Below are 568921 nucleotides of genomic sequence, written 5' to 3'. Positions count from 1 at the left end.
GAGTCAAAGTTTGCCACAGTGTCTGTTTTGTCATCATTATAGCATCTCCTCGACTTGCTCTGGACTGTCAGTCTGACTCTGTCGTGGTGGAAACCTGTTCAGTTGAAGCCAAAAGTTTTACAGGACTTGCAAAATGTGTATTTTATAATATGCATTTCACTGTAAAAAGCCTGTAAAACTGTGACTAAGCCAGCCTATCAGTCAGTGGACGTGAACTTTCATTTTTTAGAATAAGATGAAACTTAGTAAAAAATAAGAAATTCGAGTTGCCTCGTTTAGGCAAGATGGTTTGAGTTTAAAAGTTTAATGCATCCTGTGACTGTGTGTGTGTGTGTGTGTGAAGATGGGACTCGATGGACAGATGGTGCTTTGTGACTCCTGACACCTGCCAGCTGCTCCTCCTCACCTCTTTTTCTTCCCCTTTCTCCTCTCACCTCACCTCTCTGCTTTTCTTTCACTGTTCTTTCACTGTCGCCACTATTCACTGCAAAAGCATTCAAAAGACAATACAACACAATTGCAGTATGAGAAAGGAGGTGTGCTGTATTGATAGGTAAAAACTGATCATTGACTCTCTTTCTTTTCACTCTTTTCGAGCATCACAAATAAGGAGCTGGAACGCATTCAGGACATCTGGAGGTCTGTTAGGGTTGGCTGAATTCAAGTGTTATAAGACAAATCTTAGATAATAATTAGAATTTCCTGGATTAGTCTATTGTAACCCGAAAGTTCCTCTAAAGCTCTCTCTTAACCTCCACCATAAAGGTACCAGTATTATTTAACTGAGGACGGATGTGACTGAAAGGATAGCTGTTGATTTGTATTGCACTGTATGAAACCCACTTTTAGGCAGGTTGTAAAAAGCACTTCCCACCATCCTGTGGCACATTTGAAACTTTTTTTATAAAACAGATGCGTATTACTCATCAAACTCATCAGCCTAACTGTGACTTCAAGCACATATTCAATGGAAGATAACGGGTTTGAGTCAAGAAGGGTATTACATAGCCATACTTTTAAAAAAGAGAGAAAAAGGAAGAATAATCATTCTGAAGGCACATAGACAACATTTTGAGTTGATTACCAAGAGTGACAAATTTAAGAGTGCACACACAAGGTATTCAGGCCCTCAAAATAACTTTGGTAGAGATGAAATCTATAAGTCTTCATGTGATAATCCAGCAAGCTCGGCGCACCTTTCTCCAGGAGGTTTTTCCCATTCTTCCCAATTTTCCTGAATCCTGAGCACTCTAGAAGAGGCTTTCACTAAGGGTTGCTCTATAAAAAACTTTAAATCCCTGCTCTAGCAACCATTTCCATGTAGACAACATGCCGGACCAAGGACCACCGTAAATTCATTCCCACCCTGTGACTTTGAGGTACGATTTCAAATAAGACCTTCAAATAATAACCTTCAAATAAGGTTGGTGTTCACAGACTGGTGGTTATTTCTAACCTGCCAATCACACAAGTTCAGTCATATAAGCACCCTGGTGTTCACATGGACAGTATTCTAACTGGGATCATCCATGTTGATTGGGTGTTTCTTTTTTTTAAACTCCTCCATCTTTATGCACAATTTAGGTTTATATGTAGTTAAACAGAAACTGACTGTTTTGTTCTATCAGACTGTTTTTGCATATAATATCAGATTTTAGACAAATACATGGTTTGGAAGCCTTTCTTTGTCTTCAAGATCAAAGATACTGTGCCTTGTTTGAGTAGCAAGGAAACCTGAACATCAGAATGATTTGAATAGTGTGTACTTGCACAAAAAGAATCATACATTATCGTCAGACAGGTGACTAATGGGCGACACAGTCATAAATAATATAATAAACTTTACTTATTTGCCACCTTTTAAAAACAGAGTTTACAAAGTGCTTCACAGACCAAAAGAGAATCCAAACAAGTTCAAGAGGGAATAAAAGTACCGCATTAATGAAATAAAGATTCAATATGATAATAGCAATTAGAATAAATAAGTTAATACATTACGAATTATAAAAAATAAATTGATAGATGAATAATGGATAAATAAAGTAAATAAAAAGACAAGGAAAGTCACTTGATTGCATATCTATAAAAAATATGTTTTAAGAAGTGATTTAAAAGAAGTTGCTGAATCTGCACTCTTTATTTCCTCAGGCAGGTTGTTCCAAAGTCGAGGCAAAAGAATGATCTCCACTGGATTTGAGCCTCAACTTCAGAACTGCCAGGAAAGCCCCACCTGAGGATCTCAGGCTGGACCCATACGAGCTTTAAAGTGATCAGCCAAATCTTGAAATCCCTTCTAAAGTGTGCAGGGAGCCAGTGCAAGGCAGCGAGGACCGAGGTGACGTGATTACGTCTGTTTAAACAAGTGAGAAGCCTAGCTGCTGCATTCTGGACCAGTTGGAAACATGACCATGACTTTTGACTGATACCAGTGAGGAAAGAGTTACAGTAATCTAACCGTGAAAATATAAATGCATGGATAACTATCTGAAAATCTGAGGTTTTATTTTGGACACTGTACTTAACTTTTATGTGCAGGTGGAAGGTGAAGTTTGGGGTGTTTAAAACGAATATCTCAGATTTGACAGAAGGCATATCTGTGTGAAGCAGTGAAATTAGACATTGTGACACATAATTATTCTGCCTAGGGGAAGCATATAAATGGAGAATTAAATCAGACCTAAATTAGAACCTTGCGGTACACGACAGGTAATAGGAGTTGTAGAGGATGGACAGTTACCAATGGTGACCACATTGGTTCTGTCTAAAAGGTAGGAATAATACCTAGAAATAAAGTGCAGTGTCCCTAATACCAGCACAGGATTTAAGACGTTCAATTAAAAGGGTATGGTCTGCTGTGTCAAAGGCCGCACTTAGGTCTGAAAGAATTAAAATTGCACTCTGACCCGTGTCGGCAGCCAAAAGGAGGTCATTGGTAACCTTGAGCAGGGCAGTTTCAGTGCCGAGCAAAGCTCTAAAGCCTGACTGAAATTTCACAAAGATTTCATTTTCACACATAAAAGCTAAAAGTTGGGTTAACAAAAAAACTTTTTCAAAATTTTATCATAAAAACGGAAGTTTAGAAATCGGTCTAAAATTGATAAAAAACCAAAGGGGGCGAGAGGTGGTTTCTTTAACAGTGGTTGGACAACAGCTTGTTTCAAAGAAGATGCCATTTTCTAAAGAGCACACAAAAGCATCATGGAGACCCATTTCGAATTTTCGTGAATGGAAATATAAATCTTTTGGTGCCTGTTATTTTTTCTGCTGTGTTGTGTGTTGGTTTCCCTGCTGGGTGACACGTGGGTTTGGAAAAGTCAGAGTGGATTCCAGAGTCGCTCTCTCACAGCCTGAGAAAACAATCCCGTCTGCCCGCCTGACTGTCACTCTCACCTCTTCTCTGTCTCAGTGTGGGACGCTCAGTCCATGAGGACAGCTGGCGGGCTGAGAGTGGACATGTATACGAGTACGTGTGTGTAGGTATCTGGGTTTGTGCGTGTCTGTGTGCCGCTCTCTTTGTGTGATCCTAAGAGGTCAGAGGTCAGGCTGTGGTTCACAGAGAGCCACGCTGTTCCCCTCCCAACAGGAAGGAGGGCACTGTCCATATGCTGTCTTCACTCACACACAAACACAGATTCACACGCTCACACACCACACACACACACACAGACCCGGTACAATCACACATTCCAACAGGTACATACATGATCTCACATAGGTACGCTACAGATACACACATGCAAACACACACACTCCCAGAGAAACATTGATTTGACAAAAATCCACAACAGTTATACCATTTTTGAGTGTCATGTCATCAAGATACACAGTGCGTTTGCATTAAATCTTCAATCCGAACTTCAGAGGAAGCGTTTGTCCGTATGAGCCCCAGGCTATGATCAGAAGCTGGGTACCGGTGCTCTTCTTTTTCCAGCGCCAGCCCACATTCTCAGTGGCTGAAACAGAAGGGGTGAAAGTACGTACTTTAGTCCCGAGTTGGGAAACTCAACAGCGCTGGTCAAAACATTTCAGACGCACTTTATTTTGAGTGTGTTGTGAAATGCTGCGCCTTCTGGAATATTTCTTCATGAGATTCTGCTTCAATTGAGTCTGTTTAAGCGTCATATTTCGACACTTTCACTTTCAATAACATTCACTGACACTTGTTTGGTTCTTACGCTTGCATAATAAATGCTTCTTTTCTCTTTGTACCACTTTATTTTCTTCTCTCTGGCAGCTGGCTTCAGACATAAACTCAGTGCATGCAGACAGCTGCAAACAGCTGTCTCCACTGTGTTTGACAACATCTTTTACAGGCTTTAGAAGATATTACACACACACACACAAACACACACATTGATGCAGGCTTTCAAAAGCAACTTATGACTGACTTTCATTATATGACACAGCAGTCAATCCCTATAAAGCACTATTCAACTGATACCTTCTTGAGTCCTTCTATAGTCCAGACCAGCAGTATATAGACAGCTTTAAATTTACAACCGTGTGGGAAGAAACTATGTGGGACTTGCGCCCCTTTAAAAACGTGTATAGATCACTAAAGTTCAAAAGCAACTGTAAAACATTTAGTTGCAAAGTGTTTCCATACACCCGTGTCCATCATTGTTGGGGCTCGCGTGTGCGCTTGTGATGTTGTAGAAATGGAGTTGTCTGTTTATATGAGGAGTAAATGCGTGAACATGCAACAGAAGAGAGACTAATTTCCCTTAGAAAAAAAAAAAAAGACGAGGATCAATCAGAAAAGTCAGGAAGTGGGTCAGCGAGATTAAAGTTTGAAGAAAGCAAAGAGAAAGGACAACTGAAAGAAATGGCAAATGAGCCATCCGATTGAGAAGACTTGAGGATGTTTTATAGGTCAAGAAAACCCTCTTTGTGACTCGGCATCAAGTCAAAGATTTTCTCTGGGATGTGGGCAAATACAGAAGGTTTCCTTGTGACCATAAATCAGAGGATTCACCACAAGGTGCAAAGCCCCAATAATCCTCAAAATCAGGAATTTCAACATGCAAAAAGAAGTCAGTAGAGTGTGGAACAAATCTCTGTGGGACGATAATACAAAAGTCTGCCTCCAATAAATGATGGAAGGAAAAAGGAGCGCGTGACCCATAGCATCCTACCGGTACCTTTAGTCCGTTTCTTTGGCATGACCGTAACCGTTTCACTTGCAATTTTGGAGGATTCCACAGCTGTTGGAAGAAATAAGACCGACACAGAAGTATACAGGAGCATTCTGAGTGCTCATATTCAGCCAAATGCATCAAAACTCACTGGTCATACAGCAAAAACAACCAAACTGGATGAGTCAATCATCTGAACGAAGACTACTGGAGGCCAGACGAAAGGCAAAGAGACTCTAAACAAGCAAGAACTGAACAGGTACTGAAAGAATCTGCAGTGAAAGCCTGATGGAGCATCACAGGTGAAGATGCAAAGCATCTAGTCGTGTTAGCCAAAGATTTCAGACGCTCGTTGCATGCAAAAGAATTTCCACAAAATATTAAAGGTGCTGGTTTTGTAAGGCTTCTTGCTTGCCTGTCTAGTTTTGAACCTCTAAACTTTCGTCATGGAGCATTATGATAAAACAGCTCCACCACACAAACTTCTTCTAATATCAGCAAAACCATCTCCAACTGTATGTCTGTGCAGCTGTGTATGCTAAGGACTGTATGTAACAGTGAATCAGCCACAGAACCCTCAGACCAATGCTTCTGGATTGGACCTTTGAACAATAACGCCTAGAAATAAGCTAAACAATTCTCTAAACTTTCAGTAATTTTTTCTTTTTGGCACATTTCAAACAGAAAATCTAGCTCCTGTTTGGCTACCCACCGATTGTACAACTTTAAGCGATAGTTTCTGTTTTGATGTCCGGTTTCCTGCACCAACGCGTTTTAATCCCGTTTACTTACAACCTGTTGCGAGCAAAACACAGTTGCAGCCTGTAAGATCATTAGGAAAGGAGGTCTCACACCTCTCCATTTGGACTGATCAACAGGGACACACACACACATTCAAAGAATGTTCAAACAAATGTTGGCTGTTTATTCTCAGCCTGTAGTCGTTGATGCACTTTTACTCAGTTTTTTTCCACTGTTGTTGTTGGGATTGTAAAGCTGACATGAGAAACCCTCATCACAGCTTCTGTCAACAGCAACACTTCAAATTAATTTCGGTTTTCCCACAAAAAAAATCATTCTTTGAGCACCGTGCTGCTCGCTTACAGAAACAATTAAAAAAAAAAAAACACGCATTCCTTCACCTGACGCAGAAGCGGTTAATAACAGCACAAAAGAGCAATTTCGGTTTAAAAAGGGATAAAGTTTCCCACGAGTTTGGAGATGGTGTTACACAACTGCATCGATTAAATTCAGTTTTATTTATCTTGCTCATAGTCCCAACATTAGTCATCCTGGGGGTTCTTCACATGGAGTACATTAAGACTTGCACAACGATTATGATATGCAGATGCTGCCCCCTACTGAGTACAAAACACAAAAGGTCAGTTAGTACGTGGGACATTTAATGCACAACACTCATGAAAGTAATTACACAAACATTACAACATCAATTACAAAGTTGTTGTGTGATATTCTAAGACATATCAAAGCTTCGACTATAACCTCGGCAACAAAGAAAAGAAAAATAACAACTTTTGAGAACTTGACATTCAGTACTTTTAGTCTGGAGACTTTGGTGATGGCAAAAACATCATGGGAAAAAAAATGTGAACTCTGGCAGAAAAGCACAAAAAGCAGAGGATCGGCAAAACACAATGATAGAATGAAACATCCGTTTAAATTGGGAAATAATAATTATCAAAAATGTTGCGAGGGCCAAACTATTAAACGCTGAAACCCAACAACTTTCCAAATACGTGCTTAATAAGAATCCTGAGCGATGGTTATCTTTATCACTGATTAATACAAAATGTTAGTGAACAGCACTACAATGTCAAAGATAAAGATAACTAGTCTGGAAACAGAAGCTGGAACCAGAGGAAGCTCATCAATTTGGATGCTTTTTAACACCAGACTCACTGCCGTTGTAAACAGATCAGGTGGGATAACATTTGTTCACATGCAGAGTGCGCCCTCTGTTGGGGATTTTAATTCTCACACAGAAGCCCTCAACAGAAATCATTTAATGATGTTCAGTTAGAATAGAATAAAAATGCCACCACCTACAAAATATAGATCAGTTACTGAAACTCCACTCGCTTTGTTGAAGGCAAATAATTGTCCGTAAAGAGGACGTATCCACGTGGTGTAGCGTGACACAGCAGAACGAAGTAACTTCCTGAAGACAGATTAGCTAAACTGACTCAGAAACGCATCAGTCTTTATTTTCGACCTCACACATCAGTTCAGTTCAGTTGGGGCTTTTGCTGCAGACCAGCACCTCCCTGACGGCCTCCTGCAGTTTCTTCACAGATTCCATCACCAGTCGGAAACTTTCCTGGAAGTTGCCGTTACCCTCCTTTACCCAGGCTTCCTGAAGCTCTCTGACCCATGCCAGGATGCCGTCCAGCTGCTGCTGCACCTCCCTCTGCTCCTCCAGCTCAGCTTGCAGGGCCTGTCTGGCACAAATCTCTGCTTCATAGGCTCTGTGGAGCTCTGCCATGGACGACTCAAGCCTCAGCACCTCCTGAATGGAGCAGAACCAAAAGATGGATACATCAGTTCTGAGAGAAAGGCATCACAGGCGCTCTCAAAGGCAGCTGAGGAAAATCCATTCATTGCTGAAGACAGAAATCCCCCTGAAAAATAGTAGCAAACTTTGGATTACAGAATATGTTTTAATGTATATATATTTGGATCTTCTAGTTAATACATACACTGGTACTGAATTGCCGGCCTAAATCAGTGCTAAACCAGGCTACCCAGTGTAGTAATGGTCGTTATTGACGCAGCTATTTGAGACCAGAATTTTCTGCCCAGGATTTTTTACCAATGAAAAATGAGCCGTCATATCTGTGAAGATCTAATCAGGAAGAAAATCGTCCAGACAGTTTATCAGTTGGTTCATAACGGAGGTTTGCTGCTTAATTTTTGTTTTAATATCTATATATGTGAATTATATATTGCCGTGTTAAAGCAAGATATACATATCTATTATCACTGAAATATGAGGGATCATGACATCACCAAGATTAAGCTTTAACAGGGTGCAGGCCTGGGGATGCAAAGAATCCAGGAACCCTGTCTTATCCAAAAATGGTTTAAAAGGATATCACAAAATATGAGGCAACCGAAACTAAACTGCAACGGTGATGTAAAACAACCAAACTGCCATCAATACATACATCAGCAGTTGGTCATTACTGTGTATCACCCGGTGTAATGAAGAGTCTCCCCCCACCTGTACGTCTTGGGGGTAGTTCTTGTGTGACTGGTCCTCGGGCAGCAGGACGTTTGGTGGCACGGTAAAGCAGCGGTTCACCAGCAGCGCTTCCATCCGCTCCGACAGTTGCTTGAAGCGCTCCTCGAGGAACTGCTGCAACTTCCGGCTGCACTCTCTGGCTCGAGTCCGGAGCAGCTCCTCGGCTCCGCCCGACTCAGCTTTACTCAACTGCCGGACACACACCTCCTCCACCACGGGTAAAATGTCGTACAGGCAGTCCTGGAAGGCGCTGCAGATCCGTAGCATACAAGTTTGTGGGGTGAAGCCGAAAAATTGAGTTTCGTATAATTTTAAAGACGACGGTGAGAAACGGTCAGTTTCCTCGCCCACTACTCCGCGAGCTTCCATCTCCGTTTCTTCCCGGGTTTCCCGCGCCTTGTTGGATAAATTACGTCACGTCTTTTTCTTCTTCTTGGGACGTATCGGACGTAAAACAAAAATACGAGGCACTGGGGTACTGCCACCAACTGGTAGTGAATGTCAGCCTCTTCAAAGCTTTGTCACATTGGTCAAAATAAGACATACCAAAATAAGTAAAGCACAAATCAGTTGTTTTAACAGCCCTCTCATTGTGTTGTCTCAAGTGAAGGATAATGAAGTCTTATTATTCATATTCATAGTTTTATTTCTGAGATTATTCTGAAGACAAAGTTAATTTGAAATCTTCATAACTGGTTAATCTCTGTTCAGTAATTTCAAAAAAGCTTTACAAATTGCTAAAAGGTAGGAGGTACTTCCGGTTGCACTTTTCTCTATGGTTGGGTTTGGAATTTTTTTCTTCTTGCTGATACAGTACCGGTAGATGTTTTACACGCATACAATTTGGAATTAGTCAGTGTTTCCCAAACTTTTGACCGGGTATGTCGGTTTTAATACGATTATGGCTTTGGAAAAGGGCTCATCTTCACAGAGCACTATGCTGCCAGTAATGTCCTACAACAGGGCCTCTGCAGCTTTCAGCATACAAGCAAAAGGGATTCAAGAGACAGAAGCACTTCCAGCTCTCTTTGCTGTGATGGCGGTTGGCTTTCCTCCTGAATAGGCTTCCCTCTTTTATTGTTTTACTTTTAATCTTTCAGTGACTACTGCAACACTGGTGTCGATGTTCTTGAGAGATCGTCTGGTGGAACAAGATCAAGATAGGATACAATATTTAGACACCTATATTTGTAGATTTATTGCAACCCAGATTAATAACCCAATGTCCAGATTTCTAGCAAATGTCAAGCATTATTGGAGCTGAATGAATAAAAAGTGAAAGGTTTAAAGCTGTACAACATGCTTTGACTGATCATCAATTTAGATAATCCGAGCTTGTGCAGCTGGCTATTTTTATTCATGAGGTAAGGTGATTATGTAATAAATTTAAACTGAATCCATGTTGTCAACATAAGAGAAAGAAAATGATGAAAATCGAATGACGAAAATTATGTTTTGTTGTGTGAACACTTAGAAAAGCCATTCGGTGTGGAATTTTAGACCATTTGCCAGAATGTTTTAATAAAATGGGTATGAGTAAATCTAGTCTCCACCACAGATTTTCCCATACTATACTTTTGCACATCGACCATAAGTTTTGCTTTTCTTTCTGAGTGTTAGAGGGTAAAGGGGGAATTTCTTTTAACAATACTCGGTTTCAAGTCTTAGTTGCTTGAGTTGCTGAGGAGGAGTTGTTTGAGTGCCAGTCCAGTGGGTGGCGACAACTGTCCTCTAAAGTAGTTCAGCCAACTATCAACGGGCACTAAAGAAGAAGAACTAAAAGTAGCAGCAGAAGAAGACGAATTAAAAGAAGAAGGAGAGGGAGGAGAAGATAGCGGCTTTTGCGTCTACACGTGCAATCATTCCTATGTGAATCTCTCTTCAGGACCTTTTATAAGCTAATCCTGCTCTGCCACAAAAGGTAAGTACAACATCGACGTTGAGGGTTTGGTCTTTGTACAAATGCGCAGTTTCGTGTGTGGCGGGGCCAGAGGTTACTGCTGGAAGTTTAGCCGGGTTCGCCCCTGTTAGCACGGTGATGTTAGCTAGCTGATGCGTCTACTTTTTTTGTTGTGGTGTTGCTAACGTTAGCTAGCTAGCGATATAACGAGCGAAGCTGGTATAGCAGCTGAAATGTGACAAATACATTTAGTGTTACATCTGCGTCGTTACTTGAAGCTGAAATGTGTTTTGTGTACTCTCCAGGTGTAAAGCCATAGGAACCGACAACCATGGGGGCATATCTGTCGCAGCCTAACACGACGAAGACCTCTTCCGATGGCGGCAACAGCAACATGAGCTACGGGTTCTCTGCCATGCAAGGCTGGCGGGTGTCCATGGAGGTGAGGCGGAAAATTAGTGCCTGGACAACCGTGTTACAAGTCTATTTACTGAATGTGAATAAGCGACATGTTTTTATAGAGTAGTTAATGGCGGAGTTGGGAGACGAGAGGCTTTTCCCTTCGCGCTTGTCTACGCGCCTCTTTACAATGAGTTACTCCAAAAGTAGTTTTTATTGCAATGATGGGTGAAACCGCTGATCTGTGTGCTTGGCTCCACCCACATCGCCAAGACCATGCAGTTAATGTCTGCTTCTGATGGACGGTTCTTATATCTGGTATTGACCTGCAGTTTGGTCGATCTACACATGCGGGGACGACTCTTGAGTGTGCCACTTCACACCTTGTTATATACTGTCATGAGTGATTACTTGTGATTGAATCGTTCACTGTATTGATATTTGAATAGATTTCATGCCCATTTGCCAACACCAAATGCTTTGTTTTTATCAGAGGAGAGGCAGCATTGCTCATCTGGTGCTCCTTCTGAAATCAGGAGAGGGAATGTAAATGACACAAACTGGATATTGATTTATGTGCTCCAAACAAACCAGAGATGTTTGGGGTAGTGTAATAAACTGATTATTTTTGGGCTTTGAGAAATACAGAAGTCATTAACAATGATGCCTCCAGGGGTGATTTTTAGAGCTGATGAAGCATACAGAGAACATTGGTTGTATAAACAGTCCTTAATTGTGGCCCTTGATACACTTTTGTAAACACTATGCATGGCTGATGCTGGAATTCTGGGTATAATAAACTTTTGGGGAGGAAAGTGTGTGCATTCATGCTTGGTCAAAGCTGTCCTCTTGCAATCAGATCATTGAAGACACATGTTAATACCAGATGTCAACAAGTTTGTCTGCTTTCGTAAAGTTTCTTCCCCTAAGAACATCTGGCACATCTCATTATCTTGGCAGCCCACCTAGTATAATACACCATTTCTACATGATGATGAATAACATTTTTATTCAATGTTTATGTCAATGATAGTCAAATTGTACATTTGCTTCTAAAACGTGGCAGTAAGTGAATATGATGTGCAGATGTCACCTTTTTTTTGTCTCCTAAACACACTGGTTACTTTTTATTACTAAGGGAGAGATTTTAATTGCTTTCATTTCTGTGTCACAGGATGCTCACAACTGTATCCCAGAGTTTGATGTGGACACCGCAATGTTCTCAGTGTATGATGGACATGGAGGTAAAGCACAGCTACAGTAGTTTATGGCATGCTGCATGTTGTAATGGAGCACTGTGCAGCTTTACAACTGAAGTGTGTTCCAGAGAAACTCTTCACTTTGAATTTGGGATCACAACACAACCATTATCTCTATCTCTACTCTGTCACCTCTGACAGAGTCGGACTAGTGGATTCCTTCTATGTAGTTTATTGTTAGCTTTTCATATAGCTTGTTATATCTTCATTTGTAAGTCGCTTTGGATAAAAGCATCTGCTAAATACATAAACCTTATGTTTCCATGGTGTTCTCCATTTTGTTTGCATTACACGCCGCTCTGAGAATTATGTATACACAAACCTATCTTGTGAATTTATGATGTGTAATTCCCATTTAGGTGAGGAGGTTGCTCTGTACTGTTCAAAGTACCTTCCTGACATCATCAAAGAGCAAAAGGCGTACAAAGATGGTAAACTGCAAAAGGTGAGAAGCTATGGAAGCCACACTGTTACACTTTCATATTGAAGGAGTTGGACTGTGTAGAGATCGTGGAAATAAGTTAGACGTATTATAATAATAGCAATAATAGCAACAACCCCTGCTCAGAGTGCCACCATACTGACATGTTAACATGTTGTTTCCAGGCTCTGGAGGATGCCTTCTTGGCCATCGACAGCAGATTGACTACAGAGGAGGTCATCAAGGAGCTGGTTCAGATTGCTGGACGACCCATTGAGGAACCACCTGCCGAAAAGGTGGCAGAGGAGGACGACTGTGAGTGCACTCCAGACAGTAACATTTGTAGAGTAATGTCTAGTATGGATACAGATTGTTGAAGCAGGTAGATGATGGCATCTTTAACCCAAAGCCCATGACAAGAACTAAACTGTAGTGTGTCCTGAAAGATTTTCTCTTGCTTGCTTATGAGAGCCAATAACAGTTTCTCCAGGACTTTCATGTTGTGGAATGTTACAGCAGCTGGTCTGTAAGTTACTGAGGACAGATGGATAAGATTTTTCTTTAGGTACAAGGCAGAATGTCTTCCACAGCACTGGAGCTTTCTCGCTTGACTCAGGCTAAAGGTTGAAGAGGTGCTGTAGAATCCCACGTAGCTGTTATTGCAGTCATAATGGGGAAAAACTCATTTCCAAAACTGTGAAAATACATCGTAGATGAGCTGAAGTAAGAATGAGTGTGCGTACACTGTTAGTGAATTGAAATGAATCCAGGATACTTTTGTCCTCTCAGTGGACACAGAGGAGGCAGCTCTGCTCCACGAGGAGGCCACCATGACCATAGAGGAGCTGCTGGTACGCTACGGCCAGAACCGCAATGCTGTTAAACACGCAGCAGCCATCAGGTACTCAAACGAAGATTTACTGTCTCTTTGCTTTACAAGGAGTAACAAAGGTGTGGCAGCGACGTTATCTGATCTTCTAGATCCAGCAACGCTATATTTTTCTTTACCTTTTTTCCAGCGCCGCGGCAAAGAAGGCATCCAGCCCTAACGCAGAGACTTCGGGAGACAAAGGAGAAAGTGGCAAGGGACCGAACAAAGGGGGGGTAAATGGAGAGGTTGAGGAGGAGGAGGAGAGCAACGGGAAGGTGAAGGAGGGCGAAGGAGCGTTGTGTGGGTCTAAGCTGCGAGCCTGTCGGAGAACAGCAGGAGGTGAAAGGAGTGGTGCAGGTATGTATTAGAGATTAAAATACTTCCAAACTGATCTCTACATTTTACTGTGTGGTATTAAATAAGCAGTTTCTTTGTCTAAGCCATGTGGCAGCGAATAGCCTAACGCCTAAAACCCTTCGTTTGTTCTAGCTGACTGTGGAGATTTGGGAAGTTCCAATGGAGAGGAAAAAGCTGGTAAAGCAGAAGGAGATGCAGGACCTTCCTGCTCCTCTGCTTCTTCAAAGGCTGCAGGAGATTCCAAGTCCAGGTTTTTTGATGACAGTGAAGAGTCTGAGGAGGGTGAGGAAGAGGAGGAGGGCAGTGAGGAAGAGGTGAGAACAGGAGCCTAGAATAAACCCTGGTGCCGGGCTGTGAAAGTTCACACTGAATGGCTTTGTGAAGCATTCTTTAAACTTTTCTCTTCTCTTCACAGGGTGGCAGTGAAGAGGAAGAGGGTGACAGCAGTGAGCTGGAAGAAGAGGACACAGAGGAGGGAGAGGAGGACTCTGAGGATGAAGATGAGGAGGAAATGTGTCTACCTGGAATGGACGGCAAAGAAGAGGTTTGTACAAAGTGGGTGTCTGAAATGACCTTTACGGCTGCTATAAATTTTAGGGCAAAATACAGCTGTTGTGGCTGATTTCAGGGATTAATTTTAAGATGGGAGCTGAACACCATTGTCTTGTGCCTTGAAGGTGAAGTTCATGCAAAAATATATAGAAACATAGTCTTTAGTCTTTGCTTTGACAAGTGGAGCTTGACAGTCTTTTAAGTTCTATAGATGTTTTTGTGGTGAATGTCTGTGAATATGAACCCTCATTTCAGTCACTAATTTCAACCTGCTCTGTGTAATAACAGAAACGTGAGCATTAAGTCATCGTAAACCATCGGTTTTAACTGTGTAGCATCTGCCGTGTTTGTGTGCTCGCAGCCTGGTTCGGACAGCGGCACCACAGCTGTCGTGGGCCTGATCCGAGGAAAGCAGCTGATCGTGGCCAATGCTGGAGACTCTCGCTGCGTGGTCTCTGAACGTGGTAAGTTGTGCAAATTGTTTGTTTTTGGTGCTACTTCTGTAAAATATTTGTTACAAATCTGAAATGTACGTACCTTTTTTCGGAAGGCCTTATCTTGATTAGTGTCACTTTTGCCAATGTAAAGGTTTGTTTTTTGGGGGGGGGGGTTTGTTTGTTTTTCCTTTAATGGGATGGCTGAAACGGACATAAGACATCAGATGTCCTCAGTGCAACAGGTGAGGTTGTGTAGTTTTAGCATCTCTTTAGTGGGCAGCGCGGTAACACCTACAACAGCGGAAAGACGGAGGTTGTTGTTCTTTTATGGTACCCCTTGTTGTCTTCACAACAGTCAGTCTAAGACGCTTTGTTCAGTGCTGTTTTGGAGCCAAACCTCAAACCAGGTCTTTTTTTCTTTTCTTTTCTTTTTTTGACACTGGTTCCAGGCCCCAAAAAACTGCTTGGCCAGAGCAAAGAACAGTTTATGTCGGAGCCTGGGGAAGGTGTTCTGGAGAGCTAGCAGACCAAACAGCATGTTGTGACATCCATGTTTAAAATGACAAAGGCAACGTGACCTCTTGTCCATCTAAATAAAGAGAGCACGATTTTAAAAAGTAAAAGGAAAACCTGGGTTTTGACATGGTTACAGAAGCTCAGTGTTTCCCTCATTTTCCTGCTGTTTGATGTTTTAATATTGCCCAAAGTGCTGCATAGAACTGCCTTCCAAAATGCCATTTTAAACTCAAGTTATAGATGGGGTTTGCAACTTTTTTAAAAATTTATATTGTTTGGTGTTTTGACATCAAACATCTGGCATTTATAGTCCCTGCTAGAAATGGCATGTATAAATCTCATTTGCATGTCCTGTCTTCCATTTCCTGAATACCAGCCAGCTTTTTTTAAACCCAGCTTTGTGTCTGCAAAAGGCGTTTATAAACTAGACTGGTGATATGAAGACAGATGGGACCTGTGTAGATAACCAGTCTGCCTGCACTTTGGTCCTTTACAGGAATTCAGAATACACTAGAAGGAGGTGCAAACAAATATTAGAAGAGGCATTTGTAAAGGGGTAGTGACAGGACTCTGTAGTGGCTCCATAGCTGGAGAATCAAACCAGTTCTTCTGCGGTTCTTTATAGAACCGACTTAGAATTGGCCGTAGCAGAAGCCCTGTCCGAGGACACTGTGTGTCAGAGAAAGGGTTTCGGGGCTCTGAAATGTGCACATGCAAAACTTGAAGGATTGATTTGAAATGTAAGATCGTTGTCCCTGTGCTGCTGTAGGCAAAGCTGTCGACATGTCTTATGACCACAAGCCAGAGGACGAGCTGGAGCTGGCTCGCATCAAAAATGCTGGAGGGAAAGTGACCATGGATGGACGAGTCAATGGTGGACTGAACCTCTCCAGGGCCATCGGTTGGTGACTTTAAGAGTGATTCTTAGACTTTAAAATTTTTTTTTTTATTGTCTTAAGAATTTGAAGCTCTGCATTAAAGTTGAATACAGCAATTGTTTCTAAAAGATAGATTTCCACATTTGTCGCTGAGCATTTAAAGTGAACTCCTGCTCTTAGGCGACCACTTCTATAAGAGGAACAAAGCCCTGCCACCAGAGGAGCAGATGATTTCTGCCATGCCCGATGTCAAAGTTCTGACTCTGAACGAGGATCACGATTTCATGGTCATTGCCTGCGATGGCATCTGGTGAGTTCATCCCAGGAAGTTTCATGGTTTAGTTTTCACAGTAGTTTAGACCTGAGAAACCACACTTTATCGTCTATAAATAAGATCTAAACCTATCAACTCCTAATTGTTTCTATACGTGTTTACAGGAACGTGTTAAGCAGTCAGGAGGTGGTGGACTTCATCAGTGAGAGGATCAAACCAGACCAGAATGGCAAAGCCAGACCCCTGTCATCTATTGTGGAAGAGGTAAGTGCCGTTTTAACCCACTCAGTCTGCCTTGGAGCCATAATTTGACAGCGTTTGTGGTTTCCATCTTTTCCTTCAAACGCTGTGTGTCCTCCAAACAGCTGTTGGACCACTGTTTGGCCCCCGACACGTCTGGAGACGGCACAGGATGTGATAACATGACCTGCATCATCGTTACCCTCCGGCCACACCCCTCTCAGTCAGACGATAAAAAGAAGAGGAAGCTTCAGGAGGAGGCAGAAGGGACTGAGCCAGAGGAGAACGGAAACGACAGCAAAAAGGCAAAAAGTGACTAAAAGAGGAGAGAAACGATCACAGAGGGAGCAGCTGGTCCCACGAAACCCCAGATACACCAGAGACACATTCTGTTCAAAATAAGTTATTACCTCGCAAACAACATTTCACCCTGACGCAGACACCACAAAGACTTTATGTATGCTCAAAGGTCAGCTGAACTAGGATCATCTGTATAGTTTTTGTGCTCTGTTGTCGGTGGATTTTCACAGTAACATGCCCCACAGATGTTTCTTTTGATTGGTCCGGTTGGAAAGAATCTGGACACACTTTTCGTTCTTACATTCAGAAAGAGGCAGACTCGCTGCTATGCTAAGAACTGCAGTTTTCATTAATTTGTCACCAGAAGGCTGCAGAAGGAAACCACTCCACACACACATTGTTTATTCTAGAGACTCCTCATCATACCTGCAGTCCCATACTGCACCCTGCTATTGCGTCACTTTCCATTTGGCAGCTTCGGTTTTGTTGTGAGAAAAGCTTGAAGATGGTTCACGGAGTCATCTGCGTCTGACTGAAGTTCAGTTTTAGTGAGAGGTGCCCTGCCCGAGGGGCTTTGCCGTATAAATCGTACATGTTACTATAATGCTCCCTAAGTGTTACTCCAACATTAGCATTGTGTAAATGTAACTGTAGGTGAACTAAATGAGCGGACATTATGGTACTGTGTAAAGCTAGCTGAAGCTTCACGATGATGTGAGAACGGGTCATCTAGTGTTGCTCCAAGTCTGTTGGTGCTGTGTTTCAGGATCCTCTCCGATGCCGATATATACGAACCCTAGTTTGTTCAGGAGCAGTTTGCGTGAGTCTTTTTGACTACATCCATCATCAGGAGAGTAACTGATGGATTTGGGGGAACGTTCCAGTTGCTCTCACCGTTTCTACGTATATTTTTCCATCTAAGAAAAAAAAAAAAGCCCCCTTCATGTGAGGACATTCTTTGTTTTTTTGTTTCAGTCTTGCTTTTCACATAAAAATTGAACACCATTATTTGGCCTATTTTCTTTTCTGGTTGGTCTTTTCTTGATCAGTATCTGTAAATTTCCATATGAGGGGAAAACGCCAGGGCCTGTGGAGTTGATACACTTTCCATTTGTAAGAAACGGAGGCGAGTCTTCTGCGTCCACCCAGAGAGAAGCTAGTCTCCAGGACCTTCCTACAGCTGTCGCAGTCCTCGTTTTTTCCCACTGTAATACCTTTCTTTTTTCTTTCTTTTTTTTTTTTAAGATGATCTTTAGGACGTGTTTTAAGTATTTCTACTCGACTGTTTAATTTTCCCCTTTCTGCTTAATCACTCATCTGTTTTTTTTTTATTTTTAAGGGATACCTTTTTTTTTTTGTGAGCACATTCTAAAACCGCCTTGACGCTGAGCTGTGGAGAAGTTGCACACGGTTATTTTTCTGAGTGGGAAAGCAAGTTGAAGTTGAGCGCACCGAGACAGTGTAACTGTTTAGATTGTTTTTCTTTTATTTGCAGATGCCTCATTTAAATCATTGTGACTGTAAGTTTCTAGTGTACTTTCTTGTCAACATGCCCTTTTTCTGTACATAGTTTTTCTTTTTGTTTGTTTTCCAATACTTGTAACTAAAGAAAAAGAAAAAAACCTTTTTCTTTGTAATTGTGAATCGATGTGACATTTGGGTGAAGACTCTTTTGACACCAGTATGTAAGTACATACAAATACATTTTTTTAAATAATCAGATTTCGTGCTCCTGTGTCTGTTTATTTTCCATTTTGGCAAATCGCTATTTCAGTATGAGATTTCATACAAATCCTGGCAAAAAGAATAATGAAATCGCCACTCTTGGAGGATGATATGACACAAGACTACTTCATATAAAGGCTTTTTTTTTCTTTTTAAAGAGCAGTATTTCAGATTGGAGATTCATCACTGAATATCACTTTCATCTAGTCACCCACAGTCCATGACTGCCACTCTTTAGCCCTGATTTGTCTTGTATGTGTAAATCCCATTTCCTTCAGATGATTTCTTACAACTGGGTCAGAAACAGCGACACCCCTGTCTGCTAAGTTTCTATTATTTAAGGTATATGGTTTACCTGTAGGCTCCCCTTTTACAGCCCTCCCATTTTGTTTGGCCTTGCTCTAAAAAACATATTTTTCCAATCAACAATTATCTGCCGGAGGGAGTTTTACTATAATTTCCATTCTCTCCGTGTTTCCTGTTAATCAGGCTGGTGCTACAGTTAAGCTCTGTGAACACTTTTAACTCCACACCCTTTTACATATCTATACTTGTGCAGTTATTTGTTTTAAGCATTCTATGAAAAGCCAAAAGTCGCAGCATTTTTATTTGGTTGTGTTCATGGAGCTCACAGAAAATGATTATGATTTTAAATCAAATTTTTGTTGGTTACAAAGACCTCACCACTTTGCATTGTGTTGCCTGCTTTCCTGAGACTGTCCCCCAGATGGCGGCAAGCACAATCAGTTACTCTGGTGTGGAACACCAGATTATACTCGCATGAAGGGTGAAAAGTCAGAGTTTCATCAGATTGTGTCTTCTTTGAATGAACTGAAACCTTCACATTGTTTCTCTTCTATAGCACACAATCACAGGCTTTCGATGGAAGGCATAAAGTGTTTACCAGCCTGTTATTGTCTATGGTGGATGGTGAGAGATGACTTTAGTTCTCTGCAGCCTCAGGGCGTCTCTGTCCTGTCCTCCCATTGGCTGCTTCTCAGCTGCGCTGGTGGTTTTGCTGCCTCCTGAGGGTCACTGCAGGAACAATAGAAAGCAAGGCAGGAAACATGCACTGTCCTTGGAATCTAAAAATGTCTCCCAGTACTTACACGCACACACCAGAAGACACTTATTATCTCGCAGTCTTTAACGGGCAGGATGTTTTTTTATTTTTTTATTTTATGGCGCAGATTAGCAGCTTCTGCAGCGTTTGTGTGGATCCAGGGATTGCGTGCAATGTCGAATGTTTATACTTATGCTCAAGAGACAAGAATATAGGCCAAAATACACACTAGTTTGTATTACTGTGAATGTGACGGTTTTGTCCTTGGGTGTGTAATGAATATGTTATCTACTCTGCTCTATTGTCGCTGCTATTACTGTGGATTCCACAACAAAGTAACTATGTGAAATCACAGCTGTAGGGCCTGAATGAGAGTTTCAGTACCAAGGATTTCCTGCTCATGATTTTATGTTTCTCAAACAATGTTATTATTGTCCAAAGCTTTTGCAAGCTGATTTTTCGAAGCAGGAACTCTAAAAAAAAAAAAAAAAAAAAAAGGTTAAAGGTTACAATTCTGGAGCTGAGCGGAGGCCTCGTCTAGCTGTGTGTGTTAGACTGTGTTATGGGGGTTGTTTCTGCCTCTAGTCTCTTAAACCTGACTGATGGCTGCTGAGGGAGAACCACAGGAGTCCAACTAGCCTTACTGTTGGTCATGTAACTGAGTGTGTGTATGTTCTGGTATGTCGTCCACAGGTCCCATATAGAAAGCTAGACCACAATAGCAGGTTGTAGTTTAGACACTGAAGGCATTCATCAAGACTTGCTGTCTTTTTTCGGTTTCCTGCTCTCGCTCCTAAAACTGCATCGGCCCCATTGACCTCACGTTGCCCAGAAGAAGGCAGAAGAACACAAAGACACACATTCCAGTGGTCACAGTTGTACAGTCAAAATATGGGCTTTGACCAGAAATAAGTTATCATAAAGTCTTTTTCAGAAACACCCTCAATCTGCCTCCCTGTGACTGGTATACTCTGGAGTAGTCGCACATGTTCTAACTTATACATGTCAGACAGTTTTCAAAGAATGCTAAGAAGCTGGGAAAGTGCATGAAGGGAGCACAAGAGGTGTTCCTGTTCACTTTTCCTAAGCGGAATTACACATTTTGATTTGTGTGGAAAGTTCTGCAGTTCAGATGGATGCAGAGATGGCGTGTGTCCATGACAGTGGATTTCAGAGGCGTTAATGAGCCCCGTCCAGTGATTTTTCACTACAAATTCATGAATAAAGGACCCTAACCCATTCCCACTGCTGTCCACATGACACTTTCCATCTTTGAAGAAAGAAATCTTCTCTATTTCTATTTCCAAGTTTTCAAGTTGTCCCTATTGTATAAAACTCTGAGGCAAATGGGTTACATGTGAATGTTGGACTTGCATTCATGAGCAGCACACACAATCTATTCAAATGTAATGATGTCGTGTAAACTGACATGTAGCAAACAGGTTGATATCATGAGGTTTTGATATGTCAGTGTTGTGTTCGCAAGATTGTTCAGCTGCCTCCAAGTGGCTCAGAGACCGCTAATTCAAGTGAAACCTTTGCGACTTCATTATTCAAACAGTCTTCACTCAGATTCATTCTTCAACCTGAAATAACTTAGTCCCATAAACGGTCCCACACTGAGGACTTTTACAGATGTTTAAGACCTAAGATAAATACAAAAAATAAACATTTATCTACAACCTAAGACCACCCTATTATCAGCATGAGCCCTTTTGCTGACACACACACACACACACACACTTGCACCGAGGAAATGGGGAGATGTCACAGTCAGCTGTTCTGCTGCTGACAGGATGCATCAGCATGTCAGCGCCAGATACATCCTGTGTGTATGTGTGTGTATTGTCAGGCTAAGCATGCTGGATAAACTGATAGCTGCAGAAAAACTCCCAGAATGCCTTTCTCTCTTCCTCTTGGCCTTTTCAACTTTCTTGCACCCTCTTTTTTATGTTTCTCCACCTACTGCCAGTTCCTCCCTTCTTCCTTCCTCTCTGTCCTCTGATCTCTCCTTTATTCTTCCTTTTCTGATAACTTTGTCTGGTCTCATTCATTCTCTTCCTGTGCACATGTTCAACCACTCTCTCCAAACTTGTACAATGTGCCTCCAAACCATCCTAAGATAATAGATGTTATTAACACACGTGTTTCTGACAGAAATGGACGCCAAGCATAAAAACAATTCACACCATGGCCAACATTTTTGGTCATTTTTGGTACGAGAGGTGGCAGTAACACAGCTTAAAAAGCTTAAACAGGTTCCACTTTTATCACTGTATAACATCATCTCTTCTTCTAACAACAGACTGTTAACATCGGAGAACTGAGAAGACCAGTTGCTAGACCTTTTTTAGAGAAATAATGTCCCATTTTTGTCTGATATAAGATTCTATATCCTTAGCAGTCCCGGGTCATCTTTGTTGTATTTTGTGTTTCATGATGTTCCAGATGTTTTCAGTTGGTGAAAGTTCTGGACTGCAGGCAGGCGAATTCAGCGCTACTATGAAGCCATGCTGTTGTAATAGATGTAAAATGCAGTTCAGCATTGTTTTGTTGAAATAATTACGGTCTTCCCTGAAAAAGACATTGTGTGGATGGGAACACATTACTCTAAAACTTGGATGTATCTTTCAACATTGATTATGCCTTCCCAGATGTTCAAGCCATATTATAGCTGCTGCTGAAACTGAAACAACTGGTATATGAACTTTTTTTTTTTTTGGATAAAATTTTCACATATATTAAGAATATAAAAAAAAAAACAATTTAGGTATAAAAGTGGTCATCTGAATGTGGAAGAAATAATAGGATCTTCTGTGTCACTGTGGCAACATCTCTGGGATATGGTCTCACTCGTCTTTTCTCCTGTCTCTCCTTCTCCCTCGCGTTGTCCTGACAGTTCATCCAGCTCTCTGCTCCACCTCTTCCTCCTCTCATTTTATGCGCCTCTTTCTGACAACACACAAATGAACACATAATCTAATCAATTATGGCCATTGATTTTCATTATGTGCAATATTATTTTCATACTCGGGTAATGTCACAGCTCATCAATACTGGGGCGTGTTCCCCTGTATTCGCCTGTATTTGGAGAAATAAAGGGCATATGAAGCCAGTGATAGGAGACACATTATTACACTGAAGAAAGTTGAGAAAACAATTCCAAAACTCAGCTAAAATGGCCAAAATTTGGAAACTACACAGTTCAAGAAAATATACAGTATTCGTGTAGTTGATTTTATGTGACTTTAATGTCACATATTCTACCTTTAAATCAGCTGAGTATCTGAGTTCATAGGGGCAGCACATTCCAAAACCTGAAACACAAACATAGATGACCATTGGTAAACACATCTCTACACACATTTGCACACTTGAGCTGATACGCCCACTGTATCAGGACATCCACATGTGCAGCGAACAAACACACATATACACGTAGGTAAGAGATAAGAGAGACTGGGAATCAAGCAGCTGTTTGACCAGCAGACATAGTGCTGCTCTTGCGTCATCCTACATTTCTGCACTATCTCGATCTTTTATGCTTTCTCCTCTTCATTTTCACCTTTCACTTTCCCTCTCTAACATAATTCTTCTGTTCATATTTCCTCTTTTTTTTGCCTACATGTTTGCTTTTTAACTAACAAATTCTCATTTTGTATCTATTTTCATAGTCAAGTACTTTATTCTCGAAAAAGAAAAGCAGAAAACACTATTATTCTCCCTGATTTTTGCTATGCCTCACCTTTATTATTGTAATGTTTGAAGAGCGTCTTTACTTTATCATCATAGTTTATTCTATTTGTCTTTTAAGCACAGATGAGGTGAACGATGTGTTGATGGGGTGCTGCCCTACGTTTTAAAGTTGTGCCTTCAATGTGTTTATAAGCCTACAGCTTGTATGTATTGATGAAGCTTTTGGAATATTAGTAATAACTTAACAAAAGATGAAAACTTTAGCAATAGTATCAACGACCTAATGAATGCATTTTTCTATGACCCAAGCGAGGGATGTAAACAAAAATGGGAGTTCTTTAAGCACAAAACAAGATACATTGCCACCAAAAGATGTAAAAATGATCAAAACCACTAAAAATCAGTTAGCGACAAAGTTACTGAAAGCACTAAATGAGCTGTCTGTTGTATTTGGATATTGCTAAAAGCGCTTTTATAAGTTCAAGGGCCAAATGGCAAGAAGATGACAAGAAGAACTTTTTTTGGTTTGCTTCAGAGAAGAGAAATGGCCGAAGAAAAGCCTGATTTATCTTAAAATAAATGGTACCAAATCTTGTAGCTTTTTTTAAATAAAGATCTGCACTCTTTAAAGTTTGATCCCAGTAGTTGCAATACGTTCATGGAAAAAGGAAGAAAATATATCTCAAATTAGTTTGTGATTTTAATACAACAGTTGCTGAAATAAAGAAAGCCCTCCACTCTCTTAAAAAAGGAAAGGCTTTCGGTATTGACGGGCTTTCAGTCGGGCTTTTGGGAATATATTGAGGGTCCTCTGCTTTGTCTGTATAATGAATGTGTGAAGCAAAAGGAAATGATTTGTACTATGAAACAAGGAATCATTTCACTTATCTCAAAACTGAGTAAAGCTGCACCGTGTATTGACAAGTCAAATCTCATTATTAATGATTGACTATAAAATATTGGCCTTAGTTCATGCAAATAGACTCAAAACTGGTCTTGGTGATATCATATCAGAAACACAATCTGTTTTTTTTTTTATGAACAAACAATGTAAGGCTGGTGCTTGATCTGCTAGACTCTGCTGATACAGTCACATGCTGTTTGCCTTTTTCTAGACTTCCGTAAGGGCTTTGACACTATTGAACAGTGTTATATGGTTTGTAATAATCAACCAAAATACAACTAAGAGATTTGAGATAAAACATGGAATTAGGCAGGGATGCTCAGTTTCTCCCTTTCCGATTTCACCATTTTGTTTGTCAAAGACAAAGAGCAACTGTCTCGTGCTTTAACTCGGGTTGAGCAATTTTCCAGAACGTTTCAAAGTGAGATAATTAACCTTACATAAGTGTGATGACAGTATTATAAGTTATATTCCCGTAAAACATATTGTTAAGTACTTAGGAATTCACATAGCCAAGAATTTAACAGACAGACAGCAGTTAAATTATTCATTTAGAGTCAGCTGGATTAGGAGATATCTTATACAGTCCAAGTCCTGATGGTCTTTTATTCCCAATTATATATCTAAATCAAATTGATGGTCTTTATTTTATTCTAAAAAGTCATTTTATTCTATGTATCATGTTGTCTAAATTTCACCAACAGTGTCCTCCTGGAAACCGTTTGCTCTCCATGTATGCACATACATATTAACTTTGAAATTTAGACAACCAATGAATGCCACCTTTCGTGTGGGAGATCTGGGTTCAAATCCCCTGCATGAAAGATACTGTCTCCAGTAGGGGTCCTTAGGAGAGACCTCCTTACCCTATCTGTAAGTCGCTTTGGATAAAAGCGTCTGCTAAATGCATAAACAACAAGATATCATTGTACATGATGGTATATATAAGACATATTGTATTTTATATATATTCATATTGTATTTACCCTAAAGCCTAACATGACCTAATCTAGAGATTTTTCCAGAATCGAGATGTTGATGAGCATCCACACAAAGGACTGTAAGTGGGATTTCTGAGAGTAATTTTCACCTGGGAAGTTTCCCCATAGTGTGAGCATGTCTATAGTCTGTCAGTGAAAGACATGTTTAAAGACATTATTTATCTGTCACATGCACAGCAGGGAAAGGGAGAAATCTAAACAAATTCTTCTTTCTGCTACAAACATGTGTTCCGTGTCCAAAGTAAAATACTCTTGAAACTGGTACACTAAAACTGGAACAACTCTCAACATTCACTTGGGGTTGAATAAAACTTTTCGTACTTAGCGACAGAAATGACTGCTGGAGGATCTTGTGATTGGAGAGATTTTGATTCTGCCTTCAGCTGTTTCATCTTGTGACTTGATCAGAAAGCATCTGAGAACTGCAGCAGCCACTCCGTAGTCTATATGTGGTGCAGTTTGATCATATGAACTGTTGTCTCATGACTCCTGCACTGATAGCACTGGTCTTAATTACTCAGCCAAGAAAACACATGCTGTCTTTTCAGTTTATTTTATCTTATCTCTTCTGTGCCTGACTATTAATGAAAGAACAAAGCAAAGAGAGGGGATGTGATGATGAGAATGATCTTCTAGGCTTAAAAACATGCCATCGCCAACGCTGAACTTTTCAACCCGAGGAGCTTTAGAAAAGCTGGTTGTAAAGCTAATTTTCCTTTCCTTCCAACACTGTCTCATAACAGAATGTGTCATAGCTACACTAGCATAGCGGTTTCACAATTTTTTTTTATCAAAGTACTCCACTTTCTGGGCCCCATTCCACTCATTTCAGTCTATCCCGTAATTTTCTATACCTGCTTTATCCAGTTAAGGATGAGCCATACATGCTCACACTCACTCCTACGGTCATATTAAAAAAAAAAAAATTAACCAAACATGCATTTTGAATTGAAACATTTGATCTGTGGAAGGATGCAGAGAGAACCCACTCACACGTGGGGAAACATGCAAACTCCCCACAGAAAGGCCCAGCTGAGGTCCTAACCAGGAAACTTCTTGTATTAAAAACAAAAATAAATAATGTGGCTGAAATATTGATAAAAAAACGTGTTTGGAGCAAGCTATAAGAACAAAAGATTTGAGTCAACTGTAAAAATTCCAATATTCCAACACCTACTGATCCCCTGAAATATAATCTCTATTTTTTGATATTGTCATTTCTTCTTGTAACTTCTACAACCCTACACAACTCAGTCTGTGTCCGCAACAGCAATAGAATAATGATAAAAAAAACCTGCTAACTCTTGCTAACGAGACTCATGGTACTTGTGGGCTTTTCCCTTAAAAAGGGTTTGGCCTCATTTCATATTCAGCCAGAGGCCAGCAGAGTCTCTGTAGACCCTTTTCACGAGCCACTTTTTACATATCGGTTGCACAAAAAACAATGTCCTTGTTACACTGATGCACCCTTGTTGTGCACCACCATGTCTCTGCATAAACACAAAACCCCTTCTTTTGTAGTTTAACATCTTTGGATAAGACATGAAAGCTTACTAAATCTGATTTTGCACTACACAGAACATGTCGCATCTGCTATCTTCACTAGAGCAAAAAACATTTCAGTTAGGTATCTTCTTCATCTAGTTTATGGGTTCTTATGGGTTGACGTCTCCTTTAGTTTTGCATCACATCATCTTAACACTGCCTTTACTATAAAACAATGTCCTATGTTACCATGTCACATTATCTGCTCCTTCACTGTTACTCTACTATGTTCTGGACGAATGGAAAACCATGTATTTACTCATTTATGAGGGAGACTGTTTGGCTGTTTTTTTTCCTTATTTTAATGACGAGCTTTAAACTGAGCTTTCTACAGATATTTGAGACGATAACCAGACACCGTCCAATTAATCCAAGAGTGCATATGCAGAAACAGAATGTTGGGAAATCAATCCGTTCAGACACAAGCACAAATAGCACAGCCTCACAGTGCCTCTGAATTTAAAGGACTGGTAAATTATTATATCATTCAAAATATAACACAAAGTCCAGCATAGACCTCTGGATCTGGTTCTGATCGTATTTCTTAACTTAAAGTTTGTACAAAACAAAATTTTGAATTGATTCAACACAGCTTGTTGTATTTTTGAAGTGATCAAAGTAGGTATGTAGGTAAATATTCATGACTCAGCACATTCTCCAGAAACATAGATACTCCCTCAGCTTTCAGGATCAGTCTTCCATAACTTATAGTCTGGTGGATGAACTCAGCTCCCCTTCAACATCACACACCCTTTCTCACCCCCACTGTGTGATCTGGGTCAAACAAACAGACATGCACGTCCTGCCACAAGCACAAAATACATGTTTATGAGCAAAGTTAACTTGCCTGATGTGAGGATTAGGATGGAAATGTTTAATCAAAACTAGCAGCCCTGAAAAGTTATAAAAGTCCAACTGTTACAGATCAAGGAATTGTTGCCATCTACCACAAAGATGCATTTAAGCAGCGTCTCCGGACTCTGCAAAGTTGAAACTGGGCCTCTCTCTTGCTCCATTATGTGTCAACTTACACAGCTGAGAAAAGGACAAAAGTTTTGGCCACAAGCCTGGTGGACATTGCGTGTGTGTGTGTGTGTGTGTTTGTGTGAGTGCGTATGTGTGTGCCAGCTGGTTACATCTGGTTTAAGAGGCCACAGAGGGAGGCTGCTTTCTCCCAGCGTTCAAGATCAGTTACTAATCCCTGTTTCCCAGAAGTCTGACTTGTCAGTGTTTTCGTGTTAAAAGAGACTCTTTTTCTTAAGTGTTATACATTTTAAAAGTCCAATATGATGAAACTCTCTATAATCCTGACACTAAATTAAATTGCATAAATGTTGACATCTGCTTCATCCTCCCTTCATCCCACATACTATAACATTATTCAGTTAGTCTTTCTTGCAATCTGATCTTAGTCGTCATCGTGTGGGCGTTTCACATGGCAATCGACAACTACTTTGCTCAATGAAGTCCTTCAAAACGGACCAGTCGGTACACCTTTTTCACTGTAGACATTTTGCAACGTCTGAAAAGTAAGGATGTAATTAATGACTTTCATGATGGCTACATTTCATGTAGGTGATCCAGTTTCAGGTTTCAGCCCGTACAGACTCTTATGGCTCAATGGAACTCTTAACTGACTGACGCAGTCGTAAATGTTACAAGTAACACCTGTGTTTTTCCTCCCATGCCCGCAGTGATAAAGGTCTGAAAACTAACCTGGGGTTTTTATATGCACAATCCCAACCTACAAGTTAGACAGAAGGTAGTATCACTGACTGTCACTGTGAAAAACACAGCAGGTGTCGCTAGTTGTTTCTGTGGTTGTTGCCATATAAACAATTTGTTCTTGATTAGTGCTGAGGTGTACTGGTGATGGACAAGAAGCTGAGTACAACGAACTGATCAACCACATTGTGGCATAGTGTGGAAACAATCAACTGATCTCGAATGTAAAGAAGACAGCGGAGATATTTTGGATTTTAGGAAGATCAGGAACAAGACAAACAATATTTCCATCCTGGGAGAAGAGGTAGAGGGGGTTCAGGACAGCACACACATGTGTATTCACCTGGACAGCTGACCTGATTGGAAATGCAACACAGATGCTGTCCACAAGAAGGGACAGAGCATATTATTTCTTGCAGAAGCTATTGTCCTTCAGTGACTGCAGCAGGATGCTCCATACCTTCTGTATGTCTGTGGCTGAGAGCGGAATCTGCTTTGCAGCTATCTGCTGGGGCAGCAGCATCAGAACCAATGACTCAAAGAAGCTGATTAACTTTAAAGAAGGCTGGTCTCTGAGCAACAAACATGATGGGCAACACTGCACATCCTCTACACAACGCAGTGATGGAACAAACAATGGTGTGTTAAGTCAGAGGCTGCTTCATCTCCGCTGCAACACATAACGGTTCAGGAGATAACATCTACCACTTTTTGTTGTTGTTATTAAACAGTGAATAACGATAAATAACTCATTGCTGTTTTGACTCTTGTGATGATGAATAACTTCTCATTTTGGGATTAATGAAGTAGTATTAAATCAAATTTTCAAAGCATTATTGAAGTACTGGAGCACTTGGTCAGCAGTTCTTGCTGCTATAGAACCAAAGGCCCGTTTTATGCTGGTGAACGATTTATGCTGTTCACATCTTTCAATTAAAAAAATTGAGGAATGAAGTGAAACATGAAAAAATGTCAGTCCTGTCTGGTTATAAGGAATCTGTAAATGGACTTAATGTCCATACAGATAGACAGAAAGTGTGCAAATCAAACTTAGAACTGAGTGTTAAGCTGTCGGTTCAAAGAGGTGTGGGGGAAATAGCTTTGTCTGGTCTTTCTTACTGAGAAAATAAATCTTATTGTTTCACTTTTTTTTTTTACAATAAACTGACATTTGAAAGCCCTGCACCTCAGTAGCATAGCTACACATGTGTTTTCACTTATTTTTGTTCAATTACACCTCCTCCCTGTGGACTGGGTGTCTATGTGTAGACTGCGTTTGATTGATATCTTTGCATTTCTCTTAGCTCAGTTTCACTGATGTGGCAGAACAAATTACCACCTTATCACTCTTATTGGTACATGAAGTCCAGCCTCTTCTAAACCTTTCATAGTTTGGCCCAGCTGCACCCTGAGCACAGGATTAATCAGCCAGGAGAAGTGAAAACCCCTGTGCAGATTTGCAGGTATACTAAACCAGGCAAACTCAATGTACTGCATACGGTTACACAGTAATACATCAAAAGATACTTATAACTAAAACATTGTGCACTGTAACATTGTAAAATTGGACAGGTTTGGAAAGTTCTCATACTTATTGATGTTGTAACATTGTTATTTGACATAGCTTTCTGTGAGGTGCTATTTCCCCAAGAGAGAGACTCACTGTGCCAGTGTCTGGAATCAAATATATTTGATATTTGAATATTTCTTCTGAAACCACTTTGGTGACCGCTGCTTTTATATATTACAGTAAATGCACTTGCACGGTGACTAATATGATGAGATGGGGTTATTACCCAAGGAATTGTGTCCTCACTGAACTTACTCTTGTCATTAAAACCACATCAAACTATATATTCTTTGCACGAAGGAACTCTAATGTAGAAAGGGAGCATTTATTCATTCTACATGGATGTGATCAACATGTGCTGCGTCTTGACCCCGACCATCATGTACGCGGTGTCATCTACTGTAATGTAAACAGCCTTAACAGTGCGCCGTAGGGGGAGGAGAAGAATGATGGGAGGGAGCTGCGGGGGAGTAATCTACATGTGTCATTCTGTTTTTCAACTGTGCAAAAGGCACACAACTAAATCTATTAACTCTGAATGCAAAAACACACATGCGACTACAAACGCACTCACACACTTAGGCTACAGGTTGTGACATAAACAACCCGTATGAACAAAGGAGAGGAGAGAGTATGTTTGGTGGGAAAACACAGAAAGAGAATCGAGTTGAGTGAACTGAGCCAAAGCACATTCAGCCAGTAGTTTGACTTGTTCAGTAGAGAGATAAGAGTTAGGGTTACAGGAGTCAGGCCGAGACCAGTGTAGATTTTAGGTGGCACAAGAAGCGTATGTGATACGCACAATATGTCACCACAGGGTGATAATTTGCCTCCTTAAATACCGGAATTTCAACTAAAATAGATGAAATCTATGAAAATCTGACTTTAATGCACGAAAGATGCACAAAAGGACAACTTTGAACCCTCGGATAGGTATTGTTGCAGTTACAGGCCAGCTGTGTGGTTCGTGTGCAGGGCTAAACGTAGATCTATGTGTGCTCTCACTTGGTACCTCACAAACCACTTGTGCTCATTGATATTTGGAACAATCTGAACTGTGTGCTGCTCTTAGTTGTGTTCGCGGTGTTGTGGTTCCTCAAGATTTGCTCTGTTGTGGAAAAGACTAAGAAGAAGTCAACATGGGATAAAGAACGGCTTTCCGATGGAGTGAAAATACGTTAAAGCTATTAGTGATTGTCCAGTGCAGCTGTTGCCATTGTTTTTCACCATCGCCTCTGTGCTATTCATTGTTTTTGGTGCTTCGTCCTCTTGGTTGTGAAATCGATTGTCGTGACTTCTTTAAACTAGCTCAAACTAACTAAAGATAACTAAAGCTATAACAGCTTTTTGGAGTTCTGCACATCTGTCTGTCTGCATTAAAAAAATGGCCATCTGTGGAGGCTGAGAGTGATGCAGATGGATACCTCTGCGAGGGTATAAAATGTCTTTCACTGTGGTGGGGTATGGTTTTTGTTCAGCTGTAGGCTGGCTTAGGGAACAGTGCCATGAGAAACAAATTAACACAGCTGTGGTAAATTTGTAATTAGTCTCTCCCTGTTTATATGCAGAAAGTAGCCAAGTTCCAATGTACAATTGGCCAGACATTTTGGACTCGTGTGTTTCCTTTAAAGGAAAGTAAAATCGATTTAAGTGTTGATTTTGTGTCTGTGTGAGTCCAGGAAATAGAAAACTGTTGGCTGCTGCACTTAATAACTAATCCATGTGTCCCTTATTGTGAAGCGTTTCTTTGGATCTCTGTCACTTTGTATGAGACTGCACGGTGGTGTAGTGTGGTGTTTAGCCCTGTCGCCTCACAAACACGAAGATCCAGGGCGTACCCTGCCTCTCCTCAAATGGCTGTCTGGATAGGCTCCAGGCCCCCCTGCGACCCTGAATGGGATGAGGCGGGTATGGAAAATGAATGAGCAAATGTTTTTCCCTTTCTCTTCCTTCCCATCTGCTGCTGCCTATGTCTTCCTTTCCTTCAGTTTCTCCCAACTCTGCTTTGAAAACACACAAGCCACTCACAGCAGCTGCCTACACACACATAGATCGGATTTATAGCTTGTTAGGAAAGTGGAGATTGTATTTCAGCGTTGCTCATTAAGAGGCAGCACTGATGTCATTGTGGCTCCTCTTTATATTATGTAACACAGAGACACACACACAGAGAGGCTATAAAATTAAAAAATGGGCTGGAACCGACCCTCAAAGAAGTGCTTTGAATACTAGCAGCTTTCCTTTAGTCTGTATGAGTGCACATCTAACAATACATTTTTGCATATTAATTCAGAGACTTGTGCTCAACAGTAAAACAGTAAAAGTAGTAACATACATACAGCTGCTAGGTTACTGGATGATGGTGCATTTTGAATATCATTTGATTATTTTATCACAATGTAGCATTTTTTTCATGATTGTAGATCTGAACCCACAAGCTGTGGTCTACATGTCAAAACAAGCTAATGTAAAATCGAGGAATGAAATACAACAGCATGGTGAATTAGAAAAAAACAACAAAAAAAACAACTGGGGTGAGCTTTGGCATCGTAAAGACTTTTTAACCTCATTTGATGTAATTATGTGGGGAGCAGCTTTAGAAAACTGCAGCGTCATTGTGCTGCTGTGGTTGAAACTGTTTACAATCAGAGGTGAATTTCACTGTGTCAGTGTCTTCAGTTTGTGAGATCATTTCTCATTATTTAGCCCTAAAACTCTATTCTTAGGGGCCAATTTTGTGAGATTTTGATGCTGTGATAATACATGGTAATGTTTTACAGGTCTCAGAAGTTTGGATTGCAAATAAAAAGCATTGGAAACAAAACTGAAACAGCCAACAGTCTTTCTGGCATTACTTTCCCCCATTATCTTTCAATTCACGACGAGTTACATTTGGGAAAACAGGCTGTAAATTCTATCAGGAGCTGAATCACATCATCCAACAGGAGCTGGCAGCGCTTCACTCAGAGCACCGCAGATATAACAAGAACACTGTCAGCCATTATTCACATTATTCACCACCTGTGTTGTCAGGTGGAGCAGTTTGCTTCCAGGTCACACACAGACCTACATACACACATTGCCTCGAAGAGCAAAGACAGGCCACAGACCAAAAGACACATGACAGCCTTCAAAATAAAGCTCTTGCATAACCATGAGAGGCTGGAAGCGGATAGTCTGTTTACAATGATCCAGGCTGAAGTTGGATGCCTTTCTGTGGGCGTTCTGCGCAGGTGTGTGTGTTTGCGTGTGTTTTTTTTTTTTTTTTACCTCCAGCATTGCTCACATCTCAACCCTTCTCTCCTGATCTTCATCAGCTGAGCGTAGAATAGTTGCTGCACTTTGCAGAGCAAGTGGTGCGTTTCCAAAACACGACTTCAGCCATAACATCATGACAAAACATGTTCAGTGTTCTTAAAAAAATTACAGGAGTCCGGGTTTTGCTTATTTCAGATCTCTTTCCCAGACAAAATTCCCCTGTCTCTCATGGCATGGTGGTGGTACGAGGATAAACGTGTCCAGGACATACTGCCTGGTTAAAGGCACACACACACACACACACTTCCAGTTGCACCAACAGACAAAATCAACATAGCACGGCTTATGTCAAATAATCTTTATTTCTCAGGGTACAATAAGTCTGTACAAACACATCCTCCTTTGATTGACCTCCTCGGTTTAACAGAGAATTACATGTGAGCAGGTTTGCAGCAGCATATCAGCTGTTATGTGTTTACATGCAGAGACAATGAAAACACAGGGATGTTTCAAGCAGGCCAGGTGGGTTGGTTTCTTGAGAGAAGCTCTCAGCTGGTGTCTCATGTGTGTGAGCTCAGGTGTGCATGATGGGGTATCAACTTTAGTAAAAACAAGTAAATCTTTGTTTTTGTTGAAACTCTTTGGGGGTTTCCTGGAGTCAAGAATCACGGACTTTCATTTCGTAGCCTGACTCACGCTCATCTGAATGGATTTTGTATATCTTGACAATCTATCCAGTAACACTAAACACCAGCTCTCATCTGAGTCACGTATCTCGGAGCACCATCGCATCGCTCGAAGCCGGTTCCAACATCAAATAAAAGCAACGTCAGTCATGACAGCATGAAATCTCATAGTTCGTCGCATTATTACACATCGACACATAACAGGTATCTTTTACTTTCAACAAAACATCCACACAACTTTCATCACAACTGTGTCTTCTCTGACTGTCTTTAAATACAGCTGTTCACTTTCAGACACCCATCAGTTCTACATTACAGAGCCATACATCCGTCATACAGGTTCAACGCTGCTGTGGATCAACCGTCTCAGAGTTAAAGTGACCTTTGATAACAAAGTCTTAAAAGTTGCGTTCAGGGGCAATAACACTGTGTTTCAACATATAATATCCCTTCAAACACCACTTGAACATCACTTGAGAACAAGCGGCTCAGCGGCTGCTGAGCTGAGTAAGTCACACAGACATCAGGGGATAACAGCACACAAAATACATCTGTTATTACAGGCTAGATCAAAAGAGGAGAGCCAAATCATAAGTGATTCATCCAGAAACCTCGTGTGAAACATGTAAGATGTTGTGTCTTTCGTTTGATGCGCTGAGTGGAAACAGACCGAGGTATCATTTACGTCACCATTCACACATTAAGGTATTTAAACACAAGTGAGTCACAGATAACGGAATAAAAACTGCTGCAATAAGTAACTTACAGCTCCCCATACATTTTGCCTGTACTGTAAGCAGATAAAACCAGTCACAGGAAATGCCAACTATCATAAGAGTGTGTGACCTTTAGCCTACTTAACTCCACAATGGGCCAAAACTACACACAAACAACAAGACAAGTAACCTATTATGCCTTTCCGCCTGCAAGACACAATGCATTTGCTATCAAGGGTGAAACGTCGACACAGCGAACCCATTCAGTCCGAGCTGTAACATCTTCTGCAGAAAAACTACCAAAAACTGCTCCTGTGAGCTGCAGTCTTCAGACCAGGAGTCAGAAGAAGCTTTAAGTCTGAGGTTAGCACATTTTAGACAAGGCGTCAAGTTTATTTAGAATAAAAAAAATTAAAAAAATACAATATATCCACACCAACTGAGGATTATTATAAAATCTTATTGGTGAAACTATTGAGAAAATTTATTTGCATTAAGAGGCAAATAAAATTTAGTTTAATGACACAGAGACCCTGAACTCAGAGCTTTTTTTTTTACATTTTAACATTAGTTTATAAACAGATTAGTAAGTCAGGTGAAAACTGAACGTGGCCCTGGGCTAAACCCCCCCCCCACACACATTTTCCTTTTCTGCTTATGTCTCAACAGTAACAAGAACGATGCTGTGCATGCACTTAATAATGCCAGATTCAGTTAAAGTCCATGGCAGACTGTAACCTCACTGCATCCTTTTCCTTTCTGTTTCACTGCCTCGGACACAAAAAAGCCATTCAGACGTGGGCACTGAAGAAAAATAAAGCATCAGATATGAGTGGGTCGTGTTCTTGGCTTTAGTGACTACAATGCACAAAGGATGGTGTGGCAGGCGCACATTTTGTGTTCCATTTGGCTGTTTTTCTGCTTTACAATATAAAGATGAATGTATTAGAGCGACGACGGGTATTAAGAAAAGAATTGACAGAAAAAGACTCAATTCAAAGGTCACAGTTTTGAATAGAGAAAAGAAAAGATACAATCTCAATCTCTTGTTTGTTTAAATCATTTTCTTAACCTACACGTGGAGATATTTGAATTCCTCTTGTCATTTTAAACAGAATGAGATCAATCTTGGTTGATCTCATTCTGTTAAGTGCTCATACTCGAAGCTGTTTAAGTGCCTGGAAATATAAATCAAACTCACATCAAGCTGTACAAATATCTGAAACCGATAAAACTCTTTGTTTTCGCCTGCCTTGCAACTCGTGTCTGCAGACGTGAAGTACTGATTTCCGGGTTTCAAATTCAAATGCCTGCATTCCCACTTTTTTCGACCGATTTCTTCCATTTTCACACGAAAAGAGGCCCCCACTTGCTACTTTACTGGGCACAGTTTTGGCTCGTGGAACAATGGGATCATGAATTGCAAAAAGCTCTCCATCCCGATTAAGGTCAAGTGCGAAATAGACAACAATCTACCACCACAGCAAGGAGATTTATAATTAACCGACCCACACTGGCACCACTCCATTCCCACTGACTGTTCAATTAGTCCTTCAATGTGGAATAGATGAGGATGATAAATCAGCAACTTTGTTTGTGAATAAACACACAACTTGCTGTTTTTATGTTTTCATGACAAGGATATGCAGACGGTGTGGTCAGACTACCGGTTGTTTGGAAATCTCTGATTTGATTTGATAGCAAAAATTACTTTTTTTTACCCTCCTGGGGTATATATGCATGTATTAGTGTTCAAATTGTTCGGATCAGGACTAAAATAAAAGATGAAACATTATCCAAGTTATACACGAACTTATATGCGCCACAAGTGTGCATGTAGCCAAGACAAAATTAGTTAGTAGTTTGTAAGTTCTCTCAGTAGAATAACAAAGGGCCCGGTTATAAAGAGTAGCTCTAAAATTAACTATACTCTGGACTTTAATTATGTCTGGTGATCATTTCTGGGTCAGAAAACCCTAAATAACAAAGTTTGAGAAACCAGCGTAAAGTTAAAACACAATTTAGAGGAATAAATGACTGGATGTAATTGCATTTAGGTCACCAATAATAACAAGTATATTCTGCTTCAAGGCCACGTAACAAGGCCACATAAATCCATAATAGGTTGGGAGGCATTTTACCCTAAGTGCCGAGTAAAAACAGTTCCAAGCTCCTCTTGAAATCTGGACCAGTCAAATCCCGAGTAACGCCGCATCTTCTGCTGGCTCCAGGAGACGACTGGCTAATACCAGTTTGATTCAAGGAGACAGAGGAGCACCCAGCAAAGGGCTCATACCAAAGGCTCAGTAGTAAATCTCATCCATAATATGAACAAACACAATTTACATTTGTGACGGTCTCCCTTCCACAGTCCAGGAAAAGTCATGTATCAGGCTCCTTTGGAGAGAAAACCAAACGTTTGTGCCAACAGAACCCGGATCCAGCTGCAACCAGACCAAAATGAAGCCATCAGAGGATCGGAGGCTTAGACCCACACCGACAGCAGGGACCATCCAATCACAGATCTGCCCCTAAGCCACGCAGCAGTACCTTTTCCACCATGACTTTGAAATGCTCTTCATCTTGTCTGGTGTCTGCCTTTGCTTTTTTCGACGTTTTTGTTTCCCTCTCGGCTGCTTGCGGGAGCCGCAGTTCTGCAGGCTAGCCAGTATGGCTGTGTCAAACACTTCCTTGAGATTTTTTTGGGTCAGAGAGGAGCACTCCATGTAGGCCACGGCTCCAACCTCCATCGCACAGTCCCGGGCGTCCCCCGGGTCCACAGGACGCTCTCTGTATTTAGCCAGATCGATGAGGACCTAAAGAGAGTCAGTGTCAATCATTACAGATGTAATGAGAACTACCAAAAATATACATAAAGCAAGAAGATAGGAAAGATAGACTTGTGGCTTCTTTAAATATATAGTTTTTGGGGATTTGCTAAGCAGATAAGCATTGATTCAGTACAGTTCTGTACTGTTCTCCGTCAAATACAATAAAACATAGTGAAAGATCATAAAACTGTCCTTCAGATATTATTTCTGAGCTGAAATAAAACATCTTGGATCCAGGGAAAAAAAAGCACAGTTATAGTGACAGTAAAAGGTTGATAGTTGATAGAATAGCTGATGCTGAACATTCAAACTGCTGACAACTAATTGTAGTTTCCACATAATTCAACACAATCAGGTCTCTGATGATGGCGGGAAGCACAGATGTGATACGACTGTAACGTTACATTTTCAGTGGACATTTTTGAGGGCTGCTGTGTGTGGTGCCGTTGAACAACACTGCGTACGCAGAAAGAAGCTTTTCACATTTAACGGTAAGCACCTGCAGAGCTCGAGATGTTCTCAGATCGGTCCAAATCAAATGAGTCAAAGAAGTAGAGTGACATCTAAGTCATTTTAGGAAATATTTAAGAAATAAGTTTTTGGGGGTTTAATCGACAGTAGATAAAATGGTCAGATATAACATTAGTTATTTATCATTAGTTACATTTATTTGCAACCATGGCAACTGATTTTCAGCCATAAAATGATAATTCAGATTCTTCCGACTCTAGTGAGGCTTCCAACTCCATTTTCCATCATCTCCTTTGTTAACATGATGATGACCGTTGATCAGAATCAGGAAAAGAGCGAGACCTGCCGCTCTCAGTGTATTGGTTAAAACTCCGCACCTTGACATCCTCTCGGAGGTCACACTGCGTCCCCACAAGGACAAGCGGAGCAAAGGGGGCGTGTTTCCGGATCTCCGGCACCCATTTTTCGGGAACGTTCTGGAAGGAGGCAGGACTGACGACACTGAAGCACAGCAGGAACACATCTGCACTGGTGTAACACAGAGGACGCAGCTTGTCAAACTCATCCTGGAAGAGATGGAGAGGGACCACTGTGAGTTTAAAAGTCAGAGAGATAAAAACCCAAAACCAGCTCAAGAATGCTTTAAAGGCCAATCAGAGTCGCCAGTGTGGCGAAGTTTTGAGCTCTATATGTCTCAGCAACATTGTACAGGAAAAGAGGGAAAGATACGGTGATGAATATTTTAAGAAGAGGAAGCAATTGAACAAAGACCGTTTTAGTCCGTCTCTTTGAGAACAAAAGAAAACTAGGACCACACTTCCTCTTTTTCTGTGCACGTTTAATCAAGAGCTTCTTCACTGATCAGTTTATTCATAGCTGGTTAACTATACATTTTTCTCTGGTTTAACCTCAACTGTTCTCCTTCCTTTCCTGAGATTCCCCCAGTCAACATATCTCGGGACTGACACTATTTCTGCGGAAAATTTTGATTTATTTTTTTGTTTCTGTCAGTGACGTCTTATATTGTTGTGAACACCCTCAAGCTTTTGGTCCACAAGCTGAAACCATGACCAATCTATGAATTTCATTCACAGTTTAACAGCTTTACCCAGAGTTTTTGTATTATGAAAGAGGGCTATCTCTTTTTCCGCCGTTTGTGGATACAGCTGCGGTTCCCGCACACAATACTGTACGTGCATGCAAGCGCCCATATGAGTTCAGTTGGTGTCAGAAATGTGACACAGGACATACCTTACAGGCTTATCTTGCCAAAAAGTGTGGGCACAATTTGTCAGTATTTGTTATTATTTGATTTACTTTTTTCAGCAGACGGCCGTAGTTTCATCAAGTCTAACCGGTTGTAGCTCATTCTCAGCGATACGAATCTTTTACTATCTTTTTAAGACAAACATTTGCTGCATCTAGACATAATTACATCACTTCCTGTGTACCAAGGAATTTTTTCCAAGGAAAGCCGTATCAGACAGCTTGGGCATAAAATCTATTTTTGGTCAGAGTTTATAAACTCTATGTTGGTCAAACCCAGAGCAACTAGTATCAACGCTGTGAGCAGCAAACAAATGCGGATAGAGCGGGGAATCTTTTATCCTCTGTCGTATTCACATAAATTTATATAAAATTCATTTAATTTTGTTTTCATTCTTTTATTGACAAGATGTTCTGGACGCTGAAAGAGTCTTTACAGTGAACCAAAAACAGTCTTTTTCAGTGACTTTCAGGGGGCATCCCAGAATACTCGTGGCCAGGGGGGAAAGCCACGAGATTATACAACCACAGTGTCTCAGTTTGATTCCAACCAGGGAAATTGCATGTCCTACATCACTTGTTGTGTCCCCTCATATCCTGTCTGACTTAAAGAAAGAATGATTTCCCCAGCAGAGACATATTGTTGTCCAATATGAATAAAACAACAACAGGAAATGCTGTTGCTGCCATTGGTTGGTGTGTGTGTGTGTGTGTGTGTGTGTGTGTGTGTGTGTGTGTGTGTGTGTGTGTGTGTGCAATGAGATCACTAACCTGCCCAGCTGTGTCACAGAGTTGTAGTTTGACTGGCTGCCCATCGACCGACACCTTTGCTGCGTACACATACACACAAATACAAGCACACACCATTGTAATGTGAGTAACACTGGTGAGGGTTTAGGTAGCGAATCAGCTGACAAAGATTTAGAAATAAAGAGTAAACTTTGGTCAAAATATCTCCCATAACAGAAATCACACATTCACACACACACACAGGACAAAAAAAATGATCATTTTAAAGTTGTATCAATTAATCAGCTAGTTGGGAGACAGTACCTCACTTAGATATATATATCTGATATCTGTCAAATATTGTAAAGAGTAAGCTTTAGATTAGATTAGATCAGATTGACATCAGGTTTAATAGAAACGCTGATAAATTATACAGATTCAGTGGCGGTGTTTCATCCATGTCTCACCTGAGAAGTTGTCAAATGCAGTCGGGACGTACTCGGTGGGATACCCGTTGGTGGTGTAGCTGACCACCAGGCTGGTTTTCCCCACAGCTCCGTCCCCCACCAGTACACACTTTACCCGTCTCTCCGCGGCGGCTGCTCCCACTGACCCTAATCCGGACCGCCGCGTCCTCCCTCCGGAGCCTCCTTCTCGACTCCTGACCCTCCTCGGCGGGACGGGTGGAGCAGGGGACACCGGCGCCGGCTTGTAGCTCCCATCGCTCCGCGAAGGCACCTGGCACGGAGAGGAGGGTGACATAGAGGTGGAGGAGGGGAGCCAGCCGGGAGGATCAGTCCTGGTGAGTTTGGCCAGTTTTCACACCGTCCATTCCTCCGTTGGAGCGGTTTGTCTACTGATTGTTGTTGCTGCTGCCCGCTTCCTTTCAATTCCCATGGTTAAATGGCAAAAAGTTTAACTTCTTCGTACGCCACAGAGCCCTGAAGTGACACTGGGTCCATTTCAGCTACATGGTTTATTCAGTTGTGAATGATAAAGTCCAGTTTAAGGAGCAGAGATTTAATTGGCGTTGACCATTTGTTAGAGTGTGAGTCAGTCCGGACGTCCAACGGACAGAGCCGTGCAAAACTCCCCTTCCGTGACATCACTGTGCGCGCGCGTGTGTGTGCGCCTTTGTTTACCGTGGTTGTGAGGACATCAGATCCACAGCAAAGCTGCGGTGAACTGCTGAACTTTTGGGGACAAAAAGCAAGTTTTCCTATGGTAAATAACTAATGTCTTAAGACGAGGACTTGGTTTAAGGTTAGGAGAAAGATTGGGTTTGGGTTGATGTTGAGTTAGCTATGGATTGTCTTAAAATAAAGCATGGACTTAATGGGGTTTTAGCAGAATTAGTATAAATATTTTCTGTTCTTTTTTCAAAATCCTCTCTTCTTCTGTGAAATTCTTTTTATGCTTTTGTTTGGATGAAGCTCTCCCCTTGTTTTATTTTACCAAAGATTACTTAGCATTCATGTTCCATGCTGTATGTTATTTTCACCTCATTTGTCTCGTCTCACTCGCAGTCTGCTGTTGTTAATTAAATCACATACCAAACCTTATCGCACCACAGCTGAGGAAGAGTGGCTCTCTGGTATTGGTGCTGGAGTTCGACACACCCATAACTTTGCATGACACAAATTTTACTTTTTAGTATCTTAAAAAAAAATCGAACATTTGTGCCTTTCAAGGGAGGCTACACTGGGACATTTCATATTAGATAATATCTATTCTTTCTATATGATAAACTTGTCGAATATTTTAATACCTTAATTTACAGAGTCAAGATGGTATATCTGTCAGATGAATTAGATGCTACAGGAAACACAATAATTTTAGTGTCATGAAAATATGTAATTACAGCTTGGTATGGGTACAACGCACCATCGTAAAAGTACAGCATCTGAGTAAACATGTTGAATCTCAGTTTCCTGGCTGGTACATGAGGCAACCACCAGATTTCGTTTTAAAACTCGTTTATAAACTTTTTACATACTACAGAATAGATGTTTGCGCCATCTAGTGGACTTGGTTAAATACAGACATGGCGTTAACAACTAACCCTCTCAGGCTTTTAAAAATGTGTCCATAAGTTTGGGACAAGTTAGTGGATATTAGGATTTTACACAAATCAAATAGATTAATGTGATTTTTTTTTTTTGCATTTGTTTGTTTTTTCGCGGAACTACACACCGGTTGGTGTTTCCACACGGACAGTTTTCGCAGCTGTATCAGCATGTGTTGTGGATAAAACAAGCAAAGAACACGCTTTGCTTTTTTGTGGTTAGTCAGTTGGACAGTCTTTGTCATTCAGGTTCGGTAGACAGACCAACATGTCCTCGGCAGAGGTAGTTCTGGGTTTTCTGGAGGAGGCGGAACCGTGGCGGCTTCGTGCCCCACAGTTCCCCAGCAAAGTCGGAGGGAGGCCGGCGTGGCTCAGCCAGACAGGTCTGCCCTCCCTGTCCGCGCTGGAATGTGAGATATGTCGGCTGCCCATGGTCCTCCTGCTGCAGGTTGGTGTCTGAAGGAGGGAAGGAGACAGCGGGTTTGCCTGTCTTGCAGAGCCACTTAACTCATTCTCCACCATAGATTAGAATTCACTCTTAACTTAGGGACGCAAAAAGACAGAAGAAACTGAAGAAAAAAGCAGTCTCTAAGAGAAAAACCCAGGGGATTCTTAATTGAACGGTATACATTGATCAGTGGGATAATTGACCGGACAGCAGCTTTGTTGTTGTTGAAATGTGAATTATTTTTTTGTTTCAAGTTGTAAATACTAATTCGGAGCTTTTTTAGCAGCAGAAACAAACAGAAAATCTCACTGTCACACAAAAAGAGTTTTAAAATGGTACAGGAATGCAGGATTTTTACTGACATTTATTACAGCCCTAACTCCTTTATGTAACAATAGAGTTGTTCCTATAATACAAGGTGTTTTGACCCCAAAATGCCAATTTTACTAATTTTGTGCTACATAAGATACTCTATTATTTAACTGTTAGTATCCCAGCTGAGCCTCATTTGTTACATAACAACATGCTCTCTGGTGTGGAGTTTTGTCCCAATTTTGAGTACTTTATTGGTAACAAAGTCTGGCTTCAGATATGACCAAGCTCAGCCACCTATTCATCTAAAGCTTTCCAACTTTTCCACTTGAACTTTCCTGTGTTTTATTATCCTCTTCTTGTCTGCTGCAGGTGTATGCTCCCATATCTGGTCAGGACAGAAGCTTTCACAGAACGCTCTTCCTGTTCTGCTGCAAAACCCCTGAATGCTACTCGCGTAACGACAGCCGCTGCATGAAAGGTACAGGCAGCAATCATTGCTGCTTTAAATGTTTGTCATTGTTGTAGGATATGGGCATAGTTGTAGCTACAGTTCTTTCTGTGTCACTTTTGATTTACACTCTAGCGTCACAATATTAAGAATATTTATTGTTAGTTTTCTGACTGACAGTTTTCTCCTTCGTGCCAGTTTTCAGAAGTCAACTGCCCAGGAGGAATGACTTCTACCCCTACGAGCCTCCCCCAGGTTTGTGCCTGTGCCATTGCACAGTTTCTCATCAAATGATGAAGGTGTCTCCATTACTGGGTAAAACAGAACATCAGCTGCACACCAGATAGATAGATAGATAGATGGACGGACGGATGGATAACTGTCCCACCACAATGGATTTTTCACCATTCGCTGATAGAGAGCGGCTCATCGTGCAGCATTAAAACTTTCCCTCCTTTTTTCTGATTTCCCTCAGAGGATGAACCACCCAGCGATCCAGAGGACCACAGCATGTTGCCCACTTCTGGAGTTAAACTGTGTTGGGTGTGTGGTTGCCCTGGAAACAAAGCCTGCTCCCGTTGTCACACCGTAACCTACTGCGGGAAACAACACCAGACGCTCCACTGGAAACACTCGCACAAACGGGAATGTTGCAGCCCAGGTACAGCTGTGCCCTTTTTAGTGATTCAAAATAAACTTTAAGGAGTCCAACACTGGTTGATGCTTGAGTTGAAAGTCTGTCTGCCGCCATCTGTCTCTGTTTATAGCAGCTTCTGTCACTGCAACATCTCCCCTCCTCTTTCCTGAGTCTGAGCTCGTCACTGAGCCTGAGGAGGAGGATGAGGAGGGACGTCAAGAAAAAGATGACGAGGGAGAAGGAGAAGAAGAAGACGGCATTCAGAAAAGTGTTGATTTCCCCTCTTTGGCAGACAGTAAGTTTGGTTACAATATGAACAGCTTAAATGTTCCATTTTAGTACCAGTACAGATCAGATCCTTTTTCCATTGAATTTCTTTAGTCAGCAGTAATTGTGAATTTGTTGTGCATTAGAGGCAGAGGCAGATCTGGCAGGTCTGGCAGAGGCAGACCTGGATGAGATGGCGATGCACGAGACTGAAGACAACAAAGCGTTCCAGCGGTTTAAAAAGAAGATCGCACGAGAGCCACATCAGGTACAGAAACCGATGGCACACCAAAAAATGTAGAGCCAGGCAGAGGTACACAGATGTTTTCCTCCGTGTCCATCTGACGGTGTTTTTTCATACCCAGGTGATACGTTACAGTCGGGGAGGCTCTCCCTTGTGGGTCTCTGCTCAGCACATCCCTTCAGATGAAAATATCCCACCATGCACCTGCGGCGCCAAGAGGACATTTGAGTTTCAGGTGGCAATTCCTGTTAGATACAGAATTTTCTGATTTCTTAAAGACATTCTGAGATTTCAGTACTCCCCCCCCCCCCCCCTCCTCTCTCGTTACCTTTGCTTTCTCTGCTTTGCTTTGACCATCTCACTTAATTCGGCTTTAAATTCCATCTTTCTGTTGTGATTTGCATGTTGGCGACAGGAACACGTGTTACGAACAAAACCGTTTGAGAGACAAACCTAGTGATGAAAAGTCTGAATTTTAGCAACAATCAGAGCTCAGTACGACATGCTGTGTTCAGGGCCAACATGTGACACGGGTCGTGCTGAGGTTTTGTATGTGGAGTTAACATGTTCTGGGCTGCATGTGTGTCTGCTGGAGCACAAAACATGTTATAATCATCTGTGTGTCTGTGTGTAGGTGATGCCCCAGCTGTTGAACAATCTGTGTGTGGACTCAACTGGAGCCAGTATTGACTGGGGGACTTTGGTGGTCTACACATGCTCTGCTAGCTGTAACCATGACAACCAGTACAGGCAGGAATTCATCTGGAAGCAGGACTTCAGCTCAGATCAACACACACAGCTGATAGATACATAACAGACCTTTATGGTTTGTTAGAGTAGGAACTGGACCGGGATATTGCCAACCAAAGCTGTTTGATAAATGTTTCACAGCAGGAAACTTAACTGTTGTTGCAGGTTACCACTGACTTTTTTCTTTTTTCCACTGTGAACGGAGTACTCACATAACAGTTAGGTCACATTTAAGTGACTCGACACGTGCCGTTAATCCTTTACGTAACTGGCTGCACACACACCAAATGTATGAGAGATCGCTCCTTCCCATGAGGCCGCCCAGATGAATAAAAAAAAAAGTTCACATGATGGTTTTTAGCAGATTTTGTTGTCAGGCAGTCATGAATTTATTGCTCTGGATACTGCCAAGATTTTATCTGAGTTAATTAAAAGTTCAGATATTCACACAGGTATTCTGACTCTGGCTTTTTATTTGAAGCAACTTATCAGAAAATAGAAAATCACACGACCTTGCGTCTGATCACATAACAAAGCCGAACGTTTGATTGTTCTAGTTTTTAACTAGTAACTTCCAACGGATATATCACCAGACCACCTTAAGAGCATAAATCTGGTGGTTTACATTTTTAAAAAGCCACTTTAACCCTCATCAGTCTCACAATAAGTTAAGTTAAACCAAAAGTGCAAATGAGTGACATTTACATGGTAATAAAATCCCAAGACTCCCTAAAAAACATAATTTTCAACCAAACTTTCTTCCGTCTTCAAGCATCCGCAGCTACAAGCCACTGGTCACACAACACCAGCATGGGCAGAAAAACCAATGCCTTTGTGTATTGGACCAGTCAGTCGCACTTTATACTCAGAGAATTCAGCCTTACTTTTTGACTTAAGGCTAAAAATGGTTGAAATAACTTGGACTATATTTTAAACAGATGTTGGTTTAAATTTGTCTAACTAGCAAAAAAAAAAAAAAAGACAGCTTCAACGAGTCAATATGTACATATTTATTAATGCACAGTGCAGCACATCAATCATTAAAAAAAAAAAAAAAGGCTTTTTGATTTCGTCTGCCACCATCAGTACAGACAGCGGAAGAGAGACAGTCTGTAAAACTGAACATCGTTAACCAAATGCACTGTGAATCACAAGATTTGACCGCTAAACGTTTAAATGGTCGACAAGGATGTGACCATTTAATAGAGTGTGTAACGCACATGTACATCGAGAAGTGTCCTCAGTTCAAAGCCACTAAAATGGCATTTTAGGGAAAGTGTGCCTGAGCAAAAAGCAAAGACCACTTGGATAATCAAAGGGAACTTTTAAATAGACAAAAAAATATACTTTTTAAAACAAGACACTTTCTGCCATAATATTGTAATTTAGTGCCGATTTGGTCTAAAATTCCAGACTCAAGAGTCTTAACAAGTTGCAGCGCAGCTTTGTCTTCAAGGCTGGAATCATTAACAATTGGAATGAAAAAAAAAAGTGTGAATACAGTCAAATTTAACCATTTCTAACATTGGAACATGTGTTCTGTCACAACAGTAAGTTTGTGTTCAGCTTCGTTTCAGTTTGGCTCCAACCAGCCATAGATTAAAGTATGAATGTATAAAGGACCTGAACCAAGTGCGACAAAAATGAGACTAACCAACGATTTGTGGACAACTTTGGATTCGTTTCAAATTCAAGAGCATCCACCCTCCACAACTGTTCAACATATTGGGCTTAAAATGAACTGGAAATCCACTTTAGCGTTATTTAATCAGGGAAGAAATTAATCTAGATCTCCATATCGAGGGTGAGAAGATGAAACTACATAAAGCAGGAGTCTCGTGTTGGGCTGACGGATCTGAACATGTGTTAATGAAAAAAAAAAAAAATATTTTTAAAAACGAGCGAACAATTATTTAAAATGCGAAGTACAAAACTATTTAAAACTGCTTCAAATAAAACCAACAACAGTCCCAGTCAGACTGCTTATCTTCTGAACAATTTTTACATTTTCTTACAGTTTTATATACAATTGGGGTTGCCGTGAGGATAACTAAATGCTGAAAATGCAGAAACTAAAAAAAAAACAAACGCAGAGGCTCCAGTTTCCACCGTGTGTTCAGAGTACAGGACGATGATCTTTAAAATCCTGTTTTTTTCCCCCAAAAAACATCTGAAGCACAGAGGGAGACGAAAGTAGAAACTGATGATGCCTAATCCTTGTAGAAGTCCTTACAGCAGCCCCCTTTTGAAAGTTAACATGAAAATAGCACACTGATGGGACTTTGAAGAGAAGTAGAAAAAAAAAAAAAAAAAAGATACAGGATTGGTAAGATGATAAACGCAGCAGCAGGTTCTACGTTGTCTTCCGGAAGCCTTTAAGGATGGGGTATATGTTTTCAAATGCTTCGTAGATCTCTGCTCTCACCTTAGCACCTTAAAAACAAACATATTAGAAAGAACACAAAGTTACTCTGTTGCAGCTCATTAACCCTAACGTTTCTAATCTAATTTTTATTGATGAAATCAAATTAACAAACAAAGGTGCAAGGGTTTAAGAATTGCTTGTCCACATTAAAAAATACTTTTTACCAAAAGCCTAACATAGAGGCATCAGTTAAGATCCTCAGTCAGCCCGATTCAATGAAAACATCAACTTCTGACAAATAATAAGAGACCCTACCTGTGAGTACTACTTTCCCAGAAACAAAGATTAGCAGGACAATTCGGGGTTTGATCATCCTGTAAATCAGCCCTGGAAACAGCTCCGGCTCATAGCTACGAAAACACAAGTGATTTTATTTTAGCAAACCAAAAGGAAAAACTTTGCAACTTCTTTGTAAATGGTTCGCTCTCCACAAGCTTTGCGACAGAAAAACAGAAATTACCTGCTAAACTGCTGATGTGTGAGGACTAATCCCTCCAGTCGAATGGGGAACTTCACGTCACAACTTCCCACCATGTTCTGAATCTTGAAGTCCAAGAATTTGGCAGGAAAACCGAGCTTCTGCACTACACGTGCATATTTTCTAGCCGCTAACCTCGACTGCTCCTCACTACAGAGAGTCAATCAATAAAAGCCCAAAAAAGGATAAATGAAAGACAGCTACAGAAGGAGACTAAAGCTAATAAGGAAAAAAGGAAGAGAACATTTTTCATAAAAAGAAAACTGAGTCCAAGAGGATGCTATTTGTGTTGAAAACAACACCGACTCCATGCTAAATGTTACGTGTAAGAAACATTCTGACCTCTTGGCTCCTGTGCAGACCATCTTCCCAGAGCTGAAGATGAGAGCGGTGGTCCTGGGCTCTCGTATTCTCATGATAACGGCAGCAAAACGCTAGGAAATGACACGTGTAATGACCATTAGTACATAGATTATAGAAAGAAAACAGTGCCTCCACATCTAGTTAGAGGGCCATTTATTTATCTTAAGCCCATCTGGTGCAATTTCTTCATGGGTAAAAGTGAATGTTTTTGGATTGATGATGGTAAAAGGGGGGGGGTTTGGATTAAAAGCTGCACACAGAAAGGTTTAAACTTGAGCGAATAGAAAAGTCAGATTGTTGAGCATCATGGAAGTCTCACCTTTGGGTTGTATTCTGCGTTCCTGGCTCTCAGAGCAATGGTCTTCAGGTCCAGTTTACAGCCCAGATTTACAGTAGATACTATGTTTCTGGTTGCAAAGAGAGGAAGAGAAGCAGAGATAAAATAACTAAAGATAAAAAAACTCCAGAGAGACTTATATTAATCTGGGTGGAAAATAAGTGTAAAAAATACAATCACAAAAATGCAAGCTCAAACTAAATTTGGTGTGCAAATAAATTAAAATCTACCATGAGTGGGTTTAACTATGTTAAACTAGGTTAACTGTTATCTTTGACAGAGGCTGAGCATTAAAAATGGAGAAGGGGTATTCATTTAACAAGTACGTAATGGAACCAGCTGGCATTAACTAGTAGTCTGGTAATTCCATCGACTGAACATGAAACGTACTGCAGTTGTGGTACAATGCCAGAGCTCTCTGGTGTAGACGGTGTGGTGGGGGTCATGGGGGTCATGGGCGTGCTGTACAGCGGGGTGTTCCCAGGCAGCGCTGTGGTAGTCGAGCCTGCTCCCGTTTGGGAATGAAACAGTTGAGGAGTCTGGCCCGTCGTCCCTGGAAGAACTGCGGGACAAAAAGACTAAAGTTTTCTCCCCCCTCTATAATATAAACAGCAGATAAACCTAACTTGTATTTTAATAACACTATTAATAATAATGTGCATTGTACCCGTGTTGGCTTGCTGCGCTTGCTGCGCCTGCTGCGCCTGCTGTTGTTGCCTCTGTTGTTCCTCGAGTATAGACAAACTGTTAGTGTTCTGCACTGGCTGGGGTGTCAGGCCCGAGCCGTATGGCATCATGGGACTGAAGATCGGAATGCCTGGGGTCATGGCACCCTGCACAAAGAGATGTCCAAAGAAAAAGATAAAAACATGGCACGTGGCATGTGTGAATGCAAATGTCCCCAACATGCACCCCAGATTTCTTGTGGAGCTTTCAACCCAGTTGCCTAAAATAAAAATCACTGGAAGAGCAGTAGGTGAAGCAATGTATAGAAGTCACAGCAAATCATCCAGAGCATTCACTGCCTCTGTGTGTGTGCGATTAAGTGTGTCTGTGTGTGTGTGCTGGTGAAAGCTGCTACTTCAGTCTCTTTTCTGTGGATCTATAAGCAGCTTTCAACTCACTCGACTATTGTGGATAGACAACACAGATACACGCAATACTGACACACACAGGAAGCCACATCTGCTTTTCCTTAACATGTTATAATGAAAATGCAGCAACCTCCATAATGTAATTTCAGCTTCACATGCTGCCTCCTGTGCACACTAAGCAGAGGTTCCCCTGCAAGCCCTCCCTCATATTTCCAGCCACAAGACCACTCTTCCAGCACAAATGTGCAGCGCATTTAAAATTTTCTAGGTTCTGCAAAGTGCTTTACATTAGTTTCTCATTCATCTAGTTACACAGACAAATCAAAAGCAGGCATTTAAACAATAATGCACTTAATATGGAAAACATTGAAGCGCATTTAAGTTTACTTGACTACATAGTTGTCTCGCCACCAATGAAGAGCACACATGCCGTCATGCTGTGTCTTCTCTGTGCATTAAATTCACTTCAACTCTTTTTCTTTTCAGGGACGCCACGACTAAAAACTTTCCTCGGTCGATCAGCAGCCACAATTTAAGGCACACGGTCAACTTTTTTAGCACTTTTATCATAGATATTTTTCAGGTTTTCCACACAAACGTCAGCTGTGTGCAGCGCTTCGATTCTCCTCCTAATCCACACAAACACATCAGCCTCTCCTCTTGCACATTGAATCAATACTTTATATGCACAGAGGAACGCTCGTGAGATCGCACCGTCGCCAACTAGACCGACGCTTTCTTCAGACCCTTTAACACTGATTTTTGTATTGAAAAAAAGTAACTATTGCCCTATTGAAAATATATCACACAATAGAATGATATATGATATATGGTGTGCTGAATGCCAGTTTATGTACCTATTCCATGCCAGAGCTACATGTGGAAAACATTAGTCTGGAGCCCTGAACACATACCCATATGGGAGCAAAGAGGAATCTTGCCATGACAAGAGCTGCCATTCATATAAAAAATATGAAAATGTAAATAACTTCATTACCTGGGGGGAAGCCAGCCCTTGAAAGGCTGGTATGCTGTTGTTCTGGTCCATCTCTGGAGCTCCTCACGATTTAACACTGCCACTGAAGAGCAGGTAGTGATGCAGGTTATGTAAACTACCCACAGCAGATGCCTTGAGGCAGTACTTCCAGGGTCTCTGTGCAGAAATTAAAAAAAAAAAAAAAGACCACCACAGGGAACCGAATTCTGCAGAAACACCTCCTTATGCTTCCTTATTTTTTTGTGGTAGCTATGTCTCACCTGCAAATATGAGCAGAAACACGATTTATGAGCAGAACTGTTTACTCGGAAAAACTGTTCATGAATCGCAACCGATAGTCATCCTGTATTATTAAAATTAAACGCAAATGCCAATAAACAAGAAGTCATTCCGGCAGTGGCGCGAACTAACAAACTCCCTGCAAGTCACATTTAAGGAGCTCCCACGTTTCAAAACATTGATTTCAATAGTTGATTCACTTTGACGCCGTGCAATATTTATACTCTTTAACAGTTTATTATACTAACTGTGATTGATTAAGTTATGTATACTCAATTAACTTTACAGTGGGGCGTCTTGACAGCCTTCAAAATTAAACATGTAACTGGTTAGCTGAGGCTAGCCGAAAAGCTAATGTTAGCTAATCTGGAACCGTAGGTAAAACGTTTTGTAGCAGCGTGAAAAACTGCGACTTTCAATGCTAAGGAATTGCCAATGTCTTAAAAAATGTTTGGCGCAAAGCAGTTCACGTCTAGTAAACTTACATTCACACAGTCGCAGTTCAGCGCCTCACACAAACTAAATGAATTCAGCTTCAGCTCCGTGACATCTTCTGCTCTTCGGCGCTCATGAACGTCTTGGGCTACTTCCGGAAGAGGACGCTTTATGTTCCGCCGGGTCACAGTTCAGCCCAGACACAGCAAAGATGGCGTCGCTGAGTGACAAATCAGTTTGGGACGAAGTGGAGGATGGCATCGGTGAAGAAGTGTTAAAAATGTCCACAGAGGAGATAGTTCAGCGAACTCGTCTCCTCGACAGTGAGATAAAGATTATGAAGAGCGAGGTGCTGCGGGTGACTCATGAATTACAGGCTATGAAAGATAAAATCAAGGAAAACACGGAGAAGATAAAGGTGAACAAAACGCTCCCGTACTTGGTTTCCAATGTGATCGAACTGTTGGATGTGGACCCCAACGACCAAGAGGAGGACGGGGCTAATGTGGATCTGGACTCCCAGAGAAAAGGAAAGTGCGCCGTCATTAAAACCTCCACTCGACAGACCTACTTCCTGCCGGTGATCGGGCTGGTGGATGCCGAAAAGCTGAAGCCCGGAGACCTGGTCGGAGTCAACAAAGACTCCTACCTGATCCTGGAGACCCTGCCGACTGAGTACGACTCCAGAGTCAAGGCCATGGAGGTGGATGAGCGCCCCACAGAGCAATACAGCGACATTGGGGGGCTCGATAAGCAGATTCAGGAGCTGGTGGAGGCCATAGTCCTGCCTATGAACCACAAGGAGAAGTTTGAGAACCTGGGGATCCAGCCACCCAAAGGTGTTCTGATGTATGGGCCACCCGGCACAGGAAAGACCCTCTTGGCCAGGGCCTGTGCTGCTCAGACCAAGGCCACGTTCCTGAAGCTGGCGGGTCCACAGCTGGTCCAGATGTTCATCGGAGATGGAGCCAAGCTGGTGAGAGACGCCTTCGCCCTGGCCAAAGAGAAAGCCCCATCCATCATCTTCATTGATGAGCTTGATGCCATTGGAACTAAGAGGTTTGACAGTGAAAAGGCCGGAGACAGAGAGGTGCAGAGGACCATGCTGGAGCTGCTCAACCAGCTGGATGGATTTCAGCCCAACATGCAGGTCAAGGTAAAGATGCCGCCACATACAAACCTGTGTGTTCATGTAGAGTATGTTTAATGTGCACATCTTGTGGTGGACTAATCCTGCTTTAATGTAATGTAAAGTAATCTACAGTACGATGGCCCCAGATTTGACCACAGTAACTGTATTCATTTTTTCTAGGTGATTGCTGCCACCAACAGAGTGGACATCTTGGACCCTGCACTTCTTCGTTCAGGCCGTCTGGACAGGAAGATCGAGTTCCCCATGCCCAACGAAGAGGCCAGAGCTCGCATCATGCAGATTCACTCCCGCAAGATGAACGTCAGTCAGGACGTCAACTACGAGGAGCTGGCCCGCTGCACCGACGACTTCAACGGAGCTCAGTGCAAAGCTGTGTGCGTGGAGGCCGGAATGATCGCGCTGCGCCGCGGGGCCACGGAGCTCAACCATGAGGATTACATGGAGGGAATCCTGGAGGTCCAAGCCAAGAAGAAAGCTAACCTTCAGTATTATGCCTAAGGACACTGATTGTGTCTGTGCGTCTTGTGTCTTTATTAAAACAATGGTTGGTTAAACACTTGTTACCAATGCTGATTATCTTGGGTTAATAAAAAGAAATAAATTTTAAGTGGCATTTCTTTTCTTTTTTTCCAACTAAGTACAGAAACTGGGTTTAAATTATTTTGGTTGACCTATATAAAGATAGATTAAAAACACTGAGTCAAAAAACAGCCATCCACACTCACAAATTAGAATCAGCAAATAACCTAACGTGCATGTTTTTGGGCAGTGGGTGGAAGCCAGAGTGAACCCATGTATACACGGGGAGATCTCTGCACAGAAAGGCCCCGGTCGGGATTCCAATCAGGAAGCTTCTTGCAGTGAGGTGTAGGTGCTAACCACCACACCATCGTGTAGCCCACAAGGGATCAAATAAAGATAAACGTGACTGAAAATTAGAAAATAACTTCTATCCTTAAGACCCTGAAATGGACAAAGCCGGTATGGAATCTGTAAGTTCGTCAGCAGACATCCTTTAAGTGAAACTGGCATTAAGGGGACACAAAATTGTGATACAAAGAAAGACACTCGCATGTTAGCTATGGGGCAGACCTTGTGAGTGTGGTGCCTGTGAGAGAGTAAATGCAGTGTTTGGATGAGGAGTGGGCTCTGATGTCATCAGATCTGGAAACATGCCTGTGACACTGGAGGCATGCACCTCAACCCCTGATTTTAGATATCAGAAATTAACAGTAGGCTTTGATTTTGATCATTTTTAAAGAGCTTTTTGTGGGCAGTAGTGGCTGAGTGAGGCTTAAGCCAGGTGTCAAACCCAGGCAAGCTGCATCAAGAAGCATTAGCCTGTGGACATGGAGCACCCATTCAACCAGTGGAGCTAACTGGCATTCCTGGTCAATTACAGCAAAGCAGATACATGAACTACTGACAGAGATGGAAATTAATCATTCATTCTTCTGTTTGGCTGCCATCATACTGGTGAAACCCAGTTTGTGTGTCTGGATAACATTTTTATGGTGATGTTACTCCATGGCTCCTGGTTTCTTTTCTTTCCTCTTTGTGCAGGTAGTTGACCTTCTGTCTCACAGGTCTTGTATTCCAGGCCCAAGTCAGAGGAGAAGCAGAAAGAAAAAATACATGGAGAGAAAAAACACTTAACAGTCCAGAGACGACATTTTGGAGTAAAGGATGACTTGCATTTTAAATCAGAGTCTAACGCAACACTCCCCGGGGTAGCATATATGTATGAACATGAACTAATCACAAACCAAGGTTACATAAGTTAAACTATATTCACGACTTGAATTACTCTCTGAAATATTGTTTATCCTTTCTCTAACCGTATATCAATCATGCTGTACAAGATTCCAGATTCCCTTTTGTCACTGCATAAAATACACAATGAGATTCATGTGCACTGCCGATACGGAGTGCAGCGTATTTACAGTATCCGGTGGTTACTTTATATATATATATATATATATATATATATACATACCCACTCAACACGTGCAGCTTCACACATGCTGGCAAATACCAGCATATGCAACACATCCACAAAAATAACACCAGAAATCTTAAAAACACTGTGGTGATAAAGTTAAATTAACAGAAAAATACTGTTGAATATGTAATTATAGTTGCACAATGTTATCTAAAAGGGTGTGTGTGTGTGTGTGTAAGCAAAGAACATGGGCAGACTTCTCGAATTCTTAACGTTTATTAAGAATGTAAAAAGAATAGCAGAGCACGTATTCCTCCAAAACATAATGAAAAATCCTAACAGAGGCAGAGTCTAAGTGGGGGCCTGTAAAGAACTGGCTGTTTAGACCAGGAGTGTTGATCTAGGATTGAGGTTGTTGGACCGTAAAACAACACAAGGATGTGGTGACAGCAGAAATAAGAATGGATTAAATGGAAAAAAATCCTATTCCCTGTTAATGCCCAACTTAAGAGGCAACTTAAACTAACCTCTGGATCAACACTCCTGATGTAAAGGGATCAAATCAGCAGTGAATGTGGAACAGACAGAGCAAAGAGGAAACCAGTGGCAGAAAAAAATCATCTTTACTCCTCAGTCTTTCCTCAGCGGTATAGTCTGCTCTTTAACGCCCTCCTTTGTGATGACGCAGATCCGAAGGGCATCTCCCGTGTAGACGTCTCTCTCTGCGGCCGAGATGAAGACATCTTTGACCAGTTGGACTGCCTTTTCTTGAGTCAGAGGAGTGTGCTGCACACCCTCCATGTTCTTGAAACCAATCTGTGAAATAAAACATGTTGGAAAGAGTCAGACTGTGTCCCTTGCGTGGAAGAAATGGCACGTATGCATGTGTTTTATCCACCTGGTTGTCCAGCAACGGCTGCAGCATGGCACTGGCTGATCCTCCAGCCTTGTAGGTGTCTCTCTGGTAGGATCCCACTGGGTCAAAGCTGTACACTGCCCCCTTGCCTGCATTGCAAATATTCAATATTTCATATAAAGACAATTATAAAAAAAAAAAAACATTGGAACATTTTTATGGTTTAAAACGATAATACATCCTTACAGCATATTGAACCACAGCATAAAAGAAGGCTGCATCAGGCAATCAGAAATAAACTAAGAGTCAAAAATGTGACACCACTTGTACTATTGAACTGAAGACTAGAGGCAATTAAAATCAATGGAACTATTGTGAAAGTAGAAAGAGTGCAGAGGTAATGGTCGGAAATCCAGTAGGAGCAGGACTAAGACAAAAAAAATCTTTCGAACACAGGTAACAACCAAAGCAAAATTCCCTATTCTTGCAACATGTTTCCACAGCAGACATTTTATCATGTCAGAGCAGGAAAGGCACTTGACTATATATTGATTTTTTCAAACTACAGAAAAAACAAAAAAGGTTAGTTTGTACAGATGTCTATTTCTAAACTGAATCAATCCTGTGCAGATGTGAAAGTGGTTCACTGTAGAGTCAATGATTGGTTTGTCCCCTCTTTACTTAAAATCCTCCTTCAGATGTAAATCAAATATTCTAATTAGAAGTAATTCGAAGTATTATTTCCATACGATTAAACAGAGATGAAAAGATAGTTATCAATGTTGGACGTTTTTTCATCCAAAGACCACACTATATGTTACATACTGGAACTTAATATCAGTACCCACCCTCCTCATCAAGTCCCCCAATGATGTTGTAGACGTAGTATGGGAAGAACCTCCTGCCGTACAGGATGGTGGACAGCATGGCTGCGATGGCTCCGCTGGTCATCGTCTTGTTGTTTGAGTGCTTGTACATCTGTGAGAGGAGAGGGAACATTACTTCAGATGTTCTTTCGCAGCAAATGCTCTGAAAAACAAGCTGTAATTCGTGTATTTGCTACAGTTGACATCCATTTTAAGACATGCAAGATCATCCAAGACAAACTAAAATGGCTTATGATTCCACATCTTCTCTGCAGTAAAATCAAAACTCAAACGGTTCTCACATTTCAGGTAAAACACTATTTACTTCAACTTAAAGGTTAAAGACATACAGGAGAACGTGTCGCAGACTTCAACCAACTGACAGCTGTCAGCCTCACCATTAACAAAAGGCCCTCCCTAAAAGTGTTTGTCCCTTCTGGTTACTGTAGAAATATGGTGGCACAATATAGCAGAGCGCAAGGAGGAAGAAAAACATTTAGTCTTTAAATGAATATGTAAAGGTAATATAAACACTCATTCTAATTACACAGTAATGAAACTGCAGCCCTTGTAATTCTATTCATTTTCTGCCTAAATTGTTGCACACTGCAATATTCAGGCTCTTGGATAAACTAGGTTTTTTCAAGTGAGTTTCACGCATGCTTTGTGGTCGCACAGCAAAATGAGTGAAGAGCAGGGAAATTTCTTTCGTATAAGATTAATATCCTATCCTGCTGCCCTCACCTTAAGACAAAAACAGGAAAAAAAATCTCAATCATTCCTGAGAAAGTAACTCACTCCTGCCAGGTCTGTCCAATGCATCCCTGTATTTTCCTACACGGCTCATTTTTCCTGAGGCTTGCAATTTATCATACAGAAAGCTACAAAGTCAGTTTTTACAAAACTCCCAATTGTGCAGCCAAAGTATGTTTTTTCTTTAATGAAAAGTAGAGTATGGTGATACGAGATACTACAAGAGGTCGCTGTGCAACGAGGACATGACAGAACACATATCCATAATCCAATGATGAACTGCTGTGTCATATTGCTGTTTTAGCTCACCTTTAGTCTGGCATCAATGATTTTTGTCAGAGTCAGGCAGTCGCCATGGAAACCACTGCAGCCAATGACAGTAGTGTCTGTGCTGTAATGTAAGTGAGAAAAACAAAGATCAGGGCAAAACTTTAGTTAGTCCCCAGATCTTTTAATCCCAAATTCCGACTGCTTTGCTGGAGTTCAGTGAATCTATTGCTGAACACTTAGCAGGAGCTAAATGTCTCCATCCTTCACTTGTATCAGAGCAATGCAACAGAGGTTAAACGTTAACAGGTTTTACACAGTTCTAGGATAGCAGCATGTACGGAGACCTGTTAAACACAGAGGGGTATGCGGTGCCATCACCGCTAGCCTACAGCCTCCCATCACTCTCACAGACAAATGACAGCGCACTCACAGCTTGTAGCACTTCGGTGAATCCCGGCTATGGATTGAGTAGCCCTCGCTCAGCCTGGTGTCTGAGGCTACGATAGCAAAATCTTCACCGGCAACAGCTAGTACAGTTCTGGGGGAAAAAAATGAAAACACAAGCTACTTTATTCATCTCAGCAACTGCAAACGGAAGCCAAGGAAACGATTCGAAACTGAAACTGTTGTTTAACATTCACTCTCAAACGAATTATTTGGTCAAATATAATCAACGGCAGACTAAGAGAAAGTGTATATAGGTTCTGTCTTCCAAAGAACGTAAAATACCAAACATACCACTACTTTCATTGACTTAAGATTTGTTTTGTTAGCAATACGCCAGCTAAGAGCGTTAGCTAGTAGCACAATCCAACGAAATAGAGCGTTAACGTTAGCAAGCTACCAAGCTAACTGTTAAGCGGCTGAAAATTCCCACTGACCCTCCATTGAAAGCGTATGGCGAAAACTGGTGCTGTACTGGTCCAGTGTAATGGTAATCTTTCATCTTCCCGGGATCTCCAAAACTCTGAGATGAAAGCATATTTGAAAAGTAAAGCTGACTGAACTGAAGCTTCTCTGAGATAAACTCGCTGTATCACTGCAATATGGCAGCCTCTTCTTCTAGTCATGACATGCGCATGTCCAGAGGGTCTCAGTGTGACAGCGCCACCAGAGGCCGGAGTTTAACGCGTTACATTTTCCCCCTCTAATTTTACTGTTTACAACATATTGAAAATTACCACATACTTTATGTTCTGCATTACTTAAAAAGAAGAATATGAGCCATAGCAGATACATAAACTGTCGATAATTGACGAGATTTGCAGGTAGTAACATTTTTACAAATGTTATCTGCATAACTGCTTGAATACAAATTCAATAAAAGTAAAAGCATGGCAAAATAATGTGAAATGCAGATTTTTATTAATGTTTAGCATCTACCTTTTAGATAAAATAAAGATATCAATGCCCTTTTGTATCAAAATTGTTTAAGTGTTTCCTTTGAGTTGCCATCTCTTCAAGCAACATTGATCTAATTCTCATATTGTAGGTATTAGTCATTTTTACACAAATTAAAACTATGTGGTTAGTGGGCAGAGCACACAGTGACAAAGCACTTTATAGAATCGCTAATCAATTGGAATGAAAAGGTATCCAAATTATATTACTAAGTTTTAATTTATCATGATACACCAGAGAAAACAGAAAAAAACAGCCTTTTAAAGTGGCTTTTATTGTAAAAACACTTAATAATTCAGTGACCTTGACATTAGTAGGAAAAAACATTCCCTCAACAATTCAATTATTGTAGGACAATACAAAACAAATTATTCTTTAAACAAAGTATAAAACAAAATAACAAGTAAAAAACAAACAAAAAACCCAAGCAGGCTGCAAAAGTCATCACAATGATGGATGATACTTTTTGTGTAATTACATCTTAGTGTAATTACCAGTGGTTATATTTTTGTACAACAAGAACCGTGATGGGCCGACACACAAAATCTCAAAACCCTGGCAGCCATGAAGTCCAGCAAACAGTTGAGTGAAGTCAGGCCATTACACAGGAAGGTAGCACCATTTGTTTTAAAGAACAGGTTGCCTTTTACTGGTCTGCCTCGTTAAATAAGACTTTATCCCATCAAAAAATGTAAGTATAGAAAATAGAGATACAAAAAAGCTAAGATGCAATATAAAAAACAAACAAACTGCGAGCTCTCGTCAGACGTGATTGTTTCAGCAGTACAGGATCAGGATCAAAAGCACCATTTGTTCATCTCAAACAAATACCCAAACGCACAGTTTATCACTGCAGGAACAATGAGATCGATGGGTTTACAGAAACAAGAGTGTTGATTCCGCTGTTTAGTCAGTCAGTCGCAATCTAACAAAGTTCTTCCAGTTAAAAGTTAATGCCCAGCGTAGATGCAAGTCTGATATTTAATCACAAATATATGGTAAATGTTTGGCAGACAGTTGTTTGGAGTTAACAAAGCATTAATCAGTGTGGCATCGATCAATGAGTAACAGCAGCTAAAGAGCTTGTGTTTAGTCTTTTTTATTGACTTTTTCTAAAAATATTTGTTTGTTTCTTTGGATCAAAGATTATTGTTCTTACATTTTTGGGTGAATTAATGGCAGCACATTTGAAAACACATTGGACACGGTCTAGTTTTGGTTAATCGTGGTGATCATTTCTGTGCCGACTTGGACTTCTTGGTGGTTTTGACCCCTCCTTTCTTCTTGGGTGTGGTGAAGTCTTTGTCGCAGACCTCACAAACCCAAAGACCTGGGAAGGGAGACTTCATTAGTAATCGCAAATAGCAAAAAAAAAAATAGACAAACTAAGGGGATGGGTGTAATAGAAATTGTGTTTATAAGTGGATGCACCAGCCGTGTTTCCTGTATCCACTCACCTGTAGGTATGGAGTCCATGCCGACGCAGAACGTGTGGTATCCTCTGTCACACATGTCACAGAACATCATCTCGTCCTCGTGATGGGGCTGCTGGCACACAGTGCAGGTTTTACACTCCATGCACTGCCAGCGGTATGTCTGGATCACAGACACCAGCTCCTCGCTCATGTCCAAGCAGGACGGGTGGCCTGACGTTTACGGACATGGAAACACGTGCGTGGAGCAAAAGAGCCGGACACACACACACAGCCAAATAAATACACAAAACATGTACATACACATGCAGGCAAGCACACGGCAAGACACAAAAACAGACTTTATGTGACAGGCCTGTGAACATACATGTGCTGAATTTTTTTTTAGACATATTCTATTTTCTAACTATTGTCTATTAAAACAATAAGCAGCATTCATTCCAGTCTTTAAGTTTTTGCAGGTTTACCTCTAAAAAAAAAAACACCAAAAAATGTGAAAAAGCCAGCGGATAAGTAACTTTGCCGACATCTGTCAAACCAAGATGATTCTAATCATACAATCAGAGTCAAACGAATTGCAAAAAAAAAAAAAGAAAGAAAGAAAATCACACAAGCTTTACTGTTTTTATGTAGAAAGTTGCTTAAATGCAACATCACTATTGCAACTTTAAAATGATCTTAGCACACAGTGACATTTACTTCAATGGCACAAATCATCATCTTCATTGTCTCAATTGTGCTGATGTACAACAAGTACTGAAGAAAACAGCAGGAAATGCTCCTGTAGGATGTAGCATGCAAACTTACCGCTGTTTTCACATTGGGAGCAGTGAATGAGAGCCTCTGGTTTGCCTTTCTTGTTGGCCTCTTTACCCTTCTGGCAAATGCCACATATAGCATTGGGAATGACCTTAGGCTGCAAGGGCAGAATAATGCTATAAAAACCAATCACACATGTGTATCCTGTAGTCATGGAAATACAGCAGAATACAGTAACACCAGGGTGAACACCAGGTAAAAAACCCTGCCTTGACTAACTTTCTTGTCTTTCTTTAACTTTGAGGGGTACAGCGCATGAAACACATTACTGGATATTACAATTAAAACACAAATTTCATCACCTGCTGTCAAAGCTGCTTTTAAAACTGGAGTTTGACAGTTTGTGGTGACAGAAAAGTGAGGATGTTATTTTAATTTCGCAACAACGTGCAAAGTACCAAGAGGTTAAAACATAACTCAGGGTCCACAACAAAGACGTGTTGTTGACTTGAGAGCACAGAAAGACAACAGCATCCGTTTTCCACGCGTCTTAAATGGTGGCCTGAGCAAATGGAAAATCAGGGATCTTCAAGGATGCTTTGTAGCAAAATAAATAATTTACTTAAAGCACGAGAACGATCGAAATCTACTTAGCAAATAAAACAAGAAATGTCAGAGGAATAATGACACAATCGAAGCTTACATATCATTCTGTGAGCTTATAAACTCTCACCCCTCTTTTACTTCTAAATGTTGAAATCTGAAGTTTTATTGAAACGTGCAGGTTTCATCTGACTTGTTGAGTTTCAAAGATGTCAGAGAAGAAACAGAAAGAGCAGAAAGATAAGGAGGTGAAGGGACATTTTAATCTGGACATCACACGTGCAAACCGGAGACTTGCTGCTGCACAAAAAGACACAATTCAGTTAAAATACAGCATATACCAATAAGCCTCGACATGAAAACCTTTAACACGTACGGTGAGCAACACACCTAGTCTCCTTTCAGGCCCTGACTGGTCTGAGATGTTTTTGGTGCGGAGGGGAGGACCGATTTATCATTAAGTGGGTGGTTATAATGTTATGGCTGATCAACGTATGTGTATGCGCATTAGTTACAGCTTTAAGCAGGAAATCAAGAGACTCACTCAACTAAAATCAGCTATGTGACACTTTTATGGGGTTTTTTTTTCTATAGAAGATGATTAAATTACTCAAAGCGGCATCCCATAAACAAAATGAGTTTCATGTAACAAGCTGACCTTTTGTCCCGTTACTCTCGGGGCAAAGCGTGTTTTATTCTCTTCTATTCTGGTATGGCTTCAAAACGCAACAAGATGTGGTGTGACATCCTTCAATAAAATGTCCCTTCACAGGAGACAGGAAGATCAGACTAAATAGACAAAGGCCACCAAGACTACGGTTTGATAAAGATGAGAAGACATTACTAGAGAACAAATCTAAGAGCACGACAGCAGCAGGAGGAGGAGGAGGAAAGATGAAAGAACTGAACCATCCCCTGCGTTGCTTGTGAACATTTTCCTGATAAATCTCCAACAATTACCAGCTGAAATATAGTTTTTATTTTTATTTTTTTAACCAGCTGTGCTCAGCCTAGGGGCTGATGAGCCCAGTAGGTGTGGACGGTGCGTGAAGTTTAAACACAGTTTAAACATCTCTTCAGGAGAAACATTCTCAGGGTGAAAGTGAAAATGGGCAATTCATGAGACTGAATCCACCTAGTTTTGATAAGATTTATTCTAAATAATTTGGACAAGAAATAATTAATTTCATGCACATATAAGAAACAGCCGTAGCTTTCTCAACAAAAAAAAAAACACTCACTTTCAGCCACGTCTGCTTTTACATGAACTGATCACTTGGGAATGGCGTCATATTCCTCTAGTATGTGGGTCCAGAAGCAAACACAGTGGGAGTAAAGTGGGAACTTTACGCTGGCTGACTATAGACACTCATCCTCTGCTGGATGAAAACATTTAGCTTTAAAATGTAATAGATCTGACAACAAAACTTTCAGCCAGCTGCAGTTGATCAACACAATGACATCAGCTTTCATATAATTTAGTTTCTACAGTCATACGGTCATCATGTTTATGGTGCAAGTTCGATGCTTTTAACTTGTAAGACATATCCCATCTGAGCTGTAGAGCCAGATATCCATCAATCAAATCAATTATTGGGTAGATTAACTTCTTTTCGAGGGTGGTCTGTGACATCCCGCACTACAATAAACTTTGGAGACAAAACACAAGGTGACAGTTTTCACTGCATCACCTGTAAATGGTAGTTTTAATGGTAGTTAGACTAGAACAAAACAACATTTTCTCGGCTTAAAGCCGAACACATGCCTTTCGAGTCGGGACCGATGCGCCTCTGTAGTGTCAAAGTAAAGATGCTGGGTCAGGGGCCCAAAGCTGACACGCCTCTGAGCCGGCAAGGAAGGTAGCACCGAAGGCTAAACAGGGTATGTGTGTGAGGGACGCATACGTCAAAGCAAGGCTGCGCTTCCCCTGTGTGACAAGCCTCAACCAATATGCAAAAAGGGGCTACTGACGGATTATTCTACAGTCACACGTGGTGTTGTTTGAGAAAACACCGGAATAAATACAAATCAATCATTCTTTCATCTGCTGGGGAAAGAAAAAGTAACTCTCTACCACTAAACTGAACACTGGCACATCTTAACACTGTCACAGACAGTTTGCTTTGGCAAATTTACCAGATTTACAAAGTAACACATTATACTTTTATAGATTTCCATGCACTATTTCTGTCAAAGATGGAAATGTCAGAACGTTATTGCGTTAACATCCCTTTGTATGCATCACAAATCGGGACAGTTATTGTAGGGATGTTACTGTAGTGAGTTCCGGCTGCCGACACCATATTGAGGCCTGAAAAGCACATAGAAAATGATCTGCTGAAAATGTTCAACTCTGAGTTGAGTGAAATTAAGCTTTAACACACGGAAACTCCTGACAGGCGACCAGACACTATGAAAAAGGACCGTGACCACACTACAAAGCTGAGCTGAACTCAACGGGACATATTCACGTCCATTACACTCTCTTAAATGCTACTGCCATCCACTTTGTTGTTGTCAAGTAAACAAAAAGTGGCCTATGGGGAGCAGATTTCAGGGGTTCGGCGCCTAAACCATTTCGATGAGGTTGAAAACCTTCACTGTGAGTACCAAAGACAGTCCGTGCCTGGGTGTGAGTGAAAGGTAAGCTGATGTGTGGCTCAGACAGTCAACACACAGACTACTTGTAGCTCAGCTCAGCGACAGTGTGAACAAGGTCAGCATATCCTTGTCTCTCCAGGAGGACACATTGGGACAAGTAATGCCCATGCCAAACAGCTGTCTGATACTCATTAACATATCAACAGTACAACACATGGTTCATAAAGACAGCATGTTATTTTACCAATGCACACTTAAAATATTACGATTAAGTGCCCTTTACACTTCAGATATAAATGTTAAAATTCTTTTAACATCAACGACTTTTTGTTAATAGCAACCACAAAGTGTACGTGGTTCATGTTATCTATATCAGAATAACAAAAAAAAAAAGAGCTTGCTTTTCAAGACTGAAAAGGGAAAACTAGCAGCCAAAACATCCACTTACTTGTCTTGGAAATATCTTTTTTGACAAGCGAGGACAGACGAGAGGTACATCAAAGACAATTAAAAGGAAAAACTTTCAAAGTTCAAACTTGTCTTTGCTGAAAAACCCAAAAAATCGAAAGTGCAGAGAAAAAGAAACACGTGAACTGTTCCTTTAAATGTTCTTATTGCTCACAGTCTTGTACAAAGAGGGTGGGGGGGGGAGAAGGGGGAGCCACGTGCCAATCGTGAAACCAAAAAACTGAAGACAGGACCCCCAGTGTGTGTCTGTGTCTGTGTGTCTGTGTGAACCAGGATGTCCCAGCTTGAAAAAGCTGACCAACTGCGGAAGCCGGAGAACAAAGTGAAGAGAGCTAGGGAGGGGTGGCGGGATGGATGGGGTAAGGGAGTGGTAGTAGTAAAAAGAGGAGGAGGGGGTAGAAAAGTGCTGCTGCTGTTGTTGGAGAAGAGTTCAGGTGGTTTTGTCTTCTACCTTGTACCCTGGGGTTGCTTTGTGGGAGGCAGAATGGCGCTGGTCTTTGCCCGAAGTTGATGTCCTGTCTTTGGCTTTGGACTTGTGGCTCTGTGCACCTCCACCCTCCTGGCTCTCCACGTCTGATGTGTTGCCTGATGAGCTGTCCTGTGGAGTAAAAGAGACAGACGGAAAATTGACAAACTGTAAAACAGAGGAGTACGAGAACATCTCCCCATGACATAACAGCCAAATTTAGTGAAAGTTAGCAATTTTGGCATGTTGGGAGCTTTGATTTATCACACTGTTACTAACTTAACCGCATTGTAGACTTGCATCAAAAACAAGTATTGCTTATTTCGGATGAATGTGTGATCAGGCACAGATCATGGATTTCAGTGCGACTGTGTACTGACTGCTGTCTTACAGATGAGTTCTTGTTTTTCCTGTCATCTTTGCCATCCTCTGCATCATCTGAGTCGGGCTCCGAGTCCAGAGCAGGGAGCTCTGGATCCAGCGGAGGCTCAAACAGAGCAGTGTTCAACGGCAAATAGCGCAGTTCATTGGGAGAGTACCTGTTATAAACAGAACAATGATGTTCTAGGGCAAATCCCTGCACAAGGACAGGTAACGCAAGCAGCTCGGAGAATCATTTCTATTAAAGAAAAGCTGAGCAGTGTTGAATTAATCATTCTAAAAAACACAAAACAAAGCAAACTCTAAAGCAAAGCCATTTCTTTTAGTATAAAATGTACCTTTTGTAGTAATCCTGGAACTGTCCTGGTATGAGGGCCACAGGGTAGGGCCCTGTCCTGGTTAAGTCTGGAGCCAGCACCTTGAACCGGCCTTGGGGCACTTGGATAATCTGGGGCAATGAATGAAACATCAAAACTCAGCTTAACAAACATAGCCAGCGGTGTACTGATGTCCCACTACAGAACTTTGTATTTTCAGGTCAGCTTTACATGTGTCTGAAGGTCAAAATAAGCTCTCCTCTCTTCCATGCGCTCCCTGTTGAAGTTACTGTTGAACTCTGCGGCTTTTTTTGCCGCCTTCTTTATGTACTCGGGAACCTTGCTGGCCTCCACCTTCTGAGGGTTCTGTTGCTGCATTTGCTATGAAAAGATCAAAAATGAAAATAAGAAGATATCCGTCTCCGCGGAAGCTTTTCGTGATATGCTCAACTAGGGTAATATTTGTTGTCTGTGTACTCACAGAGTACTCCTTTGCTATTCTCTGCCGCTCCCTTTCTTGCAGTATGACTGAATACTCTGAGTGCTTGGTGGGATACTCCTTTATCATCAGATCGATCACCTCATCGCTCCGCAGAGCTGTCAGACCTGGAGGTAAACCGAAGACGTGTTAAAAGTGTGGGAATTTTAAACGAGGCAACCGTACATGCTAAATGGGTGAGTTTGGGGGTTTGTTTGTACCGAGAGTGCACTGTGTCTCAGTGATGACATTCTGCTCACGGAGGTAGAGCTTTTCTTTGTGGGACAAGTCTCTTCTTTCCATGTCTACACATGGAAAAAAATTCAATCTAAATCGGCACCAATACACATCTCACAGTAATCATCCAGAGCAGAACATGAGACATACAAAGATGGAAATTAGAGGCAAAGGCAAGACGATAGTAATCTACAATATTTCCACAACAGTAAATTCCCAAACATTCAGCATTATCTAGAACACTTTACTTAATTTCTTACCAGGATACTTCCTCTTGAATGATGTAACTCCCAGATACTCGCTAACCTGCTCCTGCAACATGTAATACTCCCCTGTGTCATCAGGAGGCCACTTGTACTCTGTCAGGTTTTCTGCAGGAAAATATGTCGGCCTGGATTGGGAACGATGATGAAGAAGCAAAATAAGAACAGTTTGGGGCTACAACAAAAGGAAATCCAAAGCATATGATAACAGTAAGAACAGCGTATCCTGAAGTTGGCTTTAAACAGTTTGGTCGTGGCAATTTATGCCAAGTATCTGGCCAACCTACCCCAGTTCTTGACTGAAGGTGTCACAACTTCGAGAGCTGTCCCCTGAACCCATTCTCCTTCTCTTGGGAGGTTGGCTTCCATCATTGGACACCTCATCTATTACGTCCTCCTGCAGACAAAAAGAACATAAACAACTTTCTTTTTCTTTTACAGCGATCCAATTTGTGCTCAACATGAAAAGTTCAAAGGGTATTCACAACACATGTATGCTGCTGTCCCACGTTATGATTATGGTTGACAGATGGAAGAATTTAACCACTAAAGACAGAGTATTCCTTATATCGGTTAAACCTCAGTTGAAGGAACCTCAGGAGGAAAGAGATTATGTGGCAGTGTAGCAAAGGACACAAAATCTCAGCAGCCATGTGTAGAAGGGCTGACTTCAGCATCACTTCTCAAACTTAATAAAAATCACACGCTGTTTGGATTAATGACAGAAATGTAATAATTCAGACTGAACAGTTTTACTGATAAGGCAGACGACTTCACATTACCAGGCATTTATTCTACATAAGTCACTTTTAAGCTTTATACGTATCCTTTTCTAATATTGCATCACTATGTAACTTGCAAAAGGCTTCTTGGACATCATGTTAAATCATCATAATGATCTGTACACAACTTACAAATATGAAATGCGTTTGTTTTCAACAAAAAGGTGTGGTTTTTAGTAATGTTGGGACCGAGAAGAGAGAAATAAGCAAATAACCCCTCACTTATTTCACCATTTAACTTCTGTTTCTTATTTAGTCATTTCAAACTGCACGCAGTTAACAGGGGAAAGCAAGACGAACGAGCTCACTAAGCCTTCATCGTAGATTTGATAACAAAGAGGTGATGCTCGTGTGGCCAACAGCTGACATTCATGGAAGGAGGCGACCGTTGGCTCGTCAGCTAACTGTTAGCGTAGCCGTAAGGCACCGAGAATTTCGGCCAGATAAATATTGACGACTTTAAGGGAATGATGATGTCACCTTTATGGATTGTGCTCCAGGAGTGGCGGGGTTGCTATCGCAGGTCGGTCTAACGGGAAGCACAGCAGCCATAGTTCGATTAATAATATTGTCAGCTAGGCTACTTCACTAGCCTTGTGTAGGTTTCTTCTTCTCTGGAAATGTTTTCTGGCACTTGGTAAACGATTTTGGGACATGACTGACTCCTTCTGGCCTGGAGCGGTGAATATGAACGTGAGTGTATCCTAATACATACGGAGTGTCTGGGATAGTCAGATATACAAAATAATCAATAGTTCTCGTGGTGGTAATATTATTTTAAAATAATGTATAAGACAAACACTCGAAGAATGAGAGTAACACTCGAGTCATAAATAATTAAACAGCACCACCATGTGGCAGTTAAAAAAATGACACCAATCGGGTCATGGATTGGATCTCAGATGACTTTTACTTTGAAACGAACCACGTACGGGAAGTCGAAAGGAAAATCAGCTGCAATCCTCGGAAATCATCAACAGGACTATTTTCTCCTTTACTTAGCTAGCTAGATATCTGTCAACGGCTTTTTCTGCCTCACTTTGTTTTGTTGTCGAACCGCCACCCTGGCGATGTCGGAGTCATACGGTAAGCGGGCTGTCTTGCCGAGTTGCCACCATTAACGTCTCCCTTAGGCCACAGAGAAGGGATGAGGCAGGTGTGCCGAGAGGGCTTTTTCTCATCGTAAACAGATAGCCGACGGGCTAACCGCGCCACTGACGAAGGCTTTTGGCCTTAAAAGTGACATGTCAGCGTAAAAAAAAATAAAAAGGTCCAACAGCTGAGTTTACTGTACCCCTGCAGAGGAAATATACCGAGTTTACAGGGTTTTGAAGTAACGTAGATATTCCAGTGTTAGGCTCACACTTTGGTCCATGGTACGGGATGATGGAGCTGGTATTAATGTAACTTAGCCGTGACAGTACACACTTAAATCAGGTTTTTGCGACATTGTGGTCCTTACTGCTCCATGCCACTATGGATAATCCTGAGTATTATCCATGTTCCAGACGTATCACAATAATCAAACTTGTAGTTAAAAAGTATGACCAAGATGTGATAAGCTGGTTTAGCAGTGTTAACAGATCTTCCTACATTTGTTTATTACATACACATATCAGCTGGTGCAGGCATCATTAACTGCAGTAAACTAGTATGTTTCAGGTAGGAGTAGCTCAGCTGATGCAGGCGTATGACACCCATAAAAAGAACATATCGGTAGATCATCCTTGTGTTATCTGTTGGCGCTGTAAATTTTTTTGTTTTCCCTTTGCAGATTTCCTGTTTAAATTCCTGGTGATTGGGAACGCTGGAACCGGCAAATCCTGTTTGCTGCACCAGTTCATAGAGAAGAGATGTGAGTCGTGGAGATGAAGCATGCTGCTCTTTTTTGGTGTCCACATACCGTGTCTCTGACTAATATTTACTGATGAACAGACATTAGAAATATTTGCCTGTTTGATTGTATTCACTTGAGCTACTGGTTACTTTGTGCAGCTTCTCTAGTATGTGCATGTAATAAACAAATATGGGAAGATCCTGTTCTTTATTAGGTTACCTGTGTGTCTTTAGTCCACACAGGTAAGTGCAGACAGAGGGCGCAGTAGACCTACTCAACCAAACAGAGAACTATGACGTGATGGTGTTTCTGTGTCTTGTTGTTGCCTATTAAATTGCTGCATTTTATCAGATGCAAAAAATGACCTAAAAACCAACATTGTATCATCATAATATATTGGCCTCCACACTAAACTTATTCATTATTCATCATTAACGTTATTCTGTTAAAAGAAGTGTGAAACAAGAATTCAGCTCATATTAACAGGGGAAAACTGGATTTTATTTTAGTGTTGTATGTGTTAATATGTCTGAAGCCTTTGATAAAGAAAATACCTGATTTAGTGGGGTTTTTTTTCCCAGTTAAGGATGAATCCAACCACACGATCGGAGTGGAGTTCGGCTCGAAGATCATCAGTGTGGTCAACAAAACGGTCAAACTGCAGATCTGGGACACCGCGGGACAGGAGCGGTTCAGGTAGGATCTCAACAGATGTTTTCCCGACAATTCATGCAGCGAATTTCACAGATATTTGCTTCATGAATTCGCAGTAATAGAAGCATTTAATGCATTTTTTTTCTATTCACTCTGAAATTCAAAATGTGTGTGTTTCAGGTCTGTGACCAGGAGTTACTACAGAGGAGCAGCAGGAGCCCTGCTGGTTTACGATATCACCAGGTACCCCAAAATGTTTTATTTTCACTTCATTTAGATTTTCTAGCCACTCTCCCCTTCACGACTGTAAACTGTCTCCACCTCCACAGTCGAGAAACGTACAACGCTTTGACCACATGGTTGAGTGATGCCAGAATGCTGGCCAGTCAAAACATTGTCATCATCCTCTGTGGGAACAAGAAAGACCTGGATGCTGACAGAGAGGTCACGTTCCTGGAGGCGTCCCGCTTCGCTCAGGAAAACGGTGAGATCAAAAGTTCACGATCGTGCCGGATTCTTGAAGAGAAACTCCTAACTGTTGGTTACCCATCAAGTGTTTTGGCTACCAGAGGCTGAATTACTCTAATCTGTCTGTAGCTGACCCGATTAACGGATTGACGGTATAGAAAATGGATGGATGTCTGTAGCTGCTGCTCTAACTTGAGTGTGTGTTTGTGTGTCAGAGCTGATGTTCCTGGAGACCAGCGCTCTAACAGGGGAGAATGTCGAAGAGGCCTTTGTCCAGTGCGCTCGGAAAATCCTGAACAAGATAGAGTCAGGTAGGAGTATGAATTTTCACCCGTGACTGTAAAATTCCCACTTAACCGAACGGGATCAATGCACAGGCACCTCTGCCCTCAGTGGGCTGGCCTGAAACATCGTTGCAGGTGGTGACATGCTAAGTAACCACACACCCTTCGTTAAAAGGCAGAGAACCTCGGTGCCTCGTGTCAAATCAGACAACCGTGACACCAGGTTTTTATGACTTATACGAGGAGAGTGTGTGTGCGCTCTTTGCCGTCTTACTTCTCTGTCTCCTCGCCGATCTAATCGCTCTTTTCTTTCATTTTCAGGAGAGCTGGATCCGGAGAGGATGGGCTCAGGCATCCAGTACGGTGACGCTGCGTTGCGGCAGCTTCGTTCTCCTCGCCGTGCTCAGCCGCAGGGCACCCAGGAGTGCGGCTGCTAGTGGACGTGCTGTGACATACACATTCAATGTAAATAGACCAGAACACAAGTCTTTTTCTGCAGACTTTAAACCGCTGTTTTGTTATCATGTTTTTGTTTGACGCACAAGAATAAGACTTTGACATTGGCTTTGCAGTTTCCTTTTTAAGAGAGTTTGTGCATGTGAGCCGGATGGAGCACCTTAAAAGTCTACTTGTGGCTCTCAGTAGTAGGATTCAGACACTCTTTGCTCAGGTTGTGGAGCTGTAGACTAATCGCTGGGTTTTCAGTTCGATTGATGGAGCCCAATGACACAGAGGGAGGATGCCTCATCTGACTTTTTAGATGACATGATTTTGGTGTTTCCAGCCTATTGCCTACAAACAGGAAATGTGTCATACCTCTGCGATTGTTTTTGTGCAGCAATGAAAATGATCCCCCCCCCCCCTCTGCCATGCTGTTTATGTGTGTGTGTTTGTGTGAACATTGGAGACAGGTTTGTGAAGACCAGAAGAAGAACAGCCATGGAGGACTTAATGGTGTTGGGTTCGGGTTGCTATGCTGGTGACCCCTCCCTGACCTTTGCACGGACCCTTCAGAGCCTTTGTTGTCATTTCTGCATGTGCAGAGAGTTGAGAAGACCTCCCGGCCCCGCCCTCTCCTCAGAAGTCAGAGATCTCCAAGGTAACCACAGACCGCCCACCCTGCCAACAGTCTGCTTCTCTTTAGGACCAAACTTTCCCCGACCCTTCAAACAGGATTGTTTAACTATGTTTGTTTGCTACTTTTTGCGTTAAATTTGCCCACATAATCACCCCCCCCCCCCTTACTCTTTTAGTCCACCTTCCAGCGAAGCAGCGTACAGGAATATTCTTTATTTGCTCTCTTACTTCTTGTCTTCGACTTAAACGACACCTAACGGATTCATTATTGTGGTTAAATTGGTGGATTTCTTTTAGAATTTTGCTGAAACTACTTGCTCCAGCTCGATAGCGAGTAAAGAGACTGAATCTTTGATCCGCCTCTCGGCAAGAAAACAAACCTGAAAATTGTTTAACTCTTCCTTTAACTGTGTATCCCTCTCTGATAGAGTACCTCTACTTCACCCTCGATCTGCCCAGATTACCTTTTAATGTCATTCTTACCTGTTTTAAAGACTCCACTAACAGCCCACAGACTGTGCCTACTCCACTCCCCACATTTAGTTTCCAAATAAACAACCAAATGACACCTCATCAGCCATCCTGCACTCTCCCCTCCATCCCTATATAAAGTTTAACCCTCCCCCCACTGCATCTTATACACTGTACAGTGTTTCTGTATATACAGAGTGACGCATGTTTTCTGAAGCAGAGTATCAGAGGGTTTCATTATGAAGAGATACTACGTGTATATTATAATAAATATCATATCAGTTTCATGCTCCACTGAATACTTGTGATGTTATCCAGCGCACTGGCAGCCCGCGTAGACGGGCAGGACTGTTTGCAGAACTCATGGATGTTTGTAAATGGGACAAGTCAGTGTGGATTTTGCGAAACTGGCAGAGGGAGATATTGTGAGCAGACGGCGGGTTTTCTGCCGATCGCGTGGCACGCTCGGCTGACTCCAATGTTGGCGTCACGCCCGACTTCATCTGAAGGATTAATTTACCAACAAATGATTCTCACTTGTAATTGTTGCCTGTTTACATGAGTGTCTGCCAGCTGCGGGGTGATACTAACCGACCACACGCCAGGTTTCGCCGTTGGCATGAAGCTTTATTTATTTTCAGCTCCCATTTTAAGACATCGCTGAAGACTCTTGTTGAAAGAAAAAAAAAAAAAAAAAAGTTCAGACTGGGAGTCTTTGCTGAGTTCGAGTCACTATGTTTTTAACTTGATTTCTTTTTTTAAAGAGCGTTTCCTCGTTTGAACACTACCTTTGAATAATGCACACTTTTAAGGAAAAACAAGAAATATTTCACATAGAGAAGAAAAATCAAGCGTTTGACAGCAACTTAAGCTGTTCACGTCATGCCGCTGTCTTGTGTTCGTGTCATCAGGGCTTTACTTTATATTTATGTGTGTCACTTTTTTTTCTTGTCATCATGAATATCATCGATTTTTAAGTTATCGTGTTTGATGAAAGCTGTATGTTTTTGAAATAAAAACAATTACAAAGCTAGCTTCTTTACAGTTCTTTGTTTTGTTTTTATCGCTTTGACCAAAAAAAAAAGCAGCTTTTTGAAGCTCAGATGAGCAAAATAAACAAAGCAGATGGATTTACAGTCTGCTGACAAACTGGACCGTACCACAGCAAGAATTAGGGTGTGTCTCGTGTGTGTCACAAAGCCACCCGTTATGGATGATTATTGATGAAAAAGTTTATTAAACTTTGCATCACACCATTAAAGTCCAACTGTTTAAGTCATTTAAATATCTACACACAGTCTATTAAAAACACCATTATTACACAGAAATGAACATGATTACCAAGTTTTACACCGTTTTAGTTGGTGCATCCTTTGTTATGTTGGAACCTTAAGAAAGTCATTGAGTCATCAGTCAAAAATCAGTTTGTTTTCTTTCTCTGAAACCATTGTGAAACCTTTTCTCCGTCACAATCCATGACAATCCATCACATGGAGGTGGAAGATCACCTAGATGACACCATCTTGACCTGAGCGCATACTGAAAGACTCTTGGAGAAACTAGAAAAACACATCACTTGTGATGAATTTAAATAGAACAAAAATAATCAAATTGTCTTTACAGTACAGACTGGAGCTTGATAACAAAGCTTGGTATTTGTTACCTACTTCAGAATCAGTTATCCTGTGTCGCTCCTGTGTTGTGAGACTGGCAAAGTTCACCCATCTTTAACCCTAAATGGCTCAAATGCAGTTTTCTGTAAGTATTGCACAAAACGTGAGATGTTGTGACTAAAAACCACTGAAGAATAATTACAAAATGCAAGTAACACAGAGTGCTAATATTAATACTTAATGTTGCAAAGACTTTTAATGGCTGAGTTTAGAGCTCAGGCCTCCAACTCTCTCAGCTGCTTTCTCTGCAAAATATTCAAAACCAGAATATAAAAAAGAAATGAGAAACGGAAATAATAAATAGATCCTTTTCAAGGTGTTTATGGCACAAAACTGATCACATTCATCTTCATTATTAGGATCTTGTTTTTTTTTTTTTAAATAAAAAAAATTCTTCCTGATGTGATGTGAGAAAGGTTAAGGTTTGGTTTAACACCCCCCCACCCCAACCCAAAATACATAACTACGGTACATCAACACACAACAGGTTCAAAAGATGACAACGTCAACATGAATTCCTGACGTCTCGATACAAGTCTTTTAGAAAGGCGTCAAATTAACAAAGCGCTTCTGAATTTGGGTCATAACTAAACCAGAAATGATCAATATGTTCCTCAGCAGAGCTTATTAAAGCGTCTTCTTTATGTACATTCTTCCTCTTTTTGGCTCCAAAGTGTATCCAGTAACTGGAATACTGAAGAAGATGTTTGGACTTCTTATTCAAACCCTGCAATGCTTTGGAGAAGAAAAAAAACAATATCTTCACGTCATTTTCCATATTTGCTTTCATTTGTGGTGACAAAAGGCCCCATAACCATCAAGATGTGAATGAAAGAAAGAAGCCACACAGTCCACAGTCATCCTGTGACTCTAAGAGAACATGTTAGCATCCAGTTGATTTAGTATAAAACCAGTAACGTGTCAAAATGTTCGCGTGCTCTTGAAAAAATACATACCACCAGTGATACCAAGTGTACAAAGTGATTATTTAACGATGTAAACCAAGTTAATCTATCAAGTCTTACATAATATTCAGTTCATTGCAGCTGAATGATCTAAAAAGTGAAAAACTGTGAAACGTTTCAGTTATTACTTCAGGCTTTATACTCACTATAGCACATAATAACTTGCGTTTGTAACAGACCATTTTGCCCGCACTACACACTTTTGTGAATGTATTAAAGTAAGTGTTGTACAGGTTATTGTTCACCTGGCTTTAGAAGTGTGTTAAAGAACAAGGCTTGATCAGTTCAGAAGTGCTGCCATGGGTCTCCTTAAAAATATGGACACATCCTGAATGAGATGTGTTTAAAGGGACTGCATCAAAGCATGACTGCAAGATTCAGTTTTCAACTATTCACTCCCATCTAAATGTCTGTAAATGACAGAATTTGCCTTAATTAAACTACACATTTACTACAAAGTCTCTTTCAAGAGTGTCTTTTACTTTTAAAAAGTCTCTTACTGCACTTTATGAATTGAAAAGAGACTGATTTAAAAACGCCACAGTACAGATCTGAGTTGCTAAGCCGCACAGTGAATTTCGGTGTTAAAGGTTTTATGTGTGTCTGCGTCCGTAATGTGCGAGTGATATACGTTCAGGAGACCCCCCCCCCTTGCTCTCCTCTGCATGTTTTGGTGGTTAAACTTCAGATGTGAGCGGCAGCGATGGCTTGAATCCTGTATTTCCTGATGTAGCTGTCCTATCGGGAGCGAGCAGAGAAGCAGCGCATGTACTCTGTGAGCCAGGGGTTGAACTCGGGTTGGACCAGCTTCCTGGCCTTGTCCAGGTCAGCAGACTTGGCTCTCCGTCGCTCGGATCGCTGTGTGTGGATCTGACGCTCCACTTCCCGCCTGGTCTTAGCACGCAGAGCTGATTCATGGATCTGCCAGTAAAACAGTGTTAATACAGGTGTCACAGTGATGCTCCTGCATCTACTAATTAGCACAGCCCCAAACGGAACAATTACCCCAGTGGTCGAAGTTGCAGGGCCAACATTGTATGTCTTCCTGTCTGCAATGTTTGCATCCTTTTCCCCCGAGCCATACAGAACAAAAGGGTGTCTGCTCTCCTTACTGTCCTCTCTGGGCTGCCGTAATAGCGCAGGCCTCACCCGCTGGGAGCGCCAAGTTTGTTTGGTGGATTTGGAGGGTTTCCTCTGCTGTGGGCGGGGTCCTCCTGTGCCTTTCTCTGAAACCGGAGAAGACGAACAGATCACGGCATCGCCAACCAACCAGAACGGTGTGAAAGACGGAGGTCAAAGGTCAAAACGACAACAGGAGCAAAAGGTAGAAGTAACCCGGCTTGGTAATGCTGTCATATCTGAATGTGCAAACTCTTGCTACTTGTTAAAGTTAAATGTTCATTTTAAATTTGATGCTAGCAACAGTTTTTTTAAAAGTTGGGATGGGAGCATGTTCACATGTGTGATCTGTAAGTGTTACAGAACTGAAGACACTGACCACTCTTAGAGAAACGTCTCTTTCTTTTTTTTCAAACAGTCTTGATGTAAGATATGTAGAGGATTTACAGTCCTGTGAGTTATCCGTTTCATATGCACTCAAGATGAAAACCCCAAATTCTGTCATTTTATTTTCAGAAACATGATCTATTACCTTTTTTACCTCTTTTATATATATATATATATATATATATATATATGCATGTACCATTTACATTTTACAGTGTCTCAACACTTTTTGAAACAGTATTTTGTGCTCAATGGAAGAAAGAGCATATAGAATCGAAACCAACCCACACACAGGATTCCAGTTACAGCACTGATACTTATTTGGTATACTTCTACAACAAACTACCTCGATCTTTGTGAGGAACTGTTATCTGTTTACTGCCTCTGGAGCTGACTCTCTCCTGCTCCTCTTCCTCCCCCTGCGGCGCTCTTCTCTCCCTGGTACCACCAGGCTGCAGGCCTGAAGAGTGAATAACATTAAGTGTTGCAAGAGAGCAGCGTGCGTCGCACTGTGTTGTATGGGCCTCTTTTTCTTTATAGTTACCCTGGACTGCAGACTGTGAAGCGGACTCGTTCTCGTCCTCCTTGTCTTGAATAGGAAGCCTGGGTACAGGCGCTGCAGTCTTGGCTTGCTGGTCCTTCTCCTGCTGCCTGTCCATCCTCGCCCCCTCACACTCCTCCAGCTCAGCCTCTGCCCTGTCTCTGCTGGCCTCAGCTCCTACCTGGTTCTTACCGGGAGGAGGGGGGCTTCTTCCTCCTGAGTCAGAGTCACTGTCAGAAGAACCATGCCAGAACCATGGGTTGTGTGTCTGCTCCAGCAGCCTGCGGGTCAGCCGGTACTTCAACATCTCCTCATAACATTTGGTATAAGTCTCCCATTTGGGGTCTTTGAATCTCTTCATGTACTCCGAGCGGATCCTCTTGGTCACCATCCTGTCGCTCTTTTTGACTGAAATCGAGCAACAGACCACAACGCTTAAAAACTCTACCGAAACCGGTTGTTACATACGCATAACTGCCCAGGACGCGACGAAAACAGTGTCATTAAGCCTCAACAATGTCTCAATAACAGCATGTAGGTTCATACGTAGGCTGTTGGGCGTCACCGCCAGACATTTAAACCATAATGTGGAAGCAGTGTAAACCAATGGCAGAGCAGCGGGAGGGGGCCCTCAGCCCAGCTACTTCCTACCGGAGATTAGCTCGCTCGTCAGACCAGGAAAAATGTATAAAGGTAACAAATCACAGGGGAAATTTCAAAAGACGGCATTTTCTCTTTAAACTCCGTAAATGTTTTTCGCCTAAAAACCGTCCGGAGCTAAAAAAAATAAACAGCTCGATTACAGTGGAAATGTCTTGAATTGGATGACGTAACTGACGTTACCCGTTCTGATTGGCTCAGAAGCCCTAAACGGTTGTTGAATACTCCAAACGCTATCGCTTGATAACGCTGCAAGCTCTCTTGCACTTAAAATCACAAGTTATTGCACGATTTCATGCTGTCGAAATATAGTGTTTCTCCATTAAAACGAACATTAAAAAAATGCACGCGACATACGAGCCATTACGCTGTACATCATGTTGGACATTTCAAATAAATTGCCCGTTGTTGTACGTAACCTACTCATAAATGTCCCCGTATAATCATGTTAATATGGGGCACAGTTAATCGCCTGTCAGCGTTCGTATGCACAGCTCGGTGAATATCAAATCCCCCTGACAGTTCCTCGACTCTTGTCAACAACAGCTCACGGCTTGACAAATTCATGCCTGTACCGACCTATTTTTGTGTACTGTAAATATACTTACACAGGGCTCAGGTTTCACGGAAGCCACGGGGAACAGATGGCGCTCACGAAAGCGCTGCCGTAATCACAAGGCTGCGTCTCCGAGCTTAGCTCCACCCGTCTGAGGACGTTTTTAAAAAGCCAAGCACACCCGCAACAGGTGGCCCGACTCGGGATGTGAGAAATGCTGCGAAAATAGGCTGGTAATGATTTCTAATAAAGAGTAAAAGATGAAAAATAGAATATTTGATGGTTTGTAAATAGGAACTATGCGCGGATTTAAAAGCATGGAATACGTTCATTGAGAAGATTATGTTGCTTGTTAAATTAGAGTAGGTTGTTGATGCTTTAGTTGGCACCAGATGGCACAATGCTACTGTACAGAAAATGCCAAAGAGGCGTTCTGATACAGTCATCAGTCAGCGATGGTTATAAATGACCAGACGCCCCCGGTGCACTCCTTTTGTTGTTTTAGCCTAGACCTAAACCCACACCGAGATAACATGGTGAGCTCATACGCATATAAGGCAGCGCTGCGGAGATGCCTTCTTGCATACGAGTTACGGTTTTGGCTAAAGATGGTCTGGAGGCCGGGGAGGCGCATGTGGTTAAGCAGGGCAGGCAGCTCAACAGGATTGAGGGCCGGGTGTCAGGTGTCCAACGCCACTGATCCGGACAGTCTAAAAAGGCGGAGCTGTTGCTGCTGCTTCCATTGCGCATTCCTGGCGAGTCATAGCCCAACTGTCGGGGCTTAAAAAGGCGTCGCCTTTCAGTACTTCTCACCTAGCAGCCTCCACCCACCAGAGCTGATGGGACAGAGCCCTCCACCATCCTCCCCTCTCACCCATCAAACCTGTCATCATTACATCCATCTGTACATTCGACTCTATGAACCCACACCCCCTGTGATCATGTGGGGTAAAGTGACCGCTCATTTGCTCCTGTTTGAGTCTGTTTGTCGGCTTTTTTAATGGTATTTCTCCCTATTCTCGTTGGAAATCTTAAATATTGTTGCTTTTTTAAGACAACATTTTATTTGTATGGCCACGATGTTACATTTATTATTGAATGATGTGTTTTCCACAGAAATCTTTCACCAAAGCTTTGGTTTTGCACACCTTCCCTCTTATAGAAAAAAAAGGCCAGGGCAAAAATACCAAATAATGGACTTTAATAAATTATCAATATGTATATACACTTACATTCACATGTGTTGGGCAACATGTTGTTCTTATTTTTTTATTAAAGTTTTTTGGTGGATGCATGGTTCAGTGGTTGTTTTCACAGCCTTTCTCCGTGCAACACAGACAACAGACAGCTATGAAATATGCAGAATTTATAAGAATACAAATTGCATATAAATGTCAACAGCGCAGACGGATAGTCTATTGATAGCAGGGTGTTGCTGTGCCGCAGAGGTTGTTTCTCCTCGCTTGATCTCCAGATAGCTGGTGGTGAAATTGATAGAGTATCTGGTGAAGAAGGTGGAGGATTTAGAAGCACTTCCTGTGGACAATGCTGGGGCCTGCCTCGTCGTACTCCTGCTTGGAGATCCACATCTGCTGGAAGGTGGACAGGGAAGCCAGGATAGAGCCACCGATCCAGACGGAGTATTTCCTCTCGGGAGGAGCAATGATCTGAATAATGATGAGGGAGGAGGAGGAGATGGTGGATTAGTATTCTGTCATTGTTTCATGTGCGTAATTGTCCAGTTATGCGTAAAATTCTGGATTGAGGAGTGTGTTGATAATTGTAAAGTGTCGATAATTAATTCAGGTTTCAAGTACCTTGATCTTCATGGTGCTGGGGGCCAGAGCAGTGATCTCCTTCTGCATACGGTCGGCAATACCAGGGTACATGGTGGTACCGCCGGAGAGCACATTGTTGGCGTACAGATCCTTACGGATGTCAATGTCGCACTTCATGATGCTGTTGTAGGCAGTCTCATGAATACCAGCAGACTCCATACCTAGTCAGAAGTGAGCACAAGTGTTAGAGGAGGTGTACTCAGGTATGACACTAGGTGTCGCGAGTATACATGCTTGTAATGATGAGTGAAATTATGATGATCTGAAGTACCGATGAAGGAAGGCTGGAAGAGGGTCTCAGGGCAACGGAACCTCTCGTTACCAATGGTGATGACCTGACCGTCGGGAAGCTCGTAGCTCTTCTCCAGGGAGGAGGAGGAGGCAGCGGTGGCCATCTCGTTCTCGAAGTCCAGAGCCACATAGCACAACTTCTCCTTGATGTCACGCACGATCTCACGCTCAGCTGTATGGGACAAATTGTTGCGTTATTATTCAGAGTGCAAAGATGCGGAGACCACAGATAGAGTCGGCGCAGGGACAAATATATATATACCAGTACGTATAAACCACATACGATACTCAAATGTTACAAAAAATAACTATCCGATTTTCGTTGAGATATTTTGCCGTTGACAATGGTCCAGGACAACGCATAAACGGGAACGTATGACCTCTTATCAACTGGCCTCTTAAACAGGTTGCTACCAAAAATGTTTCGAAACAGTTTACATGGGAAAACTAAAGTTTTTTAGAATTATATACTAATTTATATGATGTTTCTTCATATAATATCTAAATCATGGATGGTCCACTGGAGTAGGCCGAGTTTCTCACCGGTGGTCACGAAGGAGTAACCACGCTCAGTCAGGATCTTCATCAGGTAGTCGGTCAGATCGCGACCAGCCAGGTCCAGACGCATGATGGCGTGGGGCAGGGCGTAACCCTCATAGACTGGGACGTTGTGGGTCACACCATCACCAGCATCCAGCACAATACCTGAGAAGAGGCAAAGAGGGTGTTTAGTAAAGTGTGAGTGACACAGTCTTACACATTTACAGTGTGGTGCGTCAAAATGTGGCCAAAGTAAGTGTTTGATAGAGAATTTGGAAATACAGGGGCCATAAACTTGCACAATGGCCGGGTGACTGTGCGTGAAAGTTGTGCGTAAAATAACTCAAATTGGGAAATATAAGCTCTGCTTACAATATATGTTGCGATTATTATGCTTTTTTGTTGTTGTTCAGGTGTATTCTACAGTTCTGAACAATTAGGAAGCTACATCTGTGTCAGGAGTGGCTGCTGGTTGTTGTCAGTCTTACCGGTGGTACGACCGGAAGCGTACAGGGACAGCACAGCCTGGATGGCCACATACATGGCGGGGACGTTGAAGGTCTCAAACATGATCTGGGTCATCTTCTCCCTGTTGGCCTTGGGGTTCAAGGGGGCCTCAGTGAGCAGGGTTGGGTGCTCCTCAGGGGCCACTCTCAGCTCATTGTAGAAGGTGTGATGCCAGATCTTCTCCATGTCGTCCCAGTTGGTGATGATGCCGTGCTCAATGGGGTACTTCAGAGTCAGGATACCTCTCTTGCTCTGAGCCTCGTCGCCGACGTAGGAGTCCTTCTGACCCATACCGACCATGACACCCTGAAGGGGGGAGAGAGGGGAAGGTAAATGTCAGTCGTGGACGTGCATACAGAGGAGTGGCCTTTTTTCCGGCCAGATTAAAGCCTCTGGACATACATAGTGACCATAGTGTAAATGTGCCAAATAACAGCGTGGGTCACAGAGGCGGACAGAGCGCAACTGCCAGACTGTCAATTCACCTGTGACAAATTTAGTCTCTAAGATGCTGGGGCCACATTGCTCGAGTATTACGGAACTATGATTACATGCCTGAACATTTAGAAGCTATTCTGCGCTGGAAAAAAAAACGAATTCTCACATTAACTTAAAAAAGTTGTTTTGATGATCCAGCAGGATATGTTTGTCAAAAGTAATGTATTTCTCAAGCCTATAATAGTGTGTCTGAGATGTGATAAGTACACCTGTTATGAAATTGTCACTTTTGCAAATTATCCTTATGTGAACTCCTAATTGAGCTCAATCGATCTGAGAGCCTTTTCTCTGCTGTTTACCTGGTGACGAGGGCGGCCGACGATGGAGGGGAACACGGCCCTGGGGGCGTCGTCTCCGGCGAAGCCAGCCTTCACCAGGCCGGAGCCGTTGTCGCACACAAGGGCGGTAGTCTCTTCGTCGTCACACATGTTGGCTTCTGTAAGAGAGGCGGCAAGGAAAAAGGGTTTGAGATCTCAACATCAAATCAAAATGCCATCACATACTTTATGTGGCAGAAATGACTTAATTTATTAAAAACTGGTTCGGCTTTTAGTTTCCTGTAACTCACACAAGGCGTTCTAATTTAAGCCTAAAAAACCTAGTTATAACGTTTACAGAATGTGATCCGGCCTATGGCTTGCGGCAAAAAATGTGTCCCTGACACATTGACGCCACGCTATTACGCGTTTTATACGTCGGTCCTCACATAAGAAAATCAACTTGAAAGTGCTAAACATGTAGTAAATCTGTAGCTTTCTATTGCAACTTGGTGACACTTGATTGAGATCTGGTCCTCTAATTACCAGAGTGTAAAACTATGCAAATTAAAGCAAAAATATGGAACTAAGATGCTGCTAAAATGTTACGAAACTTACAAGTTTTCTGTGATTTTTAATTTATCTGTTAACGTTTTACAAATATTTCAAATTATGCTGCAAGAAGCAATTTAAGTCAGGTTGCATATTTCAGCATAATTTGTAAGGTATCTTGGGTACTTCTGAAGATGAGGCATTGGATTAGTCTGCCAGCAAATCTACCTTTTATGCTGTATCTATTGATCAGTTTATCAATTCGTCTTTTATCATTCAGACCTGACTGTTTGGGTTTTTTCCTGTCAAGTTGACTACTGTCAGCCAACTGACCTCAAGTATTTACAGTAAACAAAAATTATGTGTCCTCGGGTCACCAACAGTCTGGTCTATCCATCAGTAGTTGACTAAGTTGCCTTGGGCAGTATCTCGTTTTAGTCCTACGGTCCCTGGGCTGTTTCTCCAATTGATGCTCCAGTTGTTCTCTGACCTAGGCCTACCCAGTGAGTGGCTTCGGAAGAGGCAGGTCCTTGTTGGGTCTTACCTTAGATGTTTTTCTGCGGATCGGAGAGAAGGACCCAACCAGTGCTGCTGCTGAACCAGCTACAGTCTTTACTGCTGCCTGTCCACCTTATATACTCAACCTCCACCATTCACAAACCTCAGCTCAGGCACCCATCCCGGCCCTCTGCCATATTAGGATGCTGCCAGGCCGAGGCAGCAGGCGCGGATGGGTGGGGTGTGGGGTGCAGTGAGGAGGCGCGCCTCACGGTGACAAGAAGGTAGCTCCATCCATGAAGTTCCAGGGAGAGGATCAGGAGTGACGCTGCGCGCCCCCATCGAGGAGAGAGCGCGCGCCATATATGGAACTGTCGCTTTGACCTCCCATCGAGCCTCACGGTCCCACCTAGACGGCCGTATAAGGAGCGCGCGGACCACTGGGGGGATTCTAGGGGAGACGCCAGTTGCTGCCAAGCAGGGTTATAGATTTGCTGCTAGTAGGCCTCATCCAGCCTTAAAATGGGAAAATGCTTTCCTCATCTGAACAGATTTAGGCTATGGAGCCAGGACAAAAAAAAAAAAAAAAAACAGTGACTAACAGGTGAAGCAGGGAAGTCCTGCCTACTCCCAATTAAAAGTTCAGTTCTCAGGATGATGTGGAATGGGTCACTTAAAATCAGCTGATAAAACCTGAGAATGGACTTTCTGTATTTTCAGTTATATTTGACGGGTTATGTGCTGCATTATGCTATTCATGACATTTCAGATTGAACATTTTAGGGAGGATTACCTCTAACTGATTGATTCAAGTGTTTACATAAGGCAAAGCTCAGTATGCAGATCACTGTAACACATCCTCAGCCTTTTCTAAATTACACTAAACATCACAGAAGACTCCTTTAATCTGCATTACAGCGCTCCAAAATGAAATTATATCTTCTCAATACTGCCAAGTTGGCATAACCAGCAGCATTGACATGCATGTCAGCAGTAAATTAAATCCAAAACGTGCAATCTGCAGAGCCCATGATAGGATATTCTCACAGATCAGTCCGAGTTTGAACAGCCAGCAGCTGAAACCTTATCTGCAAGGACTACTCTGCTCTGTCACTGGAGCAGTAGGATTAATTATAACTCTATTGGAGGAGGGGAGCTGGTGCATGTGTGTGTGTGTGAGAAAGAGACAAATGGGGAGAGGAACTGAGGGGTGTAGAGGAGAAGGCAGAGATATGTATGATTTGGTAAATCAAACAATCAAACCAAGACAGGAAGGACACAAGTCGTTATCGTGTGGCAACTCTTAGCTCACCTGGAGACAATTTGAGGTTGTTTTTTTTCCAAAGCAACACGTGTTTTTAAGGACATAAAGTAGAAAACAAGACAAAATGATCAATCGTGAACCACGCCATTCAGAGCTGAGAGTAGGCTTTTCTCAGTAGATGCTGACTGTGTGTGTTGGCACATTGTTCACATAGTTTCACAATATATCTGAAATATAATTGATCAACTGAAAAAAATGTTATAGGTTACCTTCAGGTAAAACCACTGGTTGTATCATAGTCAATTTCTATTTCATGACCTAAAGATGGATAGAGGAGGGAGCAGAAAAATGATCAGTTTTTTGATGACCCGGACTCTCATACAGCAGCAAAAGATGATTCAGACTGGATAAGACACAACCTGTGTTGAATTTTCTGTAAGATAGAATCCCCTTGCACATTCTTTAGTCAGGTTGTGTTTAATTGCATTAACTGAACTTGCAATTAACCTCCTGAATTTACAGTGAAATCCAACCAAACCCTCTTATAAAACTGGGGAAAAAAAGGGGGAGATCATACATCTCCATTCTTGGTGAATGAGTGCTAAAAAGGGAGGGCCTCCTTGGGAGCAATGCGTGGATTAGGGAATGTGCGTTTGTATGTGAGTGGGTTGGGGGGGGGGGGTGGTGGTGGTGGTGGAGGGGAGGGGAGGGGGTGCTGCAGAGCAAGAGCAAGGTTGAGCTACTTTTATGCACTTGTTGTGAACCATTTTGGATCGTAGAGCCTGCGAAACGCCTAAAATGTAAATAGGCTGGCAGTTGTTGTGGAAGGAGGGAGGTGAGAGGGGCTGAGCTAGTGGGGGGAGTGGGGACCGGTGAAGGGGGAGGAGACAGGGAGACGGAAGGGTGTGTGCGGCAGGTGGCAGAGAACATGAGTTCATTTAGTCAGAAGTAGATGTAGTGAGGATAACAGCAGGACGTGACTGGGATCACTGGTGTGAGGTGATCACTTTAGCCGGTGCCTTTTCAAAGTGGAAAGATAGGGACATTTTTGTTCGTTATGTAAGTGCATCAGTCACTACGGCTGCTCGATTTAACTCAGCTAACAGTTTCAGGAGGGACTCCCACGAGAGCGTGAGGGCTGAGCTTGTCAGAGAAAGTGTAAGAATAGTACAAGCTCTGGCATTCAAAAGCTAGAACCGGTGCTCTTTCTGTACATTAGTGTCCTACTTTTTAAAGTGTGGAAGCACATGTACAGTAGGTTTGTTTTATTTCTAAACAAAAAGCATATTGTTTGAGACTTTAACTGGTTTGCGGTCTATGTTGTTGCAGTGAAGAATGACTGAGGATACTGTGGATATTAGAAATGCAAAGGTAAATCCCAGCACGCTTAGCAGAATTAATTAGATGTCAGCTGTTTAATCAATCCCTTTTCTCTCATTTTGCTTTTAATATGATGGAAAATGGCAGATTTTCAGTGCTGCTCTTTTAAAGCTTTGAATGAGGATGAAGCTTTTGTGAAATTTCATGTCACAGTGTTTGTGACAAATGACTGGCAGGTAGACAGAGTTGACATACCACGAAATAGGCAGCGCTGGATACACTTTGCCCCAGATGTTGGACTTTATTCAAGTGAAAAGATTCCTCAACACTGTTTCCAACAATGCTGGTTTGGCACAGTAAAGAAGCACCAAAGTTCTGTATGAATTTATTTCATCCATTTTTAGCCAGGCTGCATATTTCATTTGCTATGTTCTCATTGTTTAAGACCGTATGAAATATTTCCAGGTGCTAGATAAAGGCTTAGAGTGCTGTTGTGTAAGGTAGGAAAGGGGCAGAGCTTCATTCCCTGTAGTTCCTCAAATAGCCCAGAGTGGCTGCAGAGAGGTGAGGGGATCTGCAGCACATGGCGGAGGAATGTGCGCAGAGCTGAGCTGTACCTGGCCTACAGCAAGAGCACAACTCTGCTGGATGGAAATTTGCGGTCTGTTTTTTGGTAGAATGCCATTTGATTGAAGAATTAAGAGTGATTTGTTGGTCATCACTGTCAAACATCAAACCATCTAAAGAAAATGGAGAAAATTATGAAAGATTAAGTGCCTCAATTTAGTTCGTCTTCGCCGTTGTCTGTTAAAATAGGTGAAGAACATCCACAAACACATATCCTGCGAGAGTCTAGTACGAGGATAAATCCAGTGCTGCTTTTCCAGGTATCTGTGCATGTGCAGATGAGTCCACAGGCAGTCTATTTGCAGAGAAGCTCACAGCTCTGTCAACACAACCCACAAGTGGCTGAGTGTACATTACTCACAGCATTACCAAGAAGTTTTATTTTGGTATGACACAGCCTGCAGTATGCAGAGAACATGTCAGAGGAGGAATGTAAGTCACTGTGTGAAGCAGCACTGCCACCTTGTGAGGGCCGGGGACACAACACAGGAGCACAAAAAGGCATGTGAGAGACATTTTGTTAGGAAAAAAAACAAATGAGGAAAATGTGATTATTTTGAGAGTCAAGGACAGGGCTGACACTGAGGAGTGATAGTAAAAACAGACATAAAAGACTTCCCACAAATATCAATATGTCACTTTATTCATGTTTGCTTTCAAGTATGACCATTTAGAAAGTATCGACAATAGAGTTAAGGTCTTATATTTATTATTATATTCTGTCATGTTAGAGATGAAAAAAAATCAAATCAAAAAAAGCGCAAAACTCTCATGTTTAGCTTGTGTTAGCATGTGGATCCATTATAAACTGACAAACCGAACAGCTTCAACCTTTACTTTAACCAGGAGTGAGACAAGCTGAAGTCCTATCTATCTACTCATCATGGACATGGTTTGACAATGTGACACAAAACAAAACAGAAGTTCAGAGACGATGCTTAAAACATATGAAGTGATATTAGGCTGAAAAATGTGGACTAAGATGCCGCAATGACATGAAAAATCTACTGTGATCAAAGTCAAAATAGCCTGCTTTTGAGCCGAAACACAGAAAAAAAACAAAAAAAAAAACAAGAAATAAACCATCATGTGATGAAAATATTGATTAAAAGCCATAAATGATCTGAGCCCAGCTTGCGCTTGCTTACAGTCTTTCACACCTGTTAAAATAAATAAAATGAGCCTAAAACCATACGGACAATATTGTGAGTTGATTTAGTGGTTGATCAACATATGATTCATTCCACAATAGTGTCCATATCAGCCACTCTTATGACGCATATGAGCCTTATGAGTCCCCTGCACCACCACCTCCTTCTTGGCATTTCAGTCCAGTGGAACCAAACAAAAATGGTCCCTAACTCCTACAAACTACAAATCTGGGAATGATAACAAGGATGCCTGCTATTTAGTAGACACTACCGTGTCACCATGCATGCCGTTTTAGAGCTGTTTACAAAGATTTCAAGGTTCTCAAGTGGACATCCTGTACACACCGATAAGTGCTGAGGGGATAAAAGACGCAATCACGTCACAGGACGAGATATACAGCTGTAAACAGTGCCTAACGAGCACTGCTGCAAGTTGTAATGTCGGTTTCTGATTTCCCACAATGTGCCAAGGAGGTTCAGTAACATTAGTCTGATTTGTAGCGACTTGTAAAGGGGACTGTGGCTTCAGATAGCTGCTGAGAGAAGGCTGGTCACGCTGCCCAGACCACCTCTGACTGTACCGACATAAGAGGCTGCTCAGTAGACCTCAATCGGTGTCCATAAAGACGGCCAAGTTTTAGTAGCTTCAATGCTGTCAGTTAAACCTCGAGAAAAAAAAGAAAAAAACAACAACTAAAGAGTGATGTAATGCTAAAAACGACTAGTAGACAAAACATGTGGCACCTCAGCTTTGATTCTCAATAGTCTTTCATGATAAATGTGCAAGCATTTATCAAAATATGTTAGAATGGCGTTCAGTCCTGCTTCACAACACAGGGTTCACACCATGTGTAGCTGCTTTCATTTGTTTCGGCTGTACAAAGCTCTGCAAGTAAGCTTCAACTTTAAAAATATCTACTGTACAGATCCAAATACATAAATATACATACAGAAGTGCCCTGTAATTCATAATGGATGCTTTTTGGTTTTGTTACGATCGTGACGTGACAATAGAGAGCGTTCCACAGTGGCAAATGAAAGAGGATGTCATACTGACACATTTCCTATCGGCACACTCCTCTTGTCTGCCTGAATGGAATTTTGGCTTTATCCAACAGCAGCAGTGAAACTGATTTAAATCATCAGAGCGCCTGTCTTCATGTGTCTCTTTCAGGCTCTCGTCCCGGCTTTCTTTATCTGTTTAGAAATTGTCTGAACAGTTTGTCAGAACAACTGACCCCCCCTTTCAGCTGTTGAGTCTTCATGTGACGCTACATACTGTCCTGTAGTCTTTTCAGCAGTGAGACAGAAAGGCAACTCTCAGCAAATGATTTTTAAGTTTAGCTTTCCTTCAACTTTTATTCGAGTGCGTTTGTGTGCTTGCGTGCATTTGTACGTGTGTGTGTGTGTGTGTGTGTGTGTGCGGAGGGGTTCAAGTCTTTCTGGACCAAAGCCAGTAATTCCCTCTCCTTCCTCTTCCACTTTTGTGTGCTCCTCATGCTCTCAGTGAAGAGCTTGCTGCTGTTCTTCTTGTAGAAAGGCCTGTTTTTCCATCAGCTTCCTGAACAGTCCTTGCCTGTTTCCCAGCAGCTCCATGGGGTGGCCACACTCTGCTATACAGCTCTGGTCCAGAACGGCTACAGTGTCTGCATTCTTTATGGTGGACAGACGGTGAGCGATGATCACGACCGTCCTCCCTGTTGATTTGAGTGAGAAGGACAGGTCATGACAAGAGAAGGAGTGTTGAATGGTGGCTGGTTACACTTGTGTCAATCAGCTTGAAAGGGGCGTAAAAACTAGAAGAAAAAAAAAAAGGCGAGATTTACCCTCCATCAGACGCTCCAACGCCTCCTGGACAAGGGACTCATTTTCAGTATCTAGTGCACTAAATGCAGAAGGAGACATGCTTTTAAATCAACAAGTGTGTGCTCCTGTTCATGTCAGAAACTACTACAAAAAAAGGGCCAACACAGTCAAAGTAGTGTCGTTTTTTTATGCAACTCAATGTCGTGTCCCAGACTCTCACCTGGTGGCCTCATCTAAAAGCAGGATCTTTGGGTTCTGGGGACAGAAAATATAAACCACGTTCAGTTATTCAGGTTTGCTAGAAAGAGAAAAGATGCAGCTGAAGCTGTAAGTTTAAAGCCCCACTTTGGGACTGAGAACAGTAGTTTGTTCATAAATATATTTCTTGGGATTCGAGTGGATTTTATTCATAAGAACAGTGATTAAAAAAAAAAAAAGGATGGTGACTACATATTGTAAAAGCTTCTGATCGACACTTGAACCTGTAATAAGGACTTTCAGCCTCCCTCAACAAGTTGAGCCACCCGTAAACTCCATTCTAAAGTTACTTTTGTGCATCGAATGATTAGATCCAAAACATGACAGTCAGAGCAATGACAGTGCGACCACGTTGCTACATTTAACAATTTACCTTGAGCAGAGCTCTGGCAATGGCTATCCTCTGCTTCTGACCACCTGAGAAACAGACACAGGGCTTAATTACATACATACACATTCAAGTCTGGGATCATTTCTATTATTCTACGAGAAAAGCATCCCCAAAATTCAGTCAGTAATACCTCCATGGATTTTAGGGCAGAATATACAACCCTGGCCTCATGGATAAGGGACACTTAGAAAGAGTTTGAAATACAAGTTCCCATCAGCACAGTAATTAAAACTGTAACTGAGCCTATGTTAACCTCATAACAATGACTCGGTGGCACTGATAAAGTTGATCCTGTTCTAAAAACTTTCAACTGCAGCTCAAATTTGATTAAACTTTATTACAAGAAATTCATTTCTGCTCATTTCCGTAGCACTGATAAATATTTACAGCCGTAGAGCCTTCAGTCTGCAGCTAAAGGAAGGCTGACAGCAGTGAAGTGAAGCAGGCGTGTTGCCATCGTTCTGCGATGTCCTCACCTGACAGCAGCACTCCTTTCTCCCCCACCACAGTGTCAAAGCCCTTAGGAAAGGCCTGGATGAAATCATAAGCGTTAGCCACTCTGGCTGCCCTGTGGATGTCCTCCGCGGTCACAGCACTGGGCTCCACAGCACCATACGCTATATTATCTCTGATAGAGCAGGAAAACAGCACTGGCTCCTGGAAGAAAGAAGGAACAGAAACGGAAACAATCCTTACTCAGAGCCTCGATACTTTTAGGCTGTGTGTTGCAAATAAAAATGCAAACCAGAGCGTTAAACATGAATTAAACACCTGGCTGACGGTTCCAATGTGACTCCTGAGCCAGTAAGGGTTTAGATCCCTAATGTCATGACCATCGATAGTGATGAGGCCTGGAGAAGAGAGGTGCAAAAACTACAATTTAACAATCTTGTGCTCTTTAGTTTGTCACCGTCTGAGTTTTTACTGCCAGTCTGTAATAACTTCTCAGCAGCAGAAGGATCTCGCTCTCACCGGCATCAGGGTCGTAAAGCCTCAGCAGCAGTGAGACCAGGGAGGACTTCCCGGACCCACTGGGTCCCACCACAGCCATGATGGTACCAGCTGGGACCAGGAGATTGAGGTTCTGGAAAATAGAAGCTTCCTTACGAGTGGGGTAGGCAAAAGAGACATCGCGGAACTCTAGTTGGCCTTTCAGCTGGTCCGCAGGGAGGATTTGGCCCTCTGTGCATGCACACACAAACAGAAAGTCAGGAGGAGGATTTAGTTCAACACACTTTAATGATTGCATGTTGTAATGAAATAAATAAAAGTAAAAAGGGGAAAATTTTTTTTAAAAACCGTGCATTCTAAAATGTATGTTTGTCATTTGAGTAGCTATAAACAAGAGTAAATTAAAGATACTGAAGATTTACTGTATTTATCAACAACTAAAACTGTCAACAACTAATAATTATAAATTCATCTTGTGAAACTTTCAGCTAAATCATTCATTCATCTAGTGAGGTGACACACCTGCAGTTCTGTGTCCATGTGTGTGTGTGTGTGTGTACTGACCATTTAGAGGAAGCTCTGGCTTTCTGTCCAGCAGCTCCCAGAGTCTGGCTCCTGCTCCAAAACCCCTCATCAGCTCAGAGTAGAACGAACTCAGGCCTACAACCAAAGAGAAGCCCAACAAGCTGTTAGCGATCTAAAACACGGCGTGTATGACAGAAGACAGAAGAGCTCCGAGGCCTGTGCTTGTTACCTGCGATGCTGATGCCCACCCAGAACGTGTACATGAGGAACGATGAGAGCTCTCCCACAGTCATGTGCTGATTGGCCATCAGAAGGCCTCCTTTGTAGAGCACTGACAGGATCATGAGGTTACCGCTGAGACCGGTCTAGGACACAAACAATCCATTTTATTTAATTACTACATCATCTGGTGTAACTGCCACTTCCCAGTACAAATCATGCTAATTACGGCCTCACTGTGAACCTGCTGGATGAGCCCCCCGGTGAGTTTTATCGCCAGAATCTCTCTCTTGATACCATCTACTAACGTCAGCGCACTGACCATCAACACAGACCGACCTGTTACCTGACAGTTTGACATGTCTGATGAGTTGTGGTTAAAACAAACGGTGTATGACAGGAGATGCAGAGAGGAGCAAGAATTAAAAGACGGGTTTTTCATCCACATTTTGCGATCATGCTGCACGTTTATGAGTAACGTAAAGCAGTAACGTAACTGCTTTGAAGCCTTAAAACACAGGCGGGTCACTGCGATCTCTCTGTCCTTACACAGATAATTGTTTTTTTTAAATAGTAAAACCTTTTCCTTCGGCTGATTTGGTGTTGTGACAAGCCAGGAAGCAGAAGCGTATGTGCAATACCTCATTGGCTAACAGCTATTTACAACACTTTGAGTCAGATACACTTACCACTCCAAAGAAACCAGCAAGCATCGCGGCCTCCTTTTTGGCCAGGCTGAGAACATAGTCTGTCTTCTGTGTGTACATGGCGGCCTCTGACAGCTCTTTACCAAAAGCCCTGACCGTCCGCATGTTGCTGATTCGCTCCTCTGCCAGCTGCACACACAATTTTATCAGAGCTTGATTGGAAATGAAAACATCAAAGCAAATTGACTCTATCTGCAGATTTAAGTAAGTTTCCATAGGCAATGTGGCTTTGAGATCGTGATGTACACAACACGAAGGTTAGACAAACAGTACGGCTTCACAAACCAGTAACACGAAAAAAAACACCAAGTATTCAACAGTTCAAACCATTTACACAACTCCTAAGCAGCTTTTTCAGCCTGTATGTGTACCTGTGTGGCTTGTGCTAGTGCGTCCTGCGTCCGTTTGGAGATGGAACGAATGTATCTGCCATAGATGATGGCGAGTATCGTCATCGGAGGGACGATCAGCAACACAAAGCTGGCTAGACTGGGAGAGACGTAGAACTACAAGAGAAGAGAGAGGAGAAAAATGCGGACAATCGAGGTAAAAATGAAGAAAAACAAATTCGGCAACAGCGGTGTATACGTCAAAAATCAGAGTCAGACAGCTCATATGAAACTGGATCAAAAAGGAATGACACCACCGCTTTGCTCCCAGAGATTTCACTTGAGAAACTGCGTATAAATCTGGGTGCAGAGGCTGTTTGCTGTACTTGGAGGCATTTAGTTGAATTAAAAGCGCAGTGATATCAGAAAGACTTCTGAATAATGAAGTTACTGCTGCGGTGCCACCTGTCAGCATGCCTTACAATCCATAAGATGAATGATCGACTCAGCTTGATACCTGATTACAGTAATGAAGTTCCCTGGATGACCATAATCCCAGAAAATCATTTTACTTCCTTTTAAGGAAAGCAAACTGTTCTGAATATGCCCTGAATTTCATGATTTGCTATATATTACTATTTAACAATGATCAAAGTTTAATAAAGTCAGAAATAGCATCAGTCAACAGACCTGTTGATCAACATCTCTCCTTGAGGAAACTTAAGATAAAAGGCAGGAAGATCAGGGAGATGATGCATTCAGGAGAGCAAGATCAGTGTGGATGAATGACTTAGCAAAGAACAAACTCTCGGTCAAATACACACACTTGAATTTATGTGTATTTGACCAAGACTTTGTTTTATAACTCCAGTACAACAGTCCAACAACAGTGTGGTGGATCTTTTGCCTGAATCTAACCATTTCCTTGAACTGATAAACAATAACCTAGAAAACCTGTTTTACAACTCAACTCAGCTCACACATCCAGGAAATGCACGACAGAGAGATTCACATGAAAGGTGTTACGAAAAATCACATCTACTTCCTCATAGTTAAGAACATAAAAAGAAGCACGCCTTCACTTTTCTCTGATGCGTGCTGACTCAGGGACTAAAGCATCACGACCTTTTCCAAAAGCGCGTGAGACGTTTATGGAAAGCAGAGGACATTTTGTATTTAAGATAACATTTCCCACAAATCCCAGCTTCTAAGCGTCAGACTGGCTTTGGCAGTGGCGTTCCTTACTGATAACGGCATTAAAAATATTATCCCATTTTAAACCAGGTCTGCTGATCCCTTATCCCGTCCCTCCTTGAGCGACCGCGTGTCAGGAGCCCACACTCACCATCATACTGACACCAGCAGCTGCCTGGGCGACAGCTCTTAGCCCGTCTGAGATGTTGTCTGTAATTGAACGCCCCACCACGGCCGTGTCCGCCGAGAGCCGGTTGATGAGTTCGCCGGTCCTGTTCTTGTCAAAAAATGCCACTTCCTGTCTGAGGATGGAGGCAAAGAGAGACGCACGGAGGTTTCGGACAATCTGTTGGCCTGCGGAGAAAAGAGAGGAGACATTAGTGAGGAAGAATGAGAACAACCGGAAAGTTTATGATCATAAAATCAATCTGTTCAGAATTTACTTAATGTGTGATAGTTCTTTATTTAAAGAATTAAATAAAAGTTGCATATCTTTTTCGAACTCTCAGCTACAGCATGTCAGATATTGTGCAATTTTAAGTTAATAAAGTTAAAAAAAAAAAAGAAAAAAAGAAGCAAACCTCTGAAACTTGCTAGGAAAACACATAATTTCCACTTGGTTTAATATGTACACAAACCATTCGTTTCCCAGGCAACCACCACAGGCAACAGGAAGCCCCGGCGCCTGAATGATGGCTGGCAAAAACTACTACAGAATATAACTTTTCACAGCTGCTCAGCTTCTAGTTAAATCAGCCTCACCTATGAGTGGATAAACCTATGAATGGAGAAAAGGTTACCGTTTAACTCAGCTTTGCGAACCACCTTGTAACGCAATCTTTAAACTTAACAAACAGGTGTTAGAATGCAGATGTCCTCTAATCTAACTGCAAATGAATACTTCTTAAAATAGAAAAACTGATCATTTTACTTTCATTCCCTGAGCAAGTTGCACAGAGATATGAGCAGATTGCTCATTCTGCTCACTGATACACACCTCAGTAGTTCATGTTTACCATTTCATAGCAAACTGGAATGAATCTGTGTCTTTGCCTGTTTCCTTCATCTCACCTGAGGCCTGGATGAGGTAGAGTCTGGCTGCATTGGCTGCTCCGCCACATAGAAACACCCCCGTTAGCATGACACACAGGGATGTTAGAGAGGCCGTCATTGTCTCTGTGTCTGATCCAGCGGTGTAAATGGTGTCTATAACTTTTCCCAGGAAAAAAGGAGCCGACATGGTTACTGCACTGGAGACCGTCAGGAAGCCAATGGCAGCTGGGATGGATGAAAATAAAAACAGAGAAATAGTAGAATCGAAGAAAAGATCTTCACAAATTGAAGCCCTGAATTTTTCCCTCCCTCATTCAACGACTGAAAGTCTTATCTATAGATTTACAGCAGCATACGGCAGGGTTATTTTTCAGACCTGCAAACAACTTTATTGGAGCTTTGCAGGAACAGTGTAAAGCTCCAATAAAGTTGGTTAATATTTACCAAACAATGAACACAATTTGTGCTTTTTTTTTCCAAATTTTAGTCTCCAAAAGGGTTGCAAGATATTAAAGACACGAAAGAGAAAGAAAAAACTAAAAAGCTTTGCTGATGCTAACCCAAAGAACAACAGAAAAAAATGTATTACTGTTATTAAAAATAATACTTACAGATAATTATTCTTCATACTATGTTCTAATACATACTGTAAGTTTGTAATACCGTTTTAACTGGTTATAAAGCTGCAGTTTACCTGCCAGACTCCATCTCTCCGGATGAGCAAGTTTCAAAATCTTCTTAGCATCCTCCAGGGGGACCGTGGTGGGCGACTGGGTCTTCACTGGTTCGGCTGGTGCAGGTGTGGAGGTCGCCGAGGAGCTAGCAAACGCAACAGGTATGTGTAGGACTGTCCGCGGTCGTCCTGCACTCGTGTGTGAGAAGAGCACAGACAGACCAGTCAGCGAACTGTGGGGCAGGACCGACTCCACGGGCCTGGCCGAGCTGGACTTCGTCCCGGTCCACGGTCGCTTCCGGCGGTGGGCAGCCGAGACTGTCGGCCGGTGCTCCAGCCATAACAACCTGGGCTGAATCAGCTTAAGCTTCAACACGTGCATCCTGTGCGTGCACTTTGACATACGAATCAAAAGCCGCATCGTCCGAATGGTATGTTAAGCGATATGTAATAAACTTGATTTAAAAAAAAGTAGTAGAAATATCAGCGCTTTCCAACGCGGGGACCCAGACTCAGTGACTGGCAGAGCCGCTGTGTTTCTCGTTGAGTAAGTCCTCTAGAAGAAGCATTTTGGTGCCCTAGCCGGTAGGTCAACACGCAGTTTCCTCTGACGCTCAGCTGTGAAGCCTGTAGTCGCTACATAGTTGATTTTTAGACCGTTATTGTTCATTTTATCAGCACCTGACAGTCGCCTTTTGGCCAGTTTATCTCTTATCACTGAACAGCCCCCAACACCCTGCCTGTCACTGTCATCTGCCGCTCAGCGGTGGTTTGGCAGACACCTTAAGCGCAAACACCAGCTGCCGAAGACTATCTCACTCAAAATCCGCCCTAAAAATTAAACCTACGTGTAAAGGTGAGGAGCTAAAGGCACAAAAACAGGAGAGGTGACCCCCGGTTTGACTCGCATATAAAGTACAGGCGATTCCTCCTTCTCGACGGGAATTCAATGGCTGATGACATAAGGAAACTTTTCTAGACGGAACCAAACGAACCCAGATGGATAAAAGGCTGCCAGAAATATTTCATGAACGATTAAAGAGCTTCGAAACCAAAACAGTTAACGTGTTAATAACGATGAGGAAGTTCACGTGTTTATTTAGTCCTTTGAAAGTAATTTTGTCTGACAATGGGGAAGATTAAGCCTCAGACTGGGCTGAGAGGACAGATTAGGATAGATATTCTGTGATGATATTTGTCTTTAACTCGTAAATTTACTCAGATACAGTAACCAAACGATAGAATCCTGCTTTCAATGTAAGGGTCGATGTTAATTTAAGTGGAAATTTATTGAAGTCCAATAAAGAACAAGTGATTAGGATCTTTGTGATTCTATCAGAAAAAAAATCATTAAAGAAACATTAAATCTCGTTAGAATTATTAGAAAAGTAACAGAAGTATTTATATTTATACAGAATGAAAAATTGCAAGAATATCTTTATCATTTAAGTTTAAAAAGCTTTCTTTCTTTTCTATCATACACAATTTCAGCACATTAACCCCAATCTAATTGAGGGGAAAAAACAAACGACACGAGATAAATATTCATGTAAGTAGGATTGATTCAAGGCAGATATGATCAGCAATGTTTTATTTTTGTGGCTGAGGAGTCGGGTGTATAAACATTATAAAGAGACATTCTTTATAGGTCTATGGGGAGGTGGTCGAGAGAGCGCATCGATTATCGATTGCTTCAGCCTGGCTCGCAGGGTGAAAGTTGAAAGTGCGTCCAAATCTGAAAACAGGAGACACGTGTGGGTTCAAAAGTTGTAAGTCTTTTAAATGGCGTTTATAAAAGAAAATCTAGTGAACACCAAACCCGTTATGTTCAAGCTCAGTGGCGATTTGTTTGTAGACAAACAGAAGCTCAGGTATTAGCCTGGCTTGACATTAGCAAGAATAGCTAGTTGTTAGCTTGAGAGCATGTCGATCTGTAGGGACTGATCAGACTGCAACAGATGTGAAGATTTTCATCACTTTCACCATGTTTGCTAAATCTGAACGAATGGCTTGTGAAGCAAACTGTCTACAGTGATATTTATCTGTCCCTTCGGGATTTGCGTTGCTTACTTTCCATAAGTTTTCTCATCTCTCCGAGACAGTTAGTCAGAGTAAAGTGTGATTGATAACTCGTTTTCCTCTTTCATCTCACCCATTCTCCTTCTGGCTCCTCTCCTTCCTCAGGTCTGTCCGACCTGACCTGTCCATCAGCAGCTGCAGCGATGGCTGCCATATACTCAGGTATCCATCTGAAACTGAAGAGTCCACAGACTCCGTGGGAGGACAAGCTGAAACTGGCACGTTTCGCCTGGATCTCCTCTCAGTGCCTGCTGCCCAACAAAGAACAAGTAACAAATGAATCATGATCACAGGTGTTTAGCCATTTTTAGTCACTGTTTAGTCATGCCACCCTGGACCCTCTGTCTGTTTAGGTGTTGTTGGACTGGTGCACCCATGCCCTCTCAGGGTGGCACAATAAAAAGGTGGCGTTCTCTCAGGACATTTTGGAAGGCTTGTGGTGCTACCTTGATGATGTGCTTCACACCCGGAAGCTTTGCTCTCTCCTTAAGCAGGGCAAGACCGTCACTCTGAGGCTCAATATGGCACAGGTATGCCGAATTTTGGTTTAAAAACACCACAGGACTAGATAGAAATGCATATTTTAATGTTGCAGTGCTCATTAGTTTCTCCTCTTCTCTTCAGTGATTTGTATATTGAGTTGCCATATGTTGGATTTATACTATATATTATAGAGTTTACATTCATCAGTGCACATCATCCCAAAGAACTCTCAGAATAAGTGTCAGTTAATGCTGAGTTGTGAAGGTTTTATTAACAGCTTTTTCTCTCTTCTGCCTCCAGCTGCTGCTTGACCGCCTGCAGGAATGTGCACACGGTCAGTCGCAGGTGTGCATGTCCACCTTACTGAGTGTGTTTAGGAGCGTCTTCTCTTCTCCTGCACTGTCGTCTGTTTTTACCACAAAGTATGAACTTATGGTCAATCTGCTGGCTAAGTTCTGCGTGTTGGCCTGCTCTGAGATACAGAAGCCTTTGCTCACAGAGCGCCAAGTTAACGCGTCCGTCATGAGTCGAGATGCGCTTCACGGCAGTCCACCAGATCATCCAGAGTTGGATGGTAACAAATCTTCTTCCAAGCCAAAGAAAATCTCCCCCTCTGCTAGTTTATTTGAGGTGTTCCTTCAGGTGCTGTCTTGTTATTTGACAGTGCAGCGACAACAAGCCAACCCCAACAGAGTTTTCACTGTGGTCACCAACCAGCTGATCCAACCGCTGGTGCTGCTCAGATACCTGCTGACCTCTCAGGAACTCGCACCCTCTCACCCACGTTCGCATCTCCGTCAGCAGCTGCGCAGAGACATCCGCGTCAAGATAGACTCCATCCTTCAGTTAGCTCTCTTCTCCTCTGAGCACCTGACTTCATACAAGGCGGAGCTTTTTCCAGCAAAAGAGGATTCTGGGAAATGTGGTTCTGGAGGGACAAAGGGGCCTTTGAAGCCAGTCAGCGCCATACTTTGCAAACTGAGCGCTCAGGGCTTCTGTGAGCCGACTCTGCACTACTCTGTGAAGTCTGATGCATTGTCTCTGTTTTTTAAGTTTTTCTTGGAAAGTTGCAGGAAAGGAGAAGGTAAAGAGGAGCAGAGGATGCTGTGTTTCTATTATCTCGTCAGATTGCTCCCCGCTCTAGATCTTCATCCTGATGGAAGCGCGGCTGTGCCTGCGAAAGTAGTGCAGCAGGGCACCGTTTCGCCTGGGGAGAAGTCGCCTCCAGACTCCACACGTGCACCAGAGAGCTGGAGCCTGGCTCTGCAGGCTGTGGAGTCTCTGCTGAGCCAGGCTCTATCAGCAGATATATATAATGTTGCTGCAGACAGGATACGACACCGAGAGGTCCAGCTCAACTTTTACAGAACCTTGGCCCAAATATTCTTCAACGAAGCCCAGCCAAGGTAGCAAACAACTCTTTTTTTAATGTAGTTTTGTCATTAAGTATAATTTTCTCTAACATTGCTGTTGACAAATCATTGAAGAACGTGACCCTCTTGAATTTCAGCATTCCGTCATGGTACCACTGCTTGAAGGTGATTTTGAATCTCAATCATCTGATTCTCGAACCAGACTTGGACCAACTATTATCCTCAGCATGGGTAAATGCTGAAGACATGGAAGCGCAAGTGCTGCAGGCCAGACAGGTCTGGATTTAATTAATTAATTAATTATTTTTTGTATCTCACAAATTAAATGCAGTTCAAAATAAACTATGAATTATATTTCTCAGTGAAATACTTGAATAATCAGAGGAACGTGTGTGTGTGTGTTCCCAACAGCTCATGGTATGCAGCCTCCTCCAGATCTACACCAAGCTCCGTCAGCTGCCTCGTCTCTTCTCTCAGCTCCTGTCTGTGATCTGTCAGCCAGCTCTGGATGACTGCCGGCCTCCTCTGCTGTCTGAGGGGATTTCCAAGTCCCTCAAGACTTCTCTCCTGGAAACACCACCCTCTCAGGTCCTAGAGATCTGCTCATCAGTGTTGAAGAGCATAAAGATGTATATACTACCTGACCTGGTGAAAGAGGAAAGCGAGGCAGAGAAGATGGAGACTGATGGAGGACAGGGGAATCAAAAGAGAGAAGATGCATCTCTAAAACTAGCCTCTCTCTGTCAGCTGCTTCATGTTGTTTTGTTTAATCTGAAGACTCTAGATAATGCCTCTCCCGTTCCCTTAGTCAGGCAAAGCAAAGGACTGATGGAGGAGATGCAGCAGACGGTCGAGGAGCTGCTACATCTGTTGCAAGCAGCGAGAAAACCTTTAAATCTGAGTTCAGTTCAAAGGATCGGAAAGAAATTCAAAAAGAATCTGGACCCCAAAGAGTCACAAAACGTTTCAGAGTTAGAAATAGAAACCCTCTGGGAACACAGGACCCAGGAGGCCACTCTGCTGCTCAGATACACCTGGGTGGAAGTGGACACACTCTTCCACATGTACTGCAGCAAATACCCGTCTTTTGATTGGTCCCTGACGGCAGCTGTGGCAGAAACTCAAACGCCTTCCAGTCCTCCGCTCACAGACCACATGGAGAGTCTCATATCAGGCGCACTCTTACCTGCACGCCTCCATCCCTCGCCCTCCCGCAGCCCCATGAGCTGCTTGCTGCTCAAACTCCTCACTTTACAGCAGATGAAAAAGGTTTTGTTGGACAACCCTTTACTCTGCGAGTCCAGCACTGCAGCACTGCTGAGGAGTGCAGCCCAGTTCATCGTAGCCAAGTCAGAGCTTGAGGCGAGATCAGACGGAGAGCAGCAGGCGTGGGATAGAGAGATAGGCAGTGTGAATGCCAGGACCTACCGCGTGGCACACTGGTATCTCCTCACAACCAATTTGCCCTTGATTCTTCCACACCTGAGTGGAGAAGACATCAGCCACATAGCACAAGTCCTTGTCAGTTCATTGCTTCACAAACAGGCAGAAGCATCCAAAGATCTGCCACCTGGCTGTCTGACTTTCTTCCTCATATCTTCACAGCTTATTCTGAGCCCGTTTCTCGCTGAGATGCCTTCTCTGTTCTCTGCCACAGTTGGCCTCCTCACACAAAGGATTGTCACTGTCCTCAGGACGGGACATAAACCCAAGGTTTGTCCTACATTTTTGACGTTTTATGAGGGAGAAACTGGAGCCATTCCTTCAGAGAGAGATGCAGTTCAGCCTCTGACCACACTGATACAGAAAGAGGCCGTGATTGAGGATATTTTGGCATCTTCTAAAACTGGAGATGTGCAGGTGCTGTTGACAGACGCACAAGTTAAGGAGCTGGTAAACCTGCTCCAGGTCCTAACAAACCTCAACCCAGATGGGATGAACTCTGAAGATCTCTCCTCCGTGTTCCTCGTCCTCCTCTTCATGTTTACCTCCACCTCCAGGCAGCCGGACCAGATGATCACAGACGCTCCTGAATATGGAGGCGATGCTCTCTTCCAGGGGAAGCTGCTCAGGGTTCTGGATTATCTAATGGAAGGTAGAAGCTTCCAAAGTGTTTTAAAGCTCATCCACGGTGGTACACTGCTACAGACTGCTGTGTCGGGTCTCCTCTGGCACAGCAACACTGCAAGACTCGGAGCCACATGCGGCGCTGATTGGCTGGATTTGGTCAAAGCAGCACAGGTGTTCATAAGCTCTTTGGTCCAGTTGATCATTGTCAGAAACAGCAGTGTTAGACTCAACCTGGATCAGTTTGCCTCCTATCTTACCAGCAAGGAAATAGTACTATCCAGTTCTGGAGAATCTATGATGTCTGTTCACCTTCTGCTGGCGTCTCTGACGTCGTTCTCTCAGGCAGTGACCTCTAACTTGGGAAGAAGCAAGCAAATGGATCAAACTTTAACCCAAATGCTCGCAAGAACGACCGCTTCGCTGGGACCTGCTGTCGAGTTGGTGCTAAAGCCCCAGACTGCCATCCAGCCAACGAGCGTCCTCGGTCAAGCTTTTGTTGTGGAAGTTGTTACGGTCATGCTGCACGGGGAGCTGGCCTCGCTGTCGGTGGAGGATGAGAGCAAGCAGAGTGGCACCAAGCTCACCCTGACGCATATGACCCTTTACCGTGGCTTCTGCCAACAGATCCTCAGAGAAATGAGCTCCGCCTCCAGGCCCATGAACTTTTTGGTTTCCTCGCTCCGTTTTCTGTCTGTTTTTTACACGGCGCTGGAGAAGAGGGAGCAAGGAGAGGCCAAGGAGGAAGGGCAGGAGTTGGAGGAGCTGTACATTCAGATACTGCAGAATGTCCACAGACTGCTGGCAGGTATATGGGCCAATATTAAAAAGAAAAATAACATTTGCTCACACAAACGGTTCTTCGATTAATAACATTTACATGTTATACATATTGACACTATATATATACACCATATTGACACGTTATACTATTGACTCCCTCAGTTTCCACCTGAGGGAGCATTTAACACCAAGAAAATTAGCTTTTCGATTGAAGTAGCCTCAATGATGGGTAAATCAGTGAAGCTTTAGGTTAAAGTTTGAGAATTCTTTTAGGGAACATTTGATGAAAAAAGACAAAATCAAGCAAGTGTCAGGGCACGTCCCTAATTCTTAGGATCCTATCTTTATGAATTAGCATCAGATTGTATGAACACATGTTAAAAACAAAACCTTACAGGTGGAATTTTATTTGGTTTGTGTCCACACTGTAACCTAAAAAACTGAATTATGGACTTATATTTGACTGGTGGATGGAGCTGGATTTTGTAATCTCACTCCAAATATTGTCCACTTTCCCTTTTGCTTTCAGCTCCTTGGCTGTCACATACTGATGTTGGTGAGCTGGAGCCAGCAGTGCAGGAGCTGTTGCGCCACCTGGTGGAGAAAAGTACAACAAGTCAGTTCAACCTGCTTCTGTTGATGGTCAGAGAAGGACTGGATATTAGCAAGCTGAGGGCAGGAAAGCGCAAGGTGAGGCTAAGATCAAGTCTGACAATGTCTACGCCGGAATAGTCTCATATTTTAACCTGACAGAGTCTAGAGATTTTATCCCCGTCGTTTATTCAGGATTTTAAGTGTACCGTAAATTCCGGACTACAGAGCGCACCTAAATATAAGCTGCACCCTCTAATTTTAAAAATAAAATCCATTTTGTACTTGTATAGGCTGCACCGGATGATAAACCACGGGTGTCCACTTTGTAATATGAGATATTTACACAGAAAGATGTTACACGTGAGGATTTTAAACTTATAATTAAATGCATATGGTAGCATAAACAAATACATACTGCAAATGCATTTTTTCCCAAACAGTGCCTTTAACAAAGATGGTTTTAACTTCGATACGTATCGGTAACACATAAATACGTGGCCGATGACCGATTTACAATAATTTAGCAACGTAAGTGTGTTTGACTTATCGTACAACTTCATTGGACCGCTGTGAACTATACGTTAATTTTATTGGTCTAATGTTACGAGGCAAAATGTTTTTGGCTACATAAAAAAAAAAAAAAAAAAGATATATAAGCCGCACCATATTATAAGCCGCGGTACTCAAAGCCTGGGAATAAAGTAAAAGTTTATAGTCCGGAATTTACGGTATTTTGTAAAATGATAATCTCTGGTACTTGATGGGAGGGAGAGTCGTCTCTTTCCAAGTGAATGATGTTTAGTGTGAGATTAGATACCAACAGTAGAAAGAAACTATGGGGTATTATTCAGCTGCTGTACTTGGGTACAGTTTATGTGAGCTTCAAGTTTCTGTTTTTATAAACTTTCACTTCACTACAGTTCAAAGAGAAGATATCACACCTCTTACTTTGCTACATTTATCAGATAACTTAACAAACTAGTCACTTTGCAGGTTGAGGTGATCTTACAAAATTTGATTAAAGAGTGGATTCCATAGTGGTGTTTTTAGATTGAGAGAACTCCTTATGAATCCCTGTGGGGGGGAAACTAGCTCCCCAGCTGATATGCAGTCAATAATTTCCTTAGAAATCCCAAACATTTTGAGGATGATTGAAATTGATTGATGAATATAATGTGTGCTATATTCCACCTCACTTACTCGTGTGCATATGAGTACTTTTTAAATTTTGATTTCAAAGTCTGTTTTAACACAAACGCTTTTGTGCTTTGGTAGAAATCTTAACGCATGAGACAACTTTTATTAATTAGAGTATTTTAACCCTGTTGTATTTGTGCTTTTACTTGACTTCTTTCAAATACATGGAACTAAAATGTTTCCTAATTTCAGCCTCTTCTTACCGTACTCCAGGAGGTGCTATCGGCTGTAATCATCGTTAAGCTGCTGTCCTGTTGTTCGCTACCTGAAACCTGCTCTAAGGCTCTGTGGCTCATTGCTCCACAGATCATCTCGGCGATGGTGGTGAGAAAACCCACACACACACTCATAAACATGCAGTCTGTGCGGCCTCGTAAAGAGCACGCTTCACTGAAGATGCACACAAACATCTGGTTTTCTTGGACACAAATGTGCACATGAATGCAGGTTTGTGAGTCAGAGTAGTTTGACTCGGTTGGGAAAGTAATTATGTCGGACAACCAAAGATTTACACATTAGGGGAAGGGGTAGTCTTGGTAGTTTTTAAAAAAAAAAAGAAGAAAAAAAAGAGTTTTCTGAATGCAGTCGCCTGCCTCGCTGTCAGCAGAAGCTGCCTCTAACTTAAAGGAATAATAAACTTAGAGGATTACATTGTGTTTTTAGGTCATTGATAACTTTAGTTTCTGTGTTCTGCGGGTTCCCGTCACAACGTTTTTATAGGACACGGAAGCCACATGACAGGATCGTATTCAATGACCTTTTCACTTTCTTTCACCCACACTCTGTAACCCATGCTCAGAATGTCCACATGTTGTTTCTGTATTTCTTTGGCTCTCCTCTTTCTACCGTGAATGGCCAGTTTAAATGTCTGTTACATTTAACTGAAATGGGAGGAAAAAATGTTCATGCTTTGAAAGCAGAAGAATATCTGAAGAAGTCTTTAAGCACATATTCTATGAGCAGCATGTTGCGATTAAATTGGTGAAATTGGGCCATATTGGGAAAAAATATTCTAAATAAAATCAAATTATATCTAAATGATATGCCCTTTTTGCAGGGGATAGTTTGTGTCATGGTAGGAAGACACAAATGCAGTTGATTAAATCAGTGACGGCTGACGTAAACTTCCTTTAGCTGCTTCTGCTCCAGGGTCCTGGTGTCTTTGTCATGTGAACACGTCAGAGCCACTGCTGTCGTAAGACCTGTGCTCCTCCTGTGGTTCCAAGTCAAAGATCGTTGACAGTGATTTAACTGACAGTTGAAATGCTTCCACAGATGTTTAAAAAGTTCACAAATGAAAAAATTCTGCACACTGCTTGCTCTCGTCGCTGTGTCTGGATGCGTTTCTCTGATGTTAAGTGTGTTGTCTTTGTGTGTTGCAGCCCTTCATAAGATCATCCAGTCAGGATGTCTCCCTGACCCTTCCCTTTACTGTTCCCATGGTGATATCAATGACATCACTGCTGCGCCAGGGGGAGGGGCTCATCACCAACCCTCATCATGTCATTTTAGTATTTGGAGTGCTCCACTCGCTTCCCCTCGACCGCCTGACTCCATCCGTTTACCACGCTGTGTTCCTGGCTGTTCATGAGATGCTGTTTGCCGTCATCCAGTGTCATCCTCAGGTACCAAGAGAATAATCGATGGAGTTGAGGAGTGAAAGGATGTGGAAGCAAAGTCATAGAGCCATGATGATATGAATGGAAGGGAAAAAAGGAGTAGTTATTATTAATTAAGCCCTTAAAAACTATATCAATATGTCTAGAGCTGGACTGCTATAATGGTTGATTTTTATATGAGAGGCAAGAAATAATGTTTGAATGGCGTCACAAACTGAAACAGGGAAAACGACTTTTCTCCAAACGCACATCGGGCGTTTCGCACATCCTCACTAATGCAGTGTGCAGCTTCTCATTCCTTGATCGGCCATGTTGGGAGACGCATCGCAGAAGAGTCGAATTATTAGTCTGCATCAAGCAAACAAAACGACAAAGAAGATGGCTGAAACTTTTGAAATGTGGTTAAGAGCTGTTCAGTTGTTAGGCACAGTGTTGAACCATCAGAGAGCAGAGACCACTTAAATGTTTAGCTTGGAGCACATCGCAGTGGTTAATCGTGAAAGAAGAGAATTTCCACAAGCACATTGCAAAGGGAATTCACGGTATTGGGACTGAGAAACTGTAGCCTGATGAAAACCACTTTTCATTAAGACCTATCAAAAGAGAATGGAAGAGCGATGGAAAACGGTCATGTGGTCTGATGAGTCCAGATTGGCCCTGTTGTCAGATTAAAAAAAATCCCAAAGTGCTTCACAATCAATACAGTAAGAGAAGTTTAAAAAGAGCAAACCATAAAAGACAGGAAATGACATTAAAAACCTCTCCAAAAACTAAAAGCCTGCCTTAAAAACAAAGTTTCCATCTACTTTTTAAAGGAGCCGAAACAATCTGGGTTAGAAGAGAGGCGAGTGAAGTGCTGCAGCCACCAGGCCTGGTGACTACAGTACAAGGCTATGATGTGCCGTTGCTTCGGTTTGTCAGGTCTAGACGTTACGTGTCCAAGATCTTATGTCACCTGAAGGGGCTGAATGATGAGGTTTTTCCTTAGATGGTTTTCTTTCCCTGCCGTGATAGGACATGAATATTTCAAGAAGATGGGAGTCATCTGGCTCAGATTATGCGTGTTTTGGTTCAGGGAGTATTAGATATCATTTTCACGCATGGATTGGTCACCAGAGAGTCAAAACTCTAACCCCAGTAAGAATATTTGGGATGTGCCGGAGAAGACTTAACGCTGAAGTCAGACTCTCCCATCATCAGTACCAGATATCTGTGGAAAAAGTAAGGAATGCTGTGACATTGGACAAGCTTACAGTGACGGGCCATGGAGAAAGTGTTCTGTAATCAAAGCTATAGGTAGTGTATTAGTGTATGTGTTTTACTTGCTGGTCATTCTTCTACAGAAAACTTTAGATATGATCATCAAAACGAGTCAATTATAGGACTGTGCTCCAGTAAAGAAAGAAGAAAACTTTGTATATTCAGTTGAATTAGTTGAATATGTTTATCAAAGAGGAAGATTCTTCGAAATGAAATGACAGTCCACCTTTTTATAATTTCTCTTTTTATTTTATATCATCACACAAAGTTTTTAAAAAAGTTAGATCCTCTTTTCTTTTTGTAGATTATATGAATTCAGACACGTAAGATTTAAAATAGCTGCGACGTGTCCCTTCCCCCACTTGAGAAAGCAGACGCTCACGTTCCTTTAATGGAAGCTATCGGTCAAGGCTGCTGGTTTGAATCCATGATGTGAAGAACGTGCGGTACGCCGTGCTGCTGAGCCTTCAGGATATTTCACAGAGGAATGTCGCTTTCAACCAAAGGATATTGCAGCTCACCAGAGTCGTGCTGAAGCTGCATGAAAACCTCATAACTCATATTTTAACCTTTTTACCGGCAATGTTTGTGTTAACACCCAAAAGCTCGAATAGGATCGCCGTAGTTTCTCCATTTAGACACAAAGAAGTTTTAAAAGTTCTAAAAATATTTCTACTTCAGTATATCCAAGCCCTCTTGTGATCATGTCAATGAGTCTATTTTTTAAAAATTTTTCCCAAATTTTTTTCCTCTTTCTTTGTGGGGTTCTGGTGGCTCGAAAACCATGACACAGCAGGACTGCAATGGGACAGCTGCTCTGAATTAAACATGCCAAGAAGCAGCTAAGTGATATCAGATGTTAGTGAGGACAAAAGACATCAGTTAAGGAGGCCAGCAGAGGAGGAGAAGGGATGAAACACTGAGAGGAAAGCAGGGTACATTCAAAGAGGAGTAGAGGAGAGTAAGACGTAAGTTATGTAGAAATGAGGCGGGGGAAGCTGGATATAATGAACAAAAGGGTAAGACTTGATTGGAATGTGGTACACGAGGGAAGTTTTGGGGCAAAATGGAAAAAAGGGATGTGATCTGGAGAGAGGAGGTGTGGGAGGATGTAGCTGAAGAGAAGAGGTAGGGGTGGGCTGGCAGAGAAGGTTGGCATGGAGCTGGTGTAAGCCGATGGAAACCATTACTGCGCTCCAACCAGGGCCAGTGACATCATCCCTCCTTCGTTTATATTCTTCCTGTTCCTCCCTCTGTCCACAGCAGGCCTTGAACCGAGACCAGAGGAGAGAGAGCTATAGAAAAGAAAATGTAAATAAAATGCAACTCTTTTGGGAATCCACCTTTTACCTTAGTTATGTTGTCAGCTGTAGATTTTTGGCAGCTGGGACGGTTGTGTAATGGATGAGTGTTCCAGCACCGCCTTTTGCCGACTATAAAAACATTTCAGCGTGTCGTTCTTGGTTCAGTTTGCACCATCCTGAAACTTTTGGCGTCTCAAATCCTTTTCAGAAGCCTCTTTAAACTTAGATCCAGCTGACCACACTAGCACATTAACGATTAATCAGACCTCCATTGTCCTCCGTACAATGGAATCAGCTGTAATATTCTCAAGAATAAAGGCACCTTTTGTCCCACGAATATAGGAGCCTGCTGCAAATGTTGCTTGTTTTTAATCCAATAGATTTTAGCAAAACCACTTAAGCAATTTGTAGCGTGTGACTGAAAATCCACAGTAACCAAACCAAGACATAATCCTGGATATTGAGTGCTGCTCAGACCAAATACTTCTTGTGTTTCTTCAGGTGATACTGAAAGCAGCTCCATCCTTTTTAAATGTCTTCTATCGTCTGGTGGCCTCTATCATGCAGGAGGGTCGGCAGAGAAGAGACTGTGACACAGGTAACCGCTGAAAGGGCTATTTTCTAAATGAGGTTTATAGATCATTAGTTGCTGCTTTACCTGTTTAACGACTAATGTAATCCCCTTCAACAGCCTCAGCAAGTGAATGTAACTCAGGACACTTGATTACTTGACATCAAGTATTTTCTGTTTTGGTAAACGGGCTTCATGCTGTGTAGTGTTGTGGAGAAAAGAGTAGTCGGACTCGTCGTGGTCAGCCTCTTAAGGGAATTTATTGAACAGACGTCACAGAGACATGTACATTTCAGCATATGCGGAAATTCCCAATGACCTCAGTTTGTCACATCCTCTTATACCTTTCTATATCATTCAGTGTGCATGTGGCCCAAACCCAACCTCTATTCGGCACCTGCAGTCTGAGGACGCTACTGCATCTTTGTCATTATCAAGACAGTGTTTATTCTGACCTTAAACAACATGTTATTCGAGCCGTGTCGAGGCTCTGCTCTCCCACAGTAGTGATGTCACGGCCTTTTTGCTGACTTCAGAAGGAAAATATTGTTGGATTTTTATCACTGAAAGGTGTTCTTGGCTGACGTCACGGCAACTTATCTTAGTGTGGTTAACTGGAAGCAAGCACGGCCGACTCGGGTGGCTCGGAGCAAAGCTTATCGATTCGATTGGCTCACTAGAGAACAGTATTAAAAACAACTTATACAGTTTGAGTGCATACTCTCAAGTGAGTGTATTCTTTTGTCTCTGGATGTAGAGACAAAAGAAGTAATTCCTGCCTGGCAAGAAGATGCAAAGCAACAGAGTGAATGCTATGTTAACTTTTTGCAAAAGAGAACATATTTAAATGCACACCGCCTTTGTTGTCAGTAACATTTTGATTAGTTACAGTAATTGGATATTTATGTCAGTATCTGGATTATTGTTACATTTAATTACATGACTGTTACATGTGACTAGTGACTGTGTAGCAGTGAAGGTAACAGGGTCAGACCGGTATTCATGTGGTATTATCAGGCTTTATTACAACAAAAAAAACCCAGCCTCGGATCAAAGAGAACCTTTCTTTAGTGTGCATGAAAGGTTGAGTTAATTTACTTGGAGAGGTCAGGGTTTTTACTTAAGCGTGCTCAACGGAAAGCTGTGAGTTGTAAAAGCAGCAGGAAAGCATTTGAGGTCCTCAAGGCCTAATGGAATAAGACTTTTCATCTGCTGTTGGAGAGCTGTCAGTGAATAACTTACTCTGAGAGCTCAGTCCAGGTCTGGCTCGTGGTTTGGTGTGGCTTCCGTCTCTGAAATCAAACAAAGAATTAGATATGTTTGAAGAATAAATTGCACAGTGTTGAAGACGATGTTAATTTTTTTTTGTTGAACATCTACTATAAGCTGACTTTTGTTGCAGAAATCTGCTTAATTCCTTAGTAGCTATTCTTTATGAGTATGTTGCGGAATGGCCTTTAATTCATGACGGCTGTGCTGAAATGTGCTCTTTAATTACAGGCCAGTTTGTTCAGGAGTTTTGCTCACTGTCTTCCCTGTAAAGCCCAGAGCTTGAAGTGTCAGGTGTTATTAGTTCAAAGACGAGCTTGAGTTGCTACATACAAGCAAACGGAGTAACATGAGTTGTGGTTTTATCTGAAGGTGCGGACGGTGCCGCGTATTTGCAGTGCTCCAGACTGATCGAGAGGATGTACTCTCACATTGCGGCTACAGCAGAGAACTTCCCGGCGCTGTCAGCCTTCATGGTGGCTCAGTACGTCACCGAGCTACAGAAGGTACGCACTCAAACGAACGCACGAGCATGACGATTGTCTTTCTAGGAGTAGGCGGAAAAGGGTTTTGTGGTTTGGTGACAGTGAAGTCATAATGTCATTCAAAGTTAACACACTTCCTCATCCAAACCAATCTGTCATCTACTGTGATTTTCTGCAGCTGTGAGCAACACACACACACACACACACACACACACACACACACACACACACGTATGCCGTAGAGGCAGCAGGAGCTCAGCTAATCCCTTGATCTTCCAGCTTGTGTGGCACCTGTTAAACCCGAGTGACGGAGACGCTGACTGTTCAAAGGCAGGGATGGGAAATATTTCCATTTGCCAAATTGTAGATGTTTCCAACAGGTCCAGGGTTACCGTAACTCCACGTGCTGAAGTGAAGCTTGAGGCTGGATGTTCCCTCAATAAAGTGAGTCATGTCTGGCTTGTGAGCACAACTCCTGTCTGTTGCCAGACTGTGTTTAACATGTCGGCCAGCCTGATTCAGCAGTTTCCAGCCGAGTCGCACATTGAGAGGAAGATATAACAGTTCCATCCAGGCTGTCTGACAGATGGGCAGACAAAGAGAAGAGGACTGTAGTAGTATTTAGAGTGTTTCAGGGATGCTTTGAACTCTGCGTGAATCATCTGATAATCCAAAAGTGCTATTTCTGTTGTGCTTTTAATCGAGCTTTTTAAATAGACTTTGTAAGTCAAAAAGGAATTGAGCCGTTTGGGTCAGACCTGCTGCTAACAGCAGGAAATGAAGACCTTACACAGCAGCCAGGTGTTATTAGAGCAGAGTAGAGCTGTAGTATAAAAAGGGTGTTTTTATGCAAGTGTAGCGAAAAGTCGCTGGACATCCTACTCCTTTGAAAATTGAGATGAACATCTTTAACAAATAGCAGAATCGATATTACAGTGTTTTTTTTTTGTTTTTTTTTTTAAATGCGAGAACTGAGAATTATTGTCCTGTTAAATTCTACAAATCCATTTTTCTTTTTTACTCTCTTTTAATCCAAGTGTCTCAATATTCGTTCAGAAGATGCATCAGAAAGTCAAATAATGGCAAAAAACAAAATAAATAAAGAATTTAGAAAAATAAGGACGTTATAGGTGGGGGCTGATATCCCCAAAAGAAGCTTTAATAGGATTTTGGTTTTTTTTTTACCCTAAGAAATCCCAATGCTTCACTTTGCAAGGCTGGATTAACATCTTCGCAATCACAGAAGTTGCTTCTTGATGCGGATTAGACCTGCAGTGGATCACCCAAACAGATTTAACAAGAAGGAAATGCTTACCGAAGCTCAGAATTACCACATCATCAAAGTGGAAGATTGAGACTTCAAAGAGACACGCCTTCAGTTGGGATAATTCAGGAGAAGACCACATACAAAGGATCTCAAACTGCAGAAACAAACACGGGTGGAATGCATAACTTTGTCTCCCAACATGCTGCCGCTCGGCTCGTGTGCTCGTTGAGTGTCACAGAATGGAATAAGAGCTCGAGCCATCAAACCTTTTATGCTCCACAATGTTTTTCATTGTTTAGCTTTGTTTACAGAGACCCATAATGTGAGCTTTCACCTCGTCTCTCGGGCTGTGGTCGCGTAGCGTGCATCAGGTCATGGTGTCTATCACCTGTGGAAGTATAATGTAACAGAGATGAATAAGCAGCAGCCATTTAATATCCTCCCGGTGTGTTTCGCGGGGTTCACAGAGCGCGGCGATTGTTGGTTGACTATTGTGCGTTTTCGTATTGTTGGCCGCACTCGTTGCAGTGTTGGTTTTCTTGCTGGCTGAACAGATGGCTCTGCTTCTTTCAGTCGGGTGCACACATACACATCGATTGTTAGAGAAATAGACGGTCCTCTGCCACAGAATTAGACAACAAAGGCGTCGCGTTATACAGTTCTGGCTTTTAAAAGTGATCCTATGTAGAGTTTAATGTGGTGAAAATGCAAAGCGTTCAATTCAGAGTGACATAATGAATGGAATCATCAAGATTTATTGGGATTACTCAAGGAGCTAAGTGTATGCAGAGTTGTTACAAAGTGGGAGCGATTACAATAATGAAATATTTATTGATTATGTTTTCAAAGCTATTTTTAAAGATTGCTGTTTGGGTTTAAATCTGTGGTTTCAGGTCACTTCTGTTTTTAATAAAATCTGCTGTTTTCCCCTTTTACTAGTGACTGACTTTTTCATCCTGATATTTCATCTAGTGAAGCGACAACATGATTCATGAAACAGGCGGACGTTGTTTTCTCAGTTTCACCTGCAGTGCAAATTGTCATATTTAAGATCCCATTGTCTCCTCGACTGTCTTTTCATTTCTCACGATGGCCCTCTTTTTTTTTTTTCCCTCTCCAGGTTACTCTGCGACCTGATGTCAAGCAGCACCTGACTGAGGGCATCTATTGCATACTGGATTTGTGCATGGAGCAGGATATCAAGTTTCTGAAGGCCGGGCTGCACGTCGGAGTCAGAGAGGTGTTCAACGAGCTTTACAGCAGCTACACTCACTATCACAAAGCACAGAGGCAGGGAGAAGAAAAGTACACTGTCTGATCTGCTGGAACAAACTGATAACATTTACTTTAGCTTCCCCAAGCACACAAATTCTTTTTTTTTTTCATGTCTAATTATGTTTTTAATGAGCATATCAGACATGGCAGTTTGTGGACGAAATCTTATGTGAACTGAAAGCTGGACATTACAGAACTGCTTTGACTCCTGAACCATGACACAGCAGTAAATAGACACTTCTGGTTGTTTGTCACCTCTATGAATATTTTAACAGATGAAGCAAGCAGGTCTGTAAAGCATTTGATTGAAACCAGTCTGAGGGCGGTTGTAGCCGGGACTGCAGTTGTTGCTCATTTGCCCCACGTTGTATATTTATTTGTCGACTGAAGCAGAGTTCAGAAATAAAAAGCTATACGTCGATGTGGATTCTCAGTCGTCCAGGTCATGGTAATCCTAAAATCTTGAATAATGGCAACTGGACTCTGCTCTTCTTTGATCTTAAGGACGTTTCACCCCTCATCCGAAAAGCTTCTTCAGTCAGAACTGAAGCTCTTATTCAAGCTCTTAGAAATGCAAAGTTAGTCGCAGGCAGATCAGTTCGATCAGTCGTGGGGGAAGACGGAGGGAGCAGATGACACTCTGTGGTGGCGCGGTTGTCAGTGAAGATCCTTTGTGGAACCACCTCTTGCTGAAAATATGTTATTTATGTTCTAAAGAATCAATGAGCTGTCATTAATTGCTTTGCTGAGATTTTTTATGGATGTGTAAATTGTACTTTATTTTGTCTATATTACTGTCGTTTTCATGTTTTATATAAATTCATTTTGAATTCAGTTTTATTGTCTGTCGTCAGTTTATTTTTGTTTTGTGCAAAGTAATTATTATTTACTTATTTTTATATACATATATATATATATATATATGCCATGCTATACAAACGTTGAAGCACAGAAGCTTTTAAAAAGTGCCAGTTTCCCTGGATACGCTCATGTTTTCAGGTGTTTGGCAGGTTATTGAAAAAGCATCTGGAGGAGTTGTGTATTTCAGCTTCGATCTATGTTATCCCAACAAGAAATAAAGAGTTCTGCATAATTCCGACGGGTAAGTTTAGACTAGGACTTGGATTAATTCAACTTGATTGGATTCTGATTGTATTGCAATGAATTGGATCATGATTGGCTTGAATTGGACTATCTTTGAAGTGCCTTGAGATGACACATGTTGTGATTTGGAGCTATATAGATTAAACTTATTTGAACTGTAGTCCAGAAGTAGAGATTGAGGTACACAACCCCACTCCCTGCTCCCTATAAAAAAAAATGTAAAAACATTTTTCCCCTTTTGCTGTTTACTCCAAAGGGAGTTGTTTGGTTTGTCTTTGCAATGTTGTCGGATTCTGAACTCACTTTAAGTGCCCTGATTCGTGCTTTGATGTTGACACTTTATATAATACTGTAAAATGCATTAAATGCAGCAGAATTCATTTCTGACTGATCCTTACTGTTATTCATAGTATTGCACAATGGATCTACCTTCTCAGCACTGAGGGTATCCTTAAACGGGGCCAAACCTTTGACTTAATTTGAAGAAGTGCAGCCCCGAAGCTGTAAGAAACCTCCACCATTCTTAGCTGTTGCCTACAGACATGCATTCTTATGGCAAGCACTGACTCAGCCCTGATATTATTGTTTCTACTTCGTATTTCTGCACAGATGAATCACTTTGCTGTGATAGACCGTCGACCTGTGCAGGGTGTAGCCTGTGTGTCGCTTTATAGCTGGGATGGACTCCAGCCTCCCTGTGACACTCGATAGGATAAAGTGGGTCTGGAAAATGAATGAGTCACTTGGCTTTAAAGAAATCAAAGGAATTGTCTCCATTAGCCCAGTTACTGGATTATAACGATAATGAATAGAATATATGAATGTGCTCAACCACTCAACGATGTTCCTGGATAACACTTACTCGGTTTTCTACACAGACGACTGTTTTTCGGAGTACTTCAGATGAAATTGAATAAAAATTCTAATTGAAAATTCATGAATAGAATGAAACTTCAGATTGACAATATTGCAGACTATTTAAAATGAGGTGAGCTTGCTATAGAAGTCGGTCCCCTTGTTTAGCTAAATAGTTTAGTTAATATGCAAATGTCATCATAGTACGATTGTAGCAATACTCCAAATTCCTCCTTATGTAAAGCTCACTGTTCACCACATGAAGGCCGATTTGAGATATAAGAAAATCTGTTCAAGAATGATTCAGTGCTATGTGACTAGAACAAGATATGCCTCTAAATGTAGATGGAAAAGATGATTACATTCACTAAAAACCTGTGTGGCCCAAAGAACCTGCTCATTGTTGAAGTCACGGACTCTGTGATGACACTGTTCTGTGTCACTGACAAATTACAGTTGGACTCATCACACCTTCATACACACCTGCAGAGGAATGTGCTTCTTTTCTGAGCAGGAGGAAGTTTTATATAATCCTCTATTCTCAGTATACTAAGCACATAATAAGACATGAGCTGACAGTAGCTGTGCTTGTGTTTCACTTTCATCAGAGGTTTAAAAGGCTTGTGACTTGAGTCTGATGCCCATGTTTGGGTGGGGAATGTTTTTAGATTTAGCTGCTCAACAGTTCTGCGTGTTCTTTGCTAGATTTTGCATTTCATGACGCAGCAAATGTTTTCAGTTGGTGAAATGTCTGGACTGCAGGCACCTGAACTCTTCTACGGCAAAGCCATGTTGTTGTAAAAGATGCAGTATGTTATATGCCAGGCCCTCCCTGCTAAGGACACCATCTGGATGGAAGCATATGTTGCTCTAAAACCCATATTTACCTTTCTGCATTTCTGATGTCTTTCCAGATGTGTAAGCTGTCAGTTTCGTATGCACTAATGCACCACCATGTCATGTCAGAGATGCAGGCTTTTGAACTGAGGGCTGATAACCAGCCGGATGGTCCCTCGCCTCTTTAGTCCAGTGGATGTGTCATCCAGGATTTCCAAGAGAATTTCAAATTTTGATTAGTCTGATCACAGAACAGTTTTCTGTTTTGTCCATTTTAAATGAGCTTTCACCCAGAGAAGATAGGCATGTTTCAGGATCATGTTCCCATATGGCTTCTTCCCAGCATGATAGATCTGTAACCTGCATTTCTGGGTGGCATGACAAACTGTTGTCACAGACCATGATTCCTAAATCATGCCAGTATTTAGGGCATTGCTGCCTGGCGGCCCAAGAGACATTCAATGCAGACTTTTTTTTTTTTTTGGCCCTGTCCCTTGCTCACAGGGATGTTTCCAGGTTCTCTGAATCTTTTGATAGTACTTTATATGTAGATTATGAAAACTCCAAAGTTTTAAAAATGTTTTTATTTATTAATTTATTTCTGATTTCTGAACCCCTGCCAATCTTTTCTTCTGAGTCTCTGCTTCCCTAAGGTGCTCTTTTCATGCTCAGTCGTGTTACTGGCCTGTTGCTAATCAGCCTAATTAGTTACAACTTCAGCTGTTTGTTTTTTAGCGGTAATATTTTTTTTGAAGGTTTTGTAAAAGGTCTCCCTCAACTTTTGATGTGATTCCAATGTTTTGTTGTGAATAAATATGTTGCTTACCCAATCATTTTAAGCAGACCTGAAACAGCATAAAAAGTTTTAAAACAGTTTACACTAGCTTCCCATGCTCACAGGGCACTACGTGGTTTGATTCCTTGATTTATGTTTCATCCCTTTATTACCCTGTTAGCCCTCAAAGACCCTCAGACAGGGCCCTTCCATCTCTTTTTGTTGAAGACAGGGCTTTTGAAATGAAAGTGCTGTGGCTCTGGAATAGTCTGCTCAAAGATATTTGTCATCTAATACATCTACTGAGTTTAAAGGGCAAAAAGATGAAAGAACTGTTTTACCTCTGTGCTGCACATCTGCTTCTGTTTCTCACTCCTCCACTCCTCTCTCCACAAGTCTACTTCCATTCCTGCATGCTTCAACACTACTGTAGGTAACACAAACACTCTCATTCTCTTCTCTGACCACTGCAGCGAGAGCAGCAATGGCTAAATGTGTGCTTGTTTTATACTACTGGGACATCCTTGGAGGCAAAGCACAACGTGTCTATTGATACGGGTGAATTTTGACTTGGACTACGGGCATTTTCTTTCATAAAAGCAGCATTTTTTTTGTCACCATTACATTGAAAAATGCCAGTGACATGTTGAGCCCTGCAGGATTTGAACTAAGGCCTTTTATTTTAGCCAGGGGTGCTCCAGCTGAGGTCTCTATCATCTCTCTCACACTTAGTTGATCCAAGCTTTACAGAATACAGAAAATCTATTTGAGCTACACTTTCAACAGCTCACTTCAGGTCCCTGTACAGCATTTCAATCTCGACCTTGACCGGACCATTTCAGCACTTTTACTCTTTTCCTTTTTCAGTCAAAACTGTCGGTTGTGAGTCCCCGTCCAAGTCGTCTACTGCAACAACTCACCTGTGTTACCTGCAGAGGACATATGAGGTGTCATCACCTAAATGGTTGCCAAGCTACAAAAACAAACACCCCAATCCACTCATGATGATCTACGAAGATTTCTGCTTCACCTCTCTCTGCTACACCTCAAGTTTCCAAATGTTTGTCAGCTAATTTATTCATTTATTTTTTTGTCATCTTATCTACGACAGCGCTTCATGAAAGTGTTTACAGCAGAAATATGATTGAGCTGTTCTGTGGTTCATTGGCAAACATCTCCACTTTGGTGTCATCTGTCCAGAGGACTCTGAGGATAACACTAAAGTACAAACGTTTTGTTGGCAAATTGTTAAAAAAATTGACAAGTTACAAATGTATCCGATGTGTCGCTTTGGAATAAGATTCTGGGTTTCTGCCTTGGACGTACGTCAGGTGCTGCGGCTAAATCCGCCACGATATTCGCCAGACAAACGTTAACTTTGTCTGCTTTCTGGCGATGTCTGACAGGAACATCATAGTGGCTTATTGGTGACTTTCACTGGATGCAGAAGCTATGATTCAAAAACATTAGTGCTGTGGTTACAGGTCAAAGTAATGAGCTGACATATGCTAAATTGGGGAGCTTAGGTCACTTTGTTTTCATTACTCGTGACCCCTTTCACTCTGCATTTTATCCATTGTTCATGTGATCTATAGATTGGTGCAGCATTTCTGTGTTCAGATGAAAAGAGTTAAGCTCTCAAACCGCATTGTTGAAGCACATCTATATGAGTAAATTAAATGAATATCCATTTAGGTAATAAAAATTGGTCTTCTGCAAGTTTGTCACCATCCCGTTGTTTTTGGGTCATTTGCCTAATTATTAATTTGAACATCTGTCACCATGTCTGGGATGTCCCCGCCTTTCGCTTGTGGCAGTTGGATATAGGCCCTAAGACCCTGAATTGGAGATGGATGGATGGACATCTGTCGGTGTCAAGGTTGCTGTTCTGTTGCCAGCTAAACTAATTAGTTGTGAGATCACTGGGTATTTTTTACCCTAAATTTTATAAAAATGTGTTTGTGTGCCACAAATTTAACATGATAAAACAGCAATATATTCAATAATGACGCACTGCAGAGCTGCCATCATTTAAAAATAGTAATAACATTAAAGAATCCAGCAACCAAAATGTGCAGCGCCTGTGTTTGAATAAGTCTTGACAAGAAGACAGACTAACTGATGGGTTTTTAAATAGTATTCTGTACTTTATCTACAGTTAATTAAATTTTTACGAACAGCCCTATAAACCACGTCCTTGAATTTGCCCCCAAAAAATACCAAGAGCAGCTCTGCAGGAATGAAGCCCAACAAGTGCAGCATCCACTTTAATCACAGTGATACCAGACTGGCTCATCGCTGGATGTGCCACGCGCAGCACGCTCGTGAAAATGATGAACGAGGATTGCATTTTCACAACCACAAATCCTAAAAAAGGTGAAAGGCTGTGTAAGATGTGAATTAAAACGGAATACAGACACTTGCATATGTCTCAAACCAATATTCGATAAACTAAAAAAAACATAGAAAATGTAAGATTTGAAAGGGAAACCTTATAAAACTTCATGAAAAACATTAGCTCATCTTGAATTTACTGTACTGTTAAATAAAGTAACTGTAAATCTTAACAATTCCCTGAACGTCAGATTATGCTTCTTTGCAGTTCAAAAATTAGATTTGGGGGTGTGATAGTTTTGCATGTTTTTAATTTGCAGATTAGGGCGAACGTGGATTAAAAATGAAAGGGTGCAGACTGCATATGCTGTGGATGATCATGCGATAGGACTGAAAACCAGGCTAACTAAAAATGTGACTTTGACATCTCATAAAACAATAAGCAGGGTAAATTCAATTTAAAAGTTCAGGAAGGTTTATCTCTTTCTGATTAGAAAAATACAACCACTTACTTCCCCCCCCCCCCCCCCCCTGATAAACATTCCTTTATTTATTAATCACTATCACAATTTAAAAATACATTGAAGAAGAAGAAGAATTCCATCCCATGATTCTTCCATCGATCTTCCAGTCAATTCAGATTATCTCATATCAGGACGTTTAAAGCTTTTGTTTGTTGCGTTTTAATTAGGTTTAAAGTGTCTCTGGCGCCCCTATCGTCTCAACGCAGACAGTAAAGTTATGTAGCATGACAATCCTCTCTTACATCTCTTATAGCAGCCTATCTGAAAATTTCACAACGTCCATCTGTCCTCGGACAGCCTCCTCCACCAGCCCATCCGGCTTTAGCACGGAACATCACGGCTCGACTCGCTGTCAGCCTCTGCTCTCCTATAGGGCTGCCTGAGCCGGTGTTTGATTGGATTACAGTCGGCTAGCCTTTACCCTCTAACCCTGCTGATGTTGGCTTGCTGCTTCCTGCTCCCTCAGCTCCCCCTCACCGACTGACGAAGCCTTCCGAAGCCGCACGGCGAAGCGCGTCGCACGGACACAACTATCCGGGACGAGCTGCTGTTTCAGCCCGAGGAGAGCGGAGCGGAGCGGAGAGCCCCGAAACAGGCAGGCAGGCGGACGCTAAAAAAAAGCTCACAGCCATGCGGAGAAAATCGAGGATATTGCTGTGTTTTGCGGTGCTGTGGGTGCTGGGAATAGCCTATTACTTCTACTCGGGAACAGCGCTGAGTCGAAAGGTAGGATTTCCGTTCCTCGACTGCTTTTTCTGGCAACAGGGTCCGCCCGGTGCCCGTGTGGACGGTTCTTTCAGGACAAAGCGAAATGTGATTTGGCGCTGTTTTTCCTCATTTCAATGCTGGGTTGTTGGTTTTTTTTTTTTTTGCGGTTGCACAACGCTGTGGAGAATGTGATAAAGGGCCTGCTAGTATCAGTGGGCAGGCATTGATTTGGTGGAGATGAATGTGGACAAGGGCTGCAGGGTGGCTGGTCTGGCCGGTCGGCACGCGCAGACCTCCCGGTTTACCGGTGGTCGCGTTCCAGTGGCAGCGGGAGCAGAGCACGGCGGCTCCGCGCTGCCGGTTTACCGCTTTATGGCTGCCATACCGGTTAATTTGTGGACACAATCCAGGTGAAAGCATGCACAGTGATTCTTATTAATATGAAGCTGCTGGCCTGACTCTCAAGGCCGGGGGGGTGGGGGGGTGGTTTAGCCTGTGGAGCACGTCAGCACAAGCTGCTGCTGCCTGAGTAATAAAGTAAAGATCAGGAAGTATACATCTTGATGTCTGGGGGAGTCTCTTTTTTTTCTCTGACAGTGTCATTAAACATTCAATTTCTTCTGATCTCTTCTGAGATCGACTGAAAGTCAGCCCAACTTCCCTGCTGTACATATTTGTCTCCTAATTGTATGGCCTCTGATCATTTGTCAAGCCATTTCCTATCCTAAAGTGTAGGCTAACTGGTGCCTACAATTTCCACTATGATACATGTTTTATTGTTTTGTGGTTTCGCAAGTAAAATGCCAACATCTATAATCTGTTTCCAGCATCTCAAATCATTCTTTGTAATGTAAATCAGCACCGGGCACTTTTCCAGACATGACATTAACTTCTGTGAAAGCAGAATTAGAGGCAGCCCTTCTTTAGCCGGAGCAAAAGCTGCTTTCGTGTTGCTCAAACAGTGATGAACAAAATGTATTTTGAGCTCTGGACTGAAGAAGACCTCATCTTAGAAAAAAGGGGCTAACATGCCTCATCATATTCAGACTTTTCATAGATTAATAGATAAATAACCTGGCGTAGGTGATGGATCACGCAGATAAGTGGATTTCAGAGGCAAATTAGAAACACCTGAGGCAGCCGCACGAGCTGCCTTCTCCAACATGACCCCTGGTTGTGACCTTTAGGTGAATTGTAGGACAGTTGCATTCGACTGGGTTAGTTTCATCCAGGTTTACCAAAACAATAAACTGTTGCTCAGTCGTTTCTCTCAGGACTTTCCCATGCGTGTCAGGTAGCCTCTGGGGTGTCCGTGGGGACGTGCTGCTCAGTGACATCGCATGTGTAGGCATGGACTTCATTCATGATTCACTCAGCTCGCGCACGCACCAATATGTTCCGTGGAACATGTTAAGTTGAATGTCCTCCAGGTGTTCTGTAAGACAGGGTACAGTTTTACACATGCCTCTTTTCACTGTGTGTGTCTCTTCCAGTGCTGATGAAGGCCAGTGCATCCTGCTGCCTATGTGTGCTCTGCCATGAGTGGGTGGTTGTGTGCACAGTCCACTGCCTCTATTACCTCTCTAGATGCGGTTATGTGTGTGTGTGTGTGAACATCCTGTGTGTATTCCACCTGTCTCCTGTCTTGTCCTATCCGTCTCTCTGTGTTTGCTTTGCTCCAGTCAACCACAGCTGCCCTTTTACTTTTCCATTAGGCTGATAGCTGTTCTCGGCGGGTGTGTGCGTTAGTGTGTGTGTGTGCGTGCATTTATTTGAGGTTCTTATCAGGTTCAATTTGACACACCATGATAAGCAACTTTCTCTGCTGTTGGATGCATGTGGTATCAATAGGGATGATGGGGGGGGGTGCAGCTTTCTTTACACGGAGAGTCAGTAAATCTGTTTAAACATCGGTGCTGCTGCACAGGTAAAGAGTTGTTCTCCATTACACCCTCCTCCTCCTTTCTGAGAGAGGAGGAGGATTTTATAACTTCTCTCTGCTGTCATGGAGAAAACTTACTCTAGTTTAAAGAATTTTTCAATGTCAACAAAACCACTCTCACCTGATGGGCCGATTATTTTTAGTGCATTTCTTTTGAATCTGGGCCTTAAGAAGCCAACTGAAAACTGAATCCAAACTTCCGAGATTCTTGCACATAATTGTACTGTTTTCTTTCAAATTGTGTTGGTGCCTTTTAGGTCTACAACTAAAGGTTATTTTTGCGACTGGTGAATCAGTTTTTTTCCCTCTAACTATTTGTCTGTAAGACCTCATGAACTAAATTCAAAAGCTTAGAAATGAAATCTTTCTAGAGCTCAAAGTGTTGACTGCAAATCCTTCACATACAGCATTATGACACATCAGAATGGAAACGTCAGCTCCTGTCAGATTCTCTTGCTTTCCTCCTGAAGAGGCTTCATGCAGTCGTGTCACCGCTGCTCCCGAACACTGTGACACAAGTGTCCATTTCTGAAGAATCTGAGCGACAGTGTTTCTGTGAGAAGAATTAGTTCAGCCGCCTTCTTTCGGCTCAGTCACACGCCGCTGATACTTTGGCTCCACCGATCAAAGCATTTCTGCTGTTATCAGCTGAAAAGTCCCCTATTTGGGAGAATATGCTTCATCTTTGAGTGTGAACACCAATTTAAAGACACTATTTGACTACAGTGTGTGCGCTATCAGAGTTTGGCGCTAATGTAAAGGCTTCCATTTCTGACAGATTCCCTTTGATACAGCAGGAAAAACAAAGAAAACCCCCTCATATGTCACAGTGTCTCCTGAGGTCAAGAGCGAACCTTTGCACAAAATGTTCTTTGTGTCTGTGGTCAGAGACTTCGAGCTGATTGCTTTGAAAAATGGATCTTTCTTTTATTTGTTTACACAGAGTGTTCTCGAGCGTTTGTCAGGTTTACTGGGCCTCGATTACACCAACTTGCGGCGTAAGATGAGAGAAACGCGAGCCGATTGCTTCGTAAGGTTTCACTATCTGTCAGCATTTATTTATACTTTTAAAACACAGGTTGATGGAATGAATGTATCCTCCATCATAACTAGCTAATGGACTGAAAGGGAAATCTCCCGCTCTTTTCTTCTCTTCTCCTACACTTATTTCACAATATGTGGTAATTGTAGGGAGCTTTTGGAGACACCCAACAGCTGAACTCGAAATAAACCCACGTATCTGTAATAGCATTGTTGTATGCAGGAGGATGCTGTTACACACGTAAACCAGCTTCCTCACTACAATCCCCCATTAAAGTCCTTGTTGGACAGACCTAAGAGGGATTTCTCCTCCTGCCAGCTCTTGAGAGGCAAGCTTCTCACTGTTGAGTCTACTTCTCTTGCTAATCAGTGCGATGCATGCAAGCTGAGCTAAATGGCAGTTAGAGGAGGGTGGCACCAAATTGCAGAAAAGTCAACAAACATGCTCTATGAAGATATTTATAATCTCTTTTGAGGAAAGCTGCAGACAGACGGTGAATTATTTGATAGAGTTGTTTTCTAAGATGAGCGATGCACATTGTGTGCTCAGATACCCCGCCGCAGTCATTCTTAGAAACAACTGTTTTCTTGAATTAGAACAAAGTGCAATCCTGTGATTAAGAAGAGCCGAGAAGGGAAGACTGAGCGTGCAAGAACAAAAAAAAACAAAACGCATGCTGTCAACAGTCATGTCTGGTTCATTCGTGGGAAATGTGGATATGTAGCTCATTTTCTCAATTAAAACGTGCAGCAAAGCTCTGAGTGGCGGGTGTTTATGAACATGTTCTAAGCAGGTTTAAATTAGTTTTGCGTTGGTGGCAGACGAACCTCTGGAGGTTCTTCGTTCTCTAGAAAACTGCAGAGGGGAGAAGAGAACACAAGAACCGGTTCAGGAGGGATTCTGGCTGGTGCAGAATTAGTTGAAGTTACAGTGTGTGTCTTATCTGCAGCTTTAGGGGCTCAGCTGCATGTAGCTGCATGCCTCAAACTTCAGCTTTCTCAATGCATCTGGCAGGCAGTGGGACTCCTCTGACTCTCTGACTGTCAGTTAGGATGAAGGTGATGTGGCAATGCCTGCGACTGGCCTCTGCTCCTCAACACTTTGCTCTGTGAGTGGGTCCTGAACAAGATAAAACGGTGTTGTCAGCTGTCAAACACGCACGCCTCAACAGATCGACATCTGTAACAAGCACACATGCATTGTATCTGTAGTCTTTAAAGGTGAAATCTGTACACACGCAGCTTCTCTCATGATATTGATCGAACATGTTAGAGTTCCTGTTGTTGTGTAACCACAGAAGGGTTGCATATCTTTAAGACCTGTGGCTTAGAAACCACCGGAGGCCCCCGGAGTTCGATTTGTTTACAGTGCCAAAATAAAATGTAATGCCAACCACAGCATGAAGATCCAATATTATTAACAAAATAAATACTCTTTCATAGCACAAAGGCACAAATCAATGGGACTAAACAAAAGCCTGGGACCTATGAATCCTTTTCAAATATATGGTTTTGATTTGATGTATCAAATGTGTGTGTGTGCACGCGCTCTTTAAACTAATGATCACTTGTGTCAGATGCTTCACTCACTCGTGGATAACCAACTGTTATTTACTGTTGTGTTTTTGTCTGAGGATGCACTTAAATAGAAAAACTCCTCTTTTTTTTTTCATAGTCACATCCGAGTCGGGCAACTGCATAGCTGAGAGTCTCAGGAGAGAGGTGGTGTCACTCTGGTGGAGCTGCTTTACAGATGTGTGTGTGTGTGTGTGTGTGTGTGTGTGTGTTTGTAGGGTTGACAGACTCCTCACTCTGGGGACAGTTGACATTATATTTTGAAGGCGAAACTTTTACTGTAGCATCTGGCTAGTATAAGGCTAGTATAAGGCTGAGTATAAAGAAAAAAAAAAAAAACCCACAGTGGATGTGGAAATGTTCCGCAGATTTGTAAAAATCGTGATGAAATCAAGATGGATTATGGTGTCAGGACCTTTCCCACATTATTTGTGAAATTGCTTATTGAAAACACGTGAAAACAAAGAAGTAATGGTGAAGACAGAAATACTTTTTATTGCGTAAGTGTGCGTACGTAAATGAAAACTCTTTTTTTTCTCAGTCTTTTTGAGGAAGTGTCTGTTATTTCAGCCCTATGCTGTATTTGTTCAGTATTATTTAAGATAATCTCCATCACTCAGATTGTTTTGGCCTCGCCTCCTTTTGGTCATTCCACAGATTTTCAGTTGGACGGGTTTCTTGGCTTTTGGTGTCACACATTAAATGCTCTTTTGGTGAGGCCTTGGTCGATTTGCAGGGATGTCACAGATTCTCAGTGTGCAGAAAGGCAGCATTTATTTTTACCCTCCACTTCCTAGCAGAGACCTGACAGTTTTTTACCATAATAGTTGGGTATTTGCAGCTTTTTGGGATTTTTTTTTCTCCAGTCCCAGCTGAGGAAAAAAAAGCCTGAGGCTGCCATCACAGTGGGTATGGTGCTCTCCTGCTGTGTTGTTTTCTTCTGACAAACGTACATTCTTAAAAGTTGCTCTCATCAGTTATTTCTCTTGCGGGATCATCCACTTGGATATCTCAAATATTTCTCTGATGAGAGAGACGTTTGAGGTCTTTCCAGAATGATTTTGGACGACCGCCTATACAGGTTTGCACAATTCATGGACTTGGATGTTTTTCTGCATCAGAGAGGATTCATTCCTGCATCTCTAAAGCTCAGATACACAAGCAGTAAGAGGAGATTAATATCACATGTCTTGAGCAACCAACAGTTACCAGAAAGTCCAGCTGCTCCTTCATTGTTGCAGTAGGCCTCGTAGCAGCTTCCCAGACGAGTTCTTTTTCTGTCCATCGTTTTAAAGCTCTTTGTGAATTTAGTTTTTCAAGACATGAACCTTACCTGGAGTCCATCAAAGTCCTGTCAGATTGATGTTAAGTAGGATTACAAACCATAAGGAACAAAAAAAAAGACAAATTAAAAGAGAATTGTACACTGTGTAGGGAAGAGCTGAGCAACTGTTCGTCACATATTCAGAAATTGAGAATATTGCCCATCAGTTATTGCATCTTACTGGAGTATTGTACATTCTTCGAAGTCATGTCATAGTGATCAATGCTTTCAACATTAATATGATTAAAAAGTCTTTTAAAAAGTCAAAAATCTATCAATTAAATCCTAAAGAAGCTTTATTTTGGCGTTAGAAGCAGGGTAATGACTGAAGGTTCTGTCTGCGTTTGGGATGTCACTGGATGTTCCCGCAGGTTCCCACAAGTGACCTGAATATTCCGTGTGAAGCACCATCCAACACCCTCATAACTTACCCAAAACAGTTTTTTAAAGAAGGAGTTTAGGTTGAAAAGTATGATGGAGCTGTTAATAGTAATGGCAAATAAAGGGCTTGAGCAATAATCGATCAAACCAATAAGTGTGCTTCAATAGGATCAAGAAGGTAGGAGCAATTATGGAAGGATGAAAAAAGAAGGGATGAGAGAAGAGGATGAAGATGATTCTCAAGATCCAAACCGGAAGAACGGTTGGCAGTTTTTATTTCCACTTGTTAGAGGGAGTTGGTGCTGAAATCCAGCGATCAGATGGCTGAACAGACAGATACCAGGAGATCAAGTTTTAGCCTTAGCCAAGAAATTCTCTAGTTTTGTGTGTTTGTATCTTTTTTTTTTTTGTCATTCCCCTCTGAATTATTTGTCAAATCCTTGTGGTTAAACACAACAACATGTCGCACCTCTGTGCACTCCAAACAGGATTATTTTCCTCTTACGACGATTTTCTCTCCTGGCAGATGACGAGTATTCGTGGAAAAGTTAAAAGTGGCGATGATATCCATTGTTAAAGGGACCCGTGTGGAGAGGAAAGCTCTTCAAAGGAGCCGTTTCTTATTATGAAATCAAAAGAAAGTAGAGCAGCCCTCTTTTGTACAGTTTATCTCTGAGAGACAAGCTACGGCGAAGGTGTCGCAACACTGAATCCTTTTTCCTTACCTTCACAGTAAGGTCAATCTGTGCTCCTGTTATCAGTTTAAACTATACAAATATTAACCTGATTTCGAGCACAGGTGGTCAGTGTTTTGCATGCGCCCTGTCTCTAACAAGCGCATTCAATTACAGGCTATTACACACCTAACTGCAACAACCACCCATGTAATTTAGCTGTGGCATTTCCATTACCGGGCTGTTCCGTAATGGAAACGATGCACTGCAGAGCACAAATCCCCTCAGCTGTAAGCTTTTTATCATTTCTCCTCCACTCAAGTGTCTCTTTCAGCATCCAAGAGTAGAGAGACATGCCCCTTATGTTTTTATCCTTGACATATTTGAGAATACAAGCAAATAGAAGACAGACTGCGGCGGCGTATGCGTCAGATCTGGAGATATTTAAACTCTTTTTGTTTTTAAAAACTGCTCCATCTGCCTCGCTCTCGGCTGGTGGTTACAGCCGACTTACAAAAGTAATATCAAATGAATAGATGGAGAAACGAGCAAGCAGGCATCCTGTCCGCCCACCGGTTTCTCGCCCTGACACATTCGCAGTAGATTGTGTGATCTGTCACAACTAGGTCACGGGATCCTGATACTGACTTCATGCATCTGCAGATCTTTCTTCACTATGTTTCTTCTTTTTCAATTAGTTCTTTTTTTTGTAACAACATAAACAAGACAAATAAATGGAGGAAATGACTTAGTAATTGTACATAAAGACGTCTGCGTACATTGAAGTGTAAAATCTGAGTGATAGAAATGAAGGTTTCTTATTAACTTGCATCATATGTTTCGAGGAAATATCATTTTTTGACATCATTGCCAAGGATTTTCTGTCCTAATGAAGCAGTCATTGACCATGTGGGAATCTTTTAGATGTGTTATATGTAGGGCACTTTTAAGCTGGTACAGCAAAGCTCCTGCTGTGTTGAAACAGAATTTTAGAAATGAAAGAAAACCCAGACTATCTGCCAAAGTGGTGGGTAGGTGGATAGATTTTCTTAACAGTGGCTCGTGGGAGGTGTTAATTTTTAACCCTGCTTCATATTATGGTCAGTCAGTATTTAACTGGCATTTGTTTTACTCTGTAAAAATGTCCACCTCTCGCAGTAACAGTTTTGATGGAAACCGCTATTTGTGATGCGCCTCGATGCTGCATTATCCGATTGTCTTCTTATTAATATTTAATCTCCATTTTCTTCAAGATTTTACTGTCTTACCGCTGCCTTTCGGTATTATCAGACTGACTGAATGAGACCTGGTTTCTTGTTGTGTCACCTTCCATGTTAACACTTGCAGAGGAAGATCAAGGACAGATATTACCCGTTTCTCCACTAACGGCTGCCTCAGCGGACAAGAATGCAGTGCAGTCATAAGGCAGGTTGTATTTCTATACATGCAACTCCTAGTTTTTTGTTTTTATTTAACTGGAGTAACAAAAGTGAATTACGTCACTTTACAGGAAATGCTTTCGCTGCTGCTTCTCGTGACCTTCCCACCTCATTCCACCATCGGACAGGGTGCCATAGGGCTGAAGTGAACACGCTCCCATACACATATCTATAAAAAGGGCCACATTCCACAGTAACATTTTAAGGTTCGTGGTCAGCACTAGTAAAGGAGATGCTTGTAAAGTGGCCTTTTACAGTATGGCGAAATGGGTTTTAGGAAGCAGAGGTGCTGACTCAGCTCCAAAGGCCTCTTCTGGCGCCTTGTAAAAGAAGAGAGAAACGGCTGAATAACTCACTGAAGGGCATCGGAAAGTCTTGTCTGACGAATGTCATATTTTTCTATTCGCAGCCTGCTAAGAGTCATCGCACAGTGACTTTAAGAGGGTTGACCAATTAGTCAAGAAATCTGTGTGTTTTATGTCTTTTTTTTTTTCTGTGGACAAGCTGTTCTACCCTGTTGGACATGTATGCAGACCCTCTGTGTCAGTGTGTGACTGAGCTTAGTGTACAACCTGAAAAAACTGCTTCAAGTTAACTTATATCTGAGCTGGGCATCCTCAAAAAGCTGAAAATAAAAACCGAATCATGAACACAAGTTGTCTGTTCAAGATGTTGAACCTGTTTACGGTATTATGAAATTAAATATAAAATAAGAAAAAGACTCGTGTGTAGCACAGCTCGCATGAAGGTGAAAACAGACTGCTACTGTTTGGCATATTCCCCTGCTGACAGAGACCTTGGTTGGCGGTCCTGTAAAAATAGACCCATTTAACATAATGGTAAAGCATTCCTCTGCTTGGCATAAACCCTCAATTGAAGCACAGACTTGACTTCTTCCTCAGGACTTCTTCCTCAGGACTGCAGCCTGCTAGTTTTCACGGTAGGAGCTATTTGTGGTGATTCTATTGTAGGAAATCATTTGGTGCTTACTGTAAGCTACAAGTACCTTTTTTAGCTCTAGTCAGGAATACCAGCATTTACTGAAAACGTTTAACCTGACTTAAAACCCCTCTATTTTAATTAAAAGGACAAAAGTTGTGGAATGGATCAAATAGAAACAAATTCTCAAGACTTGCCTGGATATTTTTGTTATATGGCCAAGTTAACTGGTGAGTTTTATTTCTTCCACCTCAAAGATTAGTTTCCTGTTAGTGACCACTATTCTTTCATCCTTATTTATTAGAGCCATGTGTCGCACACTCTTTTGGCAACAGTTCACAGCACTTTTCTTCTTAATGCTGTTTAAGGAAATGTGCCTGATTATCCTTTTCCCTCCTCTCTTTAGCAACATTTCTGCAGATTTGTTGCTCGATCTATTTCTACAGTTATATGGAAGAATATCTTTTCTAAACTGTGTCTAACAGTCAGGTTTTATGCTTGACAAGTGGAACAATAATGATGGGGAGAAATAAGGGGCGTGGAAGTCACCAGTCAGTCGTCTGGATATGATCTATTGTTTCACACGTTCATGTTTCTCTTTTCCAGTAAATATCTATTTATCACCGTGGATGGAAAAATGCTCGCATGGCTCATTTTGTCACAGTGTACATTTATGTGGAAGTGTGTGTTGAATTTGCTTATTTTCCCTGACTCGGTTCATATTTCAGCTTTCCTCTAACGTAACATATGGTAATGCATTCATTCCCCTCTGTAACCCTCCTCTGCTCTGTCTACATTTCTTTTCCCTGCTGGTTATTTGCGCCTTCCCATGCATGCACGCATGCTATGTTGTGTTATTTCTATTTTTTCTTAATGTATTTTGTCCTTTTAAAGCTGGCCAGAATTCAGTTGTTCACCTTGGGAACCAGTTAGTCTACAAACTATTCCTACAATTTACAGACCCATCAGAAGCGAGCCTGTGGCCCGTTTTGGGCCCACTAACCCACACTTTTTACAGACTAGACTAATGGAAGAAAGTGGTAGAGTATCCTGAGTTCTTGAGCCAACAGGGCGCCGTGCCTCTTTCTGCGTCTCTGTGTTTCTGCCTTAAAAGGTAGGTTTGATTTATCTGTGTTTTCAGCTCTGTGGGGGTGGAGCAGATGTGATTGTGTCAGACCTCATCTAGATGAGCTAAGAATAGCTAAGGCCATCTAACACCTTAACTTGGATTGGTTTGAAACGGATCGTTTCTTGCCTTCTCTCCCGCGTGTTAATACTAACTGATGTCACGTTTGAGATGAGGCCAAGCCTGCAGCTCACACACACTTTACAGATGAAGCCGCGGCTAGCTGGGGCCAGGCTATTGGAAGGTGCCCGAGCATTCGCCTCTTTGTGCGATTTTAATACTGTGTTACTGCATTCTCTTTGCAGAATATGTGAATGGTTTCTTTACAACAGCACAGGCTGCTGACTGTCAGTTTTGTTTGTGCCTGACACACAGCATCTCACCTGTCAGCCTCCATCTCCTCTCTGCTCTTCCCTGTGCCGCCACCCTTTCACAACATGGCAGTTGCAGTGTGTGTGATGCTCCCTCTCTCGGGTCAGAGTTAACCTGTCCGGTGAATGATTGACCCAGCTGTGCTTAACTACAACAGCGAAAGAATCAGCAGGTTTCTAACAGCCAGAGGTAAAAGTCTGAACGCAGTTCCTGTCAGCTGACGGATTAAAATGCTACGTGAAAGAACAGCGTCTCAACCATAACGGCAAGACTGAGATGAATTGCAGCAACAGAGTATTTGTACACTGGCTGGATTGAAGTCAGCACCGTTTCATTTTCTGTTGCTGGCAGATCACTGAGCTCCCACTTGTTACCATTCGCTTTTCTCGCACTGCAGCATTCTTGAGATGAAATCAATAAATGTCTCAATAGTGGCTTTCACTCGGTCGGTTTATTGAATAGTTGAAATTTAAAAGTAAGAGCAGATTGTTGACCCCTCCTGCACTGTCACAGGGCCATTTCCTCCCCCCCGTTCACTCAGTCTAGATGGATCTTTTGGAGAAATGTGCACCAATGAAGAGAAACGCACAGTGAAGGCAAGAGATGTACAGCACCGATGTGTGGTCCAAAAGATGCGTTAGAGTTGAAGCATTTGTGACACTCACTGGTGATGTTTTTCTTCTTGTTGCTGTTGAACACAGTCTTGGTTAAATTGAAAGTTCTTCTGCTGTAGCTCTCGTGATCTAAATCACTGTCATAACTCTGCCTGTAGCTTTTAAATCTCTTTATTTGTTGTATTTGTCATTTTTGGCTAAAATTTCTAAGGATTTTATCTTGGCAAAAAAAAAAAAAGAAGAAGAAAACTTGACATGAAAGCTATGAAGCCAAGAGAGAATTAACACCGTGTTGCACAGAAGCAGCAACCTTTAATGTGAAACGGGGTGTACTTTCTTTTTGTTTTCAATGTTTTGTCACCGATACCCTTTCATGACTGTTTTAAACTGGTCCTCAGGCAAATATTTGTCATAGCTGAACTACAATGAGCAACACACCCACCAACTGTCAAACCAGGTCATAAGAATGTTTTGATAAAGCTCTGTAATATGTCACTGTCTGGTTTCTTTAAACACAAGGTCATAACTCAGAATGAGACATATCCTTCATCCTGGGGGGGTAGCAATTTATTTTAAAGGCTCTGCATCCCATTACTAAAAAAACAGAACATAAAAAGCCTGTCTTGTCTGTGTCGGAAAATCTTCAGAACAAGAAGCAAGTGTGTAATTAGCCTTAATCAAACGTCTTACATCTGTTCCCCTTCTGTAACTCCAGCCTGCTGAACGCGTCTGAGGTTAAATGCGGAGCTGGTTTTGTGTCGTGATCCTGTTTTAAGGCTGACGGGCTGCGTGTTCGGTTGTTGCAACACACATACAGAAACGTGACATACTCCTGCATCAAAGAGGACCCATTGGGACCAGATGTCTTCATGACACATACAAAGAGAGCCTTGAAAACACACAAGATCTTGTATTTACACACACACACACACATGTAAAAAAAGAGCATTACATGAGCCTTTTGGTGGATTCTTTAAACATTTCACCGAACATTAATTTTACAGCTGAAGTTCAGTCAGCCTGCGACAGGGGGCGCTGCAGCGTGAAACGGCTGATTTCGTGCTTGTGTCCTAACAGGAGTGCGTTTACGCTCTTGTCAGACCACAGGCCGGTTTCCCATCTTCAACCCTGTCCATTTCACATAAGCTCTGACGCAGAGAGGGTCGCGACGTCTCTGGATCTTGTTCATATGTGTTTAGTTTATCTTCAACTTGCATTTGTGGATGGGGCAATGAACTGAGTTCACTGACAAGTGTTTTCAGAGGAGTTGCACCACAGAATAATGTATGTTTTGGATGTAGTGCTGCCCAAGAGCCGGAGGATTCCAACAGAAAAGATGGATTTCTCTGGGTTTCTTTCGATCTGATTGTATTATGCTCCCACTGTATTGTACAGTTTTAAGTTCAGAGACATTATTATTAAATTGCGAACAGTTTATCCAAGCAGTATTTTAAAGAGTGGGGGAACCCTCTCCGTCATACTTTTAAAGGATTTGATGCTCTCTTTACACCCATTCATGATTTCACCTAATCGGTTATTAGATGTCGTACCAGGTTTTCTTTTCTATTTGGTATCTTTTTTTCAAATTCATTCGTTTCTCCCTTGTGTTTTTATCAGTTTCACAACGTTTGTTTTTCATCTCCGCCCCGACTTTTTGGGGCATTGAATTCAAATTGAGCATGAATGATGTCCTTGGGCTTTTTTTTCCATTTGCAATGATTCACAAACTCGACTTTTTGGAAACGGGTTCGTAGTGTTGCGAAGCGAAAACTTAAGTTGCTTTACTGCAGCATCTACTGCTCGCTGCCATATGTGATTCACATAAACCCTCACATCCATGAGAGCAGTTTCCTGACTTACAGGAAACTTTTCTCCTTATATGGCAAAGACTATATTTATAGACTTAAAGCTCCGCTCTTGTTCCAAACAAACAGATGCACTCTTATGCTATCAGATAACGTTCTGTGGTGCGATTTCAGCTGGTGTCACTGCTGTAATGCTGATGACCTCAGCATCGCTGAAGGATGGAAATTCATTCAAAGCGGTTCATTGTTTAGATCTCGCTGCCTTTTTAAAGCGTATTATGAATATAGTACGTTAAATTAGATTTGAAAAACACCAGGAGCTGCAATTTTCACAAACCTCTTTGTGTAATGAACAGTATTATGGAAACTCTCTTTGACGGGCAGATTTCCTCTAAGCCAGCAGAAACCCTTCTAACACCAGTGGTGTTCTGTGGCAGTAATCACAGAACACCACTGGTGGTTCAGGAGGGACAATCAATTACTGTTAGCAGGGAGGTGGAGGAGGAGGAGGGCATCAAAGAGGGCAGGGAGGAAGAGGGGGCTTAAAGGAAAGAAAGGAGGGGAAGCAAGTGGTTGATGAAAGAGTTTGTACAACTGAATTGAGGATTTCAACATCTCCACCCACTGCACCCCACCACCCTGACCTACTTTTCCCTCTGCTGACACACTCAGATGATTCAGCGTTTCACTCCATCTCCCTCCCTGCTTCTTCTTTCACCCTCGTGCTCGGCTTTTCTCTCCTTCTCCCTCCTGCTTTGTCTTGTTTGGAGAAGGCCTCGTCCCGTGTCTCCACCGGTGCCTTCTCGCTTTCAGGAAAACTGGAAATCTGAACTTGGCCATAATCAGAAGCTGGTGGTTGAAATTCACTCTCAGACTCCCACCGCCTAACAGCTGGGGGAACAAGCTGCTTTCACAGTGCTGAATAGTCACTGCCGCCATGTAAACGTTTGGCATTTTGAGAAAGATTTTCTGCTTCGGAATCGAACGTTTTTGTTTCTTAAAGTGATGATTCACAGTTTGAATAACACCAACAGATGATGCTATGTGATTACTTGAGTGCTACTCACTCTGCATGTGACTGATCGTGCTTAAACCCAGGTAGAGGGACAAAAAGCGCATACTTGTACAGGATATAATCGCCGACTTATTGGATCGAGTATCCCGCCTCTCGGCCTTTCTTCATTTGTTCCCCCCTGCGTCTCCTTTCTCACCCCCTACAAAACTCCCCTCTCCCTCTGTCAACAACTGCGAATCAGCATTCCAGCGTTCTTTCAAGCATTATTTCTTACTTTTTTTTTTTTATCTCACTCCCTTCACGTCTGGCTGCACTCCTGGACAGAAACACAAAGGGTCCTGTCTGTGACCACTCTCACTCAACATGAAAGAGTGTGTGTGTGTGTGTGTGTGTGTATAAGATGGCATTACAGTGTGCCAGTGCATTAGCAGGACACCGTGGTACTGTGAGCTCTGTTTATTGTAGCTGCTGAGCCTTCACTGGCAGATTGAGTGGACAGTTGGTTGTCCTGGGAGGTGATGTTTCATAAACTGGCCTGACTGGTTGTTTTACTTGCTGATGACCAGTAATTGTTCCCCTTCCCGTACTCGATTGTGGCTGCTTTTCAAAACTGAAGTCACGCCTGCTCCTCCGTCCACTCCAGTATTAGCATTTAGTCGTAGGTTGATTTGAAATGACTGGTAAATACTGGACATTGATTTAGCTTTTGTTTTGAATCTCTGGTTTTGGAAGCTTAGAGATGGTCTGTGTGAGGCTCGCCTAGATGACAACCATGGGCTGCAATGCTAACAAAATGCTGTTCAGTTTCTACGACAGTCACCTGCTGTCGTCAAAGCTCTTGTAAACATGAACTGATATATAAACATCATAAATACTGCCTAAATTTATGATTTTTTTTCACAGTCCAATATAAGTTGGCTTAAAACTGTCATTTAATATTTGACCTAATAGCGACAAAATGTGTCAGGATTCCACAGTTTTCCCATTTTTCGTGCTAATGCGCTACATCTATATCCACTTAGTTTCCTTCAAAGCTCAGTTTTTAGTTCAGCTGCTTTTTCTTTTTACCCTGTTGTAAGTTCCTTCCACTACACAGAGGCTTTTAAGCATTTTCCAGTGTCTCACAGTGGGGTTACATGGCACTGTAAGGAATCGGATTAATGGCTAAATTACAATAAGACTGCGTTATCAAGTCCATGTATACACCTTAGTCTGACTAAATATTGGACCGGATCGGGTTACTTGCAGTCGGATTAAGACCCTGAGTTAACTCGGTTGATAGCCACACTAAACGTGCTTGTAGACGGTGAAGCACGGGGTGAATTGGACTTTGCTTTCTGCACACAAAGCAATGGAGAATGCGCCGTTGTGCATCGTGTTTGTGCCACAACTGTGCTCATCACAAACGAAATGTGGTGGGACGTAGCTTCATCTTGCTCTTCGTTCGCCATCTTTCTCGAATGCCTGAATTTGTTGTTGTTGGTGGTGGTGAACAGGCCACCCGGAAGTGGCTCTATAAGCAAGGAACTGGAGAGTGTAGTGGTATGATTTCCACCTTTCGTGTGTTCAAATCCCCTGCATGGAAGGTACTACCTCCTGTAGGGGTCCTTAGGCAACACCCCCTTTCCCTATCTGCCTACCTGTAAGTCGCTTTGGATAAAAGCGTCTGCTAAATGCATAAACATAAATATAGTTGAAATGGGTACAGCGCCACCTATCGTACCGGGGTATGACATGTTTGTGCCAATGATTCGATTTATTCACCGCCATATATCCAAGGATTTTTTTCCCCTCGCTCAAATAAGGAGCATAATCCAACTATAGCTATAATCGAATTAATCAAATTTTTGTAGACCCACTGACTAATAGATGAAAGTGACAAGGAAGCATCTTCATGCAATACAAACTCAACTGTGATGGATTCAGACCCCCCCACCCCCCCGTCAGGTGTGGGCAGGATTCCATTGAGCTTGCTCTCTAAGCAAAGCGACCCAGCCAAAAAATAAAAAAGGAAAAAAAGTTGATTGAATTCTTGTTCCATGTCTAAGGTCATATTTTCTCGTTTTGTCTGACACACCCAATTCCGAAGACATCAAACTCACAATCGCTCAAAGCAAAGAAAATCACTGGAAGGGGTGTCGGGGAAAATGTTTGGCATTTTTTTGCCTCAAAATTACCTCGGCGTTCCATCACCTCTCGGAGTAGTTGCTATAAATTGTTTGAGCGTTGGAGAAAAAGAGCCCTTCTCTGCAACAGTAGCTGCCAGTGTTGTTAAATTGCAGCTGTGGAAAAAATCAATGCAGCAGACGGCTCAAATGTTTAAAACTCGATCGCTCCCCAGGGGAAGGATATTCCACTGGGTGGATATTTTCTCAGCGCCAAGAGGGAGCTGGTACTTTGTAAATCATTGCAACATACCACGAAAGATGGAAGAAATGCGGCTCTTTTGCAGTATACGCTCTTTTATGAGAGCAACAGGTTTACAGTAGATGACACACGGGCGGGATCTGTGTCTGTGATGTGGGTCAGTAATTTGCTTCTGTGTAGCAGCTCGACTAACTAAAGTCATTTATTGTGTCGCCTACCTCAGCCAGTGATCGTTAAAGAGTGAGAGAAAACGACAGGAAATGAAAATTTGTTAGATCTGATGGTTTGTTGGAGCAGGAGTCGGTCTCTGTGTGTGTGTGTGTGTGTGTGTGTGTGTGTGTGTGTTTTGTTGCATGTGTTTGTGTGTGTATAGGATGCAGATGGGGTTTTGGGAAAGAGGCCAGCACACACAATTGTTCCATTGAGTCTTACAACGCCTGTCTCTCTCTCTCTCTCTCTCTCTCTCTCTCTCTCACACACACACACTCACATGCATATACACACACCCTGGTGAGACTTGTCACAGTTTGCTGAGTGCAGTCTGAATTCTGAACCGGGCAAAGTCAAAGTGCTTCAGGGTTGTTTTGTGGCTCTTACAAACGCCCCCCTGTGCGCTCTCATTTATTTGTTGTCCTGTCCTCCCTTGCTTGATAAAGGTTTTTTTAAATACTGAGAGATAAAAGGTCAAAACGGCAAATTAAAGTTAAAGACAACATAATTGCCTGGCGCTCATGTCCAAAGCAGAGCATTTGTTTTTTAATGGCCATGTATCTGCAGGAATGAATGTGTCAGTCATGTCTTATTAAACGGCGGGGAGTCAGAGGGGCAGCTAAAGGCTTTTTTTTCCCTAAGTAATTTATTAAGCTTGGGATGGCCCTGTGATGACCCCCAGGCTGCGCTCCGTCCTGTGCTGGGTGAGGGTTTCGGTTGCATGCAAATGTTTGGGCACCCCTGTTACGATGAACAGCTGCAACGAAAAGATGACCTGATTCCGCAAAAAATGCAACATGAATAATGCAGCAATTCTTTGATATTCTTTAGGCAAGATAACTTTTTTTGTTTTTAATGTAGTCTTTTACTGTTATATAAAAGATGGGAAAAGTATCTTAGGAAGCTGGAGGACTTTGTTCCTGTAGGTCAGCATCTATGCACACGTGTGCCATGCTTTCAGGCAACAAATCCAGTCAGCTGGTAAGTCTTTGTGGTCATGGCAGATTTCTGGATGCACCTTTGTCCACATTTGAGCCTCAGATCCAACATTTGATGATGACTTTTACTCAGGGTAGAACATCCCTGTCAAAGCTCCTGGGTTTGAAGTGACTGTCCGGCTCTTTTGAGATTTATAGAATATTCCTTCCATAATATTTGACCTTATTTTTGAAGCAGCTTGTCTTGTTTTTTTCTGCTTCCTCTTTCATCACTCACGCTGTCGTGTATCATTCAAATAGCACAGCAGGAAGAGCTGCTAATACCATAGCGAATGGTCCAGCCAGGCGAGTATGATCCAGCAGGTATGGATAAACCTGCCATTCCCTTAGCGTTGCATCCCAGTCTCAATGGTCTAGTTCCCTGTTTTATCATTCTCAGTTTTCCTGTTTTGCTCTTAAAAAGAGAGATAATTGACATATTGTTCTAGTACATATCCCTGCAGCACTCTTTTAGTAGGAACAGTTATATAAAGTAAAACCTGGTGCGATGACGTTGATAAAGAGGTTTTTTTTTTTACTTTAGGCTTTAACACGAAGCATCGGTCCCAAATGTTTTAGCTTGCCGTTTGTAGGAGTGAATGTAAAGTTCAAAGTATTGATTAAATGATGGACTAAACTTCAAAATTTCGAGGAAGCGGTGATGAAGCAAGAGGAAGACACGGGCAAAAGAGTAAGAGGCGAAGAGATGATGGGGAGATATGGGCTGATGGGTGGAGGAGAAGAGAGATTAATTCAAATTAAATCAAGTCAGCAGACGAAGTCAGGAGGGGTGCTCTCAGATGAAGGAGTCACAATGTATAAGTTGACGGTTTTCTGCCCTAATTGTGCTCCCACAAGGGCAAAAAAAGTTAGTTTCAATAGCTTCATTCTTTAAAACCCGATTGTTCCTCCTCTAGGTGACAAAACAAAAGGAAGTGCAAATGCTGAAGGCTCTCATCTGCATCTTCCCTCCTCATCTAACCTCGGACTCCCGCTGCGTAACGACATCCCACTTATGGCAGTGTTTTTTTTTAGACTTGTTTTTGGCAATGAGCCTCTTTTTCCTCTTTCTTTCATCTCCGTGTTGAACTGCTGCCAAAAGATGCTGTGTGTTAGTGTGTTTCCCCGTGTGTTTTTGTGAGGCCTGAGGACAGCGTGATTAAGGCGGAGGAAGAAAATTTGACTTGTTCTAGTTTTGTGTTTGTTTTTTTCTTTTGTCTTTTTGTCCTGGATAAACAACTTTCAGCGCGAGGAGCAGATGACGCCATCACTGCAGGGAGCCTGAATCAGGAATATTAACACGGTCACATAGGCTCTCTCAGAGCCTCATGAAGATGCTGAAGACCAGCGAGATGGAAGGATGTGAACTTTGGGTTAGAAGCTTTATTTGACTTACAACACAGACAGGTTTTCTGTGCTTGTCCATGTGATACCAACTCATTCTCATGTATACAGCCTGATTTTTAACTATTAAACTCTATAAAATGAAAAATTTTTTATATTAATCCTCTTTTTTGTGCTCCTCTACTCCTTTTTTTTTTATTGGGTCTGTGTGTGCTTGTAATTGAGATTTTGCCTTTACTGGTATGGCAACAGACTTTGTTTTTCCAGCAATGCCACAAAACATTGAGAAGTTTAGTTCACTTAGTGAGTGAATAGCGTGAAGATATATTGTTTACTGTCAGAGAGAAAAGTGTCAACACATTCAAATTGGAGGCATTTAACTTAGTTTGCTCGGTAGGAAATGTCATCAGTGCCACATTTATTTCATGGTAACCCTGTTGAGGGAAATAATCAGGGTTGGGGCGCCGGTGGAAATCAAAGTCAGTAGGCAGTAGCTTTCAGTAGATTTGTCCCGAGTGGGCTGGAAGAAAGATGTATGATTCAGAGGGTGATCTTAAAATGGTTATTTTCCCAAGCTTTGTGGTGGGGGTGGGGGCTGGTGACTGTCCTGACTTGTGAAGAAAACTCATTCCTGAGACATTTTTTATGTTTATCTAACCAGGCAGGCTGATCAGACATGGCTTCCTTTCAGTTATAATGGTGGGAATAAACAAGGTCACGTTCTGTTTTTAAAAACCTTCCTTTTGGTGTTTATACTCAGGAAAGCTATGATTCGATGTCCACAGGGGAGGCTAAAGCTGCATCTTAGATTTATCATTTAGCTTCTAGCCCCTGTGAAAAGTTTGTCTTTTCACTCCCTGGGGAGCTCAAAGTTAGGTTCGGCCTGCTGCTCGGTGCCATGCTTGGAGCTGGTTTGGAGAAGGTATTTTGCTTAAGGACACTTCAGCAGGACAGATGATGACCGTCTCAGCTAAAGGACGTTTCTGATAAGGAACAGCTCTCGCTGGCGTGCACCAGCCTGCGGGTGAAGGCCTGTAGCAGATGGCATATAGCAATATTCCTCTCTGGGTTTAACACATCAGACACAGTAAATATGACTTTAAAACGACCATATGTTAAGCAATGCAAGGTTTTCTGGTTAGCTTCTACTACATCATGTGGTGGTAAACAGAATGGCTCTGGGAAACTGGCATTTTTCATTGTTCTGTAACATTTTAATGACAGTACAACTAATTAGCTGCACGAGGAGACAACTAGCAGGTTAATCAGTGTTATTTGCAGGCCTAAACAAGTGATGGAAAACAAAAAACAACAAACGGGAATATCAGTGAATTCCCCATCATGTGTCATCCCTGCTGCTGCCGCCCCTCAGGGTTTCGTTGCCTCCTTTCCCTGCAGATCCTGACAGCTGATTTCCTGCCCTGTACTGTTGTCTTTTAGTGATGTTGTCACGGATTAAATTTCCACAGCAAATCCCATCGTCGGCACAACTTGTCGTATCAAGGACGCGATTTAATCTGGATGTTTGCTCTGGAATCAAACATGTTTTCAAGTCAAACCTCTGTCTTTATTTTATCTCTAGCTGACTGGTGGGAAGATGTCCTCTTCACACACCGTTCAGATACTTTAGAATGATGTTTTCTGTTGATGCGTGTTTAGGTAGAGTAGTGATTTGTGTCTCACACGTCTTTGAGTGCTGTGTGTGTGTGTCTGTGTGTGTGTGTGTGTGTGTGTCTGTGTGTGCATGCGTGTCTGTTGTTGATGAACTGTTGACTCCTGTCTGCAATAATCTATCAGTGTATGTGATCAGATTACTGGATTATACTAACTATTAGAGGCTTAGATAAGACCAGATAACACACACACACACGCAGAGGCGTTCAGTGAGCATGTGAGCTCACAAACCCCCACAAACGCAAATATAAGCTGACACTTGTGAAAACACCCTCACAGGCCTGTTCTGATCTGTCGGGAGCTTAAAGTCCATCAGAAGTGAGAGCTCAGTAGTGCTCTGAGCTGATCCTTCGGTTTGAAAGACACAAGTTAAGGAACTTGTTTGAGTAGACATCAATCTCAAATTTTTGATTTACTGTTTGAAATATCTGCTATTAATAAATAAATTTTAAAAAATCAGCTTTGATGGTCCGAGTGTCCACACACAGTTTGAAAGCGTCTCTTAAAGCCAAAGAGTTGGCTTTAAATCACTGATGGACAGGAAGTCAGTAGTCACCAGGACTGGAGCGCTATGATTTCAATGTAGATTGTACATTTAGTGTCTGATATGTGACTTTTATTTCCCCCAGTAACTGTAGATTTTTAAAATCTACAGTCAATTGGATTCTACCTTCAATGGAGGCGATCATTTAAACAGTCACTGGAACATAAACAATGCATGCGTAGACTTACCAGTCAAATCTGTGAAGTGACCAAAAAAGTTTTATGACTTTGCCCAAAAAATAAGTCGCGAACATCTCTTCTGCTCATACGAGCATTTCATTCCAAGTCTGTGTGACTCAAGTTGATCTGCTGTGCAATGACGCAAGTGCACTTTTGTGGGATTTCCTCCTCTTCCATACTTACTTTGAGTCACGTCTGTAATTGTGAAGTCTGTCTACTGTGCATCAACATGTTTGGCTGCTTGGGTTCAGCAGTCTGTTGGCTTTTCTGAGAGCAGGGGCACCCAAAGGCTTTCTTAAGCAATAAATAATTGTCTGGTAGATTTCTATTAAGCTGCAGGTTTCTCCCGTGTAACACCAATGATGGAACCACTTATTGCATGGATAACATCTCTCAATGGAGACTTGTCTCACTGCTTAGAGAGCTTGGAACTGATTTTACACCCTGACTCAAAGAGGTCTTTGAATGAGCCAGTTCATGTGTCTGTGCTGTTTGAAACAGTCCAGTGTGTGTGTGTGTGTGTGTGTGTGTGTGTGTGTGTGTGCTCACCTCTATGTGCTATGAACATTTGTCATATGAAATACCAAGCAAACTGCTGCCCGAGTGACACAACCGAGGGCAGAAAGATGACGTGAGAGACAAAAAGATGATGATAGACGTCAAGAAGGACTGCAAGATGGAAAGATGGAGGTAGAGATGACAACGAAAATTACACTTGGGGATTTCTTCTGATGGCAAGACTGGCTCTACTTGCACATCTGTAGATTAGATGCAGCGCAATAGATTTGTCTCAAAATCCACCCACAAGCGCCTATAAATTTTAATGATAAATTTTTACCTCCTTGGTGTGTTTTTTGCTCTCAGTTAGAATATAGGGTGGTTGCCAGCCCCCATGTAAACACTGCTCTTAAAAGGGTAAGGTCTATCCATTGGGCTCTTATATCCTTTGAGTTTAGAAGTCGATCAAAGCTGCACAAACAACGGAGTAGTTTGTGTGCGACGCTCACTTCACAGTTCGAGCCTCATGATGCTGCGTTCGCTAACAAACCAGATTGTCCAAAGTTCATAATGGAGGAAAAACATAAAAAAAAATACCAGCACAGGTTATATCTTCTGTTCAGAAAGAGGAGTCTGGTTTGTCAGTCAAGACTTCTGCTTCTTTTAATCAGTCCCTGGAAAGAAAGCTTTCTAAGTAACCATAAGCTTTTTTATTAGATATTGATTTGATAAACTATTTGGCAAAAACATGATTTGTTCTTTTCTTTCCTTAAATTGATTTCAAGCAGTAACTATATAGCTGCTGACGAGACGATGCTGTTTTTAGCGAAGCAAACGAGCAAAGGTATGCATCGAACATGTAGAGGTTCTGAGTTCAACTTTCCATTTCTGAGCTACAACAAATGCAGCGCGATGTCACACTGGGGGGCGAAGAAAAAGACGAGGAAGCCAAAGAATTCTAATCTGAGCTTCAGCTGTGACGTCCGAAGAGCATTTTTTTCAGTCCCATGAAGCCACACTGAAAGCTCCGAGATTGTTTTATGTCGGAATTTCTGAGCTGATAATCATTTCAGACACCCAGCTTGATGTCCTGAAATGAGCCGATCCACTGAGGTGCGTTTTTCTTTTTCACGGAGGCAGAGCAGATGGACGCTGAAGCCATTTTCGCCAGGAGCCGTTCATGTGATGTGTTGTAAAAATAGCTGTCCAACATCTGCTCCCTTATTATCCTTTTAAGTCATGATTCAATCAGCTATAAGTCATATTCATAGCAGGCATTTTTTGCTAAATCACATGGTCTGTTCCTTAAAGCACTGCCTTGTTCTCATCATCTCCTCATGTTTTCTCTTGCTTTTATTCGTGATGGGGGGGGGGGGGGGGGGGGGGGGGGGGGGGATTGTGTATTTTTGACAGGAAGCTGTGCAAAATCGTATCTTAAGTCTTTCAACACTCTGTTCAGTGCCTGGATTATTTTCACCAGGTTGTCGCCAATATTGTTGTTTGATGCTTTTATACAATACGTGTTCAGGTGCTTGACTACTTGTCCTTTCAGTTGTTCTTCCTCTAAATTGAGAACATTGTAAAAAAATGTTTGAAGATTTCATTTTGGAGGACAAATCCAACATAGTCGGTTTGTTATCCATCCACCAAAATATCCAATTTTTACTGTTTGACCCTGACTCGCCACACATGGCTTTAACACAGCTGTGTTAAATGCAGACTATACTGATGCTCACAGCAGGAAAAATGAATCGTAAATTGACCATGGCTGAATTCCACTTAGCGTCCTGGCGATAATGCCGGTGGCTTATTGTCACACTTTCCTGACTTAGTACACTTGAACAGCACAGAGTTAATGTTATTAGTAGCAGCTGTGCTTTTCCTTCTGTGACGAGTCAAAGTGAGAAAATACCTGCAGCTCGCTGAATGAGATGACTTAAGAGCACATCTACTGTGCACAGGCCAGCCGCTTGAAAATGCCAGAACGACTTACCGCTTTTCTTCCACAAACTTGAAGGTGAGTATGAATAAGTAAACGCAAATTTGTTCCGAATTTAAAGTCGGATGATGGAACTGGATTTTCTGAGTCACGACAGTCTGGCGAAGCTGCCTGGAGGGAATATGGAGCAACTTTGTACACTTGCCCAGCTTAGTTGTGTGTATTGGCAAACACACAATGCTACATATGGGCAGAGATGCTCTGGGGAGGATTTTTCTCACTTAGAGGCAGTTTCAACATGTAACTGTTTCTTCTTTTTTCTTTTTTTTTTAAACTGAGCTGTGGACTCTGAAGAGTCCATGCGAATAAAGCGGCAAATTACTTGAAATTACTTACTTGATTTCCTTTGTTGGAGCACCAAACTGTAATGTTGAACCATCAAAACTTATGAAAATACACTGAGACTCAGGAGGCAAAGAGGCCCTTCGAGGCACTCTCAATTAGACAACCGCTCAATGATTATTTGAAATGAGTTTAGATTGGCTCATAATTCAGAGACATGGAATTTACATGCTTTGAAGAGTAGACTGTAATATATTGGTGCAAAAAAACCTTTTAAGTAAAATGCTCTTGACAAAGCAAACGTTCAGAGTTAATGTGAAGCTTTATTCTACCAGACAATCTATCCTGAAGCTGTCAAACTGTATTTCTGCAGGTAGGAATGCTGTCAGCTTTAGTTTCCATCCCACATCGAGCATCCGCATCCAACTGTGCACACACTCGTCTCCCCTGAACGCTTACAGTCATCTCACAGTTATCGATACACGTCTTTTTAGTTTTATTTTAAGTTGTTGTCGGCCGTGGACGGTCAAATCCTTTTCCATTGAAATGGGTGCAGTTGAGGGTCTTTTCATCGCTTTGAATAGAAAATCTGACATGGAGTGAAGTGATGGGCAAGAGTCACACAAAACAAAAGCAGCAACTTTCAAAGGGGTGAAAAGCATAGGAACATTAAATGCTTCTCTCAGGTGTAGAAATTGCCTGCTAAACACTGTGGTTGTGACATCACATTGTCCTACAGCAGTAAAGCAAAACAATCGATAAGACATTTTAAGGAGGCTGAAGGTGAAACTGAACTATAGAACAAAAAAGGGAGTTGAACAATAGCTTTTTATTAAGCCAAGGTCAGCAGACTGCACATCAACTGAATGGGGCTAATTGCTCTGCCTACCTGTGTATAGATCCTGGCTTTAATGGTAACACAAGGCCAGAGGGATGAACGCCTCATTAATCTCTTCTCTTGCATAAAAGGTTAAGAAACGAGTGTGCCTTTTTTTTCTTTTTTTGAATGGGCAGGAGAAACTGAAAGGAAATTATATGCAAGTGTGTGTTGGTGGATGATTTTAACCTTGTTCCAGACCTCTGAATCACTGCCCATTGAGATGTCAAATACAAAATTCAGTAAAACAAAATGTAGTCTCGGAAGTGGAAAAGAGAAGAGAAGAAATAAAGGATCTATTTAGGGGGAAAAAACAAATGTCTGCTGAAAGAATTCAGCTTTCAGGAACAAGAATAACGTAATAAAACAGGATGTATTTTACTTGAGTGAAGCAAAATGATCTGCCGACAGAAAATAAACTTTCACTTGCCAGTTTTTCTTTAAACAAGTTCAATCTTTTTCTCTTCAGAAACCTCACAGATATCTTAATAAAAAGGATTATATTTAAGAGTTATTTTATTTTTAGTACTTTGTATTGATAGACATTATTCACTGACAGACGAGTATATGTTGGATTGATTTACTGCTTTTACAGAGTTTGCAGGACATCTTGTTTTTTAGATCAGACTACAGTGGGCAGACTCATCCTGCCTCCAAAATGACTGATTCCCATTCGGCTAAATTAAGAGTTCAAGTGTTAGCGTTCTGTTTTGAGCTGGGAGTGAATGCCGAGTTGGGTCGCAGTGATCCCAAGCTTTCTCGCATACAGTGTTGTGCTTTGTGAGGTCAACTATTATCTCTTAGGTCACATATCTTCAGAGCACCGTTAAAGTTTTGCAGAAACTAAATAAAGATGGTCGCAATTTAGCCATTTCAATTCCTTTTATCTGCAGTTCTTCTTCATCTACTTTGCTCACACTATCTGGTGATTCTCCAAATGTGAATGAGTCTTTGTTTTGCTGTGTTTCAGGTTCAAATATGTGCATCCAAGCTAACGTGTGTGAGAAATCTAAGCCTGAGCATGTTTCTTGTTGCTTTCAGGATGAGTGGGGCTCCAGTGACTCCTCCAGCAGAGGCAAAGCTCACAGTTCTGATGACAAAGCCCACAACGTGGAGACTCTGCCACCAGGTACGGACACTTCATCTCCCTACATCAGCTGATCTTGACAGAATCCACTTCATGCTGTGAAACTTCTCACCACCTCAACGTGGTTTTCCCGCTGTTGCTCCACCTCACCTGCATTTTCCTGCTATGGTTTAAATAGCACCGACTGTTCATATCAAGGCACTTAACTTAGAATAGTAGTACAACTGAACAACACAGCATCACTGTGGGCACGTTTTGGCTTTAAAACAGAAGAACCTAATAAGCTTTGAGAAGATGATTTGTTGAGTTTGCAAGAAAAAAGCTGGTGGTCAAAGTCTAATCTAAAACTATTAGTGACATAAGATTAACAGAAAAAAAAAAGGGCAGGTACAGTTTAAATCACAATAATAATCACCAAAAAAATTCCAATTTCTTTTATTCCACACGTTGTCCATCAATGTCACAACCAGATGCCCACATGAGCCACAGTACATCTCGTCTGCCAACACTTTGGCCCTTGTTCTCATCTTTATGCAGTTAACTGTACGGCTCCATCTGTGGTGGCAAAAGGTTTTATACAGCCCCCCCCCCTTTTTTTTTTTTTTTTTAATCCACATATGGAGTAGTCCTTAATCGCACACTGATGAGCACTTACAAAGTGGGATTCGTTCTCTTGCCCAAGGACACTTCAATATGTGAAGTTGGGAAGCCCGGGACCCCACTGCTAATCTTCAGATCGGCGGTCAGATCAGATCAGCTCTGCTATATTCCGCAAGAGCTTCCTCAAAGTTAATTTTGCACCCAGTTAGTTTTAGATTAAATCCTTTGGCTGTGAACTTGATTCAAAATGATTTTGAATTAAGTTCACTGTCCTGAATATGAAGTAATTCACTTTCATTTATGCTTATGTGCATTCAATTCAATTCAGTTCACTTTTATTTATATAGCACCAAATTACAACAAATGTCATCTCGAGGCACTTAAATAATATAGTCCAATTCAAGCCGATTGGAGTTCTAATTAATTAATTTAAAGAATAATCCAATTCATTCATATAGAGCGAATTCATGCATTTGCATGACGCTTTTATCCAAAGCAGTTTACACTCATATCCCAGGTAGGCAGGTAGCGTAAGGGGGTCTTGCCTAAGGACCCCTACTGGAGGTTCCACTCCTAAGCTTATCGTGTTTGAACGATCAAAAAGAGAAGACAATACATCGCAAACCAACTGTCTGCTACTAAGTTAAAGGCTGCATCCTGTAAGTTGTCCAAAATAATTCACAAACCCACAAAAACCCAACTATGCAGCAGCTCCACCCCGACTTTGACAAAATGTCAGGGTCCAACAGAGTATAATAAAGAAAGGCCGAGAGGAGCAGGAGCAGAATCAGGGCAGCGATTTGTCATTCAGCTCTCATTGTCAGTTAAGCAGCCTCTGCTTCTCCTTCACAGGCCTGTGACCTGTGGCCACACTTTTATCTGACCCAACTATGATAATGGAATCTTAGTCAAATGTTTAAGTGAGGGCAGTGTATCATTCACTGTAAAACACGCCTAAGAATGGGAGGTGGAGGAGACTGGAGGATTAAGAGGTGGAGAAAAAAAAAAACAGACGATGCCATGAAAGACGTTGGGGATGGAAAGTGATGGAATAACTGCTCAAGTTTTTAAAAAATACATGTTGCTGTTGTGACACCATTTAAAGCCTCAAAGAAGTGAAAAATAATACAGAGTTTTCTGTGTCTTATTATGTCTTCAGGCATTTTTGATCTGGCAGAGTTTAGTGCTGCATTGTAATCAATTGAATAATAAATCATTGTAATAAACTCATAGCTTATTTGTGTGTAGGATTAGATGAAAATAAAGCGGATGACCAGCGGTAACAAACAAAACATTAGCTCGTGTTGTTATTGAAGGAAAGGGAGCGGACAGGCGTATTCACTTTGTTGCCAGCCGCCTTTAACTTCTGCACAGTGGACCAGTTTAAAAGAACTGAACGGATATTTTTCATAGGTCTTCTGTTGCCTATTGCTACATCACATCTCATTGCTCTGAGTAGCGCAAGTCTGTGCTACGGTGTCCACGGACATTGTGGTCCAAGCGGGTCGATAACGCCCTTTAGAAACTTGAGATGTTACTTTTTCTGCATTGACATGTTTGTGTGGCAGTGCAGGGAAGTACGATTTTCAGAACTGTGAATGGAAAAAATGTCAAGTGTATGTACAGTTAGCATTTGTGTCCTCTGAGGTGGCAGCGGCGTCACGGCTCAGTAAAGATGGAGGAGAGAAATCCTGTGGACAAATTCTTCTAGCTTCTAGCTCGCTGCCTTATTTGGAAACCCAACGTTGTCGATGGAGTTCCAGAAAATGTTGGAACAAACAACAGCCAGTCGGTAGTGGTGGGTTGAAACAGCTGAGTGAGGTGAGCTGTTCAGACAGCTGTAAAAGCAACCAACAAGACCACACCTTTCACCAGCACAGAGCCACAGGGACTAAGACAGCAAACCCCAACTAGATGAGCATTTCTGCTATGCGGATCTCAGAGGATTGACAAAATGTCACACAAGTCAGAGCGAAGCTTTTCGGTTCATCACACAAATCAAACGGGATTATAGAAATAATGACTCCGATAAAGACTTTTAAAGATCCGAGGCTCATAGAAGTGAGTCTCAACATCAGTGTCACCACAGTAATTACTTGCTGGCATTAACATAGACATCAGCAAGGACATCACTCTCTGTCACGCTCAGCGGTGTCTCCAGTACGGTTTTATGGTCTCAAGCAGATCATCGCAAGCTTCTGCTAATTAACATGCCACACACAGTCACATAGTGCCTGGGAAGATGCGCACATACTTTCTCCTTGTCAGGCTCTGTTACTGTCTATCATGCATACACTCATCTATGCGGAGATACTGTAATCTCACACAACCATATGCTTAACACAAGTCATTAGCATAGCAGCTGCGCTCAGCTAATGAGTTGCATTATTGCTTGTGTGTGTCTGTGTCTCAGTGGTCGGTGATAAACTGTGAAATTAAATATGACAACTCTCTCTATTTAGGGCACTGTGTGCTCAGTATTCTGGTCAGACACCACCTGAGAACAGTGAAGGCTTGATGATGTGTGGTTTTTCAAAACAAATAGTATAATTTAAATCCTATTTTCCCAAGTTCTATTTAACGCTGCAGAAAATTGGTACATTTGTCAGATTTCTTATTCATTTCTGACTCACTGGCGTGCATTATAAGTGTTTTTGTGTGCGTTTGTGTGTTTTCTAGCTTTGCCAAAGTCGTCTCGCTCTGTCTCCTGAACCCTTTTCAGCATATTCCTGAAAATAAGCAGCATAAATTTCCTGTCAGCTTTCCTGAGTGCCATGTTGCTGCCTTGTCAAGCGGCAGCTTGAAGCAGGGAGATTTTATTCCTGTCACTCATGAAGGATTCTGGCATCTGGCTGGCTCCTGCATATATATTTGATATTCCCACCGATGTATAGTCGCATTCATTCCTGATTCTTTGGTGATGGTCTATGGTGGTGGCTTTTGTTTTGGGAACATGCTGTTTTAATTTAGCAATTGTTTACAGCCGAGTAGATATTTCCATTTAAAAAATTATTATTATCCATTATTTTCTTGTGTATTTTCTTCCCCTACAAGCAAGAGCTTATTTAAAATCCACAAACACATGCACACTCACAAAGAATAATGTGTCTCGATTTATTTCTATCTTGTCACTCTTCAGCTTGGAGGCTGAGGACGCAGTTACACTTTAGTTTATAAGAAAACCCGTGACTCTATCCCCTGTGGACTTAATATGTTTTTGTGTGTGTCCAGGTAAGGTGCGCTGGCAGGACTTCGACCAGGATCTGTATGTCGGAGCCACGGTGGTCCGTCCTGGTCAGGACCCGTATGCCAGGAACAAGTTCAACCAGGTGGAGAGCGACAAACTCCGAATGGACAGAGCCGTGCCCGATACGAGACACGATCAGTACGTACAGCCATTAAAAGGGAAAGCACAGGGCTGCCCCTCTTTTCCTATGTCACATGAGGGATTGTGTTTGCTCTTGCTGTCCTTTGTCGTCTGTCTATTTGACTAATTGGTACCAGACCGGATAAAATCTCCTGGGAACTCCCTTTATTGTGGCGTATCAGATGAAACCAGGAAGTAGCTGTTGAGCAGACGTGCTCTCCACTTTGTTCCCCAGATAAAACAACAACCCCCCTGTAATGGTTGCTGATTGTTTTGGTCGTTGCACGGATGAGACAAAAATAGCATGTGACGTATTATTAGCTGGAATCCTTTGAGGAAATGATGTCTTAGTAAGCTTTAATGTCTCGTCCTATTTTAACCCTCACATTAGCATTAATAAAACTGATTCATTCATCAGCTATCCGATCAGATATCACAGCTCCTGCTCTCAGCACATTCCTCACGTCTCTCGGCTCTGTTTACCTTGTGAATGCAAAAACACTTTCAATTGAATTATTTTGGACTGATACCAATGTTAAAGATTCAAATTTTCTGATAGCTGATTGGTTTGGACACATAAAAGTCACTCTAGCCTGATGTTGGCAAAAACATGTTGTTGTTACTCAATATATCACCAATTCCAAACACTTTGTCTACATTAATTATTTAGATTACAAAAATGGGGGAATAAAATGGTCTCTGATTTAAACTGCCAAAATGTTCCTTTAAGGCCTTTAACTAAATGCCAGCATTTAAACGTTTAAAGTGTTTGTTTTTTTTTCTTTGAATGGCATCCGTATGTTTCCTCATATTTGTAATGAACTCATATTGTGCTAATGCAGTATTTATGTTTTTTTTAAAACATTCCTCGGCCATTTTGATCTATCAGAAATGGGAAGCGGCTGAATGTGATGTGTGAGCCCCGGTCTGGGTGGGAGTGTATTGCTGTGGATCACTGTGCTGTGATGGATTCGTAGTGAGGGACTGTTGGGCTAACACAGTTGTTTAGTCAACAAAGATGAGTTGAAACAGAGTGAACCAGTTCTATGAATATTTCCATACACTGCTTATGATTACATCCCTTTACACGCTGACCTCATTCTCTTGTTTTTCAGAGGGAACAGTAACAACATTTACAGATCTATTCCCACTCTCGTTAAGCGTTAGCAGCTGTTAGGACTTATAAACAAACAAAATGAGTGTTGTAGATTAATTAACCTTAGAAATAGAGAAGTAAAACTGCTCCAATTATTCTCATCTTACTGGTGTGTGTCATTAAATTCAGCCAGCATTTTCATTCTAGTTGCATCTTTCAGGATCCACTCTGCGTTTTCAAAGGCTATTTTTATAAAGGCAGTCTTCTAGCCTCGCTGATATATTGACCTTACAGATAGTTGGAGCCATTAGTCCACTGAAAGGGCAAGGATGTGTTTCCTATTGATCTGGCACTGATGTGTCATTGCGCCGTGTGCATCAGTGCTGATTGTTGAGATTTTTCAGAAATAAAAAGCCTCCCTTTTTCTTTTTCCTTTTTTTTTCCGCCCATGCAGGCCAGGGACGCGATGCTTTCAACACAGGATCAAAAGAACTTTTAGGTTTTGCCAAAGGCTGTTATAAAATAGCTTTTATGTCACTATAAATGTACAAGAGGATGTCAATCCAAGTGTAATGTAGCTGCATCGGAAAAAGTTTGAAAGCCTTTGATGGCTTGAAGAGAGGGTCACATAATCTCCAAATTCACAATCACAGGTCTTTGTGGGTGTGCACTGGGTGCACTGGTGAGTGCTTTCCAAAAGTGGTCCAAGGAAAAGGAATTAGTTACAAGATTACGGGCACCAAAGGCTCATTATTATTGGGTAATGTGTGTGAAGGCTGGTCCGTGTGGACTTCTAGCAACACAGTAGCTGCAGAGTCGCTTCTGTAGCATATAATTCCCAAAAGCTTAATGTTTACGACAACATAAAGAGAGTGAGAACACAGTGAATTGAAGCTGGAACTGAACTTGACCACGGTGTAATCGAAGTGAGTGGTTTGGTCTGAGGAATCATGTGGACAACTGGGTGTGTATGTGCACTTGATTGTCTGGGGAAGAGATGGACCGGGTTTGAGAAATAGTCAAAACTTCTGAGGCAGTGCGACGCAATATTCAGCTAGAAAACCATAGATCCTGGTGTTCATTGACATGCACCACCTGCCGAAACATTGTTGCAGACCACATACACTGCTTCATAGCTGCATCATGTTCTGACGGCAGCGGCCTCTTTCAGCAGGGTAATAAAGGTGCAGTGTGGCAGAAATTGTAAGGAAATTGATTGTCCAGGGATCTCAATATGACTGAATATCTGTAGTGGCTGACCAGTGTGTATATGTTATATGCACAGAGTTCGACAGATTGGCTGTAGTGTTTTGGTCCCTGTGCGTCACCATGTGTCCCTCCTCCGCCTCCTCCTCCTCCTCTTCTTGTCTCGTTGCTCTTCTCTGTCTGTCGCGTCCTGTCACCAATGTTCCTCAATTTTAATCTGAGGGAGGATTTGCCTCTTTGAACAAGTATGAAGACACAAACACAGAACACAATCTCTTAGGATGTTGCTTCTTGGTCTCCAAAACCCACTGTCAATCCAAGCTTCAGCTTAAGTGTGTCTGTGTGTGTGTGTACCTCGTGTGTAAGTGTGTGCACAATCATATTCCATGTCTTCATGGATTCAGTATCTGTTTAGGGAACAGTTCCAGTTTGAGACTTGGCTCGCATATTCAGCAACATGCTTATGTGTGTAGGAGTTTGCGCACATGTGTGAGCGTTTAGACTCTTGTAATTTCATTATGTCTCTGTTTTCCATCTCTAATTTGTGTGGTTTTCTGTGTGTGTGTGTGTGTGTTTGTAGCTGCCGACACAAACAATGGAAGTCAGACCTGCCGGCCTCCAGTGTTGTCATCACCTTTCATAACGAAGCTCGCTCCGCTCTGCTGCGGACTGTGGTCAGGTAGGTGAATGGTGTGTGGACTTTTCTATTTTGACTTGTTGGCTGATATTCTTTTCGTATGCTTTTCATCATCACTGAAATTCCCTCTTTCCCTAGTGTCTTGAAGAAAAGTCCTCCTCACTTGGTCAAAGAGATAATTCTGGTTGACGACTACAGTGATAACTGTAGGTGATATATGCAAACACAGGAGAAAAAAATTAAACCTGGTAGCATCAGTGAGTAAAGCAAGTTAAATGCGTTGCTTTGTGTGTGTTCCAGCGGAGGATGGAGCACTGCTGGGGAAGATTGAGAAAGTGCGTGTCCTAAGAAACGACCGCAGAGAAGGTAGTGAGAAGAAAGTGTTTGTAGAAAAAAAAAAAAAGGTGTTTACTTCTGTTTTTAAATGAGTCTTTTTGTAACTTCACTCAGGACTGATGCGTTCGAGGGTCCGCGGAGCAGATGCTGCCACAGCGCCAGTCCTTACCTTCCTGGACTCTCACTGTGAATGTAATGATCACTGGCTGGAGCCGCTGCTGGAGAGGGTGGCTGAGGTACACACACTAACAGAACACAGACACACTTTCATCCTTTCATACCAGTTTGTAGTCATGTTTACACACACACCCATTTATTATACATTTATTACATATCCACCCATTCACAGTCATTAAAGCTGACTGATCATTTAATTGAGTTGTTGCAAGTCTTTTGTAAAATCAGCTATGGAAGGGAAGATACGTATTTCCATACCAATATAGACCATGTGTTCCACTGTCTGTACCCCATTCTTCTGTTAAGGTTTAATGCCAGCAACTGTTCTGAATCTTTGGGCATCACAGGGATGTACCCTGAATGCACCATGTTTCATGAGGCTACGGTGGGCTTTGGTGACGCAGATTTCATTCTTGGAGGCTCTCTGATACATGTGGATAACCATGTCCTAGCAATTTGTTCTGTCCACTCAATCTTTTGACTTTATTCCTTGTTGTCGCACACAGCCCGACTGTTTCTGTTGATGCTGATCTACAGGAACATGATCCTCCATGTAAACACTATAAAGGCCTATTTAAACTGTATATTTTAATGTGCACATAGATAACTGAGGGCACCTCAGCTCCGTATTCATTCCAATTATAGAGTGCACATGGAAGAGCCAGTTGTAATAGATCAGAATCTACAGAAAGAAGTTCGGTTGCAGTGTGCAAAACCAAGTAGACAAGTCAACAAAATGTCAGGAACCAATTTTAAACCAAATGTAAAAGGAGAACTCAATAACTGTATGCCACCTAATTGTGGCATAAAATAAACAACAAAAACAATTTAGTAGTTAATAGCAATTAATTAATTCAATTTTTTTTTATTAGCTTGATATCTGGTCAGGAAACGTGATGTAAAGCATCTTCGTTGTTTGGCCACCATTCCTCTCTAAAGACATGGGGATATGAACATGTTTTCATGTAAAAAAAGTACAGTACAATTCTCAGCTTATTTCAGCTAATAAAGTTGAACTTTTGTGGTTTAACCTTCTCCTCCTTCATCTTCTGAGGGTCTGCCCCCCTGTTTATGGTTTTAGACTTCTTATATATGAAAATCATAGAACAAGACACCCACCAAACTACAAAATGATTTAAGTGTTTCAAAATGAGCATCTCTCCCTTGAGTATATCAGTATTTTAAAATGATCTATATCCCAGTGCTCTGAAATTCCTAATGGGCTTAACTATCGTAATTGAATTATTCACTTGTGTACGGGATTTTTTCCCCCTCCCTCCTTCACACACAGGTTGGGGGTCGCTACGAGAAACTGCCCCTGGAGCTTGTTAACAGTGATGTGAAATACGAGAAGCACATGATGTGGCTTAAATACTTAAATGTTTGGACTCTGTCAGCATAAAAAAAAGCCAATTTTCACAGCTGCAGAGCTTCATGTTCCCATTTTCTGACCTGACATGGTCAGACCAGCAGATTTTGTCACGTGGGAAGATGATTTATATCTTTTGGGACCATCACAGTCAGGTTTCATTCTCATATTATTCATCAAAGTAAAATTGTATAGGTGTAAATCTGCCTTCATTACACATAAACAGCAGTCCAACGAGATTTGGAGCAAAGCGCTTTAGTAATGATTTGAAAATGAGCATCCAGATGGATTGTTATTTGAATCTTAAGTGGGACGCTGTCTGGAAAATTGAGGTTGTTCTTTAAATATTTATTTGATTTGACTGAAAAATGATCCGATTCTGCATTTGAGCCAGAGAATGTGGAGTTGTTGTGTTCCCAAGTTTTAAGAACTGCCAATTTTCAAACATTTTGCAGTCAGAGTAATCGACTGTTTTAGTTGCTTTTCTAAGTAATACATCAAAACCTCAGTCCAGCCCTTGTGGTTTTGAAACATTGTATGTCATATGAGAAGGTCTCAGGCCCAAATGAATAACTCACTCAGTACCTGGAGGCTTGTTTTTGTCATGCAAGCCTGATGAGCAATCCTTTGTCTGAACTGCTGTGTGTTGTAGTTCTGTGGGTTTCGGAGTCGCATCGCACCACAAACCAGTGTGGAAATGACCAAGCTGCCTCACGCTCCATTTTACTTTATAAACACAGGAATAAATTAGATTTAGAGCATTAACCAAACGTGAATCATTGGCAGTAACGGGAATCTTTACTCGGCTCTAAGGTTCCACAAGAGGCCGTATCTCTGCATCATTCTGCCCTTTTGTTTGATTTGTGGTGAATATTTGTCCATGAGCCAGATTTCCTGTTCCTGTAACTCTGTGTTTAACTGCAGCTGAAGAAAATACTTTTTTTTTTTCTGTCCATCCTTATCAGGATAAGACCAGAGTAGTATCTCCTATCATTGACGTAATCAACATGGACAACTTTCAGTATGTGGGAGCCTCGGCTGATCTGAAAGGAGGTAAAGTACACAAACAGAGAAGTACAGGCACTGTTGTACAGTCGGGAGTAGTTCAGTCATTAGAGCTTGGCAATGTGTGTGTGTGATTTTAGAAGATTTCCTGACACTTTCAGTTACATATGCTTTTATCTTACTAGCAACATTAATAACTGTTGTTTCTATATTGCTCAGAGCCCGCACTTCTGCCTTAGTTTAGCCGCTTACTGGATATAAACTCCACTCCCGACGCAACATGATGTTAACGCTGTTTGAATGTATGTTAGAGGGTAAATTATCTTTTCTCATGTACTGTTTGTCAGCTGTATAAACTTGTTGAGTGTGCTGTTGAAGGGCTCCATTAACACTGCAAATGTGCTGATGTTTCCAGCGAACTAATACAAACCAGACAAATCTAATTAGGAAAACCACATCGCTTCTAGGTCTCAGCAAATGATCATAATTGTGCTTTACTTTAAATGTGTTTCTGCTGGTAGGTTTCGACTGGAATTTGGTGTTTAAATGGGACTACATGACTCTGGAGCAGAGACGAGCCAGGCAAGGCAACCCCATCGCCCCCATCAAGTAAGACAAACACAGACGCAAACACTCTGAAACAAAGTCACTCTCACTATCACCACCTGAGTGTTCATCCATCTCTCTGCCCATCCAGGACTCCAATGATCGCAGGAGGTCTGTTTGTCATGGACAAGGATTATTTTGAGCTGCTGGGAAAATATGACATGATGATGGACGTATGGGGAGGAGAAAACCTGGGTGAGGGCTGCGAATTCTGTTGAATAACTTTGGACTGGTAATGACGGTCAATGAAGGTCTAAAGAATAGATTGGTTGATGAGAGACAGAAGCAACTATCAAATAAAAGTGAGTGTTTTTTCGAGTAGAAAGTCGACAACAGCAGCAGGTTGAGAAAATACACCCGCCATCAACGCACTTTGCTTTAAGGATTAGTTTTTTTTTTGGAAGCAAACATTTATTTTCTTTCAATTGTGTTCTTGTTAAGTATAAAGCTGCAGCTAGTTAGTGTATCTTAGCTAGCAGAAAGATTGAACCCTAGGGGTATACTAGAAAATAACAAGTTTATATTAAAGTGTTTTAACAAAACAGTCTTCATCAAGAGATTAGCATTTGGTTGAACAAGCTTTTTTTGTTCTTTTCTTTGTTTTTTAACAGTCAGGCAAGAGAGCCAGGCTGGTTGTTTCCTCCTGCTTCCAGTCTTAATGCTAAGCTAGGCTAACCAACTGGTTAGGTTGTAGCTTCATATTTGGCATACAGGTCACAGAGTTGTTTCAGTCTTTTCAATTCATCAGCATAAAGTAGACATATTTCTTTTTTAAATCTTGAACTGCTTCTTTCAGTCGTTGAAGGAGCACAATTGTAAATAATTTTTCTCATGAATTCTGTGTGTTTTGGCTGACACAACCACAAATTGTTCCTGTTTATGCAATCGCCACTCTCCTGTGGGATTTAGTACTGAAGTAGTACCGTGTGTGTCTCCCACTGTGTTAAGAGATCATCTGCGTTTCCATGCCAAGGGCATGATGAACAGAAAATCCTTCAGTAATTGTTATGTCTGGATGAAAGAGCCTTCCACAGTGTGATGAATGATAATGATTAGACTCAATGCTGAGTGAAAATAGCAGTAGTCTACACGATGGGGATCATTTACAAACAGTACAATGATATGTGTCCCTGTTGCCTTTGTCTGAATTCATCTGGGAAATTGCACAGCTGAACGAACGATTCACACTTCTCCCGAGGCGGTACAATTATTCAGAGCTGGATTGACAGTTCAGGCTCTGGTTTACTCATGTGTTCATTTAGATAACACTCATTCAAACCTACATAACATTAAAGTGAGACCCTGACGATGTCAACACATTACACATTAATGAGATGCCAAAGTTAGAACTAATTTTTACTATGTGTCTTTTAAAGTGCTTGTAGTAATTGGAAAACATGTTTGTGCGTCTTTAGAGATCTCATTTCGTGTGTGGCAGTGTGGCGGCAGTCTGGAGATCATCCCCTGCAGCAGAGTTGGTCACGTCTTCAGAAAGCAACACCCATATACCTTCCCTGGCGGCAGCGGGACTGTGTTTGCAAGGTAACGCACGTCGAGAAGGTTAAACACTCATACACCAACCATGCTCCAGCCATTATCAGTGTGTTTGAATTGTTATCGGGGCAGCTATGGCTCTAAAGGAAGAGAATGTCTTCCACAGAGCTGACATTTTCGAGCTCGTCACATCCACATATTAAAGTGGCCTTTACCAAGATACTTGGCCAGAAATGTTTCCAATGATTTGGCCTAAGCATTGCATGACATCAGTGTGGGATTGTTAGTGTGGATGGGTCCAGAAAATTCTACACTGCTGAAGTTCAAAATACATTCTTAATTTAGGAAACAGTCTCACCAAAAAGGTCCTTTTACGAGTCCCCTTGCACCTTTCACTTTTCAACATTTAGATCCACGTCAAATGACTCTGCGGAAAACACAGGTTTTAATCTACGCCAGTTCAGTTTGGCTGAAGTGGGATCATGGAAGTGGGTGTACATGCTGATTGAGGATTGAGTATGCTGTGGTGATGAAAACAGAAATGGGCACAGCTAAGATTTTTACAGAACGTATCGTCTCATATGGAGGTTCTGAAACCCATAGAAACAACTCACAGACAGTTTGACTGTTGTCTTGGAGATTAAAATATTCTAATTTCCACTTTCTCTGTGGTATTGAATAACATTTCAATTGAAAGCACAAGAATAGCATCCAAAATTAGCTTGTTGTAAGACTAAAGGTCAAGGAATTTTGAAGCCAATTAAGTCTTTCAAGGGTTCGGAGGAATGTTGGATCACTGACGATTCTTTGACAGCTTGGCAAAGTCTGTCCGCTGATGAAGCTCATGTGACATGATTGAAAGCCTCAGAAGAGCTCCTAAATGGAAACATGGTTACTCTTGAGTTAAGCACCATGATTTAATGACAGTGTATCTAATGTCAGAGTGCTCCTACTCAGGCAGGCAGCATACTGTACGTTTATTTCACGCACTACTCAACTTGCACTATTAAAACAATAGTTTGTAGTTTTTTAAGACTTTTCTGTAACCCGCTTTTACTTATTTTTATCTTCTCGTATTTATGTTTTTTCCTTGTCTATATATTCCCTATTTAAAACGTTTTCTTTAGTTTTTTGCGTGCAGGGAGCAAATTAAAATAGCTCAAAATTAAAAAGTCAAATTTCTTTGTGAGCACAAACTTAAAGATGATTCTGCTGTTTGCAATTAAATATCACCCTAAACTGTTTATATTTATTACATGCACTGTAGCTCTTTGCTTCAAGGGCAGTTGCGTGAGTTATTTTCTGTGACTGTGGTGTGTAAATGACACCAAACATACATAATTAACTGTTACTGAAGCACTGAGACTCAAACTGCCGTCGGATAATTTGACAAAAACATCAATTAAATACAGCAAAAACTCTCATTTTCTAGAAAGTCTGTTTTTGCCCTTTAAAGAGCCTATAAATGTGGTATGTGACATGTAACATAATCAGGGAACACAAGTAATGAGTAACATGATGCATGGATAGATATGGATCTGTCCTTTAAACAGTCTCCAAGCATGAGTGACCACCCTGGAAATGAGCCCAACAAACCATCATGGGCCTGATTAAGAACGTATGGGCAGATCAAAAACAGTTGACGGAGACTTTAAAAAGGCTGTGGCTTATTCTGCAAAAAGCAGAAGAAGGATTATAGAAAACAAACAGCAGGTTTTTAATGGCAAACGCAGGAGAAATTCACATGGCAGCTCCCGCAGCTGCACAGTATTGCTCATAAAGATGTTGAAATTAACCCCACAATACAGTGGAGATGCACTCATGCATTACATTGTCCTCACCAACAGCTTAAGATGGATGCAGCAGAGCTCTCTTCTATCACAGTGCACAGCGGTGTCATCTGGTTTGAGGTGTTTTCGGTTCCCTGTTTTACCCTCCAGTTTAGCAGAAGTCCCTGGCGGCGTCTCTGTCGCTGCTGCTGGTGACTCGGGGGAACTACAAGACAACATCTGTTTTGTTTGCCTGGATGACATCATAATTGTTCTTGAGGGAACAGCATTTTCAACACAGCCAAGTTACAATGGGCTTTTTTAGATGGGGCCACCTTCTAGTCAGATGATCAGGAATCACAATATCTGCAGAGAGTTACACATTGAAAAATAGTGAGTTTGAGTTTGGATTTCAGAGATTTTCTGTGCAGGTGGTTCTGGTCCTGTGAGTGAGGGCTGTTTGGAAATGTCTGGATATACGTTGGCAGAGGCCTCACTAAGACAGAAGTGCTCCTTTGAGTTTGAAACAAAGGGTGGGTTGTAAATATGATCAGAAGCACTGAAAACACACATCTGTAATAGAATGTGTCTGCATTTTTAAATAGGAGTGTCCCCTTTGTTTTTCTACTTAAGCTCAGTCACAGCTTCTTCATCGTTTAGGGCAGCTAGAAATGATCATTGCCATCCTCAATCAATCAGATTGGTTTCTTCTTTAGCAAATTAAACATGGCCTTGATGTTTTAGCAAGATTTTTAGCTTAAAAATTAACAAAAAAAGGGCAGACAGCATAAGTTTGGGTTGTATTAACGTGACCAACACAAAGAATCCCAACCTGTAAACCTTTTTTTGCAACCATAGATTGCATTTTTAGCTGCAGTGTGTACAAAGGCTTTAAAGTAAAACCAACCTGTCGAACTCTGCTCTTTCATGGCGGTGAGATGTCTGAGCTGGAGGGTGGTGTGTGCACTGTCTTTATCTGGCCATATACCTCAGCTCCAGTTTGGACATGACTGGTAATGTCTGGGTACATTTGCCATGCAACAGAGGTGAAGTCAGCCACATATTTCTCACTCTGTCTGGTTGTTCCTTTGTTCTTCTCACCCCTTTATCCCCCTGTCTCCATCCTTGCATTGTTCCTATTGCCACTCCTGTATGACATCCATCACACCTACCACTCACCTCCACTCATTATTCTTTCTCTCACACCTCTCTCAGGAACACGAGGAGAGCTGCAGAGGTGTGGATGGATGAATTCAAGAACTTCTACTACGCTGCTGTTCCTTCAGCGAGAAATGTCCCCTATGGAAAGTACGTCCCGTGAAGTATTGGCACCACAGGAAATGAAACAGAATAATGTTGCAATTAACTGTGTTGCCAACTAGCAGTATGTCGGCAACAAAGTCTGTCATTTCCCCTTTTGCATTAAAGTGACACGAGGTAGTTAATGGGGACTCAAAAAGAATAATGAAAAGTCTGTCTGTTGTGTACTGTTCAAAAGAGTGAATTATTTCTGAATGCCCTAAAGGGAGTAAACAATTATGACAACATGCTTTTTGCCAGAGGAGCACAAAGTGGGGATCAGACTCCTTGTAATGAGAAGATGGTTCCAAATGTAGGGTTGTTTTTGATCACCTCATCTGTAGCATCTACATCCCTCTTGATGTGGATGTGGCATTTGTTTTTTTGACCACACAGTGTCACATTCAAACAATCCAACTAGACCGTGACAAAATTGCTTATCATGTGGCCTTGTGGAAACACGCTTTGCTTATCAGCCCAAGTTGTTATTTTTTCCAAAGGTCATACTCTTAGACATGCCCTGGGCGTCCTCTGTCTGCCCTGACTTGTAATCAAACTTTAGAGTCGTACTGAAAACCACGGAATAAATAAGCTGTCTCCGTCTGTCCTTCAGTATCCAGAGTCGTTTGGAGATGAAGAAAAGATTAGGCTGTAAGCCGTTCAAATGGTATCTGGAGAACGTTTACCCTGAACTGAGGTAAGAAAAGATGCTCTTTGGCTAATGTATTACACATGGTATCCAGTAAAATATAATATCCTATAGTGAGAATAAATTAGTTACAGTTTGGCAGTTTTATTTATATAGCACCAAACCAATCCAATTAATTAAATTCCAAATGAGTGTAATTCATACAGAGCCAATTAAAAAAAAAAAGTTGACCTGCTAAGGAAAGCCAACAGATTGCATCAGAACTTCTCTTCAATCCAATCCATTTGGTACCACTGATTAAAGAAGCAGAAATATAACAAATAGTTCATCTACACTTTAACAACACTTTGCTTGTATGGTTATGTTCAGGGTCCCAGATCACCAGGACATCGCTTTTGGGGCGCTACAACAGGGAGGAAACTGCCTGGACACCCTGGGGCATTTTGCTGATGGAGTGGTAGGCGTCTACGAATGTCACAACGCAGGAGGAAACCAGGTAGTGTTACCAGAGCAACACACGGAGGTCAGCTCGTGTAGTTTTGCTGCAGAGACACCTGGGTGGCAGGTGGTGGTTCATGTGGAGAGAGCCCAGGGGGGGGGGGGGCACGTGAAAGGATTCTGCTGTTAAAGGTCAAATGTGGCGCATTAGTAAAACAAGCAATGAAAAACGGAGAAAAACTAATTTTCACACAACGGTCAGGCGATACACCTCAAGCCAGATATCCATTTTTATGTCAGTAAAAACACTTAACTTTGTATATGTGGCTCATTCCATTAATATGTAATATATAACATGGACAGGTCGTGAAAGTGAGCTTTGCAAACAGTGGCCCCCACAGGCCAAAGTGAAGATGATCTTTTTTTGTGAATTATCAACCAGCCTTTTGTCCAAGGGTTTAAAGCACCTATTCTTCAAGTCAGAATCAGTTTTTCATCTTCATGTAACCATGAAGATGCACAAAACCGTTCGGAGCAGCCATTTGATCTCCTCCATAATGGGATCTTATAGTTTCTACTAAAAAAAGACGATTGATTGATTGACAGCCAGTGAAAAGTCCTCTGCAGCACAGCTCATTATTTATAGAGTCAGTCTCACTATTTTAAGAGTTGAGCAAATCAAGTAATGAATCGCTGTGAAAATGCTCCTTTAAAAGTAAATCTGGAGTACGATTAAAAACCAACACTCCTCATCTAAATCAAACAGAAAGTCGAGTCGAGTCCAAAACTCGAAATATACAATTTATTGAAATGAAAAGAAAAAGTCATTCATACATTTTTTTTAAATGGAGCTAATGTGTTTATTGTGTTGAATAACTACGTACATGAATAACTATTACAGGGGCATGTTCTTAGAGCCCCATCTTTCTCTTCAGGCTCTGTTTCAGCCACCAGCTGCCACTGAAGATGTCACCTGAAACCTCAACATTACACGTAGCCTATATCTACATGTATTTTAGCATTGATATAAGAGGAATGAAAAGTTCTTGGTCTGCCTTGAATGTAACTTTTGCATATGGAGTTAAAGAGCAGTGGCTGCACATTCAGAGTAGTTCTCAGCTTTAGAGATGAAAGCTTCAGCATTAGATTTATCTGAAATGAACGTTTGGATGAACACCATCATTTCTTCCCGTGGATGTGGGTTATACAGAACATTATGATACTGATCCTCACATGAAGTCGCTCTACTCTCTTGCTATAATGAATCTCCACCAGATCTAATGGAAAAGAAATTTAGAAATCAATAGCAATTCTACAATTTCTTATAGAATAACAGTGTTATTCTAAGTTATGCCCCAGCCAAGGCTGAGCCATTCTGTTACTGTAATCCATGAATTTTAATCTCTGCCAATAATGATTTACATGACTTGCAGTTTTCGGTAAATAACCCGACTTTTCCCCCGCCCCCCTTTTTTGTTCAACTCTCCACTTGTAAAGACGTTCTGGCATAAAGTCTTTTACCAGATTAACTACTTTAATAAATACTGTGCCATCATAGTATGTTATAAAATTGAACAACAATATAAATCAAACACTGTTTTAGAGGCGCAAGCTTTGTTCAGAACATCCCTAACCTGAGTTTGTTTTCCCTATATTCATTTCTGTAAAGGAATGGGCCCTCACCAAGGATAAATCTGTCAAGCACATGGACCTGTGTCTGACTGTGGTGGACCGAACAGCTGGCTCCCTCATCAAACTACAAGGCTGTCGAGAGAATGACAGCAGACAGGTAAACACGTGCAGGAATATCTGTCTAGATCAGCTTTACTGCCATTGTTGAAAAGAAAAGAAGCGCACGCCGCTATGTGGGCCTTTGCTGTAGAATTCTGCTTGTTAGATTTATGGCAACATGTTGTCCTCTGCATCTTTCAGAAATGGGAGCAGATTGAGTCCAACTCGAAGCTTCGTCACGTGGGCAGCAACCTCTGCCTGGACAGCCGCAGTGCCAGGATGGGCGGACTCACTGTAGAGGTCTGCAGCCCGAGCCTCAACCAACAGTGGAAGTTCACCCTCAATTTACAATCATAGGGGGCAATACGAACCCCAGGGAGACTCTGATGTTGAACTGAGACATAGATAAAAAGATTGAATGACTTGAAGAGAATGCCAAACTCGACGGCCTTCCTCTTCCACAAAGGTGCAGCCAGTCACATGTACACTCCTCTCCCCCACCTCTTCCCCTCTCCCTTAAACAATGAGCCACGCCCACTTGGGGGAGGGGCTTGTCTACGCTAAAGGAGCAAACTAGACTGACTGTATGTGGCAGGTGGAAGTGGACAGTGATGATCATGATAAAAGCGATGAAGAGGCTTTTGTTTCAAACTACATACCTCAGTGTTTTTGCATTGATGGTTCCTGAGACAAAGTGATGTTTTTTCCTTTTGTTAATGCTGGTGAAACAGAACTTTTTGGTGTAATTATTTTATTTTATTATTCTTTTTTTTTAAAATTTCTTGATGGTAAAACTCCACACAGACTTGCAGGAGCCTGTTCTGTTCTTAAAAGAATCTTGTAACAGCAGGTGGAGGCTCAGGTCACAGTTTCGGGGAGTTGTGGGTGTTGAATGACAAGAGGGGAGGAAATGGACTCAATTCCACGAGCTTTTCTTCTTGTGTACTCTCTCTGGTTTACAGAACTGACCTGGAAAATGGAGGCAAAGTGGGAAGAAGATCGATCGGGTCTTTGACTTTGTTTTCTACATGGTTGCTTTCCTGCAGATTGTGTCTTTAGGGGGTTAAGGGCCTCTTTTCTTTTCTTAGGGGGAAGGTTTTACCTGGGAAGTGTCGTGAAGCCCACCCTGAAGATTTGACTGTCTTCAGACTGTAGCACTGGCTGCTGCAGTATCCTAACTTTTTGCATCTCTGAACATAAGTGCAGAAAAAGAAAACTCATCTCTCGTTTTTTTTTTTTTGTTTGTTTTGTTTACTTTTGTCAAAGTTTGGAACCAAATTTAAAAAAAATATGTATTGAGTTTCAGGAAGACCAGAGGAGCAATTAAAGCAGTTTTTCTTTACGTGCTGTTGCTGCCTCTGACTGCTCCCTGTGGAGCGCTTAATTTTTCCCTTCGCAGAGATCATTTCCTTTGCCTGTGTCTATGTTGCCATTGCAGGAGTGGTGCTGTCACATCTTTTTATTTAAATTTTTATTTTTTTTTACCAAAACTGGATTTATGCTGCATCTTCTTCTCTAAAGCTAACAACTGTTGCCTGCTAACGGATAAAAGTGACATTCATGTGATTATCGATGTTTCCCACCTCGCGTAGATATCTCTACCCTTTAAATACAGCAGTCCACACTGTCAAAGTTAAAGAGGGAAACTCAGCACGAACAATGTTTTCCTGTAAAACACTAAAACACACATCGTTTTTTTGTTTTATCATTCACAGATGCGTTAGCGATCCACCCCCCCCCCCCTTTTTTTTATTAACAAAGTTAAAGCTTTTTATATACTACAGTGAGAGCAGATATCATGCTAAAAGAGAAATCCTGATGGCACTCGTGCTCAGAAAAGCTCCCTCCAGCTGCATTTACCATCATTTACACATCTCCACTGTAACACTCAGTAACTAGTGTTTGAGACTGTTTATGAACCATCTGCTCAGAGGTTTGAGCCTGCACTGAACAGGCTTTTACTGTTTTTTTTACCCCCCCCCCCCCCCCCCCCCCCCCATCTTTTGCTACCAGATAATGTTACAGGTACCGTTTACAGAACATTTGAACTTTTTTTTCTGCTGGATCATACCTGATGCTTTCATGCTTGGCTAATCTCTTCAAATCTTCCTCATCACGCCATCTTCCCTGCTGTGATCTTCTGAACTGTTATCCTTTAGCCATGATGGAGAAGTTTGTGAGAGTTTCTTTTGATTAGATTAGGAGTGACTCTTATTTTTTTGGCACCTTTAAGGCAACGACATTAACACAGAATATCTCTGAGAGGATGTAGTGTACAACAGAAATTACTTATAATATCACAGCACCCATTTCCAAGTTAAGGGAGTCTGGAAATAAGTCGGAACTTCGAGTCTTTGATGCCAAATGCTCACTTTTAGTCAGCCTCGCTCTCTCATGCACACTCGCAAAGCTTCCTGTCTAAAGCTTTTACTGAGCTTCCAATTGACAATGACAACTGGTCACGTTCGCTGCGTTGTCTGATATGTTTTCATTTTTTACTTGGTCTCTTTGTTTTTCTGCCATTTTGTTTCAGCACTTGATGTTTGCCTTGTCTTATCCGTTCATCTGGAAGAGGAGTGATGGGAGTTGAGCAGGTCAGCTGTTACCGCAGCTGCTAAAAAAGCCTATCATGTGACTTGATAGGTTGCTGCATTGTGCTGCAGGGCATGGGACCCACAAATGTAGAGCCAAAAAAAGACCCAGTCAAGGCCCAAACTTGATGAGAAGAAAGTTTGTTGTTGCCTCAGAGACCAGATTCAAAAGTCCAAGTTCAGTGCAAGTTTGGTGAAAGTGTCTTAATCCTTTAGAATGTTGCAGTATTAGAGATGAGTCGACAGGAGTTTGCATTTTCAAGTAATTTCAAGTTTGTTTTAAGTCAAAAGCGCTGAAGTAAAAGCGGTTATAATACACACTTAATTTCAGGACGGCAAGGACCTGTCGATGAATATTTTGTAACCTTGGTCCGCTACATCGAACAGTGACACTGACCGCTTTTGAAAGTGGCATCACTTAATGAAAAGTGTAACTTTTGTAACATTATTTTCTACTGGTTGCAGGAGTGGCTGATGGGTTTTCATCTAAATCTGATTTGAGCATAAACGAGCAGATGATTTAAGATTAATGCAGGGATGTTGCAACCTTCTCAAAACAAGGAAATAATTATTTTGCTCCAGGACTCATTTGTCACTGAATTGTGATGCTGCTCGGTCGAATAGGGATATGTAAGAGTCTTAAATTAGAAAGGCTGAATATTCCAGTTTGGTTCATGTCTTTAGTGCCCTCTTTTGCCACACATATGTAGACAGTTAATGACTTAAAACTTGTGGTGTACAAGGCTGAGTGTCAGATTTATTTCTTAGGTTTATTTTTGAGTTGATCCTTGTATCAGGCGATGAAGAGTAAAGATTGGGCACGATAACCAAACTGCACACACACCTGAGAGACAGGGTGCACATGTCTTGTGAAGCCTTTTCTTTTCAACCTAGTCTTATAATTATGAGGATGAAATGTTTGCTGTTTTAATTTTTATTCTTTTATGTTATACACAGAGGAAATCATGAATAATAAGTCCAGCACCTCATTTTGATTGGATGATTAAATGTTTACATCTTTAGCACAATGTGCCAAAGTTCTCCGGAGAATGAGTCTTGATTCTCAGGATTCGTTCACTGTTGCAGGATGTTGTGTTTCTCATCATTTTCTCCTGTTTCTGTTCAGCCTGTAGACATTGGGTGGGTGGGGGCTGATGATCTGGTGTCAGTTACATAAAATTGTGGTTTTAAAAGAATATCATTTTCCTAATTTGATGCCTTTGAACTTGTGGAAGAACACCAGATATGTACTGTGTTTAATTCTGCAGAACATTTGCCGAGGTAGAGCTCTTTTTTTGTTGGGGAAACACTTGTGAAATGATTAAAAGCATCATTCAAACGCAGGAGGAATAGCTGTAATCTTGCAGACGGGCATCGTTGCTAGAATTTAAAGTGTGCATATAACTAAACATGAGGCTGTAAACAAGAGCGTCCTCCTCACTGAGCCATTAGAACTTAATATTTATTTTGACTGTGTCTTGGAGGGAAATAATCAACAGTTCAACAGCTGTTCTCTCAGCTTTTCCCTTTAAACAGCGACAGAGTTTGGTCATAATTTGTTCTAAAATTGGGACGTCTTTCCCTCTCTGCCCCCCTTAGATTCCCTCTTAGGATTAACAGAAGAAGAGCCCTCTCTGCTATGTGAAAATCCCTGCTGAGACATCCAGCTCAGGACTGCTTAAGATTCTCCATATTTTGCTTTGAGCGACTGTGTGTGTGTGTGAGGCAGAGAAAATGCACATAAGACAAACACACTGTAAAGGGTTCATTAACCAGTAATGACAGATTCTAGATAACAACTGCAATCAGGAGGGAGGGGCAAGAGCGAGTGGTGTAATGTGCGAGGAATGTGTCTTTGTTTGAATGAATGGTGTTAAAAGTAGCGAGGTGGGTGATATGACTTGAGGTGTCACACATGTAAAAGTGTATATTTTTGTATATACCTACATCGTGTGTGTACAGTATGTACATATATACACAGTGTTCTCAGCCACAGCTCCTAGTTTTGTTGTCAGATTGTACAGTGCTTCTAACTGTTCCCTGTTTTATAGATACCGCAGAAATCCAACTTTGAATGAGGAGAAATGATTAACTTAAATAAAAGCATTTATATATATGTATATATATATAAATATATATATATATAATCTAAATGTTGTGAAGTGTTTTGGTCTTACCATCTCTACAAACATGCTCCCTGAATGTAGAATACTTTCTGTTGAGGTTTGCTCCAATTATGCAGCTTCGGATCTCATTTCATGCTGTACTGCTGCTCCAAAATGCTTCAGTCTTAATGAGTCAGTTTTCAGCTGACGTTTTCTACTTGGGATGCACAGTGAGGCAGCTGTGCATGAATGTTGTATGAATTTTTCTAAATATTTAAAGAAGGAACATTTTCCAACCATCAATCAAACATGCTCTAATTTAAATCTTAAAATGTGAAACTGGAGGCAGCCGGACTTTCATCAACCTATTGATGCATTCCGTGTCACAGGTGATGCAAAAAATGAAATGATCATACGTGTTAGAAATCATTTCTGTGGCTATATATTATAAACCTGACATCCAAATAATAGATTGCATGAAGAATCTGCAGTTACTCAGTTAAGTTTCCCTGACATAAGTCAGGCTTGAAATGTTGCACAGTTCAGATTAGAATGTCAGATGGGTTACTGAGACAAAAATAATAAACTGGTCAGTAAATCATACATATATAATGTAGAAACAAATTGGATTAGGCTACGTGCTGTATTCTGTGTAATCTCCCACTTTGCAATGTTTCTTAACGTGTGAAGCTTTAGGCTCTGATACCAACTAGAGGGACAACCACTTTATAATATAAAGTAATTTTATATTCTCCTCTGTGTTTTTGCAAGATGAAAACAAACATACAGAGACAGAGCAATTTCTGTGACTTTGAATAACCCTTTAACAACTCCATGAGCATTGATGTGCTGCTGTAACAGGCACCACTCCCTCTGGAACGGCTTTAGGGAAGATTTTGGCACTTTGCAGCAGAAGAGAACATTCCTCAAAAGGAAGAAGATCTTTAAATGAAATTTTTAATTTACATTAAATTAATTAATTAAACATAGATTTTTAGATTTTTGGCAGGGAACCACAGCGCTGCAGCAGGACAGGCCTTCTTGCACTCTGTAAATGTCAGTGTCGTTGCCTGTCCAGCAGGGGGCGGTGGCACACACAGCGGACACATGCGGGACCGGGGAGGAAGAAGGGGCTCAGACAGAGGCTGATTAGCGGACTCAGCAGACACAGGTGGTCCGGTCGATTGTGTCTTAGCGGAGAACCTTAAACGAAACAAAGCATGAAAAACGAAGGTATAGAGGGGACGGAGAGGTTCCTGAGCCCGGACAAAGGCAGAGGACTGCAGGCAGTGAAGCACTTCGCGGTCGGGGAGTTGGTGTTCGCCTGCCCTGCCTACTCCTTCGTGTTGACAGTGAATGAGAGGGGAGCGCACTGTGAACACTGCTTCACCAGGTAATCTGCACCTCACCTGTCTGAAACCGCAGAAAAACGCCTTTAGAAGAACTAACATAAGCTGGCACCTTATTTTCTTATCAAAAAGGGTGCACGCCGAGCGACGTGGCCAGTCCGACGCCGGCTAACCTAATTACCTGGCTAGGTTAGCTGGTAAACAACTGGACACATCCAGTACTGATGAAGTCTTTAAATGGGTCAATGCGGTGAGGCAGCTCACCTGACTGACGCTGCAGCTTTTGCTTGTAGCACTGCAGAGTCTGAGGAATCCAACACTGGTGGATTTAAAGACAAAATGTAAAGCCCCAGCTCTCCTATATCCTCTGTTGAATTGCTGCTGCACTGGTTTACGAAGTTTCTCAGTAGTTCAACTTGACACATATGCTGCCCAATAAGTGGCATATTATAACCTAGACGTGTAAACACCCTTCATCCTCAAAGGTACACAGCTTAGAAATCGGTGTCTTATTATGTCAGACCTCCAAAGCTTCCATCAGTAACCAAGTAGGATGTGAAGTGGTCAGAAAGGCCAGACTACAGCATTCACTGAGCACTGTCATGTGTAGGTGTGTGTTGGGTTTGCTGGGTTGCCCACTTCTGTAGTTATACATCATGACTTGTCGTCATAACACTATTTAGTGTCAAATCGATGTCTCTTCCTCACTCTCACTCACACACACACACACACACACACTTTCATACACCCACACGTGTCCTACATAGGCTGCCATTAGAACACTAAAAGGTTAGGGTGCTAAATATAGAAGTCCATGTGTCCCAAGAGAGGAGGAGGCTGGAGATGAGAAGACAGGGGGTGCTTTTGTGCGTTATAGAGGGGTGGACATAAATGTGTACATTAATTCATGTACACATGACTGATAACTTGTCACAGAGTTGTTAATCACATGTTGTTCTTATATATTTATTTTCAACATTTTCAAAGACTGCTTTAAATGTAATTCATATTTTTCATTGTAGTGCATATTGCAGCGGTATGGTGGCATGTAGCCACGCTTGAATAACTGATCTGACCATGCTCTGAGACTTGTACACAGGATTATGAATTAAATACTTTATCTGCACCTCATGTTTACACCATAATTTGAATTTTGTCTTGTTTGATGTATTGTCCACAGTTGGAATATTGCCCAGCATGTAAACGCACTCAATAACTCTACTGACACTATTGAGTGCTTTGTATCAGAAAAGTTGTCATTTAAACGCACAACAATCCTCTCGGAAGCATGTTGCTTTATTTGGTAAATATGTCTCAGAAATCCTGCAAAGCGCAGCTGTAGTAAAGGAAGGTTTTGATGTTGTTACAGGAAAGAAGACCTTTTCAAGTGTGGTAAATGTAAGCAGGCCTATTACTGCAATGTGGACTGTCAGGTAAGAAGCTTTTTCTTTCTGCAGTTTCATGAAGAATGTGCCGTTTCTATGAGTGCATGGTAAAAATGAACATGAGGAACTACCAGTAAACAAATTTTATATAGAAGAGTATAAGGCCTGCTACCCATTTTTACATTATGTTCTTATAAGCCACTCCATGAGAAGGAGTCTTTTTATTTAAAAAAAGAAAAAGTTTGACTCGTCCATGTCTTGCTCTATTTCCTGGAAAGCCAACAAACAACAGAGTTGGACTTATTTGACAATTGTTGACAGAAGTTGCATTAGCTGGCAAAATGTATTTTTCTTCGATCAACTTTTCTGAACCGTGAGCATTTTGTAGTAGTTTAAAAACATATATTTAATGGTTGTGTGGCCCACCTCGGCACTTTGGACCAGACGCTAACAACACTTGAAGAGCAGCGTGCAGGTATTCCTCAAAACAGGGTGGGGTCACTGCTGTTGCTATGACGATTCAGACTGTCATCTCTTTGACTTTGTCTACTTTTAGTGATGTGGTACAAAACACACTTTCTGACAAATACAGGCAGACAATGGCCATTATTTATGGATCATTTTCTTTTGTGATAATAAAACTTGTCAACCATTGCTAATTTTTCTCTTACTCGCTTTGTTGCTCCTCATTTGTTCTCCGATTGAACAGGTTGTCCTTTTACAATCAAAACTTTTGTCTATGTGTTTCTTATCTCAGTTTTCTTTTGTGGTTCTACGCAGAGAGGTGACTGGCCCTTGCATAAATTGGAGTGTGTAGCCATGTGTGCCTATGGGGAAAACTGGTGTCCATCAGAGACGGTCAGACTGGTGGCCAGAATCATCGTGAAACAGGTGAAGTTACATGAAAAACAGAGGCTCTGTGCAGTAGTAAGTTAACATAAGAATAAGGAAGCATAGTGAGGAATGATGGATGTGATTTACATTAATAATGCAGAGCAGCTCAAATAAATGGAAGTGAAGACAGAACACTCCTTATTATCAGTTTATAATCCAGACTGTGTCTATAAATAGAAGAGGGTAGAAAAGCACTTTAAGAATGATGTTTTGCTGTGATGATTGTAACTGCAACCAAAACTGTGCTATGCAGCTATTAGTGTCATTTGGAAAGCATGTTATAGTGGTTATACCTTTAGGTACAAGCACTTGGCTCATGTGAGGTTTATTTAGAAAGCTTGTCGTGTGCAGTGTCATGGGACTCATGCAATCTATTTATTGGACCCGCAAATCAGATTGCAGATTAGCAAAGTACTCTCTTTCACTGTCAGCACAGCATTGTTTTTTATTTAATAAGGTTTTGCTCTTTATTGATGTGATTGTTCCAAATTCAGTTCTGCATTGCGTGAAGAATCTGCTCTATTATCATATTATTGTGGCTTAATTGGCTCCAGAAGTTTTTTTTTAATAACTAAAAAGCTAGGCTATTTTCTTTTGCTGCATTATTAAGTCTTTTACATATTTATGTTATTTGATTAAAATAACTTGTGTGTCTGAACTGTGTTGGTGATCCAGAGAGTAACTACAGAGCGAACCCCTTCAGAAAGGCTGCTGCTGCTCAAAGAGTTTGAATCCCGTAAGTACATTTGTATGTGTGTGTGTGAATGAATACATGAGTTTAGTTACATATTCATGCACTGTTAGTTACATTTTGTGCGTGTGTGTGTGTGTGTGTGTGCGCACACCTTTGTGGGATCGTGCAGTGTCTCTGCAGTTGTAGCAGTGTGTCTATTAATATCCTGGGCTGTAGCCTCCAGTCCTGGTTCTGTCTCTTTTATTATTCAATCCAAGTGTGCAGTGCTCTGGGACTTAAATCCCAAGCTTCTGGATGCTGTAATTTCATTTTCTCTCCCCTTCTTTACACACTGCTCCAACTTTACCCTTAAGCAAGCTAATCAGCACTACTCTCTGTGAGATTGTGATTGTCCTGAGACACGCGTTGGTGTTATATTATCTCAGCTCAGCATTACAAAAGACAGAAGCTAAACTCTGTGAAGCTTTTTTCCTATCATGTAAGATTTTAATGATGTGTCAGGTTTTGTTTTTTTTACTTGTTCCTCCGTGTCACTTTAGCGATAGCTAACTACTGTGAAATAAATGCGGTTAAAGCAAGACTCATGGTCATTAACTGTTTTCGCAGCACCATTTGAATTATCATTTAGTCTGAGCAGTTGCTGCGGGCTCAGTAGTGTCACCACAGGATTTTCACAGAGTTAACGCTCACACCTGTTTTACATGCATACAAAGCTGTGTGGCTGGCTGCTACTTGCTCCCACTGGTCTGTGGGAGTCTGTGTGATTGGCAAAGACACATGGCCTACAGCAATGGTATGTTTTACACTTACTGACAGTGAAGAGTTCTTCTGTTGAGTTTTGTGACCCGAACTGTAATTCAGTTATGGTAACAAATTAGAATGATGAACACAAAACATTTTAGTATTATATTAAGTATTATTTAGTAGTATGTTTATATATTTTAGATGTATGTACTTTTCAAACACTGGTGCAACCAAAAGGGCAAATCAGAGCAAAAGCAGTTAAAAGTAAGCAAGTGTAGTTATAAAACTCATTGTAAGTTTTAAAAGGTTTACATTTTAAAGGGGAATATTGTGAAACAGAGCATATTATAGCTCCTGAAACATGCGTGCCAGTGTCTGAGTGATCTTTTTTGGGTTTTTTTCTCCCGTTTAACCGACTGAACCTCATTTTTTAAAGAAAGATTTTTTTTATGTTATTATTTCTTCACCAAGCTTTTTGTCTCATTTTATCTAAACTCTCGACTTAATTGTCATCCTTTCTTGTCTTTGTTGGTCTTTCTGTCTGTCTTTGTCGCCTCTGACAGATTTAGATAAGATGGACAGTGAGAAGGAGGAGATGAACCAAACTGACATAGCAGCTCTGCATCATTTCTACTCCAAACACATCAGTAACCTCCCTGACGACCAGGCGCTCACTGAGCTCTTTGCACAGGTAAAACTGGACAACACTCCATCTCTGTGTCTGTTATGTCAACCATCCTGTTCTAAGCTTTATTCAGTACTGCCATTGTCACTAAAACTAATTCTAAAAAGTAGTATATTAATCCATAAATATTACATTAATTTCAAACAGTAAATGTAAAAACAAAGATCCACTACACGGTGTATTAGCTTGGTCTGATTGAGGACTTCTAATCGGGGCATATTCTCTGTTATCTAACAGTGTAGAGAGACGGTGAAGAAGCCCTGGCTGGTAATTGAACTGCAGATGCTGCAGTAACAGCTGATAATGCATGAGTTAACTTTTAGGCCTCTGAACATCCGTGTTCATGCACTTATCAATCTCAGACATTAAGATCCTCAAACATCTCATTAACCCTGAGTCATGTTTATTTATACAAAAGCCTTATAAATCATTTGGTCTCAAGAGGAATCAAGATCTGTGTTTGGTTTTCATTTGCTACTGTTGTTTGGGTTTAGAGTTCACAGTAGCGACAGACGGGGCTTAACCTTCAGTAGAAGGTTGAAATGTACACTCAGACATACACAAAACGTATAATATATTTGCATGCTGAGGACTGGATCTATCTTTCACCCCTCTCTGTATCCCAAGTAGTCTTGCCTTTGTGAGCAGTTAGGAGTGCATGTTAGTGCAGCCAGGCTCTGCCCACACTCACAGGGTCCTGTCAGCAGCTCTTAGCTCTTTAATTTGATCTGTCTGGCAGTGGTGCAACCTCTTTCTCTTCACGCTACACTAATGGAACCAACCTCTTTGGCTTCTCATCACAGGGCTACATTTAATCTCACCACCGGATTTCCTGCTCCTCAGTAGAGGTTTTACAGCACATTAGAGGATGATACTTATTGCATCATTATAACTCAACCCTGCTGTTCCTAAACTCTGTCTCCACCTGTCTGTTTGCTTCCTTCCTTCTGTCTTTCCCTGTCCCTCTTCATCTCATGTTTGCCTCTAGGTAAACTGTAATGGCTTTACCATAGAGGACGAGGAGCTCTCCCATCTGGGATCAGCTGTTTTTCCTGAGTGAGTAGCAGACACATCATCACAGTTGGACAGTATATGTGTTTAACCGTGTTGTGCCCTTTACACATTAGTTATCCAACAACAAAAGCGGACCTTAAACTGATCTAGTTCTTAAGAATTAAGAACTAATAAGAAGAGTAATAAGAAGAGTGCAGTTGGTTGGATTGAATAATACTTTATTAATCTAAAAAGGCTAATAAAAAAAATCAGCAATCAGCACACCAGCTTGTATATGGACTCAAGTGCTGAATCCTGACAACGGACCAGGATGCAGGATGCAACAACCACACACACAAAACAGACTCAATTGCCAACTCATGAATAGATTTAAGGTACATGTGCATAATGGTCACAGATTTTGTAAATAAATCACTGAGAGCCGCAGACAGAGAGGCTCAAAACATTTAAAATGTTCCATCATACCATGTGATGATGGCAAAACTGATAGGGATGGAATGAGTTGGATCAACTTTGGATAAACAGGCTCTTCTTTCAGTTTTCCAGTTTAAACTGTGAGCATTCAGGTAGCTATGATTCATGGCACCGCATCAGGAGAGAACACAGCCCACCTATTTTAGGGGAAAATATGATTCACTGTCATTTCAAACGGATCTCTTGTTGAATTATTAAAGCACTGTCCTCTGTAATTCTACAGAAGATGTTTACTGGCGAAACAGAGCCTGAAAAATTCTGATAGGATGACAAATGGGCTTCTTTTAATTAACCGACCACAAACTGGGTGACCAATTAAAATGGTTAATTAGCATGATAATGCATGATGATTAAAACTGAGGATATTTGACAAAGAGTTTTTACAATACAATTATCTCTCTCTGAGGGCGCTCACAGTTCAGTTCATTTTATAAACCGCCTTCCCAAAATGATGAAGTTGCATAATGTCATGTTTTACCGATTTGGATTAATCTTCCATCTTTTTCTTTCTCTTCCTTCCAGTGTAGCACTGATGAATCACAGCTGTAGTCCTAATGTCATAGTGACCTATAAAGGCACAGTGGCTGAGGTCAGAGCTGTTCAAGAGATCAGCCCAGGGGAGGAGGTAAATAAACTCAAGGGTTTTTAAGGCCAAGTTTTTAAGGACAGTTTCAGATTTTTTTATCAGAATTGATTCTGTTTCTCTTCTTTCCCCCTTTGTAGATCTTTAACAGTTACATTGACCTTCTCTACCCTACGGAAGACCGAAAAGAGAGGTTGTTAGATTCCTACTTCTTCACATGCCAATGTACCGAGTGCACCACCAAGTCTAAGGTATTGTTGACCTGCCACACATTTATTTGAACCACTCAAAACGTCTTCAGGTTGCGTGACGTTTTCTGCATTTTTGTCAAGATCTCGTTCATTCTTTATTTGTAGTCTACATCCGTTTCTCTGCACCAGAAAACCAAAGCAAAATCTGTTCTTGGAGTGTTTTCTAATGAATTCACAAGATGGTGAAATTAAGTTTACATAAGTATTCAGGAAGGCCATTGCAAGCTCCTTTCTGTTGGAAGTTTCTCCCGTCTCTTGGCATGAATGTTCAAACTCACGCAGTCTGGAAGACGTGCAGCCAATCTAAACATAAAATATTAAAATTCTGAATGCACGATGTATTGAATGTTTTGAGGAATGCACAAAGAAAATATTGCCTCTGTATTAGTGTCTTATCTGTTGGAAAAATGCAGCAGGTTCCTGGAACTACATTAGGATCGCTGTTTGCGTTTTGTCATATTTCTACTTCAGAAAACTACTGCTCATGTTCCTTAAATTGTCTACTTTGTTAATTATGAAGCAATGACTCAACGGTGTGCTCATAAGTAGATGCAAGTTGTATTGAATTTGAATACATCCCAAAATTTTTGCTTGAATTAAATTTAGAGTCATCAGAAGTAGCCCACAACATACTTAAATCAACCTAAATTACTTTTGAACAGTGTCCTGTGTATGATATCTTATCATGCTTATTAATGTCTTTTCTTTACCTCTTTGTAGGACAAGGAAAAAATGGAGATCAGAAAGTTGAGTTCTCCACCAGAGCCGGGGGACATCCAATCCATGGTCTGTTATGCCAGGAATGTCATTGAAGAGTTCAGGAGAGCCAAACACTATAAAAATATCCTCTTCTCATTATAACCTGTTCTGGTGTCTCTTCATCAGTGACAAGCTTTCACTTCGATGCCCCCTCCCCTTTTCCTTATTCTCTGTATCATTCCTTGACTCCCTTGCACCTCCCAGTGAGCTGCTGGAGATGTGTGAGCTCAGCCTGGAGAAGATGGGAGCTATTTTTGCAGACACTAACGTCTATATGCTGCACATGATGTATCAAGCAATGGGCGTCTGTCTCTACATGCAAGACTGGGATGGCGCTATGAGCTACGGCGAGAAGATTATTCATCCGTATAGGTAAACTGATCTGCAAGCAAACTGTCAAGCCGATATAGTAGATCAAGTCAGTTGTACAGCAGCACTGGTGTTTACCAATCCCCAAACTGAAGGGAATTATGACGCCGTCTGTCAGTTGAAATTTAATCTCCAAGGCAAAGCCAAAGTGCAGAGGTTTGGAGATAAAGTCACACCAAGAGATGTTTGACCTTGGGACTCTTTAGATGAAGAGCCTTGTGTGAACAAATATATAAATTGGATCCTTAAATGTTGAAATGTGTGTTGTTGAAACAAAGCCAAATGTGATATTATTTATACTGTGTATGGTGTAATGACTTGACTTGATGCAGAGATGATATTGTGTCTGCAGTGTTCACTATCCTGCCTACTCTCTCAACGTGGCATCGATGTATCTGAAACTGGGACGTCTGTATTTGGGGCTTGAGAAGAAGACGCAAGGAGTCAAAGCTCTGAAGAAGGTGATTAACTATACATCCCGTCCATTGGTAGATTTTTCAGCTAAAACATGCTGTGAGCTCAATATAGGGCAACAATAAAGAGAACATTTTCCAGAGAATAAGTTGGCCATAAGAGGCAAACGAATCCAGCTGAGCTATATGAAATCTTGCACATTGTTATTGTATAACCAAGCTTACTGTAGAATGCCTGAGAGCTTGCACTTGCACACATAGCAATCTAAACTGGGTGATTACAACCCACCAAGGAAGAGAAGTATTTAACTCTTTTTCTTTTTCTACCTGCAGGCTTTGGCTATCATGGAAGTGGCTCATGGAAAAGACCACCATTATGTAGCGGAGGTCAAACGAGAAATTGAGGAGCAGAAATAAAAGACAAGGGAGCTGATGGTGTAAAAAGATTTACATGAAGTTCTCGAATGAGGAACCTCTGAAAGAAACAAAATGTGCATCACAAATGCATGGCATGGATCTCATAACCCCACCCCTTTTTTTTCTTCTTTGAAGATATTTTGGTTTCTACTCTGTTGTTTATTCTCTCTCTTTTTGGCAGAATTATTTCACATGCATTCTGGCTGAAGATGACCCGCTTTTCTTCTATCTGAATTTGACTGCCTCGTGTCCCACCTGGACATTAAAGTAGACAAATTAAGATTATATTATTTCAAATGGGAAAAAAAATCATCAGAAATCTTTAACTTCTCTCCTTGAACTTCATTTGAAACTATTATTTTCTTTGTGTTGTAGCTCTTACCCCATACAGCAGGCAAAAAAAGGATCACTTCAGTGGGAAAGATCACATGAAACTGCCTCCACATAAAACTAAGCTTTAATTTCTGAGCTCCATTCTCTGAAATCAGTGTGGTGTGGACCCATCAACAGACTGTTTCACCATCTTGTATGTTTTTGGCTGCAATTTGAGCTTCACAGTATTGCTCCACAGCTGTTTCTTATGATTCAAACTGGTGAGTCGTTGTTATTGAGGGCATTGCCACTTATTCACAGCCAGTGCATTTGAATTCTGTCACACATTTAGCAGTCCAGCCGGAGTGTATGGCCTCATTTGTTCTTGTTGAAACTGTGTGGGGGAAAAAAGACTGACCATGCAGCAGGTGCTCTGGAACAGAGAAAGGAAATCAAAGAATATTTCTGATTGAATAATTATTCGTTTTATTGGTTTATTTTCCTGTATGTTTTGGTTGTTGCATGTCTGACTGTCTTTTATGCATTTGTAAGTGTGCATTTTTTGTTTTGTGAGGCTTGTTGATCAGATGGGCTTCAAGTTCATGTGACAAGAAACCAGCTATTCTGTCTTTTTTAAGTGTATCCTTAAACATGGGTGCTTATTTGAGACCAGTGTTCTACAGCAGACTGAAAGAAGACACTGCAATTATGACCTGACCGATGATCCTGAATTAGAGCTTCTTTGTGATAAAAGTGGTGACACTGTAGCTTTTTTTTTACCTTTGTTAAGAGATGCATTGTTGTACCCATTTGGTGTTTTCTATAAAGCATTGAGAATCCAGATTGTCATTACCCTGGGGAAGAAGTTGCCCTAGCAGCTGCAAGCATTATATCAACATGTATTATTTATTTTTGGTTGTGATGATCCCCTAAAAATCATCTTTTATGGTCATGTTAATTTTTTAAATTTTAAGCTTAACCTAAACCATTGTACACAAAGCAAATTGTCCCAGCAGTTCAACCTCTAAGGAAGCGTTACCCTCAGCAAAAGCTCTGTGGTTGATGTCTTGTTGGATACAGGGATACAGGGAGTGTTGCCTGTAGTTTCTGATTTGAAGTGACTTCAGGCATCACTAAAACATCCAGAGCAGGATCACGGGTCATAAAATTGTTCTTGTCTACTAAATGAAATCGCATAGAAGAACTCAGCAATTGTTTTTAACCTGTTGTTGCCGTTTTCAATCTAAGGTTGAGTATGCAATGTGCAAGAGAAGCTTAAATATGATGCAAAGATCATCACCTGGGCCTTATTTAAGGGTTCTTGTTGCACTCACGTTTTGTACATTTTATGGAACAATTTGATATTGAATCTTAGTCTATAAGCACATTTTGTTTAATTTAGACAGTTGCTGTAAATGGACAGTCGGCCCACCTGCGGTCTTAATTTTGCACTCCCGGAGGATTCTTTTTAAATGCCTGTAGCTTCTCACTCTGGTTTACTACTAAAGGACTTTCATGCACCACACAAATGAGGCTTACTGACGGTTAGTTACAACCAGTCTTGATGAGTTGCCTTTGCTTGTTTTTGTAGCAACTCCTGTATTTTTTTTTTATTTTTTTTTTTTTACTCTTTTTGCACCAATAAGGTGCTTGCCTCAGAGCTTTACAAAGGTAATCCAAAAGTACCATTTCAGGAACTCCTTTTTTCTTTTTTCACATGTTCATGATTGTGTTTCAACAAGAGAAAAAAAACAATGCAAAGAGTTTGTGTAATGTCACTAAAGATGAAATCTGTGCTCATGTTAAAACGTTGAAACCTTACTCATCCTGCATGTTAACCAAGCAAAGGCTGAATGAAGGTCTGTTACATTACATTTTCTATTGTTTCTGTAATGAATTGTCTGGCATGAATATTGTTCCATTGGAATGCAGAATTTGAGCCCTTTTTTTTTTCTTCTGTATCATGTCATTAAAACCCAATAAAATTAATTAAACATGATTGTTCAACACAAACAATGTGTAGTAATGATACTGCATCAGCATTTTCTAGCGTTTTTCTATCTCTTGTAATTTCATAATGATTAAATTTGGTCCATTTGTTGCCTGGACTGCTTAGGTCTGATCAGAAGTAATAGTATTACAGGTGAACCAAATCAAGTTGTTTAGCTTGTAATCCCACATATCAAACTGATTAAGTTAGAAAGCATATATAACCATTTAAGTTCATTGCACTTATGCAGTATTGCTACTCTGTGAATGCATAACGTGCATACTTCTTTCAATTAAAGTATCCTTTTTAAGTATGGAGTTATCTAAACGCTTTATGAAGCTGAGAATGGTAATGAATAGATCCAAAGTGAAATGCAGTTTTAGACTCTGTTGGTTCAGGAGCTTGTACTGTCCTGGAGATTGCTTGCTCTCACGCCATAATTCATGAAAGTCTCTAGCAGTTAACACAGAGGAGTACGAAATGTCAATGGAAGACAGTCTGTTGTTCTATTTGCGGTGACATTTATAAACGTGACACATGGTGGCGCCATGGAGACAGGATAACAACTTAGCCAATCATGTGTGTTGTGTAAATGACGTCATTCAAACTAACCAATGGGAATGTAGCTGAGTGTATTGCGGGTTCCTCCGTTGGAATTTGAATTTTCCAAAGAGATACCCGAACAGTTCGTGACTGACTAAGAAGCCTCGCGCCCAAAGTAAGTACTGCCATCCTTAACTCTAACCCTCACAAGAATGATTTCACTTCTTAATTTAAAGATCTATATTATCTCTTGATGGGTTTCTATATTCTTGGGTGGTTGATGTACTTATTAAAATCTAAACTAACGTTGGCTCGCATGTTGCTAAAACCACGGACAACCCAACGTTAAGGCCAGCAGAAACTGCAAGATAAACGCATCTAATGGTCCACTTTGAATTTGTGGTAAATTAATTAATATTTCAGATGTGTTTTTATTAGTTTATTATTAGTAAACCTATTAGAATATTAAGTGGCAACATTGTCAACGTTAGCCTCAATTAACGGTGCTAACGTTGTTAGCTAATCTCTGCTCTCTGTGCTCGCAAATTGGCTGATAACGCGAGACTATAACCAGTTAATTATACTAATGTTTAGGCTGCTCCTCTTATACAGCATCCATAAAACTAGAATGAACTTGAGTATAGTGCATTAAAGACAAGTAGATCAATGAAACGCTTTGCTGAAAACGTTATATCATTCCTGTTAATCATTTTATTATATTCTGTTATTTATACTAGAATGGATCATTTATGTTATGATTGATATTAGTATTTTATAGTCAACGTCATAGGTTTGTATTTTAACTCGATTATGTTTTAAATACTAGCTAGTTCATGCTGTGTTATTATGAAGACAAAAACACCAGAAGCAATACAGAACGTGGGAGTAATGTTAATGACACCGATGTTTTATTTGATATTTTGTGTAGTAATCATCTGTTTGTTCAGTGTGTGTTTTTGCCGTTATCCTTCTTTTTATGTTAATGGTACATAAATGTGTTCATTAAAGATTTAAGCCATGAGCTGGGCGGTGGAGGAGTGGAAGGATGGACTTCCAGCAAAAGCCCTGCAGAAGATCCAGGAGATGGAAGCCCAGCTGGACAAACTCAAAAAAGAAAAGACACAGAAACAGTTTCAGCTGGACTCCTTAGAAGCGGCCCTACAAAAACAGAAACAAAAGGTCTGTGTTTATTTGGATTGTGGGTTTCATCGATTTGAGAGTTCTGACGTGTGCACATAAGTCCTGTTGCATACCAGACGAGATGAGCACACTTCATAACTTCTTTAAATTAATTATTAAAGAAAATATCTCCTTTACGTCATCTCTGTGTCTCCTCAGGTGGACAGTGAACGTACAGAGATCTCTTCTTTGAAAAGAGAAAACCAGTCTTTGGTAGAATCGTGTGATTCTCTGGAGAAAGCTCGCCAAAAGGTCGCCCATGACTTCGGAGTCAAGGAACAGCAGGTCAGTTTCTCGTGTGAGAGATGCTGTGCTTTCAGCCTTATGTTTGAAATGTGTTAAGCCTGTTAGTTTTCTGTTAGGTGGCAGTCAGATTTTGATCCTTTATAGATGCACTTGAATGTCAATTTGACAAAAAAAAATAAAAAAATCATCTTTTCTCCCTAAATCAAATGGTTAGATACAAAACACCACATACTGTGTTTGTTTTTTGTTTTTTTAAATCTGGAACACTGCATGGAAGCTGCTTGCTGTCATGTTGCTGCTGAGTAAACAAACTCATTAGCACTGGAGTGGGAATGATATTATAATCATTTGATGGGTGTAAGTGAATTCCGCTCATGAGTGTTTTGTAGTGTGTTTTTTGCCTTTGTGCAAACAGAAGCCAACACACATTTACCAAGCCTGACATCCTGCCATTAAACCAATCAAGGAAAGTTCTGTGATCAATCAACACACTGTCTATTACACCTTAAACACCTAGTTTCACTTACATAATTATCATCTTGAGTGACTTAGAAAATAGTGTATGAGTTTCATGTATACATATCTGGGATTAATGTGAAATTTGAGCTTCCTGTCATCCTAACTGAGTAATCTTCTTGAACCTAGGTGAGCTACCTGGAGGGTCAGCTTAACTCCTGCAAGAAGACCATAGAACGACTGGAGCAGGAGCTCAAGAAGTGAGTTGTGTTTATGCTTATGTTCATATGCCACACAGGTCATTTTAAAATGAAATTATTTATAATAGCAGTTCCTATGGCTGTCAAGCACTCGTGAACAGCTTTTGCTTTCTTTAACGTGGTCAGGTACAAAAATGAGCTGGATCGTTCTCTACCGTCTGGCTCTTCCTCCTTGTCGTCCTCGTCATCTGAGCTGCAGCCATTCGCCACTCCTCAGAAGAGTTTTGCTACACCAGCACCTGTCCAAGTCTACAGACAGCAGGGTATGACTCAAAGTTACTTTTGCGTGGTCATATTTAGGAAAGTGACACAAGTTAGATTACCCTGGTCAGAAGAATTATTTTTATTGCTGTTCCTCAGTTACAGTAGTTGTAAAGCTGTGTGTGTATTTAACAGATAACAGATTAGAGGAGCTTCAGGAGAAATATAACCAAGAGGTGGAAGAAAGAAAAAGGCTGGAAACTGAACTCAAAGTCTTGCAGGTCAAAGTGAGTACACTTTCTATATTTCCCACGTGCACATGTGTTTTTTTGTTAGTTTTAACTTGTCTCTTCTGCTCTAGCTGTTGAGTCAGTCATCAACCAGTGTGAGCCACAAGGACATTGCAGCCCGCCAAGCTGGATCTTCCATATTCCCATGGCAACAGCAGGATAAGGTCCACAGCCGCCATTCTCAGGATGCGATGGAAACGCCTCTGAAGAGACGAGGGACGTCCCTGTGGGATGCCCACGAGGAGACGCCAATCAAAGCCAGCCTGCGGATGAGCTCTTCCAGAACAGTCCAGAGTCCCAGTGGATCCTCCCAGCACATGGATCAGCTGAAGTCTCTCAATCAAGGTGGATCATCATATGTCTTGTTTTAAAATGGTGGTTGAGCAAAATATTACGAAACCCTTTCATATATTTTTATGCCTAAAGTTCTTAAGAATTCTGAAGTACATTGACTGTTAGTCATTCTAAGTCAGTATTCTTTGGTTAGACGTGTACAGCGGCAGAATTTCAAGTGTTTCTGTTTCTTCATCAGAGCTGCGTGGCCGCGTGTCAGAGCTGGAGAAGAACCTGTCAAATCAGGAGAAGGAAATTCGTACTCAAGCTTCCAAACTGCAGGAACTACAATCGCAGCTGAACCAGGCCCGCAAAGACCTGACTGAGCGGGACAGAGACCTGACCAAGGCCAGCCATGAGCTGAGTCAGACCACAGAAAAGCACCAGCAGCTTGAGGCCAAAGTAGGACAGATTGTTTTTTTTTTGTGTGTGTCCATGCTTGTATTTGCATGGGAAAGTATGGGTTAAAAGGTTTAGGGAAACGTGTAAATGGCTTGCAAAGATGACTAAAGTGTTGCTCTGGGTCGTTGTTGGTAGTGTTCATCAGTGGAGCAGAAGCTGAAACACGTCACTGAGGAGATGAGTTGTCAGAGGCACAACGCTGAAAGCTGCAAACGATCCCTGGAGCAGAAGCTCAAAGACCAAGAGAGAAACAGTCAGAAGGTGAACCAGTGTGGCGCTACATTACCACAAGTGCTTAAATACTTTTGTTTTTATTCAAAACTAAAAATGAATGAATAACTGTTGTGTTTTCTAGGAGCTAGCCCAGCTTCAGACGTCCCACCAGGCTTTGGATCAGCAGCTTAACCAAACCAAAACCAAGCTGACACAAGAAATCCAACAGTCCAAAAAAGAATACAATGTACTGCAAGCTGATGTGGAGAAGGTACTTTTATAACATCTGTGCTTTTTTCATCTACTTAAAGACTTTACTCGGATGAAAAGTCATTGAACCCTCAGTTTGTGACGGCAGCAGTGAGTCGAAATGTAAAATGTCTTCGCTGTTTGGAGGCCTTTACTGTGCGGTTTCACTTTGGTTGCTCAAAACTTACTCAGCTCATTCTTTGAGTTGCTCCCGGATTTCGAAAAATATGCATTTGTCCTGCAAAACCAAATAAAAGAGTTGAGTATTTGACATTTGTATCACACTTGCTCCTTTCTAGATGCGCTTCCAGAAGAGTCAGGTGGAGAAAGAGGTGGATGAGCTGAAACAGAAACTGCTGCGCTCAGAACAAAGCCTTCAGGCCAGCCAGACTAAAGAACAGGACCTCCGCAAGAAAACGGAGGTGGGCTGAAATCCATTTTTCATGACATCTCTCCTGATTCTCAGCTGATAAGAACTGATATCATAATTTAACACTGAATGACTTATTCATGTACATTACTCGTTTCTTTGTCCCTGCAGGAGTTGCAGAGAGAGAAGAACAGCATAACTGTCCAGTTGGACCAGAGCAGCAGGCGCCTGTCACAGCTGGAAGAAGAGAAGAAGAACTCCGAACAAAGCATCAAACGCACCCAAGGACTACTGGATGATATCAAAGGTACACTGGTGGCAAGGAAAGCAGTTCTTTTTGATTATTTTTACAATGTGATCTCACTGTTAACCCGACCTCTTTGGCTGTTCAGCAAAGTCAGAGGGACAGGCAGAGGAGCTGAAGAGACTTCAGTCTAAACTGGAGCAGCAGAGTCAAGCTTCAGCACGGGAAGTGGAAAACTTCAAGAAAGCGCTTTCTGATGCAGAGACCAAAAATGACAAGTAAAAATGGTTTTACTGTTAGAAATAGAAATGACTCAAGCTTATTAAGAGTGATTTGTTGTAATCATTTTTTATTGTTGTTGTTACACTTTAGATCTCAGAATGACCTCCAGATACAGAAACAAGAGACAGAGAAGCTGAACAACAGGTTGATGGTCGCAGAGAAGGAGAGCCAAGAGTTGAAATCCAATCTCGCTGCGAGCCAAAGTGAATGTAAGGCACGGACACAGGAACATCAAGCTCTGTTGGAGTGGAGGAAAGAAAAGGAGACTTTGATAAATGAAACTGAAGCCGTGCAAAAGGAGCTCACTGACAAAGTGACCAGCTTGGAGAGCAGTCTCGGCTCCCTGAATGAGGCCAATGATGAACTTAAGGTAAGGAGCAGTGGTTTCCATGTATTTTAAATAGTTATGGAGCCCTTCCACAAAAGGCATTTTGTTGAAAATATGAGAACATGCAGACATCTGGAATGCATTTCTGTTCATTCTTGCAGAAGAAGCTTGAGTGTGTGGAAGGAGACAAGGCCACTCTGTCTGCACATGTTGATTCCTTGAAGGGAGAGCTTCTCATGAAGAGCACGGAGCTCGAGGAGAAAGAGCATCTGTACGAGGAGCTTCAGTCTCAGTTCTCTGAGGCTGGACAAAAGCACACCAAAGACCTGGAGAATGTCAGAGTGCAAGTGGCTCACCTTGAATCACAGGTTTCTAAGATTTTTACCCTCCTAACCAAAGAATGAAAAGAGTGCATAAGTAAAAATGAAGTCTTTGTTTCTAAAGTCTATTAATCACCATCAAGAAATGGAATATTAGTCCTGTTCAAGGCTGTTTTGTACAAATTGGGAAGCTGAACGAGAAATTGGCCAAACGTGCCTCTGTCGGGTGTGTTTGGTCTTCTTGTTGACAGTCAATGCACATTTTTCTCTCAGATTTTGCTTGTGGAGACGGCACAACAAGCTTCTTTTTTTTCTTTTAAATGTATACTGAATCGAGGGTTATTTCTTAAAATTCAGAGCCTGCGCTTGTTAAATCACCCGAAACCTTTTTGTTTCCACTTGAACAGGTGAAAGAGCTAGAATCCCAGTTGCAAAAGGAAATGGCTCGAGCAGAGCTGGCTGAGAAGACAAACACGGAGCTGCAGAATGAGCACCAGGCAGCTTGTGACCTGGTGCGCTCCAAAGACCAGCTGGTGGAGTTGGGCCAGACCGAGATCAGCCAGCTGAGGGAAAGCCTTGCACGGGCCACTGCACAGCAGGACGAGCAAAATGCCAGGTGGGAATTGTTCACTCGATAATTTTGTATTATGAGTACGTACCGTTCCTCCTTTGAAGACATAATAACTTGTATGTCATCTCTTGCTCCTGTTAGGTCTGCAGAGGAAAAGGCAGCTTTACTGAAGCAGTGTGAGGAGAAGATTTTTGAGAAGTCTGAGGAGGCCGAGCGCAGCAAACTGCTGGTGGAGGAGGCCCAGCAAGAGCTCGCTCTCTGCAAAACCCAGGTGGGTTCTGTTGACTTAAAACTGCAGAGGCACTTTTGGGGGAAAAATGTCACCACCTTGCTGATATTGTTAAATCTTATTTACTGTTATTCGTTCGTGTTTGTTTAATTTGTTAATCAGTGAAGTTGTTTCTTTTCCTATAAATGGCAACTCAGAAAGTGGACCAATACTGGTAAACCACACAATTACAGAAAGTTCTTTAATGTGACATACGAGCCAAATGAAATAACTATAATAAAGTAATAAAAATGATAAATATAAAAATATATTATAAAAAATATAATATAAAAAAATAATATAATAAAGACAATTTGTTGAAATCGTTTATTCCTCTTTGCCAGGAAGGTGTTGCACAAAATTTGATTACATGGCTTTGAATATTTGTTATTTTTGCTTTCATGTGTTTGATATTTCCCTTTGTGTCCGTCAGTCATGTTAAACCTGTTCTGCTGATCACTGATCTAATGACATAGACTTGTTCGTTACATTTATTTCTGATGGTTGTCGTGTGTCACCTCGGCCTTGAAGTCACAGTTGGTTTCCTGCTCTTGTTTCAGCTCAGTTCCGTGGAGCAGTTCTTGAGGGTTCAGGAGCAGCTGGGAGCTGAGCTGCAGAAAGAAATCAAGAACATGTCGGATAGCGAAGAAGAACTGAAAAAGAAGTACGAAAGAAGATCGGAAGAGCTCGAGCAGCTGGGAAAGGAGCTGCAGGATCAGCGAGGCCGGACAGAGGAGAAAGAGAAGCAGCTCAGAGAGGCTGAAGCTCAGATGGAGTCTTTGGGGAAACAAAAGTCTGAGCTGGAAAATGCGGTTGAAGAGATGAAGAAAGAAGCCGAGGTAAGATATTGGATGTTCTGGTTGTTTAAAGTTGTGCCTATTGTATTGTTTACACCAGCAAAGTATTCAGATCATAATTACAAATCTTATTCAGTCTCTACTTTCTTTCTCTTTGTGTTCTTTATGAATGTTTCATGGCTTACATGTGCAACTGTGTTTCTTAGAATTAATCAATTGCATTTTCATTAAGATCTTACAGAACAGTCAGTCTATGAGGACAAACGGCCTGCTTGAGCAGATTTCTTCATTAGAAGAAAAGGTTGCCGCAAACAAAGATGCAGCAGAGGAGCTTCTGGTCCTGAAGAATAAACTGGAAATGGTAAATCAATCCCTCGTTGACCTTCAAAAGTCTTTAGAAGATCAGCAGAAGAGTCTCTCCTCTGCAAATGAGATGAAAGCCAACCTGGAGAGCACGCTGGCTGAGAAAATTAAACTGATCTCTGCTTTGGAGAAAGAGACCATTGATCTAACTGAGAAGATGAGTAAAGAGTCAGAGAGCCACACTCTGGAGACTGAAAATTTAATTAATAAAGAGAAGAGCCTGAAAGAGCAGCTTGAAACCACTAAGAAGTCATTAGCTGCTGCCAAGACAGAGACGAGTTCTCGTCGGGAGGAGATCAAAACCATGAAGATGACCATCTCTGCTGCTTCACGTGGCTTGGAGGAGAGGGACAACACTATTAAGAGTCTGAAGGAGAGGCTGAACAAAGTAGAGGCAGAGCAGGCCAAAACCTCAGATCTGCTGAAGGAGAGGACTGTCGCCATGAACAAAATCAAGGTTGGTTACTCATATACATCATATATATATGGTCCTGAATCGCCATGTCTTGCCTCACTCTTGTAAATGTAGAAGGATTTAAAAGCCCAGTAAAGTGTGAGGTCATTTTTAAATATGGTTGTCTTTATTTAAGGTGCAACTGGAGATGTTGCAGATGGACCTCGAAGACAACGAAACCGCCATGAGCTCTGTTGACGGTCATGTGGAGGAGCTTAAGGAAACTATAGCGTCACTAGAGGCCCAGCTTGCTCAGAACCAGACCGAAATGTCTCACATGGAGGCCAGGCTGGAGGACAGCAAAGCCCAGGTTGGGTCATTATGTTACCAAACATGTCTGCCTATCACACTATCTGGACATTGTCTTCCATGAAATGTAATCTTTCTGACTCCTTAGCTCTCGCAGAGGGATGCTATTCCCCACATGATTAAGTAGCATATTGCCATTAATCATTCGCTTTTTAAAAAATATATAATTTCAGGTGTCCATCTTGGAAACTCGCCTAGATGAAGTCCAATCCCAGAACTCTGTGCTGGAGACAAAGTTTGTCACAGCTAAAGAGGAGCTGTTTGAAAGGAGCTGTGAAATAACTCGGCTGGAGGAGGATGCCGCCCTGCGACAGCAGCTGGAAGACAGCGTCGCTACATTGGAGTCTAAACTCAGTCATGTGACAGAAGAGAATGTTAAGTTGGAGGCAGATCTCAAGCAGTTCATTCAGGACAGAGACAGTGACTTTAATCTGGTGCTTCAGGAGAAAAACAACCTTGAGATTTCTGTGAAACAGTTACTGGAAGACAAAGAACAAGTTGAGAAAGAAGTGTTTCAAGTAAATCGAGAGAAGAAACAGCTGGAAGCCAGAGTAGAGGAACTATCTGAAGAAATTAAACCACTACAGACCAAGATTGAACAGTTATCTGAGGAAAAGCAGCAGACAGAAGCCAAGATCGATGCAATGGCTGCAGAGACACACGAGGCTGAATCAACGCTAAATCGGGTCATTGAAGAGAAAGACCAGCAAGATGTTGCCTTGAGTCTGTTGAATGAGGAAAAAGTCCAACTTGAGGATAAACTTCTCGCATTAACCTCTGAGAAAGGTGACTTGGTTACTAAATTGAATCACTTAGTAGAGGAAAAGCTTCACCTGGAATCTGGCTATAGTCAGTTATCTGAGGAAAACATCAGGCTACAGTCCAGTGTGAATCAAATAGCTGAAGAGAGGCAGCAGTTACAGACCAGCAGAGCGAGGCACGAGGATGAGGTGGCTTCTCTCAGAGAGGGGAACGAGTGTATCCAGCGCTCCCTCCTGTCCTCGGAACAAGAGTGCCGGAGGCTGAAGGAGCAGCTTGAGATGAGGGATGAGAGGGCCGAAGAGGAGAACAAACGGAGGTATGTCAACATGTCTGTTGTTTTGTTGTTGTTTTTTTGCTTTTTTGCTTTTTGCTTTAGTAAATGTAGCTAAAGCCTTTCTATTAAGAGCTGGAAAAAGAATTGCTGCTTCACCTTTGTGTTGTGTTGTACCGTAGGGGTCAGCAGTTTGAGGCAGAACAGGCTGAACTCCACCAGAAGCTTGCAGTCTTACAGACAGAGCTGGCTGTCTTCAAGCAGCAGTATGAGTCACTGCTGGAACAGGTGGGTCAGCAGCACAGCCTCCTCCAGCAGCTCTCAGAATCCCAGGAAATCCAGGACCCAGCAGAAAAAAGCAACCCCGTAGGGCCTGAAGACGCCGAAATTTGTGGTGAGTGTAGACCATGTTGCTGCCGTGAAACTCCGCTTGTGATTTTGTTTTAACACAGATTGTACATTTATATCTGATTATCTACAGAGATTTCCCCAGATGAGACTGCGGGACGGGTTAATGTTGAGCTGGCGGTTCAGACAAGCAGCAGCGGCAGTACGGAATCCCGTCCAATAAACGAGCAGCACCACGTGTCTGAACTGAGTGAATTCCCTCACCAATCTGGCGAGGCTGTCAGGTACAATGAGTGTCTTACTCATCAGGAAACATAATCCCATTTTCTTAATTGTTCTTCTGTATTGATGAGAAAACAAATCTATTCTGCCGTGACAGGGATGCGGAGGTCATTGAGGTGGATGTCACCGAGAGAGAGATGGTCGAGGATCAAGTGGAGGAGGAGGGGAAGGAGGCACGGGAGCCTGATGTGGAGGAGTTGAGGAGCAGTGAGGTCGACCAACCACTTGATCAACAAGTAGGAAGCATTACAGCGACACTTTGATTCTGATCTTGAGATTAAAGTTAATGCTGTATCCGAGTGTTCACAACTCTACTGTTAAATTTTCTAGTCATAAGAATACATGAGACTGTTCTGTATGTTTTCATCATGCTAAGTCTCGGTGTTGCTTATCTTGTTCGTTACAGGCCCCAGAAGACGGCTTTGGTCCCAGACATGTTCAAGCAAACAAACCCGTAATCTGCGATTTGTCTTCGTCTTCCTGCCAGAGTGAAATGATCATGTTGGAATCTGCTGGTGAGTAATCAAATGGTGCTGTTCTCTTTGGCTTCCTTATTGTTTCACAAATACGTTAAACTTTGTTTTCATCACTTTTTATAGAAAGAGATGCTACACATTATTAGAGGGAAATGTTAATGATCATATTATGAAGTTATTATGCTTGATTTTGCTTTTGACAATAACTCAGACCTCATATTACTTCTTTCTTTTTTTGTTCTACTCAGGAACCGATTCATCACAGTTACAGGATGAGCTCAGCTGTTACAGGGAAATGCTTTCTAAACAAGAGAATGAACTTCAGACCCTGCGCTCAGAGTTTGACCTGCTGAGCTCTGACCTCGAACTGAGAAAGGAGTTGACCTCTGAACTGCAAGTCCAAGTTCAAAACCTGGAGAAGAAAGCCGAGGCTGCAGAGGAAGAGGCGTGCGGTGCAGCACAGCAGCTGAGCGTCGCTTTGGGGGCGAAGAAAAGCCTTGCTGAGGAGGTAGGAGGAAGGAATGGAAAGAGTTGCAGGCGCTGTTTCGGTGTCCGTGTAGTAATGGAATCCTGTTTTTGAATGTCTTCATATCAATACTTTGTGCTCTTGTTTAGATGAGTCAACTGTCAGAAGAAAAGGAGACATTAACTCTGCAGCTGCAAACAGCTAAATGTCAGCTGACTGATGTAATGGAGATGCTGGAGGGACTTGAGATGGCCAAAGGTTTCTGCTTTTGCCTAAATCACGTGTGGAATGACAATATCATGAATTGGGTCAAAAGTTGTACTTAATCAGTTAATTTATGTCAGCAAACATTTATATTTGGCTTTGTTCTGTAGGTGGATGGGACGAAAAGTTTCTTCAGCAGGAGAGTGAGCTGAAGAGGGCTCGCTCTGAAAAGGCAAACCTGGAGCAGCACATCTTGGGAATGGAGTCTGAGCTGGAGACCATGCAGGTGGAGAGTGCCAGACTTAAGGATGAAATGGAGACCAAAAAGAAGACTTGCTCAGGGATGGAACTACAGATAGAAACTCTCACGTCAGAGGTGTGCACTCTAACCGTCAACATACCTGATGTTTTAAAGGCGAAATTAATATAAGAATGTTTACTAAGGCCATACGTAGGCTCAGACAGTTCAGAGTTTCCACTGTGGAAAAGCTTTTCATGCATCCAGACATTTAAAACACGCTCTGCAGTCTTCATTTACTCAGAATGTTATTTCTCCAGACGACCCAGCTGAGATCTGAACTTGTGTCCTGCACTGATGAGCGAGATGAACTGAGCCAATCTTTGGGCTACTGGAGAGAGAAAGTTCATGGTTTGGAGAAGGAAAACTGTGACACCAGAAACTTAATATCCATCATGGAGGATGACATCAGAGCCGGAAGGAAGGAATATGAGGCCCTGCAAAGCAGCATGGAGAAACTGACGGCTGAGAGGGAGCAGGTACTGTACATGTACGGAAGAGTCAACCAAATAGCCCAAGAGGTGGTGCTTTCTCGTTTATTCTGGGATAATGGTTGAACGAGATTGGCTTAATTTTTGGTCCATTATTCTGTTTTGTTTTTTTTTTAAATCACATTTTTAGAAGCTCCATGTCTTTCTTTTCATCGCTGTTCACAAGTTGTTTGTGTAGTTGTTCTAATGGGGGGCTCTGGTGTTGCACTTGTGTGTTCCACCAATCAACACCCAGCTATGTCACACATAAAAGCTCAAAATCTGAAGTGGGAACTGAACAGATTTGCTGATTGTTGATGTTTTAGGTCTTTTTGTTGTTGTTGTTGTTGTTGTTGTTGCTCATGGTTGTTTCCTGTCCTTACGCATGAAGCTGTTGGAGCAGGTTAAGGTGCTGGAGCGGGCAGTTTCTCAACAATGTGGAGAGAGGGAGGAGCTTCTGGGCCATCTTAACCAGATAAAAGAAGACTGCACGTCTGCCGATCAAAACACCGAGTCCATGGTTGGCAAGATACAGGTTAGGAGGGAGTTTGATGCAACGCTCGTCATAGTATGTTACAGCTGGGAGCCTGTTTCTGCTGTGTTTGAAATACCTCTAAAATCTTACTGTTGTAGTAGATTTTCATGGTTTCCTCATGCTTTTAGATAGTGATATGTTGCATTTGAATATCTGTCGATTCACACCAGCTTGGAAACCGTGCTTATAGAATAGGTTTAACTCGAGTTTCATCCTTTCTTTTCCTCCTGTTTTCCCTAAGGCTTTGGAGGGAGAAGTGTGCCGTCTTTCACAGTGCCTGGAGTCCTCTCTGCTGGAAAAAGGAGAGATTGCCTCTCGTCTGAATTCCACTCAAGATGAAGTTCAGCAGATGAGGACTGGTATTGAAAAGCTTCAGGTCCGGATCGAGTCCGATGAGAGGAAGAAAAAGAAGATGGGAGAGCTGCTCAAAGGTAACTTAACGCCGCAGGAAATGACATGCGCCGTTGTCTTTTGTGAAGTGTTGCTCTAAATGTGACTGTGTCTCTGTAGCTGCCCAGATGAAGTCTGACTCACTGCAAGATCGCATCGATGCCCTAGAACGAGAAAAGGAAGATTTTGAGCAAAGCCTAGAGGAAGCTGTGCTGCAGGTATTCGGCTGCAAACTGCCCAAAAAACAAAACTAGGTCACTATGTCTTTTTTACATTGATTTGTGGCTAACTTTGATGGGATCTTCCACAGGCTGAAGGAGCCAAAGCTGAGCTGGAGGAGGAGAGGAAAAAGGTACGTCCATGTTAAAAAATGTTTGGCAATCTAAAACTCTCTCTGTATCAGTTTTTTCCTCAATATCCTAATTGTAAAGCACAGAACCTGTTGTAAATGCAGTGAACTTTATCTTTTTCTTGTGCTTTTCTCTCTTCAACTCTGTCTATTCCTTGATATTCAGGTGGAAGAGGAGAAGGAAGAGCTTAGTGAGAGACTTTCCGAGCTCTCTGCGGCATTGGACAACCTGAGAAATGAAAAGGAACACATGGAAAGAGAGCTGGAAACAAAGAACAGAGAGCTGGAGGAGCTAAAGGCAGCTAAGGATGAGCTGGAGAGAGGGTTGGAGAAGGCAGAGGCAGATAGAAGAGAAGAAGAGGAAAGACAGAAATTCAGGGTAGAGGAGCTGGAGAAAGGAATGAGAGAGGAAGCTGAGAAACAACTTAGAGAAGTAGATGACCTCCAGGCACAGCTGGAAGCCTCTCAGCAGAGAGAGATTTTACTCAAACAAAAGTTCACCGAAACTGAAGAAGAAAAAGAGAGGATGCAGTTCTTGTTGGCAGAGCTGGAGAAGGAGAAACAAAGTCTGCTGAGTTCTTTGCAGGAGTTGCAGACAGATGGGGAAAGGCTCCGCTCTCAGGAACAGGAGTGGGAGATGGAAAGAAACAACCTAAGGATCCATAACGTGTCTTTGGGCGAAGAAATAAATGAGCTGAAAACGCTCATCGCAGTGAAAGAAGAAGAGATGCATGTTTTGGAAAAGGAGAGGGAGAAGGAGGCGGATCAAAGACGAGCTTCAGTAGAATCTGTCTCATCTCTTATGGCAAAGAAAGAACAGTTAGAAGGAGAAAATGGCCGACTGGCAGAGGAACAAGAGAAACTGCACTCAAGTCTGTTGTTATTAGAACAAGAGAGGAATGAGCTGCGCTGCACTCTAGAATCCATAGAAGAGGAGAAAGACAAACTAGTTCAAGAGAAAAGTGTGCTAGTAGATGAGCAAGTAAAGATTCAGTCGAACTTCTCCTTCATGGAAAAGGAGACTCGTGACTTGCAACAAACTCTCTGTTCATTAAAGGAAGAAAAAGAGAAAATAGAGCAGGAAAAACAGAAGCTGGAGGCCCAAAAGAATGAACTGCAGTCTTCCTTTACTTTAACTGAGGAGGAGAAGACCAAGCTGTCCTCAGCTCTTTCCTTACTGCAACAAGAGAAGCAACAGGCAGAAGATGAGAAAGAGAAGCTCACAGAAATACGAGGGAGTCTTCAGACAACCGTTGCCTCTATGGAGAAGGAATTGGAAACGCACAAACAGACCGTCTCACAGCTCAGTGAACAGGTATGTGAGTCCGGATCTAATCTGGTCTCGACCATAAAATAGAATTGTTCATAGAAACGGGCACGAAAACCCTTCGGCTGATAGAAATTTTAAGAAAGTGAGAGATTTGCATAATTGGTCTTTTCTAATATGGCTCTTAAAAAACTACATTTTATTCCTGTAAGAACGACTTCCCTTTAAACTCCTTCTTTTGTCTGTCCCCTCCAGGTGTCCGAGTTAACCTCTCATGTGGCTCGTGTGTCTAAAGAGAGAGACACTGCCCTGAGCAAGATGAGCCTTTGGATGAAAACCTGCAAACAGCTGGAGCAGGAGAAGCAAATGATGGTAAACGGCTCAGGTACGAACACGTTTAACATCCAGTTTTTTTATTCAAATTAGTAATTTCTCCTTTGAACAGAATAAAGTTAATGATTGTAAAAAATTTAGACTTATAGTATCCAAAGAAAGTGCTTTTACACTGAGTTTTAACATCAGACACACTTGTGTTTCAGGAGAAGGAAGAAGCAGAGATGAGGTGCAGACAGAGGTGACCCAGCTGAGGGCGGAAGAGAGACACAAAGAGGTGGAGGACCTGAAGAGGACCCTGGACAAGAAGAGGGCTGAGGCTGAAGAAAAGAGCAAAGAGGTGAAGGAACTTGCGGCCAGCCTCGATGGAAAGAAAAAGGAAATGGATGAGAAGGACAGAGAGCTGGAGGAGATGAAGAGAGAGCTGGATGATCTGAACAAACTCCTTGAAGAGAAAAGCAAAGAGGCAGATGAGTGCATGGATAAATACTGCAGCTTGATGATTAAAGTCCACAAACTTGAGGAGACCAACGATGCGCTGAAAACACGACTGGAACAGATTTCTGCTAATCGACGCGATAATGAAGCCAGCAGCCTGACTGGCATCACTGACAACCGCCGGCGTTCAGGAAGGAAGTCCTCCAAACACCAGGAAGCAAAAATGGATGGCAACGCTGAGAACATGGCTCCCTCAACTCAGAGGTCTCCACAGGGACCCTTTTCAGGGAAACGAGGTCGTCGTGACATCAGTGACAAAGACATGGAAGCCCAGGAGGCCCTGCACAATCTGACAAAGAAGATCAAAGCCAACGCCGTGACCACGCCCAAACCAAGAGCTGAACAGGAGGATGAAGAGTTCAGACCGGAGGGACTTCCAGAGCTGGTGCAGAAAGGTTAGTGTTGCAAAGGATCCCGATCCCAAGCTTTCACTTTTGTGTTCATTCATTCCAGGTAAGATTAATTCATCGCTTGTACCTCAGGGTTTGCTGATATTCCTCTGGGGGAGGCCAGTCCCTTCATCATAAGAAGAACCACTACCAGGCGCTGCAGTCCTCGATTGGCTGCCAGGCCGACTCTACCTGATGCCAAGGTGAGAGTGGAAAGCCTCCTCCCTCTTTCTCACCCACACAGTACTGCACTCCCGTTGTTTATCCCCATGAAACGACTTCATAAAACATATTCAATGGCCACGCTGTCATGCTCTGACCATGCAATCAAACCAATGTGTTTTAGGCTTTGGAGCCTGATTCCAGATTTTTAAAAAAAAGGAATAAGGCCCCAAAAAAGGAGCTCTCTGTACAAACTATGCTGGCACTTGACATAAGTTAAGTGTCAGAAAGATGTTGTAACATGTTGTAACATTGATTCTAACAAAAGTTTAGACCACAATGTACATTATTAGTTGCTGTTCGTTTAAAAATTCTTTAACGAGCAGCCAAATACTTCAGGGTGTGATTTCCACCTGATCAAGTATCTTGTGCTTCAGTGTAATTTAAATGTGAATCAGATTTAATTGTGCTCTTGCCTTGGTCACTTGTTATGCAGTAAACTTTCTTTTTCAACTATTTTTACGTCACCAGCAGAGAGCAAAGCCTCTAAAACAGGCTTTTTTTTTTCTTCAGTTTTCTTCAGAGCTCACAGCAGGAAAGTTCCTTACTTTTGACATCTGCCCCGGGTCAGAATGTATGTAGTTGTTTAGGTTCTCTAATATACCGGCAGGATATCGGGGCCCGATTCCCACTGGGGGTCACTCCAGGTCACTGAAGCAGTAGTGGATTTAAGGATTTAGAGGTTTCAGGTCAAAGAAAAATGTCCCCCATTTGACTGAACCTCCGCTGCATGTCTCTGTGACTCTGTCCTCTTTAATGTGTTGAAGCGATGCCGTCTGACATTAGTTAGGAAATATCTCACGCCCCACTTCGTTGTTTTTTTTCGCTAAATCTCTCATATTTTTTCTCAGGTTTTGGGGCCCTTGCCTCTCCAGAGTCCGTCTTCCTGCGTGTCGACAGACGGCTCCAACAGGACGCGTGTGTCCCCGAGCAGCGAGGAGAAACCGCTGCGTCGTTCACAGAGTCTGCAGAAAGAACCAGAGCAGAGTGACAAGCAACCTCTGAGAGCACAAACACAAGAAGGAGAAAACTGTCACGTCCAGTAGATCAAACACACACCCAGTCTTTCACACAGATTCACGCTTCACAAATGCACAAAATATTGGCACTCCATGTTTCTTTAACACACTGAAAGTTGCACCTAAAATGTACACAATTTACAATTTATTTTTAGGTTGAGGGTCTGTTTCACTTGGTGATTTAAATTAAACCCAAAATCTCACTTCCAGGACTGAAATACCCTACACCACCCAGCTTGTTGTCACCACTCCCTGCTGGTGGCTGAACGTCACAGGGAATGAAAGACAGACATGCTGATTATCTTCTGTTTTTAGCCTTTGTAGCTGTTTGTTGTTGTTTTTTTCTTTGACGTTGCATCTTTGAAAGAATCCAACGTTTTCACGCCTCTGAATATCAGGCGGTCGTGTCTTTTGCTCTTCTGTCACAACTTGTCTTTGTATCTTTGTAACTGTTTTTTTGTCTTCAGCACTGACCTAATGGATTTACTCTCCCCTCCTGTTTTACTGTCCTTTTGTTGTTGTCTTTTTAGGACCTTGTTGACTGTAGATGTGCTCAGCTTCATCAGTCTATTAGCCCTGTAACATATGTCCTGACTGTTAATGGCAGCTAACATTTTAAAGATTTTCTGTGCTGACTCAGCTTTCATTTCTAGTTTATAGATGAGGTCATAGCAAAACTCTCTTCTTACCTGTAAATAGTTATTAATGCAAAAGTTGCTTTTGCCATTTTAATTTTTTTTAATTAAACTGATTTTAAACTGCTTTAACTAGTGTGTTCCTTCTGTCATGTTCATGTAAGCCTTGTTTTTACTGCTGCTGCGTAATGATAACTTTAGAAGGTGTGTAGTTAGATATCAACATGATGTGCTGTCACCACAGGGTGGAGAACCTGAGCCACATGGAGGAATAGTGTGGGCTTAAAAACGGCTGTTTGTCAGCTGTCAGTGGAGAACGTTGGACATCTGCCAAGACTGGTTTAAAAGGTTCATAATGCTGTTTCTGCCCATATGTCTCTTTATTTGTGCATTTTCTATTTCCGGGCACAAGGCTTTGAGTTTTCTGTCCTGATCTGCTTACTTGGTCGACCTGTATCGTCCCCCCCCCTCCTTTTTTTTTTTTGTACTTGGTCCAAATTTTAGACACACCTGACCGTTAACAATCAGCATTTTTTGCCACAGTCTGAGTTGAATTACCTTCTTGAAGGATTTTTTTAATAATACTTTCAATTGTTGTCAATATGTGAAATCAATCTGGAATCAATAGATGATTGAAATGCTCAACAAAAAATCTTTCAAGTGTGTTGGTTCCAAACTTTTTATCAGGGCTTGTTTCAAGAAATTTGACTTGATCATCTCTCGGTGGCAGGTTATCATTTTAAGCTTTAGAGAGTTCATTTCAGCAACGCAATGACCCAAATCACACAGGTTTGACAACCGAAAGCTTGAAATAGATGGAAATTAACGTTTTGAAATGTCTTGTTGTGAGTTTGACAGTTATTCAACTAAGATGCTGTAACATGACCTGAAGAGGGCTAATCCTTCATCTCTTCCTGTGCGAATCAGTTAAGTAGAGAGAAATGATCCAAAATTACCTCAGATCGTTGTGAAAATCTCATAAGCAGCTGCAGTACATGTCTGACAGAGGTTGCTGCTCAAAAAAGACTTTACAAGTTGCTAAATTCATTTCTATTTTTCCGAGAGCACATAGTGAGATAACACTTAACAAATAAAGACATTCAGTCATTTTTCCACATGCACTTCATTCAGGGTTGTGGGGAAACTGAAGCCTATCCACGCTACCATTAGGTACACCCTAAAAAGATCATTAGTCCATCACAGTGATGAACAACCTTGTGCACTCGCAGTCAATTTAAAACCATCAATTAACCTGACATGCTTTGATTTTGGACAGTGGGAGAAAACCAAAACCCCTAGATAGACTGCACAGCCGCTCACTAAAGACACGAGCAGTAAAAAATGTCTTTAATCTTTTTAGTCCTAGTGTGTTTTTGTTTGATAAAGATTAGCTCACTTTTAATGGTGTGCATAGCTTATCACTCTGTCTTGATTTGTAGCTCATTACAGAGAAAGTCACAAAACCAGGAGCTGTTGAATAACAGGCAGTAAGGGTTTTGGCCCAAAAGTTTGATTGCATGTTCGCCAGTGTGGTTCAAGCCTGACCAGTGATCACTTGGTTACTCATAGACAGTATATAAAACATGGAAGGAGCCAATGTGACCTCTATCAAAGGTGTAATGAGTGCCATTTTAAAACCTTCAAATTGTTGAGGCCATAACGTTATGAAGAAAACAGTTCACAGATCAATTGAGAAGTAGGATCATTATCTCCTAGATATTAATATCTTTTCCTCCCCAAGTATGTCTGGCTGCAACCCGATGGTTGGATCATCCTTTTCCATCTGCAGGAATTTCCCCCGTTCTGGCGACCACACCCAGTCCTCATCTATAAGTCGAAATTGTTCCAGATTTGTCAAATAAGCGCAAACCTCGGACATTCAGAACTGCTATAACTTTTTTTTTTCTTGCTTGTTCAGCTTGATTTGAATCTCATCCTTGACTGAAAAGCTTCAGTCAAGGGTTTAAGGGTATTTATTTATTGATGTTATGGTTCCTGCCTTCACTAGGTTCTCCAGCAGGTCTTTAGCATACACACTGGGTTTTCACAGCTGCTGCTTTCAGTGGTTTAACTCCCCCGGGAGACACCCTTCCAGGGGAACAGAGGCTGATGCAAATGTCAACTATGATTAGTTCTTTTTGTTTCTTCTGGCTGAACCAAGGGAACTCTGCTCTGGATCAATAACATCAATCTCCTCTTCAGACATCAGAATTAGAGATATCGACGTGAGCCGACCTTTTCACCTTTTGGTCCTCTTTCGACTTGTAGAGTCGCAATAAGAAATTCATCAGTTATTGTTGAAGGACATGTTGATCGCAGAGAACAGAAGACGTGACAGAGGTTTTTTTTTTTTTTACATCCACCAGGTTGGTTCGTGAACTCTCATACACTCGTTCAGCAGCAGGCGAGGGGACAGGAGGGCATAACTGGGTTATGGGAACAGAGAAGAGAGGACAAAGTCACACAGAGCGGATACAGTCTTGCTCTGATGTCTCTGGCTGGAGCTGTTAGCGGAAGCTGCAGTGCCAGAACCAACTCTGGCCCAGGACACGGGAAATTAGGAGATAGGTCTGTTGAGCTATGTTATCACTGGCACTCAGACTCAGAGTGTGTGTTTGTTTATGCATGTGTGTGTGTGTCCATCTATAAAACTGACGGACTGACCGACTGTCAATCCCCTTGTTGTATGCATGATTTGTCCCATTCTTTACCCAGCAACACTGTGTAAGCAGCAGCTCTCAGGGCCACAGAGAGTCACTGTCAGGAAGCTGGTGGGTACAAACTGTACAGAGGAAAAGAGAGATGATGATGGCAAATGTTACACTTACTCATTACTCAAATAAAACCCAGCAGTAACATTTTTAATTAGAGTGAAGAGAAAATGAACAAAGACATTCCGACCACGCAGGTACCACATCCAAATAAACCTTCTCAAATCAACCCTTTCATCTGAGAAGCATTTGCGAAACATTTTATGTGGACAGAAAATAAATTGAAAGCATTCTTCATGCAGAAGGCAGAGAGAAATTTCATAAGGAGGTCCATAAAAGCTGCGCTGATATCTCTAAATATCTCTGAAAAACATTGTCACAGCTGAGTGTTTTGAGTTTTCTTTTTTTTTTTTTTTTTTTTTACTGATGTCAGGTGCACATGGGGCACAAGAAGATACACCAGCCATATAGTACGGCAACCTCTATAGAGACACTGTCTGAAGGATTAAAGGGTAAGTTAAAAAAAATCAAGACTCATAGTTGCTGTAATCGTTCTCTCTGGTAGTTGTACGTGTCACAAACAATTTCCCCATGAACAAAAGAAGAGTTAATGTATCCATGTTGTATGAATAGAAAAATGGAATCCAAATTATGCAAAGCTTTCATTTCAGTGTCTGGTGTGACCGCCTTGTACAGCAGCTACAGGTAAATGTCCCTGAAAATGCAGATCAGTTCTGAGAATCAGTCTGAAAGAGCTTTTTTTGGGATGTTTTTCACTTCTCACTTCTGGTCCAGCATCTTTATTGAATCGAGCACAGGACTTTGACTTGGCCTTTTATATTACTCTATTCTTTAACTATTCCGTGTTAGGATAACTTATCTACTTTGGGTTCTGTACTTTGCTGCATTGCCCACTTTCTGTGGAGTTTAAGTGCACAGACAGATGTTCTGATATTTTTATACAAATTGTACTGGTATGTTTAATTTATTCAGGATTCATTGCTCCATCAGTGCAAGTGATCCTGGCCCAGATGCAGTAAAAGAGGCACAAACCATGATACTACAACCACCCTGTTTCATAGATTGGATACAGTTGTATTGGGATGCACTGATTTCCTTTTTCAAAAACCTCAAAACAAAGATGTTTCATCTTGGTTTCATCGATGCATTAAACATTATTCCTGCAGTCCTCTGATTTGCTTTTGTGACCTTTCATAAGCATAAGCATTTCATAAACTAAGCAGTTTTAGTAATATGACATGATTTGAAACCATCTTTAAGTGGTGTGAACAGAGAAGGTAGAGAACATCTGCATGAACTCCAGACAAAATGTAACAGGGTGACAGCAGCTACCTCAAACTTTGATTTATATATGATAATGTGAAAGAACTCCTGCCGCAGCTTTTCACTCAAAACCAAACCTTCATCACCAGGAGTATTCATTTGTTGACGTGAAGATCCACTAATGACATTTTATGACACCTCTTTAAAGAGTTTGATGAGAAGATTCACACTACACTAACATGCATGATAACTATTATTCTAACAGCTGGAGCTGGTCAGCTGGCCAGCAACACGAACCTTTAAATCTCGCTGAAATGCTGCACTTTCACTGATCTGTGTTACAGCTGAAGCACTTCTAGCCACATTCAGGTTATAGCCTCAAACTAATTTAAACCTTGGAAGGCAGAATGGGCTTTTTCGGTGGAGGAAATATGGTGGAAAGCTGGTGCACTGTATCTGTGAGAGTAGTGTTGATTCTGTTCTGTACTTCCTGCTTTCATAACTTCACCTCACGCATCATAAGATCTGCTACTCCTGGCCAATCACTCTCATCAGACCACTCTATCGTCCAGGAAGTTTAAACACTAATAACTACTCTGTGGATCAGTGGCTGTGAACTCTGTGAGAAAGGAGAACATACGGATTAATGTGCTTCAAAATTTAGTTATGTCTGTTGGTGGGAAAAATTCAGTGTCACGAAAATGTGGTTTGTTTTACTTAATGTTTAATTCTATCCGGGTATTTATGATTTTATGATTTCATGTGTAAAACTCTACTGATAATAAGTTTTGATACTCCACATATCTCTATTAGAACTGGCATGCACTCACTGAGCAATTACTTAGATATCATCCAGAATCTATTTTGAATGTTTGAAGATCCAGATGTTTGCATTGAGGTGTGATGCTGATCCATTCACACTTTAGACCAGTGAGAGGACCGAAGGGCTATGAGAAAAAAAAGAATATAAGATAATGGTACCAGACTCCCAGTAGGAAGCTGGCTGGAAAACAAAAGTTTGAATGTCTTCTTCCACTTTTTGGCAAGAATGTTCACAGATTAATTCTGTGAACCTGCGAACAAACCTTAAAAGTTGAGATCTATAACACGATGGTAACACAAGCCTTTATCCCAACCTTTTTTCTTTTCAAAAACCAATCAGGTTTGAAAGAGAAGATGATTTTTTTTTTTTTTTTTTTGCTTTTTCAGTAAAAAAGAAGGTTCAAACAAATTGAATAATTTCACGTTTAGGTTTCTGTTGTCATGGTCTACAGGTTTAGTCATTTTCCTTGTTTCTTCGTTGAAGTCTTGACCTTAATCATTAGATTTTCATGTTCTGCGTTCTCGTCTACTTATCTTAGTTTGATTTTGAACCGGTTTTACTTATTGCACCTTAGTCAGCCTTTCATCCTGTTTTATTTGTCATAACTTATTGCCATATTCAATCTGTTTAGTGACACTCTGAACTGAATTAACCAAGTACAGAATATGGATGGATGGATGGTGTGACAACTCACAGCTATGGGGGAAGCCAAGAGCAAAACAAATTAGAAAAATGCCAAATTCTCTAGTTTCTTTAAGGGTTAAACCTCCCATGGCTGTGATATAAAGGTGTACTGGGCCGCTCTAGGCCCTGATATGCAAACTGACATGTGATGAAAGCTTGTAAAAAAAAACAAAAAACTATAGGACACAGAGGGAGAATTTGAAGTTGGTATATTTTCAAGTTATACATTGTGCCAAAATCTTTGCTACATTAGAGATGAGCTCTAAAGACATTATTATCATCACAATGTCACACATCAGTGTGGAATCTCTACCAGTACAAACAGTAGAAAAGTACCGCTGGTATCATAATTAGCATGAAAATATGTAACACGGGATGAACAATTGAAAAGTTAGTTTCATCATAGAGCAGCTAGGAAAGACAGTCCTGTAACAAAGGTATGTTGAATAGCAAAGAAGGCAACAGCAGACTGACACAGTGTAAAGCTACTTCAGCTTCCATTCAGAGTTAGTACTGAACCATTCACTCACAAAAATAAAAACTCTTGTGCAGTTAAGAATTCATTTTTAGCATCTTGTCATCTGTGTGATGCTCTGAGGGAGAACAGCAAACTAGTGCATCTATAGAAATAAAAATCACCTCTAACAGATAGAAGTCAGTATGAACTGATCCAATGACTGACACTGAGCTGGATTCTTGAAGAAGACTTCGTAATTCTTTCTGGTATCAGGCTTTTAGCTGCAGTATTCAGTGTGTTATTGGGACTATAAAAAAAGAACAGCTACAAGCTGCACCGCACACTTATTTTTACTATTTGTGATTACATTCACTTGAGGGATTCCAACGTTTAAGTTTAAGATATTTTCATAGATCTGCCATCAAATATTAATTTGTTTCCCAATGGATACGTATATAATCTTACATTTAAACGCGATAACTTCAATCATTATTAAACTGTGTCACAAATTCCGCATAACAACAACAATCTAAGCCCTCTGACTGGATGGACTGTTTAGCTATGAAGTGACTGTTTAGCATGATGTTGGCTGTCAAAACAAAGAACTTTTTCAGTGGTGCATGTGATGAAAGCCTCACCTTGCATGTGTTAAAACAGATTCTAATCTTGTTTCACAACAACAAAACTTTCATGATCTATAAATGTTCACTTGAATGTCTCCGTCTACCTTCATCATCAACAAGGCTTTTCAAACAAAATCACTCATCAAATGAGCTTTCATCAAATCCAAATAATCAAAAAAAGCACATAGTTGGATGTTTCATGCCCTTAAACAAGAAGACTTATGTGTCTGAAGTAAATATGTGATTTCAACTTTACAATTAAACACAAGATGTCCTCCAAGAATGCAAAAATGTTATCAAAGGCAAAGACAAATAAAGATAATAATTTATTTTTCTAAAACTTTTTTTTTCTGTAATTCAGGAAGGTTTTCTCCCCCAGAAAATAAATGCTTTCATACATATTATATCCGTACTCAGAAAAGGCCATCAGAGTGAATCATAGCAGCTTTTGGTTTGTCAACAGTGACTAAAGTGAAACAAAATGTATCAGTGGATTCAGCATTTAACGTGTAAAACAACAACTCCCTCAGATGATGCTGATTTTGTTAGTGAATTAAAGACGATTTCATCTGTTTGCAATACAACTGACTAAAAAAAAGAAAAGAAAGACGTGAAGACATTGATCTGCAACCTCAATTAATCAAAGTTTTTCTTTTTCTTTTAACATAAATTAACATTTCAAAGTTAAAGGTTCATGTGGACATTTTATACCGATATAAACAATAAACATTGTCATACAAAATCTATTATTACCCAAAAAATAAAAGCTTGGATTCATTTGCCACCTTTCGGATTTAGAACAGGTAAAGAGAACTGATTTTAGTTTCTCAAAGCCATAACTGTCACTGGTTACATAAAGGGATCAGATTGCACCGCAGTGATATGTACAGCAAAGACTCAGATTACTCACACCTAAACCAGTCTTAGTTCATTTCCATTTGACCTACAGGTTTCCTTTGGTTGGAAATGATGTGAACATTTATCAAAAGACGAAGAGAGACGTTATGTTAAAGGGGGACTCCACATCTCCAAGGCAGGCACACAAAAAACCCTCTTAGCATCTGCAAAAGCTCCTCTGGACATATGAGAAAGCTTTTGGGCTTCAATTTGGTCTGATGAGACAAATAAAGAGTTGTTAAGACAACAGGACATGGCTGAATTTCATTTGTTGAGACACATTTAAATGTATACACATCATCAAAAACACGCTGGGAGAAATGTAAAGTTTTGGAGCCGAGCAAATTTGTCAGTAAAGACCATCAAAAGAATCTGAGGACTGGATCAGAATTGCAATAAACTTTGGGCAGCACACAATGAAACTTGGCTTTGTTGAGGACTGCATGTTCCAACAAGGGATCTGAAACTTGGTCAAGGCATTGTTAATAAAGAAGAACATCAGCATTTTATGTTGAATCAGTCAAAGTTCAGACATGAATCCCGCCCAAAATCTGCAAGAGAACTAAAGTAGGGATTCATGGAGACTTACAATCTCAAATATCTTGTTTTTAATACCAGTGGAGTCAGCTGATCATTTGTTATTGTAGCAATATTAAAGAAAACATTTTATTCTCTGTGATGGCGAAAAAAAAGAGCCTTTCCTGATCAATTTACAAATGGATGATGTGAATAATCTTTTCCTAGAAAAAGAACGATGGAGGCGTTGTTACGCTTGCATTTAAACTGGTATTTGAGTTGTTTGAGGCACTGCAGTGGTTTGACGTCTTTTATAGAAACATTCAGTACTCTAAATATATCAAGGATCAGAGGCACATTTGAAAAACAAAACTTTTCTGTGAGACTGAGCTGTGGATGTGCAGCCCTCAAACAGACTCACATGATGTGAATATCTGCTTGTAAGGATAAGGGCTGAGGGCGTCATGAAAATAGGACGAACAGGGATGTGACTGAAAAATGACCAAAGTCATCCTGCAGCCCAGAGAAATCAAAAAATGACTGTTCAATTTCTCAGAACATGGGAAAAACATCACATTCCTGCAATAAGTAACGGCTTATAGCTGTTGTTGGCAACGACTATAATGATTTGAACTAAATGTACCAACAACTTACAAATTGATACATTATTAAATTAATTAATGTAAAACAAATGTTCTACTTTTTAATATCACACTGGTGTGCATCAGTGATTCGTAACTGGTCTCCTTTATAATGTGGAAGGGTAACTAAATTAGCCCAATAAGTCTGACCTCACCTATCTGAACTACTCTATTAATCAGGAACGATAATAGCCAGCAAAAGAAATGACAGATGAAAAACAAATAATGACGCTGAACTTTTTTTTCTAGTGTTCTGTTTCAGATCAGCTTGTGTGGGTTTGAAACTGTAAATCTGTGTTCATGTAGAAAAACTACAAAAACAAAAGTAATACGAGCTCAGTTCAGTCATTCTGCTTATCAAGGACACTTTTCTGATATCTCTGCTTCATACATTATGAATCCCCCATCTGTCTCTGTCGCGACTGACAAACTAAGACAGAAAATGCTGGAAACTTGAAAAGTTAATTGTTTAGTTAAAAAAAACTAACAAAAGCAAAATATAAAATGGTTAGAAGAATATAAAACTGGTGTGCTGCAAACAAAGACAAGCACCTTCACATGTATTCCAACTTTAAGAATCAGGTCCCCTAATACTGCAATATTCTACATATACAGTACACCTAAAATGCTCTCCTGGTTGTCCTTTACTAGAGGTTAATGGCTGATTCCTAACGACTGTCAATTAACATTTTTATTTAATTTGAAGAGAGAGTTTTGTAGACAGTTAAGTCACTGTTTGTTCTTCAGGCTCTTTGTTTTGCTGGTGGAATGAAGATGGTGAAGTGACAAATGAGTCCCATTGTCAAAAATCCACTGAAGAGTTACCAAACAGGGCAATAACTCTTCTTACATTCCTGTAGAAGAGTGACGACGACTTATCTGGGGTCACAAAGTATCATTCTGTCATTATTGCTTGATTCGTTGGGAAAAACTGTTAATTTCCGGAGCTCAACACTGATACCATCAACATTGACTAATGGAAAGGCTTTGGAAGAATCTGTTTCTACTTGAAATGTTCAATAATTGAGATCTCTCCCATCTCTGGGTTCAACCCGTTCATGAGCAAACAGCCGTTTCTGGCCACTGGTGTTGTCAAGCCTTGCATCCCGGCCTCCCTCTCATTCTTCTCCCGTTCGTCGTTGAAATTGACGGACACACTGCGTTTGGGCAAAGTGAGCTCAGGTGCTGAGCTGAATCCCAGTTCTGAGGAAAGTTTGCGTTTAATGGATGCAGCACGCTGGAACTTATCGTAGATCTCGACACTGACACGACGGCGGGTTTCTTTGAACTCTGCAGAGACATTAGCTGTCCACTCCGCAGCGTGAGCTCGGATCTCCCCAACCTGAAAGGAGACAGGGACAGAAAGGTACAAAGAGCAGCTGTAAGAAGATAGCAGAGAGACACATGGATGGCGCTTTGTTTCACTGGTTATGGGTCACAGATTTAGACAGTTTTGATCAAAGTGTGAGCTAGATTTAAATAAAAATGAGTTAAAGGACATCAGAGTACATTTTTTCCATCTCTACTGTGTCTGTGAAGTTAGGTAAGCTTCAGACCAGGCAGAACAAAATAATATGTGTCCTGTCTGACTGCAATTACTGTAGCTGTTCTGAATACACTTCATGGCCATTGATCTAATTTCAGCTGTTGGTAACACGAGCACATATTCATGACTCTTTTTTTTATTGTTATTATAAGTACAATTTTTATAAAGGTTTTATGGTCAGATGAAATTACTGTAATATTTGATGGAGCAGATTGATGTGCCTGAACTGGATCACTAGAGACACAAGGTATCAGTCTAACTTCTTCATACCTGAGCTTTACTTTTGTATGAATTTGTGTTCTCTTAGCTATTTGGGACAAGTAAAGCTTGGTAAGTAAGCAAGAGGTAACAGGAGGTAGTTTTTGAGAAATAAATACACCCTCATACGTGGACTAAAGTCTATTCTATGAAGACCTGTGTTTGAGTCTTGGGACAAAAATCTTGCTATAGCTGGATGGAGAAGAGGTTCTGGTATAGGATGCATGTCTTTAAATATGAGTTAGCTGAGCCTGTTAGCTCTTGGAAGATACACTTTACAAGCGATGTGTCTGAAAGAAGTCTTCAGCTTTCAAAATCTCCATGATCTTTCTGATGAATAACGGGCCATAATTCATCCAAGAACTCCACTGCTTTGCTTGTCAGCAAAGGCCTCAAAAATGACCTCCGCTCAAAACATGTGAACTCTTCTTAAACAAAAATTTTAGGTAAAAGAATACACCTCTTTGAATATGATTCAGCTGTGGTTGGTGCTTCAGTTGATGATGAATCAATTAAGAAATGGACAGACTTCATGGGTGGAAGGCTTGTGGGTGTTATAAATAAGTGAGGCTTCACTGATGACTGAACATTTTTGAAAGGCCAAGAACAATGATGGTTTTTTCTTTTTCTATCACTAATCTGTGACATTAATGTTGGGTGGAAAAATGTGTGTCCGGAGTATAGCTTTACTAATCATTGCACTCAACTGAGTTTCCCTTGGAAAGACAAAACAGATCATTATTAATCCAAAAGAATACAGCTGATCTCTTAATGTTCCAACAGTGTACTGGTGTATTTTGTGTTTAATCTTGAAACGATAAGAAGAGAAACAGAGCGTAAGTAAAGAGGAGAGTGACAATGTAACTGACCAGGAAGTCAACTCAACTGCATTAAAACAAAGCATCTGCATCTAAACAGGGCTGTTCACAGTATTCATGCATTCAACGGGACTCATCTTACAATACCCAAAATAGTCATAATATGTAACTTTATAGCACTGGTGAAAATAAGCATAATGCTGCAGAAAGCAAGCAGACCCCTAACTTTTTATCTGATTCACTCAGTGATCTGGCCACATTGTACCACCGTGTACAGAAACTATAAACAATGCAGGAAAACACAGTTTCATACTTTACCAATTTTTGCAGTTTTGCTGCTTGTTTGGTTTCTATTGATGAACATGTGAAAGCATCCAGCGGTTGCTGCTGTTTGCATTCAAGATTATTTCAATTTAATGCATTTCAAATTGTTTAACTAGGATGTTTCTTTAGAAATGCTTCAGCTTCGTTCTAAGGTCTCAGCAGCCTCAGAACCCTCCTCGAGTATCTTTAGGCAAAAATAAAAAAGTTTGTGCACCACTCTGTTGATGTCCTTGTTTCTATCTATATCACAGTGACTGACAATAATAACACAAACATGTTTACGAGCTGGGGAGAATGTAATGTATCACAGCAGGACTTCAGCATGAGAACCCATGGGTGCATGAGTAAACACGCACACGCACACACACAGATGATCACACATCACCTCAGCCTTATCATTTGGCTAATTATGTTGAACTAATGGAGACCCTGTGTCATGTCATCATGCTCTTACCCAACACTCAAGAGTATGTTTTTCAGTTAAGACCCAGCTGAAATGTAACTCAAAATCCATGCTCACTGGTGAAATCCAATTATCAAATGGCGACAGCTCTATTTTTCTGAAGGGGGACGTAAGGGTTTTTTTAAATGAGGTTTTGATATCTTCCAGATGTTTCTCTATAGAAACTGAATGTATTTCCTTAACTTGCTATATTTAGAATAGAAACAGTTCTATATTCATCTCACAATATAAACCTCATCACACATTTCCTAAATGGTCTCTCCCTCCCGCTGGAGATGTTCATGATATTGTCCGTGGTTATGTGTTTGGATCGAGGGTCGATTGGATTAGAAAACAGTTGTGTCACTGAAATTAAGTTAAACAGAGGGCAAAAGTTGATGTGGGGATATGGCCATAACTGAGAAGCTCTTGTTATTTGTGTGTCACTGCAGAAAAACGGAGAGACACAAGTAGAAAAAGTCAGAGGATGAAAGAGGTGATGTGGTATGCATAAAGCAAAATGAAACAAAAGTGACAGCAACAAGATGCAAAAGAAACAAGACAAAGCCAGTGAATTAATCAGCAGACAAAAACCCGCTGTCTCGTACCTCTTCTTTTGTCCGCTTGGAAATGACTCTGAGCCAGTCTCCTATCATGCTGAGAATAGCAGCAAAGTAAGCCAGCCCCACCAGAATCCAAAACCATACCACTGGCTTATAGTAGTCCAGGTACTCTATTTCTGACCCACCTAGACATGTGGCGATAGTTATGTGACATGTCAGCATGATGCAGAAAACACAGAGATTTAACAAGTGTTTCTGTGTTGAATTCACCTGCCACAAAGTCCCCAAATCCAATAGTAGTCAAGGTGATGACCACAAAATAGAGGGACTCCAGCGCAGACCAGCCCTCGATGTGTTTAAAGATGGCTGCTGGGAGCGCCACAAACAGCAGGCAGCCAAAAAGCACAAACAACAGCGTGGATATGACCCGGATCTTTGTCTGAGTGATGTCCCAGTGCTGCAGGGGAGATTGAAAAACAAAGGCTCCATTACTAAACTGACCACTGAAACGACTGTTGCCTGTAAGCCAACTACATGGCGTCCATTTTATCACCAGTTGGAGGGCATCACAATGTGTTGGTACTGTCAAAACCTGATACTGAAAATTAAAGAATTAATGTTAAAATTCTGCATATTCTAACATGTTACAGGATTTTGTGACAGTTCACAATGTATTAATAGAGATTGTAGTCTTTTTGGATAATTTGTTTAGAGTTAATCTGTCAGTCTTTTCACCAAAAATCAAGTGTATTTGCTCTTATTTATGTAATGTATTTGCTCTTATTTATTTGCTCTTACAGTTACAGTTGCAAACAACATTTTACTAAGTATATTCTAAAAGAAATTAATTTCCCAAAAAGAGAAAAAGTACACACAATAGATACCGATTAAACATAACCATGACTTATAACATTATTTCTTAGTTTTTTTTAGATATATATATAAAGATAGATGTCTAAATGAAAAGTCAATATGAATTGCATCAAAAAGAGGCCTCAACTAATGGAGTTCACTCCATCTCAAAACAGTTAAACATTTGTTTTTATGATGAATGACCAGCTGACAACCACAAAGCATCCCTTTGTAGAGAAAACTGTTTTTGATGCTAAAAGTTAAAAGTGCAGAACAATGTGAGCAATAATAGCATTATTTCATTGTTTGGTCTCTCGGATGCTGTATAGTTGAAATGACATAAGCTGTGGGTAACACTGCTGTCCTACACAATCTGCACAGTCCAATAATGTGCGCCTTTGCAAACACACAATGAACTTTTGTCCTCTGCCCTCAGCCCTGGGAGCAGCAAAAGAAGCAAATCATTCCCTCTGTATTCAGATTTTGTTTCCAGTCATTGATAACCACAATGCTAATTAGTAAAGTATGTAAACTTTGAAAAAAGTTGGGTTAGTTTTTTTTATATTTCTTAGATCTTCCGGCTTGTTGTTACACAAATGAGTTCCTCAGTTTCTGCCTCATCTTGGACACACTGTCTTTAAGCAGAAATATAACATAACCAGTAAAAATAAGCTAATCAACCTGAGTTTACATTCTAACTGCATACATTAGCAGGGTACCTACAGTGTGAATCGTGTAGAAAGCATTAACATTTTAACAAGAGTGGGATTCAGAATGAAAGCAATTAATTTATTCAGTACGACCTCTGGAGTCATCATAAATCAACCCAGCTACTTAAATTAATGTAATTTATTTATTCTTACTTTTAATGGGTAATACATCATGTCACTGTCTATAACGTAGCTCAGCCTGCAGGGATTTTCCAATCCTTTCAAACCATCATTAACTTATTAACCTTGTGGCCACAAGTTACTGATGATCTTAAGGTGACGTCTCATTTACCTATGGCCACATAGTAATAATTTTCCTACTAATGTCACCAGGGGGGCATTGAAAGACTTATTTCAAAGTGAAGCTTCAACAAACCCAGAATGGTAGTTTAGGCTTTCTTACATATATTGCAACAGAGGATTCATTAATGGCTCTCACCCTCACTGCATGCTTTAGTTATTCCAACGCATGCTTCAATAGTTGATTCTGACTGGATGATTCCTGTAAATATAAACCAATAGAGATGAGATGTGATGTGATGTGAATTATTCTGGGTAGTTAATATATATCGAGTCTTTAAACTACTCTGACTACTCTTGTTTGTGCCTGAGAAATACTTGTTTGTCTCTCCACCTGTTAATGTATGTGTTTTGTGTGTTACTCCAGACTCACCACAAACATTTTCTCCACTTTGGCGATGCCTTTGCCAAAGATGGTGCCGAGCTGATCTCCAACACCAGCCAAAAGGAAACCAAACAGAGGTATCCCCAGCAGAGCATAGACAATACAGAATATTCGTCCGCCTTCAGTGTGGGGAGAGATGTTCCCAAAACCTGTAGAGAGCACAGTTAGGAACTGAGACGGAGAAATGTGTAAACAATGATCTGAATCACTGAATCGAGGCTGTTGCATGAAGACTAGAGCATCAGTGTTTTCCCTGTCCCCTGATTTTTTTGCCTTAGTGGTTCTTTCACACTCTGTACATCACATATTGTATACAAGTGGGATCCCTTTTATACAGAAAACAAAGGAGTTACAAGAGCAACATAATGACATAGTTTCACCAGCAATGTAATTGTAAGGGGTGAAGGCTTGTAGCACAGACCAATGCTCTTAGTCGCTGTTTTGGAACCGAAAAATTGATCACTGATGACAGACTGAGAAGGGACATGATGATTCACAGATACACGCACAAAGAAAGTGTAAGTGATTGGTAAGTGTGCTAGTTTGATTATATCCAGGAACCAGCTGTAGGATCAATGACTACAGAAACTGCACTTTCCACAGCAGCAGGTCACCGTCATATAACTGAAAAGCCACATTCAGAGGGTTGTCCACATGAATGTAACCACAACTATTTCACTTTATTGAAAAGATTAGTGGAATTCCTGTGGTAATACATACTAAGGACTGGGAAAAGCACGAATCCTTCATTGACATATGCATAACTACAGCATAGTCTCATTCAAAACATATATTCTTATTATGTGCGTGTTTCCTACCAATGGTTGTGATGACAGTCCCAGCAAAGAAGAAAGCAGAACTCAGGTCCCACAGGCTGCTGTGGTTGGTCAGTGTTCCTGCTGGGTTCACCCCTGAACGGATAGCCGCCACAACTTGCTGAACAGGGAAAGAGAAAAGTTACCATGAGACATTTTCATATTCAGTTTGAAAACCATTAGTTGTGTGACTTTCTCATGCTATAGATAATGCGGGTCATTTGTTTCTTGTCGAGGAGCAGGACTGTGAGCTTTTCGTCTGCCTCTGTAATGAATAAAAGAAATACTGGATATGAAGCTTGTGCTGTCTGTGAACGCAGCATAAAACTGGAGCTGTTAAGCAGAATGTTTTTTAGAACTGTGAACAGCATGAATAACGGTGCTGTAACAAACAATAGAAACAACCTTTAGTGGCTCAGCTGCTCTTTTTTCGTTCAAGCCTGTAAAGCTGAGGAGCTGTCCATGGTGCTGAAGACTCTGACTCCAGTGTACTGATAGCAAACAGAATTGCCATCTCTTTGCTCTGTGATTAGAGAAGTCAAACTAAAGACCTCTTTCGAAATTTGAGCATGACTTGTAGGGTTTCCTCAAATGTTACACGTTTTCTTAACTCATATTCGATGGTCTACTCTAAACTTTCATGAAGCAGGGGACTACTGCACAACATCACACTCCTTTGATTAAAAACAACAATTCTCACAATACACTCTTGTCATAGCACTCCCACAGCTGCTTGATTTCTTCATGTTGTTGTGTGTTGTTTTTACAAAAGTGGACCAAGTTTGTTTTGTGTGGTAATGGGATTGTTTGTGTTAATCAAAAGAGTTTTGTGGTTTTGATGCTGTCAGTCAGGGCTGTCTAACAGCATGATCAGCGTTCATTAATTACTTTGATCACATGACCATTTTATTGGACTGTGTCAGTATCAGTTAAACCCACTACAAACTGAGACTTATTTTAAGAAGACCCACTAAAAACTTAGAATTTTCAGGAAAACTCAAACCTGTTCACTAAACCTTTAATTTCACAGCCTCTGAAAGATCAGGAACCTGAAATAAAAAAACATTTGAGATATTAAAACTTCAGCTTTTTTGTTCATTCTTAAAATTTTTCCATTTTTCACTAATTTTTTTAGATCATTTCATTGTGCGTCTTTGTTCTTACATTGTTAATTTGATTCTAACATTGCACCAGGCTTGAAAGGTAAAAGCATTGCTATGCTGCATCAGGCCTCAATGGGTTAAGTGCATGCTATATTTAGAATAATTTCACCTCAGACCTGCGCCCTCCTAATGTCCCAGTTATGGTAAGTATTCTCTGAGGATAATTACTGAGATCATCCAACCAGACAGACGTAATGATAGCTGTATGAGAGGGTCCTGAGGAGAAAGGTCTGAGCTGCTACAGCTGGAATTCCTACAGTGGAAGGGATTAAGTGTTCCCTACTCACAACACTTGGCAACAGCCCAAAAACAATTAGTTTCACTAGTGGTGCTGATAGTTTTCATCCTGTGGCACTCACTGAATTGACTGCATTTTCAGTAAAGAAGCAAATGTTTTTCACGTCACTATTCCAAACGAATTAGTTAACTCAGTGGAATGGACCAATTCAAAGGTTTGGACTCAAATAAGAATCTAGCCCACAGAAAAATGACAATACTGGTCTGGTGTTCAGTGTTTAAGTAGGAGACCTCAAATGGTTATGTGGAAAAGTTCATGGAAAATGTCCAGAGATTTGAAAAAACTGTTGCGGTCACTCTTGGTAGGACTTGCATCTCTGCAAATCAGTGTAATTTGGAGCTTAAGCTTGTTTTACATGGCCTACATTTGTCTTTTAAATTGTTGGTAACTTTGTGAAAGGATCTTTTTATGACCCAAGTTATCATCTTTTATCAAATCCAAGTAGCTTAACTGCCTAAAACTAATCACTCTGCAAACATAACACAATCAATTTGAAAAAAAACATTCAAACAGCAGGAATAAATTATCCAGAATGTGTCAAAAAACCTCAAATCACGCCTTCAACAAAGCTGTCATCTAATGCAGCTTTGTGATGGCTCACACTAGTGCTTATACTCTTTTGGGTGGCATTGGACAGTGACTTGTTCTGTTCTGTCATTAAGGTATGAAGGTATGTTTCCCAGGCTGATACTTACATTTACTCAGGATATGCACAGCTGTAGGCTATAGTTGAAATATGAGATCAGTCTCACCATAACCAGTTCCTCCAGCTGGCTCTGGTTGACACAAGAGTGTCTTGACAAAAACTCCAGCTTCTGGGACAGGATAGCCAAACGCTGGGCACTAAAAGAGAGAAACAGAGTCATGTCTTCGTCTTTCAAAAGCAGTGTGTATCCTTCCTATTTCAGATTTGGGATAAAAATGGATAAAGAGATATCTGTTGTCAGAGCCTAATAACTATACAGAAAAGTTTCTGATATTGACAATTGCTCAATTGAAGTGTTTGAAAATTGTTTTACAGGTGATAGACTCATCTGCTGAAGTGTAAAAACATGAAACGCTGACTCTGGAGTGAGAGTTAGTTTAATTTGTCCTCAGTTAAAGTGTTAACACTGAGGTGCAAAAAGATGAATTGCAAGAAGGAGATCCGACATCATCTGCAGATATAAAAACTGTTCTATGATAATGATTACATGCAATTCACCACTATTTAAGGTTATATGGAATTTTTGCCAATGGGTTGCTCTACATGTTACACTACAACTTTAAAAAAAAGACACAGAACTGATGAGAAAGAGTCTATCCAATGCATCTAAGTGTGAATAAGAGATCTGCACAGTGTCACAGCATTAATGCAACCACACTGCACTTTGTAGACAGGCAGTTTTTAGTTTGCATGGAGTCATTTACTGCACACATTCTGACAGGGGGATGATGGCTGAATGTATAAAGGTGAATGCATAAAGACAGGTGCTTTTAATCAGCCTACCTCTCATGAGGCTGCTCCAGAGATCTGAAGACTGCAGCTCCCATCACCAGGTACAGAACCACCAAAAGAAAGATGGCTGTCACCGTCTTCCATTTCATCACCGTGGCAACCACCTGCAACACTTTAGCTGTTCAATCAATGCGAATACATACGGGACGTGTCCACAAGCATATCTAACAGAACTCTTGAGGCATTCTTTAAAAATCACTTCAATGGCCTTGGTTTACTTTTTTCCTCTCACCTCACTTTCCTCTCGAGGAGTCAGTGTGATTGGCTTTGTGGAGAAGGAGAGGCGGGGCTTAGTGTTGTGAGTGGCGGATTTAGGGTCCAATAAGTCTGGAGCTGCCACTGTGAGGGAAAGGAGAAAATTATACTGAATGTTTTCACCCTCATGAACTTTCTCATTGCCTGACTATGCTCAGATGTTGCTCTGATCAACACATTCAGCTGATTAACTTAGAAATCCTTTCAAATAAATCATCAACACATGAAGCAAGCCTCAAATGTATAGGTTAGGAACACTTTGGTGTACAATACATGTATGTTCTCTTACATGATCCCGTTATTGTTGAACCAGTGTGACAATTGAACAACTTAACTGCAACTCAGGTGTCCACTTTATTGTGGATATCACAAATCGAGAAAAAATTTGAAAAGTCTACTGAAAAAAAGAAGAAAGAGCAGCAGCATGTTTCAGTAAATTTTTCCTTTATTGCTTCAATCTTGCAAGAAAAAGTCAAACCAAGCTAAAATAAATGCAATGAGAAGCGACAGATAGTCACCATTTATCAGTGCTGGACTACACAGATAAAAAACACTAATATATTTGTATTGTATCATTTTTCAGTAATCTTAAAATCACAAATTTGAATATACATGAATGACAGATACCTCATCGATGTGATTACAAATGTAAAATAGAAATACTGTAAGGTACTTTTGACATTTTGCATAATCTTGCAACAGAAGAGTGTTTTTGTATGAAATGGATGAACTGAGTGTGATAGAGCTGCAGAAAGTTTGACAAAATGTGGGAGGATCAAAAGACAGGATGACATTCACCAATGAAGAGAAGAATAATGTAGACAGAGGTGATTTTTACAGTGAATGAGAAAATAGTTAAGCTCAACAGAGCACAGGGAACACATTCAAACTGACTTCAGTTGAAAATATCAAGGTTTTTATAAGCATAACCTCAGAAACACTCATCTGTCCACAAAACGCCTAACTTGAAGAATAGTCGAATCAATGGGAAATGTATGAGCCCTTTTATCATTTAAACATTTGCTTTTCAAAGAAAAAAGGACTCAAAAATGTTATTAAACGCCAGTTGTATCGCAGAGAGTCAGAACGAGAGGAGCAAGTCTTGGATAAGCATCTTGATTACATGTTAAGTATCTTCAGAACTCTGTGTGCAGCCACCTGCCTGCATATGAATGCACCTGATACTCAAAAACTGGATCGGGTTAAGATGTAGTGTCGAGATAAGGTCTATAAATAATGTCCCAGACCGCTGTCCTTACTTAAAAGATTCTGCACTTACTCGTTGTTGCCAGCTATCCGATGCCCTCCGCTCTCCTGTTCTCCTCATCCAAGGCTCTCACTGCGTTTAGGGGAATCTTTCCTCCTCCTCTTGTCTCCTCCTGGCGGTGCTGAGGCTGGGTGACGGACTGGAGCTCCGTCTTCCCTGTGCTTTTCCTCTCAACTTTTACCACTAAACGGACACTAACCTTGCGGCTGCAGGTTAGTTTTATGTCTCCACGTGCCACAGCAAAGTTTTATCTGTTCTCTCCCTCTTTCAGACCCTCTACTGTTCAGCTCTCCGGCATCCACTGCGCGCAGTCAGCGCTCAGGCTTTTGAGCGCACCGCTGGAGCGGTGGAATATTACGGAGAGAGAGAGAGAGGCGTGGGGTGAGGGGTGGAGGTTCAGAGTAGGGGAGGTGCTCTCCAATCTGGGGACACAGATAAATCCTCTGTTGGATTAGATGCATTGCCAGAAGAAAATAAGTTGATTTTTAATGCTCTCCCCGCACAAGTAATATCAGAAACCATTACAAAGGAAGTTTGAAAGTTCATCATTAAGACCCAAACAGAGAGGCTCTGACATGAAACCTTTTTAGTGTTGTCCATGTAGATAACAGACTGGCATGATATTGGCATCTCTGGCACCTCTTTTAGGGTTTGGAGATTTGGATGGTATCTTAACATCCACTGGTTTAGTTATGTTAGTCTTAGATCTGTTATGTTATTTGCATTTATCTCTTTTTCGAGGTTTAGGCCCTATTTCCATGTTTTGTATTTTTACTACACACGTACACACAAAAATATATACATACATATATGTATATTTGACCGTGCTCTGCAATGCTTTAGGTTTTCCTCCTTCTCATCATGAACTGTGTCGTGTCTGGCATCCTTCTGTGAGTGCCTTCTTCCTCTTCGCCTCATGCAACCCAACTTGTGATGCTTTCAATTGCTTTAGGTGCTCCTTCTGCTTGTCATGAGATTGTGAAAAGTTCATCATAGAGTGACTTTTACAAAGAGAAAACATTGATTGAAAATTCTGGACTGAAAAGTGAAACGAATTGGATATGATCATTGATGTAAAACACATATCAGGATACATCCATCATCACTCTTGTGATGTTTAGTGTGGATGTCAGGTCACCATAATTACTTTCTAATACTGGCTGGTGCTTAATTGTGCAGTTATTAATATATGCAAAATGCTTCATTGTACTTTCCAGTTAAAACAAAGTAACCTCAGTGTTCATACTGCAGCATGAGACTTCATGCAATGTTTAACCAGATTTGGTGCTGTAAACCAGCTCCCAGTGAACAGAGAGCAGTTTATCATCACAGTTATTCACTGTAATCTAACACATCTTATTTGCTTCAGGATGTTTACTCATATTGCCATGGTCACACTTTCAATTCAGAGTTTCAGTCTGGACTTGTAAGAGAAGTAAAAACAAAAAGAAGAGAAGCAGGCAGTATAATTGAATCAGTTTACCACATGTTGCAGGACATACATTCTCTTGTTCGCATGCATTTGTTTCTGTTTAGAAATTTAGATGAGATGTGCAGGTGAGATGAGATTGAACCAGGCTGAATGCTGTGTTTGAAGCCACTGCAGACAACATACAGGTAGAAATAAGTTCATACATACCTTTAACTAAAGTTAGAAAAATCAGGAGCTTAAAGCTGCTCTGCAGGGAGTCTCCAGTTTGGCCTGTACCCTCTGATTCAAATTCAATTTGGCAGTTTTCTGAGGTGTAGATCGTTGATTGCTGTGTGTTGGTGTGCATGAATCAGGCTGCTATTCACAGACTAATTAAGGCCCCGAAGGTACAGAGGCAGAAGAGAGTGGTATAAATGCACTGTTCACTAGCTCCGATTAAGTTAAGTATTTCGGCTGATTTCTGGGTCCATCTCTCAAATGTCCATGTTTACTGAAGTCATGCTGCTTTTTAAGGAATGCTAATCAATCATAATCTATGTGTCATGTTTAAATTGGTATTTCTCTTTTGTTCCTGCCCTTCTCCACAATGGTCCCACTCCTCCCTCTCATTGTCTCAGAACCTGAGGAGAAATTAATAGCAGTTTAAATGTTCGTTCAACCTCACGACTCCAACAATTAAACATTAATTATCCACCCATTCATACTGCTAAACATAGAAGCTGTGTTCATGGCTTTCACTTTACGGGTCTCTGATGCATGTGCTTGTGCGCGTAATTTGTATGCTTACATGTCGTTTTTTTGTGTCTGTAAATAACTGGGTCTGTGGGGTACTTTATACAGAATATGAAGATGTAATGTTTGCTGTATGTGAGTTTCCTCACTCGGTATAAGCTAGCTAGTGTGTGTATCAGAGAGGGCACTGTTGTTGTGCAAATTATATATTTGTTCTGTATCCCTATCTCAATCAGTGGTACAGCTCCTTCCTCATTGGTAGGAGAAGGTAAATAAAGGTACTGAGCTGTTAAAAATGTGTACATTCCTTATATGCCCCCCCAACTGCTTTTGAATGATGATGTGGACAAAATGCTAATCAATAACTTTTTACAGACTAATGGGAGTAATCACTCTTTTAGAATAATGTTCCATGGTATTTGTTCTGATCTCCCCTTCCTCAATCTCAAAATGATTATTGGTTTAACACATGCACGTTAACTTTCTGTAGCTAGTCAAAGGAGATACAACAAAATACATTCAATTCGCAGACCATTAGTTTCACATGTTTAGAAAAATGAAGCCATGCACATTTCATTTCAACACCAGCCTACTAGGTCGCACCTTACAGGTCCTCTAATTATCCCCTATTTCTGCCATAATAGATCATTTCATCAGTGACCTGTCTGCTGAGCTCTTCTGCAGTCATTTAAGGGCCTCCCAATGTACAAAGCAAACAGTTCTCACTCCTATTTTGCTGCTGTTTATGGTTGTTTATTTGTCCATTTCCTACATGCGGAGTTATCTTCTCATCAGCTGCTTGATTACAACAGTAAACTGTTACCTGTAGACCAGATGCACAGAAAAAGTTAAGACACTGCTTCACACTTTTAGTCTTCAAATTGTTGAGATGCAAAGAGAAAAAACGTCATGCCAGTTCCAAGAAATCTATCATTATCGCGTTTCTACGTGTTCTTTTTGTCGGTTTATTTATAAATTTGCTATGGTGACTACCACTCAAAATAAATGTTATTTCAGTTGTAATTTACATGCCTGTGTGTCTATATATGTGTGAGTTGTGCTCTGTCCTGGGGCAGATCATTTGGAAACTGATTGCCTAATGATTGCAGTCAGTCTGTTGTGTGATAATCAGTGATGCTGGTACTTAGTTACACTCAATTTACACAGCAGTGACCAAATATAGAACTCTCATTTGAGCTTATTTTCCTGTCATTTGTTACCAGTGATATGCAGTCTGTCTGAAGGGTAAAAACAATATAAGTTCAAATATCCCGCTGCGATGGAATGAAATGTTGTTTTCATAAATATCTAAAACATTTCTGCCCTGCTGATGTTAAAAGTTGATGTCACCAAAAATTAAAAAAAAGATTTGGGCATGTTAGTTTTGCAATTCATGGATCATGAAGTTTGAGGTATCATGCAGACTTCTGATTCTGAAAATACCAATGAAAAACAACAATATGCAACGGCGCTGATTTTTAATTGTGTGCAGCTGTGTTTACATTCATTTATCAAACATTGCTGTCTTATTCATACAAAAACATGCGGTCTTTCTCCACCTAGTCTAAATTAATAAGGAAAGTTGACCATCACACATGTCCTAAAAGTAGATAGAAATAATCAAATCAAACTGATAAGAATTAAGATGATGTACAACTTTGCTTAAAGAATCTGACGTGACCTGATTTTGCACTCTTGTCTTGAGCTATACATTTTCCAGTAACTGTTGATCAGTTACTTACTCCTTCCAAACAGTTCAGCCCATTTGTCTTTACAGAGCAACTTTAACTCTGGGATGTTTGTGAGTTTCCTCACACAAACTACTCGCTTCAGGTCCTGCCACAACATTTCTATTGGATTATGGTCAGGTCTTGGATTTTGCCAAGCCAAAACATCAACATTATTCTTCATAAACCATTCGTTGGATCAGTGAGTTGTCTTTTTAGGCTTAATGTCTTACTGCTTGACCCACTTTCTCGTGAGCTTCAGTTCACAAACAGATGTGCTGACATTTTCCTTTAGCTCACTGGGACCATTCTGAATTCATTGTTCCATCAATGATGGCAAGCTGTCCTGGTCCAGATGCCGGCAAACGAGTCCAAACAGTTCATCCCAAAAGTTAATTTACTGATTTAAGCAGACAAACGGAAAATTGTTGGTGGCTCACAAACTTTCAAGCACATTTAATCTATTTCAATATCATTCAACTTCTTTATGAATAAAAATACAGGTCAAATTAGTTTCATGTTGGTAGTGGATCAGCAGGAGGGTGGTCCCATGCAGCTTGTTTGATCTGTGTCCAGCTAGAGCTCCTGAACACAATCACTAAACACTCGCATACAGGGCCTGTCACCTGAGTGAAGCCCGGGTATCTCAAATCACTAAAGAATCTGGAATATTAGATTTTTTTCAACCCTAAGGGATTTTGAATCTTAGTTTGTCTGACCCCTCACCCAGTAATTTGCCTTGGAAGATGCTACCAAGGCGTTGCCCCTGACAATATAACTCCTGGGTTCCCTGGGGCACTCAACCCTTCCACCAAAATAAGGCGGCAATTCATGGAGGGTAAACTTATTTTGCCAGGATGGAAAGCACAATAAGTTTGAGATCCACATGTAAAATAGTATTTATGGTAGAAAACAGGAAGACATGGGTGGTGAAAAATAAGGGCCAATAAAAAAAAAACTATAATAAACAACATGTGACTGAAATCCTGAAACATCTGTGTGTGTGAGACATAGTGTGTGTAGTCAGTCACTGCACAGATGAGTGCACGCGTGCGCATACGACCCCTCTCCGTACATGCGTGTGTAGCAGTGTTTAAGAGGTCTTTCGGTTAATCGGCCCTAACAATGTGCGGCCCCTTCAGATGTCTGTGCAAATATGACCCCGCGTGTACTCAGAACACTATGTGATGGTTGGACACAAGTCTCCAATTAGATACCCATGAGGCGGAACTGCCCTCTGAGTGCGTTTATGTGTGAGTCTGTATGCACAAGTACAGTATGTGTTACCAGTGTGCAAGAGAAACATCCTCTCTGTGAGTCGGACCCAGGCTGGAAACTGCAACAGTGACTGTGACGGTATGACTTTAAAAGTGAGTGTGAGTGTCAGTGCACATGTGTGTGTGCGCGAGTGTGTGAGAGTGAAGCCACCGCAACACAATTAGTGCCTCCTATGATTCTCTGGTTGACCTAAAACCTTGAGCAATTAGCCTGTGGAATGTGACAGCAGCTATTTCAAACAAACAGCGTGAACCTGTGTGGGTTTGTTTGTTCGTGCAAGTAATAGTTCTCTGCAGAACTGAAGTGGGTATTTGTCAATCAAGGTAAGAGTTTTTACGTGGGCATTCTTTAATCGCAAGACATGTTTGGCTAGAATCAGTCTTCACTGCACTGTGGATAAAGAGAAGCTTCTTGTTTTAATCATCTTTACAAAACTACATAGAAAATGAAGTTGTGATTTTCGGTGATGGTTAAGCCAGACTTCTTCAAATTATGAATGGCTGGGCAATCATAGATTTGCATGATTGCAAACTGTAATACAATTTGTACAATTTCTGCCATACACCTGTTTTGCTGGGAAGGGACAGGGCTCGTTAGTCTCTCAGAGGCTGTAGTTCAATATAGCAACAGCATAGTGTCTCCTCTACTCACTGTGTTCACTTGTACTACATCTTTAATTTGAATTTCCATTAATGCTACCCTTATTCATATATTTTTTCTGTTTCTGTTGTCAAATGGCAAAACAACTGATCATTTGCACATTGAATAGTGGCCCATTAAGACTGCATTCACTGCCAGTTCCTTGTGAGGTTTCTGCTCTGCCACAAGAGCCTGATTTCCTTTATTTTAAAACCCAGCGACATTTGACAAAACCACCACTCACTGAAGTTGAAGAAAACATCTGCGCTGTGATTTTGGTCATGTTTACATGTGTGATGATCACTCAGAGAGAAAGTTTGAAGTGGCGGATGCAGTACTTTTTCCTCTCTGTGGTCCTGATGGCACTGCACCTGCGGGAGGGAGTCTGACTGCTGCTTCACTCACTTTACATCAAGCTGCACACACAGAGCACACAACTGGATCCTGCCCTCGCAGGGCTCAGCACTATCATGTTGACAGCTATCTTCTAGTCTAGTTTTTCTTTTTCTGAGTGGAGTTGTGTGGAATGCTGTACTTATGAGCACTCTCAGTTTGATGAGTCAGGGAGGGACTCTGACAAGTGAGCTACGCTAACGGCCAGACAGAATGGGGGCTGAAGAAGAGCAAATTTTCACCATCTAAAACAACTCAAACCTCGAAAGCTTCCTTGAGGTTCAAGGAACTGCTATACATAGTGTACTTTACACTGTGACAAAGTCACCTACAGTATTCTCTGCAAATGTAAAAACACCTTCTTGTCAAACAGTCTTGAGTTGTATTTTTGGCATTTAATGTTCTTCAGGAAGTAATAACCATCACTGTAGAAAGACCTTTAAGGCAGCTGTGTCATCTTTAGTATTACCTTACAGCAGACGTTTTCCACTTCAGAGTGTCAGAAGGTGGGGGCATAGGCTTTAGGACATATTATGGCAAAATCCTGAAGTTACTAGCAAGTGCAAAACTCACCCAAAACACAACCCTGGCATTTTTTATTGTCCCTTTGTTTGACAGTTTCTGATCCAACGAGCCCCCTGATTCTGATTCCTTTTACACTCCGCCTCCTCTACAAAGCTTTGACCTCTAATCCTGGCCAGACTGATGGAATCTTCTTCATCTGGAAATGTCCTGTTGTCAGCTGTACTGAGGAGCATTTACCACCAGTCTCAGAGGGTAGGGGCAGGGTGAGCACTTGCCCACTCTCTGTCCTTCCAAAGAGACTCAGAGAGATTTAAAACAGTCAGAGAAGAGCCACTGTGCTTAAACCAATAGGCATTTTGACTGAGGCCTGTCTTAAGGTAGACTATGACATACACAAATATTTTTGTTTGTTTACATTGAATCATGCAAAACTATTGAAGTAAAATTGAAGAGTAAATTATAGAGATCAAAATTAGCACAGCGTGTTCTCTTTAATCTTCAGGCCAAATTTATGTTAAAGATATTACTTCATGAGTTCCATTAGCTTAGAGAGAGTGTATGTGGCACTAAATTTAGCATTGCTACACCACTTATGAACACTTTTGTCTCATACAGCTCAGAAGAAAACTTCAGCCGGAAGAAATGAAAACAAAATTAATTGTTGGGCGTCGATAGCTCCAGATTGTGAGGTGGCAAAGCTTTGAGTTGTATCCATGAAGTGACAATGACTATCTGCCATTGTGGGAGGCCCATGAATGGAATTTACAGTATGTTAGAACGACATGTTCACATCAGCAGCAGCGGCCGTCAATGTCCCCAGTGGTCAGCATACGTTGAAATTACACGGGGATTCAGGGGTTAAAAATAGCTCGCTCAGTTTTGCTTGTTGGGGGCCACAAAATAGTGGAACCTAATCCCAGTTATATAACTCAATGGAGGAAAAGCCTCTGTTTGGAACCTGTGTGTATATGTGTGACTGCACGTGTACATGCTTGTGTGAGTATGCATGTGAATGCACTTGGGCTATGCTAAAGACAAACAGAGCCATGCGGTTACTGCTGGGAAAAAGAAGGGGCAGCCAGAAACTAGCAGGTAAAGTTTGGCAGTCTTAAAAATGTTAGGTCAAAGTATCACTGAAAACTAACATCTTGGTGCTGTTCCATGGAGACAATGTTGTCAATCAGGAACATTCACAATGTTCTTTTTTTTTTCTTTTATGAGTGGATTTACTTGTCAGGGGGGGACGCTATCAGGGAATATAAAACATCTATAACACACATTATGTTCAGATCCCGAGAGACAGCTAGATTACCAATCAACTACAACATCTCTGAAACAAAAAGCCATGACTAAACATACAGCAAGTTTCCTACATGTTAGCTCTCAAACTATAAGACGTTTGAGAAAGCAGACCTGAAGAATTTTGCTAATATGTTGGTTTTATTTCCTCTGAACCTAATAGGTTTTCCTATTTGAATTGCTTTTCTTTGCCTAAACTTGCCATAACGTTTTCTGCTAGCACTGTGAAGATTTCATGTCTTGCTGATGGATGTCCAGTCAGACCAAAAAGAGGTCAAATGAATTCTCAGTTGTTCACTCCATAATTTCAGAAGATAAAAATAACTTTGAACTCGGATCTTTCATTGGGCTGAAAGAAAAATGTAGACACTTCATGGTGAAAAAAACCAGATTTAAAATATTGACTAAAGTGTAAAACACTAGTTGATTTTACAAAATTCCTCACTGATGTTGTCAGTTTATAAAGATTTTGATTTTTTGGGTAGAAAAACAAAACACACATTTATTTGTGTCAATAGTAATATTGGGCAATGAGTTATTATCTGTTGTATAAATGATGTGCTGAATCCAACCCTCTCAAGATTTCCAGCAATACTGTAACTTATTCTGCGGGGACAAAAACATCAAGGTGCAGCATGATTTTGCAGCGTCTCTGAATCTCAAATGTGTAATAAAGTCCCTTATGCTCATATTAACTGCTGAACCACTTTAGACATGGACAAGAAGCACTGACTACTTCTTCCTGAACCCCATAACACTGCAGTAACTTACCCTGTTGGCCTGAAAATGCTCCCAGCAAATGCTGGTTACTCTTGTGTGTCTATTCAGGAGACTTGTGCTGACAATAATTGCTCATTCTGTGTGATGTGAATCGGTAAGAACAACACTGGGGTCGGATTGCCAGTATTCTTCATCGCGTCTTTGTCCATCTCTCTGTTGCGTGGTGTGCGTGAGAATAAAAAGAGGTTTGTAAACAAAATGTATTGTCATTACACACATGCACACACACAAAACCACAGATACAAGACATTAACTCATGTTAACAATTAAAGAGTAATCGCCCCTCTTGCATGTGTCAGTGAGAGGCTTGTGCACCAGCCAGCTGTGAAGTCATGAGCAAACACTGTGCTGAGCCACTCTGTAAGTCACGCACAGAGACGTTTGAGTGCCTCGATGACCATGACTACTTTATATGGGATTTTGAAAGCTTGTGGCTTTTCTTTCCTACTCACCCTACGCCTCCGTCTGGGACTTTTAGTAATGTGTCTATAATTGCATGTGATCCACTATCTTGTTTGAGTTTTTTTTTTTTTATTATTTGAAAATTTCATCTAATTTGAGCACTACATGTGACTGCGTGAATTGAGACATTTAATTAACTGAGTAGTTCATGGTGTCTAAAATCAGTCACTTTAGATGTGATGTGTCAAAGCATTTCTGTGGCAAACCTGTAAAGTGATTTGCAGTTTTTGTAGAGCATTTACACACAAAGATGCAGGATGGGAGGAAAGGCTAAAATGTTTTGGGTGCAAGACTAATCTGAACTATTACTGCTTTGTCAACACCTGAGGAACTTTCCCACCCAGTAATAAATGCATACACTGTCGGAGAAAAATGTAAATTCCATTTGATGGTACAATGCTATCATGCAAAACTCGTATGCATGTAACAAAATACTTGTGTGTACTTTACTGTGCATACAAGTCCAAATTAAATCACTGACCTCTAAATAGCTCAATTGTTTTGTACAGCAATGTTAGCTAATATGGGAGCAGGTAAACACTGTCCCTCAAACACACAGTCTTGATGGAGTTTTACTTTGGAAGAAATGAATGATCCAAAATGATGAGGTAATAACTCATTGTTGGATTCAACTCATGGAAAGCAGACTGGCCAGTGTGGATGTGGGAAAGTGCATTTGTGTTTGTTTTTGTGTCAACAGCTCCATTGGTAATTGCCCAATCATTTGGGTGAGTAGAACCGCTGCCATACATGCAGACTCAGGAATCAGCTGTTTATACTTTCATCCTCTGCCATGTTTTTTTCTGCCTATAGAAACCGTCCGTCCTGGTCATCCAGCATTGTGATAGTCAAAGAATAGTTCTGCTTATCAAGTCTTTTTTTTTATTTCTGTCTGTTTTAAATGTCAAACCCCCTCTGGAATAGCATCCCACAAGCATATTTTTTTCATCATACTATTTATAAATCAACTGTACTCTCATCTATGTAAGACATAAAGAGCCAGTAACTCATCAAATTTTCTGTTAATAGTTTCAATAAGGTTGTTTTCTGTTATTTACAAAGGTAGACTTAGACTTAGACTTAAACTCAACTTTATTTATCCAAACAAGATGTTTAGAAGCTGATCTTTAAACTCAAAATCTTTTTTCTATTGACCACACGAGTGAAAGAAATTTGTTTGGAAATTTGTTTTCTGCTGATGCAAACTGCAACAGTGAGAAGAAGAAAAAAAAAATTTTGAGTTTCATCTGACAAAACAACTCATTTCTGATCAAGCTTTTACACAAGATGCAAGTATGATGTAATAGTCACGTCTTCCCGAGCATCATGTGGATGTATGACTTCCAATATGATACTTTAGGACTATCAATTTCAATTCAAAGTCCATGTTACAGGGACATCTTGTGGTCAGATAATAACATTGCATTGCATAGTTCCCTTCCTCAGTGTTTGAGCAGTGAACTGTAATAAACACGCTTTTAGAAGCCAATCTGTGGAAGATGCAGACTCTATCAAACATGATACATGTATCCGTCTGCTTTCTGACCGAGTTATAGTATTCTAATGTGTGAGCCATTCTATGTATTGACAGAAGGAGTCTTTAATATGTTGAATGTTATAAACAGTAAGACTTAAAATCATGACACCGGCAACTGTACTGCCTTATATCAGAGCTATCAATCGTTACAGGCGTCTTACAAAAAAGGAAAATGACCTCTGTCCCTCCTAACAGTAAACTTCAGTAGCCTGAGACGGGACGTGAAATATAACACAAGACATAGATATAAATGCAACGTGGAGGTTAGCCCACTCCACCCGCTCCATCGGAATATGATAATCTGTGAACACGTGGCGGAAAAAAAAAACCTGACAGAAGAGCTGAACTAGAGACTGTTCGCGCAGGCTTACTGCCACGGAAGCGGCTCTGTTCTTCCACGTGGACCCTGTCATTGACCCAAACAAACTCCAGTCTCCGTGGCAGCCGGGGGGCGCGCGTGCAGCCGCCGTTGCGCAGTGCAGACCGGGAAGGAGGCGCGAGCGGGGCTGAGTGTGACAGGGGTGTTCTCCAGATATGAACCTCTAACCTGCCGGAATCTATGCTTTTTACTGTCCACGCGTCAACTATGCTGACAGGTAGGCTCATTATGACTCCGAGAACACATTACAGGCCGGTTTCATCAGCTGCAGGCCGCTATACTGAAGACTGTGTAGTCTATGTTACTTCTGTTCATATAGATATTTGCTTTACAGTTTTAATAAAGGCGTGGCTTACCACTAAAAGATGGTACTATTTCACAAATAGCCATCTTTAAAATGTTTGTCTCGGCGAAAGGCTTTAATATCAAAACAGAGAGACAGTAGGAGTTTTATCAGAAACCGGCAGTTTTTATTAGAATGTAGTAATGCTGCAGTGACCGTCAGCCGTGGGCTGCGCGAGCCCAGCATCGCTGCTACTACACACGCAGTGTTATATCTAGTTCATTTGCAGGCAAAGCAGTGTAACCTACATATCCATCATCAGTTTGTCCAAACTGGCCAGAGACAGATGGACCGTGTCACTGACCAGTGGGGACAGCAGAGGGAGGCTGTGCTAAACTATAAATAGATGTTGAGTTCTTATTGATTTTGCCATAATGGACCATAAGGTCCACAATCTACTGAATGTTAATGGCTGCAGGACTGCAGTGCAGTCTCAAAATACTGCTCATTGTTTGTGAGTTACAGAAATGGTTTCATCACCTCTCAATCACTCCAACATCCCTGTCATGAATCATTTAGAGATACTTTGTCCATTTGTTCAAACTATTAAGCTCTTAAGACACCAGAGCTGGGTATTCCAAAAGCCCAGAGTGCTTACTTAGTGTGATGGTACGTGAATATTTATGTGCTCAGTTTCCGACTGCAAATGTGTGGGTGTGGGCAGATTAATGTATGACGATGGCCTTAACAGGTGTGATCTGAGGTAACAACATGGCTTTGTACTTTTAGGTGTGCTCACAGAGTCTCACCTGGACCGGCTGGTCCCATGTGTTCTGTCTCTGACTCTGCTCATGCACCTGTGCCTGGCAGCACCTGGGCTACCTGGGACACAAAGGTAACGTCATTAACCAGTTAGGATGTTTCACCGTCTCTTTCTTTTTTAATTTTTTTTATAAATCTCTCACAGCAACACATTGTCATTTTAGGACAATATCAGAACAGCCATGATTAATGTAACTGGATGTTCCAGTCAGACCTCTTTCAAAGTATGGCAAATGAACATATATGCTTTATGGAAGGATGGTGGGTTCAGTAGATTGATTAAAAACTGAAGAAAAAAAGATCTCTTAAGATTTCATTTGTTTATCCTACAGAGAGGACTCATTAGATGCCCACCCCCCCTCTGTAGCATTATCTAATCCCTTTGGGACTGGAGAAGAGGAGCGCAGGTGAGTGGCTCTTAAATGATGTACTGCTGATGCACATCAAACACTTTAGATTTACTTTTCAATGCCATCTTCAAAAGGAAAGAATGCATACATTCCCTAGAAAGAAAGAAAAAGACTATTCTGCCATTCTCCCTACTGTATTTCTGATTGTTGAACTCAAAACCTGTCAGGTGCTGTTTTGTCTTCTGACTCAGTCTTTTGTGGTCGACTAAGCACCGGCAGTTGGACTCTATGGACTTTGGCTGCTCTGTTGTGTTTATGATGTGTTCAAAAACATACACTGATAAGATAATATGAACATTAACTCTGCTTAATGTTGTACTTTCTAAAGATATGGACATCCCCACGTATTGCAAACAGTATGTCAGCTCGCACTGCTTTTACTTAACTTTAACTTCACGGACTCACCCATGTGCCAACGAGTGTGTTGTCTTTGAAAGGGTGGCGGCAGCTTCTTTGTGGGCATTACTGATTGTCATTTTATGAGCTGGAGTGTACAGACTGCAAGATGAGATAAACGTGGTAAAGTGGATGGTACTTGCACCATGCACCCTGCACAATGATTCACAGTAGGCCTGTGTGCTGTCTGCATCTTATTCTATTGGAAAGTGATTGTTTAAGCATTTAGACCATGTTGTCACTGATTAAAACGTTGCTACATCTATGATAAGTGCATAAGATGGAAGATGTTTTGGCAAATAAAACCTTACAGACAAGTAATGCACATCAAGAGTTGGAGTGAGGTTCTGATCACAGAGGAACAAAGCACCACACACTGCACATGCTTTTATTCTGATGATCCATCAGAACCTACTCAACATTAACAGTGAGAGGAGGGGAATGACAAAGGTGCGGCAACAGCACTGAAGCTGGTCTCTGCAGACATTTACAGACTGTCGTTAAAAGAAGGGGAGGTGCTGCACGGTGGTAAACATGGCCCCAGCTTTATTGAGATATGTTGCTGTCATCAAATTCAAGATGAGCTAAAAATGTTTCATGAACTGTTTTACTTTCAACATTTGATATATTTTATATGTTCTGTTGCGGATTAAAGTGTTCATTTATGAGAGAATCGTTGCCTTCTGCTTTTATTTACATTTTACACTCCGTCCAAAACTTTTTTGGAATGCTGGATGTATTTATTCAAGTCAGCTTATTTGCTATCTCATACGCATAGTATGTGTTTGTACCACATATTTCTCTGATGAAAGTGTAACGTTTTTCTCAGTGCCCCAAAGATTTTACCTTAAAGTGTTGAGAGTGGAAGCAATAGGTGCTGAGGAGCCTTTGGAGCTCTTTGCGGTTAAAATAAACACCATTGGAGTCTGGTCAGGTAACTTCTGGCAGGACAGGACTGCCCTACAAGAGGCCGTTGACATTTCAAAGACAGCAAAGGAAGAAAAAAACCCAAAACAATCCATTAAATCCAAGACGAGCCATCACTGCCCCCTAATGTTTCAGTTAAAATGTTCTTTTTCTTCTGTGTTCAACCGCAGGCTGTTACAGAGTTACATTCAATCCAACCTGAAGAAGAACCAAGGAGGACCAGAAATCAGTTCCTGGGAACAAGGTGAATAGTACTTTCTAATGATGAAGCGCAGATAAATTAGAATGTATTAGTATTAATTGTCGGTGTTTTAGTACTGGAGGAGTTTGATGGCTTAGCTCAGCAGTTTTTATGATAAGCTGTTTTTCCGCATTGAAATGAAGAAAATGGAAATATGCCAAAGAAGTTTTTCCTCATGAGAGGGGAAAACCCGGTTAAACAGGTGTCCCATGTTCAGAGGCTGAAGCTCCTCGACGCAGCCGGCCCGGCTGTCATTCCATCTCTCTGAAACCTTTCCTGTCAAGCTAATTTCAAATAAAGGCTTCTAGAGCCCCAAAAATCCTTCGAAAAATAAATCGATAACGTGACTTTCGAGTGCCTTCAGGGCTGCTCTCAGAACCTTTCCAAGATTGTAATGTTATTTGTTAGAAAGTATCAACTGACCACCATGTTTTCTCTAATTCTCCTTTAATAAATTCATTCACATCTTTTTCACATTTTTTTCATTCGGGGCTGGATTTCCCTGCAATCATTACCTCATTTTGTTGTACTGTGCCATGCTGTAGCTCTGGCTGCAGAACTGACGTTGCCCACCTCTCATCTTGATGAAACTTCTCTCGGTAGTGGGTGGTCTGAAAATTCCATCCCAGCTTCTGATTTTGTTGAAATCTTTTCTAGCGGCATTGTCAGAGGTTGTTCTGCTGTAGTCCCTTTTATTAGTTTGGTGAATGACATGCCTCTCCTCCTCTTTGTGTCAGAGGTGTTCTTCCTCTTCCGTCTTTATGACTATGATCGCAGTGGGTTCTTGGACGGATTGGAGATGATGAAGCTGCTCTCTGACTATAACTCCCATCATGCACCTGAAGCAGTCGCCAATGAGCTGGTGAGCGACCGTAGGCGTGTGTCGGCTGAGTGTTTGAACAGTCGTCGTCTGTACATGAACAAACCTAACTCTTGTATACTTTTTGGGCTGTTCGTCTGACCTGATATGTGTACTTTCGTGTTTTTTTTTTTTGTCTGAGTTTAGGTGGTGTCAATGGTTGATTTCTTACTCCAGACTCAGGATCTAAACCAGGACGGACTGCTGAACCCTTCTGAGCTACTCTCTCCTGCACTTACTCACACACAGGTACTGCACACAGACACTACTCAGACTTATCTTTACATTATTACACTTTGTTTTACGGAGCTGTGTCGGATTTAGGGAAAAATGTACTTAATTGCTTTTGCTCCTCATCAGGAGCAGGAGATGGCAGTGGACAAAACGCTATCAAACACCATTACTGAGGAGGAGACTCCTGGAGCAGTGGAGCACAGAGAGGAGGAGGCTCGTGAAGAGATCCAGCTGAAAGATGAAAACGAATTTCAACAAGTAAAGACGGGAGAAGACGAAGCCATACAGCACATAGATGAACATAATGCCCAACAATTCCCAGAAACCCCAGAAGAAGAACAGGAGCCAGTCCACAAAGTCCCTGTTCATCAGGGACAACCAGAAATCTAAAGATACACACAGACACTTGAGAAAGCACCACTATCATTCTGGCTTCTTGCATTTTTAGCCTTTTAAAAAGCTGGAAATTGAGTTTACTTAGTACAACCTGTGAGACGTATCTGAACCCTGAGTGTCCTCTACTTTCCACACTGGACTGTCAAACACGTAGAGGGCTGATTAAAAGTCTCCTCAAAGAACTCCTGGCACCACAAAGATGCTCTTATGTGAATGCAATAATTCCTGTAGATGTTAAAGGAACAAAGGTCCTGGATTGATAATGTCATGCTTTCCATAATAGTAAAAGCCATCAACATTACTTTTTATTACTTAATATATATTATTATTACTTATTGCTTCATTTGTGTTTATTTAACTTTTTTTTGTCATACCTTAAAAGCAGACTGTATGTTTCAGGTATTTAATACTGTTGAGTTTTGCCTTACACAACCTCATATTCAGTGTAGTTTTTTTTTTTTTTTTTTTTTAATAACTGCATCATTTTAATGGATAAAACTTGTCTCATCAATGTCCCCTGCTTCAAACGCACTATTGCTTCGTTCACACACTGATGGGCTGGGTTGTCTCTGTCCGACTCTTAGCATATGTTTTGCATTTAGCTATTATGCATAAAGGATGCCACGAGACTGTTGTTGATTTAAACGGGTCTGATTTACAGTCAGCTCAGTGAAACCTCTGTGTTAAGACACTGGTGGTGTGCCATACAAATAAATGATGTCTTCCATCATAATCTAATACTGCGACAATGGCTTTATTTTTTGTTTGTTGTGATGAATATGAATGAGTAACAGCCTGTTACTACCAATTCATCTATGTCTTTATAGTTAGGGTCTGGAGGGCCCATTGAGAAACCATTCAAAACCATTTAATACGGGGTATCACCTAACTTGAATCTTTTACAAAGATGGAAAAATTAGTTGTTGGAATACTTTTTTTTTGGACCTGCTATGTATTTGTAAAGCTGGGAGGGGGGGAATCACTTTTTATCCCGTTTTTCAGTCTGACTTCGTCATCTTTTGCTGTATTTGTCGGAACTGAACACTGAAACTAAGCTTTAAAAACTCAGCACAGCGTACTGTGTAAGATAAGAGCTGTGCGGAAAATATACAAATGTTTTTTTCATTCATCTGTTAAGTCTTGAGATATTAAAGTATTTTTGGGAGATGGAGGACAAGCCGAATCCAGAGAGCGCGCTGAAGAGACCGCTCGGTTGCTAGGCAACTGGACAACAACCTGACCGACATGGCGGAGAACAACCACAGTCCTGGTTCGTACGACCAAATCACGTATATTTGATGCTTTGCTCTCCGCAGCGCCGTCGTAGCTTTGCCCAGATAGTCACAATTCGGGATTAAATGTCACGTTGATCATGTTTCCCAAAACAAGCGAGTTCTCTCATGGCTCGGGTGTCTCTCTCCTGTCAGAGACCACAGAGTCCGATATCCACAAGAAGATCAGTGCAGCTTTTGAAGCGTTTGACTATGAGTCCAATAACACAGTGGACGTCCGGTGAGTAGAGTAAAAACTCTCCATGTTCTCACAATTAGGTTAAAGCCAGAGCTATAGAGTATACTGTATATACTCTATAGCTCTGGTTAAAGCCATACACCCAGAGTTGTTCTGGAGCAAAAATCTTAGGCATTGAATATCCCGAGTCCTCTATGATCATATATATATATATGTATATATATATATATATATAAAGATCAAACTTAACATTTTTTGTTAATTTGTTAACATTTGTTTGATGGATTCGTGTAAAACTCTTGCTGCAGACCTGATGAATCCTTGCACATCTGCACATGAGAAGCTTCAGTCTGTCACATTACTGAAAACGCATGTGGATGTGAACAGTTTTCACTTTATAATAGCACCTCACATTTTATAAGATGACTTTGCTCAGTATTTAAAGTCACAGTTGCTCGTGTTGCACAGTGCCTCCCAAACATTCCTCTAAAATGTCTGGGCCACAACCTCCAGCTGCAAACATAGTCCCAATGAGCTCAGTTGAACCCTGTAATTTGACTGTAAAATGGAGGGGCCTGAGGTGTTTAACACTTTTATGTATGTTTACAGACTCTTGACTGTGTTTGCCTGTCCACAAAGTACCATGATCTTGTGTATCTATAGGCAGCTCACTTTGGATAAGTGTTAATATACTGCAGTTGCTTGATAAATATTCTCCACAGTCGCTTTTCCACATACTTTTGTGTGTTTTTTTGGAAACAATGAATGTCACACAACTTGAGTAAACTTATAAATTTGAATTATAAATTATACTGAGTCAACAAAATGAGTGGATGCCCAGAGGAAAATGGAATGAAATAGGATGAAAGAGCTTTTACCACTTGCCTCCCTTAATAATTGATCAATGTGTTTGCTGGCGCAACCAGTAAACAGTGTGTATTTCAGCTAAAGCTGCCTTTTAAACAGTTACATGCGTTTGTTGTTTTTTTTCCAGCGAAATCAGCACCATTATCTATTCGCTGGGCTGCTTCCCCGCTCAGGCAGACCTGCACGACTTCATCGCTGAGGTCAGAACAGTCTTCCTTCACATTTCGTAGCCTGATGTATAAATAAAACATTCAGTTAAACCTCACAAGGCTTTTATAATCATTGCAAAATAGTTTTAACACTATTAATTACAGTCATGTCTTAAAAAAATTATAAACAGTTTATTTATTGTATTGTAAATAAAGATTCAGAAGAGGGTTGTTTTGCACTTTTATGCTTTGTGACATTAGAAGTATTTTTTTAAAAAAAAGCTTAAAGGTGGTTTAAAAGTACTGTTGAGAGGAAAAAACAGACTCCTGTCCAATTAGGTGGAAGAGGACAACACCGGATACATCCATTTGGAAAAGTTCCTCCCGGTCATGACCAAAGTGCTGTTGGAGCAAAAGTAAGATAGCTCTGTTATCTCCAGTGTTCTTTCTTAACTAACGCCAGCTGTGATGTTTTATTTTGGGATTGAAGTGAATTCATGAAAAGCCTGGATTTGAAGGATTGGCCTGTTTCATAATGCAATTACAGCGACGCCTGAAAGTAATCAAACTGTCATATTTTCTTTATATTTTTGCGTAAATTTGAATTAAAACACAATCGCAAGTTTTTTGCAAGTACATAAAGTGTATAATATTTTAACTCACGAGACAAAACATATAGTTCATGTATTTATACAGGGAAATGATCCAGTACTGCATTGCTGCGAGTGGCAAAAGTATGCGTACAATGGTCCGTGTGACCCATTGTGCTGCAGTAAGAGCATCTGAACATGTTGGATAACAAGTGATCAGTCCCAGCCCATTACTTCATAACAGCTGCCTGGCAGATAGGCTGTTCATAACAGAACAGATGTTTGTGGGTTCCCTCATATGAGCTTCACTCGACCACCATGGAATAATCCATTTATCTTTAAACGATCATTGGTGGACGACTTGCGTGCTCGTTGTTGTGTCACTGCATCAGCCATAAAGTCAGTTCTCAGACTGATGTGCCGACATCCTCCTTTAGAGTTCACTCGTGCAATTAAAAATGAATTGCTCCATCTGTAAAGGCACACAGTAGTGACCACATGTAAAACTCTAATTTCAGCATCGTTTCCCGTCATTTGTAATCAGTTCTATGCAGTCTGTCCGGAGGGTAAAAATAATACATATGCAAATAATTCTTCTCTGGAATAAAATGTTACAATGAACATTTAACAAGCTGTGCTCTACTGAAGTGAAAACATGATTTCACTTAAACAGCTTCTTTTTTTAAAGTCTTTAAATAGCGTGCAGCACTGTTTACGTCCATTTATCAAATGCTGATGTTTTATACATCGAAAAGTGTAGTATTTTTTCTCAACCCCGTCTAAAATTAACCACTCTTTATTGGTCCCAAAAGTTATGAGAAATTTAATTAATGGAAATAGAGAAAAAGATATTTTGTGAAAGTTTGTGGGTTTCCTCACATGAACCGTTCAATTCAGGTACTTCTGTGATGTTTCTGTTGGAGTACAGTTAGGGACTTTGACTTGGGTAAATCGAATATCATCTTTACTTATTCTTTAAAAATGTTCTATGTCCTACTTCCTCTTCAAATCCTCATCCCACACTTCTTTCCCTTAAGAATTCCCCTGTATAATTCATAATTCATTGTTCCATCAATGATGGCAAGTCACATACTGACTTGAGGTGGGCAACGATACTGACACCACTATGTTTTACAGGTGGGATGCAGTTCTTATTTGTTTTCTTCTCATTTTACATCATAAAGTTCTCTCTTGGTCTACAACCACAGGACATTTTCCAGCAGCCTTCTGGCTAATCCACATGATCTTTATCCTCCGGTGCTGCCATGGGTAACGTTTAGTGTTCTCTTTCTGATGGTTGCATAAACATCCAAGGCCCAAGCCAGGGTTCAAACCAGGAACCCTCTTGCTGTGAGGTCACATGCTAACCTCCACACCACCGTGCGGCACTTCATTTGTGACCTTGCAGACTATAACACACCTTGTTGGTCTAACACTCCTGAAGAGGGTAACAGCTGTTTAAACGTTGTTGGAGACCAAACGTTTAATTAGAGATCATTTTGTAACCACGAACAACTCTTTTTTTTAAGAGGTCCTCCTTCATCATGCAGTGATACACTGACTGTGATCCTTTTTTTTTACGTCACCTTTAGTCCACTCTTTCTAACGAAGAGATTCACCCGCTTTTGCCACACAGGCAGGTAATACTGGATCAATTTCCCACATTGATAAATGACTAAGTACAGTGGTTTTATCTGATTTGTTTCATCATTTTCTCTTCTGTTACTTTTGGAACTGAAAAGATTTTTTTTTCATTAGTTTCAAGTTACAGAGTATAACATTTGATCTCTTGGCATTTTGTTTTTATTAACCTAGATTACCCTGGCTCACCCTCCTTGCCCATTAACCATTTTACTAATGTTACCCAGAGGGTTAAACAAAAAACTGGCCCTAGAGTTTCCCTTCCACAGTAGGGTTAGATGTGGCCTACTCACTTGGCTGTATTGTATGTTGTCCACATAATAATAATAAATCTTGAGAAGCTCCTGATAAAACAGTAACAACAGAGCCTAAGATCTGGCTTAGATGTTAATAAAAAAACGTCTCTGTTTATTCCATAATTCAAAGTGATTTATGCTTTGACGTGTTGCTTAGGTTTCCTCCCATCCCAGAGGACCACCTGCTTCAGGCCTTTGAGGTGAGAGGCTACTGTTTCCTCATACTGTCCTGCGTTACCGTTTATAAACTCTGAACAGGTTAAGCAGACTAATGGAGGCCGACAGCTTTATCTGGTGGCAGCAGATCTCCTTGGAATCTCTCTTTAGCACGAGCTACGGCACAGTGAATGAAACAGCCTATGAGCACACCATGCTGTCAGCAGATGCTGGTGTCACCCAGCATCACGCTGGTTGATCTTTGGTCAACTTTAAAGGTATTATCTCTGTAATTGCAGGTTCTGGATAAGGAAAAGAAAGGATATCTGGAGCCCGAAGAGCTGACAAAGTATATGACACAAGAAGGTAAAGAAGAAGCTTTAGGGTTAGAAAAGCAGATGGTGGAAAATAGATTATCTCACTTTTTTTTTGTGTGTGTTCCAACTAGGTGAACCTTTCACTCAGGAGGAGATGGATGAGATGCTGACAGCGCTCACTGATCGTGACAGCAACCTTATCTATTACAAAGACTTAATCAGCCAGCTGACCATTGACCCTGACATGTAAGCAGTGTGTGTCAGCACAACTGCTGAGAACCACCACACACTATTTGTAAGTGTTTGTGTCGCGGGGGGAAATAAAGTAAATTGGACAAAGCTAATTCTGGCTTTGCTTTTTCAGAATCATCTGTGAATTCAGATCAAAACACGTCATTCAAATGGGCAGATTTGAGAAAGTCTGACTCCACACCGTGCCCCACGTTTCCACTAAGTCACACTGCTGGTGTGTGCTGTTCGGGTAGTTTTCTGACATCATCTCCAGGTACTGAAATGTGCTTCTGTGTTTGAGACTAAGAGAGCTGTAATTAAGAGAGCATGCTGCTGCTGCCACAAACCCAGAACATTGGCCCAAAATAGAGGCTGAGACAACGTGCTGGGGCCCTTAAAATAGCAGACTCCTTACAGTCGGAGTAAGTATGTAGAATTTTATAGGCTCGTTTTACGTGGACTATGGTCATTTTTGATCCTGTGTACTAGATATGTCCTGCACAGAGAGTGAAACTCCACAGTAAGAGCTTTATGAAATCTAAAAACATCTGTCAGAAACCTCTTCAAGCTGAAGACACAAATCTGCCACTAGAAAATTACCCATGTGAAGTGATGGGTAATTTTGTGAAGTTAAATTAAACATGAGGTCTGCAGTGAGAAGGACTTTGACTGTGGTGCGTTATGTTGTGAAAAAGATGCTGCAATGTTTGATTCCGTTGGTCTAAAAAAAGCTTGAAATATAGCTTTATATCCAGGGAAAAATGAATAGTTATCATTATTATTACTTCTACAGCGTTTGCTTTTAAAATGCAGCTTGCAGCCAATGAGTATGAGCATTCTCCACAAATGACTTCCTGTATAATAAAAGAAAAAACAAAGCAATGATCGCTGATCAGCACATCATTTTTATCTCAGATGATTCTGCATTCAGTCAACATGCGTGACACAGTTAAACAGCTTTAAACATGGATGATCCAACTTATCTAGAGCCCAGATAAGTGTTGGTAGCAAACACAAGCAGTTCCCTCCATGCGCATGAATTCATGCTACAGTATGATTCAATTCCACAGTAAAACACGATACTTTTGGCATCTAATCACCATTTAAGACAAAGGCTCAAGAAAAAAAAACCCATAAGGCTTTAGTGATAGAAAAAGTCTGTATTAAACTTTCCATTTTCATTAAAGGCCAGCAGTAAAAACAGAATAAGGCTCATTTATCTTCATCCTGACCAAAACAGCTTAAAATCACAATAGTCTTGACACAGAGAAAAAAAAAGGTTTAAAGGGATTTCCTCACGTTTACATACCTTTTTTTTTTTCTTTTTCTTGACCTCATACTTTTGTAACAAAATCAACGTGTTCCTTGTTAAAGTGGGGTTTTTGCATTTGGATGTTCAACCAATGAAAGCAAATCCTCCTGCATGATGCTGTTGCTCGTGACACGTAATCGATTAATTCGTGATGGAATGTTTGATTTGTACACAGTGAGAAACACAAAAGAAGCAGAGTTGCGATTATTCCCTGGTACGTCCAGTTGCATGAGTAAACCACGAAAAGTATGATGAGGGTCATGTAGCAGCAGGGCCCTCCTTTTACCTACAGATCCTGTTTGTCGCTGTTGCGATTCAGAAACAAATCATTTTGAAAACACAAGCTACGGCTTGAATGTGGGGGTAAACAGGGATGAGGCGCCTGGTACCAGCTGATTCATTCTACTAGCTGGAAGCTGAGACATCTGGCTTCTAATCCTACTACGCGTGAGACAAGGACTAAATATAGAAAATATCATTTCTAAGTGGTTCATCTCTCCACAGAACAACACCATGGCTTCAAGTACAGATTACTGTTGAAAAACTAAAGAGGAGCGCTTGTGTTTCACTGGGTCCTGCTACATCATGTGAGACGCACATGTCAGTAACTTCTCCCTGACTGCAGTGCTGTGTAGGGCAGAACACATTGGTTATTTGGTCCATAAAGAGCCCTTACCTGAAAAGACAATGACGGAACATAAAGGAGACACAGAAACTGAGAAAAGAGAGCAGGTGATAAGAAGATGGATAGACAAGAAGAGCATGGAGGAAGAGAGGAAAATGTTGACATCATAGTCAGCTACCAACAGTGGTCTCTTAACATTGTTTTTTTTTTGCATTGTCGCGCTGCAACTGAACCACAGAGGAATGACTTTTCAAACACACCCAAACCACTACGCACACTTTTCACATACAGTGGGAAGAGGAACTAAATCTTTCTTCGCCTCAGAGGATGAGAGAGAAAAGGAAAGAGGCAGGATATTCTTTCATTCACATGGTTCAGATCTGGAAAGGTTTTCATTTAAAGCTAGGCTTATCTGAAAAGGCCTCGGAACAAAGGCAAGTTCGGTTGTTCAATACCTGATAAACACGCTGCCAAGTGTCAGAAGATTCAGCCGTTTCTGAATCGTCGACAAACGGCGGTTAAATAGCTGCATCCCTGGTTCAAGCAATTTATCCTGCAGTAGTTGTGCAAAACGTCATTGTCGTCTCTAATCTTACGTTATCCGAACCTCATCCCTCTTTATCTCATCCTGACTGAGGCTGAAGTTTTGTAAGGCCTCAGAGAAGTGGAGAACGACGAGCCATTTAAATCCCTAGAGTCAGATGATGGGCTGCAGTGACTTCCCAGGGCCCGTTGAATCTGTCCAGGACGGTATTCGCTGGATGTTTTGGCTATAAAAAAAAATACAGTGAAGCAAACAATATCTGCAACTTTGAAAAGGCTTTGTGAACACTAATCATATGTGTGTTAATATGACAGGGAGTGAGTATGTGTCAATGTTTTCTACCAGTTTGAACAGATACTAACTGACTGAGTATTAGCTGCATACTCTAGTTTAGATAGAATTCGATTAGCAAATTAGCAGCTTTTGTGTTCATTGGTTTTTCACAGCATCTCCTTCAAAAATCAAAACTCAGTCTATAAGTATAAATTGAAAATTTGGTGGCCTGCCGTGATTTGGAACCACTGCTTTCCATCATCTGACTCAGTAATAACAGTGACTTTCTTTCCAACCTGGGCCATGAGCTGCAATGGCGATAGCGTTAGCCTGGTACTATTTTAAGTACTTGACAGCTTAAGTGCATCACACCGAGATCAAGTTTCCAGAGTTACATTGTTTGCCAACATCAAGTTAACTGTACACACACATAGACCACCTAGTGTCCCTTTTTAAATCTGCAGCACCAGGCCAGCAGCTGAGATGTTGTCCCCTCCACCTGCAGTTTGGTAAACCTCGGTGCACACCAGCACCGGTGCCACACAGATCTCGTAATCGTCCTCATACCAGCAGCTGACGGGCCTGGTCTCCTGCAGGAGGATGCGCTGGCTTCCCTCCCGCAGGCTAATAGAGAACGAGTCATCCATGATGAGCCTCGCCTTGTTGGGGTCAATATCATTGGAGCCGCAGACGTGTCGGTTAGCTGTGAGAGATGCCTTGGCAGTGGCCGACATGGTGTTCTTCCACTGAGAGCCACGCGTCACAATCATGGCCTGGAAGGCCAGCGTGTGGACGTGGAGGCGGGTCAGCGGCTTAGCCTCTGAATTAGCACCGTTTGTGTCTGCTGTGGCATCTTTGTAGCGCTGGTTGAGAATGCGATAAACTTCTCTCATCTGGTCGAGGACAGTAGCTACACGAGGGCTTGGGTCTGACAGCACGGTGATGTTGGAGCCTTTCAGTAGGCTGAGAAGATTGGGAAGCTCCTGTTCATTCATCCCCAAAGAGTCAGCCTGGGAAGGAATTAGGATGGACACAAATTACTGCATTTTACTCAACTGTGGCTCTAAGAAAATAAACACATTGAGCTCCTGAATGACGTGGTATCTCACGATCAGGGACGTTATAGAGAAAATCTATTCTTTAAAGAAACATTCTTATCAACTGACAATATTTTACTGAGTGGAAAAAAACTTTGATGATGGGACAAAATACATAATTAAAAGTTATTCTAGAAGAGTAGCTGTCTGAGTGTGAAAAACATTTTCACAGTTACAGTGTTTTATGTTTTCTCAGCAAAACATGAGGAGAAAAAAAAAAAAAAGAAAAAAAAAAGGACAAACCAGAAAGTAGAAACTATGCAAATACAGGAAGGCAAATTTCTGTCCTGCTCAGTCAGACTGTTTGGTTTACACATTTATTCACTTATTCATTACTACCCTAACATCTAACTCCCAGGTATTATCTGGACCTTTTCCAGAAACTGCCTCATTTCCATACATACTATTATGTTCATATGCTCATTTCTCTTCAATCTGAGTAGGAAATACACATTGTATGATGGTCAGTAATTTCACAATTCAGTCATACGTACATGGGGAATGACGTATTCAAGAAGGTCTTCCATTATACTCTCTTCGACGAAACTTGCCATCTCAAAATGGATGCCAATCTGAGGCGTTGAGGAGGACAGCAGCTCTGCCAGGTGGGAGAGGAGAGCCTCTCGCTCACCTGGAAAAAACAAACAATTAGAAGATTAGAGAAAGTCTTAGACCAAAGGAGGCCAGATATACAGGTAGTGAAGGAAGTGTGTGAGGTAGTAGAGATTAAATTAACCGGACACAGCTGGTGCGATATGAAGAAGGAAAAAGTAGCCAAAGGTTTATCTTCATCTTTGAACTTTTGTCTCAGCAAATAATCAAACTGGCCGACGCCTGAAATAATTCAACTGTTGACTAATGGCTGGTGGTGAAAAGCGGTCATTCAGCACAGCGACATGCACAATTGAGTCAAGCTTTTGTTACAGCTCTACCTGCCTATTTAATCGAACCACCACCCATGTCCTAATTTACGTGCACGAGAGCTGTTTCAAGTCATCAAACAACAGTATGTCTGATGCTACAATGATGTGCATTGTGAGAGAAAAAGTTCAGGACATTCTGACACTTCTAACCTTCATTGTGGAAGATCATCATCATCACTTAGTATAGCTAAAATAACTGCACATTTACAGTCTTCTGAGTTACTTGAATGGTGACAGTAACTTTAAGACTGCTCTGCCTGAAAATAAAATCCTGATTTGTAAAGAGACACAAAGCAAAAAGCAAACACAAAGCATTCAGCTGCCTGAGGAAAGAAAGTAAAATATGTGCACGAAGGCAGCTTATCTGCTGCGACATCGATGTACACCTTACTGTTTTCCCAAAAAGATGCAAAAGATGAACTTTGGAGCATATGTATAGCATTGGAAAATTTTAGAATTCAAAACAACAGTCATAGCCATTAATGTATACAATTCTCAGTTTATGTGTACATGAATGTACCATGAAGTCTCACAGGTTCTGACACACAAAGTAGTGTAGATTTCAGAATTGACTAGCACTCCCCAAACTGTACCATAAAATCCTTTGTTTTTAGCTGCTTAGCTTAGCTTAACCATGCCATCAGGCTCATATAAATAAAGCCTGTCTCTATATATGCTACCAAGAGATGCTGCGACCGCAGCAGGGACTTATAGCCTTGTAGAGAGGGAGAACAGGGCCTCCAAGCATTCTCTGCTGGACAGAACTTTTCATTTCTGTTCGTTCTTCCTGCATTCTGCTCTGTGACCTATACTGACTAAAGATTCTCAAATTATATCCCTGAGAATTTCCAGCGTTGTAAGTGCTACCTTTGCAGGATTTGGTGAAATGATGCATGATGCCCACAACAACGTGCTGAAGCTCAGGCTCCATGGAAACTTAAAAGGAGTCATGACATCAAAGCTTAGTTCATATCAAGCTTAATGGCTACACGGCATGATGCCATCGATGTGGTTACCTGACTTAAAGGGGAAGTTGTCCATCATTTGCAGCCCACCCACCACAAGCAGATCTGGTTCAAAGTCTTTGAGTTTCTCAGCAAACTCATCCATGGAGGCCAAGTAGGGGTTGTGGTCGTCACTGTGGATGATATACCTACAGCGCACAAACACAAGCAAAGAAAACAAAGTCATATCCACGAACTGCAGAAATCCACCTTCATGTGCTAAAGATTTTCAAAATAACATCTTATTAACAGACCTGTTGGCTCTTTGTGAGGTGTAATTCCCCCAGCTAGCACCAGACGAATACTCCAAGATCAGATGAATGTCTTGCTCATCTATCACTTCACCAGCCACTGGAAAAACAGGACGACAGGAGAATCAATATGATAATACTCAATGGAATAAATTAATTAAATAAACAATTAAAGAGGAGAGAGTACAAAAAAAAAACAGCACAGAAGAATTTAGGTCATTAAAGGTGTGTTTACCTGTAATGTGCTGGGACAGGACATCTTTAAAATCAGCGCTGAAACTTCCCCCTAGCAACAAATCACATCCCTCCGTTGCCATGCGACCAGCCATAACCGGAGCATTGCCACCTATAGACCATCTGTTTCCAGGTAAGTCCCGGGCACCTTCGACCAGCTCATTAAAGAGGGTGTCATTTAACATGAAACGCCTGCAGGGGTTAGAAAAGACAAACGGTGAGACAACGTTAGAAGAAAGACTGGAACTAAAAAGTAGCAGCAACACAACCTCTTCTTTTTGTCCTCAGAGTCGTCTTACTTTCACTAACAATTTGTAAATCTATTTAAATTGCAGCCGTTTATAAAATGTGTTCTATAAACTAAAACTCTCCTTGAACAATGTGCCAAAAAAGTGAAAGACTTCTAGACCTGGTCGTTTTTTTTCAGGTATCAATGTGTGTAACGGATAAAAAGCTACTGTGAAACCTTCAAATTACATGTTGGTTAAAAGAAAAGAAAAACGTGTGCATCTGTGAAACAAAATTACAAAATGCTGCTGTTATATTTCTTTCCAAGACACACTCACCAACACACAATGGAAAAGTCAGTCGGTCGTTTACAACAACAGCTGAACGTTTCCCCTCTTTTTTGGCTAATTATTCTAGAGAATTAAAAGGTTTAGTGAAAAACTAGAAAACCTTCAGGTCTTGGATGCCCGTTTGAAACGAAGGCTACGATCTGAGCAGGTTAAGTGATGACTGAAAGGCTCAAACATTGACCTGCCTGAGCTTGTTAGCAACGTGCATGTCGGCAATATATTCAGATGAATGGATTTTACAAACAAGAAGCAGGACAAAAAAATCTAATACGGCAGACAGAAAGATATAAGAGGTGCCAGGTGATTATATATTTTGAGTACTGGGCTCCTTAAGAAATACTTCTGATATTTACAGCTTCATTGTCCTTTTATCCTGTATACTAAAAGGGGATCTATCACATTGAAAATGAAGATAATCAGAGGATGCGTTGTGTGCTTTTAGACTCCCAGTGATCAGGTCCCAGGAGCACTAAAGGTTCAGAGAACAGTGAGCGAGGAGAACATCTTAGAAAAGATCTTTGAATTGGATTTTCCTTTTGGTGTAGCAGGATCTTTGACTACCTAAATATGTGCAACAAAGTACTTAAGAAGTAGTTGAAATCCATAATCAAGGCAATAAATTTTCAAGAGAAATAGTTTCTGTGAAATCATTTCAATATCTTAACAGAGAATTGTTTTGTTCAGCCTCTCACGCATTCCCTTGCCTCTGATGTCTGAGGATTTGTGAGCTTGTTGCCTTTAGCTGGTTGTTCCAGACAATGAACAAGGCCTCACGAGTGCCAGAACAGGATGATTCAGCACTAATGAGATTTAGCTGTAAAATTAAATGTAAAAACATATACTTGAAAATGCAGTTTAGGTTAATATTTTTTGTCAAACATCAACAGCAGAAAGATTCTAAAAATACAGACAAACCCCAACCAAAACAGAGACTTCCAACACTTAACTGTCACAGTTGCACATAAAAAAAACAAAACATAAATATGATATATTTCAGTACAATAATTCAGTTTCCATGATCAGTTGAGGAGATGATGAGCTGATCTCTCAAAGGCAAAAGGTTGAGGAAGAAACATTATTTTGTGTAAGAACGGTGATACGCTGTTCTTCAGTTCAGGAAACATCTGCACAAATACGGTCGTCACGGAGGAGCCATCAGGGGTAAATACTGTGTCCTCGTCACAAAATTCAGTGTCAGAAGTTTGCAAATGAACATCTAAACAAGCTGAACTCGTTAAGAAAGCAAACATCACATCCTCTGTCAAAAATGGCAAATAAAGCTTGGAAAATAAAAAAATATATACCTGAAAGACGTCAAAAATCCAAAATGGACGACCAAAATATCACAAACTAAAGGTGTTGTCGTAACCCATAGAGTTACTTAACCTAAGCATCATGAACAGACTGCAGATGGACTTCAAGGGAAGATGTGAATGCAAGAGAGGCCAAGAATCTCTGAAAGACCATCAGCTGAATAATCAAAGTAATTAACAAAGTGTACCACATGACAGAAGTGGCTTTTTTTTTTCATTTCTATTTTCTGCAATAAAAACATCAAATTAGATGCATCGTTCTTAACTTTGTTTTTTCATATCCATATGTCAAAGAGGCTCACAACCACATCTACCTGCCATGCAGCCCTCTAACAAAGAAAGACACAACTCATTTACTTAAACTAACAGAGAAAACTCATCTAACCAGTTCTAAAACAAAAGAAACTTCAACGTTTATTTGGCTAAAGCGCAAGCACAGATTGTCGTTACAACGCTGTGAATTCAACATTGGTTCTCCAGATGAAACCAGAGTGTTACCCTGAGTTAAATGTGCTGCTCTTCATCAAATATCACTTACTCTGCAGCAGCTCCCGGTGCGAAGAAGTAGGCAAAGCTCTGAGCCAGCTGTTCAGCATTTTCTAGATAGTCATGATGGACGGGCCGGTCTGTGTGAGAGATGCCTATCTTATTCAGGAACGACACGCCATCGACTATCAGGTCAACACAGCCTCCAAAACCTGCGGAGGGAGAAAAGCCACAGATAGAAAAACTACATTTATAAACCTTCCGCCCAGCAGCAGGTTTACAACTAAACATTCGGGGCCAAGATGAAGAAGATAATACACACAGCATCAAACACGGTCAAACCATCTGAAGAATTGTAGCATCAGACTTCTGTTTCATCAACACATGGAAAGAACACAGAGGTCAACAGCGGGCAATACAGCTGAACTGGCAAGCAGTTAAAAAAAACCATGAAGTTGGAGTTAACATTTGAATAGTTTTTGAATATCTGCCTTGCTGTGACATGACGTCATACTGCTTTGTTTACCACTGCTTTCTTCAGCTTTTAGATTGAGAAAAAAAAACGATTAATTTGTAAATAACAGCTACAGTGGTGCGTTTTTAATGTGCTTTTGGTTAAACTGTACGACTATGTTGTCATGATTAACTTGTTTACCACCTAAAGAATTTAACAGCAAAAGATACCGCTAATGTAATTACCACATAACAAATCCTGTGTGGCTGAGCCTGCTGATGACAAGGGTAAAGGTTGGATAGATAATGATTCTTCATTGTGAGTTTGTATTAGGAGTTCAGAGGACAGGATTATAGGATTTAATCATGATGCACACCCATAACTGGGCTCAAAATCACATGGCCTTACATATATTTTATTTTCTCTTGTTAACTCAAACAGCTTCTTCCACTTTCGAAGCAGCGCTTATATTTGTCCTGAGCTTGCCACGCTTTGCCACCTAATCCGCATTTATTTCACTAATATTAACCCATCGTGACTCCGTTTCCCTGCACCCGCACTTGCTCCTCATCCGTTCAAACACAGCAGGCCTGATGACAGCCTCCGTCCGTCTGGATCCTGGAGGATCGCTGCTCAGGACAAACTGTTCCAGCTGGACTCAGATCTGATGACTGTACATTCATGTACACCTTTCTTTAGCTTCCTCCTGAGCTCCTACAGTATTTCTGACTACACACCAACATGCTCAGTTTTGGCTTCAGCACCTAACGTGAGCTAAGATCACTTTTCTTTTTTTTTTCAAGTCAAGCATTCGCTGACAAACTATTACGTCCTCTATCATAAATATATATATTTGCCTCTATATCTATCGCTGTTTACAGTCAGGGATATATACTATACTGTGCATTTGTAAACTAATGTTAGCAGCATTTTTAGCGTAAACATTAGCCACCTTAAACAGTTAGCAATATAGTTTAATTTTCTGCATTGATTATGAATGGGAGCAATTAAATTGTTATGTTATCAATGTTAATTGTCTGGAGCAGCTGACTTTACTGTCAGCTATTCTGGCTGCCATTCGTTTCACAAGTATAAGATTATTAACTTCTAATTTCAATATTAAGCCTCTAATTAGGTTAGCCTAGCTGACGTTAGCTAACTCCACCAGTCTCACCTACCAATAGCCACTTTGGGTCTAGCGACGTTGTTCACCCCGACTTTCTTCTCTGCCCGGAGCAGAGACGACAGGACAATGTCCAACCGGTCGTCCAGCACGGCATTCTGGGGTGAACGGAACCAGAAGGCCAACAGAACCACCAACAAGGACACTACAGATCCATATTTCACCCACGGCACCCTGCCTCCTTCCTCCATCATTCGCTCCTGTTAGCTACGGCAGCTCTCTGAGAATGAACTCTCACTTCCCGTGCTTTCGACCAGAGCAGAGCCGTGTGTTGGTTTTTTCAAAGAGCGTATGCCGGATGTTTCTTAATCGTGCGGACACTGTCAGAGATCTGAGATTTTAGAGAGAATTTTTAAATGCTAGCACTTCCGCTGTGTTCAGATCTTTATTTAACTTATTTTTCCCCTCTAACATCATGTCTCTGTGACTTAAGCCTTCCCCCATTTAAAAGAAAGATTGCACTGACGTCTAAACGGGGCGGACGCCGGTGTCCAAAAGAAGCTCGCTCCAAGTTTCTGATGCAAGGGGAGGGACGAAGACGGAACTGCGCTCTTACCTGAGCAAGGTGAGACAGCAGAACCTAAAGACTGCTGACAACCCGAATGTCAGAGTCTGTGCTATAGGTTTCATGTGTCCTCTCAGAGAAAAGAACAAGCCCAAAACACGCAGTTTGGGGATTTTGATCTTATCGGTGCCTTTACATTCACAAAACCCAAGTTTCATTACTAAGCATAAGAAATAAATTATACAAATTTGTTTATCAATATAATATAAAAAGGGACAATGCGTACTTTTTAAAAAATTTTTTTAGAATGAGTAAAAGAAAGTCACACTAAACTTTCTATTTTTATTACTATACATGTAGTTATGTAATTAAAAAGCAAATAATTCCAAAATACTTTAAAAATAAAAAATAAAGTTTTGAATTTCTAATAAAGATTAAAAAAAAACATTTAAAAGCTTAGTTGAATATTAAAACAAACAGGAAACGTGTTATATAGAAATTAATTGTATTAATGTAAGTAACTATCAGGGGATATACGGTGATATCAGGTCAGATGTTTACCTGTAGTGTTCCTCCTTGTTCGGATAAATAGTTTCTACCACATCTCAGCCAAGAAGTTCTCGGTCAAACAATACCAACAGGGTTGCAACACTAACGAAATAAAATGAAAAAAAAAAAAAAAACCAACCAACTGAATAATACCACCATGCTTGACAACCAAAGATTGATTTATTCCATTCAAAACAACAGTAATATGCCAACATTATAGTAAAAACATCTCTCCATCTCATTGCCATCCGTTTTCTAAAAAATAAAAATAAAATTTCTCTCCTCATGCTTAAAGTTAAAAAAAACTAACAGGCACCGGTTATGAACAGTACAGCCTGACATTGTTGGGTAGCACTGGGACACAAACATGTCGATCAATGAAAACGGTTTGTTCATCACAAATTCCTTACATTGAAACAAACATAACTCTGCTTATTTAGGTAGATTTAAAACCAATTAAAAAAAATATCACATTCTGCATTGCTCTAAATTGGTCCACTAATGCCCTCTGGTGCATTAGATGAATCATGAGGACAGGCACTGATCCATTCATTCCTACAACAGTACTATCCTGCTTTAAAGCAAGTGGCATAAAATGAAATTTACACGGGAGTCTTAAAATACTTTCCTCCTGTGTCACCTTGACACAAGACATGCCAGCAGCTCTGTTTACGCATGCCACTATCTTCTAAGAAATGGCTATTGGTGTGCAGGCACTAGATCTCTGTCATGTCATGTCTGCATAATCCACCAACTATGCGTGAAGGCTGCTGGAGTTGTTTCAATAATGCATACATGCTGCATGTGCAAAGTAAACAGTTGTCTTCATCTAAAAAAAGGACTAAAAGCAATAAATTGTTGTTGCGGAGTGTGTTGCCCTCTAGTGATTATGTAATGATGCTGCAGTTCAAAACCTGAAAGACAAAAAGAAAAGAGCATAAACTTTTGAATCCCAAACCTCTTAAGGTTTAAATAGGAGCTGCTGAGGTGGTACAGGCTCATTTACTTATTGTCCTTTCATTTAGAACAGCCAGGCTTGTGTGCAAATATTGATTATAAATATTAACTCACACAATCCAGTCTGGTTTAAAAGACCACAACAAGTTATGTTTTATAGGCACAGTAGTCACAGGTTTCCGGTTGACTTAATATCTTACCTTAGGTTTTACTTTGGGATTCCTGCCACGATCTCAGACTCAATACCACAGTGATCCGACCCACGCAGGATTTTAAAGTATCCTGAAGATTAGAGACCAACAGAAATGAGATCTATTCAACTGAATCAGGAAACCAAAACATGTACTCGTAAAAGCACTTCACATCTGACTATCTTGAGTAAGAAAGCATACAGCAGGTCTCATCCTGACCAAATGTGACATAAACTGAATAAAACATGGGGGCTTGTACACGGTGTAGTGCGACTGAATTTTTAATGAATAAAATATCAATTATTTAGGTAAAAGAAGCAAACGTAATAAAGAGCCAAGATTAACTAAAAGGTAAAATAAACTAGAAAAAGCTGTTCCTGCGAAACAGCAGTGGGAATGCTGATGAAGTTGAATGGGGATAGCTGACAAAGCTAAAAAAAAATAATAACTGGAAAATCTTTCATTTGCTGAAAAACCAGTTGCTGAAGTCTTGCTTGAAGGAATTTGAAGTTGAAATAACAATAGTGGAATGATTTAAACCTAAAAAGAAGTTTTGATGAAAGGGCTGAAAAATTGAGAAGTTTTTTGTCATGTTTTCGAAACAGTCATATTTCAAAATTGGCTTAATATTTGAAAAAGCTGACCCATTGGTAATAGCTGAATGTCTTGTGAGCCGTTTAAACTTTGAATGGTCTCTCTAGCTGAAAGTATGTAGTAGTAGTTAAGTTGATAAGGAGAAATACTTGAAATTTGCCTTAAATTTTTCTAAAATTTGAATAAAATGTTAAATATTTTAAAAAGTATAAAAGTTAGAAACACCAAAAGTGACAGCCATAATCTCCTGAACGAGCTGAACGTTTTGAGACCAAAATAGTTGAAAATCGGTACAAGTATGCAGAAGAAGTTTGGTTGAAAAGTGGAGAAACAGCTGAAATTGCAATAGAATTTTTTTTTTTTTTTTTTTTAAATATTTCAAAAAGTATAAAAGTTAGAAAAACCAAAAGTCAAAGCTGGAATCACCTGAAAGAGTTGAACATTTTGAGACCAAATTAGTTGAAATCGGTGTAAGTATGTAGATGTTGTTCGGTTGAAAAGAGGAGAAAAAGTTTAAATTTGTTCATGATTTTGAAACTGTCATATTTCAAAATTGGCTTAATATTTGAAAAAGCTGCACCAATTGGTAATAGCCGAATGTCTTGTGACCCGTTTGAAGTCTGAATGGTGCGTCTAGCTGAAAGTATGCAGAATTGGTTGGGTTGAAATATGGATAAACAGTTGAAATGTGAAATATGCAGTAAAATTGCAGAAAATGTTAATAAAATGTTAATATTTTAAAAAGTATAAAAGTTAGAAACACCAAAAGTGACAGCCATAATCTCCTGAATGAGCCGAACGGTTTGATACCAAAATGGTTGAAATTGGTGAAAGTATGCATGACTAATTAGGTTGAAAAGAGGAGAAACAGCTGAAATTGCAATAGAATTTTTTTTTTTTTTTTTTTAAATATTTCAAAAAGTATAAAAGTTAGAAAAACCAAAAGTCAAAGCTGGAATCACCTGAAAGAGTTGAACATTTTGAAAATCTAAAAGCTAAAAATCTGCAGAAGTAGTTAGGTTGGAAAGAGGAAGAAGTTTTTGAAGAGTTGAAAGCACTTTCCATTAATTTGAATGAGGAAAAAAGTTGAATCAAAGTTGAATAGTTTAAAAAGTGTAAAAGATATAAACACCAAAAGTTATAGCAGTTATCTCCTGAACAAACTGAACGTTTTGATACCAAAATTGTTGAAATCTGTTAAAGATTGCAGGAGTAGTTAAGCGCCAAAAAAATTTACGGAATAATAATAATAAAGGGAAACAGGAAAACAATAGTGAGTGAATGCCTTAAAGCATTCTCACAATAAATAAAAAGGGGGACTCGGTCGCTTTAAGGTAATTTGATAATTAGTAGAGCAATCAACGTGCAATATGTCAAATATTCCGTCAGAAAGAAGTTTGTCAGGTGATCTAGTTCTTACAGTCAGCTCAACAGTCCAGAGGATCTTTGGATTTATGACTGAGCTCTAGTGAAAGAAATACTCATTCAGTGTGTTCACTTTAGGCTGCAGTTTGAGTGCTATGAAGAACACACCGAAGAGATTCTAAACTTCTGCTCCCCTCGAATAGTATGGTCACTAAACAGTGAGAAAAGTGACGACTTTAATTTTAAAAACATGTCTCTGCTCACCGTTATCACCCCAGTCAGTGTTCCAGGAGTTGGCACAGAGCCAGTAAGGAACACCATTTTCCTCTCCCCAACCCAAGATCTTGATGGCATGTCCACCCAGAGGAGAACCCCTCACATGCTGATACACTCCTGAGAGAAAGAAAAAGGAAATCAAGAGCTCATAAACACTGGACACAATGACTGAGAAAAAGATGCATTTAGAGTCCCACTGTGCTCTACAAGCAAGTTATGTGCTCAAATTGCAGGTGTTCTTACCAGACTTGTACTGAGGAAAGTCTTCGTAGACTGTAAATGCTCCCTCTACTGGGCCGTTCTTGAATAACTCTTGCTGAATCTGTTCCACCTCTGACGGCACACTGTAAGATGTTTTACCTGCAACAAACTCTGAGTTAGATCCTGCTTTGCATGTGTGCACCCGTGCCTTTACTCACTGGGGCTAAATCCATATATATATATATATATATATATATATATATATATACTACTTGTAGCACATAAGAATGGCTAGTTGAGCTGCAACATGTCAACAATCAGGTCTTTAGAAATATGTTTGTTCAATAGCATCAAAAAGACTCAAATTAAGATGAATCATTTAACAAACCATTTACTACACTACAAAGTGTCATTTTGTTCCCACACTGCATTAAACATTTGTGCTAGTGTGGTGGAAAAAAGAATCATTATCCAAGCACTGTTAAGGTGAAAAACACTTATTGAACAGTTCTTGTACGAGAGAGAGCAAGACTTCAACACAGAGCACCTGTGTCAGAGTGCAGCTCTGACTTACAGTTTCAGTGCATGTCGTATTATACCCGAACACAGGAGAAGGGAAATAAAAAAAAATAAGAAAAGTCTACGTATCAGACTATGCAAGCTAACTTCTTCTTATCTCTTGTTGAGCTGGACGGCCTTGTTGAGTGTGCAAAACAGAATGAACATTGAAATACAGAAACGTTTGATTGGAAACATCTTATCTCTCCAGTGCCTGGGAAAGAAGACCAAGTTTCACAAGTAACAAAAGAAATATTGTACTGCAACATCTGGTGCATCTAATGCCTGGGAATGAATATCAAGTCTTACAAGTGATTTAATCATGATGAGACAGGCTAAACATAATTTTCCATTACACTAGAGAACACAATTAAAACATCAAATTTATGTCAGGAGCATCTTTCAATCACAAGACGCACTTAAAATACAAGAGTAATTTCTCCTCATGTGAAACAGTCCCTGGTGAATATTCAATGGTTCGGAGCCAACACAAGCATGGATCACATCTTTCCTGCTGTTCTTACCGTAGTGTTTGTCCTCGCTGTAGCTGGGTGTGTATCCTGCTTCACACTTGCTGACGCACTGAGGAGTGTTACCACCCTCCCCTGTGCAGGGAGGTCTGCTGCCATTCACATGGTGCTCACAGGGAGGGATGCTGTAGGGTCGGCAACCTGTAGACACAGAAGCATACCGTCGTGTACTGCACCACCGTGTACGTTCACACGACTCCAGACCCTAAACGGGGACCGACCCCGCAAGCTCTGCTCGAATGTGAACAAAAGGACGTTTCCAACAGTATGCCTACGTACAATTACTAAAAATACAAATAATAAACTTTCCCGCTAATTAAGGTTTTAAGAATCTCATTTGTAACTTAAGCATCTGTGGTGCATAAATCTCAAATCAACTTAAATCTGATTGCACAGTCCTGCGGATGTAATTCCAGAAGGAGGTAAAGTCCAAAATAAGACGCACAAAACTCACCAATATGGGAGTCATAAAGCCCTCCAGTGACCAGTCCCTCTTGTGCCCAGAAGTCCCAGGCAGTTGAAGGGTAACCACCATTACATCTAAAAAGAAAAACTTCTTAAATAACACACACACACACACACACACACCACCTCTACTTGCCATCAATAGACCATATGTACATTAAACATTGTTGTAGGATGTCACATCTGCTGTATCTTCATATCTAAACAGTCCTCGATAAGCTTATTAAAATCTTTTGTTTTTCCCCATCCACATACAGTAAAATCAATGATTTTTTTTTTTAAAATTCATTCATTTATTTTTAAATCAGCCTCTTACCCCATCCCACAGCTGTCACAGCAGGTCAGCAGGTCCTCGGCAGAGATCTCCACACTGACTTTTGCATTACTGTGGATGCATACACGGTCAGAGATGGCCTCTGCTGCACCAAACGCCTGGAGAAAGAACAGGTACGGTGAGATTAGATTATCATAAAGGCCAAGTGTTGGTAACCTGACCTCTATCATTTCAAGCTTTCTGATGCTACCGCAGTTCTTCGTTAGCAGCCTTTTATCATCCAAACTGACAGCTCGAGGATAAAGAACATCGTATGCTATTCAGACTGCAAAGTCCTTTGAGGCAAAGATCCTGCCTCCATGTTGCAACAGCTTTTTGACCAGTGAGTTGGTCTCACCCAGCAGGATCCACAGGAGCCCTGGTCTCTGATCTCCTTGAGAGTGGGACAGTTGGGCCACTGCTCTCTGGGGTCGAAGTTTTTAGGCAGTTTCAAGTCTCCCGCATACTGAACCCTGCAGAGATAAAGAGTATTACTGCACACTACTCCTGTGAAACTTGTTGCACTGTTTGTACCTTTTTGCAACTCATTGAAACGGCTGCCGAATTTAATGTCCATACAAGAATTCGGAAACATACTCCTGCTGGCGTGACAGTATCTGGAAATACTAAACTGACGTTAATCTTCTCTGTTTCACCATCAGACAGCGCATTTGAGACTCACATGATGGGCAGTTTGGGTCCTTTTAGCATTGTGCCACAGAGTTTTTTGACATAGCCGTAGTCATCATGACGGAAGTTGTGACCCGCCTGAAAGATAGAAAGGCAAATTAGTTCAACTTCTACTTATCGAGGTCTGATGTAAATAAATAAACAAACAAACTCTCACCTTCCAGGTTGTATTGATCTTATTAATGTAGTTGATCATCTCACTGGACAGAGGATGGATGCTGGGTCGGGCCAGGCTCACGGACAAGCTGGCAGCCAGCAGAAGAGCTGCAGGCCACATTTTGCCTAAAAAGAAAGAAGAGACAAGTTATCACTCACATTACACATCGAACTAAAAAGCTCTGAGCCACTTTAAGAAAACCCTTAAGTCTCAAACTCCAATGTGAAGAAAAATGTTGAAAACATTCTTGAGTAAATGCATTGCTGCGTTCCCCACTTAGATACACTCCTCAAGCTGCCAGGCCAGCAAAAAAGCTCACGGTTGATTGGACATGTTCATGCCGGCTGAAGCTACAAGTGGAACGGACTCTTATCCTCAGTCATGCTTTTAAAAGTCCTCCACAGTGGCTGCACAGACTGCATTGGTACACATGTGACAGAAACACGCTGCTTATTTAAGATTCAGCTGTACGCAACCACAGGAAAGTACAAGCATGGGTTTCATTTATTCATTTTTCCTTCAAGTGTAATCAGTTTCAGTTCATGTTTCTCTAAATTAAAAGCCACAGTGCACATGCAGGAACTTTTTTTGGGGTCCCCAACCAATCAAAGAAATAGTCCAGGGCATTCGGAGTTTCTCCAGACTACAGCAGAGGTGAGATCCCTTCCATTTGGCATCATAATCGTTAATCATTAGCCAGGAGCTTTGAGTGTGCTTAAGACAAACAGGAAGTTCAGCACAATCAGTACCAGATCAATCACTTCTTCCATGATGGAATGAACTAACCACTCTATAAACGAGCTCCAAACTTGAACTAAATCGGATTCAGTCGTCTGACAAACATTTCAAACAGGCTCTTTTTTTTTTTTTTTGGCAACTGAGTGGACATGTCCCAGTGGTTTTCTGTTGAAAACAAAAGTCTTCTTTTGCACTTGTACACCTGTTCAGGCATGTTCTCTTCCTGTCTGAGACTGTTCTGGGGAAACTGGTTTCATATCACATGATGGAGGCTGATGGGTTACTGTCAGCAGGACACACACAAGCAGTAGCAAAAATAACCTGAATGTTTATTCAGTACCGAAAGCCGTGTGTGCTGAGATCACACCGAATTACCCCTTCTCCTCATAAAATTAGCAACCTTTGCCTCAGGTGTCAAAATATTGTGATGGTCATATGCTGCAGTGTCCAAAGAGTTTGCAATGGGTCCCCTGGCTGAAGGATGATCCAGTATTCTGGTGTATGTGACTGCTTTTACCGTGAGCCACACAAAGCGGCTCAAACCTCTGACCCTGCAAGTTTAAAAGTCATCCATGATTCTACTTTTCGTGAATGCGGCTCAACCACAAACACCAACGCGAGGAAGAAGAAAAACAAAAGATTTCCTTGAAGCTAAAACGATGACTTCAACCATCTTTCAAAGGGGAAATAAAACTTCTCCCAGCTGACACACATGGTTCACTTTTCTAAATGAAAAACCTCTCATGAGCCTGGCCACAATAAGCTGCTGAGTCACAGTAGAAAGCTGTGAGGTTTTACCCTCATCGGATCAATTATACATATATCTACAAAGTTCTCGGACACAAAAACAGCCCCCACTTATGTTGATGACGGTTTATTTCCTTCAACTTTGAAAGGTGAGGGTGCTGGGAAATGTACTCAGTATAGATAGATAGACAGTTCTCGGTAAAGACAGGCGTGGATGAGTCAACACAGAGACCAGAGTCCATTACTGTACAAAGAACTGTTCTTTAAATAAAATTAAATAATGATAAAATCCTTCACTGTTTGGGGCGAGGTCAGTCTTCCTCTCTTGTATATTAACTGGAAAACCGTCACCCGCCCGGATTGAATTTCCCTGTTTTTTTTCCTGCAGGAAAAATTGCAATGCAACAATCTCTACAGCAAATTGCATTTTGCATTAGTGGTCAGTTTCCTCAGGTATATTTCCCCAGTTCTGAATGCCCAGAATGTCTTTTGTCTGGGTAAAGGGCGGAATGGCTGCCCTTATAAAACATGGTTTCACTTTCCATTTCCCCAATTGTGTTTCACAATCCATTTGAACCTCAGTTAAAACACAGTTGAACATCTTCATTGTCTGTAGTTGAATATCTGCCTTCAAACACCATATTCAATTGGTCTTAATTGTCATGGATTCATTTATATTGGGACAAAGCTACGCTGGCTGCTGGCGGAAGTTGTTGACCTTTTGACGTGTGGAGATAAAAGAAAAGTGGTCACGCAGTCAAAAACAACACACAAAAGAGCTACGGAAGCAAACAAGCTATAGAAGACGTTAACTGCTTATTTTGTTTCCTTTGTTTGTAAAAAGTAAAGTCTGAGGAAACGGAGTTAGAGTGCCGTGTTTACTTGTTGACGTGAATTGCACAGATTTAGCTAGCCGCTGCCTCTACGTTCAAACGATCTGCAACTAACGTACAGCCTCACAGATAAACAAATGACAAAAAACAACTACTGTAAATGCTGTTACCTGTCGCTTGTGTGTGGGATTTGTTGGAGTGAACTTTAGCAGATCTTCGGCTCCAGGTCCCCCCTCTTCTCTGCCAGCCTTGTATGTCGTACCGAGAGTCGCCCCTCGTCTCGTATTTATCCGTGGAAACACGTGAATCAGTCACATGAACGCAGCTCATGTGATCTGACTGACTGTAGGCTACAAACAGCACAATTTTCTTCTTCTTTTTTTTTTTTTTTTACTCCAGTGTAACTAACGGTTTTCTACATCAAAGCATAATTGATATTATTTCCGTCTTACTTATAAATTAAATTATAGCATAAATTAAATACATTTTCCTAACTGAAGCGTGGGGCAGAGGGACACAGCTAATCTGAAGTACCTCCATCTGACCGATAGGGTGTACTAAAGCTCACTCGAAATAAACGTTTGATAAGATGTTGGTTTTGCATCATTGTCGATCCTTGTTGTGATCACTTTACTATGGTAAAGTGACCAAATCAGTGAAAGTGTCAGTAGAATGTGGTGTACAAGGGATGGTCGCCTTCAAACAGCCTGTGTGTAGATGATGCAGGAAGAACTCTGCTGACACAGACTTGGTCGAACACAGAGGTATTTTATTGTCAATTAGATCCATATCAGAATTACAGAATGATGCATCAAATCTGGAGAGATCCTCAAAGCCAAAAAGTCTGTGTCATCTCTCCCTCACTGGGGGTGCTTCCCCCCTTATGTAGGGTAAAACCTTCCCCTATTTGGTGAGCCTCGGTGGGCTCAATAGTCAGGCTAAAATATATATGTATATCTATATATCTGGACATTCTTAACTAAGGGAGTTAAGCATGGGGTGTTTCTCCAGATGTTCATGTTTACCATTCTTCATCTCATGTGATAAGAATTATTCTAAAAGTTATGTATAATCGTAGATGCATAGTAGATGCATGCATAGTATAAAAAGCATAATGCTGTTTTTTTTTTTAACCAACTGCCTTACATGCTTTACATGTCTTTTAAAGGTGACATTTTTATGCTGTTTTTATTTTTTTTTTTACTATTTATGGTTTTTTGTGGTTTTGTCTTTGTGCACGTCTTTTTATGTTTTACCCTTAAATGTTTTTATTACTATTTCAGCTTGCTCGGGAATGCAGGAGAAAATTTGTCTGTATGACAAAATCTGGAACCTTTTCAGGATGGACCAAAGTGTACATGATCATTATTGCACATTGTCCCTGCTTTAATTTGATCAACTAAAACATAAAATACCACATTCTGACTGCAGCAGTCATGGCCTGATTATGAGACTATGCATTCCAAAGCAAGTCCAAAGTGGAAAAAAATGTGATTAAAGCATTTATAAATTTTTTAGTTATGAAAAATTAGCCAAAATCTGCTGTTTCTTCTCAATTTTCAAAAATAAAGACACCAATCTGCAGGTTATTTTCTATTCACATGATAAGTTAACTTAAAATAATTCAAGCATAAAGTTTAACAACAGATATTGATTTAGTTATTCCATCAAAATGATTCTATTCATCTCGTGCTATCTTTGCAGTTTGTTCATGAGTTGAAGTCTCTTTAGAGTATCTTTTTTGGCTCTTTTTTACTTTAACTGTGACCCGTACATCATTTTATTTCCCTTTGTCTATTGTCTTGTGATTTGTAACTAATGACTCTTTCGGATTTCTTGCTGTGCTATGATGTAGATCAGCAACCACAGAGAACATGCTGATTTTTTTGCTGTTTTCTCTTCCTCTTTATCAGTCTGTCATCTGACTTTTAGAATGATGAGACTGAAATAATACTGTAAGCACAGCACACCAACTTTACTCAAACTGCATAAAAGCAGTTCCTTTAAAAAACAACCAAATATTACAGCCAAAATCGCACTTATCGCTCACCACTTTCCACATAATCTTATTAGACTATTATAGAGGAACACACAGATAGTATTGTTTACAGCAAAGTCAGGTTACTGAAGTACACCGCCATTGTGATTCCACTACACCACTGCAATATTTACACCAACTGAAAAGTCTTCATTAGATCCATGTTCTTTAAAACATAGAACATTACTCGGTTTCTCTGTCACCCCGAATGCACAAGCATCGTGTTAAAAACTTTGCTGAAGCCTGGGGCAAGCATCATAAAATGGTGGTGTAAATTATGAGAAAACACAATAAAAGGGGACATATTATGAAAAATTTACTTTTTCTGAGAGCATCATTTTGGGAGCCTGAAGAGGCTAGAAAAACTGACATCTTGTTGAAATTTTCTTGGATATTTTCCAGCCAAAAGTTGAAAATTCTGGGTGCTCATTTGTTTTTTGATACATTACACAGATGCCCCCTTTTCAAAAACAAACTTTGTATCATCAGTACATTTTTACCTACGTATGCAACAGTTCTTAATGTTGGCCACTACAAACAAAGTCAAAAGTCAAATATTGATTTGATGGAGGGATACTAATATGACTTTCAACAACCTGCGAGCTGCTCATCTTCTTTAGTGTTTTTTTCTGAAATGTGGTGTTTTAGCTATCTGGGCCATCTCAGTGCATGACTCACTACAAGAATATGCTTAATGGAGTGATCAGCACCAGCTGTTCTTGGTCAAACTGTAAATGACTTAAAAAGTATATCAAAATAAAACTGCCAGTCAAGTATTACACTGGTGTGTGGTAGTGTGAGCTATCAGGATAGGTACTGTATATTCTCTCATACAGTACAAACATGCTTTATGGCTTTTAAGTACAATTCGTGTTCAAATATACACATACACTGATCTCAAAATCATAATCACCATTCAATCCCCAAAGAAAAGAGAGGTTCAGCCAGCAGCTTTGAAAAGAGGAGTGAAGACATGCCTGAAGAGGGAGCTGTTGTGATGTTTCTGTGATATTTTGAACAAATGTTTCACAGACATGAATATGTTTGGCAACAAAATGTGACTAAGATTGTCAAACTCCACATTAAGGGGTATATTGTGATCAGAAAATGTTGTTTACGTGGAAGTGTCTTGTTCATATTAAGCTCTTAATAGGGTTAACAAGGGAATATTGCTGTATGTAAACATAATCACTGTATAAATGTTTATCAAATGATTATTAAACTTGTAAAGCAATAGTTTAATGTCCCTGTCAGTAAAGAGGGAAATACACCAGACTCTGTGCTTCAGTGATGAAAATGGCTTTATTTTGTTCACATCAATAGCACAATTGTCACGTCTACCAACCACAGTGGTGCTGTGGAAAGCCTTGAAGAGACGAGGAGATGGATGTTAATGAAGCTGAAGCTGTCTTTCTACAAGGCAAAGCGCTCACTCATAATGATCAAGCAAAGGCATAGCTGGAGACTTAAGCGTGTGCATACAATTATTTCAACAGTGCACTGATAAACATTTCATTAGCTGATTTATTGCTGCTGCATACACATACATTCTAGCATATGTGTAAAGTACAATAATGTGCATGTGCGGTTAAAGTAAGTGCTGTCACTCTGTGACAGCAATTTCAACTTTGGCTGCCTGTATGAATGAGTCACATGCATTGAGGCTGCAGTACACAGACATCATTTTGACAACGTTTAATGAAGCATTTCTACTATAAATTGTGATTTATAACCAGATTCATTTTTTATATCACCTTCAAACATGAGCAACATGTTTACCTGCTCATCACACAGACCTTACAGTTACAACTTTACAGGTATTACTTGGTTAGGAAACAGAAAAGTAAATAATACAGTTTAGTAATAGTTAAAAAAGTAAATAATAGTAGAAACAGGTTAATTACTACGGAAGTCAAAATACCTAATTCTATTATTACAATTGCAGAATAGTATTTATATCACAACTGCATGATAACTCATCATTTCTGCCCTCATGTAGACTCTGAACATCTGCACCTAATCTATTTTTTCTTCTGCTGGCAACATAATCTAAATTAGTTTTAATGTTAAACAAATACTCAACTGTGTGTTCAGTCGTACACGGAGAAAGAACATGTCCCCAAAAATGATTATTCTTCTTATAATATATTTTGTCATATGGAACATCAGTTTTATTGAGGTAGGAGTTGCAACTAACTATACTTGAGTAAATATACGTTGCAGGTTGTGAATTTGTGATTCATGGGCTTTTATAGTTTTATGCTGTGGTTGAACATTAAAATCAGATTTCCACATTTCAATAAATGCTCATCTAATTACAAATTAGTTCCAGTGCTTGTCATTGTTTCTCAGGTAACAAGGTTTGAGGGCCATGTCCAGGGCTGTAATGTCACAAGTGCATAACAAACACGCTCTCAGAGTACACAACCGAAGGCCAAATGCATCTTATCAATAAATATGAAAGTACTGAAGCAAGATATCAAATAAAATGTGAAAATTCAAAGCACTTTTTATGTTGACTGTTAGTTTGGTATGAAACCATCAATGCAGTGAGCTAGTTCAAGTCTCACTGCAGCACACAAGATGAACAAATGATCATCTTCTCTATCATGAGATATCTGATCCTCAGTCATACTAATCCCTTCTTTCATCCTTTAAAAAGAGCAGCAACACAGGACTGTCAGAGGTACTAATAAACGTGACTTATTCTCCGTAATAGACAAGGTCAAAAAATCTTTAATAATGTGCATAAACTGCTGGGTTGTTGTACTTTTCTGTGCCTTTGAAATGAGGCGCTTCTTCTTGTCCTTGTTAGTCGATATGTTGGGATAAAAATTACAACAGGACTTTCTAAACTTTTAAAAGTTCAGAAAACTATTTTGGTTTTGGGGTATCCATCCATTTTCTATCCAGTTCAGATCCGGTCATAGAGGGGCTGGAGTCTATCCCAGCTGCCACTGGATGAGAGGTGGGGTACACCCGAGACGGGTCGGCAGTCCATCACATGGCCAAAGAGACAATCATGCACTCTGACACTCACTCCAAGAGAAGAATCACCAATTAACCTACATGTTTTTGGATGGTGGGAGGAAGACAGGGTACCCAGGCAGAACCCAGGTAGAAGAGAGGCTGGGTTTTGAACCAGGAACCTTCTTCTGTGAGGTGACAGTGCTACCCACAGTGCTAATAATGATAATTAGGAGACATAACCAGGCCAAAAAATTTAAAATAGATATTAGACAAATAAGATAAAATACACATAATGAAAATAAATTGGCCTTTAATATTCTATATTGCTTAATTACCCTTTAATAAATTAACACATGTGTGTATTGTATTTTGTTAAATATCAAGCCACAACCATTCAGGTGTGCAACAATTAAACTAAGCTGTGCCTTCTGTGTTGTAACATGCCGTTACTGTTAAAGACAAACATATATAGTGTGAATAATTTTCATTACCCATTCTGAGAATGACAGCAAAACAAGGACGAATGCTTCAAACTAAAGTATTTTATGTTTTATATATTTTTGTGTATATCAGTGATTAGTGTGAACAGCACTATAAAGTTTACTGCACTATAAACGTAGGGGCTGTTTGGATGACCGAGGAGGTTCATGAAAAAATGTTTAGGTGTTCAACAAAACATAATCTAAAAGGTTTCTTTAAAAATGAAAGAAGACGATCAGCTCCAAACCTAACATCAACAACTTTATGAGTGCGTATTTGGATTTGAACTAGTATACATTTATATGCCTCATATAATTGTTCACAAATATGCTGCATCTTTGAAACTGATAAGCTTAAACATATATTCCCAGGCAAGCTTTAATTCTACCCGGTTTTAAGCAGCTCCACCAGAATGAGGGTGTTGTGGATTTCTTGTCTGCTGATTGGAAGCATCACCTGCTTTTCTCAAGATCCATCCAAGCCAACCTACCAGATACCTACATGATAAATAATGGGTGAACTGGTTATTTAGTAATGGTCTGATTATTGGGTTGTTATTATTATTATAATTATTATTATTAATAACTAGCACTTCAGTGGTTAATATCCTATTTATACTTTGTAGTTTTTTTTATCTCAAGCCTTGCTACAATGCAATAAAACAACATTGTTTTTAATCATTTTCCTCTAAATGCTTACTGGAAGTAATCTCAGCTGCATGATGACTAAACTGTATTTGGTCTTCTGTTACTGTTTTCCTCTGATCAAAATCTTTGATAAGTAAATTTCAAACCCCTCAGCACTCCTCCCCAGTTTGAAGTGGACAGTCACCATGTAAATCAGTGTTTGTTGATGCCGATTCTGATTATTTGCATAAGAAACAATTACATTTTTCTTTCTTTTTGTTACAAGCACACACAAGGAAGCTAACACTGGCAAAATCTCCTGTCTGCATGTTTCAACCAGCTGACAGATGTTCGTGCAGGAATCCCAAACGACAGTCAACCAACACAACTAAACGTGTGTTAGCAAAACCAGTGGTCCCTAAAGATGTTTCAGTTGCCAGCTATTTAGAGTTCCCTTTTTTGATATCTTATCCATTTAAAGTTACCCAAAAATTATAATACCTGTATCTGCTACAATTAAATGAAAATACCTGTTCACTTTTCACATAGATTTCCAAAAGTTAGTTAATGCATTAATTGATGTAAATCCTGAACAGATAAAGGGGAAAAGACTCCTTCCCTATACTTCACTCTTCCTTACACCGCCCTCTCTCTACTGTCCACAAACTGAACCATCTGTTTGCGAGCATGGGAGATGACTGGAGTGAGCGGAATGATTGGAGTACCAGGTGTAGTAGCACCAGGAGTTGAGGCTGCAGGAGTTGAGGCTGCAGGAGATGAGGCTGCAGGAGATGAGGCTGCAGGAGATGAGGCTGCAGGTGTCGATCCTACAGGAGTGGAAGCTCCAGTTGAAGCAGCGGGAGTGGAGGCCCCAGGTGTCCCACCTGGAGTCGTGCCCGGTGTTGTGCCAGGAGTGGCAGGGATGACAACAACAGGGGCTGGGCCAGGACTTTCAGCCCCACCTCGAGGCTCCAATCGTGGGGTAGATGCGACAAAACGGGCCTCTCTGATGCGGTAGGGACTTCGATAGATGGAGATGGGCGACAACTCTGAGCCCCATCCAAGATAGCTCCCACTGGAGGGTGACTGAGCATCTGCACTGAAATACAGAGTAGTGCTGGATTCTCCAGGGATCGCTGATTTTCTCTCCGGGGAACTAATCAGGAGAGGGGAGCGTCGCTCAGGTGACCAGCCAGGGGTTTTGATATCCAGAGAACCCACAGAGGACGAGGCCTCTGTCAGAGATGCAGGATTGCTGTCAATGTGACGGAGACTTCCAGCTTGTTGAGGAGATGAATAAGATGGTGAACCATAAACTGCACTCTGAAACTCCTCATCACCTAAATAGTGAAATAGTGAAAAGATATGCTTTTTTTTATGACTGACAACTAAAACATGGAAAAGTTAATCGAAAAAGGTTAAAGGATTAGCAAAGTTTGTGCAAGAAGTGTGTACACAGTGTGCCGAATGTGCTACTGCATTAATGTCACTGCAGAACAAATACGTTAGAGATTAGAGATTAGGTTAGAGAATCCTTGGCCAGAATAGATATTTCTAAACCTTTCTTTCAGCCATCCGGAAACGTCTTGCATCTGTTTGCTAGTAGTTCCTGCTACTTTTCCATTTCTTTCCAATCAAACACTTTTTTAAGTTTGCCGGAGCTCTTTTTGCAGAGACATGTTGACTCCAAATGGGGTTTATTCCAGGACTCATTACTGGACAGGTTAAAACAGCACATCTTTTCCTTATCAGTCAGTCTTTTTTTTTTTTGGTTTCCTGCTGACAGACAAAACCTTCACCTCAAAGTAGTTGTCTAAAACTGCAGAACACACTTCCCTCTAAAAAATATTGTTTAATCTTCTAATGTAGTCTTTCCTCTGATATATTCAGTGGCTCCAGCGCAGAGAAGCAGTAAAGAAGCTCTGCAGCAGGATAAAACCTCTACTATGTTTAACTGTAGGCAGGCTGTTCTTTTTGTAAGGGGCTTCATTTTCATTTTAATCTTAAACACAGTTTAAGGCATTTCACTCCAAAACAGCTCTTTCAGTGTCACCTTAACTTTCAAAAGGGTTGTGTATGCATCCTTTCTCTGTTTCTCTCAAGTGTCCAAATAGATAGTTGTCTTTCAAGATTTCAAAACATACAGTAGCTATTTTGGAGGGGTACAGTGGCAAATCACATCCAGTTTTTTACTGAAATATTCTTCAAACCTTATCCATAAACAGATAGGAGGAGAAGATGCTGTGAGGCTCTCATTTCGAATGTACAACTTGCTGAACACAATCATTGTTACAGCATGAAAGTCAGACCATCATCCACAATTGAACCAAGGAGCATTTTGTTGGGATAAAAGTAGATCAAACACAGTACAAGACTAGTACTTTACATTTATGTATTGACTGTATGAATGTGTGTATGTGCGCACACTGTCAGCATTGTTCAGTTTCTATGAGGCATCTAACCTTTTTCATCTGATGGCTGTCCACTGGATTCTTCCTCCGCCGTCTCTTCTAGAATGACTTCCTGAACTGGGATGATTTCTGGAAACCTTCTCATATCCTGGATGGTCGTGGGAGGAGTCTTTCTCACCGGTCGGGCCACGACGGTGGTTTGAGCTGGCTTTGGTGGCTGAACCACCTCTTTCACCTGGACACAAGGCAGGGTATTAGAAAGAATATTAATCTAAGTATTAGACAGCAGCATGAGAGCAGCATGCTTAGAAATAACTTCGTAGAAGCAAACCTGGTGGCTGAGCCTACTGATATTTATTCTAAGTTGTCACATTTGCTCATCCTGTCCCATTGGATCTCTGTTTACATAAATAGAATATAATCTTACACTACTGTACTGATTTATTCTTTTACACAATTGTAGTAATAGCACTCTGTTATTACAAATAACTTTTCATTTTTTGTTTATTTGTCTTTGGTCAATCAAAGCCTGTGTTTATACTTATACTACAACGTTTCTTTACCTACAGTATATAGCGGTCTGAGGACTCTCAGTTTGGAAAATTAAGAAGAAATTCTGATGCGGGAGGTAAACTGGCAGCTTATTAGGATGGGCCACCAGAGGGGGGAATTTAAGCCATCTAAAAGAACGTAAATCTCAAAAATGTGATTTCAGTTCGAGTTAACAGTATATATTGTGATCTTTCACAATGCGTCTCTTTTGCATCAGACAATTATTTACTTTGTCAGTATTTTCTGAGCTGAAAAACATCCAAGTTGCATCCTGTCGCTTATCAAGCTCACTCCAACAAGAGTTGTGTCAGACTTGTTGGATAGCTTGCCACTGGGCATTACTTTAGCTGGTGCTTTTAATGTTCCAAGCTTTCTACTCTTTTTACTGTTGAAATGATGCACAGCAACGTGGACGTTCTTTAAATAGGAAACTGCTAAAGTGTTGCAGCATAAAATTAAATTGTTGAGGTTTGAGGTTTTTGACTTATCAGGCGTTCATGTCCTGAGTAGCTCTCATCATAGCTCCACCCTCAGAACATATCAAACTGAAAGTGATCTGACTGCTGTCTGGGGCAGGTAAGACTGACTGCTCATAAGTATTTCAAACAACCCAACATAAAGAATAGAATATCCGTTTAAACCATGAACTTATGTGCTACCTTTGAGAATCTTTATTTCCCACTTTAAAAATGTCAGCGGAAAACTCAAATATCTTACCTGTGGTGCCTGGGTCTCCAGTGGTGGAGCTGCCTTAGGAGCAGGTTGTGGAGCTGGTTGTGAGATTTGAGGAGCTCTTGGCTGAACAGGGGGGAGCTGACAAATCACAACACATATAAGACTGATATACCCCTTTACATAAAAAGATGTCATGCCTGCATAGAATGGCAAACATTTCATCTCCCCACCAACACAAACACTAATATAGTTCACAGCTTAAAAAAAAAAAAAGAAAAAAACACTTGAGAGCACAAAGGGACAGCAAACCTGAGGGACATGATGAAGATCAGGGGAGTGAACCTCTTCAGACAGACCCATCAGTCCAGCCAGTCCCCCCTCACCATACACGGACCAGATCCTAGAAACATCCCCTGTTTTAAGAGCTAAGCGGATCAGCAACCAGTGGTGATGTTTCCAGCCTTCCCATTGGATAGGAAGGTCCATGAGGGTCCCACCTCCTGATCAAAATATCCACAGTCCTTTGTTATAAATATGAAATAATAGAGAAAGCTATATAGATAGTGTAAATAAATCAAATTATCACTGATTACAAAACAGACCAGACAATGTTGCATGGCGATGGAAAGAGCGTGAGACTTTCTCCTCCAATGAGAGTGTTGATCCATGCTCCATACAGGCTCCACTCATCCCCCTGTGACGAATACTCTGGAAGATCTCAAAAGACTTAGGATGGAGGAAACGATAGTACAGCACCAATGCAATTACTCCTGCAGAGTGACAAGAGAAACAATAAAGACTTGAGAAAAAATTACCTCAAAGGGGGAAATTAGTAAGGTTAGTCACATTTAGAAAATTCCCTTTTTACAAACCAAGACATGAACAAATGGAGAATGTGAGCGTTCTTAAATGGCCGCATGCCTCACCAATGAGAAAGCTGCAAAACACTGCAGCTGGGATGCCCACAGTGTCCCAGGACACCATAGTAAACAACCAGGAGGAGGCCAGAAGAAGAAATGCGTTTTCTAAAAACATGGCCTGGAAGAATGAGCAGAAACACAGGAAAATAATGATGATTCATGAGGAGAAGCCTTTCACAAAATTGCTGTCATGGTTCCAGTTTTTTCAAATTTAATTCTGAAACTGTCAGTTTTTAGTTCACGTCCTGTTCTATTTTGTTACTTTTGCTTCTTGTGTTTCCTCCTCACCTGTTTCGTGTTTAGATGATAACATCTGCTCTGTTCCTGCCACACATGTGTTGTCCTCATTACTCACCTTGAGTGTATACATATTCCATGGTTTCAGTCGTCTTGCCCGACTGTCCATGTTTCATGTAGCTAGTTTTCCAGCCTCGTTACCTTGTATGTTACTGACTGAACTGAAGGAATTAACTTATTTTACGTCCTACTACCTACATATACCTTCTATTCTATTTTTTGCCTTCAGTCACAAAATAAGCAGCTGTCTTACATTCCACCATTTTTGTCAGGTCAGCTGACCAATCAGAGCAGACTTTAGGTAAGGGGTTCTTAAATGTACTGGAAAACCTGCCACCCTGAACTGGATTAAGCAGGTATAGAAAATGAATGGATGGATAGCTGTTGTGATCACAGACACAAACATACCAGGTAGAACCCGGCCATGCGGTATCTGGATGGACCGTACTTCACATTGAGGAAGAGAAAGATGTGAATGGCTCCCAGAATGAGGTTGAAGAGTCTCCATCGACTAGTTGAACGTATGATGTCAGTCTGCTGAGACACCATCCAGAAAGTTGCACCTAGCCAGTGCACACCTGAGACACAAACACACATTTCTGAAACAAAATTCAACCCCTGACACATACAGAGCATAAACACACTGATTGAGAGTTAAAAGTGCTCATGGTAGAGAAGGTGGACCATTTTTTTTTTATCAGTGGGGAAACTCTTACACTCACATCTTTACTCAACAGACAGTGTCATATAACAAACAAATATGAGCTTTGAGGTGAGGCCTTTGTATCCAGACTTACCAATGACTCCGAGGACCCACTGTTTGAAAATACGTGTGAAGAGCATGAGGATGGCAAACCTAGATCCCAACATACTGACCTGCAGACAGAGGCAACATACCCGTCACATAGATATACTGATATGGGACTCATGACACTGATATTTTTTAGGTTTGGGGGTGTGTGTTGTGCACATTGGTTGTTTAATAATGCTCACCCTCCACAGCAGTCGGCAGAGAATTGCAGCCGGGGTCATTTGTAAGTGTCCTGGTCTGATGAGTGAACAGGCTCTGGCATAGAGGACCAAGGCCCAGGCCAGAGATAATAAGCATACCACAAAACACACAGAGGCTGGAGGGAAGAGAGGAAGAATGATGGGGGCAATTGGTGAGAAGACAACTTTGTGAGTGAAACACTGGAATGTTATAAACTATATATACTGCACAGCAAAGAAACATTACAGTGCAAAAAAAAAGATATTTTTTGGCCACTTTGGTACTGAAAATAAAATTCGGGATATTTTCACATTGATATCTTTTGGGACCCCTTTTGGGCAACCTGACAAATATAACTAATTTTAGCATTCATCAACTTCTAAAGCATGCTATAAAGCACACTGTCTATCAGCTAATGGTTATATTTTGCAGTTAGTTGTCGAACAGATACTAAACTAAAACAGCCGTATTGCAGTGTCATGTGACATGTGCTCTGCAGAGTTGGGGCTTATTTCCAACAGCTTTGCCACTATAAGCAACACCTTTCTGTTAATAGACCATATAAAACCTTAACCTGCCTCTCCAGGGCAACTGTTGATCGCCTAACAGTGTTGTGCAAGTTCAACCTTCACAGGAACTAGTTCAATGGTCAGTTCACATAGATTAAAACTAAACTAGTTACGTTCAAAGTTTACCATGTGATCCTCACCAGTTGGAGTTCACAGTCCCAAATGAACTAGTTCACATTAATTTCTCACTTTCTTATGACCTCCTCTGAACTCTCCTCCTTAGGCGCTACAGTACACGGCATTATGGAGTGCTATGAAGTAGAGGAACATGGGTCCCATGGCCATCTGCACAGATAACATGCGCAGAGCTGCAATTATCGATTTTATGACTAATCAAAAAAATCCCCAAAATGAAATAAATAAAAAACTTTGAAGAATAGTTTTTAGTGCACAGGCTACTTTATTTGACCATATTAGCCAGCAGACACCCACTGACCAGTGCTTCAGCCTCATAATATCACACAAACATTTGTCGAGCACACAGAAGAATGAGACAAGCAGACATTTTCACAGAGTTGTTTGATAAATAAAAGTATCAATTCAAAATGTTAGAAGTTTTGTTTAGAAGATTATTCTCTATTAGAAAATGTTTGATAAATATCTGTTGTTTTTCCATACTGCATGCATCCCATAGTTTATTCGCCACACACGCAAAATGAACCGTTCTATTCTGGACTGTTTAAGTATACTTAAACAGTGCTTATATATATTCTGCTCACCAGGAGATTTGAGTCCTATATCAGTACAGATGAGCACGTAGGTCTGAAGCAACGTCTGAGGGAGGGTGACAACTAAGGCCTCAAACAGTCGTAACGCAGAGACATCAGCCTGCTGCATGATCTCACCATACACATCCTCATCTGGCAGCTGCATACACTCCAATAGCCTGTGAGGGCCCAACATGATGACGAATGAAGAGGCAGACAGGGAGGGATCTTTAAAGTTATGATCATCAGAATATATCATTAATCAAGAACAGTTTTGGAACACTAACCCTAGTCTCTACTGCAGCCAGTGAGAATTAACATTATAGATGAAAGCATTTCTGACCCTGCCTGTATGCTCCATCATCTCACACATATTTACACGGCTGCATAAAATCAACCCACCTTTTGAAGATGCCCAGGTGCAGTATGTGTGTCCACCGGAGAGACTTCCTGCGGATTTGTCCATCGGACAGGTACCACAGATAACTGAGCCACTGAGGACCCCAACCTGAGAAAAATAGCATGGAAAACATTTAAATCAAAAGACAGATCGGATTTTCATTGTAGTTTTGCCAAAGTCTTAGTGAGTCAACAAAGTAAAAGAGTGTCCATTTACAAAAAAAAAAGGAGAGAGAAGATAAAACATTACTGATAATGTGCAATTATAATACACAAAAGAAAACAAATAATATCAATTATCTTGAAAAAATCAGGTCAAACAGGGCTGTGCATACATGTTTGATTGGGCTTTTCATTGTCTCTCTAACTGTGTCAGGCACATGTAAACTGTCCCGGTAAAATACAGCTCTTCTTTGTTTGAGCTAACAGAATGGGTAGTTTTTCAGCGTGGGCATACGAAGTTAAATTTCTTAAATATTTTTCATGCAGGTGTTTTTTTTAAACAATGTCACATCTTGTTTGAAAAGGTAGCTCAGTGCCCACAGTTTAGCTGCACTGTCTGCATGGTTAATTGGAGTTAATGCATATTTGTTGTTATTAATGTTGTTCTGTGTTGGTGGTCAGTTACTTTGCTCAGGTGAAGTACTGTCATCTTAAGGCCTGATTGCACTGCATCGTACTTGCCTTTGTTTTTTAGCGTTGTTTTTGTAGTGTCATAATAATCTGGTCAAATTCTGACAGTTCTTCTGTCCGCCTGTTCCCGATCTGCTCTGGAAGTGTGTGTGTTAGCAAACTGCGCGATGAAAATACTTTCTGGTACTTTAGCTTTTCTGGGCTTTGTAGTGACAGGTATTGAGGCTGCAATGTTTCAGTTCGAGGCATTATTTACTAGATACATTCAAAATGTTAGGAAATGAAGGAAAGCAGCCTAATTCAGCTCTGCACCTGTTTGTAATGTTTCTGTAAACTGCAGGACGAAATCATACACCACACCCATTTTTTGTATATCGTACACACATCATTTCAGCTGAGTGTTTATCCCATTGTGAACATTTTTTTTTATAAGTGACCCAGACCTCACTACTGTACAAAAAATGTAATTAAATGATAAAATAATACGTTTTTAACAAGTTTTGAATTGATTTTTTTTCCTTTAATGAAAAAAGCTATTTAGTCCAACAGCAAATTCAGCAGTTCATTCACTGCTGGACTAAAATTTCCACTGGCAATAATTTCATGCTTAATTGCTTAATACTTTCATGTGCCCCTAAATTGAAGTGTGGTATGGTTGATATGTTTCCCTATTTGCTCCATCTGTCTATTGATCTGTTTGTCGTTGTAGGTGTCACCTGGCAGCAGGAGCAGGGCAGTGAAGCCAGCCAGATGGGCATAGCAGTAGTTGTGCCCCACCCATAGATAGTACACAAAGCAGTAGATCACTGGGGAAAGACAGAAAACACACAGAAACACATGATTAGATTGTTTTACAACTTGACTGAATAAAAAAAATGTTCCTGAATCATTAAATCATTAAAAGTAAATACAGATGATAAACATAACAGAACGCCATCTCTCGAAGAAATAAATTGCACATTGAACCTATGCACTTTTTAACTTCTCTTACTTTCATTTCTCACAGCAAGAGTTACTCAAGTAATTAGTATTTTACACAGAAATCCTGTTGGTTCCTTACAAAATATGTAGCATAGTCACAGATTAAACCACCCAACATTTTAGAGCAAACAGCGAAAATCTTTCGGCAGATCAAACATTATATTTAAGACAGACGCCCGCTCTTGAGTTTAAACACAGCATTTAGTATGATTTCTCCTTTTTGAAGAGGACATCACTAATTTGTCATTAGCAGAAACAACTTGAGGTCTACTTTAGTCAATTGTAAATGTAAACAACGCTCTTTGGTGCAATCAAGTAAAATGCCAGTAAATATTTCTCACTTCTGGCCCTGTTTTCCTAACATCTGTATGAGTATCAAAATATGACTTGCTTTTCCCAGGAAAGCATTTCCCATGTTAAAGCATATAAAGCCATTATGTAGCCATTCTTATACATAATCCATATTAACGATCACTAACTTCATTTGGATTTAAGCATTGTCAAATCTAAAGTTACGTCTTTTGCTTGGAGGCTTTGTAAGTAATCTCAATACTTAGAAAAATCCCACCAGCTCACACAATTCTATGATTACGGTGGTTAATTTATGCACCATATTGTTGCAGTGTGTGTAGCCTTTAAAAACAATCTTCAGCTTTAGATATAAATGCCACGACAACGGTATTTTGTGTGATAATGCTTCAACTGTAGTGTTTATAATAGCAATGTTTATACAGGAAGTAATGTAGCCTTTTATTAGTGGATGACTGCCAAAACAAACCCATTTTAGCATGTTTGTGAGTGTCCACACAGTTTTCAATGACCTCTGTACAGCACTTCACATTATTGACACCAGCTGCTGATGCCTCTGCTTCTCTACTCCCTACATCACTCCCTCTGTAGCTCTGCCTCCTTCCATACATGTAATTTGAAGCTTCTGTAGCTGCCAGACAGGCGGGCTGACTAGGCCCCATCCTGGGGTATACGCCCATCACCTCGTCCATTCATGCACCTCCAAAAAAGAGCGCTGAAATATGACAACACGGGTCTGAGATGTTTTAAGAGTTTACAACAAGAAAAATTCTGCCATGAATCAGCAGCCTTGGGGTAAGCAGGTTTACATAGCATGGATGGTTTAGAACAGGAAAGAGGCGCACTGACTGCAGACTGTGGTGCAAGTCTATTATTTATGACAAGACAAGTGATAAACGCCTTTTAAATAAGACAATAATGGACAACTTTGCAGATATTAAATCAAACCAAACCCTCATCTTGAATAAGTATATCTCCTACGGTCACTGTGGCTCTCACGCGCTCTACATCTACATTACACTGCATATTGTGCTAACAAAAAAAGGCACATCTCGCACGCGCACTCACATAACTAAATCAAATCAAACAGAAACAGGATTGGGCTCAGGTACACCATCCCAACCGACCAACACACCCCAAGTGTCACAGCGGACTGTGTAATCTGTGTATGCGTGAGTTTGCATCTCTGTGTGTGCGTGTGTGTGTGTGTGTGTGTGTCCCAGGTAGGACTCACGCGCCGTCCTCTCTGCAACGATGAGAAATGCGGTAAAGGCGAACACGCAAACTTGGCAACACGGTATGCAGGCGCCTCCATTGCTCGGAGTAGCCGCGTAATCTCTCATAGTGGCATGAAAATCGAAACAGTCTCTCAGATCGACAGTCACTAACAGTCTGCAGGACAGTGTCGTTCTGGTCCCGGTCGGGAGTCGGTCCAGCTGCGGCAGCCCGCTCTGCAGCTCCCCCGTCCCAACGTCACCGCCCGACCGTCCCGTTAAAGCGATATAGCGCTCATGCAGGCACCGGGCAGAAAAGCATCCTGGATCCTAAAATGTTTTCTGATCTTCTCCGCATTTTTAAACTGTCTCAGTATTCTAAATCATTTTCACCACTGTTTAATACTGGCATAGCAAAAGTGCATTCACGCCTCAAGTTAATGTCTCAATAAATGCCAGATTTAGCCACTGTCTATTTTTACAGATAAACACAAAGATACATAAGAAATACAAATACAAGTTAAAATAAAAATAGATAAGATTAACTAAATAAGCCATTCTGTGTAGTCAAAGGTGTGGTTGTAACACTTTTTGCTTCAGCATCTGTAACTCACAAATTTTTTTAACTCATTCTCAAACTTTTAACTAAAATACCCACATTTGTTTACTACAAATTACATATATTTAAGACCCTGCGCAAATATGACAGACCTTGTGTTTTAATGTCAAATACATGGTGTTCCTTTTTTACAACATACCCCGCTTCTGAGGTGGGTGTAACACATGCTGGGGAGAGTTGTAACACTTAGAGAAATTAAGCAAAAACAGAGGAAAAACCATAAATTATTCTTGAAAAATAGATGTATTAGAATAAAAGATGCTTTCCATGCTGAGAATCCAAACATAAACCATCACTATCACCTAAACAGAAGAAAACAAGGTCACGGTGGGCTAAAGAGAAGCAGGCATGGACTGTACATGTTTGGATGAAAGTGATATTCAGTGATGAATCTTCAATTTTCATTTAACAAGGAGATGATGCTGGATGCTGGATGTTCTGTGCAGCCCCAATGAAACAAAGACAACTGTCTGAAGAAAACAAATTTCCACAATCATTGATGATTGTTTGGTGGTGCTGATGTCAGGTAACGTACCCGGGAAGATGACTGAAAAGGCAGTTTGATGATGTCTGATGACGGTCATGTATCTTGCTCCATATCAAACAAAGTTAAATCCTTCTTCAGGAGAAACATATCAACTCAGTGACATGGCTAGCAGACACCAGAGATCTCAAACCAGTCATTTATGGTGGAAATTGGAAAAAAAATGGTCCGTGAAAAGATTCCATCCTGCAAAACTGATCTGTCTGCTGCTACAAGAAGGTTCGGAGCCCGATCAATGAAAAGTATTGTTTTTCATTAGTGAAGTCCTCAAAGAATTCAAGCTGTCACAAAACCCAGAGGAGATGCAACAAAGTGGTAACTACCTTTATTTTTTGTGGTCCAATATTCCATAATTCCTTCCTATACTTAATCTGGAAATGCATTTTATATCAATCGCAGCAATTTAATTTTAGGTATATTTTACAAAGCTGGAATGTTAAGTAGTTGAATGAAATGACCTCCTCCTCTGTGTGTGGTGATTCCATCCTTTTTTTAGCCAGAGATTGTAAGACGATAGTTTCACAGTACGACATGAACTCAATGTGCTCATTTTTGTTCTTCAATGTACTCCATCAAAACCAATATACCTGAAATCAGGCCCATCCTCCTCTCCGTTGTCTTTGTCCTATTCATTCATGTCTTTATGTACACATAACTATTAAGATAAACAGCAAAATTTCCACTAAAACTGTTTCTTTGTCGTCCAGAACTCAATCGTTTTGCTGATCAACACAAACGTGTCGATTCTCATTCAAACTGTTATACTCCTCACAACTTTCACAACAACCTTTCATCATTTGATTCATTCAGTTGTCAGAAGAGTGTTTTCCATTTATAAGTATGACATCTACACGCTGTATGTATGGAGTTCCTTCCACCACGCTGACATTTCCTAGGCTGATAAAAAGAGCTGCTTTTAGTATGAGGCCATGAAGGCTGCTTGTGAGAACATCACAGGTTGCAAGGCGGTTTTCTTTCAGATTTTTCCTCTGTGCATCAGAGGGAAAAACATCCTAAGTGATGTCTGCTCAGACTAACAAGAGTGTCAGATGTCCACTGAGGGGATGAGAACTTGTAGTGTCGTGTGCTAAGAGGGGCGGATTCCATTCTTTTTACTGCATTGTCTTTTCATCTTTGAGTCTTTGTTTTATTTGGTTTTCGTACAGATGTCATTTTGTGGAATGTTCACTGTATGGCCCCACATGAAATATCTGATTTCAGATTTCAGTTAACAGAACTTGTCGCACAGAGAAACAAAACTGTTCAGCAACGACGAAAATAAGAACCAAGCAGGTATTTGTGTATATGTGTGATTTCCATGTGGCAAAAAACATCCATATAGTTTTGATCAGTAAAAAAACAACTTAATTCAGTTTTAAGCATGAATGTAAGGTTCTCAGGGAGTTACAAACTTTTGCAGGCGGTGTGAAGAGTTTTGGTGTCTCAGTCGTTTCATGAGAAGAATATTTATGGAAAACGAAAGTATATTTCACAAATTTCAAACCTGCATTAACGTCTACCTTCCCCATCTATCTACTTCTGTTGACTGCTTCTGTCTACATGTGACAGATTTTTACTGAGATCAGCCTTCAGCTGTAACGTTGGACTTTGAAACACCACAATTTGGGCAATACCTTCTAGCATTATGGGGCATTGTGGGGCAGTGGGGATATTTTCTTCCCCTTCTGTCATGATTCATGGTTATTCTTTTTCTTCCAAGTCTTTTCTCTGGTATAATCATTTCATAGTATTTTTATCATTTTGAGTTGTTGGTTTGATTTAGGAGTTATTCTCTGTTTGTATTAGTTTATTGTTGATTTATCTTCAGTCCCTTTTATGGCATTGCCTTTGTCACGCTTGCTTTTGTGTTACACTAGTCTTTATTTTTATTTTTGTCTTGCAACTGTAATTGTGTCCTGGTTTAGTTTCTAGTTTACTCTGTTTCATATCCTCACAAGTAGCTCTCCTCAGTTCCACTCTCACCTACTGTCAATCAGCCTCAGCTCTAGTCACTCATCAGTTCCCCACAGTATTAATCCTCCCCATTACCTTTAATACTTTTGTTTGCTATGCACAATCATGTGTTTCATCTTTTTATAGGTCGTGTACCTAAGTTTAAGTAATTGTTGGTATTTTCTTCACTCTCAGTACTATACAGTTGCTTTTCCTTTTTACTTGTTATTTATATTTCAGCCTTTTTTTTATCTGTACCCATGTAATGAGAAGTGAAAGGTGTCCTGGAACAAGCTGGGGATGCATGCAGAGGCACTTTATGGACACCAGGTGGAGGTACTGACACTTAAATTGTCCAAGATTGTAAAAACCAAGGTGGATTTTTGTTTCATTCCCCTGACTGTGAATATGGCTGCTTTGGATCATTTACATTTCTTTTGATAATTTAGCAATTTCTTTACACCCAAATCGACTTATAACTGACAAAAAAAATCTTGTCTGAGAAAGAAGTTTACAACTTTATGACCGCAAGACAACCATTCTGCCTTCTGAGTTATAACCACCCCCACCTGCTCTTCTCCTTACTCACATATTTATTAGATCACTTTGTGGACAAACTGCAGACCATAGTGACTGAACTCCATTACAAAGGAGGAGATTCAAGTGCAACCTTGAGATGTTTAATGGTGTTAAGAAAATGTGAACCACTAATCAGAGGTTATAAAAATGGGAATTTACAGAAAAATGTGTGAAAAGTTTCCATAAAACCCTGGAATTAAAGTTTATTAACTTATTTATTAACTCATGACATACATGAACAAACTGAGATGGAGCATAATCTTCTCACTTCTCAACCATGAGGATTGTTCTAATGTGCTACAAAACATACAGTCGGTGAGCTGCTGTTCTCCAGAGCTGGTCGGCTCGTCATGATGCTCTTTATATCCTGCTTTTATCTCTATGCAATCATTATCATAAGTAATTCATAATTGCAGCAGTAAAAGCACCATTATGCACACCTCCACCTTTGCACGGAGTTTAAATTATCTTCTCTAGAAACAACATTTTAAAATAGTCTTTCTCCATTTTACTTTGCAACAAATTTAATTTAGCAAATAATCTCCAGTACTCACCCTGTAATTATAACAGGCAACAATGTCAAAAGTGCAACAACACAGTGTCATGTCATTTTAAATTTACACTCATGAAATGTAATACCTCTTGCTCCGCCTCATGTGTTTCAAAAAGCACCAGTTAAAAAGTGAAAAGTTAGAATATGCCACTCACTTAATGACAGCAGTTACATATAAAATAATCTATGAAATATCTGCCACAGGTGACAGCAAGTGTTGGTAAACGGTGCTCTGTAGATCCCTTTGTCTCCTCACTTCTTCTTCTTCTTCTTCTTCTCTTTTTTTTTCTCCAAACATGCAAATGTCATCCCGAACTGAAGGAATGAGCTATTACAGCTCATGTGCTGCCCTTTTCCAAGCAGTGGGGATGCTATTTGAGGCAATACTTTAAGTTTGATAAGAGTCTCTTAGGTGCAAGCTGTCAATATATCATCCCAACGAGCTCACGGTTACAGTTGTTGTTCGCCTGTCATCATCTGTCTGCCACTGCATCTTCATGTCGTCCTCTTTTCCGTCAGTCTGTCTCTGTGTCTCTCTCTAATTCTGTTTACTTTTGCATCAGTAGTAACTGTTGAGGCTTTGAGTGACTGTACTGACATCTGGTTGCCCGTTCATCCAGATCTCTCGGAGGATACGTTCACGCTCTTCCAGCCGCTGGGCCCGGTCCAGCTCTGAAGACACAAACACACAGAAAGTCTGAAACACTCTCGCACTCTGTCTATTCCCAAACCCTCAAGACTTTGCTTCAGTCTTAAAATGTGTACTCTATTTATTATCAAAATAGGTGCATTTGTGTGTGTGTGTGTGTATAACCACAACCTGGTAAATAGAATAATTCCAAACCCTGAATGAAAAATCACTTAATAGTTTCTAAAATTTTAACATTTTCTTCTGCAGTATCTGTTCTCTGCAAGTTTTTTTGGCTATCATGACAGTATCAGAGGACATAATCAAAATGCAGTATGGAAACATATTATACGGTGATATTGATTTTCAGCTGTGTCCCTTGTGCACAGAGATGTCTCCAGATTCTCTGAATCTTTTGATGATATTTTGTATGGTAGATGATAGAATAATCAGTCTTTCCACTTTTATATTGAGGAACATTGTTCTGAAATTGTTCCACAGTTTGTAGATGTAGTTTTTGCAGATTGCTGAACTCCTACCCATCTATACTCACAGAGAAAAAAGATGAGCACCTTGGTGAACCTCTGCCTCTAAGTTGCTCTTTTTAGGCTCAGTCATGTTTCCTACCTGCTGCCATTTAACCTAGTTAAACCTTTTGAGATGTATTGCTGCCATCAAATTCAAGATTAGCTCATATTTCTTTGTGAAAAATGTCTGACTTTCAACTTTCGACATGTTTTCTGTGTTCCACTTTGAATGAATATATTGGTCAATGAGGTTTGCAAACAATTTCATTTTACTCAGTGTTCCAACTTTTTGGAATTTGGGTTGTACTAACACCAGTATATAATCTTGAAAGTGTCTTGTGTATCTGTACATCCTGTGTTTATGTGTGAAGGATACCCTCAGTTGATGTGAACACGGTGGCATGCAGCAGAGCTCTCTCGAAGCGCCTGCGTCTCCGTGCCGACATGTCAGAAGTGTCATCCCAGTCCTCTGATTCGCTGTCCCCGGTGGGCCCCGTCCCTCCAGAGGTTACAACAACAGCAGCAGCGTTGTCAGTGTTACTGTCGCCGGCCTGATGGTGGGCACAGCTGCGCCGGAGATGGTGATGATGTCTGATCCTGTGGCGATTGTGAAGGTCATTACTGTTCCCATAGTGGCAGTCTGCTCGACAGTGTATTTGGAAGACGATGGCGCATAGTGTGACGAGAAGACCAACACACACACCGCCGAGAAACACCAGAGCTGTCCTCTCGGGTTGGTCTGTGAAGGAATTGACAAATAATTCAGACTTTTCCAGAATGTTAAGTATATTTAAACATATCAGCTGCTGACAGCTTCAGTGTCCTCAACTTCCATCTCTGCACCTACTTCTTCCTTTTGTCATATTTTTGTATGTATGTATTATTATTTCAGACCCCACTTCCACCCCCTGATCTCCATATGACCCTACTCACCTGAGTTTCAACCATTAAGCTGATAATTACCTGTTAAACTCTCACTATTTTCAGAATCCTCTTCGTAAATTTGCAGCTTTTTGGTCCAAATGTGCAGAATACAGAATCTGTATCTAAAATATATAAGTAGTATTTTACAGCCTGATCACACACAGTCACACATGACAATTCTTCTTATCGTACCCGCAATAAAAGTGTAGACTGCCAGTATGTTGCTAAGTAACGCCATCTCCTGAGAGACCACTTTCACCTCCATGGTTGGGCTTCCTGTGGTTGGAGTGCTCATGATTTCAGAGAGTTCAGATTGGTATATTCCTCTGGATTGAAGGAATTTGTGGTGGAGGTGGAAGGACAGAAGGACACTGTTAGAAAGGCGAGAAACAAGAGGCAGAAAGGAAAAGTGTGAGGAAGAATCACACTTGTCAAATAATGCAATGTTACACAGCAAGAATCTGAAGCCATGTCAGACTATGACACATTCCTCCTCATCCTGTTGATTTTCATCCAGAAAAATAAAATAGAGCATGATTGCAGTAAAACACTTGCTGTTTTTGCTTAGCCTGGCATGCAAATAAGCACCTTTGCTTGTTTGATTTAGTTTGTGCCTGCAGCCATGCCTGTCATTTTTTATTTCTAAAATCTTATCCACAGGCTATTTCTTAAGCTCCCACAGTCAGCGTTATGTATGAGAACAGACTGTGCTCACTGTATTCTACTTTATGTTGGAGGCTGCCATAAAGGATATACATCACGGATTTCTTCCATTTGTCTACAACTTTAACATATGATTTATGGAAACAAGCTGCGGTGATTAAAGTGCCATTTGAAAAATTGGGAGCTAATCATAGAGTACTTTGGAAAGTATGATACCTTACCCATCAATTTTTATTCCTCTCACCCAATTTTCACCATCATTACCAACATGCCTGAGCTGGTTTCCTCCAGGGTCTTTAAGAAAAACAACAACGCCTCAGAAGAACCGAGGGGTTAGAATAGTCTAAACAAAAATCATAAAGTATGTATTCATACATTTGCTCTGCAATATTTGTTGTTTAGGCAGCTGATGGAACAGCAGATCATTAGGGACCATAAAAGGAAAGAAATGATTTTCATTCTATTGTTTTTCTCTTTGTAGTCTAAGCCCTTTTGACAAGCCCTGTCCCTTTTTTCTTTCATCCTGACCTCTGTGAAGGCAATTTATTCATCGCTCATCCAGCAGCACACACTTGACCTCTGTGTAGTGCATGTGCTACAGGGCAGGTGTCGCTCAGTGCTCACACAGCAACAACGTCATCGTGCACGAACGTCCCAAATCTCAGTGTGGGGATAAAACCACTGCAGTGTACTGAAAGGAAATCCACGGCACAGATTAGCTAAAGCAGCAAATGTTTTTACTGGTAATCTGTGCAACCTGAGAGTGAACACACTCTCCGCCGCAAAGACAGCGCTGTTTACAAAACTGAAGCTGACATTCCTCTCACTTTCCCATGATCTGTTGAGTGGTTCATAAATCTTTTTGCTTTATGAAGACGTGGATTGTTTGCAGAAAGAACAAATGAGCGGTTGTTTCTGCTAACAGACTTTTTTGGATTATATTTTGTCACGTCAGATCTTATTGTCAAATAGATCTTTTTTTAAAAAATAAATAAATAAATAATCCAAACACTAAAAAAGAAGGCACAGGGTGAAAGGAAAATGTCATGTTTAAATACTTAAACAACTCTGTCAACACGTTCTTACAGCCAACTTGAAGTGCGCCCTGTCACTGGCTCTGGAACAGTTTCGACTCACTTGGTCCCACTTCAGCGATGCCCACACATTGTGCTCTGCAACTAAAGTACCTCTGAAAATGCTTTTATTGTTTTGGCTTTCAGCACACTGCATTGTAAATGTATCTGTGGGTTAAGATGTCAACTTTGGTGAAGTGAAGTATACATATTAGATGTGGCTTGAGTAACCAGTGTTAAGTACCATCTGTAAAGTCAAATGACAAATAAATAAATCTCCTGGTTCTGTTCAGTTTTGTCTTGGTATTCTTGCAGCTCTTGGTTTTGTAAAGTTGTTTAATGTTCTTATTGGGATATGCTTGACTTTCTGTTCCATTCTGTAGATCTTGCTCTGTAATTCCTGTTAGTTGGCCTTCAGTCACACCTGGTCCATGCTGCTGATTGCCTCTCACCTGTTACTTATTTGTCATTAGTCCCTTAGTATATATTTGCCCAGATTGCTTCACTTGCTGCCAGGTCATTGTTGTTTTTGTCACTGCAGGGCCCTCCTGGTTTGTTCCTGTAACGTCTGTGTCATCAGTTGTTATAATTTACATTTTCTACCTTTCTGTTTGGTCAGATTTTGGTTTCCCTGCTCTGCAGCGTCTTCAGTTGTAACATTTTCTCAGTTATTATATCTGCCTTGCTCCTGCCTGCTGTGTGCAACTGGAGCGCAAAATGTCCCAAATTACACACAGTAACCCAATAAAACAGTTTCACGCAATTATGTATGTAGACTATGGACAAAAAAGCCTTTACATGCGGTTTACATTTGAGGGGGAGAAGTTTAGCAAGTTTTATCCTGAGTGTTGATGATAAAAACGTTGAGTCTTTATGCAATAAATCTTACAGACATTAAGACAATTAAACAATTTGTCTTTGCTTTATAAAAGAATTACATTTATCTTCTATCTAATTCATCAATTTACCATGTAAGTTATTATGTTAAAAGCCTCAAAATCTTTATCATCTATCTAACATAAGGCTTTGCATGTTTCTAGTGATGTGTATTCAGTTTTAAGTGTGATGATACATCATCTCTAAAAAGATCACGTTAATCAGCAACTATTACAGTAGCTGCAGTGTTTTGTAAGTCTATTTATCAGCTCATAAACACTAAAACTTAAACTAACCGCACGAGTGACATTTCATATCTAAATGGCTCCGACAGCTCTACTTTCTAATTAACACTCAACGTTTGCAAAGCTTCTTATAGAGTTTTGCAATACTGAAGTTCACTCAGAGATTTTCATAATGTTGAATCTCTTAATGAAAAAAAATCAAGCTCGGGGGATGTGAGCGATAATCCCATTACATACGGAATGGTGCAGCAGGTTAAAAAGACACAGGCACTTCATTAAATTTCACGACTCTGTTGACAACTTCAAACACTTCTCATTGCGAGCTAATATGTTTCCACTCAGCTTCTGCCCCATCATGACCCTTTATTGATTATTGCAAACAAGCCAAATGACTGTGTGAAGACAGAGCAATCTATCACAAATCTATCACACTGGTCTTTAAAAACACAACAGCTGTCGTCAAACATTGAAGTCTGAATCTGTGTTGAAATAAAGATGCCAAAACCTAAATGCTATATTGTTTCAATGTGAAGGTGTACAGACCGGGCAGAACTCCAACATATGAAAAATGGATGATGCTCTAAGAGAGGATCAAACTGGCCTAATTTCTGAGGATGTTTTCAGCTGTAAAAATGCAGAAGTGCAGCACTGTACCTGCAGTGTAGTGCAAGGTAAAGCACGTCGTAAACCAAACCAACTAAACTGTCAGAAAACAACATCACGACAAGTGCAAAAGGAAGCAGCAAAAAACACAACACAACCTCCAAGCACTTCTAAATTCACAGACTGTCGGGTCATTTTGTGACACTGCCTGTAAATGCCGCAGGAGACGACTGCCCCTCTCTCTTCTGCTCTACAGCTTTCTCGCCTATGCAACAAAACAGTTAGTGACATTATGAAACATTTCACGTTATTAAAAGGTCAATTTTTAATGAAGCATTTCATAAATCAGACTATATGTCTTTAAGGATATACTGTGATTTATGAACTTACTTAACATTTGTGTATATGCAGAGAACAGATGGGCATCAGTATCAGATCAGTTGATATATAGTTGATATCAGGCTGGTCATGATTGTGAGACATGTCTGTCTATCTATCTATCTATCTATCTATCTATCTATCTATCTATCTATCTATCTATCTATCTATCTATCTATCTATCTATCTATCTATCTATCTATCTATCTATATATCTATCTATCTATCTATCTATCTATCTATCTATCTATCTATCTATCTATCTATCTATCTATCTATCTATCGCTTAAATTTGATCACTCAGTGTTATCCGTCAAAAATGAAGCTGTCTTCTTAGACATCTGCTTGCTTCACATTTTCAAAATTTGATTAGATGGAGATGAAATACTTGCGAATGAGCAGTTTCCAGGATGTTTTTGGTGTACATCTATAAGCCAAATTAACATTAGAACCACTGACAGGTAAAGTGAGTAACGCTGTTCACTTTGTTACAATCCTAGCCTTTGCGTCAATGTTACTTTGACACTTGCTGCCTGCATAAAAGTTTATGGCACATGCAATGGGCATGCCTCCCCAATGCCTACACGTCCTGTATTCAAAGAATAGTTGCGTTGTAAAAATAATGCAGTTTAGCCAAAGCCCTATTTGTTCTATAAATCTACCCAAGCAATATTGTTTCCTAAATCCATCCAGAAAGTCACATTTCATTGTAATGAGTTGTGTTTACATGTAATCAAGGTAGCCTGCAAAATAGCCTCCATGAACATGAGGGTCAGGTTGCATAAAGAATTAATTTGTTTTCATGATTGCTTTCTAACCCTAACCAAGTAACAATTATTGCCTAAACCAAACCAGGAGGTGACACAGATGTTTTAGTAGCGCGTTGTTGTGTTATTGATAGAACATACTGGTATGTTGGTCTTGGTCTCACCTCCCACAAAGGCCTATGATTGAAGGCGCAGCGTTTAGCGGCTGCAGCCAACTACCCCTCCTTCCTCCTTATGAGGATCTTAAACCAAAGACTTGAGAACGACATCTGCTTTGATGTGGAAACACTCAATGAGTCATAAGTCCCTTCTGTTGCTTATTGGGGCGGTATTTTACAGTGGTATGAACAAATAACATATATAACCATTTTAGTTTGAGGACTTGTGGGTTTCTTTATGCTAAACTATGCAAAACTGCTGTGTGTGGGCTCGAGAGTGGTGTCTTCTTTGGGAAGAAAACAAATATTTTCCATACCTATATATATATATATATATATATATACCTGTGTATATATACCATCCATCCATCCATTTTCTATACCTGCTTAATCCGTCGGTCGGGTTGCGGGAGGGCTGGAGCCTATCCCAGAATATATATTTATACTGGACATATATATATATATACCTGTGTATATATATATATGTTTATACAATTTGTCTTTACTGCAATAATTCTGTTTTTTTTAGTTCTTACTATGTGAAACCAAAGCAAATAGTATCACCTAGTGTTGCAGAGTCTTGTCTTATTTTTGCCAAACTCCAGATGAAACAGTCAGTGTAACATTATTTTCCATTCTTCTGTCTTTGTCATTGTCACTGATCTTCCTCTCATTTTCTGCTCTGTGTCTGTGCAGTCTGACCGAATTCTCATGCTACACAATGGCTCTTTGTTTTTTTTTTCCCCATGTGGCTATGCAAACTATATAGTTTCTACGTCTATGGGCTGTGTAGGCTTGGCTCACACTTTACTCCAGCGCGCACATGTACACACACGGCTCCCCTCACACGTATCCTTTACATCAAGCTCATCACACTTAAAGCATATTTCTCCCTCTGTGTGTCCTCTAACGCTAATCTGATGTGACAGCGTCCTTTTCCCCTCTTGCTGCACCGTTACGAACATGACCTACAGAGAGCTGAGTACGTGCTCGTAGAATGAAAAATAAATCTAATAAGATTAGCTAAATGAATGTAGGAGAGAGTAAGGATAGTTGAGAGGAGAGTGAAATGTAGAGGAGAAGTAACCAAGCAAGGAGCATCAATATCATTAGGATCAGCTGTAGTAGCTTCATGTGAAGTTACTGCCACATACAAAAAAAAACATGAATGTTTATACTCACAGTTCATCAATGCCAAGATCCAATCTGGAGTCCTTTTACTCCTCTGCTTCCTCCTCTTCTTTTTGCTCTGGACTTCTTTTTACTCCTCTGTAGTCTAATCTCTGTGATCTGAACTCTCCTCCCCTTTCCTCTCCTCTGTGCTCTTTGCTTTCGCTCAAAGAAAACCAAACAAGTCCTAACTGTACAATTAGATGTATAAATCTCTTCTGTCCCCCCACTGCTGTCAAATTTGCACACAAGCCTCTGCCTCCTCTTCACTGTTTTATGTAGATACAAATTAAAAACATCTGTCACTCTCCCTTCTCCATTTCACTTCTTCTGTCCTTTATACAGAAGCAGCAGCTGCAGGAGGAGGTGCGTTGCTTCGACTGTTTTCCAAAGGGCAGTTCTCCCATTTCCATTTGAGTTTTTCCAGGTTATTCTCCAGTCAGAGAGTACAGGGTCAGCTCCCGAGGGCAGAAATGTGACATGAAAGACCCCGACAGGTCCACTGAATCGTCCTCCTCCCCCTCTGCCAAACGTCTGCATCCCCTTCTTTCTCTCACTCACACTAACAACACATAGTTGCACATGTAGACTCGTTGCTCACTCTTGCTTGCTCTCAGTCTCTTTAAGCAGAGGGAGGAGAGAGAGCGACTGGGAGGGAGACAGAGAAGGGAGTCTGTGATAGGAAAGTATTCAGAATGCCATTTGCAAATACATATATAACATTTTGTGTGTAATCGTGAAAAACATACATGACAACATGAAGCTTTACCACCTTAATTATCAGAGGACGTGCCCACATAGTGAGAATTAAAACAGTGTGACACATTTAAAATAGAAACACACCATTAAAATAATGTAAAACTGCTTGACACACAACACCGGATAAAAAGAAAAAGCTACATGAGTAAAATGAACAGGTCAGAACACGGTGAAACAGAGATTTCTCTCAATTGTTCACCTTCTTCTCTGTGTGATCAGTCACATACTGTACATCTCACTGTGTAGGTGCTGCTGCAGCTGTTTTATAGGACAACGGCAACAGCCATGGGTATGCACGAGTGTGTGCGCTTGACTGAATTTGGGAGTTAAATCAGCAATTTTCTAAAAATAGCTTAATATCAGATAAGGTTTATGAAACTTTGATCAGCCAACCTGTCATGTTGGCAGTTTATTTATGTACTGATGTTACACAACAGGAAAAGCTTGAAAACCCTTCCTACCAACCCCCCCACCCCCCCCTTCCCCGAATAACAACGCTATCCAAGCCAACAGCTCTCAACAGGTATGTGAAAGAAAAACATGCAAACGTGTCCTCAAAGCTGAGCGGTAAACTTTGCTTTTAGGCAGAGTATGTAGCGGGCGAACTTCCCTCAGACAGGAGGCTCTGCACCTAACCCCCAGCAAAACACTAAAAGGTCTGAACAACAAAAATTCCGATAAATGAGGGAAAGCCTATGAACCAGTTCAAGCAGCCCAGCACTGGAAATATGACATTACTCAAACCTCTTCTCACTGAAAAACTTGTCCGACACACACTCTGTGAATCACGGAGATGTACTTATACTGTCAGTTCTTTGCCACATGCCTGCCTCTTACAGAGAGCTATGCTGCAGCTGGCCGCTGACAGTAACCCCCCCCCCCCCCACACACACACACACACACACACACCCACACACACACCACCTCTAATGAAATGTTGTCAGGGGTTAGTATCTTCACTGCCTGCTCCCTGCTGAGTTGGTTGGATATTTCCATGTGGGAAGTGATGGTGTCTAGACTCCCAACGTTAATGTTGTGCATGTCCTACCCTTTATACCTGGGTCTTCAATGGGTCTTCAATGGGTCTTCAATGGGTCTTCAATGCCTGTAGCACTGTGATAGCATTGAAGCATTAAACAGAATGTGAACATTTTCTGAACACTTAATGCTGCAACTTGGATTAGATGAACATATATATTCTTGTATATATTTGTGTTTTATGTTCCTTTTTCTAAAGTAATGCAAATTGTTGGACAAATGAAAAATGTGGGCTGTTAATCAGAATCCTACTCATCCGTAGGTGGACATGAAAGCCATTTGTGCCAATCAATTCACAATCGTTGACTGTGGTATCAGTGTAGTCGATATCAATATGGATTAGGATTTACCACCTGGTAACCATTAATGTCTTAAAACCTTCAGGGAACATCTGATAGTTGTTGAAATATTGTAGTCTGGACAGACAGACAGCAACTAAGTAAGTAAAGTTTTCTTTTCCTCCGCATTTCATGGTTTGTTTTACCTCCTGATAGACCAGAGGCGTAAAGTTTATTTGTTTGATCTTCTTTTACAAATCTTGTATTGCAAAGTTGTAATACTGCACAATCTGACTTCCACTCTTATCTTGAGTTAGACGGACAGACAGACGGTACACACAGGTAACTCAATTATTTATCGTGCAGTTTGAAAAAGGCACAATGTACTGTAAGTATGCACAGAAAACCAACAAATAAATAACTCTGTGGTAATAAAAAAAAAAGAAGCTAGCTTTGTGAAATTGGCTGTTCCATGAGATCCAATTATCAAATCAGACATGACTTGCTCAAGAAAAAAACCCCATCTTTACTCGTTATGTAAAGAATGTTCCTCTCTCTTAATATGAGCTGCACAATTACTGCATAGAGAGCACCACGAGACCTTTGTTAAGGTCTTTGTTATGCATGACACAGAGGTAGAAAACAGACATCTTTGTTTTCAAACCTCCACGTGTTGTAAGTGTCACTATACAACAGAATAAATGAGAGGTAAATTACACTTTGAATAACAAACAAGTGACAATAATTCGTCGTCAGTGGAAAAAAAAACATACCTAGACATTGTTCTTCATACAGGATATGAAACATGTGGACTACTTGCATCACAACGCCTATTTTTGCAGCTCCTGCACAGCGTGATAAAATATTAAGTCTCTGACTCTCGACAGTGGCTCTTGTGAACTGATGTCAGTCACCTATGCAATAGTGAGGGACACGACTTGGGAATTTCAGAGTAGCAACACTGGACCTGCACTACATTCTTTGCTCCTCTGGTATTTTACTTCATTACTGAGGGGGACTGAGGGGTAAAGCTTTGTGTCTGTGTGAGCAGCCTCCCCTCTTTCCTTTTAGAAAAATAACAAATTCATTATGAATGAAAGTGATTCATATTCACTGATAAAAATAAATATGCCGTATACTTCAAAATAATGAGCTACAGATTCACCAGGCGTCCCTGCTCAATATTCAGTGGTCTGTGGCACTTAATCCAGAGTCCGGCTGCACTTGTAAATGGCAAATCTACAAAGATTGATCACAAATCTGTAAGATCACTTTTACAAAAGTGTAGATAACTTCGAAAAGCAGTCGGACATTGTGGCTTTTATCTGCCTTTAAATTGTGCGTTTTTATGGAGCAGCTTTCAACTTTGGATTAATACACGTGTGATAAGCTGGAGAGCGTTTTTTTGCAACAGTAAGATGTATTTGGGTCGAAATTAAAAGTAACAATGCCCTTATTTATCATTATCAGCAAATGTTTTACCCAGAACAACAGGTGACGTGGCTGATAGTGCTGACAACAATGGAGCTCTAGTATAAGCTAAATCAGGCTTTGGATATCCCATAAACTGTAAATGAAAGATGGATGTCTTAACATGCAATAACAATCATTGCCACTAGGCTCTAATACAAGTTCTCTCAAGAAATACTGAATGAATAAAATTTGTCTACTGGTCATAATGCTGTTATTCGCTAAATGAACTCTTTCGAATAAGTACATAAAGCATTTAAAGATTGTTGGCTTCAAAATTCTTTTGTTCAATCAGGTTTCCGTGTTTTACTATGAAGCTCCTCACCTTTGTTTACACAAGATCACTTCTGGTTGGTATTTATACAAATATCTGTGATGAATTCATATTTGATGCATCATTATTGACTAAACATATAAATTAGCTCTAGTTTGGCAAGCTGCTCAGTGAAATGCTGCTTATTCAATACAAAGCTGACAGTTTTGTCAGTCCTTTTCCTCCATGATCCATAAATAAATTAATAAATAAAATAAAAAAATTCCCTGCTTCTCAGAAAGGGCGCAGTCTGTCATCTCTTTACACACTTCACAGTGTTCAACAGCTAGATGAGCTCGTGGTACAGTTGTTGCTTTTAATTCCTCACACGTAAACAACTGCATACAAAAATGATCATACAGAATCAGCTGAAAGATACCGTAAAGCTTTGCAGAGTCTAGGGAGGCACAGATGTGTCCAACCTGTTGACTCCAGTCGCCTTACTGACAAATGAAATACTATTAACAGATGCCAGTGGACGATACTCATCAGTGGGCTTTGTTTGTGTTGTACTGACTTTGCCTGAAACTGTTATGATCTGTTTAAGTGTTTATTGGACACAACCAACTCAAAAAGGTTATTGAGTTTGTAAAAGTAATGATGTTTGACATTGACGTAAAAATGATGATTTGACCGATGGCTGGTAGCCAGTAACGATTGTTTTTATAGTTTATTCTTCTTTTCATTAGAAAGATATATGATATGAACAAAAATTACATATACTTTGAAAAAAAAAGTCTTTCCTCATCTATATGCGTATGTATAAATATGTATATATATATTTTAATATGTAAATATTTATTCAAATGAACTCCCAAACACTTGAATAAACAAGAGGTATTGAGTGTTCCACACTGAACAGTAACGGCGTCTGGCTGCCTCTGTGGGATTTCTCTGACGTTTCACTCTCCCGTCTCTCTCTCTCTAATTCCATAGGGGAACCTTTACTCGGTGTAGCTTTTTTGGCGAGAACACAGACATTATTATTTTCAAGTTATCTTTGGGTATGTGTATGTTTTCATATTGCTGTGGGGACTTTCAACTAAATGCACGCCATCGCCATGGGGACGCTTGTCTCTGTTCAGACCTCTTGTTCAGAGTTCAGACTTGGTTTCAGGCTATGGGCTAAGTTGTTGTAGCTGGGGTAAGGGGCAGTGGACATTATGTCAGTAAGTGTCCCCATGGGGATAGTGGAACAAACAAATGTGTGTGTGTGTATTATATAAGACAGCTGGTCATGTGGTGATAATCAAATCATTCCCTTGACTGCGTCAAGTGGGACTGAGGGCCTCTCAGACTCATCCTCTATGCACATGTTTTTTTCTCTCTATACTCTCTTTCTTTGTCTACATATGTGTTTATTCCTGCCTGACTTGTGTTTCTTCTTGCCTTCTATTCACTTCTTCTTCTGTTTTATTGCACTTTTCTTTTAAACCTGCAAAGCACTGTTTACCTGTTTCTCTGGCTTAACCATTTCTATATTCTGTCTTTTCATCCACTGTAGGTTAATTTATGAGGAAATAACCCTTTTGAATGGTCAAATAGAGAAAAAAAAAAAAAAAACTGTCTCATAACTGACCTTTTGGCTGTGCCGTCCACATATTATGAAACACCCGGTTGGCACATCCTGGGGTAGTACAGAAATGTTGTAAATAAGACATTCATATTCAACCCTTTAAGCTGATCTTTAGGTTGTAGAAGGAAACTTGTGAGGAAGCACTTGCTATGTATAAAGCAACATTATTGGTCATTGGACTCTAAACAATGTTGTGCAATGCTTGGAATGTTTATAAGAGCTTTTTTTGCTGAGCACAGCTGAGACGTTAAGAGCAGGTAGAGTGAACCACATGTGTTGGGCCATGAGCAGAAAGTCAGTTAAAAGCTCAGCAGAGATGAGAAGAACTGAAGTTAGATGATAACAGCCGTTGAGAGTCTCTAAGATTCAATGTTCATGCAGAGTAAAAGATGACTGTTTCATGAATAAATGATTCTTACATTGTGTTGAATAATGTTCTGGATGTGATGTCTGGGTAACATTAATAGTCATTATGGCAAAAGACATGACTAATACACCATGGCAGTTGACTTTATATGTCCTTATCGGGGTCAGAGGACTTCAGGTTGGATGTATTTTTTTCCTGACAATTGAGTAAAAACCTGAAATAGACTTTTTCCTTTGGCATAATAACAATATTAATGTTAAGAGCATTACATTATTAAGCCTCCGTGCTGGCAGTGGTTTCAGCTGTGGTCAGAAGCATCATGGTTTCAGTTCAGGGCATGTATCTTATCCAGAAAAGGTGTCAGATTGGATCACTGGGAGGGTCACTCTACTTTACTCTGGATGTTTGTGTTGCTAAACTGTCTGTGCCTGGTTGTTTTGCTGTTTGGCAACCGATGATATCCCCCGACAGCTAAATGAGTCAGTTGTCAGTGAGACGAAATTGCTTGTTGGCCTGTAATCTGCCTGTGATATAAAAGCACCTGAACTGTGATATTTCACCTCTGGTTTAAAACATGAATAATGTTTTACACGATCATCCTCTGAAATGTGATGGAATATCAAACATAGACCCATTTTGAGGCCTTCAACTAACCTGCCTCAGAATGTTTGTGTAGTTAAGGGAACGACCCAATAATCACTGACACTGGACAGTCCGTCCAACTGGCACCACCTTCACCTTTACCAGGACGTTAAAGAAAAGGTTGTGATCTAAAGCTTTTACCACTTTGTAATGTCGCCATTCACATCACTTAAAAGAAGTTCCGGCACTGAAGATACCAAGTAAAGAGTTTCAGATGGTTCTTTTTTTATGTCTCTGCTCTGGAGCACACAGCGTCCAATTCTTCCCAAAAAGCTTGGAATACTAATTGGTCTGACCACAATACACGTTTCCGTGGCATAATGCTCCGTCTCGGATGCCTCCAAGCCCATAGAAGTTGATGCCGCCTCTGGACAAGGTTAACATAGTGCTCCTTTTCTGTAAAGTAAAGTCATAAGTGGCATTTTTAAATGTAACTGTGTACTGTAGAGCTCAGCAGAGGTTTCCCACAGTGTTCCCTTGCTCTTGTGGTTATATCAGCTATTTAAGATTTAGGCACATGGTGAGGGATTTAGAGATCAGGCTGAGCTTTTTCAGTTTAACATTTCAAGGATTCTCTCATACATTTGCTGTCAGATCCTTTTCACATCTGTGCTCCTCAAAGACTCTCCCTTTATATATATATTTTACACACTAATTGTGATTACAAATACCCGTTAAATCAATTGAATAAATAAAATCAATTCAATGCATGTTTCCCCTCATAACTAGCACTAGTTTGCCCCATCTCAACTGTTTTTGGAAGGTGTTGCAGACATGAAATATCTTGGGTTCATGTAGTCTCTATTGAAACAGGAATCAAAGTGAATGCAATAATCATCATCATAGTGCTCTGTCCATTTTTCAGCCCTGTCCCTTAAGATGAGAAGGACAGATGGATGTAAATTTAAACTTGACTGGATGGCGGAGGCCTACAACCACCATGCAGTGAAAACCTTTGAAGTCGATGTTCGTGAGATGTGGCCCTTATTAAAGCCTCGTTTGTCCATTGTTTCTTTTCTCCCTTTTCTAAAGGATTTAGCCTTTCCATCCCACAAACCATAAACATGCCTCTTAATCTGTACAATTTATTCAGTATTATAGCATTGTGAGATGAGCTGGCTTCCTTCAAAATGTCATTTTTCCCCAAACAACCAAGAGAAATTAAACAATGGTGCATCTGCAGCACGTATTTCATTCTATCGGGTGTAAATATCATATTGCCACATCTTTTCTGCATCAAATCCATTGGTACCACTTCAGAAGCTTGAGCTCAGCTGATTTTGTCGACTCAGATGAGCAGCTGTGTGTTGCTGTGGGCCCCTTGTAGAGTCGCTCGGTGTAATTACATAATGTCTGTTGCTCCTGTGGCTTCAATCGTAGCCAGTGGAGGGTAAAGGGACTTAATGAGGCCTATTGGTGCGCACTGACAACTTTACACTGAATTCCATTTACTTTTTTCTTCTGTACACTGAAAGAAACCAGGGAATTCTTAAGCGTAAACCTCAGAATAAACTTTTTTTTAATGGTTTCTTCATGAGTTTTTATCAAAAACTCATTTGGTTTTAGATATTCAATCATATTTACACATAATGCAATCAAACAAAAGCAACTGATCCACTGATTTTGTTGGCGAAACAGTAAAAGCACAGGGGGTTTTGTGCTGCGACCAATAATGGTAAGATGGTGCTCAGATTGTGTGTGGAGGCAGGAGAAGTGTGTTCTGACAGTGATCGCAGGGCGCTGTGCACATAATGCACAGCTGCAGGAGTTAGGCCCTTAAAGCAAACAGTGTCCTGTGTCTTTTTTTCTGTTACGAGACAATAATTTGACAGTTTACAATCTTTTAATGTCTTTAATTTGCCTTCAGAAACCCTGATTCAGAGCACCGCATAGAGGCCAAAGTGAGTACAAGCAGCAGGTTAGAGACTCCAGGCTGACAGTCCAGATTAGAGGCAAGAAGTAAAAGTAAAAATAAAGGCAGGCTTTCACTCCAATATACAGACAAAAAATGTGGTCCAGTCTCTTTGCACATTTTTCACGTTCAAAGTTAAAAAAAAGAAAAAAAAAAAGAAAAAAAAAAACACAATACAAGACAAAGTGTTGCCGATTGAAGAAGACAAAAATCGACAAAAGACAAAACAACAGGCCTAATAAAATGACTGGTGACTTAGTCTTCCACCGGTAAAAGTTAGTATCAACAAATTTTATTGCATGACGTAAACACACATTAAAGACAAACCCAACGAAACCCAACCGATTATCCTAGATAACACAGGAAAGGCGCTCCAAACCTTTGGATAGTCACACGCATAAATTAAGAAATAAATACAACACTCTTCTGTTTTTATATGTAGAGCAAGGGAAGTTAGGAAAGAAACTGAACACATCAGAGTAAAAACAAGACTGAAGACACCATAAAGTCAACCTACAACACAATAATGCAGTTTTAACCTTAAAAAAAAAAACCTTACAAGGTTGCCACACTGCATGTTTATTAAAAGGCAGTTTCTGAGGCAACAGGAACAGATGATATTTGCTAACTGTGAGTCAGAGACTGAAGCGTGACACTTAAAACAGGCCCGGCAGCAAAGAAAATAGAGTTTCTGATTGCTGACAAACTGCCAATCTGTGATATCTAAAAGAACCGAAACCCACAAAAATACTTTGCTCCAGAAGGTAAGAGAGGAAGAGAAACAGCCAATCAAACCAATTCTTTTTCAACCTAATCATCTTATGCTCTCACTTGAAATTAGTTGGCAAATTAATAGTTATAAAGAAGTTGGCAAAGAAGCCCAAACCCGACTTCATACCGATAAAAAAAATCAAAAGATTTTAGAAAAACAAGAAAAGAAAAAGACTTTAAAGATTAAAGCAGTTAATTAACTGCAAAAACTGTAAGATATCCATTCTTCTTAACCGTTTAGGTATCTTTACACTCCAAAGATATAAGTCTCACGCACACAGCACAGAAGGAGATGAAGAAAAAAAAAAAAAGAGGCAAAAACCTACAAACTTCTGTTCAGTTTTGTTGTAGTTGCAACTCGCAACAACAAATCCTGAGATCTTCCCCCAGCAGTAGTAAACCCACTCCAGATCCGAGCTACAGACTAGAACCTCCTCCCTGGGTTGTCTGATGCATTTCATGACGCTGTCCATCATCTGTCATCTACCGTTTGTGATGTTTTCAATGCCACCGAGCCAGACAGCTTATGATCAGTGACGGCCCAAAAGCAGGTCAGCACAGCCTCTCAAAAGCCATCCATCACCGGCTTTCTCAGAGGGGGAAAAAAAACCCCTCCAAGAATATAAAATGAAGACTTCAACATATACATGTCATGATAGTTCAAATAAAAACACCAGTTTCTTTAATATCAACTCGTTGGATGGCCCTGGTTGAGAACGACTTGGCAAAATCCGAATACTTAAAAAACAGACAGTTTTAACTGAGAAGGACCTGCGAGATGCCACAGAGCACGCAGTTTTATTGCTTTGATAGTTAAAACTCAAACAACTTGCTTCAAAGCAGCTTTTGTCCACTTGATCCTCTGCAAACCTTCTCTTTTAAGCCCTTCGGAGTATTAGCATATTGCAGATGCAAACCGCAGCACGAGTCGTGCTTCCCTTTCCGCCTGTCGACATCATGAGGGGGAAAAAAATAATAATAAAACAGCTTCGACTCCTATTATTGGGTACAGTTAATGTCACATTGTCCCTGATTCCTACTGGAAGATCTGAATGACGACAGAGTTAGGTTAATATTACATCTTTAAGGCATTGTGTGTACTTCTATGAAAGTATCCCCTTGGAATCCGTGTTCTGCATGTGGGAGAAACTGTCGTCTGTTCATGTGAAAACAAGCAGCTCGTCCTATTTGGTTACTTGCTCCTATTTGGTCGTCTCTGCAGAGGAAACCGTTCCATATTTAGTTCATCCTTCATAGCTACTTGTTGCCATATAGTTGCAGGTCGAGATGGATCCACACTTCCCCTGTGGGAACCTCGTGCAGCAGAAGGCGCCGCGTCACCGGTCCCTTGCTCTCCAACTCTTTCTTTATGGTTGCTACGGGAACCTCTGTCCGCCCCAGGAAATCTGCCATAATAGATAAATAGACCGGTATTAATATCGATATATGTGAATCTGTGCATGAACCTGCTCTTCTGGTTGTGGTGCACATGCGCCAGTATTTCACAACACTCCGTAACACCGTGAACTGAATCGAATGAGGAGGAGGATTCAGAGGAGGTCATCAAAAAGTGAGAAATTAATGTGAAATAGTTCATTTTGGGACTCTGAGTTCAGGAAAAACATGGTGAATTATGAACCTGTTCATTTTTAATCTGTGCGAAGTGAACTTTGAACTGGTTCTTGTGAAAAAAGAACTTGTATAACAGTGGTGGTTTGAGAAGGCTGAGACAGACTCCATGAACGATCAACCACCAGTAAATGTGTAGTTTGATTCTTACTGTATATTTCAGATTTAGAGAGATATCAGATAGAGTGAGAATATAACCCCCCCCTCAAATAAAAGAATTAAGTAATTATCTTGTCACTGACCATCAGGTGAAAACTGGTTTCTTTCCGAGATGGTGATGCACAGGACGTCCTGGTACAGGTCTTTGATGTGAAACTGACAGTTGAAGTTCCACTTGGGGTTCAGAGTGTCATTGATGGTTCTGGATGTGAAGCTCTGAGTTCCCATGGTCACTTCGCAGAAAGGGTTACTTTTACCTGTAGGTGAAAAAGAAGAGAGGCATGTGAGGGGGCAGGATGTCCAAGACAAAATGCAACACCACATAAAACTTTGGGACGGATGGGACATGAATTATGCAAAATAAGTGCAGTTGTGGCACAGGGAACGGAGTGGGGACGTGTCTCAAGGTCAACTGGGAAAAGAGACTCATGCAGCATGGATTAAAAGCTGTGTTCAAACACAACAGCTTAAGATCTTAAGTTTTCCCCCAATAAAACTCCAAGTACATCCAGCAAAATTAAAGTATTCACGCTCACCGTTGGGTTTTCCCGCCTTGAGCTCAGTGGCTTCCAAAATAGTGACAAGGAGTCTGCCGATTCCACTGGCCTTCACAGACCGCGCTGCAAACGCACGCACACACATTAATCTGACCATTAAGTGAAATCAGGCAAGAATACGGCTGTCGCAGTGTGAGAAACAAACCCTGGTAAGCCTTTTCCCTTTTCTTCTTCTCAGTCTCGATAAATTCCTCAGACGCCGCCTTTATCTTTTGAACCCACGCCGTTCTGAAAACACAAAAACACAGCGTGTTCGTGAAGGCCGACCAGCGAGCCGCATTTCTCCGTTTGGATGCAGGCGCACGCCGCTACCGTTCATTGATGTTCTCAGTCCTGAGAATGTAGACTTTATCAATGTGCGAGATGTGGAATACGGGCTCGTCACTGGACGGATCCGGGAGCTTCACGAGAACTTCGTTTAACAGCACGGGCTGCGGGTCACAAAAGACGAACCCGTCATCATGCGTCAACCGAGTCATACAGGGTGAATCATAAAACCGTTCTGTTTGTTTCTGTGCGTGGGGGGGGGGTCACTTACTGGTTTGTACATCTTGAGCTGAACGTTGTTCTTGTTGCTGAACAGTTTATCAGGCCCGGAAGAAGTGAACTGTTTAGCCGCATGAGTCAAAAGCAGGAAGTCGTTAAAGAGGAAAGCCCAAAGCTCCTTGTTGCTCTTTGCCTTGTACATCTGAGAGAAAAAAAAAAAAGAAAAAAAAGAGAGAAAGTGATGTAATCATAACTAATTTTTGATCAACAAAAGAAATATTCATTATCTGATTCAAAAAGCCTGAGGAAAGCCAACATTTATTTAGGTAAATCATCATGACACAACATTTTTTAAACTGTTCTGTCATGACCCCGGTGTTAAATTCGCCCAACAGGGCTCTGAAAGTTTCTCTCTGTGGTTTGGGGCTTGTAACAAGATACCACAGCATCCTAAATCTGACCCAGTAATGTTTTGAATTCCATCTCCCTGCGTGCCGCACTCTGCCACTCTAAGTTTTTTTTACTTTCCTTCCTTTAAAACATTTATACAAGCAGATGCGAAATGCTCTTTTCTTCAGAACATGAACACCCACCAGAGTTGCTTCCTGGCTTTGACAATATTCGAGCATTACTCACCTTACCGCTGAGCAGCAGTTTCCTGGGGCCCAAACAGTTGGTAATAGAGTTAAAGTCCAAATTCTGCAAAAGGGAAGAAGGTTTAAAATTCTTCTGTCGAGTTACATATAATGAAAACTAGTCAATGAGCACGGGTTAACGGTGACCTCTGCGACGCCGTCACACTGTACGTGGGCCTGAATCCAGTTTAGTTTGTCGTGATTCTCCTGTTCCCTCACACCCTCGTTGACCTGCACGATGCAGAAAAGTAGACGATTCGCGTAAATCACAAGACAAGATCCCCTTTTTACCCAGAACACAGAGGAAAAACACCACAGACAAGAGTATTAATAGGATTTAGAACCTGTTGACAGAGCTCCTCGGCCTTGTCAAGAGCCTCTTTCAGAGGACCTCGATCAGGGTGGCCCTCTGCAGTGCACTCCAGGATCTAGACACAAAACCAAGTTAAAACACCTGCAAATGAGAAACTAAAAGGCAAGACTGTAAAGTCAGAATTTGAACCACCACACGCTATACACAGGGTGGCGTACTTTTTTGATGTGCAGTGGGTAGCGTGTGATCCTCTGCATGGGTTTTAGCAGGAAGCTGGACAGCGGCATGCCCTTACACCTGTAGTCTGTGGCGATTTTCTGACGGAAATGGGGAAAAAAGGAACAAAACGTGATGATAAAGCAAACGCTGGTCTAAAAGAGATGAATGCAAGTAGAAAAATAATATTTGGCTGGGTTAAAACCAGAGAAAAAGAACACCTGGCAAACACAAAGCTAACTAATGTTATTACCTTGATATGCCTCAATCACGGTATGTGTAAGAAAAGTGAGTGCGATTTAAGATGGACGTTACGTTTCCTCAGTCCCAATCCTCTCCCTCCTACCTTCAGGAATTCCTTAAAGTCCGGCTCATTGTCAGTGCGAATCTGGAGCAGCGCGGCGCCGCTGAACTGGTGTGAGCAGAAAATAACGTAGGGCTGCATGTGGGACAGCTCAGCAGTCAGGACACCTCCGATCATCTGCACCGGCATGTTCTCCCCACCTAGCTTCTTACACACATGGAGAGCCCTGCACACACATCCACGTTTCTAATTGACCATTTATTCTATCTTTGTACCACACCAGATTTCATTGTATTGTGAGTAAAATGACTGCAAACACAAGCATTATTACTAAATCTGCTCCACCATCCAAGTCATATTTACTTGACAAGTTTTATGTTGCAGGCCAGAAGGTCTTTCCAGTTGACAAAGATCATGTTCATCTCCTCGTTATTCAGCCGCCCCGACTCAGACATCGGCTTGTAGAAAACCTACACAAACGCACGCAAACCAGGACAAGAACGGAAAACACAGATGTGATTCGCCGAGTATCAATTTCACCTTCATCAAATGTTTTCCTACAGCATGGAACCGTTACTCCGCTGCATTTGTGTGCTTACATCCAACACGATCTGCAAGTCCTCCACGTATTTCTCCTCGGTGTCAATCAGCTCGTGGATGTAACCCTGCCTCTTTTTCTCCTGGGGGCTCTGAGAGTCCACGCTGTTCAGGTCTGCAGACCCTGCATGAGAGGAGCGAAAAGAAGGTCTAAACAATGCCGTCGTTTCAACCAAAACCGCAAACGACGGCTTGAACACTGTCGCATTGCCTCCAGGTGGATGTTCTGGGACGATTGATGTCTAACTTCTGAAGCTTTGACACCAAAAAGACAGAAGGAGGAGGATTAAACACCCAACCGGCTATGATCTCAGCTAACGCGCTCACGCTTACCTGGTACAGGTACAGGGGGCGCATTTGGAAAATCTGGAGCTCCCGCGCAAACCGACTGCTCTCCCTCTCCTGCTCTAACCTCATCGTCGGTCTCAACCCAAAGGTTTAGAAAGTGAAATCTGCAGTGTGAAGCCATTGCTGTGACCGTCACTCTGCTTCTTCCAGTTTTCTCTGTCTGCCCTCGGGTTTGTCTCGCTCTACCTCTGTGCCGTCATCTTCCGTTAAATCTGTTTGTACCAAAACAGGAAGGGACATTCTTTCCTTTCACCCTTTGAGGGCTGCTCAGAGTGCATACGGTTAAAAGTTTTAACTACATCTCTGCGACTTCTAGGTCCGCAAGAAGCCCGAGAAGCTCTTGAAACTGATCCAAGAGCACATTTAGCCAATGTAACACAGATGGCTTTAAAAAGCCGGAAAAAAAGAAGGATGAAAAGAAAAAAATCCAACGTCTTAGAGAAGCCATCCTTTAAGACCAAAGACTTAAGCAGCGTTATGGATGAAGGAACACAGAAAGTGTCTGAACTGGTCCAAAAGAATAAAAATGAAAGCAGAAGAAGAAAGGAATCTCTGAGGAAAGGATATGCATATTTATCTGTCCATCTTAATCACATGTATCGTGTTGACACTATAAACACTGGACAACACACACACATTGAGTTCACTATATGCCACAAGAATTCACTAAATTGTCATTTCGAACCAATCTTTATTCTTTTTACATCTGAATCTGAAAATATACTGTTTTAGATACATTTTCAAAAATAGTGACACCATCTTGTACCACAAAGCAGCTCTCCGACAGTGAAAAGTTGTGATTCAGGGCTCATCTGAATCGAATTAAGAGAAAAATGCGTCAGCCGTTTGTTTGGGAGCGTGTTTCGCTCGACTCCTTCATGTTGATGTACCTGGACAGACAGCACATGCTGTATATCTCACTTCTTTAGGAAATGTATCCACAATCCTGACTATACTATAGTTACATTTTTTTTTAACTGTTTAACAAACAGAAGACATGCATCCACATTCTCCAAGAGCAAAACCAATCAGAGCAGCAGCAAAAAAAAAAAAAAAGAATAATTCTCTTATTATAAAAGGTGCAGCAATGAGTTTTCATCATCATCCCTGTAGGAGGAGGTAAGGCTGTTTCTACTTTGGTGCAGAGTCGCTCATTTCAGGACTCTATATGCCCGTGCTGCGTGTCAGCAGACCCAGTTATGGCTTTTAAATGTACAAGACAAACTGTGCACTTCTGCTTGTGCCATTTTGTGGCCTAATTAAGTTAAAACAATGATTTAAAGAGCATAAAATCAAAAGTCCAAAGCAAAATAGTTAAGAGTAAATAGAAATTCCAAAAGAGAAAAGCAAGATGCAACAAGGCATTCCCTGATGGTTTATGGACTACGGTTTTAAAGCATTGAATTTAAAATTTTGCCTTCTTTTGCTTTTTTAACAAATGCAGTTTATAGTGTGCGTTCCACTCTTTTCTAACGTTAAACTAACCGGGTCAAAGTTTCTTCAAAATGTATCTTACGGGGATTATTATTCGGGTTTGTGTAAGTGAATTCCAAAAGTCGGAGAGAAGCGATGAAAAATAAAAGAGAAGGGAAACACATCTGTCTTGGAAAGAGAAACAAAAGAGAAGACAAGCCACAGAGAAACCCACTATCACTCTGCTTTATACACTTTCCCTGGAATTAATCAATCAAAAAGAATCAACAAGGCACAGAGGCTTTAACAATTCACAGAATCAACTCAAAGTTATTTCAGGATTAATTGAATCAAAAAAGGCATTTTCTTCCCTTTTATCTTTTCCACTAACAGCTGTTCACAGTCTGTGTTCGACCTAAAGCAGTAACATTTGCACAGTGGAAGAAGTTAGTGGGCAGAGCGTCCAGACATTCAGCCCCGTCAGAGCAGAGTGTGATAGTGGGTCTCTGAGGCCAGCGGGAGGAGATGTGGAGGAGGAGGAGGAGGAAGAAGAGTCTTTCTACCACCCTGGAAGGAGAAAGAGAAAAGCAGTGGAATGACAGAGAAAAGGAAGAAGAAGTAAAGTTGAGAAAGGAGGGAGGAAGTGAGAAAAAAATAGTCAATAGGAAGAAACGCTATAAAGATGGAGAGATGTGTTGATGGCAAACTATCAGTAATAGGAGTTAGCGTTAGATAGAGGAGCAAAGAGTTGGGATTAGTCGGCCACAGATGTGCTTTCAAACCATCATCATATGAGATTTACTCACACTGCTGGCTGGGATCCCCGTCTCCCGTCGTCATCTTGACATAATTGGTGGGGAAGAGGCCAGTGACGCCGTTGACTTCTCCTTTCCACCAGTCGGGGTCGTTCTTGTCTAAAACGTTGATCAGTTGGCCTTGAGAGAAGCTCATCTCATCCTGATTGGCGGCGGTGTAGTCGTATATGGCGATCACCTGACAGACTGAGACGGAAACGGCAGAGCGTGTTACCGTTAGCTTACACTTTTACTTCGTCCCTGCAGTAGTCTTCCTCCCTCGTAACCTCACATGGTGCGTATATGTTACCTGGTTGAGATGCTGGTGTGGATTTGCCGCTGTTGGATCCCAATATTTTGACATTACTGGCAGGAAACCAGCCCTTCTGACGTTTCTTACCGCGCGCCTAGAGTCAGAAAACGCCAACAAACACAGATCAGGAGGATGTAGGAAGACAACAGGGATGCTGACCAACAATCGTCTCTAACTCCTTAAACACACGGTTCAGAAACCTCCCGTGTAGGGAGATGAGTATATTTCTAAGAGTCTTAAAAGTCTAATACTGACCTGAAGTTCTCCGAGCCACCAGCCGGAGGCACTCTTGCCAAGGATGAGGATGAGCTGGCCATTTTCCAGGTGCAGCTGCTCTGGGCCACCAGAGGACTGGGGTCTAATCACCTGGGCAATCTCTACACACACACACACATACACACACATGACATCAGTGAAGAGCTGCAGAAGGTACAAGCAAGACACTTGTGGTGCTTTTATGGCTACGCGAGAAGAAAGAAAGAAACAAAAAAACAAGTACACTAAGTGTCGACTTAGTCAACACTGGATACTCAGAGAAAGTGGATTTTTAACTAAGGTGCCAAGACTGTTTACACATAAAATGGACCTTTATACTAATTTAAATAACATCAATAAATAAATAAATAATGAATAAAACATTTATCTTTCCATCAAACCCATAATAATTTCAATCAGGGGCTGTAGAACGTACTTAGGGAGATGTAAGATGATGATGAAAGAGCTATGAATAATTTCAACACATTTTTTAATTCAAAGATCTGTCCGTAACTAATAACTGCTGCTGTGAACTGTGCAAAGATCAAAACACAGAGGCTGATGGACGGTAATGCAAAACACCTACAGGAAATCATTTGTGCTAAAGGAGAACAGGATTAACTGCTAAAGCAGAGAGTGAAACTACTGTTCCGCAGGGGAGTACCTATTGATTCGTTTGTGGAATGAATGACTGATCATGCTCAATTTCCTTGTGGTGTTGGTGAAACAGAACATCTTCATCTGTAGGCTGTTCTCTTAGAAGAGAATCAAATGTTCTATTGTTCCAGTTTATTGAAAAAAAACTAACAAAAAAAAACTGTTTAAAATGGGTGTCAGTGAGAAAAAGAACAACTTACCTGGCTTTTTCTTTCCAGATGTGCTTGATGCCTATAAAAAATAAAATTAAAAAAAGTTTGGCAATTTCAAAGAAATGAAATGCATCCTGATTAAATCACAAAATAATGCAAATTTACACTGTACAATAACATTATATTACGAATAACAAAAGAGCTTAGTCTCATCTGGATCACTTTGGCTGTGTGTTTAGTGTCCTTACATCTGTCTCTTTAGGCTTGACGTAGTTGCTGGGGAAGAGGCCTCTGCGGTCGCCTATCGAGCCGTTCCACCACTCTCCTTCTCTCTTGCTTACCAAGATCATATCCCCCTCTCTGAAGGCGAGATCACCAGGTTGCGGAGACTCGTACGTGTAAAGCGCCACATACTCTGTACAGGAAAAGCAGAGTAGGTACAGTGAGACGATACCGTGGTCAGCTGAGTCAGACCAACTGAACCAGAATGACTGGATGCACAGTTAGATTCCTCAGACAACATTTAAGGTAGAAAAAAAACCTCACGAGTGACTGATAAGACATGTGGAGATCATCGAACATGTTAAACATGTGATCTAAACCAACAGCAACCAGTGTGTGTCAAACATGAACAGATATACATCTCATATAAGTTGATATTTCACAGGTAGTTTTTACAGTACCTTCAAGCTGAAGGCTGTCACCAGAATCTGCGGCTTCAGGCGGAGAACTCTTTGTGCTGTAATCATAAAGAGACTACATCACTGCATTTGCTATCATCCTCCCGTTTATATCAGTGACGAACAGCAAACTCCACATCACACCCAGCTGTGTCCACCTGGGACATGTTACGCATTCTACAGCCAGAAGTCTGCGAGCTAAATGTGAATCTGGGATTCCGCTCAGGGCACCGAGACCTGCAGGCTCATTGCTTTGGTCGTCAGCCATAGGAGCGCAGGTGAAGGTAGGAGCACGCACCTGATCGACCGGTAAATCGAGAGCTTCACCTTCCGGCTCAGTTTCATCACGACATTCTGGGACAATGCCAGCCGGAATAATACTAAACAGTGGTGGAGGGAATACACGCGTGGAATTTAAAATAACCGTAAGGCTGAATAAAGCTTTTGTCCCAAGTTCTGCACCGTTTACTTCTCAAATGAGTCGACCATTTGACCAGTCCTAAAAAAAAAAATGTGTGGTTCCAGTGTTGTAAAGGGACAACAAAGGAAATCTTTGTCGCGTTTCAGAGCGATACTTTGACTGACCGAACCACAGAGGAAAGTCATTAGTTTGACCATGCAAGAGTCTGGCAGGAAGAGACGCAGCGAAGGGAATGAAGGTCACTTAATCCACAACTGTTCTGCAACAGAGGTACAAAGGTACTGCAGCCTCGTCCACATAAACACGGGTACTTTTACAAATGCAGATTTTTCATGAATTTTGACTAAAGCAGTTTCTTTGCCACTACAAACAAATCTTTTGGAAACGGGTCAACAAGGCACCAAAGACCTCTGACAGGAAGAATGGTGAAAAAAAAACGTGAGTTTGTGCAAGTTAGGTATAATGGAAATTATGGGGGGGAAACAATCTGGCAGCTTTCAAGCTACCAGGAACTGGTATTTGCAACAAGTATACAAACGATGACCGGCATGAACAACTGACGAAGAGACAAAGCCACGCTCTTCCTGTCACTTTCAATCCAGGGTACAAATATATGTGCACGAGCACTTACTCCGAGCTCTCCTCTTCTCCCAGCAGCGTCACGTATGTTTTGGGGAACCAGCCCTGTTCACCGTTAAGCTCTCCCAGCCACCAGTTCTCCTGCTGCTCCAACACGTGAATCACATCATCCTTATTGAAGTTCAGATGGTTGTCCGTCTTTGCTGTCCAGGAACACAGGGCCTGAGCCAGCAAGTTACCCACCACCTGCTGACAGCGAGACAGCGCACTGAAAATCTAGGTACTTATATAGCATATGAGCAGACAGTAGCCACTCTGTGAGGCCCTCACCTGTCCGTGTGTCTCTGAGGGTGCCGGGTTTGGAGAGTGTGTTGGTGTGAAGGCCGACTTTGTCCCCGCAGCCTTGGCAGCTTCGAGGGCACTGGAGAGCTGTGACTGGAGCGGCATTTTAGAAGGAGCAGCAGCTGTGGCTTTACTGGTGTCTGATGGAGTCACTTTCTCGACGTAGCTCTCTGGGAACCAGCCCATCTTCCCCTGTTTGCTGCCATACAGCCAGCCCTCCTCTCGCTCTGTGGTCTCATCAACCTGACAAGGAGACGGGAGCGTTTTAGTCAGGAGACTTTAACCATTTTCACTAAATCGGGAAGAAAGACAAACTGACGCAAAGAATGAAGGAGATGTCGGAAAAAGAATCTGGGGTCTGACGTGAGAGATGACAGTTCTTACCTCAATGATATCGTCTGCATTGAAGCTGAGCTCTTCGTTGTTTCGAGCAGTGAACGGGTAGAGTGCTCTGAAGGGTGTGAGAGAGGCTGACTTCCTGTGTTGTTTGGCCCTCGGTTGCCCGCCTGAAGCAGCACATGAGGATCATACAGTCAATCAGTCTGAACTCTAACTCTAAAACAACTGAGATGTAGTTTGAAATCTCACCCTTTCTCTCCTCCAGCCCTCTCAGCAGAGCCGTCAGCTTCTCCTGAATATCCACCTTCCCTCCATTTGGCTGCTGCTGACGAGAAGCCTCGGCCTTCCTTTTTCTCTCCTCCTCAGCCTTCCTCCTCTCCTCTTCCACCTCCTTTCTCTTCCTCTCCTCATCTGCTCTTTTCCTGTCCTCCTCACGCCTCCTCCTCTCCTCCTCCTGCTGCTGATGAAGTCTTCTCTTCTCTTCCTCTCGCTTCCTCCTGTCCTCCTCCTCTTTCTTCCTTCTCTCTTCCTCCTGCCTCCTCTTTCTCTCCTCCTCCTCGAGCTTCTTCCTCTCCTCATTGTCTCGGACGGCAGCTTCAGCCGCCCTCTGTCTCCTTCTCTCCTCCTCCTCCCGCTCTCTCTCCCTCCTACGCTCCTCCTCTAACCTCTTCCTCTCCTCCTCCCTCCTGCGTCGCTCCTCCTCTTCCTTCTTCCTCCTCTCCTCTTGCCTCCTTTCCTCCTCCAGTTTCCTCCTCTCTTGCTCTATTTGCCTCCTCTCTTCCTCTAGCTTTCTCCTCTCCTCCTCCTGCCTGCGTCTCTCTGCTTGCCTTTGACGCTCCTCCTCTTCTTTTTTCTTCCTCTCCTCCTCCTCTCTTCTCTTCCTTTCTGCCTCGTCCTTTGCTCTGAGCTCTCGTTCGGCCTGCTCCCTGGCAGCCTGGATGAGAGCCTGCCTTTCTTTCTCCTCCTCCTCCCTTTGTTTGGCCTCCCTTTCCTCCTGAAGCCTCCTCTGACGCTCTTCTTCATCTCTCCTCAGCTTCTCTTGCCATTGACGCTCCTTTTCCATTTTAATACGCCTGTGAGTGTACAGTAAATACTGGCATTATTAAGAAGTTAGTTTAGCATGATTTCTCAACTGAATTAAGAAGCACAACTTTTACTGTAGCATTAAATCTAAATCTAATGCTCAACTGTACCTTTGAGTTTCCTCCTCCTGACGTTTCCTCTCCTCTTCCTGCTCCTTCTGTCGGATCAGCTCTCGCTGCTTGTCCGCTTTGATGCTCCGCAGTTTCTCCAGTGCTGCCTGCTGCTTTCTCTGGCTTTCTCTCAGTTCCTGATGCACACACACAAAAAAACGCTTGTACTTCTACTATCAAAGCAAAAGATGCAGTTTGTGCCAAAGAATTAATTATTGATTAGATAAACAGCTGAGGACTACAAACAAGCAGCATGCACAAACGACAAAGCAGCCGATATTTTGCAGTTTGAATGAGGTTAAGGAAAAGAAATAAGTAAAAAACATGAACAGCTTTACAAAAGACCAAAGGAGACGAGAGAAAATAGGAGAACAGAACATCAAAGAGACCTAAAGCAAAAACCTTTAGTAGGTAGAAGAGGTTACGGAGGCAGGCCAGTAGACAGAAGGCAGCCTGAAGCATTGAGTCTTCAGCACCCACATACTGTAAAGTATGGGAAAAGGAATATGGGATGGGTGAGGGGAAAGAGGGAAGAGGGATCCAGTGTGGGAGAGAGCAGAGAATTTCCAAAGGAAGTCAAGTCCAGAGGAGCGGAATAAATGTTAAAGATAACAAAGGAGTGAAATTAGTGTAGAGAAAGACTGATGGGAAGGAAGGAGGGGGACAGAAAAATAAGGCCTCGAAGGCCAGGAAGCCGTAGTGAGTAAAAGGTTTTCGTGTAAGTGACAAGGAAAGAATTCAATCTCAGAGCAGTTTCATGTCAAGGCTTCACACTCCCAAAGACAAATTATGTAATTAAAGAAGACTTTACTTCTTCTTCTTTACCTAATTAGCCAAACTCTAAAAAACACTCACAGGTAGAAGTCCGGTTTATGTGCTCTGTTACTCATAGTCATGCAAGTTTGAGCTAAAATCACTGGACCTCCTGCTGATAACAGCAGTGAGCAGAAACATAAGCAGAGATTAAAAGTGTTTGCGGGCGATGCTAAAAACAAAGGACAATCTGTACATGTCTAAAAGAGTCAAATTTGAGCCCAGATTTTGTCACTGCAGCTCAGCATAAAACCATAAAACAATTCTCTCAGACACGCTGACCGGTACTGGATAAATACGTGCATCATATGAATTTATACGTTGAATGTTGTTGCACAAATTGCTGCTGTGTTGCTCGCAGTTAATCCCGACCTGCATGTCTTTGTTATAGTGGTCCATCTCAGTGAGTTTGGCAGCAGTCTCTTTCTCCAGGGTTTCCAGCTGCTCTCGCAGCTTCATGCACGTTCCTCTCTTCTCTGTAACACCCACCTTCAAGGTGGACATGGTGGACACTACAAAGAGATGAAATACAGATCATTTGCTCAGAGAACACTTGGATAACAGCAAAAATCTTAAATTATTATCATTTTTTTATATTTCACCAAACTAATAAACGAAAAAATTTTATGTTTTTCATTGATGTGACAGTGTTTGCTGTTGTTGCTTAAAATATAATCATGTGATTATTGTCAAATTAGGTATATTCTAAATTCCTTTAGCTATCACAAGCCATTAATCAAACACGTTTGCTTGTTTGTGAATCAAACATCGTGCTTTTTCGACCGTTTTCCACTCATCTATGAGCATTCTGTCTCCTCATCTCTCAGTACTAACCAGGCAGGTTATTCAGAGCCATGCTTCTGAGCTTCTCCGTCAGTCTCTTCTGCTCTGGGGTCAAGTGGGACAGCTTCCTCTGGAACTCCTGACCGAATCAAACCAAAACAAACAATGCTCAGACGCCTACATCACAGCTAACACAGAACTATTACAGCCATCAATGGCATATCACTGCAGCTTTGCCACAATAAACGTGTGTTAGGAAAACATGAAAGCGTCCGAGTTAAACTCAGAAACACAGACACACGCAGACCTCGAGCTGTTTCTGAAGGCTGTTAAGCTCCTGCTGGCGGGTCTCCTTCCTTTGGTTGTTCAAATCCAGCTCTGTCCTCTGAAGCTTCTTCTTGTTCTGGATGTCCCGCAGTCGGTCTGAAATCTGACGATGTTTGTTCCCCTGAAGCAGAGAGAGACAAAATTTAAAAAAGAATAAGGTGAAATGATCCTCACGCCTTTATGAATCTATAAAAAGTGTATTTTCTGTACAACTTTTACTGAAATAAAAAAAAAAGTTCTCTTCACCACTGCCTCCAACTCCATCTCCAGACTCCTCTTCTTGGCCTTCAGTTTGATGATTTCATTCTGCTCCTGCTCCTTCTTTATCTGCAGCTCTCCTCGCCTCCTCCTCGTCTCTTCCTCCTTCCTCTGACGCTCAAGCTCTCGCTGTGCAGCCTGGAATAAACGGTGGTGCCCAGTGAGGGAAATGCACATGCATGACAGTGATACATCTCCCAGCTGTGACACACCACAGGCACACTTCTGTTACATATTTCCCTCACCTCTTTTCTTTCTATCTCTCTCTGTCTCTCCTCCTCTCTCTGTCTCTCCAGCTCCCTCTGCCGCTCCAGCCTCCTCTCCTCCTCTTTCCTCCTCCTCTCCTCAGCCTCCCGAGCTTCCCTCTCCCTCTTCTCTCGCTCCTCCCTCTCCTTCTGAGCACGTCGTTCCTGCTCCCTCCTCTCTGCCTCCAGCAGAGCCAGTCGTCTTTTCTCCAGCTCGGCGTTCCCTCGCTCCACGTTGGCTTTGAATTTATCCTCGAACGACACTGAACGCACACAGGGAAAAAGTTTTGATGCACTCTCCATGGTGATACTGTGAAAACACTGATTACTTTTTGGGGATTTTGTGTTTAAAAGAGACTCAAAAGAATGTTAAAACGGGAAAAGATGCGAGTTAGTTATAGAGCCACTGAGAAACAATGACAAAATAATATCTGATTGAGGTTTACTGTTCAGGAGGTTTAGAGGATTTAGTCATGAACCTAACTAAAAAACAGCTGATTTTCCATTTAACTCCAGCTGCTACAACCCTGTTCAACTTTCCAGAAGATCAGAGTCCAACACCAAACTCCTGCAGGTGGCTAATTGTGTTTGTCACCACAATATGTGCGTTTATGCAATTCTAAATGAAACACTGGCTACACTGTGTGTGGGGTTGGTGGTGTGTGTACTGACGGTTGGGTTTGGTTTTCTGTGGAGGTTCTATGTCCAGGTCATCAGTCAAAGATGCATAGAGAGAAGAGCTGGAGCCATTCACTGCACTCCTGCAATAAAGTTTGAAATTAACTTCTCTGAATACTCAAAGCACAGCAATAATAACATATCTTATGAACACGGGTTTAAGGCATGAACGTATGTCAGGCATTCACATCTAAAGGATGCTGAGTACAGTTTTTACTGTGTCCACATACCTTTGTGAGGGTGGTATCAGCTCAGCTGGCAGTGTTAGCGGCAGCGGCTGTCCTAACTTCGCCATGTCCACAAGATGCATTGCCAGAATAAACTCTTCTGCTTTCAGTTTGCCATCCTTATCCACATCAGCTAAAGTCCTGCAGTGAGGTTACAAATGGGAAATTCAAGATTTTGCATCCAAGTTTGCAATTCAAGTTTTCCTGATCACCCTTAAATGCTGCAATTACATGAAGTTCAGATTAAAAACAACACAAACGCCTTAATGTTACAACTACGCTGACCTATTCGCACTTTTTGACACTAGAGGCCGATGTAAAATATACTGGGACAATAATCAGGCCATCTTCGTCCAGCGAAAACAAGAACTAGTTCCATCTTCTGCATGTATGCGAGATGTAGCTTTCACTTTGATGGAAACACCGTTTCACGGAAGGGGTTGTCTATTAACCGCATAATGTCATACATCAACATACTGGTGGATTTTCATATTCTGCAGTGTGGCATTTACATAAAAAAATAAAATCAGCAAAGATATCGGTTGAGGATAACTAGAGCACTGATTTACAAATATTTCCTTGATAAAGAGCTCTTAACGGCCATAATGGAACACATCATCTTTTGCACTTGAACACAACATAAGCATAGGACATGTAAAAAAACAAAGAGATATTCTCACCAGATGGAAGCTAACTGGGTCTGTGTCAACATCGTGGTTGCCATGGCACCTCTCACCTGCTGACCTGGAAATACAAGAGACAAATGTCAGAGCAGCTGTGTGGCAGAGAGGTGTGGGTGACGTGGAGGGAGGAAGATATGAAGGGTGACAGCGTGTAGCAGGTGACCAAAGCAGCCTTTTTCATCACCAAAATTCGACTCTTGAAATCAAAACTGATTTCAACCCAATAAATTCACCTGGATGATAGAAATGAGGATTAAAGGACGACAACATTTTGTACCTAAATTTAAAAAGCAGCTTTCTTAAAGCCAGACACTCTAAACCAAGCTACCCGAGTAATCTATTTAATGTACCAGCTGCATTTGATGGGCCACATCCCATTAGTCAGGAAACCATCTGCTGAAGTGTGGTTGAAGTGAAAGAGTGAGAGAGAGTGCAAGTTCACAAACTGTTGTCAATTCACTAAATCACGGGTTTTCAAGAGAACAGGTCCGACAAGGCTTGCAAAACAAGAAGGCAAACGCGCACTTTGCTGCGAGTATGTGTGTTGAGAAACCGTCTGAACACACCCACAAACAAAGCCAACACTTTCTTTGACTTTACTAAGCTCGATACACGCTGGAAAAAAAAAAAAAGAAAAAAAAGAAAAGAGGGAGGCAACTGTTACAATAGCCAGCAACCGTTGCTCATGAACATCCACACCCTCCATTCTGCCCATCTCTGTTTTCGATGGCCTACAGTACACACTTTCCATACATACACACAGAGGCAAACACATCGTACCTGTGAGGTATCCAGTCATCTGTTTATCCAAGCCATTGAACTGCTGTCTGTATTTCAGTCTAGAGGCATGAGGCACAGCCCAGTCACTGGGAACCGCAGCCATGGGGGACATCGCAGATGGAGATGAGGAAGCAGAACTGAAAGGCAGTGTACACCAGATCTCCTTAATTGAGTCTGCGGTCTTTAAGAATACTAACAAGACAAACAAAGGCAGTGATCGTACAAAAAAGTAGATCTGCTTCTTCCTCGTTTCTGGAGTGTGTTTTACCTGGCAGATCCCAGGTCAAGCAGCGATGGAGTCTTATTTAGACCAGCAAAAGAAGAGGAGAGTCCAAGCGGAGAGGAGTAGGAGGCTGCAGACAGAGGAAGGCCTGAGGCGCACACATAAACAATTACATGCATTCCCACAATCATTTCTGATGCATTTTAATCTAACATCTGACAGCAACAATAACAGTTGACACCCCATTTAATGTCAATATTTCTACAGTTTTCAAAGGGAAAAGCGGCCTGGAGAGGCTCAATTTGCACTGTGATACAGAGATGATACAGAGACGTCCTGACTCTGCAGAACAGGATGAGGAGGAATTCCATTTCTCTTCAAAGCTCCAAAAAGTTCTGGTCATTGTCATTATTTGCTGTGATTTCTCTTAAGACTTTGAGTCTACATTGAACTTCAAGCGACAACAACTCAATAGATCAATGTATTGAACCACATCTTTTGCTACGTTTCCATCACAGGAACTTTTCCAAAGGATTGGGGGCTTTTGGAGGGCACTTCTCTAGAAACTCTCCAATGCCACTGCAGGAAGGAGGGGATACAGAAAGTCTAGACTGCAGGACAAGATGTGAAAAAATTGGGCTGACGGTTTAGTTGTCTAATCTTCAGTCTTCAGTCAAAATGCAGCAAACCTACTTCTGAAGTAACCTCATAGCTGGATACATAAATGTGCAGGATACTTTTACACCAAAAGCTTCTTTCATTTTTTGTCAAAGTAGTTTTGTAATAGATACATTTTAACCAAAGGATAAAAAATTGCAAACAAAAATGATGATAAGACGTACCAGTCGACAGAGATCCAGCTGGGATTGGCTGGAGCATTCCCATGGTGCCATTTGATAGTGGAGTTGTCCCCACAGTAGGCATCAGGTGCCTGGTGTGGGCTGAGGACATTAGTGGGTTCAGCCCTGTTGGGGTAAGACCAGTCATTGGTGTCAAAGGTGAGAGTCCAGGGGTTGTCATGGGGATAGGAGCTAATATGCCGAGGTTTGCTCCAGGCATCATGGGCACAGAACCAATACCTGCAACAAACACACAGCGATACACCAGTTTAGGTGAAACAGGAGTCAAAAACATGAGACTTGCTTTGGATTAACCATTCGATTAACAAAAATAAATTAAAATAAAAGGAACATATTAAGATTTTAATGTCACACTTTAATCCACATCTGTCCTTGTCTGTGTTAAGGGCTGAATGGTGAAGAATAAAACATATTTAAACCATTTCTAAACTGCATCACATCCACATACAGATTTGTTTTTTTTTTAATAACCATAAAATGGTACCATAGGCAGTGCTGGACATGGACGAGGTGGGGTTATTAAGGCTAGGAGCGGGCACCGGAGGCTGTTTCATGATGATTGGCAGCGCTGAGGGAAGCGACGTGCCCTGGAGTTTTAGCTTTATGAGCTTCATAGCAATAGAAAACTCCAGCCTGTCCATCTTTCCATCCTTATTCATATCAGCCAGAGCCCTAGGAGAAAAAAAAAAAAAGATGTTAAGAAACTGAGCTTTAAGATTTTTTATGAAAATATTCCAGAAAAACCCTTTAAACAAAATTGCGAGTCTGAACTTGTGTGTTTCTCACCATATCTCAGCCAACACGGAGGCAGGCAGCCCCGACTGGAGGAAAAACTTCCTTGCCTGCTCTCCTACAGAAAAATGAGATGGGAAGAAAAAAAGAAATGCAATGAAAAGCGGTACTCTGGTGCATTAACACCCAGGTTAAATTTCTCTGTTAAACGCACAGCTTGTAAATCCCAATGAGCTGTCTGTGCCTGTGAGTGAGTCTGGAGCAGCTCGGCCACTTGAGCATGTAAGCATGCGAGTGTGTTTGAGCCATGTGTGCTACATGTACAAACATATGTGTCTTATTGTGGCATTGCGCTACCTGTTTATACACTAAAGAGCTGAGGGATATGTCATGGTGAAATTGCTCTATACTGGACAATCACCAGCAGTCTGTAGAACGGTGTGTGTGTGTGGGGGTAAATGTGAGTACCTGTGACGTAGCCCACTGATGGAGAGAGGGTCTCAAACTTCTGATCATGTTTGTTCCTCTCCTCTGGGGAGATTGCCCATATTCTTGGACCACCTAAACATTAAAACAAAAAATTTGAGCAATCAGACATATCCAATTAGGCGACCTGAATATGAGGCATAGTAGAACCAAAAAGCAGGTTTCCTGTATTCAAATTAGCTGACAATTCAGTCTTTTCACATTAACTTGTATCGGACATCTGGGATTTTAGGGCACAGTTGAGGAAACCTACTTCTAGAGGAGGGCAAAAGATGATTTGATTTGTATTGTATACAATCAGGGCAAATAACACACAGAAAGCTCCTAAATATCAGAAAACAAGCCTAAGTTTTCCATGATTGTACAGCGAGAATAAAAAATAACTACAAAAAACAAACAGTTAGGGAGAGAGAGAGTCCCATAAAGAGTCTCGCACACACAAAAGGTAAGGAAGTAACCCAAGGCCAGCCACAGTAGCAGTCAGGAGTTGGGAATGCGCGGATATTGACAGGGTGATAATAGAGTCTGGTGTTGCAGGAGGCCAGAACAAGCTCACATCTTTCATTAGTGTTTACACAACCAAGGCTGTGTGCACAACAGTGTTTATTCCATGATAACAACACCAACAGACACTTTAAATGATCACAAAAACCACACAATCATTGCTATAACTTTAGTCCCGTGAGTTGAAAATGGCCACAGAGTAGAACAACTGAACTTTAAGCGGTGCTGCAAATGAGCTGATTCAGAGCGGGCACAAACAAATAGGAAGAAATGGCCAGAGACTAATTAGTGAAACAGTGTGTGGAACACAGGGATGAAATGATATGGAGATTATAAAAAGAACTGGCACTGTGTTGGGCTCAACAGAAAAAGCAACAAAAAAAAAAGAAAATCAAAACCTCTCTCTTTCTCTCTACACTCCTGCCTCCCACATTTAACCCCTCCTTCACACGCACAAACTGCAGTAGTCTTACCATTCATATTTGCAAGTGGAGACCTCCCAGTGGTGTCCTCAGCTACTGCTCACAGCCATCTGCAAAACACAGAGTCACAGTCAGGCATCAGTCAATACTGCAGCTGAGCGCCGACTGAGCTTTCGCCGAGGGAGGGAGAGAGAAAGGCAGAGCGAGCAACACAGAGAGGGAGAGAGGGAGAGAGATTATGGTCAGTCAGCAGTCGTAAACAGGGCTTCTCCTGTTCTCTTCACTCAGGAGCAGCCTGGCCACGTCCCAAACCTTTTAAACCACAGGGCCTCGTTCAATACCATCCACACTGACTCTGTAGTGGTCAGAGACCAGCGCAACAAACGCCATACAAAGCCAAACAGACAAACACTCATTCGATGTACATTTACCACCCCAAGGAATACAGGCCGCTTTTCAGCACTACGGACACAGAAACTTCTAATGTTTGATGAGGACAGGATTTCTATGAGAACTGAAAACAGGCCACGGATACATTCATCTACTGTAGGTTACAGTGAGAGAGGTTTTTTTTTTTTTTTATAAAATGCTGTGTTTTGAGACCTCAAACAAATTGATGCGTTCAGAGTAAGTCAGTAATTCATTAAGCTATGACTCCGACGCCTCATTAGCAGCTCTGTGCGAGAATGTGGGTGAAACAGCAACATGCTGACAGGGGATCAAAAAAGTAGGACTGCAGGTTAGCCGCATCTGCAGATCGGCAAATATTTGCACTACATTTCAAGGCAAAACACAAGGGAGGGGTGCAATTCAAAGCAATGAGGCAATCTGACAGTTGTTGAAAAATGGAATTATGGACATGCGCTGCCTTTCTATTCAGCGAGCCGCGAGCAGCAATGTGTGCAAATGATGTGAATTTCTGATTCTAACACATCATCCTGCCTTCCTGTCAGCCCAACCGTGCCATTTCGCCACCATTCATGTCGAGTCATGAACATGTGATCCAAGTGTGGAAATCAGCCTAGTCTTGCATGAACATGTTTTAGGTTACAAGAGGACTTACTTTTTTCTTTTTTTTAAAAAATATGGTCAGGGTTTGAAATAATAACACTTAATGCAGGCATATTTACTTCCAATGTTCTTCAATAAGTTATCAGTTTACCACATAAAGACTTCCCAGAGAGGACTATATAACAGTATAAGCTGTGCAACAGGACAGATCTTTGATGATCTTTCCCATTTCTTTTCTCTAAAGAAGCCAATGTTAGTCTGCCAGTGAGACTGCGACTTTGAACAGACACCATAGGTTCCCACGGGGTTATTACTCTGCTGATTTCAGACTTTTCAGCACAAACAAGCCGACATTTGCGGTTTAGAAGGAAATACATCACCAACTATTTGAGGCACTGTCTCTGAGGATTACCTACAAACATTTGAAGGCCTTTAATCCATTATTTTAAAAATCATCCTCCTAAAACATAAGTGGCCTACTGTTTGAAAATGTCCTCTGAAGCAGACAGAAACATGAACTGAAAAATCTGTTTGAAATTTTACCTTAAACTAAAACTAAAATATTGCTCCTGTGCATTAAAGTGAAGTCAAATAAAATAAATACATGCAAATGGTTCCAGACTGTTTCTTTCACCCTGAAACCTTTCATGGCCTTAAAATGCCAGCTATACAACTCTACAGCTTCTTCTTTGCTCTGTGAATCATGACCCGTTAATATTAATACACTAGTTTGGTCCCGCCAAATTGGGAGAATTCAGCTGTACATGTTCAAACCACAGAGCACTTTTCAAGAAGAGGAAGGATATAAGTTGGTGCAACGAGTAGTATTAGAATGGTGATGTATTCACTTTGTCACTTTTAACAATATAAGAAACGTTCCGGCCAGCCTCTTCCAGCCGAAAGCTGCGGCTCCTCGCTTGGCTTAAGGTTCTGCCGTCTTCCTTCTCCACCAAACTCACCTAATTTCTCCTCGAACTCATGCTGGCTTCTCTTTTAAAAGGTTCCTCACAACACATGCAAACTGGCTGTAAAGCCACCAAGTAGTCAGGGTTGGTTCTTCAATCATTTACACACAGGAGCAGTCCGACGACGTCTTTCTGAGGCTGTCGGTGGTGCCCATAGTGGGAATGGTTGATTTTGCTCATGATACGTTTTTTTTAAACACATAAAAAATTCAATGAAAAAAAGAAAAGAAAACATTATGAACTTTGGTTTTCCTCTTGCTCATCTTCCGTTTCCAACAGTTTCAAGTTTCTTTACTTGGGTGAAATATAACAAAACCTACATAATGGTCCCAGGTTTTTGAGCAGAGCTCCCAGATGAGGGACCATGTCTTGTAATGGTCTCTCCAAGGTGCTTTTAAAAAAAAAAAAAAAGTATTATTCATATCTATGATATAAGTTTCAACATGTCCCTCTGGCTACTTATTTTCAATGTCACTTACTTTCCTGTCCCAACTTTTTTTTTTTTTGCGAAATGTTGCTGTCATCAAATTCAAGATCAGCGATTATTTATCATCAAATGTCTCACTTTCAACATGTAGCGTAAGTTCCAAAAAAAGAATATATAGATTTATGAGATGAATAAATCATTGCATTCTGCTTTTATTGACCTTTTACACCGTGTCCAAACTCTTTAAGAACTGGGGTTGTACATCACCAACACTTTTTGAAGGATTATTATGGTTGATGTTTGGAGGATTTGTAAAAACTTTAATCCTGTTCTTTTTGTCCTGAAAAACTGTACTTTTGTAATCAGGTGACCGGCGCGTTGTGCTATGTTGCCATCGCAGGTATATTTATAGTTCTCATCTGTGAATGAAGCCCAGCTCCACCCAACTGAAATACCGCCAGCACAAAAACCTCTGTGTCTACATTTCTAACACTTTCTGCGAGGCAGTGAATAGCAGCGAGACTTGTGCTGTAGGAAGTCACAGATGAGGACACGTTCAGGGCTGAATCTTATGCGTGAAATGTCAAAACAACAATGCGAAAAGATATGACGCTTATTTTCTGTGATTTGATCTTAAATATGTTGTAGAAGGACACACACACACACACACACACTGTGGAAACACTGATTAAGATGATCACATTGTGTTTGTAGCTTTGATGATATTGACTTCATTAGACGCATGCTGAACACCTGCTTCCTCTGCGATTATCTCTCTCCCGTCAGCGAGTCAGACTCACATGATGGAAGGTGGAGGAGGAAAGAGGAGGAGAGAAATTCCAATCTTACTACTCAGCACCTTCCTGCTTGGTACCGCATAAGCATTTCCTCATCAAACATCAGTCGGCCGGAAGCGATCGTGGATTGGAGAAGAGGGGAAGCTTCCATGCCTCTGGAAACGTATTAGAGCTACTGTTGGTAGTGGGGCAGCAAATATTAAAGACAGAGAAGCTAATTTTAGGAATACTGCTGATCTCCCTCTGACCCGTTTGCTGATTAGACTTTTGTGTAGAAGAAAATGAACGAGACAGAAATAAGAAGTGAGATCTGGTTGTTGCGCTCCAAAGGGCCGAAAAACAGCAAAGGAGAGCTAATCTACTGCCTGCCATCTGTCGCTCTGCATCTCCCTTCTCATCCCTCCACTGTCAGGTTCAGGTCTTCTTCAGTTTCTGCCTTTCTTTCATTCAGCAGTTCCTTTCACTCTCACACATACTTTGCCGACTATTTAAAAATGAATGTTCCAGTGTTTTTACTGAAAAATACCAGAGTTATGATAGAAAAATAAATGCAGGAGCAAAAGTACCTTCATTTACAGGCGAAACATCAAGAGCAATGATTATATTGGCTTCCTTTAAAGGAGAGTCATCTTATTTTATACTTAAATAAATGTGTTAAAAGTTCAATACACTCACACATTAAATAGACATTTCTATTTAACCCCAATCAAATTAATTTGTTTATACTGTCAAAGACCAGTAATTCATCTCCAATATGATGAACTCTTGATGAAATAGTACATGTGGAACACGAACTTGTTGAAATAGTGATGGTTATAATTATCCATTAAAAGTTACTCTAAGTGTTTTCTGGTCTGTGTGCAGGCAAACCTGTCAGAGGACAACCGAGACTATGTTGCCATACCATATTAACAAGGCCATGGATATATTCGATTCCTGGGCCTTTCAGCTTTGGAACTGCTACAGTATTACCCAGTTTACACTAAAACGCCTGAGCCAGAAGTAGCCTTCATTGAGCAGTGCTTGCTGGTGATACTTGATTAAAACTTGATCCACATGTATACTGCAGACCTGAAATTGGATTTTGCATCAAATGAACAGGACGTGCATGTAGGGGTGGATGATATGGCAAAAATATCATATCACGATTTAAAAAAAAATAAAATCATGATTTCGATTTTATCACAATCTTAAATTGAAAAATTAAAAACAGAGTGTTGCAGAAGTATTTTCGGCTGAGCAGCCCGTTCGCGGGTCAACTACTTGAAGCAGGCGTTTGAACCCCCTCCTTTTCTACCATATCTTTTGCAAGATAAAAGGTAACTGCTTCTGTTACCTCTTTCTATCACTTGCTTGACTTGTCACACGGAGTGCCTTTGTCAAATGCCTGTGTTAATGTCTGTTTTGGTCTTACGCCAGCTGCTGCCTACGCTAGCTGCTGCCTACGCTAGCTGCTGCCTACACTAGCTGCTGCCTACGCTAGCTGCTGTCTACGCTAGCTGCTGCCTCTGCCTGCGGTGCCGGTGCCGCCGGGCCCCTCGCTGTTTGGCTCTCAGCATACTGTTGTGTTGTTGCCACCCGACGAACCGTTTCTGTGCAAACTTTGCAAATTAAATTTGCATGTAATGGAGGTGGATTTTTTTAGCGACCAACTCCTCCATGGCTCTCCATGCGGCTACCGCTACACACACAAACAAGGAGGCGGGTAAAAAACACGTCACTGCCCATAATTCGCTGTGATTGGTCGGTCAAGTTGACGACGTATTACGTTTGGTGCATCAGCATAGAACTGCAATTTATAGAACGTGCCCCAGACGATCCCACGATCTCTGCAGTTTGACAGATCGTTACGGATCGTCTTCATGTTGCAATCCTTCACGATTTAATATCGTCATATCGCCCACCCCTACATGCATGCTTTACCGAGCTACCTGCCTTCATTTTCTGGGTATAAAATCCAGTAAATGTTCGATTGAAATTTCCGTGTTCCAGACCTCAGAATGAATTACTAATTTTAACAGAGTGTAACCAGTCGACAATGCTGCCTGAGGCAAAGGTAAACTCCACAGAATTAATGACAAGGGGACCTGTAAATTGCTTTCCTCTCCCGTCATTGTGGATACTCCAAAATACATGCCGAGTAACAATATGAACACAGCTGAAAGCCTCTTCTGCATCTCATGACTAGCTGTAAACATCCAAAGTACAGTACATTTTTACAATCATGTGTGTTCTACCCAGACACCAGTCCAGAGTCATTCCAGTGGCGGATAAATGTTTCATACTGAGATTCTCCTCCTGATGTCAGTGATGAAGTGACATCAACATTGGTCCCATCTGCTGTTATTGAGGCCCTAATCAGGAAGGTACCTCTTGTAATATCACACTGCAGGAATTTCAATGAATAAATGAAAGATAGCAGCAAGCGGTCCGCTTTAAGGTTTAGTGTTTCCTGAGTGAGAGGAGTCTTACTATTCTGCCAGCCTGACCCACTGAATGACTTTAGTGGCAAACTCAGTTTTGCAAACCTGATGCAAATCCTTTCTGAAGTCCTCCTCCTCATACACCCACACACACAAACACACTCCGTCTCAGTAGATGCCTTGTTAATAAATGAATAAGGCAAACTCACTATTTGCATACTCTAAAACGCGACTGCACCATTTTGATATTGATACTCAAATGTGCTGAAATGTTTTTCTATCAGAAGACGTTTCCCAATCACACTGTACGGTCAAGACACTGCGTCCAAAAAGTAGAGACTAGCATGTCTTCAATCTGCATGATAAGAAGTACTCGAGCTGCTGAGATGGCCATGAGAATTTGATTTTCTTCCCATTTCAGGCCGTACCCGTGACAGATGTCGCATTTGGTTTGTGGTATTTGGATTTATCTAAAGTACAAAGATAAAACTAGTTTAATATTCAAAGAAAACACATCAATGTGTCAATATGGTTGGCAATTCTTGTTTTACATAACTACTTGCACGACCACTGGAATATAGTTTCATAATCCTTAGACAGAGCACGAATAATATGACATTCCAGACTATAGTTGCTCGTCCCATAGTTGGCATTATTACACATCTGCTCGGTCGTCTGCATTATGCATAAACCCAGTTGATAAGAGTCCACAAATAGATGCGTCCCACACATGGGTGCAACAAATCAAGTCGGCTGACAGGTCCACAGGGTCACAACAAATTACTGGGTCGTCCGCAGAGCCTCGCACACAACCTCCGATGACGACATTTATGCCGATCGGACGAGATTGGACAGCTGTGCACTCACAGACACTCAAACTGCAATACCTCATTACGAAGCACAATATTTTCCCACTGATCGGTAGACCCATCCCGATAACATCCGAGGGAATTCTGGTACCAACACATAGCAGTTAGTCCCGTTACTGTTGTCATGGTTCAGCACATAAATAGAAATTTGACTCGTGCTTGCTCCCAACCTGTCATTTATGAAACAGATCTTGCGTCGTCACGTGGCAGCTGTGAAGCATTCAAGTCTACAAGATGTTCATTTACAAGCAGCAGTCAACACTTTCTGTCCCTGACATTGACCCGCAGTGATCCGAGGTTAAAGTGTCTGCACCACACTTGCTCTCTGCACTGTGGCGTTTACTTCAAATGCCCCATTAAGGTCGTAAACCGTAAGGCATCAGGAGCTCATGTGCTCTTGTTTGACTTTATCACTTGGCCTGGCAAAAGACGTTTTCCAGATACAGATTAACATCAGCTATAAAAGAGGGAAAGTAGCAAAAGAACACAACACACTGCTGACCACAAAGTGAGGGACACTCACAGGTAAGACTTCAACAATGTGCGGCCTGTAAGAAATAATCCTCTTGGTTAAGACGTTTCCCTCTAATTTCATCTTTTTGGCTCAGTGAACTTTTCATGTCGCCTATTCTTTTGGAATAAAACCGACTTCAGTCAAGTACCCTTCAAGTTCGGCGTGAACTACGTCTCGCAAATTGACACCTGGCTGGCGTGCGGTGGTGAAAGAACAGACCACAGAGTGTGGTTCATCTTAAACTTATGAACCAGGTCAGCCCTCACCTGCTTCAGTCCTGCCGTGGACAACGTTGGAAGACGAGGGTGTTTCTGTCTTACAGTTATTATGTACACAACAGTGGAAACTGTTGGATAAATAGCTTGGCAGCCTCCGCGTCAAACCTGCATCAGTAGCAGCTGATGTGGGTCTTACTGTCTCTCCCCAACGCTGGGTGCATCCATCCGTTTATCCTTTATGTTCAGCTCAGCATGGACTTTTTATTCTGCACCTTGCTGCCACTGAAACCTCTTTGACATCGACCAGAGAAGACATAAAACCGTAATAAAGAACCACACAGAGCTGGACATAACATTTGCTCCTCTCTTATTGTTTTTATTTACACAGTTCACAGTATTGGTGACAATACTTCTCTACTTCTTCTTCTCTTACCGTCGCTCTCCATGCCCAAACAATTATTAAACAACTGGCTATGTTCCCCCGGCCTGTCCTCATAACTCCTCTGTTCAGAAACAAGCCCTGCCTGGGTGGCTGAGTCGTGCCGTTCTAAGAAATAACTGATTTCCAGCTGCCTCGCTCACTGATCTCACACCGATGACATCAACTCCAACCACAGTGCGGTTTCTGCTCGATGACTCTCTTCCTTTCAGTGTTTGTTACCATTAGCTGTCAGTCTTCTCCGTTTTGTATGATTATTCCGGTTGGTCTTCCTAACTACTTTTCACAGTGAAGATACTATTAAAGGTGGTCTTAAAGAGATATTCCACAGCGACACATACACCTCACCCAGTGGACACATTTAGATAGTTTCATATTGGGTAGGATTAACTTTGTTTGAAGTGCTGGGTTTTGTTTTCTTAAGAAGAAAAGGCACACCTCTCCCTCTTTTAGTCAGCTTGGACCCACCCTGATCTGTACATATATTGTAATATGAACAGACTGGAGAGAGTACTCTGATAAATTATTATTCAGCCGTCAAACTGGCTCATTACCGTGTGTGTGATTGTGCTCCATCAGCAGCATCTTTGCAAAGGTTTTCTATGAGGACAACAAGAAGTAGGAGGAATTATCTCTCAGATTGACCGATCCTGGGCCAATAACTATTTAACTACAGCAAGGTGGACCAAAATGTAGGCGGCTGTACGGTGCCTGGTGCTAAAATGACAAAGTGTCCCGAGACAGTTTGTGTGTGTGTGTGTGTATTCGTTCTGCTACGATCTTTGGGTGGATGCTGTGAGTCAAAACAACACGAATGCCAAAGCTGAGGGTTTCTCAGTGGATCACTGCATTATAACGAGATGATCAATAGCTTGCGCCCTCTTTGGCTTTAATGATGCGGTTGAACAGCATAATCATCCGGAGAAGGCTGAAACAACTCCAAACACCTGAGCGTCCCTGTAGAGGTAGAGGTACAGTGTTTCCACTGAAGTGTACACCCCAATGAAACCCTATAATGCACCACTGTGTTTGACTTTATACCTTTCTTTGGCGACACTGGGAGTTTTCCCCACATACCTGCATTTATAAAACATTGAGAGGTCCCTGAATGCCTCTCTGATTGTAAGTGGTGCTGCTCCACTGCTGGCTCAGCTTAGACAACAGGGTCCCACAGAGGGACAAGGCCAAAATATCAGCACTGCCACTCTGTAGAGTGTTCTGTTTTCTTCATGCACAGTCTCGGAGGATCTTCTGGCTTTCTATGTGTCTGTCTGTAGATGAACTGATAGAGTTACATTCCCTGATCACTTGTCACCAACTGAGACCTGCCTGCAACCTGCTCAACAAGTTTGAACCGAGAGGAATTTAGGAGACTTTCCGGCAAATCTGCCTTTGCAAACTTTTCAGCAATAGCCTCGCCTTACAGAGGGACCCACCAACACCCCACCTATGTGTGGATCCACGCACCTACCGACTCGTGAAAACTTCACTTAGCTAGCTAACCTGGCCACAGCGTGTCGAGCCCAGCAGAGAAGCATCACCCCTCCAAAGACAGATTTTCCTTTCGTGGTCCCGCGACGAAAAAGGCACAAAAACAAACACTACAAGGCGAAGTCATACTGGAAAACACGCGTGAAACCCAAACGCAGGTTTCTACAGATGCTTTACCGTCCCGATATCAAACTTACACTCATGCTTAGATAAGCACTTTATCTTGCGTACCTCTCTCGCCACGGTCAAAAAACACCAACTTCTGGGCTTTCGGGTCGCTTGAAATGATCATCCACCACTTCCGGACGGTTTCCGAGACACACTGTCAGGTTTTGTATCCACGAAGAGTTGCGCTTGCTGGAGAAATGTTGAGTTTTGGCCACACTTGTACTCTGAGAACCTGTTGCTGACAGCTCGGTGTATCACACCAACAACATGGCTGACGAGGAGTGATCGCTGGAGACTGCGGGGCGCTGTTAACGTCCGACAGTCCGCGGTGGGAGGAGAGACGGAGGGAGGCAGGGATAAAAGTTGGACAGATGTAGAGGGAGAACGACTGACAAGAGAGATGATCTGACACGATCAAAGGAGAAGGCAACACGGTGACTGAAGTCTTTTTTCACGCGTAAAGTTCAGCTTTGTCTTCAGTCCCCCCCGCAGTGCTCCGACGTTATTAAAGAATTACACAAAGATAAATTACACCTAGACGAAACACCTACTGAATACGGAGACACAAAAGAAAAACAAAGATGAAAACAGGGTTAAGTTGTAAGGTTTGTGTTAAAAAAAAAATAACCCCAGAAAAATTAAAAATAACTACACGTGAAGTTAAAATTACGATAAAAAAACAGGATAGTAAACCATACCGTTTGTTGGTATGAAATCATTTACCCACAAAGCCATTAAAAATATGTAAATGAATAAAACAACAAAAACAAAATGCATCACCACAAAGCACCACTAATGACAAAACCATGGAGCCAAAAATATTTGCCTGATATCAGGCAGAATTACCAGGTTATCACACTCTTTTTCCGGTTTCTGACTGTTGGAGAGAGAAAAAAATTCAATATGGGCCCTGGGCAAACTAAAACAACAAAACAAAGGTGGAACATAACTTAAAAGACGAACATAACGAAAAGAAAACGCATACAATGACCACAAATACACAAAACAGGTATAAAGTAACTACACAGTGGTGGGGGCCCTCTTAGAGTTTGTGCCCAGGGACCTTATAGTCTTGTGATTCATAATTGTACATTGAGACAGGAAGTCATATTAAACTAACCTGAATTTGTTTCACAGTCTTTTAAAGCTAGCTTTATCTCATTTAATGAACGACCTGAACTATAGTTCTTTATTGTATGTAAGATTTTTTCCGATTTACACTGGAAATCTGGAGATTTAAAAAGTTATACATTGTTTAACGAACAAATTTGGTTAACTCTTACACGCTCACTACATTAACCATGGGTCATTGCGACTGTTTGCGACGTTTTACAGCATTTTTCGACGTGACGTACCGCGGTTTACTTTCTCCCCACAAGCGAGAAAAATGTTCAACAAGAAGCCGCGGAGAAACTTTCGACAGAGGAAAGAGAGCTCCAGTGACGACGAGGAGCAGCAGAAGAACAGCGGAGAAGGAGATAAAACCGAGGATGCCTCAGCGGTGATAAACAAACCTCTTAAAGCGGCGCAGGGCCGCGGCATCTCTTGCAGCTCCAAGCGGGAGACGACGCCTCCGAAGGCGGACAGTAGCGGCGAAGAAGAAGAAGATGAGCCGCTGGAAGTAACAGAAGAAAGAGACGAGAAAGACAAAGATGGGACTAAGACGAAAACGAGCTCAATCCTCAGTTTCTCTGATAAAGAAGGTAACGTAGTAAACTGCATGGAAGAGCCTTGAGTGTCTGCTAGAATAAGTTTTCAAAGCTTTTTTTGCTAATTTAATATCTGCTGTTGAGTGTCTACCTGACAGCTGGTTACAAACGTCAGGGCAACGTTAGAGATGAATGAATCTGCCAACAGGGAGGCTGGTATGGGTCTAACCCAGAAAGACACAGGATTGACAAGTTTTATTTGATTTTGGTGTACGATTTCTTTCTCCTCAGTTATATACTCCGTTTGCTTTTGTCAGCTGACCAGTAGGCAGCTCTGTGTTTGTGGTAGGGGTTCAAGGCAAACAATTGTATCTGATTTATTTTTGCTGTCACAGTGGAAGAGTCAACTTTTAAACTGAAGAGATCCACCGATAAAGCTGTGCTGTTCCAGTCCAGGAAGAAGGAGGCCCCACCTGTGAAGACAACCCAAAGGAAAGGTTGGTATATATGCTCTTTTCATTTCAGTGTTTTCTGCCGCCTTGTCTCCTTCTTCCTCTGTTCTCCTGCCTGTGACCTCAAATCACTCTCAGTACGCTGTCTTGGAAGATTTGGATGTGAAGGGTCGAGGCCACTTGCAGGAAGAGTTATGAGTGAGGATGCACAGGTGCAACCTTTGCAGAACTTTTTTTGGTACTTGTCACTTATAAAAGGGGCTGTAATCCATTATTCAATGTGTAACTCATTGAATAATACTCATCTGATCGATTGTAAAGGCGAATGCTGTAACAAAACAACTGGCAAATGATGCAACTGTGCATCACATCAGAGTTAAACTACACTAATTTGAGTGATAGCTGTGAATTAAAGATGTCTGGTTTTTGTTTAAATGCTTGTAGCCTCGTATCCGCTCTTGTCTTTCCTTGGTTGCTTTCAGAAAAAAATAAGAGTCATTACAGTAATTGAAATGTGTCTATCTCCACTCATTAACTGCTTTTTGTGTGGCATGTTTCCGACTGCTCTCTTCCAGCTTCAGGTGGTGGTGTTCTGTCATCTCGTTCTCCCAGGCGTGATTATGGTGGTGAGGCATTGCCACATTCTCTGCGGCACCATGATGATGATGACGATGATGATGATGACTACGAGGGTAACATTGATGACGGTGACAGTGATGAAGGTGGCGCCACATCTCCCTCAGCTATCTCAGACTCTGATTCCAGCCGTTCTTCCGTCAAACCAAGTAAGTGTTCATGTGGGTGTAGACTGCATGTTTATGCCAAAGAAAAGCACCACTTATAGACAGAGGCTGTGTACAATTGCTCAGGTTTTGGCATGCACATACATTGCTCATTGGATATATATATATATATATATATATATATATATATATATATATATATATATATATATATATTTGATATTCAGTTCAGTTTTATTTATATTGCGCCAAATTACGACAAATGCCATCTCAAGGCACTTGAATAATATAGTCCAATTCAAGCCAATTGGAATTCAATTCATTGTAATCATAATCCAATTAATTCATGTAGAGCCAATTCAAAAACAATATGCCTGAGTATGCCTGTGGAAAGGAAAGGAACGACTCCCTTTTAACAGGAAGAAACCTCTAACAGAACCAGACTCAGGGAGGGTGGCCATCCGCCTTGACCAGCTGGGGTTTGAGAAGACAGAAATGAGCGGGGGGAAACACCATAACACCATTCAAAGGATCTGTTGGAACAGGGAAACACAAGTTAATAACCACAATAATGTCACATGTACATAAAATAATTTGAGAAATTAAACGGGGGAAAAAGAGAGTGAAGTGAGGAAAGGTGTGACAGATGAGGTCCCCCAGCAGTCTAAGATATAGATGTAGTGTGTCCATTTGTTGTGTTTGTATTTAAATTCAAGTCTGCGCGTTAATATGTTTGCGGATTTGCTTTTGCCTACAGTAGTTATCCCCAATGCTGCGGAGATTGATGCAGCCAAGAGGCGGCGGCAGGCCTCTCGAGCTCAGAGGGAGTTCATTTCTCTTCGTCACGAAAGCCGGAGCTCGGCCGGCAGCACCCCAGATCACAGCAACATGGATGATGAAGATGACAGAATGGAAGATGATGATGATGCTGAGGCGGATGATCACGAGAGAAGAATAGAGTTTGCCCCGCGATTGAAGAGCATTCGAGAAAGGATTGCAGAGAAACTCGGTATGAGACGGAGACGCCAACAGTATTTCAGCTTCTTGACATCTTGATAAACGATCTCTTGAGTTGAATCCAGAAATAGCACTTTTGCAAATTTTTGGCAGAGGAAGTGTGAAAAGAGAAATTGGTCAGAAGAAGATGGCAAAAATCCTAATGATTTAACTAAATGTTGGAACAAGAGAATTGTGCTCGTTAATGGGGTTAACATCTCATCACACTTGGCACGACACGAAGGGTTTTTGCACTCTTTGAAACAAACTATAGCAACATAAAGTGCTCAATTTAATTTTATTCTTATTTTTTTTGTAATAAAGGAGGAAGCGATTGCAGTCTCTCAGGAACTGATGGGGAAGAGCAGGAACTTTGGGAGGAGACCCAAATTGGAAAGGGAGTCAAGAGACGACCAGGGGAACAGGTAGCAGACTCCACCAAGCAACGTTTTTTATTTTTCTTGCCCTTTCTTTTTAAAATTTTTTTTTATTAAACCCCCATCGTGTGTTTGACCTTTTCTCCTCTTTTTCTCCTCGCCCAACTTGTCCTGCTGTCTTGTCACACTGGACAGAACAGAGTTGTTCATTCCCTCCTCTGTTCTATTGTTCTGACATTCATTTATCCTTTGATTCCCCTCTGCTCAGAGCCCATCTGGCAGCGAGTCCAGCAGCGGCAGCAGGCGAGACCGAGGAAGACGTAAGAAGAGATCGGCCGGGGTCAAATTCCCAAAGACTCTTCCTCATATTTCTGTCGTAATGGTCAAGAAAAGGATCACTGGAAAGTTAGTGCCTTGCAGACGTGTTTGTGTTGAATGTCACTGTAACTGAAATTCCAAAATCAGGCCCTTTGAACATTTAATTAGCAATTTAATAGCAACTTTATTGCCGAATTCTGGGTATCGGACATGTTGATGTGACTTTTCTACATTAATTAGTTCAGATATCTGAAATGTGGGAATCTAAAATGCGGTTGTAACTTGTAGGGATTTTAATAGAGGTAGGGATTATATTCAAGATGTTCTTTTTATAAGTGGTTAGAGTTTAACTTTGATAAACTTAGCAGGGTGAGAAATGTTATTTCCAATAGTGAAAATGAAGTTGCTGCCTGTTAGCTCCACTGACATGGCTTGCCATACATACACTGATGCATAGTGACAATTATACTTCTTAAGAGTTGAGAATAAACATTCATTCATGTTTGGATTCAGATCCTTCAAAACTTTGACTCTAGACTACTGAGTCGTGAATGCGTTTTAGTCAAACATGCACATTCCGTTTCTCATGTCAAACTGTCCTCGTCCTGAATTTGTTCTTAGGCTGAACTCCCTGAAGGAGGTGCACAGAGCACGGCAGGCGGAGCTGAAGAGGATGGAGGGCGACGCTGAGAGCGCTAAGACCTCCTTGGAGACGCTTGAGGAAGGTTCCTCGGAGAACCAGCTGAAGTTTTACAGAACCATGACCCTCTTTGTCCACAACCTGGTGGAGTGTCTGCGGGAGAAGGTCAGAATGGATTCAATCGCCTCAGTTCACCTCCAGTTAACCATCGTATAAAAGCAAACGTGTCAAAAGGCTTAGGTTCATTCATTCACTGTTAGAGATAAACGGCGGCCATTTTCCTATCAACTGCTAATGACCTCTTAAAAGGTTTTTATTGGTGTATATGTCTGTAAGTACCAAAAATGTCAGTACGAAGCTGCCAAAATATGTACGAGGTAGATAGGATGGTGCCAGCATTTTATAGTTTGTCAGTCATAGAAGAATGTTATTTTAAGTAGATTTTTCATATATATATATATATATATATATATATATATATATATGAAATATTTCATATATTTTTTAAGTCACAATTAATACAGATTATTTTTGGCTATTGACCCTAATTTGTTGACTTTAGGTTGTTGAAATCAACGCTTTGGAGTTGGAGTTGCACACTCTGCTGTCGGACCAGATGGAGGCGCTGTTGGCTCAGAGACGAGAGAAGATTAAGGAGCAGGCTGACCACCTGCAGCAGCTCAGCTGTGAGTGCTGTCTTTGTGTCTCTGCGTAGCATAACACACCAGCAGTGTGCATTGAGAAAATGATCTCTGTCCAGATAACCTGTGTTGTCTCTCACTCGTAGATAACGCCGGCGAGCAGAGTGGTAGCTCAGCTAATGGGGCCGACGCTCAAGGGTGAGTTTGATGATTTCCTTTGTTGGTTTGTTTTCGTTGTGGACTGTAACATCTATTTTCTGTGAGTGCTGTACTCTGATGCGGGCATTTGTACGTTTTGTCAAACTTAAATTGCAGTGAGAAAGATGTTCAAACTGAAGAAGACTTGGATATACCTGAAGACTCGCAGCCTTCTGCAGAGGAGGAGGAGCAGCTGCAGAAAAGCATAGGTGAGGTGGAATTAAATCGCACTTTTCTGTTTTATACGATTCAAAGTCAAACAGATTTTATTTGTCAGCGCATCTGCATCAAAATCTAAAGTCAGTTTAAATTCTGCGGTGGCGCCTGCTCTTTTTTCTGTTCGGTTCCTTTTCTTATGCTTGGAAAAATCAGGCAGATTGTGTGAGCTCGGTCCAAACTTCTGTGCTCTCCGCTCTCGCACCAGCTGATATCCAGTCCAGGTCCCGGGCCGTGTTTTCCGACGTCCAGGATGAGTTTTGCGACGTTAAAAAGATTCTGTCTCGCTTTGAAGAATGGAGAGGGTCCTACTCGGAGTCCTACCACAGTGCCTACATCTCTCTGTGTCTGCCCAAGTTGTTGAACCCCATCATCAGGCACCAGCTTCTGTCATGGAACCCTTTAAAAGTACTCGAACATGTGACCACACACAGAAAAACTTACTTCAGTCCACACAGCCGTCTTTACACATTGTGTGATCTGTGCTGCGTTTATGTTTGTGTCTCAGGATGTCGGTGGAGACTTTGAAAACCTCCCGTGGTTCACAGCAGTGGAGACTTTTTGTCATGGCCACGGTCACGTGGAGCTGGAGCACACGGACAGACAGACGCTGTCTAATATCATAGAAAAGACCGTTCTATCCAAAATAACTGGTAATGTGCTCAAACAAACACAGATTTGTGACTTTCCCCCTACTTGTCACACATGTTAAGTTTCAACATCAAATAGAGTAGTGCGTGCAGTTGGCCTGTTTGAAACTGTAGTTTAAAATGCAATGTAGTGATTTGTAAAAATGTAATTCAGTGGAAAAAAAGAGGGGAGTCTGCGAGGATCAACAGGTGATGGCTTAGGATTGGCTTTATTTCACACATATCTTACTGTCTGATCAGTTCTTTTGCATTGTTCATTTTTGAGATGCAGCTCAGAAATGATCGGTCTGAATACATTTGAGGCAGAGTTTCAGTAGGCTGTGGATCACGGCATTAGCTCAACTGCTTTTATTTCGCAGCTTGGTGCGAAAGGGAGCATAATCGAATTAGGAATGCGTAAATACCTCTGCTCAGAGAATTTATCCCTCCACCTTTGGAGTCTTTTTGCACACTTGTTGCACACATGCCATGAGTTACGCATCACACTCCTCCTGTCTCTGTGTGTGTGTGTGTGTGTGTGTAGCCTTCGTTGAGCTGGTGTGGGATCCCATGTCCCACCAACAGTCGGCCTGTCTGACTGGTGTTTGTCACAGACTGAAAGAAGACTACTCCATCTTTGAAGGAGACCAAAGTAAACCAGTCAAGGTAAAGTCAACACTGTTATGACTGTATACTTGTCAATAAAGAAACTATCTTGCTTGTGTCCTGAGCTGCTTATTTATTTATTTAAATTCGTAGGTACATGTATGCCTGATCCATAACACTGTGTAAAATATAAAACATAATGTAAATGTAGGATTTATTTAAAGCATAATAACATGCATGTTATATGTCCTGTATGTATTTTTGACAATTGCAGGCGCTCATCGAGGCTGTGGTCCGCAGGCTGAGGAGCTGCGTAGATGAAGAGGTCTTCGTCCCCTTGTATCCCAGAAAGTCAGTTTCTTTGTTTGGTGTTTGAAAAAAAAACTAAGTGAATGTTTGAATGCCTCTCTGGGATGAGCCAAGTTTTCCTGTACCTTCGTGTTATTAAGGTGGCATTAAGGACAAATTCAGACCCCTTTGTATTCATTAGTCCTCCTCTTTTACCCATGTCCACGTCTCCTCGGTTATTAGATAAACTTGTTAATCAGTGACTGACCTCGATATTTTTGTGATCAGATCAATCATATTAGTGTTTTTTTATTTATTTTTTTATTATTGACGATGTTTGTGTCTCTGTCCAGGTTGTTGGAGGACAGATCGTCTCTTCAGCGTTGCTTCAGAGATCAGCAGTTTTGGATGGCTGTAAAAGTACTGCTTAAAACATTTCTTCCATAGCTCATTTTGTCTCAGCTTTTCCATACTTGCAGATTATATTGTTGTTGTTTTTTTTTTCCAGGCAGTAGTTTGTTACTCAGGATTGTATCTTGTTTCTGTTAGCTACTGGGTAACATCGGGAAATGGGATCCGCTGCTTCCCGAGTCTATTCTGAAGGAGCTGATGTTGGACAAACTGTTGAACCGATACATCATGATCACCCTGTGCAGTCAGACGCTGTCCAGCAACACTGTCTCTGCATGCAAACAGGTATTTGAGTTGATCCTTTTAAATGTCGTGCTCGTGTAATCTGTATTTTGGTTGATGTTGATGCGGTCTCGCTCTGCCTGTAACATCGCACTAAAACTTCTTTTCTTAGATTGCAGATTGTCTGCCGCTCTCGTGGTTTAAAGGAGAGAGCGTTTGCCTGCCACAGCTGCAGAATTTCAGAAACCACATAGTTCAGACAGTGGATAATATATGCAAACAGCGGCCTGCTGAAGATCCGAACACCAGGTAGGAAAATAGCACCATCGTGTGATGAAGACAACTCGGTGTGTAACAGTGACATCATTTTTACGTTTACTTTGCTTTCATAGACTGAAGTAGCAAAAACGGACTTATTAAACGTGATTTTTGTCATATGTTAGTCTTTTTCCTCCAGATATTAACATCAGCAGGTCTCATGCTGTTCTAACCGAACCCCGTCTCTGTCTGCTGTAGGTCTGCTGTGGTCGAAGAACTCAAAGTTCTGAGTAAAATCAGGTGCTACGAGTCAGTCATGACTATAGCCAAGAAATACCACTACGAAGATGTCATCTACTCACACCAGCTGCTGAACCAGGAGGCTGAATGAACAGCACATGCTGAACAGAGCGTGGATCAAACGACATTAATGTGTGTAAGAGGTGGACTTCATGCAATGTGGCAACTTAATTTCTTGAGCTGGTATGTGTGGGTAAAATAATTTACAATTTTTAAACCTTGAGCTCGTTGCTGTTCTGTACAAATGTCTATTTTCTTGAATAAATCTTTGAACTTTTATATTATAGTTTGTTTCATAGTGATTTTGTTCCCTGTTACGTTTATGGTCCTCTATAATTAACTTGCTTATTCATGTAATCTCACCTTAAAGTTGGCAAGAAAATCAAGTTTAAAGTATTTTAAGCATGGAAACCAACTCAGCATGTCATGTGTGTGCAGTAATCTCTTTAAAAACAACTCTCAAACCCCGCTCCTCTGTCGCAAGCCTTCATGGTCGTGTTTAAAGCCGTGTACGAGCGCCGTGTTGAGCAATTATTCCTAAACAGCAAAGTTCTGAAGCGGCACACAAAAAGCGTCGATTTTCTTCATTTTTCAGCCTCATGTTGGCAGTCGAACTGTCGTGTTGTAGCTTTGTAACCACCGTCATTATCACGCCCAAATGACGATAAATACGAGGTCAAGGTTTAGAACTGCTGTCATGAGAGATGCAAGTTAATTTATCACACATTGGCTTAAATGATCAATACCGTGGAGTAAATTAGGTTTCTGCCCTTGTTGTGCCTTAGGTCTTCAAGGGAATTTGCTGGAGTACTTTTCAGCTGGGCGGGAATAGATATTAAAAGCTCAAAGAGCATCACTCCCCCCCGTGAAGATGATTTAGATCACATGCAAACCCTGTGATCATGACAACCTACCTCAGGGGAGTGCTCAGCTGGTGAAGTGGACACCTTCCAACTGGAAGGTTAGGTTTCCAGTGTGTATGCTGTCCCGGACATGCTTATCTGTGTGTAAATGTAGAGAAAAAGCAACGTATACTGTACAGAGAGGGCACATTCCTAATGACTTGTTATATGATATATGTATGAATAAGTGAATGGAAACCTAGCCAAGGTTAAAAAGGTGTTTCTCTCAGTGTGGACCCTTTAACCGGTCACTAAAATTTGGGAGTAAAATAACCAGCGCATTCAAAGTCCTTAAATAACTAATGGTGTGTCGGAAGGATGAGACTTCTGATCTTTTGCAGAGTTGGTTTTATTTATGAGGCCCACAAACAGCAAAGCATACAAAAGCAAAACACACCTCGAACCGTGCACACGACGCTCAAACGGGAAAACCGGTCAGCACTCAAATCCACACTTTAGACGTGAAACTATTCTGGTCTTTTTTTTTTTTTTTTTTTTTTTTCAGATTCTAAAAAAAATGCGTCACCCACTCACTAAACAGCAGAGAGGATCCGTTTAGATTCGTAGGGCGACCCATGCAGTTTGGTGCACAGGCAACAACGAGCACTTTTGACAGGATCAGAAGCAAATGTTTGGGTGACAAACATTCAGTAAACAGCAACAAGCATTAATGAAAGAAACCGACTTTGAACGGTCTGAACAATCCCGATTTTTGAAGCATGTACACACAGAAACGTCTGTTTTCTAATGATGGCTTCTCTCCACTGAGCCAAAACAAAAAAAGGTCCATCTTGGTGTCAGAGCTACTCTGCGATGTCCTCGTACACCATAAATGCTCACAGTCTGAGCGACAACTGCTAATTGGAGGGGATGCGAGGTTTGTGGGTCGTTTCTAGATGTTAACACCGGTTTAAGGAAATCCCAAAAATATTCCAACGCAGATGTTACACAAATATTAGATAAACTGTTGTCAGAAGTTGTTAAATGTATTAGTAAAGGATCGGGTCGTATATTCCTGTACAATGTGTAACAAACCGATTTTTGGTCTTATGACAATATGTTAATGAATTCCTTCTTTTCCTTCATCTCATAGCCTGCTGAGAGTGAACTGATGAGGCGTTTTCTCTCCAGTGACACGTAATACGAGTAGTGAATTATTTTCTCTTAAATCAGTGTTCAAAGACATCACTCGAACCGAACTCTGTCCAAAATTTTTTGCTCATTAGCAACAATCATATTACTGGAGCACCGTGCTAAGCCCATTACCACACAACAGTTCTTTTCCTTTCCTTCAGGAGGAAACGCTGCCGCAGTTGTGCTTGGCTTTTAAAAGCAGAATGTTGATGGTGCATTCAAGTCGAGGGGAGTCTGGAAAGTTTCTGACTGCGTCAAAAAAGGAAAAGACGTGAAAGCACCACCGAATAACTATTTTTGGACTTCAACATGGCTGAAAAGCTCTCCCCTAACTTCCGTGCGGTTACTATACATATTAATAGGTGCCAACAAAAAAAACCTGGAATATGGCAAGAAGGAGGGGGCCGCCTTTAGATGACAGAGAACTGGATGCCATGTTTGTTGAGACGGTCGATGAGCGTGCTTCTTGCAAAAGCAGCTCCAGGAGTGTAAACCCCTCCCCTGGAAGACGAAGAACCAAAAATCCAAAATTATTTCCACAGACATGTCTCAGATATTTCATTAAATGATATAAATGGACGACATTTCTATAAAAATATGGACATTGTTCTATGACTTGTGTCTTAGCTGATATTAAACTGAAATGAAGGTTAAAAAAAAAAACAGTTGGTCAAAGATGTTTTCTTCTGCTGTTTTGATTAGAACTCACTTTTTGGGCAAGGCTGCAGGTTCGTTGAGGATTGTTAGAGCGGCCTGCACCATGACGATGGGTGTGGCCACATACCCGCTCTCTGAGGATCAAGACAAACAATTAAAAGAACTTTAATAACTTTGAAAATCACAGTAAGACACCAAAACTGGTGTTTTCAATTTCCAGCTACCTGGTCCCTGAACCAGCGTCCGGATCTTGGCATTGGGTTTGCCCTGAGGGGGTTCCTGATCCTCGGAGTAGCCCTCTCCGTGGAAGGAAAACTGGAAGGATGAACCCTCCATCTAATAGAAAAACGGACAAAATAGAAAGCATCGTAATGTAAGTAAGTGTTGTTTTAAACGTGAGGAGTCTTTTGTTTTGGGCTTCCATTACTTCACCTGCTTTCTGGTTGGTCCAGCCTTTGAGAACATTCCAAAGGAGAAGAACTCTGGATACTGAACACACATAAATGAGCACTTGAAACTTTTCACACAGGATTTGTGTATACTATAATGACAAATGTTCAATAATGTGACTCGTTTACCTTAATCAGCAGGTTGCGTCCAAAACTGAACTTGACAAGGAACCAGAACATCATACCAGCAAACATCAACTTGATGATGTTCCCCACACCTCCGATTCCAGCATATGCTCCATACTGGACCTGGATGGGATGATAAAAGGCAGTAATATATGGGGCTGCGTTCTTGTTACCGATATCTTAATCTGAGAAGAAGAAGACGATTAAAGTGAATTGTGTTTACTGCAGGGTCGACTACTGGGCTAATTAATTAATCATTTAAACCTTTCCTCATACGGAGGAGTGGAATTATTCATTTTGTCAACTCAAAGCCATTTCCACATTGCTCTGGTCAATACTAAAATGCCGTCCAGAGGATCACTGGAATGCCTTTTCTCATGGGGAGTGAGTCCGACACTGACCGGTGAGGCTTGATGTTCCTCCATCAGGAAGCGCTGCGTTCTCTTCACAACAGAGGGATCAGAACCCATGAAGGGTAACGCATACTGCTGGATCTCATTGCTGAAGAACAGCGTTCCCCTAGACGACAAACAAACAAACAAAAAAGAATAAAGAAAACCACTAAATCACCCAACGCGTCATCCATAAGGACAGTAAGTGTGAAAAATGAAAAAAAAAAAAAATCCTTTAAAGTTCATGCTGCTAGATAATTGTAAGTTGTGCAGTATGATAAGTTAATGCACACCTGCTGTTTATATCAGGGCAGCTGCACATAAAGCTCCTAAAATTTCATTAAGAAGTGCATTTAGCTTTGACGCCGCCCCAAAGTAACATGATAATCACACAAGTCAAAGACCAAATCTAAGTGCATTTTCTGATATTTAGGACTAATTAATACTCCGCGTGTGTGAGATCAGATGTCAGCAGTAGGCTGTAGAATGGATTTACTGACAGTTAGAGACAAGATATAAAAACACACATGACCCATTCTGATTCACCAGAGGACTGCCTGGTCAAGTTGTTGAGATATTTAAGGTAGGCTAATCCTTAAGCTAAGACCGAGTTCTGGTCAAAATGGCAGATTTTTAGTTAAGAAGTGGTGCCGCGGGGGTCAACAAATCCACATCAAATTGCTGGTTATGAGTTCAGCCAAAGTTACCACGGTGATCACGTCAAGTTAAAAGAAGCCGAGACTCAAAACTCCAGCTCAACATATCATGCAGAGCCACTCATCTTGCTTCATTGTCTGAAATGTTCCTTTCAGCACTGAGCCCACTTTGCAGCCATGCAGCCCAGAATGAAGCAAGCTGCATTGTACCATCTTCTGACACCTTTCTTGCACAGCCAAGATTTTAAATGGTTTCTTTTATTGTTATTCTTCTGCTGGTACAATTTTTATAGGTTCATGCTAAATGTCACACAGCCAGCGCAACTGTCAATATCATTATTCTTTTCAGTCACCATACACCCCATCAGTGGCAGCGAGGCAAAATACCCGCTTATGTAAACAAATGCTAATCCTACGGCAGAGTGTGGCTTTAATGGCCTTTTGCTGTGAACCACGTAGTCTTTACAGTGCACAGATGATGACAAGGAACACTGATGGAGACAAGCGACACTGGAAATGAGTCATCTGGGGTTTTTTTCCTTAGATATGAACACATTTACTTCAAATTTTTTAATCCACAGTTACTGGCACAACAACCATCTATTGCTGTCTGTTGTTTTCCTGTGTGGTTCTCATGTTATTTGGCCGGCCCCTCAGCCCACTTGCATCAAGGCAGGCGACCAACATCTCGTTTTTCCCTTCCCGTTGTCACTAATTTCTTACATAAATGGAATTTTGGGTTTCTCTCTAAAACATTGTAAGGAATTAACCTTACACTGAAATGTGCCCTGAGGTGACAATGTTTTAATTTGGCACTACATAAACAAAATTAACCGACTGAACGGATGCCTAAACAAACAAGTACAGATACAACCTCTTAGAATGACCCTCTGCTTTGTGCATGGGTCGTTCACTTCCCCATTGATTCTCTGTCAGGTCTGTGGTTGTAGCGCCACTCTCACAGACTGGGAACTGCTTGATAACTGGATGGCCTTTGACTGAGAGCAGCAATTATAAGTGGCCGCGTCTGCACAGTGGAGTTATTACAGCGCACCTGCGTTTCAGCTTTGAGCCGACAGTAGGGAGAGGTTTGTGATTAAACTTCCTCCGAAGACTCTGGAGCTTGTGGCCGTCAGCAAAACCGTAGACGGCCGACTGCCACGTGCCATCATGGATACATCCACCCTGTCAGGCACACAAACAAAGAAAATATGGAGATCATAAGCTATGTGAAAGGACAAAGGAGTCATATTTGTGCCACGAAGATGAATGCGTCAACATGAATATTAGAATTAACTGCAATTTGTCTGAGAAATGCACGGGATCAGGAATCTACAACAAGCTGCTCCAGTTTATGCACTTAATGAGTAATGAAATGTGATAGTGACATACATCAGGTCCTGAGCTGACAGTCAGGAAGCTCTCCACAGCAGTTAGTGTACCTGCGAAAGAACATATACACCAGGTTTTAGCAGCCTGTAAGCATGACAAGCAAGAAATGATTCAGAGTGAGACTCAGTTTCAATTCTATTGTGTTTGAGTGTGCGTACTGAAAGTGTATATATGAGCAGGTTGATATATGCATACCCTTGAACTGGTCCCTGGTGTAGAGTACTCCCATGTCTGCAGGAATGGAGTCAAAGCCGCAGCTCCCAATGATGTATACACATTTCTCAGCTGCCTGGCTGTTGTAGTTCAGCTGCATGCCCTCCAGAAACTGGACACAGTCACACATACAAGTGTATAAATCCACGAGTAAAACACATTTAGGGCCCCAATTGTTAAATATTGAAGAATTATTTAAACTGTGTGCAGTTTTTTATTTTTGGTATCAACAGTAAGAATAAGATTTTTATGAAGATAATAAAGTGAACTACTAAGAAACCATGTGCAGACTGGAGGAAACACACTAAGACTGAAGTGTGTCTGAAAACAAAGAAAGCAGGATGGAGTGGTATAGAGAGAATAGCTTAAGTAAAACTGTAACTGAAACTGTAAAAAAGGTGCTGAAGGAGGTTGTGATATTTTGTGTTGGTCTTAGGGATCCTTTTAGAAGACTAAAAAGGAGTCTTGAACTTCAAATCAGGCTGTTCTTGTGACATGTACACAAACCAGCATCTAACAGCAAGAGAACAGCTGCTGTCGTGCAGCCAAGTTTGAGATAAATTTGTCTAACGGGCAACAGCATGAAACTCAGCACGTCTCCAATTTAATCCAAACAAACAGTTTCAAAGATGAATGTCAGGACATCTGCAGGACAACACACACACACACACACACACACACACACAATGTTCACAGTCAGCACACAGGTTTTACTTATCAATTTAATTCAAAGCTTGTTTTTCTTATGTTTGTGGTGATTCTCCACTGGCATAATGCATTCCCTCTCCCCATACACCAACCATCACAGCTGAATGTCTTACCCTAACCTTTGTGGCCTAGCATTTGGTCCCAACAAAACATGCTGTACCCCACAAGTATAGTGCGACCGATCCTCGCTTCTAGACCTTATGAATGTCGAAAAACAAGCACACACACACACACACATTACAGTGTAGAAACTATACATACCTGTGGCTCTCCACAGATGTCGATATGGTGGGCTCCATTCTCCACGCAGGCTTTGACCACTGGCTCACCAAAGAATCTGTACTATAAACACAGAGATGCATGAACAAATTAATGCGGATCCTTCGATATTCTTTAACTTTTATCCCTTTGATGCCACTTTGGCTAATGGCCAATTTCCCCATGTGCCCCTGTGTGCGTCTGACATCAACTGCATCTGCTCCATCACGCATCAAATTGCAAACCAGTCATGATCACTTACCAGCATCTGTACTGTCTGTATCCATTCAGATCCTAGAGGCCAGGTCTCACTGGAAAGCCTATAAAAACTTCTTTACATTACAGTTGGGATTGTATATGCTCAGCTAGTCTCAAAAGCGCCTAGGTGCTCTGCAAACGCTCCTAAGTTAAATCTTTCTGCATCTTTTTGTTATGGTAAATATATTATAATAGTATATAAAAGCAACTGGATTACCAGTACAGCTGCTGTCATTCACATATATTCCAGCTTCTTCTCTCAGATGACTACACTAGCATCAGAAATTGTGACTGAAAATCAGCACATTATAAGTGTGTGTCAACTTGCTAATAGCATATCGCGTTTGTTGCTCTGCTCTGATAAAATCCCGGTTCTATAACGACCGTGTCCAACGGAAATAGTACCGTACATGTACGATGATCTTCTACAGAAGATAAAAGGTAGAAGCGTCACAATCTCCTTTAATGTTGTGTCGCGCAGTTCACAGCGTCATGGCAACAGACATACTTCTGTTGACAGCTCGATTCCTCTCCCACATATACTGTTACAAGCTTGGTGGTCCAATCAAATGTGCGTGTGACAGTGCCGACTGACACCAAAACCAACTTTAATCTGTTAAATTCCTTCTGAAATGGAAAATGTCCTTAAGATTCCGAATTCTTTAATGAAGGCTGAATATTAGCCACATTCAGACATTTGATTCGCATGAGTTGGCTTTCCGTTTGTACCCCTTTCACATAATCCCTTTAGGATTTTCTGCAAAAGTTTGAGTCAAGTTGTACTTCGAGTTGTACTAAACTCGCAGAGCAACTTACATTCTTACAAACAGACACTCCTAATTCCTCTGAACCTAAGACACACATGCGAGTTCTTTCTCAGTGTAGCAATAACAGAACTGCAGTAGTTATGCTCATTAGAGAAAATGTGTCCCCTTGGATTTTATCCCTGCACCTCAGTTTGTGGTCATCACTAATGGGGTAGAACTTGGTTTGAACCACAAACCTGCACAAAACTGTTGCTGTAAAGCAAATCTCAGTACGGACCTTATCACAATACGTCTTATTGTGTGATGTCAGTAGCTTTCATTGTGTAAATGAAGGCTGGTCTGTGTGTGTGTGTGTGTCTGTGTGTGTGTGAGTGTGTGTATTTGAGAGGACGAAGGGACTGAAAAAGATGGAGATAGGCTGATAAGCGACACCAATGCCAAAGAGAGATGCCAACATGCCAATGTTGTGAGACAATGTAGATGAAAGACTGGCATCTCTCTGTGCTGTAAAATGTAGCAAGTTCTGTGTGACAATGACAAGCGAATAGAAGCGCACGCATTTCTGTGGAGTCGTCTACTTACAGGCCCGACGCAGTTGAGAACAATCACAGCCTGTTTGCACATGGCTGCAAGGGAGTCTGCTTCTCCTACATCAGCAACAATCACATCCACCTCTGTCCTCAGCTCAGGCTTACCTACAAGTAAACACACAATGCTGGAAATCAAATTCTCAAAAATCCATATTTATGGCTGACGCTACCATTTCAGAGTTCCACTACACAATCATTGTGCTTAATAGAATTCACTGAAATCATATTGTTCGAATAGCTAAAACAAAAGAATAAAAAGTGAAACAGTTGGTGAATGAATTACAACAAATATTGTTAGTTTAACAGAAACTGTGTATGTAAACCTTTGATTTATATCAGTGATACACGCTGCAGTAAATTGCTACCAGTTGGATTTTTCAAACGTCAAATATGACACATTAAACACGTAATGTAAGCAAAGCAGCCATTTCATTTTCTTCCTTTTTTTCTGCTTTTCCTAGTCATGTAACTTATTTGATTAGGTTTACAACAAATGTTTCAAACAAGGCAGTAAGGCAGCCCTGTTCTTCATAACTAACACTGAGCATTTCACAACACCGCTGACAAACAAGCATCACTCGGTGAAGTGATGTCAGAGCTTGTTTCTGAGTTCAGAAGGAAAATACTGTTGAATTTCTGGAAGATCTTTTCTGTCGACGGTGCTGCGGTCGCAGGAAAGACAGACTGAGGCTGACGCACACTGATTAGTCTGGTGAATAAATGTATTCTGTCAGTTTATTCATATACAATATTATCTCATAAGAGAACCCTTTTTTTTTTTTTATTATTTTTATTTTTTTTTAACAGTGAAAATTTCATTCTTTTGTAATCCTCAACATTCTGACAGTTTACTGAATTTCTTAATAGATTTCAGTAATTGTAACAGAGTACAGTTACATGCATTTTGCAATTTCATTACATAATCCTATGGACATTGTTACTCCCCGACACTGATCGTGACACATTTTTGTTCACAGGACTAAAAATATCCATTATTCCATAATAAATTTAAATGAATTTGAATAGTTCGGGAAGTGAGCAACAAGTAGCATAATGTGTACATCAAATGATCAGAAAACCAGAATACTGATGCTGCAGTGGAAATGCAGGAGAAAAGATGGAGGTTGCTCTATTCGACACAGAACGATTACTCTTTTTTCTTACAGTTATACAAAACAGTAATACAGTCACATCTGCAGGCCTGTAGACTAAAACATAGTAACATACATATAGCTGATGTATTTTTGTGGGGCACCTAGAAAGTGAGACGCTGTTGTCACAGGGTTTGGAATCCCAATCAATGGATAGGTAAGCACACAAGGTGACTACATTAGCACACAAGTTTGAACACAGGCACACTCCAGTGTGTGCTTCATCAGTGTGAAAATGAGTACTTTGTAAATGAGGGAAGGTTGAGACAAAACAGGTTACAAGAAAGCAGATAATAAGTGGGCTGAATGAAGTGTCTTGGAAAAGGTCTCGTAAGACCTTGAGGAAGACCTTGCAAAAACAATACAAGTTATTTCAGATATGTCCCTAAAATGGCTTGATGTGGGAGGCAAAGGACACATTTTTGTTTCAACAAGATAATGTCTGTCTTCGGCGCTCAATGTGCAGCTGGACTAATAGATTTGTCAAGTTGTGCATGCTGCTACGGATGGGGATTGTACAGTGAGGTGATATGTTCCATCAGCTGTTATACACTCCCTGAAGAGGGGGAGACAGCAGATTACCCTCTAATCCTCTGGAAACTTTGTTACAGTCATAATAAAGGCATAGCAACGCGATCTTGATCTAGTAATGAGCTTGATTTTCCATGTAAAGAGAGTTGGGCACAAGCAAAATGCCAACCTGGAAAATCAGATCCATACGTAATAAATTTATTAAATATATGTGATCTCATCCTGCCTATTAAGTCAACTGAGGAATCAATCAATCACCAGATTCGTTAGTGGAGGCAAAATTAGTGTGACGAGTCGAGCTTCAGCGTTACTGCAGGTCTGAGGGAGGAGCGCAGGGAATAAAACTGTATATTCAGTGTTCAGTAAAAACAGCCAATCCAATGCTAAATTGTTTTAAACCAATAATGTGAGCATATTTGACAAGGGCCCAGATTAAAGCTCAGAAGCAAGGCTATGTGGGAGGATTAAAAACCCAGCAAGGGTGACGAAAGAAAGAAGTGTCGTCACATCTCACCGACAGGGCCACCAAACCTTAGCATGACTAGGAGAGCTAATATGTGTATTAGGATGCTTACTGGTCGCATCCTAACTCAGCAAAGCTGCACTGAAAGGATTTAACAGAAGAATGAACAAACAACATCCAGACCAAAGGACAAAATAGTGTCATCGGCATAGACATGGACATCGCACCCAGTTACAGCAGACACAGTGAAGCCTTTTAAGAAGCAAAGTAGAATCAATCGGAGATTCAGTTTCTATAAGAGAGGCAGCAGTAACAAGGCTATGCTGTACTCATCTCCCCCTCTGACTTGCTTAAAACCGAGCCTTTCTTTGAATGCAACTCTTGATACTGATTATTGCTGTTATGGTAGTAACAACAAATTGTAAACTGTCACTCATTCTTTGTTGCCATGTTTGCTTCGCTGTGCAGTTTTACTTAGGGGTCAAAGTCATGTTCAACTGGTCGCTCAAGCCTATCATACGTTGCTTTATCATTGTGAGTCAAGAGTTAAGCAATGCCCCTTGATCTTGGGAAACACATATGGCATTCGTTGGTCTCTATCCATCTATAATGTCCTCCCTTTCCCTGATCTGGACAATTTCGTTGAAAAGCATCCTTCGCTCTAGCTCTACAATCATTCTGCTTTCAAATGCACAAGTAATGGCACTGATCAAATACATACTGAGGACTCCAGCGGCTTGCTCCAGAACTTTTTCCAGCTTCTGCTTGCTCCTGCCTGCCACGGCCCACTTCAGGTTCCCGTTCGGACCTTCGGACACGGTACGAGCTACTTCCTCCACCACAAACTGTCCCGTGAAGCCAGAGGCTCCGAAGATGACCAGGTGGTAAGGCCTGCTAGAGGATGTCTCAACTCGCGCCATAGTGACTTCAGACAGACAAGAGAAGCTTTTCACCTCTCACCAGGAATCGTCTGACAGACTGACAGAGAGAGCGGAGTGCGTGCGGTTTTGACAGCGCTGCCCTGCCTACTTCCGTAGCAAAATGTATGCTAATGTGTTAGCAGTTTCAGTAGTGATCGCTTTTAGCTGTCGTTACAATGTCATAGAAATAAATTGAGCCGTAATAAATATGAAAAAAAATTTGGGTGCTTTAATCTCTAATAATACACGAACTTTGTCAAGTCGCTTTAGTTATTTTTGTTGATCTTTTTTATGTTTGTCGTACTAGCCATGGGTGCTAGCCCAACGACTTCCTCGAGTTTAACGATTGGTCCTCGCACGTCAATGACGACAATCAGATGCGCCTGCAGCACTACGAGAGTTGCAAAAACATCGCATGGAGGGTAAAGGATGCAGTGAGCTCAATGTCACGGAGTTTTACCGTCCATTGCAGACATAGGCGATAACTTTAACTCATCGATATAGTTAGATTTGAAAATATAGGAGATTCTGCAAAAAGGTATGTTTGTCTTTCTTTGATAAAGATGACTTTGGGTTAACAGTGTAGTCACGTTAAGCTAAGTGCACAGCTAGCGAGAGAGCTAACAGCTTTAACTTTAAACGGTCTATTAACATTCCTATGACTGACAGCATGTCTGGGTTATTTTGTGCCTTATTGGAATGTTATAGCAGGAGTTCATTTTTACCTTAAACTTAGTTTTGAAGTCAGCACATGTTTATTATTAAAATATAGTTACCTTTCCTCGTACCCACGTGCAAACAGAACGGATTGTACACATTTTGTCATACGATCTGTTTATGAGATACGAGTTCGCACTTACCCATGTTTAGTTATCGTGAATTATTTCCACAATAGACATGGCTTCTTTTAAACCATATGATAGACCTTTAAATGCCAATTTAGGTACGACAACAGTGTTTATGAAGGGGTTCAGTCAGCAAAGTTTTCAAAGTATTTTAAAGAACAATAGTACAATTCATATGTGACATTTCAAAATTTGTCATTGTCACACCTAATCATTGGTCGTTCTTGTCCTCTCTGTCTTTTTTTTTTTTTAGGTAGTGACCTCTTAAGGAGGTCGCTGAGCCACCCCCGCCTCCCTACTCTCCTTTTGTTGAGGCTGCATGTCTGCTGGCACACTATGTCCACCCAGGTTTGTCGACTGTTGGAGCTGATTCGGCGCTCCTCTTGCTGCCACACCATAAGAAGTAGATCCTGTTTGCGAAAAGCATTGTTGGCCCCTGTTGGCTCCTCTGGCCTCTTTGCTCCTGGGGTTCCCGTCTTACATAGAAGGGCTTACAGCCTTGATTCTTTGGGTTCTAGTCGGCCCCCACTCGGTCCGAGCTCCCAGCAGCCCCGTTCGGAGAGGACGTCGCCTTCATCACCGCTCGCACACAGGAACCTTTCTGCTGCAGCTGTACAGGTAGATACAGGTGTTTTTTTATGCACCTGTCAAAACAAACTACAAACTATCTGGTGCATGAGGCCAACTATCTGCTGCAGCAAAGCTTAGATTTCCCCTGTTGCTAAAACCTCTCGATGTGTCTAACGTGTTCACAGATAGAGCCCTTAGCTTCTCAAAAATGAACATTATGAAGAAGATTGACAGAGGTGCATACATTTCTTTCCACAGGGCCAGTTTCGTCCTCTATGTCAGTATGACTATTTGGAACTGGGTGAAGTAGAGGAGAATGTGCAGCATGCTCAGGCCTGTAAGAAAATCAGACACTTCATAGTGGATCCAGACCTGGCTAACGTGGTAGCACAGCATTTAGGACCTGATCTGCAGGATGCTAAAACTGTTATCTTTGAATGTAATCCAGGTATGTAATGGTGCATTTACTGTGGGGCATTTATCCAGCTTTGCACTAAGAAACAAAACTTTTTTGATGAAGATGCCATAGCATAGTGCGTATGTTATCCTTGTCAGTGAAATGGTTTGTATGTAATGTATTTTAGGTCCTGGGGTGTTGACAAAAACATTGCTAAATTCTGGAGCTCAGAGAGTCGTGGCCCTTGAGGGTGACAGGTTCTTCCTACCCAAGCTGCAGGTAACGCAAACATTTCGAAGCATCTTTATGTACAGACACAGAGCTTTGACCAGTTCTGTTTTTAACCCAGCCTGTTTTAATTATCGCTTATCAACTAGATAGGAAAATAAATAACTGTTATATTTTGTAGGAGCTGGAGGGACGTCTTGATGGTCAGCTGGAAGTAGTTTACTGTGACTACTTTAAACTCGACCCCATTGGCAGTGGAAATGTGAAACCCCCAACTATGTTTACGGACAAACTGTTCACTGACCTGGGAATATCAGAGGCCAGTTGGACTGATGGTGAGAAAACAGCAGCGCATAAGCTGTAGAAACCACCATGGGGCATGTTGCCTCTTTGACTTTGTATCCTTTATTGAGCTTCTCCGACAGCTAACAAATCCCACCCCCTACTTACAGAATGTATTATTGTTGCTCAGAGCAATGCTATGAATCCTAACCTTCAGCATTCCTAACATATTTCTTTTGTGGAGCCTTTTAAAGTGAGAGTTTTGCTCATGTATCCACGTGTCCGTCTCCAGACATCCCGGTGAAGGTGGTGGGAATCCTGCCGCAGCGTAATGAGCGTGGCATGCTGCTGAAGATGGCTTACGCTTTGTTTGAGCGCCTGTCGGTCTACAGATACGGAAGAATAGAGCTCAACCTCTTCATTAGTGAGAAGGAATACAAGGTAATAAATCGATAGTATTTTAACCTTTTGTGCGTGTTTGTTTCCTTCAGTAAGTACTGACATTTGGTGGTTTTTCTTTGCTGTAACACAACAAGATGCAGTAGAATCATAAATTGATGACCTGTCCTGAATCGTTGTATCTATGCTCCAAAACAACCGATAGTTGATGCTTCGGGAACTCGCATGAATTGCTAATCTGATTATTGTGGAAACATATTTAATGCTGTTCTGTCTCCATCAGAAACTGGTGTCACGTCCTGGTGATATGATGTACTACAGAGCCTTTGGTGTCCTCTGGCAGATGGCTTGTGATATCGAACTACTCCACATGGTACAAGATAAAGAAAAAAAACTGTTTATTCAGGTGTCTTAAAACCAGTTTGGCTGGCATTGTTAGCTGTTTACACTAAACGCATGTTACAGTGTTGGCTGTTATTACTCATCCTTGAAGTGAATGTCTAGAATTTCATCTTCCACGTTTTCTATGTATTTTCCATATAAAGAGGCATTTTGGCCTTAAACGTGTCTTATCTCCTCATCTTTGTTGTTGCAGGAGCCCTGGGAGTCATTTGTGGTGTCTTCAAAACAGAGTGTAACTGCCCCGAGGAGCAAGGTAAGGAAGAACGCAGGGTGTGCAACAGCAATGTAAATTTGTTTGATACAACATCTCCTATCGTCCTCCCCGCAGCTTCCAAATGATCACCTGTGCCTGGTGCGCCTGCGTCCACGGGCTGACCTTTTCTCCGCAGGCCTCACTCCCGCCAATGCTTCCACGCTGCTGATGATGGTCAAACAGTGTTTGGCAAAGAGGAAGACCAAGCTCATCGACAGGCTTAAGTAAGCAGTTTCCTCAAGTCTCAGCTTCCACATTTCCACATGCTACTGACACGCCTCCAGCCCACATGTAGCACAAGTCGCATCAAAACACTGCTCTAAATGAAAGACTTGCACAGCAAATGCACCCATGTTATAGTAAAATGACGTGTGCTTCAGGTGAAAAGTTGTGAGCTTTTCTTTCCTTTTGCTTATTGTGTCTCTGATGTTGTTTATTTTTTTATAGTCTCTGGTCACCTGATAGTGGCAGTAAGCTGTTATCACAGATGGGCTTGCCAGAAGACATACTGACCGGCCACGTATATCCCAATGAGTATCTTCAACTGTTCCAGCTGATGGACAAGAGCCAGGACTTCACACAAAGCTGGCTTTATGAAGAAATCCTGGAAAACACACAGAGGGAGGGCTGGGGCTAAAATATGGACAAAAAAAGGTCAAACATATAGATTTATTGAATGAAAGCATAGCAAGCACATGCGAATGAATAAATTCTATACTTGTGTGTAATATAAAGGAGAATATAATGTGATGTGATGAAACGGTGAAAGAAACAAATAGAGTATAAATGAAATGATAAATACTTTTGTTACTGAAATTATTTATGTGGCAAATACTTTGGGACAAAGGATGAAGTGTTTGAAATGACTGACTTTGTTGTCCTTTACTTGCATTATTGAGATTTCAAAATGAAACCTCACAAGGTTAATTTTGAATGCTCACATAAGTAAATGTAATACACTTTTCATCGAACTGATTGCAGTTTGGAGGAAGGAAAAAAAAAGTCGAAATACCTCGTGGATTCAGCAGCTTGAGCAAATAATGTTCTACACGATACAAGATGTGCATGGGCCACACTCAGGCTACACATCTGCAGAATGTTGTGACGGCATGTAACTTGTGTGAAGTTACTTTCCAAACTAGCAATCTTTTTTTTTATACTATTCCATGTGAGTGCATAAGCTTGTTCAAATATGTGAAATGTGGCACTGAAATGTGTGATCTGTTTATTTCCTTTCACAAACGGATGGTTTTATGAGAAATTTCATATTTGATGTGGGGGAGAAATTAATTTCAGTCCATTTTCAGTAGGTTTTTGCGCTCTCAACACTTTTATTATGATGAGAAGGGTAAATGTGTGACTTTGCCTCTGTGGTGGCACTATCTTTAACCTGGAAATTTTCTGCTTTTTTTTGAGCATCTGTTTTTAAACCGGTATGTCCATTTGCCATGAAAACCCTTGCAAACAATGATATACATGTACAAAAATATGGCTGATTAAATTATTTTACAGTCGAGCACATGTAGTAGATTTGTTATTTGTCTGAAAGCGGGCCTCAGACTATCGTTGTGACCAACGGTCAAGGTTTTTAAGCATCCATCTTATCCATCAGTTGTACCCAGATGAATGTAAGAACTCGAGCTCTTCAGCACAAGGAGGGAAAAACTAAAACATCTGGGTTACATTTGTATTCGTTTTTAAGGGATTGCAGCATGTAGAGTCCTCATAAAAAAGACAAACGTTGTACCGAGAGAACAGAACCAATAGATGGCGACAGAGCACCCTGTCTGGCAGCGGAGGGCCCGTGTCAGCGGTAGCAACGACCCCTGGCTGTCTGTGTGACGTTTACATTCATACACTCCTAAAAACAAACATCTCCGGCAAGGTGTCTGATGCTCCACTCTTTGCCCTTCAACCACTGTGTTCAACCGTAAGTACCGTTTGGCTATTCTGTGTGTGCGCCTAGGCGCGGCTAACGATACGAGCTAACACGTTTATGTTTAGAAAAATGTAGGTGTACGTTTGAAAGGTTATGTGCGGTGTTGTTTCGCCAGATGTGCCTGTATGCGGCTGGCGTTAGCCTACGCTAGCTAAATAGCAGCATACGCCAACGTGACCGGAGCTTTCAACGTTCCCTGTTGATATTTAACGAGTTAAAAACGGACGGTTATTAGGTCATTTGAGAGCATTTTCTTGCTTTTTTATTGAAAGAACACGAGCCTCTTAAGCTTAACGGTACGCCAACACCCTGCTTCAAACCCAACGGTTGCGAACCTCTTAATTTCCATATAATGGAAGATAACTTGTCAATTCAACAGTAATTGACAACCATGTCTAACTTTTGATTAATTTGCCAACTACTAGCTACTAACAAGTCAAATTTATATAAAAAAAAACAAATTTCCATTATGGGGAAGTGACAGTTTGCGTTGACTGTTTTTAACCGAACATTAGCTAACGCTGAATATTAAATGTGAACGCTTTGCTTTTCGTGTTAGGTTGGCTTCGGTTGGTGACAAGCATCACACCATGTAGCTAAACGGTATTGCTTGCTTACCTTGAACACTAACCAACACCAGTGCTCCCCCCCTTTCGATGTTGATGGTGTAATTGCTGCAAATGTTTTACTTATAGATTTCTAACTTTATAACAAATAACCTGATGATTTCCAACTTGTGAATGCGGCCAATTCATGTAACGACTGGGGGTTAACATAATCTCTCTCCTAACGTGTCTGCATGTGACATTTTATCCAGTAGCTGTTCTTAAGTCTTCGCAGTGGCCTCACAGAGCAGGGTCTGTTTATTTTTTAACCCCTATCTTTGTGCTTATCCAGTTGGCTGACTTGTCTGTCCCCTCTTCTGTCGTTTTATTATTCATGGTCCCCTGTGGAGCCGGGCACTGACAAAAGGAGGAGAGGATGGATGCTTGTGGACTGATAGCTTTGTGGGAGAGTAAAGGAGAAGATACTTTAGAGCACAAGAGCTCTTAAGACGGACACAATCTGTGTTTGCGATCTTGAGGTTTTTTTTGCTGTGTAAATCTTAATGTCACCGTTGTTTTCCATGGTCTGCGCCTGTTTGGAGTGATTATTACACTGTAAAAACAGCCTGTGGTCTCATAAATAGCTCTTTTGTTTGTCAAAGGTATATGGAGGATTATTACTAACCCAGGAGAGGGGAAACAATCTTTGCCCTCCATTCAGAGGGTGTTGACTCTTGTTAAAATATACAAAGCATAGGTTCTCGCCTCCCTTTGGATAGATTAGGCCTCCGTGCTGAGTTGTTCTTGGACTCGTCTCTCCACGGTATTTGCCGGGCTAACCTGTGAGTTTCCAGGTCTTTCGGGAAAAGTCTGTAAGGAAGAATACGAACGCAGAGATTGAAAGTCTTACTTGTTGTGTTTGCTCTGGCTTTATTATTCCTTTTATAGATGTTCGGGTTGTGTCAGGACAGCACAGCGTTAAAGGAAGAACAATTAGCGAAAGTGCTGCAGGAAACCAGGGCAGCTTTGTTCCTCTGAGATATGCTTTAATCAGCCTGGATCTATGTGTTTGTGGAGTTTTTTTTTTTTTTTTGGTTCACATTATGACGTCGTTCTTTATTTGCTTTTTTAAGCTTACGATGAAATGTCTGCTTTGCGAGAATATGCTGAAAGCAGACAGTAGGGGTGACCTGATAGCTGAAGATTGAAAAAATGCCCTCAGCAGTGGTGCCCACTCTTTGACTTCTGTCCAGCCAGACGTTTGCTGCAAGTCATCCCTTCCTTTCTCCTTTCTCTCCCCTCATTTCCTGTCTGCCGGCTGCACCCTGCACCAATGAAGGCTACATACACTTGGACTCAAGGATGAACTGATTAAGTCAGGGTGAATTCACATTTTTGCCCATAACTCAAGAATTTATACCCTAATTACCACCAGTACTATTCATATTTGATACATTTATCATGAAATTCTCTTAAACCATAAAGACCTCATGCAACATAAGGTCATACCAGTTCCCCGGTTTTCGAGAGTTCAAGACAAATGTGGTGAAATGACGTTTCACTGGCTGTCAACAGCATGCTGGTGGAAAGTGGTTATTCTAGTTGTATATGTCTTGCTGTTGCTGAGTCAACACGAGTGGGGCATTAAAAGAGCACAAATCTGATTACCGCTGCACACTGATTTACCTGTTTGTTAACTTGCCTGCTTGGGCTGGTCCGCGTTGGCCCGCCCTGCAAAATATCCTGTCTTTCAAAATCTCATAAAAGTAAATTTAGCCCGTCAAAGAAGTGTTGAATCATTGCGTGTGGTGTTGTGCTGCAGTTAATGACCTCCTTTTTTTCCCTTTGTATGTCAATAACTCGAGAAATATGGGATTGGTTGCACCTCTCTCCGTGAAATTTGACATTTAAGTTTTTCACCCTGGCTTCCGTGCAACGTGTTGCCACTTTGAACTCCTTCCATGCCAAAATAACACGATCAGAGCCAGCTTTTATAGGACTTAGTGTCGTTTGCTCTCTCGCGTTGTTACTCACAGATCGTAGCGTTGGTTTTAACAGTTTAGTGAAATTAATCCTGAATATTTCTAATTGGAACGGCCCTTTGGGCTTTTTTCCTTCTGGGCATGAGGATGTTTGCTTGTATTGTTGCGTATTGATGAATTGCACAACAGTAGCCTCCTTTAGGCAGTAAGCAAAACCTTTATTGATTAACAATTATAATCGGCTCAAACCATACTGCACACTATTCTTTATCTCTTTAAGCCACTGGGTTTGTTTGACGTCTTGGGAATGGTGCTAAACTTGTTTTTTGTCCCCCCCTTTTCTCCTTCCGAGTGGAGTCTAAGGATGCCAGTGTTTCTCCTGCTTTCTACTGTTCACGTCTTGTTCTGTCTCGTCATCTCTGCAGGCTTGAAGAGGAGCTGCGCTAACTGGAGGCTCTTACTCTCCAGCTGTGGAAGCCAATGGATCATGGTGGTGAATGTTGATATTTTCCATTTAAATTTAAAATGAATATGAATATAACTTCAAAACTGCAATGAGGACACTAATAGGATGTGATTCACTGCCAGTTGAGAATGAGGAAGGCTGTTTTCTTCTGTGCAGTGGTTGCTGTTGTCTCAAGTTACAACTGTCAGTCCGTGAATACTACATAGACTCAAAGTCGTTTTAGTGACTCGTACTTTTGAGGAATTCAGATATTCTTTGGATTTCTTACTTCATTTATTGTGTTGGGATTACAGCTGACTTTTATCTTTCATCCCCAGGTCAGATTGAGTCGGGAGGCACAGTAATGTCACAGGCTCATGGGGACGGGGTGGACCTCTGCGATAACTCACCGACCTCCGAAGCCCTCTCTGGCCAAACTCGAAACCTCAATGAGACGAACGCGCTCACGCTGAATCAAAATCGCCCTCCTTCACAAAATGAGGATGGAGGAATGTGTGACCTCATCCATAAAACCTCTGTCAACAACAATGGAAAGGAGGTGGGTGAGAAGGTGGGACAGACAGCGGAGGAACTCGCAGGAAAAAGTAGAGATGAGAATGAGGAGGAAGACATAGATGAAGTGATGAAGGATGAAGAGGAGGAGGAATCGGAGGGGTCAAGTTGTGTGATTCGCTGCCAGTCTCCAGATACTCCCATGACTGACTCTTCGTATTCTGAAACTGGTAGGGGACACAAAAACTTGTTCATAAAGGAAAAATGGTATTGTTTGTGCCTAAATGATGATGCTATTTCACTTAGTTTTGTTAAAAGCTTACTTTTTGTTTTGAGTAGTACCGTTTCTGCCCACATGGGGGCACCAGAACATCTTAAACTGCACAGTTGAGCTGAAAACAGTTATTCACACATCCAGCAGACATGGAACAGCTTTAGTTTTGTTGTCATAGTTCTCTTCAAATGGAAATGTGCTTATTTTATTTCTGTTTTGGTTTTCTCCAACATGATTCTGTGCCTTTTGTGCATCGGTCGCCAGCTTCTTACTCGCGCTGTATAATGCTTGTCATTTTACTTGTTGTTGGACACTTGTTCTAATTGCCATTTAAAAGAGACCCGTTGTTGTTGTTACAATCAAGGCTGCTGATTGTGTGTAAGTACAATATAATGAGCTCAACAAGTCTAAATGATTTGGATACACGTAAATATTTTAGAGAATTTCTTCCTTAACCTCAGATGAATAATGCACTTTCCTCAGATTAAAAAGACTCCAACAAGGAGGGGTCTACAGTCTCATTCAATGTGGGTAAACAATAGTTTAAACATTTTTAAGCATCTTTCCTTGGCACTCAAGGGCGGTCTCAGGCCTGGGAATGTGTAGAACAAAAGTCGGTGTACTGTAAAACGAGTCAGAAGCACATAGTTTTAAGGTTCACAAACTTCTCTAGTGTTGCTTTGAATAAGCATGAGCACACTTATGCCAGAGACTTCTTAACTGAAAATGAAACCAGCTTAGATCCCACAAGTCCACTTCTGCATTTGCAGATGCACATGCACGAGCACACGCACGCACACACACACAGACGCACGCACACACACACACCTGCTGTGTTGGTAAGCATTGAACATTGCACATATTAAGGGCAGGTGGCAATCAGCACTGACCCGAACGTTTCTGTGATTACTAAGTGTGTGTTTGTGTTCATACACTGAAAGAATAAAAGAACAGGCAAGTGGCGGTATACTTATGGTTAGTAGTAGTTATGGTTGGAGTGGGTCTCCAGGAAATCAGTGATCGCTGAAGTGACAGCTTTGGGTGTTATATTGTGCTCTTTCTGAGTAAAAAGCTGCTGATTTGAATACACTTGAGCACATTAGCATCAAAATGTTTCATATTTCTGTTTTTTGACTGCTACCTTTCTTTCCCTCTCTAGGCAGTCTGTTGGAGACTCCGTATCCTTTCAGCCCTGGGACGAGTCCAGAGCCCACATCCCCTGTCATTCCAGAGGTCAATCCAGAAACTGCACTTCCCATCAGTTCACTGGAACTGAGCCACAGTGATGCTGTAGTAGACTCGCATATCTTAAACACTGGATCAGGTGCCTCCACCACAGGGTCCATTACCTGCACAGATGGGCCTTCCTTCACAACAGGGCCTATAGATTTTACTACACAGACTCTGACCTCAGGCATGATGGCCAGCAGCCCAACTGGGCCTACAGAGGCTTCTGATAGGATAGCAAAAAATTCCTCTGGAGAGCAGCTTACCTCATCCACAGAGCCTGTCCTCAGCTGCGGGCCAACTTTTACCAGGGGTTCTGCTAGTTCACATTCAGGACCTGACATGTCAGCTGCAGAGAAGTTAACATTAACTGCACTAACAAGGCTCCACACTTCCACCACTACCACTCCTGCAGGTTTAACAACGGAACCCCTCTCCCTCACCACAGGGCCTAATGCAACAAACACAGAATTCACTTTCACAACGTCATCTATGTCCTCAAATCAGGAACGGATTACCTCAACTCCAGCTGTCTCCACCTGCTCAGCAGGGCCTATTTCCCGCCCTGCTCTTCTGGAGTCCCTCGAACAGCTGGCACAGAGGGGGGATGACACCCACCTTCCACAGTACATCCACCAGGTAACCTCTCTCTTGTTTATCTCATGTATGTCAAATACTGTGAACTTATTACTACCACTAGTTCCCCCAATTCCCATTATGTCTAGCTGTCCGTCTCTGTCTTCTCTCCCAAGATTTAAAAGCACTGTTATTTATCCACTCAGCCTTGTAATTAGTATGACACTTTGCACCCTAAGGTATGGGTGTCTACTGCGTCTGCTGACATATACAAATACAGACATGCAAGTGGGCACAGAGGCAACATGCACACAGTGAACTTAAACGTACTGTTTAAACATACTGGTTTCTCTCTCACACACAATCCTGCATGACTGAACATGCACGTTTTGAGGCGTGTAAATATTTGTGTCAGTTTGACTTTTTAATAGAAATCACTCCACCAGGCGCACCTGCGCTTACTTCCAGGCAAACGTGTGTAAATGACTGTGGATTCATATTCTAATCAAACACATTTCCCACACTTTAATGTAGTCAGTGATATGACTGCAGGGACATTACGCTTTTTACAGTCTAGTGTTGGAAAACAAAGGTTTTGCCTTTTTTTTTTAATGCTTATGGCTTATTAACAATTATCTGACGACTCCCACTAAATGAGTCCTGGATCAAACTTTAGTGATTTATGATGTACTGGAAAGTCTTTCGACTTCTAAAAAACATTTCTGTCCATGCTGCTGTTGTGTTAGCAGCATTGAATGTCTTTTCTAACTTGACTGGATTGTCCATGTAGGAGGAGAAACTTTTCTGTTGAAAAGACTTCCCATTAATTTAAGCTGACATTTACTAGGCCCTTTCAGACTCTCTTAGTAATGGTGTCCAAACCCATACAGTCATTCATTCGCTCCCTTTATTCAGAATCTTTGCTCACCAAGACTCGGCTGTTTTTTTTTAGATTATCTTGACTTGAACTTGATTATATTTATGTGCCAATCAGTCGGTACGTTCCCATTAGATACCTCTAGTGGAAAATGAGTGTATGGCAGGTTTTCATGAATTATTAATTAACAAACTAGTGCAGTGATTTAAACACTTTACATACCGACGGATACACACAGCACATAAGGTCACTTTGATTAAAGGAGAGCTATAAGGATACATTCGCTGAACGGTGTGCGTGCAGCTGCTAGTAAGCTTCCTGAATGCACAGCATTTTCTAAACTACAATTTACTAGTGTTCCCTAAAGTGGTTGAACTGACATTTAAATCCAGCGGGAGAGACAAACCTGAGAAACAACATAAAACTCTTGTTTGTCTCAACTCTTAACTCTGAACCATGCCACCACCGTTCTTGTGCAGTACCTAGAAAGGCCATTCAGTCATCACCGCCCTCACTTCATTACACATGCAAGCCTTGTGTGTCCTTTCCTCCTCCTCCTCCTCCTCTTTGACGTTCTTCTGTGGCACAGACACACACACACACACACACACACACACACCTCTCTTCCTCTGCGATCAACTGAAAGACATGAAAGGAACACTTGCTGAAAGGAGGTAGAGTGTCTTCCGTGGGCTCTGGTTTTTCTCTCTCGCTGTGTGTCTTTTGACATTTTCCTAATGAACTGTGTTCTTTCTGCAGTTGACCTAACGGCTCACCTGCTGTGTTATATCACAGTATGGGTCTTGTTTTCTCTGTCTTGGTTAATGATTGTAGAAGTTGCTCTAGAGGTACTGTTACTCTGTTTCAGCTCCGTAGTGTGGGGTATTTTTAATTACCCCCCCCCTTTTTTTTCTTCCTTCCTCACTTTTTAACAGGTCTTGTGTTATATTGAGGAGTTCCAGTTGCATTTTAAATCACTATTGCGGCGGTTTTTGTGACAACCTATGAGATAAAAGCACACGTGCATGTCATGAAAAGTTGTAATCTCTCTCTCCCTGCAGATTGCTGAGGCCTTTGTCCTTCATGAAGACTGTATCCTTGTGAGCCTGTTGGTTTGTGTGTGGCAGGCAGCTTTCATTTCAGTTTCTCAAATGAGTGTCAGACACTGACTGTTTGTCTTGTGTGCCCCCCTGCCTGAACATAAACTTATTTCTGGTTTAGAGAAATGTTCTTTGGGTTATTATGTTAATTAGATACTGCATGTTGTTTCTGTACACACATAATGACTGTCGACACGGACTCGCTCACAATAGCACTATTACATGACTGCACTCAAACCTTTATACACAATGATGAATAAAACAGTAGAATAAAAGAGTAGGAGCAAAGGATGGGAAATCATGAAAGGAAAGATGAAAAGCAAGAGGTTGAATTGGACGTTCGATCAGTGGGAGGGAAGATCTGAATGAGTCAAAGGAAAGGGAACGCTAGCTTAGCTATGTCATGCATGTATACCGGGTTAGTTAGTGAGAGAACGCATTGAGCCACGTCAAAGGAGGATTGTGTTTTGGCTGCTCATATCCATAAACATGAGACCGCATCGTGGAGCGCTTCCCCCCTCTGTCTCTGCCGTTGCTTTCTTTCCTCTCCTCCTCACTCTGCCACTCTTTGTGCTCCTATGTTTTTTTCAGACCTATATATTTCTGTCAGCTGTACTGGTACGTGAGCAGAAATCCAAGAGTTTTACAGTCGATTAGTTTTTTTTTTAAGATTTGCTCTGCGTTGTCTGGTTTTTTGTGTATATTTGTGTCTATTTCTTAACTGTTGTTTATCAGACCAGCGGGCATTATGCTTCATCCAACTAGAGAGACTCTATCACCAGAGAGTATTGGACAACCTGAAGGCACTTCAACAGCAGTGGGGTAACATGCAGCACACGCTCGCCAGATGTACACGAGCATAAATCTTGTGTTATCTTCTCTCTACTTTCTACACTCACAGTCAGCAGATGATAAACTGGCAGTGCAGCATACATCATTATTTTGTTTGCACATGCTCTGTTTGCTAAACTTCTGCCACTCTCAGGGAGACCCAATCTGAAAGGAGACACAGAGGCTGCGGCCTCTCTGTGATCACCTGTTGGGGCCTCACACACATATAATGTGATCATATCATTCAGATGCCATCAGGTTACATTCAGGCTTATGGTTTTAACATTTCTTTCCCCCTTAAACTGGAGCTCAGCGCTTAATGGCTTCTTCACTGATTCACGAATAGAGGCAAGCTTTTATCAAATTCTTTCGTGTCTCTAATTTTGAACCTTTTTTGTGTATTTTAGAAAGTCAGTGTGGAGGGACGTCCTCTGACCTTGCGACCCTTCATCTGGACACCCTTAAACACATTTGCCAGACGCACAGTCGGTCAGTCTACTTGTTTGTGTGTGTGTGTGTGAAGACGAAAAAAACACGTTGACTTCACAGCATGAAAAGAAAATTCTTATCCTTCATGTATAATACATGACACTTCACCTAAAGTCAGTCACAGCATGACAGCAACGACCAAAGAACGGAGTTAAGCGTCTTAAGTGCTCCACATGAAGGCTGAAGTCAGAATAGCAGATACATTCCCACATTTCGGAAAGGATTTCAGTCTTTGAATATTTTAGGTGAGGTAAAGAAGTCCATCATATCCTCCTTCTTAGCTATTCTTTACCAACCAGAGACACATTTAGTTAAAAGATTTGACAGTTTTCCATGATGTACATTGTTGCTGTGTATGATCAATGTGAAGAGATGCTTGATTCATTTCAAGATTTGTTTGCACTATTTATTTCTTTCTTTAATAATCTTTGCATTCAGCACTGTCTCCAGGGCTAACCAAACTCCTTGCTTCCTAAAGTAGAAGAATGTTATTGACGTCGCAAAGGATCCTGTCTCACCTCACTTATGAAAGATCTATTATGTTTGTATTCAATGTCACTGCATTTGCAGCTGTAGAACTTCCTATATTTTAAGAACATTGTGAAAAACAAACAAACCAGACAAATACAAATGTCTGATTTTAAGAATTCAGCAAAGTCCGTCTGGGCATTTTCCAATATCCAGAAGGGAGTCCTTGGAGCGCTATAACTGCATCACACTTTCATATCGTCAACATCTGCGCATTCATGTGAATGCTGTGTCAGGGGACCTGTGTGAGTGTATCTGTTTGTGACACTTTGATCGTGTATGCCTCAGTATGTGATGAGCACTGCAGTGACAGTTAAACCATATGGCTCTTGGCTGCTGCTGCTGCTGCACTTTTGGACATTTGAACCATCACACTGGTTTCACTTTACTGAACTCATGCACATACACTTGTGCACGAGGACACACACTGACTCGCACACGCACAGAGTCAAGTTTCCTCGACTTCAGAGGACATTATGTTGACGTACTTTCATTTTCTGGAGACTAAATTCAACCTTTTAACCCGAACTCAATCTTAAGATATGACCATTTGAACCCCACCCCACCTGCCCTTAAAATGTGACTGTGTTAACAGATTTAGGTCCCCACAACATGAGTCGTGTGTCGACCACACACTCGCACACCTGCTCACGCACACATTTTACTAGCCAGGGAAATGTGTTCAGGCTAATATTAGATTGGGAGAGTAGAGAAGGGTCATCCATCTTTTGCGTCTTCATTTACTAAAACCATGAAGCGACCTTCCATGCTCTAACCCTTTCTCTCTCTGTCTCTCTCCTGGGTTATAGACCAAGGACAAGAGATGCTGAGGTAAGACATTCGCAGTTTTGTGTGTGTGTGTGTGTGTGTGTGTGTGCATACGTGTCACATGCACAGCATCTAAAGTATTCATGGCGTACATATAATTGGTCTAAGTGTCCTGAAGTGATTTGTATAATGCATAAATGTGTCAGTTTAACTCTACAGATTTCCACTGTGTGTGTGTGTGTGTGTGTGTGTGCAGCGTGCATCTCTGGATCTGATAAGACAAACGTTTGAAGGAGGTGGTGCACAGATTTCGCCTACCTCAGGTGAGTGGGTGTAAACACATTTTTATTTGTGTCATTTGTGCGGCGTTTATAAAGTTTTCAGGTTTTTGCCTCCTCCCATCGAAATGATGGAAATTATTTTGGGGTTAGTTGTTCTTAAATAAAGTCTTTATTGTTCAGATGAAAGAGGAAAGTCAGAGATAGTTTCCTGGTCCCTGCATGCCACACCGTTTGACTACTGATCCATAGATTGTTTTTATTTTCACATCTGTGACTTCACATAAACACGCACATATGATTCATTATGCCTCACATCAAGACGGCCTGTTTTATGTGCATGTTGTCCACTTTACTGAGGAAGTGCTGGTCTGTTGTGCTCACTGAAGTCATGTCAGCCTGAAAAGGTTTTGCCCAAAAACAAATAAACGAACAAACAAAAACAGCTAAAAAAAAACCCAAAACAACAACTTCTCTAACATGAATTTTGACTCAAAGAAAAATCTATTTAAACTTAGTTGATATTTCATGTTGCCCTGGCTCTTCCTGTTTACGTAGCTGATTCTGCTTCCATTACAGTCACATCGTCACATTTAAGAGGTTTGTAATGCTACATATAATAAAGGAGTTCTGAAAAGACATCTCCATGCAGACGGTGAATAGCTGATACTTATAGAATCTAACAGTGTATGTACATACGTTTCAGGCAATGGACAACCAGAAGCAAGCAGTTATTCTATTAAGAGCAATAATGATGGGCTTTGTCACACAAACAAATTAATGAAAGCCACGTGTACTAATGCCATTACTTTCTTTCATCCAGCCCATCTGGTTGAAGGAGGAATGGAGCAGAGAGCTGAAGACTCCTTGTTTCCTGTCATGCCTTCCATTAATTTGCCTGAAAGGCTGAATTCCCCTGAACTGTCTGAGAAGGACGGGGAAGACCTCAACAGAAAATTAGAGGGGAGAGGCATTTTTTATGGATCGGACAAGCAAGGCGATGGCGGAATGGGAGAGGAGGCAGCGGGAGGGGTAGGATGCACCATTTCAGTCGTAGGAAATGGGCTGCACCCCTGTACCGCTGTGGGAATGGATCAGTCCATGCCTGCAGAGCAGCAGGGAGACCATTTAGGTCCAGTACGGGAAAAGGAGGCAAAAGGGGAAGAAGAAGAAGAGAGTGACGTGGAGGAGGCAGCAGAGGCTTTGGTGATGGAAGATGAGGAAGCAGAAGATGAGGGGGAAGAGAGGCATAAGGAGGGAGACTCTAGTTTTTGTCAGACAGCTCTCCCGGTGGAGACTCTGGTCAGCGGGGCAGAGGTGGAGGTACAACAGCTAAACCAGGACGAGAAGCTGAATGATGAGACTCCACATGGCCAAAAGACGCAGGTATATCATATTTCTGAGTTACTAAAGGGACTCTAGCTTTGAAATGATTTTTATCAAATATATGTAAGAAACCTTTAAGATAAATAAAGCATTCAATGCAGTAACATTTCAGGCGAGTTCTGACGTTTCTTCTCTGAGGTCACTTATAAATATAAAGTAAATACATAATAGTATAAATAATCCATTGCTTATAACATAACCAGCAGATTTCTTCCATTTATAGGGTTTGTAGATGGCTGGAGTTGACAACTCCTCTTCTCTGTTTTCTTTGCTTTCTTTCTTGTAGCAATTCACTCGAAATGTGACATGTTTCACTTCCTCTATCCTAGATCCTTTTTTTTTTTATTCGACTGCTTTCATTGACTTGTATAAGACTTAGCGGCTTCAGTTGGAGCGGTGATACAGCGGTGCAGAGCAGCAAATTGAATTACTATCTCAACGGTTGTAACGGTTTTTCCATTATCACTGCAGGAGAGCTGCAAAACCTGCCTGTACGAGGAGGATCTCCCTCCTCAAGAGGCTCATGTGAAGCAGCAGGAACAGACGGAGGTGGAGGAGGACTACGAAGTAGACCAAGCTGACATCATCAGAGAAGCTCCGTCACTGGACTACATGGCAAAACTCATCACTGTTGAGGAGGTGTGTTTGTACAGATATATACAGTATATATATATATATATATATATATATATATATAAAATGCATATATATACATGTGTATTTTGTCTGTTCCTGCAGCTTTTCTAAACTATTCTTCAAATTCTCCATTTGTTGGCACACTGTCTGTATCTCCCCATCCTGCTCTAAATGGACAGCAGTTTGCTGTGTTCAAGCAGTCCTAATATTATTACATAACTGTTACTGTATTTCCCCACTTAGGCTTTATTTCATAGTTGTGAAATTGGACATTTTTAATGTAGAGAGTCTAGTTATTGTTCACTGTTAATGGAAAAAAAACATATACATACACAAACAAACAGAGCACGTTATATATATATATATGTAAATATGAAATTAAATGACAGGGAGAAGTCGAGTTTTCATTTCAGCGTTTGTAATCAGCTCGACTCGATTCACACCCTTTTCAATGATGACTTTACTACCATGGTCTGCCATCACTTGGCCAAAGTGCGTCTCCTATCAAAGTCTGCTTTGGAACACGTTTGCATTTATCCAAAGAGCGCCTGAAACCCAGTGTATGTAAGTTGCATGATAGGGAGGCAGTTCCTGGTCCTGCATGGCAGTAAATATGTTCAAGCATTGATAAAGAGGCGCGAGTTCAGTACTCTTTATTTGTGCAGTGTGCTGCCACCTAGTGAAGAAGAAGATGAAGTTGGTGAAACACTCTTCTTGTGTGAATATGAATGGATCAAATCTGATTTCATGGTGTAAAAACTAGTGGATGTACCTGCGCTGTCTCATATTAGTGTTCTCTTTTCCTTTTGTCCGTTTGATTGCTTTGTTTGTCAGATCTCCCCCGCCTCCGGCCTCGTCTCCATATTGAAGAAGCGAAGCGTTTATGTGGACAGGGTGAACGTGTCTGCCAGCTCAAAGCCCCGACCTGAAAGAGCCACTGCCAAAAGACGCGTCCGCTTCAAAGTTCCTGATGACAGCTACGAGAACGGTGGGTTTATTCCTTTGAAATAGAGGTTTTCAATCTTTCCATATATGTGAAACCCTCACTTAAAAAGTTTCCAGCAGAAGTGAGTACAGCCCTGTGCATTATTGTGTATTATAATATCAAATGAATCAAAACTGCGTTGCCTGAAATGCATTAAGTTGAACAGTAGAGAATTTAGATTTATTTCGGTGAAATTGCAGTTCCAGCGGGAGTAACTCAACTGCAACAAGAATCGGTATACTTCTATTTTAATGCTCACCTTTATTGTTAATGGCTGATCCAATCCTCCTCAACATAGAGAATGCTAGTGTTGCGCAGATTTATGAACAGATAATCTGCCATTGCTCAGACAAGTTTTCTTCCAGTACTTTGCTGGATAGACAAAGTCCATCAGGATCCAAGTCCTCATAGACTTGGCCTTAATCTTACTGCCAGTTATCTACTGAGTCAGGTCATGTTGTAGATAGATACAACCCACAGGTTCATAACTGAGGAAGCTTTCATCTTCACATGCCAGAGAGAAGAAGATGCTTATCATTGAACATCAAAGTGATATTCCACAGTCCTTGCTTCTGTTGTATACAGGGCATCAGTGATCTGATTTGTGACCCTGTTTAAAGAAAAAAATGACTTCATTTATCTACTCTTCAGTACCTCCCCGGTCACTCCGTGTGTCTTTTTCTCTGTAGAGGTCGGTGGTGGAGACTCCTGCCTGCTTCTCTTCCTTCTTTGTCTGGTTACTGTAGTGATCAGTGTGGGTGGCACCGCCCTTTACTGCGCCCTTGGTGACGCCCAGTCTTCAGTCTGCCAAGACTTCTCCAGAAACGCCGACTTCTACATTGGACAGATACATCGCGGGATATCACAGATCCAGCACTGGTTAACCCCTGGCTCATAGCAGAAAGAAAATGAAGGTTCCTGCAGTTCTTGCTGCTGCCAGAGACAATAGGTTTGGATGCAATGGTACCAGTGAGTCACCACAGTCCTTGCTGCCATCTGGAGTAAATGACTGTTAATGGTTGAACATCTACGCATCACAGACACAGCTGGCATGTGTAAGCCTACGGTACTGCGTTTTTTTTTAACTCCGTGAGTACAATCACGGAGCATATTCAGAGCTGTGGGCCACATTTCCCATTACAGCAGTACTTTTGAATGGAACACAGCACAGAAAGAGAGGCTAAAAAGGTCAAATGGAGCCTTCTCTCTTTTCCCACAATTGAAGAATTGACCTGATCTGTCAGCCCTATGTAAGATAGAAAAAGTAAAAAATTCCCATTTTCGAGTAGGAGTAATTCAAGTATGCGGTTGAATTAGCTGAGAAAGCTGTGACGCTGAAATGAAAAATTCATATAGCAGCATACAGAGTCTCACTGACTTACACTGGACTCCAGCTCCCTCAGTTAGGAAGAAAACAACTGCAAAACATGGACATCAAAATAAATCTATATATATCTATATATATGGATATATATTAATGTATAGTTTGTTAACTATAGTGTACAAATGGGAAGAAACCCATTGGGTGTTTTATTAACTGCTGCAACATCTGGTGTTGCTTTTATTGTAGATTTTTTTTAAATGACAAAAGTAAATCTTATGTCGGTAGAGGGAGGGTCATTCTGTCTGTCTGCTACTAGGAATGAAATCTTTATGTCTTAATTGTGTCTTAAAGTTTGAAATGCTTGGAGTTTAAACTTTGCCTTGTGACATATGGGATATCTGTTTATTGTCAAAGAACATATTGAAAGCGCTATTTTGGTATTTATCTGGATGGATGGATCTGTACAGGGTAACGGACATGTTGCATATAACAACTGTTATATATACAGTGATCAGTTGATGTGGAGCTCCTCATCAGTTGTGAAGTACACATTTAACACGATGTCCTTTTCCATATATATCCAACAACGGGTTTACAGTGAGCTAACGAAGCTGCTGCTGGAGACGAGAAGTCCAAATGACTGATTCTAGGTTTCAGTGATCTACATCTAGCTTAGTGTAGCATATGCAACATGTAGAGAAATATGGTGCATAATACTGGTACAGTCGTTTTAAAAGGTTTTGAATGTTTCTACAGGCTCCATTCTGTTGGGCCAAAACGCAGACTCGGCACTTCTCCTTCATAGATAAAAACATCTGCGAGCGCTAAATGTTTGTACAGACCACTTGAACAGAAAACACTCTTAATATTTAAGCGGTGGTGACGAGGTATGAAATATTTTCTAAATGAGAAATTTGTTCATTTCAAATTGAACCCTAATTGACTTTGTGTAGATAATCAGTACAGGACCACATGAAGCACTATCTGCCTGTGTGTTTGCTCTTTAATGTAGCTTTTGACATCATCCGCTAAGATTGTCAGCGACATTTTTAATGTTTTTTGCAGCCGAGAGTCATTTGTCGCCTCTTGATCTTCCGTATTTTGTCATTTAGTTAAGCACGTCTTTTTGTTTCAAAGTCTTATGTTTGATCAACACTTTATTCTCTGTTTGTACTCATTGTGAAGCAGCGTTTGGCCTCAGAGGTCACGCTCAGCTGAATCTGCTGAACACCGATGCCTCGCGTGTGTCACTACAAACTATTGCAACGTTTCGTGTCCTTTTTAATTGTTTTTTCTTTTATTTGCTGTTGTGATGGATCAACAGTGAGTGCCCTTGATAATCCTCATATCTCCTGTTTAATAATATTCATTATCAGGAAATGAAGAACACAAATGTCTTCAAAGGGGATCTATTCAAGTGCCCTACCTTACCTATGCATTGCTAAAAGAAAACTACTCTCTCTCTTTTGGTCTGCTCCCTCACTCTTTTGAGATACGAGGATCTTCCGGGACATTCGGTATAGTTGATTCATCCGTGTTTTGATTTGCACACGTCATCTGGCTGGTTCAGACGACAGTTACTCAGAAAACCTCTTATTTAATGTTTTAGATTACTTTGATTATTTATGATGCAAGTGATATCAATTATAAGTGGTTTAGAAAAATAGAAAAGAAAAAAAAGCATCTTCTGGGTTATGTTTCACTTCCTCATGATATTAGGTTTTTCACCGTTGTTCTTTTGGAGGCTTTTACAGACATGTGAAGCCTGATTCCCCTTCATCATGTAGGCCATTAGTTTAATTTGTGTTTTTAATCTACTTTTAATTTAACTTTAAAGACGGCTACTGCTGTCGGTGTCGTCTTCTCCCCATGTTTCATCTGAAATCATATATAACTTTTTCACTGATTACTTTTGAGCAGAACATAAGAAATAAATGAATGAATTGTTGTGATTTTTGTGAGTGGTTCAGCTGGGTAACACTTATCCGCCTGATAAAAGATTTTTATGCATTGTTTGATGAACTCTTTTACTTTGTTCTTACAGACTGTAACAAGGAGATAAGGTTTTTATTTTGCTATTAAAAACCACTTCTTCACGGTTATGTCTTTTTTGTTTGCAGGCTTCTCAGTATTGTCTGCCAACAGTATTTTGTCCGTACAATTGAAGTGAAAATGGGCCACATTTAGGCCCCGTCCCAATTCCTCTCTTGATAATTCCCCCTCATTTTTGTTTGCTGAATAGTAGGTTAGGATGTCCCGTGTTCTTTTTTGGAAACTACCCATGATTCCACGGGAAATCCTACCTTTCACTGCAGTGTATAGTCATATTGGTTGAGTTTATTCACCTTTTTTTTTTTTAATTAATAAACTGAAAGTGCATATATAACACTCTTAATTCACACCGGCAAAATATCTTTTTTTAAGTCCATATCTAGATCTAACCTAAATTAATTTTTGATTATTTTTAATATTCAATGCCCCCCTTTCACGTATTATACCACCAGTGTACGCGTGGCTGTGGCGTCATGACGCAGCGCTTACTGCGGATGTAAACAGAGCTCGGTCCACGTGGAGGGAAATACTAAGTATGGCACCGATGCTGGAACGTTTCGCCAGCCCGGGGAAAGGTAACGGTCTGCGGACTATAACCAGGATCAGGAGAGGAGAGATGGTGAGCTCCGGCGAGCCGCTGGCGTGCTGCGTGTCCAACAAACAGGCCAGAGAAGTCTGCCATCACTGCTTCACACGGTAAGACGGGCGGCGCTCCGGGCTGCTAGCATCACGCTGGGGCAGGAGCGCACTGCTCGGTATAAGTCGTAGTTTATGGTCCCTCGTGATGTCCACCGACGTCGTCGACTATTACCCCTCCGCCGTAGCCTGACGTGCACCTCCCAAAAATTCTAACTATACGTCGCCTCGACGCGGGCCGTAAGGGCTGTGATTGGTCCGCTCAGAACGTAATTTCCGGCAGTTACTTTTTGCCGGCCTTAATGGCTGTTGACGGCGAGGCAGCTCGTTGACATTCGAAATTATCTGAAGTGCATTTGTTCAACACTGGTTGTTCAGCCTCGTTCAGCCCTGGTCGTACAGACCATCCCCGCGAACGGCTTCTCTGTCGCTTGTGATTCAACATTTGCAATTGAAGCGTTTGTTCTTCAATATTGATGAGCTCCAGCTGCAAATACAGCTGTTCCACCTCGGTTGCCATTGTTTACTGTTGTTAACTGTGACCGGAAGAAAAAGCATGGATTCGGCTATAACCCGTGAAACCAGAGCTATAGAGTATATACAGAGTTACTGTATATACTCTATATATCTGCCTGAAACCACACAAACACACATTCTCCGGCATGGAGAATTGCAGAGCAACGTGTTCCCGAGGCGCAGAGCTTCGAATGCTCAATGGAAGACGTCGCGTCGACGCCGACAACGTTCTGGACCGCAAATCTAGTCTAAGTGACTTTGTGTATATGTATGGAAAGGGTTTGCCACCTGATACGTACTTTGAGCTTATTTCTTTGACTGGCCAGAAGATGGCAGCATGGCTCTTTAGTTGAAGACGAAGAAATGAACGCTTTACAGCTGTCTCGTTAGTATGCAAATGAAATAGCCGCTATATAATTGATTGAATGCCGCAACTGTAAAAAATTAAAATAAATCTTACTTTCTGATAGATATTCATGATTAATAAGTGAGAATATCCCCCTGACCGGTAGTTGGCTCTCATTGTATTTACAGCTCCTACCAATGGATCACAGCCTAGTTAGGAAATAGCCGGAGGTAAAACTAAACTCCCATCAAGATATTTTTTTTGTTGATAACTGATGACATTGACCTTTTAATTGTGAGTTGTTATTCTCGGGAATCCTTTTGCCCGTTTTGTGAGTTTTTCCAATCAGGAAACTCGCATCAAAATGACATGCTGTCAGTAATTTTCTCATAATTGTGTCTCAGAGGGGTCTGTCTTTCTTGTTTGTTTGTTGAGATGAATAGTGTTTTCTGCAGCCGCATTATTGGGATGATTTCTCTGTTTCATCTAGTTTTCTGTTGATATTTGTCCATCTGGAAGCTCACTGGCAGATCTGCTGCCTTCTCTATGGCAGACAAACCCACTTAAATCGTTGTTGGTAAATTTAATGAGGCTGGTAAGGGGAGAGACAATGTTCTGATTTTTTAATAAAGGATAAGTTACTGAGGCTCATACTGTATTAATATGAGTATCTGCAAAAAATAAATACAAGGTTATATGTAGAAAAAATGTCTGATATAAAGTAAATATATAGTTAGATTCTTAGGCATCAATATGTTGTATTCGGGATGTGGAGCATTTAGAAGGTTGGACAGACAAAAATGTTCTGACCTACTTTAAGAGACACAAGAAGTTAAATTGGATGGATCTTTGAATGAAGATGAAGAATAATGATAAGTGGAGTTTTTCCCCAAAAAGAAGTCGCGGTGGAGATGAAAATGAAGGTTTTATGAGCAGGAATTACTTTTCTCAGGGCTGAAGATATGATGTACGACTCTGATCTCAGTGTTATTTTGATTGTGTGTGGGTGTGTTTAGCTTTGCTTTAGTTGTGTCAGACATGCACGTATATTCACGTGTTTGTTGCATCCATCTTTTCATTTATCTTCTGTAGGCACTTTATCCGGCTCAGGGCTGACTCATCTGACTTAGTCATGTGTAATGAAACCATGCTAAAACTTTGCTGTTTGATGCTTCCCTGTGAAGAATTATCTCAGAATGAAGACAATTGATGTTTTGTTGTTTTAAAAAAAAAAGATTTCCAAGCCTCACCAATTGCTATGTGTATAAAAAATGAATTTATACTAATAAAACTGTTAACTAGACATCGTTTTAAAAACCAGAGTCTTCAGTTTGGAAGAAAATATATATCCTTTAATTTTCACTCTATCATATTTAGAGGTTATTTGATAAGACATAAATACATACCTATATATATATATATATATATATATATATATTTCTTTGGTAACGAAGATTGCAGAATTATTTCACAAAGCTGGCTCAGATCTCAGAACACATTGTTTTAGGACTCCTAGCTTCAAGCTTTTACATCATAACTTGACATGTAATCAATGTATAAAAAAGAAAAAAAGATGCACCCTTTCACACAAAAGATTGAGTTTTATTAAGAGGAATCAATATAAAAATTACAAAGCTTATGCCTCCACTGAAGCCTATTATTTTTCCATGCGCTTGGGGCACATAGTTTGTGTATGTGTGCGTGTGTGTGTGCGTGTGTGTGTGTGTGTGTGTGCGTGCGTGTGCGTGTGTGTGTGTGTGTGTGTGTGTGTGTGTGTGTGTGTGTGGTCGCGGGGAGTCGAGGGGTAGATTAACACACAGGCTAGAAGTCAAAACTGCGATCATATTTTTCAGATATTGAATAAACGTTATGGGAACATCTGCTTGACCTGCAGCAGACACTCATCAACCCCAGAGCAAGAATTCTTTATTGATTTTGACATTAAAGACGTGTAAGTTGTGTTGATGTCGCAAAAGCTGTCGTAGAACATCGGAGTTGCACACGCAGGCTGAGAATGGTCTCAGAGATGTGAAGTGTATGTTTCCTGTTTTCACTAAAATACAATTAGTCTCACAGCGTGACCGAGTGTTGAAGAATGTTTGTGTGTGAGCGTGCAATTATTAGTGTGACTGCATCTCACTGTGAGAAGCGAGAGAGGTACAATATGTATGAATGCGTGTGTGTGCAGGAAATGAGCAGGTGGTGGGGGCATCAAAGCTGAAGTTAATTACAGGCCTTGAAGGCTGTATGTAAGTAATGAGTGATAAACGCTGAGGGAGTAGACACACACACACACACACACACACACACACACACACACATCCCAGCAGGATCAAACCGCTTGGGGTCAACAAACAAACAACCGTGAGGTTCTCAGACTCACAAAGAGCTGGGGATGGTGGGAAATAACAGCAAGATGATAGAGTGTAATTCTTCATTATCTCAAGATGCAGAAAAACAGTGTGAAGCAGGGTTTCAGATTGAGCTAAACTGATTGCTAAAACGAACGGCGCGGCAGCCTCTTTGGTTTGAGTGTTTTCTGTCGTGCGTTCAGCCCAGAGGCGGGTCTGTACCGTCACTTTAACGTAAATCCTGCTGTACAGCTGACCTGTGGGATGATTTCACATGTCAGTGGTCTCATCTCTGTCCCTCTTTAATTAGATAAGCATGTCTAAGTCATAAGTCTGGAAACACTTTGTGCTGCAAATAGTAAACTGAGAGGGAATCACAGTTACTGTGAAGACGGCAAGGTTCCAGAAAAAGATGCATATAGACGGGAGGCAGCACAGAAAACGCATCAAACACACCCATCACACAGACCAAAGAAGATCTCGGATGTATGTGTGTGTGCGTGTGTGTGTCCTCCCCAATTTAGGCCGCTTTTATTTGTATGTGTATTTGTAGAAGTTTTGGTTTGTGGTAACATTGTCAGATAAAGTCTTGATATATGACACCAATCTCTCATTCTGTGTCTCTTTGGAGCGCAAACACACACACACACACACACACTGCAGATAAAAACAAAGCGTCCTTAAACCTTTGTCTTATTTATAGAGAGATCCCTTTGATTGAAAGTTAAACTAGTTTCCGTGGGGTCTTTGTTATTTCAAGGAACATAGATAATATTGACAAGAGGGTCGACTTGAGAGTTTTGTTCTAGATTCAGCCGGATGTAAAAATCCACCGTCAAATCATGCCGCCTCCTTTTGATCCAATTATAAGTATAGCACTGAGGAATTCTGGGTGAATTGCAGCTTTTTTTTTGTTTGTTTGTGAGAGGACCGATCGTGATTAGCAGTGACGGACCTAATTATCGGAACCTGAAGAGAGTGTGCTGTAACACGCTTGGTTTGTATCATTATTCTGTAATCCACTGTTAGCCAGTCGTTGTAGGCAGTTTTAAGGAAATGAGCTGATATACCAGCACCTGTGTGTGTGTGTGTGTGTGTGTGTGTGTGTGTGTGTGTGTGTGCGCGTGTAATAACTGACTTCAGAACTTACTTTGAGCTCAGGTTTTGTCTTTAATTTTCATCGGCGCTCTCCTTCTGATGCACCCTCCATGTTTCAGTTTGTAAGCTTCCCCCTTTCAGCTCCATGTTTCGTCTTATTTATTTCTACTTTAGTTTTTGTCCATTTCAAGTTCACTGTTGTAATTACACTGCGTGGCGTTTGAAAGCAGCTCCCTTCTCATTCCGTCTATTCTGGCACAGACTGTAAGTCTCACTGTCTTCCACCCTTTTCTGTCTCTGTGGTCCTTTTCACACAAACTCTGGACAGTGTTTGGCAATCATAAGTCGTCGTCTCTATTTGCCCGTCATTAGTAGATTTTTATTTCTACCTGGAGTGAAAACAGATCTTTCTTTGTATCTTTATCTTTGTATCTGTGATGATCAAACAGTAGGTGAGAACCATGACTCACTCTGAAAGACAAATTTGATAAAGGTATTGTAAAATGTGATATGCTAATAGATTCTTTTCGGGGGAATGAATATAGAAGGAAAATGTTCAAGGAAAATAATACTTTAATAGATACAGTGATTAAAAATGAGCAAATATATTAATAAAATAACATAAAATTGATAAATGGACTTTTCTAGCGCTTTTCTAGTCTAACTGACCACTCAAAGCGCTTCTAACACTACATCCCACATTCACCCACTCACACATACAGCACGTCTTAAGATACACATAACTATGTGCTTTCTAATCATCCATACCCTGATGGATACATCAGGAGGCAACGTGGGGTTCAGTGTCTTGCCCAAGGATGCTTCGACATGTAGCCCGGGGAAGCCAGAGTCGAGCCACCGAGCTTCCGATTGGTGGGCGACTGCTCTTCCTCCTGAGCTACAGCCGCTAAATGTGAAAATAAAAGGGAATAAGTAGGAGTACTAATATATATTCAAAAGGATGCAGTTGAAAATTAAAGCAGAATTATCAATTTCACCTTCTTGACCTTAATTATTGCATAAATGTACATTTTAATTTTAGTTGAACTTATGACATTAATTTATTTATTGAGCCATTTTTATATTTCTGTATTTTTTACTGAATCTGGCAGTTTCAGAAATAAACAAATAACAATCAGTTGTCACCGGGAGGAGATAGAACAAATATTAACATAAAGATGAATAATAATAAAAAAAATAATAGATAAATGCAGTGGCATGGAAGTATGACGTAGCAGGAAATGCCTCGGATGTTCTCCTGCTCAGGTGTCTTAAAATCCCGCTCTCTGCTACACTGGAGATTCTCGGCTCTCTCAGGTTAACTTTGCAGCAGCTTCATCTTTAAAAAAAAAAAAAAAAAAAAGTGTCTCTCTGAATGTATAACACATCGATAGCAAACAATAACTTCTAAATCAGTTGTTCAGATAATGATGCTACTGTTGAAAAAGGGAAATGGTAGGGATCAAATGAGTCGGCCCATAATGATGCTATTTCCCATCACTACGACACTGGATACTGGGGAAACCTCCATGCTATATTCAAATGAATACAGTCATAAAAGTATGTTAAGTATCAGACGTCACTCACCATGAATTCAGTGAGTTAAGACAATTAGCTCTTCATTTACACGCTTCATGCTTTCTGAGCGGCAACAACCCAAAACGTCAGGGGTAATAACACATCCTTCAAATCCATCAGACAGGTGCTCCTCTCAAAAATGACTGCACCAAGCTGGTTTTTAACCTCTCACTGTCATACTCGGCCTGCCACACACACACACGTTCCTCACCGTATTTCACTGAACTGAATCATTTTGTTTAACGGTGTGATGAGCATTATCTTTTATCTGACCCTTCACACACTGTCCACTGTGAGTGTGAGCTCTTAACCTTCTGGCAGAAGTTAGAGTCTCAAAATGTGAACTGAACTGTTCCAAAAGCTCATCTGTCTCCACTTAAACCTGAAAGTTTGATAACTGGACTTGGATTTGACTGGATTTGGTTATCTTTTGTGAAGGTAGCTAATGTGGCAGCACTTGACCCAAAACAAACTTCCCCAAGGGGACAATAAAGTATAGCATGTCGTGTTGTGTTGTATTGAACGTGGGCGCAATCGGGCATTTTTGGCGCTTTATAGCTGGCGAGGTGAAGTCCACGCAATGGTCTGTTTGACACACGTATTTACGTTCCCGCGTGCAGCTTCTCTGCATCATGTGCAGGAATTTCAGGGCTGAACTTAGCGTGCGACCGACTGCGTTCATACTTATCTTCTATCCACCCTTCTTTCACACACACACACACATGCTGAGAAGAGTGTGTGAATACTGCGTTATATGAAGCGTGCGGATTGCTACTTTAGATTCAGTTTGACTAGGAGGAGCTATTTGGAGGAGGGAAATAGTTATTCCTCCTTCTCCTCCTTTACACTGAGCCATCTTGTCAATTTATTCGTTCATCTGCTTCTTCTAACATCTGTTTTGCTCCCTTGCGCCCATCCTTTCAGTTTATTTTCCCCACCCGCCACCCTTCTCCTCTCGTTCTCCCTGTTTTTCCTCACCTTCTTCATGCACCATTTCTTCCTCCCTCATTGTTGAAATACATTTGTTGTGTAGGTTATTTTGTCCACACTTCATTCCTTCTCTCCTTCCCCCAGATCTCCTCCCCCCTAATCTCCTGCTGCTCCACACCCAGGTGTCTCAAAATGCGCACAGCTGTATCATTTGCAAACCAAGTTACTTTCTATACAAGGGGAATACACCACCACGTGTTTACTGGCGTTCACCTAGCAAGCCCATCTGTACGTGTCATCTCTAATTCTGCTTTTGAGCAGAGTTAAAGATGACACGTCTTCACAGAAATTAAATGTTTGTTCTTAGGAGGATGAGTATTCCAGCTTTGTGCCTCGGTTTAGCATTGCACAGCATATTTAATGAATATCTGTGTTCTTCCACCACGGACTGATCTGATCCCTCAGCGCTTACATGTCTTGCTTCCATTAGAAATTTGGATAAAACAAAAGGACTCCCTGAGGATCTGCATGATTCTACTGATGATAGAGAGCGCATCTGTTACTTTTAATGTTTCTGCAACCTGGAGGCGGAAAGCTAACAAACAAACATAATTTAAGCCCTATGTGGACAGGATTAGCTTTCTAAGTGGCGTCTGAGGTAAAATCACTAACAGATGATTCGTTGCTTTTATTAACTCTGTTGGAAAAGATTTGAGCTGCTGTTGTCTGGATGAGGTTTCTCCCTTCAGATGAATATTGATCTTTACTTTTGTGTGTGTGTGTGTGTGTGTCACCTGATGTTTTTTGACATTCACTTGGCTCCTTTTCTTTTGGAGCCGTGCTGTGCCTGTATTTCAGAGCTTCAGATCTCTGTGAATTCTTTTTTGCATTTCAGTCAGCATATCACAAAACTGGCTCAACCATGCCTCTATCATTAGGCTTCTTTCTGGTTGTTGGAAATTCAGCTGCCAGGCATTTATCTGAGATCAAACTGCATCGGCTCATGTTTCTCCCAGCTTATTCTCTTTGCACTCGGTCTTAGTAGGGTTCAGGGTAGCTTCAAAAGTTCTTGTAACCACGTCCAATAAACTGCAGCGAGGACCTTTTTGTGCATATATCCAGAATATTAATTTTGCAGCTAGCGTGACGTACAGTATTGATTTCCTTTCTTATGTGGCACCAATAAAAAAGAGAAGTGTGTCACAACATTAAGACTGCCTGCCAAACTACCAAATATCCCCGTCCCTTGGTGGCATGCAGGAGGTCCTTCGTGTGGTGTCCAGAACTGGGACGCTTCTAGATCCTTTTAAGACCCAGGATGGGATGTCTTTGTTAACCCCTTTTTAATGTCTGTTTCATGTCTGTTCCATGTGTTATTGAATAATTTTAATTTTTTTTTTTCTTTTTTACATAAAAAATATGATTTTACTACCAAAGAAAATGCTTCCATTACACTTGAGAAACAAATGCTTTCTGATATGCTTTACATATTCACTGTTTTCTGTGTAAACAGTGGTTAGGGGGTGTGAGCCGTAAGGAAAAAAACGTTTACAGCACTGAAAATGTCTATGAATTATAAGTCAGAAACATTTTTTATCTTGTTTTCTAGCAAAAGACAATCACTTTAACAGATTATAAATATCTACCGAAATGATTATTTATTTCTGTTTTAATTGTCGGGCTGTTTTTAGTATCTTAAAGAGGAAATGCAACAAAAAATATGATTTTCTGAGGACTTTAAACAGCTAAAAAAAACAATTAAAAAAAACGTGTGTGTGTGTGTGTGTTAGAGCGTCCACATGGTGTCCCATCACCATGGTAATAAAACCATAAGGAGACTCATCCCACATGATTCCCTTCAGGTGTCGATGAATCATCCTCTAAACAACCATTAAGAACTCAGCAAGGGTTCGCAAGAACTCAGGATGCAGCTGTTATCTTTCTCACACACTGAAGGACACACGCATATCCACACACACACACTGCAGTGCCGCACATGTCAGTCACCAGTTTACAATAATTTCATGTCGTGATGTGTCGCTGTGGCTGTACTGCGGATGCCTGCGGCGAGTTAAGTGGCTGAGCTGCGATGCTGTGTTGCTCTGTCCTGTTATGGCATAGTTTTAACAGCAGATGGCAGTAGTGTCCCTTGAGGAGCTCCCTGTTTCCTAGTTGTTCAATGCTCCTCTTTCACATTCTTGCACATTGTAAACCAGTGCAGTGGAAGAGCTGGCAAATGGAGAGTTTACATTGAAATTGAATTTACTGCTTGTGGAAGAGCTAATTTGTCAACCAGTTCTCAGAAAACAGCGTTTCTCATGCTGTCTTCACCATTCACAAAGGCCGCAGGCAGCAGAAACAAGAGATGCCGTAAGCAGACCACCACACCAGAGTTGTGGTATTTTTTGTAGAACAGTCCACAAGAACAGGGCAGTAGAGATATTATGTTGATGTTCTTATTTCCATATGTAAACTCTCGCACCATGTGTCATGTTGGAGTGAGATGTATCGTGCTGTGTTGCGCACCCAGCTTGCAAATGAGAAAATTCACTCAGGCACAACTGGACAGCCCTGGCAAAGAACCCTGCTAATTATTAACATACACCAACACACACACACACACACACACTAACACATAAACATATACCAAGACAGAACAAAATCCCATGGACACAATGCAGCAGCCAATACTCGAAGGGAATTAATTACCATGCTACACTCACTAAGAGAGTTATGCTGAGGTAGGCCTAATTAGGTGTCTCATAGCATAGACTTAACCAAACTGGCCAAATACACACACGCACACACACACATGTAGGCACGCAGATCTGCGTCCTTGCATGTCAATGAAGAAACCGCGTTTTTCTGTCATTTCCACTCCTGTTGAGTGACAGCTTTTATGTGCTGATTACTGTTCTATTTGCCTATGTTTATGTTTTTTGGTGTTTCTCCCACTTGTGTTCTTTGTTTCTTCCACATTTCTTATTTTTTCCATTCATATCAACATCTTTGGTTCTGCTTGGGTCTTTTATCTTTGGAAAATAAAACAACTTGCCTCGCGTGTTCTTGTCGTTCTTTCACAATGTAAGCATTGTCTAATTTGCAAGGTCATGAAAACACTGTCGTGTGCCAGAAGAAAACTTGAAGCAAAAGAAGGCACTACACAGTTTTACCAGGCCTGTGGAGAGGAAGAAAACTCGATTCTTCATAATCTCATATTCTACTGGCACTTTTTTAATATTTATTGTAAACTTTATGGAAGAATAGATAATGAATACATGTTTGATTCTTTAGACGTAGTAATATAGTTTAGTGATGTAACTATTAACCATAAAATTTCTTTAGCGTAAAAGAGTTTGCTTTAAGTTAAAGTTTGCATTTGAGAAGCAAATTTCATCCAAATACATCAGTCGAAATAACTGACAATACCGATGTTGGTTGCCAATGATGCGATACCTGTTTTAAAAATCCAAAATACGTAGATGGAAGAATAAGAGGAAGCCATAAAAGAGAATAAGAAAACCAATGAACCAATAACGGTATTGGGCAGCGAAGAGAAAAAAAACGAATAAGAAAGAGTGCGACATTGAGAGGAAGAACAGAGGGGTGCCGAGAAAAGAGAGATGGCGTTAATTTAGTATTCTGCATGCTACTAATGAAAGCCTTCTAATGTTATTCATGAGTTTTCCTACTGTGCCTGCAGTCCAGGCATGGACCTGCCAACTAGAAGACTTCACACAACATCTCACAGAAACACAGGCAGAAGAGCGACAGAGAGAGATGAAGGGAAGGAGGGGGGCTGACAGAGGGAAAGAGGGAACATAAGAAAGAGATGGAGATGAGTCGGGTGCACTTCATAGTAAGAGCCATAATCTTTATGGAAACAAACCAGTGAACTAAGAGAGATTACTTTGTTCTGATTACTTTGTTCTTTTTTTTTTGTTTGTTTCTCTTTTGTTAATGTCCAAATCTATATTTGGACTGTCTTAGTCATTGTTCATAACATATTGTTCTGCATGGCCCAGGGTATGCTGCACAACTCCTGTTGTGTACCGCCTGGAGGACAGAACCGGGTTGTCTCCCAGTATTTGAATCCCAGACTAATGCCAAATGTACAGAAAGAGTGTGGGTGTTTCGTTCTGAACCGAAGGATGCCCAGCAATGAGCAGGAAACTGTCAAATGAAAGAACGCTCGGTTGAACCACAGCATTAAAAAATGTTTCTGTTGTTGATGTTGTGGACCTTGTAAAAGTAAAATATTTCAGAGAGCGTCCACATCCCATTATCCCATTATTATACTTTCTGCTCAACCGTTAAACTGCTAAAATGGATATTCTTTGCTATTCGGTTCTCTCACTTGACACGAGTAAAGCCAAAAGTATTTATGTGCCATAAATGCCTTTTATAGAGAGGAAATGTTCAGTAATGCTCAGCCTAGATATAACCTCGACGGTGCTGCTGGAATACCTGGATTGTGTGACTGATGTCGGTACTTTTATGTGTGTGTTTGTCTGTACTTTTTTTTTTTTTTTTAATGCTAAGAGTCAGCATGGAACCAATCACCATAACAACAGTTGCTGTGGTGCATTTGGACATTAATGCAGCTTTTTACACTGCATAAAATGCACTAGAATAATGTCCTGTCTAATGTAATGTAATTTCCCATTTTCATTTCCCATTTTCATCTCCAATCATCTCTGGCATTGTGCAGTATATATGATATAGTTTCATTCCAATAGATACTTTAGATATCACCTAACAATCATGTATGTTTTAAACAGACTTTAAATGTATAGCTTTAAATGTATAGCTATATAACACTCCTGTGACTCCTGTAGCATGTAATTACCTCCTGAGGGACGACGCTCCCCTCAAAGTTGAGCGATAGAGAAGTAGAACAGAAGTAAATAATGGTAAACATCAGACTTCCTGTCTGGTCCATTAAAGATGGATGTGTGGCTGCCAGCTTCCAATCAATCTCTGTATATGGGAAATATGAGTTATGTTCCGGCTGTGTTTACGTCTGATCTGCTCCTATCTGTTGTTATTGCTTCTTGTCTCAAACTGCAGGCATGTGTTTCTTAAACAGTGGGTGGCTTCCCTGTTTCTGCTTGATCTCAACATGACAAGAATAGCTGTGTTTTCATGAGCCCCCCATCTCTGGCTGATGCTATAAATTTACCACAGGCTTCCAAGCTGGAAAGGTCATCGCAAATAAGACCCAGTGGCATAACAAGAGCGGGGAAAAAAAGATGAGACAGATGGCGAGGAAAGTGGTTAAATGCAGAATAGTGAGCAGGATAGAACAGGACAAGAGTGTTTTGAAAACCTGCGCAAAGCTGCAGGGGCCTTGAGCCAAATAAAACAGTCCAGTCTGGTCTCACACTGATAGAGGAAAGGCTTAACTTCTGTCACCACTGTTGACAGGCAACAGCCCTCAGTCAGACCTAAACTGAGTGTGTGTGTGTGTGCATGTTCATATTAAATCCCTGGATTTGTCTTTAAGGTTATTATGTCATCCACAGTGTTCATAAGTATACCCAATCTAATCAAATGCGCCATACTTTGTCCGATAAGCCCTGAGCTAATGTATTTACATCCATCGTGTTCTTCATTACATCATTTTGTCTGCGTGTAAGCTCATAATACCATTCTCTGTCAGCTTCAATTAGCACTGTTCTATCATTTTCTCCCTCCTTGCTTGTATGAGAAATCACAAAGAATTCATGCATAATTTTTAGGCAGTTGAGCTTTCAGACCTTCCATCTCCATACCGCTTCAACACGAACTCTTATTGGAATGATTTATTTTCATTGGAGGCTGTGCAATGAGTGAGCGTCTCGAGCACTTCATTTTGAGTTGGGCATTGCTGTGTCAAAAAAACAAGAAGCACGTGGAAAAGAAAAGGTGGATTGTTGAAAAAAATGAAATGCAAAACTACCAAGAACACATTAGCCTTGAAGTGTAGGTTCAGTCCTACCTGCAGAGTCCCAAAATACAAAGTCTTTAAAGACACGGCAAAGGCAAGGACAGCTGAGGCATGACCAAGATTCATGAGCTGAACAGTCCAGACTGAGCCAAGAAATACCTGAGGACAGATTGCTTAGAGGATTTATGAGAAGAAAGTGACGATGGGGCAGATGGCAAGGAAACTCTAACTGACTTTGGGCACCGATTCAAGCCAAGCCCTGGCAGAGTAGGGTAGGGGTACTGGTGTGGGCCGTTATTCTTAAACTTCAGCAAGTTGGATCTCTGGGTTAAAAGTTTGTGGACCACCTTCCTCACCGGACTTAAACCACATTGAGAACCTTTTGCACCTCTGAACAGTCCTGGAAAGCTGCGGTTGCCTCTTCTACAAAGGTTGATTGTTGATCACGAAACAGACGAACCCCATTGGTGGAAGCTGTACGCAGCTTTTGAAAAGAAGAGTGGCTGCCATGGTTACGGAAAGTTTTTGAAAGGTCAAAAATCATTTTGTGTTATTGGTTACAATGAATATATTAGTTGAAAATAAACCAAGGAGTTGGCATAGTTCTTATGTAATTTAAACAGTCATGTTTTAGGTTCTGTAATATTTTGGCTTGACTGAGAGATTTTTTAAAAGATGAATCATGAGCAGTCCAAGTTTAAGTGTATTTAAGCTCATACCAAACCAGCTTAGTTTTTTCTGTTAGCCCTTCTTGTGTTTCTGCTCTTGTACCGGGATGGCATTAGTGATGCAGAGGAGTCCTTCACACACACAACTGAAAGCAGGACCTTCAGCCCTCTGGGTGGCCAGTTGTTGACATTGCTTGTCTAAATGCAGAGGCTGCCATTGTGAGTGTCTCGGATGTTGAGTGGTCTAAAGTGAGTACGTTGTGCCTGCAGCGTACTTGTTTTAAGTGGTTGTTGTACATCATATTCCTCTCCCTATGTTCTCCATCTCGATTGTTTCTATCCTTTTTCAGGATAAGTGTTATCTTAAAAGAGCGTGTGCTCTGATGTTCGGCTTTTTTGTGTATTTTCTTTAGTTGATCTGACAATCTCGTTGGCAAACAGTTGCTTAGATTCTGCTTATGGAGCGACATGCTTCTTCATTATGACTCATGGCATGAAAGATTTGACAACCTTATGTCTGCTCCATCGGGATCCCTTTGTTTAACTGTGTCTGTTTCAGAGGAGGTTTATGTGCTCTTGGCTTTTAGAGCTTTTTCTTTTTTTTTTCACTGAAAACTGCTGCCTGTTGTGGGCCAGCAAAGTGGGAACAGTAAGAGGGAACCAAACAATACATTTCTGAGCCTGACATTCTCATTCTCTACTCCTCCAAACCACCCTCCTTGTGAACAGTGCGACCCGACTGTCTCTGCCCTTCACTGGCTGGTACTGGTTGCCCTCATTTGATGGGTTAATTAGGTTCACACATGAGCTTTGGGGGTCCATTTTTGTACTAAGGCTTACTCCCTGATATCAGCAAGCAGAAGACAGGTGACAATGTGCAAGTTCTAATTTTTGAAGACTAGAAAAGAAAAGTACTTTTACATATTATTGTTTTGTAAATTAAGTATATACCCACCTCTGCAGGCACCACTGCTTATATTGACCTATACACAAAGACACACACACTTATTCTGACACGGTTCCTACCACACGCATCTTGTCTGTTTTAGCTGGGCACTCTCGACTGGCTGTAATTGGCTGTGTGAAGCAGACAGTTTCTGCTCTGACTTGTTATCAGACAGAGGGCCAGACTGGAAAGGACAGTAGTATTACTCAGAGGAACTCAGCAGACCTTGGAGACAGGAAATACATTTGCACAAAAATACAAATAAACACTAAGAATAGACACACACACAGCCATCACACACCGCTGCTCTGACACGTGTAAGCGCTGTGATACTAACAGGCAAAGACAGTGAGGAGAGCATACCGTAATGCATTGCTTTTACATGGCAATCAAACTGGAGATAGGGTAGGTAGATAAAATGAGATAATGGATGCGCACAGTCAGCTTAGTGCAACAAATGGGAAAGGATGAGACAAGGTTGTTACACGAGGAAAAGGTCAAGACGGTAACAAACGCATGCTCCAGTGGTTATGAGGTTGTGTTAGGTAATCTTCAGCCTGTGTGTGTTCAAAACTGTTTCATAGATGGAGCAGCTGAATGTTAGCCTTTGGATGAGAAACATAGTGCAGCAGTAATCTAAACGAGATATCAGTGATTTTGGGGAAAAAAAAAAAGATTGTTGGTTTCATTCTCCTTCTTTCTTCCTTTTTTAAACCTCCGTCCTTCTGTTTGTGGATGTATTGTTGGTGCGGCATGTAGAATTAAAACTTTTTTTCTGTGCTTCCCTCTAGACACGAGACCTTGTTGAGGTGTTCTCAGTGCAAGATGGCTCGCTACTGCAGTACCACATGCCAGGTATGTCTGTGTTTGCTCGTGTTATTTGGGACACATTTCTGTTGCCACAGTCACATTGTAGGGATCTGTTGCTTTCTTCAAAACAATAAGCCCATGTCTAAAATGTAAAAAAAAAAATGAAATGATCAAAGCAGAGGCTGACTCAGAGGTTAGGGTTAAGGACATATTTGTCATGTTTGTTGACAGTTTTTGGGTCAGTCTCCGGGAAAGGATTATGACTCAATTTAATGTCCTCTGAGGTGATGGAGACATGTGCATCTGCATATATTAGTGTGCTTAAATGTCCTTTTCCTGCAGAGACAAGCATGGTCTGGTCATAAGAGAGAGTGTAAATGTCTGTGCAGCCTCCTTCCCCGAGTTCCTACTGACTCAGTCCGTCTAGCTGCAAGACTCATCTTTGCCCTGGTACGTTTCAGGAATTTCTCACTGTTCTTCTGACTCATAATAATGTGCACAAAGACTTCAAAGAAAATGGCTAATCATGCCTTCTCTTTTTTTCCGCCATATTTTGATGACCTTCCTGCTCTGTTAGAAAACCTTAGAATCTCTCATTTTGCCGGATATTCATGTATTTCTGCTTGCTTTTACACTTCTAAAAAAACCATCTTCTAATGAAGAACATTTAATGTCATTGAGCTACAAAGCAAAGCTGCTGTTTTTGGTCCATGAAAGGTTCAAGAGCGTCTCCTCGCACCTTTTGGAAGTGGAACATTTAATGTGCAACAATTGTAGAAAACCTTGAATTAGATGCTAACGCTTGGCCCCTTCTTCTTCCATTTAGTTAAGTCCTCTTCAGAGCAGGAGTGACGAGCTCTACACTTTAGATGAGCATGAGTCACGTAAGTATTTACTGAAAGTTTGTGTGTGTTTCCAGAGTTAAATGCCACAGCACTGAAAAATGATCTTTTAACACTGCAGAATTAGCCAAAGGCTAATTTTTTTATATGCAACATGTTGTTGTCGTTAAAAGCATGAAGAATATGTCAAATAACACACAGGGATAATTGACAGTTTTAGAAAATTGCATTCATAGCAACAGTTACCAATACTAATTAACAATGCTTATGTGTGATGTCATTTTCAAATGTTGTAGGAGGGTGTACAGTCCTAAGAGTTAGCATGTGGAACAGCATGTTGTTGGCTCATGTTTTCGTTAGCTTCGGTTGTACCCCAACAAATCAAAGCTATTTTTCAATGCGGATGGACTCTCAGAAATTATGAGAACTTATGAGTGAATTGAAACAAATCAACAAGGACGTGCATTTGTACACTTTCATGTCACCTTCTGTGCTTCTTAACTAACATAACCATTTTAGTTTAGCTAACAGCTGAAATGTTTGTCCTAAAAGTCACTAGATTTACTGTCAATAACTTCTTTAAAGAATTGCTGCGGAAGTCTGTAACATAGATAAATGTAAAATGCCGTTTTAGCATGAAAATGTTCAGAAGATGTGCTGTTTCTGTAAAATGGGTCTAAAATCTGGGTAGAAGAATTTGCCAGACCTCTGTATCATGACTACTTCTTGTACTGAAATCAGTATTCAATTCAATTCAATTTTATTTATAAAGCACCAAATTACAACAAATTTCATCTCAAGGCACTTCCAAGATTCAACCAAAAGACTCATGTCCTGCTACTGAGTTGTGTCATTCAGGGAAAGCCACGTGGCATAATTGTAGAAAAGTTTTTTCTAGAATTTATTTAGTTCATTCATTTATTTTTGGAAGCATTTAGCTGGAGACAGCACATAGAGATGATTTTTTTTAAAATGATGTTTTTACAGACTTGAATTCCATGTCTGAGCAGAAGAAACAAGGTCTGTCTCAACTGGCATCCATGTTGGAGCTGTACATTCAAAAGGAAGTTCCTGATCCGACGCAGGAAATGACATCAGCACTACCGCCTTCCTGCAGAGATGCCCTCAACCTTATTGCAAAGGTTGGTTTAATGCATGTAAAGGCAATTCCTCCATTTGCTTTTCAAGAAACACCCAAGCAGGCTCAAGAAGCATGAAACTCCACCGACACAAACGCAAAAAAGCATCTGCCAAATACATACATGATCAGAAGATCGCCTGCTCATGCACAAAAAGACATCATTGCACAAGCAACTCTTTAATAATTTAGGCATTCAAAGCTGCCTTTTGCTGTACCACAGCATGTATATAAGATCTTGCCAGCATCTGTAATCGGATCCCTGTGTATTTGTATTCCCTGAACAACTTGAGGTTGTTCTTTTAAAACACACAAGCTGCCTTCACTTGAATTTAAACTACAAAGCGTAATGTGTGCAAAGATGTTTGTCTGGTGTTTGCTATCCAGGGTTCTTTTCAATGTTCTGATGCATTATGTAACGAGTGGCAACATCCAGGAGGGACAAATTAGGCAAAAGTACCAAAATGTTTGCCAATTTTCTTTTCAACACCCGTTTAATGAGATCATTTGAAGGGAACACATTGAACCCCCTTTTTCACAAGCTGATACAGTCTCTTAAAGTCTTGATGAAATGTCTGAGACATGCTTTGGTCAAAATAACAGGAAAACACTGCAGCAGGTCCTCTTTCATGTAATAATTTACACCTCTGCTCAAGTGGATCGTGGGTGGAGGAACCCACAGGACTCCACTCCGCCCCTCTCTTCCTTAGGGTCTGTTTGAGATCTTTAGTGCTCGCTAACCATTAGAGCATGTTTGAGCACGGTTTGACAGAGCATACAGTAAGCCTGAGATTTCAGATGATACAAATGAAAGATAACAATCAGATATTGCTAATGCTAGACTCACTGTTTTATTCCCAAATGCTTACATTTCCCTCACCACGTACAGCTGGTAGAACAGTAATCTCTCTTGTAGGTACAATCTTGATGCAAATCGTATAAAATGAAATGAGAAATTCTAACTTAAACAATGAAACCACACCAATTTCACTTCAGATGTCCTTGTCGGGATGTAAAATATTAAACAAAGCACTGGTAAAGGATTCCCTCTTTAGCTAATTTATTTCTTATGTCAGGTGAACTATATAACTAATGCTGAGATTTGATGAGTTCTATCAGAGAGCATAATAACTTCCCACTTCTGAGGTTCAGCAAGTGGAGCTTCATCTGCTGTTGAAGTTGGGTGTAGATAAAGATGGAGGAGACTTCTCGGACTTTTTGAGGTGGAACACCCAAATGTATGTTCTTAAGAACAGAAAGAAATGCATGGACAATATCCTGTATTTACTTTCTAAAGAAGTCCTTCAATTCGTTCTTGTTTTGTCTGTGCATCTCTGTCTGTCTTTACAGTTCTTTCTGTATTCTTTTCCTCATTATTTTTTGTCTATACACACAGTCTATATCTTCTCCCTCCCCCAACTCCTCCTCTTATACGCTCCCTTTTTTTACATTACAAACGTGGAGTGTATTATTGTGTACTTGGAATGTTCAGTGTGCTATGACAAAATGGGTCATTACTGTGTGTGTGTGTTTTGTACCGTTTCCTTTTTATGCCATTAAACCATTCTTTATACTAATGGTCTCTTTCCACTTAAGGTTTCATGTAAACACATATTTTTATATGAACCAATGCCACAGTTTCATTACTGATCTTAATACAGCCCAGGAAATCAATGGTGGAAGGAAAGTAAATGTGTTTGTGTGTACTTACTGCAGGACTATGAAAAAGTTTAAAAAATCTTTGGATACACATGCATCGGGGAACACTTGTCACTGAGCAGCTGATCGTTCCCACTTTCCTTATGCAGTATCACTGCTTCGCAGAACATATGTCCCCAAACGTAAAGAGCTCTCTTCGCCAAAGTCTTCTCGGTAGATGATAATCTACTAAGAATCCAGTAGAGGATCTATGTCATGCAGAAACAACGTTGTGGCACGCATTAGTGCCTGTCCAGGTTTTGTAGACTGCAGTAGAGTTATTTGTGTGTACATGTGTGCATTTGTGTTCGCGCATGACTGCTGTGTTACGATATATTGTGACAGGAGAAATCTGTCTGCTGCACATTGTAATGCATCCGCCAAACATCTTCCCTCTGGATTGAGAGTGTGTGTATGTGCCTGTTTATCTGTTTGCATGCACGTGTTAAAACTTGCATTAATGTCCACATACGTCCGTTTCATGAGGTGATTCCTACATGCATGACTGTGTTTGTGTGGTTTGTTTCCTGCTTATATGGCGCTTCACACTGTGTGTGCTCTCACTCACCGGCCTGCTAGTCATAATGGAAAGTTATTATTATGCTGTGTCAGTTCTTACTATCCTGAGACCCATTTCCCGCACAAAGTTCCTATATAACTGACATGTTACACCATACAGCACACACACATACACACACCCCTGTTTCTCTTTTAAACCTGCTCCTATGTGTCCCATTCTTGCTCTGTCATATAACACTGTCAGTCATTTCTGTATTTCACTGACATTTTCATTCACTCTGAGACTAAGACTCTGAGTCTGTATGTTTTGATAGAATAATTATTTATAGCTTTTTAAAGACATTTGGCATATTTTAAGATGATGACACAGTTTAATAAAATCCTGCTAACATTTATAGGCATTTCCAGGCATATTCGGTGAATTGAAATAATTGGCTAGTCTTTTCTACTCTGACATGATGATTAATAGTAGAATGACATTAATTTTTGCTCATTCAGAGCATGGTGTTTATCGTGGCTAATCTAGTTTTTCTCTTGGTTAATCTCAAATCTTGCTCGGCATGAAACAAAAGATTAATTGCAGGATAAAAATGGCTTCCCTGAGTTTGCACACTGAATGTCCTGCTGAGTTTTATCTCCGCCTTGTCTTGTTTTTGGCATGTTTTCCAGAGCCGGGGCTGGATCCCACAAACTTTTATCATTCTCAACTTTTGATGTCCAAATTGCAGGAAAATGCTTTAGTTCTATTTCTTACAAACCTAAGAGGTGAGACAAGCTCAGGGAGTCTTACAACGGAAGGAATTGCGATCCCCTGGACATAGAGGAAATTTAAAAAAGAAAAAAAGGGATGTTGTTGACAGGGTTAGAAGAGAAATGAGGAAACTTGGGAACAAGTTGAAGAATGACAGGAACATGGAGCCCATATCCTGACCAATAAAAGCATAGAAGCACCTGTATTTATGGCTCTCTGTGGAAGAGGCTGTAACTGGGACTCTGGGGAAGCATTGACACACACACACACACACACAAAGCTTTCATCAGTGCATGGTGGAAGAAAGGTGACTCTCTATGGAAAAAGTATGTTGTATTGTTTATTACATATATATATTTATAGTGAGAGAGAGACGATTTATCACAGACGCAAACACACACACACACACACACACAAACACCTGATGTCTCATATGAATGTGGAGCCAATAAATTCACACCCCTGCTGAAAACTGTTTTGGCTTCAATTACTGGAGCAAGAATGAGGAGTGTGTGTGATGGTGGACTTTTCTATGCGTGTGTGTTAACTCATATTTTCGGCTGCTGTAATTTTTCTCTCTGTGTGCATGTCTGGTTTATCATAAAGTAGCCTGTGTATGTATGTGTGTAAATGTTACTGCGTGTGGACAGATGTGAGTGTGCATCTTCTTTTTTGTGAGTAGGTGTAATTTATTGTCATGGTTATCCTTTATATTTATTGGCCATCTGTTGAGCAGGTAAATAGGATGCAGTGCCCATCAAATTCGCATACCTTAACAAATGGAAAAGTTGTCACTCTCCAAACTTTTACACGGCAGAAAGAATATCGTATGCAGAAGTAATCTGTATATTTCTCTATAAATAACGTCAGAAGAGGAGGTCAAGGAAGGAGAGTGATAGTAAATAAGACTAAGTTTCTATAATTGAAGGATTCAGAAAAGGGGGAAAAATATATGTCAGTGCCTTAATAAGAAGTACAAAAAAAAGAATATTGTACACGTTTTTTATATCCTTCTATAACAATCTGTATCTCTGGACTTCTGTGTGTTTTCCTGTACAAAACACGGGAAGCCATTAAGATAATCCGTGCGCGGATGTGTTTGTATGTTCAGCCTTATCTCCCCAGCATTTCCCTGATCTGCCATTGTAGCTGGCAGTTGCACGGGCGCTACCTAATTAGCTTAGGCTTTGTAAAATCACACACACGCCACACACATGAAGCTTAATGTAATGGCTTTGAGCCTGTTATGAATGCAGTGGCAGACAGTATTAAGTGAGGACAGAATAAAAACCATTTGCCTAATTGACATAGATTGGCTGTGTGTGTGTGTGTGTGGGTGTTAGGGGAGGTGTGAAGAGAAGAATGAAGGGGGAGAGGGAAATGAGAAAAGGGGCTGAGAAATGAGTGACATGGGGAAAGAAACGGGAAGAAAAGGGGGAGGAGGAAAAGAGAGAAAGGGGGTGGTGAGGAAGAAACTGAAAGTGATGGAAACTGTCTAGGGCAAATGAAAAGGGCTGCGAAGACAACTCATGGAGATGTTAGGCTGGAGGAGCGAGATGAGTAGTGAGGTAGAGGGATGCAGGAAAAAGTGATAGCTTGAGAAAATCAAGAAGAGATTGGAAAAGGAGAGTGAAAATTGGATAATTATGAATAAATCTGGATGTGTAGTTAAACTCTGAGGAGTGAGCTGAACAGCAATATGTTGCTGGAGATAGGCATGTATACGGTACACGTGTGCTGTCAGTGTTGTGTGAGTGTGAGTTGGGGGTAGGGTTAGTATAGCAAAGAGCTTTTCGTCTCCTTTATCATCCCTCACACTGTGTCCCCTCTCCTCTCTGTTGCTCCTGCCTTTACTGCCATTACTGTTTAGTGTTTCAGGGGGATTCATACAGGGATAGACGCTGATAAATGACCATGGTGTGCGTGTTTTGTCCAATAAAAGGATGACTATTTTTATGTCCATCCGGTTGTACTCCAGATAAATGATGCTGAGACATTCCTAAGGCAGCTTTAGCAGACAAATGAACCTTTCACACTAACACAATGACCCGTTAAAGGCCCGTGTGGGTGAAACTGCACCCATGGACTAAGGATCTTCCCCTGCTCCTTACCTGGCATTTGGCATTGAACTGCTCTCTGATAGAAGATCTTTTTGATAGAAGAATAAGCACTGGACCATCGTCTCCAGGAATGAGAGTTCACCTCCTCATATTAGTCCTCTATCTGCACTCTGCTTGAACTTGCAGCAGAGGAATATACAGAATCAATTTGACTTTTGCGTTTAAGGGAGAGTCATTGCAGTGGAGCATACCACATACAATTTTGTGTTCATACATCAGCTTTCTGATTTTGTGGTACCTCCGTTATTTTTGAAAGCACATGAGATGGTGCAGTGCAGACTCTGTTTGGTCTGTGGTATCTCTGTGTGAAATGAGCTCCAATCTCATATACACTTCTTTTACTTTTACTTAGCTTTGTTTCTCTTTATTCCTGCAGAAGTATTGCACTGCAGCAGCACTGTCTCCAGTGGAGAGTACCTTCATTTGTTCTTTACTTAATACGACATGTCCATATACTCTCATGTTACCATAATAACCTAAATGCTATGATTCATGCAAACAACTCAGCGACTGTGCACAAATATACAGTTCCTAATGGGAACAAATGCAAGCAAAGCTGTTGGGTCAGAATGAGTCTGATTGTTTCGCAGCTAAATTTCTAATTTTCTTCTGATGCAAGTGTTATTAGTCATTAGAGTTTCCAGTTTTGTTGCATACAACATAAACTATTATATTTACAGTAGTGGCATTACTGCAAGAATGAACTTATCTAATCTCAGAGGGCAACATGCACTCAGCTTTATGATTAAATCACACTTATGTTACACTGAGCCTTGAGGTTGGTGCAAATTCAATTAAATGGAATCATACTGTATCAATCCCTAAAGAGAGAATTACACTGTGGGAGTATGAATGAGCTAAATCAAAGATGATAGAAATAAGTATAGAAATAAAGCGTTTTTAAAAAAGCAGTTGACAAACTGTTGGAAAGTTGAATTGTCCCAGTGAGATTGGTGTGGTTTAAATCTCCAGAGGTCACTGTGAATGCATTCGGGTGTTGCGTTTGCAGTCCTTTAACAACTGAGCTGATGTCACACGCAGCGTTGGCAGGTAGACGCCCAGCTTACAGTTCAGCATCCGGTGTGCAGAAACGCTCCCTCTCAGGATCACACCATTTGTTTTTACTCTGGCCTCTGCTGTCTCTGTCTGCCTATGCAGTCTGATAACCGTACAAAGAGGTGTTGGAGTGTGGAATATGTTCCTGCAGCCACATCTTGGTGAAACAAATAAAATAATACATTGTCAATGTTCCTGCTGAATCCTCATAAGTTCTTTAAGCTCTTCCATTTTACCTGCCAAACGTCCCACATTTACCATCGTAATCGAGGGAAGAAATAGTTTAAAGTTCTCTTCCTTGCTTTTTATTTTGTTCCTGCCCCGCACTCCTTTTCAACTCATCTGCATTTTGGGCCTTCTTCCAGACATTTCTTGGTCTTTGGAAAGCTCAATCAGCTGCCCCACATGCAACATCGTTCCTGATTTCACGGTTGTGCATCGCAACAGAAATTGAAAGCGCCAGGATTATGAGTAGAAATCAATTGATCCAGACAGTATCCAAACCATTGTAGGAAAATGTTTCAAAAATCACTGCTTTGATGAAAAACAAGCTTAGGAGGAAATATCAAGAAGACACAGAGAAAGGCACAATATGACCAGAGCTGCAAGAACAGGCTGCCTGTAGGATGGTGTCATTCCTGAGGCCGAAAACATGTCTGGTGCGATTAGCAGTGTTTCCTGAACTATCTGTTAAATGCAAATACTAGCAAAGCTTTAGATGTAGTCTGTGACCCTAACCTCACTGGATGCCCCTCTTCTGTTTTTTTTCTTTTCTTTTAACAGTAGCGTTATGCTAGTGTTTGAGTGTGTGTGTGTGTGCGGGTTCCTCGGGCTCAAACGACATGCACACACAGCTGCAAGCAGCAATAGGTCCACTCTGAACAGGCTTTGGAGGAGTGGTTAATAAAGGCTCAACCCTGTGGGTTATCAGCTTCTGTCCCCGTCATCCTTTCATTAGTTTCCCTGAAACAGGACAAATAAAGCCTGGGTGTGTAATAACGGCTCAGGCTATCAGTAAATGAAGAACCGCACTGATTGTTCAACTACAGTTTGGGATATGATTAAAAAAACAAGTGCTTTCAGAAGGGCAGTATTTTTTGCCATTTGTCTTCTTGAGTGATGACTACCCTGGATACAAAAGCCAAAGATCCATCTGACACTCAGTATTTCTGATAGAATAGAATAAATTATTAGGGATATACCACTTTCTGAGAAAACTTAATAGGAAGCTTTCTGTTCACACACGCATTTTTTGTTTCTCTCAGTCGTTCCATTTTTCATCTTGCTTGCTAAAATTGTAATCCATCTAATTTGCTTAACCTCAATGGAGAAGAGAGGGGGATATATGAGACGTAATGAAGTTATATCCTCGCCGTACACACACATACCTGGATGGAATTCACTGGCCAGACAAATATGAGAGCAAACAGCTTGGGACATTTTTTAATCTTTTCATAGCAGCTCGACTGGCCCTTTGGGAAACTGACTGCAGGTCCTCCAGATGGCAAGTCTGACACTCGTTGTAGAAGTCATGTACCATATTTCTAATATGTTGGTGTTTTCCCCAAACAAATGTATTTGAGAAAATGGCTTTGGCCCCCTGGACAGCAGGTGATGCCACATCACCTGCGGTCACAAGAATCAGCTTTTTTTCCTTTTGGAAGCACAAACAAGAACCAAACCAACACAAGTAGTTTCTCAGTCCCAAGGATAGAGGGGACTCTGATTAAATTGATTGATTGATCTGTAACTAATTTAGTGCAGTCCCGTGAAGTGTTTTGTTTTGCATGCTCTCACATTATTCAGTGTTGGTCATGGTTTTGAAAGAGCTCACTTGACATTATATTTCTGCACTTTACAAAATATATTGTTTAAATGAAGGTATGGCATTAAGATTTCAAGATGTCATTTTTAGGAAATTCACTTAGTGGTGAGAAAAAATACTTTAAATTTGCACAGTTATCCACGTAGATTTTAGGTGGTGCTTTAAAAGTTGGCCTTTAGTTTGCTCTTTACTGTGAACAAATGATTTCCTTCCACAGAACACGCTTTTTCAGTATTTGCAATTAGTTTACATGATGAGGAAGCACTATATTAGCCATATCTCAATGTACGCACTTAATCGTGTTTTATTTTTACTTTCAATAAAACACTGTATACTATCATCCAGCCATCACTTAGAAATGCACAAATATATATATATAAGATATAGGAGATATAGGTTTTTTCCTCCACAGTCAGGTCAGGTCAGGTCAGAGCAGAGTATCTGAGTACCTGAGAAATGCTGATCTGGTTTGCAGTCAGTCAGTGGGTCTACATGGTGAGATTAACTTGATTATAGCTGTAGTTGGGTTATGTTCCTTATCTGAGCAAGGGTAATTATCCTTGGATATATGGTGGTGAATTAATCGAATCACTGGCACAAAGCATGTCATACCCGTACTGTAGGTGGCGCTGTACCCATTTCAACTATCGCTAATAGAGCCACTTCCGGTTGACGTCTTTACCACCAACAACAAAACTAAGGCATTCGAGAAAAATGGCAAATGAAGAGCAATGAAGCTACGTCCCTCTACATTTGTGATGAGAATGGTTATGGCACAAACGCGATGCACAACAACACATTCTCCATCGGGTTGTTTGTTTCTTTCTGACAGCGGCGACAATAACAGTAATATTGTCTCCTTCGACTTCCGGGTGACGATCCCGGGAAAAAATCTCGAGCATGCACAGAACGCTCGTCTACTTTCAGTGGGCATTTGGATCGAGTTATCTCGGGATCTTAATTCGATTGCATGTAACTCGATCCAATTTGATTTCTTGTCAGATTAAGGTGTCTACATGAACTGAATAACTCAATCTTATTGTAATTTAGCCATTAATACAATCTGATGGCCGCATGTAACCGCACTTTTCTTTGCATGAGTGCTTTGCTTCTTTAAGCGTGTTGTAACTGTAACGTTTAGGATGTGTCCATAGCTGAGGTCTTGTACCAGTTTCCAGTATGCACTCCTCCACCTACACATCCTCTCTCCCTGTTCACCTGTCTGCAGATCATTAGCGAGTTATATAAAGCGTCCGTGTCTTGTGAAACAAAGACACCGCCGTGAAATAATGCTTAACCATCAATCCTTTCATTTCTACCCTGAATATAGATGAGTTTCCACAGGGTTCGTGGCCTCGGTCTCCTTCTCATCTGTCTTTCATCTCTGTTATCTCCTCTTAAAACACAGCCAAGCACGACACACTCAGCTCTCTTCAGGGACAGAGAGAAACATCCTCCTTGGCTCTCATGTTCCCTGACTTCTTGGTGACGTTTGTGTTTCTGCCAACTTTTACAGAGCAACTGTGCATTAAACAACTTTGAAACCCTAAAGCCAATTCACTGTACCTCATTATGAAGAGAATTATTTTAGTGTCAGTGGCCGGCAAATGATCATATTGTGTTTCACGTACACTGACTCGCTGTCCTCCACTGGCTGCAAAAATGAGAGCCGGTTACACTTTGTATAGGTTTCCTTTTTCTTCTTTTTAATGGGTATCCCTGCTGTGCCTCTTCTTGTTAAACAAGAGAACCCACGTAAGTCTGAGTATGAACATTCTACTTTGTCTGCTATTTGATCTCTTTGCTTCTTGCATTCACACAACAAAACGCAAGTCACACTTGCAGTTATATCTAACTGCTGTTTGAGGCTGTAATTTTTAAGATGACGTGTGTTTCCAACCTTTTTTCATAGCAGAACATGTTGTATCTACTTAGATTCACAACAAAATATCATGCAATTTCATTGCTCCAAAAGGCTCCAAAATGGTAAAATGACTATCTTTTCTTTAATCACAGCTTACATATTGATCCAACAGCACGTTGATGTTCAGTGTCTAAATAATGTCTTGCTATGGAAAGGCATTCAGGTAAGCTGCCTTGCTAATTAATGACGGCAAATTTACAACTATGGACTGCGTTTTTTGGTGAGGTGAACGGACACACCTGTTCCAAGTCTGTTGAAACTGTTTTCTTACACTTGCAGTTGTTTTTAAGAGACAATATTCAGAATATATAACCTGTAAAGCACATGTGTCATCAATCAAGTAACCTACCTCCGCTATAAATCCCCCCTTCCTCTGGGAATCGTAGGAAGTTAAGCGGAAAGCAGCTGGGCTTCTTTTAAGACATTTCACCTCTCATACAAGAGCCTTCCTCTGTTCTAGTTGACCGACAGTCGCAAATATTCACCCCCATGAGTACAGTAAAAACCACCATAACATCAAACGGAGAGAAAGAAGGAGAGAATGAAAAGGAAAAACCTTTTGTTTTCTGTCTGTGGTTGGAGTGTCTGAGAAAGTTAGGATATTCTCTAAACACAACTTCACAAATGAGTTAAATAACTAAATACAAGCCGAGCAATGTTGTGTAACCAGTTGTTAAACCCAACAACTCAAATTATGCCACAGAAATCCCACTTCTTTTTCACTAAATGTGAAGTTACCACCAGCTGTCTGCTTAGCTTACTGTAACACAAAGACTGGAATCAGCTGACAACTGCCAGCCTGGCTCAGTAAGCTTGTGAGAGCAGGTCCAACACCTCTAAAGACGATATATTTACATTTTACATTTCATTTATTCAATTATTTTTGACAGAGTGGTGACTTCTAGAAGTCTGAGCTCGTTGCTTAGCAACTTTGACGGCAACAACAGGACTGCAGGAAGTCATCTTGAACTTCGGAGGTACTGATATCTTTTGATTGGTCCCGGCTGCAGATCTTCTAGGTCTGTTTTGGTCTCTAGTTTCTTTGAAGCTATGAATGTTCCCTCCCATCTGTACTGGGATTAGAGCAGTACTGATTGTAAACGGAATTGATTATTCATCTTATACATTGTGAACAAAATGTCAGCCTCTGAGAATCTCAAACACAGAAATCTGAACACGGAGAGCTGTAGAAAACACACACACTCATATATATTCTTGCCTGCCTCAGCCTCAGAGTGGACAATTGGAGAATCTGCACACGTCTGCAGTTTCTGGTAATGTCAATTTGTCTTCCTTTGTGCTCCTGATGAACAGTCTATCGCACTGTATTTCAAATTGTTCTAAATTTGTTTGTACAGACTAATTAGTGAATCATTCTGTTGATTTAATACTTGATGAACTACAGTAATAAAGCAGTACATTTTCAAAGATATGTCAAAGACAACACAACTATGAATTAAGGGTAATAACTTAGAATATATCCACTCAGGTCCTTTTGAGATTCACTGCTTTGCCGTGTTTAGATGAAGTCTTTAAGCGAAGAGTACACAGAAAAACAATTTTTCCTTTACCCGAGATGTAATTAATGTGAAAAATCTATACAGTGAGTTTTCTGTAATGTGTCTATAGACTATAGACAGTTTTCTATTAACTAGGAATGGTGCTCGCAATCTTAAAACATGCTTCAGTAAGGGTCTGTCTTGACACTATAGACGTGTGCATGTGTCGGTGTGAAATGGTCTTTTTAATGGGCTGAATCTGGCAGGGCGGGTTTTGAAGTGTCAGCAGTTTTTCTGTCCAATTGTGAGCAGGATAAGAACAAGGAAGATACCATTGAGTGTTTGGTCAAAATGCAATCTTTATTTTTTTTTTCTTGATTTTTATTTGATTGGAAAAAAATTCTAAAATGATCCACTTTGCTCAATTGGTCCTCACAAACGATTCTACAGTAGGGATTCCCATGATCCGCCTCACTTAAAAGCATGATATCAATTGAGCGTTCTCTACATTTTACCTCTTGGATAGCCCAAAAGGGAATTCAAGATTTTATGAACCCCTTCCTGAATCACCCGCAGGTGGACATAAAACGAGTGTGAGAGGAGGCACAAACACTGCTGTCTCACTGGGCTACTATATCTAACAATGTATAATTACAACAGGGAGCTCCTTTAATTGACTCCATCTGTGAACCCCCTGAGTATGCAGAGAAAGAGAAAACCCCATCTAAAATGCTTTAATAAACACTGGTGCGAAAACAACATTTTGTGAAATACTCCTAATATGGCTCCCTTGCCTTTCGGCAGCTGTGTTTTTCCTACTGTGTTTTGGCTGAATACAAGTGTGTTCTGCATGTCTGTATGCATATGCTGGAAGAATGAGATCAGCTCAGCTTCGATCAGCTTTATCGCCTTTGGATGTTGTCACAGTGGGCTCGTTTGATTTAGTTCGACCTGACTTTGTGTATCTCCCCTTCACTGAAGGTCAGTTTTGGCATCTTCACCAATGCAGAACCCAATGTGCTTCCCCTCATTGTGTCTGTGGCTATTGTGGATTACGTGAATTAATTTTCTTGGAATGTAGGCAAATAGAGAACAATGTATCAGCAAAAGACACCTGTAACAACTGAGTGACGATCCGTATGGCTTCACACATTTTAAAGTGCAGTGTGCACCAGTCCTCACCTAGAGATTAAAGAAGGCAATAGATGGTTGATGAATACTCAGCCCTACAGGCAAGGTGTGTGTGTGTGTGTGTGCATCAGTTGTATTGAATCACTCGTTGACAGCGTTCAGATGCATTCATCAGTCTTGTGAATGTTATTAGCTTTAGGCTACACATAATCCAATTTTAACACGTGGCAATGATGTCTCATAATGACTCATAATGTCTTAACTGATATTAACTGGTCTGAGAGAGTGTAAGTGTTCCAGTAGATGGAGAGAAGGTGTGCTTTACTGCGTTTTTTTTTTTCACGGAAAGTGCTCCTCTCTCTCAGTCTCGCACATACACGGAGTGCTTCACTGTCCTTTCAAGTCAAGGACATCTCCTAGTTTCACAGGCGAGGGAACACAGGCTGTTTCTGCCACTTATGAGAAAGAGGAGCAGGGCAGTTGATCCTGAGTATGTTTGGTGTACGGAACAAAAAATGGGAAATCCTAAATTTCCATATGGGCCAACTGTTAACAAATATGCCTCCTTGTTGACCTGAAACTGTCTATCTTTAAGCTGTCAATGATGGACACAAGAACAGGGTGCAGCTAGGAGATGTATGAAATCATCAGAGAATCATCTTCCCTCTCTTCAGTCCCGGTTGAAAGTGTGTTTCGAAACATCTGCAATCCTGGAATTTATTCTAAACTTGTGATTGGCTGAATATAAAAACCGAGCTCTCCCTTTCTGTGTCTGCTGGTGGGCATGTCTCCCCAGTTAGCTGACATTTCAGAGCTTTGCTGTTTTTGATCTTTGATTCCACATTACAATCTCTGCTCATCACACCCTCCATCCCCCACATTCCTTTTACTCCCTCATCCTTTCATCATCCCATGGTTGTACCTCTGGATCAGCCAAAACCTCTCTAAAGGAATGGGCAATGAGCTGAAGAAAAGAAGGGGGAAAGGGGAATGGGGGAGGAAGGAACAGGAGAGAAGAGAAGAGGAGGTCCAGGGCAGATGAGAGAAAAATAAAATAATTTGATTGAGAACCTGATAGAGAGTTGTGGAATTAAATATTTATTTCTACAATTATCAGTTAAAGTTGACTTGTGAAGCTGTATCACCTTCTGTTACCTCTTCTCTCGTAGCGTTTGTCTGTGAAAGCACAGTGCATGCTTGGGATGATTCAGAGGCAGAGAGCCGCACTAAGCCTGTTAGTAAGAGGTGATTTGAATGTGGATGGGCCTTCTTCTACTTGGTATTCACTAGTTTTCTTGTTTTATGGAAGTCCACATTTAAGCTCTTCTCGATATTCTTGATATCAAGATGATTACTCTCACTCTCAATCTCCCTCAGTGCGTAATTCTTCTTTCACTCTCCTTCCCATTTGTAGTTTCAAAGCCGGAAATGTAAAAAATTAATAACATATAAATGTAAAAATCATCTATATCCCCCCCTCCACCTGTCATTATTATACTTCAGTGTCTTGTTCCCTGTTAAATGTAGATTTGATGAATTGTGGACGACTGATGTGTTGCTGGTCTAAATGATAACTAGAACTCTGATCTGTAATTGTGATGCTTTTAGAATAAAAACTATGACATAGAATTTAAAAGAATAAGTATCATCTATTCATGTACACGCTGGTGTTAACCTGTTGTCATCTGTCATGCCCTTTTTTCATACACATCCCTTCTTTTTTCAAGCCTCTGTTACCTCTGTTTTAGTTTTTGTAGAGGTCACCGTGTATGTACTAATCCTTTAGGGAATCTATGGGCCAATAACTCCAATAAGGAAGACAAGCGCACTCGTTTTGCAGGGCAAAAAGGTCAAATCAGGATTTCTTTCTGATTTATCAGTTGCTTTTTTATTTATTTTTTTGCTCACTCGCTAATTTCAGTTTTTACTGTTATTGTCACTAAATAGTTTTTTTGCTGTCATCCCTGGTGAAGACATCGCTTACCACGGCAACTCCTGTCCCTTAGTGCCGTGTACAGCTGGTGTGTGTCAGCTTCACTGGGCATGAAAAATACTCTTTCTGTGCTCTACACGACACACACACAAACACACTCAAAGGTTGCTCCAACACTGACAGACTTTTACTTTGCCGTAGTCAGAAAATGAGCCAATAGCGTAGTAGATGGAGTGCGACTTGTCATGTAAAGTATTGCGATGGCTTTGTTCTGGATAAAGGCTTCCATCAGCTGGTAGGTAGAGTCAATATGTTAAGGAATATATATATATATATATATATATACATATATATATATCGCCTTATTTTCTGGAAGAAGATAGAAGCTGGGACTCTGTGTTGATGGCCGTGAAGGTTTATTTGTCTGACCACTGCGAGTAAAAGGCATAGGCCAACCCCCCTCCCTGCAGGAAGGCCTCCATCATGTTTCCATCGTGCTGTTTGAAGCGTCTGGTAGAAGCTAGCCTCCAGTCAGTCCATGTGTATGTGTTCTATATTTGTTTTTGTTTTTGTTTCCTTTGCATTTCCTCTGTCACTTCCTCCCTTTGTGTTTCTTCCATCAGTTCTGTCTTTCTGTGTCTCCTTCACCTCTCACTCCAATGACGTTCTCGCTTAGGTGATTTATAGATTCTCACCAAATAAAACAGCCATTTAGGAAAGCGAGGTTCTGCTGTTTTAGATCTGTCATGTGTTGTTTCTGAGCAATAGTGTTGCACGGTAGGCCTTTTCACAGATGACTTTCAAACTGGGACTGATGTCATGGGAAAATGCAGGGGTGGAATGGGGTTTGAAGTGGATTTACCGCTGATGTGCCTCTGAGCCAGCAAGAGAGGTATTAACAGGGGAAAAAACAGTTTGGCATTGCAGAACATGCTGCTGTAACCGATGACACAGCGGCGGGTTAACAAAAATGTCTTTTTGGTGCCGATAAGATGCAACCGATATGTAAAAAGGGACTATGTTGGTAACTTCCTTGGTACAGTGACACACCAGGAAAGCGTTGCATTTATTATCTTTCATGCATGTAAGTTATCAGTCATAAACACTCTCTGTACTCTCTAAACACCTGTTGGTATTTCTCCTCTGTAATTCAATATTGATTATTGTATTAGTTGAACGAATACATTCTTCTCAGTCAATCCAAAAGGTTATTAGACAGCAAATGTGAAGGTTTATTAAAGGAAGAGTCGAGACAAGTTATGCTTGTCAGAATGCCAGAAAGAGCTGGCATTCATTGAATTCGAAAGAATTCTTCTTGTACCACTGCTGAAGAAAGTATGCGTAAACCTGCTGCAGATTTAGAAGTTGATGTTCAGTCCCTCTTTAACCCAGACAACCCCTGTATCAGTACCAATGCTCCTCCCTGCAAGTGTCTAACTCACATTTAAGTCCTCTTCACACAGCAGTCACTTCGTGTCGGCGCAAAAAAACATGTCCTCTCATACTCCCATTGCTGTTCTGGATAGACCAATGTCATATCAATGTGTGGTTTCAATTAGCAAGGCAGTGTTGCCGAAACAGCTGAGGGACCACAGAGTCACCGGTTAGCGTGGGGTGGGACGTCATGCCGTCTGTCTTTTCCACCGACACGATTCGGCTCTGTGACCACCCCTGCTGCTGGCTCAGAGGCGCATCAACTTCAACCTTTGCACACCTTAATGTAAGGTCATCTTTACGTGTAGCTTCTTACTTTATTCCACACCTTCAGTTACCGGCACGTTGCTGAAAATGATTAAACCCAAAAAGCCTTCAAGTGCATAGAAATAATGGCTTGGTCAGCGTTCTCATGCTTCTGAATTGCGGGGGACTGTTGCACGAGATTGACAGCTCTTTTCTTAACATGGTATGTTTAAAGCCTAAACGCCAATAGATCTTAAGGTAAACTTGAGCTCATGGTATTTATTTTTGCTTCAGCCAACACTGATGTGTGCACTTATCTGTTGTGGAATGCAATGCATTACAAATAGCTTTCCTGTGATAAATGGCTATCGGCTGCTCAGTCGTTAACATAGTGTGCTTGAAGCCTAAAAGCCAAAAGATCTTAAGATTGTCAGGAAGAGGCCGGTGTCAAAGAAATTCAGCTAATCGCTAAGTCTGTGGGAAAGAGCAAGAGTTCAGCGAGAACGGCAGCTATTTATTTTTGCCTCACTGAGCACAATGTGTGCACTTATAGGATGTGAAATTATAACACATAGCCCATACATTTCCTGTGAATATGACCCGAGTGCTTTGAAGCATAAACTGTTTACTTGGTAATAAACAGGAAACTGTCATCCTGCAGTATTTCTTTGACTGTGTGACAGCACAAGATCTGGTGTCATGCATATAAGTTAAAACTACACCAACAAGATGTCAGAAAACTCCAGAGCGGGTCAGACATCAGCCAAAAGATCCTTAAAATAAAAAAGAAACCTTTGCGAGCAGTTGATAAATTATTCACGGGACTCACCGCTATTCTTATTAAAAACACTATTTTGTGTTACTTTCACAAGCTTTATTTTTGTCCCTTCTCCGTCTGTTTTCTCTCTCATTGTCAGTTCTCCTCTTTCCGTTGCTTCATTTTTATTTTTATTTTATTAATTTTTTTTCTATGATCTCTGTCTCCCCCACTCTTTCGCTGCCTCTGGGGTTCACGGTTTGTTTCTGAGACAAAAATATCAGCCATAGAATTTCACTAATTAGCTACCTTAAGTTTGCGGACGTGTGTGTTGTGCTGACACAACTCTCTCTCTTCTCCCAGGGTAACAATCAGTGAGAGGTTAGCTCTGTTTGTTGTATTTGTTCTGTTCGGCTTGATAAATAAGTGAATTATTGAATATGATGAATTATAAATGAGACAGCGTTTCTATAGACAACACACACGGTGAATAAGTAATGAACTCCTTAGTTACCCATTTAGAAAACCCCTCTGTTTGTAAGAAGAAATATAGAAAACAAACAGGCCCTTTGTCCCTTTCTTTTGATATTATCTGGAGGAAAGTCTAATAACAATGTAATAGTGTTTATTGGAGGTTGTTTGATGACGGTGAGTTGTCACATTGCAACCTCGCTGAAAGAAGTTGTCATACAACTCATCGAGAACACTGAAGATTTCAGCTTGAGATGTGATGTAATGGGAAGTGTTTTGCTCCTTCCTCATGTGAATTTTCTTGAACTTCCCATCAGAGCTCTTATAATTTACACTTGAATAAAACACTTTTTTCCTGCATCAGTTTAACATCAGATTGCTCCTATGATTCATGTTTAAAGTGCTATTTCATTGAGTTTATATCTTTGAATTCATTAGGTCTGCCGTGCATGCTGTTGTGGAGGCTTTTGGCTCCACCGTGTATCTGTGGCTTTTGTTTTAACAGCGTCTCCTTGATCAGATGTGTGTGTGTGTTGTGTGTGCACGTGCCTGTGCACTGCAGGAGATGGATGAGCGTAATTTCCATTGGTCCCGGAACCACTTTATCACAGTAGTGTGCACACACATATTGCTTATATGTGCACATGCCTTTTATTTTACACTAAAAGAAACTAGCAGGGTTTTAAACCAGAAGCAGATTATATTACACTTCTATACATGTCACTGTACAATTGCTATAGGTTGCTATATTGTAAAGATCACAGATATTGAATTTTATGGCTTTCCATATACACAAATACTCACACTCACACCCTTGCACATTAAAATTGCATGGACATTTATGGATGGGGGCTACAGGGGCATACAAAATCTGTGTGTACACAAATGCACACTCCAGTAGACCGTGAGAGCGGCTAAAAGGGGGGATATTATGGAAGCAACGCTTCTTTCTGGTTCTTGAGTGTAAATACTTGGTTTTTTTGTGCCCCTTTTGTTTGAAAGTTCCTGATTTAACAAACCATTTTTGATTTTCTTTTCAAATTTACGTCACTCCTCAAGTTCACTCCACCTCCCCGCTAAACCTCGACCTGTGAGCCCCACCCACTCGCATTCAACCTGCTAGACCGATGAAAACAGATTCGCATGGAAATCCTCTGCTGTCAGCTGTACTGAGGAGCTTGTATCTTAAATCTGCCACCGGCCTCAGAGGATATAAGACCTAAATGGATAAACTATATTTGAGGGTAATGTTCCAGCACATAAGAGCACTTGCTCACTCTCTGCCCCGCCAAAGAGACAGTTAGCAGAGAGGTGTTAAAACAGGGCTGAGGGAACAGCCACTGTACTTAAACCGATAGGTATTTAGACCAAAGCCTGTCTCATGCATCTCCATACTACTTCAGAAAATTGTGTCAAATTGTAAAGGGCAAAATACGCTAGATTAAGGTAGTTTTAGCCTAAAAAAGCTCTGACATAGCTAACATTTTTCATGGGTGATCACATGAACAGTCAGCCGGTTCTGCTTCTGGTGAATAAAATTACAATTACTTCTTGATTAGAAAGAATAATCGCAACATAAACAACAGAAACTTATTCCAGGAGACCTGTCACCATTTTTTTTTGGGGGGGGGGGAGGTTTGCAAAGTTTATTTGTGTCTTCCTCCTCAAGCTTTTGTTTCTGGGTAGTGACTGCTGCTCTGTTTATTGCTGCTTTTTATAATCTTATCTGTGCCACCACCTTATTTCAACTCTAGGCAGCCTAGTTTATGTTGTTCCAGAAGCAGTAAATGGAAATTAGCCTCATGTCCAATTTCTATTTTATGACAGTTGAAAATTTCAATTAGATTTTCTCTTCTGTTCACACATAGTGTGTAAAGGTGGGTGTGCACAGAGAGATGGCACATGAATATGTGCAAATACATGCATTTACAGAGACTGAGTAGCATTACCACAACATTATGTTTTTGGGGTTTTTTTTGCATTATTTGTTGTATGATTAGAGTAAAGGTTACAGAATGCACAATCACAGCTCAGAAATCAGAATAAAGGTTGATTTAATCACTTAATCAGTCAAAATATTTGCATATTGAAAGAAAAATCTGAGCTTACATCTTATAAGTAGTAACGTAGATTTTGCGTCTGGAAATTGGTTGGTGGGTATCAGAATTGGGAAGATTGATCTTAAGAAATGTTAGCAGCTTCTTTTACATGATTAAAATGAATCATCTAAACTCTTTTTAGACTGATGGGGGGGAAAAAACCCACCCACACTGCCACCCACTAACTGGCTTTTGAGTGCAAAGGAAAGTGTTCAATCTGCACTCAGTCAAACATCAAATGACATTCCAGTAGTCGCAGGTATTTATCAGCTTCATCTCCATTTGGAACTTATGGGAAAACAATACCTGGTTGGCCACCCTAATTTTCAATGAGGGCGCTGCGCTCAGGACTGCAAGGGTGGACACAGCTCACTTTTTTACATAAACGCAGTTCTTGATCGAGAGCTTTTACCCAATGGGACAAGATAAACTGATATTTGCTGTCTGCTAACTTCTGTGTCTCAGTTAAAGAATAGTACGTTCAACGTAGCTGTAATGCCATAACCCTTATGTCGTCGTAGCTTTCTTGGAGGGTAGAGGGAGTTACTAGACCACTGGTTGTCAGAAAAGATTTAATCAGTTGGTTTTAGCTGGTGTACTTGCATATAATCAAACTTCTAGAATATGCTAGTTTGTTGTAGAAATGGTTACACAGTACTAGATCAAATACTGATACCTCAGAACTGCAAATTCCATCATCCTACTCAATAAAAATAAAGAAATTCTGGAGCCACATGTGCTTTTATGACACTACATACACATGTACATCGTTATGAAACACAGATGTAATGGGGATGGTATCATTATTTGGATGACTATTGATTAAACACTATCTGTGCCATAAAAATATTATTACCATCATTACCATTACAAGCTTTTGCTCTCAGAACACACACAAACATACATGTGACCGATAAATGCTTTTATCAGTGTGATGGGTATGTGTGTGTGTGCATTTAATCATCCTGAGCACATAAACACATGCACGCAGGCACACAGATAATTGGATGAAGCATTTGGCCTATAACCTACCGGTCACCCAGGAGTGGGAGATAATTGTATCTTTACAACCTCTGGGATTGTGTGTGTGTGGGTTAGAAAGACAGCGATTGTGCAACACAAAGCAAGTTTTCATTAATATATAAAAACATAATCAAGGTGAGTGCCTCTAATGATGCTTGAGTATCTAAAAACAACAACAAAAAGAGTATTTATTCACATCGGTTTTGATTCTTTCAATAGTTGTGGTCACTCTATCGCAGAATTAAAGGGATGAATGCTGTTTTTATCTTTTTTAGAGTCGAGAAAGCCACATGTGCATTGTTTGATTCAGTAAGTGACGTGCTTTTAAATCAAATATCAGTAAAAACAATTAGAAATAGCATGCATAAAGTTACAGATTTAGCCTGAAAGCATGGGAACCTGTACCAAGCCACTGACATTGAGTGATTGTCCTGTGTCTTGATAAAATTCCAAAAGTTAAAATTACCCAGAGGTTGAAGTAGAATTGGCATAAGATCATAAGATTGGCCTGGAACTCACTGAAAGGGATAAGAAGCGCTGAAAATTGATGAGAGGAAAATGACCAGTCACTGGCAACTATCACAGTGTTAACCTCTAACATGTTTGTCCCCTAAAGCATGTTGAAAGTCAATATTTGTATCCCTGGAACTTACTCTCTAATTCGTTTACTCTATGGTCTGATCCCAGTACAATGCTAGCTTCTCTCTTATGAGTGTTAGTGTCTCCTAAGGCTCATGTTGTCAGTCAAACATTCTACAGCAGCAACTCTTATCATGCCATGCACTGTACTAATACAGTTTGCATCACATTGGATCCTATTTTTCAGTCCTGTGGCAGTTTAAGAAAATATCCTGGTCTGTAAAGATGAGTATCCATGACGAGAAGTGAGACCTCTGATAGGACAAGTGGAGTATAGCTCCTCTCAAGCCGTCCCCCTATGTAAATCTCATGTTTGCAATGAACCCACAGTTTCTCAATAAGATTTGAGTCGCTAATTGAGCCAGATAATTTTTGTCATCTTTGATGCATTTACTTTCAGCCATTCAGAGAAGTACGAAGATGCATGTGCTGGATTGTTGTTCTGAAGAAAGATTGCAGTCTTCTTGAATGCTGTGGACTTCTCCCTTGATAGTTAATATCAAGTGTTTTTACCTGGTGATTTCAGTTTGGTTTTCCGAAGGAATTTCTCACCAACCCTTTGTAATACGCTCTTCATTGATTCGAACATAACAAGCTTCACATTCTTGATTCTCATCCCAAACAAAAGAGTGGAAATAAGAGTTTAGTTATTTCAGTTCCTGTGACAGGACTGATAGCTGACATGGATATATGTTCAGCAGCTTTGGACTGCAATTGCATTCACCAAGGGGCAAGAATTAAAGGATGCTTTAGATGAAAGTTATGGGTGCAGGAAATGCACAGAGGAAAAGCCAATTCAGAGCTGACTGCATGCTTCCCTCAGAGTGGAAAAAGGAATCGCTATTCCCCCGTGAAAGACCCTTTGATTCAGTGTACGGCAGAGCAGTCAAGCAGCAAAAAACGATTTCCTGCAAAGAGTGCTGCTCTGAAAACAATGAATCTGCTCTTTTTATCAGTATCCACCCCCATTCTTCTGATGTAACCTGCCCTCATACTGTCTGAGAGGCTAAACTTTGCTCTTCTCTGTTCCTGTTTTCTTCCGTTCTTGCTTACTTGTTTTATGCATCTTTTCTTGTTTCTATGCCGGGATTCAGTAGTTTGAGAAAGGCAGCAGGAAGAGATGGGGTAGAAACGAACATAAACTAGATTGACCTCTTCTGTCACATCTACACGAAAGCAGCAGCAGCAGCAGCAGTGTATGTGCTTCCACTGAGGCCTGCACCGAGCTTCCATCTGCAGCACAAAGGATACTGCGGGGTGTTTGTTTGTCTGTGCGTGTAGTTTAGGTTTTTTTTTAAAAGTGAAAGAATTGCTTTCTCATTTGAGAGCTCACTCAGAACATTTAAAAATGTTCTTCTGTGCTTCTTAATGGCCTTTACTGTATCAGTTACTGTATCCGTGGTACCCTGCTATATTTATTTCATATGCAAAAATTAATCGTCTGTGTAATATTAGCATGTTTATTGATTTCAACAGATAAAGATAAAGGGATGACAGAGTTTTCTCTGTGGGATATGCTGTTAGTTTGAGCCAGGAGAATGGAAAATATTTCTTATATCATCCTATCCTCATAATAAGATGCAGAACTTAGCATTTGCTGGACAGGACAGCTCATTTGGGAATGTGTTATTTAAAAAATGTCCCCCGATGGGCAACTAGGAGAAAATGGCAGAGGAATAAATTCAGAGGCCATAGAAAAGATTTACTGTAGGTTGTTTTATTTTAAAACTCATGCATAGCTATTCATATGAGGACTTTCTTTCAATGTGCTCAACCAAAAATAACTAAAAATACCTAAAAATAACCCATTTGTGTTTGACTTTGACCGTTTCTTAAGACATTTTGCCTCATTTGCTCTACATAAGAACTACTGGTCCACATGAGGTCTGTGTTTATTTTTGGAAAAGGTCCTTGTAAGGCAGCGAAAATAAGAACACACACTCAATGTTTTTCAGTAATCTACAGTCGAACACAAAGTATGTATCTGAATGTGTTAGCGCTATAAACTGTATGTTCCATGAATCAGTTTTTATATACAGTACATTGAGCCTTGACACGTGTATTAGTGTGCACGTGTGTTAGTGGACGTCATTGGGCGCAGCAGCATAGTAGCTCATCAGCTGAAAATGTGCCAAGTTGACACAAATACATGCTGACTTTTGTTCCTTATTTCTTTCAGATATCATGAGGAAACATAATCTAAATGTGTCATTAGGGAGCAAAAAGCAATCATATGTTCGATTACACACAGCCTGGGGCTAATGCGTATCTGTGAGAGAGAACCGTAGTATATACTTGTTTGTGATTATGTGTACACATGTGTATGTACTGTACTGTACAAGTAGAATCCTGTAGCTATTCCATAAAATTAGAAACTGTTGCTTACAGTATTTTGACCTCTGTGGCTGCCAGAGTTCTCGATTCTAAGATGCATCGCAATGCACACGCGGACAACTCTGCATCAGTACAGTGACAGAACACAACAGCCAACGCAAATTCATATTATATGATTGTTAGTTAGGCATTTATAAACCTCAGTGGAACAGTAAAGTAAAATAAGACAAAAGAAGAAGTAGACGAAGAAGAAGTTGCTTAAATGTTACGCAGCTGTTACAGTTAAAGGTCGGGTGATGTAGCAGAGGAAGACAGAATCCCACGTTTAAGAAAAAAAATAGAGAAAAAAAAAGCAGTGTTTTGGAAAAAGACCTCTGGAGATAAAGCAGATTTTGAGTCTGCCAGAAAGCAAAGTTTAGCTCAAATGCGCATGGCATATAAAATCCGCCTCTAAAAAATAGAAGGCTTAACCTATATGAAGGTCAACCTTAGTTGTTTTCACTCTGACTCAACGTCTGTGACTCTAAGGAGCGCAGTCTGCCTCACCTATCTGCCATGAATAAAGGCAGAGTCAGCTGAATGGGAGGAGGAATATAAAACATCACCAAATCTCTGGTAAACTTTGTAGAATCATAGGCTCGTTTGTTCATAGAGAACCCTGATGATGCTTTGTGAGCAGACTACTCTCATCTGGAACTTTTCATTCCAGAAACAGCTACACCTGCGCCGTAAAGCCTAACAAAAGCCCAGTAAAAGGGCTCTTTGATTATGTGAGTAGTCCATTGCACATTTACACGTGAACCCGCGTGTAACATGTATTATGTATAGTACTGAGCCTTCCCTCAGTATTTATGTTTTCCCTTGCCTCTGATTCTACGTGCCTGCTATCACTTACACTTCCCAAAAAATGTGACATATGACCCTTAGGGCCCATGCACTTTTATCGCTTGTGTTGTGGTGGCTTAAGAGTTGTCATGCAGTCAACTTACTTTTCAGGGAAAGAAAGTCTTTCTTTAGTGAATTATTAGTAAAGCATGTACTGATTATGGTTCTATGTTAAATACATCTCTGAGAAACTTCTCTGATAGATAGCTACATACTCTCAGTATGTGTTTATTATTCACCGTTCTTGTCAACCATCTGATTTGCTTGATATTTAGTGATTGTGTTGATGAAAGCCTGAGGACAGGCTCCTTTGGTTGAATGCTCTGCTGTTCGCGTGGAAATAGGCTTGCAGGCACAGAACACCCATATAGTAGCTTAATATTATTCATTTCACCTGGTTACATTAGTGATCAGCTGTTTTGTTTTCCAGAAGAGAAACCTGGGTGATTCCAACACGTGTGAAAGAATAATCATAAACTACCAAGTTGAGGAAAATATTCTGAGGACTGTTTCTATGTTTTTCATAGATCTTACGTCTGTTGTTAGGACGAGGGATGTGGGAGGAAACACGAAAGAAGATAAACGAATTAAAAAAAAAAACGACAATAATTACGACAGGAGCATCGTATCAATGGCTGTACCTTCTTATGGTCTGGAATGTAACCTGGAAGGCTTTTTGGTTTCTCGTGGTTCTGGTTCAGCTCACAGAGTTGAGAGATGCTGAATCAGACTGAAAGTCAGTCATGTTCAACTGGAAAAGTTTCTCCAAGTGCAATTTAAAAGAAGCGGCTTTAATGCAGTAATAATAATAATTTAAAAAAAGACTCTCAGAAGGTCTTTCTTGTGAAAAGGCGACCCGGAGTTTCCGCTGCCACAGAGAATGAGATCAGTCACTGGACTGAGAGATCACCAGTTAATGGTGCCTCAAATTAAAGTCCGCATCAGAGCTTCTCAGAGTTCAAGGAGCAGACACGTCTCAACATCAGCTAATCAGGTCGTCATGGTTGAATTGCTCTCAAGAAACGCGGCTGAGGGAGACAGTAAGAAGAAGAGAACACCATGAGCCAAGAAGCTCTACGAATGGGTAATAAACCAGTGAAAATCAGGACTTTGGTCTAATGAGTCCAGAGAATGTCAAGCATGTTTAAAAGGTGGCTACTCTGAAGAATCCAAAACTTTAACATATTTCTCCCTTTGTTTACACGTCTGTAAACAAAGGAATACACAACAGCATATATGCGATGTAATAGTTTTGATGTCTTCATTGTTTGAAATGAAGAAAAACCTTTGAGTGAGTATGTTTACCCAAACTTAACTGCTGCTTTATGTGCAGGCAACAGTGTCAAAGTGAGTGAAAAGATGAAGTTTAGCCTCGTTTTTTGGTGGGGGTTTTTTTCTGCTTGTCTGCCTGTCTATTGAGAGATGAAAGAACCGTGATTAGGTCATGAATACTTTATAAAAGCATTAAAAGAGTATGCACTCACAGAACATACAGATATGCAGCCTTTGATTGGGTCTGATGGCCTTTGTAGTTTTTCACAGAGTGACAGTAATTGAACCGATTCCACCAACATTAAAGACATAAACCTTCCAGTCACAACTTCTTTTTTTAATAGGCATGACAGGACAAAGGCAGGACAGGACTAAACCCAACCCAGTGCCTCGGTATGAGATGATGGGATCCCTCGCTCCCCACCCTCTCAAACACCCATCCATCCACTTAGGTATGGAAATGGTTCCAAAATGTCACTTAGATCATTTTGATTTGCCCGCCCCCACCATCCTCCACCATCCTGCACCTGACTGGATTTTACTGGGTGCGTTCAGCATAGAATAACCACCTAATCGTCTTCCTCGTCTTTATTTGAGGTAAGCAAGTGTTCGAGGGGCTGGTGATCCTTAAGGTACTGTCACTGTTCTTAGAGGGAAACCTTTTTTTAGGTTAGTTTTTGGAATTAACAAATACAAAACTTAAGTTTTGACTCTGAACCAAAAAATATGAAGATAATTCTCCCACAACCAACTTCTCTATTTGTGAGGTTCTTGTGTGACTTGAATATTGACTGTCAGGTGAAATAACAGGCGACTGGATAAACAAGCTTTCACTAGATGTTTCATTTTTGTATTATATTTAGTCAAGTTTATGTAATCAATCCATTACATGAGTTTTTCTCCTCTGTGTGTAGGATCTTTGTTTTTACCTATTAATTACCTCATTAAAGTGTAGCTGCACCACAAGTCCAACATTCCGAAGTGCAGTTTCTTTGTTTTTTTTACTTCCCACAGAGTATGACGTATTTGATCTTATTTTCCATTTTCCACATCGCTGGCTGCTCATCATACTCTTTTTCTCAGTCGCCTGTCTTTGTTTCTCTATCTCACATTTATCATTTCTGGAAGTTTCATTCAAACCTTTCAATGGGAATATTGTGTGTGACAGGCAGAAAATGAGTGAACAACTGAATGAATGCTCGAACCGAAGTCTTCTCGACTACTTTAAGAACCCTTGCAGATCAAATATGAGCTTTTGTTCAGCAGCAGCAACTGAAACTTCTCCACAGTGTTGGTGACAATATCTGAATCATGTATGGCCTGTAATAACCACCAAGAGTGTGTCATCATTTGCTACAGTTCTTCTCATTTCATTATGTAGAGTTCAATTTATTCACACAAGAAATATGGATAGAAGGCAGCACAGTAGATGCTGAAACATCTCCCTGTGGCCTCTTCCTGAACTGGTCCCTCATCACTAACACTTCACCAGAGTGTCGCCTTATATGAACTCCCACTCACAGCTGTGGAGGGCTCTCATTATTAACAGGGAGGATATAAATAAACAGGTAAACTGTAGGAGGCTCTCACCATCTCTCAACATATGAACAGCTATCACCATGGTTACTGATGGGAAAAATTTGTCCACCAAGCTGTGGAGTTATATTATGAGCTAATCCTCAGCCAGTATATAACATCTTCAAAGCAGAGAGGATTTCCCGATGATAGAATTTTAAGCAGATATGTACCGTTGGATAAGGTAGCAGCAGCATACAAAGGTCTGACCTCTGCTGGTGTCCAAAGAGTATAAAGTGAAAGATTTAACACTCTCTCTCTGTCTGTGTCTCTGTTCCTGCATTGAACAATTTTCAGCACATTAAGAAATGTCTGCTCTTTACTTAGGTCTCCTGCTTTGATAAGGTTGTTGGGACTGTGGCTTTCTAATGATATTTATTAGAAATGGCCAAGTGATGCAGATTTTGGAAATGTATGAATGCTCGTCAAACCTCGTCCCAACAGTCTGCAGCAATGGGCTCAGCTCCTCTAAGCAGCTGCCTAGCATTCAAGAGTAAAATGATTGATGCCCACAAAACAAGAGAGGGTTTATCAGACAGTGGCACGAGGAACAATTCATTTGCAAAAGAAAATATTGGATTCAATTAAATATTAGAAAATTCTGAAAACAAACATTTCATCATCGTCATCATTCAGCAAAAACAAGCTGAGAAGGGATGATGAACAAACCTGAGACCTAAAACCTAAAAATGGAATAAAATCCTGCAAAGAGAAATCAGAAATGCTGTGCTTTCTGTAAAAAGCAAGCTTTGATACTAAAGTTCTGAATGTGTACAGAATAAAAGCTACAGGTTGGATCTTTTTTTTTTTCTGTCTTTGTTTTACTTTGAAATGAAAAGAAACAGAAATAAGAAAGTAATTTAGTTTGAAACGATAAACAATTCTCTTTGTGCCATTTGGAAATCAATGAGTTATTTAGCTTAGTCTTTCACAGTGAGACATTTTAAACCAGGGATGTTGTCCAAACCCCAGACATGCTCAGATTAATAATGATAATAATAATGTTTAATAATAATTAATGACAGATTTGGATTTTGCCACATTGAATAACTTGTTCTTAATGTAAAACAAACAATCAAAGAAATTAATTCATAAACTCTTCAAAGGTTTTTTTATCCGAACACAATATTCCTTTTAATTCCAGTTTGTACAGTTTAGAGGTAGCATCACTCTCTTCTGCATTGAAGCAGATGGTCATGTTTGTCCCAGGCTGCCACAGCTTACTTTATGTTGTACGTTATTGACAAGTGGCAGCAACATCTGTCAGTGGGTTTACATGATGAGATTAATTCAATTATAGCTATAGTTGGATTATGCTCCTTATCTGAGCAAGGGTAATTATCCTTGGATATATGGCGGTGAATGAATCAAATCACTGGCACAAAGCATGTCATACCTCGGTACGATAGGTGGCGCTGTACCCATTTCAACTATCGCTAATAGAGCAACTTCCGGTTGAAGTCTTCACCACCAACAACAACAACAAAACTAAGGCATTCGAGAAAGATGGCAAACGAAGAGCGAGATGAAGCTACGACCCTCCACATTTAGTTTGTGATGACCATGGTTATGGCACAACTGCAAATTCTCTCATGCGTTGTTTGTTTCTTTCCGATGGCGGCGACAACAACAGTAATATCGTCTCCTTCGACTTCCGCGTCACGACCCTGGGAAAAAATCTCGAGCATCCGCAGAAAGCAAAGTCCAATTCACCACGTGCTTCACCGTCTACAAGCACGTTTAGTGTGACTGTCAACAGAGTTATCTCAGGGTCTTAATCCGACTGCGAGTAACCCGATCCGGTCCAATATTTAGTCAGACTAAGGTGTATACATGGACTTAATTACTCAGTCTTATTGTAATTTAGCCATTAATCTGATTTTTACAGTGCCATGTAACCCCATTGTGTGTCTGTGGACAGTCACTTTTTTTTTTAGTCTAGTGACTCGAGCTCCACAGATCACGTTCTAAGACTTGGTTTGAGCCTGTGTTTCTGGAGGTAATAAGAGACAGGGAGAGAGAGGCAGAAAAAGAGGTTTTAGGAGGCAGATGGAATCGATCACTTCTCTGTACCAGGTCCATAAAGCAGCGTCTGTGTAGATCTGCGTCTGTTTGTGATGCAGAAGATGTCGACCCTCCAGATCTGCAGATGTGCGTGCTCTGCTAGATTGATTATTATTCCCTCAGAGAGAGATTGTGAGTTTGCATTTGTGCGAGACACAAAGAGACATAAGCTGCACTGAGCGCCTTACTTCAGTTTATTTAAATATTCTTCCCCATATCCGTGCTTTCATTAAGGAGTGCTGTTTTTTTCCTTATAAGGTAAAAGTTAATGGGATTCAACAACCTTTTTTTTCATGCAGGTGATGAGTAACATGGGAAGTACAGCAAAAAAAAGAGTGTGTTTGTGTGATTTCTTTTTCAATCTACCAAACTTATAAGGTCAACACATGAATTTGGCTTTCACATGTTCTGCTTTACTTGATATTGTACTTTAGTTTAGTTATGGTCCTATTATTAATATCTGTGTAAAAGCACTTTGGTATACTCCGGTTGTTTAAATGTGCCATATAAATAAATGTGACCTTGACCTTAGTTTAGTGCTAACATCACATTACAGGTGAAGTGTCCATAAAGTGTCCATAAAGCTGCTATAAATGAAAGCCTAGAAAGAGAGAAGGTTTGTAGTTCCAGTGTTGTGTTTCGCATTACTATTGGAACCATAAATTCAGCTGGTGATTCACAATGTGTTTTTTGGCTCCTGCACCTGACATTGGCTCTAACATAAACAAGAAAATAGATTAGTGTCAGCCTACATATAAAAAAGCATTTGCTTTAAAAAAGAAGTTCACTTTGACTTGTTCAGTGGGATTTCCACGTTACTCTTGGACTGTGAGCTAAATGCACTGCAGTGATAGGAGTCGGGTGATCGATGTATTATGTGCAAAGGTAGCATAAGATGACATGTAAAATGCCCGTTTTATGTTTGCATTCAGAGAGTTTGAAGAGGAAAGCCTGAGTTGACAAAGCGACCATGAGCACCATTGCTGTACTTTGTGTGAAGGTTTAGTTTTGTTGAGCCAGCTGACGCAAAGTTAGCCTGACTTTGATGAACTTGCTTCATATCTGGTGCAATACAAGTGCTGAGCCTTGTCTCTGTTAAATAAACCGCAGGTTAAACTGAAGGCTGATTGTTGAACGTACCAGGTAAAGTGTCGGTGTTTCATAGATCAAACCAATTTGATTTGATTTTGTTTTATCTTTTGTCACTACAGCTGTGGTGGTCTGCCAAATGAAATGAAAGGGTTGTGTGTTTGTCTGGTGCTGACACCTCCATGCACATCCTGGCAGCATACCTACACACATATAAACAAGAAACATTACATGCAATAGGATGCAAAGTATTCATACACAATAAATGCATTCATCACACACGACTGACAGCTTCCAGGATGGAGCAAAGATGCACATTTTATGAGCGCAATCATGCGCTCAAACACACTTGTTAATCAATACTGCTTTAACTGAGACATCAAAGACAGTGGTGTTGTTTCTGGTTGTAAACTTTCAATTTCTTGGTAACCTGTTTTACGTTTCAGTGTGTTTATTGCTGGTTTCTGCTTCAGTATGCCTTTCTCTTTTCAGTGATAACCTCAATTATTCAAACCATGTCAACTCCAACTCTGCTTATTAAAAGAAACAAACTATCTCTCTCTATAATTCCGTGTGTCGCCCTGAGCTTTGGCTGTTTATTTATTTACAATAGAACATAAAAATGTTAGGGCTGTCAATCGATTACAATTTTTAATCGTGTTTAACCTTCAGATTGTCCATAGTTAAATCACAATATATATTCTAATAGGTTCTAAATGCACCTTAAATAGATATTTTTTAATGCTCTTATCAACATGGTAGCAAACAGATATACGTTCTTTATGCAAAAGCAGTTCATATTTACATTAACAACCAAAAAAAAAATGGTCCTGATACATAATGCCCAGAATATCCTTCATCCAACAAGCAACTTCTTGTTATTTGTATTATTCATTCTAATTTAGTTCCCTTTCTCATTTTCACAGACTCCTGGATAAACAAACGTGCTGCACTTTATTCGATTTATTTCACTGTACATGACTACTTACGGAATTAGTTGATGAAAAATGTCACTGGCATGTATTTTATTTAAAAAAATAATAAAATAAATGCATAAAAAAAAGAATGTTTCCTCCTCAAAAATAACCAGATGGTAAATTGACTGCATCCCAAAATATATCGCGTTTCACCCAGGTGCCGCTGGGGTTTGGCAGGTGCCAGAGATGTGTGAGAATGTTCGGAACAGATGAGGAAAGTCATTGTTGGCTCCCTGTGGCCATTTAACAAATAATCACTCTCCCTTTTGTCACCACCTTTTTTTATCCTCTTTCTCTCCTCCAGGTAACATGTAATTGTTTTACCATCAGTGACGGTGAGCTGCAAGAGATCGGAGTGGGGCTGTATCCAAGGTAACACACACATATGCACACATGAATATACATGTAAGAAGTGCCCATACATGAAATGCTTTGTTCGTATGAATAGAGTTCATATTTCTCCTTTGTTTTGCTGATACAATAAAAGCGTTAGAAGCTTTAGATGCAGCTTTGAGAGGCAGCAGTGCCCCATCAGTTCCTCGGTAGCACAGCCCTTCCTGCACTCCTCACCTTTTCCTCACAGTTCTTTGAAGTATGAAAATAAAAGGGAGGAAAAGAGGAGGTGAATTTTACTCGAGAGGCAGAAATTTGAGAATGAATGTTGACAGAATATTAAAACGCTGTAAGGACAAAATGGAAGCAAGCGAGAAGAAAGCTTGCTCTGAGAAATGTTAGATTTGACTCCAACTGATCTGTGATTGATGGAATTGTTGTTGTCTGGATTGTGAAAAGGAAGCACACACACAAACACACAGTAAGGCGATATGCTCAGTAATCCCTGTATTGCGTCCTGGGTGAATGGGATGGGATTTGGCCTGTTGTTGTACATGCTGTTAGTGCTGCTACACAAACACCCCCACCCCCACACACGCACACACTGCAGGTATCCCAGCCAGTTTATCTGGCCGGTGTTGAGATGTCAGATGGTCACAGTGGCATTACCAAAGCTCAGCCAAACCATGTGTGTCTGTGTGCGATTTGTGCTGTAACTCATCCATAAATGATGGGCTTGTTCGCAGGATGGTCCCCCGCTTATTCATATTTTGGGTTGCCTAGCAACCGTGGGTTTTCTGAAGAATGGGGGATTACTCTGCCGTGGCTGCACCTCAGTTCCACCCATCACTTTCTGTTCAATTTTGATCTCTGCTGAACCCTCAAAACTTTTTTTTTCTCATTAGCTGACTTACTTGTTCTTCTCTCTACTGCCCTCGTCCCTCTGTATTTTCTTCACTACCTCTCTTCGATGCTAATTGGCCTACTGAAAATATGAACTGAAATCCTCTGAGCTCTCTATCAGGAGCAAAAGGATTTACAGTCTAATTGATAACACATTGTTATCACATTGGTTGTTCACTTGTTGTATTCCTTCTCAGCCACGTACCCAACGTCTCCTTATAAAAACCTGACATAAAACCTCAGATCACCTGTTCGCAGACTGCACACAGTTCAACGCGTTTAACATCAGAGTGTATTAAAGAAGAAGCTTGTTCAATGCCTTTTCCATGAATATGTTGATAGTAAAGTGCTCACAAAAAAAGTAGTTGTATAACTAGAGTTTAAACACAAAGTCCTTTGCTGACCCAGTTCAGGGCAAAATCACTTTGATAACAATAATGTGATGTCGCTGAGCTCCATATACTAATCAGAATGAGAACAGACACGTTTTCCAATCTAATCAGTGTAATATTTTTCTCAAAGGTTCTATGTTACTTTGAGAAAACTCTTTAAAACTGTTATTAGCGATGTTGTTGGCAGGTAAGAGAACTGCAGTCAGCATCCGTTTGCTTATATATATACTAGCAGGGATGATAGATGGTTTTGGCATCAGCCAGTATCTTGGGCATTGGCTAAAACAGTAACATTACGCAGAGACTGATTACTCATTGTTTACAGGCTTCACCACGAGCTGCATTATACCCTTTAATTGAGACTAACTTTATTGAGCTCACCAGCTTGGTAAATGTTTCAAATCAAAATCAAAGGCAAGCGCTTTCATGACCCAAAATACCTGCCGACCATGTCTGTCACATTCCTGTTTTCATAAAACCCATCTTTGTTTCTTTGTGCTTTGCTTGGAGCTGTTTCTTGGTTGACAGCAGCAGACTGGGTTTCTAATCTAAGGTTAGCTGGTGTTGCACACTGTTAGCTCTTCAGGGGAGCAGCAGAAAGGCCTGGAGGCAGACTGAAGCAAACACAAGTATCACATCCTTCGATTGCTCACACGCAGACAACAAAAAAAGGAATCAATGCAAATGTAAATTGCCTCACATTCTTACATACCTTTATCTGGAGAGGAAGTGAAAAACCTCTTTGAATAACGGCAGGTATGATCTGATCAACAAGATTCCTGTTAGATTGTGTATGATAAATACTGTTCACAGTAACAAAGAGAGGACAGGGTTGAGAGTTTTCTCTCAGTAAATATCCGCTGGATTTAAGGACAGTGGTCCCATACTGACCTCCCTGTCACGTTTATGATGCTCCATCCTGCTGCGTGCAGCAACAGTTATTTTCACAGATACATTAATGCGAGATGTGGTTTACTTAATTAATCCAATTAGCATGCTAATGAGCTGCTCTCCATCAGATAAAAGAATCATTATAAGGGTTTGATGTCTAATTGGTATTCATCCTGCAAACTTCTCCACTGTAAAGGAAAGCCGGGGGGGTTACTGATGGTTTTACAAAGGCTGAACACACATTCTTTATCTCATGGCCCATTGTTTAGCTGAATATGATAAACGATAGCTGCTGCAACAGAGGGCGGCTTTTAAAAACACACGAACCTCTTCAGTATTTTTTGCCAGCCATGTGTGCAGTGACATTAAAATTCTTTTTGTTTATGTATGTGGGAGGTCTTTAAATAATCTCATCATGGAAAACATGCTCATTAAGTACAAACGCTATGGTCTGGTGGTCATATTTGCAACCACCCACTTTGGTGTCATGCTTTTGGCTTTTGAGCTTTTCAATTGATCGAGGGCACATATAAGACATGACTAACATATTCATTATATGCTCCATGTCAAATTTTTTTCATCAAGTTTTCATTCATCTCTCTCATCATTTTGGAGGCTGCAGTTTTTAGTGATACTAAACCTAAAAGTGTCTCTAGTGTTCAGTGTGTCTACGATATGTCAAGGACATCACACATTACTCATCAAATCTGTACTAGCACTGCAAATATTAGTCATTAGGTCAAGTGTGGTCAGGTGTAAGTAATACAGCCAGACATGAAATATCCCTGCCTCTCCACTGCCATCAAGTTGTCTTCATTAGTTTGCACCTTCTGAATGACTTCGCCTTTACTGTAATGTATCCTTTCCCGACAATGTCAGTAGGCAACACATCATGCCTCAAAATCAATGTTAGAAAGATGAATAAAAAGATTTAACCTCAGTTAGGTGATATCGTGCCTTAAATTTTGCATCACTTGGGTTTTATTAGGATAAGCAACAGTGGTCATATTAAACCCAGAACAAACAACGTGTGAATTCTCATTAAAATAATTGGCAGCTGGTTTAACGATTGTGAAATTCTTGCCCGTTACTCATGTTAAGGATGATAATTTGGCTGATGGTTGATAGCCGATAAAAAATTATTTTTGTCATATATTTTCCCTTCATTGCCATAGAAACTATGATATATACGTTTAAACGGTAACCAAATCATTTCAAAGTTTTTCTGCTCTTATCACTCATTTTGAAAATTATTCAAAACTTTGCAACCTTTAGATCATTTCCATCCCGGTGATAGACTGATCGACTGATATATCTGCAAATGGTGGCGTTAATTGGGTTGTTATCAGCATTTTTCTGGACATTTTGAAGTTGTGCATCAATGGCGGCCGTGGCTCAGTGGTAAGAGTGGGTAGTCCAATAAGGGTGGAAGTCCGGTTCGATTCCAGCTCTCACTGCTTGAAGATAGGTCAACTGACAGCTGGTTGTTGTCAGTCCACCTCCTTGCAACGGCCAAGGCACAGTACCCCCCCCCCAACATCTGCTCCCCGGGCGCTGTGAATGGCTGCCCACCCACCGTTCCAGTGAATATGGCATCTGTCTCTATGAGCGTGTGACCCTGTGCATGTGTTCCAACAGGTGCCAACCTGGATAGGTTAAATGCGGAGGAGTAGTTTTGTGCATCTCTACATGATAATAAAACTTCAACTTAACTAGAACAGGCTGATGGAAATGCCAAAAATCAGAAAACAACATGCACGAGTGACTGTGATATTTAAAATGTCACAATTCTCACCAATCTCTTGTAATACGTATTAAAAAACTTTATGTAAACACGACTAATGAATCAAAGGAATTAATAAATGATGTGGAACCGATTTTGGACGTTAGACCAAAGACTGTTATAACAGAAGCAGAGTTTCCTGAGGCATTTTTGCGTGCGTTTTTATTTTTTCAGCCGGATGAGGCTGTTCTTCTATCTTAGAAACAACAAGCAGGTTAGAATGTGTCGCAGACCTTATCGAGTAATTTGTTTCACGAGGAGAGACATGAAGCACGTAATAAAGTGGGGAAGAGAGCAGGTGCTGTTTGACAATGTTTAAGTGAGTGGAAGGTTTAAAGTAACATCCACATGAATGTCAGGATCCAAGATTTCCCCACAGAAGGTAGCAATACAATAAAATCAGTGTCATTCAGGGGGTTTAATTGTTCTTGCTGATCAATAAATTCAAGATTTGTTTTTCAAAGGTTTATAGAATGTGTTTGACAGTTAATTGTAGATAAATGTAAATCCATCATTTTTTTTCCCATTTCTTTGCCCCTCTCCATCTCCTCCTCATCGCTCTACTTCTTGTCCTGTTTCTCTTCTACCTTCCTCCTCCAAACATTCGGTGCCCTCCTCTTTCACCTTTATGCTTCTTGTCCGCTCTGTCTCAGTCTTTCTCTGCTAAACCACGACTGTAGGCCAAACTGTGTGATGGTGTTTGAGGGAGCAAAACTGAAGCTCAGAGCTGTCCGGGATATCAACCCTGAAGAGGAGGTATGAGGGAAAAAAAACTCTCTCTGCATCTTTACAGTAATAACAAGTTCATTTGTATTGATTGTGATGTTACGCCTGCTTTTATGTTCACACACACTTTAGGAACAACATTTATTGACTGTTCTTTGTATGTTGTTGTTTTTATTGGTGCAGACACTGACTTTAGCAATTTTGAATGATGCTTGTGACACATGAAGAGTCATATCTACCTTAAATTAATAGTTTTGTACAAGTAATGGTATATTTTGATGGATGCGTAATGAGTACACTGTTATTAAAGAATTATTACCTGTAGCCAAGTGAAATATCACAGTAACACATGCAGGACGACAGCTCCTAACTTGGCAGTGTTTTCTCCATTTTTCCGTCATCCTTCATCCTCCCTTGTGACTTTATGTAATGAGATGCATTGTGACTTTATGTAATGAGATGCAACCGTGCCATCTGGACTGAACCACACTCACACACCCACACACACGGCTCTTACTGCATAATTTTTGCTCTCACTCAGTTTCACTTTTTTTTTTTTTTAAATCCATCTATAGCTGAACTACCTTGTACTGCAGTATTGTGCCAACAGTCTAGGTAGACTGTAAGGAATTATTGACATTATTATTATTAATTGTTAACGTCCTGTTCTGTCTTTGTTCAGCTTACTATAAGTTACATTGAGACGTTAAACCTGACTGAGGATCGACAGAGGCAGCTGGAGGAGCAGTACCATTTTACATGCCGCTGCCAGAGATGTGATTCCCAAGAAGGGGTCAGACACACACACACACACACACACACAAATAAAAGCAGCATTCTACGGTATTGTTTTTCATTCATAAGATAAACAAATGACTGTTTACCTCCACATACTGATCCAAAATTGACCCATTATCAGATTAAGGCATCAGTCAGTTTGAGATGGATTAATCAGTTTCCCGTAGCAGTATCACATCAAGGTTGAACAATTCAAAGCATTCCTTATCTTTTTTTCTCTTCATGCCAATCTGGGACACAATTATGACTTTCCTTGTGCAGATATACCCATGAAACACTGCTTTGATGCCTCACCTTCACTTTACTCTGAACATAGTTCTGCAAGTGCAAAAATATATTTGTCTAGACGCAGTGGTGTGCCTGTGTGATAGCACCAGTCTAGAAACATCTCTGTCATGCACTGTCGGGCGTTTGGATTGGGAAACTGTGCAGTGTGTTGCGCTGATACGTGACAGTGTGGAAAAACTCCAGATAAACCTCTGTGCTTATTCTGATGCTAAACTACCGTAATCTTATTAGGATTAGGTCATTGGTGTGCATATCGATTTAACCATTGTTACCTTTAGATTCCAATTTACACAAAAACTCGTGCATGCTTTTCTATTTTTGTGTGTCGGATTTTGTACTTTTGTCCATAAAACACACAGGATCCTCGTTTCTTAATGAAGTAAATGTTCAAAACTGTTCTTAAAAGTTAAAAAACACCAACGTGTGCATGTTCTCCCTCTTTTTTTTTCTCTCCCACACACACTCGGAGACACACACTTTCACACCTACTTGCAATATGCTGCTCAGACAGCGTGTCGGTGCGTAACGTGTCCTAGTGTACACTCACCTGTCCTCTTCTCCTTTCTCCTACTTCACTCTGACATTCTTTCTTATCTCCTGCTGTCCTCCTTTTCCTCTCTGTCACTCTGTCACGCTCCACCTCTTCACACCCTCCCTCTGTCTGTCTGGCCACCTACTGAAAAATGAGAAAAATTACCTCATCTTTCAGCAGCAGTTTTCTTTTCCATCCATCTTTTCCATTCCATGTTTATCTGTCTCTAGCTCAGTTCGTCTGTTTTCTTTTCTTTCACTCCTCACATCTTTTGGTCTCCAGCTTTGATCTCTGTATCCTGTTGTGTATATGACACACCACAACACAGTTATTCTGTAGCTCCATGAATACTGTATGTGTTTTATACCTTTGTGAGTATTTCATAAAAAAGTTGAGAGCAAGTTGGTTCTCAATCAGCCATTGTTCTGCAGGCAACACACACGCACGCAATTTGTTTTTCTCTTTGTCTTTAATCTTGAGCTGATAACAAGAGGCTGAGGAGTTGTCACGGCATCAAACCTGGTGGATGTTTTTTGTGTGTCGTTTGTTACTGATGATAAACGCATCACTCTAGCTGATTTTACAATATCTTATCACAAAACTAAACTGCAGTCTGGTATTCACAATGAGATTTAAGTTCTGATCTCGTCTCCTCCTGATGTTTTCTTGGCCTTCGTGATGTTCAGGTTGTCCTTCCTCTTTGTCCAGGATGGACTCATGCTCTCAGGAGACGAAGCAACGTGGCGCCTGCTGAAGGAGGCTCTACCACGACTGGAAGGACTAAAGGGCGAGTCCAGTATCCTTTATCTCTATTATCCATTTCAGCCAGTGGACACCAATCATTTGTCATCTATCATTGGGGAAGAATTTCCCGTAAACCACTGCTCTCCATGTTTTTTTGTAACTGTCGTGACTGATCTTAAATATTCTAGTGTTTCAAATCCTGATTGCTGTTGTATTTTTTAAAAATATTTCGATCTTAAAGCAGTTTACTAGCGATATTAATATTTCTACTAGGAGATGCTCTTTAGCCTTGGTTGGCATGTCGCTTACGAAAGGGAAAACTCAGAAAACCAACACCGAAGACGGATGCACTGGGCCCTGGTGCATAACGGCAGTACAACGCAACTACGTCATTGAGACGAACGAGACAACAACTGAGCTAAGACTCAGGACATGATTAACGAAATACTTAAGACTCAAATTAAATCTGTTGCTGTGCTTTCATGTCTATAAATCTGGCCCTGAGCCATTTTCATTATGAGACAACAATAGGAGAGAAAGAGACTGGCATTAGTTGATTGTGTGTTTCAGAAGTTTGCAGTTGAAATCCCATTTATAGGCATCCAGTATGAATGTTGCTTTCCCTTAAGTCGTCGTCTAGATTGGCAAGAACTCTTCGAGAGCTGTTGTCATCTGTTAGCAAACAGTGGTGCTGAAGTTCCTGATGAAAATCTCTACAAGCTCAGGATGACTGACATGGCTCTAGATGCTTCCATTCACCTGGGACACTGGAAAGAGGCTATGACATACGGGTTAAAGACACTTCCAGTATACAGGTGAGTCACTGTGGGGGTTTCCATCAAAGGGATTCCAGTGCTGGTTCAGAACCAGTACCTTCTGTTTTGGCTGCCAAAGCATTGACTCCGGACCAGAGCAAAGACCCACCCATGTCAGGGGTTGGGGGGGCGGGGTCGTGGAGACCAGGCGAAGCAAAAAAAACCCGTTCAGACTGCCATGTTTAAAAAGCCAGAGCCGGTGTTGTGTCTGGTCTACTTGACTTAAAAAAAGATAGCAAAAATTGAGCTTTTACATGGATGTTAAGTCAAAGCAACAATTTAATATTTAATGTTTTAATATATCATTGTTTTTGTGTGTCCTGCCCATTGTGCCGTATTGGGTATTCAAAATTATTGTTCTCAGCTGAATTTAGAAGGTGAATTTGCGGCTAGATTTACTAACATTGGCAGGTGTTTTCATATTGCCAGCTGGAGTTTATAGGGCCCACTCTAAACAGCGTGTATATATCTTGCAGCGCTGTCCATAAATCCCGGTCAGCGTTTGGAAACATTTATCAGCGTAGCAAGGGCCATTCACACACTTGGTCTTATGACGTAGAGAAGTGATACTAACATAAAATGAGGCAAACCAACTTAGAACTGGCCTTAGCACCACTACAATCATCTCAGACAATTATCTCGAATTATATTCTCTTCACAGGATAAAAGGAGACACAGTTGAAGCTTTGAATGGAGCATTATTCAAGCGCTTAGGTTGGAAATACATCACATGTATTCATACGAGAGATCATATCCAACAGTAGACAAACTTCATCCAGGAGTTGTGAATTAATCATATGTTTGTTTGGGCTAGTCTGCAAGCTGATTTCCTGATAACACTGACCAAACTTCAAGATTACTTATTTTCCCTTGTGCTGGCGTCTTGCTCAGACTAACTAGCTGCCATATATTGGCCTGTTGCCTGTCACACATTCACACAAGTTAACACAAACTCTCTACACACTTGAGATTTTAAAGCTTATTCACGATGCCTTCAAAGCCATCAAAAGTCTTCCAGGTTCCTTTACTTGGACTAAACCTCGTTTCTTGAAACTCTAAAAGAAAGGGGAGTCTTCTACAGATGGTGTGAACAGATTCAGGAGCTGAATTGTGAAATGTAATTGATAAAAAAAGGGAAAACCTGGTTATCTGTAAAGATGTACTATGTCGATGTACTCGACATATTTCAACGAGTTTCAGCTGCAGAATGAGAACCGAGAAGAGAGACTTTCAAATACTATACACCAGATTTGGCCTCTGACTGCGTGAAGCATCAGAAAAAAGACTTCCATGATAGAAAAAATGAGCCTGGCTGACTCGGGTTGTGATGGATCAAAGAGGGTATTGTGCACTTTGACAAATTATCGTAAAATTATAGAAACGAGCAATTTGAGTGCATGTTTCTGTGAAATTTAGGGTACAATATAACTATACTATATGCATAACTAATCTATGCAAAATCATGTTGTATCAAGTTCCAGTAAACCATTTAGAATTTGGTGTAAAATGTTTTGTCAGCGTAAGGAAGCGGTCAATTCCACGTTGGTGGAATTGAATGGCAGTGACTCATGGGATTTTTCATGTTTGAACATTTTATGCCCATTCATAGCACCTCTTATCATTTTCTGTCTGAAATAATCCTTTTAGTTCCAGCCTCTTTAGGTCCAAAATAAGAATTTAGATATTCTTTGTTTGAGCTGTGCCAAAACTCTTCAGCTGGCAGGAATTATGCAAATGTGTTTTACATGCTGATGTTTTGTAGTCAAGCAAAGCAAAGAAATCCTTTACTGAAAACAAGGCGTTTCATGCCGTTTGGCACAAAGCTTTCTGCTTAAGTTGATTTCTCCCTTTGGCAAGGAGTTTGGGCCTTGAAATTTGAGATCTTTTATATGTCTGAAAAGCTTTGAAAAATCGTACATCATACTGAAGGAAACTGAAATACCTTGAAAGCCCAGAATTACCCAGAAAGTTTAATTATGGTTGTGGTTGGTTTGACACCATGACTGACACTCCTATTGGGACTGTTTGGGTGGATGTTAAAGTATTAAGCCTAGGAAAGGCTGCAGTGTGTAGTGCATGGGAATCATCACAGAAGATTCCATATAAGGAGTAAAATCTGTGGAGCATGACGAAAGATGTGGTGTAGTTTTTTAGTGATAAAGTGCACAAAGAGGTTACAGTGGCATAACTAGAACTATTTATAGTTTTAGATTTATAATTTATAGTATAATGATAAGCATAACCTGCAGACAGTATCACACTATAAAATCACATTCCGTACTACGCACCATTCATACAAATTTTTATTAGTTATTTATTTTAGTGTGTACAACATATAATAACAGTTTAATGTCTCAAAATATTTGTCATTGAAGGAATCCTCTCCGTGATGACAAGTACCCGAGTGAGTAATGGGGTGTGATGTCTAGCATGCTGACATTACTTTTTGTAAATATGTCAGCTCTAAAAACATTTTTCACTCAGGTTTCTTCCTTTCGTTCCTCCTCTCTTTCATCCTCTCTGCTGTGACTAGAAGTCAATCGACAAAACATTTCTTAAGGTTTCACTTAAACGATCCTGAAGAAGAGAGGAGCAAGGGGAAGGAAACATAAGTGAGGACGCACAGGTGTGTCCTCTGCCTTTCAGCGTCTGTGATGCATTTAAACAGGAGGGAACCTGTGATCACATTGTAATTAAATACATTAAAAGTACATAGATATGTTGTCACAAACATCACTGTGGACATTTGACAGAGATCATTAAATACATAACAAAACAATGGTCGGAAAATGTAGTTGTGCCACACACATGTAATTGTATACCACATAATGTATATAATTGACTTTGATTTGAAATGAGTGCTCAGAAGGACGGATGTCTCTTTTTGCTCGCTGCCTTCACTTACCTCCTATGCCTCTACTTTGCATCCTCCAATAACATCCCACAGAGGACAGGAGGCAAGGAGAGGACCTGAGAAGTAAACAGTGCAAACTTGTAAGGTGTTAAGCAATGTGATGTAGTTTAAAAGGAGAAAGTGAAGAAATATAGGGGTAGCAAAAACAACAACAGGAAAATAAGAAAAATTTAACAAGAGCAGGTCAATCGTAGGTATAAAAGTATTTTATAGTATGAGAAACAAACGTGCAAAATCTGAAGAATGAATGTCTCCTGATAAAAGGCAGGACATTGTTAAAGCTTTACCTGATATAAGTGAAAGAGTTTCAAACCTGTCTCAGATTGCAATAAATTACATCAATAGCAATGTTCAAACCTCACGTCTTAACATCATTCCTTCATGAAGTTCACTCACAGAATCACACTTCTTCAATTTTCTGTGTGTGTGTGTGAAACTCTTTGATTTACTGTGAAGGGCATAGGTCTATGGCAGAGCCGTGCTCTCACACACCAGCAACAGCACAACCACAGGAGGGAACCTGTAACACTGCGTATAAATAAGTAAACAGGCTGAGTGCAGCAGAAAGAGAATGATAGCGATCAGAATCAGGGGATTGAGAGGTCTGAGGGGGTTGGGCGGGGCTGTGAAAAGTGTGTCTCCAGGAAGCAAGAGTCAAAATCAAAGTGAGGGATGGTTGAGAGTATTTGGCCCTTTGAGCTAAAATTTTATTACTACTGCAGATATTCTTAAGCCTCACCATTATATTTAACTGAATTTGGGTTCAAATTTGTTCTAAAATTTCCTGAAAAGCAACTATAAACTACTGTTGGTCAATATTTTCCCATTGAAACGAATAAAAAGAAATAATTCTGTACCTGAAAGGAGAGTTCTTCATTTTCAGCAACGTGAAGTGCAACTTTGGATAAGCCTTCTCAAATTAAATGAATGGAAACGGTACTGGATGTCTCTACTGGCATTATGTTTCCACTAGTTGACTCCTAAACAATCCAGTTTGGATTTTGTGTGGTATTAAGTCATTCTATCATATCTATAAGTCATTTCGTCAGGAAATTGAAAAAATATAGCTTTATAATTGAGCTTTTATATGAAAGCCTTATTTTTGATTGCCAATTTATTACAGATTTAAAATATGTTGCAACGCTGCACTTTATTTGACTTGCTCTTGCAAATATCCTCAGGGTTTCTTCTTGGATGTTTAAATGCAAGTTTCCATCCAGCAAAATGAGTTAAGTGGGAGGCTCAAAGAGAATCGCAGAGAGAAAATTTTTTCTTCCAACGAAGAAAATGTATAACCAAAAAAATGTTTGGTGTAGAGCTCTGGGATTTTTTTTTGACCTTAATAAAAGTTTTCTCATGAATTTTTCATCAAAATCCATGATGTGAATTTGGAAGGGTGAGACCCATAGAAAGACCCAAATGAATAATGGGGGGGCAGAAAGGTGCAGGTTGAATGCTGATAACAGGCTGACGGAGCAGAGAGTGGGGGTGAAGGTTGGCATGAATATAGCGACTAGGATAAGAATCCTAAGGAATGAGGGAAACATAGTGTATATACATAGTATTTAATTTAAAAAGTAGAATGCACAAAGCATTACTTTGGCAGGAAAGAAGAATGGGGGGGGGGGGGGGGGGGGATTAAATAGGAGGCGAGAGAAGATTCGGGAGAAAGAGTGAGAGTGGGAGGAGGATCCTCCTCATTCATCTCCTATCTTCCTCTGGGCTCTTCAGATGGCAGGGAGGAAAGATAGCTGCAGGAGTTCTCTGTGTCTCTCTTTCTCCTGTCCTTCCCCTCATTCGGTATTCCTTTCTTCTTTCACTCTCTCTGCAGGTCCTTTCTTGAGTTCCCTTTTGGGTTTGTGATGTATAGAGAGGTTATTCCCTGAGAATATTGCACACCTGCTGCAGGCTGCACACACCAGGCTCACAGAACGTCTCCATGCTGAACATGTTCTGCTCACGCAGACATTCAGGAATATGCGAAGCCCTTGAAGCACGTGCATTTATTTGTGAAAGCAGACACACAGATATGGCTCGCACGGAAAGTTAAGCTTGAAGCCGAGTGTTTTTTTTTTCTTTTTTGTAGGTGAAAACATGTATTGTAACATCCTGTTGGAGTCCTTGCAGGCCAGGGCTTCTAGTACTTTATTTTTTTACACCCAGTTTAAAGGATTGCTCCTCTGCATGTACTGTTGCACAGTGACATTCAACAGAAGCATGGAAAGACACCTATTGCATAAGATTTCTGCATTTATAAAGGCCTCAGTAGACCAGCCAAGTGCACCCACAGTGTCAGTCTTCATGAATCTGTCTGTGTTTTATGAAATGCAAAGTCCAATACAGCCAGCAGCTTTACCGCACTGTTTCTCCTTAGTCTGCAGAGAACAAAAATACTTCATGCAAATCTCAGATTGAAGTGGAAATAAAGCTGAGAATTGGATGATATAAAAGTTGGTAAAAGGGAAAAAAAAAGAAGTTCAAAGGTTTCACTAATATTAGCTTTTCTTGTAAATCCTGGATCAGTTTGCTCCTTTGTCATTATTGTGGGAGGAGAGCATCTCTGATCTGAAGTGCTTAAAATTCACCGATATGCAGTCTGGATGAAGAAGTCCTGAACTGGCATTACTTTGCTTTAATCAAGCCAACAAAAGTCCAAGGCCGATTTTTTTTTTTACATTACTTCTCTGTTGTGTGGTGGTTCATGAAAAAGGTTCACTAGACACGATTTAAAGCTGACTGAAGTGCTCCATATTGTACTAATACACATACATCTGTGAAAAAGCTTGTTGTTGGATTTACTTCAAATCTAATTAGAACTCGACAGAATAATTTGAGCTAATCTGGAATGTGTTTTCCTTCTCCGTCTGCAGTTTTCTCCTCAGTGAGACCGACCACGTTTCTCTCTCACAAACAGCAGGGTGTGGATCTTTTGTTTCAGACAAGTGCCTCATTAGTTCCACTGCATTTGCCTGAAAGTGCCTCACTTTTCCACAACTATAAATTTCTCCTTTTCGCCCCCTCTCTATCTCATAGCCGAGAGCTATGTCTTTCTAACTAGTTGCGTACCACCGTAGGACCGTACTTCTTTTTAATTTACTCTCGCGGGAAAAGAAATTAGGAAACGAATCAAAGGACAGAAAGTTAATGAAATTATTTTAATTGCCTTGTGTTTGTATATGCAAAGAAGAAATATAATTAGAATGCGGTCTTGATGTGTATTTTTCACGTGTCACGGCTGTCTGAATCACTGGCTTGATAATTAAATCAATATTGCAACTTGTTGTTATTCATGGAGGACTAATGCTGTTGGTTTATTCTCTGAACTCTCTATCTAACAATTAGAATTTTACCACAGAATTGGGGGGGCGGCTGCCGTAATTGGAGGGCCTGTCAGTTCATGGTTTGGTTAAGCGTGAAGTTGTGAACAAATGAGCCATTAGAACTACGAGTAAAACAAACTGCTGGAAAATGATCAGAGAAGCTGTGGAGTTGGGAATTACTCTAGTTGTGACCTCTGATGAACTTTAATTCAACTTGATTTAGAAAAAACAGGATGAAGAACATTTAGCTGAAGAAAGTTGCTGTTTTCAGTCCAGAAAGGGCACCATTAAGAATTATAATAATGAAATTAACTGTTAAGTTGCAGTGTAGAACTGGTGACACTGAAATATGGCAAATAAACCAGCTTAAACAGGGTGAAGTGGGTTCACATGGAGCTTATCTTTGAATGCACACTCATACAATGATGCATGTGTGCTCTAATGTGTCTGTGTTTACTTACAGAAAGAGAGAGAAACTGCACTTCAAATTCAGATAAACAGATTTTAAATGGGGTTTTCAGCTTTGCCAGCGCACATATAAATGTCATTTTACTGCAGTTCCATAAGATTAAAAGCATATCGTTTGTGTATTTAAGAGAGAACGGGAAGACGGTATAACCGAACAGAGGAAAGATTAACAATGGCAGCAGAGGTAAAGTGGAGGAGAGGAATGAATGGAGAGCAGCAGAGGAGGGAGGGAGGGAGCCAGCTGAGCAATATCAGCAACTATAATCCCCACGGCCAGTAACAAGCGCAAATATAATCATGTGGCAGTGGAGTTAAAAAAAAAAAGAAAGATGCAAAGTAGGAAAAAAGCGAAGAAGTGAAGAGAATAAAGAAAAACACCAACAAAAATAAAGCTGCATGCTTCATTCAACAGATGGCTGCGTTTATTTTTTCCTGTTTTCAGTAGATGTTGAGTGCAATCGCTGATTAATGGACAGTCTTTAGAAGATGTTGAGTTTACATTCAGAAATGACAGTCAGGTTTTGCCGAGAGAAGTTGGGTTGCTGCTCCCGTTTATTTTCCTCCAGATGCAAATTTATACAGTGCAAGCAAACAAACTTCAGAACGGTTTTACTTCCAGTTTCCACACACAAGTGCGTCATGGACATTCCTGGCAGCTACAAAGATAATCCACTCCAGCATTTCGGTCTATCATACTTTACTTTACAGCTTCTCCAAATAACTCACCCCCAGCGAATAAATGACTGATGCTTTTTGTTTGCTTGTTTTGTTTTTTTGCTCACGTTTATTGCCGCTGCTCATTTGTGATTTTCTGTGTTTTGGCGGACAGATGGAAACTACATGCGACTATGTTACGCAGTCTTGTATCACAATAAATACAATAAACTTAAATCTTGTGCATCAGCATCAGTAAACATTTCTTTTCATGCATGTGAACATGCATACACCTAAGGCATTGTGCAGTTGGCCTGTGTCTGTATTGGTATGTGTGCATAAGCAGTGCTGTGAATGCAAGTCTACGCTTTGCATTTATTTTGCTATATTTCCCAGTATATCCTGGATTCTTGTTTGTTTGCAATGTGAATGTGTGCAGGAGTTATCTGTCTGTGATTTCTAGTGTATTCGTGTGTATATCTGCGTGTTTTTACATCATGTTGGATAGTTTAGTTTTCTGTAAAGTAGGGAAGCATCAGGGAAAGAGGATTTGATGTAAAGACTGAGACTGACGCAAACATGCAGACATTCCTATACCTACCATAACAAATATGAAGGCATGCATAATGCACACGTGTGCACACTTGAATATTCCATTTTCCTCCTGCTGTTATTGTTTTTTTCCACTCAATCCACTTTCATGTAGACTCTGACTGGCACAACAGATTACATTCGAGTCGCTGTCTGAGTCCATGCTGTGACAGAGAGCTAACTGACAAATTAAAGCAAACCCTGTGAATACTCCTCTATATGAAAGCAAACTTGACAGAACCCCGCTTTATCTTATCCATGATATACTATTTTAGACTACCTGTCCAGTTTCGCCAGCAGCAATGCATGAGGTACAGAGAATGTAGTGTGGTTCACTAGTTTGGAGCAAAAAAAGGAATAGAGAGTCAACTCCACTTAATCGAGTGTCTCCCTGTTTGGCTTCCTCAGGAAAGCTTATGCCAAGATGCTACAAAGGAGAGGATGGTTGAATGTACGGTGTAGAACTTTCTTCTTATCGGATAACAGTGAACCCCTTCTTTGCTCTTGAAATATCACTTTAGGGGTTTGTGAGTTTGTCTAACCGGGCCGTGAACGAGCTGAGGGTTTATTAAAGTGCTCCTCGAAGTGTCTCATGAGGATCAGCGATGGTGATTCAAACCACTCAGACGTGTACACCCGAGAGGCAGAGCTGTGCAAACACGTTCACATATGAGGCAGCATAAATATTTACTTTGGGGAACAGGGAAACGTTGAAATAGAATTAGACACGTAGGCTGTTGATAATATCAGAAGAACAACAGAATGATGTTTGTCTCCTCCGCCTCTCTTGGTTCTAAAGACAGTACTACCCTGATCCACATCCAGTTCACGGGGTGCAGCTGATGAGGGTTGGAAAGCTGCAGCATTACCTGGAGCACATTGAGGATGCTTTGGACACGTTCAGACAGGTAATCAAAGCTTCTTTTATTTTAATACGTGGAATACTCCAATATTTGTATCACTTCTTAAACTTTATTAGTTAACTGTTGAGATCTGAGGTCGTGTCACAAAAGATACTCAGACACATCAAAGTTGAACACATCTTTTCTTTGATCATATCTTGTCAGCAATTAACTGTGTATGTGTATTATATACTGTGTATTATACATTAGTCTCTAAAGGTATGTTTTATACAAATCTGTTACGTTTTTTTGTGGTTTTATAAGATTGTTTTGGGATCTAATACACAAATATGGCATTTGGTTTCTAGCAGTAACAGAAGGTAAATGCTTATTTCCTTTTCCTTTTTTCCCAGGCCTTCAAAATCATAAAGCTCACTCATGGTGAAGACCACCCCTTAACCATTGACCTCGGGATGAAAATGGAGGAATGCCAGAGTGAGCTGGAGCATCAATCATCCAGCAGACACTAAGACACCGAGATAAGAAGCTTCTATGTGGAGCTGATGAAAAGCTGATGAAGAATACAGAATTTGTACATGTCTATTGTTTGGCTTTTTAATTCTCCTACATAGAGTAGAACAGTCTGAAATATTTGGAAACTGTTTCTTATAACCATTTTAGAATTTTTTTTTATCAAGCTGCAAAATAAAATTCCTCTTCATTTGGAGACTCTCAATTTCATTTTAAAGAGTTCAAGAAGTACATCCGTTAATTACGTTTCATCCTCTTTTTCAGGGGGTGTGGTATATTTCAGAGAGTTTACCATTGACACAAAACATGCAGTCGTGCAAGTGTGACGGGACATATTTAGGCTGCAAAAAGAAAGCTAATTCATCAGCGGACGGTGGGAATTAAAACATTTTTTTTTAGAAATACACCGGTGAGCTTGGCGACATAAAAAATCCTGGCAGTCCACAGATCGTAACAGTGGCTCTTTCAAAGGCAAAGAAAAACGGCTTCCAACTGAGAGAAGAACGCTCTGCAGGAGGGAAACGTGTCTCTGTCCAATTCGACCATAAAGAACTACAAGAAAGTAGACACTGAAGGTTTACCAGGTGCAATTCTCCAGCTCTACAATACACAGGCTGGATTTTTGCCAAAAGCAAACAAAAAACATAAAAGCAAAGCTGTCGCGGAACAGGTCACTAGTGTTTATTAATGATGTGTTCAGATTCAGAAGGAGCTGAATGGCAGGTACAAGCCACATTCACCAATTCACACAGCCCTTATTCTCTCCCACAGACACACACACACACACTGATGACCAGATTAGTGTCAGTAGGAGGTTGAGGTTATCTTGCCCAAGGACACTTTGACATGCGAACTAAAGAAGCCAGAGATTGAACACTGACCTTCTGACTGACAACACAAAACCAACTCCAGAGGTTTTGAATGTAAGGAAGAGCAATGGCTGAGTCAGCCACATGACATGAAACCAGTCGAGCCGCTTTTCACCTGCTGAGGACAAAACTAAAGACCGAGACACCCACAAACAACACCTGAAGGCAGCTGCAGTACAGAAGCGTCACAAAGACTTTCAGTCACTGTCGGTGAAAGAGTCTTGACAAAAAAATTAGCATTTTGTTTATGGTTTTGTTAAAGTGTTTCATTCTACCTGAGGCTCTGAAAGAGAGGCTTCTGCATATGAAAGAGTTGGAATTCCTAAATCTTTCCTCCAGTGTAGATGCGAATGTCTTCAATTAAAGCCAGGAGGCTGAATGCTTAGCATATACTCGTTATAGGGCTTTGTTTTGGCGACACATAGAAAGTAAAGTAAATATATGTTGATTTCCTCATATTCTTAGACCTTATTGTTTATCAATGAAAAAAACTCATACATTTGTTTTTACCTCATTGATCTTTTTAAATACCAGTTGTTGAAGCTGGTTAAGAAACCATGACTAATGCAAGGAGGGTTTGACATTGATTTGCTTAAGTCTATTCCTAGAACAGTGGATCCCAAAACTTGTCTGGCATCGGGTTTTCAAAAACCCCAAAAAAACCTCAAATGAAGTCCTTTTTCACACGTCATGTTAGTACAAGCAAGTTGCCCTTGTGAAAGTGCTGCGGTGCATCTTTGCCACGAGGAAGTGGTCTGAGAAACCTTGCTATAGAATTACTGAGAATGTCCCAGAGCCAACTTTACCCTACAGTAAACACACAATATTTTAAGCTCTAAGTACGTTTTGGCAGCTTGTTTTGACACATTTACATTGTGGCTGTGATATTTCTGCAGTTTTGGTTTGATCTGTAGCCTGTTATTCCCCCATTCTATCTGCAAATGAGAGACTGAAGCTGAGGTTGGCCCCCGTCTCCTGTGTAATCTGTAGGTTCCATCTTGTTGAGTGATGTCAGGGCCATGGCTCTCTGTATGTGTGTGTGTGTGTGTGTGTGCGTGCGTGCGTTGGTTTACGAAAGCCAGGTTTTCAAAACATCCATCATCCTTAGTGTATATCTATCATACACACTTCCCTTGTTAATCCCTGTTTTTGTGTGTTATGCTGTCAGTGTGCGAGCCCAGAGTCTCTGTGATTGAATTTGTTTCTCACACACTCACTGACACTTCCCATGTTTATCCCGAAATTTTGCCATTTAATAACTGATGACAGCGTTTCCTGTGAGGAAAAACCTGAACCTCTGTGTGTGTTAACATAATCTCTCCAGCTGAGAACCACTTTCTGTTCAGAGACACAAATATGTTATCTGTTGTATTTATTGATAATGGACACGTATTATATTTTATCATTATTATGTAAATATTAGTAAGTTATTTTCATGTTTTTTTTTTCCTCACTATGTTTTTAAGAAGAGAAGGTGTATGTTTAGTCCCTTTAAGAATAAAAAAAACTAGAGGACATTGAATGGTTTATGGCAGAGTCTGTCTCTTCCTATCACCATTACTCACTTTGTGGCTGTGTTGCTTTCAGTCCATCACCCTCTCCCTCTCCCTCTCTCACCTCATAATGTCTATCAGATTAGATTTACTACCACCTAATCATAATCATCTGTCTCTCCCGCCTGTCACCCACATTTTCGCCCACATTTCTATCTCTCACTCCCCAAATGCTTTTGAATTAGGGTTTCTATTCATTGGCTTCACGTTTCTCTTTCACCGTGTCTTCGCAGGCAGAGCGAGCAAGTTAAAAAAAAAAAACACCAAGTGGTTTTAACCACCTTCATTCACTCACCCTTATGTCATTGATTTGCCCGTTTTCAATTTTCACCCTTGTTACAGGCACTCCTCCTGCTGCACCACCTCACCTTTACACACTTTACTCTTCCTGCTGTCATATCTCCCCTCCCTCCCTGCTTTTGTGTCATTTTTTCCATATACTATATATTTCATATCTTTAGATGAAGCACTATCTGTGATCGAAATCCAAACAAACGGGTTATCCAGTGAAAAGCATTAACATTGCATTTCTTTTGGTTTCAAACAATAGAGAACCCAAACAGTGACCGTTTGTCTTTGCTACCTGGACACATTAAACTTTACTCTGTGTCCTTTTTTTAACTGAAAATTGCATGTTTTGTGAATGTTTTAGCCACACAAGTGTCATTTTATGCATTTTACTGTTGGCTTGTCAAATATATATTTATTTATGGATAAAGAGAGGGGAAAGCTTTACCAAATGTTCGCATGCTGATACACAAAATGCATGTAAGCATACATAACATTAGCTTTTAGTTGGAAGCATCAATTTTCACTTTCAACCTCTCAAAGTTGCCAGCTGATTTGCTCAAATGTTTGAATTTTCATTAACTTCACAGTATTATCGGTAAAGGGATCAGACATATTTCTTAAGGAGAGACCTAATATATCGTATTTACCAAGGTCAAACATAAAGATAAAAGATGAGAACTCCTCGTTTAGGTAATATAGGTGAAATGTCCACGTAACTAAATAAGAAAGCAGACTGCTTCACTGTTTGCTCATCTGCTACTGCAGATTTGTTGCTTGAAATTTAAGATGGTCTCTAAGCTCTCAGTGGAAATTAAAGTCCACTTGCCTCAGGGATGCCTATGTGTAGATCAGACCGCAATTATGATGAGCAATGACTGCATAATGTTTGTTAAAAAGGACTTGGATGAGGTTTCCTTTTCTACGACTTCCAAATAGATTTATAACCAGAAATTCAAGTAATCCCCTGAATTTAATCATTTTATTTCAAACTCACCTGCTCAGCTCTCCCAAACCTCATCCTTCTCCCATTCCTCTTAGAAAATGTAATCATGTCCTGATGTGCTTTCTCATTGCCCCCCCCCATACATTTTCCCTGGGTACTCTGTATTCTCCTCCCACTGTTCTTTCCCTCTATCCTTGCTGTTGCCTGCTGTGCATTAATAATCAGTCTTAACAGGACAATATTTAATAGAGAAAGCTGCCTACAGGGAAGTAAAGCTCCACATGCACACAATCACAAACACAGTCATACTCTCGAGTTGTCCGTCTTCCTGTGCCTTCCATGCATTACCCAGTTAGTTGTAGAGAATTGCCACTGACTTTTGTCAATGTATGAATCCATCATCTGCCAACCAGCTTGACATATTTTTTTTTTCAATTTCTGATGCGTTTGAGTCACAATCCAAAATTCATCAGGCCTGAGAAAGACCACACAGCAGACGCCTGGACAGCGCTGCTCTGCGTGGAAACCATGAAGAATCAGATGTGAAATTCTTTCAATACATTCCTTTATTTACATCCCTCCTTCTTACTTTCCCATCAACACAATGAGTCAGACCACATTTTAAGTCTTCCGAAACGATCCTCAATGACAGAGACAGCACAAATGCACAGAAAACTGGTTCTAATCGGTTATCTGGAGGTTTTTCCAACAAGTTTCAAAACTTCACAGAACTGAAGTTGTCTCTTTATACTAACGATAACTTCTGTTTTTGGTAAATGCGGTCTGACCCAGACTGTAACACACAGTGCTCCTTATAAAACTTGAAGATGCTATGTGTCAGATTTATAGATAACACATTATAATTCTTAAACGCTCCTGATAACAACACAAATGTCAGTTTGTTTGTTAGACGTCTTTTTTCTGTTTGCCTTTCAACCTGACATCATTAGTATTTGGTGTGTAATTTGGTTTAAACAACCACCTTTAGATGAAATCTCGTTTTAGCTTCAAATAATATAGAGACACCAAAACCTCAGGTGGCATTCAGTTATTGCTTGAATTATAAAGCGCTACCACGTTAGGGTTGGCAGTGGCATATCAGAAGAGAAACCTTCCACATAGCATCTTAACACAAAAACATCTACAGGCTTTTAGCTCATCCAGAGGTTTGGGTTCCCATAAACTTGACTCTAATTAACACAAGGCTGTAGACCCGTTCAGGCATTTCATTTTAAGCAACAAGAATTACACAAAAAAATGTTTTCTTCCTCACACTTGAAAAATGTACCATCATTTTGAGGCTTTAAACATTCCTTTTGTTCCAATGTGTTTGACCTCTATATACCACCATACTGAATTTGAAATTAAGCGATCAAGATGTGGTTAAAGTTTAGATATTCATTCTTTTTGGAATTGCAGCCATTTGTTACATGGTGCCTCCGTTTTCCCAGGCCCAAGCATCATCGGACAACGAACATGAATACAGATATCAGGATTATTTTTAATGCTTGAATGCAAATTATTAATAGCCTGAGGACGGTCAGTGTGGAATGCATGAAGGCCAGCAGAGCCAGGCTTTTACTTCAGCCGCTGCCTGTTTCTTCTGCAGTAACTGGGAAATTAATGTTTATTATATTTAATTGAATAGCTTATTGTGTTTTACTGTGTAAAGCACTTTATTGTATATTCTGCTGTATGAAAAGTGCTTTGTGGTTTGACTTAAACCCCCTATGTTACATTCATGAAGGCGTCTTTTAATTGTAAACTTTAACAATCAAGAGACCTTCTTGAGTGACGTCTTAATGTGGATTTCATGAAGAAGTTTTCTTGATAATTCATCTTCTTTAGTTATCTTCTGATCACAGAAAGTAAAACTGCCCGTCTGTATGTTTGGTCAATTACTTTTGAGCTTGTGAAAATGCAGGAACTATGGAAAAGGAAACGCTCATTTCTAAACCATTGAGGCAACAGTTTTCGTTAAACCTCTTGAACAAATCTGAAAGTCTGCCCTTTTTGATGACTTCATTACAAATCCATTATGGTAGTGTTCAACAGCAAAACCAAAAATACTGTGTCCACATATATTTGGACCAAACTGTAACCACCCAGACGGTGAATGTTTCAGGAAACCCAAACTCAATAAAATCCCCTAGAGGAACAACAGGAGCAAATGAAATCAACCAAAAAGAATATATAAAATAAAAATGAGCGCATATATGATATGTGCACACGGTATATATTTTTATATATGACATGGGCTCGGCAAAGTATGTACAGATATTTTTCTTAAATGCATAGTAGCTTTAGGAGATCATAAGGTGTAGATAAATAAGAACAATTCTGCTCTCTTGAGCTAAAATAAATAAACTTTCATTCGTGACTTGAACCGTGAACTGGGAGCTTCGAGCACGATGCCACAGGGCTACTTTGCATGCTTCTGGTGGAAACACATCACGGATTCAGTAAGTCAAAAGCATCTTGGTTTCTGGGGTTAGTTCCCAGCGTATAAACTCGTGGCTGTTGCCTGTTTACGCAGCCATTTGTGGAACAAAACTACATTGTCCAATTAAATGTAACGTTGTTTGCAAAGTCATTGCCGAGTCATTACTTAGTGAAGAGATTAATTTAGAATTATGCTTTTGACTAATATTACCAATATCATAAAAGCATTTCCACCCTTGAAGTCTGTTGATTCCTCTTTTAACCTCTTTGCTCTCTGCTCGCAGGGAAAAGCTGCACAGAGGAGAGAAGGTGACGTTGAGGACAACGGTGGTGATGACAGCGATGTAGAAGAAGCATTTGAAGGGTACTTTTCTGTATTTTAGAGGGGAACAGGCTTTTTTTTTTTCCTTAGATATTTATATTTGTACAAACATTTAGATCATAAACATCTCGAGCACCAAGATAGTAATATTAACAAAATGTACGTGTTGCTATTCATCCAAAATAAATGGAACCAGGCAGAGATCTATGTATTTTAACTTTGTCATTACTCTTAATTTTTCTGGGTGTTCCTCTAATCCTTTATGCCATTTTTTATACTTTACAATGCGAGGACACGATAGTGAAACTATTCAATCCCAATTATATTCCCATATATATATTGCTGCATATCACTGTGCTTATATTCAATCCTTTTGGCAGAATTTGTTTGGCAGTATTTCCGTAAACCTAGCTGCATTACCTTGCTTTCATACATAGTCTCTACGTGGTCCCACTGCACTCAAATAAAAAAAGGAGATCTTATTAGAAAACACATACATTGACAAATCATTCACTTTCTTTTAGAATAGAGCAGAACAACACAGATACAAATAACAGACAGTCTGCCTGTCAGTGGATGGGTGTATTTACTGGATCGGAGAGAAACCTTTTCGCTTCCATTCCTGCGTGACTGAGACATGTCGTTGCTTTATGAACACGAAAAAGCCATCACATCTGTGTCAGGGAAAATACACCATATGAATACCCCAGAGGCTCAAAATTCAGGTTAACATGTTTTCATCACATGTTGGCGTCACCCCTTATGTTCTGCAGGTCTCTCACCTTTTTCTTTTAGTATTTGTGTCAGTTTTAATGTAATTAATCTGATCTCTCATGAATATGCCATGAAGACCATACACTGAAACAGAGTTTTTTTTTTTTTTTTTTGTCATATTTTGAAACACTGACCCACAGTTAAACATCACATTAAGAAATGACAATAAATGAAACGATTTTGCAAGGACAATGATTTTTGTAAGGGGTTTTCTATGCTAGCACCATACTGCATGTTCACAAAATCGGAGAGAAAAAGAATTGGTCTTGGTATTGTTAGAAATGTTCTCAAGGCACTTATCTAAATCATTTCCTCCTGTCTTTCTCTGGGTCATTACTGCACAACAATACAGCGTCATTCTGCTGTCAGCACTCTTTTTACAGCCAAGATTCTACAAAGTGCTCTTCCAAAAATGATGGGAGAATTGTTTCTTCATCTCGTAATTCCTCTTTATCCCGTTTAAAGATGTCAGGGTTTTTTTTTTTTTCCCGCTCTCCCTCTTTTCCTCTGTGTACATTCTTTAAATGGTCGACTTGGTCAGCAAGGCGTCTCTGCAGTCCAACTCTTTGTCCTCTGGTCACTCGGTTTGGTAGTTTTTTTTTCAGACTCGCAGCCATCTGTCTGCCTCTGTGAACCGTCATGTTTCATTTATTTGTGCCAGCCTGGTCATTAGATGTTATTCAATGTGCCTCTGAAGTTGGTTTCAAGCCCCAACACAAAAATGTACAAGCTTATTATTTTGCCTGTTAGCTACCTCTGTATATCTCCACACTATTTATCCATCCATCTATCCTTCAGTCTACTTACATCAGGAGGAGACATATGGATTAAATCCATCCATTTGTCTCTCTGTCCAAGCTTCCAGTTGTCGAGTTACATTTATTTGTTGAAGATATATTTTCTCAATGTGTTTGGTTACCTGGGGCAAAGGTCTAAACTCTGACAGCTAATTAAGTCCAGCTGCGTGTCTACTTCTCCGTCCTTCAGCTCTCCATCCCTCTGACTCTCTACCGATGTCTTGAGGACACATCAAAGCAGGTGATCATCATAAGATGGGCTTTGCAGAAGTTGACTCTGGTCTCCAGTTTGTACGTCATGGTCTCCAGAGCTTCTAAATACTCCACAGAGTCCACCTCATAGGGATACTGTAGCTCAACTGGATATAGATGGAAAGACAGAGAAAACATGGCTTGGTAAAACACTGCTGTGTGTACTTTGAGTTGGCATCAAGTCAGAAGACATATTCTGTGTTTTCCATCATCAAAATACCCATGAAATAAAGTCAAAAAGTCAAAGTGCTTTAAACCATAGTTGTTGTCAAATGTCATATCACTCTTGGACTGAGTGATGCACAGTATTAACTGTCACGGACAGATAATTACTTTGGCCAATACTGAAGTCATAAATACTCACTGAAGTGCTGAATGTGTCTCATTCCAGCAATAAAAACAGTTTGCACTGTCCAGCAGTTTTTTTTTCTTCAAATGCGAGCATATATTTGTAATCTGTTGTAATATTATTATTTATTTTCCTACAAAGGACTCTTTAGAATTGTACTGCAGTGGAAGTGTCACGAGTTAAAAACTAAAGTGGTCACGAAATCTTAAGCCAAACCTGAACCAAACACATCTGTCAAGCTGAGAAGCCAAGTTTGAGTCCCAAGTAACCACATTTTAAAATATAATGTTTGAGTTCACAAATTACACATTACAAACTGTTTGGTTGAGCACAGGGATTAAAACGTACATGATTATGGTTAGTTGAACATCGAAGCTTGTGTGTAAAACAGACAAAACTGTGTAATTATGCTTGCATCTAAATGTCCTTTTGCTGGGTTAAGCAGGATTATTCCCCATCAGCATGAATACGAAGTGTTCAGCTTCTGGACTATTTCATCTATGCTATTTCTAACTAAAGACGTTTTTACTTGTTGAATTTGTGGGTGGTTTTGAAAATGAATGCAAAAGTAGCTATTTTTATTTGACTCTTTAAAAGTACACTGTACCTTGAAATACCTGCAGTAAAGAAACCTACCTTTCTTCTAATGTCATTTATGTTCAGGAGTTTAGTTTAGATGAAATGCTGTTAACAATTCTGATAGTTTGAAAGAGAGTTTAAATGATCTGCTCCAAAACATTGGATGCACAGAAGCAAGAATGCATACCATATTTACACAGACCATTGTATAATCATGGATAAATGGGACTCTTAAGCTCTGAACCCATCTAACTTTGTCTTATAACTCTATGATTAATGATTTGATACAGTTAAACTGGATAGTTTCCAGATCTCTGGTTGTTGTTGTCATTTTTAAACTGAAAAAGAGGTTAAAAAGAAATGCAAATGTAGGTAGATATGCTCATATCTATCAGGCACCCTGAGCATATCTGGTGCTGCATCTGCGGTAGATAACGTCACACATAATTACTGGCTTTGCATCTGATGCATTGATTAGTTGTGGTCTTGCATTGGAATATTTGTCAAACCATGTTAAGAAAAATAGAGAAATAGTAAATAAGAGGTTGACGATGGAATTAGAAAAATGTGCATAATAAATTATAGGGTTGCTACATTTATTTCCAATAAATCATCACCTAAAAATCTTTCTCCAGCCAGTTGCTTATCTTCCTCTTTCACACAAACCCACACTCCCTGATGCACCACACTTACACTCAGTAGTCCATTTGTGTGGCTCCAGCATCAAGTACTGTTTGGTTTGCTCCAGTTCTTTCTTCAGACACTGGTACTTGGCTCTGACTTCACTGATCCGTTGCTGGCGATGCTCCAACAGGCGAATCTTGGCACTGACATACACCACCTCCTGATGTACACATACAGAGAGGACCCACAGACAGAAATGGATTTTATTTGTCTTAACATTTCTAGGGGAGTGAGTTGTGGAACTCATGCGGCTCTCTTTCTGCAGCAGCATTAACATTCACACACATTCACACCTCATCGACTCCCAGTGTGACCACAGGTGGGTATTTGGGACACGGAGCAGCTTCACTGGAGCAGTTGGGGGTTAAGTGGCTTTGGGCCTCTGCAGGGAAAGTCTATATTTCATGCTTTTCTCTCCCTCTCTCTTTCCCAAAGCTCACAATGCTCCCTCCCTTGAATACACAAGGGTTTAACAAAGGAAACCTGAAAAATCTGCACCATGCATTAATTTGCAATAATTTCATTAGCTGAAGTCAGTTCTGCAAAGTCTTAGAAATGTATAATTACCTGTAAATGAAACTTAAAAAGTAAGACAGTGAAGAGTGCTCATTGTTCATGCAGAATATAAGACTAATGTTTATTCATTCACCTTGTGAGAATCCTTTATATTGTATTTTTGAAATGTACTGGGTTTCTTTCCTCATTGACACTTTAGCACAAATCATTTGTCTTTCAGTATCTCATTCTTCTCCAGCATCTTCCCCTAGTTATCCATTACCAGAGCACTTAGTCCTTTTCTATGTGTCCCTAAACTATGATTCATCAAATCAATTTCATTGGCATTGAGTGCATTCAGCTTCCTGCTCCCTTGCTCTACACCCTCTTTCACTCTTTATTCACACATCCATTCTTCACAGTAGAACCAAAACTCCAGCCACGCAATTAGTAGCTGCCACACCAGACCAGCACCAGCTGTGGAGCTCAGGTGTGCCACCACCCCCATCCTCCATCATACCCACTACACTCTTCATCTCACCTTGCCCCCTCCTTTGTCCCTCCTCTTCTGTAGTCGCTCCACGTCATCTATCTCGTACACCTTGATCTCAAAGGTTTCTGTTGCTGTGGATGTGCCCCGGAGGTTTGAGGTTGCAGGAGGCCCCAGAGGGCCATCAACCCAGCATGCACCTGGGCTGGAAGAGGAGGAGGAGGAGGAAGTGGCAGCCTGTTTAGAGGACCGCTGAGAGGGTGACGAGGAAGAGGAGTCTAAGGTCAGAGCTGGGATCAGACGTCGACGCTGGAGGCCTGAAAGACGATGACAAAAAGAGCATTACACACCGTAAGACTGCGTTATAAAGTGTACCCACTCACAAAAACACTCTTTAATCCAACACACATACAGTTGCCAGCACTCGTGACTGTAAATAGCTCTCTCTCCACTGAGAGTACAGCTGCAATTTATATTTCATCATTTATTTATTGTGTTTGCCCCATTGATCAATACTTCATTGGACATAATTAGACAAAGAGGTATTTATTCAAGCTTTCTTCAACTATTTTTGCGGGTAATTCTCTGTAATGAGTAGCAAACATTGTGATCGAAATGGCCATTTTAAGTATAACAAAGTACAGTTTACAATGTGAATAATGGTTTTGTGGCTTATCTTGAATTAATTTGGCTTTAATTACAAGTATTAAATTATATTATTATATCAACTATGAAACAAAACCTTTAATAACGGTGTCTTTAAGTGTCTTTGTCAAATATATTTAACAGTTTGATTGTGTTTCTAAGAGGGGAATATAGATATATTTTATATATGTTTTGTATCAACAGACTTTATTAGGACATTGGCATGCAGCATACCTAGCCACACATTGTGTGACTGCATTTTACAAACTGAAGGACATAAAGAAAATATCACTTAATATGATGACTTAATATCTCCACAAAGCCTGTTACGGAAATTAAGTCTTGTTATTCTGCTTTTTAAATTCCTGACATTTAAACATTTCTGTTCTTTTTTCCACCTTATTTTTAGAATGCTACAACTCTATATATCTGAGCAGTATTGTAAACCTGACATTCATGCTGAAAAAACTTACTGAATTAAAATTTTACACACTATTATTGTATTGTTGTCAAAAAAGTTTAAACATTTGTTAGTTTCCAACCCCCCCCCCAAACATTCTGACACCCTTTTTTTTATTTGAACACTTTTTTGTAGCTTTAGCACATGTCTATATTTCCTAAGTTGCAGCCTTCTTCTAAATGCTGTTGATGTGCTGAAGTGGTGAGGATGATTTAATAGTTTTTGAATAATTTTTTAAACATTTCTTCTACTTGTTTGTAGGGGATTTGTTCTCGGGGTCTTCGCTTAGCTAAATACAAGGACCACTGTTAGCATGTCTGCCATGGTCAACAAGCCTTCTGGAAGTAACTACATCCAGTGAAGAAATAGTCCGGCATTACTGTCCATTCAACAATGATAAACTTAATTATCAAACTTTAGTTAATTCAGGTTACCTGTGGACAGACCAGGTTTTTATGTTTAAAGTGTTTGTTGCCATGTTAAGCTGCATATCTTCCTCTTATTATTATCATTAGTAGTAGTATTCACGAAGAAAATAAAAACTCAACTTGTCATTGTGATGACACGTGGCTGTGTTGTATGTAGACCTTTACGTTACAACCACACAGAATAAAAAGGTAAAAACAGCTACCAGTAGATACAGAAAACTAACTTTCTCTGCCACAAAATTGATATATTTTATATGCAAATGTAGACAGAACACAAATCTAAAAGTAGAATATATCAACTGAGGAAGAAGATCACTCCTGGAAGAGTAGACAGAAAAAAAAGTTGGAGGAATCTGTGGAGGGAGGCAGAGAGGACAAAAGAAATCTACTGCATGTTCCAAAAAAGCAGAAAGGAAACAAGAAAGAGGTAATGGAGTGTGTCATGAGATAAGAAGGATGAAAGTAATAGAGGGAAGGCAGCAGGTCAGTCTATAATCTGCACTACAGGCTCGACACTACAATGTACACACCCACATTCATACAGCACGCTCACATGCACTTTGCTAAGAAACTGATGGCCATGTCGACGGGAATGTTATCAGAGGAACCGAGAGACAAAGTGAGTGAGAAAGAAGAAAGTGTTGATTTTAATAAGGTTGCAGCTGTCTTTTGGTCTCGGTGCGGCACAAAAAGGTCAAGCAGAGACATTTGTATTTCATTAGGATACAGCATATAACTGGACAGAGAAAGGCTGAAAGTCTGCAGGGAGGAGATGATGTAAGGGGAGAGAGTTGAGTCAGAAAAGAGCTGAAAAAATTTAATCCAATCTAATGGAAATCAGGCACAAAGAGAGACTCAGCTGGCAATGTGATTAACATCATGGTTGGAAATTTCTCTAGTCTTTTTTTCATCTCGCTGTTTACGGTGCATTCAGTTCTCTTAAATCAGGGCTCAATCCATCATCCCTCGGTTAAATTCTTCACCTCCATACGTAACAAACGCAGATTATCCCTTCATGTCTTTGTGTCGAATTGTAACAGTTTGACAGTGCACTGGTTCTTTGAGCAACAGAATCTGTTGTGGCTAAAGGAAAATGAGAGTAAATCCAGATTTAATGCTGCATGGCTGGAAGGTGAGACAGCATACACACGGATGAAAAGGCTAATTCCAGTTCAAATTAATAATCAGAGAAAGCCAAGTAGGGCTACTTCTCTACAATCTGATTTTATGCACATATCCATCTTCATGCTTAACCAACACAGAGTAATTTGGCAGGCATATTAGCAAGCTCTCTGTGTTGCGTTCTGGTGAATATATATTCATTACAGCCTACACCACCATATTCCCCTTTACCATTTCACAGATGGGTGGTCAGGGTCACCTTTCCTACCTGGCACCTCCCGCAGCCACAGCTTTTTTCACTTTCCACTTGCGTGTCATTGCTTTCTCATTGCATTTTCAGCAGTGGATTCGCCTCGCAAGGGTCTCTTTTCTTTTTTGCCTCACTTTATCTTGCATTTTTTTAAAAGCTTTAACTAGCTACGCTCAAGAGAGGAGAGGGGCAGAAAGGAAAGGACAAAAGAAAAATGTTTAAAATCACGGTAGACTTTTATAGATAAGCATCTGTCCTACAAATGAGCCAAAAATGAAAAATAATAGGGATAAATTTAATAAATATGGTAATCTTTGCTTTTGGTAAAGTGGTTCTGATTCTCATCTAAATTATATATCCATGAGAATTAACCGAGACTGCAGCTCTCAGGATTTTGTTGAGTTGTTTGTTGTGCTCTTGTTGCTAGATGTGAGAGTTTAATGGCTCGGTTTTATTCTTCTAGTGGCTTTTTTTATTTAATATAAGTAGTGCCACAGCTCTAATGATGAACTGAAATTACAAATTTACTTAATTATAAGCAACAGTAAGGCTACTTTAATTTTCTCCTCCAAATTTTTCTGTAGAAAGATCTGTTAAAGTAGGTTTATGTGACCTGTGCTGCTCCTGCTCTTCTTGCTGCTCTTGGAGCTCCGTCGGGAGGAGGTGGTGGCTGAGCTGTGCTCACTGAGGGAGTCCTGAGCGGATGAGGTGCTTCCTGTGTTCTCACTGCTGTCTCTTAGCATGCTCTCGTAGCCACTGCTGCCTCCACTGTGGTAAAACAAGGCCGTCTTCCCCATGGCCGGAGGCAACTCACCACTCAGTACGCTGCTGTTAGAGGCGAAGTGACATCAGTTGAAGATGAAATCAGCAAACAACATTCTTAAAAGGACTAAAACTACTTTTGGAAAAAATCTATACTTCACATTTCTCTGTGCACTTGAGCTTATACCTGTTGTCACTTGCATGGCCGCTGCTGCAGCGATGTGGTTTTCTCGGAGCTGTGATCTTGCTGTAGGGAGAGGGCAGTGTTTGTACCACAGCTGCCCTTTCCTCTGTCAGGTTATCTCCTCCTGCTCCACCTCCACTGAAAACAAGAAAATAGGAAGAGCCCAGAAGTAATAAAAGAGTTGAAACCTGATAAGATAGCATTTGGCTAGGATGTAAAACAAAATAAAGTAAAAATAACTAACCCTGTCCCTGTACTTCCTCTTTCTTCTGATGGATCTGAGCCTCCTCCCTGCACGTGGTTCCTGGAACGCGAGCCTGTGCTTCCCTGGAGGAGCTCTGAGATTCTGCTGTTGACAGCCCGCAGAGGCAGCTTTGCTGTCAGGCTTCCTCCTCGACTGCGGCTCAGAGACTGGGTAGACCAGGTTCCAGGAGCAGGTCCCTGCTGCTGCAGAGGTCCCTGGACTGGACTCTGGGGCTGAGGAGACAAGTACACGGTTTAGATGGGAGAAAGGGGGTGAGCTCAGTGATGTGGTTTGGGGTTAAAGTGGGAGAAGATATTTTCCTTTACCAATTAAGAGGCATTTTCTTTTACCTTTCCATTAGGAGGAAGGCTGGAGCTGCGACTGGCAGTTTGGCTTAAAGACTTGGTAGAGAAGCTCAGGGTCTTGGTGCTGGAAGCAGACAGACTCCTGGCCTTGGGACTGCTGGTCATCAGCAGTTTACTGACCGCTGAGATCTTTGACTGGCTGCTGGTCTTGGCTGGTGACTGTGGAGTGCTGCTTGGACTGGTACTCCCGCTGAAATTAGGGCTGGTGGGGTTTCCCGTAGGAGAAGATACTGATGCAGCACGGGTGATGCTGCGTCCGGTACGGGGCATGGTGGTGTCCCCCCTCACCCCTCCTCCCCCTCTAAGGCTCTCACCTCTCTCCAGGGAGAAGCAGTCGTAGTGGTGGGACCCACTATTGTGAGAGCTGTGGACCCGGCCCAGAGAGTTTGTTCTGTTTGCAAGCTGTTCTAACTTGGCGCTGAAAAGTCTGCTGCTGTCTATACTGGAGCCACGCTGCCTGGTGATTCCTGTAGAACTGAATCCAGATGTCCCTGCATCATCTGCTGAGCTGCCCAGCGGCGAGACTCCATGGTTGGGTTGGTGGAGAGGACTGGCTGCCCTGTTTCGCTGGTCGAGGCTGGACCTTCGTACTGGTGGCAGAGGTGGGACTCCCCCCTTCTTGTGGGAGAAAAAACCCTGTTTTCCATTTGATCCCCAGCGGTCAAGCGTGGAACGGGGGCTACAGGGAGTTGAAGTGGTGACACCAAGATTGCGATACTCCATACCATTGTCTAAGCCGTCGTGACGGTTGAGACGACTCCAACCGCGAGGAAGACTCGCTGTGCGGTGGATATCTGGGCTGTAGATGCTCGTCAGGAATTCACCTTGGGTAACAATGGCAACCATCTCACACCCATCCACCACTCTCTTAAAGGAATCTGGGGATGACACAACTTCCCCGCCTGAACCACAGCCGCTATGCTCTCCTCCTAATGATGAGGGATTAACAAAATATAAGGTAAAACATAACACAGACTTTAATTATTTTACTTTGAAACAACACCATTGTTTCTTACCATCTCTGCAGCAGCTCTGCTGGTCCCTACTTCCACTTCCAGCCTTCTCTCCTAATTGTTTTTTTAAAGGCTCTACTTCCCTTTTCTCTGGCTTCACTTCACACATAAGCTCCCTGGACCTTCCCTCCTCCATTCCTCGTTTCAACCAGGGGTCTTCAAAGCTCATCTCACTGGAAATAGAGGTTAAAATAGCTGCATTTGACTTGACTCCATCTTTCATTATGATGGCCTTGGTGGGTGAGGATAGAATGGTGGGTTCCTGTATAACCATCGGTTTGACAGCCACGCATGGGTGAACACTGATGGTGCTTTTGAAAGGAGAGTGGTTGCCGGAACCAGACAGAATTTGGATGTTAGTTTTAGCCATGGAGGGAGGTAGTTTTCTCAGCCTGTCTTTGGTTGGAGTATCTTTATCAGACAAGTTTTCTGACAGCACCAGCTCTCCCTCCAGACTTCCTCTTCTTGGGCTCTCGCTCTGGCTGGAGTCAGGATCGGCCAGTGCTTCGCCTTGCTGACTCTGGGACTGGCTGAAGCTATGGAGAGACTGATCAGCTTCACTGCCCATGCTCAGATCACTCATCCAGGAGGAGATAGAGGAACCACAGTTAGACATCCCTGTGGATAAGGCTTCACCTTCTATGCGTAGTTTGGCCATTGCCACCTGCAACAAAGACAAGTGCAATTACGCATTGGAAATCCAACAGACAATGATGTCAACAATGTGATTTAGCTGCTAGAACATATACAATTTGACAATTTTAAGCTACTGTTGATGCAAAGCAAGACAGATGCACTAACCTCTGCCATGGCAACCACCTCTTTAACCCCTGAGGTTGTTGCAAGACCTGGAAGCATGTTATAATCCTCCACAGCTCCATCCAAAGCAGTGTCAGTGACAATGCTGATGGGTTGAGAGTGTGAAGCGAGGGCAGCTTCAGAGCCACAGTCGCTGTTAAAGCTGATGATGCTAGTTGGACGACAGGCCAAGCTCTGAGCCTCCATGAGAGCTGTAATATCAAGGTCCTCCTCACCTCCAGAGGCCACACTACAGACCAGCTCATCCTCCCCAAACAAGAATGCTCCTACTGATACAACCGTTCCTGAAGCTGCAAGCAGAAGAAAGGAAAAAAAGCTACCAACACAATTTTGTTGTTGTTCATTGTCCAAATTTAGCACATATTTGTCATCAGGTTTCAGTATACAAAGCAGATTTTGCATCACCATCCTTGAGTGTGTCTAAAGGTATCGGTGGGACGTCATCATCGCAGAGTGTCTCAGCTGAGCCCAGGCTGGCAGAAAGAGAAGGAGTTGGCTCTCGGACTTGTGGGCTCATGCCTGCAGGAGAAGTCCTGGACAGCAAGGACTCTGTGGAGGAGCGACCGCTGTCGGCAGCCAAACTGTCTGCAGAGTCAGAGGAGCACACTTGGCAATGTAATGACTTTTGAATGAAGGCACCCACTGGGCACTTGTGATTTTGGAAATTAATTTTACTTTTTCATTTTACTATTCCAGTTTCAAATGCTGGTAAAACAGCACTTGAGGAGGAGTTCATAGGTGTGTGTTATGCCACCCATTAGCAGACTGTTCTTGTATCACTGGATTTATAACTCAGTTCTGAATTATTTAAATACAGCAGATAATTGGCATAATTATATGATAAGCACAACGCATATGTAGTAATTAAATAATCCAAAGAAATAATAAATAGAAGTATTGTGTAGTTATCAGAAATTTCAATAAAGGTTTTGGGACAGTTCAAAGCTTAAATGTGAATAAGATGCTTACTGTCTGAGGTCAAAGCATCTGTGACTTGGCCATCCTGAGCCAGAGTGTGTGAGGACAGAGGGGGTGTTGCTGGCATCACTCCCTTCTGGGTGTACACCTTACACCGCTGGGATGGGGACAACGGAGGCCTGAGAACAAATCAAAGATGGGTTACAAACCTTCTTGCCACATAATGATTTATCAGCGTCATATCACTGAACATACATTACACTTACACTTTTTATTATATTTTCCAAATTTAATTTTCACTGAAACCAAATTATGTGAAGATTACCACATCATTGCCTACTATACAATATGCACTGTATGAATGTCTTCTTCACCTGTACTCAGAGGTTTTGGTCAGACTGGCGATGCCAAGGCGTGGTGATCCAATGGAGCGCCCCTTCATTTCAGTATTTCCAAGCAAATTCAGATTCTCGTGGCTTTAAATTGAGACATAATGTCAGTTAAACTATAATATTTCCCAAAGGCTGAAAGCAACATCTGAATGTCAAAGCATTGTGCCTAAATATAGAGTAACACCTGTCATGTAGGTGGGAGCTCTTGGCCCTGTGCAGTGGGTTAGAGGTGATGCTACTGCTTCCTGTGACACTCCTGGTATTAGTAACTGTGGGGCATCCAGTTGACTGCGCCAGGCTGTGGATCATCGTCTGGGCCAGCTCTGCCTCCTCCACCACCTCCTTGATCTCCTGCAGCTGTTGGTCATCGCTCCTTGTCCTGGAAGCTGTTCCTGCAGAGGAGAAGGAGAAGTGAGCTTCACAGTTAACTCAAAGAAAACATGTCAAGGTGTGACATGTTAGACCCCAAAGTAAGTTGCATGAACAGTGAAAGGCAAAATGCAGTTGATCTTTATGTGAGACCTGAGTGCGGTATCAGTATTACGCATCTGCAAAAAATTGATTGAACCAATTACCTATTTTGGCTTCTGTATCCAACACAGCAGCAGAGCCAGGGGTAGGAGCTGAGCTTGGAACAGATGAGGAAGGACATGACTCTTGTTTGGCACCTTGTTGGCTTGCTGGAACCTCCTCAAAGGGAAACTTTGCTACCTGCAAAAAGGGACAGAGTAACTGCTGAATAACTTTACGATAACTGTCACAGTTAAACAAAACTTAATTTATCCCAAAGGGAAATTATATAAATCTAGGAAAACAAGAAAAAAAAGGGGAGAGCATAAAAATTGCTTTGGCTGCGATCAACATAAATACCAAACAACCAAATTGTACAGATATGATCACAATAATAAAGTAAAGGGGGGAAATAAATGTGAATGCATTATTTTTGCAACACAACTGAAAGCATTTGCTTCTTGAAAGGGAAAGAAAATTGCCACCACAAACAAAAGCAGGCCAAATGTTACTCTGATACATGCTGAAAATGTTAAACAGGAGCAAAACTCTTTTTTACATTTGAGCAGATACCGTTCACCTTGTCAAATGAAAAACATCAAACTATCAACCAGACCAAGGTTGTTGTAAAGTTTTTGTTTTTCTTTGCATAAGAACAACAGAAATATTAACAAAAAAGCATCTTTCACCTCCTCACTGCCATCAATGCAGTCGAGTCTTTCCTGCAGCTCAGCAAAGGTGTTGCACTTCAGACATTCAGCCCCTTCCTCTGGGACAGGGGCCAGTGGCTGACCAAGTAGTGTCTGCGAGGGCTGTGGTGGTGACTGGGAGGGACCACTGGGTTGTTCTTCAAGCTGAGACTGAAATTGTTGGAGGAGAAATAACCGCGATGTGAGTCATCAGATATTTCTTTAAAATGACTATTCTTCCAGGTGCTGAAACTCTAGTGTGAATCTATTGAAATGACCTTGTTCTGAGCTCCAACTGCCTGACTTTGACTCTGTGTTTGATGCTGCTCTGATGTTTTTCCTCTAAGCAAAGCTGGAATAATCGGCACAAACTCTGGAGGTCCCTCATTGTCTGTCAGCTCTCTGTCCGACACTGCAGCCCCATTTGGGCCCACGTAGATCACTGTGTCACATGACTGCTCGCTGCTGGAGTATTCATCGGGGTCGCTGGACAGCCGCAGCAGCGGAAGCTCGGAGTCTGTGTCACCACGGTGATGGAAGGGTCGCAGATGAGTGGGGCGACGCATGCGACCCTCCTCGCAGGAGCTCTCCCCACCAGAAGAGCTGGATGTGTATTGCTGAGAGGAGATTGGTTGACAGTGAAAGTGGAGACAGAGATGGTGGTGAGAAACAGAAGATTCCCGTTGAGATTTGCACTATGTTTCTTTTCTTTTGATATGACGGTACCGTACAGGTCCCGGGCCAACACATACATTAAAAAAAAAAAGACAATCTGATAAAGAGAGGAACATAAATGTGATGTCATGCAATTTGTTCATTCCTATCACATATTAGGACTTTGCAACATCTCACAGCTTCGGATTTCTCTACTGAGAGCTCTTTTTAGAGCTTTGAGGCAGCCACTTCACACTTCTCTGCTCGGCTGAACAATTCTGAAATATGTGAGCATGGAAGGTGACAGGGGAGCAAAGAGAAGGAATGATAGACTGCATAACGTTTTGAAAGTAACCCTGCACACACACTGCATCTTTCAAAGTGAAGTCAGTTTAACTGGCATAAAAGATTTTCTGTCGTAAAGCATGTTGCAGTCAATATCAAGATGATGAGCAGGAGGACTGTATAGTAACTGTCACTGTAAGACACGTTCAAAGAATAACAGTCAAACAGCTGAGTTAAGTGCACATCTGTCATAGGTACTCTACCAGGCTGCACCAGACCCCCTGAAGTTGAAGTTCTTTGTTATTAAGAGAAATTATCTCAAAATTTGAATGAAGCATCGAACTCACCACAGTGACTTTAGTTTTCTTCTTTTTCATGCGGAGGACTCGCGAAGCAATCTGAATGGTGGAAAGGGTTTCTGAGAAATCTCTGGGTGAGGCAGAGATGTGAGCAATCATGGTGGTCCGGCAGTTCATGTTGCCTAGCGACTCCCTTAGCAACATGGTCAGCTTGCTGTCCCTGGTTACACATATACACCGTGATGTGAGCACTAAAGACAGGTTGAAAATAGATACAGTCGCTCAAGTGTGTGGCAAAACAATTGTCTTTTCCTTCCTTTTTTTCATGCAGACACACAAAAAATATCTGACATTGTGTTAATATTACATTCTAGTCACAATAGACCACTGAACAGTTTCCACAAGCTGAGGAGAATTGAAATATTCTGTGTGATTGTGATACAGCAGTAGAAAAAATTGTGGCACAAATGAAAGGTTGTTCACAAAGTCTTTAAAGAAGTACACTAGATATTATGAAGTCTAATATTGGGAGATGGTCTGGTTCCCAGAGAGATTTTTATTAGGGGAGTAAAACTAGGCTGTGTATTTAAGAAGATTTTTTCTCCTGGGTGGGCCACTGCAATCATTCCTCGCCCGTGTGTGTATGAATGTGTGCTGAGGCCTGCAGGCTGACAGTGAGTATAGCTCCTCTGTGGCCTTTACCTCATGCTGTTGTCCCCTTTTTCTAAAAACACAGCCTGCAGTCTAGTTCTCCACATGTATGTGTACATTCACATGCACACACAACACGTGCACGCACTCCTATCTTGACCTCCTCTTTTTCATCAGTTCTCTCTTCCTCTTCTTTCTTCTGCCTCAGGCTTCAACAAACCCTCTTTTTTTTCTCCCTCGTCAGTCTCAAACACCGCATCACTCCCTCAGATTAATGTAGGTAAACTCATAACTCCTGAAGTATTCATTTGGATGTTAATTCAAGTGCTGTGCATGTTAAATTAGTTCTTAACTTAAGCTTGTACTAGATTTATCACCAGAGAGGACATCTTTATATGCAACATGATGTTTTCCACAATAAATGCTGCATCATCATTACTACAGAAAACTAATATCATGCAGCAAACCTGAAAAATCAACAGTGTGAAACTCATTTATTCTTAGAGTTCTACTTCAGATAGCTAATACATTTAGATAACCTGTCCATTTCTGAATTATGTTGCTTATAGTGCTTATTCTGTGACTGTAACTGCCAAACTACAAAAGATACGTTAAAATAAAATAAATGTGTCTCTGGAAAGTCTTGTTTTATAGAAACGTCAATGTAATAATTATATTGCTTTATGGCTCATGGGAAACATTGCCAGAAGAGAAATGGTTAGGAAGTGGACTGATTATGACAGTTGGAACAACTTGAACTGTGTAGAGTCCCGTATGAAAAAGGTTCATGTTTAGCAAATGTGTTATGAGCTACGACCCTTTCTATCGTGGGCCCTTTATTCTATACAGTACACCTCACTAGCACTGGGTTGGGCCCTGCTTTACCCTCAGACTTTCCTTAATTTTTCACTGAAAACATTCAACAAATTGTTGGAAACACTGCTCAAAGATTTGGGTCCATAAAGTATTAATTTGTGGGCAGCCCCCTTATGATTTAAGCCTTTAAGTTATAGTTCTCTTGAAGGTGCTTCATGGTGCTGAGATCTTGTGACTGTGGAGGCCACCTGAAACCTGTGAGCTCATTATCATGTTCAAGCTGGTCTGTTATTTGAGTTACTGCTGCCTTTCTATCAGCTTAAACCATTTCTACCACCATCAGTTTATTTTCAGCTAGAGAACTGTGGCTTTTTCAAAGCCATTCTCTGTAAACCCCAGAGATGGATTTTCAGTGTGAAAATCAATACTCAAACCAGCCTGTTTGGCACCAAACAGTCTAGCCACATAAAAATTCTATCAAATTATACTTGTTGCCTCATTTTCATGCCTGCTTTGAACTTCAGAACACATGCCTAAATGCACTGCATTTCTGAGATGGGATTTGCCTGTTATACAGCTGCTTGCTTTACAAGTGGCTGAACAGGTAATAAAGTTGCTCTTAATTTCAGATGTACTTGATCATGTCGTGGTTGAAACGTGGGCCATAAATGCTTGTTGTCTCTTTGGGAAAAGACCTAGATTCTGGATTCTTACACGAGCTTGTGTTCACTTATAACTGTGTTCACTTATAACTGCTTATAACTTATAACTGATACTGCTTCTTTTTATGCACCAGGAAGCTACAAATAATCCACTGATCAACAATAGATTCACAGGTTATCTAGAAGCCATACTGGACCAGAACTGCGATTAGGATTGGACCCCAGCATGAATGCAATAAAGCAGAGCATGATATTTTCAGCACCTAGAACAAAAAAAGAAATGAGCATAGTTCTTGGAATCAGCTTGAATTCAAACTTAGTTTTGGTTTTGCCATGTTCTCACAGCAGAAAAGACTGTCATTGTGGTTGTTTTTGTTTCTTTGGATGGTAGAAGGAATTGTTCAATTGGTGGTTTTATTGCTTTTTATTTGTATTAGAATAACTATTGAATAACTAAGAATTCTGACTTTAAAAAAAAAATCAATACAAAAGTATGGATTACCAATTAATCTTTGACTTGAACCTTGAGTTTTAAGTGGCACTATCAGGTGGTATTTCCTGGTTTGACCCACTTAGATAGGGTTGCTGGATGCAGCCATAGTCGCTTAATGGACGCCATTTTACCCTCACATGCAGTTGCTCTCATAACCGTGATGTATCTGCCTCCATGAAGAAACCCCACATGGGCATGTTTTGGGGAGGTGGACAGTCTCCAATGAATTTATTTTCAGCCTCTACTCCAAATAATGACTCAACTTTTTTGACCAAATAGCCCAACTAAAGAATTAAACAATATTGGCATGCTAAGACTCTAAACTAAGATGAAAAGCAATCTCGTCTGCAGAGACACACTTTTTCTGTGCAGTTTTACTCTTAGTTTGTTGTTAAAGCGAAGTGGTAGAAATACAGCATCTATTGTTTAACTAATCTCTTCACAGTTTAACACAGTCTGCGTCACTAGACCTAAGCAAAGCTTTGCTTACAGCTTCAGTGCTAATGTCAGAAGCAGGCTGTTTTGCAATGTAAATGCAAAAGCTGGAGATTAAATTAACCTGGAAAGAAGCACAAAGTCACATAGCCTCGAGAAGAGTGGAAGAGAAAGATGAAGGAGGGGAAGTAAAGAGGAGCTTGACAAAGGTAAAAGGAGGACATTTACAGTTTGTGGCACATACTCCCCCTGTAGACTAAACTGTGGCAATTCAGATTTTTCTTCACCTTTTCTTGTGCTTTTTTTCAACTGATTAGCTCAAGCTACAGTCTCCTTGTGTATTATCCATCCTTTTCTCTCTTTGCCGACTGGTAAACTAATGAAGTGAAAGTGATGAATATGGAATAGCAGCTGTTGTTATTTAAAACATTAGGTCCTCCAAACCTGAAGCACCTAAAGAAATCTGCCGTCTGCTTCCCTTTCCTCTTCACCTCAAGCGCCAAAACATCCTGCCCTCCTGCTCAGTCCTCCCCTCACTCCTTCAAATATTTCTCTCACCTAGTTGTTAAACGTGTCTCTCCCATTATCCTCCTCGGTTTCTGCTTCATTTTCCCCACCCTTACTTTAACCATGCATCTTGGCACATTTCGTTCTCAGAACTCCCCTCCCACACACGCAGCAGCCTACTTGTATGGGATGTGTTTGCTCCCATTGACCAGGGCCAGGATCACGTTGCCGAGGGCGGACAGAGATAGACACAGAGGGGCTGAGCTGGTTGAAGAGTTCTCCCTGCTTTTCCCACCTCCTCCTCCTCCTCCAAGTGCTTTAACATCACAGCTGCCCAGGTCCAGCAGGTGGAGTCGACTGCGACCTCCTGACACTAGCAGATGTGAAAAAATGAGCCGCAAATGGATGAGAACAGAGAAGGCAGTAAGCAACAGTGGTGCAATTAAATCGAACAGAAGTTGGCTGATATACTCATAGAGCATTACAGCTTAAATAGGTCATAAATTATGATAGCATATTGGGCCGCATTCACCAATAAGTTTTCAGTCAAACTGATAAATATTCTAAGTTAAGCAGTGTCATAGCAAGAGGGTTTCTGGTTAAAATCTCAGCTGGTGTCTTTCTGTGTTGAGTTTGCATGTTCTCTCTATGCATTTGTGGGGTTTTCTGGGTACCACGGCTTCCACCAACAGTGCAAAAACATGCATGCTATGTAAATGGTGAGTCTTAATTCAGTGTGAGCATGCATGAGTGATTGCCTCTGTGTTGACCCTGTGATGGACTAGTGACCTGTTCAGGGTGAAACCTGTTTCTCTTCTGATGGTAGCGGGGAAAAACTCTAGTCGTAGGTATGGAAAATTCAGGGTCTAGTTAATTTAATGCTTTTGACCAAGAGAATTGTTGCACTTCTGTTTTTATAACAATGAATCCCATGTCATTTTAATTTGTCAGTTGTATTAACTAGCATTTGGTAAATGCTCCACCAATAACCATAAAGAGGGTCAAAGACAGCGGATGTGTACACAGTGGAGCAAGCAGCCCTAATGCTGGCCCCAATACTTAAAGAAATATACTTAATACTTAAGAAACTTTAGAGTCACGTTGTAAAAAAATACTTTCAGAAAATAAAAACATGCACTATTAGCTTTTTTCTTTCTTTGAAATGATATTTTTCCTCTTTGAGATTAATTTTAAGATACCAATAATCCTAGAGTAAATGTCAAATCAATTCTAAGGGCTTTATTAACAAATCGGCTGTCAAATTTGACCAGCATATCTGTTGTCTAGTCTCAGGAGAGTATGAAGTATGAGTGGTATCATGTTTCACTGAAGTATCATGCAACGCACAGCCAGCCATCACTATCATACTAACCTAAAATGATGTAAAGATTTCCAAACATTTTGAATCCCAAAAAATATGGTTGTCTATAATCTCTGTGATGTTTCTGTCCTGAAATACTAGTCATATGAGAGGACTAATGTTGTGTTGGTGAAATTTAAAATCACAAGATATGTTTCAATGAGCACTGTGTCTTCAGCAAATCTTTACTTGTGGTGCATGTTGTGTGTGCCTCCCAGGAAGCAGGTTCCCAGAATAACAAATCTGTTCTGGGAGATGAGCTGGACATTTATGGAAAGGCAATGGAAACAAATCTGGGGAGGATGCCTTAATAACCACGCGCGTGCAGTCTGTTGCACTGATGGATCTGAAGCATCCATCCATACTTCAGACCCTGTTGGAGCTGTGTTAAAGCAAAAGTAAGTAATGTGCAAGCAGACTAAAACTAATGGTTTGTAAAATACTAACCAGCTGTTTTTATGCAAATGTTTTGGAGCTCAAATGTGCTTAAGAGGGCTCTTGACAACAATATATATACATATATATATATATATATATATATATTGGTGAGTGTCGAAAATTTTTCTTCTTAATGGTTGGTGAATGAAGCCCAATGACAGCTGAAAACAAGCTGTAAAACAACAAGTGCTCTCCCATTAGTTCCGTGTCATCATTTAACATTCACCTCCCCTCCGTGTGCTGTTTTTGCAACTCTTTCTCTCACACACATATACACACACACTCATAAGTGCACATCTTACTCTCTTTCTCAAATACACAATCGCACACACAAAGACTTCCAAACACCACTGTGACACAGGATTTTAAAAAGATTGCATTATTGTGTGATCTGACGGTGAATTAATTTCAACTGAATATACATTGATATACCGTAGATTAATTTGCCCATTTACAACACTCCATGTTCTCCATGTGGTGAAGCAATAAAATAAAGTTCCACTCAACTGTACTTCTCAGATCTACCATGTAGTTCACTTTGGATAATTTGTGATGTAAGAAAAGTGCTCATTGTGTGGTATCTGCACCAGCAGCTATACAGTCACTGTAATACTTGGTTGTTGTAATATTTCAGTGCTGATAATAATCAGGGACGAGTGTTTTGGGAAAACAGTACTTACTCCCTCCTTTGCCTGTCTTTTCCATCCGATACTGGTATATGTGTAATGTAAACAGCATGTGAGAATTCCTGTGTTCTTCCTCTGTGGTGCTTGGACGCTGGATACTGTGGCGAGCTGCTATGGCTGCATCCAGGAACCAGGCTGCCTTTTCTGGAGTGGGAGCACGCAGTTCAGACTGGTTTTGGAGCTGGAAAACATGCAGGAAGAAAACATACAGTGTAAGTGTTGCACTTTGTAAGCATGATAAGAAGGCAGGAGCTAGTGGCCGGAGGACAGTCAGCCAGAGTGGAGGAATGGAGCCACTTCATCTTAGCTTGAGGGATTGATACTTTTGTACTGATACTGATAATTTTGTTTACTATGCGGATTCAGCATGCAGGTGACTGATTGAAAATTTTAATGAGGCATTTCACTTTACCTGCAGGTATGTGAGAAATAGGTAGAGGGAGACAGAAATTAGTAATAGAAAGAGTGTGTTTGTATGTGTGATGCTGTAGGATATCATTACTGATGAGATTATGTCAGATTAGCTAAGGATTACACAGATGTGTTTGTATCAGCATCTCTAATCCTATAAACATATAACAGTACACACAGTGAGACCAGCCCACCCACTGCTGCTCTGTTGTTTCTGGCACTTTTCTACATATATTATTCAGACTTCTGCTGTGCAGCTACCTGAAAATGAATGTCAGTTATGATGGTAATTGGATTTCAGTGTCAAATGAAACAAACCTTTTATGGACAGAAACAAGGTCATCAGTGTGCATTGTTTATCAATTGGTAAATACAGAGTCACTTAAAAACCAAAAGCTTGGATAAAGACTTTTTCAGTTCTGCTTCTCTTTGATTTCTACTTATTTGAATCAGCACTGACATAAGAATTTTCTTGTCAAATTAAAGATGAGCTAATATTTTTCATTAAAAAAGTAAAATGTTTCATCTTCAACGTTTGTTTTCTGTGTTCTATAGTGAATTGAATATTGGTTTATGTGCTCTGCAGATCAATATATTTTGTTGTGTTTGTCTGTTTGCTCATTTTCTTTGGTGTTGTGGGTGTATGCTATGCATTTTGACAAGAAAATGTGTAAACACGTGCAAGTCACAACATAACCTCCCTCTTAAATGTATATGCCTGTGCGTGTGCACGTGTGTGCGCCCCTGAGACAACATGAAATGAGCGCCTGAGGTTAAAAAGACAAAGTTGAGTAGTTGAGATAAAAAGGCCTGAGGCTGTTCACACACACACTCAAAGGATTTATTTTACAGCAGCCACAGTTCATAATGTAATGCCACTGTTAGATATAGTATATTTAAATGTGTGTGTTTGTTTGTGTGTGTGTACCTGCATGCCACAGATGGGGTCCTCACAAAGGTAGACTCCTGGTGACTGTCCATCTTGTAAGCTTCCTGTGGCCACTTCAGACAGCAAGTCCTTAAGGTTCTCCTCTTTTCCCCAAACCTAAACATGCACACAAGCTCACACATGTAAACCTGAAGTAACTATGTAATTGTATTTTCTGTCAAAGACTTTTCTAGATTGATCCTAGACTAAATCTGGCCCAACAAACTAATACAAAGATGATCTAGCCTTCAGTAAAAGCTTAATAAAAAAGTGTCGTCACACTCATAATGCAAAGTCAACAAACTGATGTCAGATACCAACAACTATTTGGAAAATAGACAGTGAGTAGATTCGTTGGTCACATGTAACAGTAATTGCACTTAGAGTTACTGAGATTCTGTCACTGACCTCGACAGCAGAGACGCGGACAGAGAAGCGTGCTCCTGTTTTCTCCTTTCTCTCATTGATTAGCTTAAACAACCAGGAGATGGCACAGGGGATTATACCCAGAGTTTGAAGAGAGTCATCACTGCCAATCATTGTGTACGATTTCCCTGGATCACACAGACAGAAAGACAAAACAGGGTAAGAGTGAGCAGAAAAAGATGGAGATCTTCTTAAAAGGAACATCATCAAAAACATACACTCAAGGGAGACAAAAGTATGAATAGGTGTGAGTGTGAAATGCTTGTGCTTGAGTGTTTGAGCCTCTAGAGCTGCCTCTTTATACAAAAGGATGATTACCCCCCCTCCCACACCTGCTCTGGCTGTCAGAAGCTGGAGATCAAACACACACCTAAATACAGCCGTATGTCACAGTGAACAATCACACGCTGAAAACAGAGGACATCAAAAGCCTGACTTCTGAGATGCAGACTGGAGAAATGTATCTGATTTGTTCTGAAAGAGAACGAAGGGGAGGTTGTCAGCTACACTGTAATTTTACATTGTTCTCCCTCAATGTTTCCCGAAACACCTACTGTCAAAACAATGAGGCGGTTTATGATTTGTTATCAAAATGTTATAAATAATAAAGGAAACAGAAGAACAAGCTTAGTGTAAAGTAGTTCATTTACTGTGAGGAGAGCTCACATAAGTTTAGAGATGTTCATTTGGTGTGAAATTGAAACTTATTAAGTTTCACAGTTTCACATTGTAAATGCAAACAGAGTTGCTAAAAAAGAAATACTAAAGTTAATGTTACAATCAGTTATATTTAAAAAAAGCTTTATTAAAGCAACACTTTAAATTTACTTTGATTTCTTTTCATTTAGCAACTCAGATGAGTTGCACCACTGCAATAACCACACGACACTTAAGTAACCCCCATTTTACTTTCTTTTTTGTTTTGTTTTTCATTTTATAGTCTTTTTTTTGTCCCCTCTCAGGCCTGAGAGTATGTGACAGTCTGTACGTAACTATATAAGTGTGAGAATATATGTGGCTCCACAATTTTTCCTTCTGCTCTGACTGCTGCAAGCTGTCAAGTCATGGTTCTCTGGCTGCGCACTCCACTGACTAACACTGCAACACAGTAACAACCGACTTCAGGCAATGAAGCCATGAATGTGTGTGAGTGTGTCTGTGTCTCCGTTGTTGATATATTCCTGGTAATTGGTCACATCAAGCCGAGATACCGATGCTGTCAGAGAGTGATCATGGTGTGAAAGAACAAAGCAGAACTGTGTCATGAGTTCCAAGACAAGAACACAAAAGATTACAAAGACACGTCTGCTCATCATTACAAAATGTTGTCCCAAAATCCATCAGACATGACATAAAGCACGATGATTCAATTACATTCCTCAAGTTCATTAATTTCTATCAGGATCATTTGGACTTTCATTTCATTTAACTAATTCCATTAAAACCGTTTTGTGTGTTGTGAAAATGTGCATTAGTGTCTACATCTGACCCTCATTTGTGTCTACAGCCAAGGGCAACAGAGCTGAATAGAAATATTCTTTGCCTTACTTTCCTTATTTTAATTAGTAATAAGGTGAAGCCATCATAATGAAGCCCTTTAAGATTCGGGGCCTTAGGTATGCTGGATCGCAGTGAGTGATCTCATCTGCTGCTTCAGGAGCCATTTAAACTGAAAAAAAACCCAGTCATTGCTATAATGTGACAGCTAAACTGCATAAGAAATCTACCAAAGATGCTTTGCTCTTTCAAGCAAATGAAAAGAGCCTGCAGTATCATTAATACAATCAAACACAGGCAGTAAGAAGGGACTTTTGTTCCAGCTGTAGTCACGATGTACAATACGAGTCATTATCACCCTGAATTATGACACAGTCAATATTTTTATGTATTAACATTTGACAGCTGTTTGAAAACATGTCCACATGGTAAAATGAGAAAAACAAGTCCAGACAAGCTGTCTGTTGTGTACTGTGTTGAGTTTGTGTTTTAGGAGTGTGTTGGCGATGATGTTTTTTTTGCACATGTGGAACCTAAAGGACCCATTAATTACTGTTCAGATCTTAGTTTTGCATTTGGCAGACATTCTTGTGTCTGTGCTCATGGTGTTTCTGTGCACTTGTGGTTTTCCTGTGCAGATAATTATCAGCTTTTTGGGTGCTCTTATTACCAGTGATAGTACCAAGGCCCGGGACCAGTGACAGACAGTGTGCTAAGGTTTGTGCAGTCGCCACACTTAACGCAGCTGTGTCACGGGGTACACACTGACCCACAAAATATACCTTTTTCCTTTTACAAGAAGTGACTCTAAGACAGTGACTTTCTTTTTGGGAGGGCCATTGAAAAACCTGTTGTTTTTTTAACGGGATCCCGTTGTTTCTAAATTGTGATGTCCATTGAGCCAGGACATTATATGCAGGGACACAACAGGGAGTTAGCCAGCTCAAGCAAACCTAACCATATACCGAGCGTGCTCTCAGCTTCCCAACCCAGATAGCTTTAGTGTACATGTCTATAAGCATAAAAACATGTTCGCTGCTGACACACTCATTATATTAATATGAATGAATGGGGTACAGCCTTTGAACGCAGAATCCAGCCACGGCTCATAATCACCACATGACTTGGTCAAATATTTTCAATTTCAAAATTGAAGTCTTAGCTGACCCTTAATGAATCTGTTTAACCTCTTGGAGCCCGTACACTCAGTTTTGATACGTTTGATTCAAACAGTGTAGTAATCTATAAAACTTTAATGTAAAAATAATCTCATCCAAGAGTTGACTGAAGTGATTTCCCAGCTGCTTATGTAGAGATGTTACAGTCTGGAATGCATATGTGTCAAAGCTTGTGGTGAATTTAGCAGAGCTGAATAAAGTAGATAATAGGCATTAACATTTAAAGGTCTGAGACATTGATTGCCACATTAAAGGTCTTTTGAATCAAAAACTGGATGTAGTTCAATAAATCATGTGGACATTTAGACAGAAGTAAACATGATAATTCTTGACTACACACTCATTTGTGCCAGCATGCGAGGGTGAATCACCAGTAGGTGCTCTCAATTATTGGGATTTATAAACCATAGGCGTCTAAGGTACAAATGAGATTCTTCTTAAAATGACTGAGCATTTGTCACAGACATGTTGCCTCCTAAACTCACAGATTTTAACTCTCTGCTATCGTCCTCTGTTGCTCACTGAAACTCTAGCTGGACTCACAAAGATCACAAACCAAGAACGATAATACTGCTGCATGCACAGGGATAAACACAACAGGGGCTCACCCATAGTTGAAGAACGTGCCACTGTACGTTTGTTTTGTTGACTTTTTGTTCATGCCAGTACATGGCTGGGTTCAAATGTGTTGCACAGTGTGCAGTGAGGGGTCCTGACCCTCTTTTAGATAGGTTCTCTAAAAATCAGCTTCAGAAGGATTAAGAAATGAAAAAGGAAGAGAGAAACACAGACAGAGCAGACTAAGAGAGCTTTCAGCTTTAGAAGACGCTAATCCTCTTCTTTCTGTCTCTGATAGATGAAGACCAGTGGAGAGAGGGCCAAGTGAAGGACTGACGCTGATGCTCAGACACACAAATGAAGGGTGACACACACAATGTGTGTGTGTGTGTGTGTGTGTGTGAGAGAGAGAGAGAGACTGTTACCCAGCTTGGAGTGTCCAAAGCAGAAGACGCAGCCATCAGCTCCATTCACCACTGATTGAATAACCTCGGCAACTGTTCCTGCGCACACTTCGGCCTAGCAACAGGCAGACAGAGGAAGGAGAGGGTGGAGAAAATAAAAAACAATCAAGAAATATCTCAATGCTTACAGTTGATACACACAATCTTTATAAGAAAGAAGAATATTCAAATATTCATCCTTTTGGTTTATCATGAAGGGTGATTTGGTCAACATAATGGTCAATAAGAAAAATGTTGATTTTGTGTTGCTTTCCTCTCTAATTCTGCATTCACAAGACTGAATGTTGGCAGATAATAAAAGTCAGAAAAATGTCTTATAACACCAACTGAAGAACCTGCTTCCAGCATCTGGGAAAAAACAGAAGCTGCATCCAACTAACAGCTGAGGACAAGGGGCAAGAGGACATGCTGTGCAGAAGGAAGCAGTAGTTGTATAAAACACATATTATACATTGATAAATAAGGACAACCAGAAGATAGCATGGATGAAAACATATTATCAAAGCAATGTTTGTAGTTAGTCAGGACATCATTGTTTCACTTTTCAGTATCACTCACTTTTCAACATAATTCAAGCTTGGATAGGTGTGTTTTAATGTGTTTAGACATACGCAAAAATCTTTTTTTTTCAGTTAAACCAACACAATATATATTTTTTCCATCTATTTGTGCTTTTATTAAGCATTTAAGCTTAATGCATAGAAAGGTAACATAGTATACAGAATATGAATGGACATAGTTCATTGACTATGCTGAATACTAAATGTGTGATCTCTCTGATTGACAGAACTGACACCAATCCAACTTTTTTGACTTGGCTGATAAAAAATGTCAGTGGTACTTTTCATCAGCCGGGAAGCATGAATTCCTATTCAGTGTGTCAGCTGAGGTTTTGATTTAAAATCCCTTTAAAATCCTGTGTTTTCCAGTGTTTTTCTCTCACCTGTGATGCATCAGGAGGAAACGCAGCGTCAAAGGTGAATATCTTTGGTGGGACCTGGTTGACTCCTGCCCGTTTCTGAGAAGCAGCATTTGATGTCTGATTCACCGACGGGTCCATAATGGTGATTTGTTTCTTTCTGGGATCAACTTTCAAGAAGGAGCTTGATTCGGCTGCATCAGATTGAGACACCGGGCACACTCGCACCATCACTTTCACCTGAGGGTAAATCACAGAAAACAGATATATTTAGATGGTGATTATGGAAACCAATGGAATGGAGTGGACCGAAGGAAAATGCTAAATTATATATGATTTACCAAATAGTGCACTGGTTTGTTTTGGTATGAAGTGAAATTTCTTTAGATTTTGGAGCACAAGAAATACAATTAGCTAATAGTGAATGTTGCTTTTTAAAACTTCGGCAGTTTTTACAGCTCTTCACTTTGCTCTGTCATGCTTTTTTTTATTATTAAGTTTTGGGCACTGAATGCTAATCATTCTTTTTTGATCTCTTTATGATCTCTTAAAGGCACTCACAGTTTTTCTAAGGAGTACTGTGAGGTTGTGTTGCTAGAATCTATCTATTTTCACCTTTGCTGTGGCAAACAACCTCCAAAGACCCATCAGTTGTAGCTTTTCAGTTCTACATGAGTACGTACCTGCTCCTCTTCTCTCTCTCCCCTTATTTGCCCTGAATTCTTCTACCGCCCTCCTTCCTCCTCCTTTACCTATCAGTCTTTAGTTATCTCTCTCTCCTTCCATCCTTAATCCCTTCCTTTTCCCTCTATTCATCCCAGCTCACTGTCACACATCAAAAGCTTGTATTGCAAGAATCCAGTTTTAGCTTAGTCTCATCTTCTCGCTCTTCCTTTCCTCCCACTTCTGTCACAAAGTGTTAGCAGCTGCAATTTACCGCCTGACAGCGCTGTTGTTTTCTTTGATATCAGCAGGAGGAAAAAGCTGTGTCATCGAATCTGAGTCAGTTCCAGAACATTTTAACACCCAAACACCTGGTTTCTCTGTTAGCTGCAGATGTTTTGAAGTTTTAGGCAGTGTCTAGATGTTCATTGCTGCTCTCTTCCTCCTCCTCTTGCTCACGTAAGCAAACTAATCCTTGTTTCTCTTGTTCGTTTGATCTTTTGATGACTATATAACACCCTGATTCAGTCAGTCTGTCTTCTTCTTTTCATGTTTGTCGTTAAATATTTCTTCCTACTTCCTGCTACAGGATTATCCAGAAGATTTACAATACATTTCCTTTCTGACAACTGACAACTTATTGGCACAAAGTGTCATGACTTTACAATATAGTCTGAACCCACTCCAAATGTCTCAGGGCTATATCAGCCTGATTATTAAATGGTTTTGATAATTCTGAAATGTCACTGCACTATTGGCAGCCTATCACATTACACTGATATTTTGAAAAAAAATTCTATGCTAGTTTGGATACCGTGCTGCTGGAATACTTTCTGCTGGTAATTATGGCACTTTTCCACATCTATTATGATGCATAGCCTGCCAGTGGAAAACCTGTTTGCATGTGGGTGCAACCGACTTAGCTTTCTAAATGTTGAATGGTTTACTTTGAGTTTCTGCCTGACCACTGGGATTTCTGTCCATCTATGGAGAAAGTTTCCTGACTTTAACTGTGTGACATCATCAACTAAGTTGTCTGCCAAGCAAAAAAACAATATCCCAGTCACTTCATGGTGCTATCTGAATAGTTAAATGACACCTCTCTCTTGGCTACCCCTTAAGTCATTTTAATGTTATTCAATTTTTACGTTTGTTTTACTTTGTTATACATCTAGTTATTTTTCCTCAATAACTTGTACTGCAGCAATGACATCTCCCTTTGGAGGTTAATAAAGTATGATGGAATTAAGTAGAAATGTAGGCTGCACTGTGGTGTAGTGGTTAGCACTTCCAGAGTTTGTATGTTCTCCCTGTGTATGCACTGGACTCTCTCTGGGTACTCTGGCTTCCTCCCAGTGTCTACAAACATGTGTGTTAGGTTAATTGAGGATTCTAGATTGACGCCACGTGAGGAGTGAGTATGTATTGTTGTTTGTCACTGTGTTGGCCCTGTGATGGATTGGTGATCTATTCAGGTGTGTCCTGCTTCTAACAAGTTGGAAACTGGGATTGCTAGAGGCCTCCCTTGACCCTGAAAAGGATGAAGGGAAAAAAAAAAAGAACTGAACTGTGTTTGCACTGTGACATTGGCTGGATGATGAAGTTTGTGAGCAAATAATAGGTTAGCAAGTTATCTGGATCTGTTTGCTTTTATTCTCTCTTCATGAAGAAAGATTGCTTGCTGTCTGTCACATTTAATTTTTCTTCACATCTTTGCTCTTCTGAACAAATATTATAGTTGACATGAGATGTCTTTGTGTGTTATTCTCTTGACTAGAAGAAAAATCTCAGTCCGAACAGATACTGTTCAGTCTATTTTTGATCAAATTTGATCCAAATGCCCCCTGAAATAGTTATTAAAATATTTTTAGTCTCAATTGGATTTTAGCTGTTGAAACTATTAGTTTGGATAGAAACAAACAAGGTAATCTCACTTATGTTTTAAGGTGCTGTCTTGAAGCTGTTTAATAGTGCGCTATGACAGAAAATTGAAAACATTTTTACATCCATTTCTGCTTAAGTTAATACCATTTTATGTTTAATAAACTATGTTTTAGGGGACAGAGAAGGTAAGAGGATGTTTGTTCAGATGAATCATCATCCACAGTTAATTTTCAAATAAGCGCAGCCAAGGATTTTCACATTACACAGTAACACTAAAATATGTGAACCACATCTGTACTGGAATAGTTTTATCAGCATTAGAGGAAGACTTTTAGTGAGCGAAAGAATATATTTCTTCATTTAAGTCTCCATTACTTGTGATCAGGAATAGTGATAAAAAACGGATTAAAAACACAAATTTGACCAGATCAAAGTTATCAAAAGCTGAATTAAAAGATACACAACCAGAAGTTAATCATTTCTAAATTGGGACTTGTCTCACCCCTGGTAAATTCATTTGAGTTATTCTGTGTAGAAACATAAAAAACAAACCACCAACCACATAACCTAAGTAAAATCATATTTTTCCTAAATAACACAACTCCTGGGCCAAGAGTAAAGAGAACAAGGTCACATAAAACTGAACAAATGCACCATCACTAAATTGATGTGTTTTCTAAAAATAGAGGCTTGCTAGTAACTCATATACTGTCACAATAATTCAGTTCAGTTCAATGCAGTTTTATTTGCATAGCGCCAAATCACAGCAAATGTTATCTCAAGGCACTTGAAAGACACAATCCAATTCAAGCCAATTATAATCCAATTCCTTGTCATACAAGTACAATCAAATCAAATTCATTAGTATCCAAATGAATCCAATTCACACACTGCCAATTAAAAAAAGGTCATCAAACTAATAAAAAGCATTGCATCGAAACTGCAAAAAAAAGCACAAAGGCAAATAGCACTCAAAGTTCTTTTACTCTGTCATACAGACAGACAATAAATACAACACAGGCTTTCATGTGGTTGCATCATTAAATGACCACAGGCCATTAATGGGTTTGCTTGATGCAATATCTAAATACATGTGCAATCTCTCAGATGAGGTGGTTTTACATGTACTTAAAAATATGTCCATTCATCAGGTTGCAAGATGTGAGATGCCTTCTGAATAGTAAGTAAACGAATACCTCTCTGACATCAGAAAACTTAAAGGATCAATGTAAGGTCAAGAGTTAGATAAAAAAAAAGTACCACTAAGTACCCATACCCCTGCACAATCACACCTACTTTTGCTCTGACACACACTTCATTGCATTGCTAGTCCTTCTGCTGACCCCAATAAAGAAGGCTATCACATCAATAAGAGCCTGGGAGGAAGGATTTTACCGCTGCACACTTTACAAGCTGTAACTCAGGAACTCCTCCTTGTGAGAGCCCATTTTCTGCTGAAAATGTGCGGAAGGTGTGTGTACGAGCACGTCTGAATGTGGGGAAAAAGGGCCAATAGTGCTATTTAATGTCCATTTCAACAAGTTATTAACCAATAATTAAATCATATTCATGGATAACATGCAATTGAGTCTTTACCAAATTCATTTTCCAGAAACATGAGAACAGCATAATCTGGACTCAATAACTGGTTTCAGAACTTTAAGCCTGAGCTAAGATCAGAAATTTTCCCTTTTTGATCAAACCCTCACATAATAATCTCTGAGGATCCTTGGTCTACGGCCAATCAATAGATGTAGCACAGCCAATATGACATTTGCAGAGTACAAAGCTAATGGACTCCTTGTTCTGTTTAATGAAAAAGATGGACGGGAAAAGAGATGGGATGTTTGTTTCAGAGAAGAGAGATGAAGGGGGCTACTGAGACAGAAAATGGGTCACTAATAACTCTCTAAACAACTCTCACTTCACTCTCACACAGTGTCCATATCTCTCCTGACCACTTCATATCCTGTCTACCGTCTCCTCCATCTTCTATTCCTTCCTCCATCCTGCTCCCTCTGCTTTCCTTCAGTTTCATGACACATACAGAATAGACCTCCTTCTAACTTATTTTCTGTTTCAGAAAAATTGTATTGCTCAATATCGCTGCCCACCCACTCCATTCCCTCTGCTTTCTCTGCCTCATCCCTTAGAACAAATAAGACGAATCATGGGCTTTACTTATTATCCATTCTATACTCTCCATCTTATTCTCACACTTCATACTGCAGTCAACACTGATATCAGGTGGAGGAAAGAGGCTTAAAAAAGTCAGTTTCCTTCACTTCATCTTCACTTTTTTCTCTTTGTGAATACATTGTTTCTAGTTATTTTGACATCAGTGTTGTACTGTAATTAGTCTACGTGTATGTTTGTATGAATGACTCTTATTTAAAACATAGAAAAGTGTCAGACACATCTGTTTTAAGATTACACCTGAAACAACTTTGATGATCATTTTAAAGCCAAAGGACAAAGAGTCTTTCAGAGAATCTAACCACACCACTAATATTCACCATTAGATATACATCTTCCTGCTCCTCTGCCATAGACACCACACTCAGGCAAGTCTTAGGACCAATTTCAGTACAGGAATTATGGTAAACAGCAACAAGCAATCAAACCCAGAGCGGGGAGAAGATTCTTCAATAGTCCCTTACAGCAGCACTTCATTGCTATTGGCTGGAAAATCAATAAGAGATTAAATCTGAGCTCTAATTGGTTCCCAAAGACTCCAGAAACATGCATTTGTGCAAACATATGTACATTGAGATAAATACAAATACCAAACGGGAATAGTAAGTTCAGGCGTTGGATCAATTCTAATTTTAACTAATTTATTCTTTCCAGCTCATTCAGAGTACAATAAGACCCATGCTGGCTGTTCTCTATTGGATGCTAGGTAGTGATTTTAGATGTACTTGCAATTTAACAAGGAGGAGTTGTTACATAAAAGAGCTCTGGTCAAAATACAAAGGCATTGTAACTTTGCTTAACACATAATTCGGACAATCCAAGTCAAGAATAGGGCTACAGCCACGCTTTAAGGGTGAATTATTTTTGTTCTAATCTGCAGCTAAAGGTACCCACCCATATACGGAACATCATTCCCTTTAGTTTGAGTGATTTTGAAGGTTTCATCCAAAGTTTTTTTAAATCTCTGTAGCCAGTTGTAAAGATTTGATTATTCCATATGAGTCAGACAGTATCCAGCAATGAACTACTAGCTCAGGGCTGTTTTTAGTCTTGATTATGTCTTAATCATCATCAGAAGTGATCATGATTGAAATGAAGGTGGACCTGAAGAGTTATAAAAGAAACCTGGCTGGACTTGAGGCCTAATAATTGTATCCGCTATTATGGAATTTGTTTTAAAATTAACACTAGCACAAAGTTCAGCTGGAGGGAATCTTACGAGTGACACCATCATGATCACTCATTGGAAAAATTGTATTGATTTAGTATTTCAATAAAGCAGTTGACAGGTTTTTCGATGGAAGTCTGGAATCATGCAGTCCCTGCTGGCTGTCAGTGGTGGATGAGGAGAAAATTAAGCCAAAATAACTAAAAAACAGGATCACAGACTATGCGTTAGTGGTCACGTTGTTTTTTAGGCAATCTGGCCCAGACTCTACAGCTCATGCCAGACATATCTCCATGCACTACTGCAGCATCAAAAATAACATCAGTGATAAATTATAGACCATGAGTTTTCCCCTTAAACCTGTAAAGGTCAATAAATGTTAAGGGAATGAGTTACCTGGCTCGCTCTTATGCCCATAACCAAATTCAAGTCATTCCACTTTGATTTATATTGCCCCGAGAGATTTATACATACGCTAGAAAACACTGTATGTGTGTGTTAGTCACATGCTCCAGGCCTGCCAATACTGACATTAATATTTCAGCAATGAAGTGGAACAAAGTGGCTACTGCGCTGGATAGCAATACCAGACTCTCTTACTCATTTAGAAACAAGACACACACACACTGAGATGGCCATAAAGACACACAAATACCCATGTTAGATACACTTGCACATGCTCACTCATGACACAGACACGCACAGCTTGTGGCCTAAGAGGGATCGTAGCTGCTATTAAAAATTGATTAGCTGTCATAGTATCATTTTCCCCCAAGGTCAAGGCGCAATCTGCGAGTGTGCATGTGTGCAAAATGCAGTCTGCATAGATGAAAGAGAAAAACCCTCCCATAGAGCTTCATTGTTAGTCAGATACTGCACGGAGAAGAGCAGTAAAGGTGGAGATAAAAGAGAAGGAAGGAAAGATAAAATTTATCCATCTTCTACATATGGGAGATGAAGTGTGGGTAAGTTATAGAGGTGAGAAGAGGAAAGAGAGAGACAACAGAGTGATCTCTCTATTAGCTATTATAGCATAGCATGTCTTAAAATATTTTTCATTCCTTCTTCAGATGAGATCAACTGTATGTAGATCAAGTATTACATACTGTAGAACTGTAAATGAAGTGACAGCTTAAAGAAGGATACGTAAGCCTTGAGGCAAAACCGTGACATGCTCATGTATTTCTAACCTGGAAGAGTCTGTGAGGTGCAGGGGAGCTTTGGGGAGCTTTGGGTGCTGCTGGCATAGTTAGAAATGAAGGTACAAGTACAAGTAGTACAAAAAGAGCAATGTTCTTTTTAGTCATTTTGAATCACACTAAGTGTTGAGTAAAATTAGAAAGAATCATACTTCTATCATTTACGGCTGAATAGCATTCACTGACATCAGTTATTGATATCAGTGAAGTTCATCATAAGCACCAAAGCTGATTAAAACAATTTGAAACCAGTCATTTAAATACACTTTATATATAAAGCAATTAGTATAAATCTCTTTAGTGTGACTGATAGTATCTTCCTTAATTAGTCCACTGATAAGATTTTTTTTTCAATTATCTTCAATACATTTTTCATATCTTTAGCTTTATTTCACAGCTTTAAAAATGCAGCTTTCCTGTCTCTGCTGTAAATCTGTGTAACACAACAGATGGTTTCCTGAGTGTTAATGCATACACAGTTTAATTTTCTCAGCTGATACACATCTCCCCCTGCAGTCACTGATTTGAATGGAAGACTCCCAACTGGCTGATTTGATTAAAGTGAGATGGAGCTTACCAACAATATGTAAAGAATCACCATGGGTTGAAATAACACAGGGGTGTTCAACATACAAATGCCACTCAGGCAAGTCCACAAAGATATTCTTTGTTATTTTACATAGAAGGAAAAGGGCAGGGCCCTCGCTTTCTCTTTCCACACACACACACACACACACACACACACATACACACACAGTACATCTGACCTGTGCAGGTTGATTTCCCCTGGCTTTACATGTAATGTCTCAATCTGTTTTCTGTCATATTAACATCGGGGAGAACACCAACCCCCTTTCACAGACACAGACGGGTCCCATGTATTCTTCTGGATGTATCGTGCATGCACACTTCCACAGGGGACTTTGTTGCTTCCTTGACGGCTTTCATTGTACACTGTAATCCCATGAATTTGTGAGCATGCAAGTCCATGTGTGAATGTGAATGTGTGCAAATGCCATTTCAGCAGGGAGCAGACCCCCACTGCAGGTGACATTTTTACTAGAGAAATGTCACCGCAGCCATTTTCTCCCCATATGTTTGCATGATCAAGTGTGTATGAATATGTGTGTGTGTGTGTTATTGTATGAATGTGTGTTTAATTAGGTTTTGGCAAGCTTTAACTGATTTCATGTGTTCCAAATATTTATAAATTTGCCCTGTCTTTGTATTGCTTCCAGTGTTGAAATGTAACAGCAAAGCTCAGATAATGTTTAATCTGCTGTGGTACTTTCTTATTTGTCTTTCCTTTTTCAAATATGAACTTTGACAATGAAGTAATATTCTGTTATTTCTAATATGATATATATGACATAATCTTTATGTAACAATGTTATGAGATAACAGTAGATGAAGTATCTAAAGCACTTTTTGTAGAATATTCATTGAACATTTATAGTCGCAGTGCTGCAGACCCACATCACAGCTCAGTGGAACTGGGTCAGCTTCTCCACAGCACTGTTGTCTTTTACTTAGTTCTTAAGAAGTTTTCCTACCATCTTTCCTTAACCCCTTGGGTCTCCTTGTGGTCAAGGAAAAGAGCTTCAGAAAGGACAATAGAAGGTCTTTTTTTTTTTTACTATTTAACTGGACCCCAGAATCTGCTGATACATCTACATGACTGGGAAAAATGATAGCAGGTGTCCTTTAGTTGTAATTTAAAAGTACCGGCAACACACATTTGTACACTAGATCACAGAATATCAAAGTGTGATAAGGCAGTAGAAAGAGAGGAGAAAATAAAGTCAAGTACACTGTGCGAAGTGGACCTTTTTGCAAGTGGTTTCTGATATATGCTATATGCAGTTTATGGTTTCCATTTACGAGTTGACGATGTAACAAGTTGGATTCATTTGTCGTGTGTGTGAGTAATTATGTGAGCTAGAATCCGTATCCTTGACAACTGAGAGGGCATCTGTCATCTCCATATGGGCAGACTCATAGGAGAGACAATGTTAAAGATAATGACAAAATAATGAGTTACACTGAAAGAGGAATAAGAAAATATAACATAAATGATTAATACAACACTAAGAATTGCAAAGATTTGGACATAGATTATAGCAGAATTTCGTACATTTTGATCGAAACAGCTTAAATATAGATTTCTGTCTTTTGTCTACAAAGCTTTAATCATTTATTTAACATTTAGAAAATATTTAAATAAATTTGATAACAGCTTGACATAATTTGATCGCAGACAGTGATCAAGGCAGGGCAAAAGAAGCACAGATAAGTGAGATAGAACATCCTGACACCACTGAGAAAATACTCTGTGGAATGTAATGGTAAAATCATTCCTCATCCACCAATATTAAAATGATTTTACTTTATATCTATTTTGCAGTGTGTTATGGTTCTAACTAAACAGTTGTTGGTGTCATCCTGGGTTAATCTCATTATGAATCCTTTTACACCACAATATGAATGTAATTGATTTGAACAGAGAGATGGCTTTGGTTCTCATCTTTACATAAAAACAGGACTTTTTCTGTGTGTAGTAATTGGCACTTTTGTCTGATTTCAATTTGATTTTTGTCACGTCTGTGGGTTTTGTTGTGTTTTTGGTTCTTGATTTTTCTCTTAGGACTTTTGGCTTTTCATGTTTCAGGTTTCTATTAAGTCATTAGTTTTACCATTGCTTTTCCCCAGTCATTAGGTTCATCCACGTCACCTGTTTTGTTCTCAGCTGCACTCCATCACCAATCACCTCCCGTCAGTATTTAGTTTCCAGGTTCCCTCATGTCAGTGCGAAATCCTCACTAATGCCACAGGCATTTGTCTTGTAAGGTTTTGCCTCATGTTTTTTCACAGCCATAGTCAAGTTTTGTTAGTTTGTTTCTCCACAGTTTAGATTTATTGTATTCTGGCTCAGCCGCGCTTTGGTTTGTTTTTGTTTAAATAAATCAAGTTTTTACTTTAAAATATCTGCATCCGGGTCCTAATCTCCACCATGCTACGCACAACACTCCAGCGGTTGTGACAATGTTTTCCAACATACTTGTTCGTTTTCTAGCAGTGAGGACACACACAGACACAAACAAGATCATAGAGCCTCTCACTCAAAGTGTGGAGGAGGGGACACTAAAAACTCATTACATGGACGATCAATATTGCACTCGAAAGGCAAGTGTGTGCTTGCCCCCCCCCCCTCCCAAACACCCACAACTCCCTCTCCCGCACCCACAACACACACATGTAAGCGTTTCATCAACCACAGGCTACGGTGACGGATGACTTTTGTCAGCCTGAGATGTGTTACCGTGGTAACCATTAGGTTACATTTTGGTATGGTACAGCAGGGGAGATGTGCACGCACACACACATACCAGTGGACACACCAGTGAAGGTCATGATAAAATTCTACAGCTCAATATTTTAGCACATTCCAGTAGTGTGGACCAAAACCAGTCCTAAATCCTACCATCTAAATCCTAAAACCAGTTCACTTTAAGTTGTAGGACAGTGGATTTACTGTATTGCTGTTGACGTCAACTGAGCTACTTGTAAACAACTTTACCAAGAGGTGTGATCAAATCAATATTTGAGAACAATATTTAATGAAAACTACTTGATAAAAATATTTACAAAATTTCATCACCTCAGTTCAAGCTGAAGGCCCACTGACAGTGCTGATAAACAGATGAATATCCCCTGACTTGGTCGTGCTACAAAGAGATCTAAACTTGGACTTGTGATAGATTTATGTGCTATAGCTCGATAATAAACTTTATAATAGCCTACATGTATCTCTAAGCTGAGATGCTTACTGTAGTAGACCACATTTCATTACCAATAATAAAACTATAACATTTCTACTTGTTTATTAGGAAGCATTAAAGTAATGTAATGGGCACCTTAGCCTGGTAATCCCAAACTTAAAGAAAATAAAATCCGATCATAATATTCAGTCTGATCTGATATAAACTAGATTATTATAACATCAGATACCAAAGATGGTGATGAAAGTGAAGTAATGAATGGTCCAAAAATATACAGTTTTCCTGCTATAACAGCCCCAATCATAATTAGTAACTTTCTTTTCAAAAAGGCATAATGCTAAATATGAACAATTTCTGCCATTTTTGGAGAAAGACTTACCATTTATTTATATCTTTGATTTACGTTTCTAGTCGAAAATTGTACAACATCAAAAATAATACACTCATTTTACTTAGAGATCTGCTCCTTTTATACTGTCTTTACTAATTTCAGTGACAGAATTTTTGAATGGGGTGTCCAAACTTTTGCATGGCACTGTACATGCTGAGCATGTCTACACGGTAATGAGCATACAAACACAATTTTCTGTTGACAAAATTATACTTGACAGAATTGAATAAACAGCCATGCCACAACCAAATATTACCTTTCCCAGCCCAGGAGTATCTTTGATCTTATTGGCTGCACGGAGGAGGCAGGGTGGAGCTGGGGGAGGGGCTGTCAACAACGCAGAGCTGAAATTAGTGGGGAACAGAGGAGGGTCACATGATGGAGAAGATGATGTAACAGGGGCCACGACGGCAGTTGTTTTCTGCTTCTTCTTTTTGGATGCTAAGTTCAACTTCTGCGCAGCTCTGAGAGACAAGAGCAAAGATAAAGAGGGAGAGACGTCAACTAATGATATTCACAAGTCAAAATCATACTTCATCACTGTAAAAATGACATAAAAATGACAAAACATAAACATTGACTTTGACTTCAAAAATTGTGGATGGATAGAGAAAGGACAGAGAAGATGGCATCACATGTGTATGCACACAAGGGTTTAATTACATCATTATACTTTACAACAGTGCAACCATGACTAATTACAAATTAGAGCAAGCACATTTCTGTTTACATCTGTAGCGACGTCTGGATGGGGAGTGGTTCGTTTCCTCTGTTGCTTCTCAAGTCCCTGCAGGTTTGAGTTTAAGAGAAGCCACGAAAAATAATATATAAATGCTCCACTTAAATTCTCCAGATTCTTCTTGTTTTATCTTCGACTTCTAAGCCTATAAATGACAGTTCTCCTTCCCTTTTGTTCCTGCTCTCTCCATTCCTCCTCATTCTCTCAGTATGACGGCACTTTGCACCATTTTTAGTCCTTAACTTTTATTCCCCCCTCACTGTCTTCTATCTCCAGCAGAAATAATTCATATCCATATAATGGACAGGATTTCTACTTTAGCCAACAACTGATAGCAATTTATAGCAAAAAGGAGAATGTTCATACCAAACCCAATCATTGCATCTGCCCCACTTTGTCTTTTATATAGTTGTCAAGACTGTCATGGTCAAATTAAGGTCTTTATTTGATTGATTTTATCTTAACATCATAGCCAAGGAACAAAATTTGGTAATTTTTTTACTGTTACTCTGTTGGTAACAGTCTGTTTTGACAGAGCCACAGCCAAGTTGAAAGACAGAAAAGAGGTTAGGTGAGAATTAATTTAAAAGGAAATCTTGTGAATCTGGTGGCTGATACTGTGTCTCTGTATTTCCTACGATGCAATTCAAGGCCATAATTTAATCTAGTTTAACGCACAGCAGCTATGTTCATTTGATGACATAAAAGACCTCTGAAATAGCAATAGCCGGGCTGCGCTGGTCTGCTTTAATTCTCACATATATATCAAATATTATAAAAAGAGAGAGTGAAAGACATTGCACCCAGACACACTCTCTGTCAAGGAGCCATATTCTCACACCGTTGGCTTTCAATTAACTGCAGCAAGTTAAAGGAATGAGACTGAGGGGGAGAGTTGGCGAAAGAAGAAGAGCGGTGAGGGAGAGGGAGAGGGGGAGGAAGAGAGATGTGGATCCAGTGACCCATAGAACGATGAAGCCTTTCACCATTTGACTGGAGATTAGTGTGTGAATCTGTATGTGTGTGTGTGTGTGTGTGTGTGTGTGTGTGTGTGTGTTTGTGACTGTAACTGTGTGTGACTGCATACTGTGTGGAATTAACTTCCATGAGAAGACCACTAATTGTTTTTTCACTGTGGGCAGACAAAGACTTATGTATGCAAAATATGATCATGGGCAATTACAGATTTTCTTGCTGTAATGGTGTTACGTCCAAATGCTTCCCATGATGTATGTGACAGAGATTACTGGCAAGCATTCACCAGCTGAAGGAAGGAGCTGTCTCTTACTGCATTAGTAAAAACTGTGGATTCATTTTCTCAGCAAGGTGTCACAAAAAGCTTTTGTGACAAAAGAGATATCTGTTTGAATTTTAGTCTATCATTTGATTTCTCTGTTACCACAGAAAGAACAAGCTGCTGCAACTGCAACTGTGCTGCTGATGGTTGCAGGATGAGACGTGACAATGATGGATTCATGCACGGTTACTCTGCTGCTGGGGATTCCTGCTTGTAAGATGCACCAATCCTCACAGTTTAGCATTATTCTATTCTTCCATACACGTACCCTTATTTATGACTGAGCTTCTTTCTGCGCAAAGCATCTTTGCTGATTGTTTTTATAATACATCCTTTGATTCATAAGACATATTAGTTTCATAATGTTTTCGATGCCTCTATTGATGTGTACTAACACAGTCTAATTATATTCTCTCTCCCTGACTGACTCAATCTGTGGCACAACTGAAGCACAGTGCACACACGCGCAAACACCACCAAACTGGTGGCATTTAATGACAAGTGCCCTGGGATTTGGTTAAGTGGATCTATTCCAATCTCACCCTAAAGTGAACTATACTGGTTTCCCATCCATCAACTCAATTTAACTATTCATCAGCTTTTGTCAATTACCTTCATTCCTCTACTACGCTTTTCTCTTCACTTTTCTCCCTCCCTTTTCTCCCTCACTTCCTCTTTGTTACCTCCTCTTTCCCATTATTTTCATATTTTACCATCAACCTGTTCCTGTCTCCTTTTGTCTTTTTCTCTGCCCTCCATACATCCACTCATCCAACCCACCATCCATTCACCCTTCCTTAGATGTATCGATTCCCTCAGCCATCGCGTGCTCTCCTCCCCTCAGTCACCTCAAGCGCCTGTCTCTAGTTAAAAAGCATCACAGGTCACAAATAGCCCAGCTGGTAACATGGTACTGCATTGTTGTCTTCTTTCTTTCTCACAGCTGCAAACACTCTCACACACGTACACACACACACAGCTGATTTATGGCTGGTGTCCATGAGCTGTGTTGTTGGTTCAGTAGTTAATTACATTCTGTTTAGCAGACCATAAGTGGAGGGAGATATGGGGAGAGACAGGGAGTGATGGAGGGTGTATGAATGCGTTAGTGTGTGTTGTGTGGGGTCAGTAAGACAGTCCTGGCTTGGACAGAAGACTGGCTTTCCTGACGTTATCTATTGACATGAACACGTTGTCAACAAATGACTTCCCACTTCTGATTAAGACAACATTATACAAGCTGCTCCATCAATTGATTGTGATCATAAAGTTTATGGCTTTTCTGGGTCATCATGTTTTAGTCTGTTATGATGCACAAACTGTGCTAACCATTTATTCACCAGAATAAAATAAGAAGTGGTTGTTGGACAGCTTTCCAGCTTCATTCCAGTGACTAAAAAAAATAGTAATTGAAAATTACGTAAATGAAAATTGAATGTCCGTAAGCTGTCAGCGGTCAAATGGATCGAGTAAACATGAATATTTAGAATAATGAGATGCCTTCAACAGCAAATTGTCTTCTTCTTGTTAAAAATAAATAAATAAAAATACAAAAGATAAGGCAGCAAGAGGCAAAAAGAAAACAAGATAGTAGCCCCCACTCCCACTACCACCCTCCACCCAAAATAACAACACCTTCCCAATTCACTTGGGACCTATTCATTTACTCTGCTACCTCCTGTAGTTGAGATACTTACACGCAGCTAGCCAAATCCCCAAAGATCCAATCCTTGGAGCATGCAGTTAAAAAATTCCTACACTGATAGAGACTCCCTCCCCCCCAGTGAGTAAGATAATGCACACACAACAGAAAGTCTCCATCCTAGCATCCCCAGAGGGCCACTGCAGCACAGGGAAGATGTAGCACTGCTGTGCAAGTGCGACATATTCATAGACAGATCGCTACTAATGAAAGATATTACTCAGATGCACATTAGCAGAGGTAAAGGAAAGGTCAGTGTGGAAGTGGAGGAATTGTTACAGACAGTGAGGGGGGAGTAGAGAACAATGGGGAAGGAGGAGAGAAGTGAAAGAAAGAAAAGAGCAAGAGAGGCAGCAATTAAATGAAAACAGGGGAGCAGTATAGTGGGGAGCCATGAAGGCAAGAGCAAGAATTGAGAGAGGGGGATGAAGAGATAGACAGCAAGACACGGATCAGGTGGGAGGATGCGTGGCGGACACAGGGATTATGGTGAGTGCAGACAGCGAGCATAAAGAAGATTGTGTGTGTGTGAGATGAGTCTGTATCCAGTTCACGAATGAGTGTAAAGACCTAGACAGGTATAGGATTTACCAGGACTGCATGGCTGCATCCACTGACCATATACAAATCAAATACACACACTTATACTCAAGTTAAACAACAATAGTACATATGTGACATAAATGTCAGGAAAATACAGACAACTTCTGCAAAACTTGAAGGTTTGAACAGCAAGCCAAATATTCACACTAACATATACTACATAACTGAATAAAAGAAGTTCTACACAGTCTGTGACTTGAACATCTTTAGACTAACCAGGTTCTTTCACTTGCAGGGTTCACGCTCATAAATCGGCTAATGACAGCTGGCTGTATGTTTGGAATGTCAACCAGATGTGTGCGTGTGTGTTTGAGTGAAACAGCCTTGGTACATGACAGTTCAGGGGGTCATTGAGAGAAAGCTCAAGAGAGCGCAAGTGTGTTTGCAAGTTTCTGTGCAGTTTACGAGTTGGATGTGTCTGCTTTGTAAAAACAGACCGCATTATGTCTGCTACACTGAAGTACAACAGTTATATGTCAAACACATACATTTCATTATCTGCAGATGAAGAGAAGAGGTGTGAAAGTGAAAAGGAAAACCATCAGTATCATTTAAAATGGGATTTAAAGCAGCTCATTAGATATGACATCTCAGTCATTTTTCAGACACTGTGATACATTACGTCTTCTAGTGTAATCCATGAATAATTCATTCATTCATTTCGAGCCTGCCTTGTTTTGTCATCAATAATGTTCTCATATTACCCGTGTCTTATTTATGTTGCACCGCTCAGCACTTCTCTAGATTTGATTACACAGATGACTGATGACTGGATAGTTGATTCATGCGCATGAGCATCGACAGATAAGGGCACTAGTTTTCGCACCACCTTTATTTTCAAATGCTATTGTCCGTGAAGCTGTATAAAAGAGGGGAAGTCTGGACTTAAAGGCTCATGATTCATGAACTAAACATTAAGATTAATCTCAATCTAACTTAAATTCCATTTTCTCCGTGATGCTTATTCCACATGATGCCTCTAAATCCCCCAAATCTATTCATCATTGGATTTAACAGTAAGGTGCAATGTTGTGATTAGTGCTGTGGCTCATTAAAACAAATGCAGAGATCTCTCAGTCTGGGGAGACCTAATTCAGGATTGGGCTCGATCAAGTTAAATCAATTATGGAGGTCAATATCAGGACCCAATTCCTGGGAGCTCAGATTAAGATAAAAGGGGAATTCAGAAACAGATTAATCTACTGTGTGAAATGCGTTCTGTCAGAGATGTTTCGGAGGAAAGCAACTTACCTGGCAAAGAAGGAGGCAGCGGTGGAGGTGGCAGTCGGTGCTGTGGTGGTTACAGCTGGAGTGTTAGATGGAGAGTTTGAGTGTGTTGGTGAATTTGTGTGTGCAGGAGAGTGTGTGTTGTAGCGGTTCAGAGCGGCTTCCGTCAGTCCTTCTCTTGAGGCCTCCGAAATCATCTGAGAGATCTGATGAAGGAGAGGGAGAGACTTTTTATTGGTTGCTTTCTGCTTTGCTTTGTTAAGATCTTCTGGCTCTGTTTGGTTAGTCTTCATTTTCTTTTGTTCATTAGTTTTGTAAAGCCCTTTGAGTCAGTAATTGCCCTTTTTTCACGTTTTATATTCCAGTTACGTGTGTCAGTTTATCTGTCGTAGAACCACTTTTGATTAACCTGCCTACAGCGTCTTATCCCAAGTGCTGCAGTTTATTTACTTATTTACAGTTTATAATCTGCTCTCCTCCAAGCTATCACACATAATGAAGCCTATTTCACAAAAATTAAGACAGTTTAGAGGGTAAATAAAAAGCAAATAAACAACATCCACAGATATCACACTGACATGAACTTTGCAGTTCATTACTAGATTAACCACATTGCAGAAATTATAAAAACTCGTCAAAGGTTCAGTGACAGAGAGCTGGACAACAAAATGACTTTTATCACCATCTTTTCTCTTAGACAGACAAAACAATAATAAAAAGTATAATTTACTATTTAAAAAATTAAACAAAAAACTAATGCACTGAGATTGTGTATGTTTCCTTTGCTAACCAGCAGAAGATAACCTTTCCTGAGATCACAGTGAACAAGCAGCAGAATGTTTAGTCCCAGATACATTTTTTATCACAAATAAACACAAAACACAGCGTAGATAGTGTACAAGTGTAGTTGAGTTTTTTTTTGTTTTTTTAAGCACAACGCCTAATACTGTACATATCATTAGAATAAAAAAATATCTCCAGAGGATGGAAATGCTCCAGCAGTTGTCTGTCTCTTCTTGAGAGTCACCGCAGAGGTGAAGCCAACTCATGCTTTAGAAGATAAACTTATATGCGTGATGGAAGGAATGCGTGTCCTCAAATCTGCTGTGATTTTTTTCGCCTCAGGCCGTCTCGTTCAGCAATAATGCAGTGATGATTATTGTCTCTGATGAACATGGAGACTCAAGGTTTCACATCCTTCCTCCAAATCAATTTGTCAGCAGAACTTTGATAGAGAAGCCACAAGTTAAAGAGTGTAAAAGGTCAAATATACAGTACATGTCAGGCTTCTAATTGGTACAGCAGAAAGAGCTGAATACAAATGTCTTATTTCCCTTTCTGTGCCTTTCACAGACATAACATTGACTCTCAAGGACATGGAACATTTTTATCTGAGTTGAAATACAGAGGAGCTCAGTCTGTCTGCAGCAGACCAGTAAGTGTTATGTATTACTGCAGTGTTCAGACATTTAATATTCTATTCGTGGCGTTTGAAGTTTCCATAGTTGTTATTTGACATATATGATTATTGCGATGTATTTAGGCTTAATTTGCTTTAAACGAGCTGATTTCAGCATGAATCTTGCTAATTCATATATTAATCACCAAAGAGAGTGAGTCAAGTGTATCTTTAGCCCATTTATTTTTTCATTTCAGTAGCGGTGGTGCTTTTTGCTCAGTATGTAAGAAATGTGTAAATGTCTTAATTTCCTCAACTGCTCAAATCAAATTATTTTTTCATATCAAAAACAATTAGTGATATATGGGCAGCATTTATTTGATACTTGCAACTACAATAGTATGTGAGTGCCATGATATGATACTCCTGTTATTCAACACTCCATCAGGGACTGTGTCAGTATAAACAAAGTAATGTTACGCAACTGTTATGTGAACAGCATGTCTGTCTCTAAGAATGTGAGTCTGTCTGTCTGAAGTGTTTATAACTCTCAAATGTCATTGTGTGTGTTCTGCCCATCAAAAAATATTTCCAGAAGCATCTTGCGACAGATGCAATAAGTCTGTCTCTGTGTGTCTGACACACACATGTGCGCACACAAACTGTGGCATTTATAAGGTGGATTTTACTGCTTCGCATGTGTGTGTGTGTATGTACTGCATGTTACAGTGCAGATGTGAATGTGCTTATGTGTTTCGGTGTGCATATGTGTGCTTGTGGGAGTGCAGGCAAATCATTCATGACATAGATATGGATTATTGATTAGAGTTTTTTATGTGCTGCCCGCAGCCAGACGACAGAGCACCTAAATTATGACCACATCCTCAGATAAAGGAACTACCACTTGTAAAGGTGAAGACATAGTACACCTATTGTGTATGTCGGTGTATGTTCTTGTGTGTCCATTGGTCTGCACTTCTCTACACCTGTGTGTATATGTGTGGAAATCAGTACCACTGCATGTATATTTACTACTGAGGGCTCCTGAGCTTCACCCGGTCACCCACTACCTTAATAGATAACCTATTGTATATGAGATGCCCCTATGGTTTATTTACAACATTCTTTGACCATTTGCACCCTTTTCAAATGTTCAGACTTGGCCTGCTATTCATGCATTATTAAAGGAACAGTGAACATATGGAATTAGGGTCCAGTGAATTACAGTAAAATATGTGCAGCTGTGCTGGTAGCTCATAAATCCTGACAATACTGAGGGAACATACTATTCTTGAAAAAAAATGTCCATACAGATGGCTATCGTGCACACAGAAAACTGGAGAAAAGGTGGTTGACTAAAAGGCAGCCATTAATATTGGTGCACAGGGTCAGATGCTGGGGCTGGAGAAACAGACTTTTATATCCTGTTTTCACTATTTTGTTCAGGCAGCAGAACAATCAGATTTGTTTTGAAATCTGACCTTTGGGACATATCTAATTATTTGCAAGCAATCAGATCGAATCATCTGTATGGGTTGCCGTAGTAACAAGGTTGATGTCATCAATTAAGCTTTCCATTTTTTCCAGTAGGCTTTACGTGTTACCAAGGTCATCCCAGGTCTTGTGCCAGGTGCTCCCTCTCAGCTTTGACTGTACAGAAATCATCCCCCAAATTATTTCCATGTCTGTCCAACTTTAGCTGCTCTATACATGTTGTCCCCCATGATGCTCTGTTGGTGGCAGCAAGGACTCTGGTCAGTGTGTTGTGATTACAGCAACTATGGCAACTGAACTCAGACCCATCTGTAACAATTAGAATTACATTTCAAAGCATCATGCATCCATTACCTGCTTTATCCTAAGGTGGTCAGAGGGTGAAACCTTTCCAAACTCACAGTGGGCAAGAGGCGGCATATACTGTAGACAGGTCCACCCCATTATGTGTCTAGCACACAGAGAAAGACGATCACGCATGCTTCCCCTCACATGTAAGGCCAATTTAGATTCACCAATTAAGCTAATACACATGTCTGTGTACTGTAGCAGAAAATTAGAGAAAGCAGAAGAAATCTGCATAGGGAGAGCAATTACACTCTATTCAGACAGCAGAGCAGACCCAGAATGTTTCTGCTGTGACACAAATCTGAGCACTCAACACTACATGCCATGTGGTCATTTTAATCTGGATGCAGCATTGGCATGCAGAAATACAGATTATACTGATTTATGCAGGCACTCGATTTAAGAGCCTTTAGCCAGGTGATGCTATGAGCCACAGTGGTGCTGTAAGCAAAAAAAACAAATGTGCCATAATATTTTGGCAATGGTTATTTCAACAAGCAAGTGCGTAGCACGTAGAATGAGTAACTAAACAAAAATGCAGCTAAAGCTAATGGGGACATCAGTTTTGCAGGCATTTGACCATAAACACTAACTTAGTGTTTCTAAGGATGTGCCAAAGGGATCGTGCCATAATATTATGAGCTCCTAATAATACTGAATATGTCCTCCTGGCAAAAGAGCTCTGACCACTTAGTACGTGGACAAAGAAAATGCAAGGATGTCCTGGAGTATCTGATGCTAGAATGTTGGCAATAGATCCTTTGTGCCCCTGTTGGTTGTGCTGTGGGGTCTATCTGGATTGGACTGGATCCGACAGATGCCATCAGACCCCATCAGATTTATATATGTTGAGCTTTGAGGCCGGACTACCACTTTCTCATCTTGTTCTTTGAGTCGTTCTAAAGCAGTTTTTTTGCAGGGCTTTCATGACTGCAATGATGGAGGAGGCCGGGAGCAGGTTTTCCCAGCAAATAATTGCACTGTAGCAAGACGAGCACCTCACCTGTCTCATGGTTTTAATGTTCACTCGTGTAGATGACACCATGATTTACTGCTCGGTGTTCACACACATCACCACTTTCATCTGAATAAAAGCATATTGGAATTGGAATCAATTAGGACGTCACGTCCAGCAGCAAGTTAAAAAAAGAAAAATTGAAGGTTTTAGAATCAATTTGTGCCTTTTAAAGCCAAATCAGTGCTTACTGCTCCCCGATTATACTGTATGTCTTGCTACAGATTGTATTTTCATGTCAGATGGCGTGCTTTTTCAACTTGTAGCCTCAATCACAGCCATGTTGTTTGCATTATTTTATCAGGCTATTCTTGGTCTTGGTCTTTTTTATATCTATTGCCATAAATCCTTTAAAAAAACGCAAGAAGTTATGGTCGATTCTCTCTGGATTTTTTTCTTTCATTGGAAAGGTGCTGTTCTGAACTGCGAAATGACTCACATTAGTATAAATTTTATGTAAATGTATGCATGGTGTATTCAGTTAACTGTGCTGCTGCTGTTTTAATCAGGACTCAATACAGTGATTCTTTTTTTTAAATCACTGTATATATCCACGTCAACTGAATAACGCCGTCATTCATTATGCTAGTCCACTAACAGGGTAAAAATAACACAACGGTAAACACACACCTTTATAAGTTTTAGAGAGACTTGCTGTGCTTCTCTGAACCAGATGGGGGCTGCTCATCTCTTACAGTAAATTAGCTTTTAGTTGAGAGCTGCTAAATTAGTTCAACATCTGAACAGTGCTCACAGCGACATGATGTTCACCTGCATTGACATAGACAGCTAATGTTGCATTTTGGATGATGTACTCTTGAAATAGATTATTTTGTTCTTTTATCTTGAGTTCATTGCACTTGCTCCATTCAGCATCTCTCACAGTACACACACACAGTTTCTGTCTCTACATTTTTAAATAAATATAAGATACTACTACACAGGATGAAATTTTAATGATCCCTGTGGAGATATCAGGCCACAGTAGCAATGTACAGGATAAAAAACAGCCAAATGTCATTAAAATAATGCAGCAAAGCTATAAAAACAGCACGGGACAACATTTTCACACAGCAACTGGTCTTCAGTTATCTGACAATTCTGGGCTTTGATGGATGTGATATCATATTTCCACAAAAACAATGAATCACACATTCATCCTGTCATTCTCCTCCTCTTCTTAAACATGGCATCACTTATCTCTATCACTACTTTTAGACTCTTAGGAAAAGACGGCCTCATTCATTTTCATCACAACATAAAACGCCATTTCTCCAGCATTCACCCTCCTCATTTGTCTTCCTTTAGGTTCATTAAAGGAGATTGGACATTTAAATAAAATGACTTGTTTGTATGTCTATTTATGTGGGTGGCCCTGACTGCTTTTAGAAGGATGAACACAAATCAAATACTTGCTGCAGTGGAGTAAAGACAGAAAAGATAAAGGTTAATTCCTTATAATGAAAATAGGGAAGGGAATAAAAAAGAAATAAAAGAGCGAGTGGGAGAGAGTGTGGAAGAATAGAGGACACAGAAAACAGTTATGAAAAGTAGACAGCACACTCATTATGAAATGATAGGGGAGTTAAAGGAGAGAGTTACCTGTAAAAATAAATCACATTGTTCATATTAGCATGTACAACACACAGTTTTATTATTAGAAATGGCCTAAAGGAAACTTACTACAATCTATGATAATGACAGTTAAGAAAACATTTAAAGAAAATAATGAGGGGAAGAAAGTTAGAAAGTTTTATTTACACTCAATTTGAAAGCTCAGATGACCTTACCGAAGAACAAGAAATGCACTGACTCAAAAAACCCACAAACTCTAAAATCTGAAAGTGTTTGTTGTGTATGCTCACTCTTATCATGCTGTCATAAAGGGGGTTAAAGGCTTTTCTCAAGGGCACCACAGTGGCAATAATGAAGGGACAAAGGTTGACTTCTCCCTCTTAAACGGCAGGGATCAAACTTCTCTAACCTTCACCTCATCGGTGTCCCATTGTAAATGACATCCTGCTAAGTGTGGCAGAGTTGATCGAGTTATAAGAAATGTGATATGAGTGCAAATGGTTTGTGTCATTTTATGCCCTGTTTCTCTTACCCAGATGAGCAACAACAACCAGGCACTCAAACAGGCTCAACAAACAGAACCATGGTAAATTAAGAGAGCTAATCTAACCATTGTTGAGATCCCACACACACATACTGAGGCACATGCCACGCCGTATAAACCTGTTTTCAATTAGCTGCTTGAAGGACAGCGCAAGGACGAGGAAGCAACATTAGATTTATTCTTTTAACTACCAACACAATAAAAATTCCTTTCCTAAAAAAAAAGGTTGGGATTCACTTTTAATACAAACAGACTTCAATCATTTCAAAGTCATGTAAACAGTGTATTTAATTAAAAAAAATTCACTTTGTGGTTCTTTCCAGTTTGGTATTTGTTACAGAAACAGAGTTTATAGCTTGTAGTTTCTACAGCCAATCTAAGGACCATATATGATACTCTCTTAAGGCTCCATCCTTAGGTTTACATTCACCAGCATCTTGATCATCCAATAGACCCTAAATGTGTGTGATCATCTAGAATGGAATCATGTAAAACCATTTGGAAATATCTGTGTATATTTCAGAGATTCCAACTTCCTGGTTCACACAGAGCTTCTTTTCTCCTAAACCTTCTGTGGGACCACAAAGAAGAAACTCAGATAAATGTGATGAAAAGTGAAGGTTGTTGCCTCTTAGACTGCTGACTTTGCAAGATTTTAATGTCAGCTGTGGCAGCAGGCAGGTGGCTTCCTCTCTCTGTCCCTCCTTCCTCTCTTCTCTCTATCTCCTGTGCCACCTCTTACTCATGACTTGCTGGAGATTTTTATCACTAAAATAGATCAAACTAAATAAAGAACCCATATTGAGTTCTGCTGCAACATTTCAAACTTAATCTGTCCCAGATTTCCTGCTGTCAGTCTATATGTTTGCTTATTCTTTCACTCTGCTAAAGAATGTAAATATGTTGAAGGAGAGTTCTCATGGCCTGCCGTCAATCATCTGCCATCATGAGATCCTTTTAAAGCCCAACAGGGCTTGACTCTGTTTTGTGCTTAAAGCAGCAGAGCATGTTTCCAACAAGATGAAATTATCTGCCAAAAAATGAAAAGTTTTGTGTAAACAGTTCTACATCTCAGCACAGTCCCTTCACTGTAATGAGAATGGGTTGCTATGTAACGTCTCAGAAATAAAATGATCATTTAGAAATAAAAAAATTCAGACACAGCCTCTTAATGTCTCCTTTTCCTTACCTCCTCTTCACCCTCTTTCCCTTTCACTTAAATCTCTCAGCATCTCATATTTCCTTTCAATTACAATTTTATGATCACCTCTCCGCTCAGCTCATCTCCGTTCCTGATTTAAACCAAGGGTGATTTATCATTGTGATCTTCCATTCTCGCTGAGACACCATTACTGTCAAAGTCACAATGGAGACACACAAGCTTATTTTACAGTTCCCAAAGCAGGCACTAACAAATACAGAATACATAATGATATCATGGTAAGAAGTACTTTCACATACACACACACCTGCAGACAGCATTTGGACAGTGATAGTCTGCACATGTACAACTAGTGACACAACCTTTTCATACAAAAGCTGATAAATAAACTGATAAATTTATCTAAATGCAAATACAATAAACACAACAGGCAACTGACATTTGTCCTCATTTATTTCATGCTGGCTACCAGCAATGTAATCAAAGTTCCCCTAAAGAAAAAAAAAACCCAGGGCGCTTGTTTTCAAGGAAAACTCAGTCACAGTCACAAATGTATGTTACAGGCTGCGACATGAAGTTATTCATATGCTCGTAATATTCTTTCAGATTCAAACGGATTCCCTGTAATTGTCCTAAAAAGATGGGCTACAATACATAAAGACCTGGGAGTAATTCATTTTTGACCAGCAGGACAAGAAAACTAAACAATTCCCGTGACTGTTCAAAGTAATTTACAACAACAACTCGGTAACTAATTCATGTCAAGGCCTGAAAAAAATATATAAAGACACGGGGGTTAGATAGAGGAGAATGGGTGAAAATTAAGCAGAGAAAGTGTGAGAAAAACAGGAGAAATAACAAAGCAGGATGAAAAAAAGGGACATGAATAAGTAGAGTGTGTGAAAGAGAGTGTATGAGTGAAAGAGTGAAGGGGTGCAGGGGGTGTGTGACACAGTCCCATGAGGTCTAATTATCACTGTATGAATTATTATATCTGTAGAAGACTTTCATACACACAAATTAACACACACACACACCTCTGGATCTCCCCTGGAGTCTCAGCTCTCCTGCTTTCCCACTATACACCTCTAGACCACTCTTCACCTTAGGGCGATTTTTCCTCCTCTTTTCTCTACCCTCTCCCTCTTTTCCTGTCTCCTCCTAAAACATTTCCCTTTATCTTAATATTCCATTTCAGTCACTTCTGCAGTTTACATCACCCTTCGATTACATGCGCCTTGATGTCAAGCCTTCATCCAACTGCAAAAGATCCTTAACTTCCTTACTGTTAAGAGGTGATCATTAATTCCAAAAGTCTTACGCTGATTGTTGGTGTAGAATAAGTTTCACAGCTTATCTTGATAGTTTCGGCTGCCGCAAGCTAAACAGACACATGTGATCTCATAGTTGAGAAAAAAAACGGGGTACCTTGGCCGCTTTTTCATGCTAGTTTGGGCTATCAAAGTTATTATTTTGCTTGATTTTACTTAATTTTTTTCCTAACAACAATACTTCAAGATATATAAAACAGAATTAATCATGTTACCATGAGTATAATGGTCTGCTGTGGACTACAACTACTATCTATTTGGCCCACAAATATCCATAAAGCTGCATTAAGGGCAAATTATGTCATTGGTAAGATTCAGTTGGTTCAGTACATTGACACACATCTTTGTGGTTATTCACCACTGTCATCATTTTTCCCCGAGCCCTTTATCCTAATGCTCACCATTACAGCTAAATGCTTACACTGAACCTGATCTTAACCTAATTCAACCACTTATGATAAAGGTAAGTTTTGGGGTTCACTATTTGGTACCCATAAAACCTCTATAAGTATAGTAAGCCCTGAGTTTGTTCCAACCTCATTTCAAAATGTAGTCAAACTCTACCCAGGACCCCAGAAATAATGTTCTACCTCAGTGGGCATGATATTTTGTGTACATGCATTCTAATATTCTGATATCATCCAGATTAAGGTTCATAAACTGTTGGTTGTTTTGAACCTAAATACCATATATGTGTATCATGTCCATTTGTTAGATCTGACAGAGATATGGCTCTAAAAGGACTATAATCTTTAACACAGCTGATGGCTGAAGGTTTTTGAATGCCTTATTTGGCTTTCACATCACACAGTGTCTTTAGGCCTATTCATATAAACCTTTTAAGCCGAGACTGATGCGTTTTGTTGTGCATCGGTGTCATGTATGAAAGTACAAAGACAGCATGGGGGTTTAAAGTTGATTGACTGTTGATACACCTCTGAGCTAGTAAGAGAGGTAACAGAGGGTAAACAGGTTATGTATGTAAGGGCATCACAGAACTCACTGCTCTAATCACCAATGCTATCGTCAGTCAGCTGTTTCCATGACACTGGCGTGATGTGTGAAAGCACACACCAATGTAGGACTGAGTCTCCTCTGTTTAACATGTGTGAGTTACTGAAGAGGAGCAGAGGAACGGTTGGATAAGTCCAACCGATATGTTATGACTGCTGCGCTATGCCCGTTCACCTGTGTAAGTCCTTCAGTGTTCCCATGAGTCATCTGTAGCCACACCTCAAAGTCTGCAGCAAACTACAGAGTGAAACAAGATATACTGTCTTTAAAGAATATTTCAACAATTTTTGTTTTGGAATGAAGATTTGATAACCAGGCTACTCAGGAAGAAGAGCAGTCATAGCCAGTCAGCAGGTTGGTGGTTCGACTCCTTGCTTCCCCAGACCTCATGTTCCCCCACACCAAGACACTGTACCCGAAGTTGCCTCTGATACGTCCATTAGTGTATGAATATGTGTGACAGTGAACAAAAAGCACTGTGTAGCCTGTAACACTGTATAGACTGAGTGTGTGGGAATGGGTGTATGTACCTTTCGTGTAAAAGCACTTTGAGTGGTCAGCTACACTAGAAATGTGTTATATAAGTACAGTCCAGTTACCATTTACATAATCACTAAAGGAGAACAGGCTTTTCCCCCGAAATTGTTGTTTACCATGAAGTCTCTTTCTAACTTCACCCAGGTTGAGGATGGGCAGTGAACATTGCAGAGGATAAATGCTGCTGACAAATTAAAGAGTTGCTACCAGTCCAACTCATATCAAGAGGAATGTTCATCTGCATGTTGGTAACCTGCTTATCATTTGGTCATATCAACCTAGAAAAACAGAATTCACATCTTCTGTTTCCATGGTAACAATTACAATGACTTTCAATGACCTTGTGGTAAAAAGTAACTTAACGTGAACACAAGGCACAAACACACTTATAGCTATATGTCTCTTACCTGATAGGGATAGAGTGTAACCCCTCCATTAGTTCGGCTCAGGTGCTGATGTGCCTGCAGAGCAGCTGTACTCAGGACTGCTCCACTACCATTATTACTGCTGTTACTACCGTTGTTGCTGGGGCTGTTTACTCCAGTCACTGCTTGCTGTTGGGAACCAGCTGCTTTTGTTGAACTGGAGGACCCACTCCGTCTGTCCACACCAGCTCCCAGGCCCAGGGAGCTGGGCTTAGTCCCCAGTTTGTGCCCTCCTCCTTGAGGTTGTTGGTTTGTGGGAGCACAGCTGGATGTTTGCCCCACTGATGGACTCCCGTGGCTGGAGCTGGGTGGTCCGTGGCTTGGACTTGGTGTCGGGGTCTGGCTGGGGTTCGGAGAAGGTGACTGGGATGAAGAGTGAGGAGGGTATGAAGCAGCAGCAGAAGAGGAGGAAGGAAGAAACGGAGGGGGCCATTCTCGTGACACAGGACCTCCTGGTGGTCCGTGAGATCCATATCGTCCAATTGGAACTGGTGGGGAAGAGGTGGGAGACAAATCCCACTGGTCGAGAGTGAGGACCATGCGTACAGCTTCTTGTTTGAGTTGAGTGAGGTGTGTGGCGCAGACATCGCAGCGACTGTCACGCTCGTTCCATGCCCGCCAAGAACTGTTGGGCACCTGAAGCTTATCGTGAAGAAGGAGTGAGAAAGAAGGATCCTGCAAGGAAAGACAGAGAAGCAATAAGCAGGTATATAGACTTTTGACTACTGGGATGATCGCAAGCATAATAATGTAAATGCATCATGTATGTATGTAAAGAAGAAACAAAAAAAACAACAAATGACAACCGTGTTTAAACAGTCTGTCTATGAATACTAAAAGGGCCAAGAAACACTGAAATTTTCCTTGGAGTAAGATGTATAGCCAGGCAAATATAAACCAACTGCAAAAAATATACACAAAGAAGTACACACACAAGCATACTGTGTCCCGAGGGTCTAAAGCGTAGAAGTGTGACAGACGCTCGCTGCTTGGGGAGTCGTCTAATACAGACTGACCTTCTGCTCTCTCTTTTCTGCTTCCTTCCTTTTCTTTTTATTTCAAAATTTTCAGCATGACATTGTGTGTGCTGAGAAAATAATGTAACTGTGCACCTTTAAATAATCTGTAAAGCATTATGGCTCAGGAAAGACTAAAAACAAAAAAGCAATTACTCTCCACTTCATGCAGAAAATATGTTAAACTGATTGACTGTTAGTTTCCTGTATTGAATAAAAATCACATTTATAACTAAAATGTAACAGCAATCACTTTTCACTTAATATAAGAGGTTAATCATTTGACAATCAATTTCCAACATTGAGAAATGACTACATTTATTTCCCATAAAAAGCCAATAAAAAGATTTGATTAGGAGGGGATGGCTAAGTGAAGGTCACACAGAACATTTCTTGGTCCTTAAATCTTAAAAAGAAGCTCAAAAGCATAATAAAAGTATCACGTTAAACTGCACTGCAGTTGCAATTCTTAGATGTAATGACTTTCAAGTTGATGAATCAATTAAGAGTACCATTGCATGTTTATAGAACTCATATGTTACAAATAAAAGGAATATCTTGACAAAATCGTAACAACGATAGAATCATGTTGTATCCACACAATCTGAAATAACATATCAGTAAATGTCATATTTTCATATGAAAGTTATGAATTATATTTTTATGGGATATCCATGTCATATGCTGTACTCTCTACTCATAGATTTGTAAACTTCATACGTCACAGATTAATGTTGGCTCAGTTTACTGGGCCTTGTTACCTTGGCCATGTTAAAAAGTACCTAATACCAGGTACCGCTGACAATGGAGAAACAATAGATTAACAGACAGAGTACCTGCAAAAGGATGTAATGAATGGCAGTCTGTAAAGTGGATCAGTTTTCAAAATTCAAAATCAAATGAATTTACTGTTCTGGTTAGTAAACCCAAAGATGAAGTTATTTATGTTCCTCCTCATACACTTTAATCTGAAATAGAAATTATATCTTAAATAGCAGGAAAAAAAGTATGTAACATCAGGTGTTGAAGAGAGAAATACAAAATATAGTAATAAGACATAAATCGGTTTTTCTATTTTCATCTCATGTAGGCCCTTCTGTTCATGCTTGTTTGGATATTTTTTTCATATGTGAATGTGCGAGTAATTATAGTATGCTTCCTTGTGGGCAGAGATTTTTGTCCAATTTGTTTGCACAGTTATCACTGCCAGCATGCTTGTATATTTGTACATGTACAAATGTGTGTGGAGTGTACAGTATATATGTTTTCCACATTAATTGGAACCACTTGCGCAGAGCTAAGCCTCTCTAAATCTCCTGCTATGATCCTCTGGTCTAAATATCACAGTTAACAAGCAAAAGAAATACACATACACCCCTGATACAGATCTGTGTCTAAACCTCTTTTGGTTTAGTTAGAAATATTTCTGTTGACATTTGCCACAAAGCTTTAAGGACTTTTGACAAAGGTTTTCAGTAAAAAAATCTGGTTTCACTGAGGCCTGTCTAAAGAGATTGTAAAGTAGCTGCTGTTAACTTACTTTCAGCTAAAGTGTAGGGAGCATAGATTTAAGGAGCATATAAATTCCACAAAACATCTGTGGAAGGTGGAGTGAACTCACTTGATAACTATTTGATATTCTCCTGCTTTCAGCCTGCCCACCTCTCTAATAAAACTTGTTTGCTAGCATGTGTCCGTCTCTGCACAATACAAACTTAGTATATGCTTGAATGTAAAAAACATCTCATGCTATTTTAACTTGGGTTACAGAGTGAGGATACTAAAGAATATATTCTACACTAATCTTTGATCTCTTCAAAGATGGAAGCACCTTAAACTCATTCCATTTTACATCTTCTTCTGCTAGAGAGTCTACATTTGCAGCTGTTTGAATAGCCCAAGGAATTTTCCACATAGTGAATTGAAAGAGCAAGAACTTTGTGTGTTAGTTGCTTTGTAAACTGAGTCCTTTATATGAATATCCCTGTAGAACATGCAGTGAACGAATCTGTTTATGCACAGCATTAATCAAACAGATAGGTCGGCACTTCTTATTTACTGAAGTTTAATCAATACATGAGTTATGAAGATACAGAATTTGTGTGTGTGTGTGTGTGTGTGTGTGTGTAAGAATTTCCAATCAATAGTCATGTGATTGACATCTCCTTGCAGATTTAGGACACCAGACATTAAGATAAACACAGAAAAAAATACCCAGAAAGAATTGCATCTGACTTATCAAGATACAACTCAATTGAGTCAGAGTCAGTTTATCCCTCCAGCTATTACCATAAGTTTTTAACGTTAACTGGTTGTGTCTTCAAGTCCAAACTGACAAAATAGCTTACATGGTAAGTTTTCCCTCCCAGTATATTGGATGTCTCTATGAGTGGTCTCTTTCGCAGCTCAGATTCTTATACAGAAGCCTCTAAGCTAAACAGAAACGTAAATGTCACACACAAATAAGCCTTTATCAGTTACTATTGCTCAATCAGTGTATCCTCTGTGCCCTCTTGGGTGGGTGCATTTATGTGGATGTGTGTATATGTGGACACAAAGCAACATTTCATCTAATAGTAAAATACCCCTTCTTAATGTAAGAGCCGCCTGCTCAGCTATATCAACAAACCACAAGATAAACACACACATACATGGCAGGATCTTGACCCTTGGTGGGCATATGTCTGTGTGTTAGGACATAGAGTACCTTGTAACTTGTGCAAACTTTTTCAACTGACAGACTGGCATGAAGGCTGGGGTGAAGCCTGATATAATACTACAACATGTAGACATGAATTTCTCCATGGAGAGCGAACATGGGAATGGGAGATTTTTTATTTTGCAACACAGTTCAATTAGATCATGGCTAGATGATAATGGCTTATGGTCGTATTTTCTTGCGGTCTCCCTTCCTCTTATTTAATCACATCTGTCCTTCTTTTCAAGCTTCACCTCTGAGTTCATCAGTATTCTGTGAGTGACTCAATCAGTCTCAGCAGCACCACATAGTCATTGCACGCGTGTGTATGTGCGTGTGTGTGCGAGCGCACGGCAACGTGTGATTAATTTCCTCCTGCTAGGGTAGACAAACACAACCTCAGCTCACCACAGCAATGATGGAGTGACAGACAGAAAGCAGAGGAATGGAGGCAGCATCCAAGCTAACTGAACAGTGTGTGTTTTTTTTGTCTTGTCGTGTTTGACAGCCCATCTCCCCGAGTCCTTCCTTTGCACTCACATACATGGACACATAAAAAAAACAATGAGGGGCAAACAACAGGAAGTCTTTTTTTTTTAAAATCTCAGTAATAGCATCTGTCAGAGTCCACTCTGCATCTAAATCCCACCACACACACAAACACACACACAAAGACATGGATATACACACACACACTCAGTCTTCCACTTACAGAACATACAGATAAGACATCTTGATCCACCTACATCATCATGCAGCTGACAGAATCACATTGAAAACTGATGAAAAGAAAGAGGATGGCAGATCAAAGCAGAAGGAGAGAAACGGATAGGTAACTGTTCTTTAATGTTTTCAGCGAGAAGGTGTGCCTGTGTGTGTAATCAATACAAGATGAGTGACAAAGCAAAGGAAAACATTTCCTTTAAACCCCCTACACATAACAATTTACTTCCTCTCATTTCTTTCCTCATACATTTCTCCACTATTTCCTCCTGCACATGTTCTGTGATATAGACATGTGGAGGCATTTCTCAGCAGGTCTGGGATCAGTCAGTTCATGCAGAAGAGAGGCAGACTGTCACTTGCACCTGCTCTGATTTCCCTCTCCCTCTTTTTTCCCCTCTCTCTCTCTAACACACGCACACACACACACACATGCAATGCAACACTGCAAACACTAGAAACAGAAAAGAGGCTGACAAAAACTACTATAAATTTCAACAATGTTTGTTGCCCATGATCACAAACAGGGTTCATGATGGAGAATGATAGCATGTGTTTGTGTTTCTGTGTGAGTATGAAAGATTGAGTCTGGTGTCTGTGTAGTACCAAGGTCAATAACACACAGGTTATAAATGACAACACACAGATCAAACACATGGATGGGCACTCATATAGTGGATAAATGTTACACTCACTGAGGTCAAGCACAAGTCCCATCTCACCAAAATACACTCATCTCTGCTTGTAATGCACCTCATGTGTCCACCTCACACATACATACAGAAATTTGAGGGAAATTCCCTCATAAGGACAAATATGATAGGCACAATATTCACAACAGTGGAGTATTTCATAGATAATCTCAGAATTGACGTAATCTGAAGATAATTTCTGACTGTGAGTTTAAGACTGATTCTTAAAAGATACTGAGCATAAAAAAGGCTTAAGTGAGTTCAAAGATTCACATTTGTAACTTATCTGGGTTCATAAGTCTTTAAATGACTTAAATGAACTGAACCTAGAAAATAACCCCCCACCCACCAAAATGCGAGCACGAATGAGGCTTTAGCTAAACTCTGAGCTTGGTTGGGCATTTCCTCTCAGTTAAAGGAGGTGTTGCTTTGTGTCTAGCAAATAATTCTGCACACTTTTCACTGATAATCGCCCTAACATTGTTCATAAAGCTCATTTGGAGTTCACCACAGATGTTTGGCAATTTTTGATACACACGTCCGAAACTTGCAATATCTCTATGTTACCAGCGGGAAACTTACTTATCAAGTCTAGACTTTCCTTGGAGATATGATCATTTCTACATCAAAGTAAGCTTACAAAGTAATTAGAAAGAGGTGGTTTTAGATATAAATCACACTTAACATCAAAATGGATTTACATTAAAAGTAAGGTCCCTGGAAATTAGTGATCTTCCACTGAGGGCTCCAAACACCATTCAATGTTAATTAAAATGATTCAGAGTCCGAGGGGGGAGATGTGTCCAGCATGCTGTGCTGAATTTATTTTTTGCTTTATCATGTGTAAACATTTATTTGAGAACAGGAACTAATGGTAAACATACAAAAACAATATGCGACCTGAAATAATTACCTTAAAAAGAATGACTAAACCATGACCAAAGTACTTGTCTACGATGTTTTGACAATGCTGTGATAGAAAGTAGCAAGTCAAGGTGAGTAGAGGAAGGGGTAACCCTGAAGTGATGCAGAGAATCCATCATGACTAACACAATACAATTATAAGCAGCATTGCCAGCCAGGTCTATTCTACACTAACTAAGTAAACAATAAATTAGCTTATTGTTTTTGAAACCCTGCGAGTGTGTTAGAGTTAGATTGTTCTCTAATAGCATGTTAGTGAGACTTGAGACTTTGAGGTAAACAACCCCCTCTCCACAATTCTCCATGTCTTTGTTTCCCCTCTGTGACAAATAACTTGAGGAACCTAATAGGTTCCCCTCTCTGTTTCTCATTTAATACCTGCACCCTCCCCCCTTCTCTCTCTGTGTCTCCTTTAATCACATTTTTAATTGGTCATTCCTTTAAATGATCCAATAATGGGTGTTGGAGTTAGATTGGTTTAGACATAACTGTAGCCTATAATGCGTGCGCACACACACAGATTTGCACATGGGCACGGCCATTTTTGTATGCATTTAGATAAACAGACACATTTATGTCTGTAGGCATGTGCACACAAACTCCCCTATGATGTTGAAATGTAGTATTAATAACGAAGCAAAATGCATTAGAATGGTTGTGTTGCTATAGTAATGCAGAAATGAATCTGCATAAATACTTGCTAATGGAGGGTGTTTATTCTTTATCATTGAGATATCAAGTCTTGTCATGTGCACACACTTTATGACCCCCCCACCTACCCCCTAAACCAAAATTGATCTCACAATGAAGATCTTTCTACCACCTTCTTCTCTCTCAATTTTCAAATCAATATTCATTATCAATCAGCTTGGCTCAGCGGGTACTCGGTTTGAAGGCGCTTCCACAAAACTGCACTAGTAAATAATCGATCAAAATGCATCTCGAGGGAATATTGACGGATATGAAGTATATTTCTCTGTTTATATGTGTGACTACCTCATGTACTTCAAAGCCAGCCCTTTAATCTATCCCTGAATTGGGAGGACTAGCTAGCTGCAGTGAGTGTAAGGGACGGTTTGCTCAAAGAGGACGAGGCGGTGGCTTCACATGCTTTGATGTGTTACTCATCGTACAGAAGTTAGTCTCCTTTGAAAAGTTAGCTCTTTGAAAAGATTATGGACAAGCGATTCTCATGAGACCATGTTGATGACGTACATAAACACAGCTGCTGTTTGGAGATCGACAGCCATAATTACGTGGCTGTCTGCACATTGCCATTAATTAGCTTCCAGTTTCAGAGCTCATTGGGCATTTTCGCACAAAATATGGGAAACACTTGCTGATAGAAACATCAGATCAATCACACATATCTCTCTCCCTGGTGTTTTCATGGAAACATGTTTTGTATCATTTTTCAGTTTTGATTCATCCATATGTGTGTCTTTGGCTGCTTGAATTTGATTATACACCTTATATAAACTTTATGTGGTAAAGTCAGCCTTCTCATTTACAGCCTGAGCAACGCATCTTGTCCTAGCTTATGCAGAGTTAGTGTACAGAAGAGCCCCAGCTGGTGTAAATGAGCAAGCTGTGTGGAAGAACCCCTGTTTTTCATTAGGGTTCTGTGTCCAGTGCTATAAATAAAAAGTTGTTTAAATAATTGGCCCCCTTTTTATGTGAAAATTTGTTAGCTGGTGCCTGTTTTTAAATTAGCTGGCGATCCAAGGTGGTGCCTGATTGTAAATGAACTGTATATAAACTGGGCTGCTTGTTTTTAAATTACTGCCCCGTCTAAGACAGAGCTGCATTGTAAATGAGGCATGTGCTACAAAGCTAGACTATATGTGAAAGTAATCTACCGTGCTTCAGTGTGTTTGTTGGCTGTCTCCATCCAAATATAGATCAGGAACTATTTGCTAACTAATTATTTTTAATGTTTTCAAAGGAATACTTGTAGACAGTCCTACAACTCTATATTCTGCTCACAGTGGCAAAAAGAGGGAAAAACAGGCCTCTCATAATATCTACAAAAGAGAGGAATGAAATGGTCTAAATCACATAGAGTGATGGAGTAAATAATGTTTTAACTCCTTGGATGAAGGGTATAAAAGTAATGGAATGACCACTGCTATCATTCTCTGAGATCAAAATGTCAGACTGTCAGTTAGAAATGTCAAATTTTGTGTGTATGTGTGTGTCAGAATGAATCCTAAGGAACTGTAGAGCAAAATTACTTTCACCCTTTTCTGTGCTATACCTCCACAGTTGAACACACTCTTGTCGGTGTTGGAGGATTTAAATCCAGGAAGTTGGTGTTCTTCAGAAGCACACAGAAAATCCTCTACCTGCACTATTCTGTCTCCATCCTCTTTAGAAATGGAGTAACACCTCTTCTTGACTTGCTGTAAAATAATCCCCCGTTGTAAACAAAATAAAGTGATTTTCAACTGTTAATCCACCATTTTTTCATCCCTCACCTACTCCTTATTTATCCTTTCCCCAATCCCCCCAAGCTTTCATCTTCCACTCGTTTCTGTCCTCTTTCCTCTGACTCTTTCCTTCTCTTTCACTCCGACAGTGATGAATTGCATGTTGGGTTGGGTAATCCATCTTGCCATATCCCACACCTGAACACACATTCTCCTACACCCTCTCACTCCTCCTCTTTTCCTTCTTTTCCCCATCCTTCCATTCTCTCCTCCAATATCCTCCCATTCCAAGGTTAGTGAGGCTCACTGGGGAACAGCTGAAGGTAACTATCTGCCTGATCACTTCTGGTTGTACATGTGTGCACACACAGGTGAAGAGTGTGAACAGAAACAGTATTTGATCACACACACATGCACAAAAACAAAATGTAGAAACTCAGTGATCCAGGGCATATCAGAGTGCCTCCTCTCTTATGATGAGACAAGAACAATACAGAGTTTTTGATCATGAATGAGCACAAATAATAAAGAAAAAAAAAATCTAAGTGATTTGCACCTGCATCTGCCAACTTTCTTTCCCAAGAACTCCACGTTATTATTAAACTATCACTACTAATCTGCAGTTGGAAAAATTGCGGAAACTAGGGGTATGGCCTTTTGGTTAGGACTTGGACTTAACCATAATGGTTCGTAATGGTCATATAGATTAAGTTCCCTTGGTCTAATTCCTCTTTTCTTTCCATATTTCTCTTTTCAACAAAATTAATTTATTAAAAGAACAAAAAGGCCAAAATAAATTATCATTAGCATGACTACAAGTCCATGAATGGTTTAGCAGCTGTGAGTTTTTTATGAAGCACAGTGGTGCTTCAAGCTAAATGCCTGAATCATTATTAAGGGTAAATTAAAGAAACACTTAATCCCAACACTAAGGAGATGAACAGACATTTTGCTGACCTGGATTAGACTCGCTTGCTTCCCTCTAAATACACGAAAGTTATTATGTGTGATCACATTTATCCTGTTTTGACACATTTCTGTCATGCTAAGACTTTTTTTTCCCCAGAATTTTAATGCCTATTTACACAAGAGTCACTGAATGTTTTGATGAATAGGAAACTAATGTGAATCATATTTCAAGGCCTTTGCTGTAACAGATCTTAACTCAATTATACACCAATGGGAGATTTAGGGTGAACGGCCTGCACAGCATTCTCCACCAAATCATCATAACATCATATGAGGAATATCTTTTGGGATAATAATTCTTCCCTCCGGTCAATGTTTAACTTTAATATATTATCCGACAGTATGTTCTTTTTTTTAGTGATCACCATCTAGTTTGTGTGCTGGCATGCAAACTTTGGTGAATTATCACTGACTATGAACTGCATCTTCAGATGAAGAGATGAAGGATTTTCAAGCTAAGGGGTCATCAGAGTGCTCTCTTAGCTTGAAAGTTTCTTGTGTCACATCCTTTCAGTAGTTTTCACATTAATTTTACACTGTAATTAGTCAGCTGTGCAGTGATGAGAAAATAGCAAATAATTTCACACATTTCTAGCCCTTACTCAACTATTCTTAGCTCTTTGTTGCCAACATTACAAAGAACATCTTCCTGGAGAGACTGTGGAATATATATTTTTTAAGTATATATGAACTATATCCTATTTTTTTTCCTGAGCTGGGTGTTGTTGGTCAAACAAGTTTCACAAACTAGTTATGAGAGGTTTGGGATAAACACATTGCAGATCATAAATGTACCTAAATATATCTATGAAAATTTATCGTGTCATTGTTGAGATGTTTTGTCTGGTCAGCCTTGTCAGCATATATAGGCTCAAGATGTTTTCTTTTGAGACGACCATATTTGGGCAAGAGAAGTGAAATAGACACTTCAGGTTTCAAGTATTGGACAAAATGAACTAGATTTGAAGCTCATCTATCTTTTTTACAGTCTGTGATCCGGGTGTTCACCAACACTTTGGATTTAAATAGATAACACATTTGTATGTTGCTTCAAAACTATACTGAAATGCTTGAAAAGCAGAAAAAGCTGAACAATCAGAATCATTTTAAAATGCATAAGTACAAATGGAAAACAGCTATTTTTCCATTTATTTGAAAAACAACCATGTTGCAGTAAACGTGTGCATTAACCTCTTACCTCCATCGATCTTATGCAAAGAAGTTTTATGTGTTTAAATGTAAACCTTAAAAATCCTCAGGGAATATTTCAATCACCCCTCAAACTTCTAAAACTGAAACTCTTTTTAAACCATCCAGAATCCATGAATCTAACTAAACATACTTGCATTTTTCAAGGCTTCATAGTCACACAGTAGCACTCATTCATGAAGGGAAACTTTGTAAAAGAAGGCACAGTGCTCCACTGTTGGCCAATGAGGTCCTCAAAGGAAGCAGCTGAGGTTAAAGAGCCTTGCTCAAGAGCACAGTTGTTCTTGAGAGTGGAGAGAGTTCATCCAGGTTCAACCTGCATTAAAAGTGACAACCATTTCAACCACAGGGCTGCATTATCTCCAACCACTTGACTGCTGCTGTCTGGGACGATAAGATCAATCAGATATCACACTTACATTGTCAAATACTAAATAGGAAACTGAGCATGACGGAATCTGTCTTAAGAGATATATCTGATATATATGCAGGTAAACATTAAAGCAGGAAAAATCTACTTTAGAGTGGTTCCCTCTCTGACAAATTATGGAGCCTGGTGTACAGTCAGTGGGAGATAGCAGTAAACAACAACGGCCATTTCAAACCATCTAAATCGAGCCCCGCAGGCTCCATCTGCTCAAAGTAATTGGAAAGTTTAACGACTAGAGGCTATCCTCTGAGTCTGATTGAGGCACACAGTGGGAACAAACAGCCAATTTAATCCTGGCTCTCTTTTACAAACACACACACTCGTCCCCTCCCTCTTACCACCTTTGTGCAGCCTATATGAATTATTGCCTCCCCTATACTTTAAACCTCCATTTTGACTAGATCCTTTTCCATCTTTCTCTTTCTTCCTTTCTCTCCTTTTCGTACTTCCTCTCCGTCTTTTTTACAAGTTGGACAGTGAAATGATAAAGGGATAGAGGGGATGCTGCTGGGCTGAGATGGATGAAAAGTATTGGAGTAAGTGGATGATCTTTATGTCTTCTAAGTGTGAGGTGAGGGAGTGACAAATGGAGGGGGAAAAAAAAAAGAGTACTTCAGATTAATTTGTTTGTTTTGGGAACCAGCAGCATCAGACTGTAGACCCATTAAAATAATAAGAGTCTTCTCAAAAAAAAGAAAAAACTAAAGTACCTGCCCTGAAATCTGCTCTGGAGCCAGACTAGTAATGCCTGCTTAAATGTCATCCTTGCTCTCGTTTTACCCCCTACCCGTTACAATGCGCTGACACAATAGTCTCACAGTCCTCCTTGAAATACACAACTGCACACAGACACAGCTCTACTCTTACCCTATCTTTAGCATTAGTCAGTTAACCAATATAGTTAAGCTTGGAATGCTCACACGCAGACACACTAATTTTGCAGGGCAGCAGTGCAGTGTACGGAACAGGAATGCCATTACAGTACTTGTAAAACATGAACCACTGACAAAGCAAGGCCCTGGCTACAGTTTTGACCCTAAAAGGAAAGCACATCTATATACAAAATCCCTGCACCTTTGTGCAGATAACCACAACACATCTTCTCACACTCCTCTTCAATTTCAAAGTTTCAGCATCAAATGTGCTTTATAGTATATAACATAGTGGTCAGTTGTTATTTAACAGTTGGAGAAGTGGAAGTGGCAAAAGTCCTTTTGGGAATCACTTGAAATTTTCTTTGCTAAAGTTTGGAAGTTAAAATACAAAATCAGATTCTTTCAAATGAAAACCCAGTTTCCATTTTTAGTACTTTAGCTGTCATATTTGTCAGGCCCAGAGATGTCAATGAGTCATCGCTGACAGCTCCCAAGGCACAGCACAGCAGCAAGTTAGGGAGCTCATGTTCTGTAAATAACTCGCTATACATTACAAACACTTCACTGCAGCAGAACTGCAGGAAGCTGTGCAGTTTCAAAGTGTAAATACTCTAATCATGGATATAAATATAATGGCAGAATTTGGATATGAATTTCTTTTTTTTTGTTGGGCACAATAGCTCTACAACAGAAATAAATAAATAAACAAATAAAATAATCATTTAAAAATCATAATATATATATATATATAATAATTATAATAATAATAATAGAAAAAGACACAAGTTTTTCACGCAGAAGCTTAAGTTTGTGAAATTTCTGGGAAAAAACCCTACATGCCCAACAAACTGCTGACAGTTGGATGAATGTTCCTTAGCTGAGAACACTTTTAACCGGACACTTTTGCTAGCTGTCAACAAGCTTCTGATTGAATTCTGACTAGATATCTGACCTCACTTTTTGTCAGACTTTGTAGAGTTAGATTTAACTGGATGGTTTCCTGTAATGGACCTGACTTTTGTGTATAGTCCACATATTTCTGATGGGACAGTTAAATCCAAAAGTTTGAAGTTAGCCAGCTTTGATGTGTGTTTTGTTACTGTTGGAAAACAGAGCTGTGATCAAATACCAGCTATCAGGCTGATCAGTTGAGGTCATACTCAACCAGCCAGTTCCACGAGCACATAAGCAGCCACAGCATGATGTTACCACCACCATGATTGACATTGTTCCTGGTATTGAATATCTCACCTCTACTTCCCCAAACACACCTCTGGTCATTCTGAACTAAAAACTTTGGGTCAAACATGATGTAGAACTCCCTTGACTGTAGTCAAGCTCACAGTAGCAGTAGACAGTGAAAACTTCCAGCTCATTGTAAACCTCGCCTTGGCGGTTCATTTGAACCAGTTTTCTCTACAGTTTGGGTGTTCATCCGGCCCCTCAATTATCTATTATTCATTTCAGTTGTTTGAGCTGAGTTGATCTTAGAATCTACATTAGTTTAGAAATGTCTCCAGGAGACATTCCAGAATTGTGTAAATCTACAATTGTTCATCTCAGATCTGCACTGATCTCCTTGAACTTCCCATTGTACTGTGTGTTGTTCAGTGCTGTCAAACTCTTCATGTTGGGACAGAAAAGCTATCAGCCTAAGTCAGTCAAGATCACCAGCAGGAAGCCAAGAGGCCAGTTAAGATGCTTTCAGTCTCATCAAATTAATGTTTTGAGAAGGTGTATTTACATTCTTGAGTTAACATGTATAGTTCTTTAGTAAATACTTTAAAAAAAAAAAAACAGTAAATCAAAACTTATGCAGTTTTCTGTAAAGATATCTGCCCCAGAAAAAGTGCAGTTCAAAGAAATGATAGAAAACCCCAAAATAACCATAATGAATTTCAACAATGAGTGTGTATAATAACTTCCACCTGAAATGTACGTCTTATTAGTAACATAGAAACTGATCCATTTTTAGTTTGCTGCTTAAAAGCAAAACAAATGCGCTCATCATGCAGAACACATCAGTAAAACCAAAGAAGCAGAAGATTTTTACTCATATTTCCAGCTATGGGGATGTCACCTAACATCTCCTAAGAGATCAATTCAATTCTAGCTGTACAGCCAATATTTTTTGGCACACATACAATGACACACCAATGTGCACACAGCCATTTGTATCTTTATGTAACCATGTAGTCATAATCCTAAAAAGGAAGGAAAAAAACAGGCAGAGACAAACTTGGAAATATTAAAATACTTTTCCCTGAAATAAAGTTAAGTACATACATACACACATCCACCCTGTAGCTGACACCTCAGCCTGTCATGAGACTTTCCAAGAAGGAGATGCTGAAGATAGATGTGCTATGTATGACTATGTGATAGCCTGGGATGGATTGTGTGTGTGTGTGTGTGTGTGTGTGTGTGTATGCGTGTGTGTGTGTGTGTGTGTGTGCATGTGTGAATGTGCATGCTTCTGTCTGATATATCAGTTTATGACAGCGGGCTGACTAAAGTTAGAAGTGTGTTTAGCAGGTTTTCAAATAAACTGTCAAGCGAGCGGGACTTAGCGGTGTCACAAAGTGCCGGAGTTGGCACCTGCTGCTACTGAAATATTTTCACATTTCACCATAGCTCCAGATGATGTAACCAACTTTAAAAAGTCTGAGAAAAATAACATTTGTACAGGAACAGGAACTTAACTGTAATTGTTCAAAAGTTAGCTCAAGCCTGTTGGAGCTGGGAGGGGTCGATAAAACCTTGATGACCAAAACAAAGTTGACAAAGCGTGAAAAATCATAAAGAGCAAGGAAGCACTGGTGAAAAACAGTGATAACAGGAGCCAACAACAGTCTTCTTAATCTTAGTTTCACTCAGAGCAGATGTTTGTCCATTAAACTTCTTTTTTACAGCAGAGCAAAACAAATGGACCAACACAAGGTTTGAAAAAGATCATGGTCAGAGCTAAAATACGTTCTTTCTACAATGCCAATGTCATGTTAATAGACAATATTTTGACACTTCATATACAGCTATTTAATTGTCTACTTAATTTAATATCACACACCAAACCAAGAAGAAGAAGAAGAAGACAACTTAAAAAATTAGTACTAAAAAGTACATTGTTAAAAAAAAAGAAAGGAGAATAATTTTCATTTAGAATTAACTTGTGACTGAGGTTCAAGTGTCCAAATAGTGATGGCATCTGTTGTACAAACACTTTACACCTCCATCTGCATGTGTGCTATTGTTGCAGTTTCCTAATTAATGCATTTTGCCAAACTCATCCTCTCCTCTCTGTTGAAACTGGCAAAGCTTTTTTCAGTTTCCCTGCCTTCTGGCTTATTGGCTGAGAGAGTTAGTCTAATTAAGTGTGTCCGCCCGAGGTCAGTGACATAAATGATAATGATAGCACTATTACACAAATTTTGCTCCCCCTACCTACCGGTCCAGTTTCTCAATTTGTTATTCTTCCTCCCTCTACTTCTCCTAAAAATATTAAATTTTTGTCCCTTTAAAGAGCCTAATACTGCAAAAGCAGTGTGTGCGAGTCGCTTTATTGTGTGGACACATTTAGGTTAAAACCAATTCAGGGACATCTCTCTATTGGGAGGACATTTTGGCCATTGCACGTCACTTTAAGAGGTTGTCTGAAGTTCAGATTTAGTTGGATTTATGGTTGAGATCAGGCAGTTGAGACAGTGAAGGTAAGGAAACATGTTGTCAACTGTAGGCATCAATTACAAGGACAGATTCTCTGTTAGTGTGCTCTGCCGCAAGCATCTCATCTCTGCATGGCAACACATGTAAGCATGCAAATATGACCATGAGACACTCGAGAGAAAACAAGCAAGTGAATGTGAGGAAATAAGAAGATAGAAAAAAGTTCAATTAGCTGCGCGGAATCCTGGTTCAGACCCTTTTTGTATCTGTAACCTTGGTCCATATGGGATCTTTAAAGAAAAAATATTTTTGGAATTTTAAAACCTACGCACTATTTTCTCTGGAGGCTGAAATACTGCATTTCACAACTTTGGTATCAGCCCTGTACCACATTACTTTGCTTTATAGTTGCTTGAGATTTTGTGGGCTTTTAGTGGCATCTTTGTGGCTTCTTCAACATGAAAACAAATTTGTGTGTATGGCTGTACATTTGCTCACACTGTTATAGTGGTGTTACATCCCACAACTGTAGGAGGACTCAAAGGGAATTCTTTTTTTACCAAATTCTCTAGCGTTGCTTTAATAATGTGCATATGTTAGTATTGTGATTTGATGACAGTTGACAAAAAACACAATATTATTGACTGTAGGTTTGTTTTTGAGAGTGATTATTTTGCCAAAGACATAAATACTCAATATATATTATTTTCTATTGATATTGTGATAATATCATTGTGCTGAATGCCTTTGGCTACGAATATTGAAAATCTGATGATGTGAACACCCTAATGCCTACTGTACATAGTTAAACTGCTTAATTGTAGTATTTCTACACTGGTGTTTTCTTATAAATGCCTCTAATAAACCGATTAAACTGAGGCTAAGCTTAGATCTTGAGATGGGACGTATGTGTTGGCTTGGGTTATATCAACTTAAGCCTGGTAAGAAGCTCTTCAGTTCAGCCTGGATCAGCGTGCTTCTCCCTGCACACACATATCCATCAATCCTCACTGTCTAGCTGTTGTTGATGAGGCCACCTCTTTATATGGTAATGTCTTTCACACCTGAAAGGCATCAGGAGGGCATGATCGTTCACTCTCTCTGTCATACACACACACTTCCTCTCTTCCTCTTGCAGATACACACACATGCACAAGCTATATAGCAAAAGCTAAACACTAACATGAGCTATTATTCGCATGAATGCCATATATTTCACTCTCTTTTTACTTCTCAAACACACACACACACACACCTATGAGAAGCCCATTAACACTGATGGAGATATGTATGCAGCTCACATCTGTTACATGCCGCTGCCGTGGCAACACCAGCTGCCGTGGTTACCAGAGGCCTAGTTTTGTAGTGTTATGGGATTTGGTTATTACAGGATAGTTAGCTACTTTTCTGCAGTTACATATCCCTTTGAGGAGGTGTAGCAGAGCGATGCTATTCCACCATTTAATCTGATAAGTACACAAATTATAGACTAATTACTGGTTGTAGGTGACAATTATCTAGTGTTTTATCTGAACTGATTATATCTACAAGCATACAGCTCATCAGTCCCACTTGATTTTGTGGACTGAAGGACATCTGATCTCTAAAACCCCCCTTTTTCTATTCCAGGATATGACTACAAGGGACATAACTCACTTTTTATATTTCTCCCATTATAGATGGTACCAAATACTTAAATACAACCTTGGACACAGTCCATGCAGTCTAAGCTGATACTGTAAGATGACACACACAAACAAAGCTACAGGCCTCTATGTGGTGAGAGAGAATTGTTATGGTTTCTCCATATGTAAAATACATTGAGATGACGTAGTAGTGTGGCACTCTACAAATAAAAAGTTAACTGGATTTAATTAGATTGAATTACTAATAAAAGAACACTGATACGTTTGTAGTCAAAGCAAGTCATAAGCTTCAAGAGAGCACACACAAGTGGTTTTGATTAAGTTTTGTGTCTGTCAAAGCAATTTCATATGGATGATTATCAGCTAATCCCACCTATGCTGAGGGGCTACTATCTGCGATGGAATATAAAGTGTAGAAAAGTACCGGGTACCAAAAGTGAGTAGAGTCATGTCCAGTCATATCATGCAATGACAAAGAAGCAGAGCTCGAGTTCACCTGATGGTCAGATAAACTTCTCATCATTTTTTGATTATGTTGGGAATTAAAAGGATTTGACTGGCAGCCTGAAGGTCAAGTCTTTCAGATCTGCTGCATACGACGGAGGGGATATGGGTGTTTTCACTGCATATCTGATGGTTTGTCCGTCTTTATGTACTGGGAATATCAACGATTCTGCAAAGTCTGACAATTACATGTGAATACAAGATGTGCCTAATCGCTGTTGCTGTCAGTTCTTTTAAGATTTTCTTTAAGCAGCTGATAGGATTTTAAAAAAAGAAACTAATAAGACAAAATGTATTGTGACAGTGCCAACAAATGCTAATTTTGCTTATTAACAGTTTAATCTCCAGGACAATTGGCAAACTCCAAAAGCTAATGTGTGTAGCCAACTTTGACAAAACCAATGATTACGCTTTTGAGAAAAATGCTGTCCTTGAACTATATTAAACATGCACCAGTAATTTTTCTTTTTCTTATAAATTTTACGAATGAGATTCTGCTCTTAATAGATATTTGTACAATTTATTATTACTTTGTAAAGTGATGGTGGACTAAAGATGTTGTTTGTGAATTAAGCCAAACTCTCTGAGTGTATTTATGTGTGTTACATGTGTTTTTAGATGTGTTTATAACTCAAAAGTCGTAAACTTATGTAATTAGGACAACAACTGAAAACAGAGTTCTGATATATCTACACGTAAAATGATCACACAGAGGAAGTTGGAGGCAACGGCATGTCTTTAATTTCTTTCTCTGAAAGAGTGCACAGCCTCCATCTGGATAACAAGCAACAAGAGCAACACTTCATGCATGCAAAGAGCACACCCACGGGTGTGCTGTAGCTCGCTACCTGCTGTCATTAGTTGTGTTTCCATCAAGTGGTGAAGCAAATTTAAAGCAAACTTTTGATATTTTGATATTTTGTTTTACAGACATTTGCATCAGGCTTGTTTAAGTGAGGGTGCATTGTGTTGTCACCAAGTGGCGGTATAGGCTACACTGTGCATAGCAGCAAGTCACAAACAACACCAGCCATAATGGAAATGTATCAGAGAAAAATGGAGAGAGGCCTGATTATATTGTGTTTATTCTTTGATGTCCACAAATACAAGCCGTGTTTATTTTGTAGAAGTAGTAACAGCTTATTGTGAAACTGAACAGTGATCAGAGTAACATGCTTATTAAATCAGAACTGATTCCCAAAGAGCATTTCCATTTCACCTGATGTGCCAGAATTCTCTTGTAAATATCTTTTAAAAACATTTCAAGTGAGCTCTTTGTGTGTGTGTGTGTGTGTGTGTGTGTGTGTGTGTGTACAATTAAGCCTGTAAATAAGTTTCATACATGCACTCCAGTCCTTGAATTTTCTTGACTCCCACTGGAGGGGCTGCATATGAGAATGCAAATATTAGCATCACAAGCAACAGATTTTTGTGGAATTTATCCAACCAGCTCCTTTATGCAAAGTCAGAAAATGAGCCCATGTTTGAATAAAGGAGGTGATACTCCTGAGAATTCATAGAAAGCAATTGTCAGTGCTGATAACAGTTGCTGCTTCTTATTCTTTTCTCCTGGCCCTTAGGTCTTATTTTACAGAGGGTATCGCAGATATATGCATGTGGTATAGATAAACACAAAAACAGTCAATACGTTTGAGGGTACGTAGGGAGCCTCATCCACCAGTTTCACATTGTTGTGAAAAACAACTGATTTTCTGTTTCTGACTTCTTGTATCATTTTGCTATCTGTATGCTTTTTTCAAGTGGCACTCCAATTTGTAAAACACAACTCGTATAGAGAATCTTTTGCTCTCTTGTTTATATGTGAACAGGCAACTCCAGACAAGTTCACGTTCAATTCCCCAAACTTCCTCTGGTGTTCATTTGTGAAAATGGCTAGAAAGTGACCCCCCACACTGCACTGTAAAAGTTAGATGGAGAACATTTCTGAATATTTACTTTGTTTGTATATATTGTTTCTATTGAGGCTGCTAATTTGCACATTGCACATATTGTATTCAGTTACTTATGTTATTTTATGTTAGCTTTATTTTATTTCTATTTTATTTTATGTAGTACTTTCCCTCTTGTACCATAACTGTTGCACAGCAATTTCCCTCATGATAAACAAAGCTTCTTGAATCTTGAATCTTGAAATATTTAGCTGACACTACAAACTTTGGTTAAAAGGCCTCTGACAAAGACCGAGATAAGGCCAGGGTCAACTGAAAAATGGAGAGACTTGCGACCTGCTACAGAGACATCGGTTTCAGTTCTGTTTGAAATGATCTGAAATATTGGTCTTGCAATGTAAGGTGATTTTGAATGTTGCAGACAGCACATTTAAAAAGGAAGTAGCAGTAAACATAATTTAGAGTCATATTTGTTCAACTGTTAGCATGACTTTGTATACATGTCTTGATGCAAGGACAAACAGGAATAAAGTGCTATTATTCAACTGTCTATAGCAGCAATACAAAATATCTCAGGCAACTAAGCTGAACAAGTCCATAGAAATCTGTAGGGTTCCAGAGTCACTGCACTTGAATAATCCCAGCATTAGGAACATGCACTTAAGTTGAAGATTTATGTGAGGAAGAAGCTCTTGACAGCTGTTTAATGTTCAGTCACTTGCAGGCAGACACATCAATGGGTCTGCTGATATAATTGCTTTAAGTGTATGTATGATATTTATATCCAGTAGAAAACTTGAAATGGCATGTTCAAATGGACAAAAACAGATGAAAGCGGTCTCTCTAAATCTCACATTGCGAGTTAGAGTTCCTCACAAGTGAATATTCTCACCAATATGTCCTTATTTGGCTTTATTTTTATATCTGATGTGGAATTGTATATGTTTTACTTTCTAAACATGAACGGTTTTTACTTTCAGCTGATCTGAAACAGACTCTGCTGGTGACTAAAACGCACACACACACACACACACACACACACGCACCCACACATACACACATAGAGTGACCCAGTTTCTTGGGCTGAACTGGACCAACCAAAAACAGATCATCCTCCATCCAATTATGATCTGGGAGTGGATATAAGGGACGCATATACAGCCACACACAGCCACACACAACAGCAGAGTAGAGACGGAGGCCTTAAGTGAATGCAGCTGTATATCCAGATGTGCTTTTGAGTTGTGTGGTTGTCCGTGCATTTTCTGTGCATGTCTAAACCTGAAAACATACTCTGCTCCTTGTAATCCTTCAACATTCACACAAAAGTGCCCCCAGCAAAATGACCTGCCTGTCTCATCCCCCCCACCCCCCCCCCATCCAGCTGACTGAAAAACAATAGAAAAGCCTTGAAAAGGATTTTAGTTTATTTTAGGGGCACCACTTGCGATGTAAATAACTGTATAACAATCTTCCTCACTGTCTGTTGTCATTTACTACTGAAGTCATTCTTCATCTCCTCAATATAGTCTTAATCTGTAAACCATCACGTGTCCTTCGAGCCATCAGCAGCTACTTGATAATTGAATGAATCAATAAAGTTACTTCAATATGATTTACAGAAAAATACAAAAACAAAAGTTTTGTTTGCTTTAAGTAACAACTTATACAATGTACAAGTGAATGCCTTCTGCAATAATATCATGACATTTGAGCATAATGACAAACTGCTATTGATGCTTGCTAGCTTGTGTGTGCATTAACACCTGCACACACACACACACACACACACGCACACACACTGAACTGCAGACATGCAAACAGAAAAATATTCAAAAGATAAGAGCTGTGAAGGTCATAATTATCATAATATTACCAGCCCCGCATGAGAATGTGTGTGTGGAAATGTTTTTCTCATTTGCGCTTATGCAACTTCACTGAAGGGACTCTATGCGTTTGTTTTGGGGACAAAAAGCAAGTCACACGAGCATAAGTTTTTAAATTTCAATGTGAACACTTTTAATCAGGGTTAAAATTAGGGAAGCAGTAGTTATAAGTAATAAGTCCTTTGAGGCAGGAGCACCTTGATTCTGTGTGTGTGCTGCCAGGAAGGGTGCGTGCTGCTAGCATGTCTCAAGTATGACCTGTCGTGTATTCATATTCATGAGGCCAACAAAGGTGTGTGTGTGTATATGTAAAGGTTTGTCTCAGTTGGTGAATGTGTGTTTGTATTCTTGCTGTGTGGGGGTCTCACACACGTCTTGCTGTCCTGAGGGAATAACACGAGGTCTGATACTGACAGTACATCAAGAACACACACGCACACACACACACAGAGAACTGCTGCTTTGGCACATTTGGTGAAGGAGAGAGACTATTAGGTCACATTGCTTCACCAAGTACACAAGTTCATCTTTTCTTAGACACAGAACACCTGCGCAGGTCAGTTTACTTTCTTTTAAGGGGAAAAAAAAGGAAATTCTACCTGTCTGAAATAACTCAACTGTTAAGTTATTCATTAATGACCCAGAGGTATTTTACAGAAATGGAACTAACGCTGTAGAGGATCTACTCAATGCCAAACAGCAGACAAAAAGGCCACACAAGACAGTTTCAAACTGTAGTGTCAGCGTTACCTGTGAAAACAGGACTTGACCACTGAGTGTTTCACATTTTGTTTAAAAGGGAATGTTATTGTGACAGGCAAAGGGAAGCAAGTCAATATTTGATTTGGAGGTGAACCTTCCCTTTATTTTTCTTATAAATAAAACCAGTTCTCCCATACCATGAAAGATCTGGCTGACAGTTCATTTGATTAATATTACTGATGCGTGTTCCTGTAAAATCAATGTGAAAAGGTTTAAATACAATATAACTCAAAGGGTTTCTGGATCAAAGCTTCTAAAGAAGTCATGTCAGGTGTGTTTACCCAAGGTTCAAACAATTCCACATCATAGTAAGAAACGATGCAAACAAAGACCGATATTTCTATTGATTCATATCAATGGAAATATCACCTCTTCAGATATGCACCAATATGATCTTTTTTATTTATTAATAGAACTTAATGCAGAGACATGTGCTTTACATTTAATCAACAGTTTCGTTTTCATTTCCCCTTTTCAATTTTGTTCCTACATACCACAACTTATTATACTGTTGGAATACTGGCAACCGTAAATAATTAGAATTTTTTATTCCATAAGCCCCAAAGATTAAGCATAGGTTAGGCCAAAGATTCAGTTAATTTATGCAACAACGCCCGCCACAGTGTGGATTTGCTAAAAACACAAAAAAATAACTAATTTTAGATTACGCTCACATGTTTACTCTACTGAGTGTAGAATTACTATGAAAGTGTTCAGTGTACTGCACGCATGGTGTGGCCACACGCGTGTACAAAGGATAGCTGCTTTCTAAATCCCTCAATCCATTTTTGTATTCATGCTTTGAATTTTGTTCCACTCACAAAGACATAACATTTTCTCTTTTTCACCAGAAAAAAAATTCAACTACGAGAGGTGTTTTGGATCATACTATAGTTGTGTTTATTACTTTAGGTCCAGTTTGACTTTGAAGCCAATTTATCCTTTTTGCAACAGCAAAAATATATGATATACACAGAAACATTTTACATTAGGACATGCAGTACTTGAACTAGTTATAATGCAGTGTACTGTGCTTTAGCCCATTCAACACTGCAATAAAGTTAACCTCAAAGTGGAAGCTGTAATCAGCCTGAACTAAACCCGACCTTGCAAATAACGCTTTAATTAGTGGTCTACCAACCGGCAGTTGCAACTAACCCCCACTGTTCCTAACAATTTCCAACTGTTGCGCTCTTTAACTTCGAACAATTCAGGGCATCCACCTATGTCACTGTCTTACAGACTGTACAGTAGGTCTCACTGTTCCACTGTTATTCTGCATCTGACTATTTGCTCTATATTAGTGCCATGTTTCACAATATGTCATTATTTGTTACACATTAACCCAACGCATGTGGTCCACTGTATTCATGACTTAAATGCAGTCAAATGCAGCTAAACAAACTATATCAAAGCTTAGGGGCAACATCTTGGAAAAACATGGACAGACAAGAAAACTTGAGTTTTTGTCATGATTAATATGTGACTAGGCATAATCACTCAAACCGTTTTAAAAACTGATCTGTACTTATTTTTTTCCAATTATGTTTTTGTATTTAACCCAAGTGAAGTATTAAAACAGGGGTGAAACACAAAGACTTCTTTAGTGGCAAAGCTAAGCTCGTCCTCCAGTTGCCTCCAGTTTAAAAAGCATGTTAGTTGTTGCCCGCACAAGTTACTTTAACCTATTAATCATAAATGGAAGAAACGGGAAACTATTTGGTGTACTAATATAAAGAAACACAATGTATTATGTTACATAAATATTGTCCTCTATCCAAAAACAACTTGGAGCACTTTGGGACTATGGGACCTTCCTACTGAGAATCTCTGGTCTAATTTAAATAAATCTGTTGGTCCATATAATTGTTGTGAACATGTCTAAAACAGAAAATAATTAATATACAGTAGAATAAAATTAGCTTATTGATTTGGGAGAAAATCAAAACTATTATATAGTGGTTATCAGTTAGTTTTTGGTACTCTGTACTTTGGTACATGATTAACAGCTTCAGCTATAATAATTATCCCAAATCCCAAAGGTTGTTCAGCTTCTGTTCTCTCACAGCTGTTCAGGTGGGGGTTCACTGACGGTGAATATCAACCTCCTTATGATTTATGACAACAATAAGTCTGATGACACAGCAACACTGTAAGCAAGGGAAGGATTGGAATCCCTGTTTTTCCTGAGCAACCAAGTTAATGAGTGTCACTGTCCAAATGCCAAAGTTGATAAGGGACTGAGTTATTTTTGGAGTTTATGCCAGTGAGTATTACCAACAAATCAATAGTTTAGGTTATACAAAAACATATACAATATACACACACATTAATACACACCACAGAAAGGGACCAGGAAGCGGTGTGATTTTTACCTTGCTGGAGTATGGTCCAGGGATGAGCAGTTTCAGGGCTTGCCGTTTCAACTCTGTCAGCCGAGCATTGCAGTTCTCACACCATATCACTCTCTCGCTGCCAGGGGAGCTTCCACTGCCGGAGGCTGGTGATCCTGTCCCAAAACCCGGAGAGCCACCAAGAGAGCCCGGGGATCCTGTGCCAATCCCTGGAGAGATGGTTCCTGGGGATCCAGAGAACGATCCTGGTGATGAGATTCCTGAGCCTGGAGATGGCGTGCCAGTGGAACTGGGCATGGAGCCAGCACCCTCTGGGGTGGGCCGTGTGCCGGAGCGGGTGTTTTCCTCATAGGCTTTTCGATACCATGTATCCGGGAAAAAGGAGGCAGATTTTGTTGGGGATGTGTCAGGAATCTATGAAAAATACAGAGAGGTTGATGCCTTTTCACTGCCAGTACAGGCCATATAAATCATAAAAATGTGTGAATATATGCATTGACAAGTCAGCCCACACAGAAGGGTGCACTGAATGAGAAGAGAAGGTGGAGATGAGAAAACATAGGCCTGTTTCAAGCTATTAGCATTTTAACTGGAAATCAAAACAAGGATGTGCACTGCTGATAATCCACCTAGTTCTTTTTAAGCAGGTTTACAACATTTCCGATATTCTTAAGGAAATCAGCAATGAGTGATTCTAAGGAAAATTATGAACCTATGAACCCACAGCTCCAATGTCCATGCTTAATGCACATGAATTCAAATACATGTTTCCAGAAAGAAATTTATAAGCTAAACATGCAGTCTACAGTCACTGTAGTCTATGAAATGCCAATCACCCACACAAGCAATAGAAAATAAAGAAAAGGAGAAAAAAAGGAAGAAAAGGAGAAAAATGAACCCCCCCCCCCCAAAAAAAAAAAAAAAAACATACAATCAATAATATGAAAAAATCTACTATCTAAGTCAAGGCAGTCAGCATATTGAATGCTTCCATTAAAACTTATTCTGATCGTACCAGCGTAGATGTGTGTTATATTCTTCTACTCAGCCACATAGCAACATCAAATGAGCCGCAAACAGATGAGAATTAGATTTTTGCGCCCGGGTGAATCCATTCAGTGTACAGAGCCTGATGTGATGGCGGCTAGAGAGGCTGGGCACCTCTATGATCCCTCACTACTGCCATAATGAAGCAGCTTTGTGTAGGATGATAGACGAGAAGGTTCAGTCATATCCAAGTGAAGAGGTGGGTATAATATGACCAAACTCTGAGTAATAAATTAAGGCTAATGAGGCTGTTGGTGGAAGGCACAGACACAGGTGTGAGCATATAGTACCTGATTTGCCTCAGTTAGTGATAATTAAGTGATGCAGGGGATCTGTCAGTGAAAAATGCACACTGTTGTTTAGTCACCATTAGCAGTGAAGTGTGAAGTGTGATATTCACAAAGCAGTCAATCAGCAACATGAATACAAATCTAATGAGAGCTGTCATCAGAATCATATTTATTACACCCTGAAAATGGAAGGAAACTATAGTTTACTATGAAAACGGGTGAGTGACGTGATGAAGTGCATGCAGCAGTGAATGCATAAGTTTTTATGTTTTCCAGGTTTACTAACAGAAGAGCATCAACTCCTCTACTGCTGGAATAAGAAACCTACCCCATATTTTCTGCTCCGGCTGCCCCTCTCCTTAGTCCCCGACAGTGAAGTCATGTTGGAGGTGAGAGGAGGGGGAGGAGGAGAGGAGAAAGAACCTCTGCTGCCGCTTCACATTCAAAAAAAAGAAACCACTGGATCGATTTCAATTAACTACGCGCCCCTGCAGTTTGCTCTTCTGAGGCTTGAGGTATAACCTCCCGCCGCTCTCAGGTACACGTGGAAATCCGTTACATCCTCATTCTGCCGCCAAGAAATTAAAAACCCTTAATGGTTTCTGTTTGCGTCTATTTTTCCACGGTTTGTTGTATTAAAAGAAAAAAAGAAAAGCACTCGAACCACCTCTAGAAGCCAGAAAATTCACACAGTCTTGCAGACCGCTCCCTGTCAGCAAATCCTGCTCTGCGCTCAGCGGCGCGCTGGACTGGCACCGCACTAAGCCTCGCTTCTCTCCATCAGCACTGGGTCTCAGGCTGCTCAGGTAAATCTGCCGCCCCCGGGGTGAAGTCAGATCTAACGACAAAGTCACGACTCTCAGAACGAGAGGAGCCCGACTGATGCAGAGCAGAGATACAGGAGTCAACTCCTCGTTTCTGAGACTTTCAATTGTCATATGCGCACCCTCCTGTTGACTTCCCGATGCTCCGCACTCTGCTGAGGCCAACAGTGGACTGAGGAGACTGAAGCGAGACGCACATCTGGATGAGGGCGGGGCCAACCTGCCCCTCATCAACCTCAGGCCAATACATAACCAGAGGTTCCTGCTGACTGGCAGGTAGACTACTGCAAGCTCGGGGAAAGCAAAATATGTACAATTTGATATGGATGTTGATGTTGACAACTATAGGACAAGGGGCACATGAGGGGTTTTAATATTACCGACTGTGAGGTGTCGCTTCATACAGTTAGAAATCAACCACCTCATTGGGTTCATTTCAGTTAATTGCAGCCATTTTACACATCGAGAATACATGTGGTTTGAAGATAGAATTATTTCAAGTGCAGACTATTATTCCTTTTGAGGAGCACTCCTTGAGAATGCTATAAAACAAGAAAAGAACTCAAAATGTTATTAGTTTTAGTGCAAGAAAAAAAAATTTTGAGACCACCTTTTTTCACATTTCTTCATGAGCTAATTTGGATGCAGGGAGGAGTTGAACCCATGATCTCAGAAGTTCAGAATAGCTCTGGGGCTTCATTAATGAAACACTTGAGTGAAATCAGGGATGGATGGAGATGAAAAAAGCAGCAAGCCAGACAGAGAGGTTGAGTGAGTCAACACTGACATAAAAATCATCTCTTCTTTTAAAGAGATGTCAAAGCTTTTGCAGTAACCTTTTTCTTTTTCTTGACCAACACGCCCTTTTGGATAGTGACCTGCAAACAAATGTCAGTCAAAACAAAATGTCACAAGGTTCAATTGTCTGTCTTTTCAAACGTAGTGTGTGAATTATGCCCCCAAAATTCTGGAAATGTAAGAATATTGTACAATGATCATACCTTTTGGGGAACGTAAAATTTAGTGCCCATGAATTAATTACATTGGAGGAAAAATCCCTGCATCAAGCCACTCAGCAAAATACCTGAGAACAGTTAGAGAGTGGTTACACAGTGCACTCTGCTGTTTCCATGTGGGTATTGCTGGTATAGCTGGAGAAGATGCACAACCCAGCAGCTGAGTAAGCCACAGGTTTTAAATCATCAAAGAAACACTTTCTTGTTTTTTTTAGCACTTCTAGCACATCTCTAAAATAAAAAAGTGGAAAGGTCAACTAACACAAACTGCTCCACACCAATAGAAGACTCAATTTAAGCCAGTTTTGTACATGCACTTCATGACATTAAATTAGATCAAATCTGATTTTATAATTTTATGATTTCAGGATCCTGGGTTTTAATGGCTAATCTGATAATAGCTTGATCAGAGCACCATGTGACCATGTCAAAAAGTCAACAGTTTACAGATGCCACAAACTGTATGAGTGTATTATGGCTTAAATGAAAGAGAGATGTCAGAATATGTATCATGTATACATACATGCCTATGAAAATATGAAGGCAAGATTAATCTTAAAATACCTTAGTTCTCCTTACAAAATACAAAGATGTTCGGCAGGACCAATTGTAAAAAAAGATCAAAGTGATTTGAGCTCTGCAACAGCAAACTGTAGGCTTTGACCACCCAGCACGGCAGCATAGTAATTTCATGCCAACTCATCCCTCCCCAATCATTTTTATTTACTACCTTTTTCTAGATGAAGTTGAATCTATATGATTAAGAAATCCACAATATTAGAGCCAGAGGCAACTTATCTATCAAATTAGAGCCTATGGTTGGCTTTAACTTGAGTTTCATATTTGCAGTTTCCTCCTGAATTATTTAGAAAGTTCAAAAATATTTCAAGACCTATCATTGTGCTTATTGTGAAAGATATATATTTTGATTACAGTCCTCCGGTCAGTTTGTCACATTTCATTAGTTGTGTCAGAGCAAGCATCCCTAAATAAGTGAAAAAAAACATGCTAAAAAGTATTGAGATATTTTATACATTTATCAATTCATTATTTATTCAGTGCCAATTTAAAAAGCCACTGCTCAAAAATGTCAATGCTATCCGGATAACGTATTTTTTCTTAAAACAATCTCTATCTGCAGTGTCTACTGTGTCACAGTTATGTGTTACATTTGTCTCACAAATTAAATTAATACAACTTTAAATATAATTTGTTATGGGGAATAGTAAAAAAAAAACTATTGTAGGAACTATTGTGCTGTTCAGTTTGGAGTCGGAGACCAATCATAGACGTACCCGCAGGGTTAATGGAACTAGTTCATCTAAAGCACGATCTAATGTCAGTTTGCAAATTTCAGACCAAGATTTATTAAAGTGGATGTCTCAAGGATTGCATACATGGTTGACTGTAAATGTGCGGGTGATTCCGCTAATGATGTTAGCATGTCAGACGTTGTCCGTTGGTTGGCATGTTGGCTTCTGGGGGGTGTCCTTTGTCAGTATCAAAAGTATGACAATGAATTCATATGTGTAGCTGTGGATGTGCAGGCCATCAGTACCATCCGGATTTTTTTTTAAAAATTCGTGCTAAACTCAAATGCCTGCATGTCTGATGGCATGGGTCTGCACCAGTGCTTATGGAACAGGCAACTTGCACATTGTCGTGGTAAAAGGCACAGTCAACGTAGGTATATACAGAATTTAAAGCAACATATGCTCTCATCTAGATGGCATCTTTTTTAGGGTAAGCCCTGCATATTTCAGAAAGTCAAAGCTAAACCACATATTATCTTTATTACAAACACATATAGGCTTCGAAGTTTTACAGTCCGGATGCTGGAATCGTTTTACTGCAGTCCAAACCATTCACCAACAGGAAAACATTTGACCCAAAAACAATAGACCCGGAACTGTTGAGTATCTCGAGTTTTATATGAAACAATACAGAAACATGCCTCTCCAAAAGGTACCAGATATTTACAAACCGTTGTCTAACTTTGTTTTGAGTTGTGTCGCTGCTATCGATATGATATTAGATGTTTCCCTGCTCCAACACACATGATTCGGATTAAATGGAGCTATTCAAAAGATTGTTAAAGTCTGCACAAACCAGCTAGTGAGCCATCGACCTAAATCAGGTGTGTTGAAGCAGTGGAAAATCTGAACTCCGCAGGGCAGCGGCCCTCGCGGACCGGAGTTTGACATCACTCTGTCTAAGTCTTTGCTTTTTTCTTGACCTTAAAAGCGCATAATGAGTAAAAAATCTCTGAACCTCTCCCACCACTCTCTGACATATGGGCACAACGAGGTTTCTGTTATGTTGCACTGTTCAAAAAGGCTAAAGGGTCACAAATGTAAAAATGGGGGCATAGGTGCATAAACCCATTCGGTAACGTGTGGTTTAAAAAAACAACAGCAATAGAATATGAATAGTTAAGTTTTGAGGTAAACTTTAAGAACATTTTCCCCCATCACTGGCAAAAGCAGGACAGGATGCGTGCAGTAAAGTGTAGTGATTTTCCCCTGACTTCACACGATGGGTGTCTATACGTTTACGGCCCCTCTGAGCGTTGGTTTTTAGACCACTGCCGTTGGTCAGACATTTTGAAACGACACACTCCAGACCAGTGGGCGGCGGTAGGCTTCATCGTGTACAGTTTCACAAACCGCGAATGAAAACAACAATCATGAGTTCGCAGCACTCTGTGCGACGTGTTGTTTTCACTATCAAATTGTGAGACGTTTTTGAAGTGTTAAATCAGTCCACGATCAGCAGCTGTGTGCGGCAGTAGACAACAGCGGGCACAACGATGACCGATGTCTGTTCACAAACTGGTAGCTAACTACCGAAACAACACCTTACAGTGAGTGGGTAGTTATAGCAAGGCTCGTAGTTTAAGTGATTTACTATGTCCAAAAAAAGTTTAAATTGTCTCTGGTTTGGTCTCCGATATTGGGAGCTAACTGTTGTTTTTTAATCCTTTATTAAGCCCCTAACATTAGCCGTGTTGAGCTCTTTATCTGTAGCTGACACATTGCTTCCTGGAGGAACCAGTTCAAGTGGACGTTATGTGCATGTTGTGTCTCGTACTGTGTTACAAATAAACGGCCGTGCTGGTTATTTACTTGCAGCATATCAGTAACATTACGTTTCAGCTTGTTTGTTCGCACTTTTCCTGTAAAACTGCCGTACATTCCAGTTCCCGGGTGAGGAAAATGAATTCTAATGAATGTCACATCTTGACACAGGTTTACATGTGAAGTGATCTGCGAGCCAATGCATTTAAAGGAAATCTCTCCCAAGTCACACAACAACAATGAAAGGTAACTGCACGTGTGGTTTTTTAAAATGTTTTTTTTTTTTGGTTTGAAAGCAATTTAAAAAGCTTTAAACGCTTTGCTAAACATTTGTTGTTCTATCACGACTGGATGCATTTTTTTTTAGGAAGACCTCATAAAACAAGGAAAAGGGAACCTAAAAAGAGACCTACGGAGGCTGTCATTACAGACTTCGACTCAGCTCCAGCTGCAGAGGAATCAAATGTGGCAAGTGGTGCTCTGTCTACTTGCTGCCAATCCCCTCTGAATTCCTTAACAAGTACCCCGAAAAGAGGCAACAGACACACGAGACAGACAAAACGGGCCAGCCTGACCTCCACGCCAGTCCACAACCTATCCGACGTTGCAGGCTCTCCTCCTGACGTGAACGAAGTGCAGTTACAGTACACTGAGCTCATCGCTCGGTCAAAGGTCTGATATGAAGTTATGAACTTATTTTTTTACAGATAGTATATTTTCCTCATATTTTGATTCTAAAGCTTGTACGACTTGCAGTCAATTTGACACGTGTTTGTGCTGTGGCAGACGCCAGCGGCGGATTCATCATGCTCCAACTCAAACTCTCAAAGGAAAGGAAGGAGGCGTCACGCCCCCCAGCCAAGACAAGTTCAACAAAGCGCAGCAGAGGAGCAGACGCAGACCAACGGCTCGGCACCCAAACGTAAGCGTGGCAGGCCGCGGAAGACGGACACCGTGGATTTAAAAGGGAAAACCAGCACTCAGTCATCGAAACACTCAAGACCACTGTTTGAACAGAAGGAGCCTGACGCAGTGGGACAAGGTAGAGCCTTGTGTCTGTCTGTCTGTACGTGTCGTTACACTTTTGAAAAACCTGAGACTTCATAAGTTCGGAGCGTAATCCAAAGCAGAATCAGTCTCAAACGCTGTGAACAGTTTTCATGTTTTTTTTTTTTGGGTAATTCTTCGGACTTTTACAGCAACTGACATTTTTAGAGAACTCGTGTGTGAAAAGTTATAAACTGACTGTGTTTTTGCTGTCTCCACCCCGCTCCCACCCTAAAGAAGACTCTTGGCTTTCTTCCGATCTGTCAATTGAGCTGAGTCACCACAAGGAACCCTCTTTGCCCTTCCAGGAAGATGAGAAAAGCGAGGAGGAAGAGGAGGAGGAGGAAGATCTTCCAAGTTTTCTGATGCAGATGGACAAAAGTGAGAGAAACTGAGTGGCTGAAGGCTAATAACCTTAGATTTGTCTGCATTGCAGTGTTGCCATGTCAACACTTTAAAGACATTAGGACTTTGAGGATGTGAGACAATGAAGTATTTGAGGTGTCATTTTGATCCTGAAAACATGTCTTAAGGTGTGCAACAGTTGAGGCGTCGCTTTTAGTTTCAAATTCTCCGCACCTTCTCTTTTGGGGACGGATTGGGACTGCAGGGGCTTTTAGTACCGCTTTTACAGCCATGTGCAAAATAAGAGGGAAGGGGGGGGGCTGGACAAAGGCACACATCTTTTGAAACGTACATGGATGTTCTTGATAAAGGTGCCATACTAAAGGCAGATTTTAATTACAAAATGGAGCTATATCTGCCAGTAAAATGTAGTTGAGAAGGCGAAGCATAAAGGTCATAGGAAGTGTCACCACTTATTCTTCTTTCTTTCTTTTTACATTTTGTATATTATTCTGTTTTTGAATTGGGGTTGTACATCAATGCTTCTTTTTTTTTCCCTTTTAAGTGTTATTGTTTGTCTTTCAGAGCCTCCGTGCATCACAGAGGGAGCATTTGTGTGGTGCAAATATAGATATTATCCATCCTGGCCTGCATTGGTGGGTACAAGAAGTGACCAGGCATCGATTTCTTTTCGCCAATCAGTGAAAATACGCTGTCCATGAATACTGTGTTTGCAGCGTGAGCTGAAAAGATGATTGATTGTAGCTCTACCTATTGCACAAAGTGTACTTAAGCAGCAACATGTCAGAAGAAGATGACATTCACGATTGGAATCAAATACCTTTAAGGACCTGAAATATTGAAACAAATTAAGTGGCGAAAAACTTCAAAGCCGTCCAGGTTTGGGATGTTTGCTTAATCTGTGAGTTTTGTTTTTTTTTGCAGGTAAAGAGTGTGAACCGTAAGCAGAAAAAAGCAAGCATCCTGTTTATTGAAGACACAAGCATTCAGAAAAAGAAAGGGTAGGAAATAAACTGTTGCTTCGTTGGTTAATGCCTGTTCATCTTTACTGGCTGAAAGTCACATCTCCCCTGACATGATTGTGTCTTTAAAGGTTTACTGTGGCTCTGAAGACGCTGAAGCCTTTTGACTGTGAGGAAGACAGTGAGCTGATTGTAAGGACTGCTCATAAATAATGTTTGTTTCTGAGCAGGGTTTTTCTGACGACGGCAGACTGTGTTTCTCACTTTGTTTTTTCTTCTTGTATCACAGCTTAAAGCCAAAGAAATGTATGACGCTGCCATAACTTGGTCCCTGGAACTTATAGAAGACTATAGGATCCGGATTGGTAAGCAACGTCCATTTGATGCTGGTGCAGACGAACCAATAAAGGGCACTGATTTTCAAATACATCATTTAAAAAAAATAGTTATAATAAGAATAATAATAATTATTGCTTTCAATTAGTAGTAGTAATAATCTTGTTTTGTTTTGTTTGTTTTAGCATGCGGCTCATTTTCTGGCACCTTCATTGAGTACTTTAATCACGACATGAGTAAGTTTCCCAATTAACATGTTATATAAAAAATAATGTGTGGCGAATGAAAACATTACACCTGCTGCACAACTCAGTCCTGATGATGCTCCTCACTCCTGCTCTTTAACTGCTGCAGGCTACCCAGTGAGGAAGAAGTATCCACAGGCAGCCTCAGAGAGACTCACCATCTCCAGCGACGATATCAAGGAGGACAGCCTCGATGAAACTAAAGAGGACGACCTTAGTGAGAAGAACGAAGATGTCTGTAGGAGCTCAAAGAGGCTGCTGCCAGATCGGACTCATGCTGCCCACAACCGCGCTAACGAGAAGCTTGTGCATTTCATTGTCAAGCAGCGCATGGTGGAACGACATCTTCTGGTAGGATTCATTCGTTGCTGCATTGCTGTTGCAGAGGTCCTGTTAGGAATGGCTTTCTCTGTCCTGTTCTGTACTCGTCACTCGCTCTTGAATCGCGTACCGCAGTCGGTGTCAGTGTAGCCGACACGAGCTGAACCAGTCCTCAGGGTAACTCATTAGAATCCATCTCTTTCTCCTTCGTGAAACATCAAACATGCTACGTCTGAAATTGGGCAATGAATTTGCCTGCTCAGGTTACATCACTTTAAAGAATTTTACAGACCCTACTTCCAAAGCTTTACGGCGCTGAATTGTTTAAATCCAAGACAACAAATGTGACTTGAGCTCACTTTTGGTATAATTACAAATGACTTTCCGCACCCAGTAAATGCATACCTGCACAAACTTTTAACCAACTTTTTAAAGATGGGTTAGAAACAAACATTAACACGTGGCTCTGGTTTATAGTTGCATCTAATGTGGGATTTTAAAGATGAAACTCTAATAATGTGTAGATAATGCCTACAGTTGACATGGACGTAGTGCTCTTAAGTGCTACGGTGGTCAAGAGTGTTGATGTACGGTTTCAAATGCAACTTTACATTTTATATTGTCCATCAAGTGCCCGAAACGCCTTTCCTGAAGCAACACTGAGAGCCCACATATGCTTGCATTTGAATTTTGCTGTCACTGTCAGTGCCTCTGACAAGGGGCCTTTTAGTCTGACGAGCTTACTCACGTTGGAAGTTTCATGAAATTCAAATGGATGTTGAATGGAATGGAAGAGAAAGCGACAGCCCTAATGAGAGCGTGGAAGACGAGCCGTCCCTGTTAGAATACATGCAATATACTGTACAATTCTCCTTACAGGCTGTGATCCGTGGGGAGCAGCAGTCCAGATGGCTTCGCTCCTTTCTGAGTGCCAAGCGGAGGCGAGTGGTAAACATATACCTGGAAGATGACCAGCAGCTGGACCAAGTCTACTGGTACCTCAGTGAGCTCTATGCAACAACTGTAGGTACAGCTCCTTGTCTGGCTGAGATGAAATCACTGGAGTGTGTACCTTTTGTTCTGGACGTGCTTCTACCTGAGGTGAGCGACCACTATTGAGTTGTTATTCTGTGTGTTGACCGATACGTTGCTCCATTCTCTTTTCTTCTTCTTCTTCTTTTTTTTTTCTCTTTACATTTCTAATTTTATTGTCTTTCTGCACAGGCAATCATTTATGCCATTGCTGGGGTGGACAATGTTTCAGTGAAAAAGGCAGAGGAAAAGTACCTGAAAGGACGATGTATTAGTAACAGGTAAGACCTGAATGTTTTAAGCATTAAAATGAGCTTCTTTCTAAAGATGAAATATGAGGTATGATGAGTGACTATTTGTGCTTTTTTTTCAGAGAAAGACAAGAGTTTGACTTGATGATTGAGCGGCAGATGAGGAGGAAATCACAGCGACAGAATGCGGCTCTCGACTTGTTCTCTGACCCCATCAGTTAAAAAGACAGAGCATTAAATTAGACCGTCATTGTATTGTTTTGAGTTTTTATTTTTTTTTATTTTAAATTATTTTTTTTATTGGTGATGCAGCCACACCTTTGTGCCTTGCAAATAATTCTAAAGCATATCATGTTGAATCAGCTGTCATTTATGTTTTTGATCATGAATGTTAAATACTTGATGTTTAACTTGAACTGGGAGTCATAAATGCTGCATTAAAATGTAAGAGTCAGACGACCTTGGCTTTGAGTCACAATTAGAACATTTGCTGCAAAATATCTGGCAGCATTCAGTCAAGTATTAATAATATATTGGCAGCGTGTCCTTGTGTTGAAAAGGAAAGGTTTATATCAACCTATTTGTCCAACAGGAAAAACTTTCACACACCAAGCGACGAGTGAATCCCATCGGTGAAGACAGTCAAATCCTTATTTTGCAAGGTTTTGCATATTTATCCCAGATTTGATAACATTGTTTATTCACAATATGGGTCACAAATTGTTGACAACACAACTGTGACTCATATGACACATTGAGTAAAGTTCTTTAAATTTGTACATATAGACAGAAATTAATTTGAATCTGTTCATACAGTTTATGTATGTAAATGTATGCTTTATTTTACACTGTATATTGTATTAAAGGAAAATTGTAAGCTGTGGCTATGTTTGTGGTTGTAAAAGTAAAGATGTTTTGGCACTTATGTGAATAATACATTTTGTTTAGCGAAGAAGGAACACATCCATTAACTTGCAGATGACAGCGGAAATAGGAAGCGGTTCAGCTTATAGCCGTCATTTTGGTGTTCATGAAGGTTTCTATTTAAAGAAAAGACATTGTTCGGGGTAGGGTTTTCTAACTGGTTAAGAGAAGAGACAAAGAAAAGGCAACTGCACTAGAGCCACAAGGTCAGATGGATTTGTTGCCCAAGATATAATTTTATGTTTGCTGCCAGATCTGTAATTTGATGTTTTAGTTTTTTTGGCAGTGGTTAAGGCCCCTAACATCTAAAATACATCCACTGTTTATTTATTTGTTTGTTTAAGCAGATTTGTTCGACTCCACACCTGAAGCGCTTGTTAAATGTATGTGATGCAATCTGCTACACAGCATTGGTGACAGCAGTGAGATTAGGTGCACAGTTTATCAGCCAGTCTTCTGCCTCCTACTGCTGGTGAATCTGCATAAATATTGACTACCATGCCAGCAGAAACGTGGCCCGCTTATCTTGCATTGACAGTTTAACACAAGATCACAACAGTTATTAAAGAAATAAAATCTCTTCTCCTCTGCACTGGGGCTGCTACAGATTTCTCTCCATTTGTGTTTTGGCTTGTTTCACTTTACGCATTAAACGTAATTTTACACTTAATTTAAATGGTGTCTATTTTCTGTGCATGAGGCATAATCTTTACATAAGATCTGACATCATACATAGGTGGAAGCAATACATCTCAGAGTGTGATCGATCAGATCACATAGCCAGTGGTTACTAAATGTATTCCAAGACCAAAATAAAAAGCCTACTTTTGTTTAGGCTAATGAGTTACACCTCCAAAGTGAATCTAGATGAAGGCAAGCGCAAGGAATGTTTATTTGTAGAACACAGTTTGTACACAAGGCAATTCAAAGTACTTTACAGCTACATAAAACCACAAGAAGGCAAAGAAAATATAAAATCATTCCATAAAACCTAGAAATAAGAGTAAAGGTTGCAGATAAAAAAGCCCATAAAAAAAGACTACAGATAAAATACTTTAATTTGTCATTTGCACATATGAACACATTCATGTAATCCTACATAAGGAGTTTCAAATCTAAATATTGCCTGAACAATGTTTTCGGTCTCAGGAAGGAGCATATTTAGCACACATGTAGGCCATCTGTTTTTTTTTAGCCAAATGGTAGTTTCAAATTAGAGCAAACTTCCCAACCAGAAGGGGGCGGTAAAGAAGCCTCGTTGTAACTAATCTTCTATGACTAATGACGGTGAGGAAGATGTGCATGGAGCACTTTTCCACTGTGGAAATGGCGCTTCACGGTGCATTTCGTATTTCTTAGTCAGTTTAAGGTAATTTAGGGCTCTTCCTGAGAGGTATAGTTTGAGAACGATCGGATTATGACAGAAGAAGGAAAGATTTGGGAAATTCTTCAAGAAAAAACAACGCAGTCGTGGCTTTGAAGCCCTCAACATCCATAGACAGGTAGAGTCACGCTAACGTTGATAGCAACTCGCCGTTCATTGCATCACGTTTTCCAGCGCGGCTACTTGAGGGCTAACGGAGCCAACACAGCTGACTAACTTCACTTATGCTGAATAATCATCCACAAAGATTTAAAGTGAGAAAGTTGCTTTCATCTTACGCAAGTCTACTGTATCATGGTGATGACATGAGCTACTTGTGTACAGACAAATGTTACGTTTGAACTGTTCTAGCCACATCACCAGATCTAGTTTTTCTAACCAAAGCATTTAAGTGAAGAAAAGCCTCATTGCTGGCGACACACAACTTAAAGTAAGATGTTAGTGCTGATAAAATGCTCGTCGTTGTTGTCATCCACTAAAAACGAAAATAACGTTAGATACACACTTTTTGGCTAACATCCTCATTCGAAGTTAGCTATGTTAGCAAAAGTAGCAACATACCTCGCGCTTGTTTCGCCAGCCCTCCTTGACTTTGCCTTTACATATTTATTATCATTACTTTATACTTAAGTGCTTGTCAGGTTTTTAGTTCCATTTATGTTGCTCAGACCTGCTTAACTAACATGAAATAACTTAATCGCTAATGCCTGCGTGCTCGTGTATACCCATGGCTAACGCCAGGTTAGCTAGCTTAACTTTAACGTTGAACCTGTGTAAACTAATCCTGCTTGACCTTGTATGCTAACTTGGTAGCATGCTAATTAATAGCTGATGGAAGAGAGAAAGACTGCCACCAATCTTTGTGTAGCTCTAAGTATCATTACAATATCTTTAAAATATAATTGCCATGTCCCACGTTGAACAAAACTATGTAATTCTTGTTGATTAAAGACTATCAATAGTTTGTTTACATTGTGGAAAGTTAGCCGAATGCTGGCTAGTGCAGCACATGAAGCTAATCATTGCTCTGCAGATGCTAACGTACGAGTAGCATTCTCTAGTTAACTCGTTGTAAGATTTACACAGTCTAAATAGTGTCTCGTGCGTTTAATTAATTTATATTTATATTTCTTAGTCGATTGTGGCATGTTTTGAGAGTTATTCATGTAAGGGAACGGCACAATTAACTTAGCAGAAATTGACACATGTTAACTCATGTAGCTAAATATGCTGTTTTCATTTGGTAATGTGCGGTTGTGAACTTGTACCCTCTTTAGTAGTAAATTAAAGTTTTGCGGAGCATTTAAACTTCTAGACCGAGATAGTTTTGTTTGTCACTGTCGCATGTCTACACGTCCTGCCTCATGTGGGTGTTCAGTGTCAGGCTTGTTGCGCGGGAGTTCACTTGAATCCGCTGTGTTTTCTCAGGTGGTCACAGAGGGCAGTGTTGTGTCTAACTTAACACACTCGCAGGCCCCTGTCGGCAACACTGTACACCTCACCAATGTAGATAAAATTATCTTGCTGGAGCACCAGTGCAGTGACAAGGCTAGGGTAAAGCAAAACATTTGCAAAATTGGGTCAGCAATGTTGACAGATTAACCAGTCTAGATAGAAATAGTCACAGAATTTAAAACAAAAAAAACAAAAGAGCCCTGGAGTCATTACATCCATGCGATGTTAATGTCCTAGACCAATTTATTGAATTTTGTGGTTTGTTTCAGTCACTGGTCTGATTATTCTGGTACTTCTTTACAACATTGTGTCAGAACTCATATGCATCAACTCCTGTGCAGCAGCAGCATGCCATGCTGTTGATTTAGAAAGCAAGCCCAGTTCCAGTTGTCAGCATGTTCGCTGACTGCATGGATCCTGACAACTGGAGTTACAGCTGTTGTGTGAAAGAAAGACCTCTATTGAGCTCTAAAACCTAGATGAGCAGATCAACCCTGTGTGGATTATGAAGTCGGTTGGGGTTCAGCAAAATACATTTGAACTTGTTTACATTTGTTTTGTGAGAAAGCATGTTGGCAATGTGATATTTTGAAAATATGATACTTTTAACTTGAGCAATAATTTTGCTTAAACTTGTCAATTTTGCTTTAATTTTTGTTTTTTGGGGGGAGCTAACAAACAGCTAATTTGCCTTTTTACAGCTGTGTTTTTGTTCACGCAGTGAAAAATGCATGACCTGACAGCCCAAGTCACCAGCAGCTTGCTGCCCTTTTCAAGAGTGACAGTAGATGCTTTGGGAGAGGATGAGATCACTCTGGACTCTGTTCTTCAGGGCAAGTTCACAGTTGGTAAGTATATTATCGGATTCCTTCTTTTTTTCCAATGGATCTTGTCTGACCTCTATCCTGATTTGTGATGATGAAGAACAAATCGAAAATGCATTGTTACAGTTCTTTTCATAAGACATTAAACAAATAATTACAAGGCGTGTCTCTGTTCAAACTTTACAAAAAAGCAAGAATTAATTACAGCTACGAATTTGTAATTTGAGTAATGATAATAGTAAAAGTTATACAACCAGTTGCACGTTGGCTCATTAGCTGAAAAAAGTTGAACCCAGCTTAAACCAAGATCATAACACTGTTAATGTCTTTGTCTGCTTATGATGAAGGCCGCAGTGGGGTGGCCTGGCTGGCTTGTGGGCCCCATCTGGAGGTTGTCCATGCAGTGACAGGAGAGCGACTGTCTGCCTACTGCTTTAGTGGTGGAGGAGAGCACGCACCCAGTGTTCTTGCTGCCAGGGACTTCAGCTGGCTCAAACGGTTTGGGCTTTTCTTTCACTTGCTCTTTCTGAATGTCTCTTATTCATTTTTTGATGTGTAATCAGTATTCTTTTAACATCGAGGTCTCTCACAGATGCCCAGTTAAGCTCACTAAGTGTTTGCTCACTTTGTTCATTTCATCAGGTCTGGGTTGTTGGTCGGCCTGGAAGAAGCGGAGGGCAGCGTGCTGTGTCTTTACGACTTGGGACTGTCAAGGGTGGTTAAAGCTGTGGTTATACCAGGCAGGGTGAGTTAGCTGTTCACCAGCATCTCTTCCCCTTTTTACTGGAAATTTACTGATCATTTCAAGCTTTGAAATCCAGACGTTACAATTTGCAATGAGCAATACAACATTTCAAGATTATTAAGTATTTTAGAGGCATGCTTTAGAGTCTAGAAAAAACACCTACTTGAGGAAATGAAAGAGAAGCATTTGCACAGTACAAAAGTGGTATATATAAGTAACTAACCCTCAGCTTCACATGTTTCTCATATAGATCACGGCTATTGAGCCACTTGTGAGTTATGGCGGAGCGAGCACTTCCACACAGCACCTCCACCAGAGTTTGCGTTGGTTCTTTGGCATCGCCGCCGTAGTAACGGATCTCGGTCATGTCCTGCTTGTGGACCTCTGTCTCGACGATCTGTCCTGCAGTCAAAGTGAACAGGAGGCTTCAGGTGAGGATGAGAAAGGGAGTGTTTGCTTGTTCTGTGTTTGTCCCCCACCCCTCAAAACTGCTGATTATATTTTTATCCCTTGTGCTTCATGTTCTATGTAAAAAGCTTTGGGTGAAAAATACTTACACCCTTAAATCTACTGGATGTGCAGTGGTTCTGTTTGTGAAAGCGTTATCTTTCTCCATTATTGTAACTTAAAATATTATCCCTTTCTACCCAGGTCCTACAAAAGTGACAAATAAGATCAGTCCTATTTGTCTATTTATTTATTGAGGAAAAATGATCAGTGAGCATCAAAAATATGTGAACCTCCAGAGTTGGTAGTTTATTTGATGTTGAAATTAGCATCAGGCGTTATCAATCAGGAGACGTCTGGTGTGCAAAGGGAAAAGCAAAGAAGGTTTCTGAGGACTGCAGAAAGAGAGCTATTGATGTTTATTGAAGTTTCCACCAATCCACAGTCAGACATATTCTGTACAAATGGATCAGATTTAAAGCCTCTATTTCACTCTGCAGACTGTACGACAAACAGATGAGGCTCTTTATTGTGTTGATATGAACTCTTCATGTATGCGTACGTATCCACAGTAGCAGACAGTCAGAGGAAAGCTGCATATGTTTGCAGAAAGGACAAACTCTCACCAGCACACACGCTTGCTTGCTCACACTGCGGCAGCAAACACTTTCATACATTGTTTCACTTGTATTTTTTCACTTGGTTTTAAGAGGAGGGTGGGTGGAAAATCTCCACAACAATTCGGGCGTGAGTGTTGCGTTCTCACATGCTATCGCTCTGGTGCAGGTGTGAAAACGTCTTGCAGGATCACAAAAGAGCCAAAGTTAATTTTCAAACAACCTGATGTTTATCTGACACTGGTTCCTGTTAATGTTCATAGATGCATCGTCATGACAACGCTCAGCGGCATGCATGGCAGTAATGCAAGGAGAAAGTCACTGAATGTCAAAACGAGCATTGTTGCCCATCTGCTAAAGGTTATATGGACAAGTTTGGACGGTCAGTTTAATGTTTCCTCTGTTTGCAGACCTTCAGGTTGTGACCAAATCTCCTGCAGAGATCCCCAGACTAAGAGAAGTTAGTACCAGACAAGGCAGACATCTTTGTCTCCAGCTGAACGGGCCCAATGGAGTTGGTGTCACAGCTTTGCAGTACATCTCCAGAACCAATCAGCTGGCAGTTGGATTTTCTGATGGATACCTGCAGCTGTGGAACATGAAGGTTTTAAAGAAGGAGTGAGTCTTTGTTTATCCTTTTTTCTTTTTGGGAATAGTGAGAGGAAAGCCTAAAAAGCCTTGTCTTTTGTTTCGTGTACTGCATCCAAAATTAGAAATCTGTTATTGCTGATGAGATTGCACTAAAATGTTTTAGTATTGACATTAATAGCAGAAATTATAATGCAAAGAGAGTAGAGAACATTGCCTCTTTCAGTGTAGTGTATGTTGAACTTTGAGGGTATGTATACCTTGAAAGAGATGGGGTGAAGTAACACTGTTCACATTGATAGATGACACTTTTTTCTGTAAAGTTGTCAGTGAGTCTCACTCTCCAGCACTCTCTCTTTCTCTTTGGAATAAACGTGCTTGTGGACAAGCAAACTTGTCCTCTTTGCTGTCTTAAACCTGTCTGCTGATTCTTTTGTGCCTTAAGCAGCAAAAGGCATTGTGGCAAGGTTATTAATAGATTTGTTGAATATTTTAGAAACCGGAGTTTATCTATATTTTTTTGTTTGCTAACTTTTAGATACCACTCGCAGTTGGAGGGTGGCAGGGTGCCTGTGCATGCTTTCACCTTCCAGGAGCCAGAGAATGACCCCAGGAACTGCTGCTACCTCTGGGCTGTCCAGTCATCTCAGGACCTGTAAGTCTTGCTTTATAACACAGTTATTTGAATTTGGTGCAAATAGCTCTTCGTTCATACAAAGTAGGCATGCATGTATTTATTTTTTCCCCTGAGATCTTGCTTTCACTCAACACTCTTTTACTCCCACACAGCGAGGGCGATATGGTCAGCCTTCACTTGCTTCAGCTGGCTTTCAGTGAAAGAAAGTGTCTGGCTTCTGGGAAGATCCTCTATGAGGTCTGTGTGGCGCACAATTTGTAGTGGCTGTTATTTACTCTGTTCATTTTAAATTATAACAGCAAATGACCCAACAAATGCACGGCGTATTTACAGCCCCTCTTTGTCCTATTCTGACACAGGGTCTGGAGTACTGTGAAGAACGTTACAGCCAGGATTTAAGTGGCACAACTTTCCCTCTCAGGGCTCAGGCCACAAACACGCGCCTGCTTAGCTGCCAGACGATCGAGAAATTCAGACACCATCCTGACAGGGATGACAGTATGAATGAAGGTTAGCCTCCCTTTACTCACGTTAACGGTGGAAGGGGATTTATTTACACATTTTTTGCATGATAGCACTGTGCTCTGGGATTTCTTGCTTTATTATAACAGAGAATTGGAAACTTGTTTCTAGTGGACTGAGAGCAACTGTCCTGTTGTCTCTTTATTTTAATATATAAACGGTACACAGTGTTTTTTTTTATTGTTTTGTCTTCTTTTTTTTTTTTTTTTTTTTTTTTTTTTTTTTTTTTTTTTTTTTTTTTTTTAAATAACAGTTTTCACAATCACTTTTCCCTCTTCTCACTGTTGGTCCCTTTTTTCACCTCCTGCCCTCTGCAGTTGCATCTCCGGACACCAGCGTGTCTATCTTCAGCTGGCAAGTCAAGGCTTACGGTCAGGGAACTCCTTCCACCTACATCGGTGTTTTTGACATCAATCGTTGGTACCATGCCCAAATGCCAGACTCTTTGAGGTACATTGGAGGCTGATTCTGAAGTTGCAACTAAAAGTTGTCCCGTTTCTCCTGTTTAGTTAGTGTGTTGAGCTAAAAAAACCAAAAAAAAAAACTGTGCACACTTTCAAATGCAGCCTTTGTTTATTATGATGTTTGTGGTATTTTTTAAAATTTTTATAATTGTTGTTATTGTAACAACTTATTTATTAATTTCTGACTTTTTGTTAGAACTGGAGAGTCTCTGCAGAATTGTCCCTACCTGGCAGTCTGGTCTCTGGACTCAATGGTGCAGATGGTGTCTCCCCACATCCTCATAGATGTGGTGGTACATGAGCGCAGTCTGAGCAGGGGCCTGCCCTTCACCTGCCCCCCCCCAGAACAGTACTTTAACCCCACCACATATAACTTTGGTAGGTTTAGACTTTTGGTGATTTTAAAAAAAAAAAAAAAAAAAAGATTTATCTATATATATATCCCAGGTTCATGTTATTTTTTTATGCCTCTCTGTAGCAGGACTGCTTCTATTGTATAGTTGGAAAAATGTTTAACATCAACTATAAGGCTAATTGTCTTTTTCTTTCGTGATTCAGATGCTACCTGCTTGCTCAACTCTGGAATTGTGCACTTAACCTGCTCTGGGTATCAGAAGGAGGCAAGTTTTTGACATACAAATTGTCAAACTTTACAATATATATATATATATATATATATATATATATATATATGTATTTTTTTTATATTTTTTGATAAAGTTGTCATCATAATAAGTGGCCGTGCAGCTGTTTGTAAATGCTTTATATACAGTGTGTTATGTTGTGCTTACTTGCTTCTCTTAATTTGAACGTAGCTCCTTCATTGTGTCCTCGTGGTTTGTAGATGAAATGGTTGTTTATCACGAATACAGTCTTGAACCTTCAGGAAGGAGCTCAATAGGAAGCAAAGCAAGCATATTTTAGTTTTGACCACGATTTCCTCTTTGTTGTTACAACCAGACTTTAGGTTTTTTGAAGAAAGCTGCTCCCTACTCCAGTGACATCATCTCCACTAGCTACTCTCACTGCCTTATGTCAGGCCTTCTCTCGTCTCGCCTGGCCGACACTCAGCCATCCAGCCTCTCTCAGGTACACGCCAGACATCATTACCTCTTCACATAGACCTATAAAATCTGCTTTCTCTAAGCTTTAGGTCAATCTGTTGGTAGCGGTTAAGTGGCTTTAATTAGTTTGGAATTGGGGGAAGATGAGAAAAGTGTCTTTATCGTCTTAAAAGCAAGCCATTTAGATCTAAATGATGTGGAACTTCCTCCTTGACTACCCCATTTTGCTACAGAAAGGACGAATCAGATCAAGCATAAAAAGGTTGTTTTATTGTTTTGTTTTTTTGGCAGTCGCTGTAGATTAGATGCTAAATACAGAAGGAGAGGCAGAGGGTAATCAGTGAATTGGGGTGTGCAACTTTGTAGCTAGATGTCACTAAATCATACAAACTGAACCTTTTTTTTTTGTCTTTTAAAGAAAACATTGAATTATAAACAGAAATGAGTTGCTTTGAAATTTTGGGCATAAATTGTAACTCGCTGTTGGCCTCCAGGAGGAGCAGCTGGATGCCATCTTGTCCACAGCAGTTGAGACCAGTTCCTTGGGTATGATCACTGGCTGTATCAAGCAGTGGACTGCAGAAGGTGAGGTGCTCAGAACTGTCAGTTAGGACTGTTTTTCTTGATCTAACACATTCCAGATTTACTGGAAATTATATGGTGAAGTTATTCCTTTTAGATTTTATACATCAAACTGTACACGCACACATATTTACTACTTTATCTGTAAAAGTTTTTCTGCTTTCATTCCACAGTCAACTTCAACTCTTCTGATTTTGCTTTTCAACAGAACAACCAGGCTCTGCTCTGAATCTGCGCTACATCCTGGACTGGGCTTGGAACAAAGTTGTCCAGACCAAGGAGGAACTCGACGGCATCTGTACGTTTAAAAAAAAAAGAGCTGTGGAGCTCAAAGGGAACTTTTTATTTTTATTTTTGTAATATGTGGACATTTGTAGAAACTTTTCGCACTTTTTTATGATACATTTGAACTGATTTGATCAGTTCAATTTGCAGGGCCTGTTTTGTAAGGTTGTCAAAACAGCTCAGACTCTTCCAGTACTGTGCTATTTAACCTTAACTAGAGTAGGAAATTATGTCCCGGTCTATATAAAAAATTACTTTATGACTTTACAGACATTATCTATCCATGAAATCCCACATTTTATGATAAGAATATTTTTTCACTGTGTGTTTGAACTCCAGGTGCTCCGCTGTTTGACAGCTCATCCAACTTCACCGACCCTCAGACCATGCAGCTGCTACAGCACAGTCAGAGACTGCTCAGTAACCTCAGTGCCATCTTCCACTGCCTGCTCAGTGAAGCTCAGGAGCTCACACAAAAAGGTGGCATATCCACACAGATGGGAAAATGTGTTCAACACTTTCTGTTGCTTCTGATGTCATTAAAACCACTCTAACCAGCTCTATTTTAATTCACATTTTGCCTACAAAGTGTTTTAGTCAGAGATGCACTGATTTATAATCCAGTGTCTTCTGACTTGTTATATCTTGTACATGAGAGGATTGTGTTATGGTTTGGAGGCATTTATCTTATCCATTGGCTCTGGATTTGTTTTGTTTTGTAGGTCTGGCGGGTCTGATGAACAAAAACATGGTGTCCACTTTGATTTCCAAGTACGCTCAAGTGGTCCTTTGGTTCTGTCGTACGGGTTTACTCCCGGAGGGATCAGGTAACGGGAATCGTTGTGTGAAACCTCTCAAACCACAAATTCAGAAGTCTTTGAAGAAATGAATGAAGTGGCTTTAACATTATAGTGACAATGCTGTTTATGAACAATAACTAACGGGAAACATTTTGATACTGAGGAAAACCCCAAGATGACAAAAAGAGAAACTAAATTCCACGTATCTGCTAATGAGATTGTTGATGAGTAACATCAGGCCTTTTTTTTTATAGTATGAAATGTGGTTTCATGACCCCTGTACTCTGTTTCATCCTCTTTGTCTTTCACTGGTCTCTCCTACCAGATGAAGATGTTCTGCAGATTTCCAGGCCTTTCTACACTCACTCAGTTATCAGCAACTATTACACCATACGTAGAGAGGAGCTGACCCGGCTGGCCAAGTGAGTAGTGAATGCAGTTCAGTCTGTTCCCAGTTTAGGACTGTGTATAAAAGATCCTTTTATTCTTTTGACCGATAGTTTCTGAAATGTTAGACTCGTCAGTTAAGCACTTTTTAGTTGAGGATTTTGATGGCCTAGGTTGATCTCGTGCTGATATTCTGCTGGTGTCTTCTCAGGAACAAGTGGTGTGCAGATTGTCTCATGATCGATGGTTTGGTCGGTCAGTGCGGCGAACGCTTGACCGACCTTTGGAAAAGAGATGAGGGTGGAACAGGACAATATCCACCACCTACACTGCATGTAAGGAGAGGAATTATTTGTATTTGAATTAATCTGATTATTTTGTACCATGCAAAGTATGTTTATATGGGAATTGTAAAGAAGCAGATTTCAGTCGTATTTGTGATCTGCAGGCTTTACTCGACATCTATATGCTGGACAACATCGAAGAGGCTTCCAAAAATGCAATCGTATCCTTAAAGTCATGCTGTTCGTTCACATCATCGCACAGCTTTATCGTTTTCGTGTCAACGTGACGTTACGTTGCTTCAATGTTATTTTAGTGCTGTTATAAATGTGATATTCATAACATGATTTTAAAGATAAAAATCATCTTAAACTTGCTGGGAGGATCCTTGACTCGTTGTTACAGGTGATTTATCTCTTGTTGGATGTTATGTACTCCTTCCCCAATAAAGATGGAGCATCTGTGGAGTCTTTTCCCACAGCTTTTGCCATACCTATCGGACTGGTCAAACTTGTACAAGGCCTCTGGCTACTGGACCATCATGACCACCAGGTAAGAACTGATGCAGACGGATATTCTGTCAGATATATTAGAATCTCGGGTTAGTAGAACTTTCCGAGTCTATCGTTTTCTCTTGTGAACCTGGTGAAATGATCTCCATAGACTGCTGTTACAATCTACTGTCTTTTCAATGACAAATTAAGGCAAAAGCTTTTCACATCTACTCAATTTCCCAGAATCAGTACAGTTAGTGATTTCAACCTTAAAATCATAACTGATATTTTTTAGTGTTCTTCCATTTAAGAATAAAACCTTTTCTTGTCCTGCTCAGAGTTCATTTGAGCTGCTCCTGCACCCAGCTGCCTCTCAGTTTCATTTTGAGTGGCAGCATGAGCGTGTCCTGCAAGCACTGATGTGCCAGGGCCAACAATCTGTGGCACTTCGGTACTTCCATGTTACCAAGCCCCCGATTTCCTCCACCTCGCAGGCCAAACTCTGCTTATCTGTTCTGTTACACAACAGGTAAGTTAAGTAGAAGAGGACTCTTGGTTTCGTTACAGCAGCTGTCTCGATATATTTAGTCAACCAGCCGGTGTGCTCCTTTTCCAGGTGTCTTATCGAGGCGTGGTGCTTACTTCGGCAGCACTCTAATCGACTGAACGTTGCTGAACTGCTGGGCTTCCTGTATGAAAGCTGCCAGGAGTTGGGCCTCATCAAAGAGCTCCTTAAACTGCCCCTGGGTCTCAACGAACAGGTTAGATGGGGAGAGGGGGTTAGATGAAATTATGCTTGCATTTAGGAAGTTAATACTTACACCTATAGTTCTTGGGTTTGTTTCAGGAATGTTTGGAAAAGTTTCTCCAGGGAACAGGCGGCCTGCAGAACCGAGAACTGCTGATGGTTCATTACCTTCAGCAGGCCAACTACATTCCAGCTCTACAGCTCAACCACAGCCTCAAAATGAACACAGTGGTATGTCTGAGAAACACTAATTATGATGCTGATAGTCTTAGTATTTTTTTCAAGTCCCAGTTTAGAACTGTCTTCTCTTTTGCCTCTGCGTTTGTAGAATGAGCGAGACCCAAAGCTCAAAGAGCGATCCATTACCAGAAACTCCATTTTGGATAAGTATGGCAAAGTTTTACCCAGAGTGCAAAGGAAGTTGGCGATGGAGAGAGCCAAGCCTTACCAACATCCCTACACCATCCACAAAGAAGGTAAGGAGGGACCCAACCTGGATTCACATGTACAACAACTGACCATAGGAGGGGTCCTATAGTCTTGGAAAACCTTTATTTCACCAAGTTTTGGTAGAACATTTTGTCTTCGCATCTTAACACACTCATAACATGTTTGCAATCTGTGCTCCAGTTTCTTGCCCGCAGCCGCTGTCGACTGTCACCAAGCGCTCTGCCAATGAGAAGGTGATGTCCAGGGCTGGATTTATCAACAATGTCCTGACCAAGATTGAGGAGGTGTGGTTGGGCAAAGAAGCTACACCACAGTCCTCCCCAGTCAAAAGGTCAGAGTCGGACGCCTGCTTTACATCCTAAGCTTAATCATTTTCAAGTATTTTGTTTATTTTTTTTTTCTAAACTATTTCCTGTCAATCTCTGCCAGCCCCAGGGGAGCTGATGTTCAGACCCCCTGTCCTAAGCCGTCCTCTCTGTCTTTTCCTGATCCTTTCCTGGGAACTCCCATCACCATGACCTCCAAACGGAAGTCAAGGTACTCATGAAAGTGCAACATGCCACTCTGTTATATTATCAGAGACCACCCTGTAACGGTCTTTATTTTAAGAACATTTTATTTACTCCATGTTCTTCGTATCTACAATATGAAAGGATTGAATTTGTGACTGTCTTTTTATTATTATTATTATTATTATGGTGTAATATTGAAATGTGTCACATTTCAATATTGTGCTTACATAGAAATATTTTCAGTGTATAATGGTAAGTTTTGCTAAGATGGCCTCTTAAAATCATGAATGTTTTGCATTCATTCTTCCTCTTCATCGGGACTCAGGTTGATGGATTTGGTGGTACATCCCTCCTGTCAGAGCCCTCGGCCTCTTCTCAGTCCCCCCAGACCTCCCAGCTCCTGGATTTCTCCAAAGAGCAGCAAAGCACCTGAACTCAGTTTGCTTCAAACACCGCAGGTTGTCAAAGTGAGTACACAAGTGTAGTTATTCGGTCACAGTTTTTATGTTGCCCAAAACTATGTATATAGATCACCACCATCTGAGATGTTTGACACAATCTTTATGGTATGCTGTTGCTGATGCTCTTCATGTGCATCCTCCTCAGCGAGCTCGGGCCTTGGCTGCTTCTGGCCCAGTGTTTTCAGCTTTCACTCCTCAGTCCATCCTGCGCAGCAGCCTGAGGCCCACACCCGTTGCTACCCCCTCTGCCTCCCCAGGGCGCTCCATCACCCCCCCACTCCGTAGCAAAGAGAGCCGAATCACCTTCATTGAAGAGGAAGAGGCCCCTGAAATGGAGAAGGGCATCAGATGGACTAACGGGGTAAGACCCAATTCATGATCCAAGACTTGGGTCGATTAATCGGCCTGGTATGGGATGGGAAATTTAGTTGGTGGTTTGACTCACTTTGTGCCTTCTTTCCTCTCCAGATGGCAGCAGACAGTGAGATTAGCCTGCTGACCAGAGGCTCCACGCTATCCAAGGCAGCACGTAACACCTGGCTTTCTCAGCCAGATGAGGAGGAGGAGGAGGAAGAAGAAGAAGAAGTAGATGAGGAAGAAGAACAACCTTGTGTAAAGTTCTTGTCTCCACAAGGTGATATTCCCTCAGCACAGCTGGGATGCTCTGAGAGCGAGTCGTCCTCCACCCACGAAGTCGCTGCAGAAACAAACCCATCAGATGCAACATCAGCACCTCTTAGTCTGACCTTTGACACCAGCCAGGTATCTGTTCGGTCAACAGACACCACTCTAGAGTACTATGATGCTCCTCTCTCAGAAGACCATGAAGCAGTGCACGGACATGCAGCTACAGAGGAAGACGATGATGTGGTGACCGTGAACATCAAACCTCTGGCTGAAAAGGAAGAGCCAGAGGAAAAGCCCGAAGAAACTGCTGAGCAAACCCCACACCTTCCATCGGAGGATACAGAGAGGGAAGAAGAGGATGTTAAGGAAGATGAATCCTTTGAAGATGTGGTGGAGAGCGGACCTGAACAGGAGGCAAGGAATGAAGAAGAAGCTGAGGCCAACAGGGAGGATGAACCAAGTACTGAGCCTAGTAGCAAACAAGAAGTTATTTCAACTCATGACCAAGAGGAGCCATCTGCTCCCCATGAAGGTACATCACTGTCAGAACTTCCAGTATTTGTTTCTCTACAGCTTTATATTAAAGATGGGTTGCTTCATACAAAGAGCACCACCACACATGCTCTGATGTTAGCGTTTTCCACAAATGAAAGATTGGGAAAATATTTGCTTTTACCTCACTTTTGACATATTTTGTATCCCACCAGCTGATAACCAGATAAGTGAGAGCTCAGAGTCTGAGGTCAAATCCGAGGATCTTCCAGTGAATGCTGAAGGACTTGACCTCCAGTCAGAGGCCGTTGAATTGTCAGAGCAGAGCATCGAGCACCCTCAACCGTCTGGAGAAACTGAAACTAAAAATGAAACTACATTGGAGGATCTGGAGCAGTCGACAGGTCCATCCTTTAATTATTATTCAATACTGACATGAGTGGAGTTGTTACCACTGCACCATAAAGCAAAGCCAGTCCTCATTTTCACCGTACTGTGGGGGTCGTAAACCTGTTGGGTTTATTAAATCAGAACTGTCTTAGCTTGTCACATCTGTATTGAACTTGAATGCTGTTACATGATGGTTTTACTGATTTATTTGTATAATTTGACATCAGATCTACAGCTTTATATTAAAGATGGGTTGCTTCATAGAAAGAGCACCACAACACATGCTCCGACGTTAGCGTTTTTCACAAATGAAAGATTGGGGAAAATATTTGCTTTTACCTCACTTTTGACATATTTTGTATCCCACCAGCTGATAACCAGATAAGTGAGAGCTCAGAGTCTGAGGTCAAATCCGAGGATCTTCCAGTGAAGGCTGAAGGACTTGACCTCCAGTCAGAGGCCGTTGAATTGTCAGAGCAGAGCATCGAGCACCCTCAACCGTCTGGAGAAACTGAAACTACAAATGAAACTACATTGGAGGATCTGGAGCAGTCGACAGGTCCATCCTTTAATTATTATTCAATACTGACATGAGTGGAGTTGTTACCACTGCACCATAAAGCAAAGCCAGTCCTCATTTTCACCGTACTGTGGGGGTCGTAAACCTGTTGGGTTTATTCAATCAGAACTGTCTTAGCTTGTCACATCTGTAGTGAACTTGAATGCTGTTACATGATGTTTTTACTGATTTATTTGTATAATTTGACATCAGATCTAACAGAGTTTGTACAGCAACACCTGTTTGGTGGCGATCTGTCTCCTCCACTCACCCGCTCAGCGATCCACAACGAATCAGAGACCTTCTTGAGCAGGTGTGTGCACTTTGAAGTTTACACAAACAAATGAAAAGGAATGAATGCAAAAACGGGAATTATCTTCATGGTTCCATCTATTTGAGTCATTAGCTTCATATTGATTAAACCGTTGCACATTGGTGGTACAGATTATGAGTTTGTTTCATAATTTTTGTTGTGTTTGACCAGTTTAAAGTAGTTGTCATTCTCACTCTCTCCCAGTGAGTCATTAGGTGAAGAGGAGGAGCAGGCTGCTGCTGCTGCTGCTGCTGCTGCTGAGGCTCCTCTGGTGTTCACCACCCAAAAATCTACTCCATCCGTGACATCCTCCGAGCCAACGGGCACCGACTCCCACTGTGAGGATGATTTTTTTTTTAAAAAAAACAAAAAAAAAAACACTGCACGTTAACGGTGCTGCTGTTCATGCTAAAGTGTTATTTTCCTTTATTTTTCTGTCTTAGCTGTGGTGAGTGTCAACGATAGTGAAGAACTATCTAGCACTGCTTCCAAGGAAGATGATGATGACGATGATGATGACGAGGAGGAGGAAGAGGAGGAATCATCTGATCAAGCCGATGAGGATGAGAGAGAAGAGGAGGAAGAGGACTCTGGCAGTGAGGTGGAGATCATTGAGGAGGTCCAGGGTAATGGGAGGCTGCCCCCCCTTCAGCCCAGCTCAGTCTTCATACAGCAGGAACACACACACTTCTTGTCGGAGCAGGAGGCTGCTGAGCTCTCTTTGGTCACACCCGGTACAGAGATGAAGGTAGATTTATGGAATTATGCCATTCTACACCTTGAGATTATAGATTGAAGTTTCTTGCAGCACAAGATGTTACACAAAATGAGGAAAATGCTTGCTTCTTTACAGGTGGTAGAGGAAGACATTGAAGGTGAGGTCGTGATGGTGAGACTGGGTGCAGATGAGGAAGGGATGGAAGGCATGGATCCAGATGAAGATGTAGAGCAGGGATCGTCATATGTGGAGCTCAAACCTTCTACCACTCTTTTGGTACCACTGGAGCTCGTGGACGGACAACATGGCCTGGCTGACAGCGCTCAGCTCGAGCTTCCTGAGCTTCAACCAACTCTTATAGCAGATGACCTGCAGTCAGAAACGCACGCCAGCTTTACTCTGCTGCTGGATACTGACGAGGACGGACTCAAAGAGGCAGGCTCCCTCCCTGTTGAGAATGATCTGCAGTCATCTGTTCCTTCCAGCCAGCCTCACGTTGTGGATATTTGTGATGAATTTTTGGCCAAACCTGACATTATTCCTTTGGGCACAGATGAAGAGGATACTTCCTTGTTTGGAGAAGCCTCACAGGAGGACAAAAGGAACGAGGTGGAGGGCTTAGATGGAAATTATGTTGTCGAATCATATGAAGACGAGCTAGAAAAACTTGAAACTGACCCACAGACTGAATATACTGCAGCAGAGCAGGAGACTGAAGATGCTGGAGAGGAAAAAGTTGTAGAGTTTGTATTGTTGCCTGAAGATCATGATTCTCTGTCAGTCTCTGTGCCAACTGTAGTGGAGGAAATTCCAGCCGCCGTCAGTGATGAAGACTCTGTGGCAAAGACGCAGACTGTTGAAGTAGAGATGAGAGAGAAAGATGAACCAACACCAGCTGAGGAGCAGCATGAGGCTGATGAGCATCCGAAGCCTGGGGAGAATGGGCCTGTACATACAGATGCAGAGATTGCCCTCAGTGCAGAGATGGAGCCTGCTGTGGAGGAGGAAGAGCAGCAGAATGACCTCATCGTGTCAGCAGAGGAAGAAACTAAGTCAAAGGAGGAAACGGACGAAAAAGCTGGTCATAAAGATGAGGAAAAGGAAACTTCTTTGGAACAGGTATTGAGCTTGGATAGCCAGCAAGACAAACCGCCTGTACCTCAGACCCCCACCTCCCAAAGGAAAAAGGCTTCTTCCACACCAACACGGAGGATGACGAGGGGGAGGAACGTTACGTTCATCTCTCCCCTCCCAGAGTCGGAGAATGAACCAGAAGAGGATACAAATGATGCCAGATTTAGCCCTGTGGTCCCTGACTCTCACAGTCGTACTCCTGGAAAAGGAAAACGAGTTCATGTGACCAAAGTCCAAACCAGTACACCTCGAAGGAGTACCCGCAAAAGTCAGCCAGACCCCCGTAAAGATGAAGAGGGGGAGGACATGAATAATGATACCTCGGCTGCGTCGGTCTCCAAGGCGACTTCTCCAGCCAGACGCTCACAGAAGGCCACTCCAACAAGGTCCAGCCAGAGGCATCGAACTGGCAGCGAGGAGACGCCTGCGACCACAGAGGCTGAAGTCAAAGACGAGGAGGGCGAAGAGGACGAAGAGGATGAGGTTGTGAAAACAAAAGTTGGACGCCGAACAGGCTCCAAGACTCCGACACCGTCGAAGCGCAGGCCCCCTCAGGAAAAGACGCCTCGGCGGTCGAGCCGACGGGTGATGAATAGCAGCGCGGTGGAGTCAACGCCGCTTGAGATGGTGAAAGAGGAGGAGGCGTCCGCTGCCCACTCTGTAAAACGCAACTCTCGAAAGGCGAAGATGGAGCAATCGGAGGCGCTGCCGGCCCTGCTGGAGGAGGAAGACGATAGAAAACCTCCACTTTCCAGCCCAGGGAGGACAACTCGGCAGTCCAGTCGGATTACCCTGAATGTATATCCACAGGTAAGGATTTGAAAAGCTGAATATTGGTGTTTGTTCTGACAGTTGTTGCAGATAACATTTTTCATTTCACACCAACAACATAAAACTGCATAGATCACTCTGCTACATCGGTATCAGTTTTTATTTATTTATTTTTTCAGACGTAGCATAAAATTACATTACATTTTCTGTAAATTATATAGCTGATTATCATGCATGCCTTATACATTCTACTATGTAACATGTTTAAAACCAGATCCATCCACCCATCCATCCATCATTCATTAATAACATTTAAAACCCTTAGGTCAAACTGGTCCCTGTATCCCTCCCTCAGAGCATTAGGAAGATGAGAGGAGAGACGATTACCGAAAAAGTGAAAGAAAGTGAAGATCAACACGAGTCTGAACTAAACAGAAGTCAAACCAACTCCCGTCGCCCAACTAGAAGCAAACTTTGGGACCATCCCGAGGAAGATCTCCCCTTACTCGACTCACCGTTGGAGGTGGATTCCGAAACTCCTGTTGCAGATGCCCTCATCAAGAGACTCCAGGATGAGGAAGAGAAACACGAAGGTAAGAGCCACGCCTTGCTAAGTCTAAGATGGCACTGTGCTGAAAAAAAATCAGCTGTCTGAGCAGGTGTGGTTGGTATATTCACCACTGGTTGTCACATCTACCAGGTGGCTTTAAACGGTGTAGCTGTGATTATGATCAAAGCAACAAAATGGACCGCAGTATGAATGGAAATATGTAACCTCCTCAATACAGGTGGTGTTCTTGCTACAAAGATGGAGAGAACCAGGAAGAGAAGCACAAAATCATCAGTGGAGCCGGTTTCATCTCAGCCTCTAGTGACGGACGGCCAGGTTCCTGAAGATCAAGAGGAGGAGTCGGGTTCAGGCGAGCTTTCGTTCGTCTATTCGCCCGCTCGACGACGACAGACGAGAGGTAAGCCGAGTATCAGTTGGTTTACATACTTTGATTTTCCGTAGTGGTTTAACCCAGTGTGTGCCCATATCTCAGCACACAGAGAAGAGTCTCCCGGGCCAAGTGAAGAGTCTGATGCACCTGTGACACGCAGCAGGAGAAGAGTCAAAGACGTTGCTCCTCAGGTCTGTTTGATGAGCATCACAATCTGTTCAGGTTTTCAGTTTTAGTGCACCACACATTTTTCCCTCAGGCGTGAATTGTAGTGCAACATTACATCTCCCAAAGACCACTGCAGGATGGATGATCTGAAATCTGAATATTTAGCAGTCTTACAGCTGTTTTAGTTCAATGGTTTGCTTTATTTTATTTTTTTTATAAAGAAACTTTATCATCGATTAATGAAGGTTAAACATTTGTTTTTAAATTATCCTTTTTTCAGGATAAAATTTCTTCAGATGAGGATCATGTTGACCCGGAAAAGGCAGCAAGTGTTTCTAAACCCAGAAAAGCCGGCAAACGAACAGCCAAGTAAGAATCTTCTGTCAAACAGTTGCGCGCCTCACTGGAAGCTACTGCCGGATGCTCATCCCTGTGTTCTTTTTCCTCCTTTATCGCCAGATCCAAAGCCGTTTCGGAGCCACTTCCCGTCGCAGAAGTGGACCTGATCTCACCTCTGCCAAGTCCAGCTGATCCGCTCCCGAGAGCACTTAAGAGGATAATAGAAGGAGAGGTTCCCACCACTGGCAGGAACCTGCGGCGTAAACGTGTAATGGACACGGTTTTCACAAAACCCATCACCAGGAGGAAGAAACTATAAGGTGGTGGGTGGTTTTTGTTTTTGTTTAGTTTTTTTACCAGTGAGCCTCAGACAGCCACCTGAAGATCTGAACCAAATCAGTAACTAGCTGTCGAATAAAGACCTAAACCTGAAGTCAGGACGGCTCCCAGCGCTGCGGTTTGTATGTGGACTTCCCTGCTCAAATGAAAGATAGAAGCTGTGTGGGCAGGAAAATATATTTTTGGGACAAAACACACTGGTGAATTGCAGTGTGATGAAGAGGATTTTATTTTTTGGAGTTTACCTTTCCCTCTTGTACTAACTCCACTTCACTTGAGATTGAATCTGTGGCCATTTCGAGTCGGACACTTTGCGGCGATTCTCGGCTCGAGCTCTGCGCGCAGACTGGCTTCAAGGAAAAGCAATCAATGTGGGTTTTCAGGAGCTCCCATTAATAAAGAATCAGAGACTGAACTGAATTTGCCTCTCGTGGAGAGGTTTTATTTACATTCTTTTAAGGTTATTTGTTGCTGATGTTTACTTTTAAAGATTCAAGGCCTGCTGTTTTTTTCTATTTAAGAGGAAAAAGCAACACATCGGTGGAAATTGATTTCTACTGCTAGATTTGTATATAGTCCTTTGCTATGTTCCAAATAAAGTTGATAAATAAACCCTAAAGAATTATGTTGACTTTGAATTTTAAATGTCTTCTGAATGCATTGGATTATCTGATCAGATTGCCTTTGCCATAGTCTTAAAGTTGATTTTCAGGTGTTTTGTGTGGCACTATTCCAGGCGTGTGTCTGCCAAATGCATAAACTATTCTCAGTAAATGTGAGTGTAGTTGTACACCAGGGTGAGGGGGGGGTGTACATTGTTAAAGTTAAGAATTTTGCACATCAGTTCACACATGTTAAACTCAATTTGGGTTGATAGGATTGTTTGATGGCATTTGTGGCAACCACCATCTGACACAGGCTATTTTCTGACGAATGTATGTAGAATGTTTTATTTTTTGATGACTGCTCTTTGATAAATATGGAAAAGCTTCAAAACCTCTATTGTGCTGAAGTGATTGTGTCTGTCCTTATTGTCCTACGAATCTGTGATTTTTGTGTGGTGTGCGCGAAAAGTGACAGTTTGAAAGCTTGCGCTGTCGACCACTGATGAGGGTAACGAGCCTCGAGTTATCCTTCAGATAGCTGAGGACTTACGCTACAGTTCCCTCAGAAATCGCATATCAGTGTTGATGCCATCCGGCTTGAAAAGGATCGGTTTCAAAGTAAGATCAGGTTATGGTGGATAGCTCCACTTTAGCTGAGGTTTTACATATGATGATAAAAACTAATAATCAAAATAAGCCCAATCAAATTGCAAAGCCTCTGATGCAAAAACTGCCCTCTGGGTTGGTAATCACTAAATAAAGAAAGTATAAATCGCTGTACACTCGAGAACTCTTCGCCCAGTCTGCTTCAGACCCGTCAGGTATGTGAGGAAAGTCTGAAGTTATTCTGTTGGGGGGGGTGATCGCATGTTCAAGGTCCTCTAACTGTTCTGTGATGTTTTTGTCATCTGCAGTCCTTTTCTTTCCTGTGGACAGAGTCTGAATCGCTTCTGTTGCTCATCACCTGCGAGGTCAAAGGTTATCACAATTCAGACTCATACATAAGGCTCCTAATATTCCTTCTGTGCAAATGCCTCACTTACTGGATGTTCTTCTTCCCTTTACTTGGTTCAGGTATGACATTATGAAAAGGAGCATTCAGACTAACCAATACTTGCCTCCTATTTCTGTGCGAAATTACTTGGAGCCCAGATAGCTACAAGAGCGAGGCTCTTGGCCTCTGTTGGCTCCTGTGTTGCCTAAATTCTGACTCCAGTTACCATTTTGGTAAAGAACAGGCAAGAATACAGACAAATATTACTGTTTATTCGAGAGATGATTAGATCAGGACAGCTTTCCATCACACTACAAAACCACACTGGAACAAACTGCTGCAGCATAAATAGTTTTACCGACTGCTTTGTTAATGCTTTGACTGAAAAAGTCAATTTTGCTAAACCATTCTAATGTAAAACAGAATGAACATACTGCTTTACAATGACCAGTTGTCCTGTAAAGGGTTGTGGGATTAATCAGTGAAGTTCCACCTGTTAAATTTGACCTCAGATGATCAGCACTGGTTTTGGTTTTACCGTGAGCCATCAGATGTGTGTGTGGTCAGTCACCACAGCTGAAGCACGGCCTGCGTAAAGCATCCATTAATGCTTATGACCATAATCCTCAGCTGTCTTTATGTTGGTTTTCCTATTGATAATCCACCATTTTTTATTTTTATTTTTTTTTAAAGCAATGTGGATTATTGGGTGAATTTTGGAAAAATAAAATGTTTGTGTGGTCGGCGCTTACAGTCGGATCAATAAAATGCTGGTGGTAAAGATCGGAAGAGTCGTATCCACTGTACCATTTCACCCACAGCAGAATGTTTGGAGGTAGCTGTATGTCGAATATACTTATTCAGCTCCTCTTTCTCTTTGACATCTTCGTCTCTCCTGCTGTTTGTCCACATTTTGCTTGTGGTTTATCGTGACCGGCTGCCTAATTTCATCTGGTCTGCCTTCGCGTTGTACATAGATTTTTAGAACCATGTGATGACTAATCTGCCTTCTGCCTCTCCTCCTGTACATGAGCCCACGTCAGTCTGTTTTTGGATCTACAGCAACTGTCTGTACTCTTGTCTTTGCTGCTTGCAAACAATAACCGCTGTGCTTTTACCTCTAAATGGGACTGTGCTGTGAACACGGCAGCATTAAACTCAACTAAATGAAAGGGGAACTCTCTCCTTTCCAACGACAATGACTTAAGCCTGTCATTTTCAAAAATGAATCATCCACAGTGAGACCGTGGGAGGAAGAGCTCTCCTTGCTCATATCATTTTGATGTCGCCTCAGAGTAAACTACCGTAGCCTGAAAATGTCACTTTTTTTTTTTTTGCAGTTCATTTACATGCAGTCTTATAAACCTTTTGTATGTTTCACTTTAATTTGAATGATGTAAGTCACAGAGAACATAACGTCACCGGTGTCCCACTTAAAGCAGAGTTCTTTAAATCAACCACTGAATTTGGAAACTCTTTCTTATCAATGCTTCAAATCAGCTGCTTTCAGTCTGCACTGAGAATAGTCAAGAATCTCTGAAGCCATCTGCCCTCTGAGATGCTTCGACAATCAGTAAACACTGAGTCAAGACCAGGTTCCTGATCGCTCCCGTTTGCGACGGACGATGGCGGCTACGTCTTGCTTGAGTGTGGAGACGCTCTGCTCCAGCTGCTCTGAGAAGTCTCTCAGCTGACGACTCTGCTCATCCACAAACAGTCTGAGCCCCAGCAGGTCCGACTCCTCCTGGAGAACACGAACGCAACGTGTTTACAACTCTTTTCCCAAAATTTGCACTTCCCCACCCACAAAATGATAGTCAGACTTGCTATTTCTGATTGACGCATACCAAACTAAAGTAAGCCATTTCAAACCAGGCCAAAATGACAACAAAACTATCTTCAGACCACCGACTTGGTATCTTACAACCCACAGTAGGATCCCAACTGTCACCAGAATCGCTGCTCCACATGCATGAAAACTAACAGGTAATAAATGACTGCAACAAAGAGTAAAACTTGGGCCTCTTTGCAGTGATACCAACAGGAAGGCAGCAGGCAGACGTGGATACATACACTGGGCCTGTGTCTGCGCAGGCGCTGCAGCTGAGCCCTTACTGAGGTCATACTGTGGTAGAAAACTTTCAGAGCACGAGCAAACTCTGCATCACAGCTGGGACGCAGTGACCGAACGCGCCCGCTCTCTACACCTGACACAAGAAGGGAGAACGGTGTGAGAGTGATGGTGCAGGACAGCTTTTAGAAATATACCGATGGGACTTTCTGTTTTTTAAATGTTAATAAACTGACCACAAACTGAGTGTATTGTGAATGTTTCAGTTACCGTTCCTGGTCGAGTGTAATTGCTCTCTCAGACTGTGATTTTCTTTCCTCAGAGAAGCATTAACACTCTTTAGTTCCTCTAAGTCCTGTTGAAGAGCTCTTACTGAGCAATTGAGCTCTGCAGAGTCCACAGCCTGCAACACACACACACATTTATTACAATGTCTTTGAACCAAGCGACAGCTTGACTTTTAGCTGAAATCTGGACTTTCTCATCACCTCCAAAACTGAATAAGTTAGTTGAGAAGTGTTGTTTGGTGCTGCTGCTGCTGCTGGCATAAGAAAAAACTCTAACATCAAACTCACTGCAGCTTCTGGTGAACCTGAGTCATCTATGATGAAGATGCCCTCTGCAGTCATCTTCATTGCCTCCAGGGATGACCTCAGGTTAGTGCAGCCCTCTGAGCAAGAAAACCAACTCAGTAGCAGTTTTTTATGAGAATTTCTACCATTACTTTTTCAATTGTTTCTATATATTCATATTAATGTTTATGCCTCCTGCAGACAAACATCTATGGTGAGGCTAGTCTGTGCTCACAATGTAACAATCTAATTTAATCCACCTCACTCTTAAAAGAGTATTAAAGTGCTTTGCTTTGTATATCGCTCTGAAATAAAAGACCATTGGACAACTTTCGACCATCATCCTTCCCTGACTTCATCCTCACCTTGAAGGCCCCAGAGCTCCAGCACCACAGCGCTGCTCTGCAGGTAGTCCAGCAGACGTTGGGAGGCGTGGGGGGACACAAAGTGGAACCTGTGATCCAACAGTGGATTGATGTTATGCCACACTGCTGGAGTGTAGAGAGGCTGGCTGCAGTCAAATAACCTGAAACTAACAGAGTGTGGAGATGACAGAATGTCAGCAGATAAATTAATGTCTAAGTCCACAAATCAAAGTCTGTTCTCTGCAGATTCTACTTCATTGGGTTCTACTTCATTGTGCTGTCAAACTCCCTCCATGTGGCCCTGCAGATCCCTACAGGAAGCTGCACACGCCTCACCCGATCTGAACACCTCGATTGCGAGCCTCCCTGATCCAGCGAACCCCACAGCACTGATCCAGGACCAGCTGGAAGTCCATTCTTCGTCCCAGTACCTCAGATGGGTCAATCAGGATGTCATCTTCACCCAGAGGGCTGGAAAATGATAATGCTTCGTTACTGACAGCGCTGCGTATGCACTAAAGTGTGTGCATGTGTGTGTGCATGTGTGTGTGCATGTGTGTGTGCGTCATACAGTCCAGTGGAAGTGCATGGAACCAGCTCTGCTTGTAAAATGGCTTCCTCTGTGCCCTCTGACCCCAACACCTGTAAACAGAGATGATCAACTGCTCATCTGTGAATATACTGTCCGATACATGTGTGTACGAAGCATATTTGAGCACCTCTAGTTGTTCTTCCAGAGGGATGCGGAAGGCCAAAGACTGAAGCCAGAGGTGAGCAGTGCCAAGGAGCAGAGGCTCAACCGGATCCCAGAACGGGTCTTTGTCTCTGGGTAATGTTACGACTGACAACCCTTCTACTCTCTGACAGAAGAAAGCAAAGACAAGTCACATGTTAAAATTTCTGTTACTGCTCTGAAATGCAGTATTTGTCAGTATTTAGAAATGAATATATTCAGTGTGTATTTCTTGCTTTTTTTTTTTTATCTCAAATGCTCAGCAACACAAAATATTCCCAAAATTAGCGTGAGCAATGCTCTTCTTACTAACATACGTTGTCTTCGCTCTGCTCAGCCTGGTGCTGCTGGTAGACTTCCTCCATGAGAAACTTGCGGTTGACAAACTTGGCCTTGGACCACATCCAAACCTGCGAAGCAAATTGAAGAACTGAAATCATAGCAGCTTTGGAAGGACTGCATGAAAGGACAGAGAGAACGACCGAGGCCCACCTGTTTGCTTCCCTTAGAGGCGACTCTGACAACAATGTCTTTCTGAAGATCGTGACCTTTAGAGTCTGACAGCGTCAGATTCTTGATCTCAAGCTTGAACTCCACCCCCTGAAAACACAGCAGACAATAACCGTAGTCACATGAGAGCGCAGATTCCAGAAATATGCTATTTGATTTGCAAAGACAACTATTTTTAGTAAGAGCGTGAACTTCAGGAACACCAGTGAATGTGAACCTTGCTAAGTTCCTGGCTCATCTGGTTGGCCTCCGCCACCATGGGCATCAGTTTGATGTAGTCGTAGAAGACGGCGAGCAGACTGGGGTCTGTCTGAGAAGATCCAGCACTGGACTCACCTAATCCCAGACAGATGGAAAACATCCTGCAGCTGTCCCTCCAAAGATCAAATTCCTTCTCTTAGACTTGCTGATCCTCTCACTCACCCAGGTGGATGCCCTCAGCAGCAGCCAGTTCAGACTGGAAGTAATCGTAATCGTAACGGCTCCAGTCATCCCCGCCCCTCTCAGATGGATATCCAATGAACAGGTAGGTACAGTTTGAACCTAAAATTAGACGATCCTACAAGGAAAAAAGATAAATTGTGTGTATTTCAGCTGCATGCAACACAGTCACGTCATATAGTTGTGATGCGGGCCAAAACCGACCAGGTGCTGCAGTTCAGTTGTTTGGGAGACAGCGTTCCCATTTATGATGACCTTTGACCCTGCCAGCGGAGTCAGTGTAACCTGCCGCTGCTCATTCCTGAATACAGCGTGACGCTCCTGAATACTGAGCACATACAAGACACCACACACGCAAGCTTAATGAAGTCAGTCTCTCTAATGTTCCTTCATTTCTACTCTTTTAAAAACTGAGTGAAAATACTCAAACCCTAAGCCCCTGATAGGGATGGATCGTGGGGAGGAGTCACAGAGCCCGATGCCCCACTCACCTGAAAGAAAAGAAAAAGCTGTACAACCCCGCGTTCAAACAAGTGCAGACGCTGATCTGAGACGAGGTTGTAATGAACAGAAAGTGGTTGAAACTGACCTCTGATTAACTCATCTGAAAGGTCAACTGAACTAAAGTGTGAGAGAGTCGCACATCTTACATCATGCAGACAGACTAACCCTCCTGGATGAAAAGCTTAACGACCCCTGACAGCTGAGCATCCTCGTTAATGTTCAGGATGTAGGGATGCATCTGCATCATCCTCCTCTCCTAACAGTGGGGGAGAGCAGCAGGAACTTTATTTGTGCTTGTATGTTAATCAAGAACTACAAACATTTAATTTAAAGTGTGCGTCTGAACCTGTGTGATGTTGGCATACTGCTGCTCCCAGTCTTTCAGCGCCTCCTGCAGGTGTTGTTCCCACAGAGTCTGAATGGCTCTGATCTGGAGCTCATTGTGGGTCAGAAGCTGACGAAGCTCCTCTGAACACAAACATACACCTCAGAGAGACCCTCCCTCATCTTCACCTGCTCAATCCTGTTCTGCTGTGCTTAAACAATCTTACTGGTCTCGTCGCTGGCTCTTCGTCCCTCCTGTCCCATTCGGCTCAGTCGCTGCAGCAGTCTGGCGTTCTCAGCCTTCAGCTCTTTGATGAGCCGCTCAGTGGGGCTCTCGTTCACTACTGCCCGGTTCTGGATACGTTTTGCCCTGAAGAAGAGGGGGCAGTAGAAAGACGAGGGGTGGATGTGAAATTAAAACAGAGGTCATAAGGTCAAGGATGACAAGAAAGAAAAAAATGTAGAAAATGTCTGTAAGTGTGGCAGTCTGGGTCTAAGGCAGAGGAGACAGAGGGGATGTGTCTGAATGTTGCTGGCTGCCAACTTGAATTAAAAACACAGCAGAATAGATTCACTGTACCTCTCAGCATAGCGGAGGGTGGAGAGAGACTCCTCGTAGCAGATATCAGCAGGACTCAGGGTGGCAATCTTGAAAATCAATATCACAAATGATCAATAACTTTAAAAAAAAATCTCTGCCAAGTTCATTTTGTTTATAGTTAGCATCAGTTTTCAAACAGTGTTACCACGACGGTGCGACTGTTGCCCCCTAAAGCAGACTGCAGCAGCTTTGTGAGAGCAGAGTCTCTGTAAGGAATATGGACAACTTTCTTCCCCACCGTCATGTCAGCCAGAGCGCTGGAGGAGAGATGAAGGATGTGGAACACACTTATAAACCGAACCACATGCCAACGAAATAAAACTAAGCAGCGGGCCAACCTGATGACGTTGCCCAGGGTGGTGAGGCTCAGGTTGATGGCTGTGCCCTCTTTGAGTCTGTCAGCTTCTGACCCCGATGACCGCTGACGCTCACTGCCTGCCAGGTCCACCATGTTAATGTTGGACTGCTTTGTGATGCTCTCTTTAGAGAAGATCTTACAGGAAGTGTCAGTCATTTGAATAAACACAGATATAGAGAGATGCACACGCAGGCACCAAAAAAACACGACTTCATTGTTTAATTTTAATCTGGAATGTGAATGAGGAAAATTGCTTTCACGTTAATTACAAAAATAGAATACATGGATGAGGACGTCTTGATTTTGAGGTCTCCTTGGTGTTAAGTCATAATTAATAGATCAAACTATACCCTTCAAGATTTGTCATTTGTTTTAATAACCCAAACTGGAACAGCGGAGCATACGGTTCTACCTGTTTGAGCTGGAGGATAATGAGCATGTGTGAGCGACTGCTGTTGGCGTTCATGTGAGTGGCAGCTGTGGTTCGAGTCCTGGTCCCCTGTTCCATCAACTGCTCCACCTACAGAAACATTTCAGAAATCATACTTTTGAACAATCTCTTTCTGTTAATGAGCTAATGTTTCCCCCAGTAGGTACTATCCTCCTCAGAGCTTGGCTCCAAGTATTCTTTTGTTTCTCCCGCCATTAATATTGTTTCAGTGGAGGTTGGTCACCTGTGTGCTGACAGGAGGATTTACAGGTTCAGCATCAGCCTTTAGGGTAGAATTCTGAAGCAAAAAACCTCCATCTGAAGTCCTTCACAATACAGTAATAAAGCTGTTTCTTCACACTATGGCTGAAACAACTCATCCTGCATCTCCTAAAACACTGTGTCCTCCTCTAACTCCTGAAGAACTGTCTTGATGCTAAGAGTGGAACTGGATTCATATTACTGATATCATGCCTTAATTTCTGCCTCTCCCAAGGACTGTTAGAATTGAAATCATCTATTCTCTAATTGAAACTTATCTATTATTTGTAATGATAAATTTGGTGTGGTGGTTAGCACCGTTGCCTCAGAGTGAGAGGGTTCCAGGTGCAATTCCCAACTGGGGCCTTTCTGTGTGGAGTTTGCATATTCTCCCCATGTATGCCTGGGTTTTTTCCAGGTACTCCAGCTTCCTCCCACCATCCAAAAACATGCATGTTAGGTTAATTGGTGTCTCTAAAAATGTCCCTAGGAGTGAGTGTAAGCATGCATGGTTGTTTGTCTCTGTGTGATGGACTGGTGACCTGTCTACGATAAACTAGCTTTGTAAATTTTGTACCTCACAATAATAATGTTTTCTTTCTCCAAATTATGACTTAATAAGCCGAGGACTCTAAATCCGCTGAGATCAAATATAAAACGGAAGTTGCTCAAGTCAAATGGAGACTTGAATGAGTTGACTCAGGAATATTTAGAGGCTACTTCTTCTTTTTAGATGTATTTTCCATGGATTTCTTTCACCTGTGGTGCACTCTCACAGGGGATTGTACGAAGACCCTCCACATAAAAGCCTCTTTGCTGCTCCTCTCTGACCCGGAGTCCACATGGAGCACGTGACCCCCGAGACAGCAGGTCAACCACCTGGATAGAGGTGACACCCCAAAGGACGGTGTTACACTAATCTGATGAACAGGAGGCAAAGTGAAAGAATTTTAATAAATTTCAATAAAGAAACTTGCTGTTCCCATGGTTACCTGCTCATTATAGATTTCCAACATACTGAAAAAGACCTTCAGACAGATCAAGAACAAACACATTTAGAATATTAAACCACAACATACTTAAAAGTATGTCATGTGACACTTGGCTAAACCCCTAAATGTTTGAAGAAATTCAGCTTGGTCGTTCTTTTGTGTAATCTCGCTGACAGACAGACGACATACAGCACTGATGTCATACATCTGCTCAGGCGAGAGTCTAGTTATGCTTTGAGCTCTTTTACCTGACACTGTCTGTTTTCCTGGTTGTCTCTGATGGCCTGAAACAGCCGGTCACAGAGTTTAGGAACCAGGCCTTTGTTAGGCCCGTAGCCCATCATTGAGTAGCTCTTCCCAGATCCGGTCTGTCCGTACGCCAACAGCGTGGCGTTGTAACCCTGCAGATGTCATTTCGGGTCATTCCATAACTGAGGAGGGTTTGAGCATGATGACATAATGTGTTGCAGAAGACACAGTGTTGACTACCTGCAGTGCATTCTCCAGTATTCCTTCTCCGAGGTCCTGGAACACCCTGTCCTGGAGGATGGATGATATATCATGAGCTGCTAATATGTACGTAAGCGTCTTGTCACCAGGTGTTATCTATTGATTTAATTTTTTTTTATTCATAATTTTTTCAAAAAAAGAACTGACCTGGTCAGCGTATCGCCCCCCTGGTTCCTCTGGACCGTAGAGGCCACTGTCGTCTCTTGTGAATCCATTGTGGGACCAATAGGCATAATCGAAACAGAACGACCGTCGGCTCTGAGGGTCACGTGGGTCCTGGATGCTGATGGAGGTCGACACCATGGAGACGATACAGCGGCTGCCTGCATCCCTCTCTCTCTGTGTGAGGGAGGATGTTATATTCAAAGGTGGCTCTGCCTTACACAGCAGAAACAACTCTGAAATGATGACTCAGCTGAAATAAGTTTTAAGTTGGAGCCATCCCAATCAATGCTTTTCGTGGGTATCAGGATGCTCAACATGAAACAGAAATTTGAAGCGAGCGTCCCATAATTACTTTGATTTGTAAAATGTGTTAACATTGTGAATAAGAGAGCATCTTTAGCTAAAGCAAAAACAACATATTTAAATTTTAACCCTGAAAGTAATCTCAACTCTCACCAAACTGTGGACTTTCTAATTACTAACACAGGGACAAAAATAAATCTAAAACATGTATATGAAACATCAAGGCTCTGTAAGGTTTTATATTCACTACTGACAAACGATTTGAGTGGAAATAGTTTGATAACATTTCTGTAAAACAGCCTTTCTTCCTCTTATTTTTTCTTATTTTTCTTTAGTTTGAGACAAATAAAAAGAATAACATAAAGTGATTGTTATGAAATAAGTATACACATAGTCTACATCTTTTAAGTAGTTTTGGTGCCTAAACCTAATCAAACTGTGACTGAAATCCAAGCATTAATAATGCAAAAGAACATAGTAACAAAATGGTTGGTGTCAGACTTGGTTGCTGGGTTACCAGGATGAAGGATGTAAACATGAACCACAATGACACGGAAACATATAATGTGCACAAGCCAGCACAGCTTAGTGTCCACTGTGATGACGGTTTGTAACCCTGCTGCTGTCCCACCAAGTCTGACAGACTTTTAGATTAAGTAATATTAGCTCAGCATGACGCTTTAACTTAGTAATATTACATGTACCGTGGCTAAATGTACATTTAATGTTATCATTTTCCAGTTGGCATGTCGCTTTAGTCCTCCAGGGCTACAGAGGAGGGACCATCTGTCTTGTTGTCAGTGAACAGCATCTGTCATGATCTGTAGGCGCATTAGCACACATGCCATGGGTAACTTGCACATCTGTGACTATCTAGATCAAGACATACTTTATTGTCCTCTTGGGGAAGTTTGTCATGGACTCAAAGTGCTGTGTTTTGCAACTAATTTCAAAGTAGAAAATGCACAGGACAGTGCATCACAAAACACAGCTCCACCTCATTAAAGCTGAGCTATTTATAAGATTTTGGAGCAATGTATAAATCTGTTGAGATGACAGTGTTTTAGGGATTCTGCTGTAAAAACAGAATTGTCTCCAACCCAGACCTGTCACTGAACAGATTTGGTGCATTATGAGACAAAACAAAATAACAAATGAGGCCCTGAACTATTGGGCTGCTGAAAGAAGATGTGATGCAACGCAGTGATCAACAAGCCTTTCTCCCGTTACCGTCTAAATATATTGTTTGACTCAACTTTGAAATTAGATTTTGTTTTAAGCGAAATTAGTTTCAACATTTGATGAATTGCGTACGTTTTTCGGTTAAATACTAAGTTTAAATGATTTGCAATTCAGATAATCTGTTTCTTTTTTTTTTTTACATTCAAACCTTTTAGGAAACAGGGATGCACCTTGTTATACACACTCAAGAAGAAAAAAATATTGCATTAAGTAAGAAATGGCGAACACTTAAAAAATGACAGCACACTGACCTTGTTGAACGGTCGCACTCTGACGGCCACTTTCACACAGTCCTTGCTGTGCATGTCTGAGGCTTTAGCTCTCATGGTGCAGCTGGCAGGTTATCGGCACAGGAGACAGGAAGACTGAGCGATCAGCTCCTGCCTCTAGAACAACACAACACTGTGTCGAGTTACACAGTGTCGAGGACATGGGGCTGTATGTCAGGGACCAGGGGCCTGAAAATGAGGTCCAGCTGATAACATGTTGGCTTGGTTTGATCAATGAAGAGTTGATGCTGCTATAAACATGTAAGTTTCAATCAAAACACTGCTGAAGACACAACTGCATGCTATATTCATACGTTAACTACTAACATGGCCACTGATCAGTTATTTGATCACATTAAATGATTACCAGGATTCAGTATGCAACTGTTGGGCTGTTCTTGGTTTCTTTCATCTTCTTCGTTAGCGAAGTGGAGCAGTAGGAAAAGGCTGGTTTCACTTTCACCTCATCTAGCGCTATAAATTATAGAGGAGATACAGATCTCTGGCACAGTGG

The 568921-nt window shown here is 40.9% G+C and overlaps 33 protein-coding genes and 2 long non-coding RNA genes across 51 annotated transcripts; 17 read left to right on the top strand and 18 right to left on the bottom strand.

Moving 5' to 3' along the window:
* Positions 1-6377: 6377 nt before the first annotated feature.
* On the bottom strand, positions 6378-8787 carry mis12 (MIS12 kinetochore complex component). The gene is made up of 2 exons (XM_072381233.1): positions 8377-8787; positions 6378-7662 (listed from the first exon to the last, which is right to left on the bottom strand). Exons 1-2 carry the CDS (start codon positions 8764-8766, stop codon positions 7387-7389), a joined length of 666 nt encoding a protein of 221 aa, XP_072237334.1. The 5' UTR covers positions 8767-8787; the 3' UTR covers positions 6378-7386.
* Positions 8788-10168: 1381 nt separating this feature from the next.
* On the top strand, positions 10169-18523 carry ppm1g (protein phosphatase, Mg2+/Mn2+ dependent, 1G). 2 transcript variants are annotated; one of them, XM_072380380.1, is made up of 14 exons: positions 10169-10318; positions 10603-10739; positions 11871-11940; positions 12315-12400; positions 12562-12691; positions 13166-13277; positions 13396-13604; positions 13737-13918; positions 14020-14148; positions 14518-14620; positions 15879-16010; positions 16168-16297; positions 16426-16525; positions 16627-18523. In XM_072380380.1, exons 2-14 carry the CDS (start codon positions 10629-10631, stop codon positions 16819-16821), a joined length of 1689 nt encoding a protein of 562 aa, XP_072236481.1. In that variant the 5' UTR covers positions 10169-10318; positions 10603-10628; the 3' UTR covers positions 16822-18523. The 2 variants fall into 2 exon arrangements, with proteins under 2 accessions (XP_072236481.1, XP_072236480.1); XM_072380379.1 differs by having other exon boundaries at positions 12562-12718.
* Positions 18524-19001: 478 nt separating this feature from the next.
* On the bottom strand, positions 19002-27767 carry LOC140301772 (uncharacterized). The gene is made up of 4 exons (XR_011914930.1): positions 27583-27767; positions 22857-22906; positions 22443-22541; positions 19002-19561 (listed from the first exon to the last, which is right to left on the bottom strand). It is a non-coding gene; the product is annotated as an uncharacterized lncRNA (long non-coding RNA).
* A 5864-nt stretch (positions 27768-33631) lies between these two features.
* rhoua (ras homolog family member Ua) lies at positions 33632-41080 on the bottom strand. The gene is made up of 4 exons (XM_072380378.1): positions 40455-41080; positions 40030-40088; positions 38370-38558; positions 33632-37506 (listed from the first exon to the last, which is right to left on the bottom strand). The coding sequence occupies exons 1-4, from the start codon at positions 40747-40749 to the stop codon at positions 37222-37224; spliced, it is 828 nt and encodes a 275-aa protein (XP_072236479.1). The 5' UTR covers positions 40750-41080; the 3' UTR covers positions 33632-37221.
* Positions 41081-42124: 1044 nt separating this feature from the next.
* On the top strand, positions 42125-45608 carry pdcd2 (programmed cell death 2). Of its 3 annotated transcripts, none has more exons than XM_072380375.1 (8): positions 42125-42500; positions 43185-43293; positions 43462-43518; positions 43739-43924; positions 44034-44195; positions 44314-44435; positions 44533-44646; positions 45046-45608. In XM_072380375.1, the coding sequence occupies exons 1-8, from the start codon at positions 42321-42323 to the stop codon at positions 45223-45225; spliced, it is 1110 nt and encodes a 369-aa protein (XP_072236476.1). In that variant the 5' UTR covers positions 42125-42320; the 3' UTR covers positions 45226-45608. The 3 variants fall into 3 exon arrangements, with proteins under 3 accessions (XP_072236476.1, XP_072236475.1, XP_072236477.1); XM_072380374.1 differs by having other exon boundaries at positions 42127-42500; positions 44031-44195; XM_072380376.1 differs by having other exon boundaries at positions 42131-42500; positions 44031-44195; positions 44335-44435.
* A 1441-nt stretch (positions 45609-47049) lies between these two features.
* Positions 47050-51734, bottom strand: tbp (TATA box binding protein). The gene is made up of 9 exons (XM_072380377.1): positions 51620-51734; positions 50856-51115; positions 49432-49597; positions 49155-49326; positions 48747-48834; positions 48407-48498; positions 48047-48214; positions 47842-47936; positions 47050-47594 (listed from the first exon to the last, which is right to left on the bottom strand). The coding sequence occupies exons 2-9, from the start codon at positions 50904-50906 to the stop codon at positions 47515-47517; spliced, it is 912 nt and encodes a 303-aa protein (XP_072236478.1). The 5' UTR covers positions 50907-51115; positions 51620-51734; the 3' UTR covers positions 47050-47514.
* Positions 51735-51737: 3 nt separating this feature from the next.
* psmc3 (proteasome 26S subunit, ATPase 3) lies at positions 51738-53329 on the top strand. The gene is made up of 2 exons (XM_072380373.1): positions 51738-52725; positions 52882-53329. The coding sequence occupies exons 1-2, from the start codon at positions 51781-51783 to the stop codon at positions 53218-53220; spliced, it is 1284 nt and encodes a 427-aa protein (XP_072236474.1). The 5' UTR covers positions 51738-51780; the 3' UTR covers positions 53221-53329.
* A 1592-nt stretch (positions 53330-54921) lies between these two features.
* psmb1 (proteasome 20S subunit beta 1) lies at positions 54922-58485 on the bottom strand. Its single transcript, XM_072380372.1, has 6 exons — positions 58291-58485; positions 57840-57947; positions 57449-57530; positions 56369-56498; positions 55563-55669; positions 54922-55480 (listed from the first exon to the last, which is right to left on the bottom strand). Exons 1-6 carry the CDS (start codon positions 58389-58391, stop codon positions 55295-55297), a joined length of 714 nt encoding a protein of 237 aa, XP_072236473.1. The 5' UTR covers positions 58392-58485; the 3' UTR covers positions 54922-55294.
* A 289-nt stretch (positions 58486-58774) lies between these two features.
* On the bottom strand, positions 58775-71196 carry phf10 (PHD finger protein 10). 3 transcript variants are annotated; one of them, XM_072380365.1, is made up of 12 exons: positions 71116-71196; positions 67104-67213; positions 66814-66944; positions 66538-66621; positions 66320-66444; positions 66070-66219; positions 65860-65969; positions 65532-65679; positions 65126-65272; positions 61051-61159; positions 60268-60456; positions 58775-60140 (listed from the first exon to the last, which is right to left on the bottom strand). In XM_072380365.1, exons 1-12 carry the CDS (start codon positions 71194-71196, stop codon positions 60043-60045), a joined length of 1482 nt encoding a protein of 493 aa, XP_072236466.1. In that variant the 3' UTR covers positions 58775-60042. The 3 variants fall into 3 exon arrangements, with proteins under 3 accessions (XP_072236466.1, XP_072236467.1, XP_072236468.1); XM_072380366.1 differs by lacking the exon at positions 71116-71196 and adding an exon at positions 68079-68240; XM_072380367.1 differs by lacking the exon at positions 71116-71196 and adding an exon at positions 67907-67925.
* Positions 68511-73422, top strand: rab4a (RAB4a, member RAS oncogene family). Of its 2 annotated transcripts, none has more exons than XM_072380370.1 (8): positions 68511-68684; positions 69373-69453; positions 70017-70131; positions 70270-70332; positions 70419-70573; positions 70773-70868; positions 71163-71306; positions 71753-73422. In XM_072380370.1, exons 1-7 carry the CDS (start codon positions 68669-68671, stop codon positions 71276-71278), a joined length of 642 nt encoding a protein of 213 aa, XP_072236471.1. In that variant the 5' UTR covers positions 68511-68668; the 3' UTR covers positions 71279-71306; positions 71753-73422. The 2 variants fall into 2 exon arrangements, with proteins under 2 accessions (XP_072236471.1, XP_072236472.1); XM_072380371.1 differs by having other exon boundaries at positions 71749-73422.
* On the bottom strand, positions 71216-78490 carry ccsapb (centriole, cilia and spindle-associated protein b). 2 transcript variants are annotated; one of them, XM_072380369.1, is made up of 6 exons: positions 78343-78490; positions 77078-77482; positions 76880-76993; positions 76033-76253; positions 74053-75948; positions 71216-71286 (listed from the first exon to the last, which is right to left on the bottom strand). In XM_072380369.1, the coding sequence occupies exons 2-5, from the start codon at positions 77463-77465 to the stop codon at positions 75766-75768; spliced, it is 906 nt and encodes a 301-aa protein (XP_072236470.1). In that variant the 5' UTR covers positions 77466-77482; positions 78343-78490; the 3' UTR covers positions 71216-71286; positions 74053-75765. The 2 variants fall into 2 exon arrangements, with proteins under 2 accessions (XP_072236470.1, XP_072236469.1); XM_072380368.1 differs by lacking the exon at positions 78343-78490 and having other exon boundaries at positions 77078-77845.
* A 984-nt stretch (positions 78491-79474) lies between these two features.
* acta1b (actin alpha 1, skeletal muscle b) lies at positions 79475-83412 on the bottom strand. The gene is made up of 7 exons (XM_072380364.1): positions 83318-83412; positions 82264-82400; positions 81448-81772; positions 80963-81124; positions 80400-80591; positions 80108-80289; positions 79475-79957 (listed from the first exon to the last, which is right to left on the bottom strand). The coding sequence occupies exons 2-7, from the start codon at positions 82390-82392 to the stop codon at positions 79814-79816; spliced, it is 1134 nt and encodes a 377-aa protein (XP_072236465.1). The 5' UTR covers positions 82393-82400; positions 83318-83412; the 3' UTR covers positions 79475-79813.
* Positions 83413-87163: 3751 nt separating this feature from the next.
* Positions 87164-96723, bottom strand: abcb10 (ATP-binding cassette, sub-family B (MDR/TAP), member 10). The gene is made up of 14 exons (XM_072380363.1): positions 95761-96723; positions 95085-95291; positions 94165-94367; positions 92862-92996; positions 92473-92619; positions 91794-91929; positions 91604-91699; positions 91061-91270; positions 90860-90939; positions 90565-90745; positions 90071-90114; positions 89660-89694; positions 89460-89518; positions 87164-89330 (listed from the first exon to the last, which is right to left on the bottom strand). The coding sequence occupies exons 1-14, from the start codon at positions 96158-96160 to the stop codon at positions 89137-89139; spliced, it is 2127 nt and encodes a 708-aa protein (XP_072236464.1). The 5' UTR covers positions 96161-96723; the 3' UTR covers positions 87164-89136.
* A 723-nt stretch (positions 96724-97446) lies between these two features.
* On the top strand, positions 97447-114199 carry urb2 (URB2 ribosome biogenesis homolog). Its single transcript, XM_072380362.1, has 12 exons — positions 97447-97508; positions 97924-98087; positions 98172-98348; positions 98602-99707; positions 99812-99950; positions 100086-102549; positions 103054-103214; positions 104529-104639; positions 105698-105940; positions 109000-109096; positions 110711-110844; positions 113211-114199. Exons 2-12 carry the CDS (start codon positions 97962-97964, stop codon positions 113406-113408), a joined length of 4956 nt encoding a protein of 1651 aa, XP_072236463.1. The 5' UTR covers positions 97447-97508; positions 97924-97961; the 3' UTR covers positions 113409-114199.
* Positions 114200-120019: 5820 nt separating this feature from the next.
* Positions 120020-165908, top strand: galnt2 (UDP-N-acetyl-alpha-D-galactosamine:polypeptide N-acetylgalactosaminyltransferase 2). The gene is made up of 16 exons (XM_072380361.1): positions 120020-120520; positions 146742-146829; positions 150619-150772; positions 153637-153735; positions 153832-153899; positions 153994-154059; positions 154144-154265; positions 156541-156628; positions 157102-157189; positions 157278-157381; positions 158602-158728; positions 161665-161757; positions 162362-162445; positions 162767-162893; positions 164505-164624; positions 164768-165908. Exons 1-16 carry the CDS (start codon positions 120425-120427, stop codon positions 164921-164923), a joined length of 1680 nt encoding a protein of 559 aa, XP_072236462.1. The 5' UTR covers positions 120020-120424; the 3' UTR covers positions 164924-165908.
* Positions 165909-170356: 4448 nt separating this feature from the next.
* Positions 170357-180987, top strand: smyd2a (SET and MYND domain containing 2a). The gene is made up of 12 exons (XM_072380360.1): positions 170357-170655; positions 171981-172044; positions 172777-172887; positions 173566-173626; positions 174892-175019; positions 176002-176069; positions 177024-177126; positions 177225-177335; positions 178056-178176; positions 178292-178466; positions 178816-178924; positions 179210-180987. Exons 1-12 carry the CDS (start codon positions 170483-170485, stop codon positions 179291-179293), a joined length of 1308 nt encoding a protein of 435 aa, XP_072236461.1. The 5' UTR covers positions 170357-170482; the 3' UTR covers positions 179294-180987.
* A 1267-nt stretch (positions 180988-182254) lies between these two features.
* cenpf (centromere protein F) lies at positions 182255-199460 on the top strand. The gene is made up of 38 exons (XM_072380359.1): positions 182255-182313; positions 183147-183317; positions 183477-183602; positions 184209-184279; positions 184406-184542; positions 184676-184767; positions 184842-185115; positions 185303-185505; positions 185641-185766; positions 185861-185989; positions 186267-186389; positions 186509-186644; positions 186730-186859; positions 186954-187233; positions 187353-187559; positions 187919-188127; positions 188224-188353; positions 188911-189189; positions 189380-189967; positions 190101-190274; positions 190447-191351; positions 191489-191700; positions 191788-191938; positions 192034-192172; positions 192343-192451; positions 192661-192920; positions 193028-193136; positions 193253-193458; positions 193641-193859; positions 194242-194385; positions 194627-194816; positions 194896-194993; positions 195086-195127; positions 195291-196439; positions 196647-196776; positions 196931-197617; positions 197705-197814; positions 198685-199460. Exons 2-38 carry the CDS (start codon positions 183156-183158, stop codon positions 198877-198879), a joined length of 8631 nt encoding a protein of 2876 aa, XP_072236460.1. The 5' UTR covers positions 182255-182313; positions 183147-183155; the 3' UTR covers positions 198880-199460.
* Positions 199461-208639: 9179 nt separating this feature from the next.
* kcnk2a (potassium channel, subfamily K, member 2a) lies at positions 208640-219888 on the bottom strand. The gene is made up of 9 exons (XM_072381232.1): positions 219630-219888; positions 218328-218434; positions 218087-218199; positions 217350-217440; positions 215140-215257; positions 214310-214470; positions 212345-212531; positions 212120-212259; positions 208640-209465 (listed from the first exon to the last, which is right to left on the bottom strand). Coding segments are annotated over exons 1-9 (1257 nt in total). The 5' UTR covers positions 219631-219888; the 3' UTR covers positions 208640-209126.
* A 10930-nt stretch (positions 219889-230818) lies between these two features.
* cgref1 (cell growth regulator with EF-hand domain 1) lies at positions 230819-236106 on the top strand. 2 transcript variants are annotated; one of them, XM_072381231.1, is made up of 7 exons: positions 230819-231017; positions 231873-231978; positions 232238-232312; positions 233809-233882; positions 234617-234741; positions 234886-234987; positions 235102-236106. In XM_072381231.1, exons 1-7 carry the CDS (start codon positions 230981-230983, stop codon positions 235360-235362), a joined length of 780 nt encoding a protein of 259 aa, XP_072237332.1. In that variant the 5' UTR covers positions 230819-230980; the 3' UTR covers positions 235363-236106. The 2 variants fall into 2 exon arrangements, with proteins under 2 accessions (XP_072237332.1, XP_072237331.1); XM_072381230.1 differs by having other exon boundaries at positions 230822-231017; positions 235099-236106.
* A 508-nt stretch (positions 236107-236614) lies between these two features.
* On the top strand, positions 236615-241308 carry efcab2 (EF-hand calcium binding domain 2). Its single transcript, XM_072381229.1, has 6 exons — positions 236615-236880; positions 237833-237905; positions 238194-238270; positions 240539-240581; positions 240837-240903; positions 240986-241308. The coding sequence occupies exons 1-6, from the start codon at positions 236741-236743 to the stop codon at positions 241102-241104; spliced, it is 519 nt and encodes a 172-aa protein (XP_072237330.1). The 5' UTR covers positions 236615-236740; the 3' UTR covers positions 241105-241308.
* Positions 241309-241988: 680 nt separating this feature from the next.
* adpgk2 (ADP-dependent glucokinase 2) lies at positions 241989-251619 on the bottom strand. Its single transcript, XM_072380358.1, has 7 exons — positions 251358-251619; positions 249778-249937; positions 247350-247540; positions 247118-247214; positions 246876-247012; positions 245431-245567; positions 241989-244849 (listed from the first exon to the last, which is right to left on the bottom strand). The coding sequence occupies exons 1-7, from the start codon at positions 251554-251556 to the stop codon at positions 244292-244294; spliced, it is 1479 nt and encodes a 492-aa protein (XP_072236459.1). The 5' UTR covers positions 251557-251619; the 3' UTR covers positions 241989-244291.
* A 958-nt stretch (positions 251620-252577) lies between these two features.
* ctsba (cathepsin Ba) lies at positions 252578-261328 on the bottom strand. Its single transcript, XM_072380357.1, has 11 exons — positions 261202-261328; positions 258714-258838; positions 258549-258634; positions 258225-258339; positions 257870-257985; positions 257543-257628; positions 257083-257229; positions 256043-256159; positions 255788-255916; positions 253574-253655; positions 252578-253330 (listed from the first exon to the last, which is right to left on the bottom strand). The coding sequence occupies exons 2-10, from the start codon at positions 258831-258833 to the stop codon at positions 253582-253584; spliced, it is 990 nt and encodes a 329-aa protein (XP_072236458.1). The 5' UTR covers positions 258834-258838; positions 261202-261328; the 3' UTR covers positions 252578-253330; positions 253574-253581.
* Positions 261329-264356: 3028 nt separating this feature from the next.
* On the bottom strand, positions 264357-278059 carry xkr5b (XK related 5b). Its single transcript, XM_072380356.1, has 13 exons — positions 277824-278059; positions 276016-276105; positions 274670-274775; positions 274280-274446; positions 272994-273127; positions 272798-272876; positions 272409-272578; positions 271710-271821; positions 271386-271553; positions 271093-271283; positions 270826-270921; positions 269608-269791; positions 264357-268485 (listed from the first exon to the last, which is right to left on the bottom strand). The coding sequence occupies exons 1-13, from the start codon at positions 277930-277932 to the stop codon at positions 267782-267784; spliced, it is 2310 nt and encodes a 769-aa protein (XP_072236457.1). The 5' UTR covers positions 277933-278059; the 3' UTR covers positions 264357-267781.
* Positions 278060-281591: 3532 nt separating this feature from the next.
* eva1a (eva-1 homolog A (C. elegans)) lies at positions 281592-284453 on the bottom strand. Its single transcript, XM_072381228.1, has 3 exons — positions 284323-284453; positions 283583-283945; positions 281592-282723 (listed from the first exon to the last, which is right to left on the bottom strand). The coding sequence occupies exons 1-3, from the start codon at positions 284423-284425 to the stop codon at positions 282611-282613; spliced, it is 579 nt and encodes a 192-aa protein (XP_072237329.1). The 5' UTR covers positions 284426-284453; the 3' UTR covers positions 281592-282610.
* A 13891-nt stretch (positions 284454-298344) lies between these two features.
* itsn2b (intersectin 2b) lies at positions 298345-329346 on the bottom strand. Of its 3 annotated transcripts, none has more exons than XM_072380354.1 (40): positions 328944-329346; positions 319644-319702; positions 318649-318741; positions 318235-318298; positions 317933-318120; positions 317431-317667; positions 316634-316736; positions 316366-316502; positions 315583-315646; positions 314906-315043; positions 314670-314758; positions 313998-314260; positions 313741-313890; positions 313475-313615; positions 313219-313306; positions 312757-312896; positions 311572-311708; positions 310628-311451; positions 310424-310545; positions 310028-310282; positions 309750-309946; positions 308701-308756; positions 308266-308432; positions 308066-308096; positions 307209-307330; positions 306951-307047; positions 306653-306847; positions 304088-304209; positions 303852-303958; positions 303531-303714; positions 303187-303285; positions 303000-303083; positions 302803-302886; positions 302657-302719; positions 302073-302222; positions 301847-301965; positions 301680-301762; positions 301514-301597; positions 301061-301234; positions 298345-300595 (listed from the first exon to the last, which is right to left on the bottom strand). In XM_072380354.1, exons 2-40 carry the CDS (start codon positions 319648-319650, stop codon positions 300447-300449), a joined length of 5607 nt encoding a protein of 1868 aa, XP_072236455.1. In that variant the 5' UTR covers positions 319651-319702; positions 328944-329346; the 3' UTR covers positions 298345-300446. The 3 variants fall into 3 exon arrangements, with proteins under 3 accessions (XP_072236455.1, XP_072236454.1, XP_072236456.1); XM_072380353.1 differs by having other exon boundaries at positions 328978-329346; XM_072380355.1 differs by having other exon boundaries at positions 309750-309943; positions 328978-329346.
* Positions 329347-330262: 916 nt separating this feature from the next.
* On the top strand, positions 330263-338101 carry gcfc2 (GC-rich sequence DNA-binding factor 2). Of its 2 annotated transcripts, none has more exons than XM_072380352.1 (18): positions 330263-330617; positions 330959-331060; positions 331591-331800; positions 332516-332767; positions 333079-333179; positions 333400-333536; positions 334071-334254; positions 334652-334775; positions 334877-334928; positions 335046-335137; positions 335353-335552; positions 335653-335797; positions 336318-336439; positions 336654-336730; positions 337021-337087; positions 337217-337363; positions 337473-337609; positions 337817-338101. In XM_072380352.1, the coding sequence occupies exons 1-18, from the start codon at positions 330302-330304 to the stop codon at positions 337947-337949; spliced, it is 2598 nt and encodes an 865-aa protein (XP_072236453.1). In that variant the 5' UTR covers positions 330263-330301; the 3' UTR covers positions 337950-338101. The 2 variants fall into 2 exon arrangements, with proteins under 2 accessions (XP_072236453.1, XP_072236452.1); XM_072380351.1 differs by having other exon boundaries at positions 334850-334928.
* Positions 338102-340157: 2056 nt separating this feature from the next.
* On the bottom strand, positions 340158-349630 carry LOC140301747 (saccharopine dehydrogenase-like oxidoreductase). Its single transcript, XM_072380350.1, has 12 exons — positions 349227-349630; positions 346353-346465; positions 344749-344829; positions 343762-343891; positions 343567-343616; positions 343229-343359; positions 341528-341645; positions 341130-341249; positions 340984-341040; positions 340776-340887; positions 340604-340685; positions 340158-340395 (listed from the first exon to the last, which is right to left on the bottom strand). The coding sequence occupies exons 1-12, from the start codon at positions 349423-349425 to the stop codon at positions 340305-340307; spliced, it is 1284 nt and encodes a 427-aa protein (XP_072236451.1). The 5' UTR covers positions 349426-349630; the 3' UTR covers positions 340158-340304.
* A 124-nt stretch (positions 349631-349754) lies between these two features.
* Positions 349755-354315, top strand: tfb2m (transcription factor B2, mitochondrial). Its single transcript, XM_072380349.1, has 10 exons — positions 349755-349963; positions 350524-350888; positions 351099-351288; positions 351425-351516; positions 351647-351800; positions 352040-352188; positions 352430-352519; positions 352742-352801; positions 352877-353025; positions 353249-354315. The coding sequence occupies exons 2-10, from the start codon at positions 350607-350609 to the stop codon at positions 353436-353438; spliced, it is 1356 nt and encodes a 451-aa protein (XP_072236450.1). The 5' UTR covers positions 349755-349963; positions 350524-350606; the 3' UTR covers positions 353439-354315.
* A 308-nt stretch (positions 354316-354623) lies between these two features.
* cnsta (consortin, connexin sorting protein a) lies at positions 354624-371601 on the top strand. Of its 2 annotated transcripts, none has more exons than XM_072380344.1 (13): positions 354624-354731; positions 357693-357757; positions 358051-358455; positions 359659-360365; positions 362241-362271; positions 363015-363101; positions 363518-363599; positions 364937-364958; positions 365152-365218; positions 365997-366559; positions 367031-367198; positions 368030-368183; positions 368870-371601. In XM_072380344.1, the coding sequence occupies exons 2-13, from the start codon at positions 357748-357750 to the stop codon at positions 369076-369078; spliced, it is 2505 nt and encodes an 834-aa protein (XP_072236445.1). In that variant the 5' UTR covers positions 354624-354731; positions 357693-357747; the 3' UTR covers positions 369079-371601. The 2 variants fall into 2 exon arrangements, with proteins under 2 accessions (XP_072236445.1, XP_072236444.1); XM_072380343.1 differs by having other exon boundaries at positions 357693-357760.
* Positions 371602-372036: 435 nt separating this feature from the next.
* Positions 372037-440478, top strand: smyd3 (SET and MYND domain containing 3). The gene is made up of 12 exons (XM_072380339.1): positions 372037-372252; positions 387346-387409; positions 387707-387814; positions 388191-388248; positions 389194-389348; positions 420970-421037; positions 425621-425723; positions 426376-426486; positions 428020-428107; positions 428696-428870; positions 437617-437725; positions 438073-440478. The coding sequence occupies exons 1-12, from the start codon at positions 372092-372094 to the stop codon at positions 438187-438189; spliced, it is 1317 nt and encodes a 438-aa protein (XP_072236440.1). The 5' UTR covers positions 372037-372091; the 3' UTR covers positions 438190-440478.
* Positions 440479-442394: 1916 nt separating this feature from the next.
* kif26ba (kinesin family member 26Ba) lies at positions 442395-526193 on the bottom strand. The gene is made up of 28 exons (XM_072380338.1): positions 525546-526193; positions 523902-524294; positions 499173-499865; positions 488371-488552; positions 483035-483242; positions 471523-471738; positions 470541-470634; positions 466865-467010; positions 466457-466573; positions 465112-465298; positions 462814-463006; positions 459118-459289; positions 458110-458448; positions 457832-458002; positions 457208-457343; positions 456817-457024; positions 456615-456716; positions 456292-456419; positions 455728-455907; positions 455305-455612; positions 454507-455167; positions 453476-454419; positions 453126-453358; positions 452885-453019; positions 452549-452763; positions 449082-449347; positions 448055-448205; positions 442395-446540 (listed from the first exon to the last, which is right to left on the bottom strand). The coding sequence occupies exons 1-28, from the start codon at positions 525597-525599 to the stop codon at positions 446392-446394; spliced, it is 6981 nt and encodes a 2326-aa protein (XP_072236439.1). The 5' UTR covers positions 525600-526193; the 3' UTR covers positions 442395-446391.
* LOC140301739 (uncharacterized) lies at positions 465241-470489 on the top strand. Its single transcript, XR_011914928.1, has 3 exons — positions 465241-465329; positions 466470-466552; positions 470414-470489. It is a non-coding gene; the product is annotated as an uncharacterized lncRNA (long non-coding RNA).
* A 3513-nt stretch (positions 526194-529706) lies between the features above and the next one.
* LOC140301737 (PWWP domain-containing DNA repair factor 3B-like) lies at positions 529707-535619 on the top strand. 3 transcript variants are annotated; one of them, XM_072380336.1, is made up of 14 exons: positions 529707-529891; positions 530306-530380; positions 530502-530806; positions 530921-531176; positions 531419-531562; positions 532112-532182; positions 532472-532548; positions 532641-532701; positions 532799-532874; positions 533031-533081; positions 533200-533441; positions 534291-534512; positions 534636-534724; positions 534817-535619. In XM_072380336.1, the coding sequence occupies exons 2-14, from the start codon at positions 530374-530376 to the stop codon at positions 534914-534916; spliced, it is 1701 nt and encodes a 566-aa protein (XP_072236437.1). In that variant the 5' UTR covers positions 529707-529891; positions 530306-530373; the 3' UTR covers positions 534917-535619. The 3 variants fall into 3 exon arrangements, with proteins under 3 accessions (XP_072236437.1, XP_072236438.1, XP_072236436.1); XM_072380337.1 differs by having other exon boundaries at positions 529707-529920; positions 531422-531562; XM_072380335.1 differs by having other exon boundaries at positions 529707-529920.
* Positions 535620-536900: 1281 nt separating this feature from the next.
* Positions 536901-557157, top strand: ahctf1 (AT hook containing transcription factor 1). 3 transcript variants are annotated; one of them, XM_072380342.1, is made up of 41 exons: positions 536901-537120; positions 539179-539305; positions 539629-539779; positions 539924-540026; positions 540277-540457; positions 541501-541708; positions 542217-542333; positions 542468-542552; positions 542675-542825; positions 543155-543287; positions 543498-543679; positions 543860-543921; positions 544262-544390; positions 544860-544950; positions 545156-545245; positions 545572-545712; positions 545955-546059; positions 546358-546454; positions 546631-546754; positions 546868-546924; positions 547107-547253; positions 547534-547724; positions 547812-547956; positions 548043-548174; positions 548272-548419; positions 548574-548724; positions 548823-548930; positions 549231-549372; positions 549512-549727; positions 549835-550525; positions 550701-550889; positions 551246-551434; positions 551648-551747; positions 551952-552085; positions 552191-552495; positions 552601-554409; positions 554726-554963; positions 555159-555338; positions 555414-555502; positions 555760-555848; positions 555939-557157. In XM_072380342.1, the coding sequence occupies exons 2-41, from the start codon at positions 539185-539187 to the stop codon at positions 556135-556137; spliced, it is 7920 nt and encodes a 2639-aa protein (XP_072236443.1). In that variant the 5' UTR covers positions 536901-537120; positions 539179-539184; the 3' UTR covers positions 556138-557157. The 3 variants fall into 3 exon arrangements, with proteins under 3 accessions (XP_072236443.1, XP_072236441.1, XP_072236442.1); XM_072380340.1 differs by having other exon boundaries at positions 554696-554963; XM_072380341.1 differs by lacking the exon at positions 536901-537120 and adding an exon at positions 537147-537256 and having other exon boundaries at positions 554696-554963.
* A 2125-nt stretch (positions 557158-559282) lies between these two features.
* On the bottom strand, positions 559283-568588 carry kif28 (kinesin family member 28). The gene is made up of 27 exons (XM_072380334.1): positions 568390-568588; positions 566576-566767; positions 566408-566458; positions 566167-566319; positions 565919-565954; positions 565686-565805; positions 564648-564755; positions 564216-564370; positions 564023-564134; positions 563857-563924; positions 563504-563646; positions 563299-563420; positions 563118-563208; positions 562879-562939; positions 562653-562776; positions 562431-562566; positions 562225-562343; positions 561990-562097; positions 561815-561907; positions 561484-561624; positions 561336-561406; positions 561101-561235; positions 560765-560931; positions 560403-560497; positions 560098-560230; positions 559830-559963; positions 559283-559500 (listed from the first exon to the last, which is right to left on the bottom strand). Exons 1-27 carry the CDS (start codon positions 568462-568464, stop codon positions 559342-559344), a joined length of 3102 nt encoding a protein of 1033 aa, XP_072236435.1. The 5' UTR covers positions 568465-568588; the 3' UTR covers positions 559283-559341.
* Positions 568589-568921: the final 333 nt, after the last annotated feature.

The sequence above is a fragment of the Leuresthes tenuis genome, unplaced genomic scaffold (genome assembly GCF_036924035.1).
Source record: "Leuresthes tenuis unplaced genomic scaffold, fLeuTen1.0.hap1 SCAF_2, whole genome shotgun sequence".
Lineage (NCBI taxonomy): Eukaryota > Metazoa > Chordata > Actinopteri > Atheriniformes > Atherinopsidae > Leuresthes > Leuresthes tenuis.
Note: the sequence above shows the minus strand (reverse complement) of the source record. Positions and strands in the feature narration are given on the sequence as shown.

What these genes read in the sequence shown, in the direction of transcription:
- adpgk2 (XM_072380358.1), bottom strand. Translation starts at nt 251,556, where the DNA reads ATGATGGAGGAAGGAGGCAGGGTGCCGTGGGTGAAATATGGATCTGTA. An exon ending in GCACCGGGAGCTGCTGCAGA is followed by an intron (nt 247,541 to 249,777) that starts GTAAGTGATATT and finishes TAACCCCTGCAG; the next exon opens with GCGTTTCATGTTAAATGACA. An exon ending in TTGAATACGTCATTCCCCAT is followed by an intron (nt 244,850 to 245,430) that starts GTACGTATGACT and finishes ATTCCTTCCCAG; the next exon opens with GCTGACTCTTTGGGGATGAA.
- tfb2m (XM_072380349.1), top strand. Translation starts at nt 350,607, where the DNA reads ATGTCCACCCAGGTTTGTCGACTGTTGGAGCTGATTCGGCGCTCCTCT. An exon ending in TATCTTTGAATGTAATCCAG is followed by an intron (nt 351,289 to 351,424) that starts GTATGTAATGGT and finishes AATGTATTTTAG; the next exon opens with GTCCTGGGGTGTTGACAAAA. An exon ending in AAGCTCATCGACAGGCTTAA is followed by an intron (nt 353,026 to 353,248) that starts GTAAGCAGTTTC and finishes ATTTTTTTATAG; the next exon opens with TCTCTGGTCACCTGATAGTG.
- rab4a (XM_072380370.1), top strand. An exon ending in CCAGTTCATAGAGAAGAGAT is followed by an intron (nt 69,454 to 70,016) that starts GTGAGTCGTGGA and finishes TTTTTTTCCCAG; the next exon opens with TTAAGGATGAATCCAACCAC. An exon ending in CTGGTTTACGATATCACCAG is followed by an intron (nt 70,333 to 70,418) that starts GTACCCCAAAAT and finishes CCACCTCCACAG; the next exon opens with TCGAGAAACGTACAACGCTT.
- LOC140301747 (XM_072380350.1), bottom strand. Translation starts at nt 349,425, where the DNA reads ATGGCGCGAGTTGAGACATCCTCTAGCAGGCCTTACCACCTGGTCATC. An exon ending in TTCTCAACTGCGTCGGGCCT is followed by an intron (nt 344,830 to 346,352) that starts GTAAGTAGACGA and finishes CTGTGTTTATAG; the next exon opens with TACAGATTCTTTGGTGAGCC. An exon ending in CCTGCAGCCTTGCCCAAAAA is followed by an intron (nt 340,396 to 340,603) that starts GTGAGTTCTAAT and finishes TTCGTCTTCCAG; the next exon opens with GGGAGGGGTTTACACTCCTG.
- smyd3 (XM_072380339.1), top strand. Translation starts at nt 372,092, where the DNA reads ATGGCACCGATGCTGGAACGTTTCGCCAGCCCGGGGAAAGGTAACGGT. An exon ending in CCCTCAACCTTATTGCAAAG is followed by an intron (nt 389,349 to 420,969) that starts GTTGGTTTAATG and finishes TCTCTCCTCCAG; the next exon opens with GTAACATGTAATTGTTTTAC. An exon ending in AGGACTAAAGGGCGAGTCCA is followed by an intron (nt 428,108 to 428,695) that starts GTATCCTTTATC and finishes GTCGTCGTCTAG; the next exon opens with ATTGGCAAGAACTCTTCGAG.
- galnt2 (XM_072380361.1), top strand. Translation starts at nt 120,425, where the DNA reads ATGCGGAGAAAATCGAGGATATTGCTGTGTTTTGCGGTGCTGTGGGTG. An exon ending in AAGAAACGACCGCAGAGAAG is followed by an intron (nt 154,060 to 154,143) that starts GTAGTGAGAAGA and finishes AACTTCACTCAG; the next exon opens with GACTGATGCGTTCGAGGGTC. An exon ending in AACCCCATCGCCCCCATCAA is followed by an intron (nt 157,190 to 157,277) that starts GTAAGACAAACA and finishes CTGCCCATCCAG; the next exon opens with GACTCCAATGATCGCAGGAG.
- acta1b (XM_072380364.1), bottom strand. Translation starts at nt 82,392, where the DNA reads ATGTGTGACGACGAAGAGACTACCGCCCTTGTGTGCGACAACGGCTCC. An exon ending in TTACTCCTTCGTGACCACCG is followed by an intron (nt 80,592 to 80,962) that starts GTGAGAAACTCG and finishes TGTCCCATACAG; the next exon opens with CTGAGCGTGAGATCGTGCGT. An exon ending in CCAGCACCATGAAGATCAAG is followed by an intron (nt 79,958 to 80,107) that starts GTACTTGAAACC and finishes ATCATTATTCAG; the next exon opens with ATCATTGCTCCTCCCGAGAG.
- ctsba (XM_072380357.1), bottom strand. Translation starts at nt 258,833, where the DNA reads ATGTGGCCTGCAGCTCTTCTGCTGGCTGCCAGCTTGTCCGTGAGCCTG. An exon ending in TGTGACAGCTGTGGGATGGG is followed by an intron (nt 257,629 to 257,869) that starts GTAAGAGGCTGA and finishes TTTTCTTTTTAG; the next exon opens with ATGTAATGGTGGTTACCCTT. An exon ending in CTTTCCTCAGTACAAGTCTG is followed by an intron (nt 255,917 to 256,042) that starts GTAAGAACACCT and finishes TCTTTCTCTCAG; the next exon opens with GAGTGTATCAGCATGTGAGG.
- LOC140301737 (XM_072380336.1), top strand. An exon ending in TCTGATGCAGATGGACAAAA is followed by an intron (nt 531,563 to 532,111) that starts GTGAGAGAAACT and finishes TTTGTCTTTCAG; the next exon opens with AGCCTCCGTGCATCACAGAG. An exon ending in ATCCATCCTGGCCTGCATTG is followed by an intron (nt 532,183 to 532,471) that starts GTGGGTACAAGA and finishes TTTTTTTTGCAG; the next exon opens with GTAAAGAGTGTGAACCGTAA.
- ppm1g (XM_072380379.1), top strand. Translation starts at nt 10,629, where the DNA reads ATGGGGGCATATCTGTCGCAGCCTAACACGACGAAGACCTCTTCCGAT. An exon ending in AGGTGAAAGGAGTGGTGCAG is followed by an intron (nt 13,605 to 13,736) that starts GTATGTATTAGA and finishes CGTTTGTTCTAG; the next exon opens with CTGACTGTGGAGATTTGGGA. An exon ending in GAATGGACGGCAAAGAAGAG is followed by an intron (nt 14,149 to 14,517) that starts GTTTGTACAAAG and finishes GTGTGCTCGCAG; the next exon opens with CCTGGTTCGGACAGCGGCAC.
- kif26ba (XM_072380338.1), bottom strand. Translation starts at nt 525,599, where the DNA reads ATGACTTCACTGTCGGGGACTAAGGAGAGGGGCAGCCGGAGCAGAAAA. An exon ending in GCATTGATGGCAGTGAGGAG is followed by an intron (nt 457,344 to 457,831) that starts GTGAAAGATGCT and finishes CCCTTTTTGCAG; the next exon opens with GTAGCAAAGTTTCCCTTTGA. An exon ending in ACCAAAACCTCTGAGTACAG is followed by an intron (nt 456,420 to 456,614) that starts GTGAAGAAGACA and finishes ATTTGTTCTCAG; the next exon opens with GCCTCCGTTGTCCCCATCCC.
- cnsta (XM_072380343.1), top strand. An exon ending in GGCACTTCAACAGCAGTGGG is followed by an intron (nt 363,102 to 363,517) that starts GTAACATGCAGC and finishes TGTGTATTTTAG; the next exon opens with AAAGTCAGTGTGGAGGGACG. An exon ending in ACAGATTTCGCCTACCTCAG is followed by an intron (nt 365,219 to 365,996) that starts GTGAGTGGGTGT and finishes TCTTTCATCCAG; the next exon opens with CCCATCTGGTTGAAGGAGGA.
- phf10 (XM_072380365.1), bottom strand. Translation starts at nt 71,196, where the DNA reads ATGCCTGAGCCCATCCTCTCCGGATCCAGCTCTCCTGAAAATGAAAGA. An exon ending in GAATAGCAAAGGAGTACTCT is followed by an intron (nt 66,220 to 66,319) that starts GTGAGTACACAG and finishes ATCTTTTCATAG; the next exon opens with CAAATGCAGCAACAGAACCC. An exon ending in AAGCAACCCCAGGGTACAAG is followed by an intron (nt 61,160 to 65,125) that starts GTAGAAGACAAA and finishes CTGCCCTTGCAG; the next exon opens with CCTAAGGTCATTCCCAATGC.
- psmc3 (XM_072380373.1), top strand. Translation starts at nt 51,781, where the DNA reads ATGGCGTCGCTGAGTGACAAATCAGTTTGGGACGAAGTGGAGGATGGC. An exon ending in AGCCCAACATGCAGGTCAAG is followed by an intron (nt 52,726 to 52,881) that starts GTAAAGATGCCG and finishes CATTTTTTCTAG; the next exon opens with GTGATTGCTGCCACCAACAG.
- tbp (XM_072380377.1), bottom strand. Translation starts at nt 50,906, where the DNA reads ATGGACCAGAACAACAGCATACCAGCCTTTCAAGGGCTGGCTTCCCCC. An exon ending in ACACATCAGCAGTTTAGCAG is followed by an intron (nt 47,937 to 48,046) that starts GTAATTTCTGTT and finishes GTGTTTTCGTAG; the next exon opens with CTATGAGCCGGAGCTGTTTC. An exon ending in TGGGAAAGTAGTACTCACAG is followed by an intron (nt 47,595 to 47,841) that starts GTAGGGTCTCTT and finishes TTTGTTTTTAAG; the next exon opens with GTGCTAAGGTGAGAGCAGAG.
- kif28 (XM_072380334.1), bottom strand. Translation starts at nt 568,464, where the DNA reads ATGAGAGCTAAAGCCTCAGACATGCACAGCAAGGACTGTGTGAAAGTG. An exon ending in TACTGGAGAATGCACTGCAG is followed by an intron (nt 566,320 to 566,407) that starts GTAGTCAACACT and finishes TGACATCTGCAG; the next exon opens with GGTTACAACGCCACGCTGTT. An exon ending in ATTACACTCGACCAGGAACG is followed by an intron (nt 559,964 to 560,097) that starts GTAACTGAAACA and finishes TTCTTGTGTCAG; the next exon opens with GTGTAGAGAGCGGGCGCGTT.
- gcfc2 (XM_072380351.1), top strand. Translation starts at nt 330,302, where the DNA reads ATGTTCAACAAGAAGCCGCGGAGAAACTTTCGACAGAGGAAAGAGAGC. An exon ending in GAAGACAACCCAAAGGAAAG is followed by an intron (nt 331,061 to 331,590) that starts GTTGGTATATAT and finishes GCTCTCTTCCAG; the next exon opens with CTTCAGGTGGTGGTGTTCTG. An exon ending in CGTTCTATCCAAAATAACTG is followed by an intron (nt 335,798 to 336,317) that starts GTAATGTGCTCA and finishes GTGTGTGTGTAG; the next exon opens with CCTTCGTTGAGCTGGTGTGG.
- abcb10 (XM_072380363.1), bottom strand. Translation starts at nt 96,160, where the DNA reads ATGCGGCTTTTGATTCGTATGTCAAAGTGCACGCACAGGATGCACGTG. An exon ending in GCTTTACGACCCTGATGCCG is followed by an intron (nt 90,940 to 91,060) that starts GTGAGAGCGAGA and finishes TCTCTTCTCCAG; the next exon opens with GCCTCATCACTATCGATGGT. An exon ending in CTTTTAGATGAGGCCACCAG is followed by an intron (nt 89,519 to 89,659) that starts GTGAGAGTCTGG and finishes TTCTGCATTTAG; the next exon opens with TGCACTAGATACTGAAAATG.
- mis12 (XM_072381233.1), bottom strand. Translation starts at nt 8,766, where the DNA reads ATGGAAGCTCGCGGAGTAGTGGGCGAGGAAACTGACCGTTTCTCACCG. An exon ending in ACTACCCCCAAGACGTACAG is followed by an intron (nt 7,663 to 8,376) that starts GTGGGGGGAGAC and finishes TGCTCCATTCAG; the next exon opens with GAGGTGCTGAGGCTTGAGTC.
- efcab2 (XM_072381229.1), top strand. Translation starts at nt 236,741, where the DNA reads ATGTTTCCCAAAACAAGCGAGTTCTCTCATGGCTCGGGTGTCTCTCTC. An exon ending in TGCACGACTTCATCGCTGAG is followed by an intron (nt 237,906 to 238,193) that starts GTCAGAACAGTC and finishes CTGTCCAATTAG; the next exon opens with GTGGAAGAGGACAACACCGG. An exon ending in AAAGTGCTGTTGGAGCAAAA is followed by an intron (nt 238,271 to 240,538) that starts GTAAGATAGCTC and finishes CGTGTTGCTTAG; the next exon opens with GTTTCCTCCCATCCCAGAGG.
- pdcd2 (XM_072380374.1), top strand. Translation starts at nt 42,321, where the DNA reads ATGTCCTCGGCAGAGGTAGTTCTGGGTTTTCTGGAGGAGGCGGAACCG. An exon ending in CCCCTACGAGCCTCCCCCAG is followed by an intron (nt 43,519 to 43,738) that starts GTTTGTGCCTGT and finishes GATTTCCCTCAG; the next exon opens with AGGATGAACCACCCAGCGAT. An exon ending in TTTCCCCTCTTTGGCAGACA is followed by an intron (nt 44,196 to 44,313) that starts GTAAGTTTGGTT and finishes GTTGTGCATTAG; the next exon opens with AGGCAGAGGCAGATCTGGCA.
- urb2 (XM_072380362.1), top strand. Translation starts at nt 97,962, where the DNA reads ATGGCTGCCATATACTCAGGTATCCATCTGAAACTGAAGAGTCCACAG. An exon ending in AGATCATCTCGGCGATGGTG is followed by an intron (nt 104,640 to 105,697) that starts GTGAGAAAACCC and finishes TGTGTGTTGCAG; the next exon opens with CCCTTCATAAGATCATCCAG. An exon ending in GAGAAGAGACTGTGACACAG is followed by an intron (nt 109,097 to 110,710) that starts GTAACCGCTGAA and finishes TTTTATCTGAAG; the next exon opens with GTGCGGACGGTGCCGCGTAT.
- xkr5b (XM_072380356.1), bottom strand. Translation starts at nt 277,932, where the DNA reads ATGAGAGATTACGCGGCTACTCCGAGCAATGGAGGCGCCTGCATACCG. An exon ending in TGCCCTGCTCCTGCTGCCAG is followed by an intron (nt 274,776 to 276,015) that starts GTGACACCTACA and finishes TATTTTTCTCAG; the next exon opens with GTTGGGGTCCTCAGTGGCTC. An exon ending in ATCTTCATCATGTCCCTCAG is followed by an intron (nt 270,922 to 271,092) that starts GTTTGCTGTCCC and finishes GTGATTTGTCAG; the next exon opens with CTCCCCCCTGTTCAGCCAAG.
- eva1a (XM_072381228.1), bottom strand. Translation starts at nt 284,425, where the DNA reads ATGAGCACTCCAACCACAGGAAGCCCAACCATGGAGGTGAAAGTGGTC. An exon ending in AGTCTACACTTTTATTGCGG is followed by an intron (nt 283,946 to 284,322) that starts GTACGATAAGAA and finishes ATTCCTTCACAG; the next exon opens with ACCAACCCGAGAGGACAGCT. An exon ending in CGTGTTCACATCAACTGAGG is followed by an intron (nt 282,724 to 283,582) that starts GTATCCTTCACA and finishes TTGTGTCTTCAG; the next exon opens with AGCTGGACCGGGCCCAGCGG.
- smyd2a (XM_072380360.1), top strand. Translation starts at nt 170,483, where the DNA reads ATGAAAAACGAAGGTATAGAGGGGACGGAGAGGTTCCTGAGCCCGGAC. An exon ending in TCACTGAGCTCTTTGCACAG is followed by an intron (nt 175,020 to 176,001) that starts GTAAAACTGGAC and finishes GTTTGCCTCTAG; the next exon opens with GTAAACTGTAATGGCTTTAC. An exon ending in GGATCAGCTGTTTTTCCTGA is followed by an intron (nt 176,070 to 177,023) that starts GTGAGTAGCAGA and finishes TCTTCCTTCCAG; the next exon opens with TGTAGCACTGATGAATCACA.
- kcnk2a (XM_072381232.1), bottom strand. An exon ending in AGCTGGAGGAACTGGTTATG is followed by an intron (nt 215,258 to 217,349) that starts GTGAGACTGATC and finishes TTCCCTGTTCAG; the next exon opens with CAAGTTGTGGCGGCTATCCG. An exon ending in GACTGTCATCACAACCATTG is followed by an intron (nt 214,471 to 215,139) that starts GTAGGAAACACG and finishes TGCTCTCTACAG; the next exon opens with GTTTTGGGAACATCTCTCCC.
- ccsapb (XM_072380369.1), bottom strand. Translation starts at nt 77,465, where the DNA reads ATGGTGACCAAGAGGATCCGCTCGGAGTACATGAAGAGATTCAAAGAC. An exon ending in AGTTCCTCACAAAGATCGAG is followed by an intron (nt 76,254 to 76,879) that starts GTAGTTTGTTGT and finishes CTCCGGTTTCAG; the next exon opens with AGAAAGGCACAGGAGGACCC. An exon ending in CTGCAACTTCGACCACTGGG is followed by an intron (nt 75,949 to 76,032) that starts GTAATTGTTCCG and finishes TTTTACTGGCAG; the next exon opens with ATCCATGAATCAGCTCTGCG.
- cenpf (XM_072380359.1), top strand. Translation starts at nt 183,156, where the DNA reads ATGAGCTGGGCGGTGGAGGAGTGGAAGGATGGACTTCCAGCAAAAGCC. An exon ending in TCGGAGTCAAGGAACAGCAG is followed by an intron (nt 183,603 to 184,208) that starts GTCAGTTTCTCG and finishes TCTTGAACCTAG; the next exon opens with GTGAGCTACCTGGAGGGTCA. An exon ending in AATGATGGTAAACGGCTCAG is followed by an intron (nt 196,777 to 196,930) that starts GTACGAACACGT and finishes CTTGTGTTTCAG; the next exon opens with GAGAAGGAAGAAGCAGAGAT.
- cgref1 (XM_072381230.1), top strand. Translation starts at nt 230,981, where the DNA reads ATGCTTTTTACTGTCCACGCGTCAACTATGCTGACAG. An exon ending in CGCGTCAACTATGCTGACAG is followed by an intron (nt 231,018 to 231,872) that starts GTAGGCTCATTA and finishes TTGTACTTTTAG; the next exon opens with GTGTGCTCACAGAGTCTCAC. An exon ending in AAGCAGTCGCCAATGAGCTG is followed by an intron (nt 234,742 to 234,885) that starts GTGAGCGACCGT and finishes GTCTGAGTTTAG; the next exon opens with GTGGTGTCAATGGTTGATTT.
- rhoua (XM_072380378.1), bottom strand. Translation starts at nt 40,749, where the DNA reads ATGTCACCCTCCTCTCCGTGCCAGGTGCCTTCGCGGAGCGATGGGAGC. An exon ending in TGCATTTGACAACTTCTCAG is followed by an intron (nt 40,089 to 40,454) that starts GTGAGACATGGA and finishes ATGTGTACGCAG; the next exon opens with CAAAGGTGTCGGTCGATGGG. An exon ending in TCTGTGACACAGCTGGGCAG is followed by an intron (nt 38,559 to 40,029) that starts GTTAGTGATCTC and finishes CATCTCTTCCAG; the next exon opens with GATGAGTTTGACAAGCTGCG.
- ahctf1 (XM_072380340.1), top strand. Translation starts at nt 539,185, where the DNA reads ATGCATGACCTGACAGCCCAAGTCACCAGCAGCTTGCTGCCCTTTTCA. An exon ending in ATGAAGGTTTTAAAGAAGGA is followed by an intron (nt 541,709 to 542,216) that starts GTGAGTCTTTGT and finishes GCTAACTTTTAG; the next exon opens with ATACCACTCGCAGTTGGAGG. An exon ending in GGATCTGGAGCAGTCGACAG is followed by an intron (nt 551,435 to 551,647) that starts GTCCATCCTTTA and finishes ATTTGACATCAG; the next exon opens with ATCTAACAGAGTTTGTACAG.
- psmb1 (XM_072380372.1), bottom strand. Translation starts at nt 58,391, where the DNA reads ATGCTTTCATCTCAGAGTTTTGGAGATCCCGGGAAGATGAAAGATTAC. An exon ending in TCACCGAAGTGCTACAAGCT is followed by an intron (nt 57,531 to 57,839) that starts GTGAGTGCGCTG and finishes CTTACATTACAG; the next exon opens with CACAGACACTACTGTCATTG. An exon ending in AGCCGTTGCTGGACAACCAG is followed by an intron (nt 55,481 to 55,562) that starts GTGGATAAAACA and finishes TTTATTTCACAG; the next exon opens with ATTGGTTTCAAGAACATGGA.
- itsn2b (XM_072380354.1), bottom strand. An exon ending in CACACCAGCATCTCAACCAG is followed by an intron (nt 306,848 to 306,950) that starts GTAACATATACG and finishes TTTCCGTCTCAG; the next exon opens with TCTGTCAGGTGATCGCCATA. An exon ending in CGGGGATCCCAGCCAGCAGT is followed by an intron (nt 304,210 to 306,652) that starts GTGAGTAAATCT and finishes CCTCTCATGCAG; the next exon opens with GGTCTGCAGACCTGAACAGC.